Source organism: Passer domesticus, chromosome Z, assembly GCF_036417665.1.
Source record: "Passer domesticus isolate bPasDom1 chromosome Z, bPasDom1.hap1, whole genome shotgun sequence".
Classification (NCBI taxonomy): Eukaryota; Metazoa; Chordata; class Aves; order Passeriformes; family Passeridae; genus Passer; species Passer domesticus.
Genome location: NC_087512.1, coordinates 1,560,203 through 2,136,918, shown reverse-complemented (window position 1 = coordinate 2,136,918; position 576,716 = coordinate 1,560,203). Strand labels below are relative to the sequence as shown.

Sequence of the window (576,716 nt, the reverse complement as noted above, 5' to 3'; positions counted from 1 at the left end):
GACCCTAGGGAAGAGGCTAAGGATGAAGTGAGTATCCTTTGACTGGGGACTTCCAGCCTCTAATCACTGCCCAAGCTTCATTGTTTTCCATATTTAGCAACTTCCAGTGCATTTCTCTACCATGCTAGAGCTGAGATTCCGGAGGGCAAACTGTTGCTGTGGTGTTTTTTCACCTTTAATAAGCTGCTTTGCCCCCTTGTAGCTCTGTCCTCACACTGTGTGACCTTGTTTACAGTGGTTAAAGACCTCAGGGCGCTGTTATTAAAGAATGTGAGCTTGGAGTAATGGAAGGGTAAAAGCTGTCCCATAGCGAGCAGCTGGAGGTACATGATCTATTCAGCTCATCAGAAAGATATAGAGGAGAACTGATGAGAGAGTGTATTTCCTTCCTGGATCCTTCAGTGGGTACCAAAGGACTCCTCAGTCAGGTGGGGAAAGATGTAACAAGAGCTGAGAATTGTAGTCCAAAGCTGTAAGATGTCAAATTGGAAACAAAACATACATTTTTCTCAGTGAGGATAATTAACCGTGTATAATAGTCATCAGGGGGAAAGAAGATTTCTGCCTTCCTGATGACTTTAAAAAAAAAGTTTGTCTTTCTTCCTTTAAAAAAATCTTTGAGTCAAGCACATGATTTGAAACCAGACACATTTGAACGGCTGATGTGGAAAGACAGGATATTTTTTATACTAGATATCCAAAAGACCTTTCAGATTTCAGAAAAGTCAGCACTATGCAGGAGCATTGCCTCCAGGATCTTTGCCTTGGTAATTTATATTTCACCCACCTTGGTAGTTCTCCTGTTTCATTTACATATCAGCTGCACCCTGTCCTTGACTGGAGACAGATCCCAGTTTAGGATGGGCCTGATTGTTGGTCACAGCTTTCCTGGTTCTGGTTGAAACGAGGAGAATGCATTGCTGTTTCCAGTTAACTGCTCACTGGGTTTCACTCCAGAGCTAGCACTGGGTGATGTTAGAGTTATTCATCATCTTTGGAAGGGAGGCAAGGTGATAGGTTTGGGTGTAAGAAAGGGAGAAGATGATCAGTGGAGCAGACAAGGAATGCACATGTGATGAAAGTTCTGTACCTTCAGTATTTTTTATTATTGTTATTATTGGGGTCACTGTTAATAACCAGCAACAATGCAAAGCCTCTCATGTCATTAGCAGAAGGAAAAATGATCACTTGGTACTACAGGGAGAGGAAAAATTTAGTTAGAGTGACTTGAAACCCTTGATCAACAAATTCAGAAGTTTTTCAGGTCAATATTTCTTCTCAGCTTCAGCTCTTTTCTTCTGCTCTGTTTCTTGACTGCAGGACTTTCCAGCTGACATGGACCTGTTCCTACATCTCTGTTAATATCTTTCAGCACCTACATAACTTTGAACACACAGTTGCCAGAGTGAGGAATAAAGAGATGCACCTTTGACACGGGATTTTATTTAGCCTGAGAAGTGCCAACTGCAGTGGAAGAACGGGGGATAATTAACTCCTCATTTAGGTGTCTTTGGTAAGAACTTCCTTTTGTCTGGGATGAATTCTAGCCTTTAATTACTTCTCTTGTGCTCCCACTCTTCCTTTTCACTACTGAAAAAAAGAAAAATGTTTTTATCCCTCTCTAAAATGAATGTTGTCTTTGTTTTTGCCAACCATGGTGAATTGCCTTGTCTGAATATTACTTTTTTCATAACTTTTTTTTTTTTTTGCCTTTGTGGCTTGGCACAGATCATCTTCCAGTTCTCTGGCACCTCTACTCATCCTGGATAAAGGAGCTCATAAAGACCACTAGAACTGGGGAATGGACAGCTGTGAAGGGGGGGAATGGATATTTTATCAAGCAGCTTAATTCCTGTATTGATAGTTAGAATTTCTATACTTAACAGATATCCTTTAAATTTTGTGAAGTGTGAGACTAATCCTGTCAAAAAAAGCAATAAATATGAGCATATAAATTTAACGGAGAAGAAAGAATTATATCTTTGTTTATCCTTGTGGCATAGAAATAAATGGATCCTGCATAAAGCATGAAAGAAACCTCAAGCCCATGAGATTTCTCCAGAGTCAATGAGAAGAGGTTGTGCTTGGTGGCAATCTGATTGCTTTGTCCCTGGAGAGGACACTGGAGAGGGCAAGAATGGACAAGTTAGGGGCTGGGATGAGTTTTCCTTATCACAAGGATAAGGATGAATTGAAAGGAGCAGTTGATGGGGAACATTACAGAGGTATGTGCATTTCTGAAAGGCATAAGGAATAGGGACAGGAAATAGCTATTGACTATTTATCTTCTCAGAAGAACCTGTGCATTCACCAGGAAGAGGCAGTAATGAATTGGGGGTGGTTTCTCACACCTCTCCACCAGCCTTGGGCTAGGGGAGAACAGCCTGTGCCTGGCACATCCTTCCCAGCCCTTTGGACTGTCTGATGCACAGTGATGGACCATTATTATAAAAAAAATTAAAACTAACCAGCAGCACCCCTCCATCTTCCTTTGCCAGGTGGGCCCACTTCATGCAATTCATCTACTACTACATGTTTTGCTTTTGCCTTTTTTTCTTATTAATGCCTTCCCTTTCACCACCTGTGAATTAAAAATCACCTATTTCTTCTCTAACTGCCAGAATTTTAAGCTCTGTTTTATCTGTCTGAAAACCATGTTGTCTTTCTCCTTTTATATACACCAACCTGGCAATAAAGTTTGTGACACCAGAGCTCACAGTGCCTTTATCTCCAGCTGTATCAGCTCCGTGGCTGTAAAATCTCCATTACCTTTCCTTTCCAGTCCCTCAGCTCTGCTGAACCACCCACTTGTCCAAAGGAAAATGAAGAGTAGCTTTTTCTTTTGAGTAGCCCTAGGCTGGGGAGAGAAGGAGGGGGACAACCTGGGCTCAGGCTGAAGAAGAAAAGGCTCCAGAGACACCTGAGAGCCCCTGCCAGGGCCTCCAGGGGCTCCAGGAGAGCTGCCCAGGGACTGGGGACAAGGCCTGCAGGGTCAGAAGTGGCCAGAAACACTGTCCTCTTCAAATTATGTTTGTCTTCTTTACTTGGAATGACTTTTTTTCCCAGTAAGCACCCAGTGCAGCCTTGTTTTCACTCATAGCTGCTGGACACTACTGGCATATTTTGTTTTAGGGCATTTATTTGAGCCAGATGGAAGAACTGCCTTTCATTTTGCAGCTTGTACATATAATTTTCAGAGATATCTTCAAAGGTTTTTTGGAGTATATCACACCTAAAGAGGAAGGTGAGATGAGGCAGGACTTTTGGGGCACTTTGCTCTACCTCAGCTCTCCCACCACCTGGATTTGCTTTGTCCTTCCAAGTGGTGTTCCACAGGCCAGGAGATAGTTTCCTTCATGATTTATGGTGAGGGTGAAATAAAGGGAGAAAGGTTCTGTAGTAGTATTTGTTACCTAAATGCAATAAAAATAGCATGGCAAAAAATTATTCAGAAAAGAAATGAAAAGGTAAAAAACCTGGGAATGGTCTCTGGTGAATTGCTGATGTGTTTGGCTGTGAGAAATGGAGTGAGGAGGAAAAAGTGATAAATCTGATAATAGCTGGGGTGTCCTCAGAACACAGCCTGGCAGCAGAACTCGTGGCAGAAATAGTTCAGAAGTACCTAAAGGTAATCTGCACTTGGCATCATGGCTTATTTGTCACATTTTATAATAGTGCCTGCTTGAGTTTATCGTTGTCTGCTCATGCATTTTAACCACACCAAGGCGTTATGTGCAAGCCATGGGAATATTCCTGAAGGACAGAGGCCCAAATTCTTCCCTGTCACTCTGAGTTTTGTAAATCATCCATTAGCTTGCAGTCTGGACTAAACTGATTTTCATCCAACAAACTCTGTCAAGCCATCTTTAGGTCTCTGCACCAGCTCCCTGGTGATGCTTCAGGAAGTCATTCTGATTTACCTGTGTGGACAGATTGAAAAGATTAATTTGGATCTACAGACTGAGTTCAGACAAACACTGAGGTGTGAGTTTGAAAGAACTCCACTTTTCATGAGCTAGACCAGACCACAGGCTTGCTCAGACCAGGACCATGATGAAGTGTTGGTTGGAAGCTGAATGCCTGAATTATTGAGTTTGATCTCATCCCTGTTGTGGGCTGTTCAGCAGTGCCATGCAGAGCCTGAAGGATTAAATTGCAAATATGGGCTGCGTTCATGTACATTTGTACTGTGTCAGCTTCAAGCTGAGCTGCAAATTCAGTGGAAGGAAAATAATTCAGAGTGAGACTCCAGCTAGGCTGCTGGGTTTCTCCAGCCAAACTAGAGGGTGAGGGTTTTCCTCATTGAAGATAAAAACTTTTAGATAACAACAAGTTCCATGGCAAACCTCATGAGAAATAAATAGGTGCAGGTAGTCTTAGCTGTAGTGAGAAACAAATCTGTGCAGAAACTGCACCAAAGATTAGAGAGTGCCTTCTGCAGGAATCTGTAGCTCCTCCCCAAGAGGCTGCCTGACATCCAAAAAGGAAAAAGCTGCTGCCTCCTAACTCAGGCAGGACAACCAGAGCATGAAGGGTGCTGCAGAAGGAAAGTGTACCTCAGCTCTCTTCAAAGCAGGTTGCAAATTGAGGTCTGGAGCATAAGGCTGTCTCAGGGCTCAATGCACACTGTGTGACTGCCAGCATCTCCCTTCACACTGTGTCACAGCCCTTGGGGGATTATTTCACATTTAGGTCCTCCTGAGGCAAAGACTGTGACAATGCTTTAGCAAAAAAAAATATTTTTATTTTTTCCCAAACCACACAATTTTTGCAAGGGCAAGCATTTTACAGCACTCAGCCCCCTGAAAGGTGAGAAAGAACATGCAGCAGTAAGTTCATATAGATAATCTTGGTACAATTTCAGCTCAGGGCTTTTTTCCTTTAGTATCTCCCTCACAGGTCCTCCTTCTCTGTGGCATCCCTTAGTAGAATCACAGCATATTTACATCTCTCATGAGACAAAATTACACAGTAGATGATCCCTCTCCTTTGTTCCTCCTGCAGGAATCACTCTGAAATTCCCTGGCCTGTGTTTTAATGGAGGTCAGAGCAGAGCAAAATATCCCCTCCTGGCCTTAAAATCTATGAATAATATTTTCCCTTGGAGACTCCAGTCAGGATACACTGGGAAGAGCCTCAGACACACCTGGGTTATGGACTCGGGCTGGGTGTAGGTTGGATAAAACCACCACGTGCGGATGGATGGATTTGATGCACGTCCCTCTGTCCATCTGCAGCTCCATCCCAGCCCCACGGGGCAGTAGCATTGTGGTATCACAGCTGTAAAGCCACTGTGAGCTGGGATGGCATCTCACACGTCTGCTCTTGCTCACTGATTTAGTATTCAGAATTTAGAATTTATTGAGGATTCTTCCTTTGTCACATCATCTATCAGAGACAGACACCACCGAGATGGAAGGGGGAAAAAAAATTAAAAACCTGTTTATTGCTCAACTTGCTCTAGGCATGTTTTAGTTTATTGTTCAGCTTGGTTCATTTCAGTGTTTCAATTTGAACGGTTCGCTTAGTTGCTGTGGCTAAAAAAAAATAAATTAAGAAAACCATAAGAAAACCTATTTAAAAAAAAAAAAAAAAGAAGACGACGAAGAAGAGGCAGCAGCGAAAGTTGAGATTTGCAGGGCCCCTCTGCACCTCCCAATGTCAGAGGTGTCAGCAGATAATTTAAGGGCACAATCTCACGTCGCCAGAAGAGACGCGCTCCCAATTCCCTATTCCGCACGTGTTCACCCACGGAGCCACTGCTGGCACCCCTGGGAGGAGAGACCCGCATTGCAGACACCCTGCCCAGCCCCAGGGGCTGGCTGCTCCCTGCCTGCCACGCTGCTCTGCATGGAGCCCTTCGCCAGGATGTGCCGAACCCGTGTGCGGCCGCTCGCTCTTCCCAGGCGCGCGGAAGGGAAATCCAGGAATTCCTGGGTTTACAGCGGTGTGAATGGTGCTGGTGCCCACAGGGAGTAAAAGGTGGACACGTCTCTTGTGGTCACCCAACGGCAGATCGGATTCTGGCCCCACAGATTCCTGAGAAAGGGAATCATCACTGTGGGCTACCTCTCCCCAAATGCAGCGGCTCTTATTCCAGCAGCCGTAATTACGGCTCTGCTGATCCTCCAGACCCTGCCTCAGATACCCCTGCCTCCAGTGGGGTGGGGGCTTTCCAAAGAAAACAGGACCCAGCTTCTCCACGCAGCTGCTTTTTAGCATTTGAAGAAACCTTCTCCAGCAGCAAGTGCAGTAATCTCAATGGGAGATAAGTCAATTACAGCAAATTGAGCTATTTAATTTCTGGCTGCAAATGGCTTTCAGTTACACAAGTAGACACATTAATCTAATAACTAATGATCATATATTTTACTAATCATACAACGCTGCGTGAGGTATTATATCTAATTATATTTAAGATTAAGACATCTTTATATGTGTATTTTTGCTGGTTGCCAGGCTGGTGCAGATGGATGAAAACAGAAAAAGAAAGCAGGAATAGTTCTAACCCATGCCCTGTACGAAACAGGGCATTCCTTTAAAAGATGGAAAGATACAATTCAGAGAGGATTGGCTGAGGTTGCCTTCAGGATAGAATAGAAGATAATGGGAAAGAAAAACTGCAATAAAATATTCTATGATATTGTCTGTTTTCTTTGGAATTTAGTGTTGAATCCAGAGATTTGATGCTAGTGGCTTGGGAGCAAAAAACCAGAATTGCTGAGATTAGAAAAGCCCTCTCAGATCAAAAGTTCCAAACACTCCCCAGCACTGCCAAAGCCACCACTGCCCTGCTGTCCCCAGGGGACACATCCACACAGCTTTTAAATCCCTGCAGGAATTGGGACACCATCAATACCCTGGACAGCTGTGCCAGGCTGGGTAACACTTTTGCTGAAGACATTTTCCCTAATGTCCAACCTGAACCTCCCCTGAAGCTACTTGAGGCCATTTTCCTCTTGTCCTCTCCCTTCTTGCCAGGGAGAAGAAACTAACCCTAAATTAAATTAAATTAAACACCTCACTTTGTTCTCACCCTCCTTATCTGGCCTTGGAGCCTCCAGGCCTGCAATGGTGATAAGAGACAGCCAAGAGATGTTCCCCAAAGCTGTACTGGCAGAAAACCCCACTGCCTCCAGCTCCTGGGCTTTTCAAAGAGCTCCCTTAGAGAAACTCCTGAGGCTGATCAACCACAAGAACCCTCAATGCAACCCAGAAATGCAACCTACAGTGCCCAGGGTCCTCTCAAGGACCTCAAAAGCATAGAATAACAGGACTGTTAGGGCTGGAAAACATCCCTAAATTTGTTCTGCTGCCCACAGCACTGGCTGGGTGCTTTCCAGTTCCTCATTCACCTGGGGTGGGCCATTTCCTGTGTCTGGTGCTTCCAGAATGGAGCAAAAGCACATGGCCACAGGGAAGTCCTATATGATCCTCTTCCCCCCAAGGAATGTCTTCCTCCAGGATGGTATATCTCTTTTCTGTGTGATCCCAAGGGCAAAGGCTGACACCAGCAAGGTGCCCTACCTACACTTGGACTGGGTTATTTCCTTTTCCAGTCTTTAGGAAGCTCCCAAGAATTCAAGGGATATTTATTAAAATAACTACTTGAAACGGGGTCTTCAATGCAAACTCTGAAAGTTTACCCTAAAGAACACTAGTCTGTGCTAAGATTACTCCCTGAGCTTGCCAGGGCTGTTGGTCAATGTGATGATGCTGTTATGCAATCACTGATTATTCTCTTTGGTAAATACTTTTATTTATGCGGGTATTTTTTGCATCAGTCTAGTGGCAATCCATCATATGTGAAGGCCTCGTGGCAGCTGCTGTTGAAATCAATATGTGTTAGGATGCTAGAAAACTGAGCTCATTTTTCTTCTCTTTGACATCGTAACTAAAGATCATAAAAAGAGATAATGATAATGACGCAAGGCAATGATTAGAGATACTCTACTAAAGGAAATAATAGAATCCAGCAAGCAAGAAAAGAAAGGCTGGTAAAATAACAGAAAAGGACCTTTCTCTTTCCCAGGGGGAAAATCTGAGTTACATGCAAGGGAAGCATGTATGCAACAATTAATAACCCTGCACCCTTGCTCTATCCCTGTCATGCACCCTTGCATTATAGCACCTCTGCAGCAAGCACTGCCAAAGGCAGGCCTGGGTCTTCAAGCCCCATTCTGGGCAAAGAGCTCTCCAAATTCAGAGAATCCAATGGAATACTGATTTATCATGAGGAAAAATCCATCCCTGCTTACCAGCAGCTGTTCTGGAGTGAGATCAGCTACCAGGTCTTACAAAGCTGTGGCACAGCCCAGATTCTGTGAGACAGGGCTGGGTCTTGGTGCTATAATCAGCTGTGACTTACCCTGCAGTGTGTTTGCATGGGAGAACGACACTCTGCACTCAAGCAGAGGCACTGTACTGCACAGGGGCCAGCCAAGCTGTGATACAACACATACAATATATACAATATATAACATGATGAACATTGCATAGTGCAGCTTGCATATGTAGTCTCCCTATGGCATACAGGCCACGACAGGCATGCATCTCTACATATTTCACTCAAGGGATCCTGGAATTGTTTGGGTTGGAAGACACCTTTAAAGACCACCCAGTTCCACCCCCAGGGACACCTTCAACAGGGCAGGGTGCTCCAAGCTCCATCCAGCCTGGCCTTGGACATTTCCAAGGATGGGGCAAACACAGCTGCTCTGGGCACCCTGTCCCAGGGCCTCACCACCCTCACAGACAGGAATTTCTTCCCAATATCCCATCTAACCCTGTCCCGTGGCAGTGGGAAGCCATTCCTCTTTGTTTTGTTCAGTGCATACCCTTGTAAAACACACACATGCACTCACATATGTTCTGCATTCTACTTCTAAGGAACAAATTAGCATAAACACATGAGAATGTGTTTCCATACACCATCTTTCATGCATAAGAATAATCTCTCATTCATAAGAACATTTTTTCATACATCTTATTTTGTCTGAATATAGAGTGCATGAGTATATTTGCACATCTCTGAAGTACACCACGAACCTTCAGTGCAAGGTAAAACCTGAATAAAGCCAAAAAAATATGTGCATTTGTTACACAGCAAGTATGGAAATGAGACACATGCACAACCCAGCCACTGAAATCCCGACATCAAGTGCGAGGTAAGTCCCAAAAGCTCAAGATCCTTCACAGCATCAACACAGCAGCCTCAAGCCCCCAGATCTGCAGCCAGAAAATCAAGCTCAGTGTCAGCACGAGCACGCTTCTCCTGCTCTGATTGCCTCCCTGCAAGCAGAACCCCATCCTGGGAGGCAGGAGCCATGTTCAGATGTCAGAGGGAGACTGATCCCCCCTGTGCCGGCGCCTTGGGCAGGTGCTCTTTGTCGTTCAGTTCCACTAATCACACCGCAGCTCTGACATCCCTCCCAATATTTAACTTTCCTGGGACCTCTGGTAGTTTATTAACATTTTCAGGCTACAGGTACTGGTGTTTCTGCCTTCAATTACGCGGCCACTTTTAGCTGCGGGAAAATTCCCTGCCCCAGGCGAAGCGTTGGCTGCAGTGATAGGAATAATCATTTGTGGGTGATATTTCAGCAAGGCGCAGAGGGAAGTGGAGGACGATCTGTGACAAACAAAATGGATAGTATCAAAAATCAATTCCACTCCTGCTATAGGAATGAGCAATGGGAAGGAAAAAAGAGGCAATTCAACAGCTTTTGCAGGGGCGGAGGACATGGGGGGGAAGAAAGGGTTCTGCTTAGAAGAAATACTTTGCAGTGGAACAATAAAATGTTCTGCTTGAAAAAATTTGAGTTTCGATGTGGATTCAGATGTATCTTTGAATACTTCTGTTGGGTTTGGTGCTGGGAAACGCAGTCAGTGCCAGATCTCAGGCCCAAGGCTGCTTCCTTGACCTCAGCCAGATCCTTCCCCATGACAGGAGATCCTTGTTCTTGTCTGTGCACGTGTGTGATGTGTGCACACACGAGTTTGCATGCCTGTAAATGTGTGCAGATGTACACCTGCGACTTTTTTCCCCTTAGAGCTATGGTACCCAGGTAGAACAGGGTTTGTGATCTGTTTAAATTCTTCCAGGTCTTCAAGGAAGTCTTCACCTAAAGCCATGGTCAAAGGAGCACAGCAGTGACCTCACACCTATCAAAAGTGAATCAGGATTTTTTGTTGAGATACCTGCTTTGGTTTAAAAAGCAGTTGACCTATGAAGACATGGGTGAGTCTGGGTTTTCAGGGTTGAAACTCTCACTTAGTTACTTGTAAAACCTTGAGTGTTTACCTTGAAAAAGATAACTCTGTGATGGGCCAACATGATTATGGGTTTGGACCACTCAGGACAAGAGAGACACTGAGGGGCTGGAGCGTGTCCAGGGCAGGGAACGGGGCTGGGAAGGGGCTGGAGCCCCAGGAGAGGCTGAGGGAGCTGGGAAGGGGCTGAGCCTGGAGCAAAGGAGGCTCAGGGGGGACCTTGTGGCTCTGCACAGCTCCTGCCAGGAGGGGACAGCCGGGGGGTCCTGCTCTGCTCCAGGGAACAGGGACAGGAGGAGAGGGAGCGGCCTCAGGTTGCACCAGAAGAGGTTTAAATTTAAAATTTAAATTTTTTAATTGGGAAAATTTATTTACTGAAAGGGCTGTCCAGCCCTGGCAGAGCTTTCCAGAACAGTGGTAGAGTCCCCATCCCTGCAGGGATTTCAAAGCTGTGTGGATGTGGCCCCTGGGGACATGGGATAGCAGTGACCTTGGCAGTGCTGGGGGAATGGTTGGGTTCGATGATTTTAAAGTACTCTTCCAGCCTAAATGAGCCTGTGATTCATTATTGCTGCAGAGTCCATCTGAAGGCACAGGAACGTGTAAGAAAACACATATTTTCACTCCTGGCAAATCAGAAAATTTGCTCTGTGAATTATGGCCCTGGTGCCGCCCAAAATGCCCACGATGACCAGAACCATCTTGCTTTGTTCAGGAGGTCCTTTCAGACATTCACAGCTCTGATAATTAGAAAGCTTCTTGTAATTTCCAGCCTAAATTTATTCATGGCTAGTTTAGATCCATTTGCACTTCAATAGCCCACTCCCAGAGGAAGGAGGAGGTTGCAGGGCTGTATGTGGAGGTGATAGGTTTGACCCAGAGAGGAACCTCGTTCCTGCAGCCTCTGTGAAGTCCCTGGTGACTGGATTGAGCAGTGGTCATTTGAAGTCTACGAGTGGGGCTGAAATATTAAGGATATCAAGCCTGCAGGTGGGGAATTCAGAGATGCTCATAGCTTCTAATTACAAATTAAATATTTGGTGGTGCCAAAATGCTATTTACTTCGAGCTGAGAAATTGTCTCTTTCTTTCTTTCTCTAAATGACACTCATTTTTGATGAAGCTGGAAGACAGGAGAGTAAGATGCTTTAGTTTATTTTTCCTTGACTGTATTTTTTTTTCAATTGTAACTTTCAACACTCCCTACATTGCTGAGAGAAGTGGATGAGAAATGTTGACCAAGTCATTTCAGCCAGTTATTAGAAACCTGTATTAAACCTTAGATTTTTAAAAACTGATTTTCAAATGTTTTCCCTTTTTTCCCAAACAAGTCCCTGGAAGAAAATTGTGGCACAGTACACCTTGAAAATCAACCTGAGCACCCTGTCCTCTATAGATGGTAGGGAAATATGATCTTGACTGAGCAGTTGTAGAAAGAGAGAGAGAGGGTCCATGCAGGGTCTATACTTGGTATGGACAGAAATAAATTTCCTCTTGAAGTGCCAAGCAGACTGCAGTGTGTCTGCCCTCTCTCAAATAAATAGAACCTTTAAAAATGGATGGGAAGTGGAAATGAAAATACCACTCTTTCTTACTCAGAGCTTTTCCAGTCCATGGAAAAACCCTCTCTGGAAATAGTCATCCTTTTCACTCCCTCTGCTAGGTGTGGGAAGAGGAGTGCAGGGTGGGGGAGCCTTGAGCATTCATCCAAGTGTCTGCTGCAAATTCTGGTTTGGGCAGGATGGGGCCCTGCAGCACCTGCCCCCTCACACTGCTCCACAGTCACACAATGTTACTCTGGACTCCCTCTGCTTCTATCATCTTCCCCACAATTCCCCAGCCTAGAAAACCATAAAATCACAGAGTGGTTTGGGTTGGGAGGGTTCTAAAGCTGATCCCATTCTGCCCCCTGCCCTGGCAGGGACACCTTCCACTAGCCCAGGGTGCTCCAAGCCCCATCCAGCCTGCTTGGACACTTCCAGGGATCCAGGGGCAGTCACAAATTCTCTGGGAAAACTGTGCCAGAGCTTCACCACCCTGACAGCCAAGATTTTTTCCTAGCATCCAATCTAAACCTAATCTCTTTCAGTTTAAAGCCACTCCCCATTGTTCTGCCACTACACGCCCTTGTCCAAATCATCTCCCCGCGCTGCTCCAGCATTCTCTCCCGTTTTTCTAGCACACTCTCTGAGATGCTGCTTCCCTCTGGGACCACGGCAGGTCCAGCAGGTCACCCAGGGTGATGGGACACAGAGCCCTGGTGGAGCTGACCAGTGAGGACTTGATGTGCCAGAGCCCAGCCCTGCACATGGATCTCATCAGCCAAAAAGGGCCACCCTGCAGAGGCACCACGAGCCACACCTGACCTGCTGCCACATGAGGTTCACAGCTGTTTAAACAAGCAAAACACAAATAAACACTGCCGAGGATTTTTTTTAATAAGAACCCATTGCTGTTAGCACCCAAATTCCACTAATGATTTGAATATAATTAGTGCCTTTCCAGGTCTTGAAGAGGGTTGATCACCTTCGCCCACTTTTGGTTTTATTTACAGCCTTCCCCTTTGTCATCTTGACATTTGCCACATGAAAGTTGGGGAAGCCTGGGGCGGGAGGGCTGAAAGGAAGCAATATCTGATCATGTAAACAATTAGACCTTTATCCATCCTGCCCAAAGAGGTCCTTTATCTGATGACAACCTCTGCAGAACGGAAGAGGAATAGGTACCTCCCTTTGGGACCATCCTAACTATTCAATCAATTCTCCTCAATTACTAACAAATCTAAATGTGATTTATCTGCCCAGGAATCATTCCAATATCAGGCAAGGATCTATCAATAAAACCCCCAAAGGCAATCTTTTTTTCAGAGCTGTCAATAGAACCTCTGAAGCACAAAGAGAGGGAGCCAACAATTGAGATATTTTGCTCTTTTTTTTCTTCTTTTTTTTTTTTTTTGAGCACTTAATTAAGTCGACAAGAAGCTGTCAAGGATAATTTTCAAAGCACACGGCCTCAGCATCTGACATTTGATAATATTACACTCCATGTTGATTGAAATTGATTTTTTTTCTCCTCCTTTTTTTTCCCTTTTTTTTTTGTTGTTTTGTTTTGTTGGTGGTGGAAGGCTGCAAAAAGGGGGCATTTGACAACTTTCTTGCCCATAGATCCAAGGACAGCAGGCCAGTTTGTTAAGGTCAGTCATGACAAACAGTATGATGGGTTTTTAAAACCAGCTGAGTTTAACAATAGTAGGGCACGGGTGTGTTATTTCAGTGTCAATAAAGCGAGCTGCTCAGCAGTTAGCAAATATCTCAGCGAGATCAGAGGCGCCGGGATTAGAAGTAATAGTAAATTTATAGGGTCGGATTCTGATCTCAGTTAATACCATTGTAAATCCAGAGCGAATTTCATTGACTTCAATAGTTTTTGATCCAGAACAGCCCAGATGTGGTCATTTTCTGAACTTGTTACCTGAGCTGCCAATTGCATCGTTGCTTTGGATTTATTTGTGCTTATTTTTCACCCTGATGGGAGTTGGGCCCTTCCCCTTGTCCCTCCCCCTGTAAAAGTCACTACTGTAAATCTCTCTAGATGATTATCTTCTTAAGTGCCTAAGCTATTTTGTAAAACTACACATGCAGTAGCTGCAATTCCCACGCCTTTGAAACAAGTGCAACTTTCCAGATCTGGAGCAGAATCTGGCCCTTGTCCTTGCTCAAACAGGAAAAAAATAAAAGTACAGATGGAAAAAAATCAGCTTCCAGGCTTTTCTTGCTCTTTGGCTCTCTAATCAGTGATCAGTATTTACTATTTGCTGCCTAGCACTCCATGCAGAAAGCAAAGCAGACTCTCAGCAAATTGATTTGAACAATAATATTTTATTAAAGTTCTGTATTTAGTTGCTCTTGCAGCTGCAGCTGAGCAATTATAGCATTTCAAGAATAATTTATTGGTTATCAGAATCCAAGATATTATTCCTTTTGTCCCAGATGCAGAAAAGGACCCTGGAGTAAGGAGTTGTGTGAGAGGCTGGGAAGCAGGAAGATGCTCTCTTTGGCCTCTGGGCAGAGCAGCCAAATTTTTTGGGTTCCAGAGGGTATGGTTTGAAAAAGAGTGGGGCTCAGAATGTTCAAGTCCTAACCCTAGAATATTTTAGGCTGGAAAATCATCTAAGGGACCAATTATTCCTCACCACTGCCAAGGCCACCCCTGCCGCATGTCCCCAAGTGCCACATCCACACGGCTGTTAAATCCCTCCAGGGATGGGGACTCCAACACTGCTCTGGACAGCTGTGGCAGGGCTGGACAACCTTCTCAGAGCAGCTTTTCTTAATTATCCCTATTCCCCCACATACTGCCGGGCATCAGTTTATGCCCACCCAGAGGATAACTCTCACCACCTGCTCCAGCACCAGGGCTCAACAGGGATAGGAAATGCTCTGGGAGTGCTCCCTTGGTCCCACACAAAAGAGGGGCTCCAAGACAAGGTCAGATCCTGTCCCCATTTTAATTTATTTTTATTTCTTGCACAGCACAAGATGGAGATGCATCGACATCAAGTTGCACCCCCTTTCAGAAGATCCAGTTCTGGACATCTTGAGCAGTGGTGACAGCATCAGTCTCATCAGAAACCAGATCTAAAGGGCCAGGTCTTAAACAGATAAATAATTTCTCAGGAGTATGTAACTCAGACACCGGGCAGCTTTCACGTGTCAGAGAGCATCAGAGAGCAAGCAAGCTACATTAATTAATTGAATTGCCCAAGGTCATAGAGAAATCTGCAGAAGAGGTCAGCCACGGCCACAAACACCCACAAATCATCATCCCCGTGGCCACAGGTGTGGTCTCAGCAGGAGTGCGGGAAGAGAAGGGTTAAGCCGGGCTAGATTGAAGAGAGACATAATTATCCCAGGTAAGAATTAACTTGTGAGGAATTGGGAGCAAGGCACCGCCTGACTGAAGCAAAGTGATCTAAATCTGTCTGTCCCACGCTGATCCCCACGCGGCTCTCCCGCAAATGACGCACCAGAATTAACAGAAAGTATTTTACAGTAGGTACATTTCACCCCTCGGAGGGATGCTATAAATGTTGGTCTCACAGACGCCACTCCTGCAGTACCCTGAGATCAGGAGAGAGGGTATAAATCCAAATCAGTGCCAGCACTGCCTCTGGAAAGCTCTCACAACAATTAAAGCAGAATTATAACAGGTTCCCGGGAGTGACCGCAGCTTGGATTCGAAGGGTGAGGGATCCTGGTCTTTCCACTTTGTTTCAGGCAAATGAAGTCTGGGTTTTATGACTTTTGGGACCTCATGGCTAGGAAATTAAAAAGTTACCAGGATCACTGCTGGGCACTGAATGTGACTGTAAACCAAATTGTTGATCTGAGGGTGTTTTAGGCCGGGGCAGCTGTGCCACTCCCAGTTACTTCCTAGGGGAGCTCTGGGGAGCAGCCTGGCCAGCACCACCCCTGACTGCCTTCTTGGGTCTGGCCACCCAGGTAGCAGTATAGATGAGAGTGTTTGTGCTAAAGAGTGGCCCAGCTGGGCTGATTTTGGCTGTGCAGGTACAGCCTTTATGGTCTGCCTTCCTGGCCTCTTGGTCTGAGAGGGAATTTGGGATTTCAGCTATAGCACAACAAGTGCTGTCAAGATGAAAAAGTGGAGGTGGGAATGTTCACCTGGACAAAGTAGCAGTGATGTTGGTCTTTGGAGTGACCTCTAAAGGACAGATCCAGCCCTGGCCCCCAGTCTGCTCCCTCCATGGTTACCTGTACCCTCAGGCTTCCAGGCTCGTCTCATGGCTGATCCCACCAGAGATGCTGGCTCAGGTTTCTCTCCCAGGGTCTGGGGTCAAGATGACACTGTGTCCATCCCTGGTCCACTCTGCATCTCCGTCCTGCCCTGTGCCATGTGTCTGAATGCCCACAGGGCTAAATCACAGCTCTCCTGCTTGCCATTGTCCTGGAGCATGTCTGCAGGATTTCCTGGGAGAACTCAGTGGCATAAAAACAGTCATCAGTCACAAGCTGAGCAAACTTCTGATTCACGAGTATGTTTTTTCCTTGCTTAGGCTCCACTTGGCTGCACAAACCATGAGCACCAAGATTTACTCCTGGTATTTGGTTTCTGTTGTTAAATCCTCATTTTCTGGAGCCTTGGGATGATTGCAAAACTTGTTTCCTTAAGGAAAAGGAGCATGCAAGCATGGGCTGGAGTTTGCTGATCTGGGAAATCATGAAGGAGCTGCACAGCTGTCGCACATCTTTCTCCTCCATCTTCCTCTGCTCTCCCTTTACCATCCAAGGGGATGATCCCTGCCCATGGTCTCCCTCAAAATGTGCAGGGACCAGCCAGACTGGGCTTGCTGGGATGAATCCAAGCTGCTTTGAGTGTTGTGATTGTCATCAGCCCCCACAGTGTGACTTGCTGCCCTAGAGGACATCATTCAGTGGTGGGCTTGGCAGTGCTGTGGGATATGATGCTTGTTCAATGATGTTTGAGGGCTACTCCCACCTAAATGTTTCTGTAATTATATCATTTTATCCTTTCTCCTGTGGTTAGCTGGAGTTTGGTCGTCCTGTATCAAGGGGGTGGAAGTTTTGCACACCTGAAAACTCAACAGCTTTTCCCCTAATATGTGAATCAGCCTTATAAGACATAAAGATTATTTTCAGAAGCCCACCTGCACCTCAGAGGAGGTATCAAGGTATACAGCTACGTGTGCAATACATTAGAGAAGGATTTGCTCTGAGCTGTCAGTCCTACACCGTGACCTGAGGCAGTGCAGACAGGATGGGCTGAGTCCTTACCTTCACCCTCAAGCAATCAGCAGCTCACTTAGACCCTGAAGACAGCATTCCACCAAAATTCTGTCCAAAAAATCCTTCCCCTGTTGAGACTCCATCTCTGCCTGGGCTTGGCTCAGCCTGGGGATCCCTCAGAGGGTGATAGAGGCAGCAGCAGCAGGCTCAGCAGAGCTCAGCCTGATCGTGGTGTGATCTGGGCTTTGGAAAAATGACTTCAGGGTTTTCCTTGGGGAATGAGAATGGGAACTTAAGTGATCTTGGTGCACTGGGGTCTTGGGGTGATGAGGGCAAGCACTGTCCAAGCAAATTGGGCTGGTCTGGAGTGAGACCTGGGGATGCTGGCCCGGGGATGCTGATTTCACCTTCGATGCCTTTGCCTCTGGCAAGTCAGTTAACAGTGAGGTTTCCCTCTGAGTAAAATGGGTAGAATAATCACTTCCTACCTTGCAGGGGAGGCGTGAGGATTAATTAATTAATTAATTGTTTTGGAAGTAATTAAGTTTCTTATTTCACAATGAATTGTTCTTTTCTTACCAGTATTTTTTTTTTTTTAACTGTGGTGTTGTGGAGGACCTTGAGTTTCACCACGGCCATGAGCTGATGGGTGTTCCCCAGGACCAGGACAGATTCAAGTCCTTGCTGGAAGGACAGAGCTGGGGTCTTGCCATTCCTACTGGGTTTGCAAGTTACAACCACCAAGCCATGGCCCTCCTGGGCCAGGTGTAACAACCCAGTTGTGTTATTTTTCCCATTTGAAAGACCAAATCCTGCCAGCCTCTGTCTCCTCTAGCACCTAGTGACTGAGGCTAGGGCACAGGAGGTGAGGTCTTTGCTCCTGAGAGGCAGCAGGGCTGGGCTCTGGGTGCCTTGGGGCTGGTCCCTGTTCCCCTGGGGCAGCACTGAGCCACAGCACCTCACTGATCCTGTGGAGCTGGCAGAGATCCCTGTGGCAGTCAGGAACACGGGGACACCACAGGAGCAGGTGCTCTGGCAGAGGACAGGAAACAGTGACACGACTCTTCAATAGATTATTTATTTTTGCCTTTCTTTCCCTTAACCAGCCAAGCCTTTCAAACTGCAGTTAGGAGTTCCAAAGCGTCCCTAATCCTTGAGATGCATTATTCAGGGCTGTTAAAGCACAGATTCTGAAGTGAATTTGGTGTCAGAACTCATATATTCAGATTGTCCTTAATTAACCATTTAAGATGAAGAGTTCAAAATCTCTCATTATGTCATCATTTTCAGAAAAGTTGCAAGAAACAAGACGCATGAGGAGTCCAGCACTGTCTGCTCTCAACAGACATCTGACAAAGGGATAAGTAAGTGTGTCTAATTCCCCTGGGCATTATTTGTACACGGTGCATAGGTATGGGTGAATTATTGCTGTCCCTGACTGTCTCATGATTTTTTTTCCCCTTCTCATATGATCTTTTTTTCCCTACCCGATGTTTTGACATCTGAGAAATTCATATTGGCAGGTTGATCTATATTGTCTAATACAACACGGAGTGTAATTAATCACAAATCCTGCCAAGTTTTTTTTTCAGAAACTTCAGACGCAGTAAAATGGCAGAGATCTGTTCCAAGGTAATGAAGATTACATAACTAATTTCCACTAAAAACTTGCCATACAGACCAGAGCCACTAAAAAAACAAGATTTGCACTCAGGCTTTAAATTATGCGTTGGTATTACTACTGCAGAACCAACTCAATGCAGAGACTTGGGAAGACTTGCAGTTAAGAATTGAGAAAATGATGCACAAGGAGGGGTTTTCATCAAGAATTGAGAAACTCTTGAGGAGAAGCAGAAGACACTTGGTCAGATTAGGAGTGAACCTTACAACTGAAATGTTCTTAGAATGATTTTAGGAATTAAAACTCAAGGAAAGCTGACAAGAAAAGAGAATCACAAACTTCAGGATGATGCATATTCTGGTAGTAAAGATTATAGCATCTCTTTATGTTGAAATAAAGAGTAGGCCAGAACCTGCCAAAACTCAAGAATCAAATCAAATAAAATCTGTTTTAAACATCGCATTTTAAAACAGGCTACTGGGTCAAATGTAGGATGGGGCACAGTGACAAAACAACCATGAAGATTCAGCCATCAGTGTTGTTCTACTTTAGAAAGGGGGCCTGCATAAAATGTGGGAGTCTTGTCAGTATGAAGAGAAGAAGAGTGAAGAAGAAGGCTAAGGGGTAGTAAAAAGCAGGAGAGTTACATAGAGGTGTTATTGCAGAGACTAAGTCTCCACCTCAGATCATAGTACAGAGTGGAAAAACTCATACTCAAATCAGAAAGAGCTCAAAGGAAATTAGAAGGATTTGGAAGCTCCAAGCTGAATGCATGCCCACCAAAAGAAAAGAGGAAAAAAACATATCTGGCATCTTCAATCTAAAACTGTAACAGGACAAAACCAGCCAACCAACCAACCAACCAAAAAAAAAAAAAAAAAAAAAAAAAAAAAAAAAAAAAAAAAAAAAAAAATCAAAACCAAAACCAACCAAACCAAATCAAACTAAAAACAAGCAAACAAAACAAAACAAAACAAAAGAAAAAGAAAAAGAAAAAAGGAAGAATTTGAGGAAAAAATTGCTGAAGTGGCAAACACTGGTAAATAAATCAGAAGTAGGAACTCAAAGGTTTATAGGGCAATGCCAACACAAGAACAACTGCAATGTCAGACTGAAGTTTCCTCTACCATACTACCATGTCCCAACCATGATGCAGATGTTTAGGAAGACATAGCACAACATTTAGATTTTCAAAATTTACAGGACTCTTTCTCAGCCTTCAGGGATTTGAAGCTTGGTAGCTTCCAGTAGACTTCACCAGGGACTTCAGGTGTTTATGGTATAACAGTGAAATTTAGGGAAGATTTGGCCTCAGCAGAGAAACCAAGTGAGATTTTCACATCTATATTCAGTACAAAGGAGCCCAGAGTGTGTTACCTTTATAAGGCCTGTTTCTTGGGGCAGAAGGCCTGTTTCTTGGGGTTCAGCAGAAGACAATCCAGAAACTGAAGTTTCAGTAGGGGAAATCTAAAGTGGCTGGGTGCAGGGAACATTGTAGTTATTAGGGTGGGATAGTGCTCTTCTCTGAGCTGTAGAGGATCTTAAGCATGACCTTGGTGACAATTTTCTGTGCTGTGTCCTTGCTTGATGTCACTGTGGCTCCTGCACACACACTCTCCTCTCCAGGGTGTCTGCAGAGTGACAGCAAGTCTCAAATCTGCACTAAGTAAACTGCTAGATGTAAAGACCATCAGGGCATTTATGGTAAATACAATATCACAAAGAAGGCTCAGCCCATCCTTCATAAGGGGAAGACAAGCTTTTAAATCTGTTAGAGCTCTCTGAAGGGCTTGTTAAGTGTATGGAAAAGGTGATCTGATGTTACATAGGTAAGTTTTCTATGACAATCCATCCTGAAAGCTCAAGGAGCTGCTAGAAGGGTAGGACCTTTAATCAATTAATAACTAAATGGGGTAAAATCCCTAGGAAATGGAGCACAGGAATAACTTGCACGTTTCCAATGGAATCCAGTGTGTGTGTATAGTAAGATCCATTCAGATCAGCATATTCATAAATAACCCAGAAAGGAGTGTGGATAGAGAGATGACAAAGCTCAGTGATATTACTGAATTATTCAGGGTGGTAAAAGCCAGAGCTGACTGATGAGACTTGCTGAGATCTTCAACCCCAAGTGACAAGAAAATAAAATTGAAATTCAACATTACTAAATGCAAAGTAATGCACATGCATGTACTCTGAATTGTCTATTACCTTCAGAAAAGAGAACTTGGTGTCACAACACGTAATTCTCAGAATTATTAATAAAAATTATTATTGTTATCTCACTGCTTGATTACAGGTAGAAAAGCAGACTGGCTGCTGGTGATTACTAAGAAGGAGTGAAGAACAAGCCAGGGATGTTATGCAGCTGAAAGAATTAATGTTACATCTGCATCGTCCTTTTCAGGACCTCTGGTCCCCTGAAGGAAATCATAGGAACAAGATTGGCAGGATTATTCAAGAGAAGAATGGCCAGGAAAGTCCATGAAAAAAGGTGAGTGTGGAGACAAAAGTGTATAAGGCCAAAGGAGTTATATTGTTCCTACTGTACATGGTAGGCTTCATAGCTTGTCAAAAAGGTATGAGGTGGAAGCTGAGATTTTATGTGATTTCAGGACTCAGCAGAACTAATTAATGGAAGAGAAATCCAAGAAGGCCTTTGATACAGATATATCACTTTCACTTCAGAAAGCCCTTATGCTGGAAATGTGGAGAATAAATTTGATGCAGAGTGATTTGTGCTTGCCATATTCTTGTATTTGTCTCCAGGCTTGGGCCAGAGCAATGATCAGACGCAGTGCACTCAGACATGGGGTCTTTTGGGTTGAGGCAGCTGTTGTACTTTTTTTGCTACAGAAAAATCCCTAAATTCTCTAGCACCTCAAAAGGAATCTCTGAAGTCCTGTGCTCTGGACAGACACCTGGAGCAGCTCATGCCCCTCATGCCCTTCCCAACCTGCTCCCCGGGCTGTCTGCACACTCGGGCATCCATCACTGTTACACTGCCTCATTTCAGGATTATTCGCTCAGAAATCAGGCTGAGGAACACATTTTTTAAATGAAGTGTGGGTTCTCATGCCTAATTCTGAGCCAGGACCATTTCACAGCTGAGGACAGAGGTGCCTGACCATTATCCTCGCACTACGGGGAAGAAGGGATGGACAGAGGGTGTGACCATTGTCGCCCGTCTTGTATGAATATCCTGAGCATGAAGACACTTGGGACACCCAGGAGCTTTTGGAAACCTGAGCCCTGTTCCCTCCAGTGAGAAGAAGGAGCAGGATTCCATCTCTTTGCTGTCAGAAATGCAGCCCCGGCCTACAGGCTGCTCCTGCTGCTGCGTTTAAATCCCACCAACCTCCCTGCTCTGCCTTAAACCTCCAGCTTTAGAGGTCCCCACTCATCAAAGTCTTGTCAGACAGCAAGAGGGGGAACAAGGAGGGCTTAATTGATCAGCTTCGAAAGTAGCCTTGAGAACTTGATTCAGATATTGACTTCCAACGAGCTGGTTTAACTCCAGCTTCCAGAGCCAGCAATGGCTGAACATCAAAACTATTAACCTCTGGCCTTACCAGTTGGTGAGACATCACAGCAGCAGTAATTAGGAAGTCAATCGGAATCACATGTCTCACTTACACTGGCATGTCAATCAATAGTGCCAGTGACAGATTCATTAGGCCAGGCCTTGCAGCACAAGCTAGTAACAACCTCATAAAATACGCTTTTGAGGCAAGGCAAAGAAAAATCTGCTTGGAGGACTTGACTAGATGACAATATGTATTGATTAGGGCTCAAGCAATTTATGAAGTGCTACTTGCTCTGCAACCTTTCTGTCTCAGTGTTAAATTTTCCCCAAGTAGTGGCTAAATAAAACAAAATATTACACTTTTTAAAGCCTTCTTCTGACAGGGCATTTTTAAAATTTTAGTTACAATTTACAAATAATATAGGTAAAACTTCTATAGTTACTTAATAGTGAAAGGTACCTTTCATTTCTCTGGACATCAGGGTTTGATAGAAGATATCCAACTAGATGTGAAAAAAAAAATAAATCTGAAAGATGATTAGGAAACTCTCTTACCTTCCAGAGACAAATTTCATTTTAGCATTCCTTTTCTTAGAGCATTTAATGGCCATTCTTTCTGTCAGGTCACAAGAAGAGTGGATATTTCTGGTTTTAAAACCAAATTAAAAGCTGGATTTGTGGACTACAACCAGATCTCTACTGCTTGTTTCAAACAGTGTTTTTTAAAGACAGAAACGGTGTAACTGGGAACTTTATGAAATGCTCCTTGCACTGCTGCTGTTTTCATTGGACTTTTGTCTTAATTTGCTTGTATCTCTTTTTTTTCAGGATTTCCCCAAGGTTCATAAGGACTCACTGCCCTCTGTTCACTCTGTCACTGGGGGTGGGATTTATTTCCTCTTGCCCTGCACAGTGAGGGAGGATCAGGCTTCAGGGAAAATGTCCCTGCAGTGACACCTCTCTCTATTGGATTTGAGCACTTGCACGTCTTGACCCTCTCTCCAAGACAATATCAGAACCAGATCATCTTTATCTCACTAGCCCAAGATGCCAAAATGCATCTGCAAGGCTGGTGAGACAATTTTCATGAGTATTGAGGAAATAAGAGATTTTTCAGAGTCTCTCTCAGCATACCATAAATTGCCTGTATTTGGCTGTAAGTGGCAGAGCACATGAAAAAAAAGGTGGAGCCAGTTTCAGTGAAGACCAAAGAAAAAACTGTCTTCTCAAATTTAGGTGCTAAAAGTACATCTCTGGGTTCTTCTGCTACAGGAGCGTGCTCAAGTCCTTATTCAGCATTAGCAAGACTCCCTCCTTGCTAAGTATAATTTTAGTAACACTCTGTGGTACCAAAGATTTTCCGAAAGTTGTAAAATGGTCACTGGATTTCAGCAACCCCTAGGAAAGTGGCTCAGGAAGACACAGGAGAGAGATTCTGACTGTCAGTGGGCTGAGCACTGATGTTTTTGCCTTGCCTTGCCTCCCTTTTCTCCCTTCCCTAATGCATCTCCTACTTAATTTTCCAGCATGTATTTTGTTGTCACCAGGATCATCCTGGTGATCAGCTTTAATAATCTATGGCTTTGTACAGGAAAGCTCTCAGGAAATTTGAGACTCCAAGAATCACAGAATGACTTGGGCTGCAAGGGATGCCAAAGCCCATCCAATTCCATCCCCAGCCATGGTCAGGGACACCAGGTTGGTCAGAGCTCCATCCAGCCTGGTCTGGAACACTTTCAAGCCTTTTCAACACTTTAACCACCTCCTCACTTTTGGCTAAGTGTTAGAGACACAGTGCAAGTGTTTGATTGGTGAGAGTTCAAGCACTTCTGATTGTAGGGAATTTCTCAATTTTTTCCAAGTATTTTTGGCTCTGAGGTGGCAATGGAATATTTCTCAGGGTGGAAAAGCTGATCTCCTGTGCTAGCACCATGTCCAGAGAAGGCTGCAGTCTCTTATTTTCACATCAGGTTAATAAAACTACCAAAGCACCCCCTGTGAGGCAAAGACCTAACACTTTGGAAAGACAGTGACTGAGGGCTTGATAATTTGTTAATAACAACAGTTTTTGGTTAATTATTTTGGGAACTTTATTAATGTTAATAGTACAGCTGGACCAATAATTTATAATGATTTATTTCCCTGCTAAAATCAGACCTTTTCTGCTTTTGATTCGTCCAAGAATAGATTGTAGTTTGCTCAAATTGATTAATTACTTTAAATTACTTGCCAGATAACTTCTGCAAATAAGTCTGGTTTTGTGTCTGGTTCACAAGCAGTTCACAGTTGTGCACTACACATGAAAGCTGAACTGTGGGATGGGACAGGTAATTCACCCTGGGAGTTTGGTTTTCCAGTTTGGGGGATGAAATATTTTAACTTGTTTTCATTGCCAAATGTCTGTGGGTAACACATTAAATTGTCCTCTCTCCAATTCTCTCCAACCCTCCTGCCAGTACACTCCTCATTCCACCAAACAACCCTGCCAGAAAATTAAAATTCACTAGAATAACCAAGAGAAAAGGCCATAAACACGATCTAAGTAGAAACAACTTGATTTTAAATTCAGAATGAATACACATGACCATATTTTTCCATTACTTTCCATGTTATACAAATTAATTCCTAAAAACTTCAACCATCTTTCCTAAAATAATCCCAGGTGGTTCAATAAAATCCAGTGGGAATGGAAGAGTGAGCTGGGCATGAGTTGTTGAGTGCCGAGAATCCTTTAAATTATTTCTAACATGGAAAGTTTTGGAAAGGAGGAATATTCACTCCATGTACAGACTGGAAGAACGTCTCTTTGCATATGGATTCCTCTGTAATAGCAGTTTGTTTCCCATAGTAAAGCAAAAGATTTAATGAAAAAGTAATAACAGCTTACATTGGCAAACAGCGAAACCAGCTGTGTTTTTGTGGAAAACAATAAAATCAGCTTGCTTCCTCCAGTAGGGTGACTTTTTGAGACTTTCTAAAGACCCTTTGGTTTTATCCCTCGGTGAAGGTATTTTAAAAGGTCTAATGAGAAGGCCAGCTCCAGCTCATTACAAGATTTGTGCATGGGCAGAGGCAATTTTCTTTTTCCTGCAGCCTCCCCAAGCAGCCTTTGGTGAAGGTGAGGAAAACCCTTGGCCAGTCTGTGCCCCACGCAGTGACACAAGCCCTGGTGACACATCACCCAGGGCTGAGGTGGCTGATCAAGACGTGGTTGTGAAGCTGTTCATCCTCTCTGCCCACTCACAGCACCTTTCCTGCTCATAGCTGAAGGAATCCTGCTGCTGCCATGGCTCAGAACTGCTGTGGTAGTCACTGCCATTTTAATTGTCTGGTCCGGGAGACCTGCTTGGATGATGCCAGCTGAATGAGTGTTATTATGATAATTTTATAAAAAATCCTTTGTCAGGGTTTTCTCCTGAGAAGCCTCAGAAAAGAAATATGTACCATAACTATCTGATAGCTTTAGAATGTGGTCTGGAGGTTGTTTATCAACAAGTGCATCTTTGATTGGCCTCATGTGAATTGTTTCTACATGATGACCAATCATGGTCCAGCTATGTCAAAGCTCTGAGCAGTCACAGCTTTTGATTATTCATTCTTCTCCTTTCTAACCTTCGAATGAAATCCTTTATTCTATTATTTTTAATATAACTTTAATAAGACGAATAGAATAGAATAGAATAGAATAGAATAGAATAGAATAGAATAGAATAGAATAGAATTCATATCAACCTTCTAAGAAATATAGAGTCAGATTTATCTCTTCCCTCATCCTAAAACTCACAAACACAACAGCAAATGAGTTTTATCCAAGCCTGGCAAGTCCCTGAATCACTTCCACACTTCAGCTTGGGCCTTGCAGGGCTGATTGCTCCACTTTTATCAACACACAGATCTGGAAGAGGAAACTATTGAATTAATATCACAATTAAAACCCAATCAGAGCAGCACTCAATTGAAATCTCTGAATCAGCACAACAGGTTGTGAAATTGAATTATGAGGTATTAGAAGGAACTGGTTGCTGCAGTCATGTCTCAGCAAGTTTAATGGGAAAAAAAAAGCTTTTCTGCTTTTCCAGCTTTTCAGCTTTTCCAGCTTTTCAGCTTTTCTGTGCTGTGGGTGCAATGCACAGCTGGTGTAGCAGCACAAGTGTCCATATGAATTTCATGGTCCTGATTCTTATCTGATTTAAGGCAACTTAAGGCAGTATAATGAGCAGAAAACACATCATGGATGTTCATGCCCGTACAAAAATACAAATACAAAAGATACTTGCATACAAAACTTCTTGCATTTTAGAATTTTGGATTATCAAAGATTTTTGGTGCTGACTCTTGAAGCATCTGTAGTTTCCTTAGCATAATTTTGTGAGTGAAGATGGAATGAAGTGACTCTGCTGCAGCAGAAGGGCTGTCCCTCCTTCCTGCTGGGTAATTGGGTCTGTGTCCCTGCATCCCCAACCCCCACATCCCTGTATCCCTCAGTTCATGCCTGGAGGCGCTCAAGAAGCAGCTGGATGTGGCACTCAGTGCTGTGGTTTGTCTAACAATGTGGTCAGTCAAGGCTGGGCTCGGTGATTCTGGAGATCTTTCTCAGCCTAAATGATTCTGTGACTCTGTGACCCCTGCACCATCCTGGCTGCGGCTGCTCCATCCCTGGATGTGCCCAAGGACAGGTTGGATGGGGCTTGGAGCACCCTGGGATGGTGGAAAGTGTCCTTGCCCATGCCAGGGGACGGATTTGAGCTTTAAGGTCCCTTCCAGCCCAAACCATTCCATGATTCTGAGATACTTCCCTAAAAGTGTGGCCATGAGCCTGCAGATTCCTGAAGAACGGTGGCAGATCATGGAGGCTTTCTAAAATGTGTGATTAAAAGCAAGAAAGAAATCTGTGTTGGGAGGAAGTGATCATTACAGTCTCATAAACAGAGCTGTTAAATTCAAAATTCTGCTATGGTGCCTATGAACAATAAATTTTTAAAAATAAAATGGAATCTATAGGAAATACAAAGTTTTTGCAAAACATTTTCTGGTGTCCCAACCAGCTTGGTTTTTAGCAAAGAGGATTTTAAAACCCTTATCTAAAATTTTTCAGCAGTCCATCTGAAAAGCCAAAATCAGAGCACACCCAAAATTCAGATTTTTTTTTTTCTCACTAACTTTTTCTCCACCAACTCCTCTCTCCCATGACCTTTGGGAGGCTGGATACCCTAAGGATGTTAAAGACATTTCTGAGATGTTATACCTCAACACCTTATGAAGGCAAGCCATGCAAGACATCCATTTTGGGGTTGAAAACTTATTTTTAGAGATCTGCTGGGTTTTTAAATGGGAAATGTTCTTGGATTTGCCTAGTGGAAAGTTTCCCTCTTCATGGTAGGGTGGACTTGAACTAGATGATCATTAAGGGCTATTCCAACCCAAACTATTCTATAATTCTCTTATTCTGTGGCTCTGGTATTATCTGATGCAATGACTGCTGGCAGAGTTTTTGTACTTTGTAGACAACAATTTTTTTTTTTTTTTAGGAAAGTGTGGTTGATTTGTGTTTAATTTGTGGAATATGTTAAAACAGAAAAAAATAGCTGGAAAATCTAAAAGGCAATAATATTTAAAATTAAATTAAATTTTGAATTTTTCCTAATAGCTGGTGTTTGAAAAGGTTTTAAATTAGGGTAGAAATTGTTTCATCTTAGGTAGAATACAAAGGATTTAAAATAGGGTAGAAATTGTTTCATGCTATTGTTTGTTATAGCATCACCATTTTGACTAGCTCCCAAATAATTTTTCAGATTAGCTTTTCAATTCCACAAAAAATAAAAAAGAAATTATTTACAGCTAACTCTGGGCAGTCTCCTTCTTCCTCTTTGGGTTTCGAATTTCAAAATATTATTTCTTCCCTAGACCTTGGTGGGGGAATAAAAAGAAATTTTAAAAAAATATTATTTCTTTTTTTTTTCCAGAAAGGTTAATATCCTTCCAGCTAGGACTGGTCTGCTTGGGGCAGAAGAAAGAATAATTTCTCTCTCCCAGGCCTGGTTGATAGAAAATCTTTTGGTTTTTGCAAGGCTCTGTAGACCCAAGGCCAGTCTGTCACCCTGAGAGTTGGTCTCTTTTCCCAACTAACAAGGGACAGTACAAGAGGGAGTAACTTCATGATGTACCAGGAGAGGTTTACATGATATATTAGGAAAAATTCCTTCATGAAAGGGTTGTCCAGCTCTGGCACTGGTTGCCCAAAGGAGTGATGGAGTCACCATTCCTGAAGGGATTTAACAAATGTGTAGATGTGGCACCTGAGGACATGGGTCAGTGCTGGGGAACGTTTGGCTTGGTGCTCCTGCTGGGATCTTCCAGCCCCAAGGGTTCTGTGACTCCAAGGATATTATTCCTGCTCCTCTGGTGGCTGTGTAAGGCACGGGGAGCAGATGCAGCCCTGAGGAGCCTGTTCTGTAGGGGGTTTTTCCTTCTCAGCACGCGCAAGAGGCTTCAAGGGCAGCTCCACACCTGTCCCTTGGCTCTGCTCTGTGCTCCTTAAAAATCAAAATTCTGATCTGAAGCTTCTCAAGAGTGAGATGATGCTCCGGCTCCAATGGTGTCACCCAGCTAAGTTTCATGATTTAATAATCTTCAATGGGAAAAAAATCCAAACCAAAAGCAAAGTAAAAAGCAAAATTTTCTGAGAGAGACAGAATGGCTTAAGGCTGACAACTTAATTCCATGTCAGGAGGACAGGGTGAAAATCCCAAAGCGCAGGTTTCCCATGGATGTTGCATCACTGCTTTCTTTTCCCTCTGAGGGAAAAGGGTCCAGGACTGGGGCATTGTCACCAGGTCCTGGACTCTTCTACACATCCTGGCATGGATGGGTAACAAACTCAAGGATCCCATAACCACATTCTCCTGCTGAAGAGGGAATGAGTAAAGGAAATTTTACCTCTTGGGCTCCTACCAGAAGTGAGAGGTTTGTGCTCACATTCTCTCTGTGTCCAGTTCATCAGCATTCCCTGGTAAAAATATTACAAGTATCTTAGTTTTGGCTTCACCTGCCCTAATCAAAACCAACCTGGGACTACCTCCTTAGCCACCTTTCTGTGTTTGCTTGGCAGCTTCAACACTGGTACTGCTTTGAGGCTCATGCAAACAATAAGAGCAAATTTGATAGGAAGGTTCTTCCCTAGAGAATAATGCTAGGAATGACAGGAGCAATTTCTGTGTATGCAGGGGAGATTTCTTGTGGCTTGTTGAAAAGATGAAAGGCAGGAAGACTGTCACTTATAAACAGAAAAGCAACCTCAAGTAGCAAACCAATAGCCATGTGGTTTCACCTCCTGTTGCAACTATTTTTATCACCACTTTATGCTCCATTGACCAATGGATTTTTTTTTTCCAGCTTTGTACTTTTATATATATTATCCATACACACAGGACTATTATTTTTATCTTCATCATTACATAGTGCTGCTTTTTTGTGCCATTTAGACGTGAACCTCATTTGAACCCTAAAGCCCCATTTGTGGCACACAAAAATACTGTCATTTACATTCTGTGCCAAAGTATTATATAAAAAGCATCAAATGGGAGGAGAAGCAGGAAGCTGGGAGTAAAGATATATAGTCAGCAAAGTATATAACTTCTGGCATATTACTGCTTAATCCTAACATAATTATTCTCATCCTTTTATTTGATTAACTTCTAATAGTTCCTCTTGGTGTTAAAGGTCCCAGTCTGATCATTTGATTTTAGTGTCTGCTATAATTACCGATAATGTTCTTTGCAAGACAATTTAATGATAACCGCATAATGGCCTATATGAAGAAAGCTGCAGGGTTTCAATGCTTTTGAGTAATATAAAATACATTAGACTAACACAAGCTATCAACATGACAGGGAATGTTTGATTTACACCAAGGACTACGTTATAGAGTTGTGGAATTTTTTTTTTTGCCCTTCCTTTTTCTTTTTTTTCCTTTTTTTTTTTTCTTTTGCAACCGTTTACAATAAATGACAGAACAGTTGGACAATCTGCAACTTGCTGAGAGCAATAAAATGTAGCACAAAGTTAGAAGTGACGTGAAGCCAGGCCCAGAGAGCCGTGCTGAAGCATCCAGACAGACTGGTGTGACTTGCTTTGTCCTCACCAGGGGATGTTACAGGGGCAGACTCCTTAATGTCTTTTAAAACTTAGCCAGAGTTACTAATCTCACATATTTTTCCTGGATAAATATGTGGTTTGCATATCCAGGAGGCTTTTTCACTGTATTTAAAGTCACTGAACAAGTTGCCCCAGTATTTATTGATAGGTCTTTGCCTCCTTTTCCCAGACCTGGCATAAAAATAAATTTGATTTCAGCCCAGACAGGCTGCTGTTTGCATTCATGTTTTGCTTCACACTGTCACATTTTCACAACTAAATACTACACTGTGCTAAGTAGTTCAAGCTTAGCAAACACTCCTTTGCACAAAATTAAACAATCGCTCCTGGTTTTGGCAAAATGCAGCATAATTCATGGTGTGCACATAGGAGAGAAAATTTCCTGTCAAAAAAAGGTTAGCAGTGGACATATTACATTTGCTGCTCTTTTTTATTCCAGGATAATGGCATTTGGACAAAAGTAGGCCTGTCCTGTTTATAGTGCTTTATGCCCCATTAGTATTATTGCAAGTCTCTGGACTCACATGTTAAAGCACTTAATCAAAGGCAATGGGTTGAAAATCATGTCCCAGCACTTCTCATATTTGATTCGTTCCTCCCAGATAGAAAGAAGTAAAAAACACATTACTAGCATCAAAAGAGCACATGCATTATCTGCTAAGCAGTTGAGAAGCTATCATTGGGTTTTATCCCTTTGGGTACTAGGACGGACAGGAATTTTCCCCATTCATCCATTCAGAGATCTGAGACTGCTATTTTTCATTTTTCTCCCTTTGACAGACAATCCTTTCAATTTTTTTCATAGATCTCTATTTTAAAGACATCTTCATGTCACTTATTTTAATTGCAGGCTGCAGGTGTCGGGTCTAAGAAAGAAAAAAGAAAAAAATAGGCAAAAGAAAGGAACGCGTTACAAAGACAATATTTGAAGTAGTGGTAGTTTTATGAAGATCCTCCAAGGATTTTCTCTGAGACAAACCTAATAATGGGAGAGGAACATATCTTAAGGGGAGAATTAATTTATACATTTAATTACTTGGGATCCACTCCACTTCTTGATGATGTATTTCGATTCTCCGCGAGAGCAGCTCGATGGGGATTGAGGGAATCAAGAAACAGGGAGCCAGGGGTGAGCCCCTTCCAGGACTGCTGCAGCATGGCAGTATTGATCCAGGTGCATCTGTCTGCAGCTCAGGGACGTGCTGCTGATGGGTTTGTCCCTCCCTTTCTCCAGAGGATGCTAAACCCCTGTCCTGGGAATTTACAGCCTGCAGGAACACCAGGCAGCACAAAGGAGGGCAGGGGACTGTGTGGGGAGGAGGAGGCTGGGTGGGAAGGATGGGGTGAGGTGGGTGGGTGCCTGAACCCTGCAGGCTGCAAAACTCCACCACATCCCAGGGAACTGAGGGGCACTGGCATTTTTATGCCATTCCTCCTATTCTAAAACAAGGAGTTTTATTTTATTTAAGCACAGGTAAAGCAGGGGGACTGATACCTGAGATGCTCTGCAGAAGCAGAGTGAACTCCATGCTTTTAGGGCTGTAACTTTTGACTTCAGGAGAAGTAATGGTGATTTGCAAAAGGGGGAAAAAGTAGACTCTACCAAGCGAAAAAAAAAAAGAAAGAAAAATATCAGAATAATCCACAAAGCCTATAGATGTTCCCAGGTTCATAACCCTCACCAAACAATTTTTAGGTTTCAAGGACTGAAATAATTTAGCCTCATAAAATCACAGAATGGTTTGGGTTGGAAAGGACATTTCAGCTCATCTATTCCACCCCCTGCCTTGGGCAGGGACACCTCCCACTGTCCCAGGCTGCTCCCAGCCCCATCCAGCCTGGCCTTGGGCACTGCCAGGGATCCAGGGGCAGCCACAGCTGCTCTGGGCACCCTGGGCCAGGGCCTGCCCACCCTCCCAGCCACCAATTCCTGCCCAACATCCCAAAATGTGTGCCTGCCCTGTGGCAGTGCAGCCATGGCCTGTGTGCTGTCCCTGCAGGCCTTGTCCCCAGTGCCTGGGCAGCTCTCCTGGAGCCCCTGCAGGCCCTGGCAGGGGCTCTCAGGTGTCCCTGCAGCCTTCTCTTGTGCAGGGGAGCAGCTCCAGGCTTTACCTGATAACACTTATATACTGTCCTTTCTGGACAGCCCCATCCCCACAGCTGGTTTTGCAGATTTTTTTTTTCATTAAGAAAAAAATCCCTGGGCAGAAGCTTTGCTTTGAAAAGTGTTGTGCTTCCTGTACAGCTCCAAGCACATATAGGTTTGCAAATAAAATGTAAATATCTAAAGCTTACCAGTGAAAGTTCCGTGGTTGCTTTGTACAGGCACAGCACTTCCCACCCCCCGCCACCCCATTTTTCTTTTTTTACTCATGAGGTAAACAAAATGAAGTGAGAAAAATTAGACATTTCCATTTTCCTCCTCAGTGAACTCTTTCCTGGTTTACTGACCAGTCCTTCAGACTCCTGGATCTGTTTCAATACCAATGTAACTCAAAGCACAGACATAACTTCATAATAAGAAAATATTAATATAAATCAATACATTATATTTATAATATTGATAATTTGTTTAGGATACTTTATAATCACAGTTTTTTTGCTTCTTTCTGCCAATATCTAAAAAAATTCAATAGCCAGATTAAAAAAAAAATTTTCTGGAGATTTGGGGGGCGCTGACACATTGGGGAGGTTGCCCAGAGAAGTTGTGGCTGCCCCACTACTGGAAATGTTCAAGACCAGATTGCACAGGGCTTGTGGCAACCTGGGATAGTGGGAGGTCATGGCGTTGGTGGTCTTTAAGGCTCCCTCCAACCCAAATTATTCCATGATTCTAATGTAAACCTCTTGTGTACCCATCTCAGTTTATGAGCAGATGGAGTACCTGGGCCATGTGGAAGGAGCTTTCTAGAAGAAATGGGAGTCCCTGATGTCAGAGTGCAGATGATGTCAACATTTTCCCCTGTTACCTTGAGGCAGAAACTTCTGGACTCAGAAGGTGTGTTGTGTACGTGGTGCATCCTCTGGACAAGAGGCATTAGCTGCTCACTCTGATGTGTGCCAAACTCACCCTTTGGCTGGCACTGGCATATCTTTGGAGATTCCCCCTTTCCTGAAATATCAGTGGTGTGACAGTGTCCCTTTGCTTCCCTCTTTTATTTTTTTCCCTTCCCTCTTTTCTTCTTTCCCTTCTTCTCTTTTTTTGGTCTGGACAGTCCCAATTTTGGGCCAGCTAGCAGAGAAACAAAAGCTGCATTAATAGCACAAACTCAATCCTTTGTGCATGCAGCACAGCCACAGGTTTACTTTTGCTCTTTATTCTCTCTCCCCTTCTAACAGAGCCTAATGCCTTATTTACTTTTTTGACCTCTGCTGCACATTGAGCTGTCAGTAGCAATGCCTAAATCTTGTCCCAGTGAGTTACGACTAAATCAGAACCCATCAGCATGTACAAGTAGTTTAAACTGTTTTCCTTCTAGTGTGCATTACCTACACACTGCCTCTCTTTCTCATCTGCCACTGAGCTGCCCAGCTGTAATTTGGTGGAGCCTTCCAGCAAACCTCTCTCATCTTCACCAGCCTTGGGACGCCTGAGTGGTCAGCACAGGAATCCAGGAAAGAAACAAAGAAGGAAGAGGTTATTAATGCCAACAAAGGGGATTTTTCTCCTCTTAATGGTGTTCTTACACAACTTTCGCACAGCCAGCAACCTGGTCTAGTGGAAGTGTGCCTGCCCATGGCAGGGGGTTGGAAGGAGATCACCTTTAGGAGTCACTTCCTACCCAAGTCATTCCATGACTCTGTGACTACCGCAGTTGTAAAGTTATTGGCAGACCAGTGTCAGGTTTGTTGCTCTTCAGGACTGTCATTAGGGCTCCTTCAGAAACTCTCCAGGACAGTCAGTCTGAGGAACAAGGAGATCTTGAGCAAAGGCACTTAATTTGGTCCAGTAAAAGACAAGTTTAAAGGAGAAACCAAACAGAACATTAAGGCTGCTTGAAAGGTTGCTACAAAGAGCTGTTGGTAATGGAGTACGGCAGAAAGAAGAGGAGAGGTTTTTGCACCTGCAGAGCTTTTGTGTTGAGCAATAGGACACAAACATTTCTGTAGGACAGTGCTGAAGCCTTGGGCAGTAGTGCCCAACCTGTTGGGTGTATCCCAGCCTGTTGGGTGTATCCCACTTGGACACATCCCTGCAGGTTGAGCTGCTGTCAAAGCAACTTCACATTTCCAATGCCTCAGCCAAGGATATAAAAGTTTCTCTTCTCCTGTGGTGGCAAAGCACCCTCTGGAGATGCAGAGACAACTGAGCAACCTTCTGCACAGCCTGGATGGATGTGCAGACAGGAGATCATTAAGAGATTCCCTACACATATCCTAATTAAAAACTCTGCAATGCAAATAGGAAGATAAAGGGATTTCTGACAATAAGCAGGATGAAGTGCCACTCAAGCACTAATTAAATATGATGGCAGTTAATCAGCATGGAGTGTCTTCCAACAATTTGCTAATGAAAATGGTGGATTGACCTTGAAGGCTCTTGGAAATGTTTTCCAGAAGTCCTTTCAAATGTGTCAATAACATTGTTGAAAGTAGGTGACACTCAATAAAAATTATTTTTTTTGTCTTTATAGGATTTATAACAGGGTTCATCAGGTCTTCAGTTCCCAGGTGTATTTGAAGGTTCAACTCCATCCAGAAAATTGGCTTCTTTGTTCATCCTGGAAGGATGATTCCTGCTTTGGTTCACCTCCTTTGCTCTTTGCACATATTGAAAGGTGGATGATGATTTGCCTGTTACATATCACAAGCTGATCTTCAAAGAGCTCCAGTACTACCTGAAAGGGAACTGGACATCAGGATGGTCTCAGAACATGCAACACAATCAGAGGTGAGGCTTCATTACAAATTTCTTAATGCAAAATCATGCATAAAGGGGTTTAGAGACGTCAGAGTGGGAATTTGGCATGAAACTTCCTTGATTTACAAATACAAAAAGAGATAAAACATTTGAGTGCTCAGCTCAAAATCTGTATGGAGTAAATGACAGTTCCAGTATTTATATTGCAGCTTTATCAATCAATAACTTTAACAATAGGCAATTAATCAATACCTTTAACAACCCTGGGAGAGAATGACATCTCTGGTAAATCTGAATGTTATGCTATAGATCCTTGCCTTAAATACTCATCCCTGTGTCACAGGTGAAGTATTTGACTGAATCCTGGAAGGTGCTGAGCACCTGCAGTTCTTCTGAGGTGACTGCAGTCTCTGAAGTCTCTGCTTTCCTGCTGGTAAGTAGAAATGTGTGTTTTCCATATTGGAAAATAAAATGCAAACATATTTTGCTGACCTCTTCCTGATGAGTAAACTGGTCACACTGGACTTAAGAGAGAGCATCTCTGGTGAGTTCCCTGCCACTTTATAGAGAGAGGGTCTATTAAGTTTATTTCACAGATAGATGCGTTGATGTTTTCCCACTAGAATCTGTTTCAGTATCCTTAAGGAGGATGGGCAGCCACCCCCAGGCTGTTTTCAGCACTACTCAGATCTAATTCAGAAAACAACCCACAGCATCCACTGGCAACAGCATCCCTGATTAATCCAAGTTCTTTATCAAGATGCTCTGTACTGTGCGAGTATCTTACTGAACAGTCTTGTACACAACATAAGCCCATTAAAATGATGGTCTGATTCTCTAAAGGTTTGGCTATATGGCTTCCCATAAAAAGTTTCATAAACCACCCACAATCAGCCGCCTTAATCCTCAATTCCTAAAAGCATATTGTGCACAGAGTGACACACTGAAAAATGAGAGGAGTTCTCTGGGCACAGCACCAGAACTCGACTGCTAATTGTGGAAATAAATAACAACAGCTCCTAGAGGCCCAGTGTTTGGGTTGTTTGGTTGGCTGTTTGTTTATCCTCCCTACCAGCAAGATTTCTCCATGGGTGGAATATGGAAGTGTGAAATGAAACAAACAAACAAACCAACTCACTCTCTCCTGCATAAGTTTGATTAAATGCAATATGTTGTGAGTGGGTTGTGGTGGTTTTTTTTTTTTACACTGGGAGGGTCATCAGGAAATGGAAAAATCAGGCAGTTTAGAAACTGAAAATCTCACACAGCCATCCAACAGTGGCCAGCAGCTTGATTTTTCTGCTAAATATGACACCCAACAGCGACAGAACATTGCAAATGAGGCAGGGCTGGCAAGGAGATGTTCTACAAATCAGGATCTGCAAATCCTCCTCCATTCATTGCCTAGACCCTGTTTTAGCTCCAGCTGGCTGCTGGACGGTCATCCTGATGAAGCTTGTGGTTCATCTTTATGAGGGTTTGCTAAGACTTCTGGCTTTTTTATAAGTGTCAGGAGCAGCAGCCATAGAACCCCAGGCTAGTTTGGGTTGAAAGTGGCTTCTAAAGTTCATCTACTCCAACCTCCCTCCTATGGGCAGGGACAATTTTCACTAGGCCAAGTTGCTCAAAACCCCATCCAACCTGGCCTGGGACACTTCTAGGGGTGGGATTTCTACCATGTCTTCAGGAAAACTGTGTCAGCCCCTCATCATCATCACAGGAAAGAATTCCTTCCCAGTATCTAATATAAACCTGCCCTCTATCAATTTGGAGCCATTTTCTCCTGTTTCTGGTTCCTCTCCAGCTCTTCTGAGGTCCCTTTAGGCTCTGAGGTCTCCCTGAAGCCTTCATTTCTCCAACCTGAACAACCCTAACTCTTCCAGCCTGGCTCCATAACAGACACACCTCAGCCCTCCAACATTCCAACTATTTATTTTCTGAGGATGAGGAGTAGCAAGACCTGCTGCAACTAATTCTTGACAGAGCTCCTTATTTTGCATATTGGTACCATGGGGGTATTTTTGGGGGAAAACCACAACCATGTCCCCATGCTCTGCATAGGGATAATGTGGCAGAAAACAGAGTTTAGCTGAAGGAGTCTGTTTTACTACTGTCCACAAATTTCAGTCTCAAAGATGTTAGCTGAGAAGAAAAATATTTTATTTTGGGTGTCAAATTTTGGCACTGCTAATAAAAGCCAACCTTCCTGGCAGAGAATATGAGACAACCAGCAGCAGATGCCTTGGAAGAGGGCAATGATTTTCCATACACCAAATTAATATTGAACACTGAAGTTTCCTTTCATGTCCAGGGTATCAGCCATCTGATTTCTTTCCCCTTATTTCACATCTATCTTATGTGTTAAGCAGAAGGTCTGACATTATATAAAAGGCAGATAGAGTTTGGTGAGGCCCAGCTGGCAGTTCCTTAGAGCCCTGCTAGTTAGAGATTTTTGAGCTTCACTTCTGAGTATATCCAAGAAAACTCTGCCTTTAAAAGATCAGCCCAACCCCCGTTACAACCTTTGAGTTTGAGTTACCAGGTTTTACCAGGAAAGATAAATAATTTAAAAAAAAGAAAAAAGGAACCACTCAAATTTTCCATTTAAACACATTCCTTGTGGAGCACAAACATCAGTGTAAAGCCAGTCTTCAGAACTATATATTGTTTTAATCTTAGTTCCAAGTACTAGAACCTTGTTCTGCATGGAAAAGAATACCATGAATAGGCCAGGTTGCATTAGTGAGTGGGTCCCATCTGTCTCCTGCTACAACTCAATTTGATTTCATTCATTCTCTTTTGTCTCTTTCACTTTGGAGCAGACTTTTGAGAATCTCACAACAGGCACCGGGGCAACTGCTTAGTGTTCAAAATTGCTATTAAGAATCCACAGAGGTATCTCACAAACAATAGGACTGGCCACTTTCTCCAGGTATCATTTCATCAGTCTCTTTAGAACCCCAAATAGAAGGAAAAGGCATTTCAAACCGTTATTTAGTGAGGTTAAAATATCTGTACAGCTTGCATCTGGCCAGTGTCAATGGGATTGTAAGGGTTTCTTTTAGCTTTTACTTGTTCTTTCCTTGCGACAATAGTAAGAGGGTATAGATATAGAGGAAGCTATTCTGCCTTTGTTTAAATTTTAAATAGGCCATAGAAATGCTGTTCAGTAGAATTTGATTAAAATTGGACTGAATAAAAACTCTTTCCATTTTTACTCCTGTAGATGAGCACTGCACACCATTTAATTGGAGGCATTATTTATGTGATACTCGGTCTGTAATGTGCATATTCAGAAACATAGATTGAAAATCAGTTTTCCTCTGACATGACTCTAAAGTTCAATCATCAGCTCCCCTTTTTATGGTGATATCAAGTAACTCCAGCTCCATTACCCTTTATGTTACCACCAGCAAGTAACACAGAAAATTGAAACTCAATGTAGAAAACAGGAATTGGAAAGTTCAAGAAGAAATTGTGCTCCTAGTGAATCCCACCAACTCAGCAAAGTGGCTTAGAAATCCCTGGAAGGGATTGTAGGGAACAAGAAAATTATGTTTTTAGGATGGCCCACAGGGTACATGGGAAGGCAGGAGCTGCATCACTCCTTGCCAGGGTTTGAAGCTACTTTAGTTACATCTGGATTTCACCCTGGAAGATGCAGTTGTGCACCCCAGAAAGGAAAAGGTAAGTCTGTGCTTTCACAAGTTCTCTGGATGGGTTCTTATCCTGTGCTGTTTGTTGCTCTCTTTATCACTCTTTGCAGGATCTCTCTTCTAAAGACCTTCTTGATCTCTTGCTTGAAAAATATAGTGAGTAGAAACTCCTTCAGGTGAAAAATTCCAGCTGCTACCAGATGTGAGTGCAGGGAGTACAAGGAGAAAGGACTGGTGTTAAATATTGGATGATGAATGAATGGCAGTTGTGTTCACATGCAGGACACAGTATCTGGAAAATGTGATTTGTTTCCCATTAATCATGTCTGTTCTTCAACTGAAAAGCTATACACAGATCTGCAAGATCTCTGGGATCCCTGGAACTCAAAAGGTAAAAAAGGAACAACCAGCTCAAAAATTATGTGAAACCAACTGGGAGATTGTCCCCAGATTGCTCAGAAACCTGTAGGGTGACATACGTTTAAGTGGATATCACTGACTCATTAGCCCCAGTCAACAGCAAATTCCAAGTTTAAACTACCCACAGACCTCCATGGTGTACACTTAATTTCAAAACAATTAAAACAGCTGGATGGGAAGTTGAACAGCAGTAGAGGGCATAGAAGCTGCAAGATCATTGTTTATTTTTTAAGGAACTATCAGTCCTGTCAGAGGGAAGTTCTTCCTGCAACAGACTGGCTGATAAAAATGAGAACATATGGGAAGCCAGCATTTCATGGTTTAACAGCTTTCCTGTGTGGATGAGACACCATCCAGCAAGGTTTGCCTTGCTCTGTGGACCACAGGGGTGGATTTACTGTATGGAAGGTGGTCCATATGGCTTGTAGCCCTCTCCCCATCCCTAATACCTTCATTGTCAGAGATGAGTCTTGCACTGCAGAAAGGACAGCAACCCCCAACGCACACTGCCCCGAGCTGGCGTCACCTTGATGCAGCTCCCTGTCCAAACTCGAGGGCTCAGGTGGGCATCCGACCTCACAGCCTTGCAAATGTTGTGTACAATCTCTTCTTTATGCACAAGTCTGATGGGGAGCAGCTGAGGGAGCTGGGAAGGGGCTGAGCCTGGAGAAAAGGAGGCTCAGGGGGGACCTTGTGGCTCTGCACAGCTCCTGCCAGGAGGGGACAGCCGGGGGGGTCGGGCTCTGCTCCAGGGAACAGGGACAAGAGGAGAGGGAATGGCCCCAGGCTGGGCAGGATATGGGGAAAATTCCTGCATGGAAAGGCTTGTCCAGCCCTGGCACAGGCTGTCCAAAGAAGTGGCAGAGTCTCCATCCCTGCAGGGATTCAAAAGCCACATGGGTGTGGGTGTGTGGATTAGTGGTGTCCTTGGCAGTGCTAGGGAATGATTTGACTCACTGATCTTAGAGCGCTTTTCCAGTCTCAAAGATTCTGTGATTTGATCTGATACATCTTTTGTTTTATAAAGTAAGGCTAGAGCTGCAAAGTGTCCCTCCTGCCCTTGTCACTGAGGTGAAAACAGGAAGGCAAAAACACACACACCAGCTCTTTACAATAGGAACAATATCACCCATTCTTCTTGAAAAGTTCAAATCCCTTTTATGCAGCCCCTTACAGTTTGGAAAAGTGGTTTCCAACAGGAAATTGAGCTGGAGTTCACTTTGATTTAGCCAACTGGTCTCATCCAGGCTGCTGAATTCCAGATTTGTGACAGGAATGCCACAAGTCACTTCCTTTGCTGAGTTTTCAAAGCTCTTCTCAGCCATGCCTGCTTGATTGTTGGAGAAAGTAAGGCACAGGTTGATATGATTTTTCCCAAATCAATAGTAGGGCAGAGGAGGCTACAGCACGGCTTTTGAGGCCAAAACCATGGTTTTGGCTTACAAAGCATCGTCTCCCACCAATATTTTGTTGTCTCAAATTTCCCTCTGAGCTTTATTTCCTTCTTCCAGATTTAATCTTTTTTTATTAAGACTATTTAGCACTGATCTATGTATCAGCCCTATAATGCCCTGCTGACACACAAAATGTCAACACATCAAGTTAAAGTGCTGGATCCACCATTTTCCAGTGGCTTTTTAAAATGATAACAAGCAACACTTATCATTTGCCACCCAATACACTTGTGCAATAAGCAAAAAGCCAAGCAAACTGCTTTTTTTTTCCTGCATAAAGCAGTAATTTGTGTGGCAGAGCCAGACCAACTCAGGCTGCACGGGGAATGAAGATCAAAGGGGAAATTCACCTGCCTGTCTTGTTTGCTATTGATCTGAATAGTAGCTACTTTATCAGTAGCACTTTGCCATCACCCCTCAGAGATCAGAGCCTCCTATATCTTCCCAGCTCTTTTATTTATAGAACCATTTAATAAATACATTTTCTTTCCCTGGGTCTCCTCTTTTTTTGTGTGTGTGTGTTCTGTTTTGTTTGACCAGCAGAAACAGAGGGTTGCCCTCAGTGTCAAGGAAAAAGAAGGGTATATGGCCCCAATTCAGCACAGCATGTAAATACGTGCTTGGTTTTTAACAGGGCAACAAACACATGCCCTTCCTCTTAGAGGCATGTAAATATGTGTAGGGTTTTGAAATGCAGCTGCATGACACAGAAGCAAATGTCACCAGGGGAAGGAACTGGTCAGCTGAATATTCATTTTCCATCTTTGCTTCCTCTTTCTTCCTCTTTTTCATTACTGGTAATTACTGGGGTGATTGGGGCAGAGCAAACCACCTCCTGATGAAAGGGAAGGAACTATGAACCCTAAATGCCTTTTTACATTACCCTTTAAATGGTAAAAGGGACAAGGAAGACTGTGAAAACAGAGAGGGGAAAATGAAATCCCAAACCATGCAGCTAAGAAATGAATAAATGACTCTCCTCTTCACGCTGCCAGTGTTACACAACCTGCCTGCATTGGATTGAGACCTACGTGATCCTCTTCTAATTGAAATCACTTTACCTTGACCTCCAACAGTAAACTGAAAGCTTGTTGCTCTTGCTGCCAGCAAAGCATGAGCAGTAAGTTGTAGGAAATCCCAGCTGGGGACACAAGCTGCATTCACATGGCATTAATCTCACGCTAAGTGGCACTGAGTCAGGAGGTACCAGCCAGTCTGTAAAACTGCCGTCGTGCCCGTCGCACGCTGCTGGTGCCTGCCCAGCTGCTGTCCTGTCTTTTCTGCTTGAAGTCATACCAGTGCAGCAAGCAAGGCTGGAAGGAGCCCTAGAAAGCCGTTCAGTGTATGACCTTGACCTTGGGTGAGAAGAGCTAGACCCAAGCCATGGTTGTGGGTAAGTTTTACCAGTGTTGGAGGTGCATTATTTTCCTAGGCAAGCTGCTCCAGGGCTTTGACAGTCATTTCAGTGAGACCCTTAACTCTTCTGAGAGTCTGGGGGTGGCACAGGTGCCTCATCAGTCCAGCCAGGTTTGCATGTGTGGGTCTGAATAAGGTTCACATGGTTTTCTGGGGGATTTTTCACAGTATTGTGACACCACTGATGGCAAAATGCTGACCTGCAGGGAAGAGCAGGGACAGGGTGGGTTATCTTAGCAGGTGAGTTATCTTATTATGTGAGTTATCTTACCATGTGGGTTATCTTACCATGTGAATTATCTTACCATATAGGTTATCTTACCATGTGGGTTATCTTAGCAGGTGCTGCCTATAATTCACCCCCTCAGTGGAAAAAAGGTTATTTCCTTTTCAGCCCTGCCAGCTCAGGTTCCCTCTCATGGAGCGTTCTTTTCTCAAAGGCATTTAAAAAAAAATAAGGCCTTGGGTTTCCTCATGTTGTGTGTTTGACTACAGCAGCATGTGAGATGTCCAGGCACAGCTGAAACAACCTTGCATGGGACAAGACCTGAGAGAAGCTGGAGATGCCCCATAGTCCAGGGGATCCCACATGGGCTGGCTGAGGGCAGAGATGGGAGCACTCTTCTCCATCCTTCCTCTCTCCTTTCCCCTTCCCCTGCCCTTCCACTTCCCACTGGAAACATTGCAAGGAGCTACATCAAAGATGAATGAAATCCTTTGGTATTTTTAATACCTGGGTTTGTATTTTTCTAGCTGAGCTGTGCACCAAATTTGACAGAGATTTAAAGATGGATTTGTTCCAACTGAGAAGTCACAGGAGAAAGAAGGATTTACCATGCCCTGATAAAGTTCAGTCCCTCTTTACTAACTGGGATTATCTTCAAGCATTTGTTTTATGAGGCAAGAATAACTTAATATAAATATAGGTGAGTATTTAATGGAACTGCCATCCAGCCCTTCATACACATGTGATTTTCTTTAAGACAGCTGAGTGGTATTTACTGGCATTGTGGAGAACAAGAGAAGCAAGGTCAACTCTATAAAATGAAAGTACAACAAACAAATGAGGGAAAGGCTCTGCAGAGTTTTACTTACAGCTCAGGGTTCCTGGTGCTGCAGTGCAGCATCTTTGAGACTAATTTCTGAAACAAAAAAATCAGCTTTTTTACACTGAACAGCCTAGAGTATCTGCTGTAGCATGTTGGATCAAGCTGTCCAGTTGGAGGCCAGAGGTGGAAAAGGTCCACAGCAGAGGGAAATGAACCTTTTTGGGGTATCCCTCCAGTGCCCACCTCCATGCAGTGACAGTGGCACAGCTCTGCCTTGTCCTGTGATAGGATCAGGGGTGATGGTTTCATACTAAGAGAAGGTTGATTTACATAAGGTATAAGGATGAAGTATTTTATAATGAGGGGTGGTGAAACAGTGGCACAGGTTGCCCAGAGATGTCATGCCTACCCCATGCCTGGAAAAATTCAAGGTCAGGGTGGATGAGGCTCTGAACCACCCAGTGCAGTTGAAGATGTCCTTGCTCATTGCAGGAGGGCTGGAACTAGATGACCTTTGAAAGTCCCTCCCAATCCAAACTATTCAATGAATTTATGATTCCATCATTACCCCGCAAAAGGGAAAAAAAGTTTCATGGCACTTGTGTGGGTCTTCCAGGTTTATAATCCAGGTGAAGAAGGAGAAATTGTGGAGAATACAGCTTATGAAATGGATAAGCCAGGTCTGAAGTTCCTCAGACAATTAAGTTAAGACTTGAAGCCCATAAAATTTGGTGGAGAAACTCCCAGTGGGTTTGTGTGATGCCCTAGAGTGGGTGTAGGCTTATTGGAACTGACAAACCTTTGCAGTTTCCTCTGTCCTAATTACTTTATAGGGTATTACCATACTAATACACAAGCATCAGATCTGCCTTTTTTTTTAAATCTAAACTTGTAAAAACAGTGCAGCATTAGGAGTGTGGTAATAAACGAAAAACGTTAACATGCAATTCCCTTATGCTTTTGAAAAATTACTTCATAAATGCAAAGTAAAATATTTTCCTTTTTATTACCTGACAATTACATATTAAGAATTTCTTTTTATGTTTAAAAACATATGCAATGCGGGCAGGCAGGCTCCAAAATGTAATTGCCTTCTTTCTATAAGAATCAGATGTCATTTTCTCCAAACTAAACTCTGAAAAGAGATAGGAGAAGCAAATTGTTGTATGCATTAAATTTTGAAACATCTGATAGCATTCCTCAATTAAACTATTTAAATGAAAAAAGATTGCTTTACAGCTCTATCATATCCACTGAATAAAACCTCTGTTGAGGCAAATTGGCAGTGGCAGGTACCAAATGCATTGGCCTTAATGAGACTGGACAACCTAATAGAGGTCATTGGTAATTGTTATTATATACAATATTGCACTGTCAAAAAAAACCCCTTAAGCTACACACATTGCTCAAGACATCTGAGTTTCATTGCTGCAAAGGAAGGCTTTTATCTTTCTGTGTGAAGCAATATGATTGTTGTCACGAATTACAGGCTGCTCTTTAAAGGTGCTGTAGCAAAGGGATGCTGCACTGGTCAACATTGTCATACTGTGAAACACTTCATGGAGGAGATAAGAAGCCCACCTGGAACATTTTTCCATTGTTTTCAGAGGGAGCTGGGTTGGGGTTATGATTACATGTTCTCTTTCTTTACTCTAGAAAGAGTCGTGTTAGCTGAGCTGTCCTGGGATCCAGCTTAGCTGGGCTTTTTTGATACTCAGCTGCTGCAGAACCTGAAGGACCAGAACCTGTCTGTGTGACAATGATGATTCCCTGCTACTTTTTAAAAATTACAGCTCTTGAGGTTATTTTGTTGGAGGGAAGAATTAGCTCTTGTTGATTCCTGAGCCTGCTGTACCAATATTAAAATGAGGCCCTGTGAAGAGGGGTCACGTTGTACACTGCTGCTTTTCTTTTTCCAAGATCCTCCAGGTTCCTGCAAGCATTCCCAATGGCAATTGGGCCAAACTGAATAATTCACAGCATTGTGGATCCCCTCCTCTTGAATTTACAGAAAGTATTATCATGACTTGCCTAAATGATTCTGGAAGCTGTGGCTGCCCCATACCTGGAAGGGTTGAAGGCCAGGTGGGACAGGGCTTGAAGCAACCTGGGATACTGGAGGTGTCCCTGCCCATGGCAGGGGGAATGGATTAGATGATCATTCCAAGGCTTCATAAATTGCTCCATGCGGCTGAACAGAGTCTTCTGCCAGATTTTGGAGGAACAGGTAGGTGAGCATCCTTTTGAGGGTCTCTATAACAAAAATGACAGTGCAGTTCAATGGCAAACTGTTTTCTCCCCCTGTATTGGATGCTCCTTGGGAAAAAAATATCCAAACAAACAACAAAACAAAACAAAACCAAAAACAACAACAACAAAAAAAAAAAAAACCAACAAAAACCCCCCCAAAAAACCAAACCAAACCAAACCAAACCAAAACAAACCAAAACAAAAAAAAGCAAAAAACAAAAAACAAAACAAACAAACAAAAAAAAAACCCACAACAAAAAAAAACAACACAAACCCCCAAAACAGAAAAAAACCCAAACTTGTTGATTACTGGGAATGTCTTGCAGCAAAATTTTGATACCTGCCCTGCTGCACTATCCCTTAAATGCTATACAAAAATAGCTAGTCTCGGCTGAGTATTCTACAAAGTACACAATGTGTGTCCATTTAACCTAATAAAATATTAAATAACATTAAAGCTATGATATTTAGTTCTCCATTTTCATCCTACATAGCTTTGTAGGCCGGGACAAAGCAAGCAGGAAGAATTGCCCCTTCCTGATTCGGGGATGTTTTGAGCTCAGCTCTGCACACAAGGGCAGGGATGCTCCACCAGTGGGAAATCAGCTCACACTTCCAACCCTGCTGCCCTCTGGCAGTGATGGGATATCTGAGCCCAAATCCTTGCCCACCTCAGTCCTGCATCACCATGCTGGGCTCTTGCAATCCTCCCACCCACACCTGTGATGGAACCCATGGAGGTACAAAAAGGGTTGAAATTACACCACGGTTCTCAATCTTCTGAGGCTTTAATTCTCCTTAGATAAATTTTTACTGTGTGCTTTACTCTTATTTTAGAGACTCGAGCTCCTTAGCTGAATGTTGTAAACCATTAAGGTCAGCACTACAATATTTTAATGTTGCTATTTAACAGAAGCAAGATTTTTATGGCAGTGAAAACTGCTGCGGGGAAAAGAAAATGCTATGCAGACACCTAGCAGACAATTGCAAGTAAAAATCAAACAAAACTTTGGGCAAGAGAAATGTCTTTATGCAATTAATGTGTTAGCTCATACTGTCAGACTGATTGAAATAAATCACTTTTTTTCTTTCTGTGTGGGGGATTTCAAGGGAAGGACAGTACAAAGGTCCTTTCTGTAGCTGAAAGAAACTGCATTATCTTACATTTTTTTTCCCCATACCATGCATGCAGCTGATGCACAAAACGGTGTAATTACAATCTGACATGGAAGTGATTGTCTGAGCCTGAAAATCAGTAATGTTAACCTTCTCAAAATAAATTTCAATTTGATCCTGTGAATTTTACATTGAAATGAGTTTTTTCTTTAAAACCCTGGAGAAAACAGCCCTGTATGTGCGCATTAACAAACAGCTTTGCAAATCTAGGCTGAAGTGAATATTCAATTTCAGGAGGTCAAATTGAGATTCAGTCTCAACATCATGGCAACTAAGCCACATGAGCCAAAGTGAACTCTTTCCAGGCCTGGCAGAGATTTTACCTGTTACTAAGGTGGTCATTTGCCCCTAAGCCTCCCCTTTGCAGTCCCAGGGATATTTACATCCAAAGCCAGATCCATTTGCAGTTGGTTAAATACCATCTCTGCACTGGATGTGCTGAGGAAGGTGGCTTTGTCTGCAAGACTAAAAGAGATTTTCTGTGTGATTTCAGGATTTCAAAGAGCAGATTTAAGCTGTGTCTTGCCTTCCTGCTGAGACTTCCATCCCCATAGTTAAAAGCCCTAGTGCAGAAGGAAGAGGATTTTGAGGAGAGACCAAACTGTGTAGGGCAAACATCAATCATGTTGATTGATCATCACCATCATCAGCCCCAGACCCTAACAAATCCCAACCCCACGTGCTCCCCATCAAGTCCCAGACAGAACTTCCCTCTAATACTGTGCTGGACATCTGGGGTCTACAGACTCCTCTCCAAGCTACCTTTGGTGTTTTTCTGTGCTCTGTACACGTTAGGGCAGACAGTCCTTGAATCAGGGAGGGGTTTCCTACTTTTAAGAACTTCCACTGCATTTAAGAAGTGTAAATAAACAATCTGTGCTCGAGGCTTGCTTTCTTTTTTTATGCACACACAATCTGAGAGGTGAAACCCTTCAAAGACTTTCTCTCCTTAGACAGGGAAGTACTTGTGTGATCTGAACATGATCCCAGCTGCACAGGGCAATGTTGGAATCCCCATTCCTGGAGGAGTTTAGAAGCCATGTGGATGTGGCATTTGGGGACAGGGGCTCATGGTGGCCTTGGCAGTGCTGGGGGAATGGTTGGGCTCTGTCTTAAAGGTCTTTCCCAACCAAAAAAATTGTAAGAAATACTAAGTTCTATGAAAGCCAAATCCTTGTCTTTTTAAATCTTTGAATCTTCTTTTGGCACCAATAATCAGATTTCTGGGGTTTCTTGAGCAGTATTTGATTATCCTGAGGGAAAGTGCAGCTGAGAATACTGCAAATTCTTCTGTCTTCTTCTGAGGAGATTAAAACTCTTCAGCTTCTTCCCAGCAGGGCAGCAAGAAGAAGCTTTATTAAAAATGCTGTATTTTCCTAGAAGAAAAAAAATACTTAGGAATTCCTCACTACTTTCCTTCATTTTCCCCAGGTCACAAAGAACAAATCCCATTCTGCAGCAGGGTCATTAGCTGTATAATGATGGGTCATAGACCAGCACCACATTAATACCATGACTATGAGTGCAGCTGATACCAGACCACAATAAGCACCTGCTGCTACCAGGATCCACACAGTGGTTTTGAACTCTGACTTGTGCTGGCTGGCTCTGCATGATCCTAAACTCCTCTTCTTGTGGCATCTGACAGACACATTCAAAGAGCAAAGAAATCTGCTCTTCCTATTTGACTTAGTAATTAATAATTTCTTTTTTTTTTTCATGTATGAAGAGAGAAAGAGCTGGAAGATTCCGAATAGTTAATGAATTACCTGAATAATGTCTAATACAAAAGCTGTGAAAACAGAAGAACTGATAGTTCAGTGTGGGGTGGTGACACACACCTCTGAGGTGCCACTGGAGAAGATCTGCTCTTATGGGAAAACCTGAAGCTGCAAATTCATGGCTGAATAAGAAGGATGCCTTGTGCACTAGAGGGAATATTGAAAGAGACCGGAATTTTTCACCTGAAAAGAAAGGAATCAAAGAATTTCCTGAGTTAGGAGAGACTCACAAGTATCAAAAAGGGCTAAACAGGTTCATGTGGATTTCTAGAGCCCTAACTTTGAATACCTGTGAATGAAAATTTTGGCTCAAATACCAAGGTGGGAGTTACACAATAAATTGATTTTTTAAAAATTTTTGTTGAAATTGTTGATAGCCAAGCTATACATTGCTAATAGTTTCCCCAAGTTAAACAAAACCATAGTGATTTGGTAACTTTTCACACACCCTTTGCCCTGTGCAGGGCAATGGAAGTTCATGTCCACAGGTCTGACCTCATATGGCCTTGGACCTTCAGTAGCCTTGCTTTAGAGGACATGAAATGCAGAGACCCTGAGTGTGCCGTGGGATTGATGGCTCCCTGTGTCCCCTCACATCCATCTCCTCCCCAGCAGACAAGGGTGTTACCAGGGGCTAATGACTGAAAACCCACAATGGCCTGGCCACAGCTCTGTGACCCTTTTTGGTAAACAACCACGAGGGCAGGGCTCACAGGCTCTTCCAAGGGCACAAAGGCCACTCCCATGGAGCTTCTCCTGGGCACGAGGTGCAGTGTGGTCACCATCTACCCCTTTCCAAAAGGATGAGTTGCAGAGCATGGGCCAACACTGGTCTTTGGGTGTGGAGAAATCAAGGTCAGCAGGAGCATGGCTGTGTGTGTGGCATGGCCAGCAGTCCCCTGCATGACAAGGGACACGGCAGGAGGGTGCCAAGCACTGTGACACAAGGTGGAAGCTGAGACACCATTTGTGGCACTCAGAGCTTCAAAGTGCTCTACACACAATAATGACCAAAGCTCCACAAATGGACACTGCTGAAGTCCCCAGATCCTGACTGCCAGCTGAGTTTTCAATCTGGCCTTGAATGAATTTGCCAAATTGGCACCTCTGGCGCCAAGTGAAAGCAAATTCTGCAAAGCTCGGTCTCGTTTATAGGGAAGCGCTATTGATTTTTTTTTTATCGTCTTACTTTGCTCCTTCCAGCTCTCCCCTCCCTGCACCCACCTCCAGCAGGATTGAGCACTTTGATTTAAGAGAGGCTGTTCAGTGCAAGAGACCCTCTTGGTGGTGAATTAGATGATGCCTTGCCCCGCACATCGCAACAGTCAGACCGCGGAGACGCGCGTATCCATCACCCTCACGCCTGGCGTTTACAATACAATTACACCCTTCCAGCTGGTAGCTGGGGCTGCTGACAGCCTACAATGCCACCCCAATGCCAATTCATAGGTGGATCTGGCCCCTAAGAAGCCAAACCCATCAGTGCCACCCTGGATGCAGCACGCCAGGGACGGAGCGGTGCAAGCCATGCGTGGGCTCTGCTGTGTTTTGGAGGGCTGTGACTCACTGGGTGGAATCACTGGGGTTTGAAGGGCAATGGCTAACTTTGTGCTTGCTTGCAGAGAGCTTCACACATCTTTCTTTTTGTCTGTGGAGCAGAACAGGGCTCTAACTGAAGAAATAATTTGCAGTTTCTCTTAGTCTCCTCCAGCTACAGGAAAATCATTCTGACTGGGCAGCAGCATCTACTTCTCTAACATGTTTCCTATCCTACAGCAAAAGACAGTGACTTTTAAGCAGAAAAATAAGGTTGTCTTTGGTGACTCGCCTAACTCTGGCAGTTTAAGATCAGTTTTGAAGGCTCACAGTGACATCTTCCATCTACTCAGTTTCTCTCTCCTTCTCTCCTCTGGAGCAGCTTGGCACCTGTGGGTGGTCAAATCACTTCTGGCATCTGTCAGTTTGGGGAAAGGCTCTTTGCTTCTGTGAGTTCTGGATAATACCAGCAGCACTGATAATACCAAAGTGCTCAGGCTCTGCATGTGTGATGTTTGACTCAAGCAACAGGGAATTTCCAAGGGTCAGTGTGTAACCCAGCAGTAGAAACCCACAGAGGTCTACAAATGGGGAAGCTGAAGATACAAGCCAAGGGCAGAGGACTTTAAAAAATGGGATTTTAAAAAATGTGTGTCCTTCTAGAATTGCAAATTTGTTTCCCAAAAGAAATGTAGACTATTGAACACTTTGTTAGAGTAAATCCCAACAGACTCCTTTGAGATCAAAAAAACAAACAAAAAAAGTTAAGCAATTCCCACCAACTGCCTTTTTAAAGTCTTCTCTTGCTGAAGCTGCCAGAAGAATGAAGTTTCATCTTCCAGAACTGAAAAAATGAACCTTTGTTGTTTGGAAATAAGTCAAATCTATAGCTGGAGTAGACATAGTTGACAAAAAATAATTTTACTGAAAGGTCCAAAATTATTCATGATGTCAAGAAAAAACTGCACCACACGTAGAGACAAAATAAAAAATAGCCCAAACAATCTATTTGGAAAAGCTATTTCATTTTTCATTTTTCATTCTAAAAACACATTTTTAGTCTTTTAAGAAAACCCTGAAGACTTCATAGACATTAAATATCTTCTGAAATAAACAACTCATTTTGGGTTGACTCAAATATTCTATCTTGTCTTGACCTAAAACTTTTATTGTTTTACATTTAACCAAAACACTGAGGAAAAAATTTCCTTGGGTTTGACCTGAACAGAAGTTTCTCTGACATTTGCACCAGCCAACAACCCTAAGCCTATTATTTGTTCAAATTTTGTGAAACAGACAGGGAAGATGTAAGATGGACAGTGAGTCATGGTCTCTAGTTTTAACAAGTTGCAGGCTGGGGTTGAAATCTTACCACCTGGTAAGCTCATGGGAAATTTACCACTGACATTGCAGGAGCCAGAGCATCATCACAGCCTTTAATCTTCCCCTTTGATGTACAAAAAGCTGTTTGCACCATTCAAAGCAGTTGGTTTTCCCTACAGACTGCCCTGCTCAGTGAGACTGAATTGCAGGAGACCCTCAGCATCTCCCATCCACCTTTTCCTCTCTGAGGCTTAGTGAGGCTCACTTCTGGAGACTTCCAAACTAGACTTTGAGTCAAAGCTTAGGCAACATTTAGGTATTTCATGCGAGTCACATAGCTGAGAAGCAGCACTGGTGTTGTCACAGCTGAAGTTCCAGCAGAGAATCATGAGATGGTTTGGGTTGGAAAGGACCTTAAAGCCCTTCCCATTTCTCCCCCTGCCATGGGCAGGGACACTTTTTACCATCCCAGGGTGTTCCAAACCCAATCCAACCTGGCCTTGGACACTGCCAGGGATCCAGGGGCAGCCACAGCTGCTCTGGGGAACCTGTGTCAGAGCCTCACCACCCTCATAATGAAAAATAGCAAGAAAAAACTGTTTTATAAATCAGCGCATGTGAACTTCTTGTTTTGTTCTTGTGGAGTTAATATTAAAATAGGCACCATTCAAACATAATTGCATTTGGTGTGAAATGGAATATCCTCTTCTTCAGAATTACTTGTACTATTAATTCCTTTAATAACACCAAAGGGGACAATTCTACTTGTCCTTCCTGATAGCCTCATGAGGTACAGCCTGCCTTCCCATCTCACCTAGGGTTTTGGTTCCAAGCATGTTGGGCAGCAGCAAAGGTTTTTGTTTCCTCTCTGTGCCACGGAGGTAGGAGAAGACAAAGATCTCTAGAGGTAAAACCTGGTTGTGGCTCAGCTAGTCACAACCTCCAGCTTTGGACCCCAGGAATGTCCCACATCCACCTGCAAAGAATTGCAGAGAAATGCCAACCAGTGTGAGGAAATATCTCCTGGACACCAAAAATGGCGTGGTTTTGCTGGCTGGTTCATTTCCCACTGTGCTCATATAGCAGGACACACTCCTGCAGGCTGCTCATAAACACTTTCAAATGGACATGCCAAAGGTCTCTCCCTGTTCCAACCATCACCCTTGTTCTTCAGACACCCCTGTTTGAGCCCTGGGCCTGGCTGGAGCTCTGGGGTGCTGCCAAGGTGCAGATAAAACACGATGATTTCCTTACACAAAATGTAAAGGCACAGGACTGACAGGAGAATTGGCCCCAACTGCTGAAAGCTTTCATGCAACCATCCTTCCTGAGAACTGCATCAGTGGAGGACCTGGCCACCATCAAAGCCTTACAAGCTGCAGGGTTTCAGGTACTGATGGATACCAGGGAAAGCTGGATGGAGCAGGAGATCAAGGCAGGAGTTTCCCAGACCAGCCCTTTCACTCTAGTTCTGCACCGCTGCAGCTAATACAGGTTTTGCCAGTTATTTCACCAGGGAAAAACATAGATCTTTTTGTTGGCTGACACTGCTGGCAGTAGTTATAAATTGTCTTCTGAAATAGCTGGAGAGGTGTAAGGTCTCAGACATGAGCCAGCTGATGCTATTCCTTCAGCTCAGACCCAGGACCTGCCCTTGGGAGCACTCCCAGGCTGTTCCAGCACCACAGGAAGCAGGCTTGCTCCAACTCCCACCTCAAGTGTCAGCTTTTTCACTGCCAAAATCAGTTTCAAATTCTCCACCACCTCTCAGGGATCAAGCAGCACTTAATAATTAATACTCTGAATGCTTTCAAATCACCTGGAGAAAGAGCCAGCACAAAATCAAACTGTTATGGTCAATGTCACTGTTGGGGCTGTGAAGGATAAGTCCTGCCTGATTGCAGGTTTTCTAGAGCAGATTAAACTTGACATGTCTTGTTTTTTTTCCCCTATGAACAAGTCTCGCCTGTGCAGAGCAAAGCTTAAAATTCATTATTTACTTTGCATGACGTTGACATCACAACAGAGCCCTGTACACTCCGTCTCAATTGATGAAGAGAAGAAGAATCTCCTGTTTTGCATGATGAAGAAAAACTTCTGTAACCATCTGCATTTTCCCCAGTCCATAAGATTGCTACTCCAGGGACAGCCGCACTCACCTTATGCCAGTGTGTGGGATGCTCTGAATTTAATTTTTTTTTTTTAATTTGTACTGAAGAAATAGATGCTGTTCTCCCAGTTTGTCTCCCTCTCCATCCTGTGAGATAAAGTTATCAGGAATAATCAGATCATAGAGTGGGGGGCTGGAGTGGAAATTGTACATTAATACTAATGTATCTGGCATTGCAGGAGACACCAAGCCTGCTGTTCCCTCATTGGCCTGGGAATGTTTAACAAGCTCACTACATACCTTTGCTTTGCTTTGCAAAAGAAGAAAACCCTGCACAGCTCCCCGAGCATCTGACAAGAATGCACAGACATAATAATTTCTTTGACCTCAGCCACATGAGTTTCTGAAAAGAACAAAACAGCATCATTTCATGGCATTTACAGTTTAAACCTTTCCTATTCAAGTTTCTAACAAAAAAAGCCAACAGCCCATTCTGGTCATGATTAAAATTCATAGGCTTGCTGCAGAGAACAGATGCAGAAGCAATTTTAGGCCAGTCATATCCCAGCTCTGCAAAATTAATTTGACAGGTTTGCATTAAAGCACTGATCAATATCCACTTTAGAGCAGCAGAGGCTAACTGAGAAAAAATAAGTGACCGGAGTGCTACCAGACGAGAAAAAATGAATCTTTGAGACTTTTTTCCCTCTAAGCTTGCACCTACATCAGAAGTCCTGACCTCAATCCATTGATCGGTTGCAGTTAACATGACAAAAGGCCTGGCGGATATACCAGAGCTATACCTACCAGGGAACAATCAACCCTGATACACTAAATGTTTGACAGAGTGACTAGACTGCTGAATTAGTATTTGCTTTCTGAGGTCTGGCAGGCAACCTTTCCGTCCTGCAGTTTCCTAGATGCTTACAAAAGGGATTATATATAGACATGGTTTATAGAACTTCTCTTAAACTTTCTTAAAGAAGCGCCTCTTAGTATTTTAAGCTGAGACCAAGATAATAAAACTCCACAGTCTTGTGCCATTCCGGGTACGTCTCCGATGGGGGAAAGGTGCATTTCTATTTTCAACTTAATAAGGACAAACAGTTTCATTAAAGTGGTCCAGAGGTTTTCTTTTTTTCATCTGTGGAAGAAGAAGGAAACAACTCAAGGCACCAAACCTACCCCTAGCCTTGCTTAGGAGTGGGAATGACACAATCCATATTGGGGCTTGACTGGAGAGAAATGGCTGGAAGTCTCTGCTGCCCTGGGTTGTGTGGGTTGAGTCCAGCTGAGGAGAGCATTTGTACAACCCCACACACACCACAGGTTCATCAGCACATCACCACAGCAGCTGTCGCGGTCCTGGCTGGCGTCGCCCATGGAAGGAAGGTGTGGCACTACAGCATTTCCTCACATGGACTTTTTGTCTCACAGGTGATTCTGCAGCCACAAGGAGTGGTTATGACTCACCAGGCACACTTCCAGCTTAACTGCAGCTCTCTTCTGCTCCTGTGGGACACGGGCTGTCCCTGGATGAGAGGGAGTCTGACCTCACCCACCGCACCTCACCGAGCCAACTGTGGAGATCTGCCTGGGGAGGAGGAGGATGACGAGGTTTGGGGGCTTGAAAAGAAAAGTTAGAGTGATTTCCCACCTGCCACTCCTTGTCTGGGTTTGTGCAACATCCCTGGGAGTTGTGTGTAAGGATGGGTGGTGGCCTGGGCTGTGGTGAGGTCTCTCCAGGGCCGCCTCCTTCTTCAGCTCCAGCCAACACCCAGAGTAGGGACCAGCACTGCTGGCTGCCACCACAGCTGCACAGCTGCAAACTTCACCCCACAGACCTGACCCCACAGTGAAAAATCTCTACACAAATTTGTCCTGCTCTTCCATTTTCCCCAGAGTTTGATGCACCCCATGGTGTACAACCTTATACCAACCTAAAGGACCTTCCCTACAAGAGCTGCTGTGAAGATACTTGGCTCGCTGCAGTCTCCAGAAAATTACACATCTGTTTTATTTCTAATCCTGATAATTTTACAATTCTCAACCTGAGCAACAAAATTTCTTGTTATAAACTTGACTACAGTTGGGCATCCATTACCCTTAATCACATACTAATTACCTGACATCACTCCACAGCAACCTGTGAGTCTTATGGACAATGTTTTGCCAGGAAAGATATGAGGTAAAAAGAGTTTATCGACCTGTTGTGAAAGTTGGTGCTGAATACCAGGCACGGAGCAGGACGTCTGCTCATTTCTATCGATGTTTAACATACTCCAGTCACAAAAAGGGACAAAATCTCATTAAAATCAGTCATATATACCTACACAGCACAGTCAAGGAAATGGAACAGCCCATCCCATGGCTGAAGCACCTGCTTATCCTTGGGAAATAGAAGTTTAGTTCCCAGTATTAAAACAAACCTCACTCAAGCCACCAAGGACCAGATTTCTTAAATCTGAGGTGCCTAATTACCTCTGAGTTCAATGGAAAACTGAGTAAGTCTCTTAAATACCATTTAAAATCTGTCCTCAAGCTACTTGGCTCCTTTTCCGTCAAATGACAGTCATCGCTTTCCCTAAATTCCCAAGGAGTAACATGAATAAATGTATCAGTCAGCTCCCTCATTCCAGTGATGGAGGGCATGAACGGCCCACAGAGGGACAGCTAAACCCCTCTGCATCTAAAATACACTGAAAATGTCAACTACCATCTACCAGTGCACTAAACATTTGTATACACAAACAGATGCTGCAGGCATGTAGACACCAGCTGATACATCAAATTTTCTTCTCCCTTGCCTTGAGGATTCTGGTGGAAAAGAAGCTCAGCATGTCTCTGGCTCCCTGAACCCCCCTGTCCTGGGCTGATCCCAGCGTGGGCAGCAGGGCAGGGGGATCCTGCCCCTGTGCCCTGGGCTCAGGTGAGACCCCACCTGCAGAGCTGCCCCAGCCCTGGCTCCAGCAGCACAAGGACGTGGAGCTGCTGCAGCCAGTGCAGAGGAGGCACGGAGATGCTGCCAGGGCTGGAGCCCCTCTGCTCTGGAGCCAGCCTGGCACAGCTGGGGCTGCTCCCCTGCACAAGAGAAGGCTGCAGGGACACCTGAGAGCCCCTGCCAGGGCCTGCAGGGGCTCCAGGAGAGCTGCCCAGGCACTGGGGACAAGGCCTGCAGGGACAGCACACAGGCCATGGCTGCACTGCCACAGGGCAGGCACACATTTTGGGATGTTGGGCAGGAATTGGTGGCTGGGAGGGTGGGCAGGCCCTGGCCCAGGGTGCCCAGAGCAGCTGTGGCTGCCCCTGGATCCCTGGCAGTGCCCAAGGCCAGGCTGGATGGGGCCTGGAGCACCCTGGGACAGTGGAAGTTGTCCTTTCCAACCCAAACAATTCTGTGATTTTATGAGTTTAAATTATTCTGGCCCTTGAACCTAAAAATTTTTCTGTGGCAACTTATGGACATGGGAGCATCTATAGACTTTGTAGATTTTTCTGTATTATTATTCTGTATTATTTTTTCCTTCTTTTCTCTGGGTAGCAATTTTTTAAATTTCCTGTTGTAAATCATAATTGCTTCTCCTCAAGTCAGAAGTTACAAGCCCTAAAACACCTGGACTTCACTCTTCTTCTGCAGAGCATTTGGGCAGGTTTTAGGCCTTCTGCTTTAGCAATGCCTAAATAAGACAAAGCTCATGGTGTTAGAATAATAGGAATGTTGTCCATGGCAGGGGGAGGAACCAGACAAGGTCACTTCCAACTCAAACTATTCTGTGATTTTAAGTTTCTATGCACAAAACTTGCAAAGAATCACATTTATGGGCCGAATTAACATGGAAAAAATTCTGCTATCCTGAGCATCAAAATAATTCCTTCAACTCCGGCACCTCTTCTAAAGGCATGCAAAGCTTTTTTTTTTTTTTCAAAACCATGTGAAATAAAAGTACCTGTTGGCAGATGTGGTTGTCTGACCTGCATATGCAGGTTAAGATGGTGCAACACGAACTGTTGCACAGCCAGTACCAAGGCAGGACACGTTATTTGTTGCCAAACCAGATTTCTGCTAATCTTTCACCCCAGACCCCGAGTCAGACACATGAAAAATGTGGTACCTGTAGTGCAGCATGATGTGTCTGTGGCACTCACAGAGGAACACAGAGGCTGACATACATGGTGTGATTGCCACCACACTCTCAGGCAGGTGCTGAGCACCTTGGCACTGCCTCTGCTAAAGATAAAAGGCCCCAGATATAACCAGTCTTTTACCATGGGTTTTTTTCTTTCCTCTTTTATTTTTTTAAAGATCTATATTACATTGCAGTGTATATCCCTAAATGTATATTGCAGCACATCAATAAAATGGACCAAATTTCCACCTCATTTGGAGCCATGCCTGTTCTTTATCTCTCTGCAATAAGTTAACCTCTTAAATATTACAACATGCTGCTCCTTATGTCTCTTAAATATTAAACAAGGGCTGTACAAAATAGATTCAAGAACACACAGTAATCAATAGCAATGATCACGAGGGCAGGAAAATGGAACCGTTTAAGGGGTTTTAATCTGGTGAATAAACCTGGCGCTTTCATTCAGAGAAAAAAGTGCAGCCAAAATCCAGCTGAATCACACACTCTCTAACACCAGATTTTCCTCATTTCTCCTGCTTGGCACAGCTAGATTTTAAAAAGGAGTAAGAAGTCATCCAGGAAAAATACCTGCCAAAAATATCCCCGACCACAAACTGTTTCATGCAGTCAATACTTAAGTCTGTGCTTCAGAAATGCTCTGAGGGATATCTTCCATAAACCCCTGACATATATGCATTCCTCAAATCAGATGGGGGCTTCATTTTTTTTCAGAGCCCACTTTTATGATATGAACTTCTCATAACTGAGATGCATTAATGTGGTTTTTATGTATACATAAAGATGAGGTCTTTACAGTCGGCTCTGGGACCTATTTTCAAGTGAAATGTGTGTTTAGATACAGACATATCTGCAATATAAATGTCTTACAAGTGATAGAAGGACATTCAGACTCAGTTGAGATTGTGAACACCTCTTTGAAATTATCTGGAGAACAACCTAAGTTGTATGTGCACTATTAATAATAGAGTGTCCATGACATCATTTTGCTAATTACCCGGGTTTAGTGCACTCCATGTAATGGTATTTGTTTCATTTTTCTAAATGTAGTCACTGTTCTCTGAACAGTTCTTCTGGGTTTTACTCTCGTGGTGGTTAAAGAGAAGTGAAACGAAAGCGTGTCAATAAAAAGGTCATTACATTAATGCATGCACTTATTAACTCCCACCCAGGGAAAAAAGGAGCCAAGTGGCGTTGGAGGGGTCTGGGATCCATCATCTGCGTAGAAAGCTCCTTTGAAAATCACTCCTGCAAACACAGATTCAGGCATGTCACACATCTGCCTCCTCTGGTGCCACTGGACAGCTGCTCCCAAGTCCTTGGCTGAGCCCAAATATCCATGTCTGGATCTCTGTGGTGCAGAGAGCAGACCAGAAGATCACCAGGGTAAATTCCTGTCCTACATCTGTGCCACCCCCAGAGTCCCATGAGCCCTCTATAAGACGCCAATCCCCTCCCAGAAATTCCCATTTTCCCCAAGTAACAAATTGCAACAATAATCTGCCACCTTTCCTGGTTTGTGACTTACCATAATGGTGTGCATGGTGATAATCAATTTCACTGCAATAACTATTATTTCTTCACTTATTTTGTAATTGTGAGCGTGCTGATAAATGGATTGGACAGTTACTTAATTTCACAATCTGTATCGTAAATATCCTGTCCTGGAGTGTTATTTGTCAGCTCTGGCAGCAATATTCAATCACTGTCAAGAGTGTCCATGTCCAAGGCCAGGCTGAATGGAGCTCTGAGCAGCCTGTTTTACTGGAAGGTGCCCCTGCATGTGGCAGGAGTTGGATGAGATTAATTTCAGGTCCCTGCCAACCCATACCATTCTGGGATTCTGGAAGTCCCAGACATGCTGGATGCTCACAGCTGAGCAAGACCCCCAACCCAGAGAACTCATCTGAAGCCTTGTAACTCCAGAGATGTCTTTGCATATGGAAAACCCAAGCACATCTCCACTATATCTTGATTAAAACCCCTGTGGTCTGCTTGCTGTCCCCCAAAAAAATAACATGGAGCAGAGCTAGAGAGCTTTTGCCTCTAGCAAAGGGGAAGGTGCACCTGCAAGGGAATGGCTCACAGCCCTCTTCAGCCACGCTCTGGTGAGGTTCACTGCTGTCCTGCTGTGACTTCAGGAGCACGAGACACCCGAGCTGATATCCACAAATTTTATTTAGTCCAGGGAAGGACAGGCATGGTACGGCCATGATTCACCCCCTCAGGGTGTCCAAGACAGGTCAGAGTCATGCCCTGAGGTCCCCTTTCCACTGACTAAAAGGGCATTTAAGGCAGCCCAGGGCAGAGAAATTTAGGTGAGGTGAGTTCCAGGAAAAAAAGCCCTTTGAGCCTGGTGATTAATGCTGACAGCTCCAGCCCATTCCTCATTTTGAGATGGGCCTCGTCCTGCTCTGGCTGCTGAGGGCTGGGCACATCCAGACCTCAGCATGTGCACATCCTCTGCACCACTCAGTTTTGAGGCTTTCTGGCTGAGGATTTCTACCTTTGTCTGAAGATCACCAAAGGCCTTGATCTCTGGAGGGTTCCAGTGCGTCCCCAGCACTCCAGGAAAGGGCAGTGGTGAAGGGATGAGGATCCATCTCCAGCTGGGTGCGCGTCCTCAGCACCTCCTGGCAGCCACCACAGGGCTTCTCCCTCTGCCCTTGGAGGATGGCCATGATTTATGGCTGGACATGGCCATGCCACTGCCTCTTCTAGCCCCTTTCTTACTAAAAGTCCTACTTTGCTGCATGCAATCCCTTAATGATTCTCCTCCTGGGTTAACTTGCTGAGTTGAGTCCAGCCTACCTGTGTCATTTTCCAGTTAAACCCTCTATCTAGTAATTTAGGGTTGTTAATATAATTTTTGTTAAGTGACAGTAGATACTGGAAGGTGGAGCAGACATGCTTGCTCTTTGACCAGCATGCCAATATGAGATTCCCTTTATTATGGCTTTTTCTTCTTTCTCAGAAAACTAAAATAAGCAAATAAACTACCCCTTGAGTCAGTGTTTGCTTTTCTGCTTTTACCCAGCACAAGTGGTTTGACTTTCCAGGGTGCTACAAGCACCAAAATTAATTGCAATACCAGGTTTGTGGGTTTTTTGTTTGTTTGGGTTTTTTTCCTGTTTTGTTTGTTTGTTTGTTTTTGTTTTTGTTTTGGGGTTTTTTGTTGTTGTTGGGTTTTTGTTTGTTTGTTTTGGGTTTTTTTGGTTTTGTTTTGATTTTTTTCTCATTGTTATTGTTGGGGGGGTTTTTTGTTTGTTTGGTTTGGTTTTCTTTGTTTTTGTTTTGTTTTGTTTTGTTTCGTTGTTTTTTTTTTTTCTTTTACTATGACTCTTATTATTGTGGAAAAAGAAGAAGCAGAGTTTCTATTCTTCTTGCTGAAATAAGAAAATACTCATTTCATTGCCAGAGGTGCCTTGTAATGTCTTTTTAGATGTCTTCAGTAAAAGTCTCCTTGCCTCCTGTAAGTTAAAGAAAATGTACAAGCTGCCACTATTATGCTTTGTGAGAGAGGGGAAGGGAATGTGGATAGAGATTTTCCTGTTAAATTTTGTCTGCCTCTGCCTTATGGGAACTTGAAGCATATTCACTGTAAAATGTTGGTTGCTTTAGAACATCACTCCCACTGATGCTGCCTTCCCTTCCTCCTGTAAATAAAATAAAGCAGAAAATTCAGTAACCCAGTCATAACCTAGTGTTTAAGGACAGTTCAGGCACAGTTAATTTGACTGTTGGCTAATAAATATATTAATATATCACCCTTCCAAATACAGAGGAGACCTTTCAAACTTCAGCATCATTGGCTAAATGCCTGAAGGGGAAAAATGACTTGAAAGAACTTAATTCAAAAAATCCTTTAGGCCACACTGTTGCATCTTGCAAGCCAGCAAAGATGCAGACAGCTATGAAGAGAAAGACATCAATAAATAATCAGGGGTCTTAGACTTTTAAATGGGAATCTGAGCACTGCAACCCAAAGGTAAATTGAATCTTTTCCCCATCTTCCTAGCAGGTGCTCACGCCTGTGTAAGCCATAAAACTTTGCTCATTGTAAATGTAGCTTGCCCTTTCGACAGACATTTTTACATGGAAATGGAAAGTCTTAGCTTGAGACTGCTCAAAGGCATCTTTGCCAGCAGCAACTCCCGTTTTCTATTTTGAAAGGCCTTTTTTTTCCTTCATCTTTTCCTTCCCTCTTTCTCTTTGCCGAGGGATATCTGAATCCTACTTAAACATTTTTCTGTGGTAAACAGCTTTAAAAAAGTGAGCTGTGCTACATGCAGTCACCAGTGCTTGTCACCACTGCATTAAAGGTGAGACAGCTGAGGCAATCAGTGAAGAAATGAAATGTCTTTCATTTCTCTTCCTGACAAAACTGACTGGACAATAAGCTTGCCATAGATGCTCACTGAAGGAAGCTGTAAGTGAATTTCATCAGTTAATTAGTGTTTATACCCATTCAGGTGCACCATGAGATGGTGCCCTGGGTAGGATGAAGAGTTTTGGCTGTGTAACAGGACAGGCACCTGTTCCTACTCATCCCCTTCCTTGTGGACTATCAAAAATGCAAAGCTGCTTTGCCCTCAACTTACCCATAACTGCAATATAACACATAATATTGTACTGAAACAATGTTCTTTCAATTATTATTACGTTTGGAGGTGCCTGTGGGAGCTCTGGCTCCAATGTGGGAGGTGGGAGAGTGGACAGGACACTTTCATCTGAATTCTTCCACTCCTGGATGAGTCATCTGACGTGTGCATGGTCATAAGAAAAAAAACAAACTAAAAAACCTGAAGCTGCATCTATGAAGCTGTGTGGAAACTGCACCTCTCCAACCCCCCATACCAGTTATCTCAAATGAGTGTTAACTCTGAAGGCTAATGTCCTATTTCTGAGGAGGAACTCAGTGTTTTGCAGCAACTTCTTTTTTTTTTTCCTGCAGTGTGCAGAGGCACTGAGGTGAACAGCAAGCCATGAATAAAGCTCAAAGCAGTCCCATGTCACGTCCCAGTTTGCAAGCCAAAAACTTGATGTTTCACAGTGGAATTCTAAATATGACCTCCACGTAAGTGGCTTTCCCTGCACTGGGATGAGAGCTTATAGTCTGTAATTAAATGCTGTTTTCCCTTGCATCTTTATTGCCAAGGAATTCTTCATATATTCCTTGACCACAAGAGTCTCTTGGCTGCTGCTCACTCCTCCTCGTTGGGTCAGAATGTGAGGATTTTTTATGTCCTGAGACAAACCTGTCCCGTAAGGTCCACAATGAGGTTTTTTTGCTCAAAACCTTCACTAAGTTTAAACACAAAACTGACATGAGGGGTGATTTGAGTTTGCTGTTTCAATTTATTTTGAGCTAGATTCTGCCCTGTTTAGACCAAAACCAAATCCATAGTCTTTCCAAGGCCAGAGTAACTTCAATGTTCTTTTAACACTGGATACTTGAATTGTCTGTGGGCTTTTTGTCTGGTTTCAATATTTGGTAAGTGTGATACCTTTAATAAAGACCCTTCTTAGAGAAGGAGACTGGTTAAAGAAAAAAGCTGCCTTCTCTGCCCAGCCCTGCACTGTGATTCCCAACATCCCATACAACTCCTCTGGGAAACTCCTTGATATTGATTGTTTCCTACAGTCCACAAAGGTATTGCAAAAAACCATGAAAATAAAAATCCCTTGTGGGCTCCTATATAAAATTCCTACTACCAGACATCAGCTCTGGCTCAGAGAGTCCTGAGCCATGAACTGTTGAAGGCAGAAAATGTAGGAGAAGTAGCTCAACATGCCTATCTTTTTCTTACATCCTTCCCTGTTGGGTTGGTTCTGGCCACCACTGGAGAAAGGTTTTGGGACCAGCAGGGATTTTTTGTGTGTAGTGTGTTATCATGCCTGTGTGTAGGCATGATAAGAAGGTAATAGATTCAAACTTGCTGGACTCTTTCCTTTCCTCCTTTTGACATATTCCCTCAGTACAAGTTACCTGAACAATCTGGCAGCAAAACACAAACTCAACATTTCATTCCTCCAGACCTCCTCTTCCCACCCCTGACCCATTTCTTTCCCATACAGCAACTTGCTTGGGACTCCACTGGCATGAAGTCTCCAAAGAAACAACAAGCAGCAAGAACAGATGAATGTTTAAAAACAACAATCCTATTTTCATGCAAATGTCCTCTGTGATAGAGAAGAAAGGAAGAGCAATATTGTATATTGGAGGTGGAAGCAAACTGTTTCTAAAAGTAGACTGTCTTTCAAAGTTTTCCATTAGGCATTCACTCCTTAAATAATCTCTGTGAGCAGAGCTCATCCCCACCTGAGGAGGCAGCCTGATCCATATGCATGAGGATCTCCAGCAAGAGATGCAACCTGCAGATCTGCATCTCATTTGGACTCACTGTTGTCTGGTCAGTCCTGGCAAGGGGTCAGTGCTGGGCAAAAACTTGTCCCAGATTGTTCATGGTCATCAAATGGAAAAAAATGCCTTTGCAATACAGTGAGCCAGAATGAAAGGTGGTAAAACAAGGGCAGAGATGAGGACAATTAGAAAGTTTTTGCTTCCTCCATCAGCCCACAAACCAAAGAGTTTTTTAATAGAATCACAGAATCATTCAGGTTGGAAAAGCCTTCTGAGATCAAGTCCAGCCATTCCCCCAGCCCTGCCAAGGTCACCACTGACCCATGTCCCCAGGTGCCACATCCACATGGCTTTTAAACCTTCCAGGGATGGAGACTTTCTGGACAGCCTGTTCCAATCACCCCTTCAGTGAAGAAATCTTTCCAATCTAAACCTTTCCTTATGCAACTCGAGTCAGTTTCCTCTTGTTTTGCCACGTGAGAGAATAGGCTGACATTCCCCTCCACACCACCTTGCTTTGAGGCTATTCCCCCTGAAAGGAGCTCCAAAAGGAGATACATACAGAGGGATGAGCATCTTCTGAGCCACATGGCAGGAAAGATGAAAACCAGACTCTTCAATTCTGCCTACGGAAGGGGTTTATTCCACTGAATCACCATGGATGTGGCTACACATTTGTAGACTGGTAATAGTGCAGGGGGTCAAATCAGCTTTATCAAGTCCTGGTGTGTGTCCTCACTGTATCCCATAGAGTTTTGGACTGCTTTTGCAGGGGCCCTCTTGGAGCTGACTGTCTGTGGCTGTGTGTGCTGGGACGTGTAGGTTCAACAAATGGCATAGCAAGAGGAAAATCAGATTTTTCCATATTCTTTCCATCACTTTAGTGACATGAAATGTCTTGGCTTCATACACCTGAAACACCCAAAATATCACCTGAATTTCTGTGAACAGATGCAGAGGTTTGAGGTGTCCATGTGCAAATAACTTGTTACTAACCAGCTCCAAACACAGCCAGTGGGTGAGTCCTTGGAACTTGAGGAGCTCAAACCAGGAACAACTGTACATTTTTTAAGCAGTGATAACAATAAAAAAATATTTAAAGTCTGCACCAAAGTAGCTGTTTGTGAGGGTCTGGCCAGAAATTGCATTTCTAGGATTTATAACAAATGCATGATATTTATTGTCATTATTGCAACCCTCAGCCTCAAGTCTCATCCCCTTCCACAAGGGGCTGTAATTCCCCACACTGACCATGTTTTGAGAGGCTGTCTCATATCTTTATTTTTCTTCCATTTTTTATATTTGAAATATATCAGTTTAGGAGCTAGACTAGAGTTTTACTGAAGTAACTGAGAATGTTGTCCTCGTTTTAACTCTTGGCACAGGGGGGCCAGAACATGACACAGGGCACAAAGAACAGAGTGAAGGGATTTCTCTAGTCCAAGGAAATATTCTTAATTGCATCCTGAAAGCATTCCCACATGCTCCTATTTGTGTCTGCAGTAGGCAAACCTCCATTTGAATGCATTTCTCAAAGGTGGTGCTTCCCACAGGGAATTGTAGCCAGCCTTGGGCCTCAGCAAGAAAGAAAGAAAGAAAAACCTAAAGAGCTCTTCATCTTCCCTTGAAACCTCTGTGGAGGCTCTGTTTCAGAGCAGAATCACCCCTCCAGCTGCTGATGAAGTTTCCCAAGGCAGCACCTAGTTGTGACTTCCCAAGTCCTGACTTCCTCAGCTGTGGCACTTGGGGACATGGGTCAGTGCTGGCCTTGGCAGTTCTGGGGAACAGCTGGAACCGATGATCTTAGGGGGCTTTTCCAGCCTCAAAAATCCTATTTCTCACAGCAAGAGGCTGGGATTATTTCCCAGTGCTGGTTGGCAAGCCCTAGGGGCTATGAGATCATTTTCAATGTAAATGTGACCTCATCATGATTGCTTACATTAAGGATCACAGTACTTTGCAAGTCATCCTAATAAATTCACTTATCTGCCTGAGGAGGAGCGAGTCATATATCTGGTGTTTGACATCTGCTTTTCCAGGGTCTGTGAAAACCCAGCTACTCATTGCATGTGCTCATCCAGGGACACTAATGCCATGGGATAATTTTAGACAGAGAGTATTGGAAATAAATGAGCAACCAATCTATATGAAATAAATTATAGTGAAGCAATGCCCAGGTCAGGCTATCAAAAACATCAGAAATCCCTTTTTGGAAGTATCTGTTCCTTGATTTAAAAGGGTGGGAATGCCAGTTGAGTTTGACAATGACTCTTCCCTTTCTGTGGGAAATGTGAATTTCCATGGGATTGCTGCTTTTGCAGGAGTAGGGAGCCCTCTTTCCTTACTCAGCTTCACATCCCTGGGACACTGTTGACCCACCAAAGGTGGCTATCTGGTCTTGATTTCTGGCAACTGAATAATTCAAGAGCAATTTATCTGCATTTTCAGGAGTGTTCAGGGAAGTCACTTCACAATCATTTACAGCTCATGTGCTATGGTACTGGGGAAGACTCTCTCCCTGTTTCACTCACTTGATTGATGAGTCTCAAAATCTCAGAAGAATCATAAATTCCAGCGACAAATAATCATGCATTAGGAAAAAAAAATATCAATGCAATCACTGTTTGTTTTTTGCCATTCACTACTTGATGTAATTTTAGTCTTGCAGGCATCCAGTCAGACTCATTACAGTATTGTGTTTGGGGGGGTCAATTATGAGCAGTAAGAGTGGACACTGTGAAAAATTCATAACTGACTGACTGGAAAAAAAATCTCTTTTCAGACATTTTCAGGTGAAAATTTATCAAAGAAACAGTGTCTGATGAATCAGCATTAAGTAATGAACAGTGAATAGGGGTAAATATACCAGACCTGTTGTGAATGAAAACTGCCAGCGCCAGTCTCAGCCAGAAAAACCCAGCTTTTAGCTAGCTTTTTGATCCAGACTGCGGGCAAAATAAGGGAAGTCTTTGGATGGCTCCATTCCTGCATCAGGCTCTTTTCACCACAAAGTTTTCCTCTCCTGCACAACTTGGCATGCAGTGTGTGTTCTCCATAAAGCGCTTAAAAGTGAAGGTAATTCAGCTGGTTTGCTTCCCTGCCTAGTGGGAGCTTTGCTCAGCGCTCAGAAATGTATGCAAGTGTGTGACTAATGTACAGCAAAAAGACTCAGGATGGAGCCACTTTATTCATTGTTTGTTATTGTTCTTTGTTGCTCAGTGTTTTGTAAATCCCCCTGGTTATGGAGACGTTTTTATTAGAGAATACATTTTTTGAAAATGGGGTTCCGCAAAAATGAAATTTCAGAGGTGTGTGTCTCAGCATTGATTTTTCTATTTGTAATAACACACTATAGCATATCTTGTTTTATATCAAGAGGATAAAATGTCCCTAACACAGTGATCGCCATTCTGTGGTAATGGATAAAGCCTGTTTATGAGATGTCATTTATTCCACAATAGACAGTAAATAAAAGCCATTTCAAGCTTCGGTTAAATCAAAGCTTGTTCGGGATTTCAGCAGATTTGCAAATTACCTTTGGGACCATTTTCAGATTCAGTTGTTTTCCCACATGCTATTGACTACCCATGTTTTACTATAAATACTACTTCTTGCTCTTTCTCTCTCTCTCTCTGTCTCATACCAAACCCTGGGATTGTAGAGTGATTTGTAAAGACAAGCAGATAAAGTAAATACACTGTATTAAAATTTCTTTCCTGTCAATGTAACAGAAATAAAACCACAAGTTTTGATGGCAGACTGAAAGCAAAACAACAGGATCCTGGATGCAGTATTTTGGAAAATCCAGAGGTCTTTGTGAGATCTTATAAAAGCACCAAGAGAGGTACAGCAGAAACAAAGGTTTTGTCAAAAAAAAAAAATCTACTAAAAGTACCTCACATCAGCTACTTTGGCTTTGGAATTTATTGCTGTTACTGGATATAGTCACAGGAGGATGTTGGGGCCACATATTCCTTTCTTGCTCTGCCTTTTAGATGGAAGAGTTAAGGTCAACATACAAAAGATGAAGAGTCCTGGGCTTCTGGACTCAATGGGCTGAATTAATAAAACAAAATAAATTGTTTAATCAGAATGTCACACATATGGTGATATTTATAAACACCGAGACAGGAACATCAGGTGTTTTAATTTTGGGTGCATTCTGCTTGTTTAAGAAAAAATGGGTTACTTGTGAAGAAATGCACTTTAGGGTCAAGAAAACTTTTTGGAAAATTCAGAGTGCTGTCACCTGATTGGAGAAAAGTCAAAATGGTTCATGGCACACTGTTTGGAACAAAAAGGCTTTATTTTTTTCTCTAGAAGGTTCACAGTGGGTATAAATGAGCATATAGAACAAATGACTCTCAGCCCATTAGAGCATGGACCTTTGTGGCTTGAAATGTCCTCTCCACTTCCACTTTTCGTCTGCTTTCATTAGAAAATCTTACAAAGGAGTGAGATGTTCTGGTTGAGAGCCTTTGAAATGTCCCATTTGACCTAAAAACTTATGATTTCCAAGCCACCAAATATTCTGAAACATACAGGAGGGGATTTATACTCTCACAAATTTATTCCTTCCTTTTGATAATTTAATCCAAAAATCAGTTATTCCTTTCTATCCACTAGGGAAGTAAAATTGCAGTGGGAAAGCAAGACAGGTTCCCTTCTAGTACATACACCACAGAAAAACATCTCATAAAACCATTTACTCGAGTAACTCAGCCTTGGAGAGATAAATGTAGATCCACCATTCTGTAGAAAATAATGTGAATGTCAGGTTGTGGTTGAGGAAAGCAAAAATAAAGAGCTCCCATCCTCCCTGCAGGACACTGCATTGCAGGATCAGCAACTGGACAGTCATTTTTAATTCCTATAAATGGTTTAGCACCTTTAAAATTGGCCATGCATTCTCCTGGCAGGTGTCCTCTGTGTCTTAGTGATCTTTAATCCAGAAATTCCACAAGGAATCTGTTCACTGTAAGAAATGTTAACAAGGTCTTTAGGATTCTTAGAACCATATTCCTGAGCATTTTATTAGTTTCTGGAACTCAAGAAGCATGGTGTCCTGCCCTTTGACTGGACTTTGAACAAAATTCATGGGGAACAGGAAGGGAAATTGATATCAAAGATGATACTTGGGCAGAGCCTTTGAAATCCTTATGATAATACATGTAAATATCACAGTCTCTGAAATATTGCAGCAAACTGTGTAGGGAACCAAGCAGATTTCCAATGGAGGACCTTCTTCTGTTTCTGTGGAATCTCATTAAAAATGATCTCATTCTCTCAGAAATATTTCTGCTGGGAAGAATCAGGGATTTTTAAATTGTTGCAGGAGAATTTTTTGGATCCCTGTTGGTGTGGAACCACTTTGAGGAGAATCCTTCTGATAGTTGCCCAACTACAGCTTTTTTCAGAGGTTTTACATTTTCACCAGAATCCTGATTTTCATTCTGTTTCCAAAAAAACCCTGCTTTGAAGCACTATAACCTCCCAAGGGTTCCATGATCCCCAATGTCCTTTGTAACATCTCTGTGCTTGTGCAAGCTTTGATGCATGAGGGGATTCCCTGGGACCAGTGATCTTCCCAAAATTACATCCCTTGCCCATTTTGCAGTTTCACCCAGTTTCCACCCAGATTTCAACAATGTTGGAGCAAAAGGCTGCTCTACATAGATGTTTGACCAGGAGGAGTTTTTGAATATTGGCTACTCTTTTAATATTTTTAATATATCAGTTGTCCACTCAGGGAGCAAATATGATGCTGAATGATCTGGGCAGCTACTCACACACAGAGCTGTTCATAGACAAATAATTTTAAATATATTGACCATTTTTTTCTTTATATTTCTAGGAAGAGGATTTATATGGTAGAATTTCACTAGGTATAGCAGATATATCCATTTCCCATTACAAGACAATTATACTTATTCTCAGCATTGCTGTGGTACAGAGAAGAAGTCAAGAGGAAGATAAAAAAAAGTCAGTCCTGGATATGGCACAAGAATACTGAGTGTACTGCTCCAATTTCTTTACAGTTTTGCCTGAAAATACCATTACAGTTAAAGTTGTGTCAGCACTTTCATTAGAAATCCAGTTTTGATTTATAACGCTGGCTGCAAAAAATTTGCTGCTGGCTGAAATTCAGCGTGAGGTCTCCGGCCAGGGGAAACATTTTAAACATTTTTTGGGAGATGGTTTGAAACAAGTTCTATTACTCCAATGTTACACAGAAGATTTCCTTAGATTTCACCGGGTGAAGCTGGGTTTTGGGGTTTTTTTTGGTGTTTTTTTTTTTGTTTTGTTTTGGTTTGGGTTTTTGGGGGTTTTTTTTGTGGTTTTTTTTTGTTTGGTTGGTTTTTTGGGGGTTTTTTGGGGTTTTTTGGGGTTTTTTTTTTCTTTTTTCGGGGGTTTTTTGTTTGTTTGGTTTTTAATTTTGTTTGGTTTTGGGGGTGGTTTTTTTTTGGTTTTTTGGTCTGTTTGTTTGTGGGGTGGTTTTTTGGTGGTGTTTTTTTATTGTTTTGTTTTTGGTTTTGTGTTTTTGTTTTTGTGGTTTTGTTTTTGTTTTTGTATTTTTTACAAAATGAACAGGATCAAAGGGTTATCTGGACAGATTACCTAATCATTTAAGTTCATGTCCTGGTTTTGGCTGGGACGGAGTTAATCTTTTTCTTGGATATTTCAAATTATTGCCTTAAAAATCTGGAGGCTGCGCCAGAAATCCCAGGATTTCCATCAGGGAGCACCACAAAAACTAAGAAATGCTTAAAGCAATAGTCAGCAAGCACACATTTTGGTGTTCCCAGCCCATTAACAAGCATTTAAAGCGCTTCATGAAACTGTGCTCAGTGTCTCTGCTACTCCTGCTTTATTAGCTGGGCATTAGCAAGCCCTGGCAGCACGCAGGCTGCACGGTGTTGCTTGGATTAATTTAGTGCTGGTGAGTGGTGTCAGGCTGTCAGGGGACAGGGACAATCCATCACCTGGACGGTTACAGGCGGCAGCTCCCTCTTCCCTGCGGGCGCCGTGCTGGGAAACAAGAGCATCACTGGGCCCCTTGTCCCCACAGCCCCTGGGTGAGAGACACCAGCCTGGACAGCAATTAAACCATTCCTGCTGTGGACAGCCACCAGAAACTCCAAAAAGACCACAGGCCCCCAACAGAACAGCGGCAGAGACAGCACAGAGCTGGAAAACGTGACCACAACCTGCTGCATATTCAGCTATTGATCACAAAATAATGGGATTGTTAAGGCTGGAAAATCCCTCTAAGATCACTAAATCCGAACGTTAACTCAGCACCACCTTGGTCACCATTAAAAAATATCCCAAAATGGCACATCCATGATCTGTGCAATGCCTCCTGGTGGAGTTCTGCTGTGAGGAATGGTCCTGTGAAATTATTTGTTACATTCTGGTACTGGTTTCTAAACAAAAGATATCCATCTATACTCCAGATGCCTGCCTTCCAAAAAAGCTTCATCTACGTGATGTAACAGTGTAATACAGGAGAGGCTACAGAGGACCTGTGAGATTTTGAGATTAGAGTCCTTCCTTCCTTCCTTCCTTCCTTCCTTCCTTCCTTCCTTCCTTCCTTCCTTCCTTCCTTCCTTCCTTCCTTCCTTCCTTCCTTCCTTCCTTCCTTCCTTCCTCCCTTCCTCCCTTCCTCCCTTCCTCCCTTCCTCCCTTCCTCCCTTCCTCCCTTCCTCCCTTCCTCCCTTCCTTCCTTCCTTCCTTCCTTCCTTCCTTCCTTCCTTCCTTCCTTCCTTCCTTCCTTCCTTCCTTCCTTCCTTCCTTCCTTCCTTCCTTCCTTCCTTCCTTCCTTCCTTCCTTCCTTCCTTCCTTCCTTCCTTCCTTCCTTCCTTCCTTCCTTCCTTCCTTCCTTCCTTCCTTCCTTCCTTCCTTCCTTCCTTCCTTCCTTCCTTCCTTCCTTCCTTCCTTCCTTCCTTCCTTCCTTCCTTCCTTCCTTCCTTCCTTCCTTCCTTCCTTCCTTCCTTCCTTCCTTCCTTCCTTCCTTCCTTCCTTCCTTCCTTCCTTCCTTCCGCCACTTCCTTCCGCCACTTCCTTCCTTCCTTCCTTCCTTCCTTCCTTCCTTCCTTCCGCCACTTCCTTCCGCCACTTCCTTCCTTCCTTCCTTCCTTCCGCCACTTCCTTCCTTCCGCCACTTCCTTCCTTCCGCCACTTCCTTCCTTCCTTCCTTCCTTCCGCCACTTCCTTCCGCCACTTCCTTCCGCCACTTCCTTCCGCCACTTCCTTCCGCCACTTCCTTCCGCCACTTCCTTCCGCCACTTCCTTCCGCCACTTCCTTCCTTCCGCCACTTCCTTCCTTCCTTCCTTCCTTCCGCCACTTCCTTCCTTCCTTCCGCCACTTCCTTCCTTCCGCCACTTCCGCCACTTCCTTCCTTCCTTCCTTCCTTCCTTCCTTCCTTCCTTCCTTCCTTCCTTCCTTCCTTCCTTCCTTCCTTCCTTCCTTCCTTCCTTCCTTCCTTCCTTCCTTCCTTCCTTCCTTCCTTCCTTCCTTCCTTCCTTCCTTCCTTCCTTCCTTCCTTCCTTCCTTCCTTCCTTCCTTCCTTCCTTCCTTCCTTCCTTCCTTCCTTCCTTCCTTCCTTCCTTCCTTCCTTCCTTCCTTCCTTCCTTCCTTCCTTCCTTCCTTCCTTCCTTCCTTCCTTCCTTCCTTCCTTCCTTCCTTCCTTCCTTCCTCCCTTCCTCCCTTCCTCCCTCCCTTCCTCCCTTCCTCCCCCATCCAGCCATTTGTTCCAACATTGATACTCCAAAGCAAAGGAAGCATCATCCAACACAAACTGCACAAACATAGGATGGTATTTGGAAATTTGATGATAAATGTTATGGGATCATATAATCACTTCAACTGGAAAAGCTCCCTAAGTTTATCAAGTCCAACCCAACACTCCAAGGTCACCACCAACTCATGTCCCCAAGTGCCACATCTACATGGGTTTTAAACCCCTCCAGGAATGGGGACTCCATCCCTGCCCTTGGCAGCCTTTTCCAGAGCTGGGCATCTATTTCAGTGAAGAAATCTCTCCTAATATCCAATCCAAACCTCTCCTGCTGCAGTTTGAAGCAGATTTCCAAGGCAAATTAAAGAGACATGGAAATGTGGTCACTACACTTCAGACTGTCAGAACAGACCTTGCCTGTGTTTGGGCCTCAGTCAATTTCCAGGCACAACTTGTATTTGGGGTGGTCCAGAGATCCATCCAGGAAAACATTTTGTACAAGGCAGCCCTGCATTGGATCAGGCCACACCATGCCAGTGATCTGCAGTGACAGTGAGGAACCTCAGGTACCCTTAACTTATTATATGGTCATTTATTAAACACTGGAGACCCTGGATAAGGAAATATGAGCATGCTGACGTGTCCACCAGGTGCTGGCACCCACTGGCCTGGCACAGTGCAGAAGATGAACCTTCCCTGCAGCAAATAGCTGCATGTTATTATCTAGACTGTGTGAATTCTGGGGTGGGTACTGCATCTTACAGGGAGCACACACTGCATCTGGCACGAGGGTGTGCTAACCTCAGCTGGAAACTAGAGATGTTATAACAACATAGAAGTAAATTAGCAGAATCTGTCAAAGTACTCTTGGCAAAAGATTCAAAATAAGTATAAATGTTCGTGAAAATGCAGTGACAAATTTACTCCTCTTTCTCCAGTGTTTCCCACTCAGGTTAAGGTGCAGAGAATACACAAAAATTCAGAGGAGGAGATGAAGGGGTACATTTGAGAGCATTGTCCTCAGGGAGCCTGGAGGTCCCTTGAGGAAGGTGTTGGGAGCCCTTATGTAGTGGTTTTCTTTGGCCAATTTAAGATTTCCCCAATTTTCCCCCAATGTTGAGATTTTCCCAACCAATGCACTGGTGGTACCCCTGGATACCCCACAGACAGAGAGCTGGGTCTCACCAAGGCTGAGGGAGCAAGGCTTGGCATGAGGATGACTGAGGCAGCAGCTCTGTGAGGCATGGGGAGACAACAACCCTCTTTTTTGCTGTGCAGAACACCCACCACCCATCCCCAGGCACACCCAGAGGTCCAGCACTGCCCCACTGTGCACAGGCAAACAAAACACATCCAACTTCCACAGCTCTGCAACTGGGGTCTTTTTAATGCCACAGCTCATGTAAATAAAATCCTTTCACTGTGAATCTTAATTAAGGGAATGATTGTTTCTGGCCATCGCTGGAAAGGCAAATGTTTTAATTGGTTCTGATGTCTTTCCCTGAGAAAGCTTTTTCCCTCCCCAGAAGCCATATATCCCAGGGAGATTGCTTTTCCCTGCTGCCTGTCCTGTGAGGGTCCAGCAGTGGCAGAGAAAGGAGCTGGTTTAAGGGGTTATGGAGTGAAACATGCACATGAGTTAAAGAGCAGGAGCCGTTTAAGATCCCGAAGTGTCATTAGCAGTAACATGTCACATAAAATGAGGTGCGGATTTCCATTTTCATTTGAACTTCAGGTGTTTAGTAATCCAGAAGCTTTATTTAAGGACTGACCTTTAACCTGGCCTGTCATTCCAATTGCAAGGAGTTGATGGCCACTGGGAATCAATGGGCAGCATGAAGGTCACTTCCTAGAAAAACTGTGGCTATCAATGTGTCAGTTCCAATGAAGTATTATAACAAAGCAGGCAAAGAGCCTATCTGGGTCTACGAGGCACCAGCTTGCTCTCAGGCTGCCTCCCCATTTTCATCTATTCCACAAACACAAATAGAAATAAGCTGTTATTTAATGATATGTGTTTCTGAAGGCATGTGCTGTTTCCAGCTCTGTGAGTGGCACGAGAAAGGGGTGGTTAGAAACCCAGCATTCACTGATCCAGCTGCTGGCAGAGGTCCCCTTACTCCTCCACACAAAGCACTGCAGCAGAGCAGTCGAGGGGCCCCTGATCCAGTGAGACCTGGACAGCCCCTCCCGGCACAGCCATGTCATGCCACGGCCAGAGAACCATGGAATTGTTTGTGTTGGAAGGGACCTTAAAGCTCATTCAGTTCCACCCATGGGCAGGGACACCTTGCACTCTCCCAGGCTGCTCCAAGCCCTGTCCAGCCTGGCCTTGGACACTTCCAGTGGGGCAGCCACAGCTGCTCTGGGCACCCTGTGCCAGGGTTTCACCACCCTCATTGTGAAAACCTTTTTCCTTGTATCTTATCTAAAAAACCCTCCTTCAGTTTACAGCCATCACCCTTGTCCTATCCCAGTGCAAAACTGTTTTTCCTTGGTGACATCCAGGATGGAACACAAGCCCTGAACTGGATCTGTCTGTTTGCAGCACCTCCAGGTGGACACAAAGACCAGCCTGTTCAGGAGGAGAGGAAGGAGCACTGCAAGAGGAGCACATGTGCATGGGGACAGGGCAAGAGAGGCAGAATGGTGGGATGGTGTCAGGGTCACAATGAGCTCAGCACACTTCCCCAGGCCTGAAGAAGGAAAAAAAGGTCAGCCTGGCCTGGCCACACTGCTGTGATTAAAATGAACATTTACTGACACAAGAATTTGCTTTGGAGGTTTCCACAGAGTTTCTCATTTGTGTGCTGGCCAAATTCTGCGGCATTTCTGCAGTCAAATTTGTTTGCAATCGTGTGAAAAGTGGGTTATTTTAATTTTGGCTGAAGTCTAAGAACTTTAAGCTTTTATGAGCAGAATCCCAAGAAATCAGAACCCATCTCTGGCTGTGGACAATCTGTATTAGATGACCACTTTAGGGTGGTCTGGGGAAGAGTAGGGGACTAAAGCCACACGTGTCTGTCAAGGCCAAGTGAGTCCCACCATGAGAGCTGGTGAAGCAAATCCCAGCCAAGGGACAAGAGAGCAGCCAGGAGCTTGTGGGATGGACACTGCAGAACGTCCCAGGCACACACACACCACCCTGCCTCATCCCAGTGCCATGTGGAGGGCAGATGCAGCCCCTCTCCACATGCCAGCTGCTCCTGCACTGGGGAAGATTTTGATTTGTAGGGTCAAAGACAAACATAATCATTAGTCAAAATCTCTCAATCTCCCACCATGCCTTTGTGCTGGTTTTCAGCATGCAATTCTTTTCTGCAATCTGTCTCAGGGGTTTGGAAATTCCCTTTTAGGAAAGTTCCTTGGAAAGCCTTTTGAAATACCTTTCTAATAGTTAATAGTTACAGTAATTTTTTATCAGCCTTCTCGTATTCTTGCAAAGCTTTCGAGATCTTCTCCAGTAAATCCATTCCCTAAAAATTGTGCAAAACAGAATTTTAATTGGAATTTCTTTTCCAGTCAGAGGAACTGGAAAGAAAATGTTTATATTGTTGAACTTACTGTTTGTGTATTAAATGCTTAGATCACTGAGCATGCAGATCCTGTAAGCAAAATCAATAGGAAGTTTATGCCTGTCTGTTATATGGATATGAAAACCTCTGTAAAAGGTCAACTTGACACAAATTAATGAATCCTGAACAAATCCAAAGTTTCAATTTTGAATTAAAAATTGAGAAACGTGACCAAAAGGTACAACCAGAGGTTTAGGTTTCTGACAAAAACACATATATATAAATTGGAACAGGATCAGAGAGAGACTGTTAAAGCATTTCTTCTGTGGAGACAATACACCCTGAGCAAAAGTGAAAGAGTAAAATACAGTTATGTTGTCAAGAGGCAGCACAATTTACTAAAGATGTGATTTTAGTATTGGTGTCCAGTTTAAGCACACAGAAAAAGTGGAGTTCAAATACTCAGAGGGCCCACCTGCCCATTATCCTGCACTCCATCAGCCTCCAAGAATTTCAGTCACTGAAGAGAGGAGTAGAATCCCTTTAGGAATTTAAACAGGCGAGTCAGATCATGCATGGAGATAATCTGTCACACTATTATTTATATTTCATGATACTTTCTTTCAAACTCCTTTATTTCCTCTCACTTACATTCTTTGTGTCCTCTTATTAAGGAAAAAAAGTATTTATCGTACAAAGGGGCTGTTCTAAAGCTCTCTACATATACTTACCTGCCTAATCCTAGTTATAAATGATCAAGATTAGTTCTATTAAATGGATTTTAAAATGTGTTCATTCCCACACCCTGCCCCTGATTTGCAGATTGAAACATTGGATGCTAAACACAAAGGTGAACACATCCTTTTTGCAAAAAAAATGGAAAGAGCATAATTTCTTCCTCTGGTAGCAAAACCAAGTTATTTTGGAGATCCTGAAACAGATTGAGATTGGCACCTCAGGTTCAGTAGAATTGCATGGAGTGGGGTATGTTCTGTACAATGAGGTCCCGTGCATTTTTTATTTTGCCCTTTTCTTTCTGGCTCTCATCACGCTGAAGGCTCTTTACCACTTTCACCTTAGATGCACTTTGCCTAATTTACACAATGACAGCTCCCTCTGTGCACACACAACAACAAACCCACCAACTCCAGAGCAAACAAACCCCACAGGACGGGCAAGTGCCGAGGATGCTGCCGCACCAAGGAATCAAGATAATCCGGGCTGGTTATTGTTATGGCTATTTTTCCTTTCTGTTGGAGCTGGAGATCCCCTAGCAAAGACCTGGAAGCAGGCTGAGTTTCCATGCAATAAAGCAGCAGTGAGAAAAGCTCAGAGTAATTAAGTGGCTGACGCACAGAAGAAGCCGTTACAAAGATTTGACTAAATTGCCCATTCATTAGTAGCACGGCATGGAAGGAGAATTACAAATAGACAATAGAGCCTGCAGTAATTCAATCTAACCTTGTACTTACAGAAAACAATGAGATAATGAACAGAAAAATTACCAGGCACATATTGCATTTTGTGGAAGGCAGGAAGAGGGAGGGGGATCGGATTGGGATTGGGGGGATGGAGGGGTGGAAGTGGGGGGTGCCGGCGAGAGCGGCCTGGCACATGTAACACTAATGGCATCGCTCAAGCTGAGCAAACATTTCTCCAACACAATCATAGTTCTCAGTCTAAGGGCCTCTGGGGAGCTGAGATGAGGCTAGATCGTGAACAAAAAAATGTAATTTATAAGGCGTCTGTGGACTGGAATTTATCATCGGATCCGCTCGCCGCCGCTCAATTGATATGTAGTTGATTTCAAACAACACCCCCCAGGCGCCCACAGGGAACATTTTTTAGATTTTACGCTTGGATATATCTGTTTAACTCACCATTTACCAAAACAACGGCTGATGACAGCACAAACAAGTCACTCCGGGAAAAAAAAAAATGCACAGACATACACAGGCACACGCAAACTCGCCTAGATAGGACTGAGCCAGGAGGGTTAGGGCTTTGCTGGGGTTATGGGGAGGGGAAAAACAGAGGCAGAGGCTGAAGTTGGGGTGTACTTTGCATGGAAGACATGGGTGAATCATCCACTAATTTTTTAGCCAGCCTTGGAGCTCTCCACTGGTCTTTTTTGCATTTACTTCTCAACGTAGGTATCACATGGAGCAGGTGTTGGAAGTGGTGGCTCTGGGAGGAGGCTGTGGGGTGAGGTGGCCTGGATGAGGGTTCAGTGTTGAGGGAGTATTGCAAAGCACAGCAGAGCGTGTCCAGCCTTTGTCTTGACAGCAAGATGTCCCAGCATCACAATCCTGCTGGTTCCTGAGGTATTCCTGAGGTCCTGGCACTAGTGGGGAACTGGAGGGCATCAGTTAGAGCAGGGAGAAGAAAAGCCAGCCCTGTATTTTGGTGCCCCCAGAGATTCAAAACCAGCCTCCAGATTTTGTAAGGGATCTCATTGCCTGAACTAATAAAGCACTGCTACTTCCCATCTTACACAAGAACTTGTGAAATTCCCACAGATGAATTTTACCATGAATAACAAGAAATCTCCTCTGACCAAGCCAGTTCACGCAATAAATTTCTGTTGCATTTACTCTCCAAAGGAGGAAAAACAATGCTGACTTTAAACTATTTCTTTCTAATAAACTATTACCTTCCAGCACTGTGCAGAAGCCCTGGACTCAAGCTCTTTGTCATGCCAGGTGCTGTGCACAGAGCCTGGAGGTGAGCCTGGAGTGTCCCAGGCTGGCTGGATGGTGCTTGGAACAACCTGGTCTAGCTGAAGGTGCTCTTACCCATGGAAGAGAGTTGGGGTGAGATTATATTTAAGGTCACTTCTAACCCAAACCATTCTGGGATTCTATGAAAATGCCCTGCAGAGCCCATAATGTAATTTTTTTCAAAAGGAAGTTTTAAGAAAATATTTTTTTTGAGGCATCAGTGAAAACTCTGTTGTGCCACAGCACAAGCGGTCCGCAACAACATTTATTTTCTTCAGTATTTTCATTAATTTGCTTTCAAAATAAGAACCTCAATGCTGTCAAAACTGGTGGCAACAGGAGATGGCATTTGGCTGCTCTGATGGGAAATTTGCTGAGCATGGAAGAGCCTCTCCAGGGTGCACAGGCTACAAGTGAATTAAACAGCCGAGGTGTTACTGCTGTTATGGGGCTGGTTCTTGTGCACCTCCAATACAGAACAAGCCCATGTTACCTGTGCAGAGGTTCTGGGGGTGCTTTGGTGGCAGTGGGGAGCTGCTGCCTGGTAAGGGATGCTGCAAGCTCCTGTGTCCACCAGGAGGAGTGGACAGGAGGAGTCAGAGGTGACTCAGGGTGAGAAGGAGCTGGGCTGGGAGGATGTGGGGACAGATCCAGCATGGATCCAACATGGGCTCACCCACAGCACATGGGCAGAGTCTCCAAGCAGCTCAGCAATGAGCACCTGCTGGTCTGAGTCATGGGCATCACCACAGTGCAGTAAAAACAAAGATAATTAGATAAAAACCCTTCCAACCCAACCCAGCCCAGCCCAAAAACCAACCAACCAACCAAATTAAAACAAAAACAAACACAAACAAACAAAAAACCCCACCCAAACAAACAAAAAATTGCTTTTTGAAATGCCACCAAATAACCACCACAGCCCAAGTCCCAAAAGTCAGTGTCTTATCTGCAAGGATTTATTTCCTGCTTATTTCTTCTGGTTTCCATCAGTACACCAACTGGCTTCAAGAGAGCCTTGCCAGTTACATTGGCAGGGAAAAAGTCCCTCTTTGCTAGATGGAAAATCAGCCTTCTTGATCTGTGTAAAGGAATGGTCTCTGTTGATTTAAGCCACAGAATTCTTTCAAACAATCCAAATCAAGAATGCTCCTTACTCCTGGTTGTAAATGATAGCACTTTCTTACCTAGGACATTCCCTCCACTCTCCTCTATTTTATATTACAAAATATTCTCTGAGTCATATAAAACACTTCCCTCCATGCTGAAGAGCATGAAAAGGGAAATTCCAGTGTCTGCAGCCCAAAGTCCCTGCACAGCTGATGGCTGTGGGGTATTATTTCACCACTCCAGAGCTTTCTGATACTACAGACAACAAATGATTGCACAGGATCAGGATTGTGGTTAGAGCTGCATAAAATGGTTTAGAATAAAAATTACCCATGGCAAATATAATGTAATTTAATGAGCCAGACATAAATTTTCTGTAGGGAAAAAACCCCCAAATATATTTAAAGATTATAAATTCCATCTTGGCTTTGTTTTGTGTTTTCCTCCCTTCAAAGGGATACTTTTTCAAATGAGGCTCTTTATAGGGTTATTTTGTCTAAAAGAATATTGGTTCATGGCTGGGTTTCTGGCAGGTTGATCTACCCATGGTCTACCTTCTGTCCTGGGTCTTAAACTTAAGTTTGTGTCACCTCAAATCACTCAGCCTGACACTGAGAAATTCTGTGTTGCTGTTCACAGAGAAATGTGCCCAACACACCCAGCCTAAGCTCCCTCCTCAAGGGCATGGTACAGTACTGTGTCAAACCTTCCCTTCTGGGTTTAGCTTTCAGAGCTCGAGATGAATGATAGCTCCCAGTTAATGCAATAAAATGTTCATTATTTGGTGTAAAAATGGATGAATACGCAGGGAATTTGCCCAGTAAATTTAACCAGTAAAGAGATTTGCACTGCACATAATTTTCAGAGAAACTTCATAATAGTATTAATTCTATGTTGTTACAATTAACTGATTTCTTAAGGGAGCCACTAATAACTTACTATCTACGTGTGTGAGCCTCCAAGTGTTTCCCTGATATATTTTTTATTCTATTTCTTTGTTTCATCCAAAACTGATAATAAGAGGTCTCCAAGTTTATCCAGTCTTTACAAATTTTGTGAGCACTATCAGGCTGAGACCTTCTGAACATGAGAATTTTGAAATTTTGATCTTAGAGAATATCAAGAAAGCCAACACGACAGGCCCTATAAATTCTTCCCAGCATAGGAAAGCTTTTTGCTGAGTTCATTCCCTTGCTGTTTTCTAAAGACTGCCAGTCACAGGATGTAAATCCACAAACCCCCTTGTTTCATTCAGTTCTGGTGCCAGTGAGAGAGGTGATGTTCACCACCTCCAGAAGACGCAGGGGAAGAGCAACTTGACTCTAACCAGAGAGATTTCAGATTGAGATTGAGAAAGCCCAAACTCACTGGTGATGAAGAAGAAGTTGTCAGAGTTTGAAATTCTCCCTTTTGACGTGTTGAAAGTTCTGTGCTAAAATTGTAGCCCCCAAACCCACAAAATCCTCTTTGGATAATGCAAGGCAACCATCTGCAGACATATGGGGCTAATGCTTGCAAGCTGACATAGAACACTGGGATTTTTGCTTTCACATTTTTTACTGGTGATAGGACAAAGGCAGATCTGGCAGCTCATGCACACTCTTGCTTGTTTTTCTCACTAGTTATTTGGATTTTGTTGTTGTGGTTCTATGTTTGTTGGGGGGTTTTTGGCAACAGTCCCAAAAAGAAACAGCCTTTAAACTGGAGAACTAAAACCAGATCTGGACCTGAGTCACCACATTGGCCCAAGCCTACTAACCTCTATCAGAGGATTTGGTGGGACATCCTGTGTGGGTTCCAGCCTGTGGTGCCCGGGTAGAAACAGACCCTTTCACCACCAGTTTTCACCTGTGAGATCTGTGTGGACACAGTTTGGTGGTGGAATTGGAAGTGTTAGGTTAATGGTTGGAGCTAGATGGTCATTAAGGTCCCTTCCAACACAAATCATTCTACAATTCCATAATCTTAAGGGTCTTTTCCAACCTAAATAATTCTATGACTCTATGACTTCAGCAAACTTAGGAGTGTGCAGTACTAATGCCCTTGCTGCCAACACCACCTGAGCTGGGGTTCAGATCACTTCCCTTTGCTAACCCTCAGCTGGAGTTGGGAGGTAAAATGGCTTTTGTTATGACTTTCCCCTCTAAGTGAAGTAAATGGAAGCACAGCATTGTGTCAGCCACGGCATGCCAGCAGTGCAACTATCTTCACCATGGCAAAATGCCTTTTTTCTTTCCTCCTGGATTGCACAGTTCCTTTGACAAGGAAGGGTAAAGACCCTCAAGGGTTCTCAGAGAACATCAATATGTTTTGTATTTAATGTGCTGGCTCGGTTACAGCAAATTAAGGAGAGTAGGCCTGGTACAAGATAATGCAGCCTGCAGTTCCTCACTCCCTAGCCGAGTGGTATACACTGAAAATGATACTCCAGTGTGGAGAAATACTGCACATTACATCTCCCTGCAGTAACAGAAGAGACATTAGGCAAAGCCCTGACTCTTAATGGTACACATCAGGAAAACATCTGAGCTTGGGCCTTCAATCACAAACGCTGCAGGATTTAAAAATGAATAAACTTCACATTGTGATTCTCTTATTTATCCTTTATGCAAATTGTCCCTGGGAGGACACATTATGTTCTCTGCATGGCACGGCGCAGACCCACATTAAAGCGTGGAGGGCCACTCTTATGTAATGCACAATCCTCCCGGCCCCTCCGTGCGGTTTGTGGTGCAAAGAGAAACAAACACACAAAGGAAAGGGAAAAAAAAACCAGCCTCAACCCCCAAACCTAGAAATACATTCTCCACCGACTGCTGAAAATATCCCCATATTAAGCAAAGAAGCAGTGCAGAAATATTCCTCTCTGTCCTCCCGGCTACCAGTCTGTGACAGAAGGACAAGGCAAAACCAGGAAAGCCTCTCTGTAAACTAAAAATGTGGAAGCAAATATTCTAAACCCCTGAATCCCTACGAGGTGCCTGAGAATTCTGCTTAGACAAACCTAATGCATTAATTCACGTGGCCACAACCCCTAAAAGCCATCCTGTTAGCTAACCTTTCTGTTATTAGCTCCCCTTTCTCAATGGGACAGAGACACAATAGACTTGATCGGCATTATTTTTCCTGGGCAAAATCTCTTGCCCCCTTCAAGCTTTTCATTATTAGCACAAATCTTCTGCGGTGTCCTTGAGCAAGCATTCGCAAGATGACTGGATGGCAGAGAAGCAAACAGCCCTACACGTGAAAAAGGAACGGGAAGAGAGTTCAGGGACTTGGCCACAAAATTAACTGCTTGAAAAGACACAGGGAAGACCTGTTAAGTAGAGCTCCAAGGGCAGGCTACCAGGTGGGTCAAAACACAATAATCACAAATCCATCCTCCTTAAAATTATCTGAGTGATTTCCTAATATGCCTCCTGCCTACCCAGGGTACAACAGAAAGAGCGAGGGGTCCTGCATTTAACCTCATCTCCATGCTTATAATTATAGCTGGAAAATAACCCAGGCTGAACAAACCTGTCATGTCAGTGAAAATACACATCAACTATGATCTCCACCTCTGTAGGAGCTGATTCTGAGCACTGGATTTGATGTGATCCTTTCTTCTCCATCCAAGTTGCACCCCAAGTGGATGCTGTGTGTGTCGGGGGGAAAGTAGATGTAGATAGAGAAAAAAGGGTGTGGGTATTGAGTCCCCACCTCTGTCCATGACATGGTTTTGTGTTGGCTGGACTCTTCTGTCATGCCTGCAGTAGTAAAAAGTGTCAAAGACCTAACACTGTATCCTGCAAGTTAAACCAGAGTGAATGCCAGAAGAGGTAGGCAACTCCTCCATGCCTGTCACTGTGAGGGTGGTGAGGCTCTGGCACAGGTTGCCCAGAGATAGGTGGCTGTCCCTGGATCCCTGGCAGTGTCCAAGGCCAGGCTGGACAGGGCTTGGAGCAAGCTGGGATAGTGGGAGGTGTCCCTGCCCATGGCAGGGGTGACGCTGGATGAACTCTAGGGTGCCTTCCATCCCAAACAATTTTGTGATTCTATTACGCAGGTAATTGCAGAGACACATCCGCCTGAGAGTTCAGCTAAAAACTCAAATATTTAGCTGAACTAATGAACAGGCAGTGCCATAAACAGCCTGAAATCCCTGATTTCTAAAATCACACTTCTTGGAGTAGGATATTTCTAGTTTTCTCTTCAGCAGAGATTCTGCGCGGCCTTTTCATCTCAACGCAAAAATTTTAACTTGTCGGAATCAGTGGTTCAGGGTGAGCAGTAGATTCAAAAGCTATTTCAGCAGGACAGCTGGCCCTTCTGCAAGTGTCTGATGCACAGGAAGTTCCACCTGAATATGGGATACAACCTCTTTCCTGTGAGTGACTGTGCACTAGAACAGATTTCCCAGAGAAGGTGTGGAGTCTCCTTTCCTGGAGATATTCAGGAACCATCTGGACCCAATGTTTTGCCTTGTGCTCCTGTATGACCCTCCCTGAGCAGGGAGGTGGGACTGAATGACCTCCAGGGGTCCCTTCCTGCCTCAGCCATTCTGTTATTTCCTTAAGAATCACATGTCAAAAATATCACAGAAAATCAATAGACCCATTCCAATAATAGAAAATTATTTCTGATATATCTCAGAACAGAGGCTGAGGACTGGACCCTTGGTCTGAGCCAGCTCAGACACCCAAAGAGTATGGAAAATCCTGTAAAAGTCTTAATTTTGCAGACAGCAGCAAACTTGGAGGCCCTGCAAGGATAAAACAGAAGGGTCACCAAATTCTGCTCTTGTCTGGTATGACATTTGCTGTTCCCCAATTGGGGGAAATGTGCTCATAAATACAAAGAAGGTTAAAGAGAAAACAAAAGTATGTACAATTTCTAGGAGAAGTACAGAAAGAAAGAGACTACACTATCTTTGCTAATCCTTACCTGCTGCTGAATTAAAGAAATATGCCATGCTTTCAACAGTAATATTTTTAAATATATTGCTTAAAGAAATGAGGCTGACAATTTCTGAAGCTGTTAGAGTCTCAAAAAAACACGACAAAAGGTTTGCAATGACAAATATATCAAATATATTGAATAAGTTCAAGTAAATTTTCAAGGAAGGGAAGGGGAAAGCTACTTAAAAGAAAACCACGAAGGCACCCAACCATGGTCTTCTTCTGGAATTAAGCCCTAAGATGAATTCAACCTTATTATTAGCCATGGAAGAGAAACATTAGCAAAGCAAGGTTTGAGAAAACAGTTTTCTGAAGTCCTGCTGCTCAAAAACAAGGACAACCCAAAAAGATAAAATAAAATAAATAATAAGGATAATAATAAATATATAATAAAAAGGGAAATTTTCGATCAAATGCTGCTTGCATCAGCATGATACTTACACAGAACAGGTTTCTCAGAGAGTGGTAGGTGCCTCATCCCTGGAAACATTCATGGTCTGGTTGAATGGGGCTTTGAGCAATGTGACCTATGGGAAGCAACCTGACCTAGGAGCTTGGACTGACCTTTAAAGGCCCCTCCCAACCCAGCCATTCCATGCTTCTATTATATATGATAAAAACATCAACAATATTTGACAAAAAATGAGGGGCTGGTCCTCTAAATCCACTCAGTGGAGAGAGACCTCAAAATACATTTAACGGCATTTCTAATTTTTGGATGCTACTTAGACATCTGAAACAAATCAAAACAGAGGGAAGCAGTGCAGCAATTTCCCAGTTCAGGCAGATTCCCTCAGCTTGGGCTGCACTGTGCACCTGCCCAGTGTGATGCAAATTTTGGGAGTGCAGAGGAGCTGAGTGGTTCCTCAGGCATGACAAATTTTGTGCCTCTCTCCCCGCTCACAAAGCGTTCCTAGGTTACAGGTTTCTCCAGTGTATTTGTGAATCAAAATTAGCTGCTGATGGTGATTTGCACTTTATAATTTATAATAATAATAATAATAATAAAAAAAAGAAAGAATCCAACTTGTCCTTATTTGTCACGCCTGGCTTCCTGAAACCACACTGGATGCTCAAAGTCTGCCTGAGCTCAAGGGGAGGCAGATCAGCTCATGGAAGAGAGATAATTTGCACAGAGCAGCCCTTCAGCTCAGGTGGCTCAAAAAAATGGAAATTCTGGGGAAGTAATCACATATACTGAATCAGCCTTAACAAATGTTGATATTTTAAAGAAAGGCTCAAACCCACTGACCTCTGAGTTTCCTTGGCTCTCTGCTGTGGAGGGGAGCAGAGCAGTCTGAAAGGCAGCACCCACCAGCAGCACCCACCTGGATCCAGCTCCTTGCCCTGCTTTTTGCTGGTGGATATTTCTGCTTCACCCAGTTTTCTCATGCAAAAAATAACTGCAGGGTTTCCTTCATGGCACTCTTCCTAATTTCGTTAGCAATTTTGTCCTGATCTCTGCTGGGATAGGGTTCATTTTCTTCTTAATAACTGGTACAGAGCTGTGGTTTGCATCCATGATGAGAATAATGTCAATAATGCCCTGATGTTTTGGACTTTGCTAAGTAATGTTTCTCTTAATTCGAGGATTTTTCGGTGTCTCATGCTTTTCCAGTGAAGTTGAACACAAAAAAGCTGGGAGGAAGTAGCACAACACAAATCTGTGCCCAGAAGAACATTTATTTATTTTATTCCTGAATTACTTCATTGGTAATGCAGTGGTTTGCTCCTATGTGGTTAACAAGAATAATTTAGCTTGCAGTCAATCCAGCCAAAATTTCCTTAAAAACATCTCGGAAGATAATAAAATTTCATTCATTTTTAAGTGCAACCTGAAATAACTGAGTTTTTCACACCCTCCCCCTTTTTTTTTTCTTCAATTTCATAAAACAGTATTTGTACTTTGGTTTTGCATCTACAGAATGGCACTTTCTGCAGAGTCTTCACAAGGATTAGTGGAACAATCTTCTTTCTGTTTCTGGTGGCTTTGAACATGTGGATGACCCTGAACTATCTGTAATTTAATTAGAATTAGACTATAACTATGAGTGAAGTCTTGAGTGCTGGGAGGAAGGTTGGAATGTCACCTGGGTAGTGCTGGACCTGAGCCCTGGTGCTTGCAAGGGAGATGACTGGATCTGTGCTAGGCTGCACCTGTTCTAAATGCAGGTCATTTCTATGAGTCACAAATGTGATTTTGAGGGAATATTTTCACATCAGAACAGATCCCTTCCTCATCACCATCAGGTTTCTACAGAGACACCAGGACCTCACCCCTTTGCCCTGCTCATGTCCAAGAGTTTGTATAGCTGGTAATAAGGAGGAAATCCTCTCCTGGCAATGCCAGTGAGACAAGCCATACCCTGGTCCCTTGGAGCCAGCACAGTGCTGCATTTCTGGAACAATGCTTTTAGTAGTCAAACATTACAGAGCTCTCTCTGGTCGGCTTTTGATTCCCATTTAAGAACAAGCCACTCTGGCAAATGGTCCTATTGACCCATCCAAATGTTTCACTTACTCCGTCCTGCTTAGATAAAGTCCCAGAAATGTTCTTTCAAATAATACTGGAGTGGTAAATATTTAACAAAGAGAACGCCTCCGGCCTTCTGTGCGCTCTCCAGATATTCAGGATGACTGTGATGCTTTATTTTGGGAATGGAAAATCTGATCTTCCACCCATCTCCTTTCCTCAATTCAGGCTTGTGTTATGAACTAGCTTGCCTTTTTTAAGGAGCCATTAATGATTTACTGCTGCAGACTGCTGAGTCAAAGCTGGTATGTGGAGGGCTGTAGCCATGAAGGCCACTGACAGTACCTCTTACCTAAATGGAGCCTCCTTCTCTTAAGAAACCAATTCACAAATGGAGACGCTGATGCTGCTCCAGTAAAACCATTTCCCATCCTTTCTGGTTTTGTTTGTTTTGTTTTAGTGGAGTAAGAGAGACCCAGTGGTGCTGGATTTGAGTTTTCTTCAGACTTGCTTGTGCATTGTGGTTGTTGCTCGCAGCTGAGGCATGACGTGGGACACAACCAGAAACTCTGAACCAGAGGGAAGAGTGTGCATGGGCAAGAGCCTGAATGGGAGATGCTTTGGCAAAGTTATCCCTGAGAAGATACAGGCTGAGAATAACCAGCTGAGCTGCAGTAAGTCAGGGCAAGAATATGAACCTGCAATGCTGAGATGTGCAAAGAACCACACAATGTCCTGAGTTGGAAGCACAAGGATGGTCGTGTCCAGCTCCTCACCCTGCACAGACACCCCAACAATCCCCCCTGTGCACCTCTGGGAGCATTGCCCAAACACTCCAGGAGCTCTGGCAGCCTCGGGACTGTCCCCATTCCTTGGGGAGCCTGGTCAGTGCCCCACTACCCACTGGGGGAAGACGTTTTCCTAAAAAGGCAAATTACAATTCTGTACCTTCACGAAAAAGATAACAAGGAGTCCCCAAGCTCTCAAGCTGATCTAAAGATGGCTTACAACCTCATAACTCATCAAGACTCTGTAAATGTTTCTTTGTTTCAGGTGTCAGCTTATAAATCTCTCTATCCTAGGAAATTATTCCCTTACTTTGGGTTTCTGCTAAGGAATTTCTCTACTTTTGCATCAAAGCATCCTAGAATGGTTTGGGCCAGAAGGGACTTTAAAGGCCAGCTAGTTCCAACCTCCCTGCCACCTGGCACTGGACCAGGTTTCCCCATCTAGCCTGAACTTGAGCACTTGCAGGCTTGAGGCATCCACAGCCTCCTTGGGCACCTTGTTCCAGGACATGCTGGATGTTAGAACGTGCTGCTGACAGAAAGCAGAGATATGCAGAGTTGAGAATCATTACGAAATTTGGCTTCTCCAGCCAGACACCCCCTCTGACACTTGAAATGCTGCTAATTTCAGAGAGCAACCAGACCCCAAACATTCAGGAAGTTGTGCTACACAGAATGTCTCATTTTCCAAAGATCTTTTTCCCTCTCCCTCCACCCACCGCCATCCAGACAAGATAGGCTCTGTGTGCTTGACTTGCTGGAGCACCCATTGTGCCAAACCCTGCCCGTGTCCATCACAGACCAGTACAAAACACACTGGCAGACACACCTGGCCCTCAAAGCAGCCAGCGTGCTGCTAAGACAAGGAGAATGCTCAGCAGAGCATGGGATGCTCCGTCCATGGCAGCAACAATAAAACAGGATTATTGCTTAACCCCACAATTAGCACATGGCCCCAGCTATCGCTGTCCAGCCACATCCCAAGCCCTCATTTGTTTCAAGTTGTTTCAGGCAGGTTGTTGTCTCTGAAAGCTTTTGATTCAATTCCTCTAGCCAGCCCTGTGCTCTTATGGGAAACAGTGGGAGATCATTCCATGCATGGGAAAGTGTCTTTGCTCAGGGCAAAATGTGCTGGTTGGTGAACCCAGCTGCATTGCCTTTGTGTCAGGATGATTTGAGGGCAATGTTGAAACTTTAACAATGCAGAAAATAAATTCATATCTCTCTGTGCGTCTTCCTGTGCACATTTTTGTGGAAAGGGGAACTGCCAAACTTGAAACACAGAGGAGCAGGGGAGGTTTTACACAAAACTTCTGTCTGGGTGGAGAAGCCTGATTGCTTTAACCCTCAGAGACAAGGCAGAGAAATAGGGAATCCCTGTAACAGAGGCCACCATGCACCACTAGTTTTAACTGAAATGGAAAAAAATAAATCACTTCTTTGTTCTCAGGGAACGAGAAGGCACAGCCTGAACCCTTGCTCAACAGGAGCAGGGGAGGGAGGAGAGCAGCTCTCTGTAAAATGGCATAAGGGCAGGATCAGCCTTCCCCATCCACCACAGGAACCTCACCTGGACACTGATCCCTTGGCTCAGTATTTTGGTCTGCTGGAGCTTGGAGCAGTCTTGGGATGGTCAGACAGGACTCCCCAAGGTCCTCCAGTGGCTGCTTTTAGGAAATTCCCATGACTTCTTCACCCACATCCACAGCACCGCCAGGAAGACACTGAGGACCACAGTGCAGCCTACAACTACAGAAACAGCATCAAACCATTGTTGGTGACTCTTAGTGACCAAAACAGGGCCAGAAAGCTTTGTCAGGCCTCACTCCCATGTTAAAAGGCTCAGAGAGGTAGCGGGCACTGTGGATGCAAGTCACACCACACCACTTGTCCTCTCCACTGGGGAGTGGGTCTGGCCCACTTTACTTACTGGTAAAGACAGATTGTAAATATCAGCAATGCTGAAATTACTTACATCCTCTGTTTATGAGGTCTTTAGCCTTGGGCTATAAAAAGAATCTCCTGAGATACATGGTCAAGTTTCCCTTCCTTTCTTCTTCTTTTTTTTTTTTTTTTTTTTAACACAGAGTGAATATCCTCTGTAATGATTTTTTTTAATATCCTAGTTGAATAGTAGGAGGACAAACAGAGGGAGGTGTGCCTGTGTTTTTTCTTCAGCATGAGCTCCTAATTCCCATCCGTGCTAATGGGACTGGCACGCATGCATCAAGGGGAGAAGAGACCCCTGAGGGTTCACAAAATATGCAGATGACTGGTTTTTAATGAATGCAAAATGTAAAACAAAAGAAGTATCACAGTCAAGCTGCTCATGCATAATAAAGTCACAGTGAAAAGGGAGCAAATAAATAGAGAAGTCTTCTTGGCTATAACCATCCTTAATATGCAATGGACAATTGGGAACAGCAGGCCTTCCGAAGCCCCACATCATCAAATAGCAAGTACATTTTGGCAACATGAAACCACCTACAGCAGCATTTCTCAAGCTCCATCCCACCAAGTTATGGGAAAAATATTCAGGACTTTCCCAATGTAATATTTCAGGCAAAGCAAGAAGAGGCTGGAGAGCTCTGGCAGGATATTACATCAAGGCAGCAGAGTCAGAGCCTGTGGTGAGGGCTGGATTTGTCCTTGTTTTGGGAGGGGTTTCACCAGGAATTCAGCGAAGCAGAGCCACAGACAGAGCAGCCACGCTGCAGGGCAGCATGAAATGAGGGACTCGTCCCACCAAAGTCAGTGCAATTTGTTCACTTGCTAATTTGATGGCGTTCTGGGCAGCAGAGTTAATTAGACATAATTTGAGAAGTCCAGCATGGGAAGCTGCTCAGAAAGATGCTGCTCCCTCCTCCTTCTTCTTCCCCCAACAAGCACATGCCCTCCTTCACATCTCTGCCCTAAGTCCTTGTGAGATGGGACTTCACTTTGTCACTGCAACTGAACACCCAGAGATCCTGCTACCAGCACCATTCACCAAATTCCAGAAATCCAGGCCATGCTTACCTCTCTTTTTGTGCTAGCCTCCAGTCCCTGAGTCCTTATTCTACAGTTTGACCTCCTTGCTCTCTTGGTAAGACCCCACATACAAAGTGATGGAATCGTAGATTGATTTGGGTTGGAAGGAATCTTGAAGATCCTGCTCAGCTTGATCTCAGCTGGGAGAAATTCCCCTTCAGCCTGGGTGTGGCATCTGCATCCAAGCACAGGAACAGCCTATTCCTTGGGCTGAGCATAGGCTTGTTAGAAGAATGCGATTTTTTTTAAAATCCAGGTCCTAACTAGACGTGATTACTAGAGGTTAGCCTAAAATTTTAGCCCTTGCCTTACCCCTAAACTGAGGGGACCCATGATCCCCTAAAAAATCCTCCTTTCAAGAGTTTTCTAGGGAGCATCAAATGAAAGGTAGATGGATGGAAATGTGACTAAACCCCTCTAACAGTGAGAACATTTACCCTGTGATAAAAATATCAGTGAAAACATGAGGTTTACTACACCAAAATACAGTACTTAATAAACCTCAAAATAAAAAATTAAACCTCAAAGTAAAACCCCTAATAAAACAGTTTTCAGCACTTAAAAAAAATCAGAGAAATTATAATATCTGTGCTCTGTACCAGGCAACTAGGGGAGAGATTAAAGAGAACACATGTATAAATGTCATTAGCATGCTAGCAGTGATATAAAAAAACCCTCCAACTTTTAAAATAAATGAGCTGCTACAAAATAAACTACCTTACGACAAAATGTACGTAGGGGATATACAAAGTAAATTAAAAAACAGATTAAAGCAACATCTGTATATTAACACCATCATAAAACAACATAGTAGTAATAGCAGTGGTATGCAAAGGTATTATAAAATTATAATCTATCCAAGACGTTATGTCATCTTAATGAAACTGTACAGCCAACACATCTCAAGTATTATTCCTCTATGGTTCAGAAACATCCTGTTCTGCAGTTCTGCAGAACCAGGCTAACCTCAGTCCTGGTGCAAGGGGCACTCCTGCTCACAGGCTTGCACAAGTGGCAGCCAGGGCTCTCAGCACAGCTCACTGCTGCAGGCATTTGCCTCCAATGCACTTCTCATTTTCTACCACCTTTTTGCCCTTTTCTTATGCTCCTCATGTGGGAGATGGAGCAGGAATCATCTGTTTGTCCCTGAGTTTGCAGGAGATGCCCATGACACATGCAGGATGCAGGAAAGTCCTGCTCCACAGCTAAGTTCTGGAGAGGAATTTGGCACAATTCCCATTTCTTCATAGAAATATCTTTCCCACCATTTCATGTCCTGACATACCTTCTCACTGACCTATTGAGCTGAAGAGTCATGTTAATTGGTAAAAAACCCATGACTTGCTGACACTCCTGTCCCTTTCCTTGCCTCTCCCTGCTGCCTCTGTTAGGAGATGTAGAGCCGTGGATTTTTGCATTACAAAATTTTCACCACCAATGATTGGTAAAAGCCATTTCTCAGCATTGTTTGGCCAACTAAAAATCAGACTCAACAATTTTACATGCGTTTTCCAACCTGAATGATTCTATGGCTCTGTTTTTGAGGGCAATCCCCTGCAGGAAAAGGAGGTTGAAAACAGCATGGATTAAATGGGAATCCCTGACTGCCAAGGAGAAATGAGCAGACTTCGGCCAAGTGCACAAGACTGACTTGAACCGCATGTAGGAAACAGATTTCCTGGGTTCCTCCCACCTGAAAGGAGGTGCTCACAGGAGACAGGTGACTTTGGAGAGTGGCCATCCCATCTGCACTTCTCCTTGACACAGAAAAACCTGCAGAGTGTGACTTGGTCTCTCCAAGTGCTGCCCTGAGTCTCCCACCAAGTGCCTTGAGTCTTCCAGTAAGAGCAGAAGAATGCTGGGGTTTATTGGCACAGACTTGTAAAAACACTTCAAAAGCCCAGTATTCCCATATTCTTAACTCTTACCATCAGCTTGAAATCACCTTCAAGTTGCCATGGGAGAGTTATGGATACCCAACCACCTGTTTCTGTTATTTACCAGCTCAAGTATTGAAATAGTTATGTGAGTTCAAAAGAGCGCAAAAATTTTATGGAAGAAACATGCATCAAGAGCTATCATATATTAATAAAATAGAACAATATATAAAAATACGCAAGTGCTACTATTCTGAGTAATCTGCTCCATGGGACTCTCCTGGGAGCTGGAGCTGTGGAAAGCAAGGACTTGGAGCCAAAGGGTTTTGGAAGCTGGAAGAGCATCCTGGGCAGGAGCCTCTGTGTGTTTACCCTGTTCCTGTGTCCTCCCCAAGGCACTGAGAGTTGGTCACTGTTGGATAGTGGTCAGGATTAATCTTCACCTCTTTAGTTCTTGTGCAACAACCTTACAAGGGGTACGGTAAGCCAGCTAAACAAAAAAAAGATACTCATTCTGCATTTGCAACTTCCCATTAATTTTCCATTACATGATGCTACAGCAGTAGAGGGCTGAAAATGTCTCCCTGGATTAGGACTAAAATCTCATAGATATTATTAGCATCACACAGCACAAGAGTCTACATTTGCTGCTATCACTAACTTAGCTCATTAATGACTTATGCAGCAAGGCTAATGCTATAAGAATTATGCAATATAGATCATAATTGCTGAAGCAACTAATGAGAAAGCAAAGACCCTGCCTATGTGACATGAGGATGGAGAATCCTGATACCATGTGCCTACTGGTTTTATGTGCCTCGTTTCCCTTCCAGATGCCTATAGGGTACTTATGGAAAAAAAGAGGATGAGCAACTTTTATACAGGAAAGTATTGATAGGACAAGGGAGAATGTTTAAAACTGAAAGAGGAGAGATTTAGATCAGATGTTAGGAAGGAATTCTGTACTGTGAGGGTGGGCAGGCCCTGGCCCAGGGTGCCCAGAGCAGCTGTGGATCCCTGGCAGTGTCCCAGGCCGGGCTGGACAGGGCTTGGAGCAGCCTGGGGTAGGTAAAGTTGTCCCTGCCCATGGCAAGGGGTAGAATGGGATGGTGTTTAATGCTCCTGTCTAGCCAAACCACTCTGTGTTTCTATGCCTTCTCTCTTGCTCACAGAAAAAGGGCTGGAGAAAGGAGAGGGAGCAAAAGGGACTGCACAGCAGCAGGCGTCAGCAAGGTGATGTAAATCTGTACTCAGTAGGATGTTGATGGTGAATAAACCTTGCAGATGACCATAATTTGGCTCACCTCCATTCTGCTCTGTAGTGGTGCCTGAAAAAAAAGAGAATACATTTCTAATAAAGCCTCTACTGTGCCACTATAGTTAATACCAGGCAAGAGAAATGCAGAGGAACAAAGTCTCTCAATCACTAATCCAAGTTCACTACCCATCAGTGGTGGGTTCACCTCCTCCAGCTCTTCCTGCCTTTGCACAGACATGCATGGCCATGAGGAATGTGAATTCCTCATTCCAGCACCCCTCCTGCATCCCAGAGATGTACAGACACCTTTGTTATCAGACCCACTGTGTGTGAGAGCCACGGGTTTGTTTTTCTGCTGTTCCCTGACCAAAGGACATCTGGAGATCTCACCTAGCACAGCTCCAGCTTTGACCACTTTAACCACACCCAGCTCACACTCCATCCACCATGGGCTTTGTGGCCATCTCTGAAGCAAATCTGCTGATTTTGTTGCTGTTTTGGCAATAAAAACAGCTACTTTGGGGTGGTTTTTTGGTGTGTTTTTTAATTTTTTTCAGTGCAATACTTCAAGTGGAACGCAAAAGTTTTAATAAGAGAGGAACAATCATTCAGTGGATTTCACTGCAGTGGGAAGAAACCAAAAAGGAGGGGTAAAAAATGGGAACATTTGCAGCTTATGGCAAGGGAAATGAAATATTTAATAAGCAAAATGCTGTATGTGCAAGGAGGGCTCCCCCAGCCCCCCACTTTCTTCCTTGGCAGAAATTAAACAACTTTTACACACCACGTAGTCTTCAGTACAGTATGCTAATGATGTCCCTGATGCCCTCTTCATCTGATCAAACTTAATTGTCTGTGTCAGGCTGCCAATTAACAAAAGGATCTCCTAGAGTACCAACTTCCAGAGCTACCTTAAAGGTTAATTGAATCATGTAAGCCCAATGCTCTGGCGGACTCAACTTCAGGATCCTATTCTAACCAGGGGTCTGTAGGGGTAACAAATAAAGGAAAAGTTTAATTGCTAAACCAGCCAAATCTAACAGTCACATTAGGAAAGAAATGATCTTTCACAGCTCTCTCTACTCTCTTTTTTTCTTTTTCTTTTTTTTTTTCAGAGCTTTGAAATAATCTTGGGCTTTTTAAGCATTTCAGGCAGTTTCTAGATTTCATTGTCAGGGTAAGTAGGAAGAACCAAACTTTCGATGTCTATGCAAACTATGTCAAAGAAGATGCCCAGGTAGGTCCAAATGTATGACTTCTTCTCTGAATCACCTGCTATTTTCTGAAATATTCCCCATCCAAAAGCAAATTGGCAGTGGGTGGAGGATGACAGCACGAGAGCTGTGGAATCAACAAGCACTGCCATCACCCAAGGCATCAAAACCAGCTAATGGGTATCCCTGTTTCCTCTCCATCTGCCTCTTTTTCCCCCGATATTTGTTATTTCTTTTGGTTTCTCACTTTTTTACAAATATATTTTTAAGGCGTCCTTCTTGCCATTAGAGACTTGCATGGCTGCTTTGACACAGGTGAACTGAAAATCAGTGCCAGAAACAGAAAATATTTACTTTTTAAAAAAAGCATGTACTGTGACTAGGTTGGGAATAGGGACCCCAAAGCCAACAATTGGAGGTGGAGTCCTTCATTTTTTTGGGATAATTACTTTTGTGGGGAATTCTGCTGTGTTTGAACCAAATGTGTCATCATCCCTGCTTGCCTTGGTACCCTGGTAAACCTCCCACCCTGGTTCTAAGGTTTTAGCTGGGCATCATGGCTTATTCTTCTAGTCCCCGGAACAGCATAGAGCCCTTTTGGGCCTAAAAGTGTACAAAACCATGAAGTAAATGGTGAGAAATAAAGGAAATTTTAAATTAAGTCCATGACTATGTGAACAGTCCGAGGACCAAGCAAAAAAGGGTATCTCCCACTAGACACACCAAAGTGTTAAAAAATACTATGGCAAAAAGTGTCAAATAACAAAGAGAAATGCCTTCCCAGGAAGATTTTATGAAGGCATGCAGTGCCAGTTCTTGCAGAGTTCACTTTATTTTGTCCTTCTAACCCCAGTGTGTGTCCAAGTGCTCTTCCCAGAAGGACATGGAAGTGACCAGCACCTCTTTTCCACTGCCAAAATAAATGAGGTGAGGAAGATGGCAGTGCCAGGGGAGGTGGAGGTGTTAGGAGACAGGAGTGGGTGTTGGTGCCTGTCCCTACCCACCATCCCTCCTTTCATCTCAGCTGGATTCACCACTCCTTCCATGGAGGAGAGACCTGGGAAGGGACTCAAGGATGCCCAAGACCATTCTGCCCTATAGCTCAGTGAGGAAGGGTTTCCTACAACTGCTCTGGAGCAATTATCTCGTTTTCCCCAAAACAGCTCAGCAGGATGACACATCTTGGCCATCCCCCAAGTGCACTGAGTATCAGCCCATGTCCTGAGCCATGGGTGAGCTAAGCCAAGAAAAACCTGCTGCATCCACCTGCAAAAAAAAAAAAAAAAAAAAAAAAAAAAAAAAAAAAAAAGTGGCCTAGTCAGGAGGAGGAAACAAAATAGAGAAAATACAAGAAAATGATAGATTGGAACCAGGTGATCTTTAAGGTTTTTCCCCACTCAAACCATGCCATGAATCTATGATTCTATGAATGCATTTTAAACTGCAAATCCTAACAAAAAGGGCTGTAAAGCTAATAGAGCTAACACATATTATAACCATGGGTGACATGACCTGTGGGTTTTTTATCCAGAATTTATTCCCAATATATTTATTTTTAATTCAGCCTCTCCATCCGTTTTTCCCCCATTTAATATATATAACTATAATTTGGTATATATAATTAATGCATTTAATAAATATAACTATAATAGTAGGCTTGACCCCTTAGGAAACTTGGTAGAAGTTCCCCCTTGTTCAAGCATTGTGGTGCTCTTACATAATGCCTCCTCTTCGCTCTTAGGAAAAAAAAAAATTAGGTGTAAAATCACTGTGCTCTTTTTTTTTTTTTTGTTTGTTTGTTTTTTTTTTGTTTTTTTTGTTTTGCTTTTTAATCTGCCTTGCCTTTTCCCTGCTGCCCCCCTCCCCTCCCAGGGCCGTGGTGGTCTGCACTGGGCTGACATTGTGCGCTGTGACAGCAAACAGCAGCGGGCAGAGGCGGCCGCCCCTCTAACAAACTCCTGCAAACTGATCTATTATCAACGGCAGGGGCCTGCTGTACCGCTGCCGGGCACAGTAATTAATTTCCATGCATATCATTGCCAGCATCGCTTACTGATCCAGGGAGCAAGATCAGAGATGTCACACCATAAATTGAGTCAGAGCCTTCACCTCTGTGTTCAGCGTGCAATTTTACACGCGCTTGACAAAGTAACAAACAGGGGGTAAAAAAGGCAGCAGTTCCCCAGGGTGATGGACGGGGGGAATTGGCCCAATAAATTGTTCCCTGTAAAAAGCAATGTTTTCCTCATTAAAAGGCAGTGAATTCTCTATTGCTTTTCATTAGTTGTGGCCTTGCTAGACGTGAGGTTTAATTGGCAGTGTGTTTACAGGACGCCGGCCCCAGAGGTGAAGGAGACAAAGAGGCTGAAAAGAGATTCTTATTTATTAAGGAGAGGTGACAGGCAGCCGCTTAATAAGTTTTTGTGTGGGTCCTGGAAGAAGTTGCACCATGAAGAATGGCTGCGCAGGTGTAACCCCTTCTGTGCCATTGCTTCGTGCTTTCTAACCATCAGAATATGAATTCTAGATACTACCCATTCCTGCAAGGAAAATAAATTAAAAATACATTTTAACAAATGATAAAATAGCAATATAATGATAAAAATAAGCTTTCATTAGTTTCAAAGGCCCTGGTTCCATGCTCTGCTCTCTGGTTCCTTTGAAATACTGAAGCATCCTCCCCTGTTTGGTGCTCGTAAGAGAGCATGTTTTGGGATTACCAAACTACTTTTTATTTACAGAAGAGTCCAGATGCAGGGTCAATCCCTACACACCCCAGAAAAGTGTGAAAAGCCCATGGAACAGAAAAACACCATTTGCGTAAGGACAAACCTTCTGTGGCTGTGCCTCTGTGGGCAGCAGGCTCTGCAGAAAGATGCTCAGCACAAACCCAGCAATTAAAAAAAAAATTGCCACATAGGAGTGCAAGGATTAAAGTAACTTAAATAGGAAATGCAAAAACCAAGGTGCTCTACTGATGTCCAGATTTAGGTATAGAACAGAGCTAAATGGAAACAAAAAAGGTTATGACTTGGCAAACAACATTATCTATGGCTCTTCACTGAACAAAAACAAGCACTTATCCTTGAAAGTTACCTATATAGTAAAACAAACCCAAATTTTGGCAAATTCGGACCATCTGCCTAGCTTTAAAGACACAGTACTAGAATTTTGTGGTGATTAAGCATGCAACATAGAAAATAAAAAATAATTTTAAAACACAAGTTCTTGAAAAAATATGCCAGAGCACCTGACTGTCTGAAGGAGCTTGAGTGCTACAATTCATCCTAATTTACCTGTCAGAAAAACTCTCAGTTTTACATGAGCAAACAGAGTCTGTTTTGAATCCTAGGACCTGCCATCCAAGATGATTTTGCTTTGTCTCCTAAAAATGATATCATGGAATCACAGAGCCATTAAGATCACAAAAGTCATCTAATTCCATCAAGTCAAACCATTCCCCAGCACAGCCAAGGCCACATCCACACGGCTTTTAAATCTCCCCAGGAACAGGGACTCAGCACTGCCCTGGGCAGCTGTGCCAGGGCTGGACAACCCATTCCAGGAAGGAAGTTTTCCTGATATCCACCTGGAGCCTGCCCTGGCCCAGCCTGAGACCATTCCTCTGCTCCTGTCCCTGTTCCCTGGGAGCAGAGCCCGACCCCCCCGGCTGTCCCCTCCTGGCAGGAGCTGTGCAGAGCCACAAGGTCCCCCCTGAGCCCCCTTTTCTCCAGGCTCAGCCTCTTCCCAACTCCCTCAGCTGCAAACTGCAAAGTGAAAATAAGAGCTGCAAACGATATTGCAAATCAATGCTCCAACACTTATCTCCATTTCATTTTTTTTTTCTCTAATCAACATATTTAAGAGCAATACGGCCATGCTGGCACTCCACAGCTTGTTGTGATTACAAGAAATACTGGTGGAATGGGAGCTTTAAAATTAAGTAGCATGGAGTGTCCAGTAATTAATTTGATTTTTACATCCATTCTTTATTTAATGCAACTTTAAAACTATGTTAGAAGCTGGAAATGAGCACTGTAGCATGAAAATGAACTGGCCAAGTTCCAAGTGAGACAAGGATTAGCATAATGTTAAATGCTGAGGATTGCCCTCATCACTGAGCTTGAGAGGGGGGTGGGTACCAGGGAGGAAGAGATCTTGCTTGTGCCTACCACCATAAAACTGGAGATCCAAGCACGATGCTGTGCCATGCAAAAACAGCATCTCTGCTCCAATCCTGGCAGAAGAGAGGGTGGAGAAGGAAGTGATTGCTGGGGTTTTACAAGAGCTTGGAAGGAGGCTGGAGTCTGGATGGGAAGGCTGGAGCAATGAGTTTGGGTTCTCCTTGGGGACCATCATGCCTGCTCTTCCTGACTCATCTTGCATTTGTGCCTCCCTGAGTTGCTGGAAGGATTCTATTCCCCAGGGTCAACATGTTTAATCTATATCTGAGGGAGATTCCTGTAGAGGCTGCAATTAATATTTTCCTTCTCTAATGCCCATATTCACAGTCTTTCCCTTTGTTCCATTTGTTCCATTAAGGTGAGCTGCCCCATAGCAGCAACCTTCCAGTGATTCCCATCACCTTGCAGTAGTTTTGGCAGCACAGCTTTTGTATGCCAATCCCCACCTTGTCACCAGAGCACTGAGTGACACCTCCAGTGGCCTGTCCAGCCATTCCTTGAACACTTCCATGGGGGGGGCACCCTCATCTTCCTGGTCAGCCCCTTTCCATGTGAAATCATATTTTCTGTGAAGAAATTCCTTCTGATGTCCAGCCTGAACCTCCCCTAGCAGAGCTTGAGCCTAGGTCTTCTCATCCAAATATTAATAATGTATACAAATAGCAATATCATAAGTGAAATAATAATATAGTATGAAATATAATAATCTCAACAAATATTTCTGTAAAGAAAACAAGAGTTAAAAAATAATACAGCATTTTAGCAATTTCTCCTGGAGTTTGAGTTGGTTCTTTAAGGTCACTGAAGGTAACCTGTTCCCAGTTCTCTGGTACCTCGTGTGTCCATGCTCTGCATCTTTTTGGGGTATCATCTTCTCAATTTCTTACCAGATGCGAATGTTTTTGGGGTGCGATTTGTTCTGGTCATTACTGCTGCTGTTTGTTGATAAAGAACCTGTTCTGTGGAAGTTGATTGCTGCCAGGTTTGGAGTCAAGGGGCTGCTCTTGCACACTCTCTGCTGTGATGGTTCATGGACAGCCTCAGTTGCAGGCTATGGTCCTTCTGCTTGGGGTTTTGCAGGCTCAGCAGACAGTCACCAGCCCATCAATGGGCTATCCCCTGCTTGCCTGGGCTAGCTGGCACTTGGGACTCTGCCTGTCCACCCCTGATGCCCTGACACAGCCAAACCCGTGGCTCAAGGATGGATGAACACCTTGTTAAACCTTGAGGTCGAACACAGGGGTTACACACCCCTGCAGTAACAGCCCCTCCCTCTTGTCCCACCTTCCTTCATTAACACTGCACCTTCACTTCTTGATTATATTAAACCCCTAGCCTTAAATTTCAGACTTTCAACTACCTTTGCTGTTTTAAAGCAGCAAAGCCTGAGCAGATTTAATGTCAGAAGCTGCTGTGAAGACGTTGCTGTGTCTTCATCCAGCAGAAGGTGACCCTGCCCACGGCACAGGGGCTTGGAATGCAATAAGGTTTAAGGTCCCTTCCCATCCAAACCGTCCTGGGGTTCCATTTATGGCTTTGCACAGAGACTGTGCATCAGGTCCCAGGCCAACAGGAGACGGGGAGGCCCCAAATGGGGCCTAGCCATGTGCAGTCCATGGGTGAGCCCTTGCTGGCCAGCAGCCACACCTGACCTCATAATTACAGTCCCACTGCAAACCCCGCTCTCGCTGAAGCCAACAGCAGCTCGTCTGAGCTGTTTGGGCTCCCTACTCCAATTTGGGAGAAAGAAACCTTGAAGCACGCAAACCAGGCCTCACGGCCCATTACTGCAGCAGGCCCAGCCTTGATGCAGGCTTTTTCTGCAGCTCCTGTGCACGCTGAGCCCCCATTAATGTTAATGCAAGTGGCTGTTACACGCCAAAAGCAGCAGCAAAGAGCCCCCAGAAGCAGAAACCCATTTAGCAGGGCCACTTTCTTTACAGAACATGTCCTGGCTTAAGCGTATCAAAATCTCTTTGGGTCTTGCTAATTGAGGCCAGTGGGTTTTAAAGCCAAGAGGAAAATCATCTGTTGTCAGATGGGAAATGTTTGTTTTGTTGCACTGGCTAAAAGTCTGAGGCAATAGGTAGCAGTGAGGGGGAATCCAGGTACATGGAAATCCATTGGTCTTTGGGATTATCTATTCTGGACACTTGGATGGACCCCTCACTTATACCTTGTGGATCTTATTTTCTGGACACGTGGAGACCTACCTTAAAAAAAAGGAAATTTTATGGTCTTCTTGAACAATTAGAGTGTTTTCTGCCAGTGTTTTCTCCAGATGTCCCTGCCAGACTTCTTGAGGATCTTTGTTCTGGACACCTGGATGGACTCCAGATGGACAGACTGCAGATCATTCCTGTGGATACCTCGAGGCCTACTTAAAAAAGAGACATTTATGATCTTCTTGAATAACTGCAGTGTTGTCCCCAAGCAGCAGTTGGAGATTTCTTATATATGATATATAAGAATACGAGATATAAGAATATGAGATATATATGATATATAAACTGATATATAGGAACCAAATTATATATAGGAGGACAGAAGTTCCAGCACAGAAAATGCTTCTCTACCTTATTTTCTCCAACATAAGGGCTGGTTATTTCTACTCTAGTCTTGTCCACTCGCCAAGGATTTCTTTTTTCTATCCCTTTGGTGATCTGTTCTTCAGGTCTCACACTGATCTTAGGTTTGACTTAATGGAGTGATAGAGGAGGACAAGACAGCTCCTGGTCCTGCAGCTGAGCTCATTTTTTGTCACCCTTGAAAAATCTGACCCCAGGCAGACCTTTCCAGCAAAACACGTGTCCACAGTACACCCAGGCATCACCTTGCAAAAAGTCTCATGTCTCCTTCCAGCCTGGCTGAAAGAAAGTAAAGCCCAGCAGTGCTACAGAGACCTGTTCCTTTTATTCCTGTTTATTTCCGGGATGCCCATTAATTGAACTAGGAGCAAAGCAAAAGACCTGATGCCTGTGCACAGTTCTACCTGCCCAGTGCTGCTGTCCATGTTCTCCCAGGAAGAGCAAAATAATCCAAAGGGAAGTCTGCATTTACAACTGGGAAGGGGGAATCACCATCACCCAGCACAGCCAGGACCCAGCCAAGAAGAAGTCATTGCTGCCTCCAAGCTTGACAGTGCCCATGGGTCAGAGAGGAGAACAGAAAGTCCCACCAGAGGGACTTTATTTTAAGATAAATAAATTGATTGCTTTTACAACATTTACCAAACTTTCCCAGCATTTACCAGAATATTCCAGGTGTTGGCCTAAGGAGATCCAGCAAAGGTGGCCTGGATGTGGTACAGTGGGACAGGATGATGGATGTTGGAGTTTAGGCACAGGTTCCATCCCAAAGCTTTAACAAAGACATCTTCTTTGTGCCTAATCCTGGGTGAATGGAGCGAAAACTCTTCCGCATCAAAAGGAGAATATCCTGTGCTTAATAATAAGATGATGAGGGATTCCTTGGCATTCAGGGAAATGCCTATTTTTTAGGCGTGTTTGTTTGTTTGTTTGTTTGTTTGTTTGTTTGTTTGTTTGTTTGTTTTTAACTGAGACAAATTCTTGGGAGGTTTTGGTCATGGTGTTTTTATTTGGTTGGGGAGCAGGTGTTTGTTTGTTTGTTTGTTTGGGCTTTTTGTTTGTCTTCTGCATGCACCCATTACTATCGAAAGATTATTCTTTTTTTTTAATGAAAGTTTTAGCACAAGGAGCAGTAGGATGGCTCTACACTGCCACCAGTAATGAAAGTTAGGCTTGCCAGCCATGAAGGCAGTTTAACCCCTTGGTCACACCTCGCCTTTTAATTCCCTCTGAATAGGCCTGATACAGCTTTGATGGAAAATGCACCCGGTGCATGGTTCAGGAGGCTGCAGAATTGAGAGCTATTAAATACTAAAAAGACAAGGTGAGAAACAATTTGCAAAATCTCCTCTTTTTATAGACTGCAGCTATTGAGAAAAATTGAGTAAATTCCCCAGCTACCAAGACTGCAGTCTGTTTCAAGATTCCATCAATTTTTTACGGTACAATCAATATTTATGAATCCCCAAAGAAATATTGCAAAGAGAAACATGGTGAAACATTTTCCATGCAGTTGCAAAGATGTAACGTGGGGACCTAAATAACTTTTAAAATAATCTCAATGACAATCAAAGTGCCTTACATAGCCAATATGGTTTAATGTCAGTGTTTATATTAGCTCTCTTCTAAAGAATAGATGGAAAAAGGGAAAAAAAGTAAAGAAAATGTTTGCAGTTTAATCTCTCCTAAAGAAGACATTTTACTATAATAAGTATTCTGTAATTTGGTGCTTAAAAATTCAAAGGAAGTGTCATATTGAAAGTTCTTTGATTTTTTTTTATGCATTAAAAATATTCACCATCATGCAAGCAATGGATTTTTCAGTCAGCTGGAAAAGGAAAAAAGATTTCTATAAAAACTAGGCAAACAAATCCACATTCCTTTAATGGCTACTTTAGGTTTAATATCTAAACTTATTTAAATAACTCTGAACCCTCCTGCTGAGAAATATTGAAAGTAATAGATTCCTTTGTGTGTAATCTCCATTTACATGTAGAGTTTAATTTCCCTCTGGGCAGAACCTGTGTAAAACTTGCCTTGAAATGTCCCTCTGTAAAAGCACAATGTTTAGGGTGATGCTTTTTATTTTATTTAAAATTTATTTTACACTTTTAAAAAAAGCAAAGAGCCAATTCACCTCGAAGCTGCCAAAACGGTGACTATGGCATGAAGTTAAAAATTATTGATCACAGTAATTGATCACAATCTACATCACAGATGCTCCAAAATGTTTCCAAAATCAAGATCAGCCCTGCTGTGCTCATCACACCCATGGCAGATCTCTCAAGTGGTGTTGGTCCCTCCAGAAAGAACCAGTTTTATTATTACTTTTCTCCGAGGAATTTAGATGGAATTTGATTTTGGGGTGAGGCAATTCTAAATTTTAAGCTTGTCCCTTGATGTTTGGATATCCTTTGGCTCCTTCCCTCTTTCCAGTTCTGTCCCACCTGCCATCACACAAATTTTAGCTAAAAATAGTCTATTGTGCACATTTTTATTTGGTTTTTATCATCTTTTTTTTCTTTTTCTTCTTTTTTTTTTTGACTCAGAGAAAACAGTACTAGGAGTGATCCCTCTTAATGAACCAGTAACTGAAAGCATTTAATTACCTAAAACCAAAGCCTTAGCTTTGATGTCAATATTTTATTTTTAAACATTAGCAAGAGCTAAAGTAAGGAAATCTGATGAATTTGCAAAAAGCTTTCAGTGAGGTTTATTTCCCCAAATTAATCAGGCAAGTTGCAATCCCAGCTATTTATAAGTCTAGTTAAGTGTTGTTCCCCTGTGAGGTGCCTTTTCTTTTTTTCTTCCCTTCCATACGTGCTGAGGTGTCTCAGTTATTCAGCCTCTTACCTAGATACCTCATCCAGGGGAATCTCGGTGGGAAGATCTGATATCTGATCTGTTTCTATATTTAATGGCATATTTCATCATGGGGGAATATTTTACTCAACTACCTCCCCTGAAACTATTTTTTTACAGTGAGCTACATTCAAAATAGCAACATTTTAAAATGTGGTTTTTGCTGGAATATATAAGAGAAAAAAAATTGTTCTTCCTCAAGGAGGATTAAGCAGGATCTATCAGAGGGAAAAAAAGGGCTTGTCCTCAGAAAACTTTGGAACATGATTTAATTAAAAAGAAAGATTCCTCTGAAATTGAGATAATTGAGGATGATCATGGGAAGCATCCACAGTAAGGTGACCCATGGACACTGCGCCGTGGTGGAAATTGGGGTACCCTGGCAATCTCCACTCTTTTCTTATAAATCCCGTGGAGAGTTAAAAACTCAATTGTTCTTTGACCCCACACAGGTCTACAGTTTATAAAATATATATTCTTTTGTAACACCAACCCTGCTGGGACAAAAAAACCACAACAACCCAGTAATAAAGCTGCAGACTCTTTTTGTGATAGAAAGCCCCCACTCCACCCAGGTAGCCAATGGCCAATGTTTCATGGATTTACAATGTTGCATATCTCTTTATCTTTTAATCCATTTAATCATCAAAATTTCCAGCAAAAACAAGAACTGGGAAAAAAAAAGACGAAACAACAACAACAACAAAAAAAAAACAACAATGCCCCCAATTTGTGTTTTGTTTGACTGCGAGTAATATTCATGTCTGCATGAGGATGGCATGTAATTAACATGTCATAATCAAAATGACTAAGTTTGACACATTATAATCACTGCATGGAGATTATAGCATAGCCACAGGCGATCTGCACAGCCTATCTTAATATCATTTGCATAATGAAAGCATGGTGGCAGTAATAGCTTTTTTCTCTTGTTATCATAATTTCACCCAGGGCTGCAAAGGGCTTTGGTACTGTCAGATGTTGCCTGTTAAAAGTCGTTGTGTGTTGAAGACTCCAGTCCAAGTGACCCAAGTATTTCCATGTGAGCAATCACCACGTGGCTGCACAGAAATACACTGAAATGGGTTTTTTTCACCCCAATTTCCCAGAAAATGTGTAAGCACTTGTATTTTGGGGTGCCGATGGAGGACCTGTTTCATACCTGGGAGGGTCCTGTAGAGCTGGGCTGCATTTTCTGGGCATCCCATGGATTTTCCTGGGAATAGCAGGGCACGCTGACACAGCACTTTTCCTGAAACATCCATGGAGACTTCTGGGATGCTGACGATCCAGCCTGGCCACAGCACCTCTACAGCAGTGCAGCTCCACTCTTCCCTGCCTGGATAGCTGGGACCATGTCCAAGCAGCTCTCCAAAGCAATGTCAGGTTGAAGGCAATCCTCACCCCAAACAGAGAGTGAGGCATTCTCCAGGGTGAACAAATGGCCACTGCTTCTACCTGCTCAGATGGTTCCTGTGCAGGGGTAAGAGATCAGCACTGCAAAGAAATGTCTGCAAAAACAGGGGAAAACAATAAAAGGAAGGCTGAGATTGACCCCAGGTCTAACAAAGCTGCTTGGATTGATGTCCCCATGTCTCATGTCCCACATGGTGTCAGGGGCTGGTGAGGCTCAGCCTGCTGTCTCTTGCCATGCACAATGAGTGGTCCAGAGCAGAGGGCTGTTCTTTAAATTGCTGTACCACCTTTCACTCAAGAGGGTCTCAGACCCAGATCTTTAAAGAGCCCCATGACAACAAGGGTCCCAGCACCTCTAAAACTCTGCCTGTTCATGGAATCATTGAATGGATTTGGGTTGGAAGAGAACCTTAAAGGTCATTTAGTTCCAGCCCCCTGCAGTGTGCAGGGACACCTTCCATTCGAGCAGGTTCACCACAGCCCCATCCTGATTTTAAATGTTTCCAGGGATGGGGTGTCCACCCCCTCTCGGGGCAGCAGGACCCAGCTGATGGCCACAATGCTCCTTCCACCTGGCCAAACCAAACTCCCAACACAGGGAGGATTTCAAGCTAAACCTTATTCTGGGTATGAACCTTGTGCTTCCAGTTTCACCTTTCCTCTGAGTTACACCTGTAGAGTTTGATGTTCCACCAGGAGTTCACTTGTACCAGTGGCTCTGTATTTTGTAATTCACAGTACCTGGCTCTTCCTTCATTTCCATATTGTTCCAGCCACTACACAGTCCAATCACATTAACACTCAGTAATCCTCCTGCAGACATTACAGCATCAGGAATTGCAAATTTGTCTCACAGCAAAGAGTGGCGCAGTAGCTGGTGTAACATAAACTGATATAGTCCTCCCAGGTACACTCAAGAAAATTCCTGCAGAATTGGAGAAGACCAGAGCAGATGAACTAAGTTATGTATGCAGTCCCCTAGCAGCTTAGTAAAATAGTGTCACATATCCAGGATTCCTGGAATTCCTTTTGCATGGTGTTCTCAAGTGATTATATTAAGTTAGGTTTTACTAATGGACTCAAGTTGCTTGCTTTTATCCTAACAGTGATATAATGTTGGCTCTTTTTATTTAAGTGGAATCTTTATCATATCCACATACAAAGAGTAAATGTGCTTTGTGGGGTGATGCTTAATGTGCAGTGGTGTCAGTTAAAAGATCAGCAATTTCCCCTAATCTGAAATTACCCAACCAGACCAGATTCAGGTCTGTGCATGCTAAGCCTATCTCTCCTTTAAAATGCCAGCCTTGCATATTCACCTGGGTAAAAAGACAGGATATGCAACTTTGCCTATATATAAATATCCTAAAAAGACCTGTTCACCTCTGGACACTGTTTTTTTTTCCAAATAAGTCTGCTTTTGAGCAGTCTTTCTCTTTGAGAAAGAGAAATTATCACATTTATCAGTATTACCTAACAGATGAATGCCAAATTACATTTACCATACTGGTGATTTCTATGCTGTTTACAGCATATTTCTATCCTACAGATGCATGGGACCTTCACAAACAAAATATTTTTCTGCTCCCATAAAGGGGCCAAGGAGCCATTTGCAGCCTAATTTGAGTAACTTGGTCTAGTTGAAGATGTCCCTACCCATGGCAGAGTGTTTGGAATGTGATGACCTTTAAGTTCCTTTCAAGCCAAACCATTCTGTGATTCTAAGACTCAAATTCAAAATCTCTTCTGTCTCAGTGACTGTGCCCCTGCAGATACAAACCAGACAAAAGCACCCAGAGATCCCAACTAAATTACACTCAACTCCAAAGTCTGGGAGGGATGGAATGAGGGAATTCATGCTCCAGAAAACTGGTGTTTCAAACCAACCAAAGCCTGAGAGGGAAAGAGGCTGGGTCAAGCTCACAGTCTGGACGTGGGTGGGGCTGGACACCACCAGGCACCTTGGGTCACACTTTGCACTTGCCAGCCAGATATCATCATGTAGAAAGGGTTGGGAAAAGTGCCACATTTCCCATCCTGCAGTGGGGAACATCCCAGCCCTGTGCTCTTGTCCTTTGTGGGTCACCCCATTCCCGTGGCGCACTGACAGCAGGAGGCTGCCCGCGCCTCAAAGAGCACCAAGGCTGAATCCAGGAGGGTGCCTGGGCTTTGAAAGCCTCTCCCAGGGCTGGGACACGGTGGGTGAGGGTGCTGTCACCAGCCTGGCTTCTCGAGAGGGCAGTGTGGTGTGTCCCTCCTGGGGCAGGTCGCTGCCAGGCTCCTTGCGCTGCCGTCCCTAAGTCGGGCTAAAGTCAAAGCCCATCTCGCTGTCATCATTCCAGTAGTTCATGTGTCTTCTAATCACATGTTTTATGGTTAGTAAAAATGCCCCATGGGAGCTGATTAAAGGTTTATGAGAACCAAGAAAATCTGATAGGATTTGGTTTGAATCCGACCAGTTTTTTAAGTTTCCTATCCATAAGCTTTTAAGTACTTACAAGCCATTATTTCTGTCTTTGATGCAGTAGGGTTGTTGTTTTTCCTTTTTATTTCTTTTTTTCCTTATTTTATTTTTTTTTTTTAGTCAGGGGGAGGTGGTGGGGGAAAAAGCAACATAAATCTCAGAGCAGAGATTTTTAAAAATGATTATCAGATTTGGGTAAGATTTATCTTCCTCTTTAAAAAAAGCTTTTCACAATCACAATATAAATGCATTAACACAAAAGCAGTCTAAACTCACATTCAGAAAGATACAGCACTCTGATATGGGGCTTCTTTAGTGGAAAGTACCTGGAACATGAAAGCAGCTTAACTCTTTGTCTCCTGTGTTTTCAGCCAGACCTTGCCTTGATTTACTGAAACCATTTCAAGCCCATAAAGTTGCCTCAGTGGAAGGTTTTTGCCTGGCTGTGCCAAGGGTTTTCAATGCAGCAGTTACACCAGCTCCTGGTTGTACATCAAGTTTAGGATGCCTCCCAATCCAAAATATCCAAACCAGTTTCTTATTTCCACTCTTATGGAACAAGGTTTTCCTCAGCTTTTGGTGTAAAACATGGAAACATCACAATTTCATCCTGTCAGGGCAATCAGCTCCCCATCAAAGGCAGCCAACAATTCTTAATTTGGAGGTACTGGTGCTCCACCAAACCCACCTCAGGTGCCATGGCTTCAGAAGATGCTCTGAGGCAGCTGATTTAGTCTCTCTTTACCCCACACCCTTGCTGAATAACAGGGCCAATACACATGGCTTCTGCAGACACAGAGGGAGCATCTACCCTCTTTCTTCTTTCTTTTCTCTTTCCCTCTCTCTGTAAACTTCCTTATAATTGATGGGTCTTGCTGTGTGTGGTGAATTACTTATTTTTCTAGACTTCTGTTCTTCCCCTCTCACAGCAATTAAACACACTGAGGTCCTTCCAACCAAATTTTTTTGTGTAATTTTAAGGTAGTGTGAAGGAGACAGGCTGAATCAGGCAGGATGTGCTGAATTGAACATCTGGTGGGGTGAAAGTGGTAACGTGGGACTCAGGATGCCTTAGTTCTACATCCAACCTCTTCTCTCAGCAGTTTGGGATGAGCCTTGTTTGTTTCACCTTTATAGCTACACAGGAAAGGGACAGTGTGCTTGATTAAGAATACTGGTGAATAAAAAGATTACAGCTGCTGAACTGATGGAATCTGAGTCCACCAGTATTACACCTATATTCTGTGTTTTGGGGTGTGTGATAAGTCAAGAGGCTTTCTGGCTGATTCTGCTCCAACTAACATCAATGGCAATTGAAAACAATGCTGCTCAGCATTGGAAGAAGCCACAAAAAAGGGACAACAAAAGTATCCACTTGAAAAGTATTTTTGACAAAAAGCAAATAGACCCAGAAGCAGTATCCATGGCCAAGAACATGAAGACACAAAAATCTGCACAAATATTAAAAAAAAATCCTTTCTCAGTGTCTCCAATACCCGACCCAGAACAGTTAATTTTATGTCAGTTATTAACAGTTGGTTTTCTAGAGGGCATTGAGGAGGTCTTCATGAAGAACAGCAATCCCTGGTGCCATAAATCCTGTTTCCCCAAAAAAACCCATATATTTCTATCTTGATAATCCTGCAGAACCATCTGCAAACCTTCACACCTGTGCAGCTACAGAGGAGGGACATGGCACTGCCTGTATGCTCCCCTTCCCCCTCCATCCATTTTGGAGGGAAGGTTTAAAATGCATAGGAAAAAACAGAGAGAAAACATATTTGTTCACTTGACTGGCGCTTATATGCCAAACCTCCCCACCCCAAAGCAAAAGAAAACCCCAACAGAAAAAAATTATTTATAAAGAGCTTAAGAAGAAACAAAGAGGATGATCTTACAGGTGGACTGGAAAACATAATTTTCTGCAGAACGTGGGTTTACCATCCCTGGGTCCTGCTGGTGTGTGCAGGCATTTTGGGACTGGCAGCACTGAAGGGGGAGGCTGAGTTCAAGCTGCATCACTCCCAGCATCGAGGACACAGAGATGTTTAAGCTGATGCACGCTCTATCCTGGCATTCAACAGAGAGCGATGCCAACTTCTGGAAAATAGAAGAGCCCCAGGGCAGGCTAATAACAGCACTACTTAAGAACGTAAGACAATTATTACCTCCAACTGTGAAGGAGTCTGAGTAATTAAAAAGGGTTCTTTATTTTGATTAAAAAAGATTCCTTTCAGTCTGTTTGAATCTTTAGTAAAAGCCCTGAATGATATTTTTAGATGCCAGAAAAGACACTCTGCAATTGATGAAAGATGTATAGCAAGCTCATTTGAAAGATTCTCCTATTATTATCATCTTGTTGTCCAAAAACAATTAATTTCTCATTCTTTCACCCACATAACTTGCGGGAGAAAATGCAGGTCTAACCTAAAGCTTCCAAAACCTTCTTTGGATTAACAGAAATCCAAAATTAATTTGGTTTAATTACTATAAATTTCCTTCCCAATAAAATCTCAAGAATTTCCAATCATGCTGATTTATTTGAGTAATTAGAAAGCCATTCACAGATGTCACACTGTTAGGTAGTGTGGATAATGCGGGTTTTGCTTAACTGGATCCTGAGACCACAGCACTGTGAAGAATGACAACTAAAATAAGTCCAATAAAAAGTGGGAGAATAGGGGAAGGTGAATGACACAACCTCAGGCAGTGCCAGTGGCTTCCCTGGAAACTCATTTCTGTCCATTTGCTGCTCCAATACCTCTTGCTCTGGTCCTTGCATTTTGCACCAGGTATTGAGGGGCTCTGAATTCTTATTTTGCAGAGGAGGAGTCCAAGAGCCCCAGAGATGGTGCATCCAAACTAGGGTCACCCCTAAGGGTGGTTTCAAAAGTAAAAGAACTGAAACGAGGCGTGCAAAGGGTTTGGGTGGTGCAGACACAGCAGGCCCCGTTCCCCACAGGCTCTTTGTTTCATTTGAACCTGCAGAACAAATGGGATCATGATTTCTTGCAAAGTTGTTTTGCAGAGCAGGTGATCTATACCTGTGTCAAGGTGGAAATCATCCCTTCCACATTCAGACATCAGTGACTGGGCTGCTGGGAGCTGCACCTATCTCTCTTCCCCCTTGATGGGGGAAAAACAAAATAATGAAAACAACTCCTCTGACCTCACAGGGGTCCTTGCTCTACCTGTGGAAAGGCTGAAGGACCAAGGTGAGTCTGGAAGAGACTCTTAATTTGGTTTTCCTTCTACTTATTGACAGCAATACAAACCCTCTGCTCTGCTGAGTTGTGTGCTTTTCCTCAGGAGAGGTAAGCCCTGTCTGCTCTTGACTGTTATTTGTAAGAGTTCTGAGAGTTTCTGGAATTTAAAAATTGTAGAGAGTAACACAGATTTCAGGTTCTTTTTCCCTTCAAGTGAAGTGGAGGATTTAGCACACTCTCCCACCCATGCAACACACTTGATTCCATTAGAAAGGTAATCAGTGAATTAAAAGAGAGAAGGGTCACCAAACTTGAGAGGAATTATTTAAGTTGCAGTAAATATAAATTGCAGTTTAGTGGGGAAAAACATATTTTAAAGACTCAGTTATGAGCTGAATCTAACAGCTTAAATCTGAGCCTTGACTGTGAATTCCCCCCTTCCCCAATCCTCTCTCCCCCGCCAAATTATCTTGGGTTTATACATGCCAGTATTTGACTAATAACATAATATTTAAATACCACAGTAATCTTAGCATCGTAATCCTGACACTCACAGGTTGTCTTAAATAAGGGTCAGCTGAAGAACATGGTGTTGTCCAACCCCCCGAGGCTGTCAGACATCCTCAGCCATAAGAAAATCATCTTTACTTTTGGCTTGAGCCTTTAATGGCTCTGAAAGCTGCTGCTTTTGTCTAAATACATACATTGTACAGCAGTTTAGGAAATAGGTGAAAAGGCTTTAATGGAGAGATTAGTGCTAGACATTGTGAAGCTGCAAGTAGGTCATAAGAGATTTCAGAGGTCAGGAAATTTTTTTGCAGGGCTTAAGTGTTTTGTAATGTAGTTTAGTTTGCCCCTGGACCAGGGCATAATGGATGCTTCAAAACTTGATTAGCGTTGGTTAAAAATAACGAGGCTGGTACTCTGGGGTAAGAGTCACTTGACAAACTCCAGCATGCAACAGCAACTGCTCTGGTTCCTGCAATCATTTTAATGGATTGGGGGCAGGTAGGGCAAAAAAAAAGGCATTTTTTTGCCAAAGGAAAGACCCTCAAAATCAACAATTCAGAATATCAGGCAGTTAACAAAACCAGAATCTGGTTTTGTCCCTCTTGTGTAGTCATGATTTTCCTAGTCTTTGGTCAGATGGATTAGGGAATATCTCATTAAAAAATTATGTAGCAACCATTTAAATAAGGTATTCGCAGGGAAAGGAGGGGTTTAAGTGCAGAATGAGTCTTCCATGTAAAATCAATGCTGTTAAACTCCATTACCCTGTCTTCCACCCATGTCTTAGTAACCAGCCAGAACATAAACAATGACCCCAACCAGCACCAGCAACAAGTGGAAGAAGAAAGAATCCATCCTGCAGATGAAACATTCTGGAGGGATATTTTAAAAATAATATCTCAAAGATATTGACCCTTGTCTCCTCTGCTGATCTTTAACCAGTTTTCCTCTTTTCTGCTCTCCCACATTTGTGTAATTCAGCAGAGACTCAGGGGGAAGCAGCAGAGACACACCAATATGGGTGAAGATGAATTCCATCAGTGTTTGGTTGGTGAAATGCTACTGAAGTCAACATATAACACAGATGCTGACATCTCTGTTCCTACTTACATGTCTGAAATGATGCCTTGGTGTAAATTTATTTAGGTGTGTAGAGCACGTGGGTCCTCAATAACCCATGGCCATTACCTGAGAAAAGTAATTCTGAAGTTTGAAGAGGAAACATAAGCTGTGTTCATATTCAGTAAAATATTGAGTAAAAAATTGAGTAAAATAGCACATCTCAGAGTGTTGTTCATGTTCAAAAGTAAGTCTCACTCTGGAGCAGTTTCTCAAAAAAAAATCTATGGAAAATTCTGGGTTGGGTTAAAAAGCTTTGAAAGCAAAACTTGTAATGGGTCATGGTCACTCTGGAGGAAGACTCAGTGCTAGAAAAGCAGCTTTTATGCACATGGGAGAGACTGATTCTGGAGTATTGAGTACATGCCCCAGCCCTAAATCAGATGAGATGCAAGAACTGACTGAGATTAAAAAAAATGTCATGGATAATTTGAAGCAGACAGAGAACAAGGTCTCCATGCATTAGGCATATTCAGAGTGAGAGAAATTATTACCCTCAATCAGGATAGCAAGAACTCACCCTTCCCAGGAGGAAAGTACAAGATACAAGACAAGATCTGCAAGTCTACCAAGAAAGGCACATCAAAAGTTCATGTCTAGAAGCAAAAAAACCAGGAAAACCTCATCATGGCATTAGAAATTATTGGTAATTCTAAAATTAATTACAATACATCAAGTAATATCAGTGCAGCAGGGGACATGGTGGATTCACCACTGATTGAAGTCTTCCAGCCAAAAATGTGGTTGCTTCCCAGTAAGATATACTTCAGGCAGACACAAGCTCTTGGCTCAATCGAGAAGGTCACCGGACCGATATACAGAGGTAGCCAGACTGGCTGATCCCTTCTGGCCTCCAGAAATCTCCAAAATCCTTCCACAGGGGCTTTCCCTGAGATGGGAGACATACAGAGACTAAGGCCAAGGCGTTGGGTCAGCCATGTACATCTTTGCCCATGGCTTCTCTCCCTCCTCCCAGCTGCAGGGGGAAAGGAACGGGAGCTGCAGCCATCGAGCTGGGGGCAGTTTGGTTGAAAACACTGATAATGCACTTCCAGTTCTTTCTTCGGAAGATCATGCGGTTTCTCAATGTGTGAGGCCAAAAAAGATGTGTGGCCCAGTGCACTCTTGACAAAAGCATAGATTCACTAAAGCTTACAATTAATATTTAATACCAACAAGTCTTCTGTGATGCTGTGCGGATGTAAATAAGTGGAGAGAATGTGATATTTACCCCACTATAAAACATTCATGAGAGCTAAGCTATTTACAAAAGCTAAATACGACACTGTATTTACTGTAGGTCACCTCCTAGGGTTAGAGATGAAAAGTTTTTGGTCTAATGGAAAGTAACATAATACACCATAATAACACAACCACTGTCTCGTCTGCAAAGAAATATCTCCTGGCTCCCTCCTTCTGTTGCAATTACAGGTGGGTAAAGCCACTACAGGGGGGAAGAAATAATAAAAACAAAAAGAAGCGCAAAAGGAAAGGGTGCCTTGAGGAGACTTGATACCTCATGCCTTAGGGACACTCATTACCTTGGGCTGTTACACTGTGTCCTCTCCATGCTCATTATCAAACATCGTCATGTTCATGCAGGAACTCATGTCAGTAGCCAGGTATGCGGGATGACTTCACTTTAATTGAAGTTACACTATCCCAGGATTGCCAATTAAGTATCAAAGTGTGTTGACGTGATCTGGGGCTTTCCTTCTACTCCGGTGGAATTCAAATTCCCCCTGAAAAAGGCTCCTTTGTATATAGCCAAACCTGCAATCAATACAGATGGTTAAATGGGATTGTCAAAAACTTAAAATGCCAATATGCTGGGAGTGAAATCACTGATGAAAGTTTCACGGTGTTAGGCTCAGGATTTATAGACCAGAATAGTTAGGTATTTGTTTCCACAAACTAGCCCCCACAGCAGAGCCCCTCAGCAGCCAGCTGCAATATTTGCTCCAAGTCTCAGAAATCATCAAAGAATTGTCAGATCCAAAGCAGAGTCCTGATTTAGGAAGCATTTGGGTGAAGTTGTAATACAAAGACTAATAAAAAAAAATTGCTTAAACGGACACATTTATCTCAGATTCCTGGATCATTGCTTGGTTTGACATCCAAAAGCAGGCTGAAAAAATGATGTAAGGAACTTCTGAGGTGATAGTAATTTCTGGTGGAACAGCTATAAATGGAAAAAGGCAATAAATGGAAGAAGCTTTAGCCTTTGGTGCATATGAGAAGAGAATGTGGGTTATGTAAACAAGTTAGAAATGGGTCAACACCATCTGCCTCTGCAGGGAATGGTCACAGCCCCAAGGCTGTCAAAGCTCCAGGAGCATTTGGGCAACACTCTCAGGCACAGGGATTGTTGGGGTGTCTGTACAGGGACAGGAGCTGGACTCAATGAGCCTGATGGGCCCATTTCAGCTCAGCACAGTCCATGATTATTTTCCAGCTGGTGACTCACAGAGAGCAGTCTTCACCTCTTTAAAGGTTTTCCAGAGAAAGCAAATTTAGGATGGCTGGATGGGCTTGCTTAACTTTAATTTAGCAGATAATAAATGAGAAATAGGGTCAAATCTAAAAGTCATTTAGGCTGGAAAGGACCTTCAGTATCACTGGGTTCAGCCTCTGACTGATCACCCCCTTGTCAGCCAGACAATAAGTGCCCTGTCCAATTCTTCCTGGATCATCTCCAGTAGTGGTGACTCTGTCACCACAGCTCATGAATATTTCATTTGGAAGGAACCTACAGTGATCATCTGGTCCAGCTGTCTATCAAATAAAGTTAGAAAAAAGATGACTTCCTTGTGCATTAGAGAGGATTTTGAGAAACCAGTCACTAGAAATGGAAGTAACAGCTGATATCTCCCCTCCTTCTGACCAGCAGGACACCTCCCAGTAAAATGGGACTCCCCATCATGTACTTCCCAACAATTCTTTCAGTGCAGGTGCCTTTCCCACAGCTGCCCCCAGACGCGTTGTTCCAATGGGTAGAATAATCCCAATGCCCCTATGTATACCACAAAGCAACACTCACTCACTGCTCCTGTGTGAAACCCTTCAGCCTTTCCACCTTCTCTCTCTCCAGTCTGCTGAGCCTCAGGGGCTGAAAGGAAAGCACACCCTGACTAATGAGCAAGCAAAGAGTCAGAATCCTTCAAAAATCCCACAATCTCCCATCTGTGTCCACGGGTTTGAAGAGACTATGTGGTTTTGGTGATCCAGGAGCAAGTGGCTTGCCTGAGACGACTCCACCTGGTTGGTGACAGAACCTCAAAGCACTCTCCTGCTCTGGTTACTAAACTCAGCCTGCACAGCCATCAGAGATCAAACCAGTGCAGGAACCTGTGACAGGGTAATGAACAGGACAGTGGTCTATAACTAAGGCCTGGGCTCTGTCTCTTGGGAGTAAATCCTACTGCTGATATGCTCAGTGTGCACACTTCAGGAAAGCTCTATCACAGTACCATGCAAACCCTTTGTGATATCTGCTTACTGCACTCCCACAGAGACCAGCGAAGGTTCAACATTGTCATAGGTTAAGAACATCCTCAAACCATGACAAACATGATGGGTGAGACAGGATCAGTAGGAATAGAGAGGTCTATGTTGTTTCAGAATTATTTAAGATATCTCGCCTCATCACCTCAAAATTTTCCACAAAGACTGGAAGATCACCCTTGGGTGTTCCTCAGGTGGAGACACTGTGAGTGAGGCCAACAGCAGAAATTACACTATTAACCTCATTTGCAACCCAAAGATGGTGCAATTTTGGGTTCAGCTACAAGTTTGGTGATGTTTGCTGGCATTTGGGCCCATTGGCAAGGTGCTGTAGGAGCTGTGAGTTGCCTTGCTGCTCACACATCTCATCCACTCCCCGGCAGTGTAGCTCAGCTGGATGGAGCTCAGTGAGCCTCAGTGCACCCTCCAACCAAGAGAGGCTGTACAAAGCCAAACTGCAAAGCAGATGGGAGCAAAATTCCCAAACACAGGTATCCAGATGCGCCAGAACTATCCAGAACACCTCCCAGGGGCTGGCAGGTTGAAGTCATCAGGTGCAGCCCTGTTGTGGTCCCTGTAAGTGTGGTGACTGAGTCAGATTGGGGAAGGGAGAACTCTGGGCCACAAAATACCTTTAAGAACCCAAAGTAAGAGTAAACAACTCCCTAGGTTCCTTCCTAAAAAGCAGAGTGGTCCATGAGTTTATCCTTAGAGGACATTTCCCAGGAGCAGAGCACTTTTCGTAATCACAAAGTATTTTCACTGATTGCAACAAAATTCTTTTATAATGAAATAGAAAAACATCTTAAAATACTGACATGTCTCATTTCAATAAACTTTATTTCATCTCAAGTCATACTTCTTTTAAGGTCTTCAGCAGATTTAAATTTAAATTTAGGAGTTTTTTTCAATTAAACAATCATCTGAGCTTTTCTTAAATGGTACCAAAATATTTTCTTATATCCAATTTTTATTTTTTATCTAAATTTAGCAAAATGTGAATTCTGAAACCTTGATGTTTTCAACAAAATAAAAAAAAAAATCTTTTCTCTAACCTGCTTTACACACAAAGCAACTCCCCAAAACTGAGATGCTCAAAAGCATTGTCATTAAAAGTCCTTGTCCCAAGGCCCAGTTTTTGGATCTGATTCCTCCAAGTTTATTGTTGTTCTCTCATAAACTGCTCTGGAATTCCTTCCTTTTGCATCACTGTTTCCTGCATTTCCAGGTGTAGTGTGGGGAATTTACAGACAAACACTGGTGCTGTCATCACTTACACCCTTCATTTGGCAGTTTATTTGGGAGTCTCCTTCCTCAAGGAAGGAAAACAACCTCAGATGGTGTGGAGGAGAAGTTTGACCAGAAATGCTATGAAATGCTCCCTCTAATGCCAGCCTAGAGAGTTTCTCTAACTGCAAATTTCTTTGTCAGCTGTGGAAAAGGAACATTTCTCATTTTTCATGAGAGGTGACTCAGTAGGATGCTGGTGAGGATTTGCTCAGCATCTGCTCCTGTTGCAGACAGCCTTTACTTGGGAGCAGCCCTAAACGTGACATTTCTGCAGATGAACCCTAGTCAAGATACCAAAGGACATGAGCACGGTGTTGTGGCATCTTGTGCTAAGAGATAATTAGTGAAGAGGTGATGATAAACACAGGAAAAACTGTCTGCAGCAGGCAGAGGTGGATGGAGAGCTCTGCAGCCCAGGACCTGGGGCTCTCCTGCCATGTGCAGCCTGCAGAGGTGATGTGCAGCATTTATTCCCACCTCTGCTCTCTTGTGCATCTTGGCACCACTCTGCAGCACACACCAAATCGCTGCCACTTTGTGGGAGAGGAAATATTTCTCCTTTTGTCCTGTCCATCAACTCCACGATGGTCACAACTACAAAGTTATTCACGCAATGAAATGCCATCAGAGGTGACATGAGGGGAAGAGAAGATGCCCCAAATTCTAGTTCTACCTCCAAGATATGGAGAAACCTTATTTTTTTCTTTCCAGCACCCTTTTCCTTGGTCTAATATCCCATGCAAAGATGTAAAGGAAAGCCACCTCCTTTGGAAGGCTGACAACTAGAACGATGACATTGTGCAACTGATAATGCAAAAAATGTTTAAATATCCTCCCTGCCAAGCTGTGCTGAGTAAGTCAGGTAATCACTAAGGGGTGCATAACCATTTTATGGGTCATCAAGTGATAAAGCTAATATGCTGCTTAAACTCCCCGGGAGAGAGGTCTCATTTGGTTGCATCAGGCCATTACGCGGGGTTGTAAAAAATGAAATTGTTTGATTTGCCTAAATACAGGTGAGATGCAATAAAACCCCTTATTTGCCATCCCTTGCTGTGTTATGGCAATCCCAAAGCAGGGACTGACCTTTTTATTTCTTTAGAAAGCACTATTCTTACCTATAGTACCATAGAAATAAAACTTAAGTATTTGTCTGCATAAACATAATTATTAACAGTATGGCAGGGTGGGGGGGGGGATGGAAAGCAAGAGGTTTTTTTCAAGATGAAGCCACACAGACCAGGAAACATGATTTCCTCGAGTACACACCACTATTTTCAGGCTTGGGGAAAGGGAGGAAGAGAACAGGGGAGGGTAGTGCTCTCTTGGTTGAAAGCAGAATGGATCCAAGCATCCCAAACACCGGAGCAAAAAGGTCAAAGAGGGAGAAATAAAAGCATTCTCCACTGCAGTGGGGGGGGGAGAAAGAGAGAAAGAAAAGGACCCCGAGAGCATTACATCTTGATCAAGGAATGACTGATAATATTCCAGCGCACCATCTTTCAGGGCCCTCGTTTGATGACAAAGCACGGCCAGCATCCCACATCCATTATCCGCTTCCCTCCCCGAGGCGAGCGCATCAATAACGCTCCCTCTGCCTCGCGTCTGCCCAGGGCTGGTGGGCATTTCCATACAGCCCGAGCGCATCATTACAGCCCACCAATCCTTCACCCCCGCCCACAGCACCCTGCTGCCGCTCCCCGGCCCTGGCTTTAACCAGTTCCTCTCCTGCAGGGATGCTCCCTCCATCCCTGGGTGAGAGGAAAGGCCTCGTCTCTCCTCCCTGTGAACCCCACTAAAAACCGCCTGGCATTTGGGGGCAGTTGCCCCTCCTCTGGTTTTACTTCAGTTTTGCTTCTCCTCACCTTTTAATTAACAAGCAGACTTGTCACAGTGTGAATTTGAGCGTAAACATCCTCAGACTTGTTGCCATAATTCTGCCGGATGGAGATTCAAGTTTGTTCGACTACCTGCTGCTATCCAGGAGCAGAGCAGGATCCTGGCAGGCATGGTTCAATCAGCCTGGGGCCCACACCTGTGGGACTGGAGGGTGTTTTGATTTCCTCCCAAAACCCAGCGATGGGCTCTAAGACCCTCGGAATTCAGGGTCTGACCTGCTTGTCCACCAGCTCTGGGTGAAGATGAAATCATTCTGCTTGGGAAGGCACTGGGAGCCTGCTGTGGGTCTTGGCAGCATTTCAGAGGGGTGATCAGGCCTGCAAGAACCAGCAGTGGCAATTTTCTTAAATAATTGACAACGGATCTTCCCCAAAACTCCAACAGAGGTGTCACTGGTGTGATGGAAATGAAGAAGGTACCGAGTGAGGGGAGCAGGTTTGGAAGATGTGGTGGTTAAAGCTCTGATTAGCACAAGGTTAAGAAAAGGTCTGTAGCAGACTCTGTCTGACTTTACAGCAGCCTTGAGTGACTCCTCTCAGCTGCTTCTGTACCTGTGTTTTCCATCTCACAGAATCCTAGAATGGTTTGGGTTGGCCTTAAAACTTATCTCATTCCACCCCTGCTGTGGACAGGGACACCTTCTCCTGAACCAGGCATTTATTGTGGGCAGAACAGTGCAGCTTCAGGGTGGTGATATCAAAATTGAAACAGGAGACACCTGGCTGGAGCTGTAACAGCACCAGCTCTTCCACTTCTGCCATGCCCAGCCCAAAACCAATTGCTCCTCACCCACTGGAACTGGAAGAAATTCTCTTTCTTCCTTTGCAGAAGCCAACCACCCCCTGCCCATGCTGCCTCTTCACCACGGGTCACCCAACAAGATGCCTGGTGGTGGAAAGCAGAGCACACCTAAGAAAAGCAGCAGAAAGCATTTTTTTTTCAAATTACTGGTTCAAATCCCAGCAGGATCAGTGGTGGATTTGAAACTAGATCAGGTAACTTCCAGGCAGCCTTGTGAGCTGCAGAAAAAAGGTTACTTAGTTCAAGTCCTTTAAAAATAAAATATAAATAAATAAATAAATTAATAAATAAAGCTCAGCAAATCAGGAAAATTTTTGTCTGTTAACAGAGCTCCCCATTCACTCCTAGGATAAATAGGAGAAATTCCAGGCACATCAGCCAGTAACATCACTAATGAACCTTTGACAGTGCTACAATACACATAGGGATTTTCAGAGGTGGAGCATCCTCATGTAATGAGAGAAAAAAAGTTCCTCAAACATCTCAGACTCACCCGGGTTTGTTTGGGTTTTTTTGGGTTTTTTTTTTTCTCTTGAAGAAGCAACAGGGAGCTCAGCCCATTCCTTGTGCCTTCCCCACCAGAGGTTTGCACGCTGCAATTAGAGCCAGGGCTCAGCCATCACTCCATCAGCTCTACACACAACAAAGCCTACCCCTCTGGCAGGAAAAGATATGATACGTGGGACCAAAACCTGTACTTAACAGGGAGGGGTGAGGGCCAGGCACCCTCCAACCTGTCACCTGCTCCAGGAGGGGCTGGGAGGGAAAGGTCAGCTCCATCAAAGCAGCCAGCAAAGTAAGCCAGTTAATAGCAAACCTGTTTCTAATTGCTCGCTGTATTATAGCTACACCTTTCACCACCTGAGACCACCAGGAACCCATTCAAAGCCTTGCTTCCTAGCTTATACATAAGCCTTTCATGTTTTATTATAACCCTTACGATTTTTTTACTTTCATTTATGTGCGGGAGAAAACAGCTCTGTCGCTAGCCTCAACAGAGGGACTTTTTAAAGCCTTATTTCCACATACATTGCTTCCAGAAACCCCCAGCAGGTTCCCCCCCGCTCCAGGTCCCTGCAGTCTGCTGTCAGTGCATGAATGGTTGGACACAACCCCAGCACCCTCAGCAGCAGGGTTTCCATCCTTCTCCTCTGTGTTGGTGCGGGCGATGGAACCACCCCAGTGATCCTCCTCACGCTGTTGCTAGCTGCAGTTTGTTATTCAAGTGCCCTGCCCTCAATGGCAGCAGTGCCATGGCATGGAGGAGGTGTTCCAAGGAGCTCCACAAGTGCTCCAGGTGCTAGCAGCTCCCACCATGGCCTCTCACTCAGGTCTGAATCCGTGCAGCCTCTTTCTGTGATGCCTCCTGTGAGCTCCCTCCATCCCGCCCCAGCCTAGTCCAGTTTCCTGCCAGTGGCTCAAGCAATGGGTTAGGAAAGGGTTGGGATGCAGAGCATGGGGAGCAGCTCAGCCCCACGGCATCTCAGCTCTTGGCCATCAGAGAATCACAATAATCACTGAGGTGGGGAAAGCCCTCTACCTTCATCAAATCCAAGCATTCCCCCAGCACACTCACCCATGTCCTCAAGTGCCACACCCACATGGATTTTAAGTCTCTCCAGGGATGGGAACTCCACCACTGCCCTGGGCAGCTGTGCCAGCACTTGGAATCCCCTTCCATGAAAAAATTTTCCTGATAACCAACCTAAATCTGCCCTGTCACAACTTGAGGCCATTTCCTCAAAGCCTGACCTTGGGGTTCCAAGTCCTGTGGGAAACACGCTGAGCTGGCTGTGCTCTGCTCCATTCCCCCAGGATCCCAGCAACCCAAAAAAGCTCTTTTTTTTTTTTTTTTTTTTTTTTTGTCTTTTGGGGATTTGGTTTGGTTTGGTTTTTTTTTGTTTGTTTGTTGCGGGATGGCAAGTCCTAGCCAGGTGTGGGAGGGAATTCCATCTTTTCCCCAGATCAGGTCCCTGGCACTGAGCACATCTCCCCTGCCTGATTCACCTTTCCCTTGACAGCCTACACCTCTGACAGTTAATTCCTCATCACTGGCTATTAATATTTCATGGCAGCACCAGGACAGCACCACGACAGCTGCTTCAGAAACAGGGGCAGACCATCCAGATACCCTCATCACTAAGTGGGTCCAGGTTGTTCTGGCATTGTGTGGTGGTTTTTTGGCATGGCTCAAGGTTATGGCAAGGGCCACTCACTGACAGCATCACCTCGCCCTGAGTTTTCAGGCAGATGTGGGAATTCAACAAATTACAGCCAAACCCAGCCATGCTCAGCACTTAATCCTGGCTCAGCTGAGCCCCAGCCACCTTGTCTCTGCTTCTTTTTTTTTTTTTTCTTTTCCCTGTTATTTAAATCATTTTGAGCAAGAAAGTAGGCCATGAAAAAGGGGGTAGCATTGTTTTAATAATTAGCAATTACGATCGCTGCAATATTAATTGCATATTTCCATAGCAAACATCCCCCTGGAGGGGAAAAGTGAGCGGTGGTTAGAGACCGCCGAAGCCTAAAACTGGAATTCCTGGGAACAGGGAGGGGAAAAAAAGGGAGAGAGAATATGAACTTCTTACATTCAAGTAAATTACTACAGGGATTCCTCAGAAACCTTTAATTAGCCCTGCTCTGCTGTCGCATTGATTGGTCTGAAACTCATCAATTATTCAATGGCAGCAGCTCTTTCTCTCTCTTGCTTTTTCTCCCCCTTCTTTCCATCTTTTAGGTGGAGGAGCCAGTTCTTAACCTGCTGGGGCATTTCTGTTTCCATGCCACTGAGCCACTCAGCTTGATTTCCAACCTCCACCCCAAACCCTGCAGGGACACAGTCTGGTTTTCATGCTGGAGGGGAGAGGTTCTGTGCCCTTGCCTTGCTGTGGGGTCAGCACACTGAAAGGTGGGCCATGCTGGCTTTTTAGGGATTGCTCACCATCCCTGGATGTTTCCCACCTTGGGTTATTGCTCATCAGCCTCCAGAATTGGGGTTTTCCAGGTGCTCCCTATGCCTGGCATCCCTGAGGGGTGGCTGCCACCTGAGGGAAGGAAGGTGTCATGGCTCTTCCCAAGCAAGGGGTGCACTTCCATGTGGGGAAACACGGTTTAGAGGAATCAGAAAAATGAACTCTGCCAGAAACTCCCTCGTCAGCCTCAAGGTGAAAGCAGAGTTGACCTGGATTTGACTGCTGCTCAGTCAAATTTGGCCTGGAAGAGTAGAATCCTGCACGCACAGCACTATTTGCTGGTCATTCTTCCACTGGCTGGTGGCTGGAAAATCAGTGATGTTTATCTCAAATTGGTCCGTTTCTCCAAAAACCCACAGATTCCACATGCTCATTTGCTTCATCCCTGGCAGTGTCCAAGGCCAGACTGGACGTGGCTTGGAGCAGCTTGGGCTAGTGAAGGTGACCCTGTCCATGGCAGGGGAGTTGGAATGACAATAATCTTTAAGCTCCCTTCCGAGCCAAGCCATTCCATGATTCCATAATTTCCCAGAAGGCACAGCCCTCCTTAGCTGACCCCTGTGGCACCAGCACTGTCCCAGGACCACCTCAGTTGTCTCATTTACCCCACCCAGCAGCAAACCCCTGCTCAGTGTCTGTTTGGCCACCAAAAGCACTGACAGGCCTGTTCCTTCCAGCAGCACTGGCCACGGCAGCATCTCAGCTGCAACTCCCAGATGGAGACAACCTGCAGCAAGCAAACTTGCAGCCATCAAAATTCAAAATTCAAAATTCAAAATTCAAAATTCATCCCTGGCTGCCTTGCTCTAGTTAAACTCTTAGAGAACAGCTTTACAACCCTGTGTGTATTATCCTGTGTATTTCTCGATCCTGTTTATTCCCCATATTCTTGCTAAGATCTGGCTTCTGGAGACGCCTACATATGATCCCATTCCCAGACTACACAGTTCAGAGCAGCATCCATGCTTGGGAAAGAGACAAACTCACTGGGAATACAGAGCACAGACCTAGTCAAGACTTATGCTTTTCAGGCTTTGTCCTAAACAATAAGCCTTTCCTTGAATTTGTGACTTTGAGAAATTTTGGTTAGCTGTGCAAACTTTGCTGGATGCCAAATATTTTTTTTTTCTTTTGATATATGACATTTTAATTTACTTTTTTGCAAGTCTAACCCACACATACTTTTCAAGAATGAGATGGAGTTGTGGGGTTTTTGCTTTTCCCAGGCTGAATGTAGTCTTTTGTCCTTTCTTCTTCTCATCTTTAGACTTGTGAGAGGATAAGATCACAGACTCCTGGAATGGTTGGGCTGGAAGGGAACTTCAAGATGTGTCATTCTACTGCCCTGCCATGGGCAGGGACACCTTCCACTGTCCCAGGTTGCTCCAAGCCCCATCCAGCCTGGCCTTGAACATTTCCAGGAATCCAGGGGCAGCCACAGCCTGTCTGGGCAACAATTCAATAGGTGAGTAACAATCTGAAAAGTAATTCTGGGCAGTATATAAATGACTTCAGCTTTCCCCTGTTGTTGCACACATGAGGAAATTTTGCTTTCCTGAAGTCCTTCATCTCATCCTACAAGAAAGACAGGGGATTTTGTATGAGGGCATGTGGCAATGGGACAATGGGGAATGGCTGCCACTGCCAGAGGGCAGGCACAGATTTTGGGATGTTGGGCAGGAATTGGTGGCTGGGAGGGTGGGCAGGCCCTGGCCCAGGGTGCCCAGAGCAGCTGTGGCTGCCCCTGCATCCCTGGCAGTGCCCAAGGCCAGGTTGGATGCATGCAATAGGAGACAAGAATTTGAATGCCAAAACTATGATACCTATGGAAAAACATATTTAAACAAGCAGGGAGACAAAGTCAGGGCAGAAAAACCCCTTTGCCTTGAATGCTGGTGGAGAGATGAACCACTCAAATGTCCATCCTCCCCAGAGCACCCCATGTCCTCCCTGCCAACTATCCACTGTTCTAGGGATCAAATTGAAAGGTTCTCCCTTATTTTCTAGCCTGTGAAAAAACTGGGAGAAAAACAGCGTGTGAAACCCATAAGCAAAGTGGTTTTGTTTTTCTTCTAAAGATGAGAAAAATCATTTTAAAGGGTTGTTTAATTTGATCCTCCTTGTTTCACTTAATTTTTTTTCCAAAGACAGCAGTGGTGACAAGGGCTTCAGATTTTACAAGTAATTTTGGATCATTTCAAAACACTATTTAGAAATTTGAATATGCCATTTAGATTACTTGTAATGATGCTCTGCCTCTAAATTTTTGAGCATTTTGTTTCTAGAAAAAAAAAATCTGTTTGATTTGATGTAATTTGGTAAATGTTATTTAATGAGTTTGTTCACCTTTTGACACGGGAATGATTTGTTCTCCTCCAGCTTTCATTCACCCCTAATATGCTCCATAGGTTCTTTGGTGCTAAGTTTGGTTTAAAATTTGTTATTTAAAGCAAAGAAAGGCACTATTTATTGAAGCTGATTTTTTAAAAAATAAGAAAAATAAATACATGACATTATCCAAAATAAGGACTTCTGGTGCCTCACCAGGGGCACATCCCCAGGTGTGAGGAATCTGCCTGAAGACCCTGGGAAGGTTGGGATGGTCCCACCAGGCACCCCGAGCTCTCCCTGCTCCCACTCTTACACTCAGGCATAGCTGCAAAGAAGCCACAGATGAACACAGGCAAAAAAAAAAAAAAAGAAAAAAAAAGAAGTCCAAACCAAACAAAACCTGAACCCTTTGCCCCAAGAGGGGGATAAGAAATGATGTATTGACTATGAATTTCATTTATCTTCCCGCCTTCCCCGGCTCGAGCCGTTGCAGCGGCGCCGCTCGCGATGCGCGTACACATATTAGCCTGTGTATTTCCCATCCTACTTATCCCCTGGAATTTATTCTAAAGCTCGCTTTTGGAAACCCATAAGTAGGACATAATTCGGAGGATTTGGTATTCTGGTCAATGTTTTGCCGAGTAGTTATTCCGTGAGCCCTGATATTGTGTGGAGAGATGTGTCCTTAAATAAATATAAATATATATATATATATAATATAAGACAGGTACAAATACATAAAATTTCACTTAAATCACATTGCATTTTATCTTTTAATTATAATACATAAAATCAGTACAGGTCACGCCCAGAAACACCAAGGACATTTGTTTTGCTGGACAAATGCTTTGAACCTGTTTTACCCTCAAATAGGAAAAAAAATGTGTTTCCTTGCTCAAGGCAGCTCTTCAAGCTCACAACAAGCAGTCAGGCATGGTTGTGACACCCAGGACTGGCAGAAATGTCACCAGTTAGAAAGTTTTTTATTATGGATAATAATTTCAATCCTTTTATTGAGATCTGGAGCCCACATGCTCATCCCAGCCCTTCTGCAGGACATGGGAATTCCCCTGTATCATGTGTTAAAACCCACTGTATTATTATTAAAAGTCATAAACAATATTCATACTACAAGATTTTGAAAACACCTTGGTTATTTTGTCTCAATTTGAGGGAAATAGGAGGGAAAAAGTGACAGCTTTTTCCCTGCTCTCCAAGCCCCTTCACCCCCATCTGCCTTCTGAAGCAAAGGAAGAGGAAGAAAAATTGAGAATAATACTTTTTCCTCATTTTTTTCCATTTTTGTTTCCCTTTACAATTCAAAGTACAGATGGGAAGCATTAGGTTTTTCTAAGGATAAAGACAGGGGTGAGAAATTTCATATAAAGTCATGACACTGCTTAAGAAATGACCAAAGAGAATTGGTCAAAAAATTAAACAAAACCACACTTTACTCTTGAACACATAATTTAAAAAAAATTTAAAAGAAACCAAACCGAAAACCTCTAAGGTGTCTTAAGAACAAGTATTATTCTGGAGAAAGTATTTAATTGGATTTTTATGGGATATATCAAAAGAATTTGCTTCAAATGCAGTTTCATCTTTGCTATTAAGATTTAAATTTCATGGCTCAAAAAAAAAAAATCATAATTTTATTCTTTAAATCTTTGCCCCCCTCACCAGAGAGGAGGGTTAGGATTTAATTGTTGCTAATTTTGTTAATCCCCTGATCATGCCACCAGCGATCCCAACCCTTTCCCTCTGCATCCTTCCCAGGAATACAAGTTCACACCCTGACTGAACAGAGTCAGGATTTTGTGGGCTGCAGACCCACAAAACTTGCTCAAAGACACTTAAAAAGATGGGGGCAGGGGACTGAGAGTGAAAAATCACCTTCTCTGCCCCAAAATAGCCTTTTTTTCCCCCGGGATCAGCCTTGATCACAACCTCGTGCAGCAGTGCAAAGAGGGACACCAAAACTCCACCTGCATCACGATTTTTTCCCTTAAGCTGGTGGGTTTAAGGCTGGATCTCTACTCTTCGTGAGAAAAGGCTTTTTCTGTTGATTTTTTTCCCTTTTTTTCTTTTGTTTTTCCCAGTTCTCTCACTATCACAAAAGCAAAAACCACGTGTGCATCCCTGCCTTTAAGAGAACGAGGGTGACTTCGCCCCTCTCCTCCCTGCCCACCCACCCCTCCCAAAAAAAATTCAAGGAGAACATACAGCTCATGAAAATTTAATGCCATATGTAACAAAGCAAAATGAATATTTAATTGGGGCTTTTATGTGAAACCAGATAACAAAACCAGTTACACACAGAGGGAGGAGGGGGGAAAAAAATCATAATAAAATTAAGCCACTCTAATGTTTGATAAAAACTGGTACTGAAGCAGTTAAGCTATTGGCAACAAGCGGCTCCTAATAAACACTCAGCTAATTCTGTAGGAAAAGCACTAATTAGAAAAGCAATAATAATCGGTGTAATTGCTCTAAATTACCCTCCTCACAGAGAAGTGTGTTTGGATACTGCAACGCAGCTGCTCCTGCTCCATCCAGGCGCTCGCAGCCAAGGACGCTCCGCTTTTCTCTGCTGCCCTCTCCAGGTCCAGGGAGGTGGGAGAGCTGTCACCTCTCACTTCCCACGGAAAGACGGGGAAATCCCACACGCCGGGCACCCCTGGGTGTCACAGCCTGCTCCGATTGCATCCCCTGGGCTCCAGAAAAAAACAGCGCTGAGCTCCAGAGCTGGGATTAGGGTGGGGAGGAGTGAGGATCTACAGGGGAGGTTGGTAGATCCCTCTGGATGCCCAAAAAAGCAATAGAGCTTAGTGGTCTGGGTACATTAGGCAGGTCAGGGTTTCATAAATGTTGTTTATAGCATGGCAGGGCTTTGAGCAAGAGCTGCATCCCTCCATGGGATGCACACATCACATTGACCCACAGGCATCCAGAAGCACAGGAGGGATAAAATCCAGAGCTCTTAGATATGAAGATGCAGCAGAGAGCCCAGAACTCAGCTCTTGATGCAAAAAGAGAAATATTAACTTATTTCCAATGCATGGGATGCCTGGAGCAGAGGCCCATGAAGAACTCATGTCCTCATAGTGCACCCAGCAGGCATTTAAGGACTGGCTGGATGGGGCCCTGAGCAACCTGATTTAGTGGGTGACCACCCCAACAATGGCAGAAGGGCTGGAATGAGATGATAATTAAAGTTTCTTCCAATCCAAACCATTCTATGAGCGTTCTATGACTGAATAAGCCCTTCCTCTGCAAGGGGCTCCCAACAGTTTATCTTAAAACTCATGGTCCTGGAGATGAGGACCTGAAGATGCTGTGTGTTCCACTGCTCAGATTAGAGTTTGGTTTTAGATATTGGGAGCCCCCAAGTGCTCCTCCATGCTGTATACAGAGCATGGAATTCATTGGTGCAACGATGCTCTCCTGTGCAATGCTTTTGATTATTGGCAAACGTGTTTACGTTAGCTTAAGTAATAATGAACAGAATAACAAACTTCCATTGATTGTATGTCTGCACCAGGCAGTGAGGCTGCACTAGGGCTGATAACTAGCATTTTCAGAGCACTGAATTGTCTCCCCATGCAGTAAAGGTCAGGGTGATGGGAGATGACCAGTGTATATGTGAGGTTTCAGCCCAACCACACTGTTTTCCTCCAGCTGAAATTTTGAAATCTTCTTTCTCAAAAAAAAAAAAAAAAAAAAAAAAAAAAAGAGAGAGAAAAGATAAATTAGCTGCAGACCAAGAAGCCCTGCAGTGAGTTACCAAACTACATACCTGAACAACTCAAAACTGCAGCAAATTCTCTGCAAATTCTCTGGCAGGTCAGCTAAAATGGTCACTGAGTTCTCCCTCTGGAAGTTGAATCTATGGGTGTCAGATACACTAGGACAACTCCAAAATCTTCTCCAGAAATGGCATGTTTTTTTCATTCATTTCACTGCCAACAAATCCCACAGCTGTAGAAGCAATGATCTTTTTTTTCCCTTTTTAATTTAATTTCACTGATCTTGATGAAATCATTAGAGAGGAAATCATTCCAGGAACAAGGTAAAAAGGTCAGAGCCCGTCCCCAGAATTTTCTCTTTAAGAGGAAAGGAAATGCAAAAACCTAAAAGGGTGTTTTGGAGGTTAAACCTCTCTTGAGCTTGGTTTAGTCCCCTCTCTTCCCCACCACAGCCTGTGAGAGCGGACAGTCACACTGCAAGTTTCCCTGTGTAATTACGTTTAAATCCTCATTGCCTCCATGCTTGCTTCAGCATTATTTATATTGGTTTAACGATCCATTAAACAAATACTGTACTTTGGGAAGTGCTACTTTGCTTATGAACAATTACAGCTTCTCCAGCATTCAGTGATGTTAACCACAAGATCAGAGGATGATGGTGCAGGGCTGGCTTGGAGTAGGGGCTTGGGGCTTCTGGGGGCTTGGGGAACAGCTTTTAGCATTATTTACATAACCCTTCCTGGGGTTTGCTTGCATTCCAAAAAGTAGCTTGAGGACATTCAGAAAGATCTTCCTGCTTTGATTAATTTTCTGTTGGTTTGGGTTTTGTCTTTTGTTTTGGTTTTTGGTGGTGGTTTTGGTTTGTTTTTATTTTTTGTTTGGTTGGTTTTTTGTTTGTTTTGGTTTGGTTTAGTTTTTTGGGGTTTTTTTGTTTGTTTTTTGTTTTGTTTTTGTTTTGGTTTGGTTTGGTTTGGTTTGGTTTTTTGTTTGTTTGGTTGTGGTTTTGTGGAGGGGGGGGTCTTTTTGCTTGTACCTTTTTGTTGGTTTTTTTGGGTCTTGTTTTTTTTGTTGTTTGTTTTTTTTGGGTTTTTTTGTTTTGTTTTGTTTTGCTTTGTTGCGTTTTGTTTTTAAAAAAACACCTTCCCGTAGCAACCCAAATTAATTATACCCTGATGACACTCACAAGGAGATTCCTGCCTAGCAGCCTTTACTCCACTAGAGCCCAATCCTAAAAATACTTGCAGAGTTTTGGTGCAGCGGACAGGTTCCAGAGAGTGAAGCACATCCCGTGAGGAAAGCTCACCTTCCCATCACAGACAGCTTTGTGTCCAGCTGGGCACACCGAGCACACCCCACAGTGTTTGGCCAGGAAGGGAAAACGTGGCCCTGGCCCCTGTGGTGAGCAGCTGTCCTCAGCCCTGGAATGACCTTGGGGTGGGAAGGAGCCCACAAACACCCTGCCAGAAATATGGGGCTGTACCAGGACCTTGGGAATGGGGAGCATTAGTTTTAACCCAAGTGGGGCTTTGAGGGCAAGAGGAACAAAGAAGGAAATCCAAGTGTGAGGGAAGAGATGGGATTTGGGTCTCCACCCTTCAGATTTCAGCTAGATCAGCAGTGGGGTGTAACAGGTACAGAGGTGCCTTGAAAGCCCATCTTTTCTGCCCGCAATATTTTCTTTTTATGGTCTTCATCTGGGCAGCTGAGCTTATTTTATCCTTCCAGTTTGGTGCACACAGCACAAGGGAGGAGAGTGAGAACAAACTGAAGGTACAGGTGGGCCAAGACCATCCCATGTTAAAGTGGGGCATGGGGAGGATTTGGGGACATCAGGGGGACCTCCCCAATCCCTGGCAGCTTTCAGGGCTCCGGGATCCCACAGGCACTGGCAGCAGCTCAGGTCTGCAGGAGCTGGGGCACACTTTTGTGTTCCACCTAATTAGGGTGGTTGGATGTGCCTGAAAGGCATGCTGGGATCTTCCATGTGCCCAGTCACCCTTTACTCCTTTCTAAAGTGCTCTCTTGTGTCTTAAGGCCTTGTCTCATTGTGCTTGGCCTGGCAGAGTGGAAAATTTAATTTTAAACTAATTAGTTTCTAAGTTGCTGAATATCCTCAAATTACCGGGCATCACCTTTCCCAAGGGGGAAGAACAGCATAACTCACCTGTATCCAACATTTGACACTGCTGGAGTCCAGAGCATGGAAACAAAGGACCCCCAATTGCTTATTGTCTTGTCTCAAAGGTCAAGAGTCGTTTCTGACAAAGCTCCAATTAATAGTTTATTACCCACAACTGACCAGAGTCTCTTTTGTTAGCATTTAATATTACTAGCTAAAGGTTTGCTTTGAATGCAGAATGAGATGATCTTTGAAATCAACTTGTTCAGCTTCCCTTGGTCTTCAAACAAGGCTGCCCTCCCTCTCCTCACTGCCTGTTCCCAACTGCTCTTCACCTGACAAATCAATGACGTGCTGTTGCTCTGATTACTTGGTCACTGCAAGGTCATGTGGATATAAATACTATTTTCCAATTATTCTCACCAATGGGCCAGTAATCACACAGAGACCAGCCAGCTCCTCAAAGGTAACAACAGCAGCAGTGACATTCTGTGTTTGTTTTTTCAGGTTCATGCAACATCTGTGTCACTCTGCCAGCACAGAATCACAGAATTATTCAGGAAAAGCCCTCCAGGATCATCAAATCCAAGCATTCCCCCAGCACTGCCCAGCCCAACACTGACCCACGTCCCCAAGTGCCACATCCACATGGCTTTTAAATCCTTCCAGGAATGGGGACTCCACCTCTGTCCTGGGCAGCTGTGCCAGGGATGGACAACCCTTTCCATGAAGAAATTTTTCCTAGTAGTTTCCAATAAATAGTTTTCCAAAGGTTACCTTGGGGTTTGTTCCTTGGGTTTTTTTTTCCCTTTTGTCCCTTGAAACACATCAAAACAAAAGCCTAGGCATTAGGGATAGGCATAGGATTTACCTTTGGGATTACAACAAGCTTCCACTCCCGGGCTGGTTTTGGAAACAAAACCAGCTTTGGAATGAAGCAGCACCACGTTTTTATGGCAGCAGATGATCCTCTCTCCTCTCCAGCTCAGGTCCTGGCTGGTGACCTGAGCTGATGGCAATGGTGGGAACATCCTAGCAAGGTTTGGGGAGGGAAGATGCAGCAGAGACTTTGCACTTTTTTTCAAATAGAGCACTTAAAAGAATATTTTTCCCCAACAGAATCTAATTAAAAATGGAGAATATTTCAAACACAAGAAGTTATTTTGCCTAAAAAGTGTTCCTTTGAGACATTCCCTAAAACTTTTCTTAAGTCCCTGTCCCACAACCCAGTTTGTCAGAACAGAAGTTAATAATCACAGGATTAGGATTATTTCTCAACAGGAGTTAAAGTTAAGAGAAAAAAAAAAGTTATCTTCAGAGCAATGTGCCACAGATGGCTGCCATGACTTTGTGGCACGTGGGAGGACCCACATTCTGTTTGTTCCAGAAAATCCTGGAAGGATGCTGGTGGCATGGCCAGAAAAAGCCATTTGTGCTCTGCAGTAAGGCGCCTGTCCCAAGGTGTGCTCACTGATCTCACCCCTTTCCCCAAAACATGCTTTAGCACCAACCCTTGTCCTGCTTTTCAGTTCTTCTGCCCCCTCTAAAACACCTCCCCAGTTTTGCTTTGAGGGCTCTTTGGCCTGAACACCTCATGGGAAGCTCCCAAATTCCCTGCTGCTCCATCCACATCCCATTCTCCAGCTCCCCCTGGCACCGACAGCCACCACCAGGATCCCTGGGGACGTGATGAAGGGACACTGTCACCACTGTCAGGGGCCACCGTGGTCACCCAGCCCGCAGCTGTGCCACCACAGCCTCTGCTTGTGGATTTTGGAGATGCTGCTGCTGGGCAGAATCCGCCCTCCAAGCACGCCAGGTGGTGATGCTCATCGTGCCCTGCCGCCCCCAAAAGCGGTGCCTGAACCCCACAGGGCCTTTTCCTCTCCAGGAGGGCACAGAGATGATGTGGCTGACCTCTCCCAGGGACAGGGGACACGGGCTGTCCCCATAGAAAGGCTGCATTACAAAGCACGCTCCAGGTTTTGGGAACTCCCCGCTGGAGCGGAGCAGCCAGCGGGGCTGGTGACAGCACACCCAGCCCGGGCTCTCTCATTCCCCGTTCTCTGCTGCCATCGGGTGGATATTTCGTTGTATTCAGCTAAAAGCTGCGAAATCCGAGTGCATTTTCCCTGGGTTTAACCACCTTGCCCGCGGGCAGCCGATTACCTGGCCTTTGGTCACACGGGCAAAGCCACGGGAGCCTGGAGACATGGAAATATCCCTGATGTTTTCCCAGGAACAAGCTGGTTGTGGACACCACAGAAGGCTGCCAAGACTCAACAATTGGCTGTTAGGTCTTGTTCTGCTCTCTTAAGTCTGCAGTCTGGATCTCATCCCACCCGGGGGAGCAGCATCATTTATTATTTATTGCTCCCCACACCCAGCATCTCCCGTGCAAACCCACCCCAGGGCAGGGAAGGCTTTAGGCAGTGCCAGGATTCAGCACTAGCACCCACCTTGGCATTACACCAGCACCACAAGGTTTCCTGCACAAGTGTTTTTTTTTCAGGACTTGGCAGCCTCCAGCAAAGATGCCAAAGAAAACACAGGGCAGGATTCATGTTCAGCAGGGAACCAGAGTGTTTGGAAGGTCTTCTCGTGCTAAATGCACTGGAAGTGGAGCTGCTGGCAGAGAAAGAAAAGAAATGCACATCTTAATTTACCACTCAGCAGCAAGAAGCTTCCCACACCAGAACTGGTCCCATCTGATATCACAAGTGCATCTTCTTCTCAGCATGCCACATGACTTAGAATCAAGAAATAGAATCCAAGAATGGTTTGGGTTGGAAGGGACCTTAAAGCTCATCCAGTCCCACCCCCTGCCATGCAGGGACACCTTCCACTGTCCCAGGCTGCTCCAACCTCATCCAGCCTGGCCTTGGGCACTGCCAGGGATCCAGGGGCAGCCACAGCTGCTCTGGGCACCCTGGGCCAGGGCCTCAGCACTCTCACCATTAAAAAACTTTTTCCTTACATCTACCCTGAACTGACACTCCTCCAGTTTACAGACATCACCCCTTGCTCTGTCACATCAGGCCCTGCTAAAAAAGTCTGCGTCCGAGATTCTTCCAAAACCCCATTTGGTACTGAAAGTCTGCAGTAAGGTGTCCCCAGACCCTTCTCCAGGAGAACACCCCCAGCTCTCCCAGCCTGTCTCCACAGCAGAGGTGGTCAGCCCTTGCAGCATCTCCATGGTCTCCTCAGGGATTGATGCAGCAGCTCCAGAGCTTTCTGAGGCCCCCAGAGCTGGATGCAGAACTCCAGATGGGGCCTCACCAGAGTGAAGCAGAATTGCAAAGATTGCTTGGAACTTCGGCACTTGCAAAGGATTTTGGAATTGTTTTTCCACTCCTGTAGAAAGCAGTAGCCAGTTTAAAAGGTGTAAATCAGTACTTTTCACGCCACAGCAGCAGCACCAAAAGCCCGGAGTATGATCCCAGCACTGAAATTCAGACAGAGCATGCTTGTGCAGAAAAACCCCAGCAGTCTGATGGAGGAGCTGACCAGCCTGATCCTGCTGAGGCCCAGGGCACTGCCACAATGCTTGGTGTTAGCTGCAGTGGGATATGAAGTGTCACCCACAACCCCCCAGGCTAATGCATTGTTATCCCTCCAAGCATCCACCCCTGGTGATTTATTCCCAGATCTTCCATTGCATTTCAAGCCCTTCCACAGCTGGAGAAGCCACAGGGAGAGTTTTCCCACTGAGCACAGGCTGAGCCCCCAGTTCCTGGCTCAGCAGTGGCAGACCAAACAGAAGAGAAACACCAAGCTCACATTGGGGCAGGGTAGGAGGTATAGATCTTCCTTGAGGTGGGCCTGGAAGATTGGACAAGATGAATCCTCTGTTAAGTATGAGCTAAATTGGTGAGTGGGTTCAAGATGCCATGGAAGGGGAGAGCCTGGACTGACAACAGCACAGACACAATTATGCCTAATCAAAACCCCACAGGGGACACTCTCAAGTTACTCAGAAAACCCACAGAGAAGGAAAACAGGACATTGAAGAAAGCATCTTAAATTTTCCCAGTAGATTTTGATCATCTGTAAGTTGTGAAGCACTCCTCTTCCCACTTTCATGAAAAGAGGAACTGGCCCAGGGTGCCCAGAGCAGCTGTGGCTGTCCCTGGATCCCTGGAAGTGCCCAAGGCCAGGTTGGACAGGGCTTGGAGCAACCTGGGACAGTGGAAGCTGTCCCTGCCCATGGCAGGGGGTGGCACTGGATGAAATTTTAACTTCCCCCCCACCTCCAACCCAAATATCTCTGTGATTCTATGAAAACAAATCAACACTGGTGCAGGAGCCAGATCCAGTTCCTGCAGCACCAGCAGAGCCAGAAGCAGAGCGTGGCAAAGGCAGCAGGAGAGATGGAGAGACAGAAACAGCCACAAAAAGTGTCTCCTGCCTTGCAGGTGCTCAGCGTGCTCGTGGCCCCAGGGCTCTCTGCCAGCTCCTGCTCTTCCCCCTGCCCCTAAAGTAAATAGGATGCCCAGGTGTTGACAAAAGACTATCGGCAGAAAGCAAGGTTAAAAAAGCAATAATTCAGCCAACTAACTGCCACCGCTGTTCCTCCCTATCCCTGCATTCTTGATAAACAAATTCATAACAAGATTTTACTGCTCTGTTCCCTGGAGCAGTCTATTAGTCTGTCGTTCAACATGCACTACCAGTCGGAGCCGAGCTCCCACAGCACAATATCCCTTAAGATGATCTCCTTTGCATTCGCCATGATGTAATTATGCTAATTATCCAGCCGGCTTTAATATCCCCACATTTTCCAGGAGGTTTATGATCAAACCTGTTCCTTTAATTTACTTTCCCCGCCGTCAGAGCTGTTTTGATGCTCTCTGCCACACGTATGTCTCTCTGCAGCTTCTCAAGGCCACGGGGAGCTCAGACGCACAACTTCGTCCCAGCTGACAGGAATTCTAAATATTATTTCTCCCAACTAGCACTTATCCAATTTTTGATGGCTTCCCCCATCCACAACTTTACATTGATAATGCCCATCTGCATGTTGAGGTTTCATCCTTTTTGTTTGGTTTGTTGTTTATTAAATTCCTGGGAAGTCTTCACATATTTACCCTTCCTCTTGAAATGAAGGCCTTGCCTGTTAGATTAACATTTATCTGTGCAAAAAAATAAACAACCCAAAAACCTAAAAATTTTGGAATCTGGATCCTTACAGCTACCTCTATACAGCTATACATCCTAGTATAAAAATCATGCATATTATAAAACAGATGTGGCGACTCGGAAATCAGTCTGGAATCAATTACTTTAAGTAAAATATATTAAAAATATTATTTGACATAAAAATCTCATTATTTTCCCTACTGCCTGAAATACAGCATGGTTCAAACCCTACCAGAGTGGATCACAGAAAGTCCTCCTTATTCGAGGAGCATTAGCTTACTTAAGAATATTTTCTTTCATGTTTATAAAGTTTCAGCGCAAGTGCTCAGTGGGATATGGGTTTCATTAGCTTTTTCATTTCAACTTTTGCTGTGTGCTTTCTTTTCTTAAAAAATAAAATTAAATCTGAATTTTCATGGCTTGGGGCTACCACAGATTTTTCTCCCCATAAAATGTGATTTCAATTCCAAGAACAGTTGGCTATGATCAGAATAGAAAAACCAAACATGACCCAGATCCCTTTTCTACAGGTTTTTTTTTGTGTGTGTGCATAATTCCCAAAAGTTCCTAGTGCATGCAGTGACCATTGGTACTGCATAATTCAGAAGAATTTTCACTATTTCCTTTTTTCTTCTTTTCCCTCCATTACCATTTAGCTGAATGACCACACAAAATCAGAATGTTTTGGGCTGGAAGGGACCTTAAAGCTCTTCCAAACCCATCCCCTGCCAAGGGCAGGGACACCTTCCACTGTCCCAGGCTGCTCCAAGCCCCATCCAGCCTGGCCTTGGGCACTTCCAGGGATCCAGGGGCAGCCACAGCTGCTCTGGGCACCCTGGGCCAGGGCCTGCCCACCCTCAGTGTAAAAAACCCCATTTTCCTTCTATCCTATTAAGTGTTAAAATTGACGTTATTTTCAATGTTTTTATAGATTTATTCATGGGCTGAGCAGGGTTTGCTCTGTATCCTCCTGGAACCACCCCAGCACACTCTGGAGTCATGGAAAGGGTGAGGTGTCTTCTGCAGGGCCAGCACCCACAGCTCAGTGCACGGGCAGATGAAGGTCCATCACACCTCTTTGATTTTCCTTGCAGGTACAGAAACCCATCTCCAGCACTCCACACACGCAGGTGGGAACACCAACCAGTGATTTTTTTTTTTCACAGCTGCTTTTCACCAGTGGTTGATCCTATCCCCACCTAATCCCATCAATTCCCACTAATGTCACTAATTCCAAGGGCACAGGGCCAGCCCTCAGCTCCTCAGTGAGGGGACTCTGCTTGGAGAAGAAGGTGTGGAAAATGGCAGGATCAACCTCTAGGGTGAGTTAGACACAGGCTTAGAGGGAAGCCTCTGAAGGAATGCTCCTTCCCTAAGAGCTGGGCTGTGTCAGCCATGAGCAGTCTGGTTTCCTCCATCCCCCCCTGACAGCCCAAGAAGAGAAGTGAAGGACACAGATTCCCAAGCCACAACCAGGACAGGAGATCCTAAAAGAGCCAGGGGGTAAAACAAGCTGCTGGCTCTACTGGGAGTCCCAAAATACTCAGAAGTTTTAAAAGGAAGAGGGGAAAGTCACTTCTGGGGGCCCCCTGTCCTTACCTCAGACCTCTGGTACTACAGGGGAAGAGGAGCTAGCAAACATCCCAGGAGGACATCCCAGCTGTGAGGTAGAAACTCTGAGACTCAGGATGAAGCAAGTGGGCAAATCTCTGGCTCAGGAGGTCAGGGATTATCCCACAGAGATTTCAGTGACATCAGCCTTTAGCAGGCACAAAGAGGGCAATATAAATCACAGAATGCCAGAATGGGTCAGTCTGCAAAGGACCACAGTGGGTGCTGGTCCCACCTCCTTTCTCCAACAGGGCCAACCCAGAGCACAGGGCATGGGATTGCATCCTGATGGTTCTGGAATATTCCCAATAAGGGAAATTCCACACCCTCTCTGGGCAGCCTGCAGAGTGCCTGGTCACTGGCCAGGGCAGAAGTTCCTCAGTTTAGGAAGAATATTGAGATGCTTGAGTGGAGGAAGGCAGCAAGGCTGGTGAGGGCTTGGAACACAAGCCCTGTGAGGAATGTTTGAAGGAACTGGGGTTGTTTAGCCTGGAGAAGAGGAGGCTCAGAGGTGACCTTATTGCTCTCTACAACTTCCTGAAGGGGGGTTGTAGTCAGGTGGGGTCGGTCTCTTCCACCGGGCAGCACTGACAGAGCCAGAGGACACAGCCTCAGCTGCATCAGGGAAGGTATAGGTTAGATATTAGGAAAAAAATTTTCACTGAAAGGATAATAAAGTCCTGGAATTCTCTTCCCAGGGAGGTGGTGGAATCACCATCTCTGGATGTGTTTAAAAAAAGACTGGACATGGCACTTGGTGCTATGGTCTAGTTGAGATGTTAGGGCATAGGTTGGACTTGATGATCTTAGAGGTCTCTTCCAGCCTCATTATTCTGTGATTCTGTGTTCAGGTGGAACTCCCCAGGCATCAGTTCCTGCCCATTCCTCTGGTGCCATTGCTGACCCCCAGAGCAGAGCCTGAGCCCTGCTCTGACCCTCCCTGCACACAGGGACAGACATTGACTCTGGTTCCAAACTGCTTCACTGGCCAGATTCATCCTTGTGACTTCTTCAGAGCTGCACAAAACAATAGCAAAGCTCAGAAACCACAGAACACCCTGAGCTGGCAGGGACCCCCCAGGATCACCCAGCCCAGCTCCTGCCCTGCACAGCCCCCCAACAACCCCACCCTGGCATCCCTGGCAGGGTGTCCAGAGGCTCCTGGAGCTCTGGCAGCCTCGGGGCTGTGCCCATTCCCTGGGGAGCCTGGGCAGGGCCAGCACCCTCTGGGGAAGAGCCTTGCCCTGATATCCAGCCTAAACCTGTCCAGACAAAACCCCAGCCATTCTCTCAGGTCCTATCACTCTTTGTCCCTTAGAGATTCCAGGAAAGTTCAGCCACACAATCCAAAACATCTCAGAAAGACCCTGGTCATGAACCTGCTCAAAAGCAGAGGCATCCACCTTTGCTGATCACATGGGAAATAAGCAGGCTGGGTTTATTTGCATTGGGCTAACCACACATCACATGCCTTTGAAGTAATTTCAGAATAATCCCCTACCTGGCGGGGAAAATAGCAAAACTCCACTCAGTTCATCTCCTAGAGCACTGAAGGACAAGCAAGAGGGGAGCTGCTGAGACAAGGAAATCCTGTTGTCTTTACCCCAAACCCACAGGGAAATCAGGACTGCCTGACAGAGGAAAAGGCAATAGTTTTTGATATAGCAAACTGTGGTTGACAGACCAGAAAGCTTTGCATGAAATGCCTTTTAAAACAGCCCAGAGCTTTAGGGCATGAATGTGAAATTTCCATGTCTACCAGGGCCATGCCAAGGCTACTGAAGTTGCCTGTATGAGCTACTCTGACCAGAAAAGGTGGTGTTGGCTGACACTAGCCCAGGGAGAACCAGCCTTTCATTCCCAACCACCCAGCTGTGACCAGGCTGTTGTGGGAAAGTCTGGCAGGAGAGTAGAGAGAGCACAGCTGGGAACACCTGGAGCAGAGCTCACAGGTGGAACCTCAATGAGGAACAAAGGATTTGTGTCCACGAGCAGCAGACACCATCTGACCACGGGGCTGGCTGGGATGCCAGCTGCAGCACCAGGGTCAGCAGAGGGGAAAACATGCCCAGGAGGAAGCCAAGTGCCTTGCTGGAGAGTCACAGGATGCTCTAACAAACTCCATCCTCACAGAAATACATGATTCCAGTCAGATGTTGGCACCTTCCTGAGGTTGCACCAACTTAAATGCAGTCACTGTAGGACATCTTAAAATCATGGTTTTGTGGCTTTTTTCCCCCAAACTCTAGTTGTCCTAGGCTTGGTGAGACCTGAGGTTTTAGACAAACCATTTTGAGGGGGAAAGCTGTCACCTGTCAAAGACACAGATCAAAAGATTGCTTCCCCAAGTGGTAAAAGAATGAGGTTGGAGAGCTAAAGAACAGCATAGCACAGACAATTTTTGGAGGACAAGACAGTCCTGTTATTAGGAGGTAGGGACAGGGTGTTTAGAAGCTGCCTGAATTCATACAGCAGTTTTGGGAATGCATTTCTGCATTCCAGCTGCAGGAATTTCAGAACTGAATGCCCACCCTATGTGGAAAGAGATTGTTTCTATATGCTATGGGAAAGGAAGATTCAAAGAGAGAAATATTCAGCAGCAGGTTTGTCAGAAAAATTTAATTTTGAAATAGCTGGAGACACATGGGGTGACATCAACTCAGGGAGGCTGCCTGTCTGGAATGATGGCCAAGGGACCAAATTGTATGCTTTGCTTTTATTCAGCACTCCCACATAATCAACACTTCCGCATGTAATATTTCAACTCTTGTCAAAAGTGCTTGGTGCTTCCCCCCACCCTTTTTTTAATCCAAATATAACAAAATTTGTTTGTTTCTCTTGTGTAAACTGAAAAAACTTTATTGTTTTTTAAATTTCTTAAAACATTTTAATCAACAAAGTTACCCTCGTTATTTTTTTTTAAGAGTAACAATTTTCCAAGAAGTGAGTTATTCTCAACGCAACACGAGAGCCAGCGTGAGAATTTGCTTTGGTCGCCCCAAACTTCTCCACTGTTACAACCACCAGGTTATGTTTAACACCCTGCTGTGTCACTGTCCATCCTCACCCTCCTTCTCAGAGAGGTGAGGAGTGCACGGATTGTTTGTTGGATCTCTCTGGAAGCACGTGCTGGGTTAATGACCAAGATCAGATGAGCCTCTCTTACACAAGGAACCAAGGTCAGTGAAGGTCCTTGTGCAAGGCAGCTTTACCCTCCCAGCAAGGCAGCTTGTAGTGGTGCCACCTCTGCAAATTCCGAGACTACCTGGAACAAAAACAGGCAGTCAACTGCTGTACAACCAGTTTCATGAACATCAACACCTGCTTATCATTATTTTGCCTCTTTGAAGAAGACACTTTGCCATTTCAGGTGGTCAGAAAGCCAATCCCCCTCTTGAGTTACATTCACAACATCTCCACCACTGTCCCATTAACCAAAGACAAGAGACATCCTGGTGGGTCTCACTGGGCTCAAACCAAACCAGCTCCACAAGCCAAAGGAACAGGGACACGAAGCAAAACAACCCCGCAGCCATTCAAAATTCACCTCAGAGTTTCCATGACTCAGAGCTATGGGCTGCCAACGGTGGTACCCTGTCAGAAAAATGCTGTGGCTTCGTGAAGCCAGCCTGAGGCTGGGAGGCAGGAAGACGTGGGTTAAATTGCTGCTGCAGATGCATCCTGGGGTGATGGCAACAGAGAAACTCCCCGGGAGTTCAACCTTGTGTGTAAGCACAGAGGGCTGACATGGGTGAGAAGAACCTGAGGACTCCAGCAACACAAGGACATAAAACACCACCCAGTGACTGCTCTTACCTGCTTCCCATCTCCCCTGGCACTCCTCCACACAAACGTCCAGCAGATCACTTTCCCTGCCGTGGCTGTGGGGCTTTGATGCCCTCGTGGAGAGGATCTGATGCCTCTTCTGGATGAAGCAACCCCTACAAGAACCTTTTAAGGGAGTGAGGCTGAGAAAAGAGATTTCTTTTTCTGAACTTCTGAAATTATGGTATTAATCTTGTTCAGTATGACTGTTTAATTCCTTTTTAATCTGCACACTCAATCAGTTCTTTTCTGGAGCGAGGAGGCTCTAAGCAACCTGGCTTGTCACAGAGTTGACATTTTCTTGACCACATGGATAACAAGAATACAAAATTTTAAAAAATCCCATACTACTCAGTGAAAGGCAAGGTTGCACCAAAGCCAGCCAGAGCACAGGGCAGTAGAGAATCTAAAATGGGGGGGGGGGCACATCTGCTGTACACCTCAAAAGGCACATCCTGGAAATCATCAGTTTCAGAAGTGGCTCAACCACAGCTGAGGAAAAAATCTTACAAACAGAGCTCCATGGATGCAGGTACACCAGTGTTAGCATCCTATACATGGATTTTGGGTTGAACTGGATCTGTCACTAAAACACCCCATGCCATGGGAAGAAGTCCACAAATTACTCCCTTGCTCCTCCATGGTTTTTAATCACTTCCTTAGCGAGATGACTTTTTCCTTAATTAGATGACTTTCAATGATTTGGCCTAATATCAAAGAAATATAAACGCTTTTCAAAAGCTGGCTCACCCACGGAGCTGGATTTTGACAGGGTCATGGCAAATTTAGGCTAGCAGCACACTCTGCAAGGGCACTGGAGCTCGTTAGGCCACAGCCAGAAATTAATCTGCCTTTATTTTTTGTTAGACTCACAGTCAGACACAAGAGGCCCATCATTAGCAATTGGTACGGCCAGTGCCACCTGCTGCAGTGCTAATTAATATTAATTATTCTAAACCTGCCCTGATCTTTTGACAGCACCAGACCCAGGGACTGGGGGCAGACTCAGGGAATCTCTCCTTATCCCATGCCTGGGATACAACTTCCCAAAGCTCTGCTCATCATCCCAAAGTCAGGATAAATCATTCTTTCTGCTCACACAAGCATCTCAGCCCTCGGTGCATGCCTGGGGGAAGCTCTGGGTACAAAAAGATCCCAAAATTCTAAAGTCATCTTTTCAGTGAGCTCAAGGGTTTTGACTCCCAAGGCTCCACCTGTGTAAACTCATGATAGTGGGTGGAGCTCAGAGAGAACACCCAAATTATGGTAATTATCACATAATTATGGCATTACTGCAGCAAACCTCTGTTAGACCCCCTTGATTTCAACAAGATGATCAGAAGTAAGGTCCAAGAGGGTATGTGTGAACATGCACATGGGAAATGGGAATACTGGCCTCGAGTTTGTGTCCTTGGGATGGTGCAGAGATCAGAACTGCCTCCCCAGAGGCACCAAGTTAGTTTCTGACATCACACAGAATCAATAATTCAGCTGATGGATGACCTGTTTCCCAGGGTCTCCAGTGGAGAGAGCACACCTTTGTCACACTGCTTTTGTCAGCCAAGTGAAACTGCACAGAGCAAGGGTTGCTGTTGACACAGCAAGCTAAAAATATAATGCACACTTATGACAAAGTGTCCTATGCTTGAAATTAAGTCTCTTCAAGCTTCACTTCATCAAGGCTTTGGTCCATCAGCCAGGCAAGTTTCAACCCAGTGCAATCCAAACACAATTAAAATATTCAGACTGTTTCTTGCACGCCAATTCCATTCCCACTTCCCCCACCCTGTTTTAAAGGAGAAAACTTTGAAGCTATTTTTCCCTCCCTCTTTTTAATAGGACTTCCTGCTATTGGCAAAAAACTATTCTGAAAAATTTCCTCTTTAATGTTCTTCCTCAGGGCCTCAGAAGAGCATAGTGTTTTCTCCACATTTTACAAGCGTGGCTGCTGTCACGCAAAACTGCACTAACTTTGGATTTAAGTGTTTTAAGAACAGAATCAGGAGACAAAAAAGTCTTGCAGACTTTCAGTAAGTCGGGCTCTCTTCTGAATTCCTCAAAAACAAAGCCCTCCCTCCCAAAGCCCCATCACAAAACACTCTCATGCTACAGGATGAGATGAACTATTCGCCAAGGAGCACTTGAACACTCCCAAAACTGTCCAAGCACTAAAGAAAACGCAAAAAATGTCATCTTCAGAATAAAAAATTCATGCAGATATTACAGCAAACCTCTTTCCATGGAGGTTGTGGGCTGTTTATTACTATTTATTTATAAGACTGCTTATCCTCATGGTCAGGTAACCACCAGGAGAGAGGGCAAGTCCTGTTGGTTCTTTGGTCTTGAACTGAAATTGCTCCAGAAGAGATCATGCTGAGCCTCAGCTCTGGCAACAGGAGATGTAAAACTGGAATTGTGCTTCTCAGCCCCACTGCCATTAAACCTGCTTCTGTGCTCCAACAACTCCTTCAGTGCTGTAACAAAAGGAAAACGAGTTTTATGATCTTTAAGCAGATGCGTATCACGAGCGTTCGGATGGCAGCTTTGTGACCAGGTATCACTGCTGAAGCTGAGCACCAGCCACCCTCTCATTCTTTTTTTCCAGCTCCACCCCTTTTCCTGTTTTACTAAACCTTTGTATTTCTCAGCCCTGGCTCTTTGCCCGTTTTAATTTCATACACGGCACAAACCTCAAAGTCTGCATACATTATGAAGACGTTTTCCCTCCCATCAGTACTAACAGCACCGCTGCTAATTGCTGTGGTTTTTCTTCCCATTGGACTCTCAGACTTCTGAAGCCGTAGAAGAAAAGATAAGTGTACTTGTCTAGAAGGAGATTACTGTTTCTAAGTTAATGTTATCACTTTCCAGGCCTAAGTACCAAAAGAGATGCTGGGTTATGAACGTACACTTCCGTGATGGAGATGCATCTCCAGTGCAAAGCAGGATCCTGTTGGGAATGTCCAGTCTGGAGGCAGACACTCTCCAGAGGCATCCCAACCCACAGCCCCCCTCCCTGCCTGACAGTCCTGGCAGGCTGCTGAGCTCCTCAGGTGCCTGGCAGATCTTCATCCAAAAGATATTTTCATTTGTTCCTCACTACAATTATTTTTTTTTTTTCCTTCCAGGACCTCCTCTACCAAACTTGATGCCCTTTGCTATTCATCACACCCCTTACAAAAACATAAGGCAAAGGTCTTTTTCCACTATTAGGCAGCAGCCTGGGTGGTGATTATTCATTCAGCCTTCAAGTGGACCTTGCTGATCTTCATCCATTTATGCCTGCAGGGGAGACCAGCCCAGCCTGCCTCTGCCTTTGCCAAGTTTAGCACCAACCACAAGGAAGCACAGCACAGGCACAGCTAATTCTGTTGGTGGACACCTTGGCTGAGGCCCATAAGAAATTTCACTTGGGCCTGTACCTGAATCAATACCCCCTGTGACAGCACACTGTCCTTCACGTGGTGTTACCCAGCAGGGTAATTCCTCCTGCAGCTCACAAGGAAGCTGCAAGGAATCTCCTTCAGCAAGATCTGTGTGATTCTTCCCAGAGCTTCACTGAGATGAAGTCCTGCCCCTCTGCTGCCTGAGGCATTTTGTTTTTAACCACAGACTCCTCCAGTGATCTCACAGGGGAAAAAGAAATACACCAACACACAGGTGTGAAAGCCCTGGGGAATCCATGCTGAGTAACCCCCACATGAATCTCACCAGCTCACACATATTTTTCTCAGCTTCACTTTGTGAATTCTGCAGATCCACCCACCAAGGACATGCAACACAAATGGAAGAGACAGGTCTTCTGAAATGTTTCTAAATTCGATATGCATTGGTGTAATTTCAAAGCAATTCATGCATCTAGACAATTCCAGTGTGTCTGTCCAACTGTTTGGTATCTCTGAAGAGTTCTGAGTGTGTGGCAGGGTCTGTAATTCCCTGGTCCAGGACTTGGCTCTACACCTTGACCTGCCTCTACTCCAGTTTCCTCAGAAACTGGGTGCATGTTTGAGGCTCTGGTCTCCCTGTGTAGTTACTCCTTGATCAAAGGTGACCATCTTCTAAACAACTCCTCCCCAAGATTAAATATGAACCCATGGAGAGCATCCAACTTTTTACCCAAAGATAAACTGCAGCTGCTGGCTACCTGTGTTTTATAATCCTCCACTCTAAGTGCACAACAGCTGTTCTTGTAATTTCACTTCAAAATGAAAAGACAAGCAAACTAGACTTTAAAGACAGAGTAAGTTTTAAAATCAAACTGAATTTGCAGCCTCAGGTACACATTGCTCATAAGCTCAATTAATTCATGAGGCATAAATTCTTTATGATACCTTAGTATAGTTTTAGGCAAGCAAATAGAGCAAAAATGTTGTTGCAAACAGAAAAATCAAGTGTCAGAAGCTTGCTTTGTTTCACCTTCCCCTGCTGGGAAAACCGTAGGGCCACAATGTCTATGCCCATAGACACTTTGGATCTTATTCCAAAAGAAACAGGACAAGCAACTGGGCTTTATCGAATCCATTCTGACCAGATCTTCTACACGGGAGAGAAGGATCAAGAGCACCAAGGTCTGACATCTCTACATATCCATTGCCATTCATTTCTCTTCTGCCAGCCAAGTAGATTTAATCCTGATTACAGTTAATGAAACAACAGCTAACACAACATCAAAGACTGCTCTCAGCTTTGAAGCCTTGGTTCTAGTTCTTGTAGCTGTGACACTGCAGGACAAGAACCTTGCTCCACACACTGCTTTCCCAAGAGAAGAGATGTCAACCTTACTCAGAGAACTTTTTACCCAATAGAGATGGAAAAGAGGACCAACATGACTGAAGAGTGTTTTAAAAGGCCTTCTTTCATATGGTTCATGATGGTTATTCACTCGCCGAGCTTAAGTGGTCAGGAAAAACACATTTCATTTGTATTTTCTCAGTAGTGATAAAGCTTCAGACAAGTTGCAAATTAAGTCCCTGGCAGGTGTCCTGGGGTGATTTTATGATGCAGTGTATCCCCTATCACCTGATCTGCTGTGTGCCCAGAAATGGCCCTGTGGCTTTCAGCTAGGCCCAGAAAAAAAGAAAGAGAGAGAGAGAGAGGCAGAGGGAGTGGTGGAATTTTCTTGAGGCTTGTATTCAAAACTCAGAGGTAAGAGTTCAGTTCTTTCTGAGCTTGCAGCAGGGCAGAGCAAAAGACAGACCAGGAGATTTTTTTTTTTTTATTTTTTTTTTTTTTTCTGTTTTCACTGGTTTTCCTTATTAGCAAAGGCAAGAAAAGTTTTCCCAGGACTGTGGGGTTTTTTCCCCCTCTGGAAATGTTCAGTTTTCCTCTGGTCTGGGACACCAGGACAATCACCTAGGCCCCTCCAAAAGCTGCACACTGAGCCTGGATGCCAGGCTGATCCCCAGAGAGACTGAGGCACACCCACAGAAGGACTCCCTGAATTTGCCATCTCTTCAGAGCAACAAGAGGTTTCACTATTTTTTGGTCTTTTTAAATTTTTTTAAGTACTTTGCTTGTGAAACAAACAGGTTTTTTTCAGCTTTTCTCCAAGGAGATTTTTCTTCCAAACTGGTTGGTGGAGGGGCTGCTGGAATTCATGTTTTAGAGGAGACCCCTTTGGGACGTTTCCTCCCAAATCTGTCCCAAACCAGGACAAATATCTTGGCACTGAACACGGAGCTCAAGAAAGTAGAAAAAACCTGAACTGATTGCATTTTGGTTTCACTTACTTTGTCTTGGAATTAAGCACTCTGTACCCACCATGCTGCTTGAGTTTATAGTGACTCTGGGTGGAGGCCTTGATGTTTCTCTGGCCCCTGGGCCTGTTTGAGGTGTTAATTCCTTTCTGGTCCCTAAGTTAATTTTTCTATCCACAGATAGCTTCAGTATTGTCCCTGGCACATAGAGGGGCACAGATTCAGCTTGATATTTTGCTGGGTGTGATGATAATGATTTATAGGAATTTAACAAAGGTACTAGGGTTTGTTGGAAATATGTATGGTTCATGGTTTCTTTGTACCCTGTGTCCTAGTTCCAGTAGCATGTTTTGGAGGTTTATTTGTAATTGCACCCAGTGAGAGGAGGAGCAGGGGGTGAGGCTTCCTTTCCCTTTCCTTTCCTTTCCTTTCCTTTCCTTTCCTTTCCTTTCCTTTCCTTTCCTTTCCTTTCCTTTCCTTTCCTTTCCTTTCCTTTCCTTTCCTTTCCTTTCCTTTCCTTTCCTTTCCTTTCCTTTCCTTTCCTTTCCTTTCCTTTCCTTTCCTTTCCTTTCCTTTCCTTTCCTTTCCTTTCCTTTCCTTTCCTTTCCTTTCCTTTCCTTTCCTTTCCTTTCCTGTCGCCCAGTGGATGATGAATACGCAGGGGAAGGAACCTCAAGGCCAGCAACTGGCACAAGATCAGAAGCCAATACTGAGTCCTTTTTCCTGAAGGACCTTCATGGCCTAAGAAGCCAGATGCAGCAAACCCAGTGGAAGACCATGGAGCAAGAGATCCAACACTTGAGGGAAATGGCAGTGGCAGAGATTATCTTCTCAGATGACATAACAGCTAGGAATCCAGACTTGGTACCATGTACATCCATGATGTGGCGAAAACTGGTACGACTTGGGCCACATGAATATGCTTCTGCTTTAACAATAATGAAGTGGGATGTGACCGTGCCTGACATGGCAAAGAAGCTCCGAGTTTTTGCAGATGCTGCACATGGCCCAACACGTGGGAACACGTCTGCAGAGATTAGAAGATGGAAGAGAATCACAATAAACTCAGAGAGGAGATTAAAGAATACGTTCTCCAAATCTCAGCAGTACAGCTCAGAGGCTCTGGTACCCAGCGCAGACGTTCCCCAGATGGAGAGAGAAGGTACACACCACGAGCTGAGCTGTGGTTCTTCCTGTGTGATTGCAGAGAGAACATGAGGAGGTGGGATGGAAAATCCACCGCTGCTCTGGCCTGATGGGTGTGTGAATTGAAGGAAGACAGGGCTCAGAGAGGAAGTTCCACCACAAGGAAAGCAGCTCCAGTTGCCCATAGCCGAACTGCCAGGTATGATGATGATGATGATGATGATGATGACATGCCCGATGCCCTTGAAGGAACCTCCAAGACATATGTCCATGGCAAGAAGGATAACCAGGCGTAGAGGGGCCCTGCCTCTAGCCAGGCAGAGGCACAAAAACTGAAAACCGTGTTTTCTGGATGGTGTGGATTCGTTGGCCTGGCACATCTGAACCACAAAAATATGAGGCTTTGGTGCGCAGTGCACATTACTTCCATCAAGACACGTGGGGACAGAACCTGTTTCAATTGCTGGTGTGACAGGGGGATCACAGGATTTCACTCCGGGGAACTTCCTCTCTTCCTTCCAAAAGCAGTTGCTAATGCAGCTGGTGTGTTTTATAACTATTTTTAGTTATAAAACTATTTTTATAATTTTTTAACAAAGACAGTATTTTTATGATTTTTTTTAACGAACACAGTACACCACTAATGCTTCAGAGCTAGCACTGAAGTTTCAGCATCCCCAAAATTAGGTTAGCCAAACTTGTTTTGGTAAAAAGAACAGTGCTTCATACTGAAGTAAAACACTGTGTGGGCGGAGTGTAGTGAATCCTGTATTTCACAATATTTTAACTCAATACCCAGCTGCAGTAAAATTTCAGCTTGCAATGCTAAAAAAACCCAAAACTGTAACCACAATGAAGTGTGACAAGTTTCAAGGCTAAAACAAAACACAGTTCAGTGTGCCAGCTATTCAGAGCTGCAGATGATTATCAAGCCCCCAAATTTCACACCCTCCCACTTCAACATGAAAAATATTGGACACATGGAAACAAAGAGCCTGATGAAGTATATAAGCTGTGATTTCTAGCTGTGTGTTTATTAGTTTAAACCTTTTATTCTTAAATATCTTAGCTCACTAATTTGATAGCACTAGAGAACCTCTTAAGGCAGACATTTATATTTACATTATGCACTTAAAACATGCTCCTCTGCAACAGCCTTTGCTACCAGACAGCCAAATTCAGATTTTACCTCTCCCTATCAATTTTATATGGCATCTGAAGTTAAATTATTTACTCTTCTTGCCTGCAATTGGTCTCAAGGAGGTTAAGATCTGGTTAAACACAATGTTCTGAATAAAAACACGAGAACACCACAGCTCTCCTGGTGTTCCAGATTTGTGTAACACCACCTGAAATCAAAGGACTCCACACAAAATGCTGAAATATGAGTAGGGAATGCCTGTTGCAGGGATCTTGCCACCTAGAGAGGAGCCAAGTGCAAAAAGAAGGGGGAAACATGCAGAGATGATGACACTCTACTACCAATTCTCACAGTTTAAAGCTGTAAAAATCCAGGCACTCCACATGGTTCTCAAAGCCTCAGCCCTGCAACAACTTACAAATGAAATTAAGTTTTTCTTTGGAGGAAAGGTTTTGAAAAGTCAACTCTGTGGCTCCAAGCTGCCAAAATGCAACTCAAAAATAATTTTTAGGTTTGGATGTTTACATTAACCACCTGGTGCTGGATTACTTGGCTTTGCAATACTATGAAAATCAAGCTCACACAGGGCTAGTGAGAAGAGAGATCAGAACCCCAGGCTCATGGAATTAAAGTCAATACTACACAAAGTTTGTACAGTTTTTTCAGCTCTGTGATACATGTAAGCAGCTGGCTCCCCACACTTTACTGAAAGCATCTCCCCTTGAGTACTCCCTGCTTGCTTGGTGTTTTATTTTGCGAAATAGCCTCATTGAAAAAAAAAAAATCACATTTTATTTGTATTTTGGACATCAGTACTTTGACTGGCAGAAGAGGGGAGGGAAAACATCACATTCCTTATGTACCACAGGCATTCTGCACTAAAATGCTGCAGTCATCTGCATGATTTTGAGGAAGAGCAGAACAGCAGTGGGATAAGTCAGAAAGGCACTGGATTAAGAAACAGGGGTAGGTTAAAGTTAGTCAAGAACTGCCAAAGGCACTTAAATGAAACACAGATGAGTAAACATTACAAACACAGATAAGCTCCCTTGTGCCTCTAAGCTGTGGCTGGAACAGCAATGGCAGGAGAACATTTCAGTGGTACCAGCAGAAGTCAAAAACAGTGGCTTCAACACAGACCAGAAAGGCTCTGCATCCAGGCAGTGTCTGCAGGGAATGGCACTCTCCTTGGAAGTGCCCATCCCGAGAAGAGGCAGAGTCAAGGTTACTACAGTGTTCAAGGAAAGCGACTAACACTGCCACAGGTGAAAGGCACATTCAAAAATCCACAGCAAGGAGACCACGGATTTAGGCCACCCAACTGACTCAAGCTGCAACCTGCTCAAAAACATAAGTCTGATCCAGACAAGTTGATCTTATCTGTCTCACAGGTGAAAGTAAACACCTGAGGTAGCAGGATGCAATTTGATTGTGGCAGGGAGAAAACAACTGATTTAATAAACTCCATCAGGAGTAGGAGTCTGTAGCACCAAACACACACAGATCCAGAACCTCCACAACAGCTGCATGGAAAGTGGCATGAGGATCTAAACACTACCTTTCCACCCACCACATGCAGAACACTTGTGTCATTTAACTGGGTGGATAAGGGTAACTCCTGATCTTCGATGAAAAAATATAGGCAGCAATTAATTAAAAAAAACCAAACGGCCATTTTGAGAATTAAAACTTTTATTAGTGTATTCACATATTAGGCAAATGCAACACGCATGAAGCTTATTTCTTAGGTCCACAAGTTCTACCAATACATTAGTCTACTGGTAAAACTAGCACAAACTGGTAACTGCTTTGCCAATTTTTGAAAGGTGTCTGGCCCATTTTCTCAAGGCTTGATTTTTGGTATTGCTTCTATGCCCTAGTCATTATGGCATAAAAATATCCATCACTATCATCAATTCAGTCAAGTGATTAAAAGCTGTAACACTGGCCACATTTTTGTTCTCAAAGCTAAGTTATCACTAGCTGTACTTACAAAGTACAGAACTAGTGTAATTGATGAAACAATGGAAAAAAAACAGACAAAGGCAATCCTGCTACTGCCACAATAACAAAAGAATGACAGACAGCTAGATCACAAGATTGTTAGTAAGATGTGTATTTTTCAAGTCAGAATAACCCTTCTATACAGTTTCCCAACCCATCCCCAACCCAGACTTATTTGTAGAATATATTTCAGAATATTTTTAATATGGTGCAGCTGTAGTGTCCAAGGGTTCACAATAACATGCACTGTCATGAAGAACCTGGAAATCCTCCTTTGCTGGTCATACCTCAGCAACCACTATCCTAGAGGTTTTGCAGAAGCAACTACTTTTAATAACAAGGCCCATTATGACATAATGAATGCATATGATCTGGTGTGTAAGTAAACTATAAAAGCGACTCAGATAAGAAATTTAAATTCTGTTACTGAAATATGTTAAGAAGCTGCATCTATTTAAAACCTAAACAAAAAGTCTAGCTTACCCTGGGAAATAATTTTTCAAGGTATACGGCTTTGAAAACTAAACCCCATTATTTTTAGTGACATATGAAAAAATGAAAAAAATACACATGATAAGGGGCAAGACTTATTCAATGAAGAAAAAATTACAGATATAAGGGGTAAGCCAATAATCTTGTGCACTTAATCCAATATCCAAAGCCATGGTAAATTCTCAGCCCATGAGAGAAAATCACTCATTTCAATGATCCAAGGTACAAAAAAGTCCCAAATTACACCACTGCTGGCAATACTGCTGGCAACAGATGCATCAACTCAAATGGGTATCAAAAAGTAGACTGCTAGTGTGATGGACACTCAGAATTTATAATATGAATTCATTTTAGGCCCCATTAAGTATATAAAGTATCTTAAGACTTCACAGATGAATCTCAAGACATTTCTTTCCCTTCCAATGGAGGGACTTTCTCTTTAAGAACGCAGCAAAAAATTCAGCTTTTCTATAAGGAAAGTCTTTTTATGTTTAGGACAACTTGAAAACCTGCTTATATTAAAAAATATAAAAGAATAAGGGAGCAAAGTCTTGGAATTTCATGAGATACTTGCCCCAATCAAAAAACCAAAATTACTATTTATGGGAACTAAAATGTAGAACAGCACAATACTGTGATATTTGAGATCATGATACATTATCTGTATATATACTTAGCTATTCATGTTATTGATAACCATTAGGACACTCAATTATATACCCAATAAAAAACACCATTAAAGAGTCTTTAGAACTGTCCCTTCTTTCTGAAGAAGGCTTTTCTATACACTAAATTTTCATCTAGTATCAGAGTATAGGAAACAGAATCCACAAGGTGCTTTAACTGATGAGACCTCAAGTGCTGTTTTTTCTTTTTTTCTTTTCTTTTTTTTTCCTTTTTCTTTTTTTTTTTTTCCTTTTTAAAAAACCTTTTTAGATAGTAAACAGTTCATGGGGACCACACACAAATACTACGACAGACGAGCTGTTATATTAAGTCTGTTGACTGGACTCGAGTTTTAGCCCACTGGTGACAGAGGAGAGTTTTAGGACATGCTGGAGCAGCGAACTGAAGGGGAGCCCATCTGAGTCAATACTTTGTCCAGCCACTGTAGAGGCCCGTTCAGGTGAAGCTCAATCCAGCAAGGAGTGCTTGTTACCGTCTGCCGCCTAGAAAACAAAGAATAGGGAGAAGTCACTCCACGGGGTTGGTGTCACCAGGTTTTGGTAGCAGGGGAGACTTCTGCCAGAAGCTGCCACAAGCTTCCTTCATGTCTGGCAGAGATATCCTCTGGCAGCTCTGAAGATGGACATGCTGCTGGTCAAGGCTGGCCAGTTAGGAATGGTGATACCTCTGGAGAACAGATTTAAGAAAAAAATTAGGTTGTTGCTCAGGTTTAATTGTGGGCACAGAAGAGCAGGGGTGAGAACAAGTGAGAGGAACAACTCTGCAGACACAAAGGGCAGTGGAGAAGGAGGGGCAGGAGCTGCTCCAGGTGCCAGAGCTGAGATTCCCCTGCAGCCCATGGAGGGCACCAGGGATGCAGAGATGCACCTGCAGCCCCTGGAGGAGCCCATGCCAGAGCAGGGGATGCCTGAGAGAGGCTGTGAGCCTGTGGGAGGCCTGTGGAGAGGGGAGCCCATCCTGGAGCAGCCTGTCCTTGAAGGACTGCACTCCATGGAAGAGTGATCCACAGTGCAGCAGATCATGGAGAATTGTTGCCCATGGGATGGACTCACACTGGAGAGGTTCATGTAAAACTGTCTCCTGTGGGAGGGACCCCACACTGGAGCAGGGGGAGGACTCTGACTTCTGTCCCTGAGCAGTGGCAGGAACAACACCTGAAGAGGACACACATTCCTACCTCCCTTTGCAGCTGGGGGAGAAGGTAGAGCTGGCAAGGGGTGAAGGTATTTTAGGTCTTATTTTACTTCTCATTATCTTGCTCTGGTTGCAATAATTCATTCAATAACTCTGATTCAAGCCTGTTTTTCCCAAATGGTATTTGGTGAGGGTCTCTCCTGGTCATTATCTCATGATCATTTTGCTCTATTCTCTCTCTCCAGCTGTGGACAGGAGTGAGAGAGCTACTTTGGTGGCTGCCTGGAATCTAGCCAGAGTCAACCCACTACAGTCAGAAAGCAGGTTCAGCTGCCACAAAATTCTGCATCATATGATTAAATATGTTTCCATCCATATCCAGTACACAGAGATAAAAGTCTGTAACCATTACCATAACTGTAACTAAACTTTTTCCAGAAAAAAAAGTCCCAGAACTGCAAAGCACTTCACATATGTAAGACAAATAAATAATTACATGCTTGTCCATAATACATGAAGAATATTTCACCCTGGAGAATAATAACAAGTATTTTTTCCAAGTGCCACACCAAGAGCCTTATTTCTACAAAGAAATTCATAAGTAAAGGTTGTCCATACCACAAACACCTGTGTGCAGCTGTATCTCAACCTTTCAAAGATCTGCATGTATAACTGGATTTGAGTTTTGTAGACAATTACTGAGAAATATGGAATAGAAACCCTTGGCTCTGCACTGTCATTGTGGCCAACACCACAATGCTATGGTGATCATAAGCTCTGGCTTTTTGGAGTAAACTACATGAAAAATTTACAAGGAAATTGGTAGATGTCAGAAACACTGTATCAAAACACAGTGTGTGGTTATACTGAGTCAACTGATGGTATCTCAAAGGAACACCAAACTTTATCTCTGATTTCCTGTAATCTTACACTTCTACATGTGTTTTGTACTATAACATCCTCACACAAACAACTGAAGTAGAAATTGGGTTTCCCTTGTCTTTTACACTAACTTGCCTATAATTTTCCACAATAGAAACCCTTATTGAAACACCATATAGCAAATTTCAGCAAAGCTGAAGGACTGACAACCGTAAAAGCTTTATTCTCTCTCCCATACACCTTTGTTTCCCAGATCTGTTATTCAAACATCTTCCTTCTCATCTCCAAAGTAAAGAAATCAGTATTGGACAAAACGAACTCTGCTTGAGAAATCCTGTTTCACTGTACCCTCTCTAGGCATGGGAGTTTTCCCTAACCAGACTGGCAAGACTATGGTTGCTAAGCCAGTTTTTTTGTAGTAATTCCAGCTATCCAAAGATTCAAAGGCAGTAGATTAGTCAGACACAAACCGAGCTCCTCCATTTTTACTGTTGGCACTGCAGCCCTTTGCTTTAAGGAAATCTGTTTATATAAACAGAGGAACTGAAAAGGCAGAAAGATTAAGATAGTGAAGATTGATTTCAAAAGTTTCACATTTTCTAGAAGACAGCAGCTGGGGTCTGTGCTCTTTCAGCACTCTACAAAACAGTTATCTTAGCCCCAAATGCCTATGCCATAACCAAGTGATACATCAGAAAAACAAATCTAAAACCACAGGAAATGAAATATAGTTCCATTTACTCTTGAATCCTCTCCCAAAGAAGGAAGTTCATTGTTCCACCACTGTCAACTCTTCTACAATGTGTTTCACAACACAATTCCTCAAAATTTTACAACTTGTTCTGTTCAACAATCCTCCCTTTGCACCATGCTGGTAGAAACTGGTAAAATAGCGACAGTCACTGAGCAACTATCTTAAAGCTAAAAACTCAGCTTCTTAACCCAAAGATTTCCAGTTCAAAGATTACTAATTACCTCTGCTGAACTTTCTTTAGAAGATGATCCTGGACCTGGACAGTTCCTGTGCTAACATGAACATTTGACCTGATCATTGGTGATCAGAACTTCCACCATCCCCAGTTTGGGCCAACATGTAACAAAACAAAAAGCTTTGTTAGGTATTGTGTCTACCAAGCCTATAAAACGTATCACCTTGCCGTACCTGCACATTTATGCACATATGCTTAAAATGCAAGTAATGCTTTGCCTTTGCCTAAGCCTGTTCTATGACAATTTTTTTTTTTTTTTCACATAATAATGAAGCACAGATGTTCTAACAAGAGTGATGGGGTTTACAGTGTTTCCTGATCCATTTCAACAAGTCAGGCCACATTAATTTAAATTCAAGGTTGTGTCATTGGAGCCACCTCTTCTTGCTCTAATCCCAACTGCAGCATATTTGCAAGCTTTGTGTATCAGTAATTTATTAGCATCATCTTAAAGAGAGGTGCAAAGAAATTAGTTCAGTATGAGTCAGTAACCAGTTTTTGTGCTGTTTTGGCAGTGCTACCACTGCAGCTTTTTCAATCCTATGGTCTACAAACAGTTTATAGACCAACCACCAACATTCACTCCGCTCAGAAGTAACTTTAACAAAAGCCTCCTCACAGTTTTAAACCAGCACTTACTTCAAAATGCCTCTATATAATCTGACTGATTAAGCCTTTCTTCTGCTCAGATTTGAATGTTGTATTTAATTATGCCTAAGTGTATACATACTCCTTCAGAGCCAAATCCAATAGCTCTTTAAACCTGAGCCAGATTTTTTTCTTGTGTACCTCTTCCTAACAAAGAGGTACCAATTTATTCCATTACTCAAATTTCTCGTTTCATCTCATTAGACTACTACAAAATTGGCTTCATTTAGCTGAGAAACCTCCCCCACATACTGACACTTCTATTTACATGTATGTATTTCAAGAGCTTTCAAGATAAAGGAATCAACCCAAGTGGAGCCTACACACCATTATTCAACTGCAGAAATTATATGGCTTTTAAAAAATCATTATGCCTTGCATTAGGATATTGACATGTCAGACTTCATTCTTTCAGTGGACAGTTTCTAGAGAGGTTTAAGATATTTGTTTAAAACCACAGGTCTAGCTCTCCAAAATAATGAAATCCTTAGAACTGCTCAGTTAGAAGTCAATTCCTTTTGTTCTTGAATTTCCATACTGCATTAAAAACAGGCACTGTCCTCAACTACCACTTTTCATTTGTGCTAATAGAGAACACAATTGGAATCCATTCAAAAGCAGATAGAATGCTATTTCTTTCCACTCAAAGAACTGTTTTTAGAAGTTTTACTACATAAACACAGTCATCTTAGTCCTGCAAAGCTTTTTCCACTGCAAGTTCCAAAATACTTGCCATCCCTTAGATGCTCTCCAGCTATTCCATTCTGCAAGAGGCACTGCAAGTCTCCGTTGGGCACCACCAACCCCATCCTGCACCACAGCCTAAGGAACTCGCGTTACATGCAGAACAGGACAGAGACCAGAATGACTGCAAGTCTAACACACAGCAAATAATCTCACAGCACAAACTGTGGAACTCTGAGACGATGGCGTGGATTTCACCACAACATGCAAGCCAGCAGGACTGAGCAAGGGAAAGGAACTTTGACAACATCCCTTGCTCAACAATTGGCTTCAATGCAACACTAAAATCAGTTTATGGAGTTTGCAACTTAGCAGTTCCATAGCTGAGGGGGTGAAAAAAGGAAAATATGGGTTCAATTTGCAGACAGCATTTCCAGAATAGCAGCAAGAAGTGTGTATGTATGGCTTTCAAGCTGGACATGGTTTACTGGTGAAAGAACAAAAACTATTAACTCTAAATTTAAGAACAAAGGAGGTTTTTTTCTTACCTGTATTCAGCCCCCCATCCTTTGACAAAGCTCATTCTTATGGTACACATTCTAGTAAGCTGATAAACTGCTTCAAAGCCCTGATTCACAGATTGAGCCAGAAGAGCAGCAAATTCTTGGTTATTAAAGATTTTCAGATTGCATCCTATAAAGAGTCGAAGAGATACAGTCAGTGAATACACTTGCATTTGCTACACAGAAGCCCGAATCTACGAAGGAATTATGAAAAAGGAAAGCAAACGTCTTTAAGTGAACACGTGCACTGGGTATTTGCACACGAGGCCTCTGGTAGGCCACTAACCTGGAGGAATTTTGCACACAGTTGCAGGATGCCAGCCGTATCTTTGATTACAGTTGGGGCTCTGAACGAAGATCGCGCTATCACTCAGGCACTCGGCAAAAACTTCCCCGCCAATGTAATACAGACGCACTCCCCTGCCTGCAGTAAAATCCAAAGGAACTCCAGTTATGGTATGACACAAGCAGATTAGGGAACAAGGGGGTTTATTTCTCAGAGAAGGCCAAGGTTTTTCTTTAGAACACAAACAGAAATCAATTATCTACACAACCTCACTGCTGTGCTGATAGCTGCAGCAGGAGCAGAACACAATTAAACTGCATTTTTCTTCCATGAATGTGCAATATATGAAGGAAAAGCAGAATAATTTTTGGTTGAAAGTGAAAGAGCCTTTTCCAGCCATATAATGGCTTGCAACCAAATCCAAGCTCAGAAGCAGTGTTCATAAAAACAGAATTAAAACTTGTGCTAATATTAAAGCAATGTATGTGAAGCAGCACAGGCCACTATGGTCAAAAGAGAAAACACAAGATCACCACTGCAACACTCTCTACTTAAATACACCCACACTATTTCACAACCCACTGCATACCCCTGTGCTGCTTTAACAAAAACAATATGACTTCATTTAGCCCTATTACAAAAAAAAAACTGTGAAAAAAAATCTCAATTTTCCACCTTTAAACTGTTACTTTGTTCTGTCTCTCTGAGTGGAAAACAAATCTGCACGGTTTATTTCTAGCAGAAAGTAAATAATGTGCAATTGATCTCCCAGAGAGAACTATTTATAATTAACAGATACTTTAGAGGCCACAGTTTCCATTCGCCTTTTAGTTAAAACTATTTTTCAAACAAAATGTAAGCTCCCTCTATTAAAGAGTAAGAGCTCATGGGATTTTTGCTTTTCCTCACCATTGATCATTTTGACCAGTGAGTACAGGCACAGCCTGGGTTTCTGCACATCTAAAATTTTATTAGACAAGCATTTGGATTTGGCATTTGGACTTGGCATAAAAGGAGTCGGTTCTACAGAAGAGGTTGAAATTTTACTGCAAGTAAAAATAACAACAATAACAAAAAAAATCTCATAAATGTTGCTAATGAAAGTTAAGGTAGTTTACTGAAGAACCCAAAGTCAAGACACTGCATTGTGGAAAACAACATTTTTGACTAACCATTACAAAGAAAACCTTAATCATGTCAAAACAATGGGTCCGCAATAGCAGCTTTTCCCATTTCAGAGAAGAATTCAGAATTTCATTCTATCAGTGTCTGTTCTGCATTTTATAAACTACAATAAACTAAGCAACATGGGAATATTTTGTAATTAAAGCTTAGATTTCAATTACAAGCAATTCTGAATATAAATGCTGCCCAGGGCAGAGTGGCCCACTGAGAATGCTAGGAGCCACAAATCTGCCCCCTGGGATGCTTTGGTGCGCCACCATTTTCCAGAAGGCAAGAACAGCAACGTGAGCCACAGGAGTGCCACACAGCAGAGTGGCTTCCTCCTGTGCTGCCCTGAGCGTGACAGCTGTGTATGGGGCTACTGAGTGAGGAAAACAGCTCCTTTCAGCTCCAGCCATCACTACCTCTCTTCCCAGTTCAAACTGCTTCAGCAGCAGAAGCTGCTATGTTTCTCCATAATTTCAGAAGCAGTGACTCTGTGTCTTTCCACTTCTGTTCTCAGCCAGAGATACCAAACTATCCTTGACAAGCCCTGAGAGATACGGCTGATGGCTGGCTGCACAAGGGTGAAAGGAACCTACCTGGGTCATTCCAGATAATTTAACCGACAAAATGAAATTAAATAGTTAAAAGATCAGAGATCTTTACCTATATGTCGCCTTGTCATTTCCACTGTAGCATTTCTGTTTACATTGGAAAGCAGACCTAGACAAAATCGCTCTGAATTTGATGGATCTGTAAAGCCATCTACAGTCAGGGAAGGCTGAGACGCATGGAAGGTTTCTCCCACTCTTTGATTCAACTCATAATATGCTATTGAACACCAAAACGCAGGCTCCGAGTAAGTAACTGGTTGCAAGTCTAAAAAAAAATTTTAAAAACCAAACTTAACACAGATTTTGAGGCTGACAGTAGATCGATCTACCCTGCTATTTATCTCTCCCAGAAATGACAGCAGTGGTCTCCTCAAACTACTCAAACTATGTTTTGCTTGCTGTCCTTTTTACCTTCTTCAGTAAATAGAATGGAATTCAATCTTCCACACAAGGGAAGGAGGAGGGGAAGAAGGGATGATCTAATCTGACCACAGCTCATTTAGTTCAGTACTTGCATTTTGCTCGGCAAAATGATTAAGCTAATGGTGCTCTGAGCGCCAGACGTTGAGACATTCCTGTTGCCTTTTCTGTAGCTTGCAAACATTTTGGCAGCATTAAAGGAAAGATTAAACTATCAAACACTGAACAAAAATGAAAAAAAGAAAATGAAAATCATGTTCTTTTGTATTACACTGTCTCTTTAGATAAAGGTAGTTCTAAGCTACTTTATTGTCCCCTAATAGAGAATCTTCCCTGTGTACCTTCAGTTTTTTTCTTCACTGCTTCCCCTTTTTACCTACCCTAATTACTTACTCAGCGTTCTGCATTTTCCTGTCACATCCTGTCACCATTCCCTAAACAAACCCATGGCAATCTGATCTTCCTGTGGCACTTACACAGACACACAACAATAGCACTGGATCAAAGCAGGTGGGCTACTAATGTGGGAGCAACAACTGTGCTGTGGTTACAGGTGAAACAGTACATGAGAAGAGCTGCAAAACACACACACAAGGGAGATAGCAAGTCTGGGCAGCATTATGGAGAGGCAAACATCCTTTTAAACTATTCATTTTATAAATGCTATTCCTGCACACACAAAGATATCACTCTTTCTCTTTGCTACGAGCTCAACAGGTACAGAAACAGAGTAATTGTTAAAAAATGATTAACTCAGCCCCATTATGCTTAACATCAGGAAGCCAACACAACTGTGACCTCTTAATATAGCTCTTAATTTCTTACAGCACATTTTCACTTTTAAAGTAATTACATATATAATGAAGAGTCACTACACATGGAGAAATAATTGTAAGTATTTCCAGCTTACCCAGGCTATGATTAACTGGAGAGAGAGTACTAGGAGACAGCTCTGCTGGAGATCCTGTTGAAGCAAGACAGACAGGTTTCAGAGCACATGTTTTTTCTTATTTCAGATCAGTAGGCATAACCATTATCTACATCAGGTTTTCATTGAAGTTTTTCAGAGCAAGAAATCTCAGTTTTCTGGAGTATCACACACTTACTCTGAATTAGGATTTCATTCAATCTTCCAGGCTTCTGGGTACCCACCCCTCCTTGTAAAGACTCAATTAAGTTAGCATTGTATTGGGCAGAACTCTGCCAGTTCGTGCACACTCTCAACCTTATTTATGCACTTCTCCAGTAAGAAGGTAGTGACTCCCAACTTCAGTAAAAAAACAGGTAAGAAAGAGTTGATGAGACAAGCAAGACGTTGCCTCTCTGTTCTCACAGGAAAAGGTTTATCTTGGAAAAGACCTTCCAGTATCTGAAGGGAACCTTCAAGAAAGTTGGAAAGCGACTGTTTACAAGAGCAGGTAGTGACAGGACAAGAGGGAAAGGTTTCAAACTGAAAGAGGAGAGATTTAGATTAGATATTGGGAAAAAAAAATCTTTATGCCGAGGATGGTGAGGTCCTGGCACTGGTTTCTCAGAGAAGCTGTGACTGCCCCATAACCGGAAGTGTCCAAGGCCAGGCTGGACAGGGCTGGGAGCAACATGGGGTAGTGGAAGGTGTCCCTGGTGGAAAGAGACGGTCTCTAAGGTCCCTTTTATCCCAAACCATTCTATAATTTATGATTCTATGATTGCCAGAAAAGAGCAAGCTAGATTTCCTCATTTGAGGAAATAATTCTTTCCCAGAAGGAGGTATTTAAGCACTCATAAAAACATGAACTCTCCAACACAATTTGCACACAAGGTGGCAAAATACAGAAAGGCTTTCACAGAAACATTCCTACAGTGACTGCTGATGTCAGGCTGTTTTAATTAAGGTATTTATTGTCACATAGTGGGAAAATATTGCAGTTCTTACAGAAACTGGTGCAGCGGATTCCAGCTTACTGAAAATGGTTGCTAACATTAGCTAACCAAGCACACTCAAGTCTGCCAACACACAGCAGGAGGTTCTTACCCAGCACATTAACTGTGCTTTGTCCAAGTCTAAGGTCAGCCACATTATCTAGAAACCCTTGCATACAAATGCTCTTAAGTTTGCCACAGAACATTCCACACAAGAATTAATTTGAAACATGGCAGAAGTGGTAAGTTTGTCAGAGTTAGAGACAGGTTCTCAGAACACAGACTGTCTATACCTTGTTCAGGCCAACAGACATTGTGTTTCAATGAACCTATTTGCTGGGGAATGGTTGAAACCAATTAGCTACTAAAATCTATTTTAAGGGTTTTCTGGTGAAGTCTTAATTAGACTTGTATGCTTCTGTTACAGAACAAATGTAATATACTTAATATGTCGCAGAATGTTTTAAAAGCATTTCCCTGGGAAAAAGATTGTTTTGTTCATTAAAGACTGAAAGTGGTATTTTAGGCATAAAACACAAAGTTTTACAGAGGAAAACTGTAATCATCTTTTGGACTGGATTCATGCTCCTGTGCAGAGGGATCAGAGCTAGCAATACAAAGCCTTGAAAGTGATGAAAAATAAATGTTACCTGTATCCATGCTTTGGTTCAGCTGTTGGTCACTCGTTTCTCCATCTTCACTGATATATCCTGGAGGAGGTGTTTCTTGTAAAAAAAAAGAAAAATCAGCCAATTTGTAAAATGATTAGGCAAACTTCTGTAAGATCTAAGTCTTGTGCATTTTGTCATGACATCTTCACAAGCTCTATTACACCTACCTGAAGACTGAAACTGAATGTCATTTTGCTGTCCCTTTTTTCTTACAGTAGGACTTCAAACATGCTACCTGCTTTATTGGTATGTAAAATGTATCTTCTTTTGTATGTCAGTCAGTTGCTGAAATACATTATATAAATACCAGAATACTTGTTTGTTCCGTTTAAGACAAGATGCTGTCACTACAACGAGTAACAATTTTGCAATTGTGATCAACAGCTTTCATATTTAGTAGAAGTACAAATGAAAAAAACCATCTGGTGATTTCCACAAAAAAATAATGTGAGCTGTCTTTATGTAGGATAACCATCAGATCAGATACCCTCCCACACCTCACTGAAGTTGCTAGATTTAAAGGTTGTTTTTCAGTTCAGTCCCCAAATATGTATTTCCTCCATACACAACAGCTGATTTGACTCATTTATAACTATATTAACTTAGAACACTGCACGAGTTCTGTAATTATTACTACTAATACTTCTAAACTCTATTAAAACTATCATCTACTCTTTTAACTAGCTTTCTTTAAAGACAGAATTTCACAGACCAAAGTAAATTCAGTACCAGCTTTGAAGCATTCTGATACCAGAAACTGTGTCTAATTCCTCAGAAAGATCTTCAAAACCCAGGAGAGTATGCATGTTCCTTTTCTCCACTCATAATGTTCTTTGTAATCCAGATAACGAGTTAACCAACTGCCTTTCAGGAAATAAATTTCTTTGAACTGGGCAAATGTCTTTTCCTACATATTATAGGCAAAACCTGTGTTTCTTTGGTGAAAGTGTTTGAAGCTAACAATCTCTACAATCACCTTAGAATTGTCTCTGAAACTTCCAGGGGTTAAACAACTTTAATTACATTATTACCAAACAGTAGAAATTTAAAGATAAAGCCTTTTTGTTTAAGAAATAAAATAAAGTTATAACAAGCACCATGTATGAGATGTACTGCATACTGTGAGATCAGAAGGAAACCAGTGAGAGGAAACTAGATTAAGTCAGTTGATTAAATTAAAATGAACTGAGAATTTTATCTTTGATTCATTCTGTGTGCTAAATATAGACATGACAGAATTCAAGTGAAAATTTAAAAGGACAATTAAAGAAAATCTTCACTAGTAAGAAATATAATAACAAAAATCACATCCATTTCAAAGATTTTTATAGCATTCATTGTGATTAAAGGGACTCCACCCTTCTCCAAATCATTAGCTATAGCTAAGCCCACAGCTGTGGCAAAAGGTCAATACACGTTTCCAATCCAACCCACGACTCCTGTTTCCAGTTGCTAATCTAGGCTCTTTGGCACAGATGATTTTCCATATCTAGCCTCTGCCCAAACAGAGAAGATTTACTCTACCTAGTACTATTAGCAGTTCAGGGTCAGAGGCTGAGCACCACACAGCTGGAAATGAACACACAGGTGGGGCACCAAAAATTTGTAGCAGAGCTTGAGTGCTGCCAGAAGTGCGGATGATGCAGCTCAGCCCACCCAGAACCCGAAGTGGAACATGCAGCTCCCCACGGCCACCCTGCACCTTCATGACCACCAAGCTCTCTTGCAGATCAAGTACTGAGACTGGGGTACAAAGTTACCAGATGTGAGCCTGCCCCACCACTGAAGAAAACGGTGCTCTGAAGAAGGCTGTCAAGGCACGCAGGGTTTATCAGAACCCAGCCAAGCATTCCAGATTAAGTCAGCAAGGTCAAATAAAGTAAGATATTACAATATGAGCACAGGAGGAGGGTGTCAGTGACAAAGAGAAGGAGGTGTGGTTACCTGCATAAACATGATTTGAAGATCATGTGAATTCCTACAATCACCTTGAGCAAACTTCCTGCACATAACTACTTTAGCTCATTTCCATAGCACTGGATTTGCAGAAAGTGGCTTTCCAGTAAGCTGTTTGCAAATCTTACCAAAAGCCCTCAGTTTGAGTTTAAAAAGTATACTCAAGTTAAGAAAGCAACACCATCTTCTAGCACCTAAAATTGCTCTGTAAAGGTGGAAACAGACGTGGCCAAAATTAAACAGAAAGGTTAAATTAATTGATTGTTTAATGCCATTTCTATTCTTGGATATATTTAAAGAAAACACAAGCAACATTCTGCTTAAGAAGTGTATGTACAATGTGTACATTGCCCATATTTGAGTTTTGAGGCAGTCATCTAATTCTTTCAGAGACTCCAGATGTGAATTGTCAGCTTATTTGTAACATGAATGCATTAAACATTTACAAGCAAGCTTCAGCTTTACTTGGTTTTACACTCCATGTGACTTCCTGAAGAGATAGGAAACAGGAAGTTGGGGCAGGAAAAAAAGGTCACTGATTTTATGTTTCAATGAGGGTAACAGGGTTTCAGGTGCAGCAGATTAGCATTGTTGTTTGCTGGTGGAAAAGAGGGGAAAAGAGAGGGAAGAGAAATTCTTTACCAGTTCAATATTGTTAGGTTGTTCTTTCATACTAGAAAAATGAAACAGTATGCACACAATAGTAGCAAAAGGCTAAAGCAGACTACTGCTGTGATGTGAACTACAGATCAAGACACTTTTTAAGTCACTGCTTTGCAACTTAAAAGTTTTCTCCATATATTACATAGGGTGAGATTGAGCTTCAGTTTATTACTCAGTCTCAAATGCACAGCATTTGGCAACCCCTGCATGTTTGTGAAAGAGGCCTAAAGCAGAAGGTGAAGATCTGCTTTGGACTTACTAGCATTCTGAGTCTCAAACAAGCTAGAAACCAAGTCAGCTATTGTGAAATGACAGCAATATGGTTTCACGCAGGATCATGTTCTGCAAACAACAGTGTTTAGGTATTTCCACTCGAATTAATACACCAAATCAACAAAATCTAATTTAGTGGTGCATATTTCAATTAATTTGACCATTTACAAGGATGAAATTATCATCTTTGTTCCAGTGGCACAATGTCAGAACATGCTGTCTAGAGTGGGAGTTAAGAAAATACCTGGTATGTAATTGCTCTGTGGTTCAATCCCAGCTGGAAAGTTAGTGTTCTCAGGAATGGAATGGGTATAGTCATCCAGAGGTGGCAGCTCCGTTAGGATCTCAGTGTGCCGCGGCACGAGCACGGGAGGCAAGACTGGAAAGGCAAAATTCAAAAATCACTGGTAATCAAAATACACAATTTTGTGAGCTAAAATGAAAAAAATAAATCTAAAACATCTAAGAGTTTCTTCAGACATTTTGAAATCGTCTGAAACCCAGCACTGCTAGTACTACATTTGCACAGCTAGTTATTGGAAGAGATGGGATTCCTGAGATGCCTTAAATAAGACTATTCCACATTAGTAAAGGTGAATCTACTTTTTTGTCCTACCCAGTCTGAATTGCACCTGGCCAGCTGGAAACTGGTAGCAGTCCTGAAAGTGTTTATAAACACATTTGTAAAGATTTTTCAGTAATTTTACTATTAAAAACTTTCAAGGATACAATACCAAAAAGAATCTTGTACCTCTATCAAGAGGACATCACCTTTCTCTTGTTTTTCATTTAAAACATTACGCTGAATAAGCACAAAGAGATGCTGACACAGGAAGTCAGAAGCAGTGCTCCTACCTGGCGTCTCCACTCTCTGGTAGTGGTAAGGGTTTACACATACTTCATCCTTTTTAAGATTAAAAGCATATTCACAGTTTTCAATTGCCTTAAGTTCATGGTGGCTGTGAAGGTCTGGCCAGCGCCACAGGCGGCAGTAAATGACATGTGGCAATCCCTTGCGGTGAGACACCTGCAGACGGCCATCGAGAGATCTGCAGGGAAAGATGTGGAGAAGCATTTACAGACTGCCTCGACCACTCCAGCAACAGCGTACACACATGGGTAGCTCATTCTCAGAATTCAGTGCGCTGACTCTGCTAGTGACATCTATACGCCAATTAAAAGGCTTCAAATGCAATGAAAGTGATCGTATCAAGCAATGTCAACTCATGTTTGAGCTGCTCAAATTATTGCCAGTGAATTTAGAGTTCATTAAAAGCCACTTACACACAACCAAGTATTTAGAATGATTGCTTCATATATATATATATATATATATATTTATTTTTTTTAATGCAAAAGACAGTTGTTAAAAAATAAAATCACACACTTAATGGCCCCTTCCACTGCTAAAGGCACCTCAAGGCTTTGCTGTGGCATGGATGCTTTATGGTTTTAAGCATAAGAACTCCCACAGGACTGCAAATAAGCCTATAAGCAGTCAGCTGCCCAAGTGATCCACATGGCAGTATAACTGCAATGCAAAACACATGAATGCACATCTTGTAAGGGCTGTACAGTTTATCTTCTTCACTTCATCTGCCTTGCTACCAGCTGAAAACGTTTTGCTAGTTTTAAGACAGACTGCATATGCTTACACAAATGCAGATGTTTATGATTGTTATGGGATGGGAGACAAACCTCAATACACAAAGCAAGTAATGTGACATGAAAAAATAAAGACCCTGTTTAGAATTTGCCCACCATTAAGTACTGAAGAATTTACAAACAATTCTTTAGTAGCTCGTATCTGAGCCAATTAGCAAGATTTAACTGAAAGCTTGTGGCATACAAAGCAGTTTAAACACTTTGTAAGATTAGGTCTGAAGAATTAAGTTTTCCAATTTTGTTAATATAAATACCAAATCACATTAGAGCTTGCATTTAACAAGTCTTCCCATTCTTTCAATAGCACTGGCATGAAAAAGGAGTAATAGTAAAATTAAGAGTTTCATTGGTCAAAACATCAGCTGTGAACACACTGATTTCTACACTGGCAAGGAAATATTTTGAAATGCTGTACCATGAGAGGCCTAGAAATCATTTTAGTCTATTTTATAGCTAAAGCATCCCATTACAGACCCTCCAAAGCCAATCCCTCCCACAAGATTTTTATGATGCGAGAGAGGGCAGAATATTCACCTGGTTTGTTCAGAGAAGCTGTAAAGGCCTGCTGTATCCCACTGATCTATCGTGTTTGGTGTACTCAGTCCCCAAATTTCAGAGCAAGTGCTGTGCATAAATTGAAAACAAAAACAAAAAATTGATATGAATATGGAACATGGTTATTCAAAACACCATGATGTCAAACATGGAAAAATGTACAGAATACTTCCTTTCACATAGAAGATAGAGCACTGTTAGACTGGCATTTAAACTGACATCTCATGCTATATTTTCTATATGAAGGAGGCTATCAAAATGGAACAAGTGATTCAAGGTAAATGATAAATGTTTTTAAAGGTGAACAAGTTCTCAGGTTTTAAGTAATTGATACAGTTGCAATGTTCCTTAAAACAGGCAAAACTTCCTCAGCCTAGTTCTTTACAAAATTCAGTTTTAAAAGGTAGTTTCCAAATTGGGTTTTTTTGTTTTTGTTTGTTTGTAAACATAAACTGCCCTAAGACTTCAAACAAAGGCCATGTGTATCCAAAACTGAACATCACAATCTAAAGTTCAAGTGTCACTACTTAAGAATTAATCTCATTTTCCATGCACACACTAATTTGTTGTTATTCTGAAAAACAGAAATTCAAACTCTGAAGAACATATTATAGCTGATATTTAGCGGTTTTCTGTACTCTCCTTGATTAAACAGCTAAACATTCTTTCACACAGTATACAAAACAGAATGTTTTACAGTGTACTACCTTAAGATTCAACTGCCACATAACTTTAATTGCTAAATCAAGCAGGAGAAAAGGAAAGACAAGCCATTACCAAACTGGTTCAAGGAGCAGATCACAATGGGAAAGATAAAGGAACACCCAGTCACAGACACAAATTAAAGCAGAGGCAAATTTAAACAGAGCAAGAAAATAGCACAGGATTGTAAACACGGAGCAGACTTTCAAAGGATAAATGAAGCTCAGTTCTATAACATACTTGCTCAGTGACCACTGAAAACAGACACTTTATTTTATATAAGTAACATACAACTAAACCTCACACCTCAGAAAATGAAGAATATTTGTTTCACAAGCAACTTGAATCTCCGCTTCCTAATTATGCAGCCTGAAGTTGGTTGGCTGCTATATTACCTTTAAAATTAACAGCCTCTGAAAAGTTGCAACAGGAAGAATCCAAGGTCACCAAACTTCTGATTTTAAATGTAAGTGTTGTGACTGAAATTTACATTACCAAGTTTAGCCGATATACTCAAGTTCGGATTGAGTGCTTAAGAAAAGAAATGTGAGAATGGTGTTTTTATTTCTTTTCATTACACAAGGAAAACTCATTGGTGTTACAAAACAAAAGAGCAGACAGCACTTCATTGGACTTGAAACCACTTTCAGGGCTGATAACCACCTCAATTCCACAGTGACTTTTAATAAAACCTAAGTGTTGGCAACTGGTGAAGGCAATGAATGGGTCTTGCTTCCTTCTTGCCTCTACTACACACCTAATTTCTAATGCCATCCCAGTGAGGCTGAAATATGCATGCCAGTGAGAAGCAACCCAAATCAATAACCTGGCTATCTAACCAGGGAACAAACATGGCTGAAAATACATGTTTTGAGTTACTTTTCAGTCAGATCACTTCTCTTCACTGTAGTTACATGAGCACTACAAAGAAGGAGAGTGTAACTGCGGGTGGTAACAGACTGCTTTTATCACAAATAAATACATTAAATACAATAAGGCCTTTTGATATATTACTGGTTATAGGTACAAGTGAAATATTGTACTAGATGAGTCTGCCTAGTAGAGAGCAGCAGAGAGCCAGAGATGAAGGCCCATTCTCTGGCACAGATCCAGCTCTTCAGAAAAACCAACCATCCTAAACAAGTCCAGGTCGGACTCAAGCAGCATCACAGCTCTCCCGAAGTGGGCAAAGAGGGATCCTGCCCATGGCTGCATCAGCAGGGCCTGCAGCCTCTCTTGTCCACATTCCTAAGATGCAGTCAGAACCCTGGGCTGCCAGAAGCTTTGCAAGGATTGCCCTGAAGGGACATGGACACCAGGGAGCATCTCTGCACTGTAACTGTGTCCTTAAATATGCACCACTACTGCTGCTAAGACAGATCATCTTTACAGGCAATTAGAAGAACAATCAGCAGACACAAAGCCTGCTGCATATTAATTGACACAGTGAGCTCTGACAGCTCACTACCTTTGAGCAATGGATCCTTCATATAAAGCAGTGCTCCAAAACTGTGGAGCTGTCACACAGATTACACGTTCCCAAAATTGTGGGGTACATCACTGGTGTAAGCATGACATGCCATGCATTTGGTTCACAAGGCTTTTAATACAGCACATGCAAAAGTAAAATTTCATAGCCTTTACAAAACAAGATGAACAGGAACAGTATTTTATATTGCTAACCTCTTCTCCCTATTAATATTTAAAGCTGACAGCATATTCCACAACGTACAGAAAGACAAACAGTATCCTGAAGCAGACTGTGTGACAGAGCCACAGCTTGGAATGAAGCTCAAAACACCATGGAGGGAGGACAGGCCAAGAGGCACAGAAAAGTGATCAGTCAGAGCAGCAAAACTGCTCCAAAGTCATCAGTTTACATGACATGCTATCCTCTGGGATGCATATCTGCTTAGAGCTGGGATTAGTATTAGTGTTTTATTGTTTCATCTACACCAGGACTATACTTAAACTCCAGAAATGCACAAGCAAACACAGAAGAAAGACCCTGCAGGAAATTGTTCCATATGATCAATGAAGTCAGCCCAACAAAGCTTTTACTGTTTGCTGGAAGAAACATCTAAAGAAATAAAGAGGTTTCTCTACTTCCTGCTGACATAAAAGATCCATTGCCTACAAGGTGCAAGACCGTCCCCTCACCACGTAACCCAGGCAATAAATCAAGACTCTTAAAATTCACACACACACACACCAGATCAAAACCAAATTCCTCACAACCCTAAAAACCATACTTCAATACACAGTACTTCCATGAAAGGCCACAGTATGTTCATTCATACACAAGCCATTGCCTGACAGAGGGCAGGCATGTCTACTCATCCCTGAAACGTGGTGCTGGAAAGGTGACTGAATTCTGAAAAATGTTTTAACCACCAGTAAAACCATCCAAAAGTGAGACAGGAGGTACAGATTTTTAATAGTGCAGAATTACTGCCTCAAAATTAACTGGAATCACTCACTCCTAAATCTACCTTTCAGAAGCGTCCAAAATCTTGTGTGATGCAAAAGAGTCCTTTCCATGCATTAGTCCACAAAGGTTTCAGGAGAATCAAGTACTAACATCTGTACTCATAAGTCAAGCCTTGTCTGGAAATATTCCCAGGCCCTGGAACATGATCATGTGTGCTAGAAAGCAGCTAGGACATTCCCCAGCACCAAGCTGTGCCAATTATTGTTCTCCCACACAATTCCCAGGTCTGTGAGTCGCACACCATGGGCACCCAGTCACACTGGACAATTCAGACGCAGCTCCCCTGCTCTGCTAGCTAAGTGGTGAAGAGAATGGACCAGGCAGTCCTGAGCCAGTTGGACAGTGCTTGGGAATGTTCCCAGGCACGTTTAATTTATGAGGAGGGGGGCAGCCAAGATGTATCACCATTTCACCTTCAGTAAGCACTCAAGCTGAAGCCTGGAAGCACAGGCTTTGTATTTTACCAAACAAGGGAGTTTGGTTTTGAACTCACTGTATCACTGGTAAGCCATCATTGTTTTCAAAATATAATTTGGCTTCTGTGCCACTGTACCTAAATGTTTCCTGTGCAGACAGTGTTTAAATATACTCCAAAACACAAATTCAAAGCTAATGTACTTCCTCTCTCCTGGACACCTGCATTCCAAAGAGCATTTTCACTGCTGTTCTTAAAACAATTTGTTGACAGAAACAAGTGAACATTTGGTCAACAATACAAAAGCTAGTTTTTTATCTTTTCAACACTTTTCAAAAGTAGCTCCCAATAGCGAATCACCATGTTCTGTGGCCTTTAGCACTCCCTGCTTGAACAGAAGATTGTTACTTTTGCAGTTCCCACAAGTAAGTGAATGTATTATAAGGGACTTCAGGAATATAAAGCACTAATTTGGCTCAGATTCCCAGGTGATGTGGAGGTCTAACAAGAGAAAATTACTTCCTAGAGAAAGGAGAAATGCTGAAAAAATATTTGCAAGGAATAAGAACTGCTCTTTGAGACCCGTTACTTTTAGGGAAACCAAATCTAGCAGGTATGTGGTTAAGCTGCTGCACACTAAGCCTGGGACAACTGGGGTATGGGACTCTTTAGGACTGACGTGGTAAAGAAAGGATCAGACAAGTTTATATATGGTGGAATCAAAGCTGCTTCTGACAGAATCTTTCCCTGAATGGAAAGGGCTGAAAGATCTGGTGTTTCAACATGGAGTTTTATCTGCTTATAAGGAACATCATCTCATATGATACTGTGTAATTCTGGCAAGAAGAATCTTTAATGTGGCTATCAGCATGCAACAGCACACAGCATGCCTTCACTTCTTCCATTTCATCATTTCCTTAACAGGAAAGTCTGAGTTCCAAAAAACCTGTACTCTGGGCAAGAAATTACCTACACAGCAATGAGCTGCAGCAAGGCTTCACAATTGCCACACAAAATGCCAAAACTGACTGTGTTTATTCAGGAAGACAGAAAACACTGACATACACAAATAAAATGTGGACACAGGACAGCCCCAAGTATTGAAGATAATCTACAAGTATTTGCACTGGCTTATCTACACAGCAGAGATGATGTTCCCAGTCATTATTCCACTATCTTAGTGGAATAACAGTTAACTATAAGTCTTCTACAAAAACTGGACTATCAAGTCCTGGTACAAATACAAATAAATTATTGATCTGCCCACAACAAATGAACATAGAAAACAGTTTGTGCTACCCTCATGAGTAAGCAATAAAATTGTTTAATGCAGTGTATCTCAATCAGAGGCATAATGTCCCTATCAAAATCCATAATAACAAAAAAACCTACATCAATGAAATGGTTTAAAGAAATGCACGGTACTGATCTTCATGAGTCCAAAAATACACACAGACCTCATATCAACTGGAACACACTGCCCGAAACCAAGTTCTTGTATTTGATATGTTTAGGTGGTAAAGCACAGGAGAACACTCACTGAACAGGACAAGATGACCCGTGACAGCACAATCTCATCTCAGTGAATACAGAGACTTGCAGCAGCAGTAATTGTAACTAGAAACATCAGCACTTGGAGATGTACATAGACAGACCAATCCACAATCCCCTCACTCATGTCCAGATGCCAGCTATTAAAGCCTACTGGTACTCAGCATAGGCTGCTTAATTAGGATCAGTTTCTCAACGCAGTTTAAAGCCAGATGTAGTGATTTGCAGATCCAAGCAAGTATGTGCAAGCATTGACCAGATATTCATGGCCACAGCACCAACCAGCTCATGTCTACACATAGCACTGCACATCCTCCAAGACATCCCTGCACCTTCTCCAAGAGTACTTGTAAAGCAGGAGATACAAACAGGGATAAAGGTGATAGATCTTGTCAATAATACCCATTTTTACAAGGATCTTGTTTATTTGAGGCTATAGCTGAAAAACCTGAAGACAGCAGAATTTTAATCAGTATCCTGTGTGTGAATAGTTTTGGTGTGCACCAAAACTATCACACACAGTGCTTGGGCTGACCTAGGTATATTACAAGTTGTTGCTACTATAAATTTATTACCAATTTTTACTGAGAAACAGAAAGAACAAGTAACTATTCTACCACTGTTTACAGTGTTGGCAAAAGGTGTGTGCTGAAGGTACTTCTTGTACTAAATTAAGTGCTTGCAACAAGTACGACATCAGATGGAAGTAGACAGAACCACTTGAAAGTATTTACATATGAAGTACCAGAAACTCTATAAAGAATTTATTAAATATTGTCACAATTCATATATAACTGTAGTTACACATTTTTTCTTCAAAGTCTTGCAAGGTGGAACAGCTCTGAAGGAGCTAAAAGGTGCTGAGTTCAGTCAGTAGCCTCCTCTTTACCTGAAGTGGTAGCACTAGAAGTATGACAAATAAAACCTGAAATGCAAATAGCACTGTGCTAGTCAAAGCCCACATTATACAGACAACATTATAGAAATGGTCTTGGACATTTAATTTGCTTATTTGTGAAGCATTACACTGAGCCCCTAATATCTTTCCTGAATCTTTCACATCTTTCAGAATCTGCAGCCACCAACACGTCTGCCAAGTTCATGTTCAAGGCAACCTTCTCCACTTCCCTTTCTCCTGCATCTTACAATCATGAGCCTATCTACCACTGAATCTAATTTGTCTGCCTCTACATTTTCTGATGCACTTGTAGTGCTGGAGCTGTGGCTGAAATGAAAAATAATTTCAGCAATCTGTGACAGTACTCCATTTATCTTTTTTTAAAATGGGAGATGAGAATCAAAGTTTTCCAATTCTAGAATTCTCATGCAAAGTCTGCCCTACAGAAGTGAGCCTGATGTTGGTTTCACTGTTCTTTCTCAAAGACTAAACAAGAAAAAATACAACAACAACAAAGATGATCAGATTTTTCAGTTGAATTTGAGAAGTTACTTATACAAGCACCAGGCACCTTTATAGTAGCCTAATATTTACTAGGCTTACAACTTTGACTGTTACGTTGCCAAGTAGGCAGAAAAGAGGCAAAAAATTTGCTTCAAGAGCTACATCAAGCTATCCAAATTGGAGTTAGAGCAGTAAGAAATAGCCATCAGACTTACAGAATCCTATTTTCTCATAACAAAAGGGCAATGCCAGTGCTTTAGCATTGCTCATGCTGCCTCTGTAAAATTTACCTGAGAAAACAACTTGAAGTCTGCAAACTCCAGATCTGTACCTTGTATACAAGATATGTACCTTTGTTTTTAAAGAAATAAATCAATCTTGCTACATAATGTCTTAGATCCAATTCTTCAGAGCAATGTAGTGAGCAGGAAACCAAGGCAGGAACCACAACACTGACTTGGCCTCCTGTTTGTCACTGGTGTGGCTACACTGAAGCTGCACTCTTGTGAATACACTTTCCATTACACTCCACTTACTCTACCTTTGAGAAAAGGACCAGTGAATTGATGTATGGAAGAAGAGAATCCTTCCTTTCATATTAGTTACCTTCTTCCTGATGCTGAAGATTCAAGAACAGCTGAGGAGCTATACCAAGCCTTTGGACCTAGGTCAGAAATGGTCTCAAAGTCTCCAGTAATAGGAAAGACTGAATTGAAAGGCTTAGGTGCAACAGAGATTAAACTAAGTCAGCATTTTAAAAAGTTCACTGGCTAACATACGTACATGTGTACATGAGTATTGTACTCAGCACAGACAGCTCCTACCAAAGCTGCCTGATCATGGTTTCCTTAATTCTGGGTTTCAAATGAAAGTAAGTGTAGCTGCTTTTATATTCTGATTTGATAGTCCTTTCTGTATACTGACAATTAGCATTTTTCCCTATTACAGCCTGAAATGCCTACAAACCAGAGAAGCAATGCTAACTATATTACCTGACTTTCCAAGTAGCACCTCAGCTAGCTGCATCACCAAGTGCCTGAACAAACACACTCTAAAATGCAGTCTGGTTGACCTCAATGCCTCAGCTGCTGAAATGCATGCTGCTTATGTTTCTTCCCCCATGCTGGGGTTGACAGGGGAAAGGTTACTTGCACTATGCTGACTTAGGAAAGACTAAAACAACCTGCAATAAGGACATGAATGCTAAGTTCCTTTCATGACATATCTACCATACTCCTCCTTCGAATTATTTTGCACCCTGGCAGAACTGATCAATGTTTTCACTTGCATCTCCAGCACCCCATGTTACAGTGACATAATGTCATCTGCTCACTTAAGTGTACAGAACCAGGCACACACATTCATCACATGGAATGACTCAGAGCTACAGCAGCTCATTCCTGCCTGTCAATGACATCAAGTTACAGAGGTCCTGATCTCATTATCTTGCAACAGAAAATATAAAGATTCAGTAATTCAGTATGAAATAATGATTTCTCTTCCAATCACCTGCTAGAGATGACCTAATAAGTTAACAAACGCCAAATAAAATCCACAGGTATTAATTCTTTTTGAAAATTATCTACACCAGTCTGTGGATGCTCTTCAGAGGAGCTGGACAAAGGTTCTTCCATGGAGACAATTCTGTGATAGAAGCTGGGGCAGAAAAGCAGACCCCTAGAAAAGGAGTTCTGTTAAAGTGCTGTACTAGTAACCACAGTAAATTAATATCTACATGTATTTACACATAACTACAGGTGGATAGTTCAGGTTGTTATAGGTGGTTTGCCACCAGAATCTCCCATTCTTCAAAGGGGAATCAGAGCCTGGCAAGTCTAGGAAGAGGATACCAAGTAATGTCTTACAAAGCCCAGGACTGAATCTTCTTGCAGAACTGAAAGTACAGATTTCTCCCTCAGCACAAACTCAGCAAAACAAGAATAAAAGTGTGAGCTGGGCACCTACATCTACAACTAGGAGTGCTTCCTCTAGTGTCTCTAACCCCTTAGATTTACTTATTTAAGCAACTGGCGTCATATAGTTACTAAAAAAAAAAAATAAATTTAAAGTTTCTTTTCCTTCTTCCCTAGAACCCAAAAGCAGACCTTTATGCTTCAAGCAGAAGATACATATTACTTGCTGAAAACTGTCACACTACCTTCTCTCTCTCCCTCCCCCCACCCCACAGGCACGTTCAAGACACACTACATGTAGCCAAGAAAGATACATTTATATATGTGCATATTTAGTGGAATATAAATCAGGAACCATTACACAACCTCTCATCTTTCAGAATGCTTTTACGAATAAAGTTTACATAGAACTTTATAAAGTATATTCAAAACCATTACATCAAATAGAAAATGCAGCATCTGAACCGAGGAAAATGACTTAATAACCTTCCTTATAAATAGATGTATGCTAAAAAAATTAACACATCAAAATAGCCAGAAAAGCAGGAGGCACAGGATGCAATTAACCTCTCTAACACTGTGGGAAAAGAAAAAAAAAAGTCATTGAATAACTCCCATTTACTTCAGATTAAAACTTCAAGGATGTCCACAGGGGACATGAAAAGTGGAACGTGATGTACAAAAGATACAGTTAGAGCCCAGCATTTGAGCTGCCCGGCGCTCGTTCTGGGGCCAGTAGCTCGTTTTCTCTAGTTCTGCTGAGTGCCAGGCCAACAAGTGATCCTGATGAACTGTATATGCTTCTGTTGCCTTTTCTAAAGCAACACTTCTTCCTGGTCACATGTGCAACAAACTGCCTGCATAGGCAAAAATACAGATATAAGGCTCTTCAAAGCACTTTATTATCCTCCCTTCTCCCATATCCTGACATGCTAGCCCAGTGCTGTCAGACAGAATAAAGCTGTCAACAACAATCAGTGCTACCTTTATTTTTCTCTCAATGCTAGGAGATCCTGGAAGGATAGCACCTCAAAGTTCAAGAGCAATTTCCCCAGGATGCCATGGAAACCAAGCTGAAGTAAAATATTCCTTTATTTTCTCATTGTCCATATGGTCTGCTCAGACACAGATCTGATCAAGGAGTTTCTACTCTGCTTGAAGGCAAGTGAGGAGTAGAGCCTGAAAACTTCTAAATGACAAGGTCAGGCAACACAGAGGTGGTGTCAGGACTGAGAAATAAAAGGCATGCAGTGCATGTCAGCCTCCTTCAAGTCTCAGCAGGGAGCTGGCCACAAGTCTTATGCTCAAAGACCAGAGATGTGGAGCATCCAAAAGCAGCCCACGGAAATCATGAGCTAACAGCTTTGCTGGGAAACTGGCCCTGCAGTTCTCTACTCCCAACCAAACACCACAGCTTTCAGCAGCTCTGCATCACACAGACACTGAAGCAGTCTAACTGGAGATAAGAAGGACCTAAGCATGGAAAAACTGCCCCCAGTCACACGTTCCAAAACAGCCATCAAAACCAATCACTCCTAGATGCCCTGTATCTAGTGAAGATGACAAGTGTACAAGAGCATTCACAATGGCAGCTCTCTAAAGACTAACCAAGGGGTGGAGGGAACCCAACAACAAAAAAACCCAAAAAACCCAAAACAAAACAAAAAAAACCCCAAAAAATAAAACAAAACAAAAAAAACCCAAAAAAACTCACAAACAAACAAAAAAAAAAACGCAACAAAACCCAAAGAAAAAAAAATAAAAAACTCCACACAACACCACCAACCATAAAGAAAAACCTATTACCATGTGAACCCACAAGCACTGAGGACGTCGATGTTTACGGTTTAAGATGGCATTCTTGAAATGGTAACTTGGAATTCCTACACTGCTTTCATTTGTTACACTATTACATCCAGTAAAGGTTTTCTAACTGCTTCAGTTGCATCTTTAGAAACCTAAATTACTCTATGATAACATCAGGCAGTGGGTTAAGATGACATCCAGTGCATTTTCACAGGTTAATGCTGTATAATTGTTTACAGACCTGAAAACCAGAAATAACCAAGGACAAAGTAGCTGTATATGAAGACCTATCTATCACAATATTGGCTGATATATCCACAACAAATTGTTTTGTTAAAAGCAGACAAATCTCACAGAAGATCTTACTCCCAACAGACATTAAAAAATTACCTTTATCTCAAGTTCCCTAACCACTGTTAGTCACAGTAGGTGTGGTGAAAGCTTTCCCCACAAGCTAACAGGTACAGCTACCAAGCAAGGACCAAGTCAAGTAATTTTTCTTGAGGAATCCATCATCCTCCAGGTGGGTGAGTGGCTGATGCTACCACCTGCGTGGGCTGTTTTGCAACTGAGAGACAGCTGAGAAAACACGAGATGTTTTGATTAACCTTCTCAAACTACTGTGTATTTGGGGTAGTGAAGAGGAGAGATTAGCCCCACAAGTTACTTGTCCGCAGTTATCAAAAAGTATGTGATCTTGGTATAAAGATTACTCTTGGAACAACAATTACAGGATCTTTAAATACCTCATTTCAAACTGAACTTTCCTCTGGACAGCCCCTACAAATTACACACCCATCTCAGAAACCCAAGAAGAAAAACAGAGGTTATATGCTATGAAATGCTCAATGCAGGGAGGCCACCACAATCCCTGCTGCAGCCCAAGCCATGCACAGCTGGCACAAAACTGGTGAATCAGAGAATACACTGACCTTGATCCATACCCCAAACAACAGACCATTTTCATGAAAACATAAAAAAAATCAACTATTATATAGCTAAATTATGAGGATTTCCTATAAGGAATTTCAAGTGAAGTTGAAGTTAGAGCCTTAAACAAAACTTTCCCAAGCAACACACTGAGGCTGAGAATGAACGGTACCTGACATCACCTTTTGACAAAAAAATACGAAGTTATGTCTGACAATGCCTTCACCAATACTGACAGTGCCCATATTTCATGATGAAAAAAAAGAAAACTCACAACTAGCAAGGAAGGCATAAAAAGCCTTGAAGAGTTGCATTATTGAGATAGAATAAATAAATAAAACATTATTTTTAAAATGCACTTTGCATGTTTGCTTAGATACTCTATTACTTCATATGCTTTTCATAAGACAAAAATGAAGAATAGCCAAGGTGCCTAACTAGATAATAGCCAAGGTGCCTCTACACTCCTCAGGCCCAGAAAAGAACATGGGACCCTACAGCAGATACTGTCATCAGAAAATTGGAATATGTAGGAGGCACCTCTAGAATAAGAACCAAAGTTACTTCCTGAGCTTTGCTGACTAGAGCTTAGGCAGAAAGGATGTGTTAAGACCTTGGCCAAGTCCTGAAGTCTTTGACATCTTGCTCACAATCCGCACCCACAACATGCATCTGAAGACCGTGCCCACAAGTGCTCTTGCCTCACAACCAATTGCTTAACAGGTAAAGCACTTTCCCAGGACATCCAACAGTTCCTTTTCCTCACTCCACCTACCAGAAGGCAGCCCTGATCTACCACCACCTGCCCTCTGCTGAGGCGGCAGCTGCCCTGCTCTCTCTTTCTGTCCTATGGCAGCCAAAAAGATAGGAGTTTCAAAGGCTCAGGAATACTAACATTTAAGTTAACAAATGCATGGATTTTGCTGGAAGGAAAGCTGCTTAAATCCTTCTCAGAATGTTTGTGGTTGTTGGCCAAAACTTTGAGGGGCTCCCAGAGGATCAACAAACACATCGGCACTCAACTCCAGTAAAAATGTCTTCCCATCAGCAAAGGGAAGTACAGAATTTTCTTAATGACTGCCATTATCCAGTTTGCACTAGGTAGAGCCCTTCTGTTTTCCTCCTGTATTCATCTAACTGAGACATACAGCGGACAGCAAATTTTTGGGTACTAACTATGTTTAGACAAGACATCAATCTGCATGACAGGTACATGGGACAAACAGAACATTCAAAATTAAAACGCAAAAGAACCAAAAAAGCATTTTTGTTATTGGTTTTATGGAATTCATGGTTATGGACACATGCGAATTCCTTTCCCTGGTACGGCTGTTCCTCCCATTGCAGCAGAAAGGGATATTTATGACATAAAAGAGAGTAAAGAATTTTCAATGAGCTTGGGTGACTGGAGGCTGTGCTTCTGCAGGTTATGCAAACACTGCAAGGCTCAGAAGCCACTCCTGAAACATGTAGCTGGAGTCCATGAGATGAACATTTGAGTAGCATATTAGAGACAAGGCTTTTTCAGCCAAACACATGAGTCAAAAACCCTTTCAAATACAACTGTCTGTGCCACAAAGCTGTGAGATTCCACATCAGTTGGTATAAGCATTTCTTCATGTTCAGACCTTCAAAACTACTACACAAGTTGAAATTATTTCAAGTATCAGAGGAACTCAACTTAAAGCCTTCCACAAAACTAAGGGGAAGTAAAGACCAGTTCTCAGAGGTAACTCACTAACTGAACTAAACAGTAACTTTGAAATTCTGCATTTAAGCTAAACTGAGTATGCTTCACTTGTACCAGGCTCTTCTCTAACCAGTACTCAAGAAAAGAACAAACCAAGCACTGAAAAAGGGGCCTGTTTACCTACAATTATGAGCGAAGATTCTAAGTGAAAATTCTCAACTCCAGTTCTAAGACTCGCTTGTACATTTTGTAATGAGAAGTCACAGTTTGGAGGATCTTTTCTGCACAAACACTGAAGTCAGATTACTGTGCAGCACTTGTTCAAGGGGATTTCCCCAACCTCATTGTTCTTCTGCCAATTTTAAAGCATATGCAGCGAGATGTGAACTTACTCCAGCTCCCAATTGTTCTCTTGTATCCTGCCAGTCGGCTTCAAACAATGCAACATGACAGAAGCCAACGAAAGCTGTTCGTGATGAGACTACGGCATTGTACACAGTAAATTTTAGAAGCTCTCCACCAATCAGCAGAGCAACTGAGTCAGAGTAAGTGAAAAAAAAAAGTAGTAAACAAGACATGGGAAATTACTTTTATTAAATTAGCAGGTGTACATTACAACCGGGATTAAATCAGTAGGGAGCCTATTAACCAGCTATTTGTGTTCAAAGCTGCAGCAGTAAAGGAACTGCAGTATCTTGTTTAGCCTATAAATTCCTCCTAGCCTAACAGCCTGAGCAACATATTTGGGAAGTTTTTTCCTGTAAAATTGGGTGGGTTGTCATAAAACATTCACACTAGTAAAAGCAGCACTCAGGTGTTTTGTTACAGTACCAAGAAAACTAAAATGGCTGACTTCTACAGAAGAATACAATGAGGAGAGGAATCTTCACCACACTGAATAGCTGGCCAGCTATAAAGGCATGAATTACCAGAGCAAGACAAGGAATAGTTTAGCACAGACTGGGTAAAGACTCATTCCTTTATTGGAGAAAAAATAACAACTACTTATGAGATAATTTTGGGCTCAGTATTGACAATAAAGCACACTCAACATTTTTTTTGAGTGACTAATACATCTTCTTAATGGCAGCATGAACTGTCAAGATGCAGGTGTTACTCTTCCTAGTCAGAGCTGTCTACCAGAACCTACTGAGCAGGTAAGTAGCTAAAATAAATGTAAGTAGCCTCTGCACTAGTTGGATTCTGACAATTAACTGCATGTTAAAAAGTTTAAAAAAAAATTTAAAAAAAATCAAGCAAGCTGTAGCACTTACTTTAAAACTTATTTTTGATTCAGACTTTTCCTGCTTCTTACCATTAAAGCAATTCTAATGAAGAGCAGCATCAACTCGAACAAAGAACTTCCACAAATCCTAACCACTCACATTTTCACCCCCAAATTTGCTTTCCTATCACTGATACTCCAACAGCAAAAAGTACTTTAAGCTTATTCTCTGAACAATTAATATGCCTTATAGCAGTGAAGGTGGCATTACTACAGTCCTTAAAAAAGTATATATATCTCCATTTACAGACAGAAAAATAACAGCAAATTACAAACTTAGGTTACCTGGGAAAAGTCAGGAAATCCAAGGCCAGAATCCTCATTCCCCCAGCCTTTATCCAGAATTCCACTTAGTATATAATGTAATCCTCAAAATTCAACATTTCTTCCTTCTGACTCGAGAGACAAGCTCCTTTGAACTATGCAGCATTTTGCTATTTGCTAAGCATTTTTCACATTTGTATTTTTACACACTGACCTAGCTCAAATGACATGCCAATACTCTCTGCTTGGCACACCAACTCTAACAAATTATGTGGGTAAGTCACATGGCTTCCTGAATTGCACGAGCTTAAAACTGGCAGCCCTAAGTATCTTTGTTTAATACTCTAAGACTTCCTTTTTCAGGATGACATCATTGTAAGATGCTGTAACCTGAGCTATGCCCACACTAAAGCTCAACCTCAGCTACAGCAATTCAGTCCTCACCACCAGCCACAGCCGTGCCGCAAAACAAGTTAACAGTTATGTTTTACTATTTGTAATTAAACCTCACTCAATTACACTTGAACACAATTGCTATCCTTAATTTCAGTAAAAAGTTCATCCCATTCCACCTTCCACTGTCCCAGGCTGCTCCAAGCCCTGTCCAACCTGACCTTGGGCACTTCCAGGGATCCAGGGGCAGCTACAGTTTCTGTGGGAAATCTGTGCCAGGGCCTCCCCACCCTCACAGGGAACAATTCCTTCTCAATATCACATCAGACTCTGCCCTCTGGCAGTGGGAAGCCATTCCCTGTGTCCTGTCACTCCAGGCCCCTGTCCAAAGTCCCTCTCATTCAGTCAATTTACAGTATCTGAAGAAGCTCTAAGGTATCCCTGAAGAGAGACTATTCCAGTAGGAAGTGGTAGTAGAGGAAAACAAAGCTATTAAGAGAAAAAAATGCATTACCTTGAGCTCGTATCAATCCTGCATCCTACTCCACACATGAAACACAGCAACTTCATTAATCAAATAGAAAACTAACAAAATTTGCTTTTAGACTATAATGTGGGAATTACATTGAAAGGGTTAATACAAGAAGGAAAAACAGTATTTAACATGATAACATTACCAACATTGCCATATTAATTGCTAAACCCTAGCTGAGACATTAAGTTTCAGGGAGCCTTGAAGTAAAACCTCATGTGAATTTTTATTTCCCACTGTATGTTCATGCAGCATCTAAAGGTGTTTTTCAGCCTAGAGTTTGAACATGTCATTTTGCATAATTAGGGCAGCATCCGTTTGTCTATTACCACATCCTTTAGTCTATTACAGAGAACAATATTTAAGTCCCACCATAATTGTGGGACTGCAGAATAAGGGCAGTTTAATTATCCTGCTACACCTTTACAATGAACACATTCAAAGTATTCACAGCACCAGATATCACAAGGAAGAGCACAAGATTGTGAAGCAAATCTTGGCCAATACTCCCCAAAACCTCAGCTGTTTCTTGCCATATTTCAAAAAAATATTTCTTTGGCTTTGTTCTAAAGAACTTTTTTATTGAAATTCCAACAAGAGAGAAACAGAAGGGGGTCTGCTTCATCCTCAATAATCCTGTCATAAGAAAAGGGAGTCAGTTTATCAACAAATGATTTACAAGCATATTATTCCTGTAATCTCAGCAATAAAAATAGTACTTCAGTGAACTTTGAAGCATTGTCTTAAATATCTATACATATTTTTGAAAGCTTAAGATGTTCAGCTATAGTTTACATGCATTTTCATTTACATCCAACTGAACACATCCAGACTGAGAAATACTATGTGGTTGGAGTTTTTAAAATATTTTTCATATATTAAACTATGACTAAGAATAACTGTCCATGCCCAACTTCAATAGTGAATTATCGCTTCTCTGCTACAAACTATCAGAAAGTGCCAAGCTTTCTTTCTGGGAAAACAGGCTTTACCTCTGTCAGGATTGCAACAATATTTTAGGCTCTGCTATGCCAACCCAAGTGCCTACCACTGTCCTCTTCACTAACTTGCTCACAGCTTAGCAGCTGTTGGGAACTCTCCTAGAACAGTTCCCAGAGAAACTTTCCCTGCTCCCCAGTCTAATTGCTGAAATCACCCGTGTCCTATGGCTTTAACCTGAGGAGGAACAAAGGAGCACCTGTACTGCTCTCCTCTGAAGTAACCTATTTTGGGGAAAGACATTAAAGCCTGAAAACAATCTATTCTAGAAGCCACATCAGCTTGACAACTCTGCTCTATTAGTGATCAAAAGCATTCCTAAAACTAGGTTACTGCATGCAGCTATGTGATAACCTTCCTGACAAATATCCCCAAGAAATTAAAAAAAACATGCTAACTGCTAGAAGGTTTGTTTTTTTCAATAAAAACTTTGCTCTTTACACCTAAATTTACTTTTTTACTCAGTTATGTGAAGAAAGAGGCATCAAAAAAGTGTAATTTTAAAAGATTTGTTTTCAAACAGAAGTTCCAAGCCAGCTTCCTCATCTTTGAAAAGGGCATTTCTTTGCCCAGTGTACTCCTGCTGTTAACTCTTGTGTAGACATTGTAATCTGCATCCCTAAGTTCCACGTTCAGAGGATCAGAGTAACTGCTAAAGAGAGCCAACCTCCAGAAAATAATTTCAACATGTGCCATAAGCCATGCCTAGGTCCCTTGTATTATTCGCAGTACAGAATGAGGAAAGGGCTTCAGGGCAAGCAACCAAAGGAATAACATTTATATAACAGAGAAAGATAGTTTCTTCAAAGGATTTTAATCAAGTCAAATGGCCTTTGTTTTCATGTTTTCAACAGATTCCGCACTTTTAAGTATTGAAACATTGCAGAGTACATCAGAAATACAGCAAAGTTAAGATATACTGGATTTATTTCCTGGATACTTTAAGCAAGCCTAAAAGAAGTTGTGTCAATAGCATTATTCACTTGAGCATCAAGAGCAGTCTTTCAGGCTCAGAAGTCACATGGATATTTACTTCACAAAAAAAAGCCCTAACCAAACAGCAACCAAACCCAAAAACACTACAGCCTTCAGATGCAATCAATGCATGCCACTGTGTTTTTACATTTTTTAGGAAAGAATATCAGAAAGGTATTCTGAATGCAATGCTTAAATAACACCTTTTTTCCCCAGAACAATCTGAGTATGACCAATTCCATGGGAGCAATTAAAAAAAATCACCAGCCTTCACTATCGGATGAAGTGAAAGCCATACTTGTATGGCTTTATAATATTTGAAATATTACTACTTCCTCCTAAAAAACCCAAAGCACCATCAACGTTAATGAAGTTGATAAGTAATTCCAACCAATCACTTAATTTGTAACTGTCTGCTTCACATTCCCAACACTCCCTCACAATCATCCACATTCCCAAAACCATGGAACCCTTTCTAGGGTTTTCTCCTTGATTCTGAATGGTACAAAAATTCAGAATTCAGCTCATATTGGAAGCAGAAGCCATGTGCTTTAGAAATCTAACTAGAGACTGCAAGTTCCATAGATCATCTACAGTCTTACTCTCACTCTCTACGTCAAAATTGCCAAGCTGCAAAAAAAAAAAAAAGCCAAGCAAGAACAAGTTTCTAAAAACTGTGGCACAGAGAAGCTCTCCTCATGTTAAACAAGAGGAACAGAGAGCACACGTAGGACCAGATAATACTAAAACTCCAATGGCAAAGCAGGCTGAAAAGCAAGAGCTTGACAATAGCATCAGCCCTTGCTCAGCTCTGGAAGCAGCTGCTGAGTTTCACCTGGGACTTTGAGGCACCTGCATGGCACCAGCACCCCAGCAGAAAGTCTCTGAACTGCCATTCAGAACGCTGGGTTTTTAAACCTTATCAGCCAAAATTTGTCAGAGTGCTTTCAGTCCATTTTCAACATGGCTCTACTTTTATGATGCAATTTAATAAAAAGCAGCAGTAAAAATTACCTACTCTGCAAGAACTAAGGCCGCCAACTAAAGCTGAGATTCAAGCGTTAACTACAGTTCCACATGCACAACTATATGTAGTAACTGTAATATGACTACTACTATTAATGTCAACAAAAATGCTTCCCTTCCCTTAGGTTTTGGTTGTTTTTTTGGTTTGTTGTTTTTCTTTGGTTTTTTGTTTGTTTTTGTTGTTTGTTTGTTTTTTGGGTTTTTTGGGGGGATTTTTTTGTTTGTTTTTGGGGAAGGGTTGTTGGGGTTTTTTGTTTGTTTTTTGTGTTTTGGTTTGGTTTTTTTTGTTGTTGTTGTTGCTTGTTTGTTTGCTTTTTTGGTGTTTTTGTTTTGGGTTGTTTTTTTTTTAATATATTTCCAATATATTCCAATTGTGGAAATAAAGGAACTACAATAGTCCAGGTCTAATTATCCCAAACCTGACCCAACCAAACTCTATTACTAGTTGTACATTACAAAGCACTTTACAAAAGCAACTGGTTTTTGGTCACATTTAAAAGAAGCAGAAATCAGGCACGAAGAATATCTGTACTCTTTTTAAGACAGCTGATTTCACCAGAATACTGGGATGCTGAAACTAGTTGTGTTTTCATACTTTGGATTCCAATTCTCTGTGCTGTTACCACTGAAACAACTTTTAAAATAACAAAGATAAGACTATCAATATGGCAGCTGATTATTCACTACATGGCATGGCTTGTTAAATGCTTGGGTTTCAGCCACCACTAGTTACAAAGCATTTATAGACCAGGTTTTGAGGAACCAGCTCTAGCAGAAGATGCCTCTGCACATGGCCATGGCAGGGGAGCTGGAGGTAGATATCTTCAAGGCTCCCTTCAACCCAAACTAATCTAAGATTTTGAGATTTGAAAGAATAATCCAGGCTAGGAAGGAAGAAACTGTTCCATTAGAAGAAGGGTGCTCACACTGTTTCTCCACTGACTACATCTTCTGCCCATGTCAAAACTACATGAGAGAGCATGAAGACAAGTTCTTAAATGCCACCAAATTAATTAAGTATTTTAGAAAAGTGAACTCACGTGCCAACATTTCTTTTCAGAATACACAGGGATTATGTGATTAGAATCCCACTGGCTTGCTGGGAGGATTCAGCAAGATAACTACAAATTACTTAGAGGGCTAGTGTCAAAAGGACTTCTGTACTTATTTAGCCTCTGCTCTAGATTACTGACCCACTTATGAAGAGCTAAGCAGTCCTGCTGTGCAATGCCAACACCCACTCCATCTGTTTGCTTCTGCTTTCTCAGAACCTCCATTAGTCCCATAAGAAGTTGTGTTAATTACCACATGAGCAGCTTTTGTGTAGTACACACAGGATCAGCCTCCCTTAGAGTGCAGTCACCTTGACAAACAGCACAGGAGCAGAATAAACCTGATTCAGCACGATTATCAATGACACACAGTAAGAAATGCAGATTTCTGAGTAGGTGATTTAATACAACTTTTGCTCAAGCTGCTTCTCAGTTTTTCGAAAAGTCTGTGGGAGTTTGGACGCTTTAGGTTTCAATGATGAAAAAGTATACTAAAGTTAAACACTGTATCAAACGCCCTGGAAATCTCCCAGGGGACCAGAAACTTGTGAAACTGCAACTGAAACTTTTTTTTAGGGAATAATGTAACAGTGACAAACAGAAGCATCCCACGACAGTTCTCCATATCTACACCAAATTAAAAGGCAGTAGTAAGTAAAACTAAAGCTAGCTAAAAAAACCAACACACAAAAACCCTCCCCGAGCAGAACAACATTTGGAAAGCTAGCCCAGCTGTCACATCAGAACTGCATCTCAGCAGCTTGGCACCACAAACTTCCTGCTGACTAGTAAGGAAAAAAGTTTCAAATTCAGCATTTTATTATTTATCCCTGCTGATCTGCAGATCTTTAAGACATTCATTAAAGTGGGTCTCAAGCAGTGGTTTCATTAACTTACTAAATCCAAGAACAGAATCTCCAAGAAGTCATTACAGTACTGAGTTGACATTTGTTATTTCTTGGGAATTCAGACTACTGCTGTCAAAATGAAGTAATATCAACAATACAAAACCCAGCTATGAAATTAAAAAATTCTGTATGGCACTGCTGGCAGTCCTGCTATCACCCTGCTCCTTAGTGTCAAAACAATTTTTACATTTAAAATTAAACCCTGTATAATAGCCAACACCACCTGATGAACTTCTCCTGGCTTACAACACAGGAGGAGCAAAATCCAGGTCCAGTTCTTTTTACAGCTGAGTGGAGGACAGAGAACAGCAAGAACTGCTGGTCACAAAATATTTGTATTCCATTTTAAAGAATTATTCATTATGCCCACTTTAGCACAAAAGGTCACGCAAGCATACTCTACGAGTAGACTACAGTCTACTCAAAAATAATGATGTATTAGAATACTGTTTGTATCTCTTAATAAAATTCATTGTAGACAACTGTTTTTCTGAAATAGCAATATCTAGTAGTAATAATAATATAATAAATATAATACTAATAATAATAATATAATAAATAGCTCCAGTATCCCTGCGGGAGTGCTCTATAAAATCCAAGAGCTCTAGAACCTAGGTACACATTTTTATATCAGGTGTGTTTAACTTGTGTCATATGAAACAACTTCCAACTAAGCACATCATCTCAGTCTCTGTAAAGACTCGCTAAACACAGGAAGTCATCTCAAGAAATATAAAACCTTACAGGTTTCAGTCTTAGTCTGCTGATAATACACTAAGACAAGAGAGTACTAGTATTTTTTAATCTATTGTCTCCATCTGGCAACAGGAAGAAAGCAGAAGGGAAAACCAGAAACTTTTGGGTATACTCTAGGGAAGAAAACACAAGCAGAGGGCAGCATTAGAAACAGAAGAAGAACAGAAAATAGAAAAATAAGAATTAAAATAGTCATTTACTGAGGGTACACTCATGACTCTTCCAGACAGCTGTGTCAAATCGAAAACAGAATGCTGAAACCATTATCAGATAACAGCTACAACACATCTGATACATGGAATCATTAGTGACACCAGTCAAATCTAGTTTGCGCTATGATTAATACAAAGTTTAAAAGCAGCTAGGAGGAATGCACTAATACAGAAATGAAGTTCATAAACCAGATGCAGTTCCTCTCCCCTGTAAATAATTTTAGTGTCAAGTGACTTAAGTGCCCAGAAAAGTGAAATCCTCTAACTTTTTCAGGGAAAAACACACCTGTGAAGTGATTTGATACTTCTGTCACATACAATGAGCTTGCCCGGGCACCCCAGTGGGATTTCAGTGCAACATGAATCAAGAGCAGACTGCATTATACTTACAAACACAACCCTTGCTCTCGCACAGCAGTTGCTATGAATTAAGCTGGGAAAGTCAAAGGGGTAGAATGCAAGTTGTTCATCTAAATCTTTATACATATCAGAAGAGCAATTCTAGAAATGCCCCAAGTTATTAAGCAAAAAGTGTTTTCATTAAACAATATCAATAATTACAGTAAATAAACTGGTCTTCAGACAACCTGCCTCCAAAGATAAAATTTCCCTTCAAAAGGGAGAATGGAGGCAGCTTGTACCATTCAAACTAGCAGATACAACTGAAAATAATTAGATTACTGAAGTGTTGACCAAGGAAAAGCTAGTCTTTTGGGATCTTTTAAAGTACAAGTGTTGGCTCAAGCATGCCCCCCTCCCCAAGTATAGACAGGATTATTAAATAAAAGCATAAGGCTACAAACTCAGAGCAGTGTTAAATATCATGAGAATACATACAAACAGGACCCTACACATCAATGAAAACTGAAATGCAACGAAATTGTGACTTCACAAAGCATGTGATTCCATTATAAGCAAGAACCATATTAATCCAACACAGATTTTAAATAATTTTAAAGAAACAAAAGCATGCAACTGTTTTTTAGTCATTTGTTCACAGAAGGTCTGAGCATCCATTTAGTCATTTCCTAAGAGGCTGTAACAATTTCAAACACAGCAGCACTTACCTTGGTATTGTCACACATTTTGTATTGCAATTCTGAGTGGTAATTGCCTTCTCAAGCTCATCCAGCTGTCCTGTTTTCTTTAGCTTCTTGACCAAGCTTTTCACTGCTTTCTCACACCACTTCTCCTCCTGACCATTCTGCTCACCACCACCAGCCCCTGCAGTGCCACCAGCGGATTTTTTCCATCCCAGAAGTCTCTTCACAACCGGTGGAGTGAATGGCAATATGGACATGACTTTCACCAGACAGGACACTCAGCAAGCAATGAACTGGAGATTCCTGCCTGATCCCTGAAAACACAAACCGAAACAAGAGACACGTTAGCACTGAGGTTTCACATGAAACAAACACCTGTCTGCCTTAGGACCTTTCACTGCCAAATGCCACAGGATACTGCATCCCCAAAAAAAATTTGAAAATAAAATAAATAAAATAAAAAAACAACTCAGAAGTAGTCTATATTGCTGTTAGGTTCTTCACCAACAAAGATCAAGTTTGCTGTAGACTCTTCAACAGCTAACACAGCCCAAGATTACCAATGGAATAGAAAATTCATTTTTTCTCAAGTCTTTCCTGACTAAAGCAAACTTCAGCAAGTACAGAAGGTAACTTAAGTCTAGCTTTGTACCTAGGTTAGCTGGTTTAAGTAATTTATTAATATGTTCCCCAAGGGATTGACAAATTGCATACACATATATGCACGTTCTGCAAATCTCCAAATTAATTTAGCAGGTGAAATTGTGTTTGGAAGGCGATTTAGTCATTAGGGCTTGACAGAAACCTTCCAACAGCCAGCCATTTCACAAACATTTTCCCATATTGTCATGTTTTAAATAACTACCTATTTTTTTTCCATGGAGGGATACCAATTTCAAATTCCCCCTAAGTCTAGTAATAAGCCCATTCCCCTGTAAAATTCAATGGTCTGCAGATAATAAATTCTCTCAAATGGCAGTCCTTAAAATCAAGTCTTCCAAAATTCACTAAAGGAACAGCTAAAATCTTAGTTTGTAGGCATCGGGGTAGTAGAACTGTGTTTTCCATTTTAAAAGCCTTTCATTCAGTACAACTACCTGATCAGGATATTAATATAAAATGAAATATTAAAAGGGATGCTGAAACTGGAGCTATGTTTAGCATTCACTGCAATATGCACTTCAAATCATTTAAAAGAGAAATGATAGCCACTTAGAAAAAAGCATCTTGCTTTTGCAGCTTCCATTAGGCTGGGTTTAGGCATTAAAATAAAATACCTGAAATCAACAGGCAGACAGCTGTTAGAAATTGCTCAAGGACATTAATGGTCCTATGGATAGAAGCATAGCTTTGAAGTAAAAAATGATCCTATTTCCAGGCAACAACTGGGTATTTGAACTCCAGAAAGTTCCCGTATTCCCAAGCCGTGTAAGTTAGTTCAGTCAGCTGAAAATACCTTGTTTTAGCTAAAAGCTAACACTCCCTTTCGGCTACTTGATTTGAGCTTTGAGGGCAGCTTACGTGCCTCTCCAACCTGTACAGGCACACTCTCCACATCTATCCAAAATATGCCAACTTCATCTTAGTGAAGTCTCCCACCTGCACAACAGCATGATCCGAGGTACTTCAGACTACAGCATTCATGGCTAATTTATGCCTTGTCACATTTTTGCAGTTTCAGTGAGGGCCAAGTCAACAAACACTAGATTATATTCTACAGGTAATTTAAGTCATAACTTTGCAACTTTCACAAAACAGAACATTCAGTAGGCATGACATTTCAGTTTCAAATAAATTACACCTCCATAAACCAGCTTCTCAGAGCACCCAAAAATATGACTGAAGCAAGCAATGTAGTTTTCTGGAGTCATGGAGACAGAGGTTCTAATTAACAGGGACCCAGATCAACACTGATAATTTTATGCAAGCCATTGAAAATACTTCATCCTAAATCACAGAATCACTGAGTGGTTTGGGAAGGGACTATTAAAAATTATCTTGTTGCACCTTCTGTCATGGGCAGGGACACCTTCTACTATCCCAGGCTGCTCAGAGCTCCATCCATCCTGGCCTGCAACACTTCCAGGGATGGGGCTGCCACAACTTCTCTGGGCATCCTGTGCCAGCACCAAACCACCTTCAGAGGCAAGAATTTCTTCCTTACACCCAATCCAGATCAACCCTCTCTCAGTTTTAAACTGTTGCACATTTTTTGTATGTAGTAAAAAGATAAAACATTCATTTTCACACAGGACTATAAAGAAATTTCTTTCTTCCAGCAACATTAAATTACTACTGAATTGTCCCAAATAACTCCAACTGCACTTTTGCTGAGCATGGCACTGGAGGCCTGGCTACAGCAAACAAGAAAAATTAAACTGAACAGAGAACATTTTTTAATGAAACACTGACTCAGACACTCAAGGTACAGTATCATAAAGAGTCAAGCCAACACAACAGCTTTTTGCCACAGGAAGCTCAGTTCTCCTTCCTTTCCTTCCTGAAGCATCACCACCTCAGCACCACTGCTAATGCTCTTCCACAAAAATTCAGCTAGGTAAGAACAAAAACCCATCAATTTTCTGGGGTTTCTGCCAAGATAGTTCTTTCAAGCTAAAAAGCTGCTCACACATGGTACTGATGTACTACAAAGTGATGTCAGATGAATTACAGGAGTGTGGAAAGATAATTCCAGCCCCAGACTTCAACTGCAGCACTAGTGTTGACTGCATAGCTGGAAATGTGCTTAATTTAAACCATTTATTTTGGTGACAAAGTCAAATTAAGCATCCTGATATGTTCTGAACCATTTGAGGGCCTGGCAGTGAGACACATTAGACCCCTAATGAGTACACCAAGCAGCTCCAAAGATGAAACAGGCAGGCTTGCAGGGCCTCCACTGGTTGAAGAATCACACTCCATTTCTAAAGCAGGCAGCAGCAGCCACTGGGAGCTTTATAAAAATCCTTCAGCCTTTGAGCTGTATGTGAGGCCAGTATTGTGTGCTTCAGAAGCACACACAAGAAATTCAGAAAGACTGAACTAAAAGAGACAACCTCCTTGGCTTTTAAGACTTTGTTTCAAAGAGCAGCAATTGGTGGTATAATATCTGAGTACTAAATTCAGTGCTGACAGATGTAGGCAATCAAGTACCACTATCATTGCTGATCCACACAACAATTCTTATCCTTATCTGAATATTTTCTGTTCTTTAGCTTCAAATTTTACACCTTTCAGTGCTACATAATACTCCTTTGACTGTCAGCCTTATAAAACACAGACTTCAGAAAGGTCTCATTTACCACCAAGGCAGTAAATAGCCTCTTTCTGAGCCTATTCTTCCAGGCCTTCCAAACATTCTCAATGCTTTTATCCAGTTTTTCAGCTTTTTAATACTCCCTGTGATGAGGTACTCAATTTTGCAGTATTCTCTCCCCTAATAATGAAATATAATTTTCTGTATTCTTTGGTGGTTTGTTTTTTCTTTAATAAAGATTTGGCTTTCTGCTTCAAATGCACATTGAGTAACTTAAGTCTTGGAGCACGAAAGAATTTAGAAATTCCATACATTTAATTTGAACTCTCATATTATTTTGACATACTCAGAGGAAAAAAATCTCTTTTCACATTTCCAAATGACTGTAGGCTCAGATCTAACTAATCAGAAATTTCCAGATACCACACTTAATTTTATACAGTTGCCTTACAGATGTGTGCTCATCCAGCTTCTGCAGAAGATGTCAGAAAGCACAAACTGATAAGCTACCTTTACTGATAAGCTGTAAAAAACACCAAAACACCAAGAGAAACATTTAAAGAGCCCTTTCTAACAATGATTTTTGAGTTTAGCAGCTATTCAACAAAAACACAACATACAGCTGCAGACTAGGGAGTCTGGGAGGCTTAAACTAACTTCTTCCTTCTAGCTACTGTTTTGCCATGTCAGTGATTTGCCAGGAGTTATCAATAAGAATTTCAGTAAGTTATTCCAGTAGTGACCCTGTATCTTTCAAAGGGTGAGCAGAGAGAATGTGACACAAGTAGGACAGGACTTCATTCAGCTTAATACTTCAGCTGATTGTGATGAGTACTTACATGAGAGTATTTCACCCAGCTTAATTTATGAAAAAAAAGCCACTCTGCTCCAAGCCTAGAGAAGATAGTGCAAACTGCAAGGCATGAGTGGGCTGAATTATGCACAATTTGGATAAATGGAGATGTAGCGATGAAAAAGCAGCCATGGATGCACCCAGCCTAGTGCTCCAATGCTCCTAAGGTGGCAGAAGGACATGCCACTCAACCTGGCTGTATTCTACAGTCCACTCTCCTCATAATCCTTCAGCAATTTAAACTGTTACAAAATTAAAGGCTACATTGCTACTTACTCTCATCAGAAGCAATTTATGGACCTGCTGCCCACAAATCCATCTAACCGCCTTCTGAACATGCCTTCACAACCTCTTGTGGCAGACTGCACTAGTATTTAACTGCCCACTGTTAAAAGAATTACTTCTAGTAATTTAATTTATTCCCTCCCCAGTTTCAGAAAGTCACTCTTGTTCTACCACTGAAAACTTCGCTGAGAATGAAGAACTACTTGCATTCACCTGGTCTGCAAGCTTCAAAACTCTGTACACTTGAACCACATCCCTCCCTCAAATAAGAGGGCTCTCACCCTCTCATCACAAAGAAACTATCTGAACACACCTCACAGTTTGGGATGTTCCCCTGGACAGAGGCCAAGCCTGAAAGCTTTACTTTTTCCATTAAATTAATTACAAGTATTTGAAGACACTAAGGACTAATCTAAGGACCACAGAAAAAAAACTGTATCAGCCTAACGTTATCTTTGCACTTATCCCTTTGGTCATACTATCCTAAAGCTTCCAACATTATAATTTAAACATAAAGTACAAAGAGAGAAATTGACACCCAATGAGGAACTGGAGATATAAGGCAGAGTGCACATGTCTGCTGCAGAACTTCTGTCAGGTGCTCAAATAAACATAAGGATCCCTAGACCTGCATTGGGTTCTACTGTACCCACCCAAATGGTAACAGAAACACCTTGTTTACACCAATGGGTTTAGGAGTCACTGTTAAAGCTCATTTTTTACCAGAAAATCCCATTTCTAGTCATCAATTATAGCTTTTACCTTCAAATGGATACAGTAATAGAAGAAGGTTGATCTCTTAAAGAACAATAATTGCACACACTGCCGCTGCCAACACTTGCCTTTTGGTAAAAACATTCCTTTAGATTTTTGCCTGGTACACATTCTTCATCCACTAAAAAAATAAAACATGTTCTCTTCCCCAAATGCACACAGAACTCCATCTTTACCAATGCTGCAAGAAACATCTCCATATTGTTAAAATGGCCTCAGATTAACTACATACTGAATATGTAACATCTCCTCTCACTTGGAGTGGTTTTTTTTTCGTGATTCCCTTGTCTTTTACAGCCAGCCTCCTCAAAAAACTGAGTACTCACAGCCTTTGCTGTTAAAAGGAGCTCAGATGTGCTTCACCATCACTCACTCTCTGCACCACGACCCCTTTGCTCTCTTCTGCTGAGGCCCAGTATGGCATGGCCTAAATTTGATCTGTTTTTCCTTCCTGTGTACTGCTTCCAATATCCACTACAAGACACCAAGATTCAGGGACTCTCTGGGTAACTGTAGGGAGATTTTCAAGATCCCTTTCCAAGCTCAACTGTAGTTGAACTAGTAGTGCCAAGTCAGCAGTGTGTTCCACAGCAGAAAACTTCCATTTCAGCCCTTTCCATCCCAAGTCCATCTCTGGACTGTGCCTTCAAACTGTGGCTATGGATACTCAAGGGAGCACTCTCTGTTACCCAGAAAGGTACAGAAGTTTCTTTAGATTGCTGGAACACAGAGAGCATGTGCTGTTACTCCCAACAGATTAAGACTGGAAGAGCTACAAATTGCCTAACTTTGGTGGTATTTGTTTCATCTCTGCCCCCGCAGCATATCTCTGCTCCCTGATGCACACATGTTTCTATAGTTGGTCAAACAGTGTCATAGTTGGCAACTCCTAAAGTCAAAGTTTGAGTCATGTCTACTATTATTCCATTCTACTGTGGTTCTCTGGAACAAGTATTAAATATTAAGCCCATGATCCCAGCAATAACTTAAGCATAAAAGATGAAGAAAACCTTAAGGGCAGCATGCTAGCAGACTAAAACCTTCAAGGGAAATTTTCCTTTCCTGAGTGTCTGGAACATACTATAAACACACTGGTGCTACCAAAAATATCAAGTGATTTCTGGCTAATTTATTCTAAAGCCTTATGCAACATATTTCATATCAGTCTGCTTATTCATCTTAAACTTGAAATAAAGAAATCTGATCTCTCCTGGTTTTACTAGAAGTATTCTGGCTTAGAAGAATTTCATTTGCAATAGTTCTTCTGAAATAAAGAGGACAGAAGTTAAGCTCCTGAGGAAAGAAGATCGAGGAAAATAATTTGTGGTATTTGAGAGAAAGTCTACAAGCTCATTTCCTCCCTATTTTAGTCCCATTTTTGGGATTTTTTAAAGGCAATGTTTTTTTCATTAATCCTGGAATCTGGAAAAGATTCTTTATCAATTTCACCAAGCGCACAATGTGCACCTGTATGCAGTGTCAACTTCAAACTAAAACCAAAGTCAGTCTTTCACACTGGAGATAGAATATGCTCTAGCTTAAGTCACTCAGTGGAAAGGACAAGGGATGTCTATTGCACCCACCACTCCTCCAAAAACTGCCTTTCAAGATTCCAGAGGGGCTAACTCTTTCATTTCCCAAAAACAGATCTGGTTTTGTGATATCTTCCTGAAGAGCCATCACCAGAAAAAGTGATATGGTGCTCATTGTCACCTCCTCATACTCAGAGGTCAGAGTAGGGCAGCATTCCCTTACTGGGGTTTGGGTGTCAGGGTTTGTTTTGGTTTTTCCTTTGGAAGGGGAGCTCAGCCCCACTGAGTAATGGCCTCAGACTCCAGTTTATGTTTTCAACCAATCAGCCCAGTAGAGGAGGTGGCTCTGGAGAGCTCCCACCCCAGGGAGCTCTGGCCAGCAAGACCAAGGTCCCAGCTCTGTTTTGACACAGGCTGATGAAGTCCAAGGCATGATGCTTGTGACCTTGGAGGGAAGGAGGAGCAAAGGGATTTCTTTCTCTGGGCCAGCTTTCGAGTGAGAAACTGAAACATGCCTATACAGAGACTCAATTTACACATATTTTTAAGTTTACCACACTCAAATATTGCAATGCATCTTGAAACTGTACATAACCATACTCACTGAAAACATAGTTACCTATCATGACTGTATATCTCACTCATTCCATGAAGTTTGTTTATGAATCAAATGAGAAAACTCAAATTTCTCATAGATAGAACTAAACAAGCATGACATTGATCTTAAAAAAGCTTGGGAAGCTGGATTTTTCTTCAATTACTAAGGGCTACCTCAAATTGTAGCCAATGGAGTAATGAAAAGGTGTATTGCCGTTAAAAAATTAGCACTCCATCTAACACGTGCATTCATGGCATACTAAAATTGCCTACAACAGGAGACATGAGAAGCAAGAGTTGCTAATTTTATTGACCTTTGATTAAACTACTGGGAGGTCCAATGTATTTTAGCAACTCTCCTAAAACTGCAGAAGAGGAAATCTTCCACAGCTGTAGTTGGCCAATCCACCTGTCTCTACAAAGACACAAAATTCTTCCACTTATTCAGTGTTATGAACATCAGAGTGCTGCTTCTTAAAGCTCAAAGGACATTAACAGCCCCAGAAAAGCAGTGACTGAGCACTCCAAAACACAGCAGTTTAAGCCCTTCTCACCTCATTAATTTTAACTAAAATTTTCCATGTGCAACAGGCAAGTGTCAGCTTCATTATGTTAGAAAATAAATACTCCTGGGCTAAATTTGACAGGAATATTCACAGAGCTGCTATCAGTTACCTAGGTACCTGTTTCAGTTTATAGCTTAGCAGCTCCTCCACTTTGTTAAAGCCCAAACAATTGCATTTAACAATTAGTTAATGCAAGTTCACTTTCAATAGAGGCCTGGAGCTCCTCAGACAAGCCAGCCCCCCACCCCCTAGATAAACAGGGTTCCATTTTGTTATGTATCTGATGTTACTCTCCTATTGCTCCAGGGTTTTAAACCAAGCTCGAGCCCCAGACTAAACTGATGGGAGACTCAGGAGCTCCCCTCTTGCAGTCTCTACTTGGTCTTCCTTCACACTGTGGCTGTCAAACACATAACCAGAGTAAAAAGTCATCTGGAATGAAGGCTTACTGTTTGCAATGGAGTTTCTGTTACTGGAAGTGCAGAGGAATGTTTAGGAAGGTTTTCTGCAGTAGCCAATTTCTTCTAGCCCAGAGAGTATTGAGCACAGGGCTGCCTGTACTCTCCATTCTATTACAAAAACCTAATCCCATCGCATGACCTGCAGCAATTCAATTTAACAAATCAACAATTACAAATATTTTGGCAAAGTAAGCTTAGGTATTGTTTGCCTCTCGGCACAGTTCACAACCAGTTTATGGCTTTATGATAAAAGTCATTAAATCCAATCTGAAAAGCAGAATTTACAGCTCACTTAGCAAGTCAGGCCCATAAATGGATGCTTTCAATTACAGGGCATTTACATGCACAACCATTAAGGCAGCACTGAATACATTTGAAAACTCTGGAATACTTTTTATAATAATTTAAACTTTGTGTCCTGTTCTTTATACAAACAAAACTTAGGAATTTGCTTCATTCTCAAGCAGAGCTCAGATTCATTGTTACCCAGAACGTACTACAAAGCCTGTTCTCCCAGTACTTTTGTGGGAAAGGGATTAGAGAGATGGAAACAAGGTTTGTTTTTTAAAGTTGCCCTCAGTAGCAGGGAGGGTTTTTTGAGCTCCAATAAACTCAATTATATCAACTGGTGCTCAAGACTTCTGAAAGATCAAGTGGAACAGGAAGATGGAGGAGGACCCAGGGAGAGCCTTTCATTTGGAGATTCACTGTGCAATTCCAGGGTATTTGATTTTGTTGGTGAATCTAGCTGCTGGGTGGAAGGAAACAAGGGAACAGTTCAGAGACCCTTTCTTTAACCTCATGTTTTCAATTGTTTCAATCGTCCTGTTCCTTTTACTGTTAAATAGAACCTCAGGAAAGCCAATGAATCCTTCTCCAAGGTTCTATCACACACATCCAGCCTCTTCAACAAAGAAAACTGGATCTTCAAACACTGACACTCCTTTTGTTGGCTGTCTGTGTGTCTGACCCACACAACTGCAGAGCAACAATCAGCTGCCAGGTTACCCTTTTCAACACTCCAATATGCTGCTCAGCATCTGCTCAGACTCATCTTCAAGTGAAAACCACCTTAAACAAGACCCTCCCCTTCCACTTCTAAAAGGCATTCGTAACTAATGTTATCTTTCATCACGATAGTGCTAAGCAAAGGGGGGAAGGGACTTCACAAACACCTCCTTCACTCACACTCTCATCCCCCCCGAATTCATCGGGGCTTGTAAACGTTAGAAGTCTGAAAGCCGTGCCTCAGGACGAGCACACAAACAACCCACTCACGCACCAACACCTCGACAAGGCATGAGAAAATCTAAACAAGCACCCTGGCTCTGCTGGCCTCTCACCTCAGCCAGGGGGTGTTTCTTTTCCAGCCTGGAGAGCAGAGCAAGGAACTAATCAGTGCCTCGCTGCAGAGGCCAGCCCCCACAGAAGTCATGTCACGGATATCAGTTTGAAAGCACAGCTCTCCAGGCTGAGAGAGAACGCTGGGGAAAAGACAAACCTGCTGCTACCTGCGGTCTCCTAGCAAGCTGTCACTACAAACCTTCCGATGGAATCCAACCCCTTCACAGCCCTGGACTGGGACAGCACGAGCTCCACGCACAGGCTGCAGGGTTTCGGAGACACTCGCTTTGGCCAGCCCAGTAAACAAACTTTTTCCTAATGCCATCCCACTGGGAAGCGCCTGAGAAGAGCACAACGCACGTGCTGGGTTTTTCTCAGTCGGAAGCTGTGAGGAACAGCCCAAGAGACACAAGACCAGCCTGCAGCCTGAATCCCAGCTGTTCAACAGCTCTCCACAATCACCACAAGAGCTCTTCACTCATTCACACGCTTTCCTCCCTTCTTTTATTTCCCCAGAGTGAGCACTAAAAGACCACGCTGTATTGCACTTCTCTTCCCCTCCACTCTCCACAAAATGAAAAAAAAAAAAACAACCAAAAAACAAAAAAAAGGAGAAAAACCCAAAACCCTACAAACAGGAACTCCACAACTCTGCAGCAACAACACCAACCACTTGCCCCGACACAGCTTCCCCCGTGCACTTATGGAGACAGATGAGACACGACCAGGTTGTGTTTGTTTACAAACAACACCCAGGAACGGAGCTGCCACAGCTCCTCTGGGCAGCCTGTGCCAGCGCCCCACTACCCTCGCAGGGAGGAATTCCTCCCAGCATCCCACCCACCCCTGCCCTCTGACAACACACGGGCTGCTGCAGCACTAAAGGCGTGAATAAAACCAGCAATCTCGATTCCTGCCTCACGTGGGCTGTGTGTATTTTACACCCTGCAGACAAGCAGAGGGGACGGACAAAAGGGCGAGGCGAGGCCTCGCAATCCCAAACACAAACTCCTCGCCCCACACCGCTCCTAACTTTCCCCTCCAAAACTCCGGGGAGTTTCGCACGCCCAGCCCTGGCCGCACGTCCAGCAGGCACACAGGGCTGCCCTGGGCAGCACCAAGAGCCGGACGCGACGATCCCCGCCGCTCCCTTCCAGCTCGGGATATTCCGCGGACCCCTGCAAGGAAAACACACCGGGGCACGGAGGCAGGGAGCGGGGGAGAGAAGGAGCGGCACAACTTCTTTATTCCTCCCTCCCCTCACCCACACACACACGGGCGGCACAGCGCGGCCCTCCCACCACAGCCCGCGGGTAACGCCGGCGGCAGCGGGATAACCTAAAGCCCGGGTCCCACCACAACAAAAAGGGCGAGGGCGTGAGGGAGGCGCCCCCGGCCCCGCCGGGACCAGGCCCGGACGGTTCCTCACGGCCCGCTCAGCGCCGGCGGAGCGACCCTGCCCACGGGGCAGGACCCTGCGGCCGGCACCCCCCAGCACCCACCGGGAGCCACCAGGATCCGCCGAGAGCCACCGCTCCTTCCCCTCCTTCTTCCTCCTCTCCCCTTCCTTATCCTCCTCCGGCTCCCCGAGTGCTCTGCGGCCGCCGCCTCTTCCCTCAGCGTTACCTCCTCTGAGGGCCCGCCCCCCCGCGCCGCCCCGCCCCCGCCGCTGGGCGGGGAGCCCGCCCATTGGCCGCGTTTATCTTGTCTTTACGGAGCCGCACTGCGATTGGTCCAAAGGTATAATTGGCAGTTCGGATCGCCAATGGAGCGCCCGCAGAGTTAAAAAAAAAGACAAGGGAAGGGGAGTGGAAGAAACAGGCGTGAGGCGAGGGGAGGCGGGTCGAGGTCGCGGTGCTGATTGGTGGGGCGGGCTGTCAGTCACAGCGCGCGCGCCCGCCGCGGGAGGCTGAGCGGGGCTCGCCGGAGGTTCGGATGAGCTGCGGCCGCGCAGCCGCAGTGCGGCGCCCCCGCTCCGTATCCTTCCGCGCGGTGAGAGAGCCGCGAAAGAGTGCATCGTTTCCCGGCGGGAATTGCCGCTGGATCCCGGCTGGGGTCTGCAAGGATGGGCAGGGACACCTGGCTTCCGCCGGCAATAGCGTGACACCACAGCCAGGGCAGCGACCGCCCCCCTGTGCTGGCCCTGCTGAGGCACCTCCAGTGCTGGGACAGCTCTGGGCCCTCAGCACAAGAGAGACACTGAGGGGCTGGAGCGTGTCCAGGGCAGGGAACGGGGCTGGGAAGGGGCTGGAGCCCCAGGAGAGGCTGAGGGAGCTGGGAAGGGGCTGAGCCTGGAGCAAAGGAGGCTCAGGGGGGACCTTGTGGCTCTGCACAGCTCCTGCCAGGAGGGGACAGCCGGGGGGTCGGGCTGTGCTCCAGGGAACAGGGACAGGAGCAGAGGGAACGGCCTCAGGTGAAGCTGAGGTTGGATATTGGGAAATTTCCTTCATGGAAAGGGTTATCCAGCCCTGGCACAGCTGCCCAGAGTGGAGTCTCCATCCCTGTAGGGATTTGAAAGCCGTGTGGATGTGGCATCAGGGGACAGGGGTCAGTGGTGGCCTTGGCAGTGCTGGTGTCACGGGTGGGCTCCCTGGTCGTGGAGGGCTTCTCCAGCCTAAAGGATTTTGCGGTTGTAAATGGATTCAAACTGCCCACAACTCCGTGTCCCATGTGGGGTCGCGAGGTGTGACATGGACACAAGGGAGCCCCGGAGCCTGCCCAGCCTCCCTCTGTGCCTGCGCCCCAAACTCAGGAACTCGTAACACAGCGGGCTCCTTCAATATGTTGGAGCGTTTTTTAGCTGCTGCCTTCAATAGTCTCTGCAAAGCTTTAACCTTATGTTGAGGTAGTGATGAAAGGTAACCAAACTCCTGTGCCCCAGCAGAGGTCCAGGATCACCATAAGGGAATCAGAGCCTGTTTGGGGATCCACCTGTGAAACCCTGGCTGTGCCTGTTTGGGGATCCACCTGTGAAACCCTGGCTGTGCCTGTTTGGGGATCCACCTGTGAAACCCATGGCTGTGCCTGTTTGGGGATCCACCTGTGAAACCCATGGCTGTGCCTGTTTGGGGATCCACCTGTGAAACCCTGGCTGTGCCTGTTTGGGGATCCACCTGTGAAACCCTGGCTGTGCCTGTTTGGGGATCCACCTGTGAAACCCTGGCTGTGCCTGTTTGGGGATCCACCTGTGAAACCCATGGCTGTTGTGCCCCTAGAGACCCTTGCTGTGATGCCCAGCAGGTTCCCTGGGGCTGCTCAGCCTGGAAAAGAGAAGTTTCTGTGGAGACGTCCCAGCACCTTCCAGTATCCAGAAGGGCCCACACGGAAGCCAGAGAGGGGCTCTGTGTCAGGAACTGCAGTGACAGGACAAGGGGGAATGGGTAGAAATTGAAAGAGGGGATCTTTAGGCTAGATCTTAGAAAGAAATTCTTTGCTGAGGGTGGAGAGACACTGGGACAGGTTGCCCAAGGAGGTCGTGCCTGCTCCAGCCATGGAAGTGCTCAAAGCCAGGTAGGATGAAGCTTGAGGTAACTTGTATTGTGGAAGGTGTCCCTGCACGTGGCATTGTGGGTCAGATGAACTCTAAGGTTACTTCCAAACCCTTAACATACTATGATTCCACAAGTGGGAAGCCACAAGGTCGTAGTTTAGTGGGGTTTTTTGGGGTGAGAAGGTCAGTTCTGGATTTGCTGTAGGTCTGTTGGAGATCCTCTGTGGTTTTTTTTGCTTTTGCCTTTTTGATACTTTAGTATATATCATATATCTCCACTTCCTTTACACCTGAGGTCACATCTCCCTAACATAGCAGTTGTCTCTCCAGGGTCATGCTTGTCTTCTAGACTGAGAGGGTTTCTGCACTCAGGGATGTGGGTGTTGTGATTCAGTGTCTTGGGCACAGGTCCCATCTCAACAGGGTTGGTATTCCCAGGACAAGGTGAGACACCTCACAGTATTTAGCCCTTCTACAGAATGTGGACTCACAGAAATCTCCCTCTTGCCTGTTCCGTGCCTGGATTTTCCCAGTTTGAGGCAGACATGCGGCTTAATTTTTTGGTAGCATTTTCAGCCAGTTCCAAACGTTTGAGATTCAAGCTGGTCATGAAATTAGCAGCAAAGTGGAATGGAGAAGATCCCCTCTTGCAGACAAAGCAGAGCATCTGAGAGATTGCCATCATGTTTTTGAAAGGTGAGGTGTTGCACTCATGTCGTGCCTGGAAACTCACACAGACTCTTCAGGCAGCTCTGCACTTGCTTTGTGGAGGTTTCACTGCATCCAGAGAGAATTTTATTTTTATGAAGAGTAATTTAATTAAACTCAGTTTTCATATGGATTTGCGTCAGACATTCCCTTCACCTCTCCTCTGCAACAGATTCATGGCTCCCTCTCCTCCTATCTCCAAGGCTGATACATCCAAATCTCCCTTCTGTGTCCCCAACCTACTTGTGTTGGCCTTCTGTCTGGAGCAGCACACGCTGTGCCTGGTTCAGGGATGTGTGTGCTCTGGCTGGCCAGCTGCCTGCCCCTTATCTGCTGCCAGGGAAGCCAAGCAGTGCTGATAAGGGCTGAGCTCTGCTGCCTTTCTCCCATGCAGAGCACTCAACAAGTATCTCTTCTAACAGAGCCGCTGCTTGCCATGAGGCTCGACACACTTTGTTTCCAGAAGCTCTGCTTCTCTTTCAGGCGTGGTTGGAATCAGTCTAAAGGTTGGCCAGCTATGCTGGGAGACCCTTACACACACACACACACACACAAATCCAACCTTTGCACAAACCTTTCTCTAGGAAAGGGAATTGCAAGCAGCGGGAGGGAAAAAGCCAGCGGAAGAAGGCAGCATCAGGGCTGCAAATCCCAGAGGCCAGAAGTTACTTCAGGGTGGCTGTGGAGAAGGCAGGCAGGCAGGATGTGCATCAGCTCTAGAAAGAGCTCCCAGCCATATGCCTGCACCCCCAGGAAGAGCATTGATTTAGATTGGGCATTAGAAAGAAGTTTTTTTTTTTTTTATGAGGGTGATGAAACACTGACACAGGTTGGCCAGAGAGCTGGTGGATGCTTCATGCCTGGAAACATTCAAGGTCAGGTTTGACAGGGCTTTCAGACACCTGATCTCACTGAAGATATCCCTGCCTTTGGCAGGGGAGTTAGACTGGATGACCTTTAAAGGTCTCATGCAAATCCAATTCCAAACTATTTTATAATTCTGTGAAATAATACTTGATTTAGTAAAAGAAATTGCAAAACTCACTGACACCAAAGCTGGATATTGGTATGTCCTGTTAATTAATCATTGAATCCTAGAGTGGTTTGGGTTGGAAGACTGGAAGTTCATCTCATTCCACTCCCCTGACATGGGCAAGGACACCTTCCACTATCCCAGGTTGTTCCAATCCCTGTCCAGCCTGGTCTTGGACACTTCCAGGGATCCAGGGACAGCCACAGCTTCTCTGAGCACCCTGTGCCAGAGCCTCACCACCTAAAGGCAAGAATTTCTTCCTAAAATCTAATCTAAGTAATTCCTTTTTTAGTTTAAAACCATTTCCCCTTGTCCTTTCACTATCTGCTCTGTAAAAAGTTGCTCTCCATATTTTTTATAAGATCCCCTTAGGTACTGAAAGCCCTCAGTGAGGTCTTCTTGGAGCCTTCTCCAGGTGAACAGCCCCAGCTGTGCCAGGCTGGCTCCAGAGCAGAGGGGCTCCAGCCCTGGCAGCATCTCCGTGGTCTCCTCTGGACTCACTCCAGGTCCACATTTCTCAAACCAGGTAGCTCAGCATATTTTGGACATTAGCAGTTAGGTACAAATGGCTGTCAGAATTTGGATTCGAGGTCACAGTGCAGGAACATGAGCATCTCCCTTAAGGTCTCTGAATGTGAGTGAGGCGTTCAGCATCCTCACAAAGGATGTTCGTGTGCAGAGACAGCAACAGCTCAGTGGTATCTGTCATCTGTCTGCCAAACAGAACAAAGGAGGTTGAGCAACTTGGTCTAGTGGAAGGTGTCCTGCCTGTGGAACAAGATCATCTGCAAGGTGCCTTCAAACCCAAACCATTCTGTGATTGTATGGAATAACCCAGGACCTAAAAAATAGGAAGGAGCAGTAGCTGTCTGTGCTGTTCTATAGAGGATACATTGACTTCTCAAAGCCTGTGACCAGAGGAAATACAACATCAATATCAGGTAACTTCAAAGACATCCAGGATTTCTGAATGACCCAACACTAGCAGATGTCCCTGCATGGAGATAGGGACAAGTGCAATGCCAGGAAGACAGGTCTTGGAGGCAGAGTAGATAGTTTTTGTGTTGAAGTGATTATTACCAACGTGTCAAAATGATGTGTTAAACTGAAAAAAATGGAAGAGCTCTGAGCAGAGTTGTGATACAAAGGGTCGGTTCATGACAGGTAACAATGTATGACTGGGGAAATCCTTACCCTGGTCTGCAGCTTCCTCATGAGGGGAGCTGAAGGGTCAGGCACTGATCTCTTCTCTCTGGTGACTGGGGATAGGACCCAGGGCATGGCTGGAGCTGTGCCAGGGAGGTTTAGGTTGGATACCAGGGAAAGGCTCTTCCCCAGAGGGTGCTGGCCCTGCCCAGGCTCCCCAGGGAATGGGCACAGCCCCGAGGCTGCCAGAGCTCCAGGAGCCTCTGGACACCCTGCCAGGGATGCCCAGGGTGGGATTGTTGGGTGTCTGTGCAGGGCCAGGGGCTGGGCTCTGCCAGAGCTCCAGGAAGATTTGGACAGTACCCTCAAGGACAGGGTGGGATTGTTGAGGTGTCTGTGCAGGGCCAGAGACTGGACTCATGGTCCTTGTGGTTCCCGTCCAAGTCAGGGTGTAGGGTTTACTTCTGTGTATAAAAACAACCACAAATCCATGGAAAACCACTGTTAAATGTTCCTAGATTTCTTAGCTCATTCTGTTGGAGAACTATTCTGTACTTCAATAGGTGCTTTGTCTCTTGCATCACTGGCTGCAGTGTTGCTTCCCTGCTTTCTCTAAATGCCATCCGAGCATGTTATTTTCTCTCCAAACTTACATGGAAGTAACTTTCCCCTTGCACAAATCTGCAAAAGATTATGAAAGAGGGAATGGCACTGAGTCTGGGAGCTGTGAAAGGGACAGATCCCCTTTCACTCTGCATTACTTCATGGCCAAACGTGGAAGCAGCCTGTCCATGCCATTGCAGGACTGCCTGCCATGGGGGAAGCAGTACAACAAAAACCACCCATGTTGTTGGTACCAGCATGAAAAACCTCCTGGAGGACTGAGATCGTGTCTCACTCCGAGGGTTAAATATGGATTAAACCCCTTTTCCTTGTGTCTCATCAAGCTTGCACACAGCACAAAGAGGGTTAAAGAGAAAACCACACTCTGCTTTCCCCATCACATCATGAGGAACATGTCAGTTGATTTTCAAGACAAGTAATGTCTGGCGTCGCGTCAAAACGGGCATTGCATAAAGTGACTAGAGAAGAGCTTTAGCATCATAAATTTAAATAAAGACATTGCATGAGGGATAAAAATCTCCAAAATAAACAGCAACTTTGCTCAGTCATACCAGCATAAATTAAATACTCACAAAACTTCTCAAACTTAAAAAAGTATGCTGCAACCTACGGCTGGGAATAACAGCAAAATACATTAAAAAGGCACTGCATATTTCTGCTATTCTTATCTTTCCAATATTGAAATTATTCATTATTTCAGTAATGAAATGAATAATCTCTGAAACCTTGAAACACAAATCTGTTCACTACCTCTTCTGAAATGCAGAAGTATGTTTCCAATATTACACAAATCACTGTCATTTCAGACTGGGCTGTTGGAAGATTTCAAAACAAAGCCAAAAAAAAAAAAAAAGAAGAATCAGTTCCACAGTGAAAAAAATATTGACAAAAAATAAAACTTGACAGCTCTTGATGTAAGCCTGCTGTGTCTGTCCTATCCCCTTGGCAAAGCAGACTTAAGAAATAACCACTATTCAAAATAATAGGCTTAAAGCAAAGTTCTGCCTTCGGACCCATCATTGCACAAACTGGTTGGTGTTTGTGGTATAAAGTACAGCGCTTCCATCAGATGGAATGGAGTTAGACATAATCCTTAGAAGTGACATCCCCCTTGAGACATTCACAGCACAATGAGAAGACCTATATATCTGTTCTTAATTTACAATGTATGATTTTGATGAGTAAATGATTTAACTGCCTTAACTTACCTTAATTCCTAGTGCCTTTGTGCACATAAAACCAGTTGCCCTGAGTAATCAAAAGCATAATTAATTGACAGACAACTTGGGCACAATCAGACACTCAAATTTTTATTTCCTGTGCTGCATTATCTTGATTGATTTTGTGCTGAAATTGACAGGAAATTTTCATGCACTGAAACTGGCTTTTCCTTCCCCAATTCTGTTTTTCATTGCGTAGAAACTTTTCATGTTGCCAGGATTTCTGTTTTTCCTCAGATTATTCCTTTGTCCTTTTTTATTCTTCCAAATACTGCACCATTCATCTGCCTACATCCTTTATTTTGGAATAGTTGATTAGAAACACATTTATGGTAACCCCAAATAAGCCATCATTAAAGTGAAATAGCCTTGTTTACAAAGAGATTTACAAAAGTTTATCTCTATTGACTTAAATAAACAACTGTAATTTCTGAGTAGGCCTGGGGGACAATAGCTTTGTTTCTGAATTAATGGTAGGCCTTGGTCCAGGAAGGATTTGAGTATGTGTTTAAATCTATGCAGTGAATAAGCCAGTGGTACCAGTCATAAAAACAAAATTCAGCATAAACACAAACCTGGTATGAATAATTTTTTATCATCTTTATTTCTTTTTTATTTTGCTTTTTCCAGGAAGCTAACATTAATTCATTACACTGAAATCTGCAAAATAATCAAGAACAAATAGTTTGTGCCTCTGTGGGAAAGATCAAAATAAACCAATTTATGCCGTGATCAGTTATTGCAATACAGTCTGTTTCTGTTTTACACTGTGTAAGATGCACTATGCTAATTAAGCATATGTTTGTATAGATTAGTCTCAATGAGATTTACCCCAGTTTTCTATGCCATCTGTGCAAGATTGGTAGCTGAGTTGGGAGTGATCTCTGTATATATTATCTATACTAGTTGAAGAAGTGTTTAGAGCACTTTGAGGTAGAAATTTTCTTTTTTGTTATTATTGGTCCAACAAATCTTTATTTAGGGATTTTGGTCATTCTCCTCGTGTTTTCAAAAACTAGTGATGTATTACATTATCAATTTTAAAGTTTTGATTAAAAGTTATCATCTTAAAAGATTTATTCTGATGGACCAAATAAATCAAGCAAGACTTTAAAGGACCTGACAAATCCTTTCTTGCTTAGATTCATTTAGAGATATAAAACATATATTACTGTTAAGCAGGTGAAGATAACACAAAATAAAAATGTTGCCATAAAAAAAAAATTAAGCCTTAAAAATATAGTGGGACTTTATCACTACAAAGCTGTCATGTTGTTTATTTTAGCTCTTGGCATGTATCATGATGAATAACTGATGCAAAAAAAAAAAAAAAAGTCTATCCTTCTCACAGTGCTTGCAGCCAACTGATAGTTTTTCTGTGTAATCCCTAGGGAGGCCTGTGTCAGAGCCTCCATCCCTGGCATCCTGCATTACCAGGGGCTGGCTTCCCTGTCTGGGGTGACAGGGGAAGGAGCTCGTGGCTGTGGACAGCCCTGGAGCGAAGCTGTGGCAGCAGCTGTGTTTACCAGGAGCTGGGGAGAGCACCGGGAGTTATCCCTGGCACTGCTGGGTGGTGGTGGGGTCAGCTGGCTGTGTCCTCCCCCAGTTCAGGATCAAGCTGGGGATGGGCACCTGGCCTCTCTCAGCACAGCACACTCCACTCTGCAGAAGTAAGTTTTGCCCTGTTTTACACGGAGCTGGCCACACAGACCAGATCTCAGCAATCTGTGGGCAGTCATTGTCCTCATGCCATGGTCTGCCTGCAAGGCACCGAGGGGTTAAAAATTAACATTTTACCTGAGTCTACAGATTTGTGACTAAGATGGAGCATTACAACCATTGCGGTGTGTTCTTCACTTCAAAGACCAAATAATTCCCCCCAAAGGATCCCTTTTTGGGTCCACAACCTTTGCAGCTGTGATGTGTTGCAGGAAAGGCAGCTTGGCTCTGATGGCAAACTTGGGTTGAGAAAAATCCCCTATCTGCCTGGTAGGCTGGTGTGGTGAAAATGGGGCCTCTCTCTTTTATCTTCATGCCATCAAATCTCGTTATGCCTTTTTGTTTGTTTTGTATTGTCACACTGATGTCTTCACATACAAATCTTTATCCCATGTAAATATTTGGCTACTGGGAGTGAGACACCTCAGTGGGTTTTTTCCTTAAGTAAACATTCTAAACCAAGTTTGGTCTTTCCCTGCTAGGAGGATTTCCAAACTTCCATGTTTATCCCAAACCCTCTTTACCTCTTCTGTTTTCTTTTTAAAACATGGACATTGAAACTGTGAACAGCCCTTTAATTCATTTGCAGTGGTACAACAGTTTTCTGCCTTTGTTCAGTTGTCATCTTTTTATGCATTCAAAGGCCCCCTTTCCACTCTGGGCTACTATGTAAAACTTGAAGTAGATACCTGTAAATCCTTTTCAAAGCCCCTGCTTTCCCAAACGCAGTCCCTGCTCTTCATGTTGAGATGTGCACCCCTGATTCCTTCAGACAGCTCTCTTAAAAACACCAATCTGAGTGACTACACTTACTGCAATGTGCAGATTGGTCTGTAAAAGTAATTTGTCAATATTTATGAAACATGGCAGTAAGAAAAGACTCCCAGCCTCCAGCCACGGGCAAGGATAGCTTTTGATTTTTCAGATCTCCACGCTTGCAGGTGAGGAAAGGTCAGACAAAAATGAGAACTTAAATGCTTTAGGGTGCTATTGCTGGTGGAAATGGAAATGGAGAGGCATGTCTTCTGGTAGATGTGACCAAACCAAACCTGAAACTGCAGTCTGGCAGAGTCAGTTCCTTCATGCAAGTTTGACAGGGCTGCAGGCAAGCAGATTACAGATCATACAGTTTTACAAAGCAGAGATAAGGAAATCACTGCATACAGGCTGCAAAAGTCAGATTCAGAATTAATCAGCATGTTGATATGTGTCACGGCAGGGAGCAGGGCAAGAATGAGCTGCAAAAGATGAAAACTTTGGAAAGCATGGGAGATGACACCACAGACAATAAAAAAGAGCAGCCTCTGAAATAGAGGCAGTGGTCTGCAAAGGGCAAGAAACAAAGGAAGAGGCCAATATTCAATGATCCTGCTTTATGTGTTCATTCCAAGATACATTTCTTTCCAAGCCTGCACAAAGAGCAATCTGCAGCAGTTTGGAGTCTACAGCAACAGAAGAAAAACAGTAACAGCCTTCAGAAGGAGCATCTTGCTCTCATCCACTGGCTTGAAGATTAAAGCAAAAAAATCCAACCAACCAACCACCCAAAACAAAAAAACAGTTTGCACCTCAAGCACTATAAAGACATTATATGGGAAATGTTCCAAAGGCATTATGTCTTCTTTGCAGAAAGAATGCAAGTGACTTTCTCAAACTTAAAAGCTAAATTTAAGATTTAGGTAAAGATTTAAAGCAAGGACCCACATTGTCCTCTGTGTGTAGTTTTGACATTAGATGTGTTCAGTGCAACCACAGACTTCTCCTTAGATAAGAAAGGGGATAGATGTTTGTGGTTTGCAGGGTCAGAGGCTAAGAATTTTGGCCCAAGCACTTGGTGGGTGATTTTATCACAGTACAATGCTTTGGAGGACCTTGAATTGGGTGCAATTGTTCAATTTCGTGTATGAATCTCAGCTGAACTCTGGCCCACCGTGAGAGAAAAAAGCCCCTTAGAAGTTAAAGAAAACAGGAGAATCATCTGGAAAGCTGTTTCCAGGATTCATCTGTAGTTTAATGAGAGTTGAAAACCTCTCGATGGAGCTCAGTGTCTCAGGGTTTGTGAGTGCTGTAACCAGCACAGTGTGGAGCTCAGGGCTGGCTGGCTACCCAGGCCCTGGTGGATTTTGCAATGCACCAAACTTGGCAGGTGATTGCAGTGTTTGGGGAGGAAGAGAGTCATGGAATGTCAGTCTGAACTCTGTCCATTCTTGAGAAACACCATGGAGACTTGCCTGGAGCAGGTTTGAGTCCAGCAGTCATTCTGCCCAAGGAAAGCGCCCAGCACAAGCCCTAATGACTCTTCTGATGGGCACTGACAGCCACCATGCTCCGTGTGAGAACTGCCCTGTCCTGAAAATGCTTAGAGAAGTGACAGCCAGTCACTTGGCCTTCTTTCTGACCGCCCATCCCTGGATGCTATCTTCTCATCCTTCAGCTGATGTTCCTGCTGTTCCTCCTGTAGCTGATCCGGAGGAGCAGCACCTGCAGTGTCTCACCTGCCACGTGTCAGTGCCAGACAGCTGATTGTCAGCCTACCCGTGGAACTGTCTAGACACACTGATGTGCTGTCAAGTGCACAAAGTTAACAAAATGATAGGGCAGAATATTTTCCCCTGTGAATCCTCTATCAGTCGTGATCTCACAGGTTATTTGTGTCAGTGGCAAGTACAACATTTTCAGATGAAGACACAGTTCGATGAATCAACTCTGCCTCTTTAAGATGTTCTAGGGTTTGGTTTTTGGTTTTTTTTTTCTTTCAAAAGTCCATCCCTGTCATCAGCTCAGGCATACACAAATTCCCCAGGCACATGCAATGCTGCAGTTACAGGTAGTTTGCACTTATTTAACAGCTAATGTCAGTAGATAGTGGTCTCCTGCTGCTAGATAAAGCCAGAAGAAAATCCGTGACAATTTACACCCTGAGTACATTTAAAAATTAAGGCTAGTAGCTTGGGAAAAAAAATAATTTTTTAAACAGAACATCAGTATCTCTTCTTAGCTTGCTTCTCAGCAAAAGAGTGAGGAGCAGAGAAGAGTGAGAGAATTATCCCAGCACCATTTATGATCCAGACAGGACTGTCCCCATGAATGAGTCCTGCCATTCTCCTCTCCTGTCTTTTTGCCCTTTTCTGAGCACAAAGACTTGATATGGCTCAAGCCTGTGACGTGACCCAGCTAGAGCCTGGGCTGTTGGTGTGAGGCTGTCAGGTCTCTCACAGGATGCTTTACGTGGAAGATCTCCGTGCTCCGAGCCAGGAGCTGCGCTGCGTGGCCGCTGTCTGTGGCAAGAACAAAGCCTTGAGGAGGAACATCAGGGGAACAGGGCCAGCCTCATTCCCATGCAACAGTACTTGTAACATGGTTTTGCTCTATAATATATACCCAAAAAAAGGCGTTTGTGGGATTTACAGCTGGGCCTCTGCTGGCTTTTGAGAGAGCCTTGAGGCGATCTCCAACACCAAATCCTTGCAGACAGATGGTTGGATGCACTTCACCAAATGTTAGAAGTTGGACATCAAAGTCTGAGTTACTCATCCTAAAGTTTCTAGAGGACAGTTCATCTGGCCTGTTTTAGAGATTGTTTTAGGATGACATGAATAATAATAGGAATTCCCTCTATTTTTCTGTACTGACTATAAATGTAGCCTCTTAACTTTTAGATACCTCAGGCTGCTTCAAGTCTGCAAGCCTGGCTCTGGACACACAGCAGAGCATGAAGGGTCTAAACCTGTAGGAACTAAACCTAGACCTGAGATTTTGGTGTTTCTAAAGATTTCAGGCTGGGGTCTGTTTGTCAGGTTTGGGACTTTTGTTTTATTTTGATTTTTTAATGTACTGAGTTAAAACACTTGCCATCCCAAGCATTCTCAGCACAATCACAAGATGAAGCCACAGTTCTCCAAAGGCAGGCATGATAAACTCAAGATTTAAAGTACAAGTCTGTTGACTACCAGAATTTCTACCTGATGTGTAAATATCTGGTGTAACACCATAGTGCCCAGCATAGTTGTATGACAGGGTCAGGACAGGGATTGATCTGGGAGGTCTGGAATTCTCTTCCTTGCTGATCTTGCACAACATCACTGCTTGCCAGCTGTTGCCTTTGCCTCCTGTTCTTCATCCTACAAGTTTTTAAACAGCCTTTTAGATTATTGTACATTTGCATTTCAGTGTGTTCAGGAAGATAAGACTTGGAAACTTCAGTAAAAAATTTTCCCACCTTTTGGGGTTTGTTTTTTTTTTTTCATTTTTCTACTGTTTAATATCTAGATGTCAGGTGTTCTCCTGTAGGGATCCTGAGAAGGAATTTCTGATTATTTTGCTGCCCTTCATGTCAGTGGACAGCCTTCCCTATGTGCCAGCTTTGTCACTGACAGCAGCTCCATCCTTCACAGGATGAAGGAGATGGTGTGTGGGTACATCTCACAGAGACCCCCCTTCACAAAGAGCCAGTAATTGTTAAATAAATTATATGCTTTATTGTCCGCATGTTAATAACTCTAATCCCACCTCCAACCACCACGTTTAGAAATGTGATTAGGGAGGATTATGTCTCACCTAATGCCTAATCAGTTGTCTGTTCCTGGCTGGCCTTTTATTTCCACACACGCAACACAAGGGCCCTAATCAAACATCTTGCACGCACGGAAAATGCCGAGCGAGTTAAAAATCAGTCGGGTGAGAGCAGGTAGCAGCTAGAAACCAGACGTGACTGAAACACCAACCAGTGTGGTTACAGCTCTGGGCAGCACCCAGACTCACACCCTGAGCGTTTGGTTAGGCTGATGAAAAACCAAAAGGGCTGGAGGCAGATCTCCACCAGACTGGTTTTCTGGTGGTTTTTATTTTGTTGGTTTTTTTGTTGTTGTTGTTTTGTTTTGTTTTGATTTTGGGTTTTTTTTTTTTTTTGACAAAATGTGGTTGGTTTTTTTTTTCCTCCTCCTCACACAATTCTTGTTTTTATTTTACTTTATGCAGGAAAACATGGATGCCTTTTCCAGCCACACTAATGAGCAGGCTGCCACAATTCAGAAGCTGCCTAAACACTGGTCCCTGAGCACCATCCTTGCTGTGAGGTTTGATATTAAACTGAGCCTCACTCTTGATGTAAGGTTCAGTTGCTAGTTTGTGGCAGTGAACATGAAGTGACGTCCTGCTGTCCCAGAGTAAAAAGCTGGGACACTTTCTGAAGCTGAAGTTTCCATGGGTGAAACTGAGGTGAGCAGACTCACAGGACTGGATGCCTTTCCCCTCTGACTGTGCAACCTGAAATCACAATCTGCTCCACCTTACCAAGGATTCACCTCACACAAGCACCCAGAAATAATCATCTCTTCCCCTAACAAAGACAAGGGCAGAGAGGCAGCACCTCGTGGAGTATATGAACACCAAGAGAAATGGCTAAGTGAGAACCAGCAGGGTCTAGAAACCCCTTTTCAAAAAGATGAAGGACCAAAGAAACCTTCCCTACTACAAATTGTTAGCACTATGGGAGCCACCCCAGTTATCCAACTGAGGTTTAGCTCCTCTTTCTTGGAAGAAGGAAGGTTTGTCATGTTTGTGTATTGCTGTGTGCTGGGTACTGCACCAGCACAAGGACGTGGAGCTGCTGCAGCCAGTGCAGAGGAGGCACGGAGATGCTGCCAGGGCTGGAGCCCCTCTGCTCTGGAGCCAGCCTGGCACAGCTGGGGCTGCTCCCCTGCACAAGAGAAGGCTGCAGGGACACCTGAGAGCCCCTGCCAGGGCCTGCAGGGGCTCCAGGAGAGCTGCCCAGGCACTGGGGACAAGGCCTGCAGGGACAGCACACAGGCCATGGCTGCACTGCCACAGGGCAGGCACACATTTTGGGATGTTGGGCAGGAATTGGTGGCTGGGAGGGTGGTGGGGCCCTGGCCCAGGGTGCCCAGAGCAGCTGTGGCTGCCCCTGGATCCCTGGCAGTGCCCAAGGCCAGGCTGGATGGGGCTGGGAGCAGCCTGGGATAGTGTAAGGTGTCCCTGCCCATTTGGAATGAGATGATGTTTTAGGACCCTTCCAACTCAACCCAGTCTATGATTATACAGATCTGTAATAATTAAAAAAAGAAAATCACATTTTCAAGTGGTTTCACATTGCTGGCACTTTTTGTTTCTATAAAGTTAGTTCTCTTTTTCTTTAGCTTAGAATTACAACACTGTGCTGAGATCTGAAATGCTGGGAGCCTTGTGGAACCTTGGTGCTGTTGGTTTGTCTACAGTGTTTGTTATCAGGAGAACCAGGGACTGTGTTTAAGGGGAGAAGAAAGCAACAAATATTTGGCAGAGAACTGAAATTGTGTCCTGAACATCAACACAGATGCAAATCAAAGCATGATCGTGGAGAAATACCCAAGGATTTAGCAATTCTGGATTAGAAAGAGGATTTCAGCCATGTATTTCAAATCTCTAATCTCGAGTGAGCAAGTAATCTAAATCCACCTAATAATAATGAATGAAATTATAGCTTGGCTAAATAATTACTCCCTTTTTTCCTTCATATAATTCAGAATAAATATATTTCATGAGCTTTCATTGGAGCATTACTTTACATTGCAGTAATTTTAGATACTCAATTTTAAATCTGTTCTCTTGATTGACTGAAACCAAACTTTCTCTCTGTTTTTGGTTTTTAGTGTTGGAAAAACTGCACTGTACAGCCTGGTGCTAATGTAACCCCAGCTGCTCCCTTACTAGACCTCTGCCTGTGAATTTGCCAACTTGGCTGCTTCAGAGAATTCCAGCAGGGGATTGGGATTTGACAGGACACAGACCTGTCATGGTAGAGATGCAGCAGCCACCTTTCTGATGGACACCTTGAAGTCTGATACTGCACAGCCCAAAGATGCTGCTAAAGCCATTCCAACTTGGAAATTCCACCTGAGGACCAAGAGAACACAGTGAAAGTGGAAGATGCTTTGCTAGTGGCTAAGCAGGGGGCTGAGCTTGCTTATGCCTGGACACAAAGGTGGACTCAGTTCTGGAGTCAGCAGAATAAGGGGAATCAGGGCAGCTTGGATAGATTGGAGCAACCTGGTCTAGTGGAACATGTTCCTGCCCATGGTAGGAGCTGGAATGAGGGGATCTCCAAGGTCCCTTCCAGCCAAACCATGCTGTTGTGCAGAGGGGCAGGGGGCTCCTGGGGGGTGCTGGTGCAGCCCAGCAGCACAAAGTGGTGTCAGCCAGGGGTGTCAGGGGCTGCAGCTCTGCCTCTGCTCAGTGCAGCCCCCCTGCACAGGTGGGCTCAGCCCTCCTGCTGCCCCCTGCGTGCTCCTGAACAGCCTCGGGCGGATTGGAAGCTTTTGTGGAGCTCCCCTTGGCTGAGCAGAGAGGGACAGTGATCGGAAAGACACTGATCTATTGTGGGAAATTTAGGACTTTTGAATAACTGACTGATATGGTCAAGTAGAAGCCATTTATTGTTTACATTACACATGTATTTATAATTCTACAAACTACTGAGTACACACTTCTGATTGGTTTTGTTTTGCTCTCTCATTTTCTGCTTCCATTTCTTTGCATCAGTGATTGGTTATAGTCTAGGTGCTTTACAGTCTTCTGTTATCTAGTTTTTGCAATTTTGGTATTCAGTTTCTTAGCTTCTTCTTTTTTGACTTAGCACAGTTGATGTTCTAATAGCTTTGACAAATTCCTGAGGCTTTGATAACAAACTTAGAAGCAGGCTGGCTGGTGCACACTTATGGCCTCACCTTTGCAAATACATTGCAACACTGGTCTGAGCCTTGCTGGGGAGGGCAGCAGCCTGAGTCTGCACTCAGTGCATTCTGGTTTGTGCTGTGATTTGTCTCACAAGTGATTTCAGTGCTGGGGAAGAAGAAAGAACCCATAACCCCAAGGAGTGGGGACTCAAGGCTGTGCCTGTGGCACGGTGCCTCCTAAGGCCAGCAGCTGCTGGGGAGTCATGGAATGGCTGGGACTGGAAGGGACCTTAAAGATGATCCAGTTCCAACCCCCTGCCATGGGCAGGGACACCTTCCACCAGACCAGGTTACTCAGAGCCCAACCAAACTGGCCTTGAACCCTTCCAGGGATGGGGCAGCCACAACTTCTCTGGGCACCCTGTGCCAGGGCCTCACCACCCTCACAGGGAGGAATTTCTTTCTAATATCTAATCCTACCCTGCCCCCTGTCACTTGGCAAGCATTCCCCCTTGTCCTGTCACTACATGCTTTTGTAAAAGGTGCCCCTGCACCAAAATCTAATCCTGCAGTGAGCTGGCACAAGTCACCCTTGCCCAAGCCTGAAGCCTCTGTGCAAACCACAGCCTGCTCAGACAAAAAAAGAGAGGTGCTCACCCTCTCCCCTGTGGTGATCCACTTCCCCCCATGCCCTCCAACCCCTCAGGGTTTTACTCTAGTTTTGAACACTAGAGTAAATAGGAATTAAAAATACTGGATGAAAAACTGAGGCAGGGGTGGCAAACAGCATGGATGAGGTTAGCAGATTTGGGAGATAGCACAGTTAAAAGTTTGGCGTTGAGGCCCTGACACATGCCAAACTTTTGCCTCAAAGCTGCTTCACCAGGACACCAGAGTACCCTCCTGCAGGAGCCAGGAGTGTTCCCATCTTCCCACACACAGAAAATGGCTTTTAAGGCCACCTCCAGGAGGGCAGGAGAAGCTGAGGGCCAAGACTCTTCAGCAGCTGCTAAATTACCTCTCCTGTCACAGAAATTTCCAGCACAGAGACCATCTCACAAGCTGCCTGACAGCTCTCAACACCAAGCAAGGGAACAAGCTGCCCACTTTGGTCACTTCTGCCAGTGAAAATGCTCCCCAGCAGCCTCCAGCTCTGTCTGCTTGTGACTGATCCACAGGTGGCTTTTTAGCTATTGTGCTTTTTATTTTCCTCCTCTTTGCCTTTGCAAGAGACAAAAATTCAGCTTCTTGATGAATGCTGACCTGAAAATTTGAAAAAGTGCATGGAGGGGTCCAACACAGTTGTGCCTTCCTTGCACCTGCAAAGAAGGAAAGCAACACCAGCACAGTTGTACTTGAAAAGAAAAAAGTTAGAGAACAGTGAGATTCCTTTTCCCCACCATTATTTGTGTTTTGTTTTGGCTGTGTCTTGGATGTGGGGATGGGTGACAGAAGCAAGGACCTTTGAGGGCTTCAGGACACAGCTCAGGTTTGTCCTGAGCACAAGCAGCACCCAGCAACAAACACAGGGGCCACGCTTAGAGTTCCCAGAGCACTGTCAAACCTGTTTTAGGTAACCACATCCAAAACCCAAGCCCTAAGAGTTAATTTTCAGCCAGTGCTGGTGTTTGTCACCATCTGCCAAGCTGCCCAAGCCACTGCAGTGCCACCATTCCCCACTGCCCCTCCACACTCAGCACTCGTGGTTTATCTAGCTTGGGTTTCTCCTGCCATCCCGTGGCCTGCTCACTCCACACCACCATCCTGCTGCTGCTTTTTGCCTTTAGTGACTCTGAGAAACACGTGCATTCCCTGCAGTTGCCCACCCACTGTTCTGTGTGCTCTGAGGGGACTCCTGCCCACGCTGGGTGGTGCAGAGGACACTCCATGGCAGCTGGGACGTGCTGGTGGCTTCCCTCAGACTGTGAGGTCTGGGTAACCAGCCTTCAGCCTGCATTCTTCAGAGCACTGTTAACTTCTGCAGGGGCAGATTAGGCCTCAGTGTCCTTCTCTCCTCACTCAGGCCCTTCTTTTAGCCTTGGTTCCATATCAGAGTCCTCTGTTCTGCAGAAGCAGTGCCACAAAGAGGGGGCCACTCCAAGGCTGACGCCTGTTCCTCAGCTGGTTAAAATAAATAGATTTTTCTCCCAAGACACAACAGCTTCCACTGAGGGTGCCAGTGTCCCCCACAACTGTCCTTTCTTGGACTGGAAGAGAGCTGTGCAAGGGTATTGCTATTTGTCTAGCCATGTGTTTTACCCTCTCACTAATGAAAACCATCCCTGTTTTTCCTCTCAGAAGCTGACGGGCTCCCATCCCAGCTCCTCTTTGAAGTTACAGTTTCTGACTTTCGCTGTCTCTCCCTCCTACCTACCCTCCTCGTTCTGAAGGGAGGGATCATCCAAGGGACAGCAAGTGTGCCTGACTGAGAGCCCTCCAGCTCTGCTCCAGAGCACAGGCAGACCAGGCTGATAAACTGATATGCACCGTCCCTCTCCAAGGAAAAGGCTTCCAGACCCACCCAGCTCCCATCCTGGGCACAGCCCACTGCTGTGCAGGCAGCTGTGCCCACCCCAGGGACAGAAAAAGTCTCAGCAACAGCTCTATCCTCTTTGGGAAAAAATAGATTTTTCATTTTTCTCATGGGGCACAAATACTAATAATATTCCAAGAGTTCTTGATCATCCTTGTGGGTCTCTTCCAGCTCAGGATATTCTATGATTCAAATACTCATCAGGAGCCCACAGCCTGGGGCAAAGACTGTGACTTTCTAGTAAAGCCTGGGAGGTTTTTAGTCCCTGATGCTCTTGGTGTCATTATAAAACCTTTCCTCCAGCTCAGCTAGGAGTTGTGGGTTTGACACAGAACCTGAGTCTTGGCAGAGGATTTGATGAGCCACCAAAGCCACCAGAACTCCCTCTGCAGCCAGCTGTGTGTTTTATTGTGCATTAGATGTTTGTAGGACAGGATGGGTTATTCCCTGGGCAAACCTCTCACCACCACACATAGAAGTAACCTGGACACCAAGACATCTTACACAGAGAAATTCCATGTTTTGTGTTCCAGGAGTTTGAAGACATGATTACAGTGATGGAAAAATCATAAAATGTTTGTCACAGACAAGGATTATGGCTCAATCTTCCTCCCTGGACATGGAAGGAAGCAAACCCAGACCTTTAAATTTCAAGGTTCTGGTGAATTTGCGACATAAATTATTCATTGTCCCAAACAAAGTAATTCCCTTATCTAACTCATCTCTGCTTGCTGGAGCAATAAACATGGCTGTAATTAATTCTGGTGCAGAAGAGCCAATAAAATGAATTATGTCCCAGAAACCTTTCTTCTGCATCCTATTTTAAGACCAGTAACAAAAACACACTGCCAGAAGCTTCTTTCAGACAGACCATCATGAATTATAAAGACACTGGAAGACAACATGCAGATGCAGATTCTCTCAGGCTTTGGTCCTGCACTGGCACAGACAACAACAGCTCTGTCCTCTTGCCTTGGCTGAGCTCAAGGCTTGCATGGGCAGGCAGGGACACCTTCCACCATCCAAGGTACTCCAAGCCCCATCCAGCCTGGCCTTGGGCACTGCCAGGGATCCAGGGGCAGCCACAGCTGCTCTGGGCACCCTGGGCCAGGGCCTGCCCACCCTCCCAGCCACCAATTCCTGCCCAACATCCCAAAATGTGTGCCTGCCCTGTGGCAGTGCAGCCATGGCCTGTGTGCTGTCCCTGCAGGCCTTGTCCCCAGTGCCTGGGCAGCTCTCCTGGAGCCCCTGCAGGCCCTGGCAGGGGCTCTCAGGTGTCCCTGCAGCCTTCTCTTGTGCAGGGGAGCAGCCCCAGCTGTGCCAGGCTGGCTCCAGAGCAGAGGGGCTCCAGCCCTGGCAGCATCTCCGTGCCTCCTCTGCACTGGCCCCCATGGGTTTAAGACTCATTTCCCCTTGCACTCAACATTCCCCATCTCTTCCTGAGCAAGCAGCTCCTCACTTTTCAGCAGGGATGAGCCTGTACCTGCTCTCCTGACACTGAAATCAGCTCCCCAGTGCCTCCCTCCCCTCCTCCCCTCACAAATCCCTCCACATCCTCGGAGCCATAGCAGGAACCAGCATCCCAAACAACACAGCTAATACAGCCCCTCACACCAGGCTCCCTGATCAAGGCACAGCAGAGTCTCAGATTAAGTGATAAGCCCCAGCGCAGCCCACAAAGATGGATAAAGTCACCATTTCCATTTTACAAATAGAGGAGCTAAGGCAGAAAGATTAGCTGCCTTCCCTCAAGGAGCCTCAGACCTGGACTCAAATTAAACGAGTTTCTCTCTAAGCAGGGAGATGGCTCAGGTTACAGCTGTGGGCTGTAAATCACGGAGAGGCTGGCACAGGCTGATGGGAGAGAACACATGATAGCTTATTAAACGTAATGAGGCTGAGGTCCCCAGTTTTGTTTGAAGCCGATACCCTAATTTGTCCAGATAAATTGAATTTTCAGAGCAAAAAGTGTCTTTTCAAGCATTCTCACCAGCCTCTTGCATCATGCTGGTATCCTCTCTCTCTCTCTCTCACCTGTAGTTGTCTGAGCTACCAAGAAGGCAGGAAAAACCACATTCACCCCACAGCATGGCTTGAAGATGGTGCAGATCCCTCCTCTCTCCCTGTGCTGTGGGATTAACAACCCCAAGCTATTTGGGCTGAACCTGTGGATCTTCAGCTGGTGCTGTCCCTTATTAGCCCCTCATCCAGCACCTGAGAGCTCTGGGCGCATCCACAGCCTCCTGCCCCTCTAATCTGCTGTTCCACACAGAGAATGTGTCCTTTAGTGCCATGCTGTATCCCATCCTGGGCGTTTAAATGTGCTGGGATCTTCAGGGGTGGTTGGTGAAAGCTTTGGATGCTGGGGCCAAGGGGCCAGGAGGCTGACAGGCAAAGTGGGCAGGGCATGAGAGGGGACATATTCCCCTCCTGCCACTGGGGAGCAGCCAGCATCTCAAAAGTGTGGTTTTGTGACGCATTCCAGAAGTTTAGCTGGAGAGGGATTGCTCTCCCCTTAACTGCAGGAGGAGCTGGAGCACCGCTGAACGCCTCTGTGAGTGTCTGACCTGGATGAGCTCAGACCCCTTCCTGCACCCACCCTGCTGCTCCCAAGGTGCAGCAACATCCAGCACCCTCTGATTTCCACCGTGACATCTTTCCAGGCTCGATTGTGCCCTGAAAATCCACTTCACAATTATTTTTGTAAGTGCAGCCTGCTGCCGAGCTGCTTTGGAGAAACACATCCCAAAGCGTCAGCGCTGCCCTCCCGCTCCCTGTTGGCTTCCTCCTGCCCAGATTTTAGCTGCTTTCTGCCAGGGGTCCCTTCCAAAAGGTCTGTGGTGCCCTTCAGCATGCCCCCAACACCCTCTGGTCCCCTTGTGCTGCTGCTGGGCACAGGGACCACGCCATCACCATTCAACAATCACCGAGCATCCTTCCCACACCCCTGGTCCCCATCTAAACCCTACGTGCTCCCACGGGCTGGGATGTCCCTTTTCCTCCCCTGGAGGCCCCCCAGCACCCCCCTGTGTGGATGGAGCATATGGCCGGGCATATGGGGCGTTAATGCAGCAGCTGGCAGCGGGATTTCGCAGGCCTGGGCTGCAAACAAGGAGCCCACGAGTGTGGCAGGGCCACATCCCCTGCTCTGGACACCCCTGCCCCATCGAGGGGGGTTGTGGCAGCGTCTGCAGCCCCTCCCTGCTGCTGGGATTTACTCTGATGCTGCCTGTAGGGGAAGGAGTTCCCTTCCTCTCTGGCATTTGGGATGCTCCTGGCGTTTCGTTTTCCCTCTCAGAGCATCACCAGGGACGCGGGGGTTTGCCTCTGGTGGTGGGATTTTCCGGGGGTGGGCTGGTGGCGGAGACTCCTGCACCCTCGGAGACAAACCCGTGTCACAGAGCAGGGACAGTCCCGGGCCAGCCGCGGGTCCCCGGCTGCTCTCACCCGCTCGCTCCTCTCGGCTGGAAAACGCCCTCTCTTGGTTACTTTATTTTTCCCTCTTGCTCCAAATTTCACCCTCACCAGCTGGATGGTGATTTGTGCAGCGGCCTGCTGAGTCAGACGGGGATGCTGGAGGCAAGGAGGTGGGGTTTCCTGGGAATGCTCCTTCCCAACATTTAATTTAACAGGTTGTGAAGCCGTTGCCGAGGCCCAGCACTCCCCAGGGATGATTTGCACCTGTGTAAAGGGTGGGCTAGCAGCACACACACAGATACCTGGGCACTGTGAATAAATCTCTGTGCCTCTCCATGCCTCAGTTTCCCCTCCCAAAGGAGAAATCCTGTTATCTTCTATATAAAATCTGGTGAGGGTAACAGCTAAATGAGATATATTAGATATATGCAAGTCTGATATTAGATATATGTAAGTCTGTGAATGCATTCACAGACTATAGGGTTATGGGGATTATCTACAGATTATATAGGGTTATATTGTATTTTTATATTAGCACATTCATACATATATCAGAGCTGTTGAATCCATCTGAAAGCGTGTATATATATTATATATATATCTATTTACACTCACACACACACACATGCACGTATATGTGTGTGTATATATATATATATATATATATATTATCCAGCTTGGCTGTTTTTACTCCAGGGAAAAAGCATCCCAAGTGCTTGGAGCTACAAATCTCTGTTGTAGGCTGAGCTGATTGAACATAAAGAGCACTGGGCATGAGGAGCTCATCTGCATCTGGGCTGCTGCTGCAGCAGTGATGATTGCCCCTAGCTCACAGAACCACAGAATTATTTGGGTGGAACTGAGATCATCAGATCCAACCATTCCCCAGCACTGCCAAGTCCACCAAATCCATGCCACATCTAGACATCTTTCACGTCTCCTTTAAATCCCAGGGATGGGGACTCCACCACTGCTCTGGGCAGCTGTGCCAGGGATGGACAGCCCTTTCCCAAAGGAATTTTCCTCATATCCAACCTAAATCTGCCTTGGCACAATCTGAGGCCGTTTCCTCTGATCTCTTGGGATCCGACCCCCCCCGGCTGTCCCCTCCTGGCAGGAGCTGTGCAGAGCCACAAGGTCCCCCCTGAGCCTCCTTTGCTCCAGGCTCAGCCCCTTCCCAGCTCCCTCAGCCTCTCCTGGGGCTCCAGCCCCTTCCCAGCCCCGTTCCCTGCCCTGGACACGCTCCAGCCCCTCAGTGTCTCTCTTGTCCTGAGGGCCCAGAGCTGTCCCAGCACTGGAGGTGTAGCCCCACTGTCTCTCCATGGGAGATTTTCTTCCACCTCCCACAGAGCTCCTGTTCACTTTTCTCATCCAGGTCCTGTTTGAATCCTAATCATCCTAAATTTTGGGGTGTCACAGCCTGGCTCACACCCCTGCAGCAACAGCCAGAGCAAATCACTGCTCACCTTGACCTTGTCTGAGAAAGGTTGTGAGGACTTTGTATTTCCAACTGATTTTTCAATGAATATGAAATCAAGACCTCCAGAAAAATCTCGCAAAAGCTGCCTAAATGAGAAGCCAGTTTCTGAGAACTGAAAGGTGAAGCCTTGAATGTTTCCCCAACGATGCAAAACTCCAGCTAACACTGCAGAAGTTGGTCCCACCGAGACAACCCTGTCCTGTTCACTATGGAAACTGAGTTAACAGCTCCCCTTAAAGACAGGCAGGTTTACACCATCCCTATAAGGATTTGCCAGAGGTTACCCAAGAGCAGAGGAAGGTTTTAGCTGACAGACAGGGTCTGTCCTTAAAAACCTCAGCCCCTGCCTGGTCTGGCTTTGCATCTCCTGCCTGCAAATTGGCTGCCTGAATTTCAGATGACCCCTGGGGCTCGAGGCACTGCATGAACTATTAGGAAGCCCGATCGGATTTGTGACATCTCAGTCAGTGTCATCTCTGCAGAAGGAAGGAAATAAAATGAAACTTCAGGGGCTGCAGCTCAGCATTGCTGTTTGGCTTCTTCCTTGGTATTTGCATTTACGGTTTTTAGTCTCAGTTCCCAAGGAAATGAGCTTTATATAATTGTGTAAGATTTAGATTTGAAACTTGCCTGAACTGAGCGAAATTATTAGTGGTACCATGAGGGGAAGTAGGAAATATCAGCTGAGGCCACACTGGGCATCAGAGGGTCCAGTCCTGGCTTACCCTGCAGGAATAATTCCCTAAAAAAATCAGTGTTCCTATGAGGCCACTGACAACTGTGGCACGTTCCCAGCCTCACTGGCCTTATTGCTTGATGATGGTTAACTGAGGTGTAAAAAATTCATAAGAATCATAGAATCATTTAGGTTGGAAAAGTCACTTAAAATCATCAAGTCCAACCATTAAACTCTGGATGAGGCTGAGGTTTTCATTTCCTCTTCCTGGCAAGCAGACGTGGCTGGGTGAGGCGGGAGGTGATGGAGGGTCCTGCGTGTCCTGGTGCTGCTGAGGCCCCCAGGACAGCTCCAGATGTGGGTCCCAGCCCTCTGCTGTCCCCGGCGTGGCTCCGGTGGCCGAGCTGCCTCCAGGCCACCACAGGAGGGCAGCCCGAGTTCGGGCGTGCAGGAGCTGAGCGAGCAGATGCTCCGGAACGGGCAGAAACAAACCCCGGCAAATTGCACCCACACACAGAGCATTTATCTGCCCCGCACAAAATTTCATTCGGTCGTCACCAGGAGCTGCTTCTCAGCCCCTGCACGCTCGTGGTGACAGCCCAGGTGCCACATGAAGGGTCACAAAGTGCTCCATCACCCCGCTTATCACCATTCGATGGCAAAATCATTCATGTTGGAAAAGAACCCCGAGATCACCAAGTCCAGCCACGAATCTGATGCTGAAATCCGAATTCCCCGGTCCCAGAGCAGCGCTAAGGACACGCGAGAGGCTCAGTGCTTCAGGTAACAGTTTATTTTCTCCAGGGGTGCAAGATGTGCAGCAGGTACGTGTACAGGACCGCCAAGGGGAGTCGCAACCAAACAAGAGACTGGAACGAAGAAACCTAAACAGTATCCTGCCCTACAGCAAATAGTGCAAGTCATGTAAAACATCGGTTCAACATAGGAAAACACGGGGGGAATAAAGGTATTTCCAAGCCACAGGTATTTTCTCTCCCTCTGCTGGAGATCCCAGAGGTGGGGCTGGCAGGTGGGATGGGGAGGAGCTCACTCGGGCATGGAGTGTAGAGGATGTTGTCTTTTTCAAGAAGGGATTTTTCTCAGTTCTTCCCTTTTTGGTTTTGGCTTGGAAAGAAACACAGGTGCACACAGTCAGTCAGAGGTACCAAAAGGCAATGGGAGATCTTAACAACCCAGCCACGGGTGACCTGCTGCCAAGCACAGCATTTTCTTAAAACGAGATGGTTGGGGTCTTGCTTTGTGTACTCTCTTACCTTAAAAGTTTCCCCTGAAACCACACAATATTCCAGCTTCAGGGCACTGAGACTGTAAATAAAGCACTAATCTCCTCCAAAATGGATGGAAAAGGATGGGGGGCATAGCAGGTCCCAGGGGCTGCAGGCAGAGCACAAGAGGAGCAGAGACTGGGCAGCATTTGCAGCCTCACTGGTGCTGCCAGGAGTCCTGCTGGCACATTCAAGTATAAAATATTGTAGGCTGTGCTTTGCAAAATTATTCCCTTTATTTTTTTTCCTGCAGGTGACAGCCAAATGGAAAAGCCTCTCACTTCCCAAACTGCGGGCTCTTTCTTCCCTTCTTAAAACACAAATATTTTTTAATCTGTGTAATTTCCTTCAGCACAACTGCAGGAAGAGGCTCTTGCAATGCTCAGCAAAAGGGGTTCAAGCCCAGGGAAAGGGTTTGCCCATCCAGCTCCCTGCCACTCGTGCCAGGAGATGCTCCTTGGGCAGCAACACCTGGTCCAAGCAATCACCCCGGTGCCGTTCCCCCTGCACAGCCTGGATGCTCCAGCAGCTGCTCAGGAGCAAGCATGTAGCCATATGTTGCTGCTAACAAGCATTTACTGAAGCTGGTTTCTTCCCGTGATTCCCATGTGTCTGATTAATGCACAGCTCCTCCGAGCGATTTTTAGATTTCTTTTTTTTCACCCTCCCCTTGCAAATCCATCTCTTCTTTTTTGTTGTTGCTGTTGTTGTTGTGGCATTATATGCAAACCAAAATGTGAGCATAAAAAGGGGTTAAAAGCCACAAGAGCTGGAAAAAAAAGAAGTTATAGGTGTATTTAAATAGCTAAAAAGTAATTCACACAATTTTCATTTGGGGATTTTTTGTGCTCAAATCCACACAGTTTATGGGCTGACCCTGCCATGGTCCTGTAGGCTCCAAGCACAGAGGAGCTCCTCAACAATCCCTGGGAGAGGGATTGGTATTTCTTTGTTCCCAAGTCACATTTCTGGACTCTGCCTGCAGATCTGGACCCCTGCCCAAGCACCTGATGCTGTGGAGTCTTCCTGTGAAATGTAAAGGAAGGAAAATAACCCGTGGCTGTAAAAACTTGGGAAGTTTTACTGGGATTGCAGCAGGGTGTATGACCGATGAGCCTGAATCCCTGGTCCCCAGGCTTGGGAGGTTTGACACAGGCCTTTATTTCCCATAGTTTTCCCAGTTAAAACAGACTGGGAAGGAATCAAGCTGCCTGACCTGGGTCCCTGGGCTGTACCAGCATCCCATCCTCTTGGGAAAGGCTTTTCCAGGAACTGTCCCATGAGCTGAGCAGGGAGGAGGGAGCGGCGCTGGTGGGAACATCCCTCCCCGTGGTTAACCTTATCTCAGTGAGCTCTGGGAAAGCACAGAGGTGCCCAAAGGTGATTCATCCCACCCCTGGGAGGTCCAGCGTGGGTGGGGTGAATCACCCTCCACCAGAACCTGCCTCCCTCCAGAGCCAGGATGGCTTCAGAGGCAGCCTGGAAATCACCTTGCAGGTTGCAGGACAACACGTGGGTGTCTCAATAGGCACAGGGCACCTGTTTACTTCACCTCCAAATGGCTGAACAATGTGGGATGAGTCCCACCGTTCCCAGCTGGAGCTTATCTTCCAGGATTTTCCACCTCATTCAAAAACAACAAAGGAATTCTGCAATTTCTGAGCGGCCACATGAATTACAGGGCTCGTGTTTGTGTCAGTTGTGTTTGTATAATCATAAAATCATCAGAAGATTTGAGCTAGAAGGTACCTTTAAGGGTCATCCAGTCCCACCTCCTGCCATGGGCAGGGACACCTTCCAATGTCCCAGGCTGCTCCAAGCCCTGTCCAACCTGGCCTTGGGCACTGCCAGGGATGCAGGGGCAGTCACCATCTCTTCAGGCAACTTGTTTCAGTGTTTTGGCACCCTCACTGTAAAAAATTTCTTCCTTCTATCTAGACTGAATCTCCTCTCTCAGTTTAAAACACCTCCACTTGTTCTACCACAATAGGCCCTGCCAAAATGTTTGCCCCGTCTTTTTTCTAAAATGCCTTTAGGCCCTGGCAGGGGCTCTCAGGTGTCCCTGCAGCCTTCTCTTGTGCAGGGGAGCAGCCCCAGCTGTGCCAGGCTGGCTCCAGAGCAGAGGGGCTCCAGCCCTGGCAGCATCTCCGTGCCTCCTCTGCACTGGCTGCAGCAGCTCCACGTCCTTGTGCTGCTGGAGCCAGGGCTGGGGCAGCTCTGCAGGTGGGGTCTCACCTGAGCCCAGGGCACAGGGGCAGGATCCCCCTGCCCTGCTGCCCACGCTGCCCCTGCTGCAGCCAGGCCACAGGAGCCAGGATGGGATGAGCCAGAAGCCACCACACGGTGAGCGGGGACAGAACTCGTGTCCCTGCAGGCCGAGGTTTGGTGCTCATTACACCCGTCCTGGCTGGGAAGCGGGAGCAGATCCCCAGGAAGGCACCTTCACACTCAGCTGGGCTCCCACGTGGATACCTGTGGCCTGGACTCACCACACAACACCAAAACGGGAAGAAACAGGGTTTTCTCTAATCACCCCTCTACACCCCAAAAGATGATCACTGCCAGCACTCAGCTCCCTCCAGCCCCACCCAACCCAGCGCCAACGCGGGAAAATCAACCTTAACTCCATAATCGTCATCAGCATTGCAACGCCAACAGCCCCTCAGGCTGGAGCCCATACCAGCTCAATCTTTAATTAATAAGTCATTATTCTGGCTTTCCAAAAGGTGTCAGGCAAGCATCCACAGAGCTGAGGCCACATGGATGGCTGCACTGGCAGCTCAGCAACCGCGGCGGCTTTGCCTTCTCACCGTGGCCACAGGCAAGAGAATCAAGTCCTGCTAATAATTTAAAAGCATCAATTAATACAGTTTAATAAATACATAAAATGATCTAGTCTCTTTTTTTCCATCTGCTTTTTAGCATCAATCAAAGTTAAGGGTGATTGTCCCGTGAGTAACTAAGGCAAATTTGTTTGTGTACGTGTGTGTTCCTCTCTACTTTTTTGTTTTGATTTTTTTTTCCATTGTTTTGTACATAAAGCAATCACATAAAAATAGTTATAAATAGAAAAATTGCAAAGGTTTATCCCCACTTAGACATATAGGAAAAAAAAAAAAAAAGAACCCAACTGACCTAACAAACAAACCGAGACAGAAAAAACACCTTGCTTCAAGTCCTTGCAGATCATACAGTACTCAGCATCTTTGGATATTTTACAATGACTCCAAATCGTAGACAAAAAAACACCTGAAGGAACCAATCATCTGCAAAACATCGCTTGTTTAAGAAGTTGATGTGGATTAAAAAGAAAAAGTTTGATGCAGTTTTAAGAAGATTTCTTTTTCTTCTTACTTTCTTTTTTTCTCTCCATTGACTTTTGTTGCACGTGGAGTCTTTAAGGATTTCATTTGGGAGGAGGAAGCCGAGTGTTGGGCAGTTCCTTGGGACCATTCTGCTATGGGTGGTCGCAGAGCAGAAATCCCTCAACCCTCCTGAGGGCTGTGGAACCCTTGGCTTCCCTGTGTCCCCTTCCTTGCCTCTGGTGGGCAGATTCTCATCCAGCCACCGCGTCACTGATGGAAAAACCAAAAACCTCACGAACCCGCGGCCCTCGCATCCCCTTCGATTTTGCTGACGTTGAAAGGTCTTAGTAAACAGAGAAATAAAAAGCCCCAATTTCTAACATTTACATTTCCAAGTGTTGGTTTCATGTAAAGCAACCACTGCAACCCAGCTCAGCCAGTGGTGGAACTGGGCTCCCACCATGTCTGCCTCCCACGGCTCGACCAGGAGGAGCCATCAGAGGCAGATGCCCCCAAAAGCCTTTATCCTTCAGAGCAGCTCATGGATTTGGGGCTGAAGGAGGTGGACAGGGTGATTCCAGCCAACTGGCCATCTTTTGTGCCCCGGAAGTATTGCCAGATGGGGTGGCCAGGATGGGGTCTGCAGGGATAATGGGGAGTCACCCCAAACCTGCTGGGCACCGTGGGGGACCTTCAGCTTGGAGTACCCTGTCATATGTCACCACCTTCTCTTCTGAACCAACCACAGTGAAGAAACAGCATTTCTACTTGCTTGCAAGTAGACAATATCACCATCAAGACACCAGCAGTGAACTTCTTTTCCAGAAAGATCCCTTGAGACAAGCAGCAGGGATATTTGAACACCCGATTTTTTCCCACCAACACCGCAGATTTGGGGACACGTGAGTGTTTTGTAAATTTTTCTCATCACTATCACATAAGAATTTGAGGGAATTAAGGACAGAACCCCAGACATTTAAGAATGGTCAGCGGCAGCGAATTCTGACTCTTTGGTTTGAAACGACTTTTTCATTTCAAAATTCCCACTGATTCATTTTTTCAAAGCAAGGGTTTAATAAAAGCTCAGTATCGAAACATTACTGATTCTTCCAAAACTTTTCCTTCACCTTTTCAAGCAACTGAAGTTAAAATACTCAAAATAGGCTTTGGTTCTCCTTTTGAAACTTTGAAATAGCTAAAGAACCAAAATAAGTAAAATCCCCCTTTTCCACCCAGCTTTGCGCTAGGTGTTCGATCTCCTTTTTTTTTTTTTTTTTTTTTTTTTTTTCAATGTTTTTAAGGTCCCAACTCATGCTGCAGGTCAGGGCTTTCACCAGCCCTGTAAATCTGATATACTGCTGAGAAAGGCAGTGGCCAGTATCCTCCCTCTGTCCCTCTCCCAGTAAGGCTGCTAGACCTCCCCCTTATCCCTTGTAGAATAAATATTGTTGCCAGACATGGGAATTAATTAAGAAGAAAATAAAACAAAACCAGAAAGAAAACAGAAAAGTCCTTTTGACCAAAAGGGTCAAGGAATGCAACATAACAAACCCAAGTCTGGACAGCTTGTCAGTGTCCAGTGAGCTCCGCGTGTGGGAAAATGGGGAACATTTCCCACAGAAACGCCACCTCATGGCGATAGCCGAGCCCTGGACTAAGGCAAGTGACATTTTTGGGGGTGTTGAAGAGAGCAGCAGTCCTGGCCTGGCCTTCCCAGATGGAGCTGAGAGTGGAGGGATGGGACAGTGAGTGCCTGATGGCCCCAAAGTCTAAAGTGCCGGTGGCCACGGGGCACAGCACCTGCCCACGCCCTGCTCGCCCCAGGGATGGCCTGGTGGCAGGCCATGGCAGTGAGAGGACAAAGAGCTTCTCGGGAACCTGATGATGGAGAAGGGCAGGCGGGAGTGGGCTGCCTCGTTGGGATGGGAGCAGATGCATGGTGGGACCGGGCGCGGGTTTAGTTGCTGGCCTCTGAGATGGGAGCCACGTGGCCAAGCCCCGCCAAGCCACTGAAGCCTGTGCTCCAAGGGTCGGGGAGAGGGAAGAAGGGTTGGGCAGCGAGGTTTTCATTGTGGCCCAGGGCGAAGGCGAAGATGCCCGCGTTCCTCTCCATGTCCATCTGGGCCCGCCGGAAGAGCTTCATCTGCGTTTCCTCAATCTGGCTCTCCAGCTCCTGCAGGCTGAAGGGGGCCTTGGCCCCGCTCAGGAAGTGCTTGGGGCTGGGGCCGGGAAGGCACATGGCCGTGCTGCTGAGGTGGCTGCTCATCTCCTCCAGCGTGGGCGGCACCACGAAGCCGCTCTCCACGGGCGGGCCCCCGGGGGCGAAGAGCAGGCCGGCCGCCCGCCAGGCCGCGGGCTTGCGGCCGCGCCGGGGCCGCGCGACGCGGCAGCTCTGCCGCTTGATGTGGCGGTGCAGGTGGTCGGAGCGGGTGAAGCTCTTGTAGCAGAACTCGCACTGGTAGGGCCGGATGCCCGTGTGGATGCGCATGTGGTTCTTCAGGTCGTAGTTGTGCACGAACTTGGCGTTGCAGTGGATGCACAGGTACGGCCGCTCCCCCGTGTGCTTCCGCATGTGGATTTTGAGCTTGTCCTGCCTAGAAAAGAAAAGGCGCTTGGTCAGGCGGTGTGGGCAGGAAGGGGGGTGGTTGGGATTGATCTTTTTGGGATTGGCTCCCTGGCGGGGATCAGGGGAGGAGGCGATGGGAAAGTGGGGAGCTCATCATGGGGCCTCTCGCAGTGTATGGATGGTCTTGCAGGCTGATGCATGCATTGCCTCCTCCTTCCTGGGCACTCAAACATCATAGGCAGAAAAGCCCTCCACATGAGGAGTTTGCAGCCCATCCCAGAGAGTTCAAAACATCTTAAATTGGAGGAAAAAAATATCCCTGTAATAAACTCAAAAACCACAGAATCATTAACGCTGGAGAAGACCTAAGATCATCAAGTCCATCCACACTGCCAGTCAAGGCCACCACTAACCCATGTCCCCACATCCAGATGGCTTTTAAATCCCTCCAGGGAGGGAGATTCCACTACTGCCTTGGGCAGCTGTCCCAGGGCTGGACAGCCCTTTCAGGGAAGACATTTTTCCTGATTTTCCAAGCTCAGCTTTCTCTGGCACAAATTGAGGCTGTTCCTCTTGTTCTGTCCCTTGTTCCCTGGGAGAAGAGCCCGACCCCCACTAGGCTACATATTCCTTCCACGTATTTGTAAAGACCAAGATTCTAAATATGGGAATATATCTATATATAACCAAATCTGGGATTATTAAATAAATACAGCCTTGTTCCGGCCTGCAAATAAGGAATTCAGTTGGGATTCAAGAGCCTGGAAATGCAGGACAATACTGCTTAAATTCAGTCCCTCTGGGAGCCGACTTTCCTCTCCTTTTATTCTTGCACTGACCACACGGTGTCTCAGGAGCTTTCTTTTGGAGCAGGAGCATCACAGAGGGTGATGCTGCCAGAGGTGCAGTGCCCAGGCACTCTGCCCTTCCCTGCCAGGGTCTCCAAGGCCAGCACACATCCAACCTCCCACACAGTCTGGAGAAGTTTTTTAAGTCCAGACATGAAATAGTGTAATATCCATCCCAATGGCGCTTATTTACAAATATTTATAAAAATATTTTTTAAGTGGAACATCTAAAAACAACACTATTTTCCCATACGGGTAATTCAATCACTACTTTTTCTCCAAAAAATAAATGTTTCCTTCTGCAGCCAAAAACAGAAAAAACCCAAAATCACGGCTAAAGCATATGATTATAAAAAGTGAAGCTGACTATGGCCCAACTGAGCTGAACACTGCTTCCAAGGTTGCACCAGTGGCGTTCAAGTAGAGAGCAAAGTGGGAAAATTCATATTGTTTTCCAAAATTATTTCAGTATGAACCCTCCAACATGCTAGTATTGAGACTAAAAATATGTAGAACATGTGGAGTAATTTCATTATTAGATATAAAAATTTATTATATGTTACAGATATGTCATATAAAACTATATTGTGTATTTTAATTTAAACAGTAAAGAATATACAATTTATTATTGTTTTAAAATATAATTATATTATAAATTGCATAATGTAAATATGTATTACGACTATTTAATTTATATAACATAAAAAACAGATAAAAATCTGTTTCTTCTTGCAAGTCAAGCCCTCAAAACTTGCTGCTGCCTTTGAACTAGTTTTTGCCACCCAGCCCATATTGAAACAGTTTTTGGTGACATGCCCAGCAGCACAGAGGTGTTGGCCACATCGTGAGGAATGCAGCTCTGGGCTAGGCATCCCTGCACACCATTCCCTAAGGATCAAGGATGCAAAGGAGTATCCCTGGCAGGAGAGTGAGCTCTTCACCAGAGGATGCTTTATTGCTCTTGGGAGACTGATCCCAGCCTGGCCCTGCACCTACAGGTTTTTTAGGGAGACATGAAAAAAGGCACCTCTCAGTCCCTGTGCCAAGCTTAGGACAACTTCCCCCTGTGGCATTTTTAAAGCTGGTGTTACCCCAAGGTTCTCACAAGGGTGCATTTTCTCTGGAAGGGCTGGAGTCAGAGCTCAGCAGCAGCAGGGAGAATTTCACCCCAAACGGCGAAGTCGCGCGCGGATGAGCATGGGGGCTCGTGCTGCAAAGCTGGGGGAAGTGTTAACAAAAAGCAGAGCTGCCCACCCCACCTATAATTTAATTTAAACCTCTGTAGGTAATGTTTAACCTAGCAGGATCGCTTTTCCTAATAAACACGCTGCATGCCAGGACTGTATAATGTAAATACAGGCAAAGCTCTTTTCAGGCTAATACCCATCTCCGTCAGCAGACGGGGAGAAACCCAATCCTCCCTGCCCCGGCAGCATCTCCGGGGATTGCAAGGGAGGTTTGTGGCTCCACCTGGAGCTGCTCAGAGGCTGGGGGGGTGAGGTGCTCTGGGGTGAAGCACCTCAGGGGGAAGTGGCATGGGGAACACGGGGTTTGTGAGCTGGGAGCTGGCTGGAGGCTCGCTCCGACGGAGATCCGCACTCTGTGTGTGTGAATAACCTTAATGCAATTGCATTAGGAGAGCGATTAGGGCTCTGTGAGCTGTCACAACACAAATAATAGGAACAAATAATGTTAACCTTTCCAGCTGGAACAGTATCTCCTTGAGCACTCTGGGGCTGTCTTGGTGGAAAAGCTGAAATATTTGCAGCTTTCTCCGGCGTTCTAGCAGGGTGGAACAGCAGACTACAAGCTGAGTGGCCTTTGTTTAAGGAAAAAATAATTAATGAGCCATTAAATGAAGTCCTGCTTCCTGCGATCAGATGTCCATGGGCAGCAGGAGTGGCAGGTCCAGGTGCACTTAGGGTCCTTGCTGGGGGATGAGAGACCCCACTGATGTGGAGGGAAAGGGATCTGCTGGGGAGGATGGGGCACTCCTCACCCAGGAAAACAGATCTTCTCCATTTCCCCAGCAGATTTTCACCTCCACAGTGCCTTAAATGCAGAAATAATGCCAAGAGCTGATTCATACTGAAATTCCATTTGGGAACCTCTGCTTCCCTTCACCCTCACTCCCAGGGGACCCCAAAAGGGACCATTCTGAGCTTGCATCTCCCCAGTGAAGGTACTGTGGGTGCAAGTCCAATGCTTTCAGAAAGCATGGGATCCCCCCCTCCCCCGAGAGCAAAACACATAATGCATGTGGCAGCACTCAGGAAATCCCAGTAGAAATATCTTTCTACATCTCAGTCACTCCACTTTGCTTAAAACTACACCTTTTCCTAAAAAAAGCTCCTCTCACACGAGAATAATGATGAAAACAGCTAAGAAAACCTCACCCCAAACAAAACCAATTAGCTGCACACTATTCAAAATCCTTCCAAACACATTTAAAAACAAACCAATATTTTAAGATATCCACTTTGCTCAGGGTGTTAAAGAAGGAGAAGACCCTCCAGCACCCAGCTCTGCACAGTGACCCACAAGACCAATTTTCATCAGTGATGCTGGTGGACTGCACTGTTGGATGAGTCCCAGTTTTTTGATTTTTTTTCCATTGGATGAAGTCCCCCTACCCCTGTGACCTGTATTTAGAAGCTGCTGAGCACATGGGCGTGTAAAAACTATCAGGTTTAGTCCCTGTATTAGTAATGGGTCATGCTAGACCAGCTCTGTGTGGAGTTTTCAACCTCCATCACATTGATATAACCTGTCTGGATTAGGCATTGTGCCTCAGTTTCCCCAGACTAAGTGAACAATGCTGCCCTTGCCTGCAAAGGACTTGGGGAGCCCTCTGGGAGGGCTCAGCTCTATTACTCCTGTTACAGGGAAGATGTCAGTGATGGATCTAGGCAGGCTATTTCCTCATCAAACATTAGCACCTGCAGCAGCACACACAAGGGACAGGGACCACAGGATGGGGCTGGCCAGGCTGTCCCTCCAGTCCGAGAGGCCACCACGCTCACGGGGCTGAACCCACCCCACGGAGACAACAGTGCCAACCTGGGGATGCAGCAGGAGCCAGATCCAAATTCCTGCAGGCAGGAATTATCACCATGCAGTGGCCTTTCCCCTGCAAATACCAGGGTGAGCTGGCTCACGCTGCACATGCCCACCCGAGGCACGATGCTCCCCGCATTGTAATATGGTGTCTGCTGTGTTAATGGAGGGGAGCATGGAAATTTATTTTCAGGTCAAATTCTCATCATCTGCATATCTTCCATTCGAATATTATCATAGGGACAGGAGAAGAAAAGACAGGCTGAATGCAGGAGCACCCCAGGTGTCCGGCCATTGTCAGGAGCTCGCCTCTGCCTACTGTGCAGATTATTTTCCTCTGGTTTTCTCACCCCAGCTTAATAGGGCTCTCTCTCTCTCACATGCAGCCAGGAGCTGAAATACCATGCTCTTGTCAGAAAGCTTTATTATTATGGTAAAGATTGTTCTCATTAGATATTAATTATACTCAGCAAGAGCAGGTCCAGGAATCTATTTGTCTCCGCTCACCGATTAAATCTGCCCAGCTTTGCAGAGCACGGTTTCAGGCTGGAACACTAGATTTGCACAGCTAAATACAACTTGGCAAGACAAGCTGCAGCTGCCCCATCTCTGGAAGTGTCCCAGGCTAGGTTGGACAGTGATGGGAGCAACCTGGGATAGTGGATGGTGTCCCTGCTCATGGCAGGGGGTGGAACTGGATGAACTCTAAAGTAATTTCCAACCCAAGCCATTCCATGATTCTGTGAGTCCAGCTGTTCCTTCAGCGCTGCCCAGTCCACCAAATCATGTCCCCAGGTGTCACATTTACACACCTTTTAAATCCCTTCAGGGATGGGGACTCCCCCACTGCCCTGGACAGGCTGTTATAGTGCTTTGCATGAAGAAATTGTTCCTCATAACCAATCTAAACCTCCCCTGAGGTGACGCTTGAGGATGTTTGCCCTTACCCTGTCATTTGTTACTTTGGGGAAGAGAGCGAGACCCCAACTGCAGTACTAAGACATAATAATTAGAGCCACTCCAGCCCAGAAAGCCCAGATACTGTCATGTCCAAACGTGTGCAACTTGGTTGTGGTCTACACTGATGCCAAAATGTGCAAACCCAAACTAATTACATCCTGTGGCTAAAATGGCCCTCCCAACTCAATGCATCTCTCAGCACATTAGAGATGAAGTGTCCTTGGCTGTTTGACCATCTGTTTTCCAGCTCACTCTGGTCCCACTGTGGTGAACTATGGTGGGGTTGAAAATATCCTGTTACTTATTTAAGCTTTTGTCCAGTGAGGGGATGGATACAGTGAGCTGTGGATGTCATCCACAACCCACAAAAATCAGTAGGTTCTTTTTCTTCCTCCACCCTCCCTTCCTCCCCTTTTTTTTTTTTTTTTCCAAAGGGAGAGAGATCGTGCCCTGCTCTCTTTCCTACTTTTATTTTGGGACAAAAACTCTGGTGAGTTTTCTCTGATGAGCAGCTGAGAAATCAGTCACGGGTTATGATGTGGCCCCTCCAGCCACCACCCCACTCCCCACACACAGCAGAGGTGACCAACACACACCTGGTAAAGCGAACTTCACAGATATTGCACATATAGGGCTTCTCCCCCGTGTGGGTCCTCATGTGCCTGGGCAGCTTGCCAGCTCCCATGATGACTTTGTTACAGATGGGACACTGCTGGGATGCCTTGGGCTTTATTTTCCTCTCTTCCTCCAGGGGCCATGGGGGAAAAACTCCTCCAAACTGGGTAGCACTTAAGAAATTGAGATAAGCGCTGTAGTCAGTCTCTGCCTTAATATGCCCTAAGGGAGCTGCTGGGGTGTTGGCAAACATGTCCTTGAAGAAGTCATTAGGGAAAGGAGGCGGAGGCAGGTCTTCCTTCTCCTCCTCTTCCTTGATCTTCCTCTTTTTGATCACCAGATCCAAGGGGCCGTTGTCTACTTGTGGCTCCTCGAGCTGGGGGAAGGAGTTAAAGTCGCCGTTCCACAAGTGGGGGAAGAAGCTGGGGGCAAAAGGAGACAGAGCTGGCCTCCGTTCTGGGATGTTTGCCTTAGGGTACAAGTTTTCACTCAGCAAGGACTCTATGGAGAAGTCTCGTATCATGCCCAAGTGTCCAGAGGAGTTACTGGCTGGGAAGTGATTTGGAAAATCTTTAGGTGCTTCTGTATAAGCTTCTTCGGTGAGATCGGACTCAGAAGGGCTTTGGTGGCAGCTTACTTCTTGTACATCAGCTAGGTTCTCCTGATTGACAAAATCTTCCACTTCCTCCTCCTCCTCTTCCTCCTCGTCTTCATCTTCGTCTTCATCGTCCTCATCGTCCTCTTTGTCATCTTCCTCCTCGGCCTCTCTGTCCGGCTCCATGATTTCAAGGCAAACGTTGATGATGCTCTGGATCTCCAGCATCTTGGCGGCGCTGAGGATGTGCTTGACGTTTGAGGTGGTGATGGTGAGGGTTGAGGTGTAGGCGAACTCGAGGATGGCAGAAAGTGCTTCAGGCTTGACAAAGTCAATCTCGTAAACATAGGGCTGGTCTGTTAAAGTGCCGGTAGTGAAGAGTTTTTTGAAGTACTTGCTGCAGGCAGCCAGGACGGAGCGGTGGGTGCGGTACTCCTGGTCCTGCACGATGAGGATGACATCGCAGAGGAGCCCGTCGTGCCGCTGCTCGTTTAAACCGCACAGGACCTCGCTGCTGTGGTTCGGGAATGGGATCCCGATAAGATCTTCAATGCCATTGGCCATATTCTCATTTAGTGCCCTAGGACAAAGCACCAACAGCAGAGTGTTAGCAGGGCATTGCCAACTGATAATGCCAGAACGACGCTGCCTTCTCCCAGAGTCCTTCCCTCCTCTACCTCACCTGATGTCACCTCCTGCCTGCACTGTCTCAGTGCGTCTCTAGGCCACCTTCAGCTCCTTCCACATCATCTGTGACTGAACCTCTGCTTCCCTACCTATCTCCTAATCTCCTTCTTTGTCCTCATCCTTCTTAATTCCCACCCTGCTCACCTTTTCACAATCACCACAAGCTCCCTCTTCTCTTTCACACCCCTCCCCCAGGAACCTTGTGCAATGACTCCCTACCCACCACATTTCTTCTGCGTCCTCCTGGAGCCAGCATTGTTCCAGGCACACGTTGGATTTGTCCTGCCAGGAGCTATGTGGGGGAAGTGTGATGCTGTATTGCTTCACACTGCCAAGAGCCTGCACCTACACTGCTTGAACGAGATGAGCCAGGGAGTGCCCATCTCATCTACCTGATTGTTTTTGGGGCTGGTACAACAGGACATCCCAGACAGGAGGGTCACAGCTTCCTGCTGCAGCAGGAGAGTGATCCTTATGGATCTTCAGTTCTACTTCATGCCTCGAAGCCATGACATGTCACCTCATGTGGGGACAAGCCACATAAGGAATGTCATCCTGAGGGATTTGGGATTGGGGAGGAAAGCAAAGATTTGTGTCATAATGTGTATCTAAACACTCAGAGGAAGACAACCAGGTAGCAAGAACCTGGCCAGGCAGAGTGTTGTCTTCTATCTCTTCCCATGAGCTGAGATCTCTCCATTCCCAATCCTGCGTGGACTTGTCAGCGTGGTATCAAAATGACCTGTGCTTCTGGCAGACATCTTCCCCTGCTAGAGCAGCTTTAGCTTCAAAGGAAAACTCGGAAGCAAAAAGCCCACACCCAAGAGGAAAACCTGATTTTTTTTTTTTGGCCATTTTTTAATCTGTAAGATGTTTCCTCTTTCACATGGCTCTAGCAGCCCTTCCACATGAGAAATCCCAGGAAAGGAAAGCGATTTCCTCCAGCAGGCGACGAATACATTAATCCCCTCACAGACAGAATACATCAAACAGACAGAATAACTTTGAATACACTAACCCTTGGATACCCCCAGGACACAGAGCATGTGTTCATGCAGTGTCACCTCCACCAGCCCTGGCCCTGCTGCAGGTAGACACTTGGTTGCCAGCCAAGGGACAGAGCAGTTAATCTCCAAGAGAACTCAGTGGAAGCAAAACTGCAGCCCACTCCATCCCTTCTGCAAGGCTGACACCATCAGGCAGGTTCCCCAGTTCCACACCATGCCACCTCTGCAGCTCTCCTGGGATCCACTGCCATGTCCTGGCTATCCTTCCCTGCTCAGTTTCTGGCTCTGCTGATTCCAAACCTCCTTCCAAGCCACCAGTGGGGCCCTGGTTTACTTCAGCTGGCTCCCACCCTCCCAGCTGCCTCGGGGATGGAAAGAGCCTGGTCTGATGGAGGCTGTCCATGAAAACCTGTGCTTCACCTTGGCCAGCAACCCTTGGGAAGCCTGGGGGGGGGCCGTAGAGGAGATCAGACTCTGCATGAAATGTTCCCGTGGGAAAAGGAACACTGTCTCCCTTTTCCTCCCTCCCCAGGGAGACCTTGCAGGTATCTCCCCCACACCTAGCCAGCACTGCCAAAAATGGATGTGTGGGAGCCAGAGAGCGAAGGTCTCGGAGGATGTTGCAACCTACAGGGAGGTGATGGACCACAGGCCTGCAGGGAGCCTCAGGGATGGGGGACAGCTGTCCATGCTCAGTGAAGCCTCACAGGGGCTGGAGGGCAGCCCCAGCCACGGGAAGCTCTCTCCAGCCAGCTCCCCTAGCCTGGAGCTGGGCAGAGGAACCAGGAATTGCACCCAGCTCCGGCCAGCGACATTTTCAGCGGAAGGAGGACGCTGCAGCCCCGCATCCCATGGTGTGCCCATTACCTCCACGCTAATTACGTCTGTTGTCTGAAACAAATTGATTCATTACAGTGTGCTGTGCTTAACCATGTTAACCAGCAACGCTCCTCTGCCATCCCGACCAGCTCTGTATCAAATCCTCCTTGAAAATCGCCGATAAATGACAGTAAATCTAATACCTTCTCCAAGTGGAGTGTAAGATAATAAATAACCCCTGAGCCAGGGAGGAAAAGACAGCTTCCTTTCTAGGGCTTTGTATCCCGAATAATAAGCGTGAGCAATTAAATTTCTATTGCTGTTTTTATCATCTACTCGTTTATTTTTGTTTGGAAGGAGCCTGAGTGTTAAAGGAGCTTCTTGCATGAAGGAACGTGTCTTCCTATTTTCATCTTTCACTGCCAGATCACCCTAAGTGCCAAAAATCAGAACAGCAGAATATCAGACTACCCTGAGAAATGTTTTTAGAGAGGGTTTTTTCTGGACACTAAGCTTCATTCTCCCTAATTAGTGGATTATTTGCTCAACAGCAAGAAAAATTAGAATGGGGAGATTGTGGTGTGATTATATACAGAGTTACATATAATTCATATGTAAAAAATAGATTTAAAAATTAGGGGGCTTTGGTGGAAATTAGCTATTTTTCCTTTCTTATCCCTCCCTGGTCCTCCTGAGATGTGGTTTTGTTAACTGCAGCATTTAGGGAAGCCGATAACTTTACAGGATGCTGGCAAAATTGAAGGTGATTCATGTCATTTAAACCGGGGGTGAGGGGGGGAGAGGGAGAGAAACAGCCCATTCATTTGCATACATTTGCATTTTTTAAACTCTCAGGGTGGTTTGACAGCTCTGGAGCTCAGCGAGCTTGAGAAATGACCTTATGGTTCCCATGCCCCCGGGGAGGTTGATGGCCAGAGGCTGGAAGTGTGCTGAGGCTGACGTTTTCCTTCCTTCCCCTCCCTCCTCTCCCTCCTCCTGCACTCCCCCCTTCCCATTCCCCAAGCCAAGGGTGGGGTCCTCAATAATAACAGGCTTAAAAATAGCATCTGATGGTGACAAATGTCACCAGTGCACACACACACACACACACACACACACACACACACACACACACACACAAATGCTGAGCAGACGACACGGAGTTAAACAGCAAAATCCCATTTTGTAATAGAAAATTACAGCATTGTTAAAATAAACTGGAGGGAGATGGTGGAAAGGGTGGAGGGCACCTAAAATAAATGTATTCTGCAGATCATGTTCTGAAACATTGCATTTATGGTCATGCTTAAAACTCATTCATTGCTTTCTTGCCAGGAAAAGCCCCACTTATAAAAAAATGATGGTGGGATACTGGACTGCTTCCCCCACATTCTGCCAACAGATTTAGACACCTGAAGCTGCAACAGGAAAAAAAAGAGGGGTTGGGGGAGCTAAGCTTTGTCCTCTTTTTGGGTGAAAAATGTCAGATACAAGACAGGGACTACAGCAATGCCATAAAGCACCTGCAACGTGCACTCCCTGGGTGACCCAAAGCTCATCCAGGCACTCTGCTACTCAAAACCTCCTCTTTTTTTAAAAATAATCTTTTTTCTCCAGCCTCCTTCACTATAATACTGAAGGATCTCAGCATCTCCAAACCAGCAATGTAAAACTGAAATATCAGAGAGAGGCGAAATGTTGATTTTAGCACCGTGCTGAGTAAAAACCAGTACACTCAACAGATTATAAAGACATATGCACAGAAAATAGATAAAGCAGACTCGTATTGCCTCTACTTGTCTGCAGGGGTGGAAATGGAGCACGGGCACAGCTTGGAGCAGCCCTGGAATGATGTGCCAGCCCTGGGGAGGGACAGGATCCTGCCCCCGGGTCTCAGTGTTGCTCAATGGCAGGAGCAAGAGACCTGCGACCTGTGAGGGCTCTCCACCAGCACTTCCCTTTCCCATCTCCTTCCTCACCCCCGGTGACAACGCCCTGAAAAGCCGAGCCCTCGGAGGAGATAAAGGCTGCCAGGCAGAGCCCAGGCTTGTGCAAGGTGTGGCTGCTGGTTCAGGGCTGTGTCAGGCACGGGGGATGTCCCCTTTCCATCCACGGGGACAGCACTTCACACCCTGAGTCTTGGCTGGGAGACAGCAATTTTGGCTTCTAATTGTTTGCTGGCACACAGCATAATTGCTGTAACACGCAGCGTTTCAATATTTTAATACTCTAATATTCTAATACATTAATATTCCGGTACATTAATATTTTATTATTTGTATATTTTAGATATTTATAATTTTGCATTAATATTGTATATATTCATATTTTCTGTGTTTTTATTTTATATTTTGATTATTTGCATTGAGATTTTCTGAGCATCTCCCTTTAAAATGTGCATTGCTTGGCCTTCTCTTTGCTATGATTTTCCCTCAGGAAAGTGCTGGCTCCTGACTGTGTTTCTTTTTTCTGTGCCTCCAGTGACTCTCCGTGGGAGTGCCCCCCCAAGATATGGGGGTGCCCCAGGGCAGGCAGGGGATGCAAAGCAGCTGCCCCCCCATGCCAGGCTCATTCTGCATTCAGCACAGTGGAGGAAGGAGCCTCAGGCTCTGGCTGATCTCTGCCTGCTCCTGGTGTCAAAATGTCATTTTTCCAGGCAAAACAAGGAGTCTCCAGCTCCTCCCTTCACCCAGCCTGTGTGTGTAGAGGGATTCAGGGTGCAAGGGCAGGGGCAAGGCTTGGGATTGAACATCCCTGACTACTGCTCCCCCACCCCAGCCTGCTGCTGCCCCCCCCTCCTGAGCATCCCTCGGTCCTCACTGACACAAAACCCCTGGAGGAATTCCAGTTTTACCCCTGAAGCATGAGATCACCCAGCAAAGCATCCCAGAGGTGTCAGAACCAGGTTTTGGGGTGCTGAGCATTCCAGGCCACCCCAGGCTGCTGACCCTGTCAGGAGAGGGAGTCAGAGAACCACAGAATGAATCTCAGAGTGGTTTGGGCTGGAAGGGGCCTTAAAGCTCATCTCCTTCCAGCCCTGCCATGGGCAGGGACACCTTCCACTATCCCAGGTTGCTCCAAGCCCCATCCAGCCTGGCCTTAAACACTTCTAAGGACGGGAGAGTCAGTAGGAGATCTCATCACCTTTCCTCATCCTGATTTATTTTTTAGCACCACCTCCCCGGCTTGGGGCACTCAGCACCCTGAGGCTCAGATGCTTTGGCTCTGCTGCTCTGCTGCCTGCACCTCTTTCCCAATCCCTGCTCCAGGCTGCAGGAGTGGAGGCAGCAGCCAGGGTGGGCTGGCTGCTCTCCCTATGCATCCACCCATGGCCCTGTCTGTGCAGACCTGCCAGCTACATCCATCAGCCCATAAAATATATGTGGGTTATTTTTTTTTTTTCCCCCCAGTTTTATTTGTGTCTCTTCATAATGAGGCAATTAAGATGTGCATGTGAGATCACCGTAATCTGTCAAAATATTACAGCTACTTTCACTGGGGTACGCTGGCCAGTGATTGATCACTCCTGCTCCTGTTACTTGGTGGAAAAACACGGGCACAGGTTGCCCAGAGAAGCTGTGGCTGCCCCTGGATCCCTGGAAGTGCCCAGGACCAGGTTGGACAGGGCTTGGGGTAACCTGGGATAATGTAAGGTCTCCCTGCCCGTGGCAGGGGGCTTGGACACAATGGTTACTTTGAACCCAAACCAAACTCTGATTCTATTTTGGTGGAATAGGGGTACTGAGGCTCTGTTCCTGCATCCACCAACTGCTCCACAACCTTGAGCAAGTCCCTTGTGCAAATGTCCCTGAGCAAAGCCACCCACACCGACACCCCATTCACAGCCAGCCCCACAGGGACAACACCACTGCCTTGGCCAAACACTTCACTCCAATTAGGAAGACCAAGAAAGACTTGGGATCCCCAAATGCCTATTTGAAGGCAAGAAGACAGGTGGGATTACTTTTTTATTTGAAAAAGAAGGAAGGTGTAAAACGTAAAAAAAGTAAATATTGCCTTTATATTTATTCCTTACTATGGGGGCACACCTCCCCTCTGAACATCTTGTCTCCAGAAGAACATATTATTAAACCACCCACCCCAGCAGCAAGCGTTTCTGCCCTCCAGCAGGAAGGTGGGGCAGAGAGCTCATTGCCTTTCAATCACTTCCCTGGGATCCCTGGAATGATGAGGAAAACGTGGCGACATCGACCGCTGCCTCCCTCACAAGGAAATCTCCAGGGTTCTGAGGGACACCACCCCTCTGCAGACCCAAAGGTGGTTCTGTGTGATGGAAATCACCACAGTTCTGAGGGACACCACCCTCTGCAGACCCAAAGGTGGTTCTGGAGAAGGGAAATCACCACAGTTCTGAGGGACACTGCCCCTCTGCAGGCCCAAAGGTGGTTCTGTTTGAAGGAAATCACCAGGGTTCTGAGGGACACCACCCCTCTGCAGACCCAAAGGTGGTTCTGTGTGAAGGAAATCACCACAGTTCTGAGTGATATCACCCCTCTGCACTGACACAAAGGTGGTTCTGAGGGAGGGAAATCACCAGGGTTCCGAGAGACACCATCACTCTGCAGACCCAAAGGTGGTTCTGAGGGAGGGAAATCACCAAATCACCAGGGTTCTGAAGGACACCATCACTCTGCAGACCCAAAGGTGGTTCTGTTTGAAGGAAATCACCAGTTCTGAGGGACACCGCCCCTCTGCAGACCCAAAGGTGGTTCTGTGTGATGGAAATCACCAAGATTCTGAGGGACACCACCCCTCTGCACAGACCCAAAGGTGGTTCTGTTTGAAGGAAATCACCAGGGTTCTGAGGGACACCACCCCTCTGCAGACCCAAAGGTGGTTCTGAGGGAGGGAACCACCTCACAGCAACACCACCAGGGTTTTACTACTCCAGGAACTGTGTCCAGTCTGGGAGAAACAGGGTTGAGCTGGGACAGTTTGGGGTGTTCAGCTTTCAATTGAGCTCATCCACACAGAAATGAGGATCTTGCTGTAAACTCATGGATTTTGCTTGGATCTGGACAGATCAGAAGAGGGAAGATGTTTCCAAAGCGATGCTTTGGCGAGGGAGGATGCACAGAAGGTGGCATTCTCCTTGGAAGAGGCTCGCTGGCAGCACGGATGGGGAGGATGCCCCGTGGGTGGGTGCAGAGGTGGCATCACACCACAGGTCTCCTGGCAAGGGAGAAGCTCTGGAAATGGAACAGGTCAGCACAGTTTAAAGGGATGCTCTGTGGGACACCAGGGGCAAAGGCCAAGCAGAGTCCCCGGGATGCTGACACAGATGGAGACCTCCCTCTGATGCCAGGAGGAGAGGGGTGGCCAAGGAGCCCAGCCCTCCACAGGATGCATGACATGGAAAAGCTCCAGAAGTTGAGCATGGCTTAATCACATAATTAAAGTGGTTAGGCTTCAGGGAGTGAAATCACAGGGGTGACCTTCACCCTGCTATTTCTTCATTACTTACTGGACTTGTCAGAATTCATACTAATCTCTGAACAAAATCCTTGGGCATACAAGGATTCATCCTTACCAACATCTGGCTGGCAAGTTGAGCCCATGTGAACTATTTACATTTGCACATACTATATAAAACTGACCTTTTTTTCAGCTGGAACTACCACTTTCCTATAAGCAGTCCACAAAAAAAGTCGTATTCACTGAAGTCCCATCAGGAAGTTCAAAACAAAAGGTGCTTTAGAAACATCTCCAGAGTTTCCAGTGATCCCAACAACAACCCTTTCTCCTCCCAGTTTCCAAAATCCATGCAGGAGTTTATGCAGCCAAGCAGATCTGGGACACATCAGTACTGAGATCTGTTGGATATCTCTCATACATCACATGGGAAGCTCCATGGGGACTACTTATTTAAGAAGGTGGTGACACGTGCCACTCATTTGCTCACCAGGATGTGGAGGCCAAAGCAGCTCCTGTGCCCTGTGTGAATCCATCCCAGGGCATTTTAAAGTCTCCTTAAACACCACAGAAAATGAACACCTGTGAACAAATCCATCCCTGCAGGTTGACTCCAGCTAACCAGAGCCTACATGAAGTACTCCGTACTTCATCAACTTTGTTTACATACAGATATGAACTGGCAAAATTGCAAATTATGACTCAAATCACCCCTCAGCGTGCTGAACAGATGGGTGCTGCTGGTTGTAATGGGAATTTGCTGCTGCTCCATCACCACCAGGACCTGACCCCGGTCCGTGTAAGACTCAATTTTCTGTCCTCAGTTCCTCTGGGGAGGAACCTGTGGCTGAAGTTGAGCTCTTGGGTGGTACAAGGTGAAGAACAGGTTGAGCTCCTGGCAGGGTGTTGGAACCACCTGATCTTTAAGGTCCCTTCCAACCCAAACCATTCTTTGGTTCTATGATACATCACCAAGTCTCAAGCCCCTCCCATTTCCTTGGAGCCAGTTCTCAGCCCCAGGTAAACGCCAGCAGGAGCCCTGTCAGGGCCAGAATAGAATTCAGTGCCTGCTGTAATTGAAGGGCCATGTTTTCACTTTGGTTTCCTTTTCCTGACTTCCTTAAATTGCCCTTCACACTGCCCAGTTTCAGAATTTATATAAAGCTCCAAAACCAGGAGCTCCAGGTCACTTCTGGGTGGCAGCTTGATGAAGTCTGCATGCTGCATGACAAATGCCATCTGATGTGCTGAGCAGGCCTTGGCAAAGGGGCATCCTGGCGATAAATGGTCAAATAAACATAAACAATTAGTGGAGCTACATCAAAGGCACCACCTGGCTCCAGATGGTGTTTTGAGGGCTTCATCCACACACAGAGCAGGGGCAAATTAATTAACCACAGCATCTAGGCAGGCACCAGAGAGAAGACTTTATAGAATGGTCACATCTGACCACAGTCTTTTCTTGCAGCTTCATCTCCCCATTCAAGCATTTCCTTGGAGATCTGGAGCTTGAGGGGATGGTGCTCTGGGCATCAGCCTCCTACTGCTCCTCTCTGCTCAGGCTTCAGAAGGTGCTGTAAGGCTGAAGACGCTCAAGATATTTTTTTTCCTTGAAATCCATTTTCTTGAAACCCTGTCTACAAGGCTCTGTGTAGCCTTGATGGTCTCCTGGCCATGCTCAGTACAATGTGGCTGCTACAGTCAGTGATGCTGGGTGAGTGTCTCCCCCCACCCAAATCTATATGCACACACTCAAAACACGTGTGGGAGGGGGGAATATGTTAAGTGAAACAGGAGAGCTTCCAGGCATCCTCTGCAGCCACCCCACTCTCATGGAAACTCATTCACACCTCAAGTGACACGCTCCCCCTCCCACACCACCAAAATGAGGAAGAAAAGAGAGAGCAAGAGGAAAATCCCCACCAGGGACATGCCCATGCAGGGTCTGGCTGAACATCAGGTTGCTGGTCCCCCCAGCAGCTCTGGCATGAGACAGATGAAGGTCCATGAGGTATGTGACATTGCTGGTGGCATTTCTGCTCACATGTGTGCAGCCACTCTCCTCCAACACCTGCCCATTGTGACCAGACCCTGCTACAGGGAGTCACATAGGATATACATATATATATATATATATATATATATATATATAGGATACATCCCTATTAACACACAACATTACAATCCATCAGTGGTAGGTACCTCCTTCCAGCACAGCCTTAAAAATAGCCAAAAAAGCCATTTCCTCCCATTCTGAACTCTCCTGGGAAAACAAGCCAGCCCCTTCACTCTCTCTGGTACTGTTCTTCTTCAGAGCCAGAAAAAGGGAAAGACATTTTTTAAAAAGGCTCCTATTGAACGGCCTGCACACACTGGGTGGGTTTGCTTCCTGACCAAAAAAAAAAAAAAAAAAAAAAATTAAAAAAGAAACCAACTAAAAAAAAAAAAGGAAAAAAAAAAGAAAAAAAAAAAGAGAAAAAAAAAGAAAAGAAAAACCAACTAACCACAGCGGAAAAATGTGCCCAGCTTAACCATGGAAAACTGGTTTGGCTGGCGTCCCTCCGGAGTGGACAGGATTGCGAGGGACTTGGACTCGGATCCGGGTGAGGCTGTCACCAGCCTGCCTGAAAACACAGCTCCAAAATAAATACATTTTTTGAGGGCTCCGAAAAAGCAGAGAAGGAAGGATGGGGATCCAGCTTCCCCTTCTCTTCTCCCCCCCCCCACTCTCCCCCAGAGAGAAAGCCACCAAGGGGAGGACTTTGGGAACAAAAATAAAAGGGTCAGAGCGCTTGCACATTAAATCAGAAGCAGATGTGTGCCTGCTCGCCAGCCTGAGTCACCGCGGGAGGGTGGGGAAGGGGGGGTTATCGCTATTTTGGTGCTGGGTGTGGGGTACAGAAAACAATGTGAGGAGAAGGCGGTGCAGTGTTTGAGCAGGCTTAATATCGGCTTGGGAGCAGGTACAGGCAGGCTCCAGCAGCGGTGGGGTGGGAAGCTCAGCTCGGCAGTGGCACTGGCAGCAGCTGAACCCCATCCCCTGCCCGGGCAGGACTGCTCCTCCAGACCCTGCCCTGGCATCCTGGCAGCATCACTGGGCATCTCCAGTGGCACATATCCCTTTCTGGGGGGGTTTCTTGCTGATCTGCATTTAGTCCCCCAGGATCAACCCTCCAGGAGGAGCACCCAATCATCCCCATGCGCTGGCTGAGATGCTGCCAGGCCTGAGGTGTCTCCAGACTCACAGCAAGGCAGAGGCAGGAGCTTTATCCTCTCTCTCAGGAGGAGAACCTCAGCAGCTCAGCACTTCTCTAAAGCCCTGCTTGCTTTGGGCCAAGCCCCGTAACACGAGCTCGGCTTCTCCCTTCAGCTCCCACTGTGCCCTGCTCTGCTGACACCGTGTTGCTGTTCATTAAGCTCATAAATCCCACAGGTATTTAGGAGAAAGGTATCTCAGATTGGTCTATTTAACTCTGGCATAACTCAAAATATTCTATTCCTGCTTGGCTCTCATGAGAGCCCTTGCAGCCTCATTGGTTTGTAATTGCCATTTCAGTCCTGGAGCTCTAAACACACGAGCTCCTGTGCTATGGCTGGGCCAGAAGAGTTCCCACACAGACATGAGGTGGCTTTTGGAGAGGTGTGTTCATGGAAGGTGCCTCTGCAGAGCACGTCATCCTGCAATGGCAATATAGCTTGCAAAGACACAGCCCCTCCTGCCCCAACACCCCATCATCTGAACCATGGGCAGAATGATAGTGCTGGGCTTGTACGGTGGTGTCACATTCAAACCCAACACAGGATGAAAATTCAGGACCCTGGTTCAGAGAAGAGATGAAACAGGGCACAGATGTTACCTGTGAGTCTCTCTCCTGAGTCACCTACAGCTCCTGCCCCATCAGAGAGGGGAGTTAGGCAGAGTGGGTGAATATCCATCTCTCCATCCTTTGCTGCCCCGAAGAGGAGCTGCACAAGATGCTCCACCCATGGAAATAAGAGGTGATGGCTTTAAATGGAAAGTGTGGAGGTTCAGACTAGCTAGAGGAAAAAACTCCTATGTTGAGGGTGGTAAAACACAGGCACAGGTTGCCCAGAGAAGCTGTGGCTGCCCCATTCCTGGAAACATTCAAGTCCAGGCTGGACGGGACTTGGAGCAACCCAGTTTAGAGGAAGCTGTCCCTGCCTAGGGCAAGGGGCTGGAATAAGATGACCTTCAAAAGTCACTTCCAGCCCAAGCCATCTGATGATTCTGTGGTCCCATGACCATTTTTATGCAAGCCAACATTGTCCTGGCCATGCTGAAGCCCCAGTGAGATGCATCACGTTCCTAACTCTTGAGCTGGGCATTTCTAGTGGAAACACTGCCAGGTTTCAGCACAGGCTGGTCAGGGAAAGGGGATGAGACTTTCATCCAGACTTTTTATATGTAAACCAACCGTCTAATGAGCTCTCTGAAGACCACAGGTAATATATGGGCATAACCTTATAGCATGGCCCAAGCACCAAACATCCAGAGGTAACTCCCTGTCTTCCAGGGATGATTTAATCCAGCTCTCAAGGTTACAGAGCAATTTAACTGAAGATCTGGGGTCAGATTCAGATTTCATTTGTATCTCAGCTCCTTCTGTGTGCCAAGTCCCTGGTTTCTCTGCCAAGCTGGTTGCAAGCTAAACAGCAGCTGAGTCCTCAGCTCAGCCCTCAGCTCCTGCAAAGCCTCACCCGCCTGAGCAATCCGTGCGATCCGGCGGGGCCCACCCATGCCCAGCTTGGTAAATATAGTCAAAGCTGGTGGAGAACCAACAGAAAAAAAAAACATTTGAACTCTCCCTGGAAGAAGGAAAAGAAAAATACCCACTGCTTAGATGTTTCTCTCAAACACATGGAAAAAAAATAATACTGAAAATCAATGGGATTAATTTTTTTAACCAACGCTTCTGCAAGCAAGAAGGGGGTCTGAGGGATCAGGTCCCTCAGCAGGCAAGTCCTGTGTCCCAGCTGACTCTTTGCACATGCCAACTCACAGTCTGATCTGATTTAAACCAGCTGAGTTGTAAATGAGGCTTATAATGGAATTGGCAAATGACCCTTCAATACAGCATCACAAACCGACAGCACTCAAAAATAACCAGGGGTCGAGTCAGGACTCAGCTCTCGGCCAAGGGTGAGGGCAGGATCTGGGATGCATCATGCCAGAGGCTACCAAACGCCCCAAGCAAGCAGGGAGAACTCCCAGCCTCTCCCCTCTTTAGAGGGTGACCCTTCCAAAACAACAACGAAACAGAAAAACAAAATAGGGAAAAGGAGGGGAAAATGCAGCCCTGACATATAGAGAGAGACAGTCTTGCCTGTTTATGTTGGCTTATGCTGAACTCCAGGCAGTTTCCAACTGGAACCCAGAAATGCTGATGGTGTTTGGAGTCTGTCTGCATCCCTCCCATGACGTGAAGAGGCATTCAGGATGATGGGCTAGGATGTTGGTATTTTTTTTCCCCTAACAACTATATTTACTGTTACATTTTGAACTCCTCATGCTGTCATTACAATGTCAGATGAAATTACATGTGTGATAACCATAACATTGACACATGCACAAGTTCACAGGGGCTTTACAAGGAAACAGCTTCAAGGGAAGAGGGAAGCTGCTCACATGCCTCAACTCAAAGGGGATGTCCAAAGGAGTCATTGAATTACAGGGCACTGCCTACAGCCTCAACTTGGCCTTGCTGGAACTGAATTACATTTTTTGGGGGCTTTTCTGGGTAAAATGTATTCTTATTTATCCTGGTGGAATTCTGGATTGACTCCTGGGATTCAACTGATATTGTTCTGGATTTGCACCAGCACAAAGAGGATGAGGATGTTACAGTGGTCTGCAGGAGAGACTTGCAGAGTGATCTGAATTGCACTGGGATTCTGTGCTGGAGCCACCACGAAGGTCACAAATCATAGAATGGTTTGGAGGGCCCTTAAAGCTCATCCAGTTCCAAGTCCCTGCCATGGGCAGGGACACCTTCCCCTAGACCAGGTTGCTCTAGGCCCCATCCAACATGACTTGCAACACTTCCAGGGATGGGATATGGGAGTGCAGAATGAAGATAGCTACACCACTGAAAAACCATCTTTTATCAAGGCACATATGCCCCTACAGAGCACTTCAAGACTGAGGAGAGATGCTCTCTTCTGATCCAAGATGTGCTACAGCCACAAGAAAGGAACCCCAGCTTCTCATCCATTACTAGGCCAGAGGTAACTGCTCCACAAAGCTCAGCCTTTAAGGTGTTAAGAAAATCCCAATTTCTGCTAGGGAAAAAACAGCAATCAGATTTCTTCCACCCTGCTATGGGCAGCTGGGTGAAGAGAACTTGGCCAGTGCTCCTGGAGTATGGTTCCAGCAGCAAACTCCAGAAGAGAGGCATATCCTCCAGTGGCACAGCTGGGTGCATAAGCCAACATCTGTACAGTTCTGACTGCATCTGCTTAGGGGGAAGTGGTACAAGTCTAACTAGGCTGGTCCAGTTAAAGTGCTGCAACTTCCAGAGAAACTGACAGGATGTTACAGATCAACCTTGCACTGCATTGTGACATACTGAGACAGACTGAGGGAGCTGGGGATGTTTGGCCTGGAGAAGAGAAGGCTGCAGGGACACCTGAGAGCCCCTGCCAGGGCCTGCAGGGGCTCCAGGAGAGCTGCCCAGGCACTGGGGACAAGGCCTGCAGGGACAGCACACAGGCCATGGCTGCACTGCCACAGGGCAGGCACACATTTTGGGATGTTGGGCAGGAATTGGTGGCTGGGAGGGTGGGCAGGCCCTGGCCCAGGGTGCCCAGAGCAACTGTGGCTGCCCCTGGATCCCTGGGAGTGTCCAAGGCCAGGCTGGATGGGGCTTGGAGCAACCTGGGATATTGGAAGGTGTCCTGCCCATGGCAAGGGGGGTGGAATCAGATCACCTTTAATGACATTTCCCACCGAAATTCTTCAGTGATATCCACAAAGAATCACAGAATAATGAGGTTGGAAGAGACCTCTAAGATCATCGAGTCCAACCTATGTCCCAACACCTCAACTAGACTGTAGCACCAAGTGCCATGTCCAGTCTTTTTTAACATATCCAGAGATGGTGATTCCACCACTTCACTGGAAAGAGCATTCCAGTGCTTTATTATTCTTCTGGTGAAAATTTTTTTCCTAATATCCAACCTATACCTTCCCTGATGTAGCTTGAGACTGTGTCCTCTAGCTATCCACCTCTCGACATTTCAGCTCCTACACAGATTATTTTATGGAGCAGCTGCTTTGCTCTTGCTTTCTTGCACCAAAAAAGCAAAAAAAAAAGAAAGTAAAAAAAAAAGCAGATGTCTAGCACAACAGCAACACCAAGGACTTGTGGGCTGGAAAAGGGCACTGCACGTGAGTGGGGAGCACATGGCTGCTTCTTTGTGCTCTTCCCAGGGTGCAGGTTTGATTCACCTCCTGAGCAAAGGAATGGAGGATGCTCTGGGTGTGTGTTTGTGGTTGGGCAATGTTCTGAAGAGCAACAGCACACATGTGGAACCACTCACACTATACTAGGACCTACTTTTTGTCCTGGGTGGGAAAATATGAGCGTTTCACCCCACTTTGCCTGCCATCTCACTGTCTGTGTGTTGCATCTCCCTCCACAGCACAACTATGACAGCCTCTGGTTAAGTATATTGCAGTGATTACTCTCTAGGAGAGCAAAACTCCTCAGGTAAGCGGCTGCAATAAAACCAGACACTTGGAAGCATCTACCTCTCCACTCACCCACCCCACTCCACCTGTGGATCTCCCCAACCTACATGATGTTGTCCCACACATCCACCACATGAACAGAACACCCCTTTGCAGCACATTAATTCCTACCCTCCCCTGCTTGTCCACGAAGACGCACGACAAAAAGGGGTGTGGGTACAATCTCTTGCATAGTTTTGCATGCACAGAGATGTATATTTTTGTTCTCCCAGTCCTTCCCAGGGATGGGCAGGAGCCCAGCAGCTTGCTCACACCACACTTCAAAGCCGCGCACCAGCGCTGGATGAAACGCCAGCACCGCAGCATGCCGGGGACTTTCCTCTTCCAAGCTAGCTCTTCAAAATATTTATAAAGGCACTTAAGCCCCGTTCTGACCACTGCCTGTGTTTGCAAGCCCTGCCCTGGGACTCGTGTCAGGTCGCGGGGAGTTCCGCTGGCATTGCTGGCATACCTGAGGAGAGGCAGAGGGACCCGCTCCCCGCTGGCAGAACAAAGCCCTGAGTTATTGCAGAGCTGTGCCCTCCGCCGGGCGCAATTATGGTTAGAGAAAACCCTTGTTTATAGCAAGATCCTTCCAGCCGGGGAAAGAGAGATTTAATTACAAGGTAATGGTGCCGTGGGCGTGTGCGCGAGCGCGGCGCAGATGCGGCCAAGAGCTGGGCTGCTCCCCCTGCCCAGGTGGCTGCTGGTGGGTCCAGCTTTTGTGGAGGGTAAAAAAAGTGGGATTTGGAGGATTCGGAGTCTTCCTCTGTGGTTGCTGAAGTCTGAGCATTGAATCAGGGGAGGCAAAGCGTGGAGAAATAAAAATCCAGGAGAGATTCTTGTCTCACCGGGTCAGGAGCAACAGGAAGGGGATTAAAGGGAGGTGGATGGCCAAATTACCCACAGCTTTTCTCTTTCCTTTTTCCCCGAGTCATGGCCTTGAACACAGGCTCCTCAGGTAGGTCATGAGACTCACAGAGTAGTTTGGGATGGAAGGGACCTTAAAGATCATCCCCTGCCACAGACAGACACCTTCCACTATGCCAGGATGCTCCAAGCCCAGTCCAGCCTGGCCTTGGACACTTCCAGGGATCCAGGGGCAGCCACAGCTGCTCTGGGAACCTTGTGCCAGGGTTCCACCACCCTCACAGGGATGAATTTATTCCCAAAGTCCAATTTAATCCTGCCCCCTGGCAATTTTAAGCCATTCCCCCCTGTCCTATCACTATTTTTCCTTGTGGAAAGTTGCCTTCCATAATTTTTTATCATCTCCCTGTAAGTAGTGGAAGGCTGAGGTCTGAGATGGGTTTGGTTTCAACTCCCTTTTCCAAATGGTATTGCAGAACCAGAGCCCAACCTGAGCTGCTGACATTTTACACACAGAGATGGACTACAGGACATGGTAAGCCCACGGACTGAGTCCTTATCAAAAAAACCCCACCTTTAGATGAAAAAGTGCAATCCTGTCGGACACCCAGAGCTCCTCAAATCTGTGTTAGCCAAGGTACATGCTCATCAAATGCACACATCAGGGAATATTTTTGTAGCCCTGTCTTTTCTGCCACTAATTTTAAGGAACAGAGTGTGGTTTCCTCTCCTGTGTTTCTCATATTTTGCTTAAAAATAAAATTTGAACCTAAATCAAACCAAACAGCTTCTTGCCCAAGGTGGTAAAAGAAAAAAAAAAAAGCAAAGCCTCTTCTGTGGTGAACCCTTCAGAAAAAGGGAATATAAATCCCCCTGTGGTTGTGTTCCCCCAGCAGCATTCAAAAAAGCCCCCAAAAGCCAGTGCAAAATTTGCAGTAGGTCCTTCCTACCTCCGCACACGACTTCTGGGAAACACATAAAATATCTACCAGAGCACAGTCTGATTTATACTTGGAGCAGGGCACCTTTAATGGCAGCAGGAGTGCGGGTGTAAATCTCCAGGCACGGAAAAATCAGACACACAGCCCCAGCCCTCTGGATCCACTCTGCTCTGAATGCCACTGAATAAAAATGAGGCTTTATGGTACAAAAAAAGAGAGGTACATGTCCTTCTGCTGGATAGGAGAGATTTCTAAGGGTGCAGGGCTATAAATAATGATTGGAGCCAGTTTGCACACGTGTCTTGTGCAGCCCATGATGAGACACTGAACAGGTACTGAGAACACCACAAAAATGACAGGACGATGGGGCCCCTCTGCTCTGGAGCCAGCCTGGCACAGCTGGGGCTGCTCCCCTGCACAAGAGAAGGCTGCAGGGACACCTGAGAGCTCCTGCCAGGGCCTGCAGGGGCTCCAGGAGAGCTGCCCAGGCACTGGGGACAAGGTCTGCAGGGACAGCACACAGGCCATGGCTGCACTGCCACAGGGCAGGCACAGATTTTGGGATGTTGGGCAGGAATTGGTGGCTGGGAGGGTGGGCAGGCCCTGGCCCAGGGTGCCCAGAGCAGCTGTGGCTGCCCCTGGATCCCTGGCAGTGCTCAAGGTCAGGTTGGACAGGGTTTGGGGCAACCTGGGATAGTGTAAGTGTCCCTGCCCATGGCAGAGGGAGGCACTGGATGGCTTTTAAAAGCCCCCTGCATCCCAAACCACTGTTTGATTCCATGGGACCCAGTGAGTTGAAACATAAGTGGAGGCTGTCGTGCCCTCTCATCCATCCCTGCTTCCCCAACTTTCCCAAAGCCAGCCCTGTCCACATGCAGAACCAGGCACGGGTTGTGTCACATGTCCAGCAGGATGAGCCCACCCACTGCCATGGCACCCTCCACACCCCACCCAAAGGGAGGATGCACCCAAAGCTGTCTCCTCTCCCTGCCCTTTGCACAGTGGGGTCACAGGGACAGCTCCCATGCGAATGGGGACAATGCCACACTCACTCCTGTCATGCAGGAAACACAACCCTAAGATCTTATGCCCACCCTGACTCCAGAACAACAGAAAAAAAACCCCATGAATATCTTCGGGAGCAAACAGGGATGGGCAGTGAAGCTCATGTTTGCCTCCATAGTCCAGTCTAATAATTCTCACTGTTGCCAACTCCTGCTGTTCAGACAGTGTCTGCCCTGTCTGCAGAGCAGGAACACGCCCCCAAGAACCCTGTTCAAGTCCTAAAAGACCTTCTTTCTCCCTTGACCTTCACCAGATTAGACCTCTGCTCTTTAGGTACATTTGAGTGTGAAGGCATTGGAGGAAGACCCATGTGAGAACAAAGAGGAGACTGCTTCTGGAAACACGTGGTGAAATTAGAAAATGAAATAAACAGCCAGTCTTAAAAGAGAAAACTCCTGCCATAAAGTAGATTTTGAGGGGGGGTGGTGAAAGGAAAGAAATGGTTGTGCACTGCCCTGCTTTGCTAAACAGGCAGATGGGACCTGTATTTCTCCTCTGAAACTTTAATGGAAGGATATGATTCTGCTGCAAGCATATTTTATATGCCTGGCGATTAAAGAGGAAGGAAAGGGCATAATTTATAGAATTGTGAAACACAGAGGATAGCTTTCTGGCTGCAGTGTTTCTTTATTTTCTTGTTATTCCTCTTATTCTTCCTTTTGCTCCTAGGCTTGTGAAAGGTGATAGATGGGCAGTGGTGGAGACAGAAATCATCCTATTATATTCACAGGGCAGGTACTGAATCAGCGACCACAGTGGCTACATGAGCTGCACCTCCTCTGAACAAGTCTGAGACCAAAACAAAAAAGTGTTTCTGTGTGTCCTCATCCTTTCTACAGTGCTTTCCAGCTCCCACAGCTACCTCACCTCTCAGGCTTCAGTCTTTCAAAGAAGAAATTTGAGCCTTGCTTGGTTCTTGATGTAGATGGGAACATGACATGGCCAAGCTCTTGCCCCATCTGATCCCCCAGATCCTGCATTTTAATGGACAACCTGCCAAACTCTGCCAAGACCCTGGCACTTCCCATCCATCCCACCTCAGAGGAAGCAATTTATCCTGCATTTATCTAGAGAGACACCTTGCAGACAAAGACCTGGTGGCCAAGAAGGTGCCCAGAACTCAGTGGCATGTCCTTGCACTGAAGATGGCCAGGCACACACTCAGCTGAATGAATAAAACTGGTGCCCAGAGGTGGAGGAAAGTGAACCTTCTGTTCCATTCATCACTTGTGAGACCACAGCTGGAGGACTGGGTCCACTTTGGAGTCTCCAGAGAGACACTGCCATTGTGGAGGCACCAAGATGGTCAGGGAGCTGGAGCAGACGAGGTGAGAAGAGAGTTTTGTTCAGCCCAGAGAAGAGGGCATGAAGGGGGAATCTAATTTTCTTCATCTACCTACCTAATGCAAAACTATAGAGAAGAAGGAGTCAGACTGTTCTCAGAGCACGAGAAGCCAGGGGAAGAAGTTTCAGCAAAGCAAGTTTATATCAGACATAAGAAAAACATTTCTTAGTAAGAGGCTGGTCAAACCTTGAACCATGCAGCCAGAGAAATGCTGGGATTTGTATCCCTGGAGATGCTGAAAACTCAACCACACAAAGGCATGAGCCTGACTGAGAGGTGGAAGTTGGATCAGGAGTTTTCAAAGGCTCTTTACACCAAAACCATTCCCTGACTCCGTGCTCCAGTTGTGCAGACAGGGAGCCAAGGCACAGAGCAGATGAAATAACATAACCACAGGTATGCAGGCAACCTGCACCTGAGGCCACATCTCCACAGAGCAACCTGAAGCCCTACCCTCACTGCTTTTGAACATATTAAACCCATCACCACAGTCGTGTCTGTGTGTGCTGGGCTTTCTGGGGTCATCTGCTTCCCTGGTAGAAGACTGAGCTTCTCCAGCTGCGAAGTTCTTTGGATTTTTAATTTTTTGTCAACTTCAGAGCCAATTCAGCAACTCATCTTTCTGCTAAGAATGTCAGTGAAAGCGTCAGCTGCATGGCTGGTCTCTGTGATGTGGAACCATGCCCACCAAGACTTGGACCAGGACGGTGCAGCCCATTTCACATCAGCCACCATCCAGCCCACACTTGGCAGAAGACTGAAGACACTATCAGCCATGCCTGCATGACTCCTGGCACTGGGCCATTTCTCTCCAGCCCTCTGAGCAGCCACGATATAAATCTTGCTCTTCTTTCACTAGTCTTTGCCGTGACAACACAATCACTTGGCTGCCCATGCCAGCTCTCCTTGGGCGTTTGTCAGGGATGCGTCAGTGGAAAAATGAACTCTGCACCCTGGCGAGGAGGGGGAGCAGGTCCTCATGAAGCTTAGCACTGCTGCCCTTTCTCAGCTCACACGTTTGCTGCAGGAGGAGTGCAAGTCCTTGTGAAATCACTGTGAATATTTACCTCCACCAGGAGCAAATCCATATTCCTCCCTCCCGGTGAATAAGCAGGAAGACCTTGCCCAGATAAATGCAGGGTGAGAGCTTGGCTTCCCCTCCACTACCAGCACTCCCATGCCTAAATATCTCCATGAAATCTCTGTGTGTGCATGTGTACACATCCTTTGTTCAGAGCTTTATTTACTCTTTAGAAAGAAGACTGCTTGTCCCATTGAAGCCAGAAAGAAGGAAGAAATTCTTTACACTGAGGGTGGTGAAGTCCTGGCACAGGTTTCCCCAGAGCAGCTGTGGCTGCCCCTGGATCCCTGAAAAAGCTTAAGGCTAGGTTGTACAAGGGCTTGGAGCAACCCGGGATAGTGGAAGGTGTCCCTGCCCATGGCAGGGGGTGGGACTAGGTGAGCTTAAAAAGTCCCTTTCAAACCAATCTATGAATCTGTGATAGGTCAGCTGAGTCCTCCTGTTCACCCCAGGAATGCTGCAACTCCTGGCAAAACAGAGAAAAACATTCCCTGAAGTTGTAAAACTGAGATCTCCAGCAATTCTTACACATTACCTAAACATTTGGGTTCTTTTTCACTGTCTGAAACCTCTTTAATTGAATCACTCCAACCTCTGTGTATCGCAGAGTCTGGTCAGGGGACGCAGGACCCCACTGCGTGTGGGCAGTGTGGGAACGTACAACCCCCCAGCCACCTTCAGGGAAAGCAGAAAAGTCAGCGGGGATGGACAAGATGTGGATTCAGCTCAGGAAGCTCACACAGTTACAAGGCATAAGCACGGGAGGGTGGAGCCCTACTTCTGTCCAGAGAGAGGGAAGGGAGCCCATCCCCTGCTGAAAGCTGTGGGTGGACGTATTGCACTTGGCCAGCCAGAAGATTAAGGCAGGTCCCCTAATTGAACATTTCCCAATGGGAGGGAGACAAAAAAAGCAGTTTGAGGGGTGGAAAGAGTGCAGGTAAAACATCATCTGGAGAGAACAGGGTGGGCAGGAGAGGCTCCTCACAGAGAGGGGTGAGATGAAGGCTTGTGGGGCAGAGGAGGATGCTGCTGCACCAGCCACCGCGTGCTTCAAACAGAGGGAGCAGATAACACATGGAGTCATGGAGCAGGGTGGGAGGAGGTGAAGGAAGCGGGCAGGAGAGAAGATTACAGGAGCACGGGGAACAACAAAGAGGAGGAAAACGGAGAAGGAAAAAATTATGCAGGGCCTTGAAGGTCAAAAGAGTCAACTTCAAAAGGATTCCTTAAAGACATAGAGCAAATGCCTTTATATTGAATTATTTAGTTTCCACACAAATCTAAATAGTATATGGGGGGAGGGGTGGGGGGATTGCCTCCCAACACTCTATTTGGCACAGAGGGAAGACAAAGTGGAAGGATGATAAGAGAAGTCTGGGACTCTTTGTTTTTCTAATGGATGAGATGGCTGGAGTTGGCAAGACCCCCTTGCAAAGGATACAGAGGGAAGTGGAGGAGGCTTTTCAGGAGAAAAACGATGGGAGTGAACACAACTTATTCTTTCTGGAACTGAAAAATGTTAAAAATTGACTTGTTCAGCCTGAAACAAAATGTTTTCCTAAATTCCAGGCATCTGTTTAATCAAAAACACAGCAAATGTTGAGTTAAACAAATCGTGCTGCCTGTGAGAGTCAAGACTTTCACTTTGTAGATGCTGAAATGAAACGCTTCCATTTTTTCACAATTCCACCATTAATCTGACAAAACTGACCCAGACGCAGAGCAGTTCTTTTGTCATCAAAACCTTCACTTTGTACTGAAACGTATTTAGCTGAATTATCTCTCCTCACTGTACTTAAGGAAGCTAAAGTGAAGTACAAAGCCAGAAGAGTCGGCTCCTCTATCCTGGGGCGTTCAACCCATCGGCAGAGTTAAAATCACTGACAAGCTATGGCAAGCTAATGTCAGTAAAATGGTACCCAACAGGAGGTTTGAAGCCAGCACAGTAAGCTCTACAATAAGTTCCAGTCCTTTAAACACCACATTTAAGTAAAATATTACAGTAGGTCATGTTTTAAAGCAGACAGAATAGGTGAGGAAATCACTGAGGACCCATGAGGATCCTCTTGAAGGAGAACAGAAATTTTGCCTTTTTTATCTCCCTGCCCTAATCACCACCTCTTTCCTACTGACTGCTTTGCTTCCTTCCACTTCACACCACTTTTTCCACGTGCTCATCCAGCAGTGGATGGCAGCAGGGACTTGTGTCACTGAGCCAAAGACATGGTGCTGCTACATCAAGAATTTGCAGGGCCACCACAGGGCCCAACAAGGTGGCAACTGCTCCCACTGGAAAAAACACAGGAAGAAAGTGACTTGGTGAAGGCCATGAGGCAGGTCAGTAGAGAAGCCAAGAATGGAAATCTTGTCCTCCTGTTTTTGCCCACCTGTATCCCAAGTGTTTAGTACTTTCCTCTGTTCAGCTTTGACCTTACGAGTTCCCTTAACCTTCTCCTGGCAGTTTCCTAATGGGCAAATAAATCTCTGGAGAGTATCTTAAATTCTTTTTTATCACAGACTGTATCAGTGTGATAATAAGATCAGCCTTCAGACTCCCCATTAAGTCACAGAAGGTGTGGTCATCAGTCATGCTTTTTCCAGACTTAATTGCCAGACAGACACTTTAAGTGGAAAGTCCACCTAATGAGCCCAATCATTAAAACACCCCTGGTTCCTATTTGAGATGGAAAATTATATTACTCTAATAAGGGGGTTGCATCTCTTGCCCCCCTATTCAATCATGCAGCACAGGAAAGGTGAGACTTTTCTGCAAGTTTGCCTTGGATGTGTTTCATTTAAATACGGCCCCCTGCTTCAGGCAAGAAAAAGTAATAAAACCCTTCACAGAAGGAAAGCTGGGTGGTTGGAGAAGTGGCAGCAGCCTAAAGGTGAGCAAAGGAGTCAGCACTGATGGGCATCACCACCGGCACCAGGGATGCTCCTGAGAGCTGTCCAGGTGGAGACGGTGGAAGAGCCACCACAGTGGCTGTGCCAGGGTGGAGAAGATGTGACATCTGTGGGGTGTATTTCTGCAAAAGGCAATGTGGGCACGTATCCAGTGGGCTCTGAACTGTGACACTTCTCTCCTGAACAGTTGGAAAGAAATGGCTCCATTTGAAGAAGGAATTGGCTGTGTTGGCCACCCTCAGGACCTGCACCATGTGGGAGAAGCAGCTGAGCAGCTGTCACGCGGTTGGGAAACTGAGGTGGAGCAGCTCACTGGTTCAAAAGCCTTCACACAGGGCATCTCCAGCCAAAGTGCCCAGAAACAGGGATCAGGCTGCAAGCCCACTGCAAAGGGGAATCCTCTCCTGGCCCATCCACTTCTGACATAAATACTATCCCACTGCTACTCATCACGGAAAGCTTTGTCTAGGTAAGCGCCGTCTGGGAGCTCAGCCTAGGAAAGACCAGCCCAGTTCCTCGGGATCTTCAGCCACTCCAGACTGGTTAGAAGCCATCAAGCCCATGGAGGTGCCCCAGTTGGCCCGTTCCCACCCCTAAGCACTGGCGGTGAGAGCTGCTCCGCAGGGAATCCCAGTGGGAAGCCCGGGCAAGCCTAAGTTACATCCAGCGGCGGCTTTGCCAGGTGCTGGGAGCGCTGGCTCAGAGCTATCCCTAATAAAAACAAAAGAGGCACGGAAGGGCGTGTTGCTTTTGGGTAATAATACATCTTAGAACTGCACGGCGAGGCAAAGACAACGCCACACCCTAAGCCACCCCAAGGGTGTGGGCATTATACAATGATTCGCCCACGCCCAGAACCTCCGACGACAATTCACATCCAGCGCCACGCACGGATCGGTAAATACCGTATCTCCAACCAGGAAACGACGGCTTTTTCCATGTGCATGGAGGAAAAAAAACCAAACCAAAGATGTGTCTTAACATGAACGCCACCCCAGGCAGATCCGCACACAGTATTTTCTGTCCTTCCCCTAGAAGAGGCCAGCAAAGTCAGTGGCATTCATATTTGGAGTTATATTAAGCATTGATTTTGGAGTTTTTTCATTATTTCCCTCCTAAAGAGAAAAAAAGCCAAAAACCAACAAACAGAGATGATGGGCCTATTTAAATGCATAATTACATTTTGATAACAACAAAGTCATGCGAGGCACTTAATAGATAATAAAACGACAAGATCTCATCACACCCAAGCTTATTTTCACAGCTGTAAATCTACTTCTGGTAAAGTTGCCGGGAAAAGATTTTACTATTGAGTAATAATGGAAACAAAATAGCACTTATTAAAGGGAAATGGGAGCAAGAACTCATCAGATGTTGAAAGACAACAGAGAAAATCAGTTTGTTATTAGGAGACAGGAGAAATAACACTGTTCTGTTGGTCTGAGATATCGGCAGTGAGATGTGTTGGTTATTAACAGAGATCCCACTTTTTTTTCCTCTAAACCACAGTGCATTTGCTGTGATGCTCACGAAAACAGCAATTAAAGATGCAGCTCTGGGGTTGCACCTCCAGGAAAAGCGAAAAAAGCAGCAAAATGAAAGTGTCTCCAGACCTATGCCTAACAATTTCTGAAGTCAGGAAATTCAAGTTGTTTTTCCAACATAATTTAAGTTATGTTTCCCAACATAAATCCACCTGATCATTAAAAAAAAAAAAAAAAAAAAAAGAAAAGAAGAAGAAATGGTGATTGAAATAAATCTACTTTCTGAGTGATCCCAGGAAAAAGGCAGTGGCTTTGAGTCTGTAGGAAGAATATGGTTAGTAGAGTTACCTGCCTAAAGAAGGGAGGCTCAGGTGGTGCTCCCAGGGAGGAATGGTTGCTGCAATATTAATGAGGGAGAAGACGGGACCACCAGGGACAAATGAAATATATATTCCTGGCTGGCACAGCAGACACAGCTTGGGTAGCTCAGGAACAAGGGGGTCATGCTGGACGTGGCTACTTGCCCTCAGGGCAGCTAACTGGGGCAGATCAGGAGATGTTTGTACAGATAATAAAACTCCTGCTCCAATTTCTGAATCCTGAGAGGGGGCTGGAGAAAAGATGGATTTTAATTCTCCAGCTGCAGCACTGAATAACAGGAGTGAGGCATAGCCCTACCGGTGCACATACAAGCAAAGAAATAAAAATATCCAATATATTGTTTACTGATGATGGCTCAGAGCATGTTCAGATCTGACGAAGTTTCTATTGGGCAAGGTTTTATTATTATTATTATTATTATTATTATTATTATTATTATTACTATTACTACTACTACTACTACTACGACAATTACTGTTATTATTAGTATTGCTATTAATTGCAGTGACCATTTAAACTGCACCAGTGTCTTATAGCTACAAGCTGGATGCTTATTCCCTTAAAGGCACTGTGTAAGTGAGACCAAGGAAGGAATAATCCATTCCTAAATGCTCGTGGTCCAAAAAAACAATGAAACAATGGAAGGAAAAAAGAGATTGCCTGTTTTGTGCAGAAGAGGAACAGAGAGACTTGATGATTTGCAAAGGCCATGGATGAAGCCCTTGGCAGAGCCAAAATTCGATGTTAGCTTTTGCAAATCCCAACTCAGCCCTCTGTCTAGACTATCAGCCTGAACTATCTCTCATCTAAGGCTCAGCTTTATTCAAGGATAGAGGCAGCCTAAAGCTCAGAGGGGCTCCAGGTCAGGGACACCCCATGGGTTCTGACAGGGACAAAGTTTTCTTAGCAGGGGTGTTGTGATAGACAAGGGATAAACTAAAGAAGAGGAGATTTGGACTAGGTATGAGGGAGTTTTTCGTTTCCCAGAGCAGCTGTGGCTGCCCCTGCATCCTTGGAAGCATCCTAGGCCAGGCTGGACAGGGCTTGGAGCAGCCTGGGGTAGTGAAAGGTGTCCTGCCCATGGCAGGGCCTTTAGGGTTCTCCCAACCCAAACCATTGAGTGAATCATGTATGCCAGGTGGTTGTCATGTGCTGAACCTCGAGCTCACACCCCATTTTTGGTGGCACCAGTCCAGCAGCCAGGTGGCTCAGCCCATCCCTGGCAGGGTTTTGGCACCTGGCAAAGGCAGAGGATGTTCAAGTGCACCAGGACAGAGTAAATCACCCAAAGGGAGCCGGGATTGGCAAGGTTTGTGCTGGTGGCATCACTCAGCACCTCCACAGCTCAGCTGGGATTTTCACTGGGTGAAACCAAAATGATGTGGGCACGAAAGATGAGTGGGATTCCAGGGAAAAACAGAGATAATCAGAGAAGCTGGGAATGATAGCTTGTCCCATCTACCACCCAGCCTGGCAGGGTGCTGGGGAAAGGGCAGAACAGGGAGGGTTTTGCATGGCAGTAGGGATACTAAAAAAAATTACCAACGAAGTGAGGCTTTAAAAAATATAAACAGTTTTGGGGAACAAACACAAATGGCGTGCAAGCTAAAAATAAGCAGCAGAAAGTGAAAAAAGGGATTAAAGGAGCCCAAAAGAAATAGTGAGCAGCAAATTGCAGGGAATTGTTCGGCAAACAATAAAACGCTCCTCGCCATCTCCCTGCAAAAGGCAGATGGTACTGGGAGAAAGCAACCCCCGACAAATGATAGCTGCAAAAGGGGTGAAGGAGGGGGGGGAGAAAATTTCAGACCTGGCAGATTTGTTAAGTGGTAATTTTCCCTCTGTCTGTGCAGAAGACAAAGGGGAGGGAAAGCTCCCCAAGACAGGGATTGTATTTCACTCCGCGGTTGAGAAGGCTTTCGAGTGTCTGCAGATAGCGGCAAGAAATGGTCCTAAAAAGATTAGAGCTCTTAAGGTAGGGCAAAATACTATATCCAGACAACACACTCGAGTTTTAATGACAGTGGGGAGAGAATTGAGTGAACCATTGTCTGCTGCCTCTAGGAAACCAAAAACTTAATTTGAAACAGCACAGGCTTGAGCTGGACTTTTCTCACAGAAAGGCTTTACTCCTGCCCTTTAAGCATCACTTTGTATCCTCAACACATATTTTTCATTCATCTTTTCTCCCATAGCCAACACAAGCTAAAGAAGGGCCTTCTGTGTTTTTAGAGCGATTTGGGTGGCTTGGCTTTGAGCATCCCCCTGTCTGGAATGCACCTCTTCTCCCTGTATCCTTCTTGCCAGGCCATTAACCATGTTTATGGACACCCATCTGACAGATGAAGAAGGAAAGTGACTTCTCAGAGATGTACAGGGAATGTGCTGGAAAAGAAATTCACCCCGGTTTCCCACATCTCAATCCCCAGACTATCCCCTGCCCTTCCTACCCCTAATTCCACTATGGGCTTGCTAAGTGGGTGCAAACCAGCAGAGCTTCCATATAACTCATTTTACACTGGGGCCAAAACCGAGCATCACATCCAGCCTTAAATCATAAAATTGCAGAATTGTTTAGGTTGGAAAAACCCTTTAAGATCATCAGGTCTAAGTACTAACCCAGCGTGGCCAAGGCCACCTCTGCATTTTGCTTGGATTGGGATTTCTGTGCCTCCCCAAAAAATAAGGCTGACTGCTATGAACCCCACAGTAGCCAATATGCCCCTTGGGAGTTACCAGGACTCCTCTGGCACTGCCTGGCTGGGCACAAGCACAAAGCAGGGCATTGCTTTGCTGCCAGCCTCATCACTGCATATTCCAGGGCACGGGGTGCGCCACTGCCATCCCCACCAGCCTCATCTCCAGCAGGTGACACTGAGGTGGCTCTGCCATCCCCCACCTCAACCCCAGCATCCCCCAGCCAGAGACTTTCGCTGCAGGGACCCCCCTGACCTTGCCCGGGGCTCTGTTGCTAAGAATAAAACGCAGAGGGCTGTGCTGTGCTGGCGCGCGGTGGGATAATTGCAGGGAAGCGGCTGCTGTAGCCCAGCGACCGCAGTAATTGGGCACGGGCCATCCTGCAGCCAGGTTTCCCGTGCTATTATCCCCTTATTAATAGAAACCAAATCTACCTTTGCAGAGGCAGCACTGCGAGAGCCTGGAACTATGCGGTGTGGGGCTGCAGGGAGGCATCCGCGGCATCGCTGCAACAGCCTCAGCCCTCTGCCACCCAAGGGGTGGGTCCTGGCAGGAGCCACAGGATGCTCCCGCCCAAGTCATGGCAAAATCCCAGCCACAGAGACCCAAGGTCCCTTGTGGTCATTGGAAAGGTGAATGTTAGACTCAGCCACACGCCCTCACGGAGGCAGGCGAGCCAGATTTGTTCTATTAACTAATTAATCCCAGCAGCATCCCTCCAAGGTATGGCAGGGAGTATTAATTTCGTCACCCCAGCAGGAAAGCTGAAGGTCAAAAAGGCTTGAATTTCTCCTTGCCCACCTGGATGGGGTATGGTGAGAGCCACAAGCTGAGCATTCATGGATTTAGGACTGGAAAACGATACACAGCACCTGAGCTGGGGTGGTCCTTCCAAGGTACCACAGGATGTTAAATGTAAAAGAGGCAAAAGCGACAGCATCATTTTAAAGAGAATCAACCCACAATGCCAGGGCTCTCTTTGCTGAAATACCTGGAAGCAAAGTGCTGATTTCTGAGATACACAAGGACAAAGTGGACGTCTCTGCAGGGGTTTCCTGGACTTCCATGTCAATGTGATCATGTGGCTTTCCACAGAAGAACTAACAGAGGTACTTCTCCCCATCCCTGTCTTATTCCAGACTAACCTCCTCAACTTGGAAAGAGCCCTGAATAAAATGTGTGCCCAATCATGACATTTTCCCTGCCCAGAAAGCAAGAAGCAAGGTGTGAGTCAGGATTAAAGCTGGAAAGTAGATTAATTGCCTCTATCCAAAATGCAATCAACAATGAATAGAGTAAGGTTTGGCACATTTATTTTTTTCATGGAAGTTTATTAAGGTCTTCAGGGGCATCTGAATCTTATCTCAAATTTGAGATTTGCCTTGAAACTTATAACATGGAGGTCTGGAGCACAAGTCTGATGAGGAGCAGCTGAGGGAGCTGGGAAGGGGCTGAGCCTGGAGCAAAGGAGGCTCAGAGGGGACCTTGTGGCTCTGCACAGCTCCTGACAGGAGGGGACAGCTGGGGGGTCGGGTTGTGCTCCCAGGAACAGGGACAGGAGCAGAGGAAACAGGTTCAAGCAGTGCCAGAGGATGGTTTAGGTTGGAAATTAGGGAGAATTTCTTAATGGAAAGTACTGTCCAGTCATTACAATGAGTGCCCAGGAGAGAGATGGTGTCTCCATCCCTGGAGGGATTTAAAACCTGTGTGGATGTGGCACTTGGGGACACGGGTCAGTGGTGGCCTTGGCTGCGCTGGGGACATGGTTGGATTTGATGAACTTGGAGGGCTTTTCCAACTTGAACAACTTCATTTTTCTATGATTCCCCAGTGAGGCTCACTTCTGCCTCCCCCAGCTTCCATGGCAGGCAGAGCCCAGCAGATGATCTCCTACGGAACAATCTTAACTATGAATGTCAGTAAACTCAAGACTGACACAAGGAATTATCAACCCAGAGAATTTTCATGCTTCCCTCATTCTCTCCACCTCTTCTTCACCCAGCTTTTTAGCATTTCTCATTTCAGCAATTAATCTCAGCCTTTCTGAAGAGGCTGAAACCTACAAGCTTGAAATCATGTCCACACAGAGCCAAATCAGCACAGATGTGCCAGAGAGCAATGCAGTGGGTTTTTCCTTCCCCTGAAACTCAAGACTGCTTCTGCTCAGTGCTGTGGTGCTCTGCAGACTGGGGATGTCAGAAGCCTTCCCCATATGCCAAGTGAGAAGTCAACCTGGGAAGATTAAAGCAGAGAGAGAAGACCTGGGTTGCCTTCTGCATTTTTCAGCCTTTCTCCATCCCTTTGTGAAAGGCTGGTGCTGTTAAGCAACTATGTAAGAGATGAGAAGAGTCAGGGGAAATAAATAATACATAGCTGTTGAAGTGTGTTGCCAAGGCCACCTCCAGGATGGATCTGTACCCTCTGGACAGCTGCCTGCTCCTGCCCTGGAGAGATGTCACTGGGAGTGAAATGGAGCTCCTGGGCAAGACGTTGTTCCAGAGTGATGCATCAGAAAACCTTGTGGGTGACAGAAACTGTAATTGCTGTGCTTAAACTTCACTGGCCTGTTCCACCCCTGTGAAACCCAGCTCTGCTGCTGATTTCAGCAGAAGTGGGAAAGATGTGTCCCTACCAGGGGCACATCTCCCCAAAGCCTGAGCATAGGGCTCCTTGTACCCCTGGGGTCTCATGGATGTTCTGGTTTCCATGAGGACCTGAACAACATTCTCCATCCAGCAGCCTAAACCAGATGCAGAGAGATAGCAGCCTGAAAAAAAAAGGGATCTTACCCAGTGTCTTCTTAGGGTTTGGGGCAGCAGTGTTTTGTGTGCAGAGGCTGCAGACACCCCAAGGGAGCTACACTGCACCCCACCACCCCACCCCAAGTCCTTACTTTAACAGCAGTTTGGCCACATCTGCCTTGATTTTTCACAACAAGAGCTCTATGGCTCTGTAGGAGTAAGGGACAACACATTTGACACTCCAACCACATAACTGGAATGCAAAATAAAAGGTACATGGTGTGGCTGGATGCAGCCAAGACCATGATGTGAGGTGCTCTGACCCCTAACATGCCAATAGTGCCAACAGCCCACTGAAAGAGGTCCTGTCCCCAGTCTGTCCTTTCCGTGGGCTAGGAGGTGAGGCATCCCCCCTGGAGCAGGATGCCTGTCCCCAGTCTGTCCTTTCCATGGACTAGAAGGTGAGGCATCCCCCTGGAGCAGGATGCCTGTCCCTCAGCAATGACACAGAAGCATCCAGCCCTGATGCACAAGGACACCAGGAGGTGCTGGGAGGTGATGCTGAGGAGTGCAGTCATTGATGTGGCAGCTTCCAGCCTTGCTGTGATGGAGAAGTCCAGGCACAGCCCTGCCTCACTGCTGCTGCCTGCAAAACATCTGAATTACCCCCAGCAAAGCACTCTGCAACCCACTAACACCCCTCTCCTCTCCTGTGCCTGCTGCAGAGGGCAGCTGGAGGGGCTCAGGAGACACAGCACAGAGGGATGCTGCAGGCACTCCGAAAATAAGGTGCACACAGATAGTCTAATGTCTCTGCTAATCACCCCCCTGCCCCCAACACACGTCTGCCAAGAACAGAACTGGCTGCAAAGACTGAGGATGTTTTTTGAGAAATATTAGCTGTAGCTCTTTGCACGCATTCGCCTTACAAAGCGACTGGGAGAAGAGAGGGGAAATATTCTTCCTGTTTAGCACAAAAATATAGGTAACAATTATGAGGCAATAATTGATTCATCCGATAGTTTATTAACTGGAGTTGGGGTGTGCAAGTGACAGGCTCTGCAGCAAGCCTTTCATGTGACACGTTATTAAAGGCTCTTTTTCTGGCTCCGAAAGGCAGTGGCTGGAAGATCAAAGGTCAGACATTTCAAGAAGTAAATTGGTTTAATGTGGCTGCAGATAGCCTCACAAAAACCTAATAAATATGCAGTGAAATGTAAGGAGAGAAAATTGTGGACAAGAGAGACAATTACTTTGAAACCAGGATAAGAGCAGCACAGGCTCAAATTAATCAGTGTTCGGGCTGCTTCTCTCTGTCTCAGGATTTAGTATTCAGAGCAGGAGCCCAGCTGATGGTGGGATGTGTGCAGGAAGCATTGGTACCCAACACCAGAGCGTGCTGGGGGAGGATGCTCAACTCCAATCCACAGCTGGGGTGGTGCTGAGAACCACCTTGGTTTTCCAGGTACACCTGAGACCCACAGCAAAGGATGTGCGTGAGCACCACAGCACTCTGTGGTGGCTGGTGAAGAGATCAGCAGTCCATGGCTGAAAATTCTCCTAAGAGGGTAGGCTGGCACAGCTGGGGCTGCTCCCCTGCACAAGAGAAGGCTGCAGGGACACCTGAGAGCCCCTGCCAGGGCCTCATGGGGCTCCAGGAGAGCTGCCCAGGCACTGGGGACAAGGCCTGCAGGGACAGCACACAGGCCATGGCTGCACTGCCACAGGGCAGGCACACATTTTGGGATGTTGGGCAGGAATTGGTGGCTGGGAGGGTGGGCAGGCCCTGGCCCAGGGTGCCCAGAGCAGCTGTGGCTGCCCCTGGATCCCTGGCAGTGCCCAAGGCCAGGCTGGACAGGGCTTGGAATAATGTGGAAGAGTGGAAGCTGTCTGTGCCGCTGTCCTCGGAGAGGTTGGAACTAGGTAATTTTGAAAGTCCCTTCCAAAAACTGTTCTGTGTTTGTATGATTTCATTTTATGACCCTGAGGGGAACCCTTGGTGCGACCAAGTGGGTTCATGGCAGCACTGGAAGATCAACTCACAGCCCCAACTCCATTGTCCATTGGCAAAAATTGAAACAGAAGGGCTTAATTACAAAAAAGTGATGCTTTAAGCTCACCTCATTTTTTGCTTGATCTTGTGACCTTTTCAGAAATTTGCATCACTTATTTTTTAAATCCAGATAGTGATATCTGAATTATCTGGGGTTTTTTTGTTTGGATTTCATAAAATGCTTTAACTCTAACAACCTCTAAAGACTCACAACACAGGATTTCTTTGCTAAAAAGTCACAGGTTCCCTCCTTTTGATTACAGGTGAGAAAACACCCACTCCAGCTCTTTAATCTGGAAAGGGACTTCCCACATGAAGACAAAGCAAGATATGCCCAGCATGGCTGGAAGCACGGGCAGAGGGAACCAATCCATGAAACAAAACACCTGGTACCCCTCGGACAAGCAGGTGAGGGCACAACCTCTGTATTCCCTCTGCAGGTGACCTTTCCCAGCTGAGTCACTGTGATCCATCGTGATTTGCTACAGCCCCAGAGGACAGACAGACAGGGACTGAGCAGCAGGGCTGGTCTGTGATTCAGCAGTGCCAAACCTCGCCTGCTCACCCTGTCAGGGACCTTCTGCAAGCACGTAAGGTTGGGACCCAAGGGCTAAACCACTTGGTAGAATCACAGAACCATTCAGGCTGGAAAATCCTGCTGAGTCCAACCATTCATTCTCCCAGCACTGCCCAGCCCACCACTGACCTATGCTCCCAGTGCCACAGCTTTTAAATTCTCTCCAGGGATAGGGATGCCACCACTGCCCTGGGCAGCTGTGCCAATCCCTGATCACCCGTTCTGTGAAGAAAATTTCCCAATATCCAACCTGAGCCTGCCCTGGCCCAGCCTGAGGCCGTTCCCTCTCCTCCTGTCCCTGTTCCCTGGAGCACAGCCCGACCCCCCGGCTGTCCCCTCCTGGCAGGAGCTGTACAGAGCCACAAGGTCCCCCCTGAGCCTCCTTTGCTCCAGGCTCAGCCCCTTCCCAGCTCCCTCAGCTGCTCCTCATCAGACTTGTGCTCCAGACACTGCCCTTCCTAGGACATGGTCCTGGATCATCAGCCATGCTCTCCACAGCTGGAGCACGGATGAAGGGGATCCCTCTGCCCAGCACATCCCCATTCATGGCTGTACCCCTCTGCCCGGAATGGAGCTGCACCCAGGACAGCACCCACACCTCCCTGGAGGGGAAACCTTGTGAGAGGCCTTGGGCATGAGGCAGAGAGGGACAGCTGGTGCCACCTGTGTCCTGCTGGCCAAGGGACAGTTCAAAGAGAACCCGCCCTTCACGGGTCAGCAACAAGGAGAACTGAAGGGACATGGACCTCTGCATCTGCAGCCCACACAGGCAGCTCTTGCCCTGAGTTATCTGCGTGTATATTGCTCTGCCATAAATCAGGAGCCCTGACACTGTAATTTGTATCTGGGGAACCTGGAGCAATTACAAAATCAGCCCAAACACCATTTGTTTCACAAGATTTTGCCCTTAGTTAGCACTGTCGTTCTGCTTTAATTGCACTGTAATTAATTGCAACAAAACTGTTTGGAAAGTGCATGTGCACAGTGGAAAGGCTGGAATATTGCAACCTGACTCCTCTGTTGCAGCCACAAGCATAAAATCTGTCATCCTCTTTCCATACTAAACTTAGCATCCACTTTACCACCTTGTATCCAGAGGATCTCCAAAACCTCTCAAAGTCAAACCAAGACTCTTGGAATGCAGCTACTGGCTTACTTTACATCCAGGGAAATTAAGGCTCAGAGGAGTTAATCTCTTTAATTTCTCTTCAGACATGACTAAGAGGGTATAAATTGCCCAAAGTAAACCAGGCCCTGTCCAGGAAGTAAATCACAGCCCTGCAACACTCAGAGGTTCTCATGTTCCCTTGCAGCTCCCAAAGCCACCCAGCACCTTGAAGAGGCTGGGATCTGCCTCCTGTCCATGGAGGAGGTTACCTCATAAATGAATTCAACATGAAACGAAAGATCTCCCTAACGACAGACAGCAGTGAGAGTTGGAAGTGATGATGTCCCATCCCTGGAAGTGTCCAAGGCCACATTGGACAGGGCTTGGAACAACCTGGGGTAATGGAAGGCGTCCCTGCCCATTTCAGGTTTGTGGAATAGATGATCTTCAAAGTCACTTCCCACCCAAATCTTTCTGAGACAAAGGAAAACAATTCTGATCCATTTCTTTCACAGCTCATTCCTCTTCAGCATCTAGCTGTGACATGGAGGCACTAATCCCAGCTGAAGTGGGCTTCCAGACCCCCTCCCAGCAGCTCTGTCCCTCAGCACAGACTGCAGCAGCAGCCATAATGTAACTGCTGGGCAGCCACTTGGAAATGAGAAGCCACCAAATCCCCCCACAGCTGCCTTGAGTTTCATTCCCTGAATGATTATTTCTGTGGAGGGAAGGCAGCTGCACCAGGAGTCTGCATCCCTGCAAGGCTGGGGAGAAGATCTGGAGGGACACTGGAAACAGGAGCGGATGTGGCTCATCCCCTCTCACACCCCCTCAGTGAGGGGCTGGGACAGTGACTTGCTGTTAGGGTAGGAGGGGACATCTCCCATTTTAAAATTGCTCAACATCCCTAACAAGAAATTCTTGGGGTTTTTTTTTTTTAAGCTAAATAGACTTGCAGAAAAACATATACTCTTGCTTTTCCTCCCTCTTTGCTGTTTTAGTTTTCCATCTTCTCTTCTCTTCTCTTCTCTTCTCTTCTCTTCTCTTCTCTTCTCTTCTCTTCTCTTCTCTTCTCTTCTCTTCTCTTCTCTTCTCTTCTCTTCTCTTCTCTTCTCTTCTCTTCTCTTCTCTTCTCTTCTCTTCTCTTCTCTTCTCTTCTCTTCTCTTCTCTCTTCTCCTCCTCCTCCTCTTCTTCCTCCTCCTCTTCCTCTTCCCTCTCAGAGCCACACGGTGGAGAAAGGGCCCAAATTTTGCATGAAGGCAGCAGCCCAGGGGCCTGTGGATCCCCCTCTCTAGCTGCCCACCTGGCACTGTGGTGTGACAGATAAAGAAATCCCATGGCAGAGGTGAGGATGCACCTGCTTGGAGGAGCTCATGGCAACAGGAGCCAGGCAGGCAGCAGCAGGGGGTCTGAAGGCAGCAGCAAAATGATTGGGATTATCCCAGCTGCAGTAGCTCTGGAAGATCCAGCTGATCTAGGAGACCTCCCAGGCACATGCCTAGAGAGCCTGGGGTTTGGCTGAGGATCTACTCCATCAGCTTCAGCTCACCTTGGCAAAAGGTGCCCAGATACCATGGTGACGGGCTCGGCAGGGATAAACACTGAACATGGGTGTGGGTTGTTTGCATAGTTAGGAAGCTGGCTGGTCTCCATCCCTCCACCCTGCCTCCTCCCAGCAGTGCCAGGACCTCAATCCAAAGTGGTCTCCTTCCTCCTCCTGGGCTGGCTCATCCGCAGGCAACACGGAGGCACTTCCCAAACTGGTTTCCTGCTAGGCAGGGCAGGGTGGGGGACAGCAGTGCTGGGCTGCTGCCTCTGCCTGGGAGGTGGAAGTCCTTTGACGGCCCCAACATCTGCCTGAACCCACATGGAGACGGCGCAGAGATTTCATGGTGCGGACATTCCCTCCTCCTCCTCTTCTGCAGCTGCCAAGAACATCAAGTCCCTTGCAAAACCAACAGCGGCCTTTCGCCCACCTCAAAAAAAATCACTCAGGACCACCACACACCCATTCCTCAGGTGCAAGGGCATTTTTTTGAGGAACAGGGAAGAAGGCAATCCAAGAGTAGCAAGAAATAAATCTATAATTAAGGCAAGCTGCTCACATGAGTGATACTTGAGACTTATGCAGACCTGTGAGCAAAGTTGCCATCAGGCACGCAGCTCCTCTCAGGCTTCCAGTAAGGAATAAAAAAGCTCTGACTAATATAAAGAGGCCTCCAAATCATTCTTGGCAGAAGCATCCCAGCCTCAGATCCCCTCCCTCTATTCATCACTAAAGCTTTCTCAGGCAAAGGAAAATAAACCATGCAGCTACCTCACTGACCTGACCCGCAGCAGGGTGCAGCTGGGTGCTGGCTGCCCCTTCTCCAACATTAAATGGCAATGGAATTGCATACACATACATTATATTAATTTTTATATTGTATGTAAATTTATAATAGGTATTATACACAAAAAGATACATTATAGAGGTGTATATATTTATAAATATACTAATTTTTATATTGTATGCACACTTATAATAGGTATTATACACAAAAAGATACATTATACAGGTGTGTATATTTAGAAATATATAATATATTGCATTTATAAAAATATTTATGTATTTCTATTTTTAATATAAATATATATTTAATATATATTTATATATTAAAAAATACAAATATTACGGGGGATAATGACATGCAGATGAGACCCATCTTGGATTCCGTATTCCCATCTCCCTCCTGCCAGGAAGGCAGGGGCACTGGCAAGGGCAGGGATGAGTCCTCCCATCACTGCCTGCTTTTCCAAGATCATCCAGACACACTCAACAATATCATGTTTCTCTGCGGTCTGAGATCCTTCACCTTTTCTAATTTCTTCCAAGTGTATAAAAGCATTCCACCAGGGACACTTAATGGGAAAAAGACCAGGACTGTGAACTGGGAAGGGAAGACTCCAGTTTTGTAACTATTTTAATAACTCGTTATTTAATTAAGAGCAATAGCTCTGAAATTATGTCAGTGAAACTTGCTACTTAATTATTAATTAGAGGAGGAATTTCAAAGGAGGCTACGGGAGTTAGGTGCTGGACAGCCCCGGGCTTGCTGGAAAATCCCAGGTTTCTCCAGCTAATGCTTGCTCAGTGCTCAAACACGCTGGGTCTGACTCCTCACTGCCTGGCACCTGAAGTAAACAGTGTCAAGCACAGGCAAAAAGTGAGTGTTAAACGCTGCCTGTTCTGGATCAGGGGTTTGGAAATTCCTTGCTGCAGAGGTGGGAGTGATGGAAGGCACCGGAAGACCAGGGAGAGACCGCAGAGATCTCCTTTAACTTCCCAGGAGTCTTGCTGGGCTGTCCTGGCGTGGATACATCAGGATATGTGCCGAGAAACCTATAAAAGGTTTCTTCTCTGATGTGGGGTGCTAGAGATGGTGAAGGCACAAAGGGTTGGCCATGCCCATGGTATCGCTCCCTGCAAAGAGCTCTCGGATAGACCCAGCAACGTCAAAATCCTTTCAGGAGGAGAAACCACTCTCTGATTCCACTTCCACCAAGCAGAGGGAAAGAAAAAGTCCTACTCAGCTTCATTCCCCCAAATATTGCACCTGAGTGAACCGGAGGGGGGTTCCACATCCCCTTTCTGGGGGCAGAAGAAGCTGCAGGTCCCTGCATGGCCGCGCCGAGCGTTCTCGTCCACCCAGCGCGCTCCGGGATGGCCGAGCGCCGGTTCCTCCTCCGCTGAGCACATTCCTCCCCTCCTGTTTTCATTCAGCCCAACCTTAAACAAAACCACCGCTGCTGTTTTTATCCACGGTGCGGATCTGGGAATTGCCTGCAAGGGGTCAGGGGAGCTGGAGAGGGGATTTGTGCTGCTGAAACTGAGTTCCATCTCCAGAAGGAGCCGTTAAAAATGTAAGCGCTTTGCTAGGTATAACACGCTGCCCTGCTGCATCCCGTTTGCCAGTGAAGAAGCAAAAAGTTCCTCAGATCGACTGAGATTTACACCCAAGCTCTAGATATGGGGTCTCCAGATAAAGGAGCTGCAGCTTCCCCATGCAAGCCCCACTTGCAGCATGGGCAGTGTGGAGCAGGTCAGCTTGAGCTGGGCTTAACCCTGCACCAAGCATCAACCTCCTCCCGACCATGCTTCCCAGCATGTCTTTTATCACAATTTTTCTGCCAGCATTAAATCTTCCAAGCCATTCTAACTATTCAAGACAAGAATGGGATTTTTTTTCTCGCAAGTTTTCCGCAAAGAACAACTGAAACAGAAACTCCTTCAACACAAATACTAACAAACAAGTATTAAAAACATATAATAGAATATTATCTTGTGTAATTATAGATGTATATTTGTATCTGTTATATATTTCCATCTACTGAAATATTTATATTAATATATATTCCTATTCTATTCTATTCTATTCTATTCTATTCTATTCTATTCTATTCTATTCTATTTTAATTTTAAATATTAATCAACTGCCTCATGAGATCTCTTCTGCCTACACAGCTGGACATACTGGCAGATCTGTTCTTGCACTGGTATTTCCTATCTAAAGCAAATAAACATATAACTAAGCTAGACTTAAAAAAAAAAAAAAAGCCCAAGCCCCGTGAATTGAGAGGTAGTATCGTACAGTTTCGTACAGGTGTTGATGTACAGCCAAAATCTCCCAGCTTGGTAAAGATTCAAGATACCAAGGAAGGAAATCAGACAGAGATTCACGGGTTTGAGTTCAAACAGCAATTAAGAACACGTGTAAATGGCGATAGATTAGTACAGAGGATCGCTACGACACGCCAAAGATTTCCAACATGAGCACGATCAGCCTCTGAGCAATAAATTCAAGCGCCTTTCCCTCCCCTCAATATCCTCCAAAGCCCCTAAAAGCTGTGGAGAAGCAGGGGGGGAGGATTTAAAAACTAAAGAAATCACATATTTCAGAAGCCAAAAAAGACAGCATCTGACCCACCTTCCCTCTCCAGGTGCCGACCCTCGTCCGCCCCTCGGCTGCCGTGGCTGCGCGGGGAATCCGGCAGCGTCGCTCCCCGGGTGTCTGCAGCCAAGCAGAGATTGTCATTGATTTGTGTGCAGAAAGTTAAGCCTTTCTAGGAGCGGTTGGGAGAATTCACTCCCACCACTCCCTCTAAACCAAAAGTATTTGGCACCAAGCCCTACTCGTCCACCTGTACGATTAAGGTCTAAACAACACACGGGACACAGGCTGATATTTACCGGATCTGTTCGAGTTTCCTTTTCTAAACCAGCACAAAAAGTTCTTCAGAAAGAAAAACTTGGGGGTTTGCTGTGGTTTTGATTTTTTTAACTATTTTTTAAGGGTTTTTTTTTTTTTAAATCTCGTTTTTCTTAAAGCATATTTATCTCATTCTTTTTGTTCTCTGCTCAAGTAAGACAATCCCCTTCCTGGTGTAACTGGTGACCCCCAATTTGCCCCCACAGAGGTCACTTTGTGGTTGACTCTCCTATGATCTGCTCCACTTCTCCTGCAAACTGCACCCATCTGAGTTGGGTAAATGTAGGGAGGGGGGTGAAAACTGCCTCCTTTGAAAAAATAACTGGCTGTAATTCAGTAAAAAAATCAGGTTTGCACATGAATGACCCAAACAAGCAAGAAGATGGGGGCAAAATATCTTCAGACCGGGAGGTTGGTTACTCAAGTCCCCAACCACTGAGCTGCCCTGGTGACAAGACCCAAACCCAGGTGTCCACCCCAAGGAATGGGTGCCTGAAAAACCTTCCCAAGTGCCCAGTGTGAGGCTTCCAAGCCCCATGCCCAGCACTGAGGTTTGGAAGCCAATTCCTGGCCACCTCAGCTGCACCAGACGGCCAACAATGCCATCCCACATGCATCTCCTGTGACCCCTGGCCACAAAGATGTTCCTAGAGGAAGATACACCCCTCAGGAGCCCGTCTCAGCAGCCATGAGCAGCCTTGCCTGGCTAAGCCCAGCTCCCTGGCGTGCACACAACCCCAAAGGGTTGGCCATCGTGTTGAGTGATAAGAACTGGGCTCCCTCCTCTTCTCCCTGCCCTGGTAACAGCTCATTCTTAAGGTTCTGCCCCAAATTAAGCAGTCACACTGAATAAAGCACTGCATTTCATAAAATGCTAGTTACTTTCTGGCACAGGTATAGTAACAACAAGGAAATAGATGTTTTTTTGTTAATACAATAAATTCAATGAGAGCAGCTGGACACTGAGTTCCACATTACATGCTTTTCCGATGGTTTTCCTCCAAAGAGGCACATTAAAAAAAAAATCCCAAATCACAACCAAAATTGTTTATACAAGGGAAATCTTTCTGAAGCACAAGGCAAAATCAAGTGTAAGATAGCCTGGGGCAACCTGGCACTCCCAGACAGGGCTTGGAAGAGCTCCGTGCTCAGTGCACGGTTACTTTTGAAACTTTTATTACACGCTTTCTCAGTCTGTAGGGAAAAAAACATTAATGCTGTTTCCATCCCCACACCCAAAGCACTATCTGCAGCTCCTCTGACTACTGGGTTTCTAAGGAGTGTCTGGGTAAATCAGTACATGAAGTCGGAGTGAACAATGTGTCTGGCCCCAGATAAGGGCAGAGCAAAACTTGGGCAGCATCCAGTGACTGTCAAAGTCAGCATGGAGAGGAACACCAATTGCCACCCACTGCTTTTCCTGGTACTCCTGCAGCTGGCATCCCCTGTGGGATGGGAGCACCCGTGCAACCACCCACCCAAGCTCCTCAAGCACAAAACCATGCAACTCTTCACTTCCCACGAAACCTAACTCTTTCCCCCCACACCGTGAAAAGGATTTTCCTTCATCAATTCACCAAAGCCAATGTGTTGAAGAAAAAATTACATCTCTCCTATGTTAGCAAAGCACATTGCTATATGTATAGGAATACATATTAATATAAATATTTCAGTAGCACATTGCTGCTTCTCAAGATGGTTTATAATCAGGGTTTATAGATGGTTTATAATCAGCACCATGGAGGTGTCAGAGCATGTCCAGGGCAGGGAACGGAGCTGGGAAGGGGCTGGAGCCCCAGGAGAGGCTGAGGGAGCTGGGAAGGGGCTCAGCCTGGAGAAAAGGAGGCTCAGGGGGGACCTTGTGGCTCTGCACAGCTCCTGCCAGGAGGGGACAGCCGGGGGGGTCGGGCTGTGCTCCAGGGAACACGGACAGGACAAGAGGAAATGTCTTCCAGTTGCACCAGGAGAGGTTTAAATTGGATATTGGGTAAAATTTCTTCATTGGAAGCACTGTCCAATGCTGGCACAGGCTGCTCAGGGCAGTGGTGGAGTCCCCATCCCTGAAGGGGTTTCAAAGTTGTGTGGATGTGGCACTTGGGGACATGGGACAGTGGTGGCCTTGGCAGTGCTGAGGGAATGGTTGGACTTGAGGGCTTTTCTAGCCTAAACTATTCCAACCACAAATTCTTGCAAGCCAAACCCAGTACTTTAATACAGAAAAATACCTGGGTGTGGACTGTGACAATTGAAACATCTCAGTGATAACTTTGAGTCGAAAATCACTGCAGACCAATTAAGTCCCCACTGAACCCTGGAAATTATTTGCCCTTTTCCATATGAAATTAGCTCATTTTTTTTCTTTTTTTTTTGATCAGCATTAATGGAAGGTTGAACAGGTCTCCTACACTATAAATGAGAATAAAATAAAGCACTTCTAAGAAGGTGTGAAATAAGAACAGCAGGAGAAAAAAAGAAGAAAAGGTTGTGCTAGACCCCACCTTGATTTACAAAGACAACAGGAAACACCTAGTAAAAATATAATTAAAAACGCTGCAGTGATTGTTTACCATAGGTAAGAAAAACTCTAATTTCAAGTATATTGAATTGAAAACTTTACAGGAGAGTACTTGAGGGAAGCTTGTCTAATCAGAAAAATAAATAAATAATCGTCAAGTGTAAAGATTTTTATGGGCAAAATAATTTTTGACAGAGTTTTGGGCATTCTTTTTGATTTGTGAATTTATACAATATTTTCCTTTTGCACTTCAGATTTTAGGTGATTTTAAACTTTCTAGTTGGAGCCCAATAGTCAGCTTCAGTAAATACAGCTCTCTGAGAGCTAGAGGAAGATATTTTTCGCAACAAGACTTGCTGCATCAGTCACATTTTTCAAAGGAAAATAATTTTCCTCCTCAAACATCCCTATTTCATTGCCAAATTGTGGTGGTAAAAATAATGAAAAAAAACCCACCTTTTTTTTTCACAGGTTGATTTTGCTAAGAAATGGAACCCATAAAAATATTTTCCTCCTGCTAAATCTCACTGAAGACTGGGCAGGTTTGCTGGCCCAGGATGTGTCTAGATAGAAAGCTACTGCTGCCACAAGTACCCTTATCCAAAAAAACCCAAAAAGCTCTACAGGAAACCAGTGAGAACCAATGCTGAAGAAGTGCTTTCCCTACACAGCCTCAGTGATTTCATATTTGAAACCTTAATGGCTGCAACCCAGATTGATCCTGAGGGATCCCCAGTGTTTTGTAACGGAATGCAGGAGTCAGGGAGGCTCCACTGTCTCCAGCAGAAGGACAGTCAATTATTCCACCCAGCTTCCTCAAAGAATAGAAGCACAGTTGGATTTCTTTCAAGGAATAGGGCTGGATGGAGCCAAGGTGATATTAACAGGTGTATGAATACATATATTTACACAATACATGCGCAACTAGATGGAAGGATTTTCATACATCATATGGCTTCATTGAGAAACTCTTGGAAGAGCTGTCCCCCTGACCACCTCCTGCCTGCCTCCCTGGCCTGGAAATGCAGAGTCTGGCCCCCCAGAGCTCCCAAATCTTTAGTGATCCACAGTTCCCAGCCTTTCTTGGTCCTGTGCAGCTTCAGGGTATGAGGAAGATCTCATGTTAGCACAGATATGGCAAAACTTGTGCACAAACTTTCCATTAAACCAGTATTTGGCTAGAAAACACATGCCTGAAGACAACATCCTAGTCAAAAAAAATCTCAGAATGGCTTAAACTGGGAGGGACTTGCAAGACCATGCCTTTCCAAACCCCCTGTCACCGGCAGGTCCACGACAACAGGTCACTTTACTTGCTTTTAATGCTTCAGTCCCCACTTTCTCTTCACTGAGAAAGATTTTTTAGTCTGCTTCAGTTTGTGTTGGTGCAGGACTGGGACCGGGTGAGGGCAATTAAGAATCAATGGCAATAAAATGAAATGTAAACACAAATGGATGTTAACAATAAAAGGCATGACAAGCTCTCTCTTCAGGGTTGATGGCTTGATGCATAATTTTATCAGGGATACCTCTCACAACCCAGGGCAGCTGACACTGGGTGAGATGAAAGCCCCCAAGGAGGTTCAGATCATTCACTTTACATCTGTCACCATCCCCAATGCCAAAAAACTTGCCCAGCACCTCAGACCAAAAGTGAGATGGGTGGCAAAAACCCAAATACAGTCTGCTGCAGGATGGAAAGGAGAGTATCTGCAAAGACTCAGATGCTACTGATGCTGCAGAGAGCAGCCTGACCTCCACTGCAATCACTTTAAACTTCCCTGTGCAATTCACAGTCCCAGCTGCAATTTTGAAAAGCTTTCTCTGCCTCGTAATTTCTCGGCAGGTTATTTTTCCTTTGCTCTCACACAAAATGAGCCACAGCTCCTCGCTGGGTCCACTCACACCATCCCACACGTGGATGGGCTAAGGACAACACAGACAATGGTCCATCATTGCCAGCATTTCAGCCTTCAAGTGCTGGTAACACTCTGCACAGATCACTTGCTTTCCTTCCCAAACTGGAAAGTTATCCTTACCCGGGAATAGGAAATTCCACAGAAGCTCCCTGATGTAGGTGGAAACAAATTTCTTTTGCTTTCAAAAGCTGTGGATCAGGCCACAGCTCCTTGCAGAGCATCACGTTAATAGTGAGAGGCAAATGAACCATTTCATTTCTCCTAGCTGAAAGAAAAAATAAAAATGCAGCTGACCTGATTTACCTTCCTGATAATGTATTTTAAAAAAATGTTCCCGGGCTCAGGACTTTGCCAGCTGAGATTTCAGACGGAATGGGACTGTTTATGTCATGACCACAACCTTCTGAAAAATGCCCCTTTAGATGGGAAAGCTCACAAGACCCTCAGGTATAATGATCTCAGCTGTATCAATAACCACATTTCGGCAGATTCATTATCTGCTCACCAGCCTGCCTGGCCGCACAGCGAAGCGTTGCAGCAGGATGGAGCAAGAAAGGAAAACATTGAATTCAGCCCTTCTTCCCACATTAAAAAAAAAAAAAAAAAAGAAAAGAAATTGACATTGTGGGTCATTCTTTTCCTTAGCAAAAGCCAAGCTTTTATTTCCACTGCTTTCACGCTGTACTCGGGAGGGAGGACCTGAGCTGCACACAATATTGAACACAGCTGCTCAATCCCCCCTCACTGGGTGCAGGAGGATTTTCCTGCACAGCTCCCATCTTTTCTCCCCAAGCAGCCTCATCCCAAACTTTACAGCAAAACTTTCTTTTTCTTTTTTTTTTCCTCCATTATTCAAAATTTAAACATCCATCACTCTATTACTCAAAGTTTTGACATCCATGTTAAACCTACTCATGGATTTCAGACCACACTTCATAGGAAGTTTAGGCTACAAAACAAAGGTTTATTTCATACCAGTATTTTCAAACAACAGGGACCGTCATGATCATGCATTCTGCCCTCCAGCTTCATACAAAATAAAAGACTTCACCCAGTAATTTCTGCAGCTAGGCTCTCATTCCTGCCTGCCCTCCAGTATTTAGAAGCAGAGGCAATCTTGGCTGGAAGATTTCAGATCAAGGGGGCTTGTCCTGATCCTTTGGCAACTGCTTCTAGAATTTTGTTAGTCTCATTATAAAAAAATTGCACTTATTTTCTTTCCTTTTTTTTTTCCTTTACATGTTTAGCTCTTGTTTCTGAGCATCTCATCACACCAACCGTTTTTCTGCTAAAACAGTTTGCCTCTCTTCCCAAAGTGGAGATATGAATGCTACAATCCTATGAGTAAGTATGAGAGTTGTGAACATCTCTCACAGAATCTCACAACAGAATCCCAAAATGGTTTGGATTTGAAGGGACCTTAAAGCCCATCCTGTTCCACTGCCCTTGCCATGGGCAGGGACACCTTCCACTGTCCCAGGCTGCTCCAAGCCCCATCCAGCCTGGCCTTGGGCACTGCCAGGGATCCAGGGACAGCCACAGCTGCTCTGGGCACCCTGGGCCAGGGCCTGCCCACCCTCCCAGCCACCAATTCCTGCCCAACATCCCAAAATGTGTGCCTGCCCTGTGGCAGTGCAGCCATGGCCTGTGTGCTGTCCCTGCAGGCCTTGTCCCCAGTGCCTGGGCAGCTCTCCTGGAGCCCCTGCAGGCCCTGGCAGGGGCTCTCAGGTGTCCCTGCAGCCTTCTCTTGTGCAGGGGAGCAGCCCCAGCTGTGCCAGGCTGCCTCCAGAGCAGAGGGCCCCCAGCTCTTGGATGCTTCATGGCCTCCTCTAGGACCATTCCAGCAGGTCCACTTTCTCCTTATGTTGGTGGTTCCAGAGCTGGACACAAGACTCCAGGTGGGTTCTCACCAGAGGGAAGTAGACACCCTGGAAAATCTCTGTCCCACCACTGAGTGCATCTGACCCCTCACCACAAGATGTGGGATTGATTATTGCAACAACCCACAGCTAGGGAAACAGGAGGAAAGGAAAATGGCAAAAGTAAGATGGGAGAAAAAAAAACAGCAGCTCTGTCTTAGGTCAGGGGAGAGAGCAAGCAGCCACAGGTTGCTAGGAGAGATGAGGACTTGTAGATCCAGGGATGATTAACCCAAAATTAGCATGGCAGCATGGAGATGGGGGTTCATGTAGAATGGCCACCACTTAAGAAAATCACAAAAGTTTTGGGGGCAAATCTCATCCTTTCTGGCAAGACTGATAGTTTTGGAGCTTTTGGAGGTGCCTCTGCAAATTCATAACTCCTCCTTAAGGAATGTAAAGTGATGGAGGGCAGAGAGAGGAATTTTCTGGTTTTCTGGTCTCTTCCAGGGTCCTACCTGGTGTCAAGCCAAGGAATGGCCCTCCCAGAAATGGAGTCCAAACAGCAGGGACTGCTGCTCTGTGCAGAGTCACAGAGCAAAGCACCCAACGTGTTCAGCTGCACATGGGAAGGGACGGCCAACAATCCGGGCAATATTACAATGCCTTTGCATAAATCAGCAGCAAAGCCTCAGATGGGGAGAAGAGTAATGATGCAGAAAAGGCAAGAAGTGTTCAATCAATATTTCTGCATCTGGAAAGAAGGCAGGATGAGGTGCTTGTATCACATGAGGAGGATGAAGTACTTTCCAGCCCATTAGTAACCAAGGAGGTTGTTAAACAGCATCTACCAGCAATAAACAATTTTGAATCAGCAGGCCTGGATAACTTGCTCCCAAGAGCCCTCCAACAGCTGGCTGAGAAGCTCTCTGGCCTGCTGATGTTAATTTTTAATAAATCTTGGAATACCGGGGAAGATCCAGATGGATGGGAGCATGAAAATACTGCACTGATCTGCTAAAGGGGCAAGTGGGATGGCCTGAGGAACAGGTTGGCTTGCCTGCCATCAGTCATGGGTAAAATAATGGGAATCCTCCCAAGAGTCACCCAGAGGAGGAATTAAAAGATGGAAATACAGCTCATGTTTGTCAGAGAGGTTCTGTGGTCAACACACCATGTCAAACAAAGCTGATTTCGTCCTCTGAGTAGATTACAAGTTTGGTTAATAAAGATAATTGCTTGGAGATAATACACATATGCTTTTGTACAGCATTCAATTTACTAGGGCGTGGCAGGTTGATTATAAAATGAGCATTGCATTACAAGAATAAAGCACATCTGCAGGGGATTCAGAGGGGATCCCAACAAACAGCTGGCAGAAGGGAATCAGGCTGTTTCTAGGGGGATTTCACAAGGCTCAATCCCAGCTCTAAGATTCAACATTTTCTTATCTGGAAGCAAATACAACATCACTGCTGATTAATCAGCTAAGTACTAGACAAACAGGAGAGGCCAAGCCATTTGAGCAGAGCTGAGATGATGACAGCTCAGCATCTGGCTGGGGTCATCACTGCACCTCAGAAGGTAAGAGGAAGGGGATAGTTAAGGAAAAGCAGAGGGAGGATGCTCAGAACCAGGGCAGTGATGCTGTAGCAGGTGGTGGTGGGGAGATGCAGACCCCAGGCTCAGCAGGAGGGCAGAAGGTTGGATGTCACACATCCTCAGGGAAAACTTCTTGGAGTGAGGTGCCCTAAAAAGGTAATCATAAAAGGATTTACCTTGTAGGAGGAAACTCAGAGCCTGGGATGAGAGAGGTTGGGATGAATGACTCCGTATTGCAGGACTTTGCATCTGGGGTTGGATATTGCCTAGGAAAGGAAGCAAAACTCAGACCAGCCCTTTCCACACTTTATTCTGACACTGACCTTAGTGACCCTGAGGAAATCAACTAAAGCTTGAACCAGCTTTTTCTAACAGGAATATCCCATTTGGCTTTTTCCATCCCTGAGCTTTATCCATCCCTTGGGAAAACACTCAACACATGGGCAGACACCTCAGTGACACTCCAAAGGGAAGTGCAGAGGTACCAGGCATGCCCTGTGGGCAGCCTGGACACATGGACACCTAGGTCTTGTCTGCTGCTCCAGACAAGAAAGAAAAGGTTCTGAGAAACCTTGAGCAAGCCTAAGTGTTCAAACAAGGTTTTCTGCATCTTGGTTACACCAGAATCAGTTAAACTACTCTTAGCACCCTCTTCAGCAAGATTTCTTTTTTTTTCTCTGAAGCATCACCAATTCAATTCAATTCAATTTTATTTTGGTTTACTTCTACTTTTCCATCCTCAAAATCCAAAGGTTACTCATATTCACATGGGGCACATTGTGTCTAGGAAAAGCTGCTCACTCATCCAGGCCACGGCCAGCCAACATCTATCCCTTGCTTGGGTGGGCTTTGGAGAGATGTGGGGCTCAGAAAATTCAAGTGAGAGTGCATTTCCCTGGGTTCAGAGCAGAAGAGGGCCCTGTGGGAGAGAGAAGGGTGCATGCCCACCAGCTCACGTGTGCTCCTCACTCTCAGCCCTGGGGCAGGTTCATGTCTTTGGTCTTCAGAGCACCACAGGAGCAAGGAGGTGATTTGGACACACCAAGCCAGGTCACAGGAGCAGTTTCTTGCCCAGCCTTCACTTGTGTGTGGATGGACAATCTGGTACCTCCTCTTCTTCCTGCTGCTTCTGCAGTTTCCTCGGAAGGGACCAGACCCACCAAAGATGAGAGGAAACTTCTTCATCTCCAGAGCCAAGAAAACCCTGACCAATGTCATGATCACATCAAGGTCAGGCACCCTCATTGGACCTCATGGAGGTCCCAGAGCAGCAAGGATGGGGAGGGGGGGCCTCACACTGGACTGGCACTGGGGAGTTTCTCCTGGAGAGTGATGTGGGGTGTTTGTTCCCTGATCCCAGCCTGAACCAAGCTCAAATATTGCTCACTTCCACATGCGCCAACAGAGCAAAGGTGGGCAATGGTCCCTGTGAAACAGCCTCACAATATGGAAAATATGGAATTTTTTGATCCTATGTCTTTCCATCCTCCTGAATCCAATTCAAGGAAAAATTTATCTTGCAACCTATTTTTTGTCAGGATTTGCAGAGGGCTTCTTAATACAGCACCTGTCCTAAACATCCAGTTTCCCATGGGAGCTGGAGATGAAATCTGGCTGAGGGCCAGGCTGGCCTCACATTTCCATTTGACTCTGCCACTAACTGGTGATGGAGAGCCTGCTGCTCACAATGTTCCTCAAGGGCTCCTCTGACTGCTCCTGCTCCAGGGACAGAATGAGGTCAACAATTCAAATCCCAACAGTTTAACCCAAACAGGCCCCATCCATCAGCACCTGAGCAGTGGATTAGAATACATTGTTAGTCCTGAAGGTGAATTGAAGGGATGAGGCATTAAATCACAAGTCTTACTTAATGCTAGACATTACAAAATATTTCAACCTTTGCCAAAAGTCGGGGGAAAAAAGCCAGTTTATCTTAAAATCACTGAATGCCACCTAACAGAGTTTTGGTGAGGTGATCCAAACTAAAAGTAAAGCTTTCTTCAAGAACACTGCAGCCACCTTGTTGGGCTGCCCAGATGCAAGGTAAAAAATAGGTGTCCATCCAAAAAAAAAAAAAAATCACCTAAAAAACCCAAACCAAAACAAAAAACCAACAAAAAAACAAACAAACCATCTGGGGTCTCTGTAAGTGCCACTGGGAAGATGCAGCAGGAACTGATCAAAGACCTCAGACACAGGATCATCTTCCCTATTGTGGCTTCTACTACCCAAACTGTCAGGAGCTCACAAGAAACTTCATCTCCCCAAAGAGTCACTAATTGTGATGGCCTCTTCTATCTCACCTGAATGTATCTGCCTCATCTCCAGAAACACTCAAGGTCAGGTTTAATTTGGCCTCGAGCAACCTGTTCCAGTGCAAGGTGTTGGAACGAGATGAGCTTTAAGGTCCTTTCCAACCCAAACCTGGGTTTGGGATCCTTTGATTCTGTGCATTAAAGGGGAGATAGGATCACCACAGCCTCACTCCTGTGCGTGCCTTTAAGTATCTGTGCCTGGCACAAAGCCCTCAGCAGGTGAGAGCCCTGCCAGGGAATGCCCCACTGCCTTGCCTGCCTCCCACCTTCTCTTCCTCTTCCTCCCCAGCTCTGCATCCAAGAGCAGCCAGGCTGAGCAGCAGAGCACAACCACAAGTGCTCCAATCCCTCCAAAAAAGGCATTCACTCCCACCTTCCTCCTTGTCTCCAGCTCAGGTCCCTGGGATAGAGTGTTTTTCCTCCACCACAACCAGTGCTTGACGAGGCAGAACATCCCCCCCCTGCTCCACTCAAGCCCGAGGGAGGGTGCAGCCAGAGTAAATTACTTAGAAGACGAAAGGAAAAAAAAAAAAAGAGTAAAATTAAATAACCACAGAAGACAAAGGCTTCTTGTCTCAAAACCCTTACTCAGCCAGCACACTGGGCAGGTTGGCACCGTGCTCAGGTGATGCTGCGTAGGCAGGGGCTGTGCTGGGGCTGCTCTGGGAACCCCACTGCAGCACCCTCTCCCCGCCAAATTCAGCACCAGGGACCCCAGTGCTCCCCAGGCACCCAGATTTTAGCAGCTGGGCAAAACCCAACATTTCATATTTAGAGAGATGTGTAAGAAAAGGGTTTGGGGCTGACTGCTCCAGCAGGACGTGACTTTTTCAACAGGTTGAACTTGTAATTGCATATTTTTCTCCCCTATATTAAAAAAAAGAGAGAGAGGAGGAGGAGTAGAATGGACTCATTTATCAAGTGCAGCCAAACACAAGGCTGGACTCAGTCAGTGACACCCTGTATAATGGCATTCCAGTTTGTCCTCCTAAATAATTTGTATTCTAATGAGGCCTTTTGCTCCAGCAGGAGTTTGTAGCCCCCACACTTTCTCAGGTCCTTCTGTGCTTTTATTTGACTTTTTTAAAATTTCCACTGCAATATTTTTATTAACAAAAAGAAAAAGGAAAGCAGGCTTGCTTCCCTCCTGGCTTACATGGGAGCAGGTAATGAATCTCTGAGCACAGGAGTTGTCTCAGCTCTTATCTCCATGGCCTTGCTGTTCCCAAAGACGCTCATTTAAAAAACTGCCCCACCATGATGAGATAATGGGAACAGAGAAAGTCGGCAAAGAAACAAAAAGGCAATCAGGATCTTTAGAAGCAGGGGAGCCCCATGATTTCCACCTGTTCTCCCCCTGCTGGGACAGGTCTTTAGGTCATGATACCATAAATGAGAAGGGCACTCCAGGGAGGGCAATCATGAGAGATGTGCTCCACATCAGAAAGCCATTTTGCAAAGCTTGGTCTTGCTGAAGGCTCCTCCATTTGGGTCATCCTCAGCTTGTTGTGGCAGTGCTGGCAGCCCAGAGCTTGCACCCCTGTGCTGGTGGTGGGGCCAGGTTAGCTGGGGGTGATGTGCATCCAAATTCCAGCTGCTCCAGGCCAAGGTGGTGGTCCTGCCTGCCTGTGGTGGGTGCCTGGGGAAGGGCAGTGAGGCTCTGATCCTACAGCAAACCTGTGTGGGCCAGAACTGCCCCACATCAGCCACAACACAGCTGGGGCTGAGGGCACTTCAGGCCACCTCAACACAACTTCTGACCCATCCAAATGCCAAGCCCTGCTTCCACCATCTACTCCTGGAGATTCCTTGAGCTAGAAGGTGCAGTGGGTGGCTGTGAAAACCTCTACAAAGCTCTGCAAAACAGAACCAAAAGCTGTGGCAGCATCTTCTCTTGCCCACCTCCAAGCCCCATCACCATGGGCCCCTGCTCATGGTCGGGACAGTGGCATTCCCTCAGTCCAAGTGCCAGAGCAGGCCCTGTCCCAGCTGCAGGATGGAGCAGAGATGGCTAAAACAGCCAGCAGGAGGGAATGAGAGATGGTGGGGGCCCCACACATCCACTCCCCCGTGTGAGCCTGACCAGTCTCATTAACAGGGAGGACTTAGTTCTGTAGCTAGGTGGGATGTGCGTGGGGGATGCAGAATCCTGACCCTTTCAGGCCAGGAAAGGGCCCTGGAAAGGTAACAGGCTCTGGAGGGGCTTGCAGCCTGAGCCAGGATAAGGTTGGGGTGACATCTAGGACAAGATGCCCCAATTGGTCCACCCCCTTACAGGTTCCCTCCCCAGCACTCCAGGGCTGTGGGAGAAAAGAGCCACCAAACACTTAAGAGAGAGATCACAAAAGCAGCATTTCCGATCCACACACTTTCACAGTTTCACTGGGAGACAGGATGGAGAAGATTTTACAATCAAGACTATCCAAAAGGGAGGTTTGGCTTAAAAACCTGCAAAACCTCAGCAAACCTGGTTAAAACACCAGCCTAACCAGGCTCAGCACAGCTCTCCCCTTCAGACTGGGGAAACAAATGTTACAGGTTTATACACTAATTTATTTCTACCCATTTAACAAATTAATGTGTCCCTCCCATCCCCCTTCCCTGGAGTAGCAGGCTCTGCAGCTCAGAGTCAGTGAAACTCCTACTTCCCAAAGCCTTGGAGATAGCAGCTTGACCTTCATTACTGCCCTGCTTTAATTTCCTGCCTCTCTTTGCTAACCCTCCCTGATGGAGCCCTGCCAGGCTTTCTCCCTCCCTGGGGACCATCCTTGCTGCTATTCTGCTTGGGTTCTAATCACCTTCTGCTTTGAAGCCTCCAATCTTTCACAGCCTTCCCCCGTGCTGTGCCATCTCACCAGCCTTTTTGGGAGCACCAGATGGACCAGCCAGATTACTCTTAGGAAATATCTACTCTTCTCTTGGTTTCTTCCCTACCCTGGGAAAAGCTTCAAAGCTGCTCTCCCTGCTGGCAGGATTCCTCAAAGAAAAGCTCTGTGGACAAGGCCAGCAATCTCAGAGTCCCAGCATGGTTTGGGTTGGAACAGATCTGAAAGCTCATCCAGTGCCACCCCTGCCATGGGCAGGGACACCTTCCACTAGCCCAGGCTGCTCCAAGCCCCATCCAGCCTGGCCTTGGACACTGCCAGGGATCCAGGAGCAGCCACAGCTTCTCTGGGAAACCTGTGCCAGGGCCCCACCACCCTCACAGGGGTGGATTTATTCCCAATTTTAACACTAACCCTGCCCTCTGGCAGTGGAAGCCATTCCCAGTGTGCTGTCCCTCCATCCCTTGTCCCAAGTCCCTCTCCTGCTCTCCTGGAGGTCCTTTAGGGCCTGGAAGGGGATAAAAGGTCTCCCTGGAGCCTTCTCCAGGCTGACGTATCCAGCTCCCTGTGTCCAAGCAGCCTGGCATTATGGCTTTAGCTCCCATCCAGGCTTTACCAATTGCCCTAAAGCCCAGCACCCACAGGCTGATACACCTGCAAACCACAGTAGCAAACCCCAGCTGGGCTTCCAAGAAGGTGGCCTCTCAACTCCCACAAGTTCAAGATCATTTTAAACCCCTGAATAAAGAGTAATCACTCTTCCAGGGTTTTTTTTATAGATCTTGTTTTCGTTACCATCCCCAAACAACATCCAAGCCTTATCTGAGTGCTAAATTCCCAGCTTTGGAGGCATCCCCTGCCAGCCACTTTCACAGGCTCAACCCAAGGGGAAAGCATTTTCTCATGGCCACAGCTGTTTCCTTAAACAGACCCTGTGCTATGAGATAGGGAGACAGACAGTGCACTTTCTCTGGCCACTCATTGGCTTAGAGATCCCCTTTTCTCTGCCTCTGCTTGGCTCTAAGCCTCCCCCACAGCTTTTTCCAGCCTCTCTCTTGATGATTTTTTCCTCTGGCTGGTAATTGTTCTCATTGCCCTTGGCTCACAGATGGTCCTCAGAGAGCTCACTGCTGATGTGGTGCCAGCTCTGCTCCACTCCAGCTGCTGAAGGGCATCAGGAGACCAGCTACCACTGCACAGAGACCCCTCCTCTGCTCCACCTGCCCTTCCACACCCAGGCAGTCGCTGCAAAAGGCTTTGCTCACCACAGCTGGGCCATGCCTCAGACCCATCCCAGCACCCAGGTCACCCTCCAGCCCCTCTGCCCCCCACACTAAGCCTCCCCATTCTGTATCTCCATCTCCCTACCCACCCTTCCTCCCTGACAGTCTCTCCTGCCATGCAGCTGAGTCACTTCCCCTTCTCCAGACCTTTCCTTCAAGCTTTCCCATCCCCTTTGGCTTGGGAGCACCCCTGCAGGGTCACAGTAAATCTCTCCCACACAGGGGAGCAGCCCCTGGGATGAAATCCTTTATGCTGAGGCTGACAAAACACCAGCCCAAGTTTCCCAGAGCAGCTGTGGCTGCCCCTGGATCCCTGGCAGTGTCCAAATCCAGACTGGATGGGGCTTGGAGCAGCCTGGGATGGTGGAAGGTGTCCCTGCCCATGGCAGGGGGTGGAATGACATGATCTTTAGGGTCCCTTCCAACCCAAACCATTCTGTAAATCCAGCCCTGGGCTCCAGCCCCGCTCCACAGGGACAAACTGGGACTGCCACCCAGGCAGGATGGATGTGAGTGGAAGAAAACAAGGGGGGAAAAAACACGGCAGAGCAGAGAGGAGGTGAAAGGAGGTCTTATTTTTCACCAAGCCAAGTTGTTTTTGGAGGCACAGACACTGGGCTCATTCATGAAGCAGCTAAGTGCAGGGTTTTCAACGGAAACAATGAATTAACAAGGATGAGCAGCAACAGGATAAATGACCTTTTTCCTGCCTCCCAAAGTGTCCTGTTTCTTTCCTAACCAAGCAGCCAACAGCTCGTTTAGCTTCAAGGCACTCAGCCCCAGCAACCTGGTGCCTCTAGAGAAGTCCAAAGGCTTAGAGAGGAGCTTTCCACGGGGTGCCTCTTTTCCTGTGGCTCCACACCTTTCATACTCAAAACCATGGGAGCTGGGGGCTACAGAGGACTCCACACGGCATTTGGGATGTGAAGCATGGGTGATGCCACCCAGCAAGGCAACAGCCCCATGGCCAAAGCCAAGGCATCATGGAATGAAGCTACATCCCAGAAATTTCAGGCTGGAAATCAGGAACAGGCTCTTCACCCAGAGGGTGGTCAGGCACCAGAACAGGCTCCCCAGGTCATGGCCCCAAGCCTGACAAGAGTTCAAGGAGCATTTGGATGATGCTCTTATGTTTAGACAGTCCTGCAAGTAGCGGGGAAGTTGGACTCCATGGTCCTTATGGGTTCCTTCCAATTTAGAATCACAGAATTGTTTATACTGGAAAAGCCCTTTAAGACCATGAAGTCCAACCATTCCCCAAGCACTGCCAAGGCCACCACTGACCCATGTCCCCAAGTGCCACATCCACACGGCTTCACCACTGCCTTGGGCAGCTGTGCCAGAGCTGGAAAACCCCTTCCATGAAGGAATTTTCCCTAATTCAATCTAAACCTCCCCTGGCTGTCCCCTCCTGGCAGGAGCTGTGCAGAGCCACATGGTCCCCCCTGAGCCTCCTTTTCTCCAGGCTGAGCCCCTTCCCAGCTCCCTCAGCCTCTCCTGGGGCTCCAGCCCCTTCCCAGCTCCGTTCCCTGCCCTGGACACACAAGATATTCTATGATATTAATGATTCTAAGATCAGTGCCCTGAAGTCCAACCCACTGGGACCCAACTGAACCCATCCATGGGAGAAAGATCCCAGTCCACTGAGAACCCAGTACCTTTCACCAGTGTGCAATTTCTCTCCAATGACTCAGAAGGAAAGTGGTTTGACTTGTAGTTTCTGCTATCTCAAAATCTATCAGAGGGATACACTACCCTATGCTAACATAACGGATTAAAAGCAGAAGATAAAATGCTGTTCCATTATCTATTTATTAAAAGCACCACTTGAACTGCTTTTATTCAGTGTATATCTCCCAGTAAAGAGGCACTCCTTGACGGTGTAAATCAGTGAGCAATTGTGTTTTAACAGCCTTTAGAATGGCATTTCCCCACGCTTTTAGACAGAATATCAGACAGAAAACCTCTTCCAAAACTCACTTATCGTAACAGGAGAGATCACAGAGCTCTTTACTGCTCCTCCACCACCAAGACAAATATAAAATGGGCTTCTAAAACTCACAAAGCAGAGATCATTCCCATTTCTGCTGCATGAATATCCTTAATGACGGGACAAAATAAATAATTTTGTTAGCAGGGGAGAACTGTGCAGTTCCCACTGACAGATGGGAGTCCTGGTAGGTGATGAAATGCAGGCTGCAGCTCCCAGCCCAACGAGTCCTTTCCTCTGTGGTAGCTGTGGGTTCTGTGGGAATCAGCTCTTTCAGAGCCAGAAAGGATGGCTCTTCAAATCTTGCAGTTCTCTGAGCAAAAGGGGAAGAAATGGTGCCAAACTTTGAGCAAAAGATTTCAGGTGTGAATACAGCAATACATGTGAACTGCACAACAAAAGGGAGGTTGCTGGAGTCTCTCTGCTTCACCAGAATAAATTAGGCTTTTTCTTGGTTGAGGATATTTTTCCATGCCAAGAAACATTCCCCCTTACTTTTTGCCAGGCTCTACTGCTTTGGTATTCTAATTTTATTTACAAAGCGTTTCAATAAAGAAACCTGAAGCAAGAGCCTTCATGAGCAGGTTGGATTTCAATTGAAATGCTGGTGGGAGACAAGAACAGCAAGCTTCACCCTGATCTGCACAAATCAGTGGAGTGTCCACTGTGGGCATAAGCAAATGTCAGATCTGACTGGGGGAAGAGGGAAAGGGATGTAACCACATGCATGGGGAAAGACAACCACAGTCTGGAAACTGGATGGATGATGGATGGATGGATGGATGGATGGATGGATGGATGGATGGATGGATGGATGGATGGATGGATGGATGGATGATGGATGGATCCTTGACCACACTGCTGCCATCAGAAGGACTTCAGCACCGTGGTAGACTCAGTGCTGAGGATATTGTCATTGCTCCTTCCTTTCCTGCGCCCACCTGCATTTCATCACCTGCTGCAGATGAACTGGGGCACTGCCTTGCTGGGAAAAGCCCAGGGCCCAGCCGTGCCACCTGCAGGGACACCCTTCCTTGGGGTGGTTCCCAGCCCCATGCACCCCAAACCTCTGGCCCCTCTTACAGGAGCTGAATTCTGAGGGGGCTGACAAACCTGGAAGATCATTTTAAACCACAATCACTTCAAATTCAGCCTGTGACCTCCTTGGCAGGATCTCCCTTCAGCACAGCAGCCCCAAACAGGAGCTGACAGTGCTTGGCAACCTTTTGAACCAGCACTCAGGTCCCCTGGGTACTGAGGGGAGGGTTCTTCTCAGCAGCATGCAAGCTCCCTGGCTCTGACAGCCCTGCTCTTGGGCTGCCTGGGAGGGGACCAGCATCCCCATCCCCTGCATTCAGTGGTGTGAAAGGTCACTGGGGAAGGTGCACTTGTCACCAGGAATAAACTGCAATGCACGAGCTGTGTCACGTCTTCTCTCTGGGAGGATGGAGCCAGCTGAAGTCAGAGAAAATATTCCCTGATGCCAGTGGGGTTTGGATCTGTCCTGGAGCAGCAGAAATGCCAAGCTGCAAGGAGTGAAAGCTCTCCTAAATGGCATGGGTTATCAGCTGGCACAGAAAGAGCCCCAGGGGACAGCCAGGGCGGGTGTCCCTTCACACTGAGGTGCCCACCAGTGCAGCCCAAATATCTCCTTATCAAATAACCCCATTACCATAAAGCTTGGGCGATGCCAGCTTCCCAGTCAGGCTAAATAAATTCCTTCTCTTTGCTTCCCCTGACACCACATCTTATCCAGAGCTATTCTGAGACAAGAGCCACCAGCAGAACAGGAAGAATTGTGTTTGAGGGTCCAGCTCAGGAGAGCATGGCTGATCCCCTGTGCTCCTGTAGTGCTAAAGTTTCCCAGATGAACCTCATAGTTTTCCACATTTCACTACCTTTATCTATCAGAATGATCTTAGAGAAGATTTTATTCCTCTCTGCAGTGGGAGCAAACCAGAAGCAAAATTAAAGCAAAGATGGCCCACATGGAAGAAAAGCAAATCTCACTTGATCTGGTGGGAGGTTGAAACCGGGGCTAGCCAGCACCAATGTCTTACCTGGTTTTCCTGGCTCAGCAATGTTGTAGGCTCACAGACCCCCTGAATGAGATGTTCTGCAGGGGAGAAGCAGAGCTGTCCTGCCACACTATGCCTGAATCCCAGGAGAAAACAGCAGAGCCCAGGGGGAGTGATCAGCCAGGCCAACCTCTGAGCTGGCAGTGCTGGCAGGCAGAGGCTGACACAGGCAGGGGTGTCACCACATAAAGGGCTGTGGAGCCCACGTCCAGCCCCTCTGCTCCTCCCTGAAATGTGGGTCAAGCCACAAGGTGACAGCCAGTGCTAAGGGAGCCATCCCTGCCCACCAAGGTGCTTCCAGCACTGTATCAAAAACTAAAGCCAAGCAATAAAAATTAAAAGAGAAGTAATACGGATCATAAAACCCAAGCACAAGACTAAAAAGTCCCTGGACACTGATGTATCATTAAGACAGGGCATGGAACTCCCCTCACAGCACCACCAGGTTTCCATTCCATGAGAAGTTATCCCAGTTTCTGATTATTGTTTTGTCAAAGATGGGTCAGGCTTTCGTCACCTGGCCCTCCAGTGTTGAGAAAAAAAAGGTGGTGGAAAGGTTTGGGACTTGTCTGTCACCCTGTACACCACTTCTTGTGCCTCACCCACCCACCGGGCTTTGTGGCTGAGAGTTCAGTGCCTTGAACCAACAGCTGCACACACCCTGGTCAGGAAGGATGCTATGGGGATTCACTAAACAGATCCACAGAGCCATGGAATGTTTTGGGCTGAAAAGGAACTATTAAAGGCCATTTAGTCGAGCCCCCTGCCCATGGGCAGGGTCACCTTCCACCAGAACTGAGTGCTCCAAGTCCTGTCCAGCATGGCCACAGATGGGGCATCCACTGCCTCTCTGATAACTGGTAATTAAAACAACTGACCCCAGCCTAACAAGGCTGCTGGGTTAAGCTCTGATTAAAAAACCCACTATTTTGCTAGAAGTTCTCCTTCACCCAATCTTGCGCTAGCTGGTAACTCACAGGCATCCTCCCCCATCCCAATATCCCATTTTTTTTTCCACTACAGAAGGTCCCACTGAAACAGCAGTGCCAGCACTGGAAATTTTATGGGGGTAGAAGTCCAGATTTAACTATTTTGGATGCAAAGCTGAGGTTTTAATCACCTCTGGTAACTGTAAAAAGAAAAAAAAAAATTGGGAAACTCGCTGCCCCACAACCACTGCCCATCACCTCCATAGCCCGGCTGGCCCATTAACATCCCCTTCTTCTTGTAAATATTGCCTGAGCACTCCTGCCTGCCCTCCTGCCCTCAATTAACCACGGCCTGGGGGAGAAGCAGGTAAGAAAGCACTCAAATTTAACTGATCTCCACAGATGGTGGAAGCAGAGCTCAGTGAGACAAGCACGGGCAGAGGGAATGGGCAAGGGCATGACAGCAGAGCCCCTCAGGCCCAAACACCCTTGCCCAGCTATCCTCTCCCAACACTTCATCAGATTTGAGGAAAGTCTGTATGCTATAAGCTTTGGTTCTCTGCTCTGAAGCAGGTTATCCTTGCAAACACAACCTCCCCTGTGCTGAATCCCAGAGCCATCAGGCCTCTCCCACCAGTTCCAAGGGGGTGGTTGTCCCACCAGCCACTCACATCTCATGACACAAGGCAGAGGCTGAGCCCACACAAGCTCTGCAGCTCCCAAATCCCACGGAAACCTTGGAGACCACTGCAGCATCTCAGAAGCAGCCATGGAAGGAAACCTCTGGAAGGGCCAGATTGGATGGAGACTTGGAGCAACCTGGTCTGGTGGATGTGTCCCTGTCCATGGCAGAGGGTCTGGAACGAGATGAGCTTCAAGGTCCTTTCCAACCTAAACCATTCTGTGACTCTACAATAAATATCTCTGGCTCCAAACAGCACCTCCACCATCCATGGGGATGCCAGAAACACAACTGGTAACTTCAGCAGGGTACCCAGCTCCCAGTTCCAGCTGCAAGGAGCTACAGGTCACCAACAGAGCAGCCCCGGCCCTGCACAAAGGTGGTTTTTCTGGAACAAAAGCAAAGGCCACAGAAATAGGTTGATTTTTTTTCTCTCTTTTTCCTGAGATATGACTAAACTCCGGGAGCAGGTAGTGCCTGGGCATCCTGCAAGCATCCTGCAAGCAGTGCTTTCAACATGAAGGAACAAAAGGCTGCGGTGGGGAGGAGAATGGTGGGAAACCTTGCGGGCTCCCGAGATTCATTTGAGACCTGGTGTTTGCAGCACAGGCTGTATTTCATCTTTTCATAAGTAAGTCTTACCAGGAAACATTACAAAAAAGGGGGCATTTCAAGGCAGAAAAGTTGGTCGCCAAACGTCATTTTATTTTATTTTTTAAACCCTTTGTTAGCAACTCTTCTGGGGAGCAAATCCAGCAGAGGCAATACAGTGCAGCATGCACTCCTAAATTAGTTTCCAGGCACTTGGGATGCTTTATTATTCATTTCCTCCAAATATTAGGTAATGCCTTTCACCCCTTTCAAAGTCTATACGAGGGGTCTTTGATGCATTGTGGGACTTGAAAGTTTCAGGTCTAAAGAAGCATTTCTTTTAAGTCCTCCCTTTTATCAAGCATATTCTGTTCTGTTCGCTATAATGCACACAATGGCATGAGAGTCTTGACCTGCTTCATGTCTGATGAGTTGAAATCTCAGATGCATAGGATAAAACAGCCATTCCTAGCAATACAGCTTAAACACTTAGGGCTCTATTCAGGCAAATATTACCCAGGGGTCTGCCACGCCACTGAAAAGCTGCAGAAATTGGCTCCGTAGACGGCTGACCAATTCAGCAGTGAGAAATGACCCCGCCACATTAACTCCCCTTTTCATTTCACCCTGGGCGAGCCGGGGTCTGGAGGTAAGCGCAGCAGAAGGCGAGAGCCGGCTGAAGCCAGATTCATTTTCTTTATATAAAGTATTTTTGTGTGCGTGTGTGACCATGAATGTCATTATGCGGATCTGCAAAAGAAGGAAAGTAATGACATTAGGGCACAGGCGCAGGAATCAGGGAGGTTTTTGTCTTACAGTGACACCGGAGCGCTGTCACGTCTTCTGGACAAGCAGAATTTGCAGGCTTTAAAACACTGCAGATGTCTTAGAAAAGCAGGTCTCTGCCTCTGCTGCAGGCAGGTGGACTTTGCTGGGTCACTTTACACCAGCCAGCATCAGTCTCCTCCATGTGTTAACCAGAATTGTTCCACAATAATTTACCCTGTTCCATAATAATTTACCCTTTTTGTAGGTTTTCTTCGCCCTGTTTTTCCTTCTTCATTCTGCAAGCTCACTTAAGAGATGGCTCCTGTCCAACAATACACTGCAGCCAGGGCAGGGATGCAAAGTAAAACTTGCTATTGCAAAAGCAAATATATTTTGGTACAAAATACCATGTTTTTGTCCTTTAGACAGTCGCACAAACACGTTTTTTACAGAAGTACCAGGTGGCTATTTTAGGATATTAATCTCCTCTTGTCAATCTCCTCTTGACAGGTTAGAACTATGAAAAAAATTTTAAAAGGCAATCTGGAAATGCAGGGGTAAAATTCAATGTACGAGCTGGAGAGTTCCTAAATGCACTGAAGATGCTGGAATTTTATACCCTAGAAGCAAAAGATGCCTCTAGAACAAGTCAGAAAACAAGTGTTCAGACTATATGGGAAGATATTTGTAAAGAGACAGGCCCTGTTTTTCTGACTCCTCTTGCTACACCCTGGTATGACCTGCAATCCCGCCCTGTCAGCCTGAGACCAGCCCTGATAACCCCAATATTTCACTGGGAAAAACATTTCTTAAGCTATATAAAAACAAAGAAGTTCATCTTGCATGAGTAAAACCCAGATATGTCTTTCCTGATACTGGCAAAACATCCAGCAACACCTCCTGTAAAATGGGAATACATGCATCTGCAGGCTCTGGCCCTGGTGTGTGTGATTTTAGGATTAGCTCTAAAAGCAAATCAGATCCACAAGGATATGATCTCCCAACCCACCCACCTCCTCCAGGATGCTGCAGACCTGGAGAGCACAAGCCTGATTTTTGAAGGATGCTGAGCATCCCTCTCACAGCTGTAGCAGCAACAGGTAACAAAAATAATATGATAAAGACTGGACAGAGCTTTGAGCTACCTGGTGTAGGTGAAGATGCCCCTGCTTATTGCAGGGGGGTTGGACAAGATGTCTTTTAAATGTCTCTTCTGACCCAAAGCTATTCTATTCTATTCTATTCTATTCTATTCTATTCTATTCTATTCTATTCTATTCTATTCTATTCTATTCTATTCTATTCTATTCTATTCTATTCTATTCTATTCTATTCTCTCACATTACCCACCTGGCTAGGAGGCTTTTCAGAAGCCCTCTGAAGCATCCTTACTAAAATACCATCAGGACATACATGGTTTGTGCCCCACATGTTTGTACAGTGCTGACATATATGTACAGCTGACAAGTCCTTGCTGTGCATGCTACAAATCCCCTGAGCCAGCAAGAAAACTCAAACCATGTGGAGATTTATCAGTTTGCAGGTGGAAATACTTTCAGTCGAGACAACAGTTCTATTCCTTTTGAGGTAAATGAAGAGTTTTTGCTTGGGGACCCTGTCAGGAGCAGAAGGCAGCACGAGGATGGGACCCATCACTCACCAGTCAGCAGAAAGATGCTGACGGGGGTGTCTGCACAAATTTTTAAGGAGCCTGAAACAGCTCCTTTGAGAGAGGGAGACTGAAGAAAAGAGGCAAAACTGCAGGAGAAACAAAATCTATTTGTAAACCCCAGGCAGAGTTGACACAAGGCAGCTGGCACAGGAGTGCAGAGATGATAATGGAGCCTGATGGATAGTTCAGAGGATTATCAGATACCCTCCAACTCAAATATGCTGAGGAACCAATTATTTAATGCTAAAGACAGCGCAAACAGATGCTTAATAAGCTGGATCACTTCAGGATTGTTGGAGCTCAAGGGGCCAAACCCCCACTGGTGTAAGTCTGGAAAGCCAGCATGATGAAATACACAATGCTTCAGATGCACACAGGCCCTCCCACTTATCCCCATCTCTGCCAGGAGACTGGGGGGCATGGAGGGGAAACAGCTGGAATTTGGGAGCAGATGGGTGCAAGAGAGCTGCATGGGGAGCACGTTCACCACCCCAGGCTGACACCACTCAGCTCTGCAGTAGCCTTGCTGGCTGCCCTGTCTAGAGGAGAAGGGGCAGCTGTTCTCAGGAACAGTCTGGGTTTTTCTTCTAGCTGATTGCAGAGAGGCAGCAGGGAAGCCGTAGGAGGTGTGGGAGACAGAAAGGAGTTTAGTCTGTGCTCCAGGCAATGATTAGAGCCCGTTTTGGAGTCAGGGATGATTCCTGTGAACAAAGCACCCCTTCTCAAGCTCTTCTGCTGGCAGGGGTGTTGGGGGAAAACGGGGCCTCAGCTCCCTCCCTGCCTGCCTTGTCAGGAGGTGACCCTGCAGACACACCATCCCCTCACCTGGGCTGCTCCTGCAGCCAGAGAAGAGGGACAGACTTCTGCTCATCCTCACATGCTGCCCAAACTAGACCAGATGTAACATGGGATAAAAACATTTCCACTAACTATAAAGGGCCCCTGCATTTTTAAATATCTAAAGATTGCTTCCTGAAACCTCATTGTGTACGTTTCTCCCTTCATCTGCACTCAAACTGTACTATAGCACCTGAGGTGTGTCCTAAAAATCTGCATTTCCCAGTGATCCAACCTCCACTAGCACTTTTCGTGTAGTCCAGGCTACAGCAGAGGTCAAGAATAGGTGTAAGAAAGAATTTTTTTATGATGAGGATGGTGAGGCCCTGGCTCAGGGTGCCCAGAGCAGCTGTGGCTGCCCCTGGATCCCTGGAAGTGACCAAGGCCAGGCTGGATGGGGCTTGGAGCAACCTGGGATGGTGGAGGGTGTCCCTGCTCATGGCAGGGGATTGATATGAAATGAGCTTTAAAAGGCCTTCCCTACCCAAACCACAGTTCTACAATTCTGTGACAGCTCAGCACCCAGATGCTCCTCAGCATCCATCACACATGTACAGAGGAAAGACAAGGGAATTTTGTCCCTGAGGGATGGGAACCTGCAGGGGCTCACAGCATGGCTCTGCTGAGAGTTTGGCCAGTGTAAACCAGGAAGTTCTCACAAGAAGATGGTGAAAAAAACCCCAGCCTCCCATCTGGCACAATGTAAAATACCTCAGTTCAAAAACATCAGCTCAGGGTCTGGCTCTGGCATATCTGAACTAGCTCAGATGATAAAAAAAGGATTCTCCTTTCTTCCTGTTCAAGACCTTTAGGCAAACATCCAAGTCACAGCCTCCTGTGTGACAGCTGCAGAAAACAGGTCTGGAGAGGACCTTGAAATGCCACCCAGATCGCAGCCCCGTGACTGGGTCTGGACGGGGCCAAGCACAACAACAGCCAAAAGCACTCCAAGCATTAACAAATATTGTTGCTTGGTGCACTCCTCTGCAGCTGCCAGCGTATCTGCTGCCTGCTCCTTCCAGCACTCAGCACTGAGAACACACATATTGATGAGAGCATCTTCCACGGATTTACAGGAAGAGCAATTAGAGGTTTGGTCGTTGATGACAGCAGAGAATGGTGGCGGTGGTGGTGGTAAAGATGATTTGTGCTGATCCATTAACACAGAAAACTACCTCCTCTCCCACAGGAAATCTCAATAACTGAAGGGCAGATCAGAACCCCAAGACCCCAGAAAGGTATCAGGACAACCACAGAGCTCTCCCCAGTCTGCATCCTGCTTGCCAGCTCTCCCCACAGAGCTCACTCCATTGTGTACTCACCAGTACCCTTGGTTTTGCTTCAAAATGGTGATGCTCCTTTCGCTCCTCTGACCATTTCCTAGGGAAAAACAGAGAGAAAAAAACACAAAACCCCTCATCAGATCCAGGACTGATTATGTGGTTAAGAAGGGCCAGCTCTGGAGAGGCCTCTGCCAGGACAATGAGAAAACACGGAAACAGGCCTGTTCCTGCTCTCCCACCACACGTGTTCCCAGGGTCAGCTCCTCTGCTCATCAGCCTTCCCTGTACCACAACATCACCTAGCAACACCGTGCCATGGAGGTGCAAGCCCACCCCATCCTCCCCCTGTATCACATCTCCAGTGACAGCTGGGAGATGAACGCCCCAGGAATGGATCTGGGCTGCTTCACCCATCCCTCCCCCAGATCAACATTACACTTTGGGCCCTCAGGATTATCAGCTCATTCCCACATCCACAGTACAGTCACCAGTGGCAGCTCAGTAGTACCTGCAGAGCAAATCCACAACAAATCCATACTCCACCAGTTCTGGGGTACAGAGACAGGTGTTTGATCAACTTCCTCCCAACTCTGCCCATGAAAGTTCCCTGCCTCTCTTAGCTTGGGAAAACCTTTGGAGAAATTGAGCTCTACAGAAGCTCCAGGCCACCACTTGAACTTCCAAATGATGGAGAGAGGGGGCTTGCATTTGCAGAAGGTGACACCTCCATGTGGAGGCCCAGCAGCTTGGCTGGGCTCAGGGCTGATGAAGGAGATTGGCAGAAGGATGTTTTGGGGTGCTTTACCCCACTTCAGAATAACCTCAAGGTGTGAGACCCCCACTAGCAGGTAGCCACCACATCAACAGGGTCCTCTAGGACAATTTGGAGGGCTGACTCAGGCCTTCTCCTGGGTGAGGGCAGGGAGGAAGACCATTGTGGCTATTACAACACTGGGAATACAATGCAGTAGTGCTCAGCTGGAAGATGCTCCTGTGGCTCAGCAGCCAGATGGAAATGCACTGTTTGCATGCCAAAGAAGCCATAAGCTGGGGTATTTTTCCTAAAATGGCACCACCAGCTCACATCTGTCCTTGAACCTGGGTTTGTACCTGAGTTCTGGCCAGGGTCAAGAGGTGCCCTCCTACTCATGGAAGCTGCAAATGAAACAGGATCTCTCTGCCAAGGCTTAGTGGTGTACAAAGAGAGGAACAGCCACTCATTGTGTGCAGTCTCTCTATTACAGAATCACAGAATCACACAAGGTTGGAAGAGACCTTCAAGATCGAGTCCAACCCGTTCCCTGACACCTCAACTAAGCAATGGCATCAAGTGCCACATCCAATCTTTGATGAGCAAGGAGACATTTGTTATCATGGGACAGCTGGAGATGGACACAATGCCTTCTGCCTCCCCAAGAGGCTCCTGACTGAATCAATCACCCAAGCATCTCTTTTTCTTCTCCAGGCAGCCCTTGAATGGGTTTACTAGTGCAGGGTCCACCAGCACCATTTCCCATTACTCATGACACAAGGAGGCAAATGGGATTCCTCTCCCAGCTTTTACAAAGAGACAATGATCTTGATTCAGCCTTTATGAGATTCTCATTATTTTCATGGGGAAGTGTCAATAACATTTTCCAAGGCAGGCTGCCACCTGGATGTCAGGATGGAGAAACCAGCAGGCTCTGATCACCCTACCCAACCTATTGCACTGGTAAATTACTGCTCTGCACAAACACTCAAGGAACAGAGCAAAACCATGAAGGGTAGCCTTTGTGATAGCCCCTAATTCTCCTCCTCACGTGTCTACAACCACCAGCCTGAGGACATCCATGGAGCACATGTGAGTGGTGAGGCATGGAGTGGCTGCAGACCACCACAATCAGCCCTGAGAACTTCCCTGCAGCCAGTGAGTCCATGTGCTTTCCAGAGCATCCAGCTGCTGTAACCCTCCAGCAGGACCTCCTTCCTTAGCCAGGGCCCTGTTCAGTTCATTAACCCACAAGGAGCCACCTCTGTCCTGGACTAATGGCTTGTTTGCCACTCAACAGCCAAAAGTGACCAACAACAGGCAAATAGCTTAAAGCAGGTCAACATGCCCACATTGGGCCAGCAACATCATCTTTGTTTAGGGCAAAATTCACAGTGTAGGCTGCAAAAACCCTGCAATGAATCCTGGCTTCATGGCAGAGCTCCTGAGCTCTGCTTGGCTCAACACAAAACCTCCCCCAGCACCAGGGCAGGGGCTGGCACCACGTTTCCCCTGAGAAATGTTGGGTTTCAGCTCTAAATTCTGCCTAAAGCCTCCTTCTCCCCACAGGTCCTTCACTGCAGCTGCTCCCCAGAGGAAGGGGAGCTCAGCTTGCAAAGCAACACTCTGTTGTGGGCAGGTGGGGTTGGTGTCTTCTCACAAGCATCAGGACAAGGGGGAATGGCCTCAAGGTGAGCCAGGGCAGGATGAGACGGGATATGAGGAGAGATTCCTTCAAAGAATGGGCTGTCCAGCCACGGCACAGGCTGCCCAGGGCAGTGGTGGAGTCCTCATCCCTGGAGGGATTTAAAACCCATATGCACATGGCACCTGGGGACAGGGGTCAGTGGTGGCCTTGGCAGAGATGGGGGCATGGTTGGACTCTTGGAGGTTGGATGCTCTTGGAGCATTTGTCCAACTTAAATGATTTGGTGATCCTATGATTCCACCTAAAACAATTCAAATCACTGTTTGAGGCACAGAAGAATTCTCATGGGGCAACAAATGGGAGTTCCTGGGCTAAGAAAAGGCTGCACCTGAATCACAGTTTCATCAACCTCCAAGAAGAAAAATGGCTGTGAATAAACACACTTATGATCCACCCTCTGAACCAGAAGATGCCCTGGTGCTCTTGCAGCAGTTTCCAAAATAGGATGGGCACTGCTGAGGGCAGCCCAGGCTTCATTCTCCATTCCCAAAACGCACGTGCGATGAGAAGCTACAAATCAACCAGGCTTGCCTGTGGCTTCCCCTTCAGCCACAAGGTCCCTTTTAGCTTCTTGGGGTGGTTTGCAGAATGACTCAAACGTGCCCTCCTGCAGATGACATTCAGATTTCTAACTACCCTCCCTGAATACATCACTGATGTGCCACGTCAGCTCGCTCACGGGGCTCTTTCTCTCACCATGTGTCCCCAGCAGTGGAGCTTCTGCCCCTCTTCGGCACACTGACCTCCCCATCACCTGGCTGGGATGAGCTGCTGGGCTGGGAGAGACAATTCCCAAATATACTGGTGATGTGGAATGCTTGCCCTGCCCTTGAGGTTAAGCCCACATGAAGAAACAGCCTTTCTCACACAATCACAGGGCACTTTGGGCTGGAAGGGACCTTCACAGGCCATCTAGTTCAACCCCCCTGACATGAGCAGGGACATCCTCAACTAGACCAGGTGGCTCAGGACCCTGTCCAGCCTGACCTTGAGTGTTTCCAGGGTTGGGGCACCCACAGTTTCTCTGGGCAGCCTGTGCCAGTGTTTTACCACAGCCACTGTGAAAAACTCCTTCCTGATAACTGATCTAAACACATTCCCCTTCAGTTTAAAACCATCACCCCTTGTCCTGTGGTAACACATCCTGTTAAGTTTGTCCCCATCTTTCTTCTAAGTCTTCTTTAGGCCCTGGCAGGGGCTCTCAGGTGTCCCTGCAGCCTTCTCTTGTGCAGGGGAGCAGCCCCAGCTGTGCCAGGCTGGCTCCAGAGCAGAGGGGCTCCAGCCCCTGGAGCATCTCTGGACATTCCAACAGGTCCAGGTCCATGCTGAGGACACCAGAGATTTCTCCAGGGAACAGCCCTCACATATTTCCAGTGGCCTTCCAAGGCTGCCATGCATGCTCTAACCCTGACCAGCCAGCAGCTGGAATTTATGTCACCTGAAGCACAGGATTGCCCTGGACTGACAGCCAGCACAGACCATGGGCATGCCCTCCCCGTGTCCAGCCCAGGAGGGGACTCCCAGGAGCAGCCTGATAAACCCACACCAGTCCCTGGCACACCAGGAAGGGTTCAGCCCCAGCTAAGGCATTTCAGGGGGGTGCCCACACAAATCCTGGTTTTAGTTGCCTTAATGCAGGTTCTCATTGTTACACTGGACTCCTTAAGGTATCCCAGACCTATGCCTGGCCTTGCCAGGCAAAACCCTGGAGCTGCATCCCACCTGAGTGGCAGATGGAGACTCAGCAATGTGTCCTAGGGTAGAAATGGACACTTCTGGCCAGCAGCTGAATTGTGGCTACACGTGTGGTGGCTGCCCCAGCTCTTACTGCAGCCCATGGGGATGCAGTTGGCACCATTTTGGGTGTTTGGTGAGCCATTCAGTTACTCAAACTTCAGTATCTCTTCTGGGGTGTGAAACACCCTCCAGACTCCACTGGCCAAACATCCACTGACCCTAAAAGGAGACTGAGCACCAAGTTAATATTTTTATCTGCCACTGCAGCCTACCTCCAGCTCCTGGTCTAAGTTTCAACAGCTCCTAAATAAAACCTATTTGCATGGGATGGGGATGCCCTGCAGCTCTGCACTCTCAGGCCCCTGCTGTGATGAGCAGCACAATCCTGGCACATCCACACTTCCAGGACAGTTCCAGTGCTTGTGCATAATAGGACTGAAACAAGTAAATTTGACAAAGAAAGGAGAAAGAGCAACTGATATGCAAATCCATGTCATAAATCATTCACCAAATCTGTTCTGCAGTTTTGAAATAGTCTTGGAGGTTGCCTCCCAACTGCTGTTTGCAAACCCTCTGTTAATCTGGGAAGCAGATGCTTCTACAGTAGACTGTATTACAGCATCTTCAAGAAATCCCCATCAAATGTTACTTTAAAATGCCCATGACTTTTGCAATCAGTTCTTTTTAAATCTTCTTGGCATATCTGAAAACCAAACATCATTAAAACAAGCCTTTGCTGTGATTCAGCTGTAATGGGTCCAAGCCTGGGGAAGAGCTCATCTCACATCTCCTTTCATACCCAGGTGACACTCAAATTCCTCCCACAGGCCTCTGCCCATTCCCTTCACATGCTCTAAAGAGTCTTTGACTTCCACAGACTCTTCCTGAGCTTCACTGAAAGCCTTTGTTGCCTCAAACAGGGCAGTGCCCTGGAGATGCCCTCTAGAGTCACAGGAGCCAAGTCACCCACGCCCCTGCAGAAAATCCCACATGGAAAACATGCTCTGAAAAAGCATTTCTACCATGCCCTGGCACACATGGACATTTCATTGCCTAGGAGAGTGTTTGGGATTATTGCTGCTGGTTTTTTTTTAATTGCCAGGGTCTGTTTCTTCCAGAAAAAAAAAAAAACCTGCCCTGAGACAGATCATCCCTCCCAGCTCGGAAAGAATTGAGTGTGTGGATCGTGCTCAGAAGGAGTGACCTGGCTGCATCTTTGGGCTGACATCCTTTCCAGTCTCCAATGCCCAGTTTTCCCCTTCCTGTGTGAAAATGGAAACAGCAGCATCAGCTGTGGTTGGAAAGGTGATTTTGAAATCCACAGGTGAGAAGTGTAGGTAAGACAGTGCTGCACCCTTCTAGAAATGGGGGGAGAGGGTAAGGCAGCAAAGGGGGGGAAAATCCCACATAATAAATAATACTCCACAAATTACATAAAATGAATGCATTAAAAAACCAATCCTCCAAGAAGCAGCTGCTTCATTCTTTGCCTTTGATAGGATCAATATAAGAGAGGAAATTACCACCTTGTGCTCTGCAACACATCACACCGACTTTCCTTTACAGACCCTAATGCTCCTGATTGCAGTGTCAATTTAAAATTTACCATAAAATGCAGAATCTCATAAACTTTACAACCTCAATCACACTCAGCCAGTGTTTTCACCCAAATCACATGCACAGGCACCCTCTTTGCTCTCCAAGGCAGACACACATCAACGTGCTGCTGACAGTAGATGGAGAGCAGAGCAGGGCACCACAGCTGGGATCTGCCTGTCCTGGGCAGCCTGGATGCAAAGAGAAGGAATCAGGCCGGAAAACAAGATGGAAAATATACCCTCAGATCTCTGTGAGACAGCTCATCCCATGCCCAGCAGGATGAAGGGTGGCCAGAGCCACAGTTTATAATGAAGGTGCTGAGGCCCTGGCCCAGGGTGCCCAGAGCAGCTGTGGCTGCCCCTGCATCCCTGGCAGTGCCCAAGGCCAGTCTGGATGGGGCTGGGAGCAGCCTGGGACAGTGGAAAGTGTCCCTGCCCATGGCAGGGGGATGGAATCAGGTGGCCTCTAAAGGTCCCTTCCAACCCAAACCAAACTACGATTATATAACCAAATACAACATGATCTGAGGTGCAGCAGCTGAGGCACCCTGAGCACGCTGCCATCGAGGTGGCACCGGCACCCCACGATGCTGAGCCAACCTCCTTGCACTGGGACATGCTTAAAACATAGCTTGTTCATGCCCTTTGGAAGGCTCTGATGGAACACCCCAAGCCATTTCCCTAATCCTGGTGTCCTTCAGACATGTAAGCCCATGCAGCTCCTACAGAGAAGATGGTGTGAGTTTTTAACACAGGGAAGGAGCACGCAGCTATGCCCGGGCCATGAGCTGACCACTTGCTTTTGCAGCATGGGTTGCACTCAAGGGCTGACAAGGGAAAAAACTAATTAGGCTCCTAATTTTGCCTTCTACATAAATCTAAGTCCTTTTGGTGTTGTCACTATGACAGAAAACCCATTTCTCTGCAGGGCACAAAGGATTTTGGATGAAGCATAAGAAAAAGATGCATATTTCAAGATGCCCTTCCCCAGGAGCCATAAAACTCTACTCACTGTCTGCAGTCTGCATGCACCCTGTAAGCTTTGGCTTAAAATTCTCCCTCAGCTCAAAAATTACAGGATATATTTGGGGAGAAAAGTAATTTTTTGCAATCAGCTGCTTGCCTCTGTGACTGACTGAAAGCGGGACCACACAGATGCTTAAAGATACAGCAAGGGTTAAACTTTGAGAGAGGACAGGCAGGACTTGGGGATGAAGTAGTTGATCAAAGGGTGGCTCAGAAGTTATTTTAAAATAAACCAGAAAGTAGAACTTCCCAGTGGTTGCCACTGTAATTACAATGCAGACAACAGAGCCGTGGTGCTGTTAAGGTTACTGGATTTTCCTAGCAGCTGCGTTTAATTTACTTAAAGCATGCAGTGCCATCAGGTCAGATCCCATTAGCAGAATCTCTCCAGAGTGCTGCAAGAGCCCGGCCAGCCCAGCACCAGAGAAATGCTGAGGGCAAAACACAAGTGTAAACTATCCCTGGAGAAGTAAGACACCAGCATGGTGCACTGTCCTCCTCCTTGGCTGCAGCAGAAGCTGGTGGCTCAGTCCTTGCTGCTCATCCAAGGACCTGTCCCCTGTCCCTTTGCTCCCATCATAAGCCATCCTATCTTCTCCCAAGATCACCAGCAGCAGAAATACCTTGACTGGCTGTGACAGAGAAGGATCTGGGATCAAACATTTAGGGAAGTCCTTTGAGTGTGTTTTTGCTACACCCAGGTTCTCTGGGTCTCCAACAACTGCACAATGTCTCACCTGGATCCTTCTGCTCCCCAAGCATCCTGACTTCCATGCTGCCTTAGAGAGAAGACCCACTTCTCTTAGAGAGAAGATGTCCTGAGTCATGCTCAGAGTCCACCTCAGAAATGGGAGCTTGATGGATTTGTGAGTCAGGATTTCCCCCTGGAGCTCTGTTCACACATATATAATTCAGGACCACACAATTCATCAGGAGTTTTTCCAAAACACAACTACAAAAATTACAACATCCTTGTCAGGGAAAAAAAAACTTTTGGAGGTACTTTTTTCTTTCATTTTTTTGTTGTTGTTGTTTTTTGTTCTTTTAACACTGGCTCAGCCCTCTCTCTGCCAAACGGAGCATCAGGGTTTCATCCACTGTTTGTGGCCCCTGCCAGCTCAATTCCCTTTCTAAAATTAGCATCCTGAGAGATGTAATTGCTAGAACAGGAGGTGTTAGGTCATATTTCGGTCCCTGCACATCAGGCTAAGTGCTTCTGCTGCCACCTACAACCACCTCAAAGTCTGAACCTCAAACGTGTCCTGCTCCACTGAGCCCAGCAGAGTGATGCAGCTTTAATGGGTGATGATGCCAAAAAAAGAGAACTGAAGACAAGGATGGATAATACACCACAGGCTCTCATCTGCTCATGACCCCCATATATAGTCATTCCTACAGAGAATGGGCAAATAAAGTAAAACAAAATACTAGAAAATACAAGAAAAGGAGTTTCCCACATAAACTGTGACTGCCCCATCCCTGGAAGTGTCCAAGGCCAGGCTGGATTGAGTTTGGAGCAACCTGGGATAGTAGGAGGTGTCCTGCCCATGGCAGGGGGTGGAATTAGAAAATCTTTAAGGTCTCTCCCATTCCAAATCATTCTGTGATTCTATGACTCTAGAACAGAATAGAATAGAACAGAGCAAAAATAAAATAATAAAATAAAATAATCCTAAGTAAAACACCACGAATAATAAGAAAAAATGTGAAGGAATGGGTTTGTTTATGGGAAATCTGAAAACATCTGACCAAGCTGCACGACCCTCATTGCCATCAGAACCCCTCCTGAAATCAGCATCTCCTGCCACTGTGGGCAAGAAACCCCAGCCTGGCCCTGGAGTCCTTGGAGCAGTTTAAGATTATTCTTCCAACATAAAACTCCAACAGAAACTCATCCCTCATGTCTTAGAGAGGTGTGAGACTTATTTGCATAATAAATGACAAGGAAGGAATATAGATTTGTGTCAGATCACCCTCCCTTCCCTTTGAAAGAAATCTATTTATTCTGACTGAATCGTCTCTTCTCCAAATAAATGGTGTTTGTAGTCAGTTTAGCTGGCACGATACGCATTCTTTTGCATGCCTGTAATGAATTTTCACAGCCAGAGCCCTAATCCAGTCTAGTCATGGAGGGTTTATCACGACCTCTTATTTTATTTCTGCCGGTAAATGGGAATTGCTTTCCTTATCGCTATCTAGAAGCACCTGAGTGATTTTTGCTTCATATTTCCTATCCCACTGGAATTCAGGATGCAGCGTTATCTGATGCTGTACAATTGTCACTCATGTTAGCTGCCTTTTCATTTTAATTTGCTGGATTTATTGCTCTTCCTTTTTTTTCCTTTTCCCTGGGAGATTTTAGTTCAGATCTGAGTCCCTCCTTGCTTTTTTCCATCCTCCTGGTCAGATTTCTTGGGTGATCCTCAGGAAGAAAGGATCAAGGCTTGCCTTGCCTTCACCTGCCTGATGCCTTTGAGCAGCCTGGGATAGTGCAAGGTGTCCCTGCCCTTGGCAGGGGGTGGAAGAGATCAGCTCTGAGGTCCCTTCCAACCCAACCCATCCTCTGATGGCTCCCCTTGGCAGAGCACTGAACCCCTGGGCTTCCCCCAGACCATTTGGGGAAGCATAAAACCATGCAGTGACAGGCAGGAATTACCCCTGACTTTGATTCCAAACAAATCCATGAGAGCAAGGGCTTGCTGACATGATCCCTATGGCTGCTGCAAGCAGGGAGCAGGCACACAGCTGAGAGCTCCAGAAAACTGGACCTGCTGCTGCTGGAAAAGCAGGAGAAGACCTGTAAATCCTGCAGATAACACTGTGATGGATCAGTAGTGGCAAGACATTAACCTTCACTCTTGAGGAGACACCCAAATGATAACACCTGTAGCCATGCCACTCCAGAGTTATCAGTCTTGTCACTCGTGAAGATAAATCTATCTGACCTGAGCCATCATCCTACGCCACTCTGGCTTCCTTGCTCAAAATCCTCATAGATACCAGCAGGGATCAGGAAAATCACACCTAATAATCAACTGAGAGTGTGCAACTATGCTCACATGGAAACAATTCCCTTCAGTATGTTAAAATAATTCCGCAGAGAAAGGGAAGAACGCGGTAGGCTTGAAAGCTGGTCTGCAGGGAAAGTGCTACATGTCAGTGACAACTGTGGAAGGACAGAAAACAGCTACCAAAGCCTCGAGGAGCTGTCACGCACAGGAAAATGTAAGTTAATTAAAGCCACTTAAACAAATACATCTGGGACAGGGGCATGGGATGTAGGGAGGGAGAGTGAAGTGATATTAAAAGCTCAGACACATGGTGAATCCCAGACAGGAGGCAAGGAAGCCTATTTGGCAGAATCCAGATGAGCCCCTAGCCCTGGAGCTGTGCCAGAGGGGGCAGTGAGAGTCCCCTCTGCCCCAGGGCTGTGGCTCACCTTTGGGCACAGCATTGTTCCACAGCCCCACAGGGAGGCACAGGCTCAGCAGATCCACCCCTCCTCTGGGAAACAGCACTCAGGCTCCACTGATGCTCTCCTGGACCAAACAGTGCTGGCTTGGAATTATAAACCCAACATTTCCCTTCCTAACGTCTTCCCTCCTGTCTGTACCACAACACTCAGCTGAAATGAGAACCATGGGCAAAGCGTCCCTCTGGAGAAGTGTAAGGATGTAAATCCACCTCAAACACACCACCAGGACCAACATCAACTCCACCTTCCCTTGCTCCTTCTCTGAGCCCCCAGAGCTGATTTACCTCCTACTACGCTCAGAAAATGATGAGCACAGGTTGCTCACACCAGCCCTGCTGATATAAAACCACAAAAATAAAAATTTGGATAGGCTCTGTGTATTTTTTTATTGCAAGCAGCTCCCCAAGAAACTCAGAATGTTGGTTCCTTATAATTCCTTTGGGCATTGATTCAGAAGTGGAAACAGAACACCTACACGAGGTTGGGTCATGATGGAGATGGTGAGCTGGCCTCTTGAGATATTCCTGCTCGGGAAGCAGGGCTGGCCAGCCTCAGCACGAGGCTGACAGGAAGGAAAACAGGAAAGCAAATCCATCTGCACACCATCAAGCCCCTGCTGCAGGATGACAGCCTGCAAGACTGCTGTCTGCAAGAAGAAGTCTTGCCATGGCACCAGCCCGACCCAGTTGGAGTGCACAGAAACACAGATGGAGTGAGGAGGATCCAGGCTTCCAAAGCAGCTTAGCTTCCCACCCTCCCTTGACTGCTGGGATGGGGGTGATGCAGCAAACCCAACACCAACCCACGTGCTCCTCCAGGAAAGCCGTGAAGCTGCTGGAATCTGGTGGTCTTGGTTAGCAGGGAGGAGTTACTGAAGGACCTGGGTCACACAGGACAGGGTCTGAGTCTCCTTCAGCCCTCAGCATATTTTCTAACTCCAAACCAGGCTCATGTACAGATCTTCTCTTGCAACCCTGGGTGAAATTAATTTATGAGAAGTCCCATGGCTCTAGAGAGAGCTCAGAGCCCCTGCCAGGCACTGGGGACAAGGCCTGCAGGGACAGCACACAGGCCATGGCTGCCACTGCCAGAGGGCAGGCACACATTTTGGGATGTTGGGCAGGAATTGGTGGCTGGGAGGGTGGGCAGGCCCTGGCCCAGGGTGCCCAGAGCAGCTGTGTCTGCCCCAGGATCCCTGGCAGTGTCCAAGGCCAGGCTGGAAGGGGCTTGGAGCAGCCTGGGACAGTGGAAGGTGTCCCTGGTGGCACTGGATGGGCTTTAAGGTCCCTTAAACACAAACCATTTTGCAATTCTAGGGCTCTGCAGACAGCATTGGATCCTTGTCTAATGCAGCCCAGCACCACAGCCCCCTCTCTGCCTGCAGCTCGGGGCAGGCAGCCAAGGCCCCCCACCCATGCCACAACCCCCTTCCCTCCCCAAGGTGACTTCCTTAACACAGCCCAGCTGCCTGCCCCCACCCAAAAAGGGCTGACAGATTTGTGCTGTCCCCTTAGGGTGGGGTAGGTACATTTATTTCCTCTTCGGAAAAAAAAAAGGAAAGAAAAAAGGAAAAAAAAATGCAATTAACCTTTTCCTCTCCTCGCAACTGGCAAGAAACTTCCCTGCCACAGGAATAGTTTGAAGACTAAGATATCTGTTCCCACAGCTGCACCAGTGCTATTCTGGCTTAGCTAAAATTAAAGAGCTGAAGTTGTATGTGGGCCTTCATGAAACTGTCACGGGCACCACAAGATTAGAGGGCTGGATGGTGACCTGGGAGGCCAAGGGCTATTCTCAGCTGCACCAAGGGATCCTCATGTGTGTCAGAACGTGTTTCTCCACCCCTCTTAAATAAGAATCCTGAAATGGTTTGGATTGAGGGGACCTTAATATCCAGTTCCAACCCCTTGTCAGGACCAGGGAGACCTTTCACTGTCCCAGGCTGTTCCAAGCCCTGTCCAGCCTGGCCTTGGGCACTGCCAGGGATCCAGGGGCAGCCACAGCTGCTCTGGGCACCCTGGGCCAGGGCCTCACCACCCTCATCATAAAGACTTTCTTCATTATACCAAGTCTGAATCTCCCTGCTTTTAATTTAAAACTATCAATGCCTGCCCTCTTACTACAGGCCTACTAAAAACTCTGTCTGCATCTTTCTCCTAAGCCCCCTTTAAGAAAGACCAACATATCTTGCCTGGTCACCTCCACCACCCACCCAAACACGACCCAGAGATCCAAGAGAACTAAAAAAACCAGGCAAGCACAGGATAGCCCCAACATGCCAGCCACCATCCGTCCCCTCTCCCACCACGAGCAGTCCTCTGCCAACAACTGTGCTGGCTATTGTTGGTCACATAAAGCCCAGTCCAGTGGCCCTGCTGTCAGCATGCAGCTCATTACTCTGCCAAGGGCTTTGAAACGCTTGGAATATGAAAGGTGCTCCATCAGATCAGATTCAGCTTCGTTTGCTATTACAATGCACTGCATTTCTTTTGTCTGCGACTTTTGATGATGCACAATTGTTCCCCTCAGTCAGTATTTCGGAGTCATTAGTTGGAATTAGTAAAGTTCCTGCTGCTGGACTTTTTCAAGGCTCTGTTCTCGGGCTACAAAGAGTCGATGAGGAGTTGTCCTGCTTTCACTGAGCTGGAGGCACAGCAGGGAGTGTGCTGGGGGGAGCAGGCAGTCTGCTCAACTCCACTTTTCCCCTGCAGGCACTGGGAAATGCACGTGCAGGAAAGATGCTGTGGGTGGTCACAACAGGGCTGGTGCTTCCCAGCCAGCAGGGAACCTGAGACCCCTTCACATGGTACCTCTGCAGGGACAGGGGAAGAGGTACACCTAATCTCCATATTTAGGCAGCACACCCCACAAAGTTTGGGTTTCTATACCAGAAATCCCCCACTCCAAATCTAAAGGCATCAGCCCTGAAGAAGTCATGTTTCTCTGGGTGAAGGGATCTCTACTTGACATCTTCCTCTGTGAAAACACCTGGATGTGCCCGACCTTGTCCTCCAACCTGTTGCTCATGTTACACCCTTCCAGCTGTACCAGAAGGGCTTTAGTACCAAGACCCTTTTTCCTGAAGGGATTTATATATGGAGCATCCACTTCTCTGGGAAATCTGCACCAGGGCCTCACCCCCTTTATCACAAAAAATTCCTTCCTTCTATCTAGTCTGGATCTCTCCTCCTGCTGTTAAACTATTCCCTTTTGTCCTGTACTTCCATGCCTTGTCCCCAGTCCCTGGGCAGCTCTCCTGGAGCCCCTTTAGGTCCTGGCAGGGGCTCTCAGGTGTCCCTGGAGCCTTCTCTTGTGGAGGATGAAAACCCCAAGATCTCCTGGTCTGTCCTCTGATCAATTTTGTGTTTGACAGAGGATTCATTCCTGTTCATGCCTGAGGAGGTCCAGCAGGAAAGCAAAGTGATGAAGCTCCATGGGCTGTGCCCACCTGATGCATTGTCTGGACCCAAGGGCACAGCTCAGGTCTGGGGACCACAGCAGCTCCAGCTCACACCCACCCCACCTGTGGGTGGAAATTCCAGTCTAAATTCTCAATTCCAGCCATCCCACCGCCTTTTCTGGATGCAATGTGGATATTTGGCCACTACAACCCTGAAACAAATCTAGGAGCAAACCAAACTTACGGGGACACCCTTGTGGAGAAGAGCTCAGCACAGAACCCAGCTCCTTCAGCAGCTGGTCACCTTTCACATGGGACTGTACTTCCATCCCCTAAGGATGTCCCTGAAATTCACCTCATGGATCATCCCACCTTACACTCACAATAGCATTTCCACTGGGACACGACCACATGCAGACAATTCACACCTCTCATCCTACATTTTTTAAAGTAACAGGCTACAATAAAGCAGCCTGCCCAGATTCCAGCCTAATCTAAAAACAACTTTATGGCTTCTAATTTTAGCACTAATCTTCCTTTGCTATGGTTGTGTGATTTCTAATTATTTTATCCCCAAGCCCTGCTTTGATGGATAGTTTTACCTTTTCCAGTGCCAAATGACTTGTAAAGTGCCTTTAAAAAATACGCTGATCATTTCAGGTTCATTTCCAGTTCCTACACAAATAACATTCTCATATATGGCTTCACTGCAGAAATAGTACTATTATTATTATTATTATTATTATTATTATTATTATTATTATTATTATTATCACTATCATTATTATTATTATTATCATTATTATTAAAGCAATACAATTTTAAAAGGAGAGCTCCATTCCTTAGGATGATCCCAATCTGCTCCTGAAAATGCCGTATTTTGTCTTAAAGGCTGATAAAGACCAAAAAAATCTGTTATTGAGATACAGATCTCTTAACAACTCAGTGCCTTGGCTTGGCATGGCTCCCAGAACACTTTGCCTTTATCTATCCCTATTTTCAGGCTACAACTCAGGGAAGAGCACCAAAACCTCGGGGGGGACTTTGCAAGGAGCAACGTGCAGCAGTGGCAGAGACACATTTGCCTTGATGCTCCCCCGGAGTGTTTCCTACCCAAAACTGCTGAATTTAGAGCAGCAAACACCAGCCCTGGCTGAAGATGTGTTGCAGGGGGCTTAGGATGAGCCTCCAGCCCAAGTTCCTCACAGGCAGGTGTTCACTCACCTTCCATGCTCACCTGAAGCAACCTCCTGTCCCTCCTGATTGCTGACCTAGATCAAATCTGAATCCAATTCTGTTGAATTTAAAATGTGCACCAAAACCTGTTGGGGAGGGGATGCTGCCTGAGGACTGTCCCAGTAGGACCTGCCACCAGCAGCCAGCACCTGAGCAGGGGACACAGACACAGGGCTGGTGGATGTTTGTGGGGTTACTTCCTCCCCCAGGATTTATACTGAGCTCCAGTTAATTGGAAAACATCCACTTGACCTGTGACATTTTTGTTTTAGTTATTCTCCGAGCTTTGACAGCAGCAGTTTAAACACAAAGCATATGACTTTTGGCACCAAAGGAGCACCCCATTCCCACAAATTCTGCATGGATACGGAAAAACATCCCACTGCAGCCCTGATAGTGAATGTATTCCTTCTTTCTCATTCTACATTTTCCTCTCTTTCACTCTCTGAGCCTGTTTCATGACCTGTGTATTCTCCCTCCCCACTGGAAACATGAGCTTAGCTCCCCAATGCAATATTCAAGGGAGGAGGACACGGGATGTGGTGTTCTAATTCCCTGCACAAAGCTGTGTCGCAGAGGATCTGAAATGGAGACTGTCAAAACAGGAAACAACCCAGTCAATGTCCTGCTGCCTGAGACCTGAAAATGTCACCACACAGAGCTGCAAGGGATGGAGAAAAGCCCTCTGTTGCTGCATGGACAGAGGATGCCCTGGGAGAGGGGGCAGCACGACCCTCTGCCCTCATGCCACTCTGGTCTGAGAGCTGGGCTTTAGCCTCTGCTGAAATCAGTGTGGAGCTGGTTTTTATTGACTTGGGGAAAAACTCAGCAAACCAGGTTAAAAATTATAACCCTCTATTGACTGACACTTCTATCAGTGTGGAGAATTTTGTATGGAATGTCATCTCACTCAGGAAGGCAATCCTACAGGAAATCCTCCATCCTTAGTGCTTCAGAGTAACATCCACAGCATCCTGCTTCCTTCTTACTCCCCTTAAAACCCAGCCCTGAGATCCTCACCTCCCCAGCTTGTGCTCTCTGTTTGAGCTGGCCTTGTGCTGGGATAAAAGCACAAATCTTGGGTCTAATCCTGCCCACACCCTCCAGGCAAAGCACCATCTTCATCTCCATGAAGATGCAGAGCAGGACAATGCCAGGCCCCAGGCTCTTTGATTTCCATCTATCCACCTTGGAGCAAGGATTTGAAGTTCCTCAGAGGCACAACAATGAGGTCAGGTATGGAGGAGAGAATGGAGCTACTGTAAACCCAGACAAATAAGATGCTGAGTTTATTTTAAAAAGAAGGCTTCTGCAGACGTAGGTTTTGAGCAATTCTTAAAAGCCTGATCTGAACAAGCATCCTTGCCAACAAATATTGATATTTTAAGCCTTTAACTGTTTTTCATGGTAGTGAACACCTTTTTTTTTTTATTTGACTGCTTGTTTTTACAGCTCTCTGCAAATTATCTTCAGGAGAACTTCCCAAGCACAAGAGATGGCAACCATTACCAGAATGGTGTTCCAGCAATTCCAGGATGCCTCACCCCTGGAAATATTGAAGTAAAGATGGATGGGACTCTGAGGAACCTGGTCTGGTTGAACATGTCCCATTACAAGTGGCTTGGATTAGATGCTCTTTAGGGCTCCTTCAACACAAGCCATTCTATGATTCCCCCTCTGGAAGCAAGGCTGGTATTCTGCTTTATGTTTGAGGGATCAGTGGTTTTATTGTAGTGCCCAGCCACTGATCTAGAGTGACAACCTTCAAAAAAAATCCACAGGTGTAGTAGTCATATTTTCTAGAAAAATCTCCTTGCCCAGGATTTCTCTCCTGAGAAGCTGAGAAGCCCCAGAGAAAAAGGAAAACTATTATCCCATTTGCTTCTCCTGTGTTTTGCTGCTTTGGAATGTGGTTGGAAGTTGTTTATCTAACAGGTGGTTGTTTCATTGGTTTCTGCTGTGAATTGTTTTGAATTATTGGCCAGTTGGGGCCAAGCTGTGTCAGACTCTGGAGACAAAGTCACGAGATTCATTAGTGTCTTCTAGCCTTCTGTCTGTATCCTTTCTGTATTCTTTAGTATAGTTTAGTTTAGTATTCTTTAATATAATATAGTATCATAAATAATAAATTAGCCTTTTAAGAACATAGAGTCAAATGCATCATTCCTTCCTTTGTCTGGGAACCCCACAAATACAAGGCACAGGTTCATGGGAGAAAAACAACTAGAAATGTCATCTCATATGGTGTGTATAGCCCAGAAGAGCAAATTTCCCCCATCATCCAGGCAAAGAATTAGAATAATTACCTAGAGCCTGATCCTGAAAGGTGCTGAGTGCAGTCAAGTGGTCTCCGCTCATAGAGTTCAGTATCTCAGGGGTTCTCAGCAAGGTCAGTCTTGGAGCCTGGGCAAAACATGATAGGCTGGTGTTAGTCCAGCTATTTATAAATAAACCTATACAACCTAAAAAAAAAATAAACCCAAAGCCATTCCAGGTCCACAAGCCAGCACATTTTCCTGTGCAGGGGATTAACTCAAGGGTCATGCAGAGCGTGGCTGAGGAGATGCTCTCCAACCCACACGCCTTCTCTGCAGATCAGGATGGATGCCAGCAGCACACAGGAGAGAAACTACACCAGGATACGCCCACAGAGCTTCAACCCACATCCAGGAACACCCACACGGCATTCCTCAGGAGCGCTGTGTCACCCCAGCCACCACACCTGGACACGTCACACTGCCACACCATCCCAGGGCTCACACGCCTTGCTGGCAGAACACGAACCCTGGGGTTGCCTCACCAAGCCTACAGGCAGCAGCAAACCTGCAGGGAAGGGCTGTTAGCTGGGTTTCCAGGGAGGAAGAGGAGGAACATGCCCCTCCCCGTGCTCCCAGCCGCGGGCGGGTACGGCCGTGCCAAGGGCAGGGTGAAGGCAGGGAAGGGGATGACGGGGACAGGATGACGGAATCCTCCTCCACGCAGCCCTTTGTTTTGGGAGGTCCCCTGGGATGCTCGGCTCAGGGTGGCCAAGTCCTCCTTCTTCCCCTACAAGGGGAACGGATGAGGGGAGGAAAACAATGCTCTCTCCTCAGCTGGCTAATGGAAGAACAAAAGCACAGTGAACCCTTCCAAAATTGTCTTTTGAGGAACAGACCATAGAGCCTGAAGGCCCAGTATTTCTGCTGTATTTATTTTTGAACACCAGCCTGGCAGTGCCTTTCTGTCCTTCCTCCGGGCTCTTGCAGGACCTGCCCAAAGCCACTGGGGTCCTGCAGGGCTTGCTCAGACCTCAAACCCCATCAGGAATTTAACACCCAGCACCTGGGAGAGGTGACAAAACCAAAGGTTCCTTCACAACAAACACACCTTAGCCATGGGGTAGAAGGGGCAAGGCCAGGTTGGAACAACCCAGGCAGGTGGAAGGTGTCCCTGCCCATGGCAGGAGGTGCATTTGGATGGTTGAGAGGTGCCTTCAGCCCAAACCATTCTGTGGTTCTATGACAGCCCTGTTTCAGCAGGATGCATTTGGCAGGAAAGGTCTGCCCCAGCCTGATCCCACTGAAAACTGGGACCAAACCCCACTTAAGCCAAAACCAGTACAAAAAGCACCTCTGATAGTTGAGCAGAGAAGGCTGCTAGGGAGCAGAAGGGGATTTCTGCTCTGCTGACTGCTCATGGAAAGTCCCTGACTGGCCCACAACCGTGGAAAAAAGGGAAAATAGAACTTTAATACCAAGTTGGTGGCAGGCTGTCTATTTTTCTCTCCTGTGACTAGTTACCATGGATAGATTTCTGAGGTCGACCACACAATTGTTCACTGCACCGCTCCTATTAAACAGAGGATGAGCAAATCATCCCATTTGTACCGTACTTTAATTTCCAGAAATTCTTTGTTCGTTTGTTTGCTTAAATTATTTCTCTCATTTGAAGAAACAATGCAGTCTTACCAAGCGAGGGTCCAAATCTCCCGAGTCACCCTGCTGTGGTTCATTACTTCCACACTAGTTAACAAGGCCAGTAATTTCCCTAAGGTTTAATAGAAAATCCTCTTTCCAGAATGCAGAGAGACAGGACATTTTAACAAACTCACTGTATCCCGGTTATGTCGTAGGTGAGGGATATCCTAAACGAGGCACAGGTCCTCCTATGGGTTAACATAAAAAAGCAGGCAGCCTAAATGGAGCTTTTTTTATCCTAAAATTACTCCCTCAGCTGGAGAAGGGGGCCAGGGGGTCCCACGTGCCTTGCTCAGAGCATTAGCTGCAGCTCCACTGGCAATGGGTTTCTCAAGCATCCCAGTCCTCATCCCAAAATAAAGAGTGGTTGAAGTAGACAATACCGGAAAGGCAGATCCAAGAGGTAGCTGGGGTGGGTGTGGTGGAAGAGGTGGGCCTACAGCCCATTTCATTAATCATATGGATAGCAGAGCACATGAAATACCTGCCAATAACCTGCCCATAAACTGCCCTTCTCACTGGCTTCACCAACCTACTTCCATGACCAAATGAGTAGAAAAAAAACCTAAAAGCTTAAATAAAAACAGAGGAAGAGCTTGTGAAAAAAAAAGGCAAATACATAAAACATATATACATATATATTGGAATAGCAGAATAATTTGTGTTGGAAGGGACCTTTAAACTAAAAAAAAAATAAACTGAAGTATTTTATATGTGTATATATATTTGTGCATCAAACAGCCCAGTAAATCTCTATTGAGATGCACATGCAGGTGAAAAGCTGGCAGTGCTGCCTTCAGTCACGAGGGTATTTACTCCACAACAGCCTCTGCAGCTCCTTAATATTATTTATACAAACAGGATTTGTCAAGCAACAACTACAGATGTTTGCAGTGAGTCTTCCTGCTTATCCACTGATAATACCGTGTGCCTGGGACAGCTGAACAAATCCTGCCACGTAAATAATAAATACACGTCTGGGTTAATCAGAAAGAGGCGGTGAGGAATCTGGAGATTCCCACAGACTCCCTGCCGCGGGGAAGGAAACAAGAAAATGCCCTGACCTAAGCAGGGGTGAGTCTGGCATACCCACAGATCACAGGGAGATCACAGGAGCTGTTTGCAGATCACTTACGGATCATGAATAATTCAGGCAGAAGCGGCTGGGAGTATGAGAACAGATAGATGGGAGCTCACTGCCGCTGCTTTGGCAGGTTTTATTTTATCCAGCAAGGCAAGGAAACCACGAGACCCAGCAAAAAATCCTCTGCCTAGCTTTGCCAGTGTCGTGGCTTCACGACAATCTCGTGATACATGCCATTTTACAGATCCCCAGCTGATGGTGAATGCCATCTCTCTTTCTCCTTGAGGCATTTTTGTGATTATCTAGCTGGACAGGTATGGCAAAACAACGCTTATTTTAAAAGAAAAGCCCTTGGTACTGATCTGCACTCTACTGCATAATTACACAGCTCACAGAATCACAGAATGGTGTGGGTTGGAAGGGCCACAGGCAGGGACACCTCCCACTGTCCCAGGCTGCTCCAAGCTCCATCCAGCCTGGCCTTGGGCACTGCCAGGGATGCAGGGGCAGCCACAGCTGCTCTGGGCACCCTGGGCCAGGGCCTGCCCACCCTCCCAGCCAGCAATTCCTGCCCAACATCCCAAAATCTGTGCCTGCCCTCTGGCAGTGCAGCCATGGCCTGTGTGCTGTCCCTGCAGGCCTTGTCCCCAGTGCCTGGGCAGCTCTCCTGGAGCCCCTGCAGGCCCTGGCAGGGGCTCTCAGGTGTCCCTGCAGCCTTCTCTTGTGCAGGGGAGCAGCCCCAGCTGTTCCAGGCTGGCTCCAGAGCAGAGGGGCTCCAGCCCTGGCAGCATCTCCGTGCCTCCTCTGGAGTTCAGCTCTGAAGGAGAAGGATGGAAAAAAGAAAAGACAACAAAAGTGGGAGGAAGAAAAAGAAGGGTTAAGGGATATTCCCTGATCCTTACTCCAAAAGGAAAATATAAGTAGGGTTGGTCCTGTTGGGATATATTAATAGTCCACACTGAACACATTACCAAGAGGACTGTAAGCCAGGAAACAAATTAAAAAAAAAATAAAAAAAAATTAAAAAGACACATAAGGAAAGGCAGAAGTGGTAAAGACAGATGGTGGAAGTTGAACGCTGCTTTGGTGCAACCTGCAGAAATCCAAAACTCATCCTGCTGAAAGGACACTGCATTTTGTTTCTTGCCAAAGGGAAGAGCCTTGTTGCCAAGAATAGAGGGGCAGCTGTCCCACATGGGGTCAGAAATGGGAACCCAGCTCAGTGATCACCAGTGAGCCTGGGGACACCTCAGCCCAGAGGCCAGAGGGGCCAAGGAGGGATTTGACAGAGAGGACCCTGCCTTAGCAGGATTTCTCAATGTCCCCAGTGGCAAGACATGCTCCAGTGCCAGTGATGTACTCTGGGATTGGGGAACCCTCTGGGAATTCCTGTACTGCACCTACCTGTGCATGGCCCTGCTTCAATTCACCCCTCTGCACTTCAGGATTTGGCCCCAAACTGCACACCAAGCTCTTCTCCAGCCCAGCTGCTGTGCATGTACACCATGTCACGATCCCCTCACACAAAAACCTATTTCTTGTTATCACACGAAACAGATCTGATTGAAGATTCACAGCAAAAGACACTCACCCAAAATCAAAACACAAAAATCCCAGTAAATCTGGTTCTCAGTGTGAACCACGTGAGAAGCATCCAGGCAGCCCCAAGTCAGGAGTGAAACTTGGTGCTACCAGCTAAAAAATCTATACCTTACGTTTTCCTTCAGCACAAAAATATTGGCTCTCTCCATGCTTTCTTCCATTCTTGAACTACTTAAACTTAATATTCTTAATTAAAAACTGAATTTAAACATACTTCAGCACCACTGCCAGTAGCATCTTTGGCATAGAAAGCTCAGTTTGGAAATGCCATCTCTATGGTGTGTCTATGACACAGGCTGTAGTGCCCACATCAAGATAATTTCACTACAATCTTTAGCATAAACTGACTATATCTGGTAGGAAACCTGTTTCTTGCCTTTATAGAGTGAGCACAGGCCACATCTCTGCATTACCCCAAAATAATTACTTGGCCACACACCTCATTGGATCCTCAGGGCTTTGGGTTCTCCACCCTCGTGTTTACATTCCATGCAGAAAAATTAACTAATTAATATACGTCTGACAGATGTTCTTTGAAAGAGATATCATGCCTTCAAAACACAAGATGATGAAAGGAGCAATCGAGTAGATTAGACTGACCAGAAAAGCAAGGATTGTAGCATGACAGTGGAAAGCACAGCTTTAAGTCTTCCTCTTGATATTTATATGGTTTTATTTGCATATCAAACTATATGCCAATTAGCTGTATATAAATCCATGATGAAATTATGCTGTGCAGCTCTCCAAAGTGAAGAAAAGCCAGGGCTGGGCTGCATAATCAGTCCTTAACTCTGGCCCTCCAGGTGTTCCCACTCCAGCTCACTCCTAATGACCGTGTACTCCCAGCAACACAGCCGTACAACGGGAATCTTCTGCAGCCACACACATGGATATGCAACATTTCCATACATTGTAAGCTGCTTCGTGCATTTTTTCATTCTCCTCCAGCTAGTTACTCCTGGAGAAAAGAAGTCTGAGAGGAGACAGACTTTCTCTCTCCCCACAGCTCCCTGACAGGGGCTGGGCTCTGCTCCCACAGAACAAGGGTCAGGGTGAGAGGGAAAAGCCTCAAACTGCACCAGGGCAGGTTTAGATGGGAGACTGGGGGAAATTTCTCAGTGAAAAGTGTTGTCCAGCCCTGACACAGGCTGCTCATGCCAGTGGTGCAGTCCCCATCCCTGGAGGGATTTTAAAGCCCTGTCGAGAGCTTGGGGAATGGTTGGACTCAATGATCTTCTTTCCATTGTAAAGGGTTCTGTGATTCCATGATCTGCCTGCTGCCCCTCATCTCATACTGCAGGGCAAGTTTTGTCTCTGCTGAGGCTTTGTGCAGCCCTGTAGGAAAGTGGGGATCCTGCCTGAAGAGCTGCAGGCAACCCTGGATGGAAACAATAACAGGGATGTATGCTCTTATTTTAAATATCAACTGGAAGGTGGGGGTGCAATAGCCTGGTCCTGGAGCAGCACTTAGCCAATTGTGCTCTGGAAGGGGTGTGCACTTGCAGGCAAACTGGCTGCCTTAACGAGGTCTTTGTGCTCTGCCAGGTATCTGCAGAAGGCATCATGCAAAGCTGCAGCCTGCGGGCCCATCTGCAGTCACAGCTCGCAGCAGCTCCAGCCAGCACTGCCTGTAAATCAGGCCATCCACCCTGCCCATGCAGGCAGGGAAAGGGCTGGGAGAAGGGATTCCGGACACTTTCCACTGCCCCAGGTAGCTCCAAGCCTCATCCAGCCTAACCTTGGACACTTCCAGGGATGGGGCACTCACCATTTCTCTGGGCAGCCTGTGCCAGGGCCTCACCATCCTCACAGTAAGAAATTTCTTCCTTACATCTAGTCTGAATCTCCCCTTCTTCAGTTTAAAACCATCACCCTTTGTTCTATCACAACAGGCTCTACTAAAAACTCTTTTTTTTTTTTATTTTTTTTTTTCTTGTAAGCTCCCTTTAAGTACTGAAAGGCCACAATAAGGTCTCTGGAGAGACCTCACAGCCTTCTCTTCTCCAGGCTGAACAATCCCAGCTCTCGCAGACTGTCTGCACAGGAGAGGTGCTCCAGCCCTATCAATGAGCCTGCATTGATTGGGACCATATTTTTGGGCTCAACTGCAGTAGCGAGTTCGACTAATTTGAGTGACCAGGCACATATTCAGACATAAAACATTAATATGGGAACAAATCAAAAGCAGTCTGGCTGGGCTCCTGCTTTGAATCACTACATACATTGAAAAAGAAAAAAAAATTAAAAAATAATAATAATAAAAAAAGTTTTTATCATTTCTAGAACGTATGAAAAGGTATAAATTCCTGACTGACTGCAGCACCTGGGCTGGCTGTGCTGGTAATTGGAACCAGCATGCTTCCCGGGTGTCCCATTCACAAGGGAGAGAAGGAAGCATTCAATCTTTCAATAGGAAATTTCATCGCCGGAAAACAATCCACCTTCCTTGACTCCAAGGAAGAGCCCAAGGGCAAGTTCTCTCCTCGACCACAGCTTCAGCTTTACTGCCAGAGTTGAGTGCTCACGCCACCCCAAACCCATGAGACTGCCTTCAACACTTCCAGCTCTTTTTGGATTTTTTTCCTTCTTCTAACACATTGTTTTTCTTTTCCTCTGGGATTGCTCAGAGGTCCAGTTTGCAACTTTTCTTTCCACAACCAAATGGGCTAAACAAGCCTGGATTTTGTCATGACAGTTTTCCTTAGATTTTTAGCTTCCCACCCAACTGCAGACCTTGGACCTCATGGAAAGCACCCAGGTGTTGCTGTGGGCCATGCTAACATCAAGGGGGTATTTGTGGGACATTTATGAGGCAGAGCACACTTTAAGTGGGTTTATTGAGTGAGCCTAGGACCCCCAAGCCATATGGGACTGAGCAAAAATCATGTTACACCAACAGCTTTCCTTTAATGCATTTTTTAACTCGTTTTTCACTCCTAAAGCTGCTGTCTTAGCACGGAGGGGAATAAAGCTTCAAGGCCACAAAAACCCATCAGACACTCCAGCAGCACTCAAAAAAGCCAAACAGCAGGCAAAGGGTCTGAGCAGAGTGGTGGCAGATTAAATGTAGCACCAGTCAACATAAAACCAATGCAAAAATAACCCCTTGACAACGGTCCCTGTAAGAATTAAGTTTCAGGATAAATAGACTCAGAAGCCACCATCCTGTGCTTCTGCATGCACAGCTCAAATTTAAAAATCAAAGTTACTTCTCCTTGCAACACTTACTTGGAAAGTTCTTTTTCTCCTCATTATTTATGTTCCCACCATAACAGATTGTTTATGCACTTATAGAAAAGCTGAATTATTAGTCTTCTTCACCTGCTTTCTGAGCCATCCCTGACTCCACCTTGGTACCTTTTCACATCCAAGACCAAGAGGGCTGAGCAAGAGAGGTATGACAGGTAGTGCCTGGAGAAGCTACTCAAAAACACATCAAGCTCCATCTTCACACCTTTCCTCTCCCTAAAATCTCTAGAAGAAGGTTGTCACAGAGCCTTCTTGACCAATGAAGACAAAGAGCCTTCTAATCCCCAGTGAAGCACTGTTAGGGTACTTTTAGCTGTAATCCGGGTACTTTTAGCTGCCCTGAGCTGATCCCTTAAAAAAGGGAATTTTTGAAGCAGACTGGTGTCAAACTGGGAGGTCAGACCTGGAGCTGGAACTGATGGCAGAGGGGGAAGGAGATGGGCAGCAGCACAAGTAAGATAAGGAAAACAGAACAAAATCATATGGAATCACATGGAATGCTTCAAGCAAGAGAGGCACTTGCTGTTCCTCCCCTTCAGTAAAAGATGAGGAGTAAGAAACCAGGGTAAAGTTTCCTCAGTCTATCCTGAATTGGGCATGGGATGCCTTACACAGCCCCAAGGAAGACATAAAGACTGCAGCATCCAAGTACTGGCAGAGCCCTCAAGAAGCCTCCTGGTTCGCCCCCAGCCCCAAGCAGGCATCCCTGAGGGCATGTAAGAAATCTCTGTGTGGTTCAGGACTGCCAAAGATGGATCCACGGCACTGACAGGACCCTGCTGTTTCACCATTCACCTCTTCCTTAGTGGATCTGGTAGCAGTGTAAAGACCTTTCACTGCATCCTACCAATGCCTAAAAAAGCCAAAAAAATCTGGCAACACTCACCTTTGCTGGACTTCATGCTGGCCTTGACACACAAGGCTGGGACACTCCCGCTGGACACAGACTCTGAGTCCTAACCCAGACCTGACCACCAGATCTCAGTGCCCTCATTCAGCTCCAAGGATCATTCTAAACCCCAACAAATTCTGGGGCAAATTAAATACATCTATTTTTGTAAGCCAGGATCACTTTTGTTGAGCTGCCACTGAAGCTTTTCTTAGAAGTCATTAACCATGATGGGCAAAACACAATTCCATCTCGCTCCTCTCCTGCCTCTTCAAAGGGAGGATGGCAGCACTCGAGCCACTGCCTCACTGATTGTCCTACTGTTCCACAAAGTGGTTCCTCTCCAGCAAATTGAACACTGAGAGCCATCACAGAGCCCCAGACAAAGGGCCCAGTGACTGTTTCTGGGATTATTAGAGGGAAGCAGAAAGAAGCCTATTACAGGGTCTTTGTGGCACTTAATGTTGACAGCTGAAAATAATGGATAGGACAAAACAGAGCAAAGATGATTTAAATTAGGCAACTCCCGGGAAATGGTGCTCACGCAGGCTTCCAAAGGAGAACTTCCATTTCTGAGCACTGCTAACCCCCAAGTGGGTGTGCATTGCCCCTCTGCAGCCCATACACACACAGACACAGCCCTTTTCAGGTGCTCTGCAGAGCTTTTGCTCAGTTTGCCAGTGGCCACTGCACCCTGCCCATCAGGGGATGGAAGAGGTGTATAAAAGAGCAGCACCAGCCACAGCTCATCAACCCTTCAACAAAAAAAACAGCCTTTAATTCCTACCCACTGCCACAGGTTCAGGGACCTGTAGGGAGGGATTTGCACATCCACACTCCAGCAAGCATTACACAGCTCCTCCAAAACCACCTGGAGGACAGTAGATTCACTCTTACTCCAGGGGTTTGACGCAGATGGAATGACAAAGGCTCTGACAAAGCTTTAGTGCCACCTCATACCAGTCCCAGCTCCGTGGGATCCATGTGGGGCTCACTGTAAGTAAGAACCACCTGCTACCTATACACATCACCTCTCTCCCTCTCCAGAGGGCAGCAATCAGGGAATCACAGAACCATCTCAGCTAAAAAAGAGCTCCAAGATCATCAAGCCCAAGCTGTGCCTGATGCCCACCTTGTCACCAGCTCAGAGCTCTCAGTGCCACCTCCAGGCCTTCCTTGGACACTTCCAGGGATGGGGACTCCAACACCTCCCTGGACAACCCCTTCCAATTTTTTAACCATCCCTTGTGTGGAAAAATTCCTCATGTCCAACCTGAACATTGCCTGGTGCAGCCTATGTCCTCTGCTCCTGTCCCTGTTCCCTGGGAGCAGAGCCCGACTCCCCCGGCTGTCCCCTCCTGTCAGGAGCTGTGCAGAGCCACAAGGTCCCTCCTGAGCCTCCTTTTCTCCAGGCTCAGCCCCTTCCAAGCACCCTCAGCTGCTGCCCACAGGACCTTCCCTCAATGCTCAAGCCATTCTCAGTTTGGACAAGAGGGATGGAGAAACATACATGTTGCACATGGTGAATTTGCTGGCTGCCTGGGCTCTATAGATTTGTTTATGCTGTGGCAGCAATCTGTCTTTCCAGGCACAGCCCTTGGGTTTTATGACCTGAAACACCACCCAAAGCAGCTCCCAAACATCTGAGCATGCAGCCCAGCCAGCCCTATCCTCACCCTGCAGTGGAGAGAGACTGTTGAAAATAGTCCCTGTGCAAGGAGCCCTCTGAAAGCACCTTCACAATGAGGGGGTTCCACACCTTTCTGGTACCCACAGGTGTAAAGCAGGAGATACAAGGCTGCTGTGCTGTTTGGCCACCCAAAGCCCTGAGACACCCCAGCAGCAACTGGAGGGTGACAGTGGGACTGATCCTGGCAACCAACACCCCTGGCACCTGAAGGGAGGAGCTCTCAAAAGTGCTCCTGGGTGTCCCACACCACCAGCCATCTGCTGGGATGCTCTGAGGTCTCCCTTCTGCAAAAGATGCCACTGCAGTGCAAGAGGAAAGAGCTGTGGCATGGGATTCGGGTTGTGGACAGTCAGAGCTGGGAATGTTGCTCTGGATTTGTGCAGCATCTGAATCCTGCAGCAGCACCAGCATGTGGTAGTGGTTGTGACAGAGGTGGAGTAGGAGGAAGGAGAGAAGGAAGGAGAGGAAAGAATGAGAGAAAGGCAGGAGAAGGAGAGGAAGGAGGGGAGTAAAAGAGGGGAAAGAAGGAAAAGGTGGAAAGGCAAGAAGGTGTGGAGAAGGCAGAAGGTGGAAGATGAGAAGGAAAAAAAGGAGAGGAGGAGAAGGAAAGGAAGCACTGAAGGAGAGGAAGCAGAGGAGGATGAGGAGAAGGAGAGGAAGATGAAGGGGCAGGAAGAGAAAGAAGGAAGCAGTCTTTGAATTCATCATGGAGCAATGCCTGAATCCATCCGACACAAAACCAGGCCACAGCACTGTTTTCCCCCCAGACAGTCAGCAAAGCAGCTCACCTCCTGTCTCCTGCTTGGCACAGATAACCGGCATGGAAAACCCTGGAGAGGAGAAGCACAGAGGCGTTACGGCAGAGAGACGCTGCAGAAACACCGACCAGACACTCTCCAACTGCAGTGTGCCAGGCAGCACGGGAGGGAAAAAGCTACCTGCCCCCATGGACATGCCAGTCTCCTCTTTTCAATCTCTTTTGTGAAAAAGGTGACTCAGGAAAATTGGAAAGGAAGCCAGGGTGGTGTGAAAGTGGAACAAGACACCATCTGTTCTCAAGCCTCGCAGCTGGAAAGGGCATAACCTGCCCTTGGCGTGGCTGCAGGGGACACTCTGGTCCAGAGAGGACTTGCAGGAGAGGACAGAGCTGCCTGCTGGGTACTCCTGTGCTGGGATTCACCCAGCACACACAGACAGCCCATCACTGACCTGGAGCACCAGAGGCTTCACCCTGCTCCCACCCCTGCCCATGAACCACCATGCAACGTCACATCTGGAAATATCTGCTTAGAGTATTCACCTTACACTGCCTAAAAAAGACCAGCCAGAGGTCAAGATGTGGCCATGAACCACCTCTGAAAGGCATATCTAAAGGTGAATTGATTATTTGCAATCCTCATCTATTTCTTACAGTGCTACATCTATTTCTTACTGCACCACAGTCCTCACTGTGGGTCTGGAGTCGTACTTCAGAGCTGATGTTCATGAAGCTCAGATGGAAAGGTGAGAAAGCCCTCAGTTCAACTTGTGCTCCACTGGAAAGAACGAAAGGGAAAGAACAGAGAAAATAAGATAAATTTAAAAATAGGAGGCAAAATAAAGGGAAAATTGAAAAAAAAAACAGGAAAGAAAGGGAAAGAAAGAGAAAGAGAGAAGGAGGGGAAGAGGGAAGGAAGGAGGGAAGGAGGGAAGGAGGGAAGGAAGGAGGGAAGGAAGGAAGGAAGGAAGGAAGGAAGGAAGGAAGGAAGGAAGGAAGGAAGGAAGGAAGGAAGGAAGGAAGGAAGGAAGGAAGGAAGGAAGGAAGGAAGGAAGGAAGGAAGGAAGGAAGGAAGGAAGGAAGGAAGGAAGGAAGGAAGGAAGGAAGGAAGGAAGGAAGGAAGGAAGGAAGGAAGGAAGGAAGGAAGGAAGGAAGGAAGGAAGGAAGGAAGGAAGGAAGGAAGGAAGGAAGGAAGGAAGGAAGGAAGGAAGGAAGGAAGGAAGGAAGGAAGGAAGGAAGGAAGGAAGGAAGGAAGGAAGGAAGGAAGGAAGGAAGGAAGGAAGGAAGGAAGGAAGGAAGGAAGGAAGGAAGGAAGGAAGGAAGGAAGGAAGGAAGGAAGGAAGGAAGGAAGGAAGGAAGGAAGGAAGGAAGGAAGGAAGGAAGGAAGGAAGGAAGGAAGGAAGGAAGGAAGGAAGGAAGGAAGGAAGGAAGGAAGGAAGGAAGGAAGGAAGGAAGGAAGGAAGGAAGGAAGGAAGGAAGGAAGGAAGGAAGGAAGGAAGGAAGGAAGGAAGGAAGGAAGGAAGGAAGGAAGGAAGGAAGGAAGGAAGGAAGGAAGGAAGGAAGGAAGGAAGGAAGGAAGGAAGGAAGGAAGGAAGGAAGGAAGGAAGGAAGGAAGGAAGGAAGGAAGGAAGGAAGGAAGGAAGGAAGGAAGGAAGGAAGGAAGGAAGGAAGGAAGGAAGGAAGGAAGGAAGGAAGGAGAAAAGGGGGAAAAGAAAAGGGGTGAAAGAAAAGGAGAGGTAAAATAAAAAGGAGGAAAAGAAAAGGGGGGAAAAGAAAAGGAGGTGAGAAAACAAAGAGGGAAAGGGAAAGGGAGAGCAAAAAGTAAACAAAAAAAGGGTGAGGTTAAGAAAGGGAAAAAAAAAAAACTTAAAAGAAAGTCAGCAAGTGAGAAAACCTAGAGAATCGATACTTTCCCAACACTAAAAGAACAACCTCAAGTCACTTTTTTTAAAAGTCCGAGCCTTTCCTAATAAGATGCCCAACAGGCTGTGAATTATCCAGCCATAAAACTTCCACTTGCATGTGACATTTGCTGGTAGGAATAAATCAGGGCGAAGAAAAGAGGAGCCGCTTTGGAGTTCAATGAGTATTATCCTAATTCTAAACGTATTAGCAGTGGTCTGAAAGCAGGACATTGTCATCCAGACAGACGGACAATGTTCATAACCAATGGTAATTTGTAGGACGCATAATTTGCTACTACCAAAATAGCACAGCATGTGGGGTTTTTTGCCCTTTTTAGTCTATAGCTGTGTCGTTTCTTTTGGCTTGTTGAAAGAAATCTGCTCTGCACGCGCGGAGCAAGAGCTCAGACCTTCAGCAGCTCATAGAAAACAGGTGGCCAGGCATCGGGGGAAATACAGCCTTTTGGAAAAAGCTAATAAAATAAGCAGATGATTATAGAAAATGGAGATGAAACTGGCTTCTCTTTCAAAAACAGAAAGTCGGAAAAAAATAAGTTTAGACTGAGCAAATGCTGACTGAAAACACACCCTACCATAACCTCTCTGAGTTTTAACAACAACAACAGTTTTCGACTAAAATTAAAACAAAAAATTTAGGAAAATAATAATCTTCCCCTCAGGGCTGACCATCCCCAAGCCACAAAGCTCAGCTTCCCCAGGCTAACCTGGCTCTTGGCTTAACACCAAGCAGGCTGGGGGCTCAGGAAAGCCAGAGTAAAACAGTAGATTGCTGTCTTAAGACTTCATCCCTGCCATCCTCATCTCCCCATCGGACAACAGCGCGCAGCACTTACATGAAAGTTGAAATTTGGTCAAGTCCCAGTCCTTTAACTTTCCATGGGGAGAGTGTTAGGAGGTACCTCCCCTGCACGCTCCAGGACCACTCACTTAAGCTGTCGGTTATTTCATGGTGGAGATTCACCAAAAATAAAATAAAATAAAAGAGAAGGGGAAAAAATAAAGCAAAAACCCACCCCAGAAAAATAAATGCCTGTATCCCTAACAGAGCAGCAGGGTGGAGCCAGCACACCCTTATATTTAGCTGCAGGCAAAGCCTTAAAGTTGTAGTGCATTTATTTTCCATCAAGCACATCCACGTACAAGATAAAAAACTCCCCGAACTCCTGCTATTTGCCCCATTCTTGTCTTTCATGGGGCACGCTGGGATTGTTATCCCTGTTTTATTTTTATTTTCTGAACTCAGGAGCCTTGGGATGTATCAGAGATTTCAACAGGCTCAGCTGAAGTTACCTCAAGCTCAAGTAAGTGCAGTTTCCCACAACCCCTGGGAAAATAAATTACCAATTTTTTTTTTCTTTTTCCTTACAGTGGAAAAAGGTAGTTACCAGGCATAAATCAGACCTCATATTTAGAAAATGCTCTGCGGGTCCCAAAGGCTACGAATCCATCCCATCTCTACCTGCCCCAGCACAGCAAGCCTGGGTGGCAGCCAAGGTCAAAGCCCATCTGCAGAGGGCACAATTTGCCGGGACATCCAACACAAACAGACACGGGGGAAGAAGGGAAAAAGCCGGGATCTGCTCCCAGCCCCTGCCGAGGCCACATCCATCCCGAGCCACCCCAGCGCCTCCCGCTTGGCCCCGCAGCTCCCTTTCATACCCTGCCAGCCCCCCGGGCGCTCCGGCAGATGCCGTGCGTGGAGCTGCAGCCTCCTCTGCCAAAGCTGGGGGACGGCAGAAGGCTCGGCCAGCTCGTAAAAAAAAAAAAAAAAAAAAAAAAAAAAATGAGCATCTGCACTTTGCCACTCGCACAGCTGCACCGTGACAGCAGGGCCTGGAGACGGGGATGCGGTGGGGGAAAGGGAAATGAGTCCATCACGCTACTGCAGGAGCTGCCACTGACCTTCCAGGGAGCCTTCCTCGAGCTTCAGGGAATGAACTGAGAGGACTGAATAGGAAATTTCATCTTTCTCAGCATTTTCCTTTAAACTGTCCAGCAAAGCTAAACACGGAGGAGCATCTGAAAACCCTCAAGAGGAGAAATCAATCATTTGCTTTCCAAGCAAGTGCCTACAGAACTCGCTTGGAGAGTCATCTCCTCATTTTCTCTTTATTCCATCAAAAGAATTGCTCACCCCAGCAATCCTAACCTCTGAGAGGAGGAAAACCCACAACTCTCTTCATGAGGGTCCACATGCTCCACATGGGACCCGCACTGGGTCTTGTCTTGGACTAAAACATGAAAGCACCCACCAAGCCCATGCTCTCCCATGAAATCCTGACTCCACTTCCAGCAGTGCTCCTGTCACTGATGCTTCAGCAGTATTGACCCCTGTTTTTATCACGTATCTTAAAAAAATTTGGAAAACATTTCTCCTCAGGCACTCTGTGAGCAGGAGCTGCCATCCTTCCCATCCCTCTCACTGGGGGACAGGGAGGTGCCCTGAATAAAGGGAAGATGCTGTTGTGGCTTTGCCCCCAAATGCATCAATCCCTACATGAGATGAGTAGGTAGGAGTGAACAGCCATTTTTCCTATCCATCTGACATTTCAAACTGAGAGGCCATCTGGGATCTTTTCTTCTCCTGCACTCTGTAACAGGAGCTGACATTCATCTGGTGGCAAAGAAGGAGCATCATCACAGACTTAAGGGCATCAGATCAGCCTCTGGAATTCTGCTGCCCAACCCATCCTTAGGAATAAGCTGCCCGGAGAAATGGTTCACATCCCACCCTGGAAACACTCAAAGCCAGGTTGGATGGGCATTTGAGCTTTGATTTAGTTGAAGATGTCCCTGCCCATGACAGGAGGATTGAAAGTAGATGGTCTTGAAGATTCCCTCCAACCCAAAGTGTTCCATGACTCCCCCAAAGCACTCCAGAACAGTTCAGAGGAGCTCCTTAACAGAAGTCCATGGAATGGTTTGTGTTGGGAGGGACCTTAAGGATGATTCAGTCCAACACCCTGTCATGGGCAGGGACACCTTCCACTAGCTCAGGTTGCTCCAAGCCCCATCCAACCTGGCCCTGGACACTTCCAGGGATGGGGCAGCCACAGCTTCTCTGGAAAACCCAGAACAATGAGCTTTCTCACCAGGTTTCATCACATCACAGTGGCAGACAGGACATGCCCTGTGAGACAGCCACACCAGATGTGATTAGAAGTTGGTAATTAACTCATGATGCACACAGCAGAGCAGGTTTTCTCGCTGCACAGCCCAGCTCTGGATGGACACCCTGAGGAAAAAACCTTACTCTGTCAATGTGCAGGCATTTGGAGACAGCCCAACAGCAGATCTCTTGACTGAAAAGGATATTTTTGTTTGTTTTGAACCATTGGTTGCCAGTGCAGGACCTCACACTGGGCATCTGTCCTAGCACACAATTTGCAGGACAGATGCTCTTTCGTCTTTCTAATTGTTGAAACAAAGTAGGTACTGAATGAGGGCTTTTGAGGCTGGAAGGGGCTTCAGATATAGTCAGTGTCCAGCTAATTCTGCAGGGCAGTGTCTCCAGCTTCCTCCACACCCTCCCTATTTATGCTACGGCCATCCAGACCCATTTTTGCTGACTGTGTCCTTGCCCTCCCTCTGCCCTCTGCAGAATCTCATTAATCCCACTTTGCTGGCTATGGTGGGACAAACATTTTCTTGTTTTTATTTAATTCCTCCCCTCTCTCCCCCTGGCTTCAAAACACCTTCAGGGATCTCCCCCAGGTACCCACACATAACATCCCTCAGCGTGACCCAGGGAGAGGCAACATTCTGGGGCCAAATGCTTCTGCCAGATCCTAAATCCTGGTACCAAACCAGCACCACTGGAGCACACTGAGCATTTGGCACCTGATTGCTGAGGACCAGGAGCCCAGCCTAGGACCAGAAGGGAATCTCACCATCATCACCACAGAAAAGACATAGCTCTTGAAGGCAGCAGGGTTGGGAGCCAGAGCTGCCAAAATAGAGTTCAAGTCCTGCAGTAACACTGGGATGAGTCAGATCTCAGCATCCTCCTCATCCAGCACCACCTTGCTCTGCACAGCACTGGCAAGATGGCTCTTCCCAGCACATGAGCTCTGGGGTGGTGCCTAAATGCTCCAAAGTACCAGCAAGAATGGCTGTGAGGAAGCCACCCAGGCTCCAGCTGCCTCCTCTCCCCACACAATCCACCATCAGCAGAGACACGCTCCAAGGAGTTAGTCAAAAAGGGAACTGGAAAGAATAACATGCTCAACTCTTATTTACCTGGGTGGGAGTTCAGCACTTCATGCCATCAGTCCTCTCAGAAATTCCAGCTTAACTGCTACAATGAAAAGGAAATATTTTTCTACACTGGGGTTATTAGATGTTGCCATAGTGGCATGCGTGGGTGTGCACTTCGATATTAGCTAAAGGCCCAGATCTGCAAAGATGCACATAAATCACTTGACTCCCATGAAAACAGCAAGAACAGTCATAAAATGACCCGAGTGCAGAGACCAGATCCACCCAGACAACTTCAGTGTGTGCTACCGAGGCGTAAAAGAGGGAGAAACAAAAAGAAAAGACATATAAAATTTTTATTTCCCCTCATGATGTTTCTGCATCAAGTATGTTTTTTCTGTGCTGATGCAACACTTACTAAACTCTCCTTGACTCCTCACAGCTGTGATGGAGGGATGAGGATGCAGGCTGGGGCTCCCCAGGCTCAGCCTGGTGTCCCTGTCTCCCCTCAGGGCAACAGCAGGGATCTGACCACTCACTCCAACAATTGTGATGCCTTTCCCAACCCCTTCTCTCTTCTTTGCCTCTTCTCTCACCTTCCCAAATAGCTGCAAAACAAATCAGCAAGTGATGTGCAAGCAAAGAGCTGGGGCTGGTCATGGAGACCAGTGCTTTAAGTAATAGTAAGGTGGCAGGCATCAACACATCTTTTCATGGGATGGAGTGGCTGGGGAGGAGGGAAGAGGCTTTGCTGAGAGATTTGAAGGCTGCCCACCCCTCACCTTCCACCCTCGGGCTCTGTCACTGCAACCTGGTCTAGTGGAAGGTGTCCTTACCCATGGCAGGGGCATGGAACTAGGTGATCATTAAGATCCCTTCCAACATAAACTATTGCAGGATTCTAGGATGGCTGGAGAAGACATTGAGAAACTGCTGTAGGGAGGAGGCTCTTGAGCCTCTCTGTGCCACTGCCCCACTTCCACGGCAGCCTTGGGCTCACCCACATGTCCTGCAGCTGACAGGGGTCTGCAGGCACACAGACCAACTCCCACCACCAGCAGTTACCCATGGGCTCTGTGCCAGCCACACGGCACACAACAGGACTGTCACCAGCACATGGTATCTCATTTGGCACAAAATCCCCCCACATAAAGCAAATGTGTTTTAAAAAAAAAAAGATTTGAACCACAGCATCCCAGGCCAGCTCCCTGCTGCAGCTGCTCTGGCACCAACAGCCCTCACAATAAAAGCTTCTGAGTCCTAGTTTTATACTTTTCCTAAAATAATGCTGGCTTATCTACTCGCTCCCACCCTACAAGCACCAAAGCTACACCTTACACACATCCCCTCTGACAGCCTCCACAGCTCCTCCATGTGCTCTTTATGCAGGAACAATTAAGCTCTGCTCAACTTTTCCATTAACCCAAGCAGCCCTTAGTCATGTCTAACGAACTCACAAGTTGCTGTGTTTTTTAATTTGATCCAAGACTCGTGTCTGCCCAGCTCAGACACATGCAAAAGGTCCAGTCCCTCAGTGCCTCACAGAGAGGCTGCTCCCTGTCCCTGCTCTGCAGAAGCTGGATGACTACATGAGATGCCAGACAGCTTGGAATTAGGTCCAGGATTTATCCCAGGAGTGTCTGGCTGCATAGAGATTGCAGGCACCCTCAGGATTAATTTGTTTAAAAGCATCCACCCATCTGCAGCTGGGTGGCAACCGCATGGCATGGCTCTACCATCACTGGTGTGTCTCATATCACTGCAGATGTTTCCTCACTCGAGTCATTAGGGTCTCTGGCAAGATATTTATTCTGAAGAAATCTAGGCACTTCAAATTATTCCTAGTCCTCCAACAAACCTGACCCTTACCCACTTCATGGTTCATGAATTACTGATGGGATAGAGAAACAGCCAGGTCTCAGATTTCCTTGAGAAACCAGATGAAAAATGTTACATGCAAACACGGTTTCAATCAATTAATTGATCATGCAATCAGTGCAAACATGGAAAAGTATGGTGTTAGCAGGCTTTGGGAGATTTAGAACCATAGAATCAGGGAATTGTCTGGGTTGGAAGAAACCTCGAAGGTAACAACCCCCATGCCACCCCTCAGCCCATTCCCTTTGTCTCTTAAGGCACCAAAAAAATCATCAGGGGAAAAGTTAATCAAGACCAATCAAGGCAAAGCCACCAAGCTGAGCTCCCTGAAACATCTGGTAAGAAGCAGAAATGCTCACCCATTATTTTACCATCTCAGGCTACCTGCAGACTCAGGGAGGTGCTGCTACGCTTGGATTCATGGAGATAATTTTGCAGTCACAGTCGTTAGGGATTCATTTAGAGCTTGCCTTTGTAAACCAGAAAGCTTAATAAAAAAAAAATGCATTCAAGTCTTTGCACCTACAATTTTCAGTACATCACCTGCCCAGGGCATCATCTCCACTCTAGTTTCAAAGGCAGGCATGATGATAGGAATACATGAAGCTCATAAAGGCTTCATGAAAACAAGCGACCTCATCAAGTGAGAGCAACTAAGTGACACCACTGCAGGAAAAGCTGCAATGGGAGCCTGACACCTGAAAACAGCAGGCAGGAACCTCCTCCTGAGAGCTGCTGCCAGCCCTAAGCCAGCTCCATCCCAGCACCCTGCCCAGTATGTCCCACATGGTATGAATCACCAGGCCACAGCTTCAAAGGATTTGCTCCTTCAAGCACTGAACCCCACGTCCATGAGGATGCTTTAAAGGAGGTTGCCCTAGTCTCATCCTCAGCCAGCAGAGAACAATCCAGCCCTTCATTAATGACCTGAGGTGCATGGGAAACATCAGGGTATGAACTAGAATAAAGTCAGGAGGAGATGGCAAAAAAGAGATGACCAGCAGGTGTTGCACCACACAACCTGCCCAAACACATCTGGAACAAAGAGATTCAAAACCCTGAATCTTCCCCCCCTTCCTCTGCCTTACCCCACTCTGATCCTCTCTCCCTTGGTCTCTCTCCAGTCTGCAGCATGTGGTGACTGTAATTATGGTTCACCTCACTGCTGCACAGCCACACCACCTCCAGGTACTTAACTTCTTTTAATCTTGCTTCATGTTTCAGTCCCTACAGCCCACTCGTGATGTCTGCTACTCTTCTTCCAACACCCTCAATTCATCAATAGCCATGTCAGGCTTTGACCTCCAATTTTCTAACTGCTCAGTTAAACCACTCTGCCACTGGCCCCGCTCCTGCCTTTGTTAAAAACGAGGGGGGAGCCTCATTTGCTTTCTTATTTGATCATCACTTCACTTCTATGTTGTGCACTCTGTTTCCCCGTCTTGAAAACCCATCAACCAGCCCCATTCCAGACTGGTGCTGGGGCTGTTGTTACCTTTAATGAGAGGAAATTATGGTTAATGCCTAATTTTAATTTTTCCCTCTCCTTTAATTTTTTTTTTCAATAGCTTTCCCAGAAAAAGCAGCTTTGGCAGAGTGCTGCCACCTGAATGCTAATGAACGCCGAAGGGACCCGACGTGTCTGCCTCCCTGCCAGACATCAAATTGATTTTCAAATTGCTTTGATGACATAAGGTGGTTTCACAGTTTGGACCTGTGTGATTACCTGAGCACTTATCTCAGTGGGCTCTTCCACTTACCTGCTTTAAAATAACCCAGGCTGCTGGCTTGGACCTTTGTGATGGAGGTTATCGCCCCCCAGGCTGCGGCCAGATCACGGGAGCCCAGTCTGAATTTGGATAATTTGGATATGCCTGAACCCCAGCCAATGAGCGTGGAGGCCAGTTTGCAGCTGAGCATCAACTAAATCTTTATCCTTCCAGTTCTGGAGGACAAAGAAGTCCCCAAAGAAGGTGGCTGTCCCATCCCTGGAAGCATCCAAGTCCTGGTGGGATGGGGCTCTGAGCATCCTTGTCTAATGGAAGATGTCCCTGCCCATTACAAGCAGACTAGATGGCCTTCACAAACCAAACTATTTTATGATTCCAAAATATAAATCTGGTTCAGTGCTAGGAAAGAGTTCTGGATGTCTAATGAAATTAAAAAATGGATTTCACTCGGGGAATTTCAACTGCTGTGCGTGGGCTGGGACAGCATCTGACTTATTGGCTGATGTTCACTCCTGGGCCAAAAGCATGAGGATGAGGAAGGAAGGACAATCAGGGAGCTAGAGGATGCTCTGAGGAGCCAGGGGCTCCCCATGGAGACATTGCAGAGCTCAGCCACACTCATCCCTCCTTCCAAAACACTCACCCTCTGAGTGGATGCTGGATGGGAAGGAGGTGTGGCTGACAGAAGGAAAACATGATACAGGGATGGCTGAGACTCTCCTCCATAAGCAAAGACCCAAGCCCAGGAGGAGAGGAGCAGTGCCTGCCAAAGGGAAACCTGAGCATCGCATGGTGCCAGGCGGCAGTTTCAAACCCATGGGAAAAGGCAGCAAAGCAAGGCCATCAAAAACACAACCCCGTCCCATTTTCAGGACAGGTGAACACCCAGGATTCCACTGAGCCTCAGTCTACTGCCTGGTGAGCAGAGACCAGGTCACTGACTCTGCCCAGGCCAGAGGGATGCGAGACAGCCACTGGTATTAGGACTCAACTGAGGTAAAGGCATAAACTGCTGCAGGCTGAACTCAGCCTCCAGATCAACATGGATCAGAGACTGGATTAAGGGGGAGTGAAGGGAAATACAAACCACTCGCATTAACCTGTGGGTAACATCAGCAGTGACCCCAAAGGTAGTATTTCTTTTATTCCCACGCACGGCTGTGTCTCGGTACGCACAACAGCTGGAATGCAAGAGGCTGGAGTGCAATTTATGGAGTGCTTTGTGATGACAAGGGATGAGGGGAACAGCAGGACAGTATTTATTATTACTCTTTTACATTAAAGGGAGCACAGCTCATCGGTGGTTTACATTTCTGGGGCACCTTTCATCTCAAAAGATAACAGAAGCATCCTGCTAACAAGGGATGGGGGGTGGGTGAGCCAGTGTCACCACTGGATCTATCCAGGCTAATAAATATATATATATTAAAAAAATATATATATAACATACATTAGGGACTAGAGAAATTCTAATTACCGCCTTTGAGTGCAGCCATTTACAGAATCACAAAAACACCATTCTCCCCAGACCTAGGGAGGGAACCCTTGCTGTGCCCACATGAAGACATAATCAGCACTTAGCAGCATTTCCCTTCCTGCTTTGTACTGCCACACAGGCACTCACCATTTGCACTGTATAAAGAAAAAAATAAATCACAAGCACCCTAAATAGGCTCTAGGGTGGGTTCATTTTTTTTCCTTCAGCCAGACAAGCATGTGCTCCATTGGCACAGATCCTGCTTGGTTTGGAGAAGGATAACTGTGGCACAGGTTGCAAGAGCAAGCCCTGACCATCCTGAAGACACTGCTCAGCACACCAGCTGATGGATGGGAGATCCCAGAGTCCATGAGGGCTTCACACCTGCCTGTGGGTGTGTGGGTGGAAAATGCTCTTAACCAGATTTAACTGGTTTGCAAGGCCAGGCTTTGTTAGTTGCAGGGCTGGCTTCTGTGAGAAGCTGCCAGAAGCTTCCTCCATGTCCAGCAGAGCCAACACCAGCCAGCTCCAGCACAGACCCCAAGGCCAAGCCCATCAGGAATGACTGTGATTCCTCTGTGATAACAGATTTAAAAAGAAAAAAGTTGTTGCCCAGTTATAATTGTGAGCACAGAAGAGAAGGGTGAGAACAAGTGAGAGGAACAACTCTGCAGACACAAAGGGCAGTGGAGAAGGAGGGGCAGGAGCTGCTCCAGGAGCCAGAGCTGAGATTCCCCTGCAGCCCATGGAGGGCACCAGGGATGCAGAGATTCCCCTGCAGCCCCTGGAGGAGCCCACAGCAGAGCAGGGGATGCCTGAGAGAGGCTGTGACCCTGATGAAAGCCCATGGAGAGGGAAGCACATGCTGGGGCAGGGAGGGACTCCAACTCCCCTCCCTGAGCAGCAGCAGGACCACCATGTGATGAACTGACCATAGCCTTCATTCCCTGTCTCCTTGGGCCACTGGGGGAGGAGGGAGGGGTGGAATGAAAATGTTTAAAGGTCTGTTTTTACTTCTAATTATCCTGCTCTGATTTTGTTGTTAATCAATTAAAATAATACTCCCAAGCTGAATGTTTTGCCCATGATAGTATTTGGTGAGGGATCTCTCATGGGTCTCACCTCAAATCATGAATTCTTCATTACGTTTTCTCTGCCCAGTCCAGCTGTGGAGGGGAGTGAGAGAGCTGCTTTGATGGGTGCCTGAAATCCAGCCAGGGTCAACCCACTACACCAGAGGATATCTGAAGAGATATTGCCAGGTCAAGGGACAGGACTTGTTCCACTGCTCTGGTATGACCCCATCTGGAGCCCCACACAGAGCTCTGGGGTCCTCAGCACTGGAAAGACATGGAGCTGCTGGAATGAATCCAGAGGAGGCACGGAGATGCTGCCAGGGCTGGAGCCCCTCTGCTCTGGAGCCAGCCTGGCACAGCTGGGGCTGCTCCCCTGCACAAGAGAAGGCTGCAGGGACACCTGAGAGCCCCTGCCAGGGCCTGCAGGGGCTCCAGGAGAGCTGCCCAGGCACTGGGGACAAGGCCTGCAGGGACAGCACACAGGCCATGGCTGCACTGCCACAGGGCAGGCACACATTTTGGGATGTTGGGCAGGAATTGGTGGCTGGGAGGGTGGGCAGGCCCTGGCCCAGGGTGCCCAGAGCAGCTGTGGCTGCCCCTGGATCCCTGGCAGTGCCCAAGGCCAGGCTGGATGGGGCTTGGAGCAGCCTGGGACAGTGGAAGGTGTCCCTGCCCATGGCAGGAGATGGGACTGGATGGGCTTTAAGCTTTGGATCCCTTTCAGTCTAAATCTTTTGAGGGTTCTGTGATATCTCTCCCCACTGTGCAAAGTGGGGACATGTCCACCACGAATGAGTTGCAAACCCTGGTGCAGAAGGGACTTCCTGCACAAAATAGCCCAAGGGTGACAATTCAGCCTTGTTTTAGCATTAGGGCCACAGCAGCTAAAGCAAAAGAACAGCCACCATGCAGAGCAGGAATACTTTTACACCATCAGACACCCAAAACACTTCTAGAGCCCATCCAAAGTTTGCCCCTGCCACAGGAAATGAATTTTGCCTTGCACCCTTGTAGCAAAGAGAGCTGCAGGTTGCCTTTTCCAGACACAGCTGCTTGCAGTATGAGTAACAGAAAATGTGTTTTCCCCACATATGGGCAACCATCTGAAAGCCCTGCTACACCAACCTGACGGCAGAACCAAACAAATGTTTGGTGACATTTCCCTATTGCTGTCTCGCAGTTAAATAAGCTTTAAAAAAAAAAATCCCTTGCTTTGGTGCTGGCTAATTCTATTTTAACAACATGAAAATCCTTCAGAGCTCAGCAGCAGAGGACTGAAGCAAGCCAGGTAAAAGTAACGGGAGAAGAGAAATGTAAACCCGAGCATCTCCCCTCTCCTCCAGAGAACAGCAGTGCCTTGCTGTTAGCAATTAAAGAAACAAAAGCTACGAGGCTGCTGCCATCCCCCTGCACACAGCTCTTCCCAAACCTCGGATGCAGATGACAGCTACTGGATCCACACTGTGCAAAATGTTTCTCCAGAGGTTTGTGACCTCCATCTTCGCCTGCCGCGGCGCTGACAGCTCCCAGTCGCCAGTGGGCACGGGAATTCTCCAGCAATTCCAGAGGGATCACTCACACCTCCACACGTCCCAACTCTCTCTGCCTCCCCCACCACCACACACTTGCTTTTGGGCTGCATTTGGAAGCTTAGCCTGTTAATTAGGGCGAAGGAAGCCAGCGTCTCCAGCCCTGACCTCCAGTGTCCTCTGCTCCTCTGTTTGGTGGCGCTGCCCCTGCAGAAAGCCTGCCAGTGCCTGGGCAGGACAGCAGAGAATTCCAGCCCCCAGACTGCCAAGGGATGGTTCAAATAGGGGAGCAAGAAGCAAAGGGCTTCATGCTCTGGTCTGAAAAATCAGCAGCTTTTTAAGAGTAATTTCTGGATAACCCTGTGATTTCTTTTTTTTCCCCAATTTCATCTGTTTCCTGCCTATTGAATATTGCACAGTTTCCTCCAGAACACAGAATAAAATTAGTTGAGACTCACTGCAATGGGGAACTCTTTTTCATACCAATTCTTCAGACCCAGGGGAATGACTACAGTGGAAAGGAGCTGAAGACAAAAACGAGCTGGGGGCTGATCCTCAAAGACCAATTAAGCCTCTGGCATCCTTCATTTTGATGATGCTCCTCCCTGGGCTCCAGCAGGCAGCATGATGCATCTCCTGCCCAAAATGCTAAGGAAAGAACACACATTACTGCCTGCAAAGAGGGTACATCAAGATCAATGGCTCACTGCAGACCCCAGCGTGAGAATGATGTCACTCCACCTCCAGACATGGTAACGAGCCCTACAAAGGAAAACATCTTGCATCACCAAGATGTCTGTTGAGCTTACCCTGCAAAATAAAAAGGGGCATTGACCTGAAAAAATCATAGCCTTTGCTTTTGTTGGGGGGGGGAAGATGGCACTGAGAGAGAATGGGCAGGGCAGCAGCCCAAGATAGTAAAATCACAGTTTGGGTTGGAAGGGACCACGCAGTGCCACCCCCTGCCATGGACAGGGACACCTTCCACTGTCCCAGGCTGCTCCAATTCCCATCCAGCCTGGCCTTGGACACTTCCAGGGATGGGGAATCCACCACCTCGCTGTGCCTGGTGGGCTCAGTCAGGACAGTGCTCCCTAAGCTGTGGTGCCAACTCCCCAAGGTGCCTCACCACCTCCTCCAGCTCTGGAATGATCCCTAAGTAACTCCTGCCAGTGGATTCATCAGGGTCTCACCTGCTTTAATGTGGAGCCCAGGACGGCCAGCAAGGGCTGCAAGGCTGCCCTGGATACCACGCCTACAGCCCTGCCATGAAATTCTGACTTTAGGGTCACCACACATCATGGGCTATTTATTCCTACATGAGTTTTCCCTCAGTCATTTTCACAAATTCCAAACCAGAGCGTTCCAGCAGCTGGAAGAGATGAATAATTTTTTTTTTTTTTAAATCTAATGACATGTCCTACTTGTATTAAAAGTAGGAGGAAAATATCTTGAATCAATGAGAAACAGATCTGGGGGAAGTGAAAAAGGTTCAGTGACACAGAAAAAAAATAAAAGCTTGTCACCCCTCCATGTTTTGTCTGAATCAAAACTAAATGTCTTAGTCCACTACTACCAAGACTTGTTTAATCTTTCCTCCTTCTAACTGTTAACTGTAATTCCCAAACAAAAAGTTGAAAAGCTTCATTGAGAAGCTGTCAAAAAGAAAATGTTTTGGCATTTCCAAAATGACACGTTTCATTCTGACATTTCACTTGAAATGCCTGGACATTAAAAATAAATTAGCTCCCCCTGGGGATTTTCAACATATCCAGTTGCCAAATTCAATTTAAGCTTATGAATAGTCCAGGATTTCTGAAATACAACTTCTGAATTCACAGAATCCCAGAATGGTTTAGATTGGAATAAGTCTAAAAGCTCATCCCATCCCACCCCCTGCCATGGCAGGGACACCTTCCACTGTCCCAGGTTGCTCCAAGCTCTTCCAGCCTGGCCTTGGAGACTTCCAGGGATCCAGAGGCAGCCACAGCTGCTCTGGACACCCTGTGCTAGGGCTTCACCACACTCACATTATGAAATTTCTTTCTAATATCCAGTCTAAATCTACTTTAATTAAATTACACTGGAAGGTCAGTTCAGTTTTGGTCCAGACAGTGACGCTGATACCCAAAACTTGATCTCCGGCCAACATCTCAAGCCTAGAAATATTTACACCTTATGAAAATATTATATATGAAGAGAATGAGTTAGCCTATGACCCAACAACAGCCTCTCAAATTATTTTAACATGTGTTTTGCTCCTAATATACTGCTGTCATTCATGGGGATTAATGGTTGTTATTAATCACCTCATTTGAAGGCACAGGAGAAAACCTTCCCCCTGTGCACAAGCCAGAGGGAACATTATTTATCTGCTATCACCAACACATAATAAAAACAATTTCTGAGTAGATTTCACCTCTCATACACAGACAACCATGTCATGCCTTGAGTGATTTGCAAGGCTTTGCAGGCATGACAAAACCAGCCAGCAATGACAACCAAGGGTATCGTCTCACAGCCCCTCCTCAGATGAGGAATACTCATGCAGATAAGCACATCCATCAGCCTGAGGCCTTGGTGAAGACTTCTGGGGACACCAGGGTGGTCACACCCCTTCTGGCTCTCCAAGAGGCTGCTGGTGGGACTCAGCAGGGACCCCAGAGCAGGAACCTGGGCTGTCCAACTGGGTGGAGATGTCCTGCAGCTGCATTTCCAGAAGATGTCACACAGAATCACACAAGGGTTTGGGTTGAAAGGATCTTTAAAGATCACTTCATTCCAGTGCCAACTACCATGGGAAAGATATCCAGTAGGTCAGATTGCTCCAAGCCTCACCCAGCTGGCCTTCAATCCTTCCAGGGATGGAGCAGCCACAGCTTTTCTGGGAAACCAGTACCAGGGCCTCACCACCCTCCCAGCCAAATAATTCCTTCCCAATACCTATTCTAAATCTCTCCTCTTTTAGTCTGCAACTAAAACCATTCCCCCTGGTCACACTCAGTGATCCCAATCCAGCTTGGATAGGCAATGGCTAAGGGAAACTTGCACCACTAGGCCTAAATCCATCACCCTGCTGGTGTGACCTGGCTGGGTGACTGAGGGACCAAAGCCAGCCTAGGCCAGGAGAACCTGCCCCCAGCCACCTCCAGCAAGGCACCAACTTTTTCCAACAGCCAGAAATCTGAACATAAGATCAGCTGGGGAGACTCCAAGGGGATGCTTTCCCTGTTTTTACTTTTTAACACTGCAGTTTACTGAAAGCATACTGAAAGCACTTAGCACCAAAGACAGATCTGAGAACAGGACAGACAACAGACTTCCACTCTCCTGGATGTCTGCAATATCAGGTCTAGACCAAAATATCCTTGCACCCTCCTGAGGAAGGCTATGGTGGGTCTGAAATGCCGACTCTGCTCCAGCACAAGCTTCACATTGAACAGCAAACTTAAGAAAAACTTACATGTTTATACACTTTGCTTGCACAGCACGGTGCTTGTAGGCTAGAGGCTCGAGTTCCTTCTTCTGATTCACTCCTTGAGTGAGTCAAACTATTTATTTGAACTCAAATCCACATGAGGTGCAGAACAGCTCAGGCTGTGGCTCAGTGCCAGCTGCACTCCCATTGTCCACCATATAAAAGCAGGTATCCTGGCACGGACACAGGAGGTATGAAATACAGAAGATGACAAAACACTGCTTTTGTAAGACACCTGCAAAAAAAAGAACTAATGCAATAGGAAAAAAAAATGGAAGCAAAAAAAAGAAAACAGAAAGATCTATATTTTGCTTTTCTCTCCTGTTGTCCTTTCTCTGGATCGCTTTACCTCTTGCTTTTTTTTGAGGTTAGGGACAGAAGAACCAGCCTCTTCGCATTCAGCCTTTTCTCCATTCCCCACACACTGCTGTATTTAATCCATGCCCTGAAGCTCAGCCAACATCCCTTATTAAATGAAGTTGGCTCTTCATCTGCTGAACTACAAAAAAAATTAAAAAGCAATATTATGAGAAATACAGGGCTTCTGGGAATCCTAAAATGATTTGTGTTGGAAGGAATCTTAAAGCTCACCCAGGGCCACCCCCTGCCATGGCAGGGACACCTTCCACTGTCCCAGGTTACTCCAAGCCCTGTCCAAGCCTGGCCTTGGACACTTCCAGGGATCCAGGGGCAGCCACAGCTGTTCTGGGCATCCTGCGCCAGGGCCTGCCCACCCTCCCAGCCAAGAATTTCTTCCCAATATCTAATGTGAACCTGCCTTCTGTCAGTTTAATATTCCTAAGGAGGCTGCTCCTTTCCTCTGGACTCCTAAACTGAAAAACTTGCTGGTAAAAATTCAACTTGAATCCTCCAGCTGAAAACCAAGCTTATGAAGGAAATCCTCTTAAGCATGCCAGGTGTGCTGGTACTGAACTGTGTTAGTACACTGCATTAAGGGGGCACATCCCAGGCTTGACACACATGCACCCTTCCAAGCAAGATGCACTAAAGGTTCCTTGACTCTCTTCTGCAAGAAGAAGCCCTGGCCTTGTTGATTGGCACAGCAGATAATTTTGGTAACTATTTTGCTCATGTAGAAGTTCTCTGTCATTCCAGGTGAGTGGAGTATCCCCTGCATCCTACTGCACCAGCGGATTTCTCCCACCAATCCCACATCCAGAAACACCCCATGCATGAGCAGTGGCTCACCTAAAGGGGCAATGGCAAGGAAGAGCTCCAGACTTTGGAAAAGGGGGTGCTGGATGCACGTTTTGACATTTAAGAATGACACAAATGTACTCTCTTGCAAGCAGAATCTGATGAGCTCTGCTCAAGACCACATGGAAGGAGCAACAGCCCCAGGAGTACAGTAGAGTACAAATGTCTCTAACAGAGTATTTGGCTGTTACATCAGTATTAATCCCCTCAGCAGCTAAATTCTGGGAGGCTCATGAAATCTCTCCCTTTTTCCCGCTGTACCAGTGAAAGGTCTTCAGCAATTTCCATCCAAACAACTGTCCTTTGTGAATAACAGGACCATTCATGGAGTATAATTTTATGACCTCATTCAAGCAATTTTAGCCAAATTGTGCTTCCTCTCTTGAAGAGCTGCCTTTGGTGAGGAGAGATTGTTCACAACCACAGAAGCAACAAAAATACACATTCTTTACTTCCACAACCAGGTCTTTTTTTTTTTTTTTTGGTCATTTATTTCCAAAATACCTGCTGTCTGTCAGCATGATGCCTCTCCTCTGACAGAGCCTATAACCATCACTCAAAGATCATGACACCTCACAAGAGTTCAGTGGAAAACGAGAGGAAAAACTCCCTGGGTACATAACTGAGGTTTTCATTTGATGATAGGGGGTGGATTAACTGAAAGAAAATTAAATGAGCTCTAAGGTCTCAGCTCTCTGGGGTACAAGCAGGTGCAGATTCCAACACAGAGCCAAAGCCACATCCACACATATCTCTCTGAAAGCAGCAGGATTACCACTGCAGGAAATAACACCATGGAATGGTTTGGGTTGGAGGGGACCTTGAAGCTCATCCATTCCACCCCCTGCCATGGGCAGGGACACCTTCCACCATCCCAGGTGGCTCCAAGCCCTATCTAACCTGGCCTTGGACACTTCCAGGGATCCAGGAGCAGCCACAGCTTCTGTGGGAAGCCCATGCCAATGTCTAAGTGCATATTAGGATGTAGGGAATACTGCTTTAATCACTAGGCTGACAAGGGACAAAATATACTTTAAAATTAAGGTGGGACACGTCTAGGGTGGTTTGATAGGACAACGAAGAAACAGCTATGCTGGATCTATATGCCCCACTGCTTCCCCAGTGTTCTCCCACATCTGCACCCCTCTGCCTGTCTCCTCTCACATGGTGAATGCTCCAGGATGCTGACAGCATCCTGCATTCTCCCAGCCTGGAATCCCACCTACTGCCAGGACCTATCGACAGAGAAGAGGCTGGCCCCCCATCTCCTATCTCCTTCCATCCCCAGATTTAACACCAGGCTTTGCCTTACACCAAGATCTGTATCTTAAGTCATTCCATGTCATCCCATTCCCCTTACCACAAACACTGTCCTAATCAAAGTGAAAAAAAGAAGGGAGAAATAGAAATTTAGAGATCCCCCACTACATGTATCTGTGACTGGAACCATTCATGTGCCTGTAGACCAACAGAAAAGAATCCACCAGCTGAAGAAGGGACACCAAAATGACAGCGTGAGGGGTTTTTAAGAAAAAAAAAGGAGAGGAAAACCATGGCCCCAATACAAGAAACCACTTTCCAAGCTACTGAAGACAGAATAAAACACAAGAATAGCTTCTTCTCTGGCCTCCGCCTGCAACAGGCCAGCAACAGACTTGAACAAAACCCTGGTTGCATTCCAGGTCTGCTGCATTTAGGGAAGATGTGTGCTGTCCCTAAAAGACCCTGCCACTCCAGGCACAGCACACTGTCACAGACACCCTTTGGCTCTCACAGTTACTAAATTTACTAAAAAGACTAAGCAAAACTGCATTTCCCAGCAATAAAACCCTTCTCTGATGGCATCACTGGAGATCCCACTTGTGCATTAATTCAGAGGCTGCCCATTACCTATTAATTAGAGGACACTATTATGCAAATAATGACAATTAATTAAACCTTCACTTATTAATCTAATACAGTCTCTTCCTTGCTGTTCTCAAATACACCCCAGGCAAGCAGATAAAATTTTTTAACTATAAAAGTGGCAGCCTATGGGCTGACACTTCTTTAAAGAATGTCTTTAATATCAAAATAAAGTAAAACTGCCTCGTCTCCTGAGTGCAACTGCAATAATGAGATGTTAAACCCAATCTCTCCCAGCCTGCTGGGCTGAGGGAGATGGGATGTTTCCTTCCCAAAAACCTCACCCTTGTCCTAGGAGACTGCTTCTCCTCTCTGTTCATATCTGGGCATACACAGACCTAGCTTGATATTTCTCTGGCTTTCATCCAAATCAGCTTTATGGGAAACACATAGCTCCTGGGAACCACAGAATCCTAGAATTTCAGGTTGGAAGGGATCTTTAAAAGTCATCTAGTCAACATCCCTGCCATGGGCAGGGACATCTTCAATTACATCAGGCACAGAGTCCTGGCCTTGAATATTTCCAAGGATGGAGCATCCACCACTTCTCCAGGCAGCATCAGGAGGCACCACTGCATCCCTCTTCTTCCTCCTCCAACAGCCACATCTTTGCACTGCTTAAGCCCCCTGTGCTCCAGGGAGAAGGTGCCTCCTGAGCCACAGCCTTCCCTGAGATGCACCACATCCTCTGGCTGCCACGTGTCTCATGTGTGGTGCTCATGTGTGTGCTCTACACCACACCTCAGACCTGCAACACGACCCAAATTTTCAAGAGCCACACTTACTGTCACCGTGGCAAATCACCCTCTGGCTTGTATTTTACCCCTTGCATTTCTTTTTCCTACCAGGCAGGGCCCTCGTTTTTCCCAGGCTGTGTGTGCAGAGCCAGGGCACAGCAGGCAGGGCTGGGAGTGCTCTTCCTCACCGATGTCATCGTCTGCCAGCAGGAGGGATGGGGGTGCCTTGTTCTGCAGCTCCTGACGTGACTCAGAACAGCCTGGGAATTACACTTGGAATAAGTGATTAAAAACCCTGACTTCCTCCTCCATTACCACGCAGGGGCAACACTCAGCAGCACCGATCAGAGCTGCGCCCTTCCAAATGAGAGCAAAGTGAGGAGAAACGAGAGCTGGTACTCCTCCAGACTGTTCCCTGGGTATGTGGAGGTGGGAATAAGGGCTTGGAAAGCCCTCAGAAGGGAATCACCAGCACGCATTTCATCACTCTCTGAACCCCAGCACAGAGTCACCTCCTTCAAAAAACACTTCTCCAAGACGCCAGCCTCCTCCAGGCCAGTAACTGCAGGCAGTAGCTCTTTGGAAAAACCAGAGGCACTGCAGTCATTTTGAAATGCAGGTGCACAGACCCTCAATCATATGTTATATCTATCTCAAACATTAAAATAAGCAACTTGGATTTTTTTGGTAGGGAGGGAATCCCGGTGGGAAGAAGGAAACAGGATTTCAGAGGAGGAAACGCAGAGCAGAGGAAGGGTTTGAAGGGGAAGGGAGGAGGCCCCTTGACTAGAAGCAAAAAACTACAGCAAAATAAACTTGCTCAGATGGTCTCCTGGGGATTTGTGGCCTGAAAATTCCAGCCACCTCCACCCACAGATGAGAAAAGAGCTGGAGCAGCAGAGACCTGGAAGATCCACCCTCGGCAGTCTGTGATCACAGGCATCAGCTGGCTTTACAAATCTCGATCACAAGGATTATCTTGGCCAATTCCCCTCTATTTTTTCTGCAAAGCTCCATGCTGTTGCATCCCCAAATTCCCAGGTGCTTCATAAACCTCCCAGAGCTTGGGAGAAAAGTATTGTCTCTGCCTTCCCCAGGTGGAAATAAGAGCTCAGGAATTCAATTAGCATCTAAGAATGCTCAAGCCTGTGTACTTGAGTCTTCCACGTGGAATTAACTTATGGGCTTCACAGCTGAGGACCAGGTAAACAAGAGATTCCAGCCCTTTATTTAGGTACCTACCAAAATCAATTTCGTGTAACTCAGCCTAGAGTGGCTTGGTCAAGGTCATGCATGGAGCCTGAGCAGAAATTAAATGTGAAGAACGCAAAGAAGATTTAAAAGGGCGAATAAAAGCACTCTCCTTCCCAGATCTGAATTACTTTGCATTAACCCAAGCCTGTTCTGTCCTGAAGCACCAACCCACCCATGGAGCAGCTGGACCTCAAGGCTTGCCCCTTGCTCCTCAGCAGAAATGAGCCCCAGCACAACATCCAGCTCCAGTCTCCTGGCAGAACAGACTGAGCTGTGTGCTCCTGCCTTGGCTGCCAATTCCACAGCCCAAGTCCTCTCCTTCCGGAGCCATTCCCACCTCCCACCAGCTACACTGTACACAGTGACAATACCACACGCCAGTGGGATCACAGAATCCCAGAAGAATCCAGGTTGGAATAGAGTTCACAGACCATCCAGTCCAACCTGTGCCTGACCCCCACCTTGTCACCAGAGCACTGAGTGTCACATCCAGGCATTCCCTGGACACCTCCAGGGATGGGGAGTCCCACACCTCCCTGGGCAGCCCCTCCCAATGTCTGACCACCCTCTTCATGAAGATGGACACTCCTTGGCCACAGTCAGGTTAACTGGATGACCAGCAGTCCAAGGCTTCCCATTTCCTTTTCACTGCCCAAAAACTCCTTCATTTACCTCTTCCCTTCCAGGTGATTGTCTCACCCATGCCAATCCATCACTGCCTTCTATAAAGTTTTCCAGGATCAAAATACCAAATTTTGGGGCTCCTTGTATTTGAAAAGAAAGGGGGAAAATCCAAGCCATTTGTTATTTTGAATTTGGCATTTTGTGCAAGTTTTATGAGGCAACTATCTAAAAGTCTGGATAATTAGAGTAAGTCAGGATCATTTCACTGCAGACCTTAATATCCTCCACTTCCTTAAGGACAGAGACATCAGAAGAACCACAGCTATGGGCTTTGGGCACTGCCTGAATGTTGTATCCTTACAATTCCCTGACCATATTACAGAGAGGTCCACAGACCTTGCCAGGAGAACATATTATCATACCAGGCCAGCTACTACTGCTTCACTTTCAACATCAAAAACATCTTCTGCCCTGGAAAAGGAGAGAGATGCTCCACAAGCAAGGCAGTGGAAACACAAAACCTGGAGTGACCTGTTGTGGTCACACAGGCAGGCAGTGGCCAAAGGAGGGAAACACCCCAGTCTCTCCCCAGGGAACTCTCACCTCCTAGGATGAATTACAGCCCTCAACATCAACTTTTTGCCATTTGTCCTCACCTTACTTCCTCCCACAAGTTGACCTGTCTGTAGTTACCTGTTCTGCAGCAAGTGTGGACATCAGCAGCATTCCCAGCTGCAAGTAAGAGCTGACTGATGCCAGAATCCAGGAGGAATCACAGACAGGTTAGAGGTAGAAGGGGCACTTAAAAGTCATCTAATTCAACACCCTACCATGAACAGGGACATCTTCAACTAGACCTTGTTGCTCAGAGCCCCATTCAATCTGGCCTTGAATGCCTCCAGGGATGGAGCATGCAGTACCCTTCTGGGCAACCTGTGCCAGTGTTTCACCAGCCTCATTGTAAAAACCTTCATCATTTTGTCTACTTTAAACAAACTCTCTTTTAGTTTAAAACTGTTATCTCTTGTCCTATTGCAACTGCCCCTGCTAAGGACTCTGTCCCCATCTTCCACGTAGGCACTGGAAGGGGCATTAAGGTCTCCCTGGAGAGAGGCTGAATGCTCCCAGCTCTCCCAGCCTTTTCCCATGGCAGGGATGCTCCATCTTATCCCAGTTCCCTGCAAGCCAAGGTGATCTCAGCAAGCTCCAGCATGTGACAGAGGGACACATCATGGTCCCACAGCACAGGGGGCACAGGTCCAACATGAATATAGAAGTGTGTGCAGTGGTGCTTGTGTGTGCCTTCATAATTGTGAGAGCACAGACTGTGCAGCCACCTCCTCCCAGACTCACACCAGCACCTCCCCAACTCCTCCAACACCAAGCATAGCCCTGCCAGGATGTAAATCCACACCACCTCCAACGCCTTCATCACTCAGCCCCATCCTTCTGCCTACCACAAAATGGGAAACAGCCTTGAAATAATGACTATAATTACAGTTTGGTAGGTCTTAAAAGTAGCAGAGAAAGACAGCCCTCCTCTTCATGACATTCCCAGCATAACATGTCACAACAAATGGCCCAAGGGAAATCTGTGGAGCTGGACGTAAATATTTTGATGTGCTCATGATAAAGCTTCTTGGTACTTACTGTCCACTGCAAAAAAATTGGGTTCCTCCCCATGCTTGCATCTCTACCCACCTGCTATACACCAGGGGCAAAATCCACCTGCTCCTAGGAGTATTTATGACTTTCCACTGAAGGAGGGCCATGTTCCTTTTCTGTTTCATTTAAAATAAAATAAAAAATTAGAGAGTGGACAGGCGGCTAGGAATTTCTGAGGTTTGACAGCCCATAATCAGAGATGAACTCGCCTGAAATAGAAGGAAACAAGAAGGAAACAAGCCCCTGAACTGCTCCCCGTTCATTTTTAGCAAGCAAACCAGGTGAGCACAGCAACTGCTATTTACCCTCTGAGTCACGGGAAACAGCACCTAGATGCTTTGCCAAATCTTTGCAAGGCTGTAAAAAAATAAAATAAAAACAACAAAAAAATCATACAAACTATTTGAGGCAAGACTCAGGGCTTTCAAATTCCCTGCAAAATCCAGGCTTGGGATAACGAAGAGCTCCAGGGCTGAGGTCAGGCTGCTGCCGAGCACCTGCACTTAGCAATGCATCATTGACCGAATTCTGCTCGGGGCATCAAAGCCCCACAGACGTCACCGGCTGCACAGTCTGGCCCAGTAACCCGTAATTTCCCTGTAATCAGAAGCAACAGGGTGAGAGTTTTAGTGGCCATGCATAATGCATGTCCTCTGGCACGGCTCAGGGAGCAGGAGATGGGCACCACAACTGGCAGCACCAGCTGCAATGCCGGAGAATTGGACACCCCAAAAGCCACAGAACAGCTCCAAGTGCCCTGCAACATGCAAAAGGCTCACCTCCCTCTCTGCTCCCAGCTTCTTCCCCACATTCCCCAGGCAGCAGCCACACAAGGATGATTTCACTGTGGCTGGTACCTACCTGCTCGTGGGCATCTGCTGCTTCTCAGGCTGGGTGAGGGCTGAGCATACTGCTCAAACACGTCACCCCCTCACCCACAGAGTATGGAAAAAGCCAGTTTAATAATTTATCAGCTGTAAGCACCACTCACTTTTCCAGGTATGACATGCCCCACGCTCAAAAGTCCATGGTAGTTTCACAACACTCTATGGAATTGCTCCCTTACAGCCTGTTGATGCTACTTTGCTTCCCATTCCCCCTACCAATCCACCATCGACCTCATCATCAGCCCAGACACCTTCCTGCCATCCAGCATCCAGTAAACACCCCTAGCCATCAAGATCCAGCCCTCACCCCAGCTGTGACATCCCCATCCTTATCCCCACATGAAGGGAAGCTGGTTTTATTCTGCTTTATTTATTCTCTTTATTTTCCCCTCATGTATTCTTCACCAGTCCTCTGATCCCTCATTTTCTGTACTTTTGGTCCTTCCCTAAAAATCCCAGTAAGTTTTAAACATCCCTGGGAACACCTAGGGCATCTTATAGCAAGGTCTGCACATTCCCAAAACACCCTTCTCCCCTAAACTGTAATAAACTCACTCCACCAACAGCAACCACGTGGCTTTCCAGAGATTTCCTCACGTGGACATCCACAGGTGGGTTTCATTCCAGGGCCAAGGATTTACCAGGTCCCTTCCCCATATGGAGTCACAACTGCAGAAGTTGTGAAGAAGACAACTTCTGAAGACACAGAAGTCAAACTGGGAGCACACACCAGGGACTCCCTCCTCTGTTTCACATCAAAAAGGCACAGGACTGAGTCCAGAAATCATGCAGGTCCACCTGCCTGGGACACCAGCTACTTGGCCCCACCATGGTGAAGAAGAAGCCCCTTCAAAAGGTTCCTGTAAGGCAAGGATGTGGCAGCTGCAAGCAGCAGGAACCTTCTGCTGGAAAAGGGCAGCCAACAAAACTCCCCAGAAATGGTGGTTAGGTCCTGCTGCAGCCAAAAGATCTGGGTTTGTCTGGCAGGATGGCTCTGCCCAATCACAGAATTATCAGCCTTTCATTTACCACCAGGGTGTAGCCCTTAAATACACCTCCTTCAAGTGACCAGTGCTGAGCACACCCCGTGCCATCACTGCTGGAAGAGGATCAGGTGAAATCATTATAGACCTGTCAAAAAAAACACATGAACAGAGCACCTGGAGAGCACTGGGTGCTTCCCAGTCCACCCTCAAGCCAAGACCAGCGGTGGGCACGAAGAAAGAATCAAGATTTGAGGTTGCTGAAGCAGAGCAGACCAGAAAGTCAAACATCAAGTGATCTTTGCTACTGCAAATCCGCCAGCAAAGAAAAGGAAAGCCCACCTAACAGACACCTCAGGCTGTGAGGCTCAGCACATCCAGGGGAGGTCAGCAGACAGAGACTGGGAGAGAGGAGGGCAGATGGCACAAACTGGGACCTACTGGAAAATGCCTGCAGGAACTGGTTTCCTACAGCAAACGGGGTCTCTAGCAGCAGTCCTCTTTGTGAAAACAGCTCCAAGTGCTGCTCAGATCTGATTCCAAAAATTTCACTCAAAGTGGAGGTTTGCTTTTGGGAAGGAAGGCTGATGTATTTCTGCCCTTGCTCAGGCTCCATCTCTCTGCACAGAGGATGGGACACAAAAGCCTTTCCACACTACCAACAACATATTTCTCTTTGCTTTCCTCTGTTCTAAACTTGTGCTACTTGGCAGGTATCACACACTTCTTCAACCCCTCTCCCCCTACCCAAGCTGCAGAAAGGGGTGAGCCCCGTGCATCAACTCGCGTGCAAGACCCTGAAACAATCTTGGCCAGACCCTGTGACACTGCCCGTGTGGTTTGTATAAATAAATTGATGGGGACCCAAGGAGCAGGAGGGGATTTCAGAGGGGGAAAACCCAGTGACAGATCTACAGCCTGAGTAATCTTTACCAGGCTCTGCCACTGTCTCAGCCAAGGACCTTCTCCCAGGATATGGGGCCACCACGAGCTCTCCCCTTGCATGTTCCTCCCCACTCTCAGGAGCAGAGAAGTTTACAGACACAAACACCTCTGGCTCCCCAGGAAAGAAATTAGTTTTGGGAAGTGCACCACACTTCCAGAAGATCCATGTCCTTCACTCCATTCCATGTCCTGCCATGCCAGCACCCAAAAGCACAAAATACAACCTCAAGTCCAAAAACCACATTATTACCTAAACCCTCCATCCCCTCCCCACATGCTGAGCAGGCATCACTCTCCAGGGCATGTCTGGTACTGGGTTACAGGGGTTAAACTTCACAGCCTCAAAACCAACATTTTAAACCCAAAAGAGGAGGTGGAGGGGTGTGACGACATGCCATGCCCTAAGCTGTGTGCTCCTGCACTCAGGGAAATATCACCTGAATTCTTACATAAACCCACCCAAGCCCCGCAGGTGCACCAAGGAAATTAAAGCAAAAACTGAGAAAGTGAAAATAAAACCTGAGAAAACTAAAATTAAACCTAAGAAAATTAAAATTGCAAACTACCTCCTGCAATACGACGGCTCCCTGGATCAGTTGCTGTACGTCCTCGGGAGTTTTTGGGGAGAACACCTCCACATCAGCAAACCAACAGTACCGAAATGACTGCACCCCATCTTCTGCCTGCAGAAGCTCCAGCTGGTGAGATTTTTTTTTTCTTTTTTTTCCTACAGCGGTTTGACTCAGAGGTCTGGCCAGACTCACAGCTCTCAAATTCGTTTAATAAATCATCTCCTAACCCCGCCCAGAAGCAAAAGGCAAATCTCTGTCTCCCAGGCACCTCCTGATTGGACTAACGTGCCTCTTGCTAATGACCCTGTGAGGAGTAGCACGGCTCGAGTGACGTGTTTATGAAGATAAATATTTTAACTTCACAGTTTAGCACTGCAAACTCGTTCCAGCCAGAGAGTCTCTTTAAGTTGGTTCCAGGAGAAAATGCCTCGATAATTAAATTTTTATTTTTTTTAATTCCCCTTTTTTTTTTTTTTTAAAGCTATGAAGTATTAATTGCAATGAAATATGTGGCGCGTCTTTCAGGTGCAATTAGTAGCTGCTGGTGGATGGGAAAAAAACCCGGCTGGTGAAGCCCAGGGAAGGGATGGGAGTGATTTCTCCCCTCAGCAGAGGGAAATGCAGCACTTTGCCCTATCTAATCTCACTATAGCAACGGGAAGACCTTGGCAACCCCGATCTTTATGGTTATTAAGATGGGAGCGGGAAGAGTCGGGAGCGCAGTGCCGAGGGATGCTCGGCCGGGAGCCCGGCTGTGAGGAAATAAAGCATCCTGTCTGGCTCGGGGGGATGCAGGGTCTGCCAAGCTCCCAGGGTGGGGCTGTAGCCCAAGGCTGGCTCCCCGAAACTTTTTTTGTGGTGGCTTTTTATGCCAAAGAGCATTTTTATGCATCTCCTCATCACACCCTGGAGAAGGATCCTGCTGCTTGGACCTGCTGGAGGAAGCCACAGAGATGCTCCAAGGATCCCCTCTGCTCTGGAGCCAGGCTGGTGGTGTTCACCTGGAGAAGAGAGACCCTTTTTCTCTCTTAGAGCACCTGCCAGTAGCTAAAAGAGGTTTCTAAGAAAGATGGAGACAAACCTTTCAGCAGGGCCTATCACAATGATGATTTTAAATTTAGAGAAGGTAAGTTTTAGCTAGGAAGAAGGATGCAATTTTTACATGGAGGATGGTGATGTCCTAGCACAGGTTACCCCAAGAAGTTCAGGCTGCTCCATCCCTGGAAGTGTTCAAGGTCAGGCTGGGTGGGGCTGTGAGCAACCTGGTCTTTTTCAAGACATCCCTCCTCATTGCAGAGGGTTGGAGAAGACAATCTTCCAACCCTAACTATTCAACTATTCCCTAATTCCACCAAGGATCCAAGATGTTGCTCTTAGGACCAGGGGTCAAGTCTGCATGCAGCTGCTGTCCCTCAGCCCCAGATTCAGCCACAAGGACATGCCCAGACAGGATGGGGACAAGGAGGCTCCCCCACAACTGCCACCCAGCCCGGGGCTGCCACCAACCTGCCCCACTGCCATCTCCAGAGATTGCTCACTCTCAGTTCTCACCAGGATGATTCACACTCAAATGCAAAGGCACAAAGTGCTCAGATCAGTTTATTGCAAAATAGTACATCCTAGTGACTGCCTGGCCCAGAGCCACTTCAGTCCCAGGCTCCCAGACAGCGGGGACAGCCCCAGGGCTAACCTGGAGGCCACCAGCTCCTGCCCACAGCTTGGTCCCACCTGGACAGAGCAGAGAGCTGTGGGAATTCTCCCCTATCAAAAAAGGATACTTCACTAAAACCTCATTAGTTCTGTATCCTCCTAAAAGGGGACTTCTGGCTGCTAGAATCTGAAAAACCAGACCCTACAGCTCACTGACCAGCCCTGAGGATCTCCCACCCCTTCTGCTGCACCAACTCACCACGACAGACACCCACCAGAACAGGCTACTGACTCAGGGAGGGCTGCCTGGGGACCCTCCAAGGCTCAACCGCTTCTACTGCCATTCACACTGCCAGTAAAATAACACCAATAATCCATTACAAACTTCCAAGGCAGCGTGAGTCAGTCTTTTTGGTGGTAGAAGTTGTTTGTCTCTAGCTCTGCTCTTCTTGGCACCTCGAAGTCCTGGGATCACGTTCCTCCCACAGCTTCTTCTACTATCAATTTCCACATAAATTCAGCTGTTTCCTTCCTTCCTTCCTTCCTTCCTTCCTTCCTTCCTTCCTTCCTTCCTTCCTTCCTTCCTTCCTTCCTTCCTTCCTTCCTTCCTTCCTTCCTTCCTTCCTTCCTTCCTTCCAGCACCTTAATTAGCCCAAAGTTTCTTCACCAGGTTCTAAAGAACTGCCCCACAACCCAATCCTAGCAGAGGTGCATGCCCCCAGCTCACAGCAGCTGGGGCAGCCCTTGGTGCTCCATGCTACCTTCCATTCCCCAGCCAGAGTACTGGAACTTTCCCCACCACCAAAGTCCCCAGCTGGCAGTTCCAGCCACATTCCTCATGATCCCAGCGTTAACTCCTCCACGGTTTTACCAGCATTACAACATAATGCAGGCAACTGGACCAACTCCAGACAGAACTAGATGCTGCTGGTCATTTTTTCCAAGGAAAAGAAAGAGAGGAAGCCCTCACTTAGCCCTGTTGGGTGAAAAACATCAAGGCAGGCAGTGTTAAAATGCCATTATGCATGGGGAAGCAGCAGGAAAAAAAATGCTAGAATAGACAAAGCAATTTGATTCCCACTCAAGAAAAACTTTGATCTACAATTCCCACCCTGCAGCCAGCTCCTCAAAAGGTGAATATTGACCAACTTCCATGGAGCTCTTCAGATGGTGAATATTGACCAAATTACATGGAGCTCTGCTGACAGTCACCTATACATCCAACCCCTCAGGACTCTTCTGAGTGTACAAAAGAGGTTTTGCTCACTTCTATTTTTTTTTTTTTGACTGGGCTGGAAAGTACCTCAGTCAAAACACACAGCGCCCTTGGTGCACGTTAAAACCAAAAGCTCTCAAGGATAAATGTCAAGATTTTAATAACTTGACCTTATCTGGCCAAAACCAGCATGCTGCCACCCTCCCTGTGTCCCCTCCATCCAGGCAGGGACCAGGGCTGCCAGCAGGCTGCCAGACCACGTCCCAGCAGTGGGAATGCTGCTGGGAAGAGCAGTGGTGGTAAATCAAGAGACAGTGTGTCATCCCAGGGCCCGTTCCAGCCTCAGACACCCGCCAGCACCAGGGACCAGCAGCCTCTTTATCTTGTCACCAGTGACTAAGAGCATCCCTGGCATGATGGTACCACAAAAATACAGGTGACGGGAAATGGCCCTTTTCCAAGGAGGGATGGATCCTTTATTACATCCTGTTTATCTCCCATATTACTGAGGGGAAAGCCATGAAGCATGCGATCCTTTCAGGTTCTCTGAATCCACTTAGATTTTATCTCTGGAGCTGGAGCTTTCCAGGAATGAAATAGCTGCAAGACACAATGTGGATGAAACGAAATCAAATAGAGAGTCTCCAACATGAAAGGCAAACTAAAAGGATGACAGCACTAGTTATACGGAAGGAGAAATAAGGAGGAAAGGAAATTAAAAGCAATTAAAGAGAATTAATTAGAAGGTATGATGGAGCTATGAAAGAGGAAAAACAGCTATGCAGAGTTCACTAAATACCCCCAAACTTTTAATTGTCACACTTGGAACTGCAAGCCCTAGAGGCTCAAAACCCCCCTGGCAGTTTCCAAACGAAAAAAATTCCCATGGCTTAAACAAATTACTTCTTTGCCTCTAAGTCTGAATGGCAGACAAGATTCAGAGCTTCTACTCCAAACCATGAAGACAGAAGTTCACCCTGCTCTCCCCTTCAGTCCACTGACCAGGGTGGGCAGCCCACCCATCATCTGGTACCAGAAGTTGGAGCTTCAAGTAGAATGCTGATGCTGCAGTCCCAAGGTTTGGGCTGAAACATTTGCATCTACCCAATGTTCCTGGTAGGGTTTTCACAGGGCCCTGGGGGTTTTGGGGCCACCATCTGTGCCTGAAGTCACCAGGATGAGACTTGCTGCTGGGTTAGTCCTGGGGGAGACGGCTGGCACCTGGAGCATCTCACCTCTCATCAAAATGCACTGCCTGCATTTCCACTAAAACCTAACAGTCCTTTCCACAGGACCACAGCATGGTTTGGGTTGGATGGGACCTTACACACCACCTCAACTACCAGCAGGGACACCTTCCACTATCCTGGGCTGTCCCAAGCCCCATCCAACCTGGCCTTGGACACTTCCAGGAATCCAGGGGCAACCACAGCAGCTCTGAGAAACCTGTGCCAGGGCCTCACCACCCAAAGAATTTCTTCCCAATATTCCATCTCTGCCTTCGGGCAGTTAAAAACCTGATCATCCCTAGTTCTCAGCCAGAATGAGGTTCTAAATCAAAACACTGGCATGCAAAGGGTTGCAGGGAGCAGGAGTCCCCTGTTTCTCCAGGCCTTCCCTTTGCCAGCCACCTTGGTTTTAACCCTGAGAAGTGAGGAAGTTCCCTCTGGAGATCAAAAAGTCCCTTATTAAGGGAATAGTGGTGACGGCTGGGAGGAGCAATAAGAGGTCGTAAAAAAAAGCAGGCAGACAGTGTTTGTCTTGGCCTCCTGGACGTGTATTATTTTCCTGGGATGCAAGCTCCAGCCCCACACTGAAGGCAAGGATGCATGAAACAGAGACGGGGCTGCCTTGCCAACGTGGAGTTTGTTTCGGAAGAAACTCACCCGGCATTTCCGTGCAGGAAGGAGACAGTGGGGCTGCACTGCCCGGGCTGCTGGAGGGTGCCTGGGAAGCACCAGCCAGATCCTCCAGGCTTGGGGAGCACACACAGGGCCCAGGCAGCACCCCAAAAAAACCCACACGGAGAGGTGGGCAAAGTTTAAAGCTCCCTGTGGTCTTCCCATGCTCTCCATCCATCCACCCATCCATGCCAGATTCCATCAGCTACAAGGCAGATCAAGTACAGGTCTATAGGGACTGTGCCAAAGGCTCTGTCCCCATCCCTTGCACCAGCCCTGCCACCCCCTCTGCTTCAGCCACCTCTCCACTGCGGTCTTCAGAGACCCACAAAGCCCTGGCTGTGTTTAATTAAGTGACCTCACACTGATTTACACAACAATAACCCTGTTTCCTAACATACCAGCTTCAGGCAGCTCCCTCCAGTGACAGAACCACACTACTCCAAGGAAAGGGAGAACTTCATTATCAGTCACCCATTACAATTCAGAATTTTAAAAAATCTTCATTATAATAAAGGCACAGCTAATGTGACATGAAAGTCAATTCATTTTTAACATAAAGCTAGGAATGTGTATTTTCTTTTTTCTTTTCTTTTGCTCGAACTGTTTTTGCTTGGACAGTTTCATGCTTTGAAGTTAATTGCAACTATTTAGCTTTATACATCACTTGCTCAGAAAGTTACAAGCCTCCCAGATCTCCCTAGTTTATTTGGGACCAGGGCTTCAAAGTCGCAGCTGTTCTCTAGCCCAGCTTCCATTAGGGAGATTCATCTTCCCCGAGATGTGTCTTTGGGAAGGTCTGAATCACAGGGCTGGATCCTGCTCTTGGTTACACAGAGTTACAAGAATTGCAAGAAGGGGAGGAAAAACAAAGCTGGGCTGGACTGGCAAGCATCAAACCTCCTGCTGTGGGACTGGACAAGGGCATTTGGGACTTTTGAGCAGAATATTTATGCCCTATGCAGCAAAGCGGAGCCCTGTCCCAGTGCTGCATATTCCAGGCACTGGAGCAAGTTAGTAAAATTAATAGAAATAACCAAATTGTGCTTGGGAAAGTCAACAGAGCATCCAGTGGTGGTCTTGCCTACATGATGGATGGGAAAGTTTTAGCTGCAGGTCCCTGGTGATGCTCAGGGAGACCCTCTTCTGCTCTGGGGTGTGCCATGGATGACATTCCTCACTCCTAAATTAGGGGAACGTCCTATTCCTCAGTGCCAAATGAACTCAAACAAAGCAGTGAGGGAACAGCCCATCCCATGGCAAACACCAGGCACTGCTGGGACAACCAGCTTGAGAACAGCACCCTGCAAACAGCCTGCACCGCCTTCCCCACCATCCCTCCCAGCTTGTCATCCACCCACAGGAGCAAAATAAAAGCTTTGGGCTTTTAGTTAAAACAGAAGAGCATCAAATCAGGCTCTTGCCATCCACACTGAGAACACATGCAGCACCTACAAGGAAGAATTAAGTTCAAACCACCAGATCTCAGGCCAATTCCAACCAAATCCTGAAGAGTCACCAGATCATTCTTACATACTCCTACACACACAGGCACCAAAGGGACAAAAGGAACTGCCTGGCAGGGGAGGAAAGGGAACAGCTTCAAGAGAAGGGCTGCTCTCACAGGGGACTTGGTACAAAGAGGTGTCAGTGTGCAGTGCCTTCCTTCCTGGCTCTGCTGCCTGCAATATGTAGGGAAACACAAACCAAGAGCAGTTTTGTTCTGGAGCAGAATCTGCTGGAAGATTTTCTCAGTGCATCTCAGAAGCAGAGGACTTTCAGCAATTGCCAGCCTGAAAATTCAGGAGGAAAGAGTGTGTGGTGAGGTTCTGATGCAGGTTAGTGCAAGGAGAGCATCACCACTGTGGAACCAGGCGTGGGATGGGCTGGTGCTGTTCAGCCAGATGCACGCCCATGCAATAAGGTTTTGAGGAGAGCAACATTTCATTTGGGTTGGGTTTTCTGCCTGCCAAGTCAGGTTGCTTTGTGAATCAGCCCATTTCTTGCAGGGACCCAGGACAGGAACCCAATACAACCCAGCTGCATCTCTAACTAACACCAATGGAGTCAGAGAGTGCAGGGAGATGCTCACCTTTAATCTGGGAAACCTGCAATGGATCAACATGACTTTTTCCTTATCAAAGAAGCAGAAATGTCCAGCTTACAAATTAAAAGGCTGCAGCCTGTAAGCAATCAGCATACACTTCCCACTGCATAAGGCCAAAATAACTGTAAACCTCTTTTTTAAAGCACAGTCTTACAGAATTATTCTGCCTCGGCTCCATTGAGCTTGCAGGGCCCTGTATTTGCTCCTCACCCGAGACAGTTGCAAGTTAAGCGCTGAATGGCGGTGTTGCTGCTACAGGGATTGTGCAGCTAAATAATTCAGTAACCAATTACTGTTTAACAATATCCCTCCCCATCATCCCAGCGTCGATCCATCATCCCAGGCCAAGAGAGCCCAGCAGAAAGGAGGCAGCGAGAAGCCTCCTTGTGATGTAAACACATTGACTCGTGTATAATATACAACTTATTGATCAGAAGACAAGGTATACGGCACATTTTATTGCATGCTAAATGAGGGCTGTAATGAATTGCTGCTTGCCTCCAGGTCATTTGTTTGATTGCCACCTAAGCAAACTGGTGAGGGCGAAAGGTCCTGCCTCTGGGGCAGGTCCTCGGTGAAATGAGCTGCTGATCAAGAGAAACATGAGAAAAAGAAAGCAGGACAGTCTAATGCTCTTTCTGTGCATGAGGAACAGGGAAGCTGGTCTTGGACATCATCCCCAAAATGTACAAGACACAACTGTAGCTGATGCTTTCACCAAGAGCATCGGGGCCACTGCACCCAACCAGGTGCCCATCCAGGGCTCCCCAGCTCAGATTCACCCCGCTTAGGACCTGCTCCTCCCAGCCTGTCCCTGCGCCTGCACTGGGATCTGAAAACAAAAAAAAAACCAAAACCTGGGGTGTGAAGAGCTGACTTCACATTTAAAAAGTCAGGGACACAGAGCACACATGGCCAGCTGCTCCCCTGGCTATGAGACAAGGGCCGAACCTGTTCTTCGTGCTGGGCATCGCCAGAGCTCACCCAGCTTTTCTACACCACCGTGGCTCTGCAGAGAAACACGCCTGCTTTTTAAAGATATCCCTCCTGCCTGCTTGGTTCCTCCTTTGTGTGGCTTTAAAGCTTTCTTCTGCGCAGCTATAAAAGGGTGTGAGAAAACTTGGAAAGGAAGCCCTGGGTGGTACAGACAACTGGAACAAGGAGCAATCTGTGCCCGGGGCAGGGGAGGGGGTGGCAGAGCCCACATGGTGCCAGGCTGAATGGCTGCCGGGGAGGAAATGACACACCACACTATCCTGCTTTTGTCCAGGGGCGAGACCAAAACGCTCCCGAGGAAAAAGAAAAACCAAAAAGGGACTACTCTGCCTTGTGCTCTCGCTCCCCTCGACCCCCTGCCACCCCCAAGCAGGGTACAGGTGACTGCCTCCCCATCCTCGCTCCAGTGGACCGTGGGGCATCGTGATCTGAGCAGCATCTGGTCTGCTTTAGCATCAGGCTTACACTTTCATGCTCCTCAGGTTTCTCCCTGCTTTTTAATTAGGAATCACAGCCACGAGGCCACCCATTGCTGGGTCTGGCTGGGCAGCAGAGCCCAGGTGCAGGAACACCCCGCTCTGCTGCTCTCACCAGAGCTGTCAGGGAAATGCCGTGGGCAGGGGGGGACAGGCAGCGTCCCCCAGCCCTGCCAGTGTGCAAGGTGACACCCAGCACACACCAGCCCAGGTGCCCACACTGGTGGCCTCCCCAAACCCTGTCTCCCAAAGAGCCAGCAGAGTCCTGGCTGCACTCTCTGGAAAAATAAAGACTTAAAAACTTTTTGGCCTCGTTTTTCCAAGGTTAAGCTCAAAACTTGGGTGTTTTGCAACCCCTTGACTCTCACCTCTTCTGCTCCTGTATCAGTGGTCCCTCCTTCACAACAGCTGTGGGATTTTCCCAGCGTCCATCATTGGGGCAATCCTGTCTCCAAGGTCTTGTCTCCTCCTTCCACACACCTGAGGCTTGTCCTAGGACAGATCCTTCACCAGCAGCTCATGAACCATCTCCCAAATGCCCAAACAACTTCTGAAGTTTCACCCCACCATATCACATGTTTTTTTTCGATCTCTTCTCTTTTCCCTGGTGTTTTGGTATTATAGGTTTACCTATTGTGTCTCCCCTTGTAAAAGGACCAGAGCCAACACTTTAATACTCAGCCAAAACTCTCTCTGTATCTGGGCCACCTCCCATTCCTTGCTTCCAGCATAACGAAAACAAGCAAGTCACAAACCCATTTTCAGAAAAATTAAGCAGCCCACCCCGAAAGCGACAAAAATCTCTATTGTACATACCTATACTGATGGTGCATCTCATTAAAAACAAAAACCCCAGAGGAACCCCAACTAAACAACTGTCCACAGATACAAGTTCTCTTCCTGCACCACATGAGCGCACATCATAAGGACGAAATTCCTCCCTGGGAGGGTGGGCAGGCCCTGGCCCAGGGTGCCCAGAGCAGCTGTGGCTGCCCCTGGATCCCTGGCAGTGCCCAGGCCAGGCTGGATGGGGCTTGGAGCACTCTGGGACAGTGGAAGGCGTCCCTGGCCATGAGGTTCCCTCCACCTTCAGCTGGTACAAACCATCACAGCAGCCCTTCAGCCCAGCTCTCACTCTTACAGACACCTGAGCTATAAAACCTTCTGTCCATCCCACAGCTGGCTGGGGCCCTCAGTGCTAGAAGCTGTAAACAACAAAAAGACCCCAAAATTAGCTATTGCAGCAGATGTATCCAGGTTGTATTTTTATTCTTCTGCAAGCCAGAGGTTTTTCCTCTTTAAGGAAAACTCAGTGCTTTCCCTTTTATTCCTTCCTCAACTAACAACTTCCAAAGTTTAAAGCCAAAACAATAAAAAATAAACCAGCTCTTCACTCCCATCATTAGTTTACTATCAGATGGAGGACAGTGGGTTGGTTGATGGAAATAAGCTTCTTCCCATTAAATTAATTTTTGTAGGGTTAATGTGCAATTCCACCACTACCACCAGCACAGAGGAGGATGGGCAAGAAGCACATGGCTTGGGGATTTCAGTGCCTTGTCAGGTCTGAGTGAGCCCCAGTGAGCTACAGCCCTTTTGCAAACAAAACATAAAGGCAGAAGAGGGTCAGAAATGGTGCAGGTGTCTCAGCTGACATCGCACCAGCCGACATAAAGTCACCTTGCTGAGTACACCTGGGTGAGGAACAGCCTAAGGAAGGACTGAAGACCTGCCACTTCTACATGGATCCAATCTGGAACAAGAAGGGCTGCAAACCTTGCTCATGGGGCTCTGCAGTGCTCAGTCTGGGCTGAGGAGGATTCTCTTTTCCTTTTGCCCTCCATGGAGACTCATTTCGAGCACCTCCAGCTCTGAGGAAGAGCAAAACCTGACCATAGTTCTTGTGGAAAACAGCATCCAGTGGCAGCACCAGCACAGCCCCTTCCAAGCCCAGCCATGCAGCAGTCACCTATCACAATCTCCTCATCAGCACCCATCCCTCATCCACAGAGAAAAGCTGCTCCATGCAGATACACAACCTTGTTACATTCTTAATTAATTACTATTGATAACCTATCGGTGTGGCTGGCCAGCCAACCTGCCATGCCTGCAGCAGAGCCTCCTCTTGCTCAGCTGATGAAGGACCTGACCATGACAGGGCTGGACAGGGAGCTCTGCCTCTGGGGAGGGAGGAGGAGAGCCCATGGGAAGGTGGGGAAAGGATCATCCTGGCAATGGAGTCTGAGGAAGACCCACAGCACAAGGTCAGAGTGATGGAGACACTGGAGACGGGGGAGCAGGAGAGGACAATCCCGAGCATGGAGCATGGAGATGGGAGGAAGATTTACCCCTCTGGGTCACCTCAGTCACCTGGGTGTCCCCAGGACATGAGTCACCAGACACTCCTTAGTCAGCCCAGGCACCACCAGCCCCGGGGCCAGTGCAGTGTGGGGAGCCCTGGGGAAGCACTGAAAGGAGCCGCCAGCCCCAGGGCGCACTGTCTGAACGTCTGCATGCTGGAAACCACTTAAAAACACCCCCTAATACCAATAAAAATGGCATAAGAGCAAATGGGATGCAAACACACAACTGCAAATACACCGAGGGCGCACAACCCACGCTGAACCCACCAGGGTGGCTGCCAAAACCCCCAGAGATGTCCCCATCCCCACGAGCTCATGGTGCAGCATCAGATGAGGCAAAGGGCGAAAGGAAAAGGTGTTCACCAGCATTCAGTGTGGCAGAAAAAAATGGTTTGTGGGTTGGGGTTTGGTTTTTTGTTGTTTTTTTTTTTTTTAAACCACACCTGCAGATCATCCACCCATTTGTGCCCCTCCAGACTCATCCACACTCTCACCACTTGCAAGCTGCTTCCCAACAAGGACCAACTTTGTTACGAAAAACTACAGGGCCTGAGGCAAAATTAGCTTTTTTGTCTCCCAAACAGGCAATTATCTCTTGCACAACTATGCAAGTCTAAAACACAGGAGAGGCAATATTAAGCTTTACTAAAATGGTGCTTTTAAAGTACAAATTGTTGCAACATGTGAAAATAACATGGGGGAATTGCAGTTATGGAAAATTTAGAGAACTTTTTATTTTATAGTTTTCAAGCATACCAGGCTCCCAGTCGAGGTGACCCAAAAAAAAAAAATCACTACTTTCAGCTGTGCTACACATAGCACCCCATTTTTAGACTATTTTAGAGGAGGTAAAATGATCTGCTTCTCTGTTCCTCCTGAAGACCCACAGATATGTTCCTTTCAATATTTAAAGGGAGCTTATAAAAAAGATGGAAAGGGACTTTTCACACAGGCATATAGTGATAGGTTTTAAAGCCAGAGTTTTAAATTTAGATTAGATGTTACAAAGAAATCCTTCCCTGTGAGGGTGGAGAGGGCCCTGGCACAGGTTTCCCAGAGAAGCTGTGGCTGCCCCATCCCTGGAAGTTTCCAAAGCCAGGATGGACATGGGTTGGAGCAACCTGGGATAGTGGAAAGTGTCCTGGATGAGCTTTGAGAATCCTGCCAACCCAAACCATTCTACAGAAGACCTTAAAAGGCATCAAAACGTAACACAGACTGTGTTACAGGAGTATATACATACATGCACAGACAAATCTACTTAAATGGGATACTCAAGTTGCATCAGCATCACAAAAAATTAACACTCTTTTTCATATTTTGAAGAACCTAAAGTGGGTCATGTCTAACCTGATACCATTAATTTACATGTCCACGTCTGTTCAGTGAAGCCTCTCTGTCCTGGGTCACTTTAACCTTAAAACCTGAACATGGGAAATCAACACACTGCAGTATTAATTACATGTTATGCAAGGACTCATTTTACAGCCTAATAGTTTGAAACAGTTAAAAAAAAAAACCCTGCCGCTTGTGTCCTGCTTACAATTCACATGGCAACTCTGTGCTTCCGATCAGGCTGCCCAAGAAGTGTTTATCTTCTTGTGGGGAAAACAAACAACTGCATATCAGACATTAATTTAATTAATCCAGGGCACCCGCCAGCACCAGCCCTGCACCAACCACAGAAGAACAGAATGAACACCCTGACCTGGAAAGACCCACAAGGACCATCAAAGCCCCACTCCTGGCCCTGCACAGGACAAGCCCAAATGATGACAATGCCTGGTGCCTTTGGGCTGGAGAGAAGATCAAGGTCCCCAGTATAGAATTCCAGCCCCAAAAGAAACTCCAAAGTGGAAACATCCAAAGAAGAGGACAGCTCACAAAGGCCAGGCTGACCAGCAACAGCAGTGGCCACAAACCCCTGCGGAGCAGCCTCAGTGACTCCCAACAATCACACTTCTCTTCTCCCATTTAATTTCTAGCCAAGATACTCAGAAGTGACAGTGAATACCCCGAATATGTTCTCTCACATCTTCTGGACTTCAGCCTGCTGAGCTGGTGGAGGTCACCATGCTCCTGCCCACCCTTTTCTCGGCTTCCCTTTGATCGCGCGCTCACCGCAGAGCAAGGCAACCCAAAAACAAAGGCCCCAGAGGGATCCATATCTCAAACTTGCCAGTGGCTTCTGACTCGTGCCCCTGTGCCAAGGCACAACAGGCTCTACAGAAGGGCTCATCTCCGTGGCAGTCATGGAGTTTATCTCCTGCCAGTTAGCTTGAGGTCCCTACATTTGCTAATGCTGATTTGGTTACTGCCATCAGGCTTGATCAAGCATGCAAATCTTCAGGTCTCAAGCTAGACAAAGCCTGGAGAAAGGAGAAGGCTGGAGCAAACAAATATGTTAAAACAGGATTTATTTATTAAAATGGAGGGGAAAGAAAAGGGAGGGGGCAAGAAGTAAACTTTTCTCCTCCCTCCCAACCTCCTCCTCTGATGTGTGCTCTTAAACATGATGGAATGAAAAGGCTCCCACAGCACTGAAAAGGCTCCTGTCCCCAGGAACAGAGTCCAAGAGGTCCCACAGGGCAAAGGCCACCTTGCAGACTGGCAGATACTGTGCCCACTAGACAGAAGATCTGCAAAAAGCAGCAACAGCAAGTTGAGAGGCTTCACTTTTCACTTTTCTTCAGTTTCTTCTCAGCCAATCAGTAACTCATAAGGCTGCTTAGGGCTTGACTGGCAGGTAAGGGAGAAAATTCTGCCCTCTCTACTCTGTGCTCAGGGAACACCTTACCTGCAGAGCTGGGGTCCCCAGCACAGGAAGGTCAGGGAGCTGCTGGAATGAGTCCAGAGGAGGCACGGAGATGCTGCCAGGGCTGGAGCCCCTCTGCTCTGGAGCCAGCCTGGCACAGCTGGGGCTGCTCCCCTGCACAAGAGAAGGCTGCAGGGACACCTGAGAGCCCCTGCCAGGGCCTGCAGGGGCTCCAGGAGAGCTGCCCAGGCACTGGGGACAAGGCCTGCAGGGACAGCACACAGGCCATGGCTGCACTGCCACAGGGCAGGCACACATTTTGGGATGTTGGGCAGGAATTGGTGGCTGGGAGGGTGGGCAGGCCCTGGCCCAGGGTGCCCAGAGCAGCTGTGGCTGCCCCTGGATCCCTGGCAGTGTCCAAGGCTGGATGGGGCTGGGAGCAACCTGGGACAATGGAAGCTGTCCCTGCCCATGGCAGGGGATGGGACTGGATGACCTTTAAGCTCCCTTCCAGCCCAAACCATTCTATAACTTTCTACAGCATCATGCACCCAACAACCCAAAGGAGACCATTTCTCTTGGCTGGAAAAGGCAACAACTTCCAGATAAGCCACAGAGCTGCTGATTTTACCCATGAAAGACATAAATAAAAAGTCCACATATTATGTCCATAGGCGTGTCCAATAGTTTCCAATAGGGTTCACGCTATCTGTGGACCCAAATCTTCCCTGCAGCTACAAGAAGAATAAGTAATTTTGCATTTAGGGTCCTGAACCATGGTGCAGCTTTGTTATTAAACAGCTGACACTACCCTGAAGCTTGAGTGCAGCGTTTTATGTGCATGTGTGAGTTTACAGAGCATTTGTGTGTCATTTCTGATGAATGGCGCTGCATAAATGTTAGATCTTCAACCCATTGCTCTCGCAAATACTATTTCTTCTCTTATTTATTTGTATTGCTGTAATTCATTCAGGTGCCAACCATGACTGAGGCTGCGCCATCAATATGCAGCCTGACAGCAGCAGCAAGAGACAACAGCAGCTCTACAGATCACACAGGAGAACAGGAAGCATCCTGGCTGGCGTTGGTGGGGAATGGCTGTAAAGGCAGAGAATGTCCTCAAATCCCAAGGAAGAAAACCCCAGCAAAGCAACCCCAGCTCTGATGCACAGAGAACCTGTCTAAATGTTTAACCAGAAGAGGCACAGAAGCCCCACCTGTGGCAAAGCATGGGGCCACCATGTCCTCCCTCAAATGGAGGTGTGTATGCCATAAACACACCTAGACCATGAACAACTACAGGCCAGCAGGAACTACAAGCCTCTCTAAAGCCAGCCTCAGATCAAAGAACCACGGAATTCCTTTTTTAAGCCTGCAAAAGCTCTCTGAAATTGAGTCCTACCATCCCCCCAGCACAGGCAAGCCCAACACCAACCCACTGTCTCCAGGTGCCATATCCATATGGCTTCTAAATCCCTCCAGGGATGGGGACTCCACCACTGCCCTGGGCAGACCATGTCAACATTTGCCAAGACTCCGTGAAAAAATTTTCACTAATATGGAATCTAAACTGTCCTGGTGCAACTGGAGGCCATCTCATCTTGTCCCTGTGGTTTGTCCTAGCTGTGACACCCTCCCCAGCTGCCCTGGAGACCTGCCTTCCTACAGGAGCATTAAACACATGCCCCAGTGCTGGTTTGTATGGACCAGCAGGATGAGATGCTATCAGCCCCAGCTCTCCTCTGCTCCAAAAGCACCCCGAGGCAGCGTGCAAGCCCTGCTGCTGGGGCGCAGTGCAGCAGCTGCATTTGCAACACCCCAGCTCTGGCCTGGTGAGGTGTGGCCCTGATGAAGCCAGCACAATGTCCAGAAGCAGGCTGACGTGGTCCAGCAGCACCCCTGGGGTGTGTGACACCTCCTGTGTCCATGCCAGATGTTCATCCCATGAAACACCTGCATGTGCACATCCACCAAGCTGCTGCCACGCCGAGCCACACCTGACAAAGTGTCACCAGGGTGGGCAGGACCTCCAGGGCATGAAGGTCTGCCAATATCCCAGCACTGCTCCCTAGGAATTGTACCACAACTGCAGCAGAGCTGTCTCCTGGCTCTCCTTGTCACCTGGACAAGGTGGCAGTGGCACCCCACCCTTTTAGTTCTTTCTTCTGAGCCCTGTTCTTGGAGCAACTCCCTCTGGTGCTGGAGAACTGCTGGAGCAGGAGCCAGCAGCCTGACAAGGGCCACCACTCCCCACCCACCTGCTTCTTGCTCCCCCAAGAAACCTCATGCAAAGACTTTTCAACCAACCAGTAAATAAGCAAGACACCTCCCAGTGACAGTAATGGATAACTAATGTCTCATTAAATAAACGAAACAGATTAATGAGAAGAGTGACTGTTGTTTCTTTGAGCTGGTCATGGTGAGATAAAAGGCAAAGAAAAACCCAGATCCCTTTTCATAGGAGTGCTGTAAAATGAGTGGCACAAACTTAGCAGAGATGAAAATACAGGGCAGGACACACTTTTCCCTCCAAACACACCTGATACTTCCTTCTCTGCCCTTCTTTTTCTCTCCCATACCCAATCTGGAAAAGCCAAACTTCATTCATAACAGAACCAAACTATTTCCTTTTTTATTCTAATATTTCCTTGGTTTTTTAATAGGCAACCATCTGGGAGTGGGGGAGTAGAAAGGAAGCCCTGAAGCTTTTCAGACACAATAAATAAATTATAAAAAAAAAAAAAAGAAGTATGATTAAAACCAAAAAGCATAAACAAACAAGCCATGTTACCCAGAATAATGACTTCAGGGAAAAGCGCCAAAAAAATTGTATAAGCTTCTGGAGCGTGGCAAGAGAAGAGAAGAGAACAGAAAGTCCTCACTGCTGAGGAGAATGTGACACTGCAGTGGGACAGAGGCTGGGACTACAGGGATGCCCTGGGCAAGCCCCAAAGGAGGGGGGTTTCACACAGACTGAAATCCCAAATTTGCCTTCAGCCACGTGATTTTTATAAAAATCCCCAGTCTAGGCAAGCTCAGACCTTTTAAATTTTTTTTTCAAATTTTAATTTCATCTGCTCCTCTCTGGTGAGACCCCACCTGGAGTCAAGCTTGGGAATCCTCAGCACAGGAAGGACGTGGAGCTGCTGCAGCCAGTGCAGAGGAGGCACAGAGATGCTGCCAGGGCTGGAGCCCCTCTGCTCTGGAGCCAGCCTGGCACAGCTGGGGCTGCTCCCCTGCACAAGAGAAGGCTGCAGGGACACCTGAGAGCCCCTGCCAGGGCCTGCAGGGGCTCCAGGAGAGCTGCCCAGGCACTGGGGACAAGGCCTGCAGGGACAGCACACAGGCCATGGCTGCACTGCCACAGGGCAGGCACACATTTTGGGATCTTGGAGGCTGGGGAGGCTGGCTGGGAGGGTGGGGAGGTTTCCCAGAGCAGCTGTGGCTGCCCCTGGATCCCTGGCAGTGTCCAAGGCCAGGCTGGATGGGGTATGGAGCAGCCAGTTGAAGATGGCCCTGCTCATGAGGCTCCCTTGGGCCCACTTCTCGAGCTTGTCCAGGTCCCTCTGGATGGCATCCCATCACTCAGGCACGTCAGCCACACTCAGCTCAGTGTCATCTGCAAACACAAACCCCTCTGAGCTATTCTTGTTCTACAGCTTCATCATTCTCGGCAGCAGCACACCATATTCTGCAGGGATGACAAACGGGGGCACAGAGTGGATGGCATTACCCAGAACAAATCTGATTTCTTTCTGACAAGCAGGCAGCACAGAGGGATGCACCCATTGCTCCTGTCCTAGCAGGGAAGCATTTTTGGGGGGGATACTTGGCACTCAGGGGTCTCCAGCCTGATGCAGAGCATTACAAGTAGCAGGGTGCCTCATGAAAGCTGTGGTGAGGAGGAGAGGGACAGTGTGCAGCACTGAGACAGGGCTAGCAGAAAATGGGCCAGCACAGGCAGCCACGCTCCTGAGATACTGACACTGCAGCAGAGAAGATAAATGACTGGCCCAAGGCCACGCAGCCAGGCAGTGTCCCCTCTACATGACTTTCAATCCCTGCTCCAGCACAGGACTGCTGAGGGATCCTTCAACAAAATGCTATATTGGCTTCGAAATCGTGAGATTTATTTTACACCTGAACACACTCACACATATAAATGTACTTTTTTTTCCTGCCTCTTTCTCTTGCCTCCACTCAGACGCACCCAAGCACATCTTAAAACCTCTCTGAATAACCAGAAAAGTAAAAACTTTGTATTTCCCCACTAAAGGAGAAGTCATAGGGGTTTAACTTGACTCCAGGAGCTCGGGCTTCACAATGAAGCAGGATGCTGCCAGCAGTCCCACCTGGCAAATCAGTGCCTATATTTACAATTGTACGCCCAGAGACTCTGCAAATATTTCCTAGAAGCTATAAACCCCATCCCAACAATTGCAACAGGAGCGGGGATAAATTAGCTGAAGCCTGTCACTTGGTGAAGTCACGCTGGAGGAGATCCATCCAGGTAATCCATCTTTCTGCTGTGTTATACAATGACACAGTAATGGCCAGCCCAGAGGGATTTCCTTCAGGAAAACTCAACTGTTACTAAAATGGTAAGTTAATACCAAGCAAGAACTCAGCCGTCATTAGACCGAAGGATAGACACGACAGGGAATAAAATATTACAGTCCCCATTCAAATATTTTTATTTACAAGAGCAAGAATAAATAGACCTATCTGAAGGCTGCAAAGAGAGGAGGCTGGGATTAAAGGAGAAAAGAAAAAAAAGACCTGCACGCATCGATTCCATCTTTGCCATTTTTCCTAATAAATAGCCTGGCACGGCTGTGCTGATGGGTAGCTGGGGTGGAGGAGGGCACGCTGCCCAGCTCTCACAGGGACACAGGACACAAATCTGAGCTCAGGCTCTGCCCTTTTGTGTTGATTAAAAAAAAAAAAAACCCCAAGAAGAAAGGAAGAAAGCAAGAAAAGTTATGTGGCTAATAAAGGGCTCTATTGTGCCATCAATTTTTTAAGCTTTAATGATTTCGGGAGGAAGTTCAGCTCAGCAATCAATAGCACAATATGGGCAGGAGGGCTCGGAGGAAATTCAGCGCCGGAGCTGCGGCGAGGGCTGGTGGGAAGGGGGGCTCAGAGGAAGGGGGTTCCCCTCCTTCAGGGGGCAGGGGGCTCCCAGGACCCCACACAGGGGCCCTGTCCCCCTCCTGCTCAGCCACTGGGTGTGAGCTCCCTCTCCTGCTGCACAGCAGTGCAGCCAGGGGACAGCGGGGACATTTGGGGATACCACGGCTGTGCCACGGCAAGGGAGCTGGAAAAGCACCCACGCCAGCTGGGATGCTTGCCCCATGCCCGGCAGGACTGAGCACATCCCAGGGATGCTCACAGCACACCAGGGACAGCCCAGGGACCATCACCCCACACTGAGCATATCCCAGGAATCATCTCCCCATACTGAGCATATCCCAGGGATCATCACCCCACACTGAGCATATCCCAGAAATCATCACCCCACACTGAGCATATCCCAGAGAACATCACCCCACACTGGGCATATCCCAGGGATCATCACCCCACACTCCCCACATTGAGGCTGAGCACATGCCAGGGATCATCACCCCACACTGAGCACATCCCAGGAATCATCTCCCCATACTGAGTATACCCCAGGGAACATCACCCCACACTGAGCACATCCCAGGGAACATCACCCCACACTGAGCACATCCCAGGGATCATCTCCCCATACTGAGTATGTCCCAGGGAACATCACCCCACACTGAGCACATCCCAGGGATCATCACCCCACACTCCCCACACCGGGGCTGAGCACATCCCAGGGATGGTCACCCTTACATTGAGCATATCCTAGGGATCATCACCCCACACTGAGCACATCCCAGGAATCATCGCCCCATAATGAGTATATCCCAGAAATTAACCCCCCACATTCCCCGCACTGGGACTGAGCACATCCCAGGAATCATCACCCCACCCTGAGCACACCCCAGAAATGATCACCCCGCACTCCCCGAATCTGGGTTTAGCACATCCCAGAGATGCTGGCCCCACACCATGCCCATCCCCGGGATGCTGACCCCACACTCCCCGGGCTCCCCATCCCAGGGACGCTCTCCTCCAGGCCCACCTGTCCCTAAGCCCCGCAGCCCGGGCACACAGCCAGCCTCCCCGCTCTCCGGGAAGCCCAGTCCTGCCCGCAGCAGCAGACGTACCGCATCGCCGAGGCTCGGTGCTGCCGCCGGGATGCGGGGCTCTCCGGGGGATGCTCCAGCGCCGGGCAGACCTAGGAGACACGGCGACACAGCGTGAGGCTCTCGGCATCAGCGGGGACAGCGCCTCGCCCGAGGTGCCACCCTGGACAGGAGCCACAGCCGCCTCCCAGCTCGCACAGGCACCGGCAGGGTGAAAAGCGGAATAAAAACCCACAGAGGGCTTCCCAGCAATGGGGGATCCCGAGCCGTCGGGTCCCTGTCCCGATGCGAGGTGCAGAGGAGAAAGGATGGGATGGGATGGGATGGGATGGGATGGGATGGGATGGGATGGGATGGGATGGGATGGGATGGGATGGGATGGGATGGGATGGGATGGGATGGGATGGGACGGGATAGTCCGGGATCACCCCGCGCATCCCGTCCCTCACTGCAGGGAAAAGCCGATCCTGCAAGTTGATCCCAAACGTCAGGAGCGCTCGGCGGAGCGGCACCGGCTGCACCGCCAGCCCCCGCAGGCAGCGGGAACTCGGGCGAAAGTTTTGCCACGATCCGGGGGATATTAATAAAAAATTACTAATACTAATCAATCAAAAAAAAAAAAAAAGCAATTCATCAACAGAAGCTAACGAGCGCCGGAGAGGAAGAACGGGGGAATATCCGACCTGGGAGCCGGGAGCGCCGGTGACAGCAGCGCTGCCTCTGCGCGGTGCTGCCGCAGCTCGGGGACCCAGCGGCAGGACCGGGCACGGTCCCCTGGCACCGGGAGGGACGGAGGGAGGGACGGCAGGGGAGGGGAGATGAGGGAGGGGGCGCCGCCGCCGCCGCCGCCCCCCGCAGGAGGGTCCTGAGGGACCCCCGGTCCGCCCCCGTCGGGGAAGGCAGCGGCTCCCCCCCGGCCATCCCGGCGGGGAGGAAACGGAGCTTTATTTTAAGACAGCGAGCAAAACAGCGGGCAGATATACACACAAAACCAGAACTTACCGTCCAAAACGAATCAGCAGGGAGGGATCCGCGGGCGGCGCAGCCAGGGGAGCATCGGGACGGGACGGGGCGGGGCGCGGCAGCTCCGCGCACCTCGAGGCGGGCAGCGGCGGCGGATGGCGACGGACAGAGCCCCGCGCCGGGGTCCGCGGCACCGCCCGCCCCGTCCGGCGGCGCTGGCCCGCGGCTGCGGGCGGCTCGGCGGCTGTGGCGAGCCGAGGGCCCGGATGTCGCTGGCCCCGCGCCGGGGGGGCCTCACGGGGCGCGGGGGTCCCGCCCGCCCCGTCGGGGCGCCGGGCGCTGCCACGTGGGACCGCCGGGGGGGGGCGCCCCACCCTTCTCTCGGGTCTCGGTGTCTCTGCGTCTCTCTCACCCCCCCCGGCCCCCCCCCCCCGCTCCACGCCGGGCTTGACAGGTCCACGCGACCAAACAAACCGCGGAGGACGGGCGGGCGGCGCGGCCAATGGGAGCGCGCGGCGGAGAGGATCAGCCAATGGGTGCGCGCGGGGGGCGGGACCGCCTGAGGGGAGCGCGGCGGAGGCGCCGCCCCGGGGTCAGAGCGCCGCCCGCTGCCCTCGGGGTGCGGAGCTGGTGCGGAGTGAGGGGTGGCGTGGCAGAGACGGGGAATGGGCAGTGTCGGTATGGGCCCGAGCGGTAATCCACTCCCAACTCCTGCCATGGTCGGGGGCACCTTCCACTGGACCAGCTTGTTCCAAGCCCCATCCATTCTGGCCCTGGACACGTCAGGGTCTCTTCTCTGGGAGACCTGTGGCGAGGCCTCCCCACCAGCATCCTAAAGTCCTTCTTCCAGAGCTGCCCTTTATCCCCAGCCTGGATTCACCCCGGGGGTCACCTCGCCTCGAGTGCAGCTTCAGCTCTTGGGCTTGTTAAACCTCAGAGGTTCCCATGGCCCGGCTCCTCATGTCCCACGCTGTTTGATGATTCCAGATAAACAAACCCTAGATAAAAAAAGCCAGTATATGGAGCGGGGTGTTACTCCAGCATCGTCGTCCTGCTGCGAGACTCAGGCAAGGGCTTGGTGGAGCACAGCTGGTGGCATTGCCCGGCTCCTGCGGGGATCCAGCAGCTCTGGATCCTCTCTGCATCCCCTTCCGAGCTGCCTCACTCTGCCTGCGTTCTCCAGTGAGAAAGAGAGCTTCTTGGCATGCTTGGTTTCCATGCTCCTGTGGATCATAAGCTTCAGGTGCCGCTGGGTGCCCTGTGTGTTGTACAATCACCCCTCAAACCAACCTGACAAAAACTGTGGATGATCCTTTGTCAATCCTCAGACTTTCAAGGATTGCATGAGGGAAAAAAATATTATCTGCAGGAAAAATAGACAACACACCTAAATCCAGGAAATCCATGAAATTTGGATATCAAGAAGCCCCCCCTTATATGTCTAATAATCTTAATCCCAAAACTGGTATTCTGAAAGACAGCATTTATTCTGTTTTTAATGGTTTTCTTTGGCAGGGCGGTTTGGAAATTTGGAGTTTTGACTTCCTTTTTTTTTTTTTTTTTTTAAAGTCAGACCTAGCCAACAATCACAATTTGTTTTTATTTCATCTGCTCTCCTACCCTGTCATCAGGCTCCCATGCTTTCCCACTGGGTCCCTGAGTGCAGTCAGCACGATGCTGAGTCACAGAAGAACATTGTCAGCTTAAACTCTGAGCACTGAGGCTTCCCCCTCAGTATCAGCAACTCAGGGAGAGCCTCCCTGTGTGAGTTTAGAACATTTCCAGCTTATTTGCACGTTATTTTTTAGGATCCTCATCAAATGTTTCCAGTGAACACCATTTCAGGATGTTCCTTTAGAGTTTGTTGTTCTGCAATCCATCTGTTTCAGGTGGAGGAGCCTGGCATGGCAATCCTGGGATCTCTGCTCTAATACCCGGTAAAACCATTGCTAACAGCTGATCCAGACTGGGATCTGATTCTGAGTGCCTTAATTAGTCAAAAGTCCCCAGCTTTATTCAAAATCCATCACTAGTAATGTGTTTTTAGATTTAAAGGGAAGGTTTAAATTAGGAACAGTAGGAGCAGCTGCTGTGAGTTTGCTGGTAGAGGAATGTGTGCTCCTAACAAAAAGCAGAGGCAGGATTTGGGATCCTTTTCATCCAGAGGAAAGATGACATCCAGCTACAAAGTTCTCCATAAGGGGCAAAGGGGATTTTCTGCCCCTCTCTGCCTCCTAGGAAACACTCCTGTGCTTCATCTCACTCTCCAGATCCAAACTTAGCACCTGATTATTTTTAAAACAACAAAGTTGTGTAAAACACACTGACAGGAACAACGTGATGCTGCTGCCTGATCTCCCCTCTGCATCTCCTCTCTTCAAAAACACACAAAGGTGGAATCGAGAGTCTGAACCCACTGCAGCCAGAAGCACCTTGGAGAGAGTGAGTGACACAAGACTGACGTGTACTAAGGATCCCCTCCTGATTTTCTCTGGCAAACACTCACCAGCACAGCAGGCGAGAGGCTGGGAGGGATGGGAGCTTTGGGTGGAGGTGTCAAGAGGCAGAAAGTGATGCTTGTGTCTGCTTGTGGTTGTTTTCTCCTCCTGCCCAGCCACAGGCAAACTTGAGGTGGGATGAAACCCATGTGAGAGGGAAGATCCCAGTGTGAGATTGGAAATGGGTGAAATAGAAATATAACTTTTCCTGCTCCACTTTGCATTTAGTTGTTTCTCAGGGTCCTGAGTGCATTAATTGGTATTAATTACCCTAACCAACTTCACCTCCACCATGCACCCACCACTCATTAGTCCAGAGGCTCTAATTAGGCTCTGGGCACTTTTCTGAGCTGTGTTGTTGTAGTACTTGGTTGTAGTCCTGCCTGGGGTTCTGTGTCTTGGGTGAGCACCATACCCACGTTGTCACCTTGTTTGCAGTCCTGCTCCTTCTGTTTCCAGGTGGATCCTGGATCCAGTTCATGCTCTTACCTTATCTGGGATGCCTGGTAGTTCCTTTTTACCAGATCCTGGCACTGACAGTCCTCTTCAGATCCAGTGGGACAATATCCCTGCCTGTGCTGGGGTCATCCATGGCTCTTGGCTTCACTTAGCATGGCAGGAAGGATCATTGAACACCCCACAGCACCTGGGAACCATAAGCACACTGTTCCCAGACCACATTCCCTCCCTGGCTCTCCAAGGTGCACCTGGCTGTCTTGTGTCTGTAGGACTTTCTTGTGAGATCAGGAAGATGTGGGCACCCCTCTCTTACTGCCTTGTTTGTTCCACTTGTACTTAAGGAGTACTCTCAGGCGTTTCCCAACAGATTTCTGATGCGCCAAGTTTATCCCCTCCTGAGAGCAGTAACTCAGCTCTGCTAGAAATGGCTCAACTCCGGCACCCGCCTGTAATGTAATTGAGTGTGGAAATTGGCAGGAGAGGTAGGGAGCTACCTCATCTTCATGCACATAATCAATAGCAAATCATTACTTAAAAAGTAAAGTGGTTGATGGTGTTTCTGTAGGGCAAGACATGCCCTGCATTTTCAGTCTTTGATTCATACTGCTTAGCATGCCATGAGATGGGGCTCGGCGAGTGACTCACATTGTAAAATCTCTCCAGTTAGCTCCTGGTGCTCCCTCTCAGCAAGTGTGTCATGATTGCTTCAGCATGTCTGTGTCTGTTCTCCATCCCAGCTCCCAAAGCCTTCAAGGCCCTTTTAGGGATTTCCCTAAGTCCAGACGCTGGAGGGGTGGCACCAAAGCACGCATGGGGCTCTTGCCAGGATCAAGGCACTCTCACTCTGGATTGGGTCCAGCCTGCATGAAGCAGAGCATGATACAGCTCAGTCTACCTGCAGACACTTGGATGGCTGAGGGAGCTGGGAAGGGGCTGAGCCTGGAGAAAAGGAGGCTCAGGGGGGACCTTGTGGCTCTGCACAGCTCCTGCCAGGAGGGGACAGCTGGGGGAGTCAGGCTCTGCTCCCAGGGAACAGGACAGGGGAGAGCCTCAAGTTGCACCAGGAGAAGTTTAGTCTGAGTGTTAGGGAAAATTTCTTCACTGAGTGGAAACTTCCAGACTTGGCACAGCTGCCCAGGGCTGTGATGGCATCTCTGTCTCTGGAGGGATTTAAAAGCTGTGTGGAGGTGGCACCTGAGGACAGGGGTCAGTGGTGGCCTTGGCAGTGCTGAGGAAACGGTTGTACTCGATGGTCTTGGAGGTTGCTTCAAATCTGAATGATTCTGTAATTCTCTGATAGGAAATCCACAGCTTGGGGAGCACAAGCTGTGCCTACGTATTCCATCTTGCAGGAGGAGAAGGGCACCTTGCTCCAGACTTCCACCACAGATGTGAGAGAGGCCATTCTCTTATGAAGAAGGTGGCATGCTGAAAGTATGTTCTCTGTGTTAGTATTGTCACATCCATTGCAGATGCACCTTGGTGCTTCTGAATTGTCAGCCTTCCTCAACACGAGCTGCCCATCCGGGTGCTCCTGCTCCAGTGAGGGATTCAGCCAAGGAACCCAATCATCCTTCTCTTGCCATTGCAAGTTGTTTGCTGTGCTTTCATAACCTTGTCACTGATTTTGGTCTGGAGCTGCCCCTTCAAGAAGTGGCAAAGCTTGGTAGAATCCTTTATTTATACACTGAGGATGCAGGGAGTGTTCCTTCACCATTGCTTCCTGTTCTCTCCTTGCACTGACAGCCAACTGACTCTGCTTTGGTTCCCTGGAGCTACATTGGGGTTTCTGTAAGTTTGGGTGTGTCCTTGGACAAGAAATGGGAGTTGAGAGACCTGGAACCAGGCTGCTTTGGCTGAGAGGAGGACAGCACAGAGGAAGGGCAGCAGCTTAGGGCTTGCAAGATCTCCAGCCAACGATGGCCTAAGCTACCCTGGGTTTGCAGCAGGACAGAAGTGTGACCATATCACAGAATCACAGGGTAGTTTGGGCTGGGAGGGGCTTTAAAGCACATGTCATTCACCCCCATGTCCCATGGTGTGCAGGGACACCTTCCACTGTCCCAGGTTGCTCCAAGCCCTGTCCAACCTGGCCTGGGACACTTCCAGGTATCCAGGGGCAGCCACAGCTGCTCTGAGCACCCTCTGCCCGTGTCTCACCTCCCTCACAGTCAGGAATTTCTTACAAACACCTAATCTAAACCTCCAGTCTTTAGGACCATTAATCCTCCTGAGGACGCTGCTCATTTTCTCTGGGCTCCTAAACCAAAAGCAGTGACAGAATTCCAGCTGAGCTCTGGGGGAGCATGAAGGGTTACGGAGAGCCGTGCAGTGACAGGCGGTCCTGGGCAAGGCTGAGCACGTCCTGTGGAGGCCAGCCAGCAGGGCTGACCTGATGTAACAGGGAGCTGGCACTGGATGCTTAACTTCAAATGGCCCAGGGACTGAACAGATGGCTCCTCTTTATTTGCATGCTACTTGGATTTGTGAGTCAAACAGAAGAATAACTTAATTTTTGACATTTGCTTCTCCTCAGAGCCCGGCACAATTTATGTTATACTGGCATTTGCGTGAAGGATGTTGCTTTAGGCACTAAACCCATCCTGGCTTTAACCCTAAAAGGAGCCAAATAGGCAGGAATCGTATTCCTCCCCAGCTCTTTTGTAGGCTCTGCCAAGGGATATCACACTTACACAGTGACCAAAGAATCAGGAGAAAACAGTCATTTGGGGCTTGTGGAAGGAAGGGGCAGGGTTGGAGTTAAACTGGACTGGAAAATATCTCATTTGTAGGCCTGAAATGAGAAACTGTTTGTGGATGAGGTTTACCTCCTATTAAAAATACCCTTCAAGGCCTGTGCAGTTAGTCTTGAGCACAGGGGATAAATTTAGTGGAGTCTTGTTCCTGCTGACATAAACTTAAGTGAAAATAATATATATAGCCAGGGCACAACATCTGCAAGCCAATTAAAAACCTGGCAGATCGCACCCCAGATGACAGTTGCCATGACTAGTGTGTCTGCGTGCCACCCCTTTGAGAGGGAAAAAACAGATCCTGCTTGTCTGTGCAGCATCTCTATACATCTTCCAATGCCCACGACAGCTAATGGTGATTATTTGGTAGCTGGAGGCCCAGCAGCATGTCCTCCTCGCCCTAACGCCAGTGCCTGCTGTCCCCAGTAATCCTTTGTGGTCACATATGTGATATTCATGGGTTTGACTGTAGGTCAGTTACAAAAGTCACAGGATAATGGAATAAACCTTATTTTCTGGCCTGATTGTAAAGACATGAGAGCCTGGGTAAGGATGTGTGTGCTTTGACCAATGAAAACACACATTTTTCAAAGGCATGGAAATTCTTAGCATAAAGAGGTGGTCTTTGTTTTCCAGCAGGCAAAGTGCAGTTCTCCTTCACCTGTAATTTTAAGCAAAATATCAAGTGGTGGTTTAGTGGATGGAAGATAAAGCAGGCAGAGCAGGGAAACCCTTACCCTTGAATTCTGGGGCTACAATATGTTTTCCAGACTGTTTGCAGCATCTCTTGCATTCACTGTGATCCCCCTCTTGTGGTTAGTCCAGCACCTGCAAAATTTCCATGTCCGTGCCTGTCAAGGCTCAGTGGCTTTGGGTTCCCCAGCCAGTTCAGCTGAAATATGGTGGCTTCACAGTCAGCTGCCCCTCAGCTGAGCTGCTGTGGCCATCCTGCTGTGTTCTAGAGGACAACCCCAGTTGTGAGGCAAAGAGCACTGTCCCAAACCTCTCCCACAGACTGCTGCCCCAGCAGCCTCAGTTGCCAGACTGTTGAGAAGCTGCTGGCCTTGTGTAAGCTCTTGAGATGCTCCTGTTGGGAAGCAAAAGGCATTTTAAACCATATACATGCATGTCCAGCAGACACATTTTCCTCTGTCACATGGACAGGCCATGAGCACTTACAGGAAGGATTTAACAGCCCAGCTCGTGGGCTGTAGTGTGTTATATTACAATAACTTGGTCCTGTCTGGTGGCATGTTTCACATTTGGCCTGAGCCCTCAGTGCATAAAACATGCCCAGAGCACACTGCGACTGCAGTGTTGCTTGGATGCAAATAAATCATCTCCTCTACATCCCATGAGAAGCATGGATTGCATTTTACATTGAATATTGGGGAAAATTTCTTCACTGGAAGGGTAGTCAGGCATTGGCACAGGCTGCCCAGGGCAGTAGTGGAGTCCTTATCCCTGTAGTGATTTCAAAGCCTTGTAGATGTGGCACTTGTGGCACTTGTGTGACAGTGCTGGGGGACTGGTTGGACAAGACAAAAGGTCTTTTCCACTCTAAATGATTCTGTGAGTCTGTGAAAAAAATCCTTTTCAGTTCTGACCCCACTGAGTTGTTCAGCCTGAAAATGAGACTGACTCCAGTGTTCATGTAGAAGTACTCAGACTGGAAGCCATGACATGGAGTTTTGATTCCCCTGAGTTAGCCCATCTTCTCTCTTGTGTCTTCTGGGAGGCCAGGATCTTTGTGGATTGAATTCTGCTTTTGGCTATCAAGTGGCTTTTCAAGGCCTGTTCTTCCCCCTTCCTTTGGTGCTACAAGGAGCTGGGACAGATACTCTGTGCTCTATGTCCTTGTCTTCAGCCCAATCTACAGACATCCAGCAACAAGACCTCTTCGAGTCTTCTCATAACTTTCCTTCTCCTGGGTTGGCTTGTTTTGTTGGGCTTTTTTTTTTTGTTTCAGAAGCCAGATACCCAGTGTTGAAATAGCCTGACATTTCATGAGGGCCCTTTGTGAGATGAGACACAAGCGTACCGTGATTCTTTGTAATTTTCTCCATGGCTCTCATCGTGTGAGACTCTCCACAGCCCCAGGCCTGCACCAGACCCACACACAGCTGAAAAACAGCTCATAGCTGGAGGGCTGCTGTGATTAGGAGCAGCGGGACTGTGCTGCGTGGGGAGAATAAGGAACTGCACTCCCTCTCGTGGCTGTGCTCTCCCCTACGTTTTCCTGCAGCAGAAGACCCTAAAACTTCACTTACAGAGCCAGTGCAATATCCTCAGCATACCCAGAGCTAGCAGCACAGCCCAGCATTCAAGGCACTGGTAATTCAGCTAAAAGTTTTGTCAAACTATTAATTGTTTGGGAAAGAAATAAAAACAGTCCATGCCAGATGTCTGCCTTAGGCTGAAGTTCTCTGGAAAGTTTCAGCCAAAGTATTATGTCCATTTCCAAGAATGAGGGGAAAGCACAGTGTTTTGCCCAGTTTTGAAAAGGAATAATTCCATGAAATTGTAATAACAGAGAAAAGCCTCCATCTATTGAAGAAAGATCATGCAATTTGGCCCTGCTGTCATAAAAGTGCCGTTTGCTACTTCCAGGAAAGTTTGTTTAATTTTGAATTAGTTATGAGCTCTGAAAGTCATGGTTTGCATGTGCTCGACAGATCCGGTCACAGATTAACAACTCTGTTCTCTGAGGACTGTCTGCAGCAGGCATGCTCTAACTCAGGCCTGAAAAGGCTGGAGTATGGAATGGCTGCTTCCAGCACTGGAAATAAGACCTGAGGAGGTCAGGAAAGCTGGGAAGAATAGAAGGCTCAGACATGAATGTTGTGATGGGTTCAGAAACAAGCAGATACTGTTGGAGGGCTGTTTATGAGAGGGGCAACACAAGGTGGCCTAGAAAAATATAATAATGAAAATGTTGTTGTGTTAGACCCTGCTGCCCCAGAAATGCTTCCCTTGGTGGCAGAAAAAGGAAGGACAGATTCCAGCAGGTCAAGGAAGGTGATTCTGCCCCTGTGCCCTGGGCTCAGGTGAGACCCCACCTGCAGAGCTGCCCCAGCCCTGGCTCCAGCAGCACAAGGACGTGGAGCTGCTGCAGCCAGTGCAGAGGAGGCACGGAGATGCTGCCAGGGCTGGAGCCCCTCTGCTCTGGAGCCAGCCTGGCACAGCTGGGGCTGCTCCCCTGCACAAGAGAAGGCTGCAGGGACACCTGAGAGCCCCTGCCAGGGCCTGCAGGGGCTCCAGGAGAGCTGCCCAGGCACTGGGGACAAGGCCTGCAGGGACAGCACACAGGCCATGGCTGCACTGCCACAGGGCAGGCACACATTTTGGGATGTTGGGCAGGAATTGGTGGCTGGGAGGGTGGGCAGGCCCTGGCCCAGGGTGCCCAGAGCAGCTGTGGCTGCCCCTGGATCCCTGGCAGTGCCCAAGGTCAGGCTGGACAGGGCTTGGACTAACCTGGGACAGTGGAAGGTGTCCCTGCCCATGGCAGGGGGTCAAAGGAGGTGAGCTCTAACACTTCCCAGTCAAAGCATTTCATGATTCTAAGATCCTATGCCCCCAACATTGGGTCACCTCCTGAGCTGAGCAACCTTCCCATGCAGGGATAGTTTCTTCTCAGAGTTTAGTTGCCGCGCCGTCATCCCAAAGGCAATTTCTGAGGGAAAGCAGGAGTGCCTCAGGAGCATGTCTAGGATGCTTTCAGTTGGTATGTGATGGAGATGTACTGACTGATCCAGGGTGTCCATGGGAGCATTTTCCATCCAGCGGCATGGCATTGCACAGACTTGGGGCAAACTGACTGGAGCTCTGGGCTGCTCCTCCCGGCATCCTGCCTTTGACATCTAAAGCTTGCACTGGGTGTCTGGACACAGCCCTACAGCATTCCCCGTGGACTCGAGTGCAGATAGCATCTGACTCCCTGGTCCTGGCAAGAAGATTGTCTTGCTTTTTAATGCTGGCATCCAGATGCCAAAAACACACTTTTGCCATCCCGTGGAGGGAAGGTTGTTAAGAATGAAGGCGTTGACACAACCTGCCTTTGGGGGAAATGGCACGGAGCAGCATCCCTAGTTCAAGAGACTTGTCTGAGTTTAGCAATAGTCTCTTGTTCCCAGGCTCTGGGCCAGGATAAATGGGCTGCAGTGTACTTTGGGAAGGATGGTTTTGCCTCCAGGAGAAAAAGAGCTTAGCACAGCTCTGCTGGGAGTCCCTCTTAAGCTCATCCACACAAAGGGTTGGGTGCCAGTTCCTCAGATGGGCTTGTTGCTGGCCTTCCATGGGTGTAGCATAAGCTGCTGTTAGCAGGTACAGTGACAAGGGGATTGAGAATCAAGAGGGGCTTACGGGTTTAATTTGCTTTTATGAATTAGCCTGAGTGGATGCAATGGCCTCTCCATGATGGGAAGGAGAGGAAGGCAGAGATTAGGATGACTCCTGTCTCTGTGCTCCGAGTTTTGCATACACAAGCGCGTGCTCCTCACCATGCCAACTATTTTAATGCCTCACACGGTATCTGGGAACAATCAGAGAACAAAGAGCACCAGGCCTCCTCCCTGCCCAGCCCCTGCTGCCCTGGATGCAGCCCTGCCCCTGAGCCTGGGTGGTGGATAAGGAAGGAGCCAGGCAAGGCCTGACCTAGTCAAGAGGTTCTGGGGGCTTCTCCATGGGCTCCATCCAACTCCTTTGCCCTGGAAAGCTTCAGGTTTCAGGGGGTTTTGCCCTGCAAGGGAATTGGAACAGGCACAACCACTGGAGTCTCATGACCCACAAGATTCCCATCCCCACTGGAGAGGAGCATGGCTGTAGCTCGGATCTGTGTGTTGCTTAAGAAAGGGGTCTTTTCTGTTAACTAAGATGTTTGAGGACATCTTTGGCCTTGCCTTCAGCCACCACTTCTTGACAAATCTCCTCTGAGCCCTGTGTCATGCCCACCAGTCTCTGACTCAGTACCTAAAGTATCTCACATGGCATTGGAGACCAACCTTTAGGTACATGAAGCAAGCCCTTGGTGTTCATGCAACTCTGGTTGTCCTGGGATTTCTGCTGCTCAGCTGAACAGTAGCTTTCTCAGATGTTCTGTTCAGACAGGTTTTCTGGATGAATGGATTGCAGGACAGTGGTGGGAATGTTCAGTCACCCCTTCCCAGAGGGGCTCCATGACTCTCCAGGAGAGATTTCCCCAGAATCTGTGTCAGGGAGCAGAACAATCTTCATTTCCCCACCAGCAGAACAATCTTCATTTCTGCGTGCATGTAAGGTTGGACTTCAACCTTACATGCACACAGAAACAAAATCCCCATTTCCTACTTGAGATGCAGTGGGATGGAGACCAAAGATGATGTCTTTTAATGGTTTTTACCTAGAGCAGATTTTTGTATGTAAATTACATACACCTTTAAAAATAAAGGGTAACAGCCTCTTGCAAGTCCTAGTCTTATTACACTCTACTAAATTTCCTTAATTACTGAATTTGCAAATGTTACTGGAGCAGTCACACTCAAGGTGAAGCCCTGGTTTATTGAGGAACTGCTGCACCTTTTGACAGAAGCCAACTTCTCCACAGATGCAGGGAAATTTATTTATTTCATTTCCATTTGCTTGCCTCGCTCAGCTCAATGGCTTCTTCATCCAAGGCTCTGAAGAGAATAGGCCACTGAAACAAACAACAAAGTGGGTTTTAAATAAGAAACATAGTATGTATTAATCCTCCAGGGATAAAAAAAAATGAGGTGTGAAAATCCACTAGTTCTAAAAATCTTGTTTGTGGTCACTACATACATCTGTCAATTGGGTCATGGACAGCAAGACTTTCTTCATTTAAGTTGGTTTTAAAACAAACTGGTGTTTCCTTTTCCATTTATCTGACACATTTGGGCTTCATCCCTGGAAGCTCTGGCTGGGAGCAGCCCATGTCTGTGCTATTTGACTCTCTCATCCTTCAAAACAGGGTGGTCCCCTACAAACTGCTTGCTGGGGCATGGGTCTCACGGGTCCATGAGAAGAAGTTTGAATAAACTCATTAATAACCCATTTGTCCACTGTATTTAATTCCACTAAATTCTGTTATTTGGGACGACTGGGTAAATACATGTGCAACTTCCATTGTTCCATAATGCAAAACATGTATGTTTTAAAATGCTGAAAAATGGGTATTCATTTGTATGGTGACCAAAATATGTGTCTCTGTCCCAGAGTCATCACAAGACAGAGCTGGGGGGGACCTCAGCTGTTGAGCTCATTAGTTCCTTATATCCCAGACAAGCTTTGGTGTGATTTTTTTTTCCCATTCTTCTTATTTGTTGTTACTTATCTCTGGTGAAGGATATTCTATTATGTCCACTTTGATGGCATACCACCTACTAGCAAAAATGTACTAAAATATAATTAGCCTAGAAAAAAAATAATTATCATGGCACAACAAGATTGAAAATAATGTTTTCTAACATGACTGCATTTTAAAATTTACTTAATTTGATTGAAACTGTTCTTGGCACCAGACCTCCCTCCCCCGCTGTCAAAGCCCCTTCACTCTTTATTTTTCACCTGGATCAGTTCAGTGATCTGCCTAGGACAATTGAAAAGCACAGGGTGATGTAGTGAGCAGTCAGGGTGGGGAGAGAAGCAATTCTTTTAGCTGGAATTGCTGAAAGGGAGACAGTCCTTGCTTTGAGCCATCCTGCTGCTGGTCCAAGGCGCCTGCTTTGCTCACCTTCCCCTCAACCCAGCAGGTTGCCTGTCTTCACCAGCAAGTTAAAGCAGAGAAGAGCTGCCAGGGATGAGCTCAGGGTCTCCTGTTCTTGAAAAATCACAGCAAAGCATTTTGCTTTTCAAACACTTGTCTAACCCAACAGGAATAATTTGTGAAGGAATCCTGACTCTACTTGTCGTTCAGTTCATTATCTTTATGATCCCATCCCTAAAAACACTTAATGGTTAATAAACCTTAAGGAAATACAATCTTGCAGGCAAATGTTTTGGCTGAGCATCTGCTTCAATACTGGGAAGGGCTGGTCCTTTGTATCTTTAATTACCTTTTTGACCTTTTCAGAATACAGAGTTTTGCATTAGCCGTAGGACAGCTGTGCAGAATCGGTGACACTGAACCCCTGGCTACACGTCCCCCACAGATGCTCTGGCTCCACAGCTATTTTCATGCTAACCTTTCTGCAGGTTCTGTTATTCATCCCAGAAAGGCTCTTTAAAAACCCCAAGGAAGTGTCCTGGCATTTCCAGCATGTCCACAGGGAGGCCCAGCGGCAGTTTGGAAGAAATCTGAGTTTTATGATGCCAGCTCTCCAGCCTGTGTCAAGATAGGAGTGCAGAGTCTCATTTACATAGATGCTTTAGAGGAGAGCTCAGCTTTGTGCTCCGTGTTTGTAGGAGACCCTCAGTCCCATGTGAGGTGATCTTTGTGGTCAAAGCTGGACTGCACCACGGGGGGAAGAGTTTCAGAGATCAGCCTAATGCCATCTTCATCTGAGCTTGAGAATTCACAGCAAACACAGTGGGTAAATCTAATCCTGAGTGCAAGTCTGGGTTTGTGCTTAACGGATCAAATCATCACGGTCTGAGTGGTGTGACCATCTTAGCTGCCTGGGAGGAGATGAGGTGATCATGGGGGTGAGGAGACCATGGGGAGCACAGAAGTGCACTTGTCCTCCAAGGACTGTGTGCTGCACCCCCTCCTGCAGATTAATGCACAAGCTCACTCTTTCTTGCAGAACAGTTCCATGGGGAATCTGCACCTTTTTACTCATGAACCCATGGGTTAGCACACCAATCTGGAAGTGCTTATGAAAACCTTGAAGACCCCTTCCCAACTTTGAGGAGATGAGCCACCTGGCAAGTTATTCTGGAATGGGGCTTGCTCAGCTTCTTTCTCTATTTTGTATAAAATAATTAACTGGCAGGGAGAGAGAGACAGAGAGAACATGTGAGTTTGCAGCTCATTGCCTAGGCATTAATTGAGAAGGAGAAGACCAAGTCCCTGCTCTTAGGACTGTTTAAGTTAAAGAGGAAGCTGCCACAACTCCACAGAAGGCCCAAGGACCTTCTTTGTACACAAAGGAAACCAGAAGTTAAACCACGACTAATGAGGAGCAACGACTGTGGAATTTCTGGATCAACAGTGTCCTCCTTCATGTCACTGCCCAGGGAGCAATGGAGCCTGAAGAACACGAATCTCAGCTGCAGACCCCCAGCCCTTAAGTCTTTCCATGGATTCAATGTCATCAATATGTCCAGGCATTTTGAAAGTACTTGCTACCTCGACATCTAAGTACAAGTGATAAAGCTAAAAGGAAAATACTCGTTTCCATTCCCAGCAGATTATCCCCACGAGGCAGGAAAGCGAGGAAGGAGGGAATTTCCTGGGACAGCACCTCCACAGCCACATGGGTTCAGGCAGAGAGTCTGCAGTGGTGGTGGCTGCCTTTCCCTGTCATGCATTGGCTGCACTGTCTCTGCCAGGGTTGGCATTGCTGTGTCCTCTTGAGCAGCAGCCTCAGGTCCAGAGGTTCAGCTGGTGATGATGAGGTGAAATTTGGGTGCAGCTCTGTCCTGCAGGAAGGAGCTCAGGGATTCCTGCTCTTTCTGAATGGCAAAGCTGAGGTCCAGGGAGCAGGAAGGCATTTCACCAGCTGGAACACTAAATTAATTTTCTTCCTACCTACCAATATCTGCTAAAGGCAGGTAGGAATGGAGAGGGGAATACCCTCATTCCTGCCCAGTCCCTGCGTTTTTTAGAGTGAAAGGCCCTGGAGGAAAGGTTTGCCCTTACTGTAGACATGATTTAGCTGGAGCTGCCTCCTGCCTTCCATCAGTGATATGTCACTGCAATGTGAGCCCTTAGATAGAGGTGTGTTTATAGAGCCTTTGTTCTCGTGTTCAGTGAATTGATCTCCATCTGAGAAAGTATCACTCACTGTCAGAATTAAAAAACAGCCCATGAAAAAGAAAAGGAGCAGCCTGACTTCAAAGGGCTGTGGTTCTTTTCTTGTGGCCTCTCCTAACCTGCACGCAGCTGAAAAACTTGTTTGACCCAATTCATTTCAGGCCTCCTTCCTCCCCTCCAACAGACAAAGACTCACAAACAATAAGCTCATTCAGGAGCAGAAGAGGGAGGGAAACCCAGAGACCCAGGCGAGGCTCCTGCTGCACACACCCTGTTCCCACAGATAAGCACAAAGCTGGAGGAGTGACAGGTTATCTTGGGCAGATCCAGCTACATGCAAGGTCTCCTTGAAGTCCGTGGTGTGTGTCTGTCGAGAGATGATATCTTTTATTAGGCCAACTGGTAGAGTCAGAAAAACTAGACAAGCTCTCTGGGGCCCAAAACCTTCTTCAGGCCAGAGAAATATCTGGGTCACCTGAAGCCAGGAGGTGCAGGAGATGTTGTAGGGTGGGAGGTGGGTAAAAGTTAAGTACCTTTAGTGCCTGGTGGATTGGCTTGGCATAAAGTGAGACCTTTATAATGACCTTCCAGTGCCTAATGGGACTCAGAGAGAGCTGCAGAGGGAGTTAGGACAAGGATCTGCAGGGTCAGCACAAAGGGGAATGGCTTCCCACTATGAGAGGACAGGGTTAGATGGGATAGTGGGAAGGAATTTCTGGCTCTGAGGGTTCTGAGGCCCTGGCCCAGGGTGCCCAGAGCAGCTGTGGCTGCCCCTGCATCCCTGGCAGTGCCCAAGGCCAGGCTGGATGGGGCTTGGAGCAGCCTGGGACAGGGGAAGGTGTCCCTGCCCATGGCAGGGTGTCAGAACTGCACAGATGATGTTTAAGGCGGTTCCAACACATCCCATTCTGTGATTCTGTGTTGTTTAAAGGCAGTTCAAACACATCCCATTCTGTGATTCTGTGATGTTTAAAGGCAGTTCCAACACATCTCATTCTGTGACTCTGTGACGTTTAAGTGATTTTTTTTTTTTGAGGGGTACCAGTTTAGCTTCTGACTCACTCATCTCATCTCTGACTGGCGTGTGGCCAAGGGTGGGACTGCAGCAGCAAACCCTCCCATCAGTTTAGACTGCCTTGAAAAGGTCCTTCAAGGTCAGTACCAGGCATTGACAGGGTGCCTGGCCTGGCAGCTGTGACCTTGGGGTTTCCAACACCTGATAATGTGCTCAGGAGAGTTATCTCTGCAGCAGAGGTACCAAACCACTCCCAAGCAAGGCTGACTACAGCGGACAGCCCTTTCTTCCAGCAGGAACACAACCTCATACAGAGAAGATCTCTGGATGTTTTTCCCCTCTTTCTATTTTTAAATGTGCTCCAAGCTGAAATCTTCATTTTTTTCTCTTCAGTGATGCATGTGCCTGCATTTCTTCAAGCTGATATTTAATCCTTTCTCCCTTGTCTTTTCCAGGAGAAATGTCTTAACATTTGCAAAAACTAACTATTGTTTTTGCACTTTAGAAATGTGAATGTGTCACTAAAGCAATTATCTCTAAAACCTAACTAAACAGGCCTAATGCTGCTTAATAGGAACTTTGTCGCCTCTGAGCACTTTTCTCTTCATTAATGAGTCACTGCAAAGGAAATTATCACTGGTGTCACTGTCTCAGTCCCGCTTCACTGCAGCTGGATGTGGCATTGCCTCAGTGAAAGCAGAGCTCAGCCACAGATCTGCCCTCTGTGGGGCAGGAGCTCTGCAAGTTCTTTGTTAGATGTTGATGATAAGATGCAAGAAGACCAAATAAAACCAGCCCCTGGGTAGCAGCGACCTGGTGAGCATGGGTACCAATTTCCAGGTGCCTGAGAGGGCTTGGTGGCTGGTCCAAAACAGCCAGGAGCAGGCTAATAACATGTGAAGGAGTCTGGGTTTGGAGATTATACTGCTGGGAAGAGGAACAAGGGACAAAACTGAACACTTTGAGCTTTGAGGTGATTCCTGAGGCTGTAAAATCTGCCTTGCCACTGATTTCCATCACTTGGTGGCCAACAGCAGGGAGGTGCTCTGTGCTGTTACACACAGCAGATACAACTCCAGCCAGCCTGGTCCAGTAAATAACCATGCACAAGAAGCTGTTTGTGAACCTGCTTCCTATGGCCTAGAAAGGAGTTTATCTCAGTCATGCTGAACCACCTAGATAGACCTTATTCATGGAGGAGTCCTCCAAGTTTTTCCATAAGTAGTCATGCCTATGGGTAGAGCTCTTTGCAGGCACCAGTGAAGCTCTGCAAGGAGACAGCACCTGGAGTGATTTTAAGCTTTCACATTGAGACCAGGAGCAACCTAATGGAAGAGGCTGCTGCTCATTGCAGGAGGGTTGGACTAGCTGATCTTTAAAGGTCTCTTCCCACCCAAAATATTTGATAATTCCGTGAGCTCTGAGAGGAAAAAGCATTGATCACTGAGTTCACAGTCACCAGCAGAGCTGTGATTTCTGTGTCTGTGCTCTACACCTGTATCCCTTTTGTTAGTGATCACTAGTTAGTGGGTTGAAATACCTGGCACTTCCTGTGGGCTTAGATCACATGTGGGGAGAGTTACTCAGCTGTGGTAGGATGTCATTAAGCTTCTCCAATTAGCTGTGCTGGTGCTCTCAGCTTCCTTATTTTCGTAGAGGCATGGAATCCTGGAATGGTTTGGGTTGGAAGGAATCTTTGCAGGTCAACTCACCCGCCATGAGCAGGGACACCTTCCACTAGACCAGGTTTCTCAGGGTTTATCTGTCATTCCTGTGTGTTCCTTTTTTCAGGGTGACTGCACTAGAAAGGGCTGCAGAGCTGGGTGAGGGGACCTGTTCTCTCTTCTGATGGCATTTCCCTGGACAAGGGTTAGGAAGGTGATACACAGATTTATCTCTCCTGCCTAGGAGGTGGTGACAGCCCTTGTGTCTGTCACCTGAAGGTTTCCCTTGAGCCCCGATAATCTGAAGTGTTATAACTCATAACTATTATCAGGCACTTCCAGAATAGCCAGGGTAGGAAGACTTTCCCCAGCAAGCTCCCTGCTTGCTGCTCCCAGCTCTCATGCTCCTGAAAGAGAAATAATCTCCTGCCAGGGTATTTCACTCTAGCGGCAGAAAGATTTGGGAAGTGCAGAGGAGAGGCTAATCCTGGCATTCACCTCCACAGGGCTTCAAAACCTCCAGCCTCATGTACAGCTCTGAAAGGTGTCTTTGAGCCAGCAGTGTGGTGCATTAGATTCCCTCAATGCCAGCACACACATCCCTGGGCAGCCTCTGGGATGGGCAGTTTATCATTTGCCCCTCTGTGAGCCTTTACCCAAGGTCCAGATGATGATTCCTGGATCCCCCCGCCCAGCTCAATCCCACGCCTGCTGCTCTGCTGTAGCTTCACAATTCCTAAGCTATCTATCATGGCACATTTATTCTGACACCCCGTGAGTGCACAGGTTAGTGCTGCTCTGCCAGGCTCAGCACAGGCTTCTAAATATATTAGTGAAGGGGAAAGATCTGGGATGGCTTCCAATTTTAACCAAGGTCACATTGGGGAGTGCTGGTGTGCAGCGCGAGGATATTATCCACAGCATCTTTCATCGAGCTGTATTCCAGCTGCGTGCAGCATTCCTGTGCTGCGACAGAAGGAGGTGGGAAAGCATGGCAGCAGCGAGAAGCCTGGGAGATAGCTAAAATTTTGCTGCAGGTGTGTTGTGTACTTCAGGATCTCTGCACCTCTGGTTATTTTTCTACCAAAAAACCCCAAACGCAAACCGTGTTGCTTACCTGCCTCGAACTGTAGACTCAGGCGTAATGTTTTTCAAAGAGCTCAGAGCTCTGGGCTCTTGGATTCATCCTAGCAGACAATTTTCCCATTAGGAGACAGCCAAATGCTCCAGGGAAACATACATTGCTGGAAACGGCACCTGCATTCCAGATTTACCCAAGTCTCTTGATGATGCATCCTAAGAAGAGCTCTCTTCCTAGCCACAAGAAAGGGCTGGGAAAGTTTAGGCAAGGCCAAGGACTGGAGGTGAGACACATCACAGAAGAAGGTTTGAAATCCCCCCTCTGGCAGCAGTGACTCTGCGACTCTCTCCATGGGAAACGGGCGAGATCTGGACTTTTAATTGCAGCCCTGGACTGGAGGAGGAGACCCAGGAGGAGCAGAAAGAGTGAGGAATAAAGAAGAGGTGCATAATTTGAGAGAGCAAGGAACGAGGCTGGAGGCTCCGGCTGAGGACACTGCTCAGAGTGTCTGAGAGGCCAGTTTATGAGCCTGGCAAAAACAGCATGAGGAGGTTTTCTTGTTGGAGCTTTTGGTGGAGCTTTTAGGGGCTCAGGAGCCCCTAAAATCTGGGGCAGCTTCCCCATTCCTGCAGCCAGGCAGTGAAGAGCCCTCTGCTCCCCTGAGAGAGAAAGGCAAAGTCTGGGGCAAAAAGGAACAGGTTGCCATAAATTACCTGTCCATCCTTTCTAGGCTCAGTGACCAAGAGCTGTGCTGGGGTCTCACTTAACCCTGATAAATGTGGGGTTGGGAAGGATGCCGGGAACATCCTGGTGATGTGTTTGTCTATGATCACTCATCCATGGTGAGGCAGGAAATGTGCAGGGATCAAATTTATTTTCTTAAAGAAACTCCATCTTCTGCCTAACTCCCCCTCTAAAACTATTAGATACATTTCAAGATGGTGAAGGGCTAGGAATCCCAAATGTACCCTTATGCCTTAGATGCAAATAAAGCACCAGGTAGAAAATAAATAGCTTTTCTGTGTCTCAGCACGGGGAAGGCTGTCAGGGGAGGTTCCTGAAACGTGGATAAGGCAGAGCAGTGCCATGGAGTCCCGTGGCTGCAGGACGAGCATCGGGCAGGCTGTGGAGGATCCAGCTGTGCCACGCTAATCTGCTTCTCTGAGGCCACTCTTAGTTACTAATGTGGTTTGTCAGGAGAGAGGGCGATGTTTTATCCACTTGCCTCTATTTTTAGCTGCCTTGGGTCAGCAGAACGACTCAGACAGCAGCGCTGGGGGACCTGCATCTCCAGATCCAATTGTCCAGCTCTGAGCCATACCTTAAACAGACAACAGCCTGAAATTGGAAATTCCTCCTTTCTTCCCAGCTCATCCTGCTCCCATCCACCAGTATCCACCTCCTCCTGGTGGTCCCAGCTCGTGGCTGAGCTACACTGCCCCAGCCTGACAGGGTGGAGATCTCCAGACTCTGCTCATGGCACAATCGTAGCCTTGTTCCGAGGTTTTACCATGAGCTGGGTGCCTGAGGGATGGAGGGGCACACCCCTGATGGGCTGTGTGCATCTTGCTCCTGCCCCTGCACTGGGATTCCCAGGCAGAGGAGTACCCCTGCTCTGTGAAACCCAGTCTTTCCTCCATCATCTGAGGAATTTAATTGTTGTTAACGTGCTGCATTAAGTGCTGGGAGGGGTTGCAGAAGTTTTCTGTGGATTTGTCCCCAAGTTCCATTGTAGCTGAAATGACTGCATGCCTTTGGAGCAGCAGATATTCAGGATCAGTGCCTGCTCCAGTACTGCTCTGGGTTTCCAGTGCTGGCTGCAGGGCAAGGCCAGTGGCAGGGGTGTTGGTCTGCAGTTATCCTGCCATTCCATTCCTGAACAGAGATTTAAAAATCAATGTCACACGCTGCAGTCGGAGCAGGGTTGCATGGACTCTCTGAACTGAAGCATAGTTTTGGTCTAGAAATCATCTAACAGCATCTTGCAAAACTTCCAGGATTTCATGAGCTGGACTGGAACAGAAATGCCACAGGCAGTGCTGCCAACCCTGAGCATTCAAATACCATGAGTCAGCCCCCCCATCCTCCCTGACTCTTCCAAGTGTCGTTTCCTTTAAGGGTTTTTTTTTTTAACAGTGAGGTTAAACTTGGTTGCTATTTTCCAGGTTCCTCTGCTCTTTTTCTCCCCCGCCTTTTGGGGAAGCTAGAAACTTAACTGTTTTGGGAGCAGGGAGGTTGTTTCTATAATGAAGAGGAAATGCAATGCTCTAAGCCCCTGGAGCAGGGCCCTGAGTAACGTTGTTATGTGGCTTTATGATAAATTTGGGAGATTTGGCAGCGCTTCAGTCTGGCTCCTTGTTTAATTGCCTGCAGATCCTGCCTTGTCATTAACACAAGAGGTCAAGGTGCTGGCAGGAGTTCTGTGATTTGTGGAGGCATACTTAGCTTATAAAAACACCTCTGTCTTTGCCTCCCAGCGAGCTTTCCTTGTTCATCCAGCTGTTACTGTTGTTCTCCCCCTCTCCTGAGCTCCTTCAGCAGACTCTTCCTTGCCTTTGTGAGGTGCCTTATGCAATGCTTGCACTCAAGCACACTTCTGGCCAGCTACACACCCACTGCAGCAGCATCTGGGCATCTGAAATGCTCATTAAAATTGGTATATTTTAATAATTCTGGTCCAGGAAATGTCTTCTTCCTCTAAGGAAATGAAGCGCAGAGGATGGCAAGAGAGCAGAGCCCAAGGAGCATCCAGCAAGATCTTCAAATAAAGAAGGAGCATCTACCAGGATACAGCACACATGCAAGAAGCAGCACACAAGTGCTGAATAACAGATATTTAGGTTGAAAAGGACCTTTAAAAGTGTTGAGCTCAACCCTTGCCCCACTGCCAAGACCACCACTAAACCTCATTCCCAAGTGCCACCTCTACACCTGTCTGGACTTTGTCAGTTCTCCCTGAAAATCAGGGTTGGAGGAGGCTGAGAATTCCCTCAAAACCAGGAGTTGCTCATTATAAATTGCTCTAAGCCCTGTATTACTCCTTTTGTCCACAAATACTTACTACCATCTGACAACACAACAAGAAGATGTTACTCCAAAGGGGCAGGACCTGGCTAAGCAGCATTCAGCATTTTTCTTTTTCTGTTACTAGGTTGTTGAAGGGTTGATTTGCCTGGGCTTTGTAGAGTATCCTGGTACTTAAAGGGAGGCGATGAAAAAATATGGAGAGATATTTTTTACGTGGGAAGATAGGCAATTGGGAAAGGTTTCAAACTGAAGGATGTGATATTTAGATTAGCTATTAGGAGGAAATTGTTGTCTGTGAGGTAGGTGAGACCCTGGCACAGGTTTCCCAGAGCAGCTGTGGCTGTGCCTGGGTCCCTGGCAGTGTCCAAGGCCAGGCTGGACAGGGCTTGGAGCAACCTGGGCTAGTGGAAGGTGTCCCTGCCCTGTCAGGGGTGGAGTGGGATGACTTTTACCATCCTTTAAGGTATCACAGCCTGCAGATCTGAAGGGGGTGCAGGGCCCAGTGTCCTGGTTCAGGGCAATTTTAGGAGACCGCGTTGCTGACAGAGCAGCATGCCGAGCTGCAGCAGCAGGAGAGCGCGGCTGAGGCTGTTCCGTGCCGGGCTGAGGGACGGACGGACGGACGGACGGATGGATGGATGCTGTGCACAGTCTCTGGCACCCCTGTGTGGCCGCCTGCACAACCACAGCCCAGGCAAACACCGCAGCCTTCCCCGGCAGCAGCTTCCTGGCCAGAAAAGCCAAAGAACAATTTCCAAGAGGTCTGGAGGGGATATTAAATCCTGGCTGGTGAGACAGCAGGTCCCTGTGAAGAATGGGAGCCCTGTTACCCTCAGGAGTTCCTTATGGACCTGGACACTGGGAACCAAGTGAACCACAGAGTTACTGAATCCCAGAATGGTTTGGGTTGGAAGAAACCTTAAAGCCCATCCAGTCCCACCCCCTGCCATGGGCAGGGACACCTTCCACTGTCCCAGGTTGCTCCAAGCCCTGTCCAGCCTGGCCTTGGGCACTGCCAGGGATCCAGGGGCAGCCACAGCTGCTCTGGGCACCCTGGGCCAGGGCCTGCCCACCCTCAAAGGGAGCAATTTCTCCTCAAAAAAATAATAGCTATGGAAGGAACCAGCCTTCAGTGTTTCAGTGTTCACCTGGCTGCTGTGTTCCTACCGCTGGAGCAGGGAGCAGGAAAATAAGGATTTTGTTTCTTTGTTTGACTACCATCAGTGGAGATATAAACTGTATCTGCACAGAGAGCTGACAGTGGTGGCTGTAACTGGACTAAAATAGCAGAAGGCTGCTGTGTGCAGCTGTGCATGGCATAGCAGGGGTGCTGTCAGCTGGGTTTAACCCTCTTGTCCATCCCCCCAAATTACTTCCTTGGTAAAATGGCTGAGAAACCAAAATTAAGGAAAAATAATCTGCAGTGCTGCAAGCTTGCTGCCCACAGCCAGGCCAGCACCAGGAGCACAGCTGAGACCCACCCCGTAATACAAAATCAGGAGATCCTTGAGGTCTTCCAGTCCTTTTCCAGTCCTCCCCACCAGCAGATCCCAGCAGGCAAGCAGGACACTGCTCCCAAGGTTTGGAGGCAGTGTGTTCCAGCCCCATGCCTTGAATAGTTGGGCCCTCCTTCCCCTCTCATTCACCTGGCCTCCACCTTATCCTGCTGTTTAACACAGTCCCCATGTTATATTTGCTTGCCAAGCTACTTCCTACCTTAATTTCCATTACTAGGGAACCCATGAAAGGTGGATTTTCCCCAGCCCTAATTTCCTACTCCTCCTGGGGCAGGCAGAGAAGGACTTGGAGGGGTTGAAAAGGTGTCAGGGTTGGGAGCAGGATTTCTATCCTCTTGACAAGTGCTGACCAGAGCCAAGGGCAAGCCCTGAGAACATTTCTCAGGGACACGTGGAGCATGTGGCATGTTCAGCTGAGCCTTGTGTGGGCACCAGGAGAAGGGCAAGAGCAAGAAGAGCCTGGACAGACTCTTCTCCAAATGATGGAAAGAGCAGGTAAGAACCCCTGAGCACAGAGCAGGACCCAGATAAAGATAACTCTGTGGGCTCAGTGTCACTGCAGTGCCACCAAATGCCATGCTGTGTGTGGCACCAGGGCCATTGAGAGGGTGCTGTGGCCACTGAGAGGGTGCTGTGGCCATCAAGGGGGAACTGTGGCCATTGAGGGGCATCTGGGCTAAGCAGAGCAGCCTGTGCACCACCCACCCCATCAGCACCCAGCAGAACACCAGCTTCATCCATCCCAGGCACGTGCAAGGTCCTTGTCTAAAATCCAAAGCTCTCTGGCTTTGGGATGCTGGATGGGTGTCCAGGAACACAGAAGAGAGCCCTGGCATAGAGCAGGGCTGGGAGCTGGCCAGCTGCTCCAGCAGGGAGGCCAGCTCCATGCAGACACAGCTCTGGAGCATTTCCTGTGTGTGGAGGAAATTCCTGGTGCCCCACCAGAGCTTGGCTTTCTGGCAGAGTCCTGCACTTGAAAATGATTTGTCATTATTTGAAACAAGCTGCGGCCCCAATTACGTCTCGCAGCACTTTCCCCAGTGCAAATGGTGCTCAGGGAAGTGGAACAGGTTTTGAGCTATGCCCACAAAGTCTGACAACAGAGGACACAGTGACATATGGGTGTGGAGACAGGCTCTGCAGAACAAAATACTCATTACTTCCAGGGGAAGAATAAGACAGGATGTTAAGGAGCAAGTTAAAACAAATTTTAAAGCATCTTCTTGTGAAGGTGCAGCTATGGAACTTGCTGCTGCCGTGTGTCTCTGCCTTCTCCACTCCAGCCCTGGCTTCAGGCAGGCCCTGAGCTGTGTTCCTGGAGGAGGGGGTGGCCAGAGGAAAATTAATTGGGAGCTGCAAATCCAAGGCACATTCATGGCTGCTGGAAGCTTGGTCACTTCTTCATGTGCTGTTCCTGGCATTTTCCCAAGCAGTCCCCACCCCTGGAGGATTAGGAGGTGACAGCTGTGCCCGTGGTGGGGGCAGAGCCTGATGTCCCACCCTGAGCCCTGCAACCAGGCTAGTACCTGGTCTGCACTGGGTCTGACCACGGTGAGCCTGGAGGGATCTCACAGGGGTGTCCTCACCCTCAGGATGCCTTGGGCAGGGGAACCACCCCAACCTGTTGTCAGGAGCTCAGGATCCTGGATGGGTCCCAAAATCTCAGTGGTGAACATCTCTGCAGTGATGAGAGCTGCCTCAGCATCCAGAAAGTCCAGACACCTCCAGCCTGCCATGTGTGGTAGCTGGGGTGGGGCAGCTGCAGTGGGATTTTCTGGTGATCTCCATCATCACCAGTGAGTTCTGCCTGCTGGCCATTCCCTTTCCCAAACTTCTCACCAAAAGCAGTGCTACTTGTTAAAGCTCCAAGCAAGAAATCTTCAGGCCTTGCTCTGACACCCCTGCCAGGATGGTCTGACACTGAGGTGGCAAAGGGACCCACTCACATGTCATTGTCACATTTCAGGTCCCCAGGGATGGCTGGGAACACACACGCTGTGCTCCCACCCCGACCCCTCTCAACGTCCTTCCCACTCCCATCCCATTATGAACAGCCTGGATGAGGGATCGAGGGCACCCTCGGTCAGTTTGGAGGTGACACTGAATTGGGTGGGGGTGTTGATGTGCTGGGGGGCAGGAAGGCTCTGCAGAAGGAGCTGGACAGGCTGGATCCATGGGATGAGGCCAGTGGGATGAGGGCCAACAAGGCCATGTGCCCCTGGGTCACACCAACCCCATGGACTGCTCCAGGCTGGGGCAGAGAGGCTGGAAAGCTGGGAAAGGCCCTGGGGTGCTGGTGGCAATAGCTGGACATGAGCTCAGCATGCCCAGGTGGGCGATGGCCCCTGGGCTGTCCCAGCCAGGCTGTGACACAGCCCCAGGGCACAGTCCCTGTGCTGGCCCTGCTGAGGCACCTCCAGTGCTGGGACAGCTCTGGGCCCTCAGCACAAGAGAGACACTGAGGGGCTGGAGCGTGTCCAGGGCAGGGAACGGGGCTGGGAAGGGGCTGGAGGCCCAGGAGAGGCTGAGGGAGCTGGGAAGGGGCTGAGCCTGGAGCAAAGGAGGCTCAGGGGGGACCTTGTGGCTCTGCACAGCTCCTGACAGGAGGGGACAGCCAGGGGGGTCGGGCTGTGCTCCAGGGAACAGGGACAGGAGGAGAGGGAACGGCCTCAAGTTGCACCAGGAGAAGTTTCGACTTAATATTAGGGAAAATTTCTTCACTGGAAGGATTTTCCTGACCTGGCACAGCTGCTCAGGGCTGTGATGGCATCCTTGCCCCTGGAAGGATTTAAAAGCTGTGTGGAGGTGGCACCTGAGGACAGGGGTCAGTGGTGGCCTTGGCAGTGCTGGGAGCATGGTTGTACTTGATGGTCTCAGAAGGCTTTCCAACCTAAATGATTCCATGATTCTACGATCTTCCCATGGGATATTCTGTAACACTGGGAGGTCCCGTTCCCGTGGTGCTGTAGGGAAGGTTTGGGAGGTGCCCTTGTGGGTTGATTTGGAAAGGATCCCTGGTGTCATCTGCCTGGAACTGGGAGCTGTGGGTGTGCAGGCAGGGGTTGGGGGTGCAGGAAGGGGTTGGTGGTGGGGGCAGATTTGGGGTTGGGGTGCAGGCAGGGGTCGGTGATGGGGGCAGATTTGGGGTTGGGGTGCAGGCAGGGGTCGGTGATGGGGGCAGATTTGGGGTTGGGGTGCAGGCAGGGGTCGGTGATGGGGGCAGATTTGGGTTTGGGTTGCAGGCAGAGGTTCAGGGGTGCAGGCAGGAGTTGGGGAAGTTGGCAGGTGTTGAGGGGTAGGGCAGGAGTTCGGGGGGTGCATTCAGGGGTTGGGGGAGTTGGCAGGGGTTTAGGGGCAGAAGGGGTTTGGGGGGAGGGACTGTTAAGGGTTTGGGGAGCAGGCAGAGGTTAGGAGTTTGGGGGGCTGTCAGAGGTTTGGGGTTGGGGGTCTGTCAGGGGCTCAGGGTTCGGGGTCTGTCAGGGTTTGGGGTTCGGGGGCTGTCAGGGGTTTGGGGTCTGGCAGGCGTTTGGGGTTTGGGGGCTGTCAGAGGTTCAGGGATTGGGGTTCCGGGGCTGGCAGGGGTTTAGGGTTTGGGGTTCGGGATCTGGCAGGCGTTTGGGGTTTTGGGGGGCTGTCAGGGTTTAGGGTTTGAGGTTTGGGGGCTGTCAGGGTTTGGGGTTTTGGGGGGCTGTCAGGGATTTGGGGTTCGGGGTCTGTCAGGGATTGGGGTTCGGGGTCTGTCAGGGTTTGGGGCTCGGGGGCTGTCCGGGGTTTGGGGTTTTGGGGGCAGTCCGGGATTTGGGTTCGGGGGCTGTCAGAGGTTCAGGGTTTGGGGTTCGGGGGCAATCAGGGGTTTGGGGTTTTGGGGGGCTGTCCCGGATTTAGGGTTTGAGGTTCGGGGGCTGTCAGGGTTTGGGGTTTTGGGGGCTGTCAGGGTTTGGGGTTCGGGGGCTGTCAGGGTTTGGGGTTCGGGGGCTGTCAGAGGTTCAGGGTTTGGGGTTCAGGGTCTGTCAGGGGTTTGGGGTTTTGGGGGGATGTCAGGGTTTGAGGTTTTGGGGGGCTGTCCGGGGTTTGGGGTTTTGGGGGCTGTCAGAGGTTTGGGGTTTTGGGGGGCTGTCCGGGGTTTGGGGTTCGGGGGCTGTCAGAGGTTTGGGGTTTTGGGGGGCTGTCAGGGTTTGGGGTCCGGGGGCTGTCAGAGGTTTCGGGTTTTGGGGGGCTGTCCGGGGTTTGGGGTTTTGGGGGCTGTCCAGGATTTGGGTTCGGGGGCTGTCAGAGGTTCAGGGTTTGGGGTTCGGGGGCTGTCAGAGGTTTGGGGTTTTGGGGGGCTGTCCGGGGTTTAGGATTTGAGGTTCGGGGGTGTCAGGGTTTGGGGTTCGGGGACTGTCAGAGGTTTGGGGTTTGGGGTTTTGGGGAGCTGTCCGGGGTTTAGGGTTTGGGGTTCGGGGGCTGTCAGAGGTTTGGGGTTTTGGGGGGCTGTCAGGGTTTGGGGTTCGGGGGGATTTGAGGTTTTGGGGGGCTGTCCGGGGTTCCCGGTCGGGCCGCGGCGCTGCCCGCAGGCTCCCGCTGCCGCCAGCAGAGGGAGCCACAGCGACACCGCCCTGCGACACCGGGAGGGGCCGGAGCGGGATGGGAATATTGGGATACGGGGACACGGGGATACAGGGATGGGGATATCGGGATGGGATACAGGGATACTGGGATGGGGATACAGCAATACAGAGATACTGGGATGGGGATACAGGGATACAGAGATACTGGGATGGGGATACAGGGATACGGGGATAGGGGGATACAGGGATACAGGGATACAGGGATGGGGATACAGGGATACAGGGATACAGGGATACTGGGATACATGGATACTGAGATGGGATACAGGGATACTGGGATGGGGATATTGGGATGGGGATACTGGGATGGGATACAGGGATGGGGATACTGGGGTGGGGATACAGGGATGGGGACACAAGGGTAGGGATATTGGGATGGGGATAGTGGGATGGGGACACAAGGGTAGGGATATTGGGATGGGGATAGTGGGATGGGGATATGGGGGTGGGGATACAGGGATGGGGATATTGGGATGGGATACAGGGATACACGGATATGGGGATACAGAGATGGGGATAGTGGGATGGGATACAGGGATGGGGATACAGGGATGGGGACACAAGGGTAGGGATATTGGGGTGGGGATACAGGTATGGGAATATGAGGATGGAGGTAAAGGGATGGGAATACTGGGGTGGGTATACAGGTATGGGAATATGGGGATGGGGATAAAGGGATGGGAATATTGGGATAGGGGTACAGGGATGGGAATATTGGGATGGGGATACAGGGTCAGGGATATTGGGATGGGGACACTGGGATGGGGATAGTGGGGTGGGGATACAGGGACAGGGATATTGGGATGGGAGTACTGGGATGGGGGAACAGGGGTGGGGACACTGAGATGGGTGTTTTGGAATGGGGACACTGGGATGGGGGTATAACCATGGGGGAACAGGGACAGGGTACAGGGATGGGGAAACAGGATGGAAGTATTGGAATGGGGATACTGGGATGGGGGAACTGGGAAGGGGGTACAAGGATGGTGGAACTGGCATGGGGGTATTAATAGGGGGAGGACTGGGATTAGGAACTGCAGTGGGAGTACTGGAATGATGGTATTGGGATGAGGATACTGGGATAGAGGTGCTGGGATGAGGGAGCTGGGATGGGGACACTGGAATGTCAGTATAGTGTTGGGGGGCTGGTATGAGGTGAGTACCAGGATGAAGGAAGGTGATGCAAGCACACCAGGGTGCAGAAACACTGGGATGTGGTCAGGAATGAGTACTGGGATGGGATTTCTGGGATGGGATGGGCACCAGGATGAAGGAGCACCAAGACTGAGAAGGTATCCTGGAGTGCACTGGGCTACAGGACCATTGGGATAAGGGGGATTACAGAGCACCAGGATGTGGAGCATCGGGATGGGGAGACTGCTGGGATGCAGGAGAGCGTGGATGGGGAGCACCAGGCTGGAAGAGCACCAGGCACAAGCAGGGGCTGCAGAGGGAATGGCAGGTGCAGGGCACAGGGATGGGCTGTGTGGGGTGTGCTGTGCTCTCAGAGACCTGTGAGGACCACGGAGTGCCCAGCTGCCTCTGCAAGGGCCACAGACTCTGCTCAGAGGGCAGCAAACTCCAAATACACTGATTTAACAGATTTTTATTGTCCTGTGTCGTGGAGGCAGTTCTCCTCCTCTGCCCACCCATGCACAAAGCACTTGCCACAGCTGGGCTGGGTTTGCCCAGGAGAGCCTGGAGGATGAAGGTTGTCCTGGGTGGGCTATTTGTAGGGGGTTTGCTAAGAGTAAAGTCTAATTCTTGGGGAGCAATCATCTGGTTTGGCCCCTCCCTGGGATTACAGCACCACGGGACCCTGGGGAGCAAGTTGTTTGCTTCCAGCTCTGTTGTTTAATAGGTGATAGGTAAAATCCTCCCTTGGAGCTGTTCAGCCAGTGCTAGAGCAGGAACTCACAAAATGGTTTGGGTTGGAAAAGAGCTTCAAAGATAACCCAGTTCCATCCCCTGCCATGGCAGGGACACCTTCCACTGTCCCAGGGTGCTCCAAATCCCCATCCAGCCTGGCCTTGGGCACTGCCAGGGATCCAGGGGCAGCCACAGCTGCTCTGGGCACCCTGGGCCAGGGCCTGCCCACCCTCCCAGCCACCAATTCCTGCCCAACATCCCAAAATGTGTGCCTGCCCTGTGGCAGTGCAGCCATGGCCTGTGTGCTGTCCCTGCAGGCCTTGTCCCCAGTGCCTGGGCAGCTCTCCTGGAGCCCCTGCAGGCCCTGGCAGGGGCTCTCAGGTGTCCCTGCAGCCTTCTCTTGTGCAGGGGAGCAGCCCCAGCTGTGCCAGGCTGGCTCCAGAGCAGAGGGGCTCCAGCCCTGAGGCTGAGTGGGTTGAGCCTGAGCTCTGCCTGTTCTGAATTCCTGAAGGACATACTCACTCAAGACCATTCAGTTCAATGCTGTAGTTAATGGCAACCACTTCTGATGGCATTGGTTTGCTTGCAGGTTTTTTCTCTTCTATCTAGAATGTGCGTCAAATGTGATGTCACAGATATGACAATTCTACATTTAATGGCATTTTTCATCCCATCTTCTCATGGACAGACTGATGGAGAAACAGGATTTTTCACTTAAAATAAAATATGCTTTTTACCACTGTAGTCCCTACTCAGTTTTAAGCACCTGAACACTGAACCTTGTTTGTTTCCTGTTTTTCCCATTCCTGTTTTTCTATCCACCTAACTCATAGGCGGGGTAAACTTTAAACCTTTTCTTTGGGCTTGCTGTGACTGTAAAGCATTTGGAACAAGCAGTGCAATAGTGCTTTTGTTAGCACAGCCAGGGGGTCCGGGCTTTTGGGATGTGAAAGGATTCAGCTGACTAGGAGTATCTCAAATCCTAAAGCCTGGTGAGGTCAAAGGGGCAGGGAGATCCCTGCCAGGCAAACAACAGAGGAGGTTCACCCCAATCACCCCCAGGTCTCTGCAGGGAGAGGCTCCTTCCTGCCAAGGCAGAAGTTTTCTCCTTGCCTTGTGCTCCAAGCAGAGCTTGGGCATCTCCCAGGGAGGGTTCCTGTCCCACCCAGGGCTGTGTTGTGCAGGTTGGAGTGGGATTAGAGCAGAGAAACCTTCCCTCCCTCCTTTGAGGTAGAGGTGGGGAAAAAGCAGGGGGGCTGCAATAGGTGAGGCTGGAGAGGGAAAGTGAACCTTAGTGTGGATTGAGTGTGATTTCCAATGTTTCCTTGGTTTCTGCTGGGCCCAGACATCTGGTTTAGGCTTGCACAGCTTGACTTTTGTTTAGAAACTGAGGTATTTTAGAGATCTCTCTAAGATACCCCCTCCAGTGGAGGCCCTGGAGGTGCTGTGTCATCCGTGTGCCCAGGCAGAGCTCTCAGGGTGTCTCTGATGGCATAAAACATCACTGTTTGGGCAGCTAAGCAGAGCCCCTTCTATTTATGATGCTGGCCCCATTTTGGGTACAAACCAGCATCCCCAGGACTCACATTAGAACAGCAAATGCCATTCTGCAGCACAGCAATGTTTGGGTTTGTGCTTAGCCAAAGAGCAAGTCAATAAAGGGGCATTCCACCAGACTTAACTCTGACTAGGAGGAAAAGGTTTATACACAAGACAGAACAAAAAAATGTTTTGGTTTTTGTTTTTATTTGTTTGCTAGTTTGGGGTTTTTGGTTTGTTTTTTTTGTTTGGTTTTTTTTTTGTTTGTTTGTTTGTTTTAGTTTGCTTTGGTTTGGGTTTTTTTGTTTTTATTTTTGTTGGTGGTGGTTTTTTGTTGTTGTTTTGTTTTGGGTTTTTTTAACAAAATGAGATTTCTCCCCATGCTCTCTCAAATCCATATGAAAAATATCCTGATGTCCATTCTGCATGTAACTGCTGCCAGACAGAAGATGGGATGGGAATACTGACAGCAACATCTGTAACGGAAGATTCCTGCTCCAGGCAGGAATATGGTTCTGGAATATGGCAGGAATATGGTTACTGCATGGCTGGAGATGCTGAGGGTCTCTAAGAATCAGAGAATCCAGAATGGTTTGGGTTGGAATGGACCCTAAACTTCACCTTGTTCCACGCCCTGCCAAGGACAGGGACACCTTTATCTAGACCAGGTTGTTCCAGGACATCCAACCTGGCCTTGCAGAGACACGGCCCAATGGCCTAAGAAAAATTAATAAATTGTGTGTTTCAGCAGCATTTGTGGAGAAATGTGGCTCCAGGCTATTTTCCTGAACACCCAGGTGAGCACACCAGGAGCTGTGTTTCTGCTGGGTGTCCTCGGGCCAGGCGTTGAACAGGAATAACCTCTGAGAGCAAACATGTCCAAGGCTGGAACAAGTGAGGGGAACAAGACCTGCTCCTCTGAGTGCTTATTCAGGACCTGACTCAGGTGTCTCTGAGGCTTGGCTGCTGCCAGCAAGGGCTCAGATGTGGGAAAAGGGCTGGAAGAGGAGGGCACTGGTGTATCAGGGTCACTGTACTGAGAACCTATTCTCACCAAGATCACAAGAATTCCTATGATTTATTCTCTGTGTGACAAACTATGGCACAAATCCATAGAAAGCCAAGAAAATACCAGCTGCTGCAGGTGATGGCTGAGAGCAGCAATGCAGCTCTGTTTGACTGTGGTTTATGTAAACTTTGCTGCCACGTTTCACCTGCCGTGAACTGCAGCAGGAGCCCAGGGCATTTCCAAGGGTGATGCCTGCTTTGTTCAGAGCTGGAGCTGCCCTTGGATGGGGTGTGGGATGTGGTGCTGCCGGGGCAGGAGAGGCAGCCAGATCCCTTCCCTGGTCTCAAACAGGTGGTGGTGTTAAGAGCAGGGAAGGGGTGGGGAAGGATGGGGCTGTGGGGAAGGACGAGTGCTGGACACGGAGTTTGTGACTCCACTGGGAGCAGGGACGGGCTCCTCAGTCTGGGACTTCCTGGAGGTGCTGCTCTCCCAGTGACAAGAAGAGCTTCTGCTGCTCTGAGGATTTTAATATTCCCATTTTTATGGGGAGTAACACCAGAGAATCAGAGAGTCCCAGAATGGTCTGGGTTGGAAGGGACCTTAAAGCTCATCTCATTCCACCCCTGTCCATGGGCAGGGACACCTCCCACTGTCCCAGGTTGCTCCAAGCCCCATCCAGCCAGGACACTTCCAGGGATCCAGGGACAGCCACAGCTTCTCTGGGCACCCTGTGCCAGGGTCTGCCCATCCTCACAGCCAAGAATTCCTTCCTGTATGTTTTCCCTTACATTATGTGGATCCTTCCTCCATTCTTCTTAGTATATTCCCACATATTATGTGGATATGGTGTACCAGCACCTCTGCCATGCTCTTTGACCACACAGGAATCAGGCAGCAAAAGGCAAAGACACAGAAAAACTACAATTTAATGCTAAAAATGGTAAACAGAAACCTCCTTATATATTATGGAAGTATCTTAGCTGCTTGTGGCCATCATATGTGTTACCTGGTCTCTGGGCTTGCCAGCACTGTGAGGGGGCACAGAATTCCAGTTTGCAGAGACCCCAGGGATCACAAGGTCCAAACTTCCTCGGCAAAAGAAACAACATTCATTCCTACAAACCCACGTCTATTAAAACCAAAAACTCTTGTCTGTGCAGAGAGAATCCCTGGAAGTGTCCAAGGCTTGGTTAGACAGGGCTTGGAGCAACCTGGGCTGGTGAAAGCTGTCCTGCCCATGGCAAGGGGTTGGACTAGAGAACCTTTAAGGTCCTTTCTTAAGGAAAAAATTAACCTAGGATTCTAGGTTTTTTTTTTTTTAATTTATTTTTTCATGTGTGTTTTCTCCCCAGTCCCTCCAGAGGAACAGTGCCCTGGCAGGGCAGTCACAGCCCTGCCACAGCCAGGGGTGCCACAAGGTTTGGTGCTTTTCTCTTTGCACCTGAGCACACCCAAACAATTTATCCAGGATTTCCGAGGTGGTGTTTGCAGGTGGATCTTTCCCAAGGTGGGCAGGAACAGGCTTGCTGAGCCAAGGCCAGGAGGGATGGTGTCCTCTGATGTCTTCTCTCCCACAGAGCCCCACCCTGTAATCCCCAAACAATGCCCACCAATTCACTAAAGCCCCAGCACACCGTTTTAGAAGCCTCTATTAAATGCACCCAAAAAAAAAAAGAGAAACAACTTGATTAAAGACTGCAGTTGATGAGGAATCCACCACAGCCCCAGGTCCCACACCCTTAATTTCCTTTGCTCTTAAATGCTTGCAACTAAATTTGTCCATCTTTCATGTCCTGCCATGCATACCTGTATTTCTTGAAAATTTCTTGTTCAATTTAAATTGCTGTGTCCTGGAGAGAACAAATAGAAGAAGATTTATTCAGTGTTTTTGCAGCAAAGTTAATTCTTTTCTGAAATCAAATCCCTCTTAGAAGAACACACATTACGTGGGAGAGGGGACCAGACTTTTTTGTTCTTTTAAATTGTAGAAAATAATTTCCCACCACCACACCTTGAAAATATAATAGGTTTTCTCAGCTCCAGGACCTGGATGGGTGATGGAATGATGAGCAACTGCTATTGCTCTGTCTGCACTTCAGCCCCTGTGAACGAAGCCCAGCTGGGGAATATGGGATTAAAATAGAGAAATTAAACATTATCTGCTGGAAACTATATTATCTGGAATCCAAAAGCAGGCCTTTCATGAAAAGCAGTTTCTCTCTGCGGAGTGCACTTAATTGTGCTGCTAGTACTTTTTAATTAGTATAATTTGGAAATTGAGTTAAATTAGACATTTTATTTCAGCAGCAGAAGAAGGGGCACTGGAATATCTGCTGACTGAAGGGTTGTGCCTGTTCACTCTTGGTCTAGCTCCAAAGACCTGCTAATAATTATTCATAGGAGCCAAGCTAAGCAGAGATGAACTCAGCATCTTCCCAGGTTTTACTGTCACTTCTGAAACAAGAGAAATTTCCTCACTCACTGCAGGGAGGAAAACCATCTCCCTGTGTCCTTTCCCTGGGGAAAAACAGCTGGGTCCTGCTGCACAGGAAAGCCAGGGTGGATTGGACTCAGCCCTGCCTGGGGGTCCCTAGCTGGGGTAGAGCACAGTTGTACTACAGTCACAGTTTAGAAAAGCAAGATTATTTTAGAGAGAAAGCTCTGGGAAAAAAAAGCTTGCTGGTTTTTTGGTTTTGGGGGGTTTTTTTGGGTTTTTTGGGGTTTTTTTGTTTTGTTTTTTTTGTTGTTGTTGGGTTTTTTGTTTGTTTTGGGTTTTTTGTTGTTGTTGTTGTTGTTGTTGTTTGGTTTTTTTGTTTTTGTTTTTTTGTTTTTTTAATAGCATTGAAGGATTCTGTATGGAAAACAATTGAAAATGGAGAGCCATTAGCAAACCCTGGGTGCAGTGCTGGGGACAAACATTTTAGTGGGGCCTAACAGTTGCAACAGGATGAGGGGTAAAGGTTTTAATTAAAAGAGGATGGATTTAAATTAGATATAAAGATGTGCTCTACAATGAGGGTGGTGAGGCCCTGGCACAGGCTGCCCAGAGAGGTGGAAGATGTCCCATCTCCAGAAACCTTCAAGGGCAGGCTCCCCCAGCCCAGTGCCCTGAGCTCTACACTCCAGCTCATGGGGGTGAAAAGTGCTAGTCAGAGAGAGGTGGAAAGAATTCTCATTATTTCTGTCATTTCTGGTGTCACACACTGAGTATTTCAGGGCCAAACAAACGGAAGGATTTTTTTCAAGCAAAGTCTGTGCTAGTGGGGATAACTTGTGTAGGGCAGGGCAGCTGGTACCTTCAGGTTGTTGGTTGTTTGGGCAGCTGCAAATTTCCATCTGATGTGTGCCTGCTACCCTGTGTGTAGATACGAGGGTATCAGCATGTCTCTATTTTGTCCCAGCATGGTTAATATAAACCTGCCCTGCTCTGATTCCCAGAGGCCAGAGCATGATAAAATACCTGCCATGTGCCTGACGTGCCTGCGGTTTGATATTGTTATCTCTTTTTTTCTCCTACCAAAAGCAAGAGCCTGTCAAACCCTTTTTTTTCTAACAGTTTTTTCAGCAAGCAGGGGATAAAAACATTTCCCTTTCCTCTCCAGTCACCTTACTGGGAAGGCAATGGGGTCAAAACTGGGGTGCCAGCCCTCAGCAGCTGCTGAGGAAGGGAGGGCAGGACTGCAGCAGGGTGTATTTTTACACCAAAACTACGTGATAAGAAGCAAAGCCCGTGTGAAGATAAGCTCACTTATTTTATTGGCAGAAAAAGGATAAGTCCTGGGCTCTTGATTTACTCAGCCTGAGCTACTGGCATGTGGAAACCATAAGTTTATGTGGTTAAGGACTATCATTTCACAGTGTGGAAATGCCCAGTGGGGAGAAGAGGATGAGAGACTCGGGTGCTCTGAGGCATCACATCTCTCTGGTGAAAGGAGGAGTGTGAGTCCTTCTCCTTGGAGCAGCAGAGTCTGAGCAACCCTCATGGCTTCTCCTTTACACATATTATATAAACTATGGTTAGCTGACAAATGTGCACATTTTCCAAGCTCCCCCATGGCTGATGGGAGTGCTGTTTGCTGCCAATCCTCCTTCCTTTTTGGTGGCTCTAATGGTAGGGGGAGAGAGGATGTGGCCAGAAAGGAAGGGTCTGCACATCAGCAGGTGAGTCAGGGCCAGGGAAGGCATCATTAGAAGGTGCACAAGAGATAACAGAGGGTGCAGGCTGCTATCTCTCATCCTCAGGTGGCTGCAGAGGATGTGGGCTCCCAGGAGCAGGAGAAGCTGGAACCTGGGCTGCTGCCATCAGCAGGAGTGTGGGGAAGGCCTCCTTGATGGGATTAACCCAAGACCAGGCAAGGGAGCTGCCACAGCCCTGAAGCAGATGAGGCACAAGGCTGTAGTGTTACAGTCTGAGACACTTCTCATTTTCCCAGGGAAGGTTCTCTCCTGGGACATGTCCAGAGGACCAGGAGCAGGTGTTCAAGGAGCCCTTGCTGACCCGGGGCTGCTGTTATCCCTACAAACACAGTGCTGGTTTACACCTGGTGAAAGCTGACTCACAAGGTGCTTTACCAGCAGGGTAAGCAGAGCTGTACCCTCTTCAGAGCAGGAAAGTGAAGCTGAGAAAGGAAGGCTTTCACCTGGCATCACCAGCAGCCCAGGCAGTACCAGCCCTCAGGTGCTGCAGCCACCCCAGCACTCTGAGGTGCCCAACCTGCTCTCCTCAGCCTTCCTCCTGATGAAAAACGTACCCAGGACCAGAGCCCCTGCCCAAAGCTTGGCTTTATTGCTACTACATCATTCCAGGCAGCCTTGTGAGACTACAGTTTGCTTAAAAGTCAATAAAACTGCCTGTACACAGTATGATACTGAGCAATGAAATGGCCAAGGCAGGGACACACAGAATAATGGAGTGGTTTGAGTGGGAAGTGACCTGTAAAGCTCATCCAGTGCCATCCCCTGCCATGGGCAGGGACACTTTCCACTGTCCCAGTTGCTCCAAGCCCTGTCCAACCTGGCTTGGAACACCTCCAGGTATGGGGCACATACAGCTGCTCTGGGAAACCTGTGCCAGGTTCTCCCCACCCTCATTGTGAAAAAACTTCTTTATATATAATCTAAACCCACACATTTTTAGTTTAAAGCCTTCACCCCTGACCCTGTCACTATGAGCCTTACTAAAAAGTTTGCCCTCACCTTTCTTCTAAGCCCCCTTTATTGAAAGATTGCAATAATTTCTTCCTGGAAAATCACATTAGAAAAATGTTTTGGTGTTTTCCTCCATCCAGTGTTCTGGATTTTACATATCCCTCACCCAGTGAAATTCCCCTGCTTCTTCTTCCACCCCAACTACTAGCAATTCCTTCCCATTGCACCCCTCTAAGCAGCATCACAATCCTTTGATGCAATTAATGTCCACAGTAAGGGATGATGGAAAAAAAAATCCCATTTGCAGCCAGAGGAAGAGAGAGATTTCTGGGTTACTGTAATATTTCCCAGCCAGCCATGCCTCTGCAAAACACACTTGTCAATGTTTAATTTGAGCTCTGGCAAAACTGGAGTTATTAATGTGCCTGCCAGAGATGTTTTCTGTCACCCTGTGGAGGTGTCTGACAGGATCCACCTTGCCTGGTGTGGAAGGACATCCTTCACCACCACCCCAAGCCCCTGCACTGCCTCTGCCAGCTCTCCCCTCAGCCTCCTCAGCAGCCTGACCTTTGCAAATCCTCAGGGCTAGAACCATGGTGATCCTTTAAATTGGTAATTTGTTCTTACCTGGATAATCATACTTTGTATTTCTAAGGCCTCTTTAATCCAAAGATGTAGCTGTGAATTAAATCAGTGGAGGAAAGTAATTAATTATGTCCAGGTAGTCTCATTATTCAACAGAATTTTGTGAAATATGGGAAATTAAGGCTATTATTTTAAGCTACATGGGAGGTCAAGGAGAAAATCCAGCTGTTCTGAATTGCAGCTTCTCACCTGTAGTATGGAAAGCAGCAGGATTTCAACTTTTCTGGAGCAAATCAGTGCTCACAAATCCTGATCTCCAGGAACCCAGGCCATTCCCATTTCAGACCTCCTCCAAATACCAGTGAATTTAGCCTTGACTTGCAAACAGCCTTGGCACCCATGGCTGTGCTGGATAAAAATGCCCTTCTAAAAATAACTGGGAAGTGGGGGAAGGAGCCTGTCCCCACATTCAGCATTTCAACACCAGCTTCACCAGCTTCCCCTCCCACCACAGCCAGGCATTGCTTCACCCGTGGGTACCCTGCTCTGAAATATAAAAATAGAATATATATATATATATATAAAATTTTTAATTTAGGTGTTTTTTTTGTACAGGAGAAAGTACTGACGTATTAGTGCTGTCTCTTTTGTCATGAACACCCTGTCTGGCCACATTCACAGCCCATCACCTCTGTTTCTCTCTAGGTTTTCTGCCAGGCTGCCTCACACCATGAGGCTCCCAAATGGAGCAGGGACTGCTGGAACTCCAATATCCAATATCCCTGGACCCCAGGCACAGACAGACCTCTCTCTTGGGAAGGAGGGCAGAGCTGCTCACTCAGGCTCTGTCAGGATGGGAATAAAGACCTTGTCTGTCTGCAGTCCTTTGCTCCTACAGTGGGTCTATTATTTGTGTTTTTAAAGGATGTCTATTTGCTTTCAATTCAACTGCAGCCCGACCATAATAAGGATCAGTCTAATTCTGGCAGGAAGATTGTTGGCCAACTATTTTTAAGTGTTTATTTTCCTGCAGAAGTCTCTGAGGGAGCATCTGAGCACTTAATGGCCACAGCCACTTCTTAGAAACCCACTGAGGTAATCACCCTGCCTCCATCCTGGCAGACACCTCCATCATCCCACCTGTGCTGGCAGGACTCAGGGAATTAAAAAGAAATTCTCATCTTTAGCTTAATTTTTCATGCAGCACCTGTCTGTATGTAAAAATGAGAGTTCCACAGAGGGGATGTATGATTTGAGCAGAACACGGTACATTGAATTTTGCCTTCAGCTACTTTCTCTGTGGCCAAGATTTGCTCCGAGCTAGAGAAGGGGCACCGAGCTACCAGCACAACCCAGCTACAAGCAAGGTACTTTGTAAATATTGTGTATTTCCCCTTGGAATCAGCAGATTCCTACAATTGCTAAGGCATTTTAAAGGCTATTGCCAGGGCAAGACTAGAGTTTGGCACAGCATTTTTTGAGTTGCAGCTTGTGCTCTCAAATATCTTCGTGTCCCCGGCTGCTCTTTCCGCCTCTTGCTATTTTCCTGGGACAAAAGTCTTGAGGCTGGAGCGCTTCCCACTGGCAGGGACCCAGCAGCTTCCACTGAATTAGGTAGGAGAGAGCTTAGGAAGAGCTCCTAAGGTCTTCCCACAGATGCTCAGTGCTTCCCAGGGAGCATCCCTGGGAGGATGCTGAGGCTGGATATGTGTCCCAGCACCTTGTGGACTCCGTGCTCGGCAGCATAAGGAGCCAGACAGCCTGCCTGAATTCCCTCTGCTAAGGCAATGAAGGGACTCCCCTGACACCTCACTACCTCCCTAAATGCATGCTTTTAATAAAGAGCCAATTTAATTTCCCAAACACTGAGTCATCTCGTGTTATTACCTGGCATATGGTACCCAGAACAGCAGCCACAGCATCTTTTCCTTGAAAGAAGGATGTTTCTGTTCCCTCCTCCATCCCCGGCTTTTACAACTCCTCTCCTTTCTTTCTCCTTTCAAGCAGAAATCCTCTTCCTTTCCCAACTTCTTTCTAGGCTGTGATGGGATTAAGCCAGAAGCAGGGATGAAAGGAGGAGGTTGGGATGTGCAGCTCACAGGGGCTGAGGGGAGCAGGGTTTCTCCCGCACGGGGACAGGCTCGGCAGCTCCACTTTGCTCTTTGGACCTGGAGCTGTGCCAGCTCCTGGAGAGAAGAAGTCCTCAGTCCCCGGAAAGCTGCCCTCTCTTCCTGCTGGGACACGTGGATAATGAACGCCATGAGCAGCGTGGCCAGGGAGCCTCAAACCCACGCGGGGGTGGGAGGGCTGCGGTGAGGAGGCAGACACGGCACCGGCTGCGGGGTCTGGCACCCACCCCTCTGTGGGTTCCCCTTGAGTCACCCTGCTGTCACCCTGTGCCACCCTGCTGTCCCCTCCTGCCATCCTGCTGCCACCCTGCTCTCACCCATCCACATCCCCCCACACCCCCTAGAAAAACAAACCCAGCTCCTTCTCACACTCCCACAGACACTGTGCTCTGCAGGATGGGTCATTTCCTAAAAATCTCAGGCTGGGAGCCGTGTGTCCTGATCCAGCATCCATCCGAGTTCCTGATGCTGAGATCCCAGTCCTGACACCTTTCAGCTTCCAGCGAGGATTCAGGAGAGTGCTTGGGGGCATTTTGTGGTATTTTGTGATGTCTCTAAGCCAAGCATGCCTTGAGCACGTTAGGGCAGGAGTGGGGTGCACAGAGAGATCCCAATATTTGGGAACAGGACCTGCTGTGGGGTGCACAGAGAGATCCCAATATTTGGGGTCAGGACCTGCTGTGGGGTGCACAGAGAGGTCCCAGTGTTTGGGAACAGGACCTGCTGTGGGGTGCACAGAGAGATCCCAATATTTGGGAACAGGACCTGCTGTGGGGTGCACAGAGAGATCCCAATATTTGGGAACAGGACCTGCTGTGGGGTGCACAGAGAGATCCCAATATTTGGGAACAGGACCTGCTGTGGGGTGCACGGAGAGATTCCACTGTTTGGGGTCAGGACCTGCTGTGGGGTGCACAGAGAGATCCCAATATTTGGGAACAGGACCTGCTGTGGGGTGCACAGAGAGATCCCAATATTTGGGAACAGGACCTGCTGTGGGGTGCACAGAGAGATCCCAATATTTGGGAACAGGACCTGCTGTGGGGTGCACAGAGAGATCCCAATATTTGGGAACAGGACCTGCTGTGGGGTGCACAGAGAGATTCCACTGTTTGGGGTCAGGACCTGCTGTGGGGTGCACAGAGAGGTCCCAGTGTTTGGGGCCAGGACCTGCTGTGGGGTGCACAGAGAGGTCCCTGCATGTGGAGCCAGGACCTGCTGTTCCCATCCAGGAGCGGGATTTACACATGCCAGCATGTTCACATGTTAATATTATGGGCTGGTGTTCTCCACAGAGAGCGAGTTGCTCTAAATAACTATCTAAGATGAATTGTTTTCAGGTTAAAGCTGACACTGGAATTCCAAAAAAATACCATTAACACAAGAATAGGCCACACCGTTTTTCTCCCCCGACCTGCTCCCACAGAGCAGGAGCATCCCTGTGAAATCCTGGGGGGTCTTGGTTTAGGGGCTTGAGGACTGGAGGGGATGTGGGGAGGCTGCATGAGGAGATGAGCTGGGAAAAAAGGATGTGGGCAGAGCCGTTTTCTGCCCTGGTGAGCTCTGCAGCTCAGCCGTCACTGGAGAGATGCTATTGGCACTGAGATTAATAATTAAACCATAGTATGATCATAGATAAAAATATGAAAATCTAGGCAGTCCCCCTTTGCTTAAAATACAACAAAATAAAAGGAATCTGGAGCTAAATTAACAATGTGCTCTCCCAATTACAGCCACCCTCCGGTGAATATCAGGTTGTCATGACAACCTGCCCAGCAAACGATAAGGCCCAAAATAAAGCACAGCAGGGAGAGAGATCTTTGGAATCCGATTTTGCTGTCAAAGTAGAATTAAGGTTTCTTCAGAGGCCAGCAATTCTGGTGAATTTATGGCTGCAGTCCTTGCGTTGATGTTCATTAACGTGATCCATTTATCCAGATGAGTGTGAGGGCTGAACCAGACAGGGAGCAACAAAGAATCCATGGTTAGAAATGGAGTTAACCTCTTGAATACAACCCAAACCACAAGAAAAGGGGGATGATTGTTGGGTGGGTGCTTTTGAGAGCCTGGTGTGGTAAGCAGAAAGTGGTTTAAATTGCTTGTAGGAACATTCCTGGGTGGCTTTGAGCACCAGAGTTGAAGGGATCCAGTGAGCTAGAGAGAGGTTTAAAAGGTGCTTAAATTCCGGTTTTCACATTTCTTGTCTCAGAATTTTGTGTGTTTATATAGAAACGCTTGGTTTATCTGCCATGCACTGGGACCTTGGCAAGCTTGAGAACTGGGCCCGTGCAAACCTCATGAAAGTCAATATGGCCAAGTGTAAGGTACTACATGTGAGTTATAGTAAACCCAGGCACAAACACAGAATGGCTGGAGAATGGATCAAGAGCAGCCCCGGGAGAAGGAGCTGGGGGTGCTGTGGGTGAGAGCTGGAGCTGCCCCAGCCTGAACCCCCCTGCCCTGGGCTGATCCCAGCGTGGGCAGCAGGGCAGGGGGATCCTGCCCCTGTGCCCTGGGCTCAGGTGAGACCCCACCTGCAGAGCTGCCCCAGCCCTGGCTCCAGCAGCACAAGGACGTGGAGCTGCTGCAGCCAGTGCAGAGGAGGCACGGAGATGCTGCCAGGGCTGGAGCCCCTCTGCTCTGGAGCCAGCCTGGCACAGCTGGGGCTGCTCCCCTGCACAAGAGAAGGCTGCAGGGACACCTGAGAGCCCCTGCCAGGGCCTGCAGGGGCTCCAGGAGAGCTGCCCAGGCACTGGGGACAAGGCCTGCAGGGACAGCACACAGGCCATGGCTGCACTGCCACAGGGCAGGCACACATTTTGGGATGTTGGGCAGGAATTGGTGGCTGGGAGGGTGGGCAGGCCCTGGCCCAGGGTGCCCAGAGCAGCTGTGGCTGCCCCTGGATCCCTGGCAGGCTGGACAGGGTTTGGAGCAGCCTGGGACAGTGGAAGGTGTCCCTGCCCATGGCAGGGGGTGGGACTGGATGATCTTAAGGTCCTTCCCCCCCAAAGCATTATGTGATGCTGTGAAACGCTTGCAGTCTCCTTCTCTTCTGCCCAGTTTAGCCCCCACCTCCCTGAAGCCCAGCTGGATGCTGCTTTGTCGTGAGGAGACGATTGCAGCTCTGAACTGAATCCCGATGGATGCAGGTGAGGACACGCCAGTCAGTGTTTGCCCCTGGCGCTGTGTTGGGAGGGTTAACACCACCCCAAAGGCTGCTCCGAGCCCGGCGGGTCTCTCACCGGCCCCAGAGGGTTTGGCTGAGGGGTTCCAGGGTTTGAGCATCTGGGATTCCCTGCCCGATCCCCGGCGTGCAGGACCCGGGGGTGCCTGGTCACATCCCGGGGTTGTGGGGTCCGGAGGTGCCTGCCAGGCCCCCGAAGGGGTGGGTGCGGGGGGTCTCTGTGAGGGCTGCGGGACCAGCAGATCCGCATCAGATCCCCGCGGGGTCCCTGTGGGAATCCGGAGTCCTGGATCGGGGGAGTCCCTGTCAGATCCCCGCGGGGTGCGGGGGGTCCCGGTCGGAATCCGGGGAGTCCCTGCCAGATCCCCGCGGTGCGGGACTCCCGGACTCCCGTCCCTGCCCGGATTGCGGGGTGCCGGTCCCTCAGAGCCCGCCTTGCGGCATGAGGGAGCCTCCCTCAGAGCCCCGGCGGTGCCAGAGGCGGGAGGTCCCTGTCAGATCCCAGGGGTGGGAGTGTCGGGGGGATCGCTGCCGGATCCCGAGGCTGTGGGGTCCGGGGGGTTCCTGTCAGATTCCCGGGGGAGCGGCACTCGGGGTGTCCCTGTCGGATCCCCGCGGCGGGCAGGCCGCAGCCCCGGACTACATCTCCCGTCAGGGCCGGCGCGGGCCGCGGGCGGAGCGCGGCGCGTCACTGCCCGCCGCCCCGGCCCGTCCCTCTGCCGAGCCGGAGCCGGAGCCGGAGCGTCCTCCCGGGCGGCGCCCCCGGAGCCCCCCGCGCCCCCCGCGCCCCGCGCCGCGCCCATGACCCCCTCAGCGGGGCACTGACCGCGCCCGGCCCCGCACGGTAAGCGCGGCCCGGGGGGGGACGTGACACAGCACCGGCCCGGGGGGGAGCGAAGGGGGGCAGCGGGGGGGAGCGCATCCCGGCTTTTGTCTGCCTTGGAAAGACGCGGACCCCGCGGGGAGGCGGGGGTCGCGCCGCGGACGGAGCGGGTTTCTGAGCAGCTCTCGGTGCTTGGCGGTGTCGCGGCGGCCTCGCCCCGGCGGGGTCCCCCCCGCTCGGTGACAGCGGGGCGCTCCCCGCGGCGAGCTCCGGGGCTGGGTTGGCGTGTGCTGCCGGCCTCTGGAAGCTTCCCGGCCGCTCCGTTCGGCCGGAGAAGGGCAGGGCTGCCCCCCGGGCGAGCCCCCGCTGGGCAGCGGCGCGGGGAGCCCGTCGCGTCCCCGCCGCAGGAGCCGCGGCCGTGCCCGCGGCGGCGGAGCCCGCACAGCGGCACAAAGGTGCCCGCGGAGCATCCCCGGCGGCCGCGGCTCCGCCGGCACGGTCCCGGCTGCCAGGGGCGGCCCCCGCGCTGGGTCCGGGCGTAGCGGGCGAGGGCTCGCCGGGGACCCGGTTTTGTTGTCGTTTTTTTACGGTTGTCGTTTTTTTACGGTTGTCGTTTTCCTGCAGAGTCACTCTGGCCGCACGTGGTCTGGGGGGCCGTGGTGGGTGACAGTAGGGGACAACAGATGCTGTGGCAGCGGAGCAGCCGGCAGTCGTGGGATTTTTTTTTTTCTTTTTTTTTTTTTTTTTTTTTTTGCCGCAGCTGCCCCCAGAAATGCTGGACGCTGGAGGCACAGTTGTTGGGTGTCGCTGGCCTCCCGGTGCCTCAAAACTCAGTCCTTGGAGTGGTTTTTCCATAGAGTGAGTCTAAGGTTCTCCTCCCGGGGCCTTTCCCAGGGTCAGGCTTCTCTGGAAGGGTTGAGATTCCCACCCGTGGGATTCCACAGTGGACAAAGCAGCAGTGCCATTAGGCTGGAAGGGGTTAGGTGCTGTTTCTCAGTGCCCCAGAAGCTGGGTGCTTCTCTCAAATGGGCCATTTCCACGTGCCCATGGGTGCCACGTTCATTCCTTCTCCAGTAATCCACCCTGCTCTTTCTCCACCACTCAGGCAGGTGTGGGACGAAGCTTAAAATCACAGCTTTGTTAACAGAAATTGAGGAGATGGGAGGAAGCAGAAGACAGACTGAGCTTCCAGGTTGTTTCTTTCAGTGCAAAGATGCCAAAATAAGACCGGATCATTTAATTTCTCTACAAAACCTGAGAGGCTTTTTGATGGTGGACCATCCTCTGAGCATCCACATTCTGGCAGGGGGTGCCACAAGGGATGGAGAAGGAAACCTCCCACTCTGCTTATGATTTATGTGACCTTGACTAGCAAATATTCACACCTTGTCTCCAGTGAGTGGAAAAAGCCATTTTGTTGTGTCCACCAACATTATTTTTCCCTGTGAGGATCGTAAAGGCTTTGCTCTGCTGTTGCTGAACCCAAGGTTCAAGAGCAAAACCTTGTTTTGCATTTTATCCCCTCAAGCCTGGGGTAAGATTTGTAGGCTGTGGTTGCCCTGCACTGAGAGTGTTATCTTTGGCACAGACGAGCAGTGGCTGTTTTGGAAAGCTCAGGCTGTGCATTTTTTTTTTTATCATTTATAAGATCTCAGTTTGCTTTTAAAGCAGCAGTTGGATGCTGCTGCAGGTGAAAGTGAGGCAGGGAAGTGATTTGTCTCAGGTGATCTGGGGGGTGAAGTCTGGATGGAAGACTGGAGAGGATTTGTGGAGATGAACTGAGCTCCAGCTCTGCCTTTGTGATGCTGTTTGGAAGAGGGCTGAGGTACCTGAGGGGCTTGGCTGGCTTTGCCACGTTTGTTCCCATATCTGAGTCAGCCTGATCCACAAATGGCATGGGAATGGTCTATTGAGCGTTCCTGAGAGCCGTGAAAAATGGAATGCAAGGCATGGAAACATACCTGATGGATGTTAGCCCTGCATCCAGACTGTGGAAGGGAAGATGGTGGGATGCTGGGCTTTATCTCCAGAAGCCTCTTCTTCAGTACTTGATTTTGAATGAGGATAACAATACTCTTTTTGCTCTCTGGAGTACCCTCGTGTTGGGGTGAGCTGCGTGATTGAGTTCATTCTGCTGTGATCTCCTGTGAGGACAAATGTTGCTGTGTTGACTCTTCCCTTCTTTCCCAATTTATGTCTCCCTCTCCTGTTTCTCCTTGCAGCCATCCTTGCTCCTGCTTGGTCTTTCCCCAGTAGGAAGGGTGTGAAATTGTGGTAGTTGTCACTGGTTGAGATTTTGCCCACAGGTCTCTGCAGAACAGCAAGAAAACCCTTCAGAACCTAATTTAATTTCATGTTCTTGCTGCTGAGTTGAGTCTTTGGGGTCCTGTATATTTGCGAGGAGCTGTAGCTAAAAGTATGGCAAGACCCTGTGTTTTCTGTGGAAGCTGGAGGCAGCTTTTTTGGGAGCTGTTTGGGACACATTTAACATTCTTCCTTTCTGATGGAGTAATTACACATCATTAATGATATCACTTTGGCAGAAGTGTTAAGACATTTATGTTTACACCACTGTTAAGTTCCAGAGATAACAGCTTGCTGCTCTCTTGGGGTAGGATCAGGTTGGGGAAAGGACAAGAGAAGATTGGAAGAGTTGAGGCTTCTGGTTGAGTAATGTCCATAAATGCCTCAGGATGTTGTGAAACTCCTTGGAGAAGGGGCAGTTCTGCCACTTGAGGATAATTAGCAGATTACTGTGTCACCTGAAATGAAAGGCTAGTGTAGCCAACCAATCATCTTCTGTTTGTTTGAGACTCTGGTTATTTTATTTTTATTTATTTATATACATTTTTGCATATATATATATATATATATATATATATTCCTTTACAATGTAGATACCTTACTGGTAATCCTAAGAGAAGCGTGTTTCCTCCTCAGTTCAGACTGAAATGGAAGCAACATTGGATGTTCTTAAAACTTTTGTGCATTTAAGCTTCCCTGCTAAAATGAGAGGTTTTGTTTCTTTCACGTCTGCCGTGAGCTGTGCCGTGGTCAGTCTTGGCTTGCTGGATTTTGCATTGTCATTGTCATTCTGAAATGTAGAGGTACCTCAGCAGTGGCTAGGAATGGGAGGTAGTGTCTCTGTCATGGATGGACTGCAGAAAACTTACGATGGAAAATTAATAGGTTTGAGATTTTGCTGCTTTGAGTTAGCTCTTGGGGAGTCCTCTCAGGCAGTCTGTGGGCCACTGAGATTTTGGGCACCCCAGGCTGGCTGGGAGTCTTGTGCTCACTCCAGAACAGCCACTGCTCCTGTCTGCTGTCCTGCACAGACAACCCTCAGCCTCCTGTCCCCCAGGCACACAGCAGTTGTGGTCCAGAAGAAGAACTTGGTTTCAAAGGTGGTGGGGGGACCTGTGGTGACAGAACCAGGCTTCTGCCTCTGCTATCTCTGCAGCACCAAATCCTGCCACACCTGTCAGCCAGGAACATGCTGCAGGTGTATTTCATAACGTGCAGACATTTATCGAGGGCGTCTCCTCTGTGGCAGCTGGCTCAGCTTCATCTCCTGCCCCAGCCTGGCTGCATCCATGCAGGGGGAAACATCTGCATTTCCACCAGGATGGGAAGGGAGGGATGTGGATTGGGCAACATGGATGTGGTGGGGCTGTCCCTGGGGTGGGTGGCTGTGTGGTGTCCCCCATCCCCTGGTGTCACGTCGTGCCTGGGTGACCTGAGGATGCACGTGGCTGCCCATGAGCATCTTATTTCTCACCTGTGGTTTGAATGGGTCTGTTGGGTTTGCGTGGCCAGGTTTTAGTAATGAGGAGGCTACCAGGGTGCTGTGAGGAGCTGCCAGGGGCATCCCCCAGGTCCAGCAGAGCCAGCTCCAGACAGACCCCAAGGCCAAGCCCATCAGGAATGATTGTGACATCTCTGGGATAACAGATTTAAGAAGAAAATGAAATGGTTGCCAGTCACTGGCAGTTGTAATTGTGGGCAGAGAAGAGCAGGGTGTGAACATGTGAGAGGAACAGCTCTGCAGGCACTAAGCTCAGGCCAGGAGGAGGGGCAGGAGCTGCTCCAGGTGCCAGAGCTGAGATTCCCCTGCAGCCCCTGGAGGGTGTGGGGATGCAGAGATGCACCTGCAGCCCCTGGAGGAGCCCACAGCAGAGTAGGAGGGTGCCCAAGAGAGGCTGTGATCCCATGGGAAGCCCATACTGGAACAGGGTCCTGGCAGGGATATGCTGATCTGTGGGAACAGGAGCTCATGCTAGGGCAGGTGTTCTGACAGGACTTGTGACCCATGGGAGGACCCATGCTGGAGCAGCCTGTCCTTGAAGGACTGCACCCCATGGAAGAGTGATCCAGAGTGCAGCAGTTCATAGAGAATTGTTGCCCGTGGGATGGACTCACACTGGAGAGGTTCATGTAAAACTGTCTCCTGTGGGAGGGACCCCACACTGGAGCAGGGGGAGGACGCTGACTTCTGTCCCTCTGACTTCTCTCCCTGAGCAGTGGCAGGAACATCTTGTTCTGAACTGATCATAACCCTCATTCCTGTCTTCCTGCACCACTGAGGAAGGAGGTAGAGCTGGGAAGGAGAGAGGGGTGAGGGAGAGGTGTTTTCAAGATTTATTTTACTTGTCATTATCCTGCTCTGATTGTGTTGTTAATACATTCAATTAATATTGCAAATTCAAGTCTGTTTTGCCCACGATGGTATTTGGTGAGGAATCTCTCACAGTCCTTATCTCAACTCATGACCCTTTTGCTCTGTTTTCTCTCCCCTGTCCAGCTGTGGAGGGGAGGGAGAGATCTGCTGTGGTAATTGCCTGGATTCCAGCCAGGGTCAACCCACTGCAATTGGCCTTAACACACACACACACACACACACACACACACAAAAAAAAAAAAAAAAAAAGCAAGCAACTTCTCCCTCCTTTGGGAGCAGGCTCAGCTCTCTGGGATTGGTTTGTACAGGCTGTTCCACCCTGGAAAGGCTTCACCACCAGTGTAGCCTGCCCTGCACCAGAGCAGAAGCTACTGGGACACACACAGCTGCCACCAGCTTGCTTGCCCAGGCACCTGTGACAGGGAGCCATTAGCAGGGTTCGTAATTAGTCCTGAAAAATGCTTTTGAACTCTTGAAATCTTGGAGGAGCTGTGTTGCTTGGCTGGCATTCACCGGGACCTTGGGAGAGGCTGGTGTTCACAACCAAGCTGTTGCCAGTTGTGTTGTGTGGCTGGTGGCTTGGGACACGAGTAGTTGGGTTGGCATGGGAGGGGTGTCTTGGGAGGCTGTGGCACAGGAGCCAAGGTCCCTGACACCACCTGTGCCATACCATATGTTGGGGATCACACCCCATGAACCTCCAAATTAGTGCTGAGATGGTCTACTGCCAGGTCAAGCGCTGACAGTGCTAGGGGAATGGCTTTAAGCTGAAAGATGGTAGATTTGGATTGGATGTTAGGAGAACACTCTTGTCAGTGAGGGTGGGCAGGCCCTGGCACAGGGTGCCCAGAGCAGCTGTGGCTGCCCCTGGATCCCTGGAAGTGCCCAAGGCCAGGCTGGATGGGGCTTGGAGCAGCCTGGGACAGTGGAAGTTGTCCCTGCCCGTGGCAGGGTTTGGAACCAGATGGTCTTTAAGATTTCTTCCAACCCAAAGCAATCTGAGATTCTGTGTTCCTATGAAATAAGCAGTTGTGACCCTGAGTTTTTCCACATAATTCGATTAAATCTCACACGTCTCACTGTGCTACCACAGTGCTTTTGAGCTACAACAGAAATGCGCTGCAGATGTTCAGGGGTCTTGGCTGTCACCAGCTTTGAGTGCCTCTGTTGTGAAGCCAAAGCTTTGTGTGCGACATGGAGCTGATTTTGGGTGGAGCAGTCTTGGTGAAATTGGGGCTGGGACAGCTTTGCAGAGGCTGTAGCTGTGTCTGTGAGCTGCTGCTTCTCACATGTGGTCCATGGGGATGTCATTTTGGGGCCACCAGTTTCTGCAGGTGGCAGTAAAGGATGACACTGTCTGCAGAAACAGAAACTGTGCAGAAACACAGTTGGTGTTTGTTAGTCGGGGATTTTGCAGGAGTGGACCTGGAGTAAATTTTAAAGGATTTTTTCATCCTGCATAGAAGTGTGTGCTCCAGTCACTGGCAGGTGTATGGTCTAGTCTAGGTCCAGCCACCTAGCCCAAAGCAGTAGTCTGCAAAGGATAGAATCAGAATCATTAAGGTTGGAAAATACTTCTAAGAGCACCAAATCCAATCATTAGTCCAGTACCACCACCATGTTCAGTACTAAACCATGACCTCAAGTGCCACATCCACATGTCTTTTGAACACTTCCAGGTATGGGGACTCCACCACTGCCCTGGGCAGCCTGTGCCAGTGCCTGACCACCCTTTCAGTGGAAAACTTTTTCCCAGTGCCCAATCTCAACTTCCCCTGGTGCAGCTTGAGCCCGTTTCCTCTTGTCATGTCACTTGTCACCTGGAAGAAGTGTCTGGCCCCCACTTGGCTGCACCATCCTGTCGGGGAATTCTAGAGAGTGAGAATGTTCCTTCAGAGCCTCCTTTTCTCCAGGCTAAATGCTGGCTTGCTTTTGGGTGCTGCATTTCCCTGTATTACCCATCCAGAAGCAAATACCCTGGGGCTAGAGGACTCCTGGGCGCCGTGTCCAAGTGCAGTGAAGCCACGGAGCATTTTAATAACATGGCATCAAAAATACCATGTTGTGTGTCTCAGCAAGAGAAGAAAAGGAAGCAGGAAGGGTTGTGGTTGTGCTGTGATTGTCAGCTGGAGGTTAATAACAACGTTTTATGTTTAAGAAGGTGTTTGCTTTGCACAGTGAGAGGAGAGAGGAGTGTGTGCCTGAACCCATGGGAATTGTATTCCCTTAAATCAGGGCATATCGTTGATCCAGGGAATGTCTCTTCCCAGCCAGACGATCACCTTGGAGGCGTCTTTGATTTTATTTTTCTTTGGCTCAGGAAGCTGGGCTGGTGATCATGAAACTTGCAGCAGTAATTTTTGCAGCAGGAGGTTTTGCGGGAGGACATGGAGGCTCGGGGGGTGCTTTGGGAAATTATTTCTGTATTTTCCTTGCCATGTGCACATTTCATCCTTGCCAGGGAGTAGATGAAGCAGGTGAAGTTTTTAGGGTCCTGGCTGTGATGTGTGCAGAGGCCTCTACAGAAAGAGGAGGCCACGGGTATGGAAGAAGGCTGTGCTGAAGTGGTGGACAGTTTTCTCTCCCAGTTTTTCCCCCTTCTTTTGAGATCAGCAGTTTCTCACACCCTGACAGCAGCTCTGCAATGAAACACACTTCTGGAAAGCTCTTGTGGTGGATGCTGAGTTTTCCATCTCTCCCTGCATCCCTGCTCTGTCCATCCCTGTGCTAGCCGGGCACAGGCAGATGAGTGTTTTTCCTGCCTTTGCAGGTTCTCAGAGCAGCATCAGTCATGGGCAGGACATCACAGCCCCGTGGAGTGTCAGCAGAGCCGCAGCATCCCTCCCTGCCAGGATGCTTTTAGTGCCAAGATTCACCTCAGGGCACTGGTCCTCCCCCGATCCTGCATTTTGGAGCATCTGCAGAGCACACATTGTTTTTCTCAAAATTGATTCAGAGAAAAAGCACTTGCTTCACTTTTTTTTTGATAGATATATTTTTGTCACATAGGGTAAAAGATTCATTTATCGACTGCAGTCACTTTGAAGCTTCTCCTCTGTTTTTATGCTTGCTTTTTTTTTTTTTTTACCCAATGAGCAGAAATGAGGCTTGTACACTTGGACTGACTGTCACTCGCTATTTCTCCAGAACCTTTTTAACCCAGGGACTAATACCAGCCAAATTTGACAGAGGAGGGCACATTTTGGATAAGAACTTAAAAGGCTGTAAGAAAGAGGGTAGAAAAAGGAAATGTAAATTCTTTTTTGTCTGCAAGGAGAGGCTGCATCAGTCGTGAGCCTAAATAATATATGTCTGGGTGCAAGCAGGTTGGTTAATTCTTAAGTAAATTACTTTAGTAATTCACTACAATTCATTTAAGGAAATAACCCAAATAATTTTGAGCATGGGAAAGGAGGAGCTGGCTGTAGGGATGCTCCCACGGAGGGCATGTTGGGATGATGCTGGATAACTATTAAAGGTCCCTCTCCTCTCCTCTCCTCTCCTCTCCTCTCCTCTCCTCTCCTCTCCTCTCCTCTCCTCTCCTCTCCTCTCCTCTCCTCTCCTCTCCTCTCCTCTCCTCTCCTCTCCTCTCCTCTCCTCTCCTCTCCTCTCCTCTCCTCTCCTCTCCTCTCCTCTCCTCTCCTCTCCTCTCCTCTCCTCTCCTCTCCTCTCCTCTCCTCTCCGACTGCTCCTGGTAGTGATGTTCCATGTGTTATCATCTACAAGCTCACACAGAATCCTTGCAGGCTGAGGTGTGGGTAAATTCTGTCCCCAAAAGCTTCCTTGGACACTTGCCAGGTTCAGCACAGTTTCCCATCTGGACTGAGGTCATGGCTGGCAGCATCACCTGGAGAGGATGAGGCAGCATTGCAGTGGCCTTTCAGCATCAGCCATGGCCCATGAACTTGCCTTGGACCTGGAGCTGCTGTTAAAAGTGATTAGTGAGCTTCTAGTTCCCAGAGGAACCAGGGATGGTGTTCTGCCCCTCTCTGCTCTTGTTCCCATTACAGCTGCAGCAGGAGGCTGCCTCTTCTGTCCCTTTCCCTTCTGCTGTCGCTATGTGCACTTTGATTTTTTGTTTTTTTAAACTTTTTTTTTTTTTTTTTACACCGGGGATTCTCTTCCTTTTTTGTCAACTCGGAGAATGGTTTTCCTTACGCTGTTCTCTATTTAGGGCTGTGGGGGAGGAAGTGACTCAGCCTTTTTCCCCCACTCTGAATTGCACAGTCATCCCTTGCTGGCTTTGCCGAGTTTTTCCTTGAGCACCTCCAGTTACTCTCACTTCATTCAGCAGGAACATTCCCGCCTCCACGCCGCACGTTCCGGCAGGGAAGGGCGCAGTGGGGAAGGATGAGCCCTCAGCAGGATCTTTCCCCGTGCCAGGAGCAGAGCGAAGCAGCGAGCAGGCTGTGCTGCCAGGCCTGTGGCAGCTCCAGGTCTCCTGTCTGCTCCTTGTCCCTACGGACATCTGTGGAGGAAGGGCCAGCCAAATGGAATTTCGAGGGCTGGCCTGGCCATACTGTAAAAAAATGATGGAATGTGATGTCATGGGCTCTCCCAGGAGGGGAGGTGGCTCGGGTTGTGCTGCTGGCACTGCTGGAGGATGCCCTGCTCGCCTGGGTGGTGGTGGACAGGGAGGTGTGGGTGATGGATGGATGGTGACACGGGCTCCGTGCAGGACCACTGCCAGCTTGCCTTTCATGGCAGGGCTGAAGCAGCTGCTAAATACCAGGGAGGACACACTGCCTGCTCTGCTCTGCACTGGGCTTTCAGATACTGCTGCTCAGCAAGGAAGCCAATAAATCATCGGCCACTCTAAGTCATACCAGGCACTTGGTGTCCCATGTTCTGTATAAAAAACAAGTGCGTTAGTTTTGGGTTAATTATTCTTCTGCCCTGGGAGCCAGCATAGCTCTGCTTCTCTCTAAAGGGGAAAAGGGCAGAGAAAAAGGAGATGAAACTCCCAAGCCCCTTAGAGTCTTACCACTCTGCTCCCAAATCAGATACTCAAACCCTAAGAGCAACTTTGATCTGCTGAGGGAATTCCAGTATGCATCGCTTACTGCTTTGCTTTATAGCACAAGGAAGTTGGGCATCCAAAATGAGTATTTGTGTGGTGGTGAAGGTAGTGCTGGGAAGGACAAAGTTGGTCATATCTGGAAATACTCCAGTGACTTCTCTTGGGCTTAGACTTGCTTGTGTTCATCTTTTTTCTCCTCTTTTAAGAAGTCCAGACACATCATGAACCTATCCTCACAGCATCCTGTGCTCTGCTTAGCCCATATTAGATGCCTTCTGAACATCTCTGTCTATTGATTAAAGCATTAGGAGGAATGTCAGCTTGGAAGCAATGGGTTTGATTAGCCAATTATTTTAACAAAAAAAAAGGTGAACTTTGATTAAAAGTACAGAGGGAGCTGTAGTCACTGGTTCTAAATGTGCTGGAAGGGAGGTCAGAGCACATAACCAAATTAGGGCATTGGTTAGGGTGTTAATAAGGGGAGTTTGGAGGCTGAAGGTCAACATTGTGCATGACATCTTCAGCATGACCTAGGAATATGGAAAATTATTTCTGTGTATTTAATGGGGGCTGCTAGTTTTTGGCTAGTGAACTAGTGAGTGTAGGGACTTCACGGGTGCATGAAGCACACAGAAAACAGTTGAGTCTGTAGGATGCTGTTCTTGTGTGAAGGTTGGGTTTAACTTGGATCAGTCAGTCAGTGGAGTAATTACATCCTGAAGTACTTAATGAATTCAGAGAATCATACAATCCTGGAATGGTATAGGTGGGAAGCACCTTAATGTGTGCAGGGACACCTTCCTAGGTAAGCTCCAAGCTCCGTCCAGCCTGGCCCTGGACACTTCCAGGAATGGGACAGCCACAGCTGCTCTGGGCACCCTGGGCCAGGGCCTGCCCACCCTCCCAGACACCAATTCCTGCCCAACATCCCAAAATGTGTGCCTGCCCTGTGGCAGTGCAGCCATGGCCTGTGTGCTGTCCCTGCAGGCCTTGTCCCCAGTGCCTGGGCAGCTCTCCTGGAGCCCCTGCAGGCCCTGGCAGGGGCTCTCAGGTGTCCCTGCAGCCTTCTCTGTGCAGGGGAGCAGCCCCAGCTGTGCCAGGCTGGCTCCAGAGCAGAGGGGCTCCAGCCCTGGCAGCATCTCCGTGCCTCCTCTGCACTGGCTGCAGCAGCTCCACGTCCTTGTGCTGCTGGGGACTCCAGATGCTCTGCAGGTGGGGTCTCACCTGAGCGGGGCAGAGCTTGGGTATTCTACAGCTGACAGGTGGGAAGAGCTTGCTGGTATCAACACAGCTGTGTGGACTGCAAGCAGGAGGCTTCACAAAAGCATCCTGTGCTGTTTGTTGTTGTTTGGGCTGTTCTGAGGATCTGTTGTGGGTTTTGGGGGCAGGTAAGAGTATTGATGAGGTGTTCAGAAAGAAGCAGCTTAGAAATCAATATGGAGGCTCCGGTGAGGGATTGTCTGCCTCCTCTGTTAGGAAAAGCAAATGTCTTTTGGAAGGTGGTGGTTTTACTCAAATCAGTGCAAGGAAGAAGACTGGAAAGCCCAAGCAATACGTGACTGGTTTGTGTGCTCTGGGCTGGAGGTTGGGCCCCAGTAATAGACTGCCAAATCAGAGACAGCAGATGATGGCACAGGTGGGGAGGAAGAGCCAAGAGCAGGCTGGAGCAGTGAGCACATCCTCCTCTTTGGTTTGCTCTTCCTGTTTGTTTGATCTGGGGTCAAACATCTGGATGTGATCTCAGCCCAGCCCACACTCTGGGCCTGCAGCTGTGGCTCTTTAAAGTCCTTGAGCCCCGACGCTGCCAGCATGGTCAGAGCTGATGGCAAACCATCCAGTTAAGAGGAGATGAGTAATAAAAAGCTTCTCTCTCCCTTTCCCCAGGAGAAGTTCATCATACCCTGTTCAGCGCTCGCTGCATTGACCATCCTCTGCCTCCCAGAGCAGGCAGCTTTGCTAAATGGGATTGTCATGTACTTGATTTCATGTCAGCCTGTTTCCTCTCCTAAAGGTCAGCCTGACCCCTTGCTGTGTTATGAAGTTTCTTCTGGGTTTCATTAAGCTTAAAGTATGTCTTTTTGCTTTGTCGTGGAAGTCTGGGCTCAGGGAAGATCTCCATAGGTAAGATCCTGGCATTCTTCTGGATTGAAGTAAGCTCCTCTGGTCCAGCCCTCTGCTCAGTGCAGAGCCAACTTCTACATCAAACCTGCTCAGGGCCTCCTCCAGCTGAGTCCTGCTGCCGTTTCCAAGCTGCACACCCAGATCTCACACTCAAGTTACATGTTGGCTGCGGAACCACAGCTCAAAGCAAAGGAATTTTCCAGTATCCCATCAGAGCTTCCCAAGCTTCACCTACCAGTCCCCAGAGCAGGAGCTGAGCAGATGCAGCTGTTTGCTGCTGGAGGAGGCTTTCTGCTCCTGGTGTTTCCTGTGCCCTTGGCGTTCTGCTGCTGGGATTCCCAGCTCCTGGGGGTATCAGCACTCCCAGGCAGCGCATGTGTGCCTGGGTGTGCTGGGGAGGCTTATCGCCAACTGACCTAATTATTGTAATCTCGCCCTTCCCTAGACAGTGCAGGTTTCCTTGGCTCTCGGGAGGCTTCACGGGTGTTTCCAAGCTGTTCTTTGATTTATTGTCTCTCTCCTGGTAATAGTATTCTTTTGCTCAGGCTAGGTGAAGCCTGAGAATAAGGGTTGTAGCCAAGAAGAGTGTAGTAGTTGTGAACTGCTTTTCCTGATCCAGTGGCCATCCTGCTGGGTTTGGTGGGCCCAGCCTGCCAGACTTTCCAGGCAGCCTCGCTGCAGGGATTTCTTTGCTGCCATGGTCTTCCTCACAGCTCCCTCCTCTTCCCCCTGCCCTGACTGTACACATGCATCCTCTTATTGCAGAAATCCTCTGGCTACCACAGTTAACAGGTGAAAACTGTGCAGTTCCACTTTCTGCCCAGTTCTTGGATGCAGAGTTGTTGCCTATCCCTTTTTTTATTTAGTTTCCCATCCTATTCACTACCTATTCAATTTTTTTTGTTGCCTATCCCATTTTTATTCTTTTCTATCCCTTCTTTTATGTTGCCTATCCCATTTTTATGTCCCTTATCCCCCATCTCGTTTGTGTTGTCTTTTCTGATCCCCGTTTTTTGTTTGTTTGGTTTTGGTTTTTTGGTGTCTATTGTGATTTTTGTATTCTCTACCCCATTTTTTCTTCCTTTTGCCCTCCCCACTGTGGTTTCTCCCTTCTCTACCTGTCTTTTTTGTTGTTTATAATGTTTACTTAGCTACAGGTATAGGCCAGGTGCCTTTTAGAGGTACCAGATTCTTCATTTTTCCAGCAAGACACGGACTTGCAGCATGTTAACAGGGTTTAACATGTACTTCAACATTAAAAAAATAAGCCTAGGACAGAAAAAAAAAAAAATCTAGCCCAACAACAAAACATTGCAACCTGGGATGAATTTCCTCCATTCAGGCACTTGATTTTCTTCCTGTAAGCTGTAGCTGGGATTTTGGAGCTAAGAGCTCCATGGCTGGGCAGAGAATAACCCACGTAACGTGGTGCCTCCTCGCAGGAGCAGGGCTTACAGCTAAGCTTCCCGGTTAAACCACCTGATGGGATCAGCAGAGGTTAGCAGCACCGCAGGGGCTGGGTGGCAGAGGGATGGAAAACAACAAGTCAGCAGCGCTGCCCTGAAAACCTGTTTTGTTTGGGGTTTTTTGTCCCCTCGCCCTGCACGAGATCCAGTTGGACCTGAAAGGGAGCGGGAGAGGATGGAGCGCGGCATCGCGCGAGGCTTTGTCTGTTGGGGTTCCTGCAGCCCTGGGTGTTGTCTTGTGCAGTGCCTGGTAGTCTCTGGGGAGTGAATGTTTTCTCCTGCAGCAAAGCAGCCCGTGGAGGAACTGGGAACAAGCCAAAGCAGAGGCATTGCTGGGAGGTTAAAGCCTGAAAGGGCTGGCACTGGGCTTGTGCCTGGTGTTCCACCTTGCCAGCAGAATTGGGGCTGTACCAGTGCCCCTACTTTTTGGGGGAGTGTGAGTTCCCTTTTTCCTTAATTCTCTCTGTAGAAAAAAAGATAGGTGTGAACTTTCCTGAGGTTTCTAACTTCCAAGTGAATTACAGTAACACTTTAAATCGCAATCTTTCCTGAAGCACTGCTGCATCCTTTGGGTGGGTGCCCCAAGCTATCCTCAGATTCTCAGTGAATATTCTTCAACACCAGGTCATAAAACAGATAGTTAATGTTAACTCAATTTTTTCCTTAATTAGCCTGTAGAAAAATCATAGTGCTAAGGATAGTTTTGGGGTATAAGAGTGTTTTTGGCTGTGTTCAATGAGAATAGATATTCTTATTTTGTTGAAACAGGAAACAAAATAATGTCAAGTCGCATTTCAATCCAAGAGGAAATGTGGTTTAAATTATTTTGCACTATAATGGAGAGTTGTGGAAATCCAGTGTACATCACCACAAAATAAAACAAAAAATTCTTTGTTTAAAAATACAAAACTCTAAAAAAAAGTGAAACAGTTTTTCAGTGTTTCCTTCCCAGTGGTTTGGCCGCAGTGGCTTGACCAAAACGATTTAAAATTCATCAAGCCAAATCTGGGGTGCTGGCAAACAAGTAATTTGAAAAAATTATTGCTGTGATTATGTGATAGGTTCAGACTTTTCTTCTTCAAGGGTGAATTTTGTTCCTCTGGAGAAACATGACCCTTGTCCCACACTGGTGGAGAGGACATGTATGGCTTGAGTGCCAGCTGTCACCTCTGGTTCCTGGTGCTGGAAGGCCTTTGGATAACATGAGCATGTGGGAATGCTCTTCAGGTGTTCCCAGGGACCAGGGGGAATGCTCATCAGCGGGAGGGCGTTCCCTGGGTCCTCAGGAAGCACTGGCAGAAAATTTCCCAGAGAAGCTGTGGCTGTTCCATTCCTGGAAGTGTCCAAGGCCAGGTTGGATAGGACTTGGAGCAGCCTGGGATAGTGGAGGGTGTCCCTGCCCATGGCAGAGGTGGTGGTGGATGGCTTTTAAAGTCCCATCCAACCCAAACCATTCCATGGTTCTATGAAAGCTCTAAAAGGAGTGAGAAGAACCTGCCCGAAACCCCAGAGTTATGTGTTTATCTTGGCATTCTTGGCATCTTCCTCTGAAGCCTCCAAGTCCTGCACTACCTCAGCACTAGGAATGAGGTTTATTTTCTTTCATACTGCATAATGTATTGCAGAAGTGCCTTTTCCAGTCCCATGTTAGATTCTGCTGCTGAATTGTTGGGTCATAAAGAGCCCTCAGATGGACATCTCTACCCTGTGCTAGCTCCCAAGAGCTGGGAATGGTGGAGCTCTGTCTTCAAGGACCTTTGATGTGAGACACCATCTGGGTGTATATCCCTAAGCAGTTTCTTGATTCATCAAATTCTCCCTTACCTCTTTTCTTTCCTTTTTCTCCTTTTTTTTTCCTGCAAAGCAATATAGTTTGAGCTCTCTATTTAGTCTCTGAAGTCAAAGGTACGTGAATAGCAGGCATCCTGCTGTGGTGTTTCTGCTGAAGCTGCAGATGCTGCTCCCCTGTGCTGCACCTACAGCCCTCCCCCATGATCCCATTGCACTCCTGCATCCTTTGGGTGGGTGCCCCAAGTTATCCTCAGATCCCGTGAATTGTCCTCAACAAATAATTATTGCTAACTGTAGCCTTTTTTCTTAATTGGCCTGTAGAGAAATCGTGGTGCCAAGGATAGTTGTGGGGAATAAGAGTATTTTTAACGGGGTTCAGTGAGAACAGATATTTTGTTGAAACAGGAAACAAAATAATGTCAAGTCCCGTTTCAATCCCAAATGAAATGTCTCAAGTTATTTTGCACCATAATGGAGAGCTGTGGAAATTTAGTGTACCATGAAAGAAAAGAACACTGTGTTTTAAAAGAGAGGGAAGCAAGGCAGGGTGGAGGAGCTGGTGTCACACCAGTCACACAAAAATGCATGGCACATTTGGGTATCTGGTGGATGCAACAGCTGGACACAAAGAGCAGGTCAAGGGTATTTTGGGACAAATTTTATCTTGTCCCCAGTACACCAGCAGCATTACTGGGACTCAACAAAGCTTTCTTGCAGTGCATGAAGGGAGCCTACAGGAAAAATGGACAGAGGCTATTGGAGTGACAGGACACAGAGGGATGGCTTCAAACTGAGAGAGAGTAGATATAGATTAGATATTAGAAAAAAAGTAGGTGCTGAGGCCCTGGCATAGGTTGCACAGGGAAATTGTGTCTGGCCCATCCCAGTGACAGGCTGGATGAGGTTTGGAGAAACCTGGGATGGTGGAAGATGTCCCTGCCCATGGCAGGGGGTGGGGCTTGGAAGATCCCTTCCAACCCAAAGCATTCTGTGATTCTGTGGTTTGAGACCTGGGGTTAGCAGAAGGGACTGGTGTCAGGGTCACTGACAGCAGGGAAGATTAGAGCACAGGGCTGGTAAATCCCAAAGCTGTCTTGATCAGGGCCAGTCCCAACTGTCCTTGCTGCTGGTGGAGGTAAACACACACTCGCCAAGCTTATGTTCATTTCAAAACAGTTTACTTGTCATGTCCTGAAAGTACCTGTCTCTCTGTTTGCTTTGTGATAACAAGCACCTCCCTGTCCTGCTCCTGCCTGCCAAGGCTCAGCCAGGTACCCTGGGTGATAAATGCAGCTGTGCAAGTGATTGCAGCATCTTTACACCCTGGGAATCATCAGGCTGCTCTTCCCACCCCCACTGCTGGCTTCTTGTCACTCGCTGCAGTTTAGGGGGAAATAACCACAGGTGGAGTGGGGCCACCTGGGAAGGGAATTTTTGGAGATCTGTGGCAGCATTGCTGGTTCAGAGCACCCAACAGAGTGATAATCTAGGAGTGATTGCAAAAAAATGCACTTCAAGCCTCAAAAAGGAGGCTGGTGGCTGGCCAGTAGCTCCCAAAATTCCTGTCTGGGGAGGTGCTTGGTATTTTTGGGCTGGTTCCTTAAGGCAGGCGTTTCCTGGTGAATTGATTCAAGCTGTCTCATCAGCTGCTGGAAGGAGCTAAAAGCTGGGGATGGATTTGAGAGGAGGGTTAAGCCAGTGGGCCTGGCTCATGCTCCTTGTACAAAGCAAAGCTTGGAGGGTCTGGTTTCGCCTATCCTGGGCAGGGCATTCCTGCTGCTGTGGCGTTGGTCAGAGTGGTGGGTTCACACAGGGAGCCCATCCCTGCCACACAGCAGCATCCCTGGGCTAGGTGAGACCTTTGGTGGGTGCTGTGGTGCCTGTGCTGCACAGGTTCCTTGCTGGCACAGCTGCTGGGAGCCCAGTGCTAAACCTGGGTCTGCCTGGGTATTACATTGGCTTTCCTAACTGCAGTGGGAGAACATGGCATGAGATCCTTGTAGCCTGAAAAATGGATTTAGGGCTTGCAAGGGCATCTAAGAAGAAATTCTTATGGAGAAATTATTCCTTGTGATAGTGATGAGGCCCTGGAACAGGGTGCCCAGAGCAGCTGTGGCTGCCCCTGGATCCCTGGCAGTGTTCCAGGTCAGGTTGGACAGGGCTTGGAGCAACCTGGGATATTGGAAGGGGTCCCTGCCCATGGCATGAATGAGATAAGGTTTAAAGTCCCTTCCAACCCAAACCATTCCATGATTCTATGATCTTCTCAGGCTGTGAGAGCTACCTTAGATGATGCTCTTTGCCCACAGCAGTCACAGGCATCTCAGTTGAGTTCAGATGGTTTCTCTGACTGAAGTGGGAATCACTTTTCCATAATGCAGTCACTTTGCTGGATGAAAGCTGACTGTCTTGACCACATCCAGTCCACGTCTCCAGGGGCAGGAGCTAAGGAGGTCACTGTGTCCAGCCCCAGGTGAAGGTAAAGTTTTGGTGACTGGCTCAGTCTGGGGTCAAAAATAAGAGAGTCAAATACCTTGCTGGGGTGTTTGTCAGGCTGTCCCTTTCTCTGACAAGCAGAGATTTCCAAAAGTTGGGAAGAGCATGGGGAACGCTGGCTGTGGCCAGATTTATCACGGTGAGCCTACTCATGTGGTGTTGGACACTGACCCCACAGAATTCCCTTTCCCCTTGTGCTTCTCCAGGCCTTTTGTTTTCTGACTATTAATTTTTTTTATTATTATTATTATTATTACCAGAAGCAGTATAAGGAAACATCTGCTTTTCCTTCTGCATGTACAGAATTCCAGAAGGAACTGTGCTTTCCCCAAATCCTGTTGTTTTCCACTAGAATATTTAGAGTATCTGATTTCATGGTTACTGCCTGTATGGCAACTGGTAAGGTCAATGACTGATGGTACCAGGGTGGCTGTGAAATAAAAACCAATCTGCTGCTTCTTTTATAACTTAAACATTAGAATGTGGTGGAATAGTGGGGGTCCAGAGACAGGTTTGGGAAGTTTTATTTGTTTGTGGGCGTAGTTGAGTGGGATTTTTTAAGGTTTTTTAGGGGTTTTTAGAACTGGAGGTAATTAAAGATTCAGAAAATCTCTGAATATACTCATTTCTGCATAGAGTTTTTCAGTTGAGCTTAACTAGCTCAGAGAGGACTCGGTAAGTTATTTTCCACTTTGCTCTGCAATGTGGCACAGGTTTATTTGATGATTTCTCTTTCCAGTTCTAGCTGAGTGACTTGTGTTAGGGAGACTGCACAGAGATCCCTGTGAGTGAATGTCCTGTTTTAGGGCAAATTTGGGAGAAAACCTCCAAGAAACCTTACCTTCTAGAAAGCAGATTCAAGCAGCCCCTCCCCCAACTGGTTCAGGAAATTATTTCCTTGGGGAAGAGTGGAAAAAACCTGTTTATTTAACAGGTGAAGCATTCACCAGCACAAAAAAAAAAAAAAAAAAAAAAAAAAAAAAAAAAAAAAAAGAACAATATTAAGCAATAAAATATGTGGCTGTTCGGAAGAGATGGCAAATTCATAAAGTCCCTTTTTGTCTCAGTTTCTTATCAGGTGTGAGCTCTCAGTGTTTTTCTGGATTTTCAGTCCAGAGCAGGTTTAAACAGTTGCAAGAAAAGAAGAACCACAGTCCAGGGAACTTCTCTGCCTCAACTAGCTAAAAACTAACTAAATGCAGAGGAGAGCTCTGTCCTGCTGTGTGTTCTGCAGGCAACACAGTCCAGGAGCAGGATGCAGGGGAGCAAGTGCAGTTTCTGAAAACAAACTCCATGCTTCTTGCCTTCCCCCCAGCTTTGCTCTCAGGCCCAGTCTTAAATGTCCAAAACTTATTTCGGGCTAAAAAGATGAATGGGGATATAAGCATCATAAAGTCACCCCAGAGCAGTGAGCCAGCTGTGGGTCAGAGGGAATTGTCTCCCCTTCACATCTTCCTCATGCAACCCCATCTCAACTAGCAGACTACCCAAGGCTGGGAAGTATTCTTCCCTTTGGTGTTAGCAACAGGAACCCACAGAAGATTTGCTTTCGATGGTGCAAAAGGCAACTGATGTTCCAAAAAGCATCTTGCTTCCTCATTCCTATCTCACCTTCCAGAAGTGTTGAATTTGGGATGCACCAGGGACTCCCCTGTCCCTATCCTTGTTGCACAGAAGAGCTTTTTTTCCAAAAAAGGAGAAAGCTGTGATGAAGAGAAGCAGTTGGTTGGGATGGAGGTGAGAATTCTTAGGGATGGGAACCTCATGAGGTTTAACAAGGCCAAGTGCTGCACCTGGGTCAGGACAACCCCTGGGATCAGTCCAGGATGGGGATGAGGAGAGGGAGCAGCCCTGGGAGAAGGAGCTGGGGGTGAGAGCTGGAGCTGCCCCAGCCTGAGCCCCCTGCCCTGGGCTGATCCCAGCGTGGGCAGCAGGGCAGGGGGATCCTGCCCCTGTGCCCTGGGCTCAGGTGAGACCCCACCTGCAGAGCTGCCCCAGCCCTGGCTCCAGCAGCACAAGGACGTGGAGCTGCTGCAGCCAGTGCAGAGGAGGCACGGAGATGCTGCCAGGGCTGGAGCCCCTCTGCTCTGGAGCCAGCCTGGCACAGCTGGGGCTGCTCCCCTGCACAAGAGAAGGCTGCAGGGACACCTGAGAGCCCCTGCCAGGGCCTGCAGGGGCTCCAGGAGAGCTGCCCAGGCACTGGGGACAAGGCCTGCAGGGACAGCACACAGGCCATGGCTGCACTGCCACAGGGCAGGCACACATTTTGGGATGTTGGGCAGGAATTGGTGGCTGGGAGGGTGGGCAGGCCCTGGCCCAGGGTGCCCAGAGCAGCTGTGGCTGCCCCTGGATCCCTGGCAGTGCCCAAGGCCAGGCTGGACAGGGCTTGGAACAACCTCATCAAGTGGGAGGTGTTATTGTCCATGGCAAGGGGTTGGACTGGATGACCTTTAAAGGTTTGTTCCAACCCAGACTGTTCTGTGATCCTATGATTCCCAGGAGGAGAGGACCAGCTGGCTCCTCCTAGCATAAAATCCATCCGGGAGTGGCAGCTCCAGCATTTTGGCTGGTAGCCAAGGTATGTCCTCTGAATGCTGCTACAAGCTGGTCTACAGACACAAAAATGCTTTTTGCCAGCGAGCCACGGGTGTGATTTAATGGGGATTAAGCAGCCTCCATGCCTGCCCTGCTGCTGACCGGGGTGCGCTGCTCCCACCCAGGCCCTCCCATGGGCAGCCACCAGCGGGATGGATTACTTCAGCAGGTTGACATCTCAACTTAGAGTTGGATGTGTCTTTTAGGATTACAGGGCTTTTCACAGCCCAAGTGCCTATTATATTGCCTGGGTGCCTGGGAAGAAAAGATTTTGTCCCGATAATGATTTCCCTTTGGTTATTTACAAAGGACGATGCGCGGCTGCCGGCATGGGTGCACAAGCGACTGTGTATGGATGAGCTCGTGGTTGTGATGCTTTTATTTAGGGTCTGGGCTATGCTCTCTGCCTGCAGAGCACTGCCTGCACAGAGAGTTTTGTACCCTGGCTGCTGCTTCCTTGGCATCGTGGCTCATCTCTTGGGGTGCCAGAAGAGCTGGGCAAAAAACCAGGAGTTGTTTGCCTGAGGATTGCAGCCTGACAGGTGAATCGCAGGAGGGCACACACAGGTGCATGATGCACGTGTGCAAGCTCATCTGGCAGGAGAACATCCTTGGTTCATGTCTTCCAGCACGATCCCTGCAGCCATCATGTCCTGCCCAGCTGCCAGAGTGATGCTGTGTGCTCTCCAGTACAGCTCTGAAGAGAAGAGCATGTGTGAAATGCTCTTTCCTCAGATATTCATAATAGTTTTTCAATATCTTTACCTGGCAACATTGTCCTTGTAAAGGTGAAAAATAACAATGGTAAGATGTGACGTGGGCTCTTGTTCCATTAACTTCTAATAGAAACAGGGGAATGTGGAAATCTGTTATGTCTGGTTTAAGTCACATTTTGTAGCATGAACCAGTGTAAAATAGGTTATAAAACTCAGGCTGTTCACAATTCAGGGGCTGGTGGTTGGAGGCTTTTTAGAGCCTGTTTCAGCTTTTATATCTAGAAATGCTGGTGCATTTGCATGTATTGAATTTGTATCAAAATCTGTGAGTCTTCCTTGCTGTCGTTGCTGCAGCCAGTGATGCCCCAGCAGTCTCCCTGCCCTGACATCCCCTGTAATAGAGCATCCCACCACAGGGTGAGCCCATAAAAACCCACCTCCACCCAGCTGATGCTCAGACAGTACTTTTCTTAGCTGTGTGCTGTTTTTTCCTTTCCTTTTTTGATAATATCTATCACAAGCCAAAGGTAATGTCTTCCCCCAGGCAAGGAAGCCCATCTGGTGGAAAACCATTCCAACATCAAGCACAGATTTGACACACTAAAAGACTTTATGTTTCTAAAGGTAATGTGGCTTTGGTTTTGTTTAAAGAGAAGAAAAGGAAAAAGATTCACTTTCCAGCCACAAAGAGTTGCTTATTGCAGGGAAGCAAGCTACATAATAAATTATTGTCTGGGTGAAAATGAGGATTTCTGGCTTTCTGGTTACTCCTCTCCCTTTCTTGTGGGATCAAGCTGGCTGTTTTGGGTTGGATTCTGCAGCACTTTTCTGTCCCTCTTTCTTTTCCCTCCATTTTTTTCTGTGTTTGTTTTGATGGCTCTGTTTCAATGCACCGTGGTATTTGCCTGCTGTTCTGTGCCAGGCTCGTGAGTGACACTGCAATGTGGCAGCTGGTGGGCTCCTGTCCTGTCACTGGGGCTTTTCTGCATCACCAGGTACCCGAAACCAGACCTGAGACTGGAGGGATGATGAAATACATTAAATGCTCAGCCAGCTGTGAATGCATCAGTGTCTGAAAAGCCCAAGGCTGGCTCCAGCAGTAAACACTCATGTGGTTTTCAAAGGTGTTTACATTTTAATTAGAAAAGGGTCAGATCCGGGGTATAATAATTTACATTTCTGTGCTTGATGTTTTGATGTCTGGAAAGGTAGTGGTTTTGCAGCAGCAAATCCAAGACACATGATGCTTTGTGGAGATGCAGCAGTACCTGGGTACAGGGAGTCATGGTTCATCTCTGTTTCTTTTATTTTCCATAGTAACTGTTCCTGCGGGTGGCTGGGTATGAGAGCTGCTGCCAGCAATAAAGATAAACTGCTCGTCTCGTTCTCTGAGATGCTCTCACCGCTTGAGAAAGACGCATTGCTAATTACTTGTTGTTGGAAAAGGGCTGGATGTGGAGAGGGAAAATATTGCTGCAGAAGAGGCTCATTAAAAGGAGATGCTGGAAATCAAGCCGTGCTGATGGCGACGAGTTCCAGCCCCAAGCACAGACAGTCAAAGGTCCTCGTGCCTGTGCTGCTGTCAGAGCGTGAGCTGGTGGGTGGGTGTTTGCAGAGTTGAGACACACAGAGGGTTTCACCTGACCCAGAGGTGCTGATAAGAAGCAGATAAGAAGTAGAAGGGCTGTCCTGTGCTATCTGTGCTTCCCTGGTCTCTGTAGTCAAAGCATCTCTCTTGTCTGGGGCTGCAGGGATTTCCTCCTTCTGTGTGTGCTTCAGCAGCAGCTTTAGGAAGCCTGGCTTGGAGTCTCAGTGAGCAGGAAATGTGAGGGAGGTGATGATGATGGAGAGTTTGACCATGAGCTGTTCCTCCCTGACCAGCCCCAGAGAGGCACTGAGCAGACAAGGGTGTCACCTCCGCCTAGATATCCAGCTCCACCTGCACAAGATGATATCCAGCATGGCTGTAGGAGGCAGAGATGAGAGAACAATGGAGTAGGTTTTGGAGCCTGCTCAAGAAATGTGAAAGTTGTTCATGAGAGGGGATGTGATAGGTCTGGGCTGGGGCCTTTCCCTCTGTCTCCCTGGGGATCAGTTTGCTTTGTTTTTACCATCATCCCATTCAGGCACAGACAAATCTGGGCTGCTGAGCTGCTCCTCAGTTCGTGTCCCAGGTGTCTCAGAGCAGAAGGGACTGCTGGATCACAGTCTGTTATAAATACTCAAGGAAGAACTAGCACAAGGGGGATGCTGGATGTCCTATCAAAGAACATTCTGGAAGCAGGTGGCTGCACTGGTACGTGAAGAATTTGCACTGCAGCTGCCTTTTATAGGAAGCATCTCTTGTTCCTAGAAAACTCTGGGATGATAAATCTCATGTGGCAAGACAAAGGCTTTCAGGGATGTCAGGATAGCTCTGTAGCCTGTCACGGCCTGTCTCTGCAGCAGCTGGCCTGTGATAGCATTTCTGAGAAATACATATTCTGTGCTATAAAGGATGCTCAGCATTCCTCCTGACTTCACTGTGGAGTCACAGAGGAATGGAGGATTGGCCTGGGATTTTCTTAGTGTTTAATTGAAGGATAAGTAAGGAAGAGACATGAGTTTTCCAATTAAATGCTGTCAGTCAGTCCAGCCTAAACAGCTGAGGCCATGTTGGGGGAAACATGGGCTAGGCACTTGTCCTTTATTGGACTTTGGTGGTCGTTACACCTTTCAAAAATTGAATTTCAGTTCAGGTGAGGGGAAGCCCAATGCATGAAGTAGTTCTGCCTGAACTCTGTATTTTAGAGATCTTTCCCAATGACCTTTCCTAGGCATTGGCAGTGGGTATTAGCTCCTGGCTGTGTAGTTGTCGAGAAAATCTGCTTACAACTTTCACCATTTTGGCTGTGTGTGACAATGTGGTATTACTGTTTCTCTTGCCTTTGGAAGCCACAACCTTCAAAGAAACTCATCCTGTGTGCGAAAGCATTTTAAGCTCTTAGTATCCATCCAGTGGAAGCAAAACACTGGGAAAAGCAATCTCTTAATTTTCTTTCCTTTGCTGGTGCTCAATCACACTGGACCTTGCACAGAAGCAAGGTGTGCTGTTTTTGTCCTAAGAGCAGGTCAGGATGTAGGTTTATCTGGATGAATTGGAGTGAGAGCTGGCTTGCTCTTGGCCCACCCCAGCACCCTACAGCTCTAGGGTGGTGCAGAGGGGCTGGAAAGCTGGGAAGGGCCTGGGGATGCTGGTGCTGAGGCACCTCCAGTGCTGGGACAGCTCTGGGCCCTCAGGACAAGAGAGACACTGAGGGGCTGGAGCGTGTCCAGGGCAGGGAACGGGGCTGGGAAGGGGCTGGAGCCCCAGGAGAGGCTGAGGGAGCTGGGAAGGGGCTGAGCCTGGAGCAAAGGAGGCTCAGGGGGGACCTTGTGGCTCTGCACAGCTCCTGCCAGGAGGGGACAGCCGGGGGGGTCGGGCTGTGCTCCCAGGGAACAGGGACAGGAGCAGAGGGAACGGCCTCAGGCTGGGCCAGGGGAGGCTCAGGATGGATACTGGGAAAAATTTCTCCATGAAAGGCTTGTCCAGAGCTTCCAGCAGAGCTTCTGGCAGAGCTTCCCAGGGCACTGGTGGAGTCCCCATACCTGGAGGGATTTAAAAGCAGTGTGGATGTGGCACCTGGGGACATGGGTCAGTGGTGGCCTTGGCATTGCCGGAGGAGTGGACTTGATGGTCTTGGAGGGCTTTCCAATCGAAACAATTCCATGATTCAATGATTGCGTAATAATAGTTGCAGGAAGATCTCCTTATGATAGCAGTTTTGGTGTAACGTTGCTGTGCCAGCATGTTTTTGTCGAGAAGTTTGTTTTGGGGGCTGGAGTCCCTTGGCATGGCTGGGACACAGGTGGGTCTCATCCCAGGGGACAATCTGTGGGAAGTTGCCCTGCTGTTCTGTCTTGGCACTGCCTGGCTGCTGCAGTCCAGATTTTGGAGAAATTTTGGCATGGAGGGGAATGGCTGGAGCCTGGGGAGGACATGCATGTGGGGCCCAGCCTTCGGTGACCTGATGGAAATGCGTCACTGTTCTGCATGTCTGTGGTCTTCTCATCACAGACTCACCACTTCTTAAATCACTTTGGCTGCAAGTTCCACTCTCCTGTTGCCTCCCAACCCAAAGTGGGTTCCTTCTCCATTAATATTCTTCACCTGTCAAACTCACCACTTCTTTCCAAGTTCAGCAAGCATGGAGCACCTTTGGGAGAAAGGGAAGGAGCTTACAAGTGCAACAAAAAAGTCTTGTTCTTATTATTTGCTGATGAAGGGTAAAACTGTATAAATGCTAAAAAAACTTTATAATCTTGCTAGAGCAAGAATCCCATTTAGATCACCCTTAATAACAGCTATTAATAATGATTATACATTACAGTAATGCTGATAATTACTAAGTTATAATAAGCAGTTTGCACATGTATTGACTTTTTCTGCTGATGTTTCCTTCTTTTATGGTCACAGTAACGAGCACAACATGGGCTTTGTAAAATCATAGGGTTTTACAAGGATTTAAGTTGGAAGAAACCTTCAAGGTCCTCTAGTTCTATCCCCTTACCATAGGCAGGGACATATTCCACTGCACCAGGTTGCTCCAAGTCTCATCCAACCTGGCCTTGAACGCTTTCAGAGATAGGAAAGATTTGGAAGGTAATTTTCAGACCCCCAAAACTTACAAATTCTGTGCTTTGGCAAAGTAGATTGGAGGGAAGGGGGAAGTAGGAAAAAAATGCAAATTTGAGATTGATCTCTATTTGTACCTGGTGTCTGGGAATCCTTTGTGGTGGGTGCTGTGCAAACACAGAGCCAAGGGATCACTGCTTCATCAAGAGCATTTGTTTGCTCAGTGTGGAAGATACTAAATGCTTTGATGCTCGACTGGGTTTTGGTTTTTCTTTGAAAACCCATTTTGTATGTGTTTTGAGGGTTAGGTGAGGTGAGAAACTAGCTCCAGGCACAGATCACCAGGAAGAACAGGAGTTTTCTTTCTGATGGTTTCCTTTAGAGAGAGGTGAAGCTACCACAAGACGAATTTGTTTTAGAGTTTCCCACGAGCGATCCACAGATATCTCAGATATGTGGTTTGTGTTGTCTGGAATAGACAAAATAAACTTTGGGCTTGGGTGATGTGTGGCCCAATGAGATGGAGGATAACCTCTGGCCCTGCTCACTCCATCCTGAGTGATGCCACCTGTATCATTTGTCCCCTTCCTCGTGCCATCTCTCCGTGCCATCACACCCCTCCAGGACTCACGGGAGCCTCCTATTCTCCCAACTCTTTCTTTAGCACTTCCTGTTTGATAATTGATGCTTTCCTTTTTGTAATTGGCACTAATTAGTGAAAAGGGGAGAAGCATGCCCTCCTCCAGGGCTTCACACTCTCTGGGGCTCCTTCTTTTTTTCTTTCTTCACTTTCTTCTTTTTTCTTTGTCCTTTTTAATATGGCATATGATTTTTTTGCTCAGGAGCTAATGTGTGATATTGGTCTACATAATGAGCCTTTTTGACAGTCTGAGCACATTTGGGAATAATTCCTTGAGCAGATGAAATCCTTAGGCCAGAACTGCTCATTCTTGGCAGTTTACAAATGAAGCCACAATTGTTCAGAAGTGACAGAGGAGAAAATAGTTCAGGAGCTGGAAACTACATGAGCTGGGAACAGATATTTTTTTTCCCTCCCTGTTCCGTTCTGGAAGGCATGTGACTCACTCTGGATTTGCCTGGTGATTTTATACTTGTCTCAAAGCAGACTGTAGCTACCCATTCCTGGTGAAGGAGAGGGTGAGAGATGAAGTTGTTGTGTCCTGCAGAGTGCTGGCAGCTCCCATGTCTTCTCCCTCCCAGCTGCAGGAAGGGAGGAATACAAGATTTACCACAAGATACTGGGCCACAGCCTAGTTTTTTCCAAATGTAGAATTATAAAGTATCCTGAGCTGGAAGGGACCCACCAGGATCACCCAATCCAGCTCTTGCCATGCCCAGACACCCAACAATCCCACCCTGGGCATCCCTGGCAGGGTGTCCAGAGGCTCCTGGAGCTCTGGCAGCCTCGGGGCTGTGCCCATTCCCTGGGGAGCCTGGGCAGAGCCAGCACCCTCTGGGGAAGAGCCTTTCCCTGATATCCAACCTAACCCTCCCTGGCACAGCTCCAGCCATTTCCATGGGTCCTGTCCCTGTCAGAGGGAGCAGAGTTCAGTGCTATGCCCAGCCCAGGAGCTGGTGGTTTCCTTTCTTTAAGATGTTAGTCATTGAGCCCTGGAGAAGTAAGAAGAAGAGAATTATAAATCCCCTACGTCTCCTATAGAGGCAATTTTCTGCAGTGAGAGGTTTTAAAAGTGAATTCTGTTGTGATCTCTGTCTCACCTCCTCACTGGACCATTTACACTCGCACCATTAGCTCAGCATTATTTACTGCCACTGCCATAGAGAAGCTTTTCAGTTATCATCCTCTTCCTCGCCCTTGTCCATTACCCCCAGCTTCTCACCCATATCCAGAACAGCTAGTGCCATGGATTTATTAAATTAAGCATTTTAGTGTGACATTTTTTTCTCTCGTGCGTATGTCTGGAGGTTTTCAGCAGTTTGGGTTTTAAGCAGGAGTCCAGGAAACGTCTGTTGTCCTTCAATGCAGGAATATTACAAAAATGGAACATTTTTTGCATGCCTGGAAGCCGTAAATGCAACCACCTAGGATTATTAGAAACTGTATTGGAAATGCAGATGTACAGCAAAAAAACATCCTGCGCATGGTAACCGATAGGCTTTGTCTGCTGGTAATTTTCATAATTACCGGGAAATAATCCCTTGCTGTCTTTTCTGCCCCGCTTCCTCAGGCCCCCTGTGTCCCCGGCGTGTCCCCTGACGGGATGGAGAGCTCCTCGGTGGCGTCGGCCTCCTCGGAGGCGGGGAGCAGCCGCTCCCAGGAGATCGAGGAGCTGGAGCGCTTCATCGACAGCTACGTCCTGGAGTACCAGGTCCAGGGGCTGCTCAGCGACAAGACCGAGGGCGACGGCGAGAGCGAGAAGACGCAGTCCCACGTCTCACAGGTGGGGGAAAGAGGGGCTCCCGGAGCGTGTTCTCAGCTGAAGTAGCTTTTTCAGGGTTTGGATGTGAAGCTGGATGTGGTAAAGCACTGGGTTTGGGGCAGCTCGCTTGTTTGGGATGTATGTGAGGTCTTCAAGCTGCTGATGCTGGGTTTGGTTTTTTATGGTCTCAAGGTGTATCACTGTAAGTGTTCCAGGCCAGGTTGGATGGGGCTTGCAGCAGCTTGGGACAGTAGAAGGTGTCCTTGCCCATGGCAGGGGGTGGAATGAGATCGGGTTTAAGGTCCCTTCCAACCCAAACCATTCCATGATTCTACATGTGAAGGATCCCATCTTTATCTGGTATCAGCAGTGTTTCATCTGATCTGTCTGAACTCTGCAGGTTTGCTGGAGCTGAGGATCTGACTCAGAGCTCTAGACCTATTCTGTATCATCTCAGTGTAAAGAAATTACCAAACAAAGGAACCTTTTTAAGAATAGATTCTGGTGAAGAGGTCTTTTACAATTTGAGGATCAAAGTCCTTAGAAGTAGGAGAAAATATATTTTAAAATCTAGTGATCCAAAGTGTATTTTATTAACCCAAGGCTGGAAGATATCTATGTTTGAAGTGATGCTTTGTAGGGGCTTCAGGTCAAACAGACAAGTTCTGCTTATTAATGTGTTAAGTTCAAAAGTAGTATTGAATTAGAAATAAATTAATAGACAAAGTTTTGTAAACTCTTCCAGTCTGTCCACTGCTCTGCCAATAAGTCCAGGCTCCCTCTGCATCTTAAGGACAAAAATTTCTAATTCTCATGGCAGCTCATGTGCATTTTTTGCATTAAGACCCTTTAAGGATCCTTAAAATCCATCTTCCACTTGTGGAAATGGCATTTTAGCTTTCCTTCCTGGCTTGCCCTGGAAAAAAGGAGCTGCTGGGTTTTTAATGGCAGTTCTGAGAGTGTTCTCTTTCAAGATGGCTGGGTTTTATTTTAAAGGAAAAATCTGTAAAAACGAAAGATCTGAACATTAAATCTTTTAATTAAACCAGTTATAGAGGCAACTCAAATGAAGCAGCTAAATGAGGTTGTACCCCAGACCATTGATGCAGAAGTTTTATTAGGATTTATTGTGGAACTATATCAAAATGCAACATTTTGTATTTCTAGGGCTGTGTATTGGACAAAAAAGTGAAGGTGGGCTTTCACTTTAGGTCACTTGCATTTATCAAGCTGTATCTTAATGGATGCGCTAAGAAGGAATTATGTCTCACCAAGGTTTTTTTCATTTTTCCACCTGAAAAAAATGAGGAAATAATCAGGAATTTTTATTTCTGATTTTCTCTTCCTGATCGGTTCTTAGCAAAGCAAGGAATAAACAGGCACATATCCTGCAGCTGGTTGGAGTAACCCTGGTGGAAGCCAGCCTGATGGAAGGTGGCACGTTCCCTCATTAATGAGAGCTAGAGGGAGAAAGATGGATTTAAGGGAAAGGCACTCAGCTGAGACCAAGGAAATTGTTTTTAACTGCAAGGCTCTGCCAGAAACTAAATCTTTAATGTTGGGCAAGTTACTTAATCTCTCTGCAGTTAGTTACCTTATGGCTGTGATGTTTTCCCTCCCTGAGAGTGGATAAATCCAGTCAGCCATGTGTGTGTGAGTTGCTTGGATGGTACTACATCCCTGGACAACTGCTCTCCTTGATGGGGGAAGGAAGGAAAGGCACATCCTCCTCACTTAGCTCCCAGGGAAGCTGAATCCATTGCCACTTCAGAGAATGCCAAAATGTGGATGTTCCCATGATGGGGATGTCCCCAACCTTGTTCCCACCAGGAAAAAAGAGGAAAAATCAGAGGGGAAAAGGTGATTTTATTTTGCTGTGGAGGTAATGAATGAGCTTGGACCTTGAGAGACCATTCCAGGCATGTGGTTGCACTCAAAATTGTTAAAGCAGATAGGGATACGTCTGGTAAATAAAAGGCTCTCAAGAGTGATGGCATCATGAGCCCAGGGGGCTCAGCAGAAGTGGCAGGAGGGTGATGGGCAGCTCTTTAATGAGGAGAGACTGAAATCCCCCCATCTGTGAGCTAGGACGGGCTCTCTGATGAGGGCAGGAATCATGGGCAGTTGTAATGAAGACTCTTATTTTGTGGCCTCATCCATACCTGTCAGGGAGCTCTCAGGTGCTTGTTGGTATGGAAATGAGTTTTCATTTTCTTGGCGCATCATCCTTGGTGATGGTACCAAGCCTTGAGTGTCTTTGGAGCAGCCAAGTGCTTCCAGCATGGAAGACCTCAGAAGCGGGGCTGGTCAGTCTCCACTTTTTTGAAGGAGTAACAAAATTACTTTAGAATTAAGCAGCACCTTTGATGTTTGTCTAGTGAAAATTGGTTTTGGTTTGGTTTTTTTTTTTTTCACCAGTATGATGCAGCCCTACATTTCTTTAGGGGAAAAAAATAAGGCAACAAATGACACCAAATTCAATTATTCTTGTGGAGGCACCTTGATGCCCAGCCTTGGGGGAAGCTGGCCTAAGAATCTGCTAATCCCCTATGGCCACATATGGCAATGGCCAAACCTACAGCTTCCATACTCATTTTCTGTTTTGATTAAAATGAAGACATGGGGTGTTGGCTGCTCAGGGCATGTATCTGTCCTTGAAGAAAATAGAGTTGGGAACAAGGGTTGGGAAAAGCAGAAATTTTACAGCTTTCCTTGGAAATGAGTGGTAAGTCACCCTAGTGTGTATCACACACCTGGGGTTCCAAGCACTGCCAGAGTCAGCAAGGAGTTATTTGGGCTGGATTTTATTGCAAAGCACCATATCAAATGCTTTCCTACAGTTGTTCCTGCTTCTCCCCTCTACCCCCTGTCAGCGGGTGGAGCATTTCCAATCCAAAGCCTTTGGGATCATCCTCAAAAAGGAGGGGGTGCCACACATGTGCAGCGATGCCCGCGGCGGGACGGTGTTTGCTGTGCGCTGTGGACTGACGCAGCAGTTTTGCCCAGCCCAGCTATTATTTTACACAATCCCTTTTTTTATCCCTTTTGCAGTGGACGGCGGATTGCAGCGAGCAGCTTGATGGCAGCTGTTCCCCATCCCGAGGGAAGGGCTCGTCCTCTCACGAACACAACCAGGTAGGGTTTGTGTTTGGTTCCTCCTCCCCAGACCTTTGCCTTTATTTCTTACACTGCCTCGACTGGGAGATCCTGCCAACTTTTCCTCTCCCATGGAAGGGGAGATGTGTCCCTCTGCTTGGCATCTGAAAGCTCATTCCTGCCCAAGCCATGGGAGGTGGGCAACATCCTGGTGTGCAGATGGATCCTTTCACCAGGAGCTTAAAGGGGAAAAAATTAGGAGCGTCACATTTATTCTGGAAGACTTTCTTATTGTCACCTGTGTGATGAAGCTGTTAGGAGCATCAGAGCTGACTTGGAAGGATGAGATGTAGCTGGAACAAGGGATCTTTGTGTAGCTGGGCTTCTCTGTTGTGTGCTGCAGCACAAGGATGGTGTTACAGGGAAGAGCATTACACAGCTGAGAGGGTGAGCTGGCAGAAGAAGCAAAGTTGCACGTGCTGAGAGCCTGTGTTGGTTGTGCAGTGTCAGGAGCCAGGTGTGAGTCAATTTTGATGCTTGGATGTGGTGTGAACACAAGTAAAGAGTGTCTACCAAGCACTCCTGGAGGTGGCTGTCCCTCCTCATGATAGAGGGTTGGGTTGGGTGGGGGATTGTGTTTGATCATTCTCATCTGCTTGACAAGCTGCTGTGTCACCATGAGATCCTCAGCTCAGTGAGAGCAGCACTTGCTTGAGGAGATGTGAAATTTAAGCATCTGAGGGAAGGGGAAACAGCATTTCCAGTTGCTGTGGCTGATGGATGTCCCACCCAGAGAAAAGGCTTCAAGTTGATGGCTTTCATTCTCTTGCTCTGCTTGATGTCCTGCAAGTGTAGTCTTGTGCATGGGATCCATGAGGGGGAATTTGGGAGCCCCTTGCAGGGTGTAAAAGAGGCTGTGCCAGTCTGAGCAGGGCATGTTGCAGCTCTCATTTTGGGCACAGCTTCCTCCCATGGAGCCGTGCTGGAAGTTCTTGGCTGAGGGATAGGGGCTTAGGCATCCTGTCCCTGCCATGGCCCTGGGATGCTGGTAGCACCTCTACCAACACCTTTACCCAGCAAAGGCAGGGTGTTGTTTTGTAGGAGGGTGTGTGCTGAATGGAGGCACTGCTTCTGATGAGCTCCTGAAGGTGCCAGACGGAATTGTGGATTTAATTTATTACAGCTGTGATCTGCTTCAAAATATTCAGCAGCAAAACCTCATCCAGGCTGCCTCCCAGCACTGCAGACAGCTGATGGATGTTCACCTGGGAAGCTGGCCATTTCCATCAGGCTTCCTTGGGTGGATCAGGCGTTTTCCCTAGGGAAGAAGGTCCCTGGCCCTTCACCCAAGGGCTCTGCTGGTGTGCCAGTGGCTGGTGGGGACTGCAGGAGGATGCAGGAGTCATGCATGGGTGTTACTTTCCTGACATCCTCCATATGCCTGGTGCCATGCACTCTTTTGTTTCAGCTTACATGGGGTTTTTTTGGGGGTTTTTTTTGAGGTGTTTTTTTTTTTGTTGTTTTGTTTTCTTGCTGGGTTTTTTTTTTTTTTTCTGAGAATTAAATGTGTTTGATCTCCTCCTACAGGGAGCTCCTTTCCTACACACAAACACCATTCGCTGATGCCCAAGCTGCTTACCCTGTGTTTGGGCTCTCTCCCAGCCTGCAGCAGAGCTAGTAATTATCTCTCTCCATGTTTGGCTTCCTTTAACTGCAAGTAACAAATTTTCCTTGGCACCAAAGAGGAGCTGCGAGCTATTGTTCCTCTGTCCAGGCAAGCATTTCTCTCACTGTCACTGATATATGAGTTAAATGCTGCTGGTGAGGACCAAGTGCAGTTTCTTACCATTCCTGGCTGTTTTCACAAAAATCTTTCAATATTTTTAAAAAAAATCATTACTAACATGCTTATCCTGAACTAAAATTATCACTTTTCAAACCTGCTAAGGAAGAAGCCGGCTAATTATTTCCCAGTGGAGGAAGGGGTTGGGTTTTGGGGTGGTTTTTTTGTTTTGTTTGGGTTTCGTTTGGTTTTGGTTTTTTTTGTTTTGTTTCAGGGATTTTTTTTTTTGTTCTGATGGGGATTTTTTGTTGCAGTTTTTTAGTTATTTGAGGGGTTTGGGCAGGAAATGCAATTCCTAGTTTTTCTATTGTGTTTCCAGCTGAGATCTCTGTGTTGCCAGTCATACTTGAAAAATACTCGTATGTGAGATTTCTGCTGGCTTCAGCTAATGTGAAAATGTGGGTTATGTATCAGTGACCATGGTATGCCTCACGTGGCCATCAGAAAGGGCATTTATATGGAAATCTAGGTTAGTCCTGGAAATATATTCAGCATGTGGTTCATTTTCTGTGAAGACAGAGTAGTCCAGTCTTGCTTTTTCAGAAGTAATTGGCTTCCTAAAGGTTATAGGGAAGGCTAGAGAGAAGGTGACTTTCCCATGCCTGAAAAATCCCCCTATGCATCCCTGAGTACTTGATGCCTTTGAAATTCTGGGCTATATGATCCAGCAAGGTTAAGAAAAATAAAAGAAAGATATTTTATTTACTCTGTATGTCCGTATGTTATGCATTTTTATATAGTATAGTGTATATAAACATACACCAGTTGTTGCACAAGTGAGGGGGTTAGAGCAATTTCTGAATAAAATACAATATAAGGGTAAAAATTGAGTGTCTTGATGCAACCTGCAGTTCAGGATGTTCCTAAATTGCTGATTTCTGATGGTGTTGGGTATCTCTGGAAGACAGCACCACAGACTTGTCCTGTCTTGCACTACTTGGTATTAGCACCTGTGTGAGACTTAGAGTCAGCTCCCATAGGCTGGCACATAGGCATCCCATACAAAGCAGTGGCTTAAAAACAGAGAAAATTCCCCCTGAAACCTCCTGGTCTTTCCAATTCTGTGGGCAGGTGGCTGTGAAAAGATGGTCTGCTCATGGGGGAGTCTCCTGAGATACATTTTGTGATCTCATGTGCTGAGAAAATTCTGGTCTCACAATTACATTCAGCTCATCTGTAATTCTTGTTTCCTACTGGGATCTCTCTCTTTGCTGCATGGCATGGCCTTGTTCCACTAAACTTCCAGAAATTTTGCCAGGTCTCACCAAGTGTGAGCCTCTGGGGCAAAAACCAGGTACTCAAAATATTATTTGAGCACCTTACTGCTTCTATAAATGAGGAAGGTTTAGATAATGGAATAATTTTAAGCTCTTTTATGTTTGGATTTTTTTTTCTTCCCCAAAAAGAGCCAGTGGGAAGTTTTTATATAATACTTTATTTGCATTCCCCTTGTGAGGCTGTGGCAAGTAGGAAGCTCTTTGATATATTTCTGAGAGCAATTCATTAAGTAAAAAAATCTGGTATGGTGCATATTGAGGGAGCCAGCAGAGCTCTTGGTACATGAAAGGCCTGGCAGAACCTCCATCCCAGGCTCCCCTTATGTAAAAGGCATTAACAAAAACCAGAACAACTCTGTGGGTTTGTGCTATTTCTCCAGGCAGTGGGAGATGGAGAGCTGGAAATCCTTCTTCCTGGCCGAGTCCCTTCCTTCCCCCATGGTGGCTGGCTGTCACCCATCGTCACCAAGGAAAAACCTGTTTGTTGGCAGCAAGCAGGACTTGCTTTCATTCCATGCTTGTGTCCATGCCCCACCAGGTGCAGCAGGAGCTTGGTACAGGGTTTGGGCCCTCAGAGGCCTCTGCAGCTGATGGTCATGTTGCCAATCTGCTGAGCAGTGAAGCAGCAGGCAGGGTGTGTAGATCACACCTGATGATCCCACACCTTGCTTGTAGCCCCCTTGCCCTGTCTCCTCCCTGAGGAGCTGCTGGTGGAGGAGATGGCTTTGCCCTGCTGTTAAACCAGCAGAAACAGCAGCACATGGTGGCAGGGTGGGATGGTGGGTTTGCACTCTTGGACCTTGGCTGGAGATCAGACTGCCTGGAGTAAAGAGCATCCCTAACTGTGCTAGCATAATAGTTCTGACAAGGGCCTGGAGGGACAAGGGGGAATGGCTTCCTGCTGGGAAGGACAGGGTTAGATGGGATGTTGGGAAGGAATTCTTGCCTGTGAGGGTGGGCAGGCCCTGGCACAGGGTGCCCAGAGCAGCTGCGGCTGCCCCTGGATCCATGGAAGTGTCCAAAGCCAGGCTGGACAGTGCTTTGGACAGTGGAAGGTGTCCCTGCCCGTGGCAGGGTATGAAATGAGACTTTAAGGTCTTGTCATTCCATGTCCACGTCTTGCAGTCATGGCTGGAAAAGCTGCCACGTTGCCAAAGCAAAGGCAATAGGAGGTGTGGGGCAATGTGTGAAGGCTGTCTCTCAGGTAACAGCAGATTTCAATGCACAGAGGAGCTCAGTTTTAATGGAGAATGGAAAAATCAAATTATCTGTGCAGATTTCTTTCACAGTTCCAGAAAATTTTCTTTTGCAGGCATCAGTGCTGATTTAACTTCCTGGGATCAGCCACCAGGAGATCCTGCCTGGTGGATGCTGCAGAAGCAGGTGGGAAGGGATCATGGTCTTGGACAAGGGACAGGGGACATGTCACTGGGTCCAGATTAACTGAAGTTAGCAGTGAAATTGTCCTGCTGGCTTAAGTCCAGTGACATCAGCAGGCAGCATGTAATGCCCCAAATTCTTGGCTGACCACATAGGGCTGGAGAGACAGTGGATTGGCAGGATCTCTTGACTGAATTTGTAATTCATTTTCCCTGTGCTGGTGGACAGCCTGTGTGAGTTGCCCATCCTTGGGTCTAGATCTGAAAGAAAACAAGAGGGATGACTCTGGAAGGATTTTTAGAAATTATAGAATTTTCAGGGGGTGGAAAGGATGTTAAAAGTCATCCACTGCCATAGGCAGGGACACCTTCCACTAGAACAGGTTGCTCAGGACCTTATGTGCTATGAGCACTGTCAAGGCTGGGGCATCCACAACCTCCTTGTGCAACCTGGGACAGTGTCTCACCACCCTCACAGTAAAAACATTCTTCCTAATACCCTAAATTTCCCCTCTTTCAATTTATACCCATTAATCCCTGTCCTGTCACTGTAATTCTTGATGCAGAGTCCCTCTCCAGCTTCCCTTTAGGCTCCCTTCAGATTCTGGAAGGTGCTGTGAGGTCTGCACACAGCCTTTTCTTCTCCAGGCTGACCAGCCCCAACCTTCTCAGCCTGTCTTTACAGGTGAGGTGCTCCAGTCCTTTTATCAACCTCATGGCCAGCTCTGGACCTGCTCCAGCAGTTCCATGTTTGGGGAATACGTTTGGGGTTCAGCATCTCGTTGGCCTGCTCATGTTGTAGCTCAGGGCCAGTTTGTACACTGAACACTGAACTCAGCTGAGGTTGTCCACCATGCTGAGCATCTGTTGTGGCAGGTGGATGCTGGCTGATGCTGCAGACACTGATTTGTGTTTCCAAAAGATAAGGAGAAAGCAAGAGACAGACACTGGCTTTGCCAGTGACTACATGTCTGCCTGATGGAGGAAGAGAGCAGGACTTTAGGTGGGGTGAGCTGCCCATGAGCAAAGAGCAGCTCTGAGAAAACCAGTCACTTTTCTGCCTGTAATTGCTGGGTGATGCTTCCTCATTTCGTGGATGCAGCCCTGCTCAGTTGTGGTTGGAGAGCACTGCTGAGAAAGAAATCAAGTCCTTCAGCTAATGTGTAGGTGTAACTTTCTCTGGGACTTCTGTTTGGGCTTGGCCTCATGAAGCAGCAGTGCCTCATGTGGAGCAGGCACCTCCTTGGGTCAGGAGGGGTCAGGAGGTCTGGGAGGGAGATGTTCACTGCCTTGCTGCCTGCTCTGGAGAACTGCTGCTGCTTACTGAGGGTGGGGGGAGATGTCTTCTGGGCCTGGTGTCACCAGTGGCTCATGTCACAGGACATATTGTCACCCTCATTTTCTGTTTGGGTAGAGAAGACTGGGTGATGCCTGTCTGCCCACTGTAGAGCTTCCCACACTCTTATTTTGTGAGACTTGATTTCCCTTTGAGGTCTCCTCTTCCCAGGTTTGGATGAATAGATCAGTCAGTGCTGGAGCTCTAGGCAGGGAAGGGATGACATGAGCCATTTCCTCTGAGGCTGGGACAGGGTCTTGCTGATGGGTTTCCACAGCACGTCTGGAGTTCTCAGGGAGATTCTGAGAGCCCTCAGTCTTCCTCTTCATCATCTTCCTCCTTCATCCTTGTGTGCAAATGAGCTATCTAGCACATCCTTGGCTAGCATGGCTCTTACAGTGTTGTCCAAAAAACACAACCACACAGGCTTGGTCCTTTCCCAGATAGTCCAGAAAGATCTTGTAAGCTTAACCTCCTACTTCCAAGTCCATCAGGTCCTTTGGTCCTCTACTATGACACAACTATAGATAAAACCTTACTTTCCATGATGGAAGATCTCAAAGTGGTGTTTGGTGTACCTTCTGCAGATTGGAGGGATCTGGGGAAAGTGGACATAGACCTGGGAAGGAACAGTGGGGGGCCTCTGCATCACATTTTTATAACAGTTTCTGATGTTCTTACAGCATTATGTAATACTTTGAGGAGAAAGAAGCTAGAAAGTTTACCCTACTAAGATATTTAGAGTAATCTTATGGTTGATTTGTTGTTGGGTTTTTTTTTTAAGTGTATTTTGAGTTACTAAAATAATTAAGCCTTTGGTTTTCCTTATTAAAATTGGAGGGTTTTTTCTGGAATGGGTCTAAGGAGGTACTTGGAGTGCAGTGCAAAAATTCTGCATAACGGGAAGATTTGGCAGCAGCACAAATTCGGTGTGTGAAAGCCTCCACTGCAGAAAAACCTCAAAAAGGGCCTTTTACACAATAGCTGTTTTCTGTTCTGACCAGGAGTAAGATCAGAACTGAGGAACCATTTGAAGGGCACACCAGAGCTTGACCTAGGCATCCTGGGTAGAGATGTGAGACCCTTGTCATGCTGGGGAATATCTCAGAGGCTTTTGGGGTCCTGAGAGCTCTGACAGCTTCCTGTTATTTTTCCTCTGGCCCACCCATGAATGCTGTACATTGAATATTGAAATTTTTACATACGATTGAACATGAATCCCATCCAGAATCCACTGATATCTTCAGGACACTTAAAACTTGTGCTGTTGCCAGGGTTGATCTGCATCTCTACCAGCACAGCCCGCTTCACCCATACTTATCTTCACTGAAAGCAGCCATGTAGGTGATCACTGTGTTTCCATTTATGGCTTCTGCGCTGGGGAAACTTATCTTCTTTTTCTGCAAATAGGATTTTCAAACTTGCACTGAAGCAGCAGAAAATATTAACTCTTGAGCTGGCAAAGGCAGCAGGATTAATTAGTTCATGCCTCAAAGAGCTCACTGCAAAGGTGAAAATTGCAGTGTAAGTGAAACATGCGATTATTGCTAATTAAAATGCAAATGTTAGATTTGACAGCTAGTTTCCAAAGGAGGGCTGCTGGCAGTGGTAATGTGCATGAGCCTGGTTGTTCCTGAGAAGGTGCAGAGCTTGGCCAGAAGGATTGGCATTGGTTTGAGCAGCTCCTGGGAATCAGTCTCTAGAGGGATGGTGTTTTCCCTCCCAGTCCCAAAGTGTGGCTCAGAGGTCCCATCTCTTGCTGGTGAGTGTAGACCACAAATGGTAGATGGAGGAGCCCAAATGAGATCTGTGAGCCAGAGCTCAAGGACTGTTTGGGGACTGAGACTGGGAGATCCTTGGTTTTTTAAGGGAATGGCAGAGTAATGGGGCCAGATGATGGGGAATTGGGTCAGCAGGAGGCAAGGGGCAGAGAGCTTTGTGCCTTTTCAGTGTTTGTTAGCTTTAGCAGTCAATTCTGTTCCTGCAGTATGGTGGGTGTGTTTAGCAGGAGTTGTGTGTGGAACATACACAGGAAGGAGGAAGAGCAGTGCCACACCTCACCAGTACCAAGCCATGGCTTTCTGCTGGACTCCAGCTGCCTCTGGAGTCTGGGAATGGGTTTTTATGGGCTTTGCAATGGTGCTGGTGAAGGGGTTTTGCTGCTTGGGTGGTTTTTTTTTAAGGAACTATCACTATCTGCATGCTCTCACCCACTCCTTGAGCATCACCCATGAGGTTGGTGTGAGCAGCCCAGCTCCCACAGAAGGTCTGCAGAGAGGGTCCATTTTAGCATGAAAGAGCTTTACTAAAGGACACAAAGCCATCAGAAAGGTGTGGGATTGTTTCTGGGGATCGTTTCCCAGAAAATCCCAGATGAAGGGATTTTCATTCTGGAGATTTCAATTCCCTTCAGTAAGGTATCAGTAAAAAGTTGTTAATCTATGGCAATTAGTCAGAAATTTGGCGGAAATACTGAGCTTGGCTGTGCTGGTGAGTTTGAACATGAGTATATTCAGGCAGTGCTCAGTTTGGACTATTTGCATCTTCAGCAGATGTTTCAACAGTTTTTAATGTAGAAATTTTATTTTAAAAATTACTTGGTTTTCAATATTAGTATCAGTGCTTAATAAAGGTAAGGAAGGTAAAGAGGATGAAAGCCCCAGGCCATGAGTTAGAGCCAGGAGACAAGCTGGTTTATTAAAATCAGCTGTCATTGTGATCTGACTGGTTTGTACTGTATCCAGTGGCTTTTCCTGGTGGACATGGATGCATGATGATACCAATATTCTCATTTCTCACAACGGCTGCATTTCTGGAATTTGCAACATCTTGGATTGTCTGCAGAAAACCACTCCTAAAAGATGGGTCTGCTGAATATAAGTGAACGGTTTTTCTTTTCAGTGTGTCTTTTGAAGCAAAGGATGCATGTGCTGACTTGCAGCATTTGGCACAGAAATTTTGTTTGTGTGTGTGAACAGGATGTTCAGTGTGTAGGATACAATTAATCCTTCAAACATCAAGCAGAGAAGTGCATTTCTCCCAACCACCTTTTCAGCTGGTGCACGTGTTTCCCATGTCAAAGGAGGTATTTCTCACTTCTCAGGATGCCTACAAGGTTGGCTCTTCCCCAGGCCTTCCTGAAGTGGCCTGCCTGACATCCACCACAGTTTTTATCCCTTCATGCCAGTTGAGCAGCTCCTTTTGTGCCATTTAGTATTTCTCAGCCACTGGGAGATTTGATGGTGTGATAAGAAGGGAGGAAGAAGGTGTTTTAACTTCTTAACAGTGGAAATAACCACAACCATTCCAATTTCATTTATCTACAACTTGAAAACCAGATAATTGCCTCTTTTGAAGTCAATACCACAATGTATTTGAACTTGCTTGAAACTTACTAGGTTGTAGGGTACAGGATGTCCAGCTGGAGTGATGCAGAAACCTGCACTGGAGTGTTTGGCTTCCAATTCCATGTGTTGGGTGAATACTTCCATATTTCATGTGCAAAAAGGTCCATGCTGGACCATGGGTAGCATCACCCTAGGTATTTCAGGTTCTGCTGTGCAGTTTTCTTCCTGCCTCATCCAAGTCAGGTGGCAGTGGTGAAGCTGGGACCTGAAGTTAGTGGCGTGGACTTGGCTGTTGTGTTCAAAAGCAGTTTGAGTGGTGAATCCTTTTGGCTTTGAAGGCTGAGGTGGCCCTGCCCTTGCCTTAGCCCATGGCAGTGTCTGCAGGACCTCATGTAGCCCCATGGGAACATCTGAGACATGAGAAACCCTCTTAAAGTTGTCAGCTCTCACACCAGTCTTAAAACACAGGCTTCCCTTTGTATTTCCAGATTTTCAGAGTACTTGGAAGAGTTGAATATTCTGTGCTTTGCGGTATTGTGGGGTTTTAGTAATTTTAAGTCGCTTCAAAAGCCTTTCCCAAGCCTCTGAGCAAAGCTTTTGGAACAATTGCCATGACAGTATCCACCTTTCTCCCCAGAGACCTTGTGGGGTGTTTGGGTAGAGCTGGTCAGGTGAGTTAGTCTGGTTTTCAATGAATCATTATGACTTGAAGGCTGAACAAGAAACCTGCAGTTTGCTTGACAGCACAACAAGTGAGAGAATAAAGGCAAACATCAGGCACAGCTCCTTAGGAGACAAAAATAGTTATTTGTGTAATGAGTTTCCTGGTGAACTACAAGAGTTCTCAGCCACGTGAATAACTGGACTCCAGCAGTGGGCTGAGCAGTGGGAAAACTGACTGAGAAGTTTATTTGGGTCTGGGAGGAGAATTAAGGGAACAGAATGGACTCTGAGAGTAGATCAGTTGGTCAGAGCACGGTGCTGAAGATACCAAGTTTGGGTTTGATCTCTGCATGAGCCATTCACTTCAGGGTTGGACTCAGTGGTCCTTGTGGGTCTCTTCCAACTCAGAATATTCTGTGAGTCTGTAAAAGAATGGAATGGAATGGAATGGAATGGAATGGAATGGAATGGAATGGAATGGAATGGAATGGAATGGAATGGAATGGAATGGAATGGAATGGAATGGAATGGAATGGAATGGAGGAATGATTTCAGTTGGGAAGTACCAACCATCATCCAGTCCAACTGCATGCTCAATTCAGGGCTGACCAAAAGTTAAAGCATGTTATTAAGGACATTGTCCAAATGCCCTTCAGCAGCTTTAGAGGGCGTGGGGTTGATGAATATGCATAGTTAATACTCATGAAGATACAGAAGGTAAGTGTTCTTTTTCCCCATGCACACACTAGAGTACTAGGGCCAAATTTTGTCTTCATCAGAGCCTCCCACAGTGTCATCCCTTTGCAATCTAAATTGAACATGTTAGAGGAGTCAGAGGAAGCCTCACAATCAGGATGCTGGTCATGGGCATGGTTTTGTAGGTGCAGGCACGAGTGGCCTGGGAGCTGGAGCTCTCCTGTTCCATCAGGTCGGTGGTTTTGGAGTGTGTGGAATGGAGTGGCCCTTGACTAAAGCAACCTGTTTGTTGTTTTCAGGAAGAGTGGGATCACAGCAGCAGTGGGAGCACAGGATCCCGGCCGGGGTCGAGCTCCAGGCAGGGCTCTGGATCCAGGTCTGGCAGCCACAGGAGAAGCAGCCAGTTCAGGCAATCAGCCAAGGTATACCTGGTGGTGACGTGCTGAAGCTGTGTCCCCTGCTTGCTGCTTCTTGGAGGCATCTCCCTCACGACATGTTTGTGGTGTGTGTCACACACAGGCGTGGGTGCATGTCCGCTGGGAAGGACACTTCAAGGACCTGTTTGGTTCACTCCTGGTGTGTGACCTGCTGAGGTGTGCTGATTGCCTTAGCTTTGGGAAAGAAGTCAGCCGGTTAACTGCAAAGGAAATTGGTGTTTTTTCTGTATTTGAAGTCTTGGAGTATTTCAATTTTGAGAAATCAAGAGGTGTCTGTAATTATTTGCTGACAGGTCTTCATTAGAAGTTGAAAGATGAGTGGGCAGCACATAGTGTTAAATGGTGACCTTAACACCAGCCTAATGATTCTGTGTGAGCTGTCTGCAGGGCAAGATGGGAAGTTATCTTCCCACCCTGCAAAAGACTCTAAGAATTATTTTTTATATGGGTTTAGGCCCATCCTTGAACTCAGACAAGGAACCATTCCTGTTAGTTTCAGTCAGCCTGTGTTCTCCTGTCTTCTCTTGGAGTCACTCGCCTTTATGCACACAGGAGCACCAGTTGTGCCAGAAACGGATGGAAGATGCTGGGGTTTGGAACCAGGGTCAAATTCCTGGTCCATTCATCTATTTCGTCCTCCTGAAGATCTTGAGGAAATAGTTTTTCCTTCTAAGCCATGCTGTGGTGGGAGAGGACCCACAGAACCAGGTTGTATCTGGAAAGTGATGGTCCTTTCTGGTGGGAATGAGACCGAACATATCCTTTCCTCTTTGAGCAGGGGTAATACTGTCTTCCTCAAAATTTCTAAATTTTTATCTGTATTTTTCACATGACAACTTGCAGTTTTCAACAGGGAAGCCCTGAACTGGAGCCTTTTCAGACAGTTCAGTATCTATCTCATCCTTTTTTTATTTTCTACCAAAGTGCAGCCAGGTGTTGTAGGCAGCTGAGAAGGAGAAAAAGTGGGGGAAGCTCCTTAAGCTCATAAAAATGTTTAAGTAATACATGGCACAGAATAATCCCTGAATTTACAGCAGGGACCCAGGTGGCCACTTGGTGTTGTTCTGTGTGCAGTGATGATTTAACCTGGTTGCAGTTGTGCAGCAAAGAGCATGATTTCGTATTTGTTTTCTGGAGGATGGTAATGAGGAGCAACAAGAGGTAGGACGCTGAGCTGGGCTTTGTAAAGCTGCTGTGTGCATGCAAATGCTGACATTGTGGGGAATTTGCTGAAGCTGCATGCATGGTAAACAGCCAGAGTCCACGTGGGCCCGTCCCTGTTTGTGTGGGCAGCTCCAGGGGCTGGGCAGCAGTGGATGGAGGTCATTTGTGCTCACAGGGGCAGGAGGACATAGGTTGTGGACGTGCATTTAAACCAGACTGTGTGCAGGATCTGCTTTACTGGATGTCTCATCTCTCAGAGTACTGGTGTTACTCTTGAAAGCGCCTCTCTCAATTATCATTCCGAGTGAATTAATTAATTTTCAGCAGCAGTAACTCCTTCTCAGTGAAAAAGATTATCTAAAGCTGTGGGTTGGGTCACTGGGAGCTTCATGTTGAAATTGCTGATGGTTATAATTGCAGTCCTGGGGGGACTGACAGCAAGTCACTGCTTTTCTTAAATACATGCCATTTTTAATCTTTTTCTGTACCTGGATCTGAGAATTGGCTTTTTGAAGTCTTATTATTACGTCTTGGCACTGTGCTGTGAGCATTTTAGTAAGCTCCCTGTGAGCTGACGCAGAGACTGGTTCCAAAGACAGGTCATAGCAGACCAAATGGGTGTCTTGAAATGGCCGCAGTGACTCACGACTTAATGACAAGGAGTGTTATCACTGGGCCCTGGCACAGTCTTTCTGGAGTCTGGCTGATGCTTGGAGTGTCTCCAAGAGGTTGTGGGGACATTTTTTAGGAGGACCAGCTTTGGGTGAGAGTGTCCAGCTGCTGCCTTGGACCTGCCTGATCTCCTCGCCACCTGAAATGGATTTGTCTCTTCTTTTGGTGTCAGCTATGGTAACCTGCACATGTGTGCTTTCATTACACTGCATTTGGATGCTTGTAAGGATTTAAGAAACTAGTTCCTCTCCTTGGTGGGAGAAAATCGTGCTTACATTTGCCTAAAATAAAAAGCTCATCTTCTGTAACTTATCACGGGAGTTATGTATTTCTGGTGAATTGTTTCTGAGCAGAGACATGTCAACTTGCAGATCCCCAGGGGTTAAAATCATAATCCATAAACCCCTTGGAGGAGACTAAAAAGGGAGCAGTGTGTCTGTGTTTGGAGTTTCTGGTGTCTAAATTGGTTGTGCTGGAAATGACTGCAGAGTGTAACCATCTGTTCACTAAGGACATGTGTCCCTGACATTGGTTGGGAAAGTGTTGCTCAATTTGTGAGCAGATTGAGCTCTGGGACTTCATTAAGAAATGGTCACAATTTTTATGAGTTTCTAATGTCTTGGTTAAATTAATAATACTTGAAAATGACAGAAGTTATATGATGGGGAAGTGATGGAATCCACCTTCTCTAGCACATGTTTTGCCAGAGTGGGACCATTTGGACTGAATTTTTAAATAATCTGAATATGTGCAAGATTGTGAGTAATCTGAATAAGAAATGTTGAGGGGAAAATTGGTTAATGTGGACTCCTTACGTGCAATGCATTCAATCCATCCAGACTGAGTCAAGTCTGATTTCTTGAATGGTCTTGAATGGCAAAATCCAACCTGCTATACTTCACCTGTGGAGAGGGCAGGGAGGACATGTGAGGGCTAATGGCTGTGATGGGGCATTGAATAACGTATGTTTGGACAAAAGCAGCTGCCTGCACAGGAAAATTCAAGGTGTTTCACAGTTGGCTGGAGATTTCTTAAAATGCCCATAGGGAAAGGCCCTAGGGATGCTGGTGCCAGCAGCTGAACATGAATCCAGGGTACCCAGGTGGGCAAGATGCCAGTGGCCCCTGGGCTGTGCCACAGTGACACAGCCCCAGGGCAGTGCCTGTCCCTGTGCTGGCCCTGCTGAGGCACCTCCAGTGCTGGGACAGCTCTGGGCCCTCAGCACAAGAGAGACACTGAGGGGCTGGAGCGTGTCCAGGGCAGGGAACGGGGCTGGGAAGGGGCTGGAGCCCCAGGAGAGGCTGAGGGAGCTGGGAAGGGGCTGAGCCTGGAGCAAAGGAGGCTCAGGGGGGACCTTGTGGCTCTGCACAGCTCCTGCCAGGAGGGGACAGCCGGGGGGGTCGGGCTGTGCTCCAGGGAACAGGGACAGGAGGAGAGGGAACGGCCTCAGGCTGGGCCATGGGAGGCTCAGGGTGGCCATCACGAGGAATTTTGTCGTGGGGAGGATTGTTAAGCATTGGAACAGGCTGCCCAGGGCAGTGGTAGAATCCTCATCCCTGGAAGTACTCAAGTGTTCCAAGTGCTCTGGGCTGGGTGACAAAGCGAGATCGGGCACAGGTTAGCCTCAGTCTTGGAGATCTTTTCCAGCCTAAATGATTCTGTGATTTTGTGAAGCTCAGCCTGGCCCCTGGACCTTGGTGGATCATGGTTGTGGACGTGGAGCAGGAGGACAGGGCTGGAGTCAGAGCTGAGCTTGTGCATTGTCTGCTCCATGTTGTGCACAGCCCTGCGTTCCCGAGGCTGACACTGTCACTGCCTTCACGGTGCACTTTTGCAGCAGGTGAGGGGTCTCTGCATTGCATGGATTCACACAGAAACACAGGATCACTTGTGCAGAGCCAAGACACCTCCGTGGCTGGTGGGAGAGGCTGTGCCCTGGTCAGGATGGCTCCATGTTCCTCCTGACAAGTAACCACCTTTCCATTTCTCCTAGAATGGCAACAAGGAGAGCAACCTTGACATGCTGGGTACAGACATCTGGGCTGCCAACACCTTTGACTCCTTCAGGTAAGCTGGTTTTAAATTGCTTTAAGAGAAAGATGGACTCTTAGGATGGACCATTCCTTGTCTTAGCCCTCACTGGTATGTCCATCCTGCTGGTACCCAGGCATCAGAGAGAGTACCCTGGTAGGGCTGGCATCACTGCTCCTCCTCCTCCTTCCCATCCCCATTTAGCCTGTGGCAGCAAGCACAGTCTGTTTAAAGCATCCTGTGTGTTCTGGAAAGGCCACTGGATGAGTTTGCAGTCCAAACACCTGAAGCCAGTACCAGTACAATTACTTGTAGTCACCCCAGAACTGCACAGGCAAGACTTGAGTCAGCTCTGAGCTGCTGCTCTGGGATTTTACTCTCCCATTAGTTGGAGGTACCATTATGTGTTGGCTTCTTAGTTGCTGGGAAGAGCTCTTCAGCTGCTGTCTCAGTGAAAGCACTGAAATACCCTTCCTGTCCAGTTTTATGCATAATCTGCAGACAGGTTGGGCAGGACCAGAGAGAACACCATTTCATGGACCTGTTGCAATAACCTCTTGGTACAGAGAGCGAGTATATCTTACAGGGTGTCTTCTGTATCAAAATTAGAGGCTTAGATCAAGCCCCAAGAGCTCAGCATACCTAAAAAACAAGAAAAAATGAAAAGAGATGCATCAGTGTGAAGGTTGGAGGCTCACATCCATGTGCTCTGCAGCAGGGAGTGGTGCTTCCAGAAATGCCAGCTTTCCTTGTCTGCAGGCTCCAGTGTGCCCTCTGCTCTTCAGCTCAGTGGTGTTTAATTAGTGGTGGACTTCCTTTCTCTGTTTTTCCCTGTTTTTCTCTCCTAGTGGTGCAACGTGGGACTTGCAGCCTGAAAAACTAGATTTCACCCAGTTTCACAGAAAGCTGCGAAACACCTCCAAACACCCATTGCCTCACATAGACAGAGAAGGGTGAGTGCTGTGTCTGCAATACTGTGCTCTCCAGGAAGGTCTCTAACTTCTCCCTTGTTCTAGGAGCTTTGGCTTGGTGGCACACCTCACAGAGGACATGGGAAGAAGCACTGGACTGTTTAGAGAGTTTGAGAATGCCATGATCAGTCTGCCTGTTTCCTCTGTCATCCAGTTCTGAGCTGGAGCAGAGTTGTTCTCTGTATTTTTGGATTGCCTGATAGATCTCAGTGTTTAAATAACTCTGGATCCTGGATCCTTGTGTTCTAAATTTAAACATCTATGGCTGTTGGAGGAAAGATCCTGGCTTAGTGCTGACCTGGTTACAGTTCCTGTGAATGACACTGTTCTTCCCAGCAAGAGGTTCAGGGAAGGAGAGAGCATCAATGTGTTTCATAAAACTGTGAAAACATTCAACAGCTCCCTTTGGTTGTGACAGCCTCCACAGGCTTCCGTGGTATATTTCTGGATTCCTTACTGGTTGTTGGTTGGTCAAACCAATTAAATGTGTGCTGGCACCAAGTGGCTCACCAGTGTTGCCTAGATGGATATCACCATTTCCCTGCAGGTTCTCTGCAGATGGAGAAGCAATCACTCCCAGACAGGAGGGTGCAGCCAGGTGGGGGGTGGGCTCTTCTCCCCTGTAACAAATGACAGGATGGATGTTGGGAACAGTTTCCTCATGGAAAAGGCTGTCCAGCCCTGGCAGAGCTGCCCAGGTCAGGGGTGGAGTCACTGTCCCTTGAGAGATACAAAAACCATGTAGATGTGGCACTTGGGGACATTGGTCAGTGGTGGCCTAGGCAGGGCCAGAGGAATGCTTGGACTTGGTGCTTCTAGAGGTCTTTTCCAACCACAACAATTCCATGACTCTATAGATTGGATTTTCCTTATGCTGTCACTGAGAGCATAAACAAAGGAAAAAAATAGAACATGTCTAAAAGATGGGGTTGCAGCTGATATTCCATCACTGCCATGTTGTGTGCAGGGATGGAAATCTTCTCTTGGAGACTTTTTTCTGCTGATAATTTGGTTTTGCCAAGGTACCGGCCAGTGCCATATGCCTGGTCTGCGCATCTTGTTTAGAAGACAAGTTTAGAATTGTTATTAGAACAGCTGATTGGAAACAATTAGAAACATCCAGCCAGGCCAGGAACATCCCATATCAGCCCAGGCTCAGCATCTGCAGTAGGCTTCTGTACCATGCAGAGGCAGGAAGACTCAGACAACCTTTTTTCCTGCTCTGTAAGTAAGGTACACTGCAGGTTTATAAAGAGCAATTTTCAGAACATTTGGAACAACATTACACTAAATCTCTAAGTCACAAAGTCTCTTAGTCAAGTTCAATCCCATTTTTTTCAGATGAGTTGGAAAAATGAGATGAAGGGAGGCCCTCTGTAAAATAAGATATAATGTGCTTTCTCTGTAAAAGAAGATAAAATGTGCTCCATGGTTGGTGGCACTTGCCAGGTGATCCTGTCAGTGACAGCTGCTACGTGCAGGGAGGATGGAGCAGGGTTGGTGTTGTGTTTTTCCTCTGGTTCCTGATGTATTGTGAATGCCCACATTGCAAACAGGTAGAGGCGACAGTGTGGAAGTGACATATTTAATCACTCCTAAATATTACGGCTGTAAAAGTGGAGTAAGAATTAGCATATCTACAGAAAAGTTGAGCAGATGCTATCAGCACAAAACAGTGCATGTTCCAAAATGCATGCCATGTAATTAACCTGGTTAGGACAGAGGGAGCACAAAGAAAGAAAAAATTGTTCTTCTTTTTTTTAATTTCTAAAGCTGACTGTGTTGTGCATTCATCAGCTCTCTGTGGTGAATCTGTGCCGAGATTCAGCTTGCTGAGCCTCCATAAATCTCCACCTGCTAGCTAGGCATTTTCCCCTCTTGCTTGAATGGGAAGCTTTTTTTAAAAAAAATTAGTTGTGCAGTGAAAAAAATAATAGGGGGAAGAAAAAAAGGACTATGCTGTTCAGTGTGTGTTTTCAACACTAAAAGAACCATTTGATTCCTGAATCTGATCAGTTGCCCAAGGCTGGCCATGTAGTTGCCTCCAGTTGTGTGACCTCAAATGGCTTTTGGTTGGGTGAAGCGTTTTCCTCCAGGGAGACACCTGCATTTATTGGAAGATGTTGTTTGGTGGCATGCTGAATGATCACAAGAGGAACAGTTAAGAAAAAGCAGGGAACTGTACCATGTTTCTGTCCTGAATTCATCTGGCTTTAACTTCCAATGCTAGCTCTTGCTCTGCTTGTACTCTTCCAGATCAAACATCCTTTTGTAGCTGGTATTTTCTCTTCATTCCAGGTATCTCCCAAGCACATGTATCACTTGAGTTTTTCAGGTACTCTAAGGAATTTCCCTACTGCCTCTTTGAAACACGTCTGCCAGAGCTGCCTGTGGTCCTGTAGCTGGGGCTCAGCCATAATGTTTTCAGAGGAAAGCTGCCTTCATCCCCCTAATCCCTGCCTCCTCTTCATTCCCTGCCTTTTTGCCACAGTTCAGCATCAGAAATTCGGCCTGGGACAGTCCCCACCCTTTTCCAAATCACCTTTCCCTACAATACACTTGTGTTCTGCGCCTGCAGCTGGCATTGTTTGTCCCCAGATGTGTGACATGATTTGTCTCATCTATATAAATACATATATATATAAATATTTTTTTTCAGATTAGTGTTTCTGTATGTGTATGCACACTATATTTTTGCCTTTGTAAGTCAAAATCAGTATTTCATCTATGGTGGAAAGTCAGTTGTTGAGCACCTCTGATTTCCAATAAATACAGAATCACAGAATGGTTTGGGTTGGAAGGGATCTTCAAGATCCCCTAGTCCAGCCCCCCTGCCTAGGTCAGAGATACTTTTACTAAACCAGGGTGCTCAAGTTGATTAAGGTTAATTAAATTGCTTCCCTTCAGTTTGCTGGATCTTGAGTCTGGTACTTCAGTATGTGCCATTTTTCTCAATTTTTTTCTCCCGTTTCCTCTAATTCCAAGATCAGTTTTTCTCTGACTTCTAGGCACTGATTACCTGGGTCTGCTGCTACCAAAGTCTCTGTTGTATCTTATATAACACTATCTTGCTTCTAACTGACAAAAAAAAAACATTTTATCATTATTGCATAAGAAAGAAAGATCATCTCTGTTGTTTGAGAACATAGAAGGATGATAATTATTGACCATTTCTTTCTTTATCTGTATCATCACAAACTCTTTGCATCCAACTTGTAATTATCTCTGGATTGTTTTTTTGGTTTCTTTTTCCAAGAAAGTTCTTCTGCTGCCACTTCTGTGTATGATGTGTGAGTGCTTGACTTCTCATCCCAATTTCATTGTCTTTCAAATTGTCTATTTATATTTATGTCGATTGCTGCTTCCTGTCTGAGGTGTGTGTTTGCTGATTTTCAACACCTTTCTCATCAGGGGAGCTGGAGCTCCCGTGGAGACCAGCAAATGAGCAGTGCTTCAAAGGAAACATTTTCCATTACTCTCTTTGTGCTCTCATTTCTGCTGTCCAGGTGGGCTGTGCTTTCAGTTTTACTTGGTCTGGAAATCGAGTCACCCTGGGCTCAGGACTGCCTTTGGTTTTCTCGCTGCTGCTACTACCAAAAGTGTTTGCAAGCTGTGGCAGATGGTGCAGGTGGAGAGGACTGAGCAAAGCATTTAATTTTGTATTAACAGCTTTACGCCTGCGTGGGAGTGTTTTGGAGCCACAGCACACTTGCTCCAGAGAGAGCCTCTTTGTTTGCATGAGAGGCCTTTCCAGCAACAACTGATATTCCCCTTGTGCTGTAATAGAAAATTAACTGTGTCTCCAACGAGTTTTCACATGCTTTTGTTTTGTTTTCCTCTTGCCACAGGCTTGGAAAGGGGAAATACGAGGATGGCGACAGCATCAACCTGAACGACATAGAGAAAGTCCTTCCAGTGTGGCAGGTAGGTGATGAGGACATCTGCCCCTGCCATGGTGGGGACCAGCAGCAGCACCTTCCCTGCCTTGTGTTCCCTTAGGAAACCCTCCTCAGGAGTGGGAAAGCTGATGGGCTGTGGTCCTTTGGGGCTGGGATGGAGATTTGTGCCTGTGGTTTCAGCTGTTAGTGCTGGGCAAAGGCAGTTGCCACACAGACTCTGTGGGGAGGTGATACACAGAGGGCAGTATATACCTGTATTTGTATACATGTGGAGCTACACATGGCTCATGTGTTGAAGAAGAGGAGATTCTGAAAAGCACCAACCCCTCCTGACAGCTGCAAAATAAATTGCTGCCAGGAAGCCAGCAGTGCCTGTGTGCTGACCCAGGTATTGCCCCTTTGGGGCAGTGCCCATGTTCATATGCAGTGGTAGTCCACATGTGTGTTTTCTCCAGCCTGTTCTTTCCCCACATCTCTCTTTGCAGCTCTGACAGTTCTGGTTAAATGACCTCTGATGCATGGATGTTGTGGAATAGCAGGATAAGACCCTAAAGTTCAGAAGAGAGGTTAGAAAAGTCAATTTGTCAGCATGATACAGTTTTCCATTTTCCAGAGCCCTAGCCCTCAAAGGAGCCGAGTTCCCTAAGCTAGGCAAGTTTCAGAGGATGCTCAGTGTGTTTTTGCTGAAACCTCTTTGCCTCCAGAGGCAAGAATGAAAACACTTCATGTGCTGTGGTAGTGTTATCCTTTACAGTGCTGAGCCAAGAGCTCACCAGTTGTGGGAATTTTGACTGAATTAGAGATGGGACCCCTGAGTTGGTTTAGTGGTGTGATTTTTTTTTTCTTTTCAATCTTTTACATAGGCAGGAAGGCTGAGCTTGGCTCACATCTTCACTGCATGGTTCAGAAGGTCACAAGACCTCTAGTTATAAGACCTTTTAAGGATTTATTAACTAATAAACAATTAACTGCCTACAAGGATATTTATGGTTTTGACCTAATCCTTAAATATTTCATCTTATGGGCTCATGCTACAGTGTAAGCTTTCTTAGCCAATCATGTTATGATACACAAACCTACAGTACTGCATTCTAAACTCCTTGTTCACCTCTGTAACTACTTTTTTTTCCCCTGTATCTTAAATTCTAAAACTCTAAACTTTCTGCTACTTAGCTTAACATGTCTCTGCCTTAAACTATAAATCTACATTCTCGCTTTCAGTACTTAAGTTTAGGAGCTTTTTCCAAGGTCTCAAATCAAATCTTGTGTTTAATTCTGAGCTTTGGCTTACAGGCCCAGAGTTCTGAGAGTTCCTTGCACTTTGGATTCCAACAGCCTGGCTTCTTGTTCACACATCATGTGAGGAAGAGCTTTGCTCATCCTGCAGACCATGTGACAATCTGCCTTACTGTTTCTTTTGGGTGAACTATTTGGCACATGAAGGAGTGGAGAAGGGCAGCTGACTTTGGCAGGGAGGAGCACTGCCTGCAGCTGCTTCCTGCTCAGTCTCTTCCATGTTTGGTATGTCTGGACTTTAGGTCACAGAGAAAAAACATCAGGTTCAGCTGATACAAACCCCATTAATTCTGCAAAATAAGGTTAGTTTCCCCGGGGAATAATTGGAAATGAAGAATCAAACAATCTTTGGTGTGAGGAGCTGATTACCTTCAAGAAGGTTTTAATCAAAAGCTGTTAAATAAGCCAGGTCCTCCTGGTCTGGTTATCATTTCATGGTGTCCTAAGAGTGAATACAATGAATTAATTCCAATATATACATTAATATATTGCTTAATTATTACTGTGACATCTCCAAGCTAGAAGACCTAGTGGGAATGCTGGATTTGATGTTTTGTTTGTGCCTCAGGCAGACTCGTGCAGTGCTGCATTGATTTGCAGACGTGCTTACCTTGGCATGTACAGCCAGTCATATGTGTCTGTGGGAGCTAGGACCCAGGTGGCTCTGGGTGAGGACTTATCTTGTCCAACATGGACAAGTGAAATACTTGCAGGAAATATCCTGACATATCATTGTTAGCTGGATTTGAATGCAACCGTGCAATGCTGACAGTGATTTTGCTGCTCCTCATCCCTTGTTTTAAATGGCTCTGTGGAGCAGTGGAGGGGGAAGGGCATAAAGAAAGACATTCCCTTGTGTGAGCCTGTGAAAGAAAAATCCTTCACCCCATGGGTTATGTTCGTGGGTGCTGCATCCTGAGGAAGAGGCTTTTCGGGTTGGTGATATATAAACTCCTGTTCTGTCTGTGTTTGAGAGCTCATGGGTTGCTTGCAGCAGGCGTGCACAGATGGAGGGGCCAATCTGAGCATCCTCTAGCTCCACTGGGGTAGTCTGAGCATCCTCCAGTGTGACTGAACCAGTCCAAGCATCCTCCAGCACAACTGGGGTGGTCCAAGCATCCTCCAGCACGACTCAGAGGGAAGTGTTTAGCTGCTGGGTGTTCCTCAGCAGCCATGGAAAGGTTAAAAGCACCATGTTTGAGAGAGGTAGGGAGTCTTGCTTACAGGCTGCTTGGAGATTTGTGTTCCTTTGGTGTTGAGGTGTGATAGACATAGGACATGAATCTTGAACTAATCTGCAGTGTACATCCAGGTCTGTATGGGTGTCTACAGAAAGATGCAGAAATGTCCCTAATTAAGCAGAATATTCTGGTTGTCAGGGGTTGAGCAGACTGTTCTGGATATCTGGGTGTTGATATCCCCCTATACATGAGTTTTTCTGCTGGAATCTATCAATAGTATTTTAACAAAATATTGCAGGGAAAACCTATTACTATTTGGCAATTAAAATGCGGAAAAATAAACAAAGCAAAATAAGCCCAAGCAACCTCTCCCCAGATCCTTTTCTTTTGTTTGGAATTCGTGCATCCCAGTCCTTGGAGATGCTCTCTCAGCGTGGTGTGCTCTGCCATCTCGTGGACGTGCACAGGCTTCACAATTCCTTCACTACAACTTGTAACTTGAAGCTTTCTCTTGGCCCATCCTTTCAAAAACCATCTGAGGTGCTTGTTTTTACTGGGGAATAGGTTTTTATTTTTGAAAGCTTGATGGCTAGGAGCTCATGAGGTCATTGCCTTGGCTCAGCTCATGAGCCATAACCTCTTCATCTCTCTTTACTCATAAGAGTCTGCAGTAGGATTTGGGCACTAATTCACCAAAGTGCTGCCAAAAATGACTCTTGTGAAGGTAAGTGTTCTCCATTCATAAGATCTGCTTTTTACTGCACACCAGGGAGCATCTGCTGCATAGGGAGGCGCAGCTCAGGTGCAGAAAGAGACTTTATCATCCTCTCATTTCCATATCAGCTGTTTTGTCAAAGGACACCACATAACCACCTTGGCGTCATGAAAACGTCACAGGGAGGGCTGAGTCAATGCCTTTTGCTTTTGCTCCCTTTGGCAAGCACTTGGAAAGTTGCTCAGGCTTGGATGTGTCACATGCAAGTACTCTCGTCCCAGATTTAGTCTTCAGAGTCCTTGGCAAGCAAGCCCTTGGCAAAATGTACACTTACCAGAGAAATAACCCTAGAGGTCATGTGCTGCAAGATCATAGGATCATGGAATGGCTTGGGTTGGAAGGGAACTTAAGGCTCATCCCCTTCCAACCCTGCTGCCATGGGCAGGGACACCTTCCGCTCTCCCAGCTTGCTCCAAGCTCTGTCCAGCCTGGCCTTGGGCACTGCCAGGGATGGGGCAGTCACAGCTTTTTTGTGCAAGATCCACCCTGCTCCTTCCTGTGGAATTTCTGTAACTCACAAAGGACATGGGAGGCTGCATGTCACAGGGGTGTGCTGTAAATGCTGCTAGACACAAGCAGAGAGTTTTGGGACGTGTCCCAAGTGGCTTCTGGACTTGTGTATTGCAGAGTTCGGCTTTCAATTTGCTGAACTCTTGCCTGTGGGATGGGCTTGCCCTCCTTTGAATGCTGGGAATGTGCTTTCACTGCCCAGCTGCTCCTTATCTTGTGTTTTAGGAGGTAGAAATGTGGCACTTCAAAATGCCTTTGCATATTGGGCTTTATTGTTGTAATGAGATAAACTTGGAAGATGGCATTGATATAATTTGGTTTGGCATCTTACTGCCTTCAGCTCATGTCCTTCTGTTTCTTTACTGATTCTTGACCCCTTTTGTCATATGCTTGCAGTTACAATAAACTGCTTGTTTCTCTTCTGGCTGCAGTCGTCATCCAGCTTCCTTGTTGGAAGAGAAACAAGGGAGAAGCTCCTCAGGAGAAAGGCAGACTCTAAGTTGTTCACATTCCTCTTAGCACCACTGTGTTCCTGATTTTGTCCAAACAGGATTAGAAGCACCAGGATTCCTGATCCGGTTTGTATTTCAGCCTATAGGTGCTTAGGCAAACAGTTTTGTTATTTAAACTCTTCCTTTTCACACATGCCTGTGTTTGAAAGCAAAAGCAAGCAGGCTGCAGGTTCTTCCTCTAGCCTTGATGTTATGCTGCTTTTCTCCTGGTGCTAGAAAACCACCTGAATTGAGGCAGCTTTGCCCATTTTCCTTGGGACCTCTTCTCACTGGCAAGTATTTTCAAGTCAGACCTTGCACTTCAGTGTGGAGATTGTGTGAATAAAGGTGGGACCTGTGCATGGGCTGGTCATTCAGGATTCCTGCCCCAGGTGAGGCATGAACACGCTGGGACATGGTTTGTTGCACCTCAGTGTAGGGGTCTAGGAAGGGCTGGATGATTCTTTCTCTGTCAGCTCTGTAGGGTGCAGAGATAGACCAATTCACATGTGGATTTAGTCAGATATGGAAGGTTCCTAAAGAGAGATAATCCAACCCAGATGTCCAGGGGGAGAGGATAGATTATGGGCAAGCAACCCCTTTGCTCTCGCTCTGCAGGCAAGGAGGAGGGATTGGTGTCCAGCACTGGTGTGAGGACTTGTTCCTGGACCCTGCAGATCACTGCTCCTTCCAGGGAGGTGGTAGCAGAACAGTTCTCTTTGGAGCCACAGACAGGTCTTTGGTGGTGTGGTGTTATTTACTGTCACCATCCGGAGTTGTCACCTCGCCACCTCCTCTCTTGCTTGACCCTTCTACACTGCAAGGCTTGGCAGTTCTCATTTTACCCAGCATGTTAGGCAACCCAGGTTGCACCTCTTTCACAGCCTTGGCCATAGCAACGTGGCCCTCTCCTAGCAGGCTGTTCTGTGCTGGTGGATCTGGGGTGGGCTGACCCCTCTGCCTGGCATCCCCTCCCACTGGGAGTGGCCTGGTCCATGTGGAGTGTGCTCCTTGTGCTCCTGTCCCAGCTGTCACTCACAGGGTCTAACCCTAATGTCCTTTATGTGTCCACCACTTCTGAAAGGGTTGGGGTCACTCCCTAGGAGCCCCAAAAGGGGGGATTATTTCTTGCTGCTGGAATCTGCCCAGAGTGTGTGGGCACAGCACTGCCTTCAGAGAAGGTTCCTTGCCTGACAAGCCTATATCCCAAGGGTCTTTCCAATACAGTAACAGCTAAAACCACTGTGGAAAGTCCCTGTCAAAGAGCCAAGACTTACTTGAGTCTAGGTCACAACGTATTGGGAGTCAGAGCTCTGCTCTTGAGTAAAAAGCTTTTGATTTGCCATGACTTCCAGTGAGGCACGGCCTTTCTGTGGCCCTTTTTTTGTTGCATTTAACCCAACTGACAATGACCATCACCTGGGGCAGAGAAGGCAAACTGCTGTGGTCACCTGTAGCCCCTCCAGCATCACTCCCATGCCAGAGTTAAGGCCACCATTGCCAAGGAAAGCAGATGAGGCCATGGAGATCTCAGAGAACTGGAGAGGTCTGGATTGAGGCTGTGAATGTCCCATGCAGGTTCCCATGGGCCGGGGCTCTGTTGGCAGAGCACAGTCCCTATGATCCCTGAAGGTTATAAACCCTGAAGGTTTTATCAGATGTGCAGGAAGGGGTAGATCTTCTAATGGGTCTTTCAGATTATGATGGTCTTTCATACCGCAGAATTGGAGAAATATTGAAGTTGGAAAAGACCCATAAGATCACTGAGTCCAACCATTCCCCCAGCACTGCCACGGCCACCACTGACCCATGTTCTCAAGTGCCACATCTACGTGGCATTTAAATCCCTCCAGAGAAGGGAATTCCACTACTGCCCTGGGCAGCCTGTGCCAGGGTCTGACAGCCCTTTCCATTAAGAAATTTTTCCTAATATCCAATTTCCTAATACCATAGCCTTATTCTGAATAAGCCCAATAGCCTTATTCAGTGCATAAACGAAAGACTGGAGAAATGGCCAGGAACTTCAATATTTCCATTATTCCTTTATTATTATCATTATAATTATTATCCTTATCATTATTAGAATTGTCATTGTTGTTGTTGTTATTATTATCATTATTATGGCTCAGAGCACGTTCCTGATTGTGGAAAATTATATGGGCTCTTCCTTCTCAGTGCTGATGTTACCCTTCTAGCTGTCAGACAGACATTGCAATGCTGACTCATAATTCCTGGGAGTGTCTTTCCAACCTGGTGGGCACAGAGATCCTGTTTTGTAGTGGCTCCTGCTGCTGCTGCTGGTCAGCTGGTCAGAATTCGGGCCAGGCTGCTGTGGTTACCAGGACAGGAGGCATTGGGATGTTCTCACACCCCAGCTGGATTGACTAGTCAGGGGTTTGGGTTTGGGATGAGCAGGGATGGAAGGTGGAAGGGACAAGACTGGTTTCTGGTGCAGCTCTGAAGTTTGGCAGTGTTTGGTGGCCGAGGGGACAGGGCTGGTGGCAGAGGGGAGCCTTGCAGCACTAGAGGGCACTGCGGCCTCGCTGCATCGCCCTGGAACACTGCTCTGGGCAGAGGAAATGAAGCTTTCCAAAGGCTTTTTCCAAGCAGAAACCCCACTCTGCAGTGTCTCTCACCCTGCTGTGCCAGGGCACGCTGCTCTCCATCCAGATGTGTCCACCTCGGGCTCGGAGTGCATGTCCAGCATGGGGAAACCTGCAGGTGTTTCTCTGCACCTGGAGCTGAATTTGGGTGAGCTGCATTTTGTCTCTGAGCAGAATGAGGTCAAAACCGAAGGTGTGTGTGACCCCCTCAAAGCAAAGCCCTGAGGGGAGCTGGTTCTTAGAGGTTAAACATGTCCCATCTCATGACTCTCTGGAAATCCCACCTTTGCCCACACAATCCTGAGCTCCGTGTATCTCCCACGGGATGCTCTGGCAGGGCTCAGTCTGGCACGCTGCTCCTCGCACCAGAGCAATTCCAGATGTGCTGAGGGGTTCTCCCTTTCTCTGGAGGTGCTGCTGCCCTGTCAGGGGTGGGATGTTCTCCTGAACACCCACATTTCCACCTGTCCCTGTCCCCCACCTACCTTGTTGTACCCATCCCAAGTTAAGGACATGCTGGCCTCAGGAGAAGGGAGATGGGCACCATGGGTTGTGCTCTGCAGGACTATCTCTATTCCTTGGACCCCAGTTTGCCAGCCACTGGTTTCTACCACAAAATAAGATTAATAATGGGATATGGGCAGCTTTGCAGCTTTTCCTCAGGCTGAGATAGCAGAGGGATGGACACAAAGAGATGTTGGGACTAGGTTGTTGGGCTTACCAATAGGAAGTGCTGAGTTTTGGGTTCATGACCAGGGACCACAAAGAAGTAGGAGTATGGGAGAGCTGTTCCTGGAAGGATGATGAAGAAAGATGCTCTGTTTTACTTTTAAGGAATCCAGAAGTTTTAGTCCTGTGAACTGCAGTTTTCTGGGGAATTAACTGGTTTCGGCAAGGGGAATTGTGCTGGGGTATAAATAACAGCTCAATAGGCATTTCAGGCTCAAAAATGTCGCCACATTATGCTCTGGCTTAAACACACCAGGGAGCTGCTTGGATTTTTCCCAGCTTTACAGCTGACTTCCCTTTCAAAAAGGTTTGCTTTTATTCAGCTATATAATATCCGAAGCAAACCTGTTTTGGTTTTTCTCAGTCATTTCTATAGACTCCAAAACACGCCCCTTAAATTGTGCCTGAATTTTAACTTCTCAATATGTTACATTTACTTCTCCTTTTTTTTTCTCAGAGGATTCATTAGAAAACTGAGAGGGTTTTTGCTGCACTCCCTTGAATTTGCTGAATATTTTCCTGCAACGTGGAAGTAATGTGGAGGAATGATTAAATTTTTAAAACATTATTAAAAGTAGCTGAGGAAAAAAAACCTAGATTTCTAAAGATCCCAAGTAAAAACTCAATGTTGCTTTGGTCAAGCAGCTATTTCTGCTGGCTTGGCTATTTCCACATCCTAATCCCCTTCCCCGCTCTCTGTAAAAGAGATGAATTTTTAATAAAATGAAGGGAAGGAAGGAATTTTCTCTCACAAAAAAAAAAAAGTAGGCATACCAGAGGACCAGAGAAGGGAGACGTGCATACATCCCCGTTGTCAGAGGGACCTGGAGAGCCTAGAAACACCTCGCTCTCTAAAAATCCTGCTAATGGGGGGATGTCCTCATCCCTGGTCCGACAAAATAGGAGTTTAATGTTTCCTGTCACATTTATAAATTTCTTCTTAACCAGAAGATGCTCCCCCACCCTTTTCTGCTGCCTTTCCTCTGATGTTGTGGGAATAGAAAGCAATACAATAAATGAGACCAGAAGTTCTTAAAATGCGAATTTCCTGCCCGGAGGCAGCAGGTAAGTGAATCCCATTCAGCTTGGAGAGATGTATATATAGCTATGGGTGTAAATATAGGTATTTAGTGGCAGGGTAAGTGTTTATTGCAATGCAGGGTGGTTTGGTCAAAGATTGTCATTTTAGTGGGAAATTTATTGCTGCACACGACGCCTGGATGTCTCTTCCACGGGGAAAATAAAGACTGTTTATAAAAGGATTAAATGGTGTCCTCGCTGTGGTAGCAGACCAAGCTCTGTAACCCAGAGGTCCTTTTAGTCCTACGTTTATATTGTCCCTCATTTTATGATTTTAAAAGTACTTTTGGTGGTTGGTTTTTTTCAAGACCATGAAATAGTTTGGGTTGGAAGGGACCTTAAAGATTGTATTGTTCCAGTTCCATGGGCAGGGAAAACTTCCACTAGACCAGTTTGCTCAGAGACCCATCCAGCTTGGCCTTGGGACACTTCCAGGGATACTCCAATAACTTCCCTGCTGGCTCTGGAAATGGCTCAAATGTATACATGCTGGCATGGTCAGTGAAAGAAAACTCTGTGGCCTCCTCAAAATGCCTTTGCTGGATGGTGGACTTGATTGATTGCATTTGGGTTAAAAGAACTAGCAAGCAGAATGTGGTCTCCACACCTCTGGCCACACGACACTGCCCCTGTGTCCATGTCTCCCAGGGCTATTCCTCTTTTCCTTCTCCTGTTCCTTCTGTTTTGGAGAAACTCCTCATTGTTAGCTTGCTTTCTTTTTCATGCTTCTTTTTTTTTTTTAATAATTCTTGTAATGTATGAGCAGAGAAACCACTGGAGAATGATAAAGCTTCATTTCTTCCTGCTTTTGTGACCCACTTCATTATTTCGTTTCTCATTGTATATTCTTCTGAGGTGCCCTGTCCAAACGGAAAGAAAATATGTGAGGTTATAGGAGCTGTTTGTTTCCTTTGGCTGGGAAAAATAAGACCCTTTGGCTGAACAAAATAAGCAGGTATCACAGAAGATATGGATTGCTTCTGCTGGATAGTTCTGGGGAAGGGACTGCTGATATTTGCTCCATCATGCATCTGTGAGCAATGACATTTCCTAAAGCTGGTGGGCTGTGTGTGTGCCTTCAGCTGGCCAGCCTTCCTCTTGGTGCTGTGCACAAATAAAATATAAAAATACATATTCCTTAAGTTTAGGTTGCTGCACATTTTCTAGATGAGGAAGAGAATATTTGGGGTCAGTAGTAACATGTACATGGTTTGGAGGAGCAGCAGGAGAAATGAGACACCCTGTCTTGTTGTTCCATGATTGTTCCACAACAGTAATCCAGACCAAAGACAGTTTTTAAGATTCAAGTGTGAAACACGGATTTGTCATTGTAATTCAAAAGAGAATGTGAGTTCAGGATGATCTCCAAGTATCCAGCCTGATGGCACCATCCCACTGCTGCTGCTGGGCACCCTCTGGGCACACCACAGAATGACAACAGTGGCTGCTCTACTCCAGCCATTGGGCCTGTGGTTAATGAAAGTTTGGTTTCCCAAAGTTTTCTTCTTATTTGGGTTGCTCCCATCCATCTTGCCCATGGAGCTTCTTCAGCCCTGCATCCTGGATCTTACAGGTGCTTGGCAGGAGGGTGTTGCAGGGGAGTCAGTCTGTTCTCTCTCTGTAGCGAGCAACAAGACAAAAGGAAGCAGCCTCAAGTTGCACCAAGGGAGGTTTAGTTGGATATTAGGGAAAAATTTCTTAATGGAAAGGGTTGTTAAACATGGAAATGGCTTGACCAGTGCAGTGGTAGAGTCCCTATCCCTGGAGGGATTTAAAAGCCATGTGGATGTGGCATTTGGGGACTTGGGTTAGTGGTGGGCTGGACAGTGCTGGGGGAATGGTTGGGCTTGATGATCTTAGAGAGATCTTTTCCAGCCTAAATGGTTCTATAATTGCATGAGTCTGTCTTTGGTGTAGACAGTGCTGGGAGACATCAGGGATGAAGAAGCTTCAGGATTGCCTGTGGTTGTAACAGCCAACTCAGCCTGAAGGTTATGGAGAGTGTGGGGACTAGGCAGGTGGCTGTGGATAGTGGCTGGTCTCCTAGCCAAAACCAACGTGCTAAAAGATCATCTCCTTGCATGCAGATCTTGACTGGAAGCTCAGTGGTGTGATTTGATACCTGGATTGTTGTGATAAGTTTCCAGTGGTGCTTTATTTTGCTGTCAGAGCAAAGCCAGCCCCGTGTGCCTCAATGCTTCGGGAGGCGGTGCAGTCCCTGCGCTCCCTGAGCCAGCAGTGTCCCAGCACAACAGGTCACCACCCCGATAAGCACAAAGGCACAGAGTCAGGCTCACACTGAAATGGTATTTCAGAAAGAGAAAAGGGGCTAAAGAAGTACCCTGACCATCAATATGTGAGTGGCCACTTCGTGTCGTGCGATCACAATATCGGTTTTCTGTTTTATTTTTTTTTATGGTTGGCTTAACAATTAAAAGGCTACACTGCACTTTGGTTTTTCCAGTCTGCTGCATCGTGTGACCCCGGTGACTCCGAGCTAAGCCTCGTTATATAATGGCGGGGTGTTTTTTTGGAAAACCTCCATTTAATCCTTTCAGAGCAGAATTTGCTGTTTTTGTTTTCTTTCATATCTTCGTCTTGTTTCCCCCCTCCGCCTACCCCTTCCCTGGCGGGCGCATGCTGGAGGCGTCAGTCTGGGAGCAGGGTCCTTTCTTCCCTTTTTTCTTCCTTTTTTTTTTTTTTTCAAATCTGCAGAGAAAGGAAAAAAAAAAAAAGGTTTATTTTCGTTTGCTTGGGTTACAGCGCCTTTCCCCACCGTCGGGGGGAAGGACTACGTGATGTGCAGCAGGTATTTTGTGAATGGAGCACAACCCTGTGACTCCCCGTCGCTTGACCGAAGGGGGAGGCAGGGGAAGGAGAAAGAAAAAAAAAATAATAAAAACCACCACCCAGTGACTCCATCTGACTCGTTTTGGCTGGAAAACTTTTTCAGCGCCGTGGTTCTTAAGCCAGGAGGAAGCTTTCTTCTGGCCCAAGAACAATAAAGGGGTCAGCAGCCTGATCCTCCCTCCTACACCCTCTTCCTTCCATTGTGAGGGGTCTGTGCAAATATCCCAGGCTGTTTCTGCTGGGGCCTGAGGGACCTGAGCCACACATGTGACATTAAAGAGAGACTCCGCGAACTCAGTAATCCTGCAAAAAGGAAAAAAAAAGAAGAAAGAGAAAACAAAATGAAATCTCAGAGGAGATCTATTTCTGGTCCAGTGTTACGCCTGGAGAAGTTACCAGTGGGTGTTTCTCATGGTGGGGGGAAATCCGTCCCCTTACCCTGCCTAGGTGCTCCTTCAATGCCACTGTAGCATCTTCCCCACTTGCTCAACGTGTGGCCAAATCCACACCCAGGGAAGGTGAACCCTTATGTCCCACTAGCCCTGCAGTTCCTCCATTTTTGGGCTTGTCTAAGAGGGGGAGTTTCTGCTGCTCCCATAGTGCAGGTGCAAGGCCTGTGTGCTGCAGGTGTGCAGTCTCCAGCAAGGATGGGGTTGAAGGAGGCCCAGCTGTTTGGTATGTTATGCTTGTTCCAGGGATTCACCACCACCTGGCAGCACTCGGTTTTTCAAGCCAGCACTTATAGTGATTTACTCCTCAGATGTATATCACAAACATGAAGGTCTGAGCCAGCAATCCCTAGGGTAAAAGGTGTTCAAGAGGAGCTGTGGGACCACACCAATGTGCCCACCAGTCCTGTCTGTCATGAGGGCCACCTGCATCTCTCCAGAAAGGAGGTCATACACTGGTCAGAGGGCTGCTACGGTTTCTGTGATATTTCTCATGAGTCCAGAGCAGTCACACAACTTGCTGCCCATGCTAGGTTCTGCCACCATGAACAGTGATTGTCTTTCCAGGTGGTATCTGCCAGGCTAGATGGTATCTCCTCCCAGGAGGTGATACCATCTCCTCAATGTGGGACCTGTGGCCTTCCAAGAGAAGTCAAGTTCAATGCAGGAAACCACATCATACACCGAAGACCTGATGCATTTGCCAGAGGGAGAGCGTATCATGCTCATCAAGTTGTAGGAACCCACCTTCTTGTTTTTTTTTTTTGGACACAATTAACCATCTAGCAGCATGCTTGACCTCGCCTGGCCGCGTCCCGGCTCGCTGGCCCTTGGCACCGCGCAGCCGCGTGGATGGCGGTGCCGATCTCGCCGTCAGGCAGTTCCTGCCCTTATTATCTCCTCGCCGCGTCGACAACGCTGCGCTGGCGATGGCCAGGATTTCCTCGCGCTGCAGAGCTTTCCTGAGGATCAGCTCCGCGAGCGGCGGAGGAAGCAGGCGCCGCGAGATTGCTGCTGGCCGCTGAGAACGCGGTGGCCGACTTCAAACGTACGTGCGACCTGACATGATCCGAGGAGCGCCGCGACGGCTCCTCTTCCCCCTCGCCCGCCTCGGCAGGGCGGGCGGGTGGAAACTCCTCTTCTCCTGCTAGTCCCCCAAGAGCTGAAGCCAGACCAAACACGGTTATGAAAGCCTGTCACAGGTGGGGGAGAGCTGTCCCGTGTCTTTCCTGGAGTTCTGAGGGAATGGTGAGAACACTCACGGCCAAGGTGGAATTCAGGGTCTCACCCCCACTCCTCTTGCAGTGTCGGTGTTGGACTACACACGCTACACACTTGCCTTTAGCTGAAAGGAAAACCATTTGTACTTCCATTTTTAAGTGCTTAGGCAAACAGGTTTGTTTTTTAAACTCTTCTTTTTTTACTAATGCTCATGTTTGAAGGAAAAAGCAAGACAGGTGCAGGTTCTTCTTTTCTCCTGGTGCTGGAGCATCTCTCTGATCTCTGCACACAGAGTCTAGCTCCAGGATTTTGGTGGTGCTTCCAAGTATAAGTGATAATTACACTAGCTTTGTTGACCTCAGTGGAGGGCAGGTGAAGTGTGACAGAATTCCAAGATACAGCTCCTTTGCTTATATTCCAGAGAACCAGTGCCCAGCTGCCCATGGCCAGCAAGGCCACCAAATTAAAGTACCTCCAAGGGTTTCAAGTGTACCTAAGGCTGGGAACCTGCTGAGTTAGAGGTGGAGTTGTGGGACTACTTGATCATCCTGACATTCCTGTCTGAGGGAGAAGAAAACTGCCTTGTTTGGCTTCTACTTGCTGCATCTTTTCCTGGCATGATTTGCATGCATGGGATAACATGAATTTATTCTTCCAAGTCCTCAAATTCTGAGAGTTTTTGGTTCAGGAAGGGCAAGTCTGTAGTGCAGCAACTGGTGGCTGTGCTTTTCTGGGAGATCTAAGGTAATTTTCCTGAGATTAGGTTGTATTAGAAAACAAGGTGTTTGGACAGCACAGAAGTATTTCTGCATATGAAAATGAATGATTTAGTAGTCACCTGGAGTAATTTGCAGTTTGGATGGAGGAATCCAGGCATCTTTCACAGGCATCTTGTCTATCCTAAGGCACTTGGTTATTTGGTGCTTTTGCTACGTATAGCACAGGTAAATCAGAAGTTAAAGTCCTGGTGGGAAGAACTGACTGTTCAGGAGCAGAGAATAATGCAGCAGAGCATGGTTAGAAGTGGATTATAGGGGGACAGGCAAGGGATGAGAGTGGGACGTGGTGATGGTCCCTTAGTCCACTCTCAAGTCTTGGCAGGTTGGTGCTCCTTGATGAGAGCAGTCCTGTTTCTGAAGAAATCCACAGAAAATCTCCATCTTCTCTGTCCAGATTTCTAATCTTTTGCTTTTCTGTTCTGTCAAAGACTTGCTTGTGACAGCTGTTTGGAGTGGCTGCCTATTTGCCAAGAGGGCTTTCACCCTGCCAGACCTGCCTACCTACCCATAGCCACTAGGGTCCTACCATGGGTAGATGCAACCAAAACAAAGTTTAAAAGCCCATGTGAAAGGGCATAGAATGTCAAACCATACCCCCATCCTGCAAAGTGACTTTCAGCCCCTCGGAAGCTGTTTGGCATCTTGAAAGATTCCCCATTGGGTGCTGCAGTTTGCTGGGGTGGTTTCATGGATTTTCTGTTCCCACGTCTCTCTTCTTCCCCTGTGTGGTCACCAAACAGCTTTTCAGATCTTAGCACATGCAGAAAGACACATCCACGGGACAGGTTCAGGGAGCATCCTGCCCTGGGAGGTGAGGGCTGAGGTAGCTGGGAGTTTCTGCTGGAGCTTTGAGGAGTCTCCCTGTGCTGGGAGCTGTGTACAGTAGGAACAGTCATCAGCCTCATCTTACGTGCGCCTCGTCTCACTGGTTAGGATCGCTTCCCCCGTGGAAACCATCAAGAATTTCCGTTATTTCCTTTCCTGAGGCTTTGTTTGGGTGGGGATTTCTGGAAGGTATTTCACAGGCAGGTATAATTAAAGAAAGACATGCTTGCCTGGAGGCTTGACAAGGTTTCTTTAAAGCCAGGCCTTTAGCATAGTGGCAAAACAGAAACCGTTTGTTTCCCAGTCCAGTGGAGGGGAGGTCGAGGAAAAGGGGGAGCTAATCAGCTGGGAATCATCCCAGTTAAATGCTGCACACCAGGGTTAAGGCCCTTATCCAGCAAATCCTTGAAATATGTGCTTAATTTTAAGTCCCTCTGACTTCAATCTGTTTACTCTTGTGCTTAAGTTTAAGCATGTGCCTAAGTGCTTGGCTGGCTGCAGGCCAAGGCAAATAGTAGACTTAGGAGCAGAATCGCATAAAGTAAGTGCTTTGCTGGACTGGAGTTCCATGGGACAGCGAGTGCTGTGCAGGTCTGGGATGCTGGAGGGGGACAGCTGTATATCCCAGCTCCATCAAGTGTTGGGTACCACAGACTTGAGGCTGTGCTCACCTTGCAGGGAGCATCCAAACATTGTGGCTTATAAACAGGTACCTGAATTTCAGCATCTGTTTCTCTGGTCTGAAGGCATCAGCCTCACCTGTAGCCTTCTGTATATCAAAGGCAGAGTCTTGGGAAAGTATGTAATTTATTTCCTCCCTGTTGAGAGAAAGGAGCATGTTAGTGGAGGGAAATATTCTTGATTTTATCATCAAAGAAGGAAGGAGAGCAGATTCTATGACCTGACTAATAAATCTTCATAGGAATTTGTGTAGCTGCATTAACACAACAAAAAAGACTCCTGTATTAGCAGAAGCTTTTATAATGGCTTTATCTTCTTCTTTCCTGTTCCAAGCTAATTCCTGAAAGCCTTCTTCTAATCCCCCATTTTGCTCATCCAGCCTGGACTTCTTAGAATGGCAACAGGATTTTTTTTCTTCAGTTTTAATCTACAAATGACAGCACTTAAAGCTAATAACTGTAGCTGTGGCACGCACAAAAATGAAAAACTGCCATCAAGAAAACAAGTGGTGTTTTTTGAAAACACCACTACCAGGGGTTAAGGGAAATCTGCAGCTGGAACAAATACAGCACTCATCTAACTTCCTCAATAACTCTGCCGGGGGAGCGGGCAGTTGCCAGACTGAGGAAGCATGGTTAGCCATCGAGTCTTTGAATGCAGCTCCATTTCCCCCTCAAACCCATGGAATTTATATTAACCTCCAGCTTTTCTTAGCTGGTGGGAATTTTTTTTTTAATTTGCTTGAGTAAGTGCCTCACTTCTGTTGCTTTAGTTCACGGGAGAAGCGGGGGAGATGGTTCTGCTCCTCACACCGTGCTTTTGCTGGCGGAAGGCCAGGGATGTTAAATGAATAATTTCTGGCAGTGATAAGGAGAGAGAGGTTGAGCCTGCCAAGCACAGTCACAGATGTCTAATGACTTGGTTTTGGGAAGGGCAGGCTTGAGAGGTCCTGGCTCATTGGGTTGTCTGCAGTCCCAGCAGAGGTGCAGGCAGGAGGGAGGGCCCCATGTGCCTTTAGCATCTTGTACATGGGTAAATGAAGTGGGCAAAGAGCAGCATCACAGAATGATAGAAGTCTTGGGTTGAAAGGGACTTCAGACACCATCTCATTCCACCCCTATGCCATAGGAAGGGGCACCTTCCCCAGGATGCTCCAAACCCAGTCTAACCTGACCTGGAACTTCCAGGGATGGGGCAGCCACAGCTTCTGTGGGCGCCCTGTGCCAGGGCCTCACCACCCTCACAAAGAAATCCTTCCTAATATCTCACCTAAATCCACCCTTCTTTAGCTATGTGTGAATGCCAGTCAGGATGTCTAAAACTGCTTCCAGTGAGATACTTGTCTACCTAATTTAAGGTCACAGGAGATCTCCTCAGGTGAGCATGGAATGCAGCTTGGGAGACTTCATTTTGCATCCTAGGGCTCCTCGCTTTGGAGGCTGAGCATCTGTAGGATGCTTGTGGCTGATGGAGGTGGGCAGGAGTCCTGGGCAGAGAATGGAGCTGGCTGAGTGGACATGGGGGTTGTGCTGGTTCCCAAAATTACCATCTCTCTGGTGGCAGGCAGTTTGGTGTCTCCTTCCAGCTTTCTAATCACTAAGTGCATCTGCAGTTTTCCTGTCATGCCCTGTTCTGCTCACTGCCCATTCCAATCTTGGTGGCCACTATCTCAGAGACCCTTTCCAGCTTCTGGAGCTGAGCCCGTCACAAGTTTTATTCTGCCTGCTACAAAGGCGTCAAGGAGATTAGAAAGCAGCTGAAAAAACTGTAGTGAGGAGGGGCAGCATGACCCAGGACATCCCAGTAAGCAATGTCTTTGGTGTTGGTCACTTGACATATGAAAACGTATCCAGGAGTTGTGTGGTTTCTTGAGTTTGGTGCTGATTTTTATGGAATCATAGAATGGTTCAGGTTGGAAAAACTTGTAAAATCATTGAGTCCAGCCATTCCCCCAGCACTGCCAAGGCCACCACTGACCCATGTCCCTCAGTGCCACATCCATGCAGCTTTTAAACCCCTCCAAGGATGAGGGATCCACTACTGCCCTGGGCAATCCTCTTCCATGTTTGACAACCCTTTCCATGCAGAAATTTTCCCTAATATCCAACCTCAATCTAATGTTTTTTGTCCCCACTTGGATCCTGCTAAACACCTGAAGGTGTGTCCTTGTGACCGGTGTGAAATTAATTGAAGAGGCTTCACCCTGCAGCTGGTACTCATCACAAAAGTAGCTGAAAGTTATGTTTTCTCTGGCAGGAGAGCTGATGTATGATGCACAGTCTTTGGAGATGTTGTGTTTGAGATTTGGACTTTGCAAGACTTAGGAGAACCAATATGGCCATCCTGCTACTTGTCCTCAATTTTGGACAGGAAACAATTTTTGAGGATTCTTTTCTTGGTGGAGATGCAGATCTGTTTCCAGTGTCATATTTGGACACTGATGTAAAGGAGCTACAAACATGCCTTTCTCACTTATCTCTGTTTTACTGTTCAAAGTAGGCTGCGTCTCACAGAGATCTGCAGAAGGTCAGTGAAAACCACCAGTGTAGTTGATAGGTGATATTATTGATAGTTGATATTGTTGATTCTCTGTGGCAAGTGCATAACATTTTCTGAGCTTTTCCCTGTATTAAAGCCCATTACAGCAGGAAGAATCCTAGATCCTCAGAGCATGACAGGAAAATCCTGGGAGGGATCAGATGGACACTCAAGGAGCAGTTTCTTCTCCCCAGGTACAAAGTTCCCATAAACTGGCAAGGAGCCAAGTTTTCCTTTCCCAAGACCCTTGTGTTGCACAGCCCACACTCCCATGAAGGACTGGGACTTTTCAAAGGAAAGAGTAGGGCTTTTATAGGATTAAATTGGCATGTGCACATTGGGATATTTTTCAAGCAAGGGTGACAGAGATGTGGGATCTTCATGTGATCTATCTGGGCTGAATTAGGCTAAGCAGCAACTTCAAAGATAAGAAAAGACATCTCTTGGTGGCATAGTCCTGAGGAAAGTACATTGGTCTGTCTTCAGCCAACTGCATCAGGAGTATCTGTTGTGTGAGAATGTTTCCAGCACAACACAAGGAACTTGGCAAAGGAAAGGAAAGGACCGTGCTTTAGCCATGAAGGTCTGTGAGACATGTCCACTGGTGAGCCAAGAGAGGCTGACACTACCATGACCATATTCAAATTGATGCCAAAATTCCCTTTTGCTTTGATAGTGCAGCATGTGGATTATAGGAATATGGATCATGTTTAAAAAAAAAAAAAGCTTGTTGAATTATAAATTATTACTTGTAGTCTGAGGGTGTTGAAAAACTCCATGCACTTGGAAGGTGTCCAGTGGGAAGTGCCAGGGACTGAGCACTGAGAAAGTTCTCCTGTTGCCTCTGGATCTACCCATGGTGAAAGAAAAAAGAAGCCACCTGTTGTGTGTAGGGCTGTGATGTTGTCACTTTATAAATAAGGTGTTTCATAACTGTTGTACTGTCCCAAATCCCAGGAGCTTGCAGGATCTTGAAGCTCCTTCAGGCTGAAGCCCTGCTCTGTCCAAAAGAAGATGAGCAGTGGCCTGGTTCTTGATTCTGGGGGATTGCACAGATGGGCATGGAAAACACACCTTTTTTAAATAGTAATGAAAATATTCTTGGATGTGGCCCGTATCACCTGGGAGCAAAACTGAGGTTCAAGCATACCTGGCCAGAGGAGGCTGTCACAACACTGGGCATAGCACAGAAAGTTTTGAGCTTAGGGGTTCCTAAACTCCCTGAGGCCCTATCAGGTGTGTTTATGGGTCACCTTAAGAATTTATCCCAGTTCTGCCTGTGCGTCTCCTCCTTGTGAGGATGGAACACTGGGGAGGTGTTGAGGGACCTCCTGCCATCCCACCTCACTGTGGAACATGACAGATATAAAGGAAATGGATATTTTAAAGAAAAGTGAGGTCCCAGAAATAGCTGAAACAGCTCAAATTATAAATATGCCAATAGCAAAGCCATTCCTCCCTCATCCCCAAGCTGGTGCAAGCCAAGGAAAATGTAAGAAAAGCTTTTCAGACTAGTGCAACCCTTTCTCAGGATGAGCTTGGGCTACCTGGACAGACTACAAACCAAACAGCATGTGTGGTGCCCCTGGTTGCAAGTGATGTGGGCAGTATTTATTCCCAATATTAGCTGAAAAAGACTCTTTTTTCCAGGGAAAAGCAAACCCAGGCCATCAGTGTGATTTATTTTAGTGATTCTTTAAATAATCTGCATTTAAGGACTCCAAGCAATGGTGTGGTTATAACTATACTTACTGGATAAATGTATTTATTTATGGATGGGATGCTTTACTGCTGACAGTACAGTTTGTTTTTAAGCCTGACCAGGGTAGAGGAAATACATACAAATAAACAATAAACCTAAACAACACTAAAATAACATCAGTTAAAACAATTAGAGTTACTTCCACTCGCAAAGTATTGTTCCCATTTTGCTACAACATGGGAAAAAGCTCCATTTCCTAAGTCAGCTTGTAACTGATTTGGGATTTGCGGATTCTGGTAACAAAAGGGGATTTCTTTTGTCTGTTATTTATACTCTTCCTATGGCACCGTGTGTCCGTGTCGGCGTGTCTGGAGCACCCTGTCTCAGTGCAGCAGTGTCTCCAGCCTGTCCCCATCTCCCTGCCTCAGCTGGGCCTGCTTGGGCTTCTCCTCCTGGGGTGAACTTGTGTGTTTGCAGAGGCAGTTCCTCCTAGGAGACTTTGTCCTGGTTTTTAAAGTTTTATTATCTCTGAATTATGTATAATTCAGGAGCTCAGGGGCCAAGAGTTATAAATAGACCCCGGAAAACGCGCTGTCAGTAATCAGCAGAAGGCGTCAAGGAAGGTTCAGGCCATGCTTTAATTGGGATGCTTTGCCTAATTATTCTAATGCTTTAATTGCATTTGCATCCTTCACCCCGCGCAGGGAGTTTCATGCTGGGTTGTTCTGCTTTTCTCTGTGTGTTTTGTGCCATCCCAGAGCTGGCTGCAGAGGGATGAGGTGGGACAGCTTAGCTGCCACCAAGTATTTTGTGTCACCAAGTCTTTTGGTTCACCAAATACTTTCAGTGCTTTCTTGCCTCTGGCTGTGTGTCTGCTCTCTGTCAGGAACACCAAGGAGAGGTGATGGGAAAAGAAGTGTCTGAATGATACCTCTTTGGGTCTGGGACTGCATGTGTAGTAGTCTGTAGTTCATGAGAACATCCATTATTCTGTGGGAAGTGCACTCCAGAGCATTGACACTCAGCAAATGGAAATCCAGGAGTTTGTGTCCTTGGGCCAGCAGGGAAGGGCAGAGCTCTACAGGGAATACTGCAGGTGGTTTTAGTGATAACTGAGGAGTGATGTTTAGCTGTGACAGTCCTGGTCACATAACAGCCATCCCACCCTTTCATTTTTGGGTTTTTTTTAAAGTCTCCTCCACTGTGCTCATCACTGAGGCATGTGTACTGCAGCTACACATTCAGCCTCTGCTGGCAATCTGTGGTTTGTGATGTACACCCCAAAGATGCAGTTATCCAATAAATCCTCCAAACTGGGACATCTCTCATGGAATTACTTAGAATCACAGAACTGCAGAATGACCTGAGCTGGAGGGGACCCACAAGGATCATTGCAGTCCAACTCCTTGTCCCACCCTGGATAGGTCTAAGAATCTCACCCTGTGCCTAACAACATTATCCAAATGTTCCTGGAGCCTCTCTGGGGCTTGTTGCATTATGCCATGATTCATCAGGCCAGCACATCCTGGTCCCACAGAGTGTCTCTTCTCCATGACAGGGCTTTGTAGATCAGTGGTAGCAAAACTCAGGGAGTTTTGCTCCTTTTCTGGCTCCTGGATGGCTGGAAATTAATTTCTTTGTCAGTCCTGTAGTTTAATTTAGCCCTGGCTCCAATCATTGAGGTTGAAGAAAGTGTCCTTGGAGGTTGCCAAGACTCACATGTTGTGGGTGAGGAAGGGTAGTGGAGCCATAACCATCAAACACTGCAAGAGTTTACCTGCCTTTTATCTTGTGTAGGGAGTATTTTGCAAAATTGCTGCACTTTCTATTCCTTAGATGTTGAACATCAACTGCTTGCTTATTCAGAAGCAACTCTTATTGTAAGCACCTTACAGGAAAATATGAATAGCTTGCAATTTAAAGGAACAGATTTATCACTTGCATTTTAACAGAGAGGAAATAATTTCTGTGTGGCTTCCTGGCAGTGTTTGGTGTCCTTCCATGGCCTCCAGTCCAGGTCAAGGCTTTGGTTTGTGCCTCAGCTCTCTCCTTCTAAGATGTAAAAAAATCCTCTTGTGGGTGACAGACCAGAGCCATGGGAATTCCTGGAAGAGGAATAGGAAGAGGAAAGTGGCCTCTGAGGAGAGAGCTCTGCTGGAAATACACACAGGACTTACAGATACTCATGTATCACTGAATCATGGAATCACAGAAGGGTTTGGATTGGAAGGCACCATAAAGCTCATCTCGTTCCAACCCCTGCCATGGACTGGGACACTTTCCATGGGAATCACCTCCAGCAGAAATGCCAGCCTTGGGTGGACAGAGGTGATGGGGATGCTGTAGCACTTTTGCCATGTTTTTCACGTGCAAGGGGCTGGCTGGGATGGTTGTACTGAATATATTGGCACATTCAACCGCATAGGCACCATGATTGTGGGACTGGCACAATAAAAGTTAAATGTATCTGCAGATCTGTGCTGTCCTGGAGTTCCCTGCCGTGGACACTCCATCCTGTAGGCAGATGAAAGCCTTGTTGCAGGATGTTGCAATTCACTGGGTGGGTTTCTGCTGATCATTTCTGGAACCACAACCACTGTATTTATCTTTTTATGCTCCCTCCAGCCTCGGAATTTCTGTTGTTCCCTTTGCATGGGCAGATGGGGTGTCCTCAGTGATTCCAGCCCCACCTCACCCTTCCCACTCCCCCAGAAAATAAATCCCACCCTGAACTTTGTGTGCAATAAAACTGAGTGAAACTCCCAGCTCCTACCTCAGGCCTAATAACCTGTTTGTTCAGTTCAGGCCTTCTGCAACCATTTGTTTAAGATAAGCAAGGGCGGATGTTTCTTGAGGGCACAAAAGGCTCTTGAGATAAAGCTCCAGTGGGACTGATCCTGCACTGTGGCTAGATCATTTCCTTCTCTCATCACCTGAGTGCTGTTTTTTTCCATCAGTCTAGTGCTTTTCTCAGCCTTCTGTTCACTCTCAGGGTTTCAGTGTTGCTGTTTCCCATTCAGGTGTCTTCACCTGCTTGGCAGTCACAGGCTGGGGTTGTTCCTGCTGCATGGGGAACGTCTGTGAAAGAGGTGGAATAAGTTGTTATGAGTGAAAGCAGTTGCTTTGTGGGTTGAGGTTTCGCATCTGAAAGTCAGGGTATAAAACCACACGGATTAAGCAATGAACCCAAACCCCTAGAAGCCCCTCGAGTCTTTGTGAAACACCCACGAGTTCAGCCACCTCAGGCAACAAACAGCTGCACTTGGGAATGCAGCAGTGGGGGAGAAGAGGAGGAGGGAGGGTGCAGGTTGGTCCCAGACAGGGCTATCTGCTCCGTGAGGCTTTTGATTTCAGATGCCAGAGGAGTTGCTGTGATTTGCTGCCTCAGGGTGGTCACAGAAGAATCAGTGGCAGAAAAAGCTCGGCCTCATTCCTGCAATCAAATTGTGACTTGGGAGCACTTGTGGAAGGGAGGCTGGAGCTGCCCCAGCCTGAGCCCCCTGCCCTGGGCTGATCCCAGCGTGGGCAGCAGGGCAGGGGGATCCTGCCCCTGTGCCCTGGGCTCAGGTGAGACCCCACCTGCAGAGCTGCCCCAGCCCTGGCTCCAGCAGCACAAGGACGTGGAGCTGCTGCAGCCAGTGCAGAGGAGGCACGGAGATGCTGCCAGGGCTGGAGCCCCTCTGCTCTGGAGCCAGCCTGGCACAGCTGGGGCTGCTCCCCTGCACAAGAGAAGGCTGCAGGGACACCTGAGAGCCCCTGCCAGGGCCTGCAGGGGCTCCAGGAGAGCTGCCCAGGCACTGGGGACAAGGCCTGCAGGGACAGCACACAGGCCATGGCTGCACTGCCACAGGGCAGGCACACATTTTGGGATGTTGGGCAGGAATTGGTGGCTGGGAGGGTGGACAGGCCCTGGCCCAGGGTGTCCAGAGCAGCTGTGGCTGCCCCATTCCTCACAAAGAGGTGGAACTAGATGGTCTTTAAAGTCCATTTCAACCCAGATCATTCTAAGATTCTACTAATTTACCATCCCCAGTAAAAAAGGCAAAGCTGGTGCCCTCTTCCAGCTTCTTCAGTTGATCCTGCTGCAAAGGAGGCATAAGAAAAATCATAGCAAAGTATTTTTTGTAGGAGGGTAGCACTAAACCCAACCATTTCCCTCCTCTGTTCCTGCCTCTCTTCCTCGTGTCCCTCCCAAGCCAGTATCCACAGGTTACTGGGCTGGAGTGTGGGGTGGGATCAGCAGAGGGATGTTGCTGGGGAGGGGCAGGTATCAGTGGGGAAAGAGGTGGAGGCTCTTGGGTTGCTGCAGAATGCCAGTGAGGTCTTGAAAGCTTTTTATTTGTTCTTTCATTGAGGTTTGATGTAAATGTCCCTGGGGAGCACCTTTTTGTATTCCCACAGGCAGATGGACAGACACCTTCATTAGGAAGGTAAAGCACAAAAAGAGAGCACATGGCCTTCAAACTTTCTGCTTGTGACCTCTGTTTGCAGCAGTTCCAGTAGATGAAACATTTCCCTAGCTGGCCATACCACAGTCACCTGAGCTTGCCAGACATCACCTTCTCCAAGAGTTGTTTTCCTCAAAAAATCTAAAAACGTGTATGCACGTCACAACACAGATGATCTCTTGGGGACTGGCCCAGAGGGCAGACCATTCCTGAACAACCCTTCTTTTCCAGAGCTTTTGGCCCTTCTTGTTAGAGCATGTATGTTTATGATTTAAATTGGAACATATGTGCATTAGAAGTCCCATGGGCGTCTCAGGTTCTGCTCCAGGCTTCCCACCATGCAAACCACAAAGTGTTTAGCTCCAAAACTGAAAATTAGCCCTATTAGCAATTCTTTCTGTGACCATGGTCTCCTTGTGCTTTGCTTTTCCCACACCCGTTGATTTCAGAACCAGCAGCACTGAAATACTGGTTTGTTACCTTCTCCAGCCACCTGTGAATAAATATCAAGATAAAACCCATGCGGAAAAGAGACCAAATGTGACTTTGCTGCCCACTGAGAAGTTGAAAACCTGCCTATGAAAACCATGGGCATCTGAGTGTGATAGTGTTTCTGGCCAAAGCAGGAGAAAAACCCATCCCTCTTGCAGACCCACTGCAGAGCAGAGGGTGGTCTTCTGTCTTGAGAAACATTTTCCTTTGGCTCTGCTCAGGGATTTTGACTTCAGAAGGAGTGTGTCTGCTGAAAGATGGAAGAGCTGCATTTCAGATTCACGTTGTCCTCAGTGAGCTGGCTCTGCTGAAGGTACTTCCACACCTGTTCTGCATAACCCATGGTGGGCAGCAGCCTGGAGACAAGAGCTGTGCTATCAAAACTCTCACCATGCCCTTGGGATTCTGTCCCCACCCACCCATCACCTTTGGTCTTCTCCAGCCACTCCGCCCTACTTGCAGTTTGCTGATATTTCCTTTTGCATCAGCTCGCTAAAAAAAAAAAAAAAAAAAAAAAAAGTCAACTTTTCTCCCTTCCAAATTTAGCTTTGTTTAGGCTCCAAAATAGACAAGAGTAGGGATCGGTGACTGTTTTTTTCCAAAACATTGTCTCACGACGAGGACTGAGGAAGGGAATTGCTCAGCTGGAGAAAGGAGATGTTTGATTTTCGTAAATGGGGACACGAAGTTCTCCTCTGTTCAAGCACAGGCAGTGTCCAGGAGTGCTCCTTGGATTAGGAACTTATTCCCATGTCATTAATTCATCTCCTATCCCCTTGACGTCAGCTGCTGGTGAGCAGAGGTCTGTGGAAGCACAGGGTTTCTCTGCAAGGAGGACATGCAGGAATGCACCACTGTATGTATGGTTTCTAGCAGGAATGAGCAGAAAGGCAGCTCCTGAGGCTTTAATGAGGTCTTCACTAGAGGAAATTGGTCCTTGTGTGGAGAGGAGATAGTTTCATTTTTCTAAGGTAATTGTATTTGCACATGTGTCTGCAGTGCAGCTTAAATTCTTGAAAACACCCCAAGCATTAGCCTGCTGTGCTAGTACAACATTTAGAAACAGCCTTGCTAATTATTGTACTATTTTTAGCCTCATTTCCTAAACTAGCTGTACTGTTGGGGTTGGACTGTGTGTGTCTCCTCCTTCCCCTCCTTTCCTCATTCAGTTTGGTATCTGTTGGCCAATTTCAAGTCATTTTTTCAAAGGAACAGAGATCCCAGAGATAGCAAGCTCCTCCTATGCCTTCAGTGAAAAATAAATGATTGGGAAAGTGAGTGATGAGGAGCACTCAAACCACAGCCCTCAGCAGTGAAGCAGTTTCAGTATGAGCACCCTGGTCTGGTGGAAGGTCCCTGCCAGTGGCAGGTGGGTGATCTTTAAGGTTCTTTCCAACCTGAACTGTTCTGGGATTCGGTGATTCTAAGCTATTACAGAATCATGGAATTCTAGGAAGTTGGAAGCCACCCACCAGGATCTCCCAGCCCAGCTCCTGCCCTGCACAGCCCCCCAACAACCCCACCCTGGGCATCCCTGGCAGGGTGTCCAGAGGCTCCTGGAGCTCTGGCAGCCTCGGGGCTGTGCCCATTCCCTGGGGAGCCTGGGCAGTGCCAGCACCCTCTGGGGAAGAGCCTTTCCCTGATACCCAACCTAACCCTCCCTGGCACAGCTCCAGCTGTTTCCTGGGTCCTGTCCCTGTCACAGAGAGCAGAGATCAGAGCTGTCCCTCGGGAGGAGCTGCAGACCCCAGTGGGGTCTGGCCTCAGTCTCTTCTTCTTGAGGCTGAACAAGCACAGTACCCTCAAACACTTTGTCATGTGGCACTTCCAGACCCCTCACCATCATTGTAACTCTCCTTTGGACCTTTTCTAATAGCTTTATGCTTTGGCTTGGTGAGTTCCTTATGGCTTGAAGCCTGGAGGAGGGAAGCTCTCTGAAGGGAAGGCTCCAGCTGCTGTGGGAGCTGCAGGGTTGCTGCAGCAGCAGTTCCTCCAGGCTTTTTGCAGGGCTCAGGATGGATGGTCACAATAAATCCTGTCTCTCCTCAACTTGGTGCTGCCTTCTCTGGCCTAAATTCATCATCCCCAGGAATCTTTCTCCTCCATTACATCTTCCCCTGGAGAAACTCAAAATACTATTATCTCAGTAACTGCTGCTGAAATCAACTGCCATTTCCAAAGGCTCTTCACACGAAGAGAGAGGGACTTTTTTCTGAAGTCGGTGTGTTATGTTGTCATGCCAATGTCACAAAGCTGCTGCTAGATGAAGCACATCCCCACCCAGCCCTTGCCCTTGCCCAGGCTGCTCCCTCATGGCCCACGTGGTGATTCCCAGCAGTGGCTGGAGTTCCAGGCTGAGATAGATGGTGATGGAAATAAAAGAGCAACTTTTACAGGGCTTTTATTGCCAGCTAGGGAAGGACAATACTGCATAAATAAAATTCATTACAGTTATGACAGCTCCGTGGTCCCTGGAAAATAAATAATACTTTGCACTTACGTAGGGCCTTTCATCCAGGAACCTCAGAGCCCTGTGTGAGCATTAACAAAGCCTCATCATGCCCATAGTAGGATAGTAAATACAGCAGCCCCTTTATCAGATGAACAGACCACGTCAGAGTCGGCACCTTCAGTGGAAAGAGGGCACTGGAAAGGCAGCAGCTGGAGTAACACACAGCTCTGCCACTGCCTTGTCTTGGAATCATGGAATCCTAGATTGGTTTGAGTTGGAAGGGACGTTAAGGTCATTTCATTCCAACCCCCCTGCCATGGGCAGGGACACCTTCCACTGTCCCAGGCTGCTCCAAGCCCTGTCCAGCCTGGCCTTGGGCACTGCCAGGGATCCAGGGGCAGCCACAGCTGCTCTGGGCACCCTGGGCCAGAGCCTCAGCACCTTCACATTAAAGACTTCATTTCTAATTTCTAGTAAAACATTTCTGCCAAGTATCTCATCTAAATCTGCAGTCCTTCATCCTGGGTTTGGGCAAATCCTTGTCTCCTCAGTTTTTTGCTGTAAGGTGGGTCCCACCTGTCCTTGCTGCAGGGGTGGCATAGCCTGACTCATTAATAGTGGGCTGGCTCAGTGAGGTGCTTCTGATGTGGTTGTTCCCTTCCTGCTGGGGTGAGGACACAGCTGTGTCCCACCAGCTGTGGCTCCTACTGGTTTTCCCTGGTATCCTCAAAATGATGCTGAGCATCTTCCTTTACAGACATTTTTTCAGCTGGCATTTGGATAAATACACAAAGGAAGCAGTTCAGGGAAATTGGATGGCTTAGTGTGCCACGTGTGAAGTGGATGAATTCCTTGTCCATCGTGTGTATGGGATTCATACATATGTGATCCAGTCATTTGCCCAGTGTGGTTTCTTCTGTTCAGAAATTGCAGATAACTTCATTCCCTGCTCCTTGCAATGGCCCTGAGAGGTACAACACATCTGTGGATTTTCAGACCTGCTTTTGTGGGGTCTGGGATGTTGTAGGGATTATTTGGGAAGCCGTTTCTTTCACCATGCTCACGTGCTGGGTATCCAGCTCTGTCTCACTCTCACCCCTTCCATGCTGATGCCTCCTGGAGCTGATGGCTGCTTTTCCCTCTGTTTTACAGGGTTACCATCCATTGCCTCATGAAGCTGAAATCGCACACACCAAAAAACTGTTCAGAAGGAGGAGAAACGACCGGAGGTAGGTGAAACCTCTTCAGTGTTTGGGGTTTTCTTAAATCTTTTCTTCGTTGCAAACCTTCTTCAACCACCTCATGGTGAGTCTTTGGACAGTGCTGCTGTTCAGCAGTATTAATGCATAAACTCTTATGTCATCAGTAGCATCCTGAAGATACTTTGGTATGCATTCTGCATTGATCCAGGGTGCCTTAAGGACCTTCTCTTCCCCTTGAGTTTATTCCTGCATAGCCAGATCCCCTTACTTGCACTCAAAGAGACAGCTGGCAATGTATTGTCTGTAAAAGCTCGAGTCCTTGGGATTTGCTTCCTCTTTTTCTACTAAAAATCAAAATTTGCTGAGTTTCAGGGCTGCCTGGAAAGTGGGTATGGTTTGGTTCAGAGGGGGTCACAGCCAGCCTCGGGTGTCTGTGGGAAGGAGGGGATGTGCTGTGCAGGCAGCCAAATTCCTGTGGCATTGGTGATTTCAATCCATTGGGTTAATTTAATTGAGTCTATTGGATATTTAATTGTGTAAAATGCATATTAAATTATATGAGGGCACCTAAAGTCCTTGATGGGAATCGTGACTGTGGTTAAATGTGAAAAGAAGTTAGGAATAAGGGAATTAGTTGTACATGCAGCTTTATTTCTGCTGACACGTTCTGGTGCGGCTGAGACAACACACCCAGGGCAATAAAGCAGTTCTAAAACCACGACTTTGAAAGGTGATTGAACATGAAAAAAAGTGTCCAGTGCTTTCTCCTGGAATAAACTGTAGTCTGTGCCTGAGCTGTCACAGAAGGCATTTTTGGTGAAGTCCTGCAGACACCTTGGAGTGTGTTCTCAAATCTCGCCATCACTTCTTGTCTCATGAAAAGCCAGGATGTAGTTAATTCTGCACGGTTTGATTTTCCTAAACTTCACTGAGAGACCAGAAAAAGAGCTAAAAAGAGTCTTCTCAGGCAGCCTAGAAACATTCTTCTGTGGGCAAGGTGGTTTGTCAGCAGAAAATTCTGTTTCTTCTCCTCTTGGGGACTCCCTCCTTTTTAGCTGTACACAATTCACAGTCTAGTCTTGTTATTTGGGGTGGGTGGGAAAAGATCTTCTTTCAGCTGGGTTGCAGCCCTGTCATCTCCAAAACATGGTTATAACCAAGTCTGCTGTGTTGCGAGACTGAGCTAGGTGGGCTTAACTGGAGCACTGTGCTGGGCTCCTCTGAGGAACCACAGAGGAGTTTAGGGAGTTCTGTTCCCCTCTCTGGCCTTCTTCTGCCATACAAAGAGTGCTTGATGCTTTGGGAGAGGAGACCCTCAGGGCCAAGAGGTCTTCTGCCTGGGGCCCCATGCCCAAGGCTGTGCTGAACCACGGAGCTGAGTGTTGGTTCTTCTCTCTCATCCAAAAATCTTGCCAGTTGGAAGGATGGAGGGAACACCACAGATATGCATGTCTGTTACTTTTTTCTTTCTGGTCCCTTCAGATAAGCCATCAGCAGACAGAAGCATTCAGTCCTGCAGGGCATCTCTGCCTCCTGCACAGATGGCAAGGAGAGACAGCAAAAGAAACTGCCTTGGGCTGGGGTTGGAAGATCACAGGGTGAGATACAGCCCTGGTCAATAGCACTGGGATAATGTCCTAGGGGAAGAGAAAAAAGCCTTAAAATCCAATTGATCTGGCATTATTCTGGAGGAGTTGTGGGGTCATTTCAGCCCTAAGCAGCCACAAATGAAATAAAATGGAAGGAGCAGAGGGTATGCACTTTTGCCCAAGTCCTCCACAGTGGTATCAAATCTTAGCCAGAAAACCACATTTATTTCAATTTCAAAAAGCTGAGAGGCCTGAGTACAGGGAGCTGGATTGAAAAAGCTGTTTTTTAAGTAATTATTTAAAAGGAAAAGCCATGGTTCCTATCCCCTTCCTTCACCTCTCCCTCCCCATGCCACTTCTTTTGCTGCTGGAGGTTTTCAGGGTCCCCTTGTCTCTGTGGTGCATTTGGGACTAGGAGGGGAGGTTTAGTCCTTTTAGTGTCACTTGAGTTGCTCCAAGAGAGCGCTTTCTCCTTAAAATTGATTTCTAGTAGTGAGTTAGCTCTCAGAATCTTCATTTTATGTGGAAAGCATGACAGAAGTAGGGGAAGAAAAGGGCGGGAATGGTGGGGGGAAAGGGAATAGGAAAAAACCCAGATTGTATCAGAACACAGACCACAAAGCTGTTTACATTTTATTGCAGTGCTATTATCTTAATGTCCCAGGCATCAGTCTGGGGCAGAAAAGCTCCATTCCAGAGCTGGTGGAGCCACACAGGTGATATAAAAATTCCTCAGGGTGAGGTTTTATGTTAGGCAAAACAGTCGAGGTAATGGGATTTTTGTTTAAAACCTCGTCTGGATATGGAGAGAGTCGAAACTGCAAGAGTGTGGATGGGAAGAAGCCTAGCAGGGCCATTTGGTGGTGCATGGGTTGGGAAGGGGCTGGGAAGCAGCTCTGGATGCCTGGACCCAAGGGAAGAAGGTCTGATTTCCTAGAAAGGAATTGGTAACAGCCAAAGATGGAAGTAGGGCTGGCGTGCAGTGGATTTGCAAGAAGAGAAGAGGTTGTCCCACTAAATTGGTTAGAAGCAGGTGTGGCCCCAAAGTCCTGGGCACACCTGGGTCTGGTTTTCATGGGGCAGCTTTCCCTCTTCTCCTGAAGCTGGTGGGTCCTGGAGCAGCACCCTGGGCCCCACAGGTGATGCCTGTATGGGGTGTATGGGTTCTCCCTGCCCAGGACTTGCCTCATCCAAGGCTGACAAATCCTGGTGACCATGCTGGGCATCCTCCTGCCAGGGGCAGGAGTCACCCTCACAAGTGGCCAAAGTGTCAACCCCCAGTCTGACCTCTGCTCAATGCACAGGTCCAGCTGGCCTTGCCTGGTTGTAGGTAGCCTTTGGGTTGGTTGGAGCTTTATATAACACAGCTATTACAAAAAAAAAGCTGGTAAAGAAGATTGGTACATAGAAATCTGCCTCTTTTTTTTTTTTTTTTCCCAGCTGGTCTTATAAATGGCACTGATTCCCTCCCAGAGCATGTGTGGGCTTCTCTGGCCTCCCTGACAGTGACATTCAGATGGGGACAGTGTTGGGCTAGTGAAGCACCTTTTGTTTCACATGCAGATCAACGCTGGTGTCCAGCCCTGCTATAAATAGTGCCTGTCCCTGCTTCCTTCCCGTCACCTTTCCTCGGGAAATGCTGTCCCTGTGCTGTGGAGGAGCACAGCTCACCTACCCTGAAGTCTCTGCCACACACCTTTCTCTCCCTTCAGGAGAAGCTACCCCAAGGGAGTGATCCACAGTTCTCTCCTTGCATATGTGCTGGTTTTGTGTTCCCCAATAATTTTCTTCCATTTTTGTGAGTTCCGTATCCTTCAGAGTCTTCAAGGCCAGGTTGGATGAGGCTCTGAGTAACCTGGCCTAGTGGAAGGTGTCCCTGTTTCTGGAGCTGAATGGTCTTCAAGGTTTCTTTGAAGCCAAATCATTCTGGGATCCTATGATTTTCCATGGTTGCATGCTTCATTTGTTGCATAAGATAGGCATGAAGAGTGAATTAGATGTCATTAAAAAAAAAAACTAGGCACATTTTCCATCACAGCAGCCAACATCAGAGCCACATCTGCTGGAGGGTTTGGTTGCACATGGTGCTGTAAAAGCCTACAGGAGGTGGTGGGGTCCTTGCTGCAAAGAGCTTATGATCAGAGCTGTAGAGGTATCACTCCCCACCTCTCCTGGCAGAAATCCTGCAGCCAGTGACCTCTTGTTGGCTTAGAGTCAGGAGGTGTGACTGCCACCTCCTGATGAGGGTGGTGGAGGGCATCACTGCTTGCTGGGATCATGGAAGGAGAGCAGCACAGGCAGGTGTTTTCATACCAAGTCCAAAGTTTGCTTAGTTTGACTTTCCATGGGCAACCACCTCTAGGCAAGGATGGAGTTTTGGGTGGTGGCACAACCTCTCCTGCAAGAAGATACTGTGGAATGTGGGGCACAGCAGACCCATTTCTCAAGTCCCTTCCTCAAACCTTTCCCAGCCCAGTGCCTCTCTGCTAACACAGCAAAAGCTGTGTGGGATGTGATCTCCTTGGACAGGTGAGCTCTGAGTTTAGCCCCTTGTTCTTCAAAAAGTTCCCAAACCCCCTGTTTTTTGAGCATTACAAGCTGACTCTGTGTTGCCCAAGGTTCTTCCAATTCCCATGGCCTCCTGGTGTGATGTGTTTGGGATGGAGAATCCAGCTGGCTAAATTCTTTGGCCTGGAAATGCATGGAAATACACAGAAAGTGGCTTGCCCCAGTCTTGTAGGAATGATAAAATAACATTGCACATTCACATAGGCTTTACAAGGAATATATGGAGTTGAAATATATGGAATTGCAAGAGGACAGGTGGTGTTGTACCTACTTCTTGGTCTTCTGGTTAACAGTACTGAAATAGTTCTGTGCCACTTGAGGAAGGTGGCAGTCTTTCTGATGACCAGGAAAGAGTTTTTGGGGAAGTCTTAAAAAGTGTGCACCACTGAAATAAAATTGATCCAAAATCTTACTGGATTCAAAAGAAATATCAGGCTGAGTAGCTTATCAAAAAGCAAATCCTTGGGTGTGCACAGATGCTGGCTGGCACCTCCTGGCTCTTTTGGTTGTCCTTGTCTGGAGGCAAGAACAGGAAAGGAGAAAACAACCCCATGTCCTGGAGAGGATGGAGTAAAAGCCCAAGAGTTAATCAATACCCTCTTTGCAAAAGGCCCCTGAATTGCTTTTTTCTGTACAAAAAGTGGGAGTCTCTTGTGCTTCTTCTGTGCAGCTGCTGTGTCTTCAGGCTTTGAGGTGACCAAAGCCATGAGGGGCTGCCTGGCCTCTCCCAGCCAGGATTGCTGGGGATCACAGCCAGTCTCAGGTGAAGGACCATCACCTTTAACTGTGACTGAGCTTTGTGTTATCTCCTCCTTCTCCTGTTGGATGAGGTTTTAAGAGGGGTGTTTCTGCACCTGGGAAGTCCATCCTACGTAAAGCCCCTCTGTTGGGAGCTGCAGCAGCAGGCTGCACAAGTCCTCCTGGTTCATACATGGAGGGAAAGGTTGTGAGCAAAAAGGCTCAGGAGCTCTCTCCATGTCCTTTTAGCATGCCCCAAATACTTAAAGATTTCAAGAACAGGATTACAGAAATGTCCCCAGGTTTTCTCTAGCATGGTCTGACTTTATTTACTTCCTTGCATTAACTTGGCTTTGCACTTAAATGATCAGGAAAAAACAGTCTGGATTATTTTTTTCTGTGTGTATGTGTTTTCTGGACTTAATTAGATTCAGAGCTGAGGGAGGCAGAAATATCCTCCTTCCCTGGAGAGCCCCGGGTGGCTGTCAGGGACGGTTTCCTCTTCCTGAAGCAGGAGGGTTGTGTAAGCACCATGACCCTCCTGCTGACGCCCACGCCGCGCACTGGGTTATCTGGGGTGAGCTCACTGAGTGGGCATCCCTGTCCCAACTCCCCAGCCAGGGCCTACACTGCTGAGAAACCTCCTGGGGCTCATCCCAGCCCAGCCATGTGGGTCTTCAAGGAGGTGGTTCTGCCTAGGGACAGCCCAGAGGATGGTCATGGTGGGCTCAGGGCCAGGCAGGGAAGGTCCCATATCCGCTGGCGGCTCCACTGAGGAGCGTAGGCAAGCTGTGATATATTTCTTTTCCCATTATATTTAATTTTACAGATCCTCGGGGACACTCAACCACCTACAGTGATTAGTTCGACTGATTAAGCTGCTTTTCCTCTTGTGACAAACTCCTTTTGTGAAGGGTTTTCAATAGCCACACTGCTCGGGACATTGTTCCTGTACAATTTCCTTTCAAAACACCATAAAGGCACTCTGCCGCTTCACCCTGTCGTAAAACACCACAGGAATCAGCTTGGCCCAGCTTGCTCCTTCAAGGGCAAGGTCTCCTCATTCAGGGGCAAGATACAGGCTCGGGTGGGAGTCACAGGACCACGTGGTGCTGGAGTGAGATGGAGCCATGAGCAAGGGGGATTTAAGATGAGGTAATATGGAAAGCAAAAGTTTTCTGCCTTTTTTTTTTCCTTCTGTTTGTTAATGAGAGGACCCAGAGTCACCCAGGGAAGTGAAGGATAAATAAACTTCAGAGCACAGAGAAGGAAATGCTGCTTCACACGTGTCAGCTAATTCAGCCTTGCCTGGCAGAGGCTGGGGGTGGATGCAGATGCTGTCAAGGTACCCAGGGGTAAAAGGTGCACAGGCAGAAGGGCAGTTTCTGCTGAAGAAACATGCTGCTGTGAACAGCAAGTGGATAAAACTGGTTATTTAATTAAGTCTGGGAGTCAGAGGAAGGTCTGATTGACACCAAGAGGGTAACAGATGAAGGGAACTGTAGGCACTTGCAGAAGCACAGTCATTCCTCCCTGTGTTTGTAGTTACTCTCTTGCCCTCTCATGAGGTTTTTGGGTAAGACCTGTTCCATTTGGATCTGGTTGGTCCAGCAGCTGCCCTCTAGGTAAGGTGATGGAGCAGGGCAGAGATGATATCAGGAAGGGTCAAGCAGGAGCCCTTTTGACCAGCACAGCCATGCTGGCCAGACGTGGGGGCATCACCCTGCCCCACTGCCCTTCCTTCCAGGAGCTGAGGAGAAGGCTCTGCCAGGGGTCACAGCGCAGAGACTCCACTCCTGGGGAAGGAGGTTGTTAAGAACAAAGCCTGCACTGGGCTCACCATTCAAGGAGTAATCCTCAAATCACTAAAAAGCCACCTCCTGACACCCAATGGACATGCAGCTGGTGTGACTGAGCCATGGGTGGAGCTGCTGGGCAGCACTGCAGCTGCTTGTCAGGAGGGAACACTTGGAGGTGAGGTCTGGAGGTTCTGTGGCTCCATCAACACCTTTTCCTGCCTTTAACCATGGCTCAGAGCAGGACACAGCATGGCAAAGGGCAGTGGCTTTAAACTGCCAGAGGGCAGGATTAGATTGGGTATTGAGAAGGAGCTCTTCACTGTGAGGGTGGGGAGGCCCTTGCACAGGGTGCCCAGAGCAGCTGTGGCTGCCCCTGGATCCCTGGGATTCTCCAAAGCCAGGCTGGATGGGGCTTGGAGCAGCCTGGGACAGTGGAAGGTGTCCCTGCCCATGGCAGGGATGGAGCAATGAGCTTTAAGGTCCCTTCCAACTGAACCCATTCTGGGATTCTGTGATGTCCCTGTGCAGTAATCTGAGCCCTGGTACCCACAGGGCACAGATGATTCAACAGCTCTGCAAAAGCCATCTGAAGTTCAGCCAAATTTATGTCTAGCATCAGTCCAGCTTATCTAAGAGCAAGTCCCCAGTGCTGCATGCTATCCAAATGGTCCATGTAAAATGCCAGGAGCAGTGAGGTGGAGCAGTTGGTATTTAGCATCCATTGGGGAATTTGTTCTGCTTGTCACTCATTTCTCAAGCTGTGTCAAGGCTGAGTAGAGGATCTCCACCCAGCTGCTCTCATTTCTGGTGTTGTGGGTACTGAGGCCTTATGTGCTTGGGGGCATCAATGAAAATATGCCCAGGCATGTTTCACCCCCAAGGGCAGGTGGTGTGGCCACCATTCTGCTGGCAGAGCACACCACAAAAGGGGTGCTGTGCTCACAGCTCCTTTCCTGATGCTGGCAACAGCCAGCAGGGTTGCGCATTTTATGCTTGTGCAAGGATAGAGCACTTCTGTAAAAGTCAGAGAGCTCTTTGGGCTCAACACTAATGGCAAGAGAAAGATAAACCTCTGTGAGTTTGACAGGCCGTGGTGCTCGTGAGCAGGACATCAGGGGATATGTGTCCATTGCTGCTCTCCATATCTGATCTGTCCTCCTTGTGTTCCTAGCTAAAGAGCCATGCAGAAGGGTTAAAAGATACCCATCTAAGCAAATGTTATCCTTTCCTTTCATTGTTCCTTTTTTTCTAATGCCAGGAGGCAGTGGCAGGAGCAAGCCGGGTACATTTCCCAGCTGCAGGGTTGCCACCTCTCTATTGAATGGTTTTGTCATTACATAAAAACTCTAAAACACAAGACCTTTAATACCCTTTTTTTTCTTCACAGTCTTGGTGACTGAAGTGACCCCTGTCCTGCAGACTAAATTTAACCCAAAAGCCAAGCCACCAATAGACTTTATGGCATCAGGAGACTTTTGCAGGTTGTTTTTATCCATCTCTGTCACTGCTTGGAAGACTTTATGTACCACCAGCAAAGCATGTTTCTGTTATGAAACCTTGGTAGAATTGTATGGCCTGCTGGATAGGTTCAGGGTCCTATGATGTTACTTCACTGAAAGCAAAACAATTGCTCCAGCAAAAAAAAAAAAAAAAAAAAAAAAAAAACAGAACTTCAGCATATGGCTGTGGTGGAGGCTATGGTGGAGGTGGTTTTTATGAAAACTCAGTATTTTCTAGGCATCTTTTTACTGTGTGGTTTCAGGGGCTGGTCTGGAGGTCAATGAGGTGTTGTCACTGATGGCTCTTCACAACTGTTCCAGGCCAGGTTTGGAGCAGCCTGGTCTGGTGAAAGGTGTCCCGGCCCATGGCATAGGTGGAAAAATGTGATCTTGAAAGTCCCTTCCAACCCAAATCACTGTATGATTCTGTAATTTTTGTGAACATTTTGGAGTGAACAGGAGCTCGTGGTGGCCCTACAACTGTGAAGAAGGTTGGGAGAGCAGCCACTCTTAAATCCAAGGCTTTGCTGGGAGCATGGGAGTCCTCATTGAGTGTTCACCTTTAGCAGAGACTGCTTCTCCTCCATGACCACAGGTGCTATTTCAGGTGCCCTGGCTTGTCTCAAGCTCCAGGCAAGGAGCTGTCAGACACCAGACCTTATGAAACCAGCACCAAAATGGCTGGAAGCCAGACAAGATGCAGTAAGGCATCTCCAGTGTCACTGCCAGCTGGATCCCACTGCCTGTGTCCATAACTATGCTACCCAGATATGAACTGGAGGTCCAGCTTCCCATTGTGCTCAGAGGGGATGTGCTCAGTGGACTTTGGAGGATGCTTCTCCCCCACATAAGAAAGGTTAGCCTGTTCATCTCATAGAGAACATATTTCCTTGCTTTATTTTGCCTTCCTATGTTGACCAGAACCAAGGAAGTCTGAAAAACAAAGAGATGTGGGAGGAGTTGAGCCAAACCACCTCACGCTGGAGGGAGTGCTGGGACAAGGATTTTTTTTCTGGGCTCTCTTCAGCAAAAACAGGCACTTGAAACTGGGCATCCCAGTCTCAGTTGGGATTGAGACTTTCATCAGAAGGGCATGTAGTGGTAGGACAAGGAGGAATGAGTTCACAGTGGCAGAGGTCAGGGTTGGATGGGCTGTTGGGAAGGAATTGTTCCCAGTGAGGGTGGGGAGACGCTGGCACAGGCTGCCAGAGAAGCTGTGTCTGCCCCATCCCTGGAAATGTCCATGGCCAGACTGGACAGGGCTTGGAGCACCCTGGGGTAGTGGAAGGAGTCCCTGCACATGGCAGGGGGTGGAATGGGATGATCTGTAAAGGTCCCTTCCAACCCAAGCCCTAAGTCACATGGTGAAGTAAGCATACCCTGCGCCCTTGTTCTTTTTCTTACCTCTTTTGAGACCAAATATAACTGAACACATCAATCACAAAGCATACAGTGAATTAAAAAGAGACAGCTGAGATAGGAGGGAGGCAATGGTGACCCTTCTGAGGTCTACCAGCACTGGCTTGGTGCTGCCGAGCAGGATTCAACACCAGTCACTGGTCTCTCAGCAGCCTGTGTGAGGTGTGTAGCAGCCTTTTCTTGCCCTTGTTTTTTTCATAAACAGGTGTCAGCAGAACTGTTGTCATCACATGGGGAAAGGTTTAGCCCTGAGCCCCCTAAAGACTACAACTCCTATCTCACTGTCACATCAGTTATCAACTTACACCTTCTGCCAGAAGAGATTTCATCTTCTTTCTTCTGGTGGAGAGCTGGTGGGTGGATGTCCAGTTGATTCATCTGGTATGTCCTGAGGTCTGAGGAGACCCCTGGAGTGCTTATCAGGGGATGCATGGCTGGGGTGCATTTTTCACATTTCAGGCAAAACATGAGCTGATCCAAGCCTTTGGAGTTGAGTGGGATTTCAAGAAATTGGTTGATAGGCTGTGTTTTGGACGTTTATGTGTTCCCTCAGATTTGGTCCCAGGTGTAAAGATGAAATAAATGTATGTTCTGAGATGTATTAGGGACACATGAAATCATGGGAGGATTGGTAACTAGCTCTAAGGCAGTGTGATTTATAGTCCTATTTAAAGGACTTACTTTAAATCTATTTTTCTAGTTTGTGTTTGGAGGACATGACTAACTCATTTTATGTGGAAATATGTTCCTCTGCATTCATTTTTACCTGATTCTGTGTTCTCAGGCATCATCTTCTTTTCTGCTGTTTCCTTTCTTATAAAAAAATGGATGTCCCTCTGGTTTCCCTTCCTTAATCTTGAGGAAGATAAGGAAGGAAGATGAGGAAGATATCTTGTTTAAAGATACACATAACCAAGCTGTCCCAGCATTTTGTCTCACAAGATTTTTTTTCCCAGTGGAACTTAACCAAAATAAGTCTCCACACTTCTTCCCACAAGGATCCCATTGGCACGTCAAGAGGTTGGGATGCATCCTTTTAGGGCCAAGTAGTTCTTGTACTAGAAAGATAAAGAGTATCCCAGCCATCACTCAGGAGTATGACATGCAGGGTATTTGTTTAAAAACTCCTTACAATCAGCTGACAGCCCATATTCATGCAATTTTCACACTGTCTTGAAGGGGTTGCACTATTTCCAGAGCCAGTCCATTTGTGGCCAGTGCTAAGGCTCCTCTCACAAATAAAAATAGTCACAAGAGCAGCTCTCACCCAGGTTTGAAGATTTCAAGTTATACTGGGTGAAGGTGGGTGTGTTTTACGGCTGGCATGAATGTGTCAGTTTTAAGGCTGTGAAATTTTGGAAGAGCCTTAGAAACCCATTCCCAGAGGTCAACAGGACAAAGCTCTCCTGCTGAGCGAGTGAATAGAAATGAGTTCATAATTACAGAGTATAGTAGCTTTTTCACCGTTTTAATTGAGGTTTTTCAGAAAGGAAGAGAACTTAAAACAATACAGAAATGTCTTTTGTTCTTTCAGGGCCATTGGCTGAGGGCTTTGCAGTGAGAGGAGAGGATGTTTATTAAAAACAACAATATCAAGACGTTATTTTAGGGCCGAAGGGCCTTTCCTAACTGGAACAAAATTAAATGCTTGAGATGAACTGGTTACTCTCTGAAAATTAGCACTGAGCTAAATGATTTGCAGCACATCACTGAACTTCTGTTGGAACAGAAGAGAGAGGAAGGGAAAGAATTGAAGAAGTTGAAACACTCCTTTCCTTCTCAGTAGGATTTCCAAATCAAATTAATTAGGTTTAACAGCACGTGGGTCTGAACCCTTGAAGCAGCATCTGGAAGTCAGTGGTTTATCCTCATCCTTATGCTCCTGTCTTCTCCATGCCCTCCTGGGAGCTGATGAGGCTTATTGGAGGGGACTTTGGGGGTGCAGAGGGGACACCCCAACCCCAACAGGGGCGTCTCAGCCATCCATGCTGAGCAGGCTGTGGGGGAGCACATAGTGGTATGTGAGCCAGCGTAGTGGTAGCTGTGAAAAGCTGCCTCTTCTCCAAGAGAAGCAAATGCAGGAGCGATTTTTTTTTTTCTTTTTAAGGACAAAAGTGAGCCTGGTGGTGTACTTGCCTGCAATGGAAAATAGCATGTAGATAGACCATAGTGTTTAGAATATAAGAAACTCTTCTAAGCAGCTGAAAGCACCTAAGCAGAGATGTTAAAATAAGAGGTGGCGTTCTGCCTAATATTTAGAAATTTCAACCAGAGATGAAGGGCAGGTCATGTTTTCAGTAACAAATGCAATAAAGGATGCATCTCCAAAAGGAATCACAGAATAGTTTAAGTTGGAAGGAACCTTGACAATCACCTTGTTCCAAACCCATGCCATGGGTGGGGACACTTCCCACTATCCCAGGTTGTTCCAAGCCCTGTCCAGCCTGGCCTTGGATACTTCTAGGGATCCAGGGGCAGCCACAGCTTCCCTGGGCACCCTGGGCCAGGGCCTGCCCACCCTCACAGCCAATCATTTCTTCCTAATACCTAATTTAAATTTAAATCTCCTTTAATTTAAAATTATTCCCTCTTGTCCTAGTCATAGAATATATCAAAATAGAGGGATCCCATAAGGATCATCAAGTCCAACTCCCTGCTTCTCACAGAGCTGCCTAAAACCAAACCACATGACGAAGAAAGCTGCGCCAGCTGAAGCTGAGCCTCCTCCAGAACAAGATGAAGAGCTCCTTATTGTAGTCCTGGTCCTTTGTGAAGTCTCCTCAAGCAAGTGAGTGTTCATGGTCATGGCAGTCCCAGCAGTGGGTGCTTGCCCTGCCTGCCCGAGCAGAGCTGGGGTGGCAGCGCCGCAGCCGAGGGGCTGGCAGGAGGCAGTTTAGAGACAGATCATCATTTTGGTTTGATTTTCTGCAACGCCGCTGGGAGTTATTACACTAAATTAATTCTTAGGGCCGCAGGTCCCCAGAGGACAATACCAACCCAGCAGTTTGTTCCTGGCAGGGCTCAGCTGGGTGATTGTGTTACCGTGACCTAATGGATTACAGCGCGCAAGCAGGACAGACGTGTTGTCCGTGTGTGTGCCACTGGCTGTGCCTTCCAGCTGGGACATCACTCCCCTTATCTTGTGTTTGCCATGCCACCCTGCATCCTTAACTCGCAGTTAGATGTGCTGTTGGTGTGCTGGAGCTGGACAGAAGGGCTGTAGGAGCAAGAGGAGAGAGAGGTGTGATGGGTCACACTAGGCTGCCTGGCTTGGTGACCAGCAGTGGACACCAGGAAGAGGGTGATTGGAACATGCAATGCTGCTTCCTTGCAGTGCTCTCCCTTCTTAATGGTTGGACTTGATGATCTTAAGCTTTCTTTCTCTTTTAAGTATTGAATGGCTGCAGTAAACTGTCTACAGAGCCTTCCCCAGACTGAACAACCCTAACTCTCTAAGCCTTTCCTCATAGGAGAGATGGTCCAGAACACTCTGAGCAATTTTTGGTTCTCCTCCTGGGACATCTTGGCCATCTTCACAGAATCCTAGAATAGCTTGGTTTGGGAGGAACTTTAAAAATCATCCTGTTCCACTCCCCTGCCATGGGCAGGGATGCTTTCCATTGTCCCAGGTTGCTCCAAGCCCCATCCAGCCTGGCCTTGGACACTGCCAGGGATCCAGGGGCAGCCACAGATGTTCTGGGAATCCTGTGCCAGAGCCTCCCAACCCTCACAGGAAGAATTTCTTCCTAACATCTGATCTAAATCTCCCTTCTTTAAGTTTAAAATCATCCCCCCCGTGTCCTATCCCTACCTGCCTGTGTAAAATGTCACTGTCTCTTATTTTTATAAGCACTCTTTAAGTACTGGAAGTCAGCAGTGAGGTCTTCCTGGAGCCTCTTTTCCTGAGGTGAACATCCCCAGTTTCCCCAGCCTGTCTCCAGAGCAGAGGGGCTCCAGCCCTCAGAGCATCTCCATGGCCTCTTTTGGACTCAGTCCAGCACGTCCATGTCTTTGGTATTGCTTGCATTGGTGTTGCTTTGGTGGTTGATGGTGTGATTTATTTATTTTTAGTCAACATTTAGTCTTCATTGTGGGTGCAGGCGTGGGGTGTAGGATGGATCACAGAGAAAGAATGCAAGAGCCATCCCCAGGGCAGACAGCCAGAGAGATGGACAACAAAACACCTCATCAGTGTTTCACCAACCTCAAGGTGCCTTTTGGCAGGGGACTGCTCTCAGCATCTCCCCTTTGGCTGTGAGAAAACTGAGGTGGAAAGAGTCTGTAGCTGGACCTTGCCCCACCACAGACCTTGCAGTGAACCTGTGGCCACCAGATCCTCCAGTGAGTGGGCCCTGCCACCCGTGAGCCTGCCCTGCAGGGCTTCTCTCAGTGTCACACAGTGCAAAACACGGCTGGCTACGTGATGCTCTGTCAGCCAGCCAGAACTGAGGGAAGGAAATACAGCGGCAGGCTCCTCTGCACTAGGAAACCAATCTGTTACTGAAATGGCTTTCTCTTTGGTGGAGTGTTTCCAGCACGGCTCCTCAGCACTGCAAATGGATTTATCCATCTACACCTTGTTTTCCAGCCTGAGTTCATGGAGGTGTTGTCAGCAGCTGGTTGCTGGAGTGAATGTGAGGTGAAATAACTTGTTTCTTTCTCGTGCTTTCCATCCTCAAGTATAAATGTGCCTTGGAGTGAGCACCCAGGGCTTGGTGCTGCCAGATTGCTCCCCAAAGTTTCTGGCAACTGAGCTCAGAGATCAGGGCAAGCATGGATTGATACTTACAGTGGGTATAAATGAAAGGATTTATGGCACCCACTGTCTCATGCGATGTCATTCAATGAAACCTGGCCCATTTGAAGAAGCCCAGCAGCACTTCAGCATTGTGGTCTCATGGTTTGGATGGTGACTTCCAGTTTTTGGCCATGGCAAGTAGCCACCCTCTCAGCAAAAGAGCATCTTCCACCCCCTCCTTCTCCCTGCAAGCCCAAGCTGGGGATGCTGGCCCCAGGGACCTGGGAGGGAGCAACAAGCTGAAGCTCTGCAGGGCCTCCTGGCATGGTTAGTGTGTGAAGAAGTTGCCAGCTTAAGTTGTTTGGGCTCTTGTTGCAGAAACAATATTTCTGTCTGACCCCAGTTAGCAACTGATGTTTGCAAAATAAAGAAGTCAAGGCACTGGAAATACTTTCCATTCCGACTCTTGTCTCAGCCCAAAATATTAGTATTAAAAATATTGCATCTATTATATGCAGCTAATATCTCTGCTGGCACATAAATCACCCAGGGATTTTTCATCTCCATATTAAAAAAAAAAAAAAAAAGTAACTGTGCTCTATTTTTGGTTATTTGTTAACTGTTTTGTTTCCATTTATTCCTACTACAGCCACAGCAGTCTGTCTCCAAGGGACCATCTGTGGGAAAGAGAGTCCCTAGATTGATTCAGAAGGTGTCAGGGTCATTGACAGGCATGAAGGAGCTGAGTCTCTGCTCTTTCTCTGATAATGTCTTTATTTAGCGTGACAGCCTCCAGGGCACGAGTGGACAACAGGCTTCTTTCTTTCATTTAAACTAACATTGCTCCAGCCATTCCCAGCATTGTGCAGATGCTATGGATCTTCCTAATTTCCTGGTTAAAGCTGGGGGTGCAGGTCCCCAAGCAGCAAGGGCCAGCAGCTACGTGACATCAGAGCTGCAGAAGGTGGCCCAGATCTGTGCCTCCCCCCCAGGCAGTGTGTTCCCATCCAAACTGACAAGTGAAAACTCATCCAAGAGAAATGAAGTTTTGGGAGTGAATCAGACCCTGGCACAGCTTAGCAATTCTGTGGGAGTGTCAGGGGTAGCATGAGAGAGGATGCAGGAGTGGGGTCAGGAGCAGAGAACTCTCTTGTTGAAGGTGACCCTGCTCATTGCAGAGGGGATCAGCTAAATGACCTGTAAAAGGCCCCTTCCATCTCAAACCATCTATAATTCTATGAACTCTTTTGACAGTGGGACAGAGTTAAGTAAACATTCAGGAAACAGCTTAGGATTGTCACTGGATTGCAATAAATCAATTTCTGGATCAATCCTGGCTCCCAAATCTCTACATTAAATGCTATAGGCTGCTGCATCTTGTTTAAAGAATTTAGTTTAATGTGTTTGATAAAGGATTCTGGCTCACCTAAGTCCAAAGCATCTCTGCAGTTTGGGTTGAAGTTTTACTGGATCCCTGTGTTTGGAAGCAATTGCTCACCATTGACTTTGGGCCATCTCATATGTCTGGACAGCTGTCAGGAGATCCTGTCAAATCTTGCCTTAGCTCCTACAGGAAAGACATTTATTTCTTCACTAGAAAGCACTGGTATAAATAGGATATGGGGAAAAAAAAGCCCTAGGATGTCTCCTTGCTGCAGGTCAAAGAGGCACAGGGGTCTAAAGGAAGACAGCTGAACACAAAGGCAGCAGGTGGGGGCTCATTGTACTATTTAGGATGTGTCTTGGGGGACAGACCGCAGAGGATGGTGGTGGGCTGTGTCTGTGCATCTTGGCGTGGGTTTAAAGTTTATATCTCTTGGAGGATTATCAGATCTCGGGTTGACTGATCAGCCTGGGTGTATTTTTAAAGGAGGCAGCCTGGAGTCTGAAGTATAAGCTCTTTTATTGCAAAGTAGTAAAAGATGATTCCGTATTCATTCAAGCCACATTCTTACCAGTAGTCCAGGATCCATTTGTGTTTGGGAAACATTGTGTACTGTGGTCGTGTCTTTATTTAAACTGTTTTGTCTAAGCTGGACTCAGTTCCTTGTCACTGTGTTTTCCAATGGTTTTTATGTAATTTTTAAAATCTTGTTTACAGTACGCTGAGAATCCAACAACGTAATTCCAAGTAATGTAGTTTACGAAGAGAGTAATTTCCAAGCAATTTCTACATTAAATCACAGCAGTGATTTCTACACCAGTCACAGCAGTCAGCCTTGAAGTCCAGGAGGTGCCTTCCTAGCTGGTTGCCCGCTCTGTGCAACAAGGGCCTCTATCTTGACATCCCTCCTGATTTGTGGGAGATTCAGCAAAGCATTAAAAGAGCTGTTTCAGAGCTATCTCACATGCCATCTGTACTTGGGATATCTTTCCCAAGCTGCTGTTGCAAAACAGCTCCTTAAATTCCTCCTGAAGATTCATTTCCATGAAGCTTGGAAGAAAATAGCTGACTCAGGCAGCCTGTGCAGCCAAGCATTGCAGAGTGTGAAGGCTGTCCCTGGGCTTCAGCAGTAGTGAGGTTTGCTTTTCAGTGCTTTTGAGTCAATCCCAAGGGGTGTCATGCCATGTCCCCTCAGCCCAGAAGTGCTGTCTCTGCTCCTGCAACACACTCTGCAGGCTGGTGGGCCTGTGAATGGGGTGGGAGAAGTTGGTCATTCATCCATTTGCTTGTGAGTCAGTGGGAATTTTGGATGTATAGACAGTAAATCAAACTAATACAATGTTTTGGGTTCAAAGGAACCTTTAAAGCTCATCCAGTCCCATCCCCTGCCATGGTTAGGGACATCTTCCACTAGACCATGGTTGCTCAGAGTCCTGTCCAACCTGGCCTTGAATGTTTCTGGGGGAAGGGCATCCACCAACTCTCTGAGCAGCCTGTGCTGGTGTTTTACAACCATCATTGTGAAAATCAGTGCTACCATGTTGGTTTATAGTGATTCTAATTATGCTCTAGAGAACCAAATGAAATAATCTCTAGCAAACAAAGGCACATGTGGTGTCCAGGCCCAGAGGAAGGGTTGTCAGCAGTGATTGTACCTCAGGACCAAGGTGGTGACAAAGAGCATTGTGCCCCTGTAGGAGACTCACATGAGGGTTTCATTATGCTTTTCCCAGCAGCCAGAGACTCTGAGCCTCATCACAAACATCTCCCCCCTCACAGCATTGTTTTGGTTGGCTGTGCTTGTCTTCTGGCGTTCATTGTATGTTTGTAAAGATGCATACGTGTAAGACTTAAAGTATGCACTTCATCTCAGCTGTTCAAAGATGGTTTTAAATCTTGATCACCACCATTTTGACAGGTGGACTTTCTACACTTCCAAAATGCCGTGTCTGTCCAGATGACGTGGGCTCAGTCTAGCAGTTGGGGTGGTCTCTACCCCTGGTGACAGAAAAGCATGAAAGAAGTGTGAATAATTTCATTTTTGTTTTCAGGAGTGAACATGACATCTTGTTCCCTTCTCATCTGAGAAAAATGCAAACAAAAATGAAACTGGAGCCAAGTGAAACCAGTTTGAGAAAGAAAGCCAAAGGGAAAACACAACACAAATCCTGTGTTCTTCATCCTTGGAGCTGGTGGTTATTGTTTTCTGTGGGGTTTTGAGGTTTTTGATTAAATTGTGTGGAACCATCAAGCTTATTCGAGTGTTTCCCGTTCTCAGCCACAGCAAGGATAGAAAATGGCCAGGACTGGGCTGTGATGTTCTCTGCATCAAAGCAGTGCTGACTTACCATTATCCATGCATATGAAACATCAGAGTGCCTTTCATGGAGGTAGTCTTGCTGAGGAGTACTTCTGGGGAAGTCAGGCCTCTAAAATAGCAATTCAGAGCTTTTTCCTCATTGTATCAGTAACAATATCCCCCAGACATCTTGGTACCTACTTCTTGATAGTTTTAGATGCTATAAAATTCTATCCCATCCTAACTGGGATCCTTCAGTCCCTCCAGTTTGGACCACAACATCTCTTTAAATGCTCAAAGCCAGTGATGGTGGATGTTTCTGACCACAGCAGTACTGCCCAAATCTCTCCAGCAGTGCCTGCTTTGGGATACCAGTCCAATTGTTTGTGGTCTGGCTGGAGTATGCTTAGTTCAGACGGACTAGGCCTGGAGACATGACTTTGTGCAGGGGATGTTTCAGAGGATTTTGCTTTTTCCTGCCCTTTCCCTCTTCAGGCTGAGTTTCCTGGGCAGCTAACTAGTACAGCCAGAAATAACTCACATGCCTAACTGAGAATTTTACTCTTTTGTTGGTGACTCTAAGAGGAACCCTTCTTAACATCCCTCACTTAAAGGAAAATTGTTTGGAGATTTTCAGAAAGAAGGTGAGAGAGGTGGCCTGACATCCCACAGTGATTCCACCAGTCCTCCATTTGCAGGAGAAGCTGCTGAGTTCTTTGGGGATGCTCTGCTCCCCCAGCCTTGAGGGGTGTCATGGATAAGAGGGATCTGGGGTCACTATGGGAATGGCAGGTCCCACAGAGTCCATTCCTGCAGTAGATCCTGGAAGTGTTCCAGGCCAGGCTGGATGGGGCTTGGAGCACCCTGATGTAGTGGAGGGTGTCCCTTCCCATGGCAGGGAGGTGAAATGGAATGATATTTAAGGTCCCTTCCAAACCAAACCAAAGATTCTGTGATCTTAATCCATCCTTTGCAACAACCGTTGCTAATTAGCTGCAGGCATTTTAATAGCAAAACTGATCATGAGATACATCCAAGAGTTAGCATGATATTCCTGATCCTCACACAGAAATGAGACCCTGACCAGGCAGACAAAAGGGTGCAGAGAAACTTACTGTCTGTCAAATGCAGTGAGGAATGTGTCCATTCCAGCATCAGAAGGATGCAAGGAGTGGAGAAGGTTGCCTGAGTGTCTGCAAGTCCATATTAGCTGTTAATTACTGGGTGGCCCTGGCTATGCCCACCAGGTATTCTGCTCTGCACAAAAGCAGGACTAAATCAGAATTTCAGCTCTGCAAGGAGCTTATGGTGTCCTGGAGGGTTTGTGTCAGGGGGAAGTTGGCTGAGATTGAGGGCATTTACCCAGACAGGTTCTCCAAAGGCAGGAACCAGCAGAGACCTGGTCCCTCAGTCCCAGGATGGGATGTCAGTCTGTTTGGCCATACAAGGTGCTCTGTGTCTTGGGAGTAGGTGTCTTAAGTGCCACTGGAAATGTATAGAATTTCATAATTGTTTAGTTGGGAAAAAGACCTCTTTGACCATCAAGTCCAACCATTTTCCCAGCAGTGTCCAGCCCACCACTGACGCATGTCCCCAGATGCCACATCCACATAGCTTTTAAATCTCTCTAGGGATGGGGACTGCACCACTGCCCTGGGCAACTGTTTTCGATTTTTCGATTAAGGAATTTTCCCAATATCCAGTCTAAACCTCACCTGGCACACCTTGAGGCCATTTCTTCTTGTCCTGTCCCTTGTTCCCTGGGAAAAGAGCCCAATGCCCACCTGGCTGCATCCTCCTGTCAGAGCCAGAAGGTCCCTCCTGAGCCTCCTTTTCTCCAGGCTGAGCCACCTGAGCTCCCTCAGCTGCCCTTCATGGGACCAGTGCTCTTATGTGCCTGCTCACCTCTCCATGTTTGTAGGAATTGCTTACCCAGATCTCTGTGCAGCCACCAGGAGAATGCAGCCCGACATTGTCTTCCAGCTCCCCACATGCCAGACAAATGGTGGGGGCTCTCAAAAGACTCATCTTGCTCATGGGGACATGGGCAAGGCTGACAGGACAGAGCAACTGTGTTTTAGACCACAGCTGTCCACGTGTCTAGAGTTATTTTCCCCAGACTTGTGCCTTCCTGCTCCTTTCCTTGGGAGCAAACGATGTAGTAAAAACTTACAGGAATCATGTATTTCTGAGCACGTAGGCTGGTAATCACCGAGACAGCTGAAGCTTTAGATTTGTTTGCGTAGGCTTCTCCGGCAGAGCAGACATTTGTCAGATCTAAATTCTGTTGAAAGGTATCTCATTTAGTTAATGAAATAAAAAAATGGGTGGAGAAACAATAGCAGAAGCAATACCATCCTATTTCCAGCTTGGCAGCCCTGACTGTCTCCCCTTGGTTTTTAGTACTTTTGCAATTTCTTTGTGACTCTCAATGTTTCTTTAGTTTCCATTTTGTCCTATGGCCAAATCCCACTGAAGTCAGGGGGAGTTTTGAACTGAATTGGAATTTGGCCTTTGAAGTGAAAATAGTTATTTAATGTTAAATTGAGTCAAGAGATAAGAAACCATTGTACTGCCCAGATGCTTTTTCTTGTAGCTGAATTATGGTTCCCTGCAAGGCACTGCATCCTTATGGCTCGGGATGAGCAGAGGGGGACAGAGGAATGATTTCCCAGTAACTACAGCATTTTTCTGGGGTGAATTCTTGCTTTACTTTGAGGTGTTTCTCTGTGATTCAAGCTTTAGCTTCCTCCCTTCAGCATTTCAGACCTAAAAGCCTGGGTTGGGAGGTGCCTTTGGGTGCTTCCCTGCCCTGGGTCCCTGGGCTTGGCACATCACCCCAAGGCACCATCTTGGGACATCACCTTAAGCTGTCACCTGAGTACCTGAGTACCTAGAGTGCTGCCTTTGAACAAGAACAAGGTTGTTTCCAACAGCCCACAGTGGGAGTGTGGCACGACACCCAGATCCCCATTTTGTCCTTTCCTGGGGCTCTCTGTGTCCCCAGCACCTTGGTCACACCTGAGAGCAAGCATGGGTTGTCCAAACCTCCCAGGCTTTGAGATACTGTGCAGTCAAGAAAGTTTTAAGATGTGAGCCCTGTTCTCCCTGCTTTGGCTCTTCTTCCCTGCAGATCCTATTTCTTCTTGGCTTTTCTTCTTCAATGGGGTGTTGGGAAGATAAAAGCACACAACGAGTCTTTGCCTGAATGCTGGATGATTGTCTAGACCCCTGACTGCTGCCAAGTCACAGACACTGCTCCTTATTTGCCATTCTCCTTCCTTTGCCTTTTATTTCTTGCAATTTTTTTCCCCAAAACTTTTTTAACTCTGGCGCTTTCACCCTTTAGCTGATGGCTGCAGAGCTTTGGTCCATGTTTGCTCTGCCCCTTGCCATGGGGACATCACCTTTTAGCTGTCCTGTGAAGGGGCAGGGCTGTCTGCTCTCCCCCATCCTGTTACAACAGCCCCAAAATGAGCAATCTTGCACATTCCTCACTGGCTTAACTAGGTGGTTTTTTTAATCTTAAACCTTTTTTTCATTCGTAGCCCTTAAACATTGAGGGTTTGGTTATAATATGTCTTTAGAAAAAAAACTGTCCTTGTATGCGTGTCTTGCCGGAATTTATGGCCAAGTTTGGTTCCCAGCTCATTTCCAGGCATTTTCCCTTTCTTCTGAAATGATAGCCATGTTTTTGTGTGACTTCTGTAATTTCTGTGCAATATTTAGAAATTAAATAAAGTAGTAAGCTGACTGGCTTATAAGCCAAGACTTGAAATGCAACCAAACAGTTAAACTCAGATGTCTGAGAGAAGAGCAAAGCCAGAGAAAGCAAAACTCTTGTTCACATGGGCCTGTGAGGGCTTAGTACTAGATAAGGTTTTTAACTAACTTTTATTTTGACATTCCCTTTTAATAAGCATTGCTCTTTACAAAGCGGTTTATGTGATTGCATTACTGAGAGGAAACAAAGAAATGCCAGGAAAACTTGATGTGGAGAATCTGTACTCATAAAATGCTTGTAGGCTCCAGCAAACAGGAAAGCTTTTTGCATCTCTGTTTTGGTTTTTTTTCCTTTTATTTATTTTTTTTTTTAATTCCCTGCCATTCAGTTTGCAAGGAAAAAAAAAAAAACCCACACACTGAATATCTCAGAAAACTGGATCTGATGGTCTGAGAGTAAATACGAATTCCTTCCAGTGCCATGAACAAGCCTCTTCGTCCTGCATTTGTTAAACACAAGCCCTCACTCTTTATGGTTAAAAGCTAGTTGGCCTCAGAAAATAGGTTTTGACTCCTGGGGATGCCAAGGAATACAGATTCCGTGGGCAGATGGCTTTGGCAGGCAGGGTTGGAGACTGCTGACCATTGAAATGTATTTGTGAATGGTTGCTTCCTTCATCTGAGCTCCCTTAGCTGAGCAGTGCCAGTGATGAAAATAAAACTAATTGCTGTGGGATGGGTTTAAAGTAAACACTGCTATTTATCCACGTTGGGGTGGGGGTTTGGGATAAGGAGTGAGGCTGACCAGGGTTTTTATCATGGCTACAGAACCAAGACAGAGACAAACCACTGTGGTCACCATGGCGCTCAAAGTTGTTTCCTTGTTTTTGGGGCTGATACTGGGGAGATGTCTTGTGTCACCCTCTAGCACTGATCCCAGCAGCCTTGTAAAGGCCAGGCATTAAAACGCCCCACGGGCTCTCAGAGCCAAGACCAATATCAAAGAGGCAGCAGGCTGGGGATGCCAGCATGCTTAGGCTGGCCATGCTTAAGACCCAGCCCTGGAGAAGGCAGCCAGTTCCAGGACCATCTCCATCTTAGGTGCATCCTGGATGATGGCATTCTGGCTCTGCCTTCTCCACTGGGGACAGCCACGCTGCAGCCTGTTTGGAAATCTGAGATGCCTGGGACTGCCAAAGCATTTCTTCCATTCAGCTGTTGTTTTTTTGGGGATTTGCCATCTCGGCTACCGGCTACAGCCAGCACGCAGGGGCTGAGATGTTGTAGTCTCTCAAATAAACCCTTTGGGGGCAGTTCCTCCTCTCCGTGGCTGTCGGATTTCCATGTTATCCATTTGGAGCTCTCTACACATAGGCCTCTCTCTGGAGGTTATGGTCCTGGATGCCATGCTCTCCATGCTGTCAAAGCCAAATATGGTCCTCTTTTCATCCATGCGTGTGTCCCATCCTGGTGTAGCAGTGCTGAAGGATATCTATAAAATAAGGCCAAACAAAACCATTTGGTGTGGGCAGATTACCAGTTTACTTAGCATCTTGCTTCTCTAGTTATTTTTTTCCCACTTGGAAATCCCTGATACACTTAAAGTAGCTCACTGCAAACCCATGCAGCAGTGTGCCATGTTGGCAGGCAAGAGGAGAAAGTGATGCTGTAGGCCAGGTGTGTCAGACGCTCTGAAGCCTTCAGAAAAAAAAATCTCCTGGTATTTCTTGCCTACCTGACTCGCTGCTGCTGTGTTTCCTGGTTAGTGTGGAAATAACACAGAAACCTGAGAGAATTTAACACAAAAACCTGGGAGAATTTTTCCTGGGAACCAAACTCATGTTGTCCAACTTCACAAAAACTTTCACCTGAAATATGACTGTCACTGAAAGAAATTTAGAGGCACGACTTGTTAGATGACAAGAATTTGCCTCCCCATTTGTGGTCCCCTGCCAAGGGCCAAGCTGTTAGGTGGAACAGATGTGTTGGCCCAACAGAACCACGAAGGAATGAGTGAACTTCCTTTGACTTTCTTCCACTTTTTTTTTAATACACTGTCATTCTGTTTGCAAAATAAAAAATGAACTAAACAACCAAACCCAAAAAACCTATTTGGTTTCCAGCTAAAAGGAAAGTTTAAAGGAGTTAAAATCTTCTATTTTCTGTGGCCAGCTGACTTCTCAATGACTTTCTTTGACTTCCCAGGCGACAGCAGAGACTTCCCAGCGGGAACAAGTCTCAGCAGCACACGGATCACCAGCAGGGTGGCACCAAGCATAACAGGGACCACCAGAAGCTCTACCAAGGAGGCCAGGCCCCTCACTCCTCGGGCAGGACGGGCCACCACGGCTACAGCCAGAACCGGAGATGGCACCACAACCAGAAGCACTCGCCCAACGACAAAGAAACGCACAGAAACGCCAAAGAGACTGAGAACCTGAAAATCGAGGAGAGCTCCGCGGGCACGGCGCTCACCCCCGCGGAGGCGCCGCGGGGCCCCGAGGCCAGGGAGAAGCATTCCCAGCCCAGCGCCCCCGAGCCCGAGACCAAGAGGAGAGACAGCGTCCCCGAGCGCGCCGGGGACAGGCCCAAGATCAATCTGCTTCAGTCGTCTAAAGACAGGCTGAGGAGGAGGCTAAAAGAAAAGGTATTATTTCTTGGGTTTCTCGTTTGCTGAGGGTCTGGCCGATGGCCGCTCTCCATGCAAAGGGTGGGGTGAGCTCAAGGGACTTTTCCATCAATGCTCCCAGCTTAACTTAATCCCCCAGTGTCAGCGCCTCTCTTGAGGTGTCTTTGTGCTTCTTCAGGAGGCTTTTTATTGAAAGAATTGAGATTCTGAGCTTGGCTTCTTGGGTGAGGTTGTTTCCAGCTTGAGTTCTCCATGGACTGGAAGCTCTCCCATTTTCCATGCGGGAAGGCTGGTGCACACATGAGCTCCTTCCTGTCTGAAGAGCTCAGTCACTTTGCAAAAAAACCTGCAAAGAAGGCAATTTGTCTCTGCAACTACAGAGCTAAATCCCAAATTTGATTCCTGAATCCTACATAGTTGAACTCCTCTGCTTTAAAGCTGATATCCATTTATCTTTACAATTAATTGAAATGCCCTTATCTCCCCCCTTACTTCCAACAACCCAACAATAACAAAAGTATTGCATGCAAGTGATGGAGGAGAAATCCTTTTTGGAAACAATATTCAGCCACAGATTTCTGAGGAATTTAGAGATGATATCTCCATTTGCCCCCTGCAAAACTCAGATTCCTTCTACTGAGATTCTTTTGTCAGACTGTAAAAAGCATCCATGGGGTTATCTCTAATGAGATTTCCAAAATACAGAGCAAAAATAACCTGAACATATACAATTCCATGGGAGTGCATGTTGGAAATGTATACCTTTGAATGCATGAGCATTTACTATTTCTGGATGTGGCATGAGGGGGAGTAAGAGATTTTGTTAGTTATTTTTATGTTCTTTAAAGCAATGGGAGTATAGTAGAGACTTTCAGAGTACTCATTTTAGTGCTCTTCTCAGAAATTTAGAGTCTTGTAAGACTAAAAATCTCATCAGCACCTACTCTTGGGTGAGTTGTTGTCAACATAACCAGTCTCCTGATGGGAGGTTTGGACAACTCCCTTGGGGATTGGATTTGCTACAGGTTTGTATTGTATAAGATTGAGCTGAAGGGGTAGAAGAGAGCAGACCAGAAAAAGCAGGATGCATGCCTAACACTGGGGAAAAAGGAGCAAATGCATAATAAAATATTGAAAAGAAGCAATAATTTGTGTGGTAATGATGGGAAGGGAAAAGTCTAAGGCAAGAGATGGAAAAGTTAAGAGTCTTTTGAATGCTGGGATCATGTGACTTCTTTAATCTCAATTTACTTCATGAAGTGTATATTATATATATATTTCTATTTATATATCTATGTTTATATTTATATATTTTACATTAAATGTATGTATAAAGGATATTTTTGTGGAATTGGTGTCTGAAGATTTTGCAAACATCAGTGCACTTTCTAAAGAGAAGCAAAAAAATGTCCATTATCCTGATGTGTCACAGACACCAGAAACTGGTCCAGGATGCCAAAGGCAGTCAGAGGTGATCAGACTTTGGCATCCTGTCTCAGGACCCTCAAGGACATCTTCTCCCTGAGCTGAGGGGTGGGACTTTGGGACTGAGTGGTGTGGGAAATGGAGAAAGGGGACATTTCTGGGGCAGGATGCATGCGCTTATGCTTTCCAATGCTGAGGTTATACCATTGTGCCACTAAAAATTGCTTTTGTCTCTTCTCTTTCTGTTTATGTCCTCCCAATCCCCTTTCCCCTTTGCTGTTTGTGCAAGGACATGGGCTGATATATCTGTTTTTTCCTTGTGTAACAGACGCCTTGTCTTTCCCTTTTCACGGACCAGGACGAAGTCACGGTGGAAACCACCGACTCTGAAAAGAATAAAATGGACAAACTAATTGAAATTCTCAACAGCATGAGAAACAACAGCAGTGACGTTGACTCCAAGCTCACCACATTCATGGAGGAGGCCCAGAACTCCACCAACTCTGAGGAGATGCTGGGGGAGATAGTCAAGACTATCTACCAGAAAGCGGTGACGGACCGCAGCTTTGCTTCCACAGCAGCCAAGCTCTGTGACAAAATGGCCCTTTTCATGGTGGAAGGAACCAAATTCCGGAGTCTGCTCCTCAACATGTTGCAGGTAACGAGATAAAGTTAGTTGTTCAGATGCCTGTAGCATCATCACAATTGGTCTGACCATTTATTTGGAGCTGAGCTGTTACCAAATTCCTTTTGAACTCAGTTGATGAGTTCAAATTGCACCTGTTTTGTCTGTGCACATCTTCAGTGGTTACCATAGATAGTGTGACACTGAGGGCATTATCAAGGTAGTCTTCATTCTCATTTCATGAACTCTACAACAACTGTGGCATCTCACAGCAGGGCCTGTCTGAGTAATGAGTCAGCTGCTTGCGGAAGCATCCCCATGGCATGAAGAGAAATTAACTGGGTGAGTCTTTCAGTATAGGCTGTTAGAGTGGAGAGTCCATCTCAGCACCAGCAGCACCAAGACAAGTCTCTCATGGTCTTAGACACCAGGATGGTCCCTGGGCAGGCTTTAGGCTGCACCACCTGGCTGAAGGGCTTGATTCTAGTTTCTGCTTACAAACAAAACTGAAATAATTGCAAATTTTCTCATTATTCTGAATGACTTGTTTATTGATAAGTGGAGAGCTGGTTGGCTGTTCTGCTCCAAAACCATCACTGACCATCAGCAAAGTTGCAGAGGAGAGGAAAAAGCAGCAGCTCTGATCACTGGTCCGTGAGATTAATGGTTGGACTTGGTGGTCTTGGAGATCTTTTCCAGCCTGGATGACTCTATAATAATGTTGGATGATAGAAAAAAGGGCTATCTTCAAGTGCCTGTGGTCTGCTGGGAGGAGTGTGTTTTACTGCAATGCCACCATCAGAGAGGGCAGTTGTTTTCTGGGAGGGTGTCACATGCACCTCCGGTTTTCTGCCTCTGGAGACACAGTTGAAACCATAAATTTCCATCCTGAATTTTAGGTGCATTTCCTTGTGGCTGTTCCCTCACACACCACCTGTGGGACATGCAGAGCTCACTTTTCATTTCACTGCTCTCCATACAAGTCTGTTGCTCAGCACCACTCCAGTTTTTGACGCATCTTCTCGTTCTTGCTGCTCTTGTTGGAGATGCTCTCTTGGATGCTGTGGCTGGCTGCCTGTACCTTGAGTTGGCATTGAGGCAAAACAGCAAGCAGGGAAATAAGGAGTAAAATAAAATAGTGAAAAATCAATATCAGATAATTCTGCACAGTGACTGGTCCAACTTTGGTTCTGTCCTTGCTCTGCGTGCACATCAAACACAGCTCTCCCCATGTCCACTGTCCCCTGCAAAGACCTTGGCCAGCATACACATCTGCCCATTACCTGTTCCGGGTGGTGATTTTTTCCAGATGAGTATTTCCAAAGGGAATATCAATCAGAATGAGGGAAATTGCAGACAAAATCAGTCCCACAATTAGCAGCAAGGGGCTGGAGGGCGCTCTAAACCTGCTGTGCATCCCATTCTTCCCATACCAGGTCACTCTTGCATCTTTCCCTGTTAGGCTGAGCAATCTAAGAACTCAAGAATAAAGCCCAGGAATGATGGCCTGAGAGCAGCAGGGTGTTAGCCCACAATTGATGCTGATGGCAGTCCTGGGTTAGGGAGGACTCTTCCAGCTTGCTTTATTCCCTTGCCCCAGCAATTCCACCCATGCAAACAGACCCAGTAAACTGATTTATACTGCAGCATCCCGTGCAAGACTGAGTGGCTTCCCATTCAGCTCTTCACAGCATGGATGTAGGATAAATAATATATCTCCTATCTCCAGAGAGACTCAAAGTGCTTCTCAGGAACGTGTTGCCAGTCACAGTGTGATGTGGAGAGCCGAAGTGCAAAGAGGGAGCAGGGCGTGCAGGTGACCGAGTTCATGTGCTGAGGCACAGAGAAATATGCAAAAGGGATTTGTTCAGCCCCAAACTGCACATCTTTTATAAATGTCTTGATGGGCAAAAGGTGACAGATCACTGCAGGTCAAAAGCAAAGTGCTGTGTGAAATTGAATAATTTAACATTTCCTTTCTGATAGTAAAGGATTTTGACTTTCTCCAAGCACTGTTTCATTTTCCAAATGAAACAATCAGATACACTCAAACTGATTCATAAATACTTTGCTCCAGCTCTAAACCAGGAATATTTTGAGGTATTCAGATCTGGTAGCCCTGGCTGGAGACAGAGCCAGGTATGAGGCACGAAAGAGTCATCACAGCTGCCTTGGTGTGAAATAAGGAGGTTGATTATCAATATCAATATGGTATGTTGGAACTGATACGATGTATTATCAGTATTAATAAGGCATATTGGATATTATGTCATGTTACAGAATAATGTGAATATCCAATTAATGTATGATATATTAATACATTGATATCAATTGTTATATGTCCATATGTATATACATATATATACACACGCAGATCTATATATATCCATATATATCCATATGTTGCAATCATATTTTTATATGATTGATGATAGCACATTACCCAGCTACAGTCCTGGCCCTTCCACCATCGGATACTTTCCGTCAGCCATTTTTAGACAATTCACCGTTAATTAAAACAGAAAAATAAACCTTTATTAAAACGCTTGGTGCAGAGCAGGATTTGTGTCTCTCTAGCACCTTTCAGACTAATCTGATCCCCGGACGTAAGGAGCTCGGCTTGCTGGGCACCGGCGAGCTGGGGAATTACTGTGCCGGGGTGTGATAAATCGGGATCAGTGTGATCCCTCCCCGTGCTGCTGGCGCCTGGGGCTGCACCACTCGCCCCCCCATCTGCTCCCAGCAGATGCTCCTGTTTTGTAGGGGCTTGTTTGTCCCTTTCCCTCAGGATTGCGGTGGCAACAGCTCACCCCCAACAGAGGACCTCAGGAATTGGTGCATGAACCCACTGAGGTGCCCTGCCAGCATGGTCGTACCTATAGACAGCATCCCTATACCTGTAGACAGCGTCCCTGTACCCTGCTGGACCTTAAAACAAGGTGGTTTTTTTCCCTGCAAAACAGACAGTAAACTGTCTTTTTAACCTGGCTCCTCTTCTGTTTTCAGGTGTTGACAAGGTACTCATGCTCAAGGGTTGCCCTTGTTCACAGCTTATCTCAGGGTACTCGTTTTGATCCCAAAAGAAATGCCAGTGCTGGATCGTGGCAGTGTTGTCACATCATCCTTCTCCCTGCCAGCAGCTCCTCTGAGAAGCTTCCCTACAGGCAACAGGATCTACTTTATCCTCTAAGGGGAACCATCAGGAAAACTCTGGTTGGAATTAGTCCTTCACTCCATGTTTTGGTCCAGAATCTTGGCTAAGTCTTGAGTTTGGGTGCTGCCAAGCTCTCAGGAAAAGAGAAGTGGAAAGGGGAGCCATGGGGTGGATAGCTGGTAGAGCTGCCATGTGGGAGCTTGGCACTGGGGGGATCATTTGGCATCTGAGTTGTCCAGCCCTGGCACAGGCTGCCCAGGCAAGTGTCCCATTCCAATCCCCATTCCTGCAGGGATTTAAAAGCTCTGTGTGGCACCTGGGCACATGGTCAGTGGTGGCCTGGGCAGTGCTGAGGGAGTGGTTGGACTTGATGATCTTAGAAGGCTTTTCCAACCTAAACAAATCTGTAGTTCTGTGGTTTGGGTTTGATTTTCTCCTCATTGAGTTTGGTTTAGTCTTTTGGTAGCAGGAGTGATTTTGAGCTATGTGAGCCCTTGGGATGGATCTGGGTGTGCTGGGCCCAGGGAGCTTGGATGTCTGGGGACATGAAAGAACATCTTAGTGGACACATACACAAGTTCTTCATGCCTCTAGAAATACCTTCTTAATTAATACATTGAAAGTATTTCTCCTTTGAGAGGTTTTTGCTTGTCACAGTTGCACTCAGTGGTATGCCCAGCCTTTTTTTTTCTTTTTTTTTCCCACCCAGTTGGGGGATGTTAAGCAATGTGCCACAAACCCTTCACATGTAACATAAGTTGGAGTACTCCTCTGCTGGAACAACCGTGCTCTTTATAGCAGAGCTGTGTCTGCATCTGAGCTATGCAGATCCAAGTGTATTATTAGAGTGAACATCACTGGGGCTGTAATTGTACACTGCTCCCCTTGGCAACCACAGCCAACAGCACATCAAACAGAAGGCTGATACCTTCTTTTAATAATAATAAAAATAAAAAAAACTAAAAATCATGAAATGAACATCCCGACACAGAGCAGCAGAGCCTGCTGGCCTGCTGCCAGAGTTCCATCTCTGCACATGGAGCTGCCTTGGTGCCAGAGGAGAAGGGCTGGTTCTGCTGGATGCCCTGTGGCTTACCCTGCTGCGTGCCCTGTTGGATACCCTGTGGCATACCCTAATGTATATCCCATTTCACACCCTAATGCATACCCTAGGGCACACTGCATTTGATACGTCATAGGATACTCTGTGGCATACCCTAATGCATCCCAAAATTTATACCCTAATGCATATTCAGTGCTGTACCCTAGTGCATATCCTGTTGGATGCCCTGTGGCATTCCCTGGTGAATATCTTGTGGTACAGCCTAATGCACTTCCCATGGCATATCCTATGGTACATCCTAATATATACCCTAATGCATTTCCCATGGCATATCCTATGGTACATCCTAATACATACCCTAATGCACTTCCCATGGCATATCCTATGGTACATCCTAATATATACCCTAATGCACTTCCCATTCCATATCCTATGGTGCATCCTAATACATACCCTAATGCACTTCCCATGGCATATCCTATGGTACATCCTAATACATACCCTAATGCACTTCCCATGGCATATCCTATGGTACATCCTAATACATACCCTAATGCACTTCCCATGGCATATCCTATGGTACATCCTAATATATACCCTAATGTACTTCCTATGGTATATCCTATGGTACATCCTAATATATACCCTGTTACATACCCTAATGCACTTCCCATGGGATATCCTCTGGTACATCCTAATGCACACCCTATTACATACCATAATGCATTCCCTGTGGCATACCCTATGGTGTACCCTAGTGCATACCCTATAGTATATGCTAAAGCTTTCCTTATGGTATATCCTGATGCATTCCCTAATGCACATCCTATTGCACACCCAAATAATGCCTACCTTTCTGTAAATAATGATTTACCTTTCTGTATATCCTGTTGGATACCCTGTGGCATGCCCTAATGAATACTCTATGGTATATCCTAAAGCATTCTCTATGGCATGTCTAATTCACCCTAATGAATACCCCATTGCCCACCCTAATGCTCCCCTGCTGCACACCCAAATGGGCCTTATTGCCTACCCTATTGCACATCCTGATACATTCCTAACCTTGCACACCCACACAGGGTTTCTTCACCATCTTACTGCAACCTCTTGATGCCCCAGGAATGACCCTTCCTTGGTTCAATGCTGTGCTTGGGTCTGGATGTAGAAATTTCATAGAAACACAAGGCATCTGAGCCAGAAGGGACCCACAAGGATCACGGACTCCAACCCCTTACCCTGCACAGGCACCTCAGTGACTCCTGAGAATGTTGTCCAAACATTCCTGGAGCTCTGGCAGCCTCATGGCTGTGCCCATTCCCTGGGGAGCCTGGTCAGTGCCCCACCACCCTCAGGGGAAAGAACCTTTTCCCAATATCCAACCTAACCCTCCCTGGCACAGCTCCAGCCATTTCCATGGGTCCTGTCCCTGGTCACACAGAGCAAAGATCAGTGCCTGACCCTTCTCTGCACATTACAAGGAAATTATAACTGCAGAGAGTCTCCCCTCAGTCTCTTCTCCAGGCTGAACAAACCAAGTGCCCTCAGCCCCTCCTTGGATGACTTCCCCTCTAGACCCTTGAGATGAGTAGTGGGGGTTTTGGCAGAGATTTCACTTCAGTCTCAGTGGCCTTGGTTGGGTTTGAGATGATTAGTGTGACCATTAATAGAGGGCTCAACCAAGAAGGTGGCCAAAAATCTATTTCTCTTGTCCCAGGTGGGGGATGGAAGAGAAGAATTTAGGTAGAAGCATTTCTTGGGATGTAGACATTGTGGCATGAGGTGCTGGAGGACTGACTGATTCCCTCTAGTAAATGTGGGTGCAGTGTGAAGTGTTTGCCAAGCGAGAGTGAGGATTTGGGAGGAATGAGCTGAAGTTCCTCCTGTCCTGCAGCCTTTTTAGTCTGAGCAAACAACCTCCCAGTGATAGGAGCCCTTTCAGCACTGTAGGGCTCAAAGTTGCAATGATAGACACCGGGTGGATGCTGTGGGAGCTGGGGCATGGAAGTTGGTTGTATGTGATGATCTTAGAAGTCTTTCCCAACCCTAATGGTTCTATGATGTTTTGTGTTATTGTAAGTATTGCATTAATGGTGAATGCTGAAAGGCAGAAATATTTTTCCCCTTCTCAACATGATTATTGGTGAGGAACAGTTTGTGGTTTGGCAGAAGCGGAGGCAGGAAGATCCAAGTGTGACTGGAGAGTATCTGACCTGTACACCATGTCCAGCACTGACTGCAAAAACCCATCAGTCCTCTTTCTATGGCTGTTTTTAATACAATTTAATTACAGGGAGTCCAATATGTGCACATGGAACAGAGTGGTACCACTTGTCTCTGAAAGGGCATTGCCAAGCAGACATCAGAGTGTTGCTTCACTGAGAGGTGAGGGGGAAAAGATCCAAGTGGCCCTGGAGAAGATCCTAAAGCCATACAAATGTGTGCTCATGTGCCACAGCAGTGAGCTCAGCTCTACTGAGCAGCACTACGTCCATCTCCAAGATCTGTGCATGAGCCAACATTGCAGCCTTTGGTTTCTCCTCCCCAGGAGTTTGATGAGCTCTTCCCCCAGTGAGGTGGAGATTCAGTGGGGATAACGTCCTTGGCTCGAGCTGTTCTCCATGGCTGTCTGTGCAGATAAGGAATATCTTGGTGGTGAACCTCAGAACGGATGCCAGCTCCTCAGGAGCCCAACACAAGCACAGAAATAGCAAATGATGCTGCCCTTGTGCAGACACCTTCATTTAGGGGTTTGCAGGAACTTGTAGAGCTTGGAAACCTTTCTTCCCTTACATTTCTGATATTGATAAACATCAAACCGTCCTGCTTTTGTAAATCACTGAGGGACTCCCCCAGCAAAATCTTTGTGTAGCTTTGAAGAGATTTATTTTCTATACGCCCAGGCAATTCAAAGGCAGTTCTAAATTCGTGCACAATCATATATCTGTGCAGTGCTTGAAGGGGCACGGGGAATGCAGCCCCAGCTGCTGCATCCCCCTGCTCTTGCCCATGTGTGTGTCCCTGGAGACATTCTCCAATTTTTTTACAGTGTATTTACTATTTCATTTTTATTTTTTATTATCGTACCATTTTTATCACTTGATTCTTGTATTCAATTACTTCTTATTTTGCTCATATATTAATATGTATGCTCATTGCATAAATATGAATTATGCATGTTTTTATATATATATATATATGCTAATGGCATGTATTAGCATTATATAACTTACAATGTTAGTAACTTCTTTCTTTTTTTTTTTATTCTTACCATGGTTTGTTTTGGTGGTTTTTTCCCCTTTCTTTTGCACAGCCATCCAGGCACAAACACACGCCGTGCAAGTGTCGGCAGCAGGCAGGAGAGGGAGCCCGGGGAGCGGGCTGGCGGCGTGCCTGCTCCGGCAGGTGAAGGGCAGGGCTGGGCATCCACTGGAGCCGGCCCTGCCTTTAGCCCGAGCCCGGCCAAGCCGTGCCTGCCTGCTGGGCTTGGCCACGGGAGGCTCCGGGAGCCGCTGGCACACGGGTGCCGTGCAGGGAGTTACTGGAGAGCCCTGGATTAAAAAAGCTGCGTGCTTTGAGCTTGCCACTTGTCCCAAGAGGAACCGTGACTGGAGGAGCCACCCGGCTCCTCTGCGGCTTTTCCATGGCAAAGGGAATGTGGTGGGGACCAGGGAGTGCCAGGCAGAGCCTCCCTGGAGGGTGGGGTGAGGTGAGGAAGGGGTTAATGGAGCCCAGAATGTCAGGTTTTAACGGAGTGCAAAAAAAGGGGCAGGTTTGCACTGATAGGAAGGAGAGGAGCTGTGCCACACAAGCACTGGGAGCTGGACATAGTTGAGCCAGACCCTAAATTAAACAAGCAGTGGGTTTGCACTGCTCATCAGCCCTCAGTCTGAGCCCAGGGGTGGGTTTTGGGGATCATGTTGAGTTGCAGCTGGAGGTGGCCACAGGGCCACTGACCCAGCAGTGAGTCTCACAGGGGATGACAAGGAGATTGTCCCCACTGCTGTGCAGGTCTCTGGGGTCTGCAGTTTGCCCAGTGCAGCCACACTCATGGCTCTGCACAGGAAAGGTGTTTGGTTTATACCAGCAGTGCACTGTGCAGTTGAGAGTTTGGTGGGAAGCAGGACTAATTCTCAAAAAAAAAAAAATTCCCTTCCAGTTAAAGATTGGCGTATTTGATTTTAATTCAATATGCTGGGAAGGTTTTATACCTTACATTTTGCAGTGCTTGGATGTGTTGTGCAAAAATAGCCATCGCTTTTAGTCCATACATTTTATGTGTGGCTCCTCCTGGCTTCTTTTCACCTTGGAGGGGACAAGATTTCAAAGCCATGGTGGGGACCAGCCTGTGCTCCATCACATGATGGGACCACAGGGGTGATACTTGGTGTCTCATTGTCTCTCCTGGGCATGTCCCAGTGATGGTGGGAGCCAGCAGAGGCTCCATCCTCTTGCTTGTGCGTGTTGTGAGTGCCAGGAGCAGCCCTGGCCAGACTGCTGCTGCCTGCTAACAGCACAGCTGAGTTCAGAGCGGGGAGTTGGGGTGGTGGGACTCGTGCACACCCTGTGCATGGCTCAAGTGCAGAGCAGAGGCTGTTCTGGGCTCTAGGTGGAGACTGCAGACTGCTCAGCATGCCTGCAGCCCTGGGACAGAGCCAGGCAGCAGCCTGCTGTTGGGGTGGGCTCCTGGCTGCCCCCAGCCATTGCAGGTGGGTGAGGATGCTGGGGGTCCTGGTAGAAAAAGCAGAATTTTAAAAAAAGAAATCCATGTATCCATTGCTGAGAGGTGAGGAAAGGCAGGGGGGCACTTCAGTCTGGAGACCTCTCCAGATCGGGCTGAGCTGGCATCAGCTCCTGCTCACTCTCTTGTTTACTCCCAAAAGGCTCAAACCCACGGGATGTGGGAGTATGTTCCTGTCAGCCCGGGGGCTCAGCTGGCCCAAGGCACCCTCCTCACAGACCATCTGCTCCTGCCTGCTCCAGCCCAAATCCAGCTCAAGCTGCTGCAGCCACCCCAAGGTGGGGATTTTGGGATGCTGCAAACACCACAGACACCCTGCTCTGCCCAGCCCTGCTCTCAGCTGATTCCCTTCACCCCACCTGAGTTTTGGAGGCTCATTGGGCCCCTGTGATGCATCACCCTACCTGGGTGATCCCACAAACCCCACACCCCCCTGTCATTTTGTCAGGGAATGAAGCATCCTGCTGACACAGGAGCCCTGTGGAAAAGCAGGTGCCAGGGACATCACCTCCTGTGCCAAGGCCAGGGCAGGTGGATGTGCCAGCATCAGCCCAAAGATGGGATTTGGTTAGAAGGATGTTAGAGAGGGAAGCACCTCTTTTTCTCCCTGGAGAAGGGGAAGCATGAGGTAACGTGCTTTGCCCATCCCTGACTTTACTTGACACAGGCCCATAGCATACAGAGGATGCTCTTGTACTCACCAGCAGGAAATCTCTTGTTTTAAGGTTTTCTGAGTCACAGATTCAGTTTGCAGCCAAGTGAGCCTGACTGCTATGGTGGCACACAGAGTGATGGTCCCACAGGACCTGCAGCATGAGCACCCTCAGCATCCTCGAGGCATGCTTAGGCTCAGGGATTTTTCATTGCTGGGTATTTTGGTGTGTTGCTATCTGTCAGAGTCTGGACTTGGAGTATGAATGCTCCCAACAAAGTCCACATCTCCTTTGCCTCTCCTGTGGTGTTCATTTTGCACAGCCTCATCTTTTGCTGCTGCACACGTTTAAACAAGAAAATGAAAATGATGGTAGGAAGTGACTTTGGTGGTTCCTGGGAGTAGAGGAGCTACAGGACACTTGAGGGATGAAGAATGAGACTTGAGAATTATTTCCAGTCCTGTCCTACAGCTTTCCAGGCCTGATACTGATGCAAAACCCACCATCCAAGTCTTGGGACAGCAGCAAACAATGCTTGGCCGGAGGACGTTGCCCTGCTTTGACACATCCTCTGTTCTCATCAGCAGTGCTGCCAACCATGGGGTGTCCCCCCATGCTCCTCCCCTCACTGAGCATCCCAAAACAGTGCTGCCCTTTCCCCTCCCGGTGATTAATGCCTCCACTTTTCTTGCTTCCTTTTTCTTTAAATTACTTTTGCTCTAAATATTATTTTTGTATTAAACAGAAGATAAGCATCTCTGGCAGTGCTGGGAATCCAAACTCAGTGATAAAGCTAGGCTGGACAGGGTTTGGAGCAATCTAGTGTAGTGGAAGGTGTCCCTGCCCATGACAGAGAGGTTGGAACAAGATGGTCTTTAAGGACCCTTCCAAACCAAACCATTCTGTGATAACACTTCCAGTTCAGGAGCAGCAGGAACTGAAAGTGAGGACAGCAAGTGCGAAGTGTCCCACCACCTAAGGAGACAGTTTCAGGCTGGAGAAACAAAACCTTTCAATTTCTGCTTTGTTCATAAGAGTAAGGTGTGTTTCCTTGCATTTCTGATATTCCAGCCCATGCCATCCAGTGGTTTTTTACAACGATGCTCAAAGTCTGCCAACATGTAGCAAAATACATCATGGTAATCATGGATATCCCCTTAGAGATACAAAGGATGGAGGAATTGAGGGCGTTTGCAGGTTGATGTTGTTTTCTGCAATTTGTAATCTTTCTGTAATCTTAGCTTTCCCAGCATGGATAGGCAGCTTCAGAGGCATTGTAGGGTGCTCCATACCTGTATGCTGCAGGGGATGAGCAAAAAACATTAATGCATCTTTCACATCCACTAAAAAAAAATTAAAAACCAGCCAAATACAACATTTCTTACAGCAAAAGCTCCCTGGCTACATAGAATTTGTAAATATTAGCCTCTGAGAAAGATTTTCTGAGCTCCTTTGTGTAAATAACATTTTTTTAGCAGACTGGCACTTCACCTCCAGGTCTCGATTTTCAAGTAGTCACTTGTGCCCCCATCCCAGGGCTGCATTTCCAGCAGGGGGATCCAGCACTGGTACACAATGCCCATGGGGTGCCTGGTGGTGGGAGAGACGTGGTGAAAAGCAGATGGAGGAGATAAGAAGGGTGACAGCCCCTTTGCTCTCCAGCGTGTTTGCTCAGCAATGCCGAGTGCTGGGCCAGAGCCACCACCTCCCTGCAGACTAAACAGTTGCAGTGTTTTCTCTCCCATGACCGAAAGAATTTAGTAAAGGGTCCCGGTATGAAACTTTACACGAACTCTGGGTGCCACGAATATCTCTGGCTGGGAGTCTGTTAACTCCTCCGGTTCCTTGATCATCCGCGCGGTTCAGTCCCGGGGCAGATGAAAGGGAGACCCATCCCACCACGGGCCTGGCCAGCTGCCTGCAGGACCCCCCGTGCTCTCCCACCCACCGAGTCCATCTTTCTGGGGGTTTTGTTGCTTTCTTCTGAAGGAGAGAGCCAAGCACTCTGGCTATGATGGAGGCCTGCAGGGGCTCCAGGAGAGCTGCCCAGGCACTGGGGACAAGGCCTGCAGGGACAGCACACAGGCCATGGCTGCACTGCCACAGGGCAGGCACACATTTTGGGATGTTGGGCAGGAATTGGTGGCTGGGAGGGTGGGCAGGCCCTGGCCCAGGGTGCCCAGAGCAGCTGTAGTTGTCCCTGGATCCCTGGCAGTGCCCAAGGCCAGGCTGGACAGGGCTTGGCACCCAGGGATAGTGAAAGGTGGCAGGTGGGTTGGAATTAGATAACCTTTAAAAGTCCTTTCCAGCCCTGATTCTATAATATCTCATGTCCCTTGGACCTGTTTGGAGCTATCTGTGTGCACCAATGTCCATCTGAAGGTTGTCCACTTCCCTCTGCTACCCAGCTGAGGGGCATCCACTTGAGGGAGAGGTTTTGGGGAGGGGAGAAGCCCCTAAGGCTTCTTTCATCCCTTGGTCCTGGCGTGCAGAGAAGCAGAGGCCAAGCCTCAGTATCTTGCCCAGCTCAGCAGATGGGTGGTTCCAGTCCCACCTCATGGTGAACCCCACCAAGAGGGCACTTCCTAGGAGGGTCCTAGCATCCCACAGGAGAACATCCAGCTACCATGCAGCCAGGAAAATCCCTCTGTGGACTGAACTGATGTGAGCCAGGAGTGCCTGTGCAGTAAAGCTCCTCATGTCAAACAGGATTAGCTGCCTGCCTTTCCCTGCCCAGATTCATTCATTCACAGGCAGGCTGGCCTTTCAATGGACACAGCTTCATTTCCAGTGCAAGTGGAATTCCTCCAGCCCTGGTGCCTGGACAAAGGAGCACCTTCCTCCACAGTCAGTTTTCCTCATCTTATATCCCTCTTTCCAAATTTGGCCTGTCCCCATAGATCCCTCATCACCTCCACCTTATAAAGAGGGTATGTTGCATGTGCATAATTTAAAATAAGAATGCACCCTCCTGGCAAAATCCAGCTGGTCCCTGATGCCTCCTCCTGGGCTGCAAGGCTGGGCATCTCCAGACATGGCATTTGCAAGCAGAATCCATCTATCAGACAAAACTGGGGTGCCAGTCATCACCTCAGCCTGGTGTTGGGAGTGGGACGAGCATTTTCTCTGGAACAGAAGTGGCCTCTGAGCAGATTTGGGGATGGTGCTGGGGCTCAGACCCTGCCATATTGTGGGGAAGGATTTGCAAACTGCCCATCAAACAATCCCCACCCATGTGAAGTAGCCCAAAAATAGCACTTAGTGAGATTTGTTGAAACCATTATGCTTTTACACTGAACTTTTGGTATGGGAAATGCAGCCCATGAGATGGGAGATTTATAATAATATATTTTTCCATGAAGTGGTGGTATCAGCACTGCTGCGGATGCCTGGATGAGCAGGGATTTGCTGTGCTTGATCCTTCTCTTCCTACCAGCTCCATGTAGCAAGGAGGGGATTGCTGGCCTAGGGGTGGGATGCTCTAGAGGACATGGATCCTTTCAGGGGAAGGACTGTCAGTGTCTCCAAAATTCCCAAGGTAGCCCAAGGTTTCCTGTGCACACTCATAAAGACAAAGGGCACATCGCTGCCTCGAGAGTCCCACAGTACTGGGACATGCAGGAATAAAAAGAATGTAACAAGGATCTCCTGCACTGCTGCAGAAGATCGAGGCTGCTGGTGGGGAGCTGCTTCCTCTGGGCACTGCACGGGGTGTCTGCAGGGCTGGGTCAAACAGGTGTCCCTGCTGCTCTGATGGCAACCCAGCAGGGAAATTAATTTGTGTTTCTTTGTGGTCCTGTCCTCTCTGTGGGACTGAGAGATTGGCTTGTGATTCTCAGACAGGTGATTAATTCCCCTTGTCTGTGTGTCCTGCAGATGGCAGGTCTGTCCCTTGCTCTCTGCATGGTCAGGCTGAGGATGTTAATGATGTTTTGCTGTGTCTGGGTTCGTGGGATAACAGGTCTTTAAGGTGATGATAAACTGCTGTTACCCAGCTGAGCTGACACCCTGGCACGTGTTTGGGAACCCAGAAAGGTGTGAGATGGGAAAGACAGCAATAAAAATGAAGTGATGAGGAAGACAGCTCTGTCACCTGGGTAGTGCTGGAGGAGGTGCTGGCAAACATCCAGGACAAAATGGTGATTGTGGTTGGTTGTGTGCAGTCCAGGCTACTGAATTCACCCTCCTGGTCCTCTCAGAGCTTCCATCCAGACTTCCATCCAGTTGCTAGAGATCTGAGAGCAGACTTCCATCTGCTCTCAGATCTCTAGCAACTGCGAGGTTAACAGCAAAACTTCTGTTTGCACATCCATCATTATGCTCCCACCAGGGTGATTTCAGCCTCAGCAAAATCAATAATTAACTGCTTGTACCTCTGCAGCCCCTCACAGACATCACTGGCTGAAGCCATGAGACACCCACGTTGGGCGGGTAATTGCTGCTGATCCCAGATTTGGAGCCAGATGGAGAGGTCAGGGTGAGACCAGGGGGGCAGGAGGTTCAAATGACCACTTGTCTGGACACCTCCAGGTGTTTGTAGACAGGAGAAGTATCCACAGCTACTCCTGGTTCTGGTCATCAGCTGCCTCAATTGCCCACACCTGGGAATGTAAAATTATGTTTCTTGTCCTGGGAGTTTGCCTAGGCTCTGCTTTAGAAAAAACAGTTTTCTGACCTTATTTTCCCCTTTGTGCCCAAATCCTTCTGAGAGGAATAAGCACTATGTGTGTGCTTGATGGCTGCAGAATCTTTGTTGAATTGTTCTTGCTGAACTGGAAGAATTCCATACCCCTGGAATTGTTCAAGGCAGATTGGACAGGGCTTGAAGCAACCTAGCCTGGTGGAAGGTGTCTGTGACAGGGGGTTGTAAAGAGATGAGTTATAGGGCCCCTTCCAACCCAAACTTCCTGTGAGTCTGTGAATTGGCCAGTGACATCTAATGCAAGCTACAAATCACCCAGTGGTCAGATGATGTTCTGTGAGTGTCTGTGGGGTGGTGGTCACTCTCCTAGTAGCCTGGACCTTCACCCATGAGGTGCATTTCAGAGCCCTCTCTGATTAAAACCACTCACAGAGCTGTGGCCATCATGAAGTCAGGTCCACGCTGAAGGTCACTGGTAGGGATTTCCTGCTTTTCCCAAAATGGCCAAAACATCCTGAGAAGATACTCTCAGATATGCATGTTCAAATGGTGCAGATCCAGCCTGGAGGAAGCGACGTGATGAAAGTCTGTGGGAGTGAAATGCTTCATGGCTGGGTGAAGCCAGGACCTCTACGAGGCTGGGCACAAGGTGTCATCTGTAATTGAAAAGCTTTATCTGCTTTAAATGTCAATAGCTCCGTTGTTGGAGTCATAATAATTGCCATGATTCGCATGTCTCAGTCACACGCCCCAGAGCACTTCTCAGAGGAAGATGAGCAAATCATTCCCATTTGTTGCCAGATGGGAAATCAGGGTGCAGAGGTGATTGGAGCCCACACAGGGCTGGAAATAAACCTCCATCTCCTGTGCTGCTGTTCTCCAGGTTATGCATGGAAGCTGTAGGCTCAAAGCAGGCTGTCTGTCATCACCTTAATCTGCTCTGTCTTGTCTCCCTGCTGGCAGTAGCGTGGGCAGGGATGGTGTGAGGGGATCTCAGTGAGGTTCTGTCCTTGGGTGCAGGCAGAGAGGCCAGGAGTGGGTGGTTGGAGGAAGAGCAGAGCCCATGGAAGAGCTGATGGTCCCATTTCATGTCCCACCACCTCCAGCAAAGGAGTTTTTGTGGTGGTGTCCGTGAAATAAGACTTTCCCGATTAAGCTGTGGGTGGTACAGAGGAGCTCAGTGAGACCCCACAAATCCATGGGCAGAGGTGTTGGATGACTCCCTGGTGCTGCCACAGGGTTCTCCAGCACCTCCTGAGATCTTTCCAAATGCCTGTGCTCCAAACCACTCACCTCACTGGTTTATACTCCTCAGGAAGCAAAGCTTCACACCAGAACCTCCTCCAAGCCAGGATCTAAATTCACGTAGTATTTAAATTTTTCGCAGGGAATAATGCAGTTGATGTTAATTGTGCAAAATGTAATTTATGGACTTCCTTTTTAGGAAGATCTGAGAAGGGAGCAGGCAGAGGCTGTGCTTCTTCAGGACAGCAATAAGGGCTAGAGGCTGTCCAACCTCTATCCACCAGCTCTCTCCTCCAACCTATTGGATTTGTCTTGGCCCTTTCCAAAGAGCCATTTAGGGCTCCAGCATTTCGCAGAACATTGCCAGTAAGATCAACTATTTAGCACAGCCTATCTCAGCTTTTTATATAGCTCTTAGCGCGGATATCTAAGCATCATATATTTCTTTTTGTGCAGTATTTCTGACTCGGTATTTCCTGCCTCCTTGACAATGACTGAGTAAACAGCAGAGCTGCCAGAGGAAGAGCCCTGTGTTTACAGAGCAACAAGCCCAAATGTGCCTTTCTTTTTTTCCCCCTCAGAAGGTAGCGTTGCTTAAATTAACCCTCATTTTTATCCCTCGCTAAACTTTTGCCCTCGAACTTGCTGCTACCAGAATCAGCCATGGGTTGGTGGGCCCAAATGTGGGGAAAAGTTATTTGGAATATGTCTTTAAAAAAGTGCGGCGAACTCCCAAGGGAAGAATTTTCAGCTGCAGCTGTCTGAGCTGGAGTGAGGGCTTAGATCCAATGGCAAAATGCTGCTTCTCATCCCACCTGACTCTGCTGCCCACCAAAAAAGTTAGAGGATGGATTTGCCTCCTCTCCCATGAAGTGGCCATTCCTCTTGGCTCTTCTGGCTTGGTCCTAGGCTTGGAAAGGTCTCATGTCCACTGTCATAGGCCAGTGATACATTGGAATGAGGAGTGGGCTTTCACTTGTCTGCAAGAGTGAACGCCGTCAGGAAAAGGCATTTTGAATTTCCAAAAAGGCATTTTGAAGGCTCCTGCTGGCAGGAGCCTCAGCCAAGCTTACAGAGGAACAGGGGATGTCAGAGGTTTGGTGAGCCCTGGGCCATCTGTGTGATGTGTGTGAACACAGGCCGTCCTGACCTACCCATGGTGAGGCCCAGCATGATGAACATGCTCAGCCTTCAGATTTATGCCCCAACCTTGTCCTGTGTGAGAGCTCTTTAGAGATCCCCTTGGCATTGCCCCACTTCCCACATGGTTTCCCAATGAATTCTTCTCCCAAACCAGGCAGAGAAGAAAGGCCAACCCTACCTGGTATAAATACATTTTATTTTAAACTATAGGCACTGAAGGAAGGTCATCCAGTAGACACACCCAGATTATCTACAGGCCAGAGCACCCCCAAATTAGTAATACAATTCATGTTTAAAAATACAGCCAAACTGATGAAAGATAATTTGCTTACTGCCCTGACATCACCACCGAAGCATGGGGCAAGCCAATCCACAGGTTATTTTTATATAACTCTGTGAGGCATTTCCAGAGCAAATAAAGTTCAGTGGGCAGGGCAGTGACCCGGCTGTCTGGTTCCAGAGCTTTTCAGCCCCCTCAAGGCTCGTCATCAGTGTGTGGAGGTCTGTGGGTCAGGGCATGGCTCCATCGGATGTGCTCCAGGCGCACAGGACGTGGGGTTTGTTCTCTGACAGTTCCAGTTCCTCACCTCTCCCACGTGCTGGCTCTGGCTCATCCGTTTGGGTTGCACAGCCTTTGGAGCTGCTGTCAGTGTTGTCAAAGGGTCACAGGGCCTGCTGTGGGCATGGCTGATCTGCAGCAGGTGAGTCACACATGTAACTCCATTGATTGAACAGCCCAGCTGAGCCTTGGTGGCAGCAGTGGTCTCCTCAAACTCCCCAAGGCAGATGGGACACCTCTGCATGGGTGGCACTCAGTGCACACCATGGTCCAGGTCAAACCTGCAGTCTGAAGGCCAAATTTAAGGACAGAGCATCCTGGACCACCTTCCTGCTGCGTGCTGAGATGCTGGAGTAGCACCACCCTGAGACTTGTGGATTGCTCAGGATGCTTCAGGATACCCCTAGCACTGCTGTGGAGGCTCCTGCCAGGCCCTACTCTGGCCTGTAGCAAATGTGGTCCAGAAAAATTCCTCCCACTGGCAACATGTTCTTCCTACTTTGTCAGAGGAATCAGTGTCACACCCCTCCTTTTGCAGAATATGTGCAAATCACCTCCTTTTGCAAAGTTTGGCCCAACCTGATTCCGCAAATGGAGCAAAATTATTCCCGCTGCGGCATCACATTCTGTGTGGAAATGTTTGCAGTGCCTTCTGCATCCATCCCACATTCCATCTCTCTCTCCCATGCTTCATGGGGGTCCCTCAAAGTCTGCACAAGTTTTTCTGTGGCTGGAGGAGGGGGGACCACAGACCCCTGGAAAAGTGGGGCAGTGTTCACTGATGCCTCTGCATCACCCACTGGGCGCCACAGGATGAAAAAAGGAGAGTGATGTGTGGTGGAATCCTTTCCTGCCCAGCTCCCATCCCAGGCCTGATGAGTTTGGTTTGGTTTGGTTTGTTAGTTGGTTTACAGAATTTCAGGTAGTTGGTGGGTTTGATGGTTCAGGGTTTTTTACAGAAAATACCTTTTCTTAAAAGACAACGTTGAAGAGTCATCTTTCTTTCTTGCAGTGATACAGAGCAGGGCATGTTTGAAGCAGGAGCAGGAAGGAGCAGAGTTTCCTGCAGTGTTTTTTATTCTTTCCCAGTAATCTGGGACTGCAGAGCCCATGCAGTTATCCCAAGCTGCAAGGAATTTCACAGCATGCCCCAGGGATGCCAAAATACAGCACAGCTCCCCAGGTACATGAGTGTGGAGCTTCCAGGCTCAGGCAGGACAGGAGGTGCTGGAGGGCATCCAGGCTGGGAGAGGGAGGATGGGTTAGGGGCTGGAGCTGTCTGGGATGCTGCATGAGATGCAGGAGAAACAGTGCCAGGAGATGGAGAGGAATCCAGGAAAAGCTCCAGGGTTCAAAGGAAACTTTCTGTGCACCATATAAGTGGATGGGGCAGATGAGGGGCATGTGATACTCTTGTTTGGGTTTTTAATTTATCATTAATCAGGATATCATGTCTCTTTGACTTTTTTTTTTTTTTGCATTAAATTTCAATTGAAAACTCGAGAACAAGTAATTGGGTAGCCTTGGGGTGATAATCAGAGCTGGAAAATAACTCCTCTGTCACTGCCCAGGGACGGGCTGGTTAATGAAAGGATGAACTCTGCAAACTCCCCCGGAGAGTCTGGGGAGACCCAACAGGATTTGGCTGCAGGTTGACTTCGAAGTCGCAGACACAGTTGGGCAACTGACTTATGGAAATGGGTGTAGAGAGGAATTAGTCATCGCTGTTTGGTTAATAAGTGCCTCGGCTATTTTACAAGTCTTTTTTCCTGCATATGCAAATACATCTTTTATTTTTCCTTTTGTAATGAAACATATAAATAGCTCCTTCCTTGGATCTTCTGTGCGTACAGTTGTGTCATGAAAATAATCATCGTGCTTTTGCCTGGCTTTCTTTAGCAGCTGCTTCACTTAGCTTTGTTCTAAAAGGAAGATCTCCTGTGTGTTGTCCAGGGCAAGAGAGCAAACTTTGGTGTGGTGGCTTTTATATCTCCCCAGCTTTGCAGAGAGCAGCTGCAGGTCAGAGTATTTGCAGCAGCAAAGCCCTTTGTCTCAGGCAGTAGGAATAAACTGAGATGAGAAAGATAGAAGGCAATTTATTTAGTTGCTGGATTTCAAAGGTTGTGCAACCTGCACTGAAAACACACGGCGTGGAGACTGAACTTCTCCTGTTCTTCAGTATTCCCCTGCTTAATGTCTACTAAATTTTAGTAGGATTAATTTAGTAAATTTAGCAGACGTATCAAGGAAAGGTCACTGTGGAGACAGACAAGAAAAGTTGCATGGGATGTCATGCAAGAACCTCTGCAGCATCACTTAGAGCCCAGGGGAAACTTCTTGTTCCGAGCACCATGCACTCCCTTGTGCCATCCTCTAGAAGGATTTTTGTATGGTTTTCTGTGTTGCCTTGTGCTGTTTGCCATGTGTTTCCATCACATACATCCACTTTCATACCCAGCCTTTGGACAAACCCCTTCTTTCTCCCTCCTGGAGGTCTGATGGAGAGGCAGCTATCTCCCTGTGTGCTTCCTCCTGATGCTGACCCATAAATCACGTCACTGGGATAATCCTTAGTCATAGCAACCATCAGCTCAGGCGCAGGGTGACCTTTTAATGCCAAGCCCAGGCTGCCCTGATCTTCTGGTCGGGCAGGGAGCCAGTCTCTGCCATCATTTTGTGAGACGCCAGAGAGCAGCCAGACCATTAGGATGCTCCTGGCCAGACACTGGGTCTGCTGAAGATGCTGGAATGAATGGGCTGGGCAGGTCAACCTGGACCACCAAGCCCAGGATGGCCACTATCATTTCCTCTGCATTTTGTTTAACCTGTCTGTTTCTGGGGTTTTTTGAGTCCTGGTGGTGCTGGCTTCTTCCCTCCTCCCCCATAAATCAAACCATCCAAACCCAACACAGTGGTGCATCTGGAAAAGTGACCCTGTGTCTGTTGGGGGGACAGTAGGGCGCAGAGGGCAGACACCATCTCTGGTGCAAGCCATGGCAGTTATTGCAGGAGTTGGTGATATTTCTGCAGTACCTGCTTTCTGGTGGCTTTGCTCTGTTGAAATTGCAGCCGCTCCGCACGCGTTGAGTAATCTCCCCACTGTTACTACAGAGTCAGTCTGTCTGTCTGTCCTCCCCCCACCCCGAGTTTCAGTTTCCTCCTAATTCCCTCTGCAGGCAGCCGTTGTCTCTGCCGTGGTGGCGTGGTGTTGCTGATGCTGAGCCTCTTGTCTCTGTGCCTCTTGCAGAAGGATTTCTCCATGCGGGAGGAGCTGCAGCAGCGGGACGTGGAGCGCTGGCTGGGGTTCATCACCTTCCTCTGCGAGGTCTTCGGCACCATGAGGAGCAGCACCGGGGAGCCCTTCCGAGTCCTCGTCTGCCCCATCTACACCTGCCTCAGGGAGGTAAATGCCTTCCCACCTTGGCCTTCCCCACCAGTGGGACAAGCTGTTGGCTGCTGTGTGGGGATGCCCGTGGTCCATGGAAAGACTGTGGCTGCTCCATCCCTAGAAATGCCCAAGGCCAGGCTGGATGGGGTTTGGAGCAGCCTGGGATAGTGGAAGGTGTCCCTGCCCATGGCAGAGTGTCAGAACTAGACAGAGGTTCTCTAAGGCCCTTCCAACCCAAACCATTCTGGGATTCCATCTTTGCTTTATAATTCCTAGAGGTTTGCTCTGCCAGCACTTCACACTTCAAAAGTACTTAAATTTGCAGGCATGCTTGGCTCTTCCTGCATATTGTCTTTCTTCTCGTTAAAGCACAATAATTAAAGCACACACTCCCTTTGTCCAGTGTCTAGAAAGGACCAAAGTTGGAATGGCAAACCAAGCACTCTAGTTTGCAAATCCCAGTGTTGTGAAAATCCCCACCTAAGCTGCTTAAACAGCTTCTTAAAGCAGGTGAAGCCGCCTGAATAGATGAGACAGACCAAGGGGAGGAAGGAGGGAGAGAAATGAAGTCTCTCATGTCCTTAGACCCAACCCAGTGCAGCAGAAACTCAGCCCTGTCACCAGGGTTGGGGATTTTTCAGAACCTGGTTTCCTGATGAGCTCATTGTTCAGCTCCCCATGGCTCAGAGTGCTGGCAGAAACCTCAGTGAGTACATACAGAAAAGACAACTCAAGTGTTAATGTTCCATGGAGAAGGAGAGGGCTTCCCTCCATCCTGTTTTAAAGATGGCTTTGTCTCCTGCTGGTATCTGAAGAATTACTTAGAAAAGAAGACTTACTCAGAAAAAACCCGCCTTGTTGCCCAGGGTTGGAGCTGTGAATCTCAAATTGTCAGTGGTGCTTCTGTCAGGCCATAAATAACTCACTGTAAAATAAGTTTAGACCTCAGGCAAGGGAAGGATAAAGAAAGTGCTGGTGATGACTTTTTTTACATGCATGGGAAGTTTCCTCTGAATGCAACCGCGCCATAAACATTTTGTCTGGGTGGTAGCACTGTGGGCAGAGCTCACAGATGGTGACTGGAGCAGTGAGGAGTGCAGGCCTCATGATAAGGCAGACATATCCAGAGGAGGAGATGGGAGAGGGACGCTAAGAATAGCAGAACTTCCCCAAAATCTCTGCCCACGGAGGTATGTGTCACCTTCTGGGGAAGATCTTGACGTCTAGCAAAGCCCCCGTGCCCATCCGCTTCCCATCGTAATCGTGACACAGCACAGCCCTGATTCTGCCAGAGTTTTTCCCTGCCCACTCCTGTCTGCCCTCGCCGTGCTGTCGCTGTCCCTCCTGTCACCCTTCTGCTCTTTGGGGACACGGTGGTGAGCTAGAGGTCTGCGGAAGGACGTGAATTTCATATATCAAGGATATTTTTTGCTACAGGGCAGCTCCATAAAAAGATTCACTAATTATATCAAGATGTCATGCGTAAATTTGCTCTTAAAAATACATCTCTGTTCCTTAGCAGGACAGGTCGGTCCCTGTGGTGTTGTTTGTCACAGATGACTTTACTAGATGATCTTTAATAGCGAGATGATCTTTAGATCCCTTCCAACCCAAGCTACTGTGATTCTAAGAGGACTCTTAGCTTAGCTGACATGGGTGAGCCTGACTCTTCTGGCTCCCCTGGCCCAAAATGCTTGCTCTGTGTCTGCTCTCTCTGCAGTGCTTTGACCTTGATTCACCCCTCTTCCATGGCTCTGGAATGAGTTTTCATTCTGCTGCCTTTTTTTTGTCATTGCCAGCTAATCCTGCTGCACAGGGCCAGCCCAGGGGAAAGGGTCACAGATTTATCAGCAGTGCCAGGCTCTGGTTGGCAGATGGTTGCCAGGGCCAAAGGTGGGCTGCAGACACAGCTGAGGAGGTGAGAGTGTGCTTTTCCAGCTGCACCTGGAGAGGACAGGGACATCTGAGCAGGCTGACCTTGCTGGGTGCTCTGTGTTAGTGTGGAAATCCCTAACTGTGCCGAGTGCTCATCCCTTGGTGCTCCTCATGAGCCACATGGGCTGGTGTCCCAGCACAGAAGGGGTTGTCACCATGGCCTTTAAAGTTTGGGACTCCCACGTGCCTCAGGACAGATTCACAAGGTGTAGTAGCACTCACCATGTTTTTTTCCCCTTCTGCTGATCAGAACATACGTCCCCAAGTAGAGTCTCAGCCCCTCACACCTAACTCCTTTCATACTGAGTATTCCCCAGCAAGCTCTCTCTGTGTTGCCCACAGTCCTGCACAGCTCCTTCTGCCTGCATCCACCCATCCTTAGACGATAAATCATTAGCAGAGGCAAGATAACATCTCTCCCTCTGCCTGTCCTTTCAGCTCACTTGCTTTTTAGTTTCTCTTTTTTTTTTCTCCTTTTTCCCTTTTCCTTTATAGCTCTGGCAGACTCAGCCAAAGGTCAGCGAGGCAGTGAGCAAGAGGAAGGGGAAAATTGCCTGATGACTGAGGCAGGAATGTCTCTTCCCTTCCCCCTGCAATACTTCCTCTCTCCAGCTCCTTTCCCCCAAATAAAAGCTTATTCACACCATGATTAGCTGGGTGGGAGGGGGTGAGGGTGGCCATGAGGACATCAGTGCTGGGTGGGGAGGAGCTGGGGACATGGCTGGGGCATTGAGTGACAATGCCAGTGCTATTTATCGATCAGTGTGGATGGGTTGGTCCTGTGGGCTGGGGAAAAAAAAAAAAAGTCAAGTTCATTTCAGGTGAGGCTGGAGTGATAAGTGCTGGGGTTTGCTGGCTGATTGACCCGGCGCCCATTGCTGTCCTCAGGGAAGCAGGCAGGCCTGTGTCACACAAGGCAGTGGGTGTTTAACCATGGCAAAGGAAATTTGGGTCAGAGCTGCCACTTCACCCAGGCAGCCTTTTGGGAACCAAAGGAGTAGCTGTGCCCCTTGGCTCAAGCACAGTCCAGCCAAATTCCCATCCCAGGGGGCTCTGCTGCATCTTCCTCCATCACTTGAGCTTGAAATGGGGGGAGAAAAGGGGGACTGCCAACACATCTGTAATGGCATCTCCCAGGAGCAGAATCCCTGCCAAATGAAAAAGTTTAATTTCCGTAACTGTTTTGAGGGGTTTGGGGTGAGGTTTGTGCAGGCTGAGAGTGTGTCCTCACAGTGAGGTCTGGTGAGGTCAGTGTTGGGATTTTAGACAAAGAGAAGGTTTGCCAAGGGAAGTAAAAGGTGAGTCTGGCTCTTGTTAAAATGGTTTAATGGAGCACAGTGCATTTGGGTGGTAGTTTGGACTAAAATACTTGCAGTGGAACAGTGCATATTTTAGGTTGGAGAAAGGCAATGGATACCCAAGGTTGGCCCAAAGACCAGACCAGGAGACAACTGGGGAAAGGAGGGAGAGCCCTTTGCAGATGAGAATGAGAGGACTATTGCAGCACTCAGATCTGGGAAGCCTGGGAAAAGAATAACAAAGCAGAGATGTTAAATAGAAATAAAAGCGCTTTCCTCCTATTCTTCCCTCAGAGCTTCGGGGAATCGAGGGCGAGCTGGAAGAGGGCATTGTTCCTGGGATAAAGGCTTTCCCCAGGGGTGGTTATGCTGCAGCCAGGGCATTGTGGGTTTGACCCTCGCCTGCTTCCAGACCTGGCTGTTCTCACTTGGGAACAGTGGTGGCATCTTGCAGGACCACATTCTTCCATGAGCCATTTATCTGGTGAAAGCACTTCTAGCACTATTAGGAAGTTGTTCTGTCTCCTGTCCATGATGGTCTTAAGCAAGAGTGATGTCCCACTCTCTCCTTCCAGCCCTATAAGCCCTCTTGGCTATGGCCTCAGTTTATTTCACAAAAGCACTCTAAATTTGTCCCTGAACACTTCCTTCCAGGATGGTGAGAAGTGAACCTGCTGACATCTTTCCTGCTCCAAAGCCTCTGCCCCATGTCCAAACACCAAGGACCATGCTGAGACATGCTCCAACAATGCTTCATGTTGTATGTCCCCCAAAACCAGCTAAAGCCAAGAGAAGAACCAAGGGACTTTGGTTCTTGCAGCCTGGCCATATTTCTTATTTTCTATGGCCTTTGGCAGAGTCAGCAAAAAGGAAAAAATGGGTGGTTAAGGCAAGGAAGAAGCAAATGTCAGTTAAACCATCAGAGCCTGTGCACAGTGCAAAAGTGCCCCGTGGCTACTGAAGATGTGGACATAATAAATAATATTATTTGCCATCTATTGTTCACTGATTGTCACCACTTTTGCCTTCCCTTGCTCTTCCCTAAGCACGGTTGGAGCTGGCTGTCCCTCATCCAGCTCTGTGCTGCCTTGTCTGTGTGTGAGTCAGTGGGGTGGCCGTGGGCCACCCCAGCTTGGTGCCCTCCCAGTTTCATCCCCTGGTGCTGCTGGGGAGGGGGGAACATAAGGATTAGATCCTGAGGGGCCCAGCCCAGTTTTAGGTGACATCTGAGGTCTGCAGCGAAGGAGGGATCTCAGCCAGTGAGGCTGTTGATGGGTGTTCTTGGGAGGTTTGCCTCCTCTGCTGTCTGTGTCATCCTCAGTGAATGTTGGGACACCAACCCAGGAGGTGCCCCTGGGGCTGGGAGCTGCCACCTGCCTGCCAGCCCCCTGCCAGGAGCAGGTCGGTGCCAAGTGCTGCTTTGGATGCATTTGTTTGTTCTTACAATGCCATTTAGCAGCCAGGTAACCTGAGCAGTTGCCTGTGGCAGCAGAGCAGGGAGGTGGAAAAACTGGCTGGAGGGACTCAGGCTCAAGGTGATGCCGTGTGGCAATAATGCCACTGTGGTCTCTCGGGCACCTCACCAGCTGGTGTCCCACACGGGCAGGCAGCACAGGGAGGGCTCTGCCCCCTCTCACTCCCCACAGTAACCCTGTCCCATCCCTTACCCATGTCACTGTGCTCTTCTCCTGCACAGGACTGATCTTTTGTTGTACTTTTAAGTTTCCTCTTGACATTTTGCTTTACCCAGCTGAGGTCCCTCTCATTTGCAGCTCCTTGAATACATTTCAGTACATCCCAGATGTGTTTTCTAACTTCATGAAGTTGCACTCTTTACCTCCTCCAGGTGACGGATAAGGATGCTAAATAGGGCAGGTCCTGGGATAACAGCTTGGTAGTTGTTATCATTCCAGGCCTTTGGGCAGAGTTGGGTTGGAACCCAATGGCTACAACCCTCTGAGCCCAGCCATCCAACCCATTTTTTTGCCCATCTGGTTGTCCTGGCTTGGATACAAAAGGACTGGATATCAGGGGTGACAGGGAGCTGCCTTGGCACCATCCCACTCTGAGCCTTGGACAGAGCTGCTGGGGCAGGTTCAGAGCAAACCCCAGGAAGCAGCTCATCACAGAAAGGCTAATTAAACTGCAAAACTTTGTGCAGGACCAATTCACAGAGATCCCTCCAGCTTGAGGGGCTTATTGCTCCCGAGGCTGTGTACCCCAGGGTATCCCCTTTAGAGGGATGCAGTCTTTGGCCTGACCCAAGACAGATGATTTCAGGGTCTTAATGCCAACCCTGGGGAGCAAGGGCAGCTCCCAGGCACTGTGAATCAGCAGGGATCAGACCCAGCAGGCTGGCAGCAGGCAGGACAGTTGCTTCTCTGCAGGAGTTGTCTCCTACCTCCAGTCTGGTTGGCAGAGACAGTCCCATTTCAGCATCGTTTAAAATCTTGGCACGCTCCCATCGCTTCCCTGCCTTGGTACACGCTGCTGACTGAAAGCCTCGGGGTGGTGGTGCAGGGAGGATAAATACTCCCTGTCTAATTGCCTTCCCCCTACGTCTGAGTCTGCGGTGCAGCGTGTAGACGGGTATCCACTCCCCTCCCTTCTCTTAGTGCCTGTTATCTCCTGGGGCCATGCTGCGTAATTTAGCAAAATATTCTAACACAGTAATTAACGTCTGAACTTCAAGAGGGCACTGCCTTTTCACTGTCTCCTTCAGAGGAAGAAAAAGGAAAACCTTCCCGGCTGCAGTCGGATGAGCGAGGAGGGTGGTGCTCTTTGGAAAAGAAAATTGTATCTTTTAACGTGGGTTGTGTTTTGTTAATCACTCTCACTTTTTAAAAAGCATCAGCCTTTTTGAGTTGAAAAAAGGGTCTTTGACAGTATAATGAGATGCTAGGATTTTTAATGCTACTCTCCGAGTCAGAGAGTGAAACAGAATTTTTGCTTTATCAAATGAGCAAAGGCACCTAGGGGCTTAGATCTTGACCCCACACCACACTTCCACTCAGGAAGCTCCAGGAGGCCAGATGTGAACAGAGAAAATATGTATTTTCTGCAGAAGGGGACTTTCATTCTCGCAGAAGTCCCCTTTTGGTTTCCCCTGTGTGGTTCTGCAAAAAATCAAAGATTTGGTCTTCAGTCCAGTGTGATTGGGACAAACTGGGAAGTGTTTTGTATGGAGAAAGGATGGAGGAGGAATGAGGAATGTGGGCATGGGAGGGAAGGGATTTCAGAGAAGGAGTGAAAAAGGGGGACTGGGGGTCAGGGACACCAGGAGGAAGAGAAATGGGGAGAACGAGTGGGGAATTGTCTTGGGATCCAGAAGATGTAGGTTGAAGACATGGGAGGTCTGGGAGAAAGGTCTGGGATTTGGAGCAAGTGGGGCATGTTGATATAAAGGGGATATGGACTTCCAGAGCCATGACAGGAGGCAGAGTGCAGGAGCAGGGTCTGCAAAGAGGAAGGGTGGATGTCTGTCTGTAGGACCACGCAGGGCAGGGGTGGATGTCCCTGTAACCTCTGTGCCTGCCATACATTAAAAAATAATTAACCATGCAAAAAGCTCCCACGCCCTCAGACCCCCATAGATGTGCCGGCAAAAACGCTCCTATGAATGCAGCTTGCTTGGGAAACAGCAGATTTCCTTTAATCCGGTCATTTTGATCAAAGGGCATAGTTAAGGTGGAGGAGATCAGGTGTTACTTGGGAACCTATGAGGACAGGCCAAGGCAGGGAGGGCTGCCCATCTGCCCTGTTGAGTATTGTATGTGCAGGAACATATTCTTGGAAAGCCTCTGGACTCATTTGGTCCCAGCACTAAAACCATGCTGTTGTATCTTAAATAGAGGCGGGAAAATGCCACCCTCGTTTCTCTGGGACCCGGAGAAGTCAGAGGAAGCAATTTGTGCAGATAAAGAAGTGAAGTCAGATACCATCTCACAGGATGGTCCCTCCTCCTCGCGTGGCTTTGTTTTTCTCCCTCGCCCTCCTGTACCAGGCATTGTTAGTTCCCAAAAACCCTTTCAATGGGATGTAAACACAACTATTTGCGTCTGCCGCTGCGCGCTCGCTGCCTCTGCAGAGCCAGGAAAGCGCAGAGCCTCCGGCCAGCCAGGGTGGAGCCCGCTGCAATCAAGCACCATGGTCTCGCCGCTGTTTCTTTCCATGTTTTGTGTTTCCCCGGGACCCTTGGGATGAGATCACATCCTCCTCTCCCAGGGTTATTATGTCTTCGGACGGGCAGGATGAAGCCAGTCGTCTGGGTGGCTTGAACTCCCCGTGCACCCAGACCGGGTGGCTCTGGTCCGTCTGTCCTGCTCACCTTCGGGTCCTGGAGGTCCACCTCCAGCCAGGGGATGTGTAACCACCAGGCTACTGTTGGATTGCAGCGTCTGGGTTGATGAGTGACCAAATTTTCTTCATCATTGTCTCCAGTAATTGCCTCTTAATGGTTTCCATCTTCTCAGGAATTTCTTCTGCCTGTTCCAGATCCGGGGAGAGAGAGTGTCGTGTTTCATGGTTTCCCTTGCCTACAGTGGAAAGGAGTAGGAGGAGTTTCCCACGACTGGGTACAGGATTTTGTTCCTCTGGCCTTAATTCAATTTGCTGTTAAGTATCTCTGAGTTCCTCAGGAGCCTGACAAGGAGGATAACCAACATTTTGGTTTACTCAATGCAATAAACAAACTAATCTCTTCTTACCATCCTCCCAGGGAGTCCTGGTTGTGTAATAGGAGAACAGAAATCTCCTCCTGAGCTGAGGGGAGCACATCAATGTAAAAGCAGTTGGTGTCACCAAAACTCAAAAACTCATTTAGGTTGTCCAAAGTATTTTAGAGAAGGTGTCTGCTATGGACATGGCTCTGGTGCTGCCGTGTTAGGACAAGCAGTTCAGCACAGAGCTCCTTGCCCCCTGTGCCACTTGGTCTGGGCAGCTGCTTGTGGGATCAACAATGGCCTGTGCTGGTGAACTCTTCCTAATGGAGCAGCAGGAGCTGCTATCTGACATTCTCACCTAGGCTGAGACCACAACATCCCAGTCAGGCAACTGGGAGGAGTGTTCCCTCCATGAGACACACAATCTGGTGGCACCTTGTGCATCTTCTGTAGGCTTGAAGACTTCCCACATCCCCTGTGAGCAGAAGGGAATGAGGAGAGAAGCACCATTGCTAGTGGGAGCAGCTGGACACAGACTGTCTCTTACAGCTCAGCTGTGTTTTTAAATTCCAACAAATCACTTTTTGGAGCATGGCAGAGCCTGTGCCTTGTGCAGAGATCAACACAGGCAGCTCCTGGGAAAGGTTTTCCCCTAAAGGGAAAGGTTTTCCCCAAAACTTTGTGTTTGGGCAGCCTCAGCATCAAAAGGGTAAGCAGAAAAGATTTCAGAAAAGCTTCTAGAAGTCTGCTTCCATGGGCTCTCTTGTTTCTTCCTCAGAGAAAGCCAGTCTCATGTGACTTCCCTCACTTCCAGAGGGGCACTCAGTGCCCCTTTAGAGGGGATGGTGCTGGCACAGCTTGTTGGTGGGCACAGGATGAGCTCAGCTGACCTTCTGTTGTCCTGGGTCAAGAAACTGATGCATCTGATGGTAGCAAATTGTAGAAATCCTGAAACTGGCCCTGTGGTGGAGTATTTTGCAATCACTCATCCCCACAACCTTGTTTGTACTTTGCATTTTCCCAAGTCCTGGCTGTTTTCACCACCCTGTGCCCTGTGACAAGAGGAGAAGTGGAGCTGTGCCATTGCCTGTGTCTCAGAGAAGTGTGTGACTCTCCCCATGCAGAGCCATGCAGTCCCATGGATCTTATCTCAGGTGTCTTCCTTAAAGACTTGTGACAGTAGGTCAATAAGGGGCTGCTGGAAAGGCAGAAAATTGCTATTGATGTCTGTCTGCAGAGAGCCCGTGAAGCAGAACTGGCCTGTGCTCCCAGGAGGACCCACCTAGCAGACTGTGGGGATTCCAGGAGGTTTTGGGAGCAGGAGTTCCCCAGCTGTGGTCCATTAGAGCACTAAGACAGCCTGCAGAGCTGTGTTAGCACCTAAACTGCACTGTCAGATATAGGGGATGATCCCTGAGCCACAGAATGCTTTGGCATGGAAAGAACCTTTAAAGCTCATCCCATTCCACCCCCTGCCATGGGCAGGGACACCCTTCCACTATCCCAGGTTGCTCCAAGCCCTGGGATAGTGTGCTCTAAGCTCCAAGTCCAGACTGCCCTGGGACACTTCCAGGGATCCAGGGGCAGCCACAGCTTCTCTGGGAAACCTGTGCCAGGTCTCACCACCCTCACTGTAAACAAGTTCTTCCATCTATGTAGTCTGAATCTCCCCTTTCTTAGCTGAAAACTGTCACCCCTTATCCTGTTCCTACAGTCCCTACTAAAACCTTAGTCCTTATCTTTTTTATAAGCTCCCTTCGTAAGGAGGTGTCCATGATGGTCCCAACCACAGAGCTGGAGCAGATCCATCTGTCAGAGGACCAAGTCCATCAAGGTCCTTCCCAAGGCACTTTCCTGTTAAAAGCAGGACAGGGAAGCACCATGTCTCCCACACTTCCAGTACAGTATGTCCACTCTGCTTAAGCTCCAAGTGGCACAAATAACTGATCTTCCACCTCCTCAGGGAAATGTGTCTCCCTTTTCCCCCGTGGCCTTGCCCCACGCCAGCGAGCCGATTGCTGCACCTGGGCCGTGCGTTCGCAGCACACTGGTTCCCCTGAGGTCATGCTCCACAGTCCCTGGGAGGGGGGAATACTGGGAGGCACCTCCTCATGACCCAGGTGCCGATGAAAAGCATACCTGTGGGCAGCCTCAGCCCCGAGGCTGCCTGGGTGTCCGTGCGTGTTGCCACTGGACGCGAGGTGCCGTCGGGGAGCCGGGGCGAGCGCCGCGTGGGCTGCGGTCAGCCCGGCTGTCCCTGGGTCTCATCCCAGCCTCTCCCTGGCTCTGGGTGGATATTTTCCAGGTTTCTTGTGCTTTCACGCTGGAGTCATCACCAAAGCGTCACAAACGCTGCATGCTGAGGGGTGGTTAGTGGCCAGCATTGCTTGTGTGTCATTTTGCAAGCGATATCGTACGCAGTAATTAGCACTGTGCCTTGCAGGAGAAGTATCATTGCATCTCGAAAGGGTAATGTGTGTGTTGGGCTGCTCCCACCGCATCTCCAGGGGAGAGCTGCTGAAGAACACAATTAAACCTGCGTGGTTTAGTGATAAGGGGTGGTGGGACGGGTTCTCCTGTTCTCCTCGTGGTGTGGGCACCCCTGAGAATACCAGGTAAGCACTTCAGCTTCTCAGCAGACCAGGTGATCTCAGAAAGCAGATAATAAACCCAAATATTTGGGGTGAGTCCCATTGTGTTCTCTTTTTGGTTTGCTCCTGGTGGCCTGCACCCCCTACATATGCATCTATTGCTGTTCAGGAGGACCAAGCTGGCGCTGTCTGTGAGGAGACATAGCTGCAGTTTTAGGGCTCCTTTGGTCCTTCAGCCATGGCTGCGTGTCCAGCTCGTGTGGCTTATGATGCTTATCTCTGCAGAGATGTGAAGAGAAGGCTCTGGGGCCATGGAGGCTGGGGGAGATGAGTCCCAGTAGCATGCCATGGATACCAGTTGCGCTCAAGAGCCACCTTGCAAGGCACTGCAACTCTCCACAGCACTTCCAGGAGCAGACCCTAAAACTTAGTTTGGGTTCTTTATGTGAGTATCTAGCACCCGGAGCCCACCTGGGCACACTGGCTCTGCAGAGGACCTTGCCCAGTGATCGTGTCTCTGACATAGAAATTTGAATGAGGAGGCGCCTGATATCTCACACCAGTCTGCAAGGCGGCGAGTCCAGCACCAGAAACAAAAGTGAGAAGCCTTTCGCAACTGAGGCTGGGTATTATATGACTGGCCGGGCAGATTCTGGCATGCAGCCTCCTCTCTTAGGAAATCAGGCAGACTCTTTGTCTGCTCTCCAGCAGGAACTGCTGCTTTCATTGCCCAGCTTCGCCCGATACAGGGGAAACCGGCTGGAGAGCAAAGGGAAGTTTTTCTCGCAGACAGCCCCAGCCTCCAGGGGATGATTACAGGTTAAACTGAGGAGCGCGTGAGTCCCAGCTCACCTGCCCTCTTGTCTGCCTCATGCTCCTCTTTCAGATCCCTCATCCATGTCCACCAGCTGGTTTGAACCCTGTGGGAACCTGGTGGAGAGGGATGGGATGGTGCCCACAGTGGGATTTGGGCAGAGGCACACAGCAGGGAGGAGCAGCTATAAATAGTTAAATAAATAATAATTCCAATGTGGGAGTGCTAATTGAATGGGTATAGAGTGTTTACCTTAAAATATTTTAAGTAAATATGAATTACATTGCAAACAGTGAATGCAGTTGGCTGGGTGGTCACACAGGTGCCGAGACCTTAGGACTATGATTTCTGTGGAACTCTCAAAACTTTTTTTTTTTTTTTTTTTTTTTTTTTTTTTTGCAGACCTGGTCAGGTCAGACTCAGGGTCACAGAGCTTTGGGAAACACTGTGCTCTGGCTGAAAGAACCACCCCAGAGCTTTGAGTGCCTGGTGCACCATCAGTGGGGATGAAATACCCTTCGAGAAATACATGCAAGTTGTCATTGATGGGTGAGGACATCCATGGTGGGACCCCAGTCCTTGCTGTCAGCAAGGTTCAGTGCCCACGCCAGGCTCCCTGATCTCCTCCTGCTCTGTCATGCAGGGGTCAGAAGCAGATAGTGCCTACACCCCAGCATGCTACAAACATGGTCAGCAGCACACAGAGAAACAGTGGCATCGTTCTGATCCTCCAGGCTTCAGTCTGTTGCACTGATGCAAGTGGCTGGCAGCCATCTGTGGCCATGGGTTTGTCCAGAGCACCAGCAGATCTCACTGCTGGGCTGTCCCCTCCTGCCTGGGCTTGGTGGGCAGGCTGTGGCCTCCCCAGACTCCATGTCTCAGGCAGGGGCTCACCTGCAGTGCCTCAAACTGGTATCTCTTGGTAGCCTGCTGGAGCAGTGGAGCATGTAGACTTGGGTGGACAAGTGTGGCACATGGTGCCTTGGAGGGCTGGTGGAGCACATGGTGCCTCTGGAGCAATGGAGCTGGTGGATCCTGGGTGGATGAGGTGCAGTGCACGGGACCTGGATGGACAAGGTGGAGCACATGGTGTCTCCATGGACAAGGTGGAGCACATGGAGTCTCCATGGACAAGGTGGAGCACATGGCATCCTGATGGACACACTGGAGCACTCACATTCTCCTTGTTCAGCCAGGTCACATCAGATGTGATCAGGTGTCCACAAGGGCAGCGTGAAGTTGGAGGGTGCCTGCCCAGGGCTGGGGGTGGGATGTGTTCTCTGTTTCGTCATAGGTAGGTGAGACTGTTCCTCATTAGCCAAGTGTCTGAGCACTTGACAGGGACATGTTCATCCTCACAAACACCTTTTGAGGTAGGGAAGCATGTCCCAACCCTGTGTGTGGGAAGCTGGGGCTAGTGAAGTTGCAGCCTTTCTATGACCACATATCCTGGGCAGGGAGCAGGATCACTGAGGAGACCGTGGCAGAGGAAGGGCTGGAGTCAATCCTTACTCTACTTTCATGCTTTCATTTTTGCGTTACATTCTTTACTAAAGAATACCAAAAATAAGAAAGGTGTTGTTAAAAGGTGTTGTCTGGTACTTTGTTTGCAGCCCTGCTTCATGCCATGCTCATGAGCTAAATACCCCAGGAGGGAATATCTGGACTACTGCCTGTTTATATTTTTCCCTAACTGATATTTTTTTTTCATTGTTGGTGTTGGGTTTAAAATAATCTCATGTTTTCTTGTGAAGAATCTGAGCTGTTCGTGAGAACTTAGAGCACACGGCTGGGGCTTAACTAACATTTTCCAAACAACTTAGCTGAAAGATAAACTGGGGGGGCAGGGGGGGTGGGGTAGAAAAAAAACCTGTTGGATGATTTGAAAAACCCTGGCTGAAGCTTTGGCTAGCAAGAGGGACAGAGTGCTCAGTGAGATGCTGTGAACACCATCTTCAAAGCAAACAATCTGCTTTTTGCCAAAAACAGAAGACAAAGGTCTGAGAGCAGTGGTAGTTCCTTGTGTTACCTCTTCTTTCCCCTGTCTGGTAAACAGACATTTATTTGTAGAGGAAAGGAAACAAGGAAAAATAAGAATGGGGCGGAGAGATGGTAAGGCCTAGAGTCACAATTCTGGTTTTTACTAATGGATATGACTTTGGAGTAACATTTAGTTACACTGAGTGATTTTTATATGGGCAGTTTTAATCAGTTCAACTGCTTTTAAAAAGTCTGCTTCTCTCTAATGAATGTCAGATGATAGTGAAGCCAGTTTTCCCATCTTCTCTTCTTTTGTTCAGTGGTTACTGCACACAGGGATTATCTCAGGGCCATCAGGGCTTGTTCATTCCAAAGTGATGGGATAGAAGTTGCTATAGCTTTGAGCATTGCCAGTACCTGTAATTGTCATAAAGATGAGAACAAATTAAAATCCATATTTTTGGTCCCATTTTGAGGGTCCTTGCTCATGGTTTCATTGTTTGTGGGGTGAGACATGCTGAGCTCCTACACCTTGCCATTGTCAGGTGGAGCTGTTGACCCACGCTGCACACCCTCAGTCTGAACCAAGAGAGATGAGCACCTTCCTGCACCATCCTGTGCCATGCCCAACAACATTTTGGGTCTTTCCTGAAAGCTGCTCCTCCTTGCAAGCTCCTGTTTGTAACACAGAGTTTGTGGAGAGCAGAGCAGGGTTGGAGTTGGTGCACATGGGACTCCATGGTTTCATTGGAACCCCTTGCCCTTGCAGCACTGTGTAACCAGCCTAGAAGGAGCCACATTAATTACAGGGAATTGGATGTAGCTCAGGCAGTTTTGTGGCTGTCAGAAGTGTCCCCACGGGGATGGAGAGGTTCAGGGGTGGATGGCAGAGCCCTTCCTTTCCAAACAGCCACTCCTAGGTCTGTGCTACTCCAGTGTTGTTGACTGATGGCTGTGTTTATTCCCTGTGAGTGTTTTCTCACTGCCTGCCGTGGGATAAAAAAAGCAATGTAACCTAAACAAAATCTATTATGAAAGTTGTTCATGTAAATTTTACCCCATGTTTTGTCACTGCTTACTTTAAAATTTTGTGTGGACAATCTGTTTTCTCCCCTCCTTCTGATTTTGTGTCCTTTCCTCCTGGAAGTGTCAAAAGCCAAACTGGACAAAGACATAGAAGGAAAGTTGTAAGGGAGGAGGAGGAGGAGGAAGAAGGTCACACATTTCTCACTGTTTGTCTCTTCTCTCTTTTGCAGTTGTTGCAATCTCAGGATGTGAAGGAAGATGCTGTGCTTTGCTGCTCCATGGAGGTAGGGAAGCACCTCTACACCTGCCCTGATCTCATTGCTTTACCCCTTCCATCCTTGCCCATGCATGTGTCAAGCAGTTGTTGGATGCTTCCAGACCCAACAGCTGTGTGACCTCTGAGCATTTTGGAATGATCAAATGGATTGGAAGGAACCTATGGAGGTCATTTATCCAACATCTGTCTGCAATGATCATGAACACTTTTCCACTAGGTTGCTCCAAGCCCTGTCCAGCCTGGCCTTGGGCACTGCCAGGGATCCAGGGGCAGCCACAGCTGCTCTGGGCACCCTGGGCCAGGGCCTGCCCACCCTCCCAGCCACCAATTCCTGCCCAACATCCCAAAATGTGTGCCTGCCCTCTGGCAGTGGCAGCCATGGCCTGTGTGCTGTCCCTGCAGGCCTTGTCCCCAGTGCCTGGGCAGCTCTCCTGGAGCCCCTGCAGGCCCTGGCAGGGGCTCTCAGGTGTCCCTGCAGCCTTCTCTTGTGCAGGGGAGCAGCCCCAGCTGTGCCAGGCTGGCTCCAGAGCAGAGGGGCTCCAAACCTTGGAGCAGCTCCACGGCCTCCTTTGGCCTCACTCCAGCAGGTCAATGCCCTTGCTGTTCAGAGGACCCCAGAGCTGGATTCAGGATCCCAGGTGGGGTCTCACAAGAACAGTTTAGGTAGAAGACCACGGTGAGATAAGAGCCCTTGAGACTGTCACTGGGCTCCTGATGCATGTAAATCGATGCAGGAAGTTTGGTACCTGGAGTCCCATCACAATATTATATCATCCTGGTTCCTTCAGATCTCACCCTCCATTAAGTTTTTAATCACAGAAAAAGCTGTATTGGAGTAAAAGCTGCTCCATGACTTGTTGTGCTCAGCAGCAGTTTTGCAGAGAAGGAAACAACTGGACATGGCACTCAGAGTTCTGGTCTAGCTGACAAAGTGGTGATCACAAATCACAAGTTGGACTCCATGACCTTGGGGGTCTCTTCCAACCTAACTGATTCTACAATTTTGTGAATCCTAGCAGAGTTCTATTGGTTTTTTTTTTTTGGGAAGTGATGGGCCCATGGGGACAGATTCTCTTCTTGCAGAGAGCAGTTGAAGTTGCTGCCTGAATAGTTAAAATTGCAAAGCAGATGAGGAGGCGGATTTGATTTTTAAGGTGAGGACTTTGGGGAGCTCTGCTTTGGGGATCCTCCCACGGACTCATTGCTGTCCACCCCAAACTTGGACCTTCTCTGTGGAACCACCTAGGGCTTGTGCTACTCAATGAAGGCTCTCCAAGGAGTAATTGTTTTAGAAAAAGCCCTTGGCTGCCTTCAGCAAAGCAGCACGTCAGGTATAAATGCAGATCTTGGCAGGGCAGGATTTGTTATGCACACAGGCGCGTTCTGCTTATTCCAGCTAATGACTGGGAGTCACTGGGAGCTCTGAATCAGCGAGTAAATGAAGGGCCAGGTAGAAGGCAGGAATACCACATCACAGCCTGCACTTTGTTTTGACAATAGCATGATTTTTAGGTGGGATTTTTTTTTTCTTTTTTTTCAAAAGCAATCCGTCGCTGCTGCCTTTGAAGTCAGTGGGAGTTGAACCATTCACTCCTCCAGCAGCCTGGCTCGGATGCTTTTGAAAACCTCACCCTTCGTGTTCAGCTCTTGGAGCCTGCTGCTGGGTGGTTTTGGTTTTCAGAAGCTGTGACGCCTTTAACCTCGCCTGCACCAGGCAGGGCGGACTCGAAGGGACGGGAGGTGTCTGTAAAGAGCCGGAGGGGTGTTTTAACATCATAGACTGATAGAATCCTAACCTGTCTCAAGCTTGAAGGGACCCACAAGGATCAGTAATCCATGGCTGACCCCTTCTTCTCCCGACAGCTGCAGAGCACCGGCCGGCTGCTGGAGGAGCAGCTGCCTGAGATGATGACAGAGCTGCTGGCAATAGCACGTGACAAGATGCTGTGTCCCTCCGAGTCCATGCTGACCAGGTCCCTGCTGCTGGAGGTCATCGAGCTGCACGCCAACAACTGGAACCCCCTGACGCCCACCATCACGCAGTACTACAACAAGACCATCCAAAAACTGACGGCTTGAGGGGCAGGGCAAGGTGGGGGTGGTAAGGGACGAGAAGAAGACACGCGCCTTGGAGGGACCCGGCAAGAGCTTTTCTGATTTAAATCCCCCAGCAGACCAAACCCCAGCATGCTCGAGAATACGTTCGTGGGGTGGGGAGGGAGCAGCATGTTTCTTTTTCAGCCGCGTCGCCAAGTGCCACCCCTCCTCCCTGCCGTGGTTTTGTTTTAGGGGTTTCTTTTTCTGAACTCATTGCTCAAGCAGCAGCAGCGCATCCCGCCGGGTTATTGTTTGGCTTTCGAAAGAAGACAGAGAATTTGGAAAAGGAGGGGGAAAAAAAAATAATCTAAGTGGGGGCTAGTATTGTTTTCACGCCGTCCTCCTGCCTTGCCCTGGCCAACTGGCAGGAGACAGCACGCAGCAGATGTCTCGGGAGGACAAAGCCAGGCACACACTACACCAGACGCTCATAATTGATGGCTTTTGTCAAGCGGGGCTTGCGTTAGGTCCCCCCCCTCCTTCTCTTGTTTTCGACTTTCTGTGTGTTCCCCCACCTACCCGCCACCCCTTCAGAGGCAGATTGGAGAGCGGGACGACTTTCTTATTTGCACTGGGTATACTTTCCTCGGGCGTTCGTGGTTTCTTCTTCTCTTATTGTGTTGTTGGACGGACAGTTGTGAGCAGCTCGGGGACGGGGAGAGCAGCGCCTTGCCCCGAGCTGGACAGCGGTTTATGTGAAGATGCTGAAGCAGAAGGAGTGTTTTAAAGGAGTCCTAAAGCCACTGCAGAAGTTACATAGCCACCGTCATCTTGCCAGTAACCTCCTCGGTGGATTGAGAAGCGTGTCCTTTGAGCTGGGGGCTCTAAAAACAGGGGATTCTGTGGCTCTTGCTGTTCAAGTCGCCGTTATTCCTCAGCCACTATAATCATTTAACTTTTTTTTGTAATAATTTTTTTTTTTCCATTGAAGGAGTGCTTTATTGTTATTACTGTCATGGTTGTAATTATACATTTAAATCCAGGCCTGTTATAGTTGGGCCTAATAATGTACAGGGCAAGGGAGAAATGAAGGTTTGATGTTTTTTGGAGACTGGTAAAGAGAAGACAAGCAGCATATAGTGAAAATGAAAAGGAAAAAAAGAAGAGGGAAAAATAGAAAAAGCCAAAAATAGAAGTTTGAGCCTGGCTTCTAACTAGCTGAGTATGCTATCCAGCTTTCCTAGGTGTGTGCAGTGTGCAGGAGCAGCTCTGTCCCATGCTCAGTGTAAGTGGCACAGTGCCATCAAGGGATGGGGGACATCTTCAGAGGGGCAGGGTGTGCTCGGGGATCCCCAGGGGGCTCCAGGATCCCCTCATGGCTCCATGCTGGAGCATCCCAAGGGAGAGGACAGCTGTGGGGGCACTGGGGAGGTGCCACCCGGAGGGTGAGAGGATGGTCTGGGGCAACACCTGAATCATGAAGAAGACATGGTGGGCTCCTGTGTGCTGATCTGGCAACACTTTGACTTAGGAAATCCCTCCAGGTGATTTTCCTAGTGAAACCTAGCAAGGGTGCAGGCTGCCCCATCCTGCCTGCAGGAGCCAAGGAAGGCATGATGGCATCAGCCCATGATGGTTTCTTCTCACTGTTCAATTTATTCCTTCTATGATAAGAGAATTTATGCCACAAGGGTGGCACACACGGAGACAGGCTGGGCCTGAGCTCAGCAGCTCAAACCTGTTTTTCCAAGCAAAACGTTGGATTTCTGGTGGCTTGTAGAGAAGAGAGATTTCACCCCGGCCTCCTTGGATGTGCAGTATGTTCTTGGGTGCCTTATGAATGTGTTGGTCTGTCTGTGATGGGGAGGAAGCTCTTGCTGCAAAATTTAAAGGGGAGAAATTTCCAGCAGAAAATGGATTGCAAGCGGGTGAGAGTTTGATGCTGCAGTTCAATATTACCTGAATTTTCGTCTGGTTGTCTGCTGATCCAGTTTCATTCTGCACTTGGAACAAGAGGAGCTGCAAACAGGAGCTTCAGTTTTCCTGTCTACCTAGAAAGCAGCAAAATGATTGCTGAGTTCACTAGAATTGTCTGGAAAAACTAATTTTTGCTTCACTTACTCGAGCCCAGGAGCTTCGCACAGTGACGGCGCCTTGCGTTGGGTCAGCTTCATTAGTAGCAATGTGGTTTGGTAGTATTAATGAGCAGATGAACTTCATTAGGACGGCAAAGCCCATCAGTATTACAAGGCTCAGGGCTGTGCCCATTGCTCTTTTGTTTTTTCTGCTCCCTGAACTCTCAAGGAGTGGAGGAGAAGGGGATATAACACCCATCACAGTGCACTCAGGCAGAGTGTCAGTCTTCTGGGAGAAGGCCTGAAAAACAGTTTTGTCTCGTTTTGGTTTTTTTTCTTTTTTTTTTTTTTTTTTTTAAGAACAGCAAAGTCCTATAGCAGGGACAGCAACCTGATAGGTTGGGGTGCCAGGGATCCTGCCAGCAGTGATCCAGGCTGCCACTCTGGCCCCTGCAACTTCTTACTTCCCACAGAATTTTTTCTTGGGATGTAGTGAAAGAAGAAAAAAGAAAATAAAAACACAGATAATTGGGGATTTTTTTTCTAATAACTTGAATTTTCACCCATCAGTGCATCAGGAGGCTTTCAAAGTGTAAGCCACAGGGCAGTATTTCTCCTAAAGCATTTTCCCTACCCCTACCTGCTGTGAGAGCTTATTCTATTTTCTCATTGTGGGGCAATCCTGCATCCCCCACTGACCAAGCTTGGCCCATGACTTTCCCATCCAACACTGGAATGAAGAACTTTCATGTGAAATCCGTCGGTTTTTAGTGTCTTGCCATTTATCTCTGCTATTAGCATACATTCATCCAGCCATTAACTGCTTTGATACATCAGTCACTGTTGATGTCTGAGAATCAAAATGTTGACCAAAAACGGGGGTTTGTCCCCAGAAATTACATGCTGCCAGTGGTATCTTTCTGCAGTCCATCAGCAGGAAGCCGGCAGACACATGACATCATTCACCAGGAAAAGAGGGAAAAGAGGTACCATGAGGACATTTGATGGGCAGGATGGGGAACAGCGCTGGGGAATTTTTGGGGGTGAGAGCATCTGGGGATCCTGGAGTGTTTTCTTCTCTCTCTTTTATTTTTTTTTTTAATCTTTTGGCTTACTTTACAGACAGTCGCCAAAGAGCGTAATTCTCCAACACGTATTTTTGGATGCAAAGCCAACGGCTACATCTTCCCTAAATCAGCCAGATTCCATCTTTGCTGCTCAATAAAAGTATTTGTGTGGGGGTTTTACTGCGTTGTCCCCATACAGTTACATCAGCAAAGGGGGAAAGCAAACCCCTCGGGCCAAATGTGTGTGGGGCCAAACCTCAGGGTGGTGTGGAGGCGAGTAGCTGCAGCATCACCTCTGTGCCCGTCTCCCTGGGATGCAGACCAGGTTTCCTGGCACCCTGCCAGGCTCCCCAGATTATTATTCACCTCCTTCCTGGTAAAAACCTTTCCAAACTGACGAGTTTTGCTGCACAGAAAGTGACTTGCTTGGTTTCCCCATGAGGGATTCCACTGCTGTTCGGAGAAGTCTCGTGTATATGGAGGTGAAACAAAAATGGGGAGGAAAAAAAAAGGAAAAGTAAGTGATTTGCTTGGTTCCCCTATTCCCCTGAAGGAGATTAATGAGTATCTATTCTTGGCATGATTGATGGCTTTGAAAGAAAACTTGTCAGAATAACTTATGATTTATTTTCGTGCTTATTTTTATAACACCCTCACTTGGAAATCTCTCAAAATCTTAAATATGATTTTTTTTTTTTTAATTTCCCTGCTGGGTATTTTATGGCTTTACACTAATTTTGCTCTTCTTGGTGATAGCTATTAAGCAGTCCTGGTGATATTTTCAGTATTTTTTCAGAAGAAATTATACTAAGGGTTGCTAAGTCCACTGTCAATAGCCAAGGGAGCTGTGGTGTCTTGCAGAACACGGAGTTAACGCTAGCAATTTCTTTTTATGTATTTATTTGCATTTGAAAAAGCAACATTTTTAATTTAATCATATTTGTTAAACTAAGCGCTTTAAAAAATTTTAAAAATATTAAAAAAAAAGGAAAAAGGTTTTGGGGAGAGTAAAGACTAGATATTCATACTTAGAGAAGTCACAAACTCATCGTTTTCAGCATTTCAGAGACTGTTAAAACAAGGGAGCTCATAACTCTTTGTGGCAATTCAGTCTTTGTTTATAGAACATCCAGACCCACTGTATGCTATAAAATGCATCATCTGAGTAATAAATGTTTAAAGCTTGACATTTCCCCATCTCTTTGTGGGTACGCGCTGTCGCTTCTCCTGCTCTGGGAGGGACCATCCTTTCGTTCAGGATGGAAGGAAAGGAATGTGTGGGGGGTGGGAGCAGAGTATCCCTCGTGGTGGAAAGGCAGCTCAGGAGGGCTCTGTGGGGATGGCTCAGTGCTCCTGGCACTGGTCACATCCTGCTTCTCCTCCCCTGAGGCTTGGTCCCTCTCCCTGTCACTCCTGCCAGGGGTGAAAGCTTTTGGGAACGGTGCAGAGGGCTCAGAGCTCCATGGATGGTGGATTGAGCCTGTCTCCTCACTCAGCTGCCCACTCCCCTGCTCCCCATCCTCTGCCCAAGGTGAATTTCCAACCTCTTTGTGTCCTACCCCAGCTGGGCCTGGGGGTCTGTTGGAGGATCCCCAAATTCAATCACATTCATTCCTCCCAGTGCTACAGCAACAAGGGCTCGCCAACCACTGCTGCCTGTTAAAAATAGTCTTTGAAAATTATACTCAAGATGCTTGTCACAAAATCACAGAATATTCTGACTTGGAAGGGACCTGCAGGGACCATCAAGTCCAGCTCTTCAGAGAGTGGCCCACACAGGGAGGAAGCCACAACGTTGCCATTACCAGCACTGTGCTCTGACCAAGAAAAACACAGGATTACTCCAAGGTCTCCTTTGGAAAACCCTTCTCAAGCCTAAGATAATTTTTGGATAACTGAAGTGCCTACCTCTTTTTCTGGCCTGAAGGAGATAAAAAGAGAGGGGAAAACCTGATGGAAGTGAAACAAGGAGTGGAAACACCACCAGGATCCCACGGGGGCATCCATGTTGCTCCCCACACCTCTAATCCCCACATTCCCCCTCCATTTCCCTACTGCCAGAGCATCTTCTCCCTTTCAAGTCAGGACCTCACAGGACACAGCTGAGCACCAGACATGTCCAAACTCCTCCAGGGGTCACCTCCTCCCAGAGCAGGGCTTTGTGGGAAGCTCCCTGCCTTGCCCATCATCAGTGGAGGTGATATGATTCCACAGTGATGCCCATTCCTGCACACCTCACTTTGTCCTGCTGTTTTAATTGATTCCAGAGTGATGTCCATTCCCTGCACACCTCACTTTGTCCCGCTGTTTTAAGCAAAGATGGGCTTGAAACTGAGCCTCAGAAAGCTGGATTCAAGAACATTTAGAGTTTAGATCAGATATTGGGAAGGAATTGGTGGCTGGGAGGGTTCTGGGTGGCACAGGTTTCCCAGAGCAGCTGTGGCTGCCCCTGGATCCTGGCAGTGCCCAAGGCCAGGCTGGATGGGGCTTGGAGCAGTCTGGGGTGGGGGAAGGTGTCCCTATCCATAGCAGGGGGTGGAAAAAGGGAGTGTTTAGGCTCCCTTCTAGCCCCAACCCTTTTGTGATTCTATAAATAGCATATCTGACCTTGTGCCACCTTTTTTCACCCCTAAACATCCCCATCATGAGCCCCCACCCTGCAGCCAGACCCTACAGCTCTGGGGTGTGCTGGAGTTTGGCCTGTTCATAATGAGGGCTTTGAGCATCTGGACCAGCTCTGGGGAGAGTTTATCAGCACTGGAGTTGGGCTGGGAGCAGACAGGCCAAGAGCAGAGACAATCCCTGGGGCCCCTGGGACCACCAAGATGTATTAAATGAGAAAATAACCTGCAGTAACACAAGATTAGGAGCAGATGGATGGGCACCACTACAGAGCCGAAGCTTTCAAGATGCAGGAGTATTTCTGTGAATTCCTCATGTCTGCCAAAAACCCAGACAGCAGCAAATAAAGACTCCATGGATCTCAGTAAGATTGCTTGGCTTCCCTAAAACATGGCAAACCTGCAAATAGCCGGGATGCAGGATGTTCTCCTCTTCCAGCAGCTCCATATCTCTGCTGAGTTTTAAGAGGAGTTTTTAAATGCTCCTGCTGGTGGCAAAATGGGTAACAAAGATAAGTAACCTAAACGTAACTGCATTGGTGCTCTGTGTGCCAGCTGAACTGTAGCTTAAGTGATTATTACTTGGGATGCAAGAAAAGCAGTGATACTAAAACAATAATGCTCATTGCAAGACTCTGGCCTCTTCCTTCTGTATCCTGCACTGTGATCCCCAGTTATAAAGCTGGAGATTTGTGTGGCTACAAAATGTGACTGCTGGGCCTAGCCTGATGTCTGTCCTGCTCTCCAAGATTTCTCTGGACTCCTAGAGAAAGATTTCTGCAAGAAACGTTGCATCCTTGGGCAGTAAATTACTGATGTAAACATTTTCAGGAATGCAGACACTGCCTGTACCTCTTGGAGGGTCACTGTGGTTGTCCTTGCTGGTACAGGTGAGTGTGGGGTCTCAAGGATGGATGGTCCCAGAAATGGATATTTGGCTTTGTCTGTCTTGGGAAAAAAATGCCAAGTCCCTCTCAAGAGAAATGCCAGGATGAGAATTGCATTCTGTTCTAAATCATCCCAGTTTTTCACCAAAGTGTTTTGTTTCAATGTATGTTGTGTTGCTGTAGCAATAACATTTAAACAAATTGGATTTTATTAGCTCAGACCTTTTCAATAACTTCCCACAGAGCTTTCCCATCAGAAGTTTCCACTTTGGAGGAGGGATGACAGGAGATGGCAATGGTTTGATGGGAGAAATCACCTTTGCCATGGTCCTGGGCTTGCTTCAGCCTCTGCTCCTCTCCTCCCAGCCCTGCCAGAGGAAACGCATCAGTGTTTCTGTCCCCCGCTGTCATTCTTGGTGTCCAAATGCCTGACACATGTGGCCTTGCAGCCAAGATGTCAAGTTGGACATCAGGAGGAATTTCCCCATGGAAAGGGGGGCCAGGCATTGGAAGGGGGTGCCCAGGAAGGAGGTGGAGTCCCCATCCATGGAACTGTCCGAGGAAGGAGTGCACATGCCACTCTTGGCTGGGTGACAAGGTGGGATTGGCCACAGGTTGGACTCATTGATCTTGGAAGGCTTTCCCAACCTGAATGGTCCTGGGAAGATGGGGTAGGACTGCACAGACCCTACAGCAGCCGCTGTGGTGGAGCTGTGAGCAGAAACCAGGCCTTGGAGCAGATCCCTGCAGCTGGTGGAAGTGTGGGAGCAGCTCTCTGGGGAGCTGGGCTGCAGTGAGGGTCTGCGTGGGCAGGAGGGGTCGTGGAATCACAGAATCACTGAATGGTTTGTGTTGGAAGGGACCTTAAAGATCATCTCATCCCGTCCTCCAGCCTGGGCAGGCCAAGACAGTGGCCCATGAGATTCCATGGCATCCAGGACCTGTGTAAAGTCCAAGTGGGTGGTTATGGAGAGCTTTTCCACGCTTCTACAGG

General features: G+C 46.8%; 3 protein-coding genes and 3 long non-coding RNA genes across 17 annotated transcripts; 2 read left to right on the top strand and 4 right to left on the bottom strand.

Moving 5' to 3' along the window:
- Nucleotides 1-152,786: 152,786 nt before the first annotated feature.
- Nucleotides 152,787-203,020, bottom strand: SMAD2 (SMAD family member 2). Of its 3 annotated transcripts, none has more exons than XM_064403310.1 (11): nt 202,883-203,020; nt 191,737-192,026; nt 169,347-169,436; nt 168,003-168,196; nt 167,392-167,526; nt 164,235-164,309; nt 162,593-162,646; nt 161,315-161,527; nt 159,482-159,619; nt 159,181-159,325; nt 152,787-154,777 (listed from the first exon to the last, which is right to left on the bottom strand). In XM_064403310.1, the coding sequence occupies exons 2-11, from the start codon at nt 191,967-191,969 to the stop codon at nt 154,654-154,656; spliced, it is 1,401 nt and encodes a 466-aa protein (XP_064259380.1). In that variant the 5' UTR covers nt 191,970-192,026; nt 202,883-203,020; the 3' UTR covers nt 152,787-154,653. The 3 variants fall into 3 exon arrangements, with proteins under 3 accessions (XP_064259380.1, XP_064259381.1, XP_064259382.1); XM_064403311.1 differs by lacking the exon at nt 202,883-203,020 and adding an exon at nt 201,380-201,529; XM_064403312.1 differs by lacking the exon at nt 169,347-169,436.
- A 2,914-nt stretch (nt 203,021-205,934) lies between these two features.
- LOC135290088 (uncharacterized) lies at nt 205,935-218,449 on the top strand. Its single transcript, XR_010352801.1, has 3 exons — nt 205,935-207,552; nt 216,298-216,537; nt 217,968-218,449. It is a non-coding gene; the product is annotated as an uncharacterized LOC135290088 (long non-coding RNA).
- A 9,425-nt stretch (nt 218,450-227,874) lies between these two features.
- On the bottom strand, nt 227,875-382,753 carry ZBTB7C (zinc finger and BTB domain containing 7C). 5 transcript variants are annotated; one of them, XM_064404011.1, is made up of 6 exons: nt 382,595-382,753; nt 381,614-381,684; nt 322,910-323,006; nt 305,712-305,769; nt 239,715-240,908; nt 227,875-234,281 (listed from the first exon to the last, which is right to left on the bottom strand). In XM_064404011.1, exons 3-6 carry the CDS (start codon nt 322,959-322,961, stop codon nt 233,645-233,647), a joined length of 1,941 nt encoding a protein of 646 aa, XP_064260081.1. In that variant the 5' UTR covers nt 322,962-323,006; nt 381,614-381,684; nt 382,595-382,753; the 3' UTR covers nt 227,875-233,644. The 5 variants fall into 5 exon arrangements, with proteins under 5 accessions (XP_064260081.1, XP_064260083.1, XP_064260082.1 ...); XM_064404013.1 differs by lacking the exons at nt 381,614-381,684; nt 382,595-382,753 and adding an exon at nt 361,905-362,120; XM_064404012.1 differs by lacking the exons at nt 381,614-381,684; nt 382,595-382,753 and adding an exon at nt 336,589-337,009.
- Nucleotides 382,754-415,202: 32,449 nt separating this feature from the next.
- LOC135291073 (uncharacterized) lies at nt 415,203-422,498 on the bottom strand. 2 transcript variants are annotated; one of them, XR_010353940.1, is made up of 4 exons: nt 422,128-422,498; nt 420,283-420,333; nt 416,314-416,357; nt 415,203-416,093 (listed from the first exon to the last, which is right to left on the bottom strand). It is a non-coding gene; the product is annotated as an uncharacterized LOC135291073 (long non-coding RNA). The 2 variants fall into 2 exon arrangements; XR_010353939.1 differs by having other exon boundaries at nt 415,203-416,357.
- A 2,884-nt stretch (nt 422,499-425,382) lies between these two features.
- CTIF (cap binding complex dependent translation initiation factor) lies at nt 425,383-573,401 on the top strand. 5 transcript variants are annotated; one of them, XM_064403389.1, is made up of 13 exons: nt 425,383-425,518; nt 454,124-454,336; nt 457,367-457,450; nt 468,252-468,374; nt 472,219-472,292; nt 473,105-473,209; nt 477,076-477,151; nt 505,381-505,457; nt 529,392-529,833; nt 531,599-531,898; nt 552,313-552,468; nt 566,989-567,042; nt 568,899-573,401. In XM_064403389.1, exons 1-13 carry the CDS (start codon nt 425,513-425,515, stop codon nt 569,112-569,114), a joined length of 1,926 nt encoding a protein of 641 aa, XP_064259459.1. In that variant the 5' UTR covers nt 425,383-425,512; the 3' UTR covers nt 569,115-573,401. The 5 variants fall into 5 exon arrangements, with proteins under 5 accessions (XP_064259459.1, XP_064259458.1, XP_064259461.1 ...); XM_064403388.1 differs by having other exon boundaries at nt 425,384-425,518; nt 531,569-531,898; XM_064403390.1 differs by lacking the exon at nt 425,383-425,518 and adding an exon at nt 426,246-426,397 and having other exon boundaries at nt 531,569-531,898.
- Nucleotides 467,473-467,985, bottom strand: LOC135289626 (uncharacterized). Its single transcript, XR_010352384.1, has 2 exons — nt 467,827-467,985; nt 467,473-467,678 (listed from the first exon to the last, which is right to left on the bottom strand). It is a non-coding gene; the product is annotated as an uncharacterized LOC135289626 (long non-coding RNA).
- Nucleotides 573,402-576,716: the final 3,315 nt, after the last annotated feature.

What these genes read in the sequence shown, in the direction of transcription:
- SMAD2 (XM_064403310.1), bottom strand. Translation starts at nt 191,969, where the DNA reads ATGTCCATATTGCCATTCACTCCACCGGTTGTGAAGAGACTTCTGGGA. An exon ending in AGCTTCTCTGAACAAACCAG is followed by an intron (nt 168,197 to 169,346) that starts GTGAATATTCTG and finishes CTTTCCCTGCAG; the next exon opens with ATCTCTCGATGGCCGTCTGC. An exon ending in ACAGAGCAATTACATACCAG is followed by an intron (nt 164,310 to 167,391) that starts GTATTTTCTTAA and finishes TTTTTTTACAAG; the next exon opens with AAACACCTCCTCCAGGATAT.
- ZBTB7C (XM_064404011.1), bottom strand. Translation starts at nt 322,961, where the DNA reads ATGAGCGGAGACCACTTGACTGCACTCAGCACCTTTCAGGATCAGGCT. An exon ending in AAGCAAAACCAAGGGTACTG is followed by an intron (nt 240,909 to 305,711) that starts GTGAGTACACAA and finishes GCTTTGTCCTAG; the next exon opens with GGCACTAAATGAGAATATGG. An exon ending in TGTGAAGTTCGCTTTACCAG is followed by an intron (nt 234,282 to 239,714) that starts GTGTGTGTTGGT and finishes TTTCTTTTCTAG; the next exon opens with GCAGGACAAGCTCAAAATCC.
- CTIF (XM_064403388.1), top strand. An exon ending in AACACCTTTGACTCCTTCAG is followed by an intron (nt 472,293 to 473,104) that starts GTAAGCTGGTTT and finishes TTTCTCTCCTAG; the next exon opens with TGGTGCAACGTGGGACTTGC. An exon ending in AGGAGGAGAAACGACCGGAG is followed by an intron (nt 505,458 to 529,391) that starts GTAGGTGAAACC and finishes TTGACTTCCCAG; the next exon opens with GCGACAGCAGAGACTTCCCA.